Raw genomic sequence first — 457212 nt, forward strand, 5'->3', positions numbered from 1 at the left:
TGAAGGATTTATGATGAAAAATGCTATGCGCCTCCAGAGAAAGAAGGAAGTATTAATGTAGATCAAAGCATAATATTTTTTTTTCATGGCTTTTTTGGGGGGAGATATCTGTATTTTCTTTCACAACATGACTAATATGTAAACATGTTTTGCATGACTGCACATATATAATATATCAAATTTCTTGTCTTCTCAATGAGGTGAGAGAGGTGGGAAAGATGGAGGGAGAGAATTTGGAAATTAAAACTTTTTAAAGAATGGAATTTATTATTTTTTTAACTTTTAAACATTATTTTATTTGATCATTTTCAAACATTATTCATTGGAAACAAAGATCATTTTCTTTTCCTTCCCCCCAACCCCTCCCATAGCCAACGTGCCATTCCACTGGGTATCACATGTGTCCTTGATCCGAACCCATTTCCATGTTTTGGTATTTGCATTAGAGTGTTCATTTAGAGTCTCTCTTCAATCATATCCCATCAACCCCTATAGTCAAGCAGTTGCCTTTCCTCAGTGTTTTTACTCCCACAGTTCTTCCTCTGCTTGTGGATAGTGTTCTTTCTCGTAAATCCCTCTGAGTTGTTCAGGATCACTGCATTGCCACTAATGGAGAAGTCCATTACGTTCGACTGTACCACAGTGTATCAGTCTCTGGGTACAATGTTCTCCTGGTTCTGCTTCTCTCACTCTGCATCACTTCCTAGAGGTCATTCCAGTCTCCGTGGAATTCCTCCAGTTCATCATTCCTTTTAGCATAATAGTATTCCATCACCAACATATACCACAATTTGATCAGCCATTCCCCAACTGAAGGGCATCCCCTCATTTTCCAATTTTTGGCCACCACAAAGAGTGCAGCTATGAATATTCTTGTACAAGTCTTTTTCCTTATTATTTCTTTGGGGTACAAGCCCAGCAGTGCTATGACTGGATCAAAGGGCAGATAGTCTTTTATCTCCCTTTGGGCATAGAATTAATGGAATTTAAATGTAAATTGAAGCATACTTTTAAAACTTTATTATTGTTGAGGGTTTTTTTGTCTGCATTTTCTTTTGCAAGATGTTTAATATGGAAATGTTTACATGACTACACATATAAAAAGGGAGCAAGAGAGAGAAATTAGAACTCAAAACTTTAAAAAACAAATGTTAAATTGTTGTTTGCATGTAACAGAGAAAAAAAAAACTAAACAGAGGAGTTTGCCATTTATCCTAGAGGCAACAGGAAGCCACTGGAGTTGATTGAGTGGAACAGTAACATGGTCAAATTTGCATGTAAGGAAAATTACTTTGGAAGCAGAATATAGGATGGTCTAGAATGGAGAAAAACTCAAGACTTAATGGGTGACCAGTTTAGAGGCTACTGCAAAAATCAAAGTGAGAGGTGATGGGGGCCCAACTTAGGGCGATAGTCAAGAGAATAGTGTGAAGGGGTCAGATACAAGAGATGTTTTGAAGTAGGTTTGGCAACTGATTGGATGTATGGTGTGAGGGAGCATGAAGAATCCAGGACAATACTGAATTCAAAATGAGTTACTTGAAGAATGATGATGTTTTTGATGGAAGTAGGTAAATTCTGAGAAGAGCAGGATTAAGGGGAAAAGATAATGAGTTTAATTTGATGTTCAAATTGTCTTTGTAACATCTAGTTTGAAGTATCCAACAAGCATTCATTGATCTGGTATTGAAGTTTGGGAGAGTGTCTGGGGCTGGATATATAGATCTAGGAGTAATATGTTATCACAATGACATTTAACCCCCTGTGAGCTGATAAAATTACCAAATGAGAGAATATAGTGGGAGAAGAGGATTCAGGACAGGACTTTGGGGAAAATCCATTGTTATGGGACATCATAGGGATGATAAACCAGTAAAGAAGACTGAGAAAGAACAATCAGAGGTAGAATGTAAAACAGGAAAGAGTACTGTCATAAAATCCTTGAGAGGAGAGAGAATCCAGAGATGAGTGTGATCAACAATATCAAATGAATAAAAGATCATCATATTTGGAAATTAAGAAATTATTCAAAAAATTAGAGAGGAGCAGTTTTAGTTAAGTGATGTTTGCAAACCAGACTGCACGAGGTAGAGGAGTAAGTGTAGATGACTTTTTCAAGGAGGTAGACTGCAAAAAAGAGGAGAGATATAGAACTATAATTTGGGGAGATGTTAGCATCTAGTGAAAGCTTTTTAATGATTGGGGGAAATTAAGCATATTTGGAAGCAGAAAGGAAGGAACCAGTTCTTAAAGAGAAGTTGAAGATTTAAGAGAGGGAGGGATGATTGAGAATATAGTCTGCTGGAGAAGACAGGAGGGGATGGAAATTAAGTACACATGTAGAAGGATTGGTCTTGGCAACGAGAAGTATAACTCTTTATTAGAGACATGGAGAAAAGAAGGAAAAACTTGAGAGGATTTTAATATGAAGAGAAAGGGAGAAAGCCTTATTTGAAACTTATTATTTGAAACAGAAAATTTAATTGTTTTTAATGTATAAAAGTCTGTCACCCTCTGTTTTCAGGTCTAGCCCTAAGCCTAGGTCCCAATTTGTTGGTCAGTTGGCACACATTGTTTAACAAATCAATATGCCCAGAAGATCAAATCTTTGTTTCTTCAATCATTTAATTTTTCTCTAGCCACAAGAATGGGAGAAGAGGACCTGGAAGAGACCTTGGAGACCATCTAGTCCTGATTTCTCATTTTACAGTTGAGGAATATTACTTCAGCTTTTTTTTTAAAGGAAAGGATTCCTAGTATGGAGGGGCCTACCTGTGTTGGGGGCTATCATAGTAGGACTGGAAGGGAGGAAGAATAGATAAGTCTAGCTTCTTCTTCACCCACCTTACTTCTGGTCCTTAAAAGAGGGGAAAGGAAAGTTAGGGGCAGAAGCCATTGTGTTCTCCTCAGAGAGAGGGGTTACCAGGCTAGAATTATATCCATCTGCTTCCTTAAATATTATTAGTCTAAGACAATGATTGGACTACTCAAATTTACGATCACTTTGTCATTACTGTTGGGGGAAGGGAGATCCTAAGCTCTTCATCAAAGATGTGATCTCTTTCCCATCAAATACCAATTATGTAATAAACACACATAGCTAATAGCAAAGAAATCCATTTATCCAAATGGTAGTAAAACAGAAAGCAGAGAAGGCATAAATAGGATAATTCTTTCCAAGTAATACTGTAATGGAGGAGTTAGTTGGTGGTAAAAGAGATAGAGAAGGAATGGATATCTTCCCCCTCAAAGCATGGTCCAGGAAAGGCAACTGGTATTTGAAGCTGGCCCAGAGAGAGAGGAGAGGGAGTGAGTAGTTTCCCCCTTCAGCCTTCCCTCCTCAGCGATGGCTGCTTCCCTAAACTGGCTCTTGACCTCCTTCACTACAAGAGCCTAAAAGTTTCTTCTCAGGGAGATTACTCTCCCCCTCAAGCTGGCCTACTCACACTTGAGTCACTTTGGTAAAAGACAACAACTTTATTATAAACTAAGTCAGCTGCAGTAACACAAAGAAATTGCTGGCAGGAAGGGAATTGGTGAGGAAATCAGGGAAGACAGGGTTCTTTTCTCTTTTGAACAAGAAGAGAGAGGAGCATCCTGCTGAGCTCAACCTGTCATGGTCCCTCAGTTACATGAAAAAAAATCAGGGTAGTCATCAATTCCTCATTAGTGGATAGAGACTTTTCCCTTTGGGGAATAGAAGAGACTATTCACCAGAAGACATATTCTCTATCTGGAATTTCTCTAGATTAGGAAAATCCAACAGCCTGACTCTACATCTCTCCAGGGACTTAGGTCCCCAACCTGAGTCATCAACCCCTGAGGGGAAATTTAGGATTAACATTAGTTAGGGACACCTATTTTCCCCTCTACCCTAAACCCCACATTCCTGTATACTCCAAAGAATAAACAGACCTTATTATTTAGAAGAGACTGATCATTTTTTCCCATCTAATGTGCTAGGGGAATTAGGGTAATCTCTATCAAGGGAAGAAACCAGAAATCAGAGACTGATTTTACTATACTCTTTACTTCTCAGCTCTGGACTTTGGTCAAAACTTGTGTAGTCCTACCTAAGAGAGGAAGTAGTGTTTTCTTTCATCTGTCACCTCTCTTACTCAGACCTTTCTAACTTTGGTTCCTGATCCCTCTAGTACAGAACTGAACAGAGTTAAGAGGAACAGAGGAGTATACCTTCTTTTCATTGGTACTGTAAAGATTAAAATTTAGGGGAGACTGAGGCAGGTAGAAATTAGTTTCTCTCTGCAAGGAGTATTATAATTTTTAGAGGTTTATTAAAAGTTAAGGATTAAAGAAAAGACAGGATAAGAAACAAGTGCCTAGGCCAGAGTGGCCTAGACAAGATAATCTCACATCATGGAAGAGACTCCTCTGCTCCAAAACGGAAGTCCAAAAGGAGACCACAAAAGCCTTTGCAATCAGCTTAAATCCTTCCTCGATCTCGGCCCACCTCAGAATTGCATGAAATTACAAAGCATTTTGGGGAAGAGGAGCAAGGGCTTGTGGGGATTGAAGTCCAGAGTTCCAGTCTATTTTTTACAGTACATGGCCTCTTCACAAAAAATTGACCATAGATTAGGACATAAAAATATTATAACTAAATGTAGAAAATCAGAAATATTAAATGTAACTTTCTCACACCATAATGCAATAAAAATTGTATACAATAAGGGATCATGGAAACAAAAAGTAAAAACCAAATGGAGACTAAATAACTTAATCTTTTTTTGTGTGTGTGTGTTCTTTTATAACTGGGTGTTAAAGAGTTTTTTTAATTTTTTAATTTTTTTATTTGAGCATTTCCAAACATTATTCATTGGAGACAAAGATCATTTTCTTTTCCTCCCCCCTCCCCCCCCATCTCTCCCATAGCTGATGTGCGATTCCACTGGGTATCACATGGGTTCTTGATTTGAACCCATTTCCATGTTGTTGGTATTTGTATTAGAGTGTTCATTTAGAGTCTTTCCTCAGACATGTCCCCTCAACCCCTGTAGTCAAGCAGTTGCTTTTCCTTGGTGTTTTTACTCCCACAGTTTGTCCTCTGCTTGTGGATAGTGTTTTTCTCCTAGATCCCTGCAGATTTTTCAGGGACATTGCATTGCCACTAATGGAGAAGTCCATTACGTTTGATTGTACCACAGTGTATCAGTCTCTGTGTACAATGTTTTCCTGGTTCTGCTCCTCTCTCTCTGCATCACTTCCTGGAGGTCGTTCCAGTCTCTATGGAATTCCTCCACTTTATTATTCCTTTTAGCACAATAGTATTCCATCACCAACATATACCACAATTTGTTCAGCCATTCCCCAATTGATGGGCATCCCCTCATTTTCCAATTTTTGGCCACCACAAAGAGCGCAGCTATGAATATTCTTGTACAAGTCTTTTTCCTTATTGTCTCTTTGGGGTACAAACCCAGCAGTGCTATAGCTGGATCAAAGGGCAGACAGTCTTTTATCGCCTTTTGGGCATAGTTCCAAATTGCCCTCCAGAATGGTTGGATCAATTCACAATTCCACCAGCAATGAATTAGTGTCCCCACTTTGCCACATCCCCTCCAGCATTCATTACTTTCCATAGCTGTCATGTTAGCCAATCTGCTAGGTGTGAGGTGATACCTCAGAGTTGTTTTGATTTGCATCTCTCTGATTATAAGAGATGTAGAGCACTTTTTCATGTGCTTATTAATAGTTTTGATTTCTTTGGCTGAGAACTGCCTGTTCGTGCCCCTTGCCCATTTATCAATTGGAGAATGGCTTGATTTTTTGTACAATTGATTTAGCTCTTTGTAAATAAATAGCTTAATCTTAAAGAAGGAATGGGTTAAAGAACAAATTACTGAAACAATAAATTATTTCATTAAAGAGCCTTATGAGACAATATACCAAAACCTATGAGATACAGCAAAAGCAGTAAATTTCTATCTCTAAATATTTTTATTAATAAAATAGAGAAAGAAAAGTTTAGTAAATTGGGAATGCAATTATAAAAACTAGAAGAACAAATTAAAAAGCCACAACTAAACACCAAATTAGAAATCCTAAAAATTAAAAGTGAGATCAATAAAACTGATTGTTAAAAAAGCATTGAATTAATCATATCTCTTAGAAATTGTTTTTTTTTAAATCAACAGAATTAATAAACCTTTGGCTAATCTAATAAAAATAGAGAAGAAAACCAAATCAATAGCATTAAAGATAAAAAAAGGTGAGTATGCCATTAATGAAAATAAAATTAAAACAATTATTAGGGGTTATTTTGTTCAATTGTGTGAAAATAAATATAATAATGAAAGAGAAATGGAATAAAAATAGTCTAGACTATTAGAGTAAGAAATAAAATATCTAAATAAGCCTAGTTTAGAAAAAGAAATCAAATAAGCCATAAATGAATTTCCTAAGGAAAAAACATCAGAATCAAGAGGATTTACAAGGACCAACTAATTCCAATATTAAACAAATTATTTTAAATAATAGGTAAAGAAGGAGCTTTACCAAACTCCTTTTACAAAGCAAATATAGTACTGATACCTAAACCAAGAAGAGCAATAACTGAGAAAGAAAATTATAGACCAATTTCTTCAATGAATATGAAAGCAATAATACTAAACAAAATATGCTCTAGGAGACTACAACAATATGTCACAAAGACATTGTGACCAAACAGGACTTATACCAGGAATGTAGGACTGGTTTAAGATAAGGAAAGCTATCAACAAAATTGATAACATTAGTAACAAAAGTAATAAAAACCATAAGATTATATCAACATATTCAGAAAAAGCCTTTAACAAAATACAACATTTATTCCTATTAAAATCACTGCAAAGCATAAGGATAAATGGATTTTTTCTTAAAATGATACAAAGCATCTACCTAACATAATCAGCAAGTATTATCTGTAATGGGGAGAAACTAGAAGTCTTCCCAATAAGATTAGGAATGAAATAAGGATGCCCCAAATCACCAATATTATTTAATATTGTATTAGAAATGCTAGCAATAGCAATAAGAAAAGAAAAAAGAAATTAAAGGAATCAGAATGAGCAAAGAGGTAATAACACTATCTCTGTTTGTTTATGAATGATGTCATATGTAAAAAATCCTAGAAATTCAATTAAAAATTAGTGAAATTACCAATAATTTTAACAAAGAAGCAGGATATAAAATAAACCCACATAAATCATTAGCATTTTACTGAGAAAGTCCTGCAAAAAGAGACTTCATTTAGCATAAAATACCTGGGAGAATAACTGCCAAGACAAACCCAGGAACTATATTAGCATAATTATAAAATACTTTTCACACAAATAAGACCAGATCTAAATAATTGGAGAAATATTAATTGTGCCTGGATGGGCAGAGTCAACATAATTAAAATGACAATCCTACCTAAACAAATGTACTTATTCAATGACATCCCAATTATATTGCCAAGAAATTATTTTATTGAATTAGATAAAATTATAAAATTCATTTTGAAGAATAAAAGATAAAAATAATCAAAGGAATTAATGAAAAAAAGTAAAGCATTTAAGACATAAAAAAGTACAAATAATATGAAATCAAATATTAGAATCGTTTTGCCCCTATGTCCCACAATGCAAACCCCTATATGTTCTAAGAAGAGAAAGAGAATAGAAGTCTCCCAAGGGATAATAAGAAATCAACTATTAGAATATTCTTCACATTCTTCAATCCAAAATAAATTTCCCTTTGGGAGGCTTCTATTTCCTTTCTCTTCTTGGAATACTTAAGGAGTTTCATGTGAGAGATAGGGAAAAAAGAATTTTAATATTTGATTTATTATTATTTATACTTCTTTTATGACTTAAATGCTTTTGAAGTTGGATGGTGATTCATGCATGGGCCTGTAATTGAGAGTGTTGTACTAAGTGGGACTTTTTGATATGATTAATAGATATGATTACTTAGAACAGCCACAAGGAACTTAGGAAAAAGTAGAAATGGCCAGAAACAAGTTCTGGGTCCACCACACATTAATGCTTTCCAACTTGAAATGGATTCCAAGAAATAGGTAAAAGGATTATCTGAGAACCCATTTGAAGTTGGAAAGCATTAATGTGTGGTGGACCCAGTCAACATGGTTTTATGGTTTCTGCCTTTAAAGTATGGGACTTTAGCTTTAGAAATGAAGAAAGGATCTGAGTTAATATTTAGTTCTGCAGTTTTCTTCCTACCTGTATGGTCTTGGGCCTCTTATATTTTACTTCTCTGATTTTTTGTTCTTTTCTTCTCCCAGAAGTCAGTGTTCCATATCTCCTAAGGAAATAGCTGCCTAAATGTACTCATACACAAAGCCTGAGAAAAAATGCCCACATCAATAGTCTAGTGGCTGAAGATTTGGGTAAATTTGAACCTTCTTTTGCCCTGGCTTCAATATGTATCTTGCCCAGCATCCATCCAAGTGTTCTATGCAATTTTTTAAAATAATTAATGCCTTTTGCTTTTTATGCCAGTTATTCCCTCCTCCCTTCTTTTGTCACAAAGAACCCATCAAATGACTATGCCTGCGGCACATGTATTCTGCCCTGGTTGTCTCTTACCTTTATGGCAGGGGTTCTTAACCTGACTTCCACAGATGGACTCTTGGGGATTTATGGGTAGATTTCAGGGGTAGGGTTGTCTATGAATTTAGTTGTGGGAAGATTTGCATCTGTGTTTCAATATAATTGGTTTCTTTTTATAATCCTAGTCCTTTTATGTTTTTAAATATATTGTTTTAAGGACTCAGGTATAGGCTTCACCAACCTGCCAAAGGATCCATGACACAAAAATTGTTAAAAATCCCTTTCTTTGTGGAGAGGAAGGAAGTATGTTTCATCATTTCTTCTCCAGGTACAAGTCTTTACACTTAAACTGTATCATTGACCTCTTAGTGTTGTTTTCATTTCCTTAATTGTAGCTATTTACAGTTTGTTCCAATTGTAACAGGCTACAAACAATTTTTGTAGGATAAGTGAAATCACTTGAATTTATGATGGGTAGATATCTAGGAATAGAAAATAATGTTAGACTAGAAATCAGAAAAATGGGGCTCTGGCCTGGTCTTGTCACCTACTATAAACCTCAGAGGTCTTCTCTAAGCCTCCATTTCCTCATCTGTAAAAAATGAGGATGATAACAATAATATTCAGCCTATTTACTCTATTGGATGAAGGTGAGGATTGAATGAGATTTTACATATGTGTGTATATATGCATATATGTATGCATACACATATATATGAAAATGCTTTATAACATGCTGTTCAATTGCAGGCATTATTATTATGAGGGGACAAATGGGGAACAATTTTCAGGCAGGTGGAAGCCCTAGGTAGGGCTTTGACTTTCCAGATGATGCCAGCTTTACTGTTAGGATTTTTGGGTTTGGGTTTTTTTTGTTATCATTTATTTTTATTTTCTTAAAGAACATAATATAATGTGTAACATATCAGTAATATAATACATGTGATTTATTAGTTTTTTACTTTGAATCTAAAATCAACAAGCTATTAATTTCATTTTAAGGAGACAGAAAGAATTCCATTTAATCCAGTGGCTGTTTTATTTCTCTTCAAGTCTGCCAAAGGTGCTTCGTACTCCCTTTCTTCCCCACTTGTATATCTTTGAATTAAGAATAACTTAATTTACATTTTCTGAGAATTTTGTGTCTGGAAGTAGGAAACAAATTGCTTCTGTTGCCCTGGAACGCTGAACAAAATAGGATTCGTATTGGTTTCCAGGCCTTGGCAGTTAGAAATCCTGAGAGAACCCACAATATATTGCTGAGTCTGAGGACTCTCCTGGACACACCATAAATTTGGAGGGGCTGGCAGCCCTGATCCAGTGAAGAAAGACTTGTTCTGGCCAAATGGCTGTGCTTTGATGCAAAGATTTCTATACTAGACTCTACAGACATAGACAAAGTAGAGTGATTTTGACAATGTAGAGAACTCCTAGTCTAGGATTTAGCGGATAAATCACGAGTAATTGCTTGAGACAGAGAGAGGAAAGAGCCTAAACCTAACCTTCTAATATACTATGCTATCTCTCTGTGAACATGTATTATAGTTTCTATACATTTTTTGTGTGTGAGGGGGAAGTGTGCAGTCCAGAGCTGTGATTTTAATCTCAAGGAACTGAGGGAACTCCCAGTGGGGAAAATTCCTTCCTAGATGCCGATGAGTTCCTCATCTGTAACTTGTAGTTTTAGAGACTTGTCTGGGGTACTGAGAAGATAAGCATGGAAGGAAGGAAATAAGCAAACTATAAAGTGCTTACTATGCTCCAGATGCTGAGCTGAGAGCTTTATAAATGTCTCATTTGATTCTTATTGCAACTCTGAGACATAAATGTAATTATTATACCCATTTTACAGTTGAAGGAATTGAGGCAGACAGAGGTTAAGTGACTTGCCAGAGTCTGAAGCCTGATTTGAACTCAGGAAGATGAATCTTCTTAACTTCAGGCCCAGCATTCTACACTGAGACACCTAACTGCCCATAATATAAATGCCAACTTATATTGTGCATCACCACCCAGGAATTGTATGACAGAAAGAAAAAAGAGACTGGTTACACTGTAAAGGCAAGGGATGACAGGAGGATGAGCAAAGGGCTCTACTGATACCCCCATGATGTTGAGTTGGTGAGGGAGGCTTTCAGTACACAGCTGGATATAGTATAGAGAATCTTGGGAAGATAAGGATAAGAGTCAAACAGAATGGGCAGGAATGAATAGGTTTTGTGTACATCGTTGGAGAGAACCTTGGAACTGATGAGACCATAGATTATTAGACTATATCATGCATGTCTATGTCTTACACTGAGATTTATTATACATGTAATATATAACATGTTTAGAAATACATGTTTAAATGATATACAAATACATTTGCATATTTATAACAATTTCTATTTGCATCTATATAACACATATTTATAAATATACCTATAAACAGTATATAGATGTATTTGTATACAATCTATATTTACAAATACATATATAGATAATATAGAAATATATCTGATTACATAAATTCCTATTACTTTATATATGAACATATATTTATAAATATATAGATAATATACAGATGTATGTATATATATTTAACATATTTCCAAATACACATAAAGATGTATTTGTATATATAAATTTTGTATATTTAATTTATATGTAATGTATTTATATTACATTTGTATATATAATTTTGTTTATATATAAATCTGTAGATATAAAAATGTATATATATATTTGTATATATAGTAAAATGTATATATAGATTATAAATGTAATTTATATATACTTGTGTATATAATTTATAAATATAATTCACATATATTTATATATAGAATATACTTATATATGAAACATGTTTACAAATATAGAGAATATAGAAATGTATATATTTATACAAATTTATATGTGTATATGTATAAAACACATAAATACATATTTAGATTGACATTATTATAATACAGTTCATGGGTTCATAGTGTTAGACCTGGAAGGGACTTGAAAGTCACCTAGTCCTACCTTGTTATTTTACAATATGGCCTAAATTAAAGATCAAGTGACTTGCCAGAAGTTACACAAATAGCAAATAGTAGATACTGAATATGAACCCAGGGCCTCTGATCCTAAATCCAGTGCAGTGAAGTGGTGGAGAGAATAAATCTCTGGGCCTGGAGGCTGTATTTGAATTCAGATCTTCTTGGAGTCTGACCAAGTTCAAATCTAGGCTCAGATACTAATTGTGTCGTTGTTGGCAAATTATTTTTCTGCCTCAGTTTCTTTAACTGTAAAATAGGAATCATAATAGCACCTATATCCCAGGATTGTTGTAAGGACCAAATGAGAAAATACTTATAAAGTACTTTGCAAAATGTTTAGCACACAGCAGGTTCTTAATAAATATTTGTTCCCTCTTTCCACTTCATTATACTGCTGCCTCAGATAGAAGAACACACAGCTTAATACCCCAAAGACCCATCTCTTTAACTCCAATATTGTCTCAGTGATATTATATCCAAAATATTCTCAGTGATGCATACAGTACCCCACTCTTAGAAGAATTAAAATTCAGATAACCCAAAGGGCAATGAAAGAGCATGGTGGACCCAGCATTCTGTTATCAACTATGACTTGGATTTGCCATGGCCAAGTGTACCTGGAGAAGGTTGACCTGTCTTATAATAAGAATGGGAGATCCAATGGACTGCCCAATTCTCATTGGTGCCCATGAGATCATTAAGTGGCTAAGTGGGACAGTGGATAGAGCGCTAGGGCCAGAATCAGGAAGACCAAAGTTCAAATGGAGCTTCAGATTATTATGTGACCTCGTTTGCCTTTGTTTTCTCATCTGTAAAATGCGGGGAGGTTATAAAGAGTAGCTACTTCCTAGTGCTGCTGTAATGCTTACAGGAGATGATATTTGTAAAGCATCAAGCACAAGGTCTAACACAGAGCAAAAGCTTCATAAATGCTTGATCCTCTCCCCACCTTAGAAGAACAAGTAGAAGGACTATGGGTCATTGAATAGATAGTCTGTGGAAGATTTATGGGAAAACATGGAAAGAATTAGATACTGTTAAATTTTTTATGTTTGGACTTGAATATTTAATTGGTGGTAGCCAGGGATTTAATTTCTTTTTTTTTTTTTTTAAACATTATTTTATTTGGTCATTTCCAAACATTATTCACTGGAAACAAAGATCATTTTCTTTTCCTCCCCGCCCCCCCTCCCACCACCTTTCCCTGTCCCATAGCTGACGCACGATTCCACTGGTTATCACATGTGTTCTTGACTCGAACCCATTTCCCTGTTGTTGGTATTTGCATTAGAGTGTTCATTTAGAGTCTCTCCTCAGTCTTATCTCCTCCAACCCTGTAGTCAAGCAGTTGCTTTTCATCACTGTTTTTACTCCCACAGTTTATCCTCTGCTTGTGGATAGTATTTTTTATATCCCTGCAGATTGTTCAGGGACATTGCATTGCCACTAATGGAGAAGTCCATCACCTTCAATTGTACCACAATGTATCAGTCTCTGTGTACAATGTTTTCCTGGTTCTGCTCCTCTCTCTCTGCATCACTTCCTGGAGGTTGTTCCAGTCTCCATGGAATTCCTCTACTTTATTATTCCTTTTAGCACAATAGTATTCCATCACTAACATATACCACAATTTGTTCAGCCATTCCCCAATTGATGGGCATCCCCTCATTTTCCAATTTTTGGCCACCACAAAGAGTGCAGCTATGAATATTCTTGTACAAATCTTTCTCCTTATTATCTCTTTGGGGTACAAACCCAGCAGTGCTATAGCTGGATCAAAGGGCAGACAGTCTTTTATCGCCCTTTGTGCATAGTTCCAAATTGCCCTCCAGAATGGCTGGATCAATTCACAACTCCACCAGCAATGAATTAGTGTCCCCACTTTGCCACATCCCCTCCAGCATTCATTACTTTCCATAGCTGTCATGTTAGCCAATCTGCTAGGTGTGAGGTGATACCTCAGAGTTGTTTTGATTTGCATCTCCCTGATTATAAGAGATGTAGAGCACTTTTTCATGTGCTTATTAATAGTTTTGATTTCTTTGGCTGAGAACTGCCTGTTCATGTCCCTTGCCCATTTATCAATTGGAGAATGGCTTGATTTTTTGTACAATTGATTTAGTTCTTTGTAAATTTGAGTAATTAAACCTTTGTCAGAGGTTTTTATGAAGATTGTTTCCCAATTTGTTGCTACCCTTCTGATTTTGGTTACATTGGTTTTGTTTGTACAAAAACTTTTTAATTTGATGTATTCCAGATTATTTATTTTGCATTTTGTAGCTCTTTCTAAGTCTTGCTTGATTTTGAAGTCTTTCCCTTCCCAAAGGTCTGACATGTATGCTATTCTGTGTTCGCGTAATTTTCTTATAGTTTCCTTCTTTATGTTCAAGTCATTCACCCATTTTGAATTTATCTTGGTGTAGGGTGTGAGGTGTTGATCTAAACCTAATCTTTCCCACACTGTCCTCCAATTTTCCCAGCAGTTTTTATGAAATAGTGGATTTTTGTCCCAAAAGCTGGGATCTTTGGGTTTGTCATATACTGTCTTGCTGAGGTCGCTTTCCTCCAGTCTATTCCACTGATCCTCCTTTCTGTCTCTTAGCCAGTACCAAATTGTTTTGATGACCGCTGCTTTATAATATAGTCTGAGATCTGGGACTGCAAGGCCCCCTTCCTTTGTATTTTTTTCCCATTATTTCCATGGATATCCTTGATCTTTTGTTCTTCCAAATGAACTTTGTTATGGTTTTTTCTAAATCAGTAAAAAAAAAATTTGGAAGTTCCATGGGTATGGCACTAAATAGATAGATGAGTTTGGGTAGGATGGTCATTTTTATTGGCTCATCCTACTCATGAGCAGTTAATGTTCTTCCAATTGTTCAGGTCTAGTTTTAGTTATGTGGAAAGTGTTTTGTAGTTGTGTTCATATAGTTCCTGTGTTTGTCTCGGGAGATAGATTCCTAAATATTTTATTTTGTCTAAGGTAATTTTGAATGCGATTTCTCTTTCTAGTTCTTGCTGCTGAGCTGTGTTGGAATTATACAGAAATGCTGATGACTTATGTGGGTTTATTTTGTATCCTGCAACTTTGCTAAAGTTGTTGATTATTTCGATTAGCTTTTTGGTTGAATCTCTAGGATTCTTTAAGTAGACCATGTAATTAGTACCATGTTTGTGTCATAAAAGGAGTTTGGTAGAACTCCCTCTTTGCTTATTATGTCAAATAGTTTGTATAGTATTGGAGTTAGCTGTTCTTTGAATGTTTGATAGAATTCACTGGTGAATCCGTCAGGCCCTGGGGATTTTTTATTAGGAAGTTCTTTGATGTCCTGTTGGATTTCTTTTTCTGATATGGGATTATTTAAGAAATCTATTTCTTCTTCTGTTAGTCTTGGCAATTTATATTTTTGTAAATATTCATCCATATCACCTCGGTTGGTATATTTATTGCCATATAGTTGGGTAAAGTAGTTTTTAATGATTGCCTTAATTTCCTCTTCATTGGAGGTGAGATCCCCCTTTTCATCCTTGATGCTGTTAATTTGCCTTTCTTATTTCCTTTTTTTAATTAGATTGATCAGTACTTTGTCTATTTTGTCTGTTTTTTCAAAGTACCAGCTTCTAGTCTTGTTTATTAGCTCAATAGTTCTGTCACTTTCGATTTTATTAATTTTTCCCTTAATTTTTAGGATCTCTAGTTTGGTTTTCTTCCGGGGGGTTTTAATTTGTTCATTCTCAAGTTTTTTGATTTGCATTTCCAATTCCTTGATCTCTGTCCTCCCTAATTTGTTAATATATGCACTCAGGGATATGAATTTTCCTCTAAGTACTGCCTTGGCTGCATCCCATAAGGTTTGAAAGGATGTCTCGCCATTGTCATTTTCCTCAATGAAATTATTAATTGTTTCTATGATTTCTTCTCTAACTAACCAATTTTGGAGTATCATATTATTTAATTTCCAATTAATTTTTGATTTGGCTCTCCATGTACCCTTACCGATCAATATTTTTATTGCCTTATGATCTGAAAAGGCTGCATTTATTATTTCTGCTTTTCTGCATTTGAGTGCCATGTTTTCTGTGACCTAGTGTATGGTCTATTTTTGTGAATGTGCCATGTGGTGCTGAAAAGAAGGTGTATTCCTTTTTGTCCCTATTTATTTTTCTCCATATGTCTATTAACTCTAATTTTTCTAAGATTTCATTCACCTCTTTTACCTCTTTCTTGTTTATTTTTCGGTCTGATTTATCTAAATTTGATAGTGGTTGGTTCAAGTCTCCCGCTAATATGGTTTTACTGTCTATTTCCTCCTTTAATTCTCCTAGTTTCTCTATTAAAAATTTGGATACTATACCATTTGGTGCATACATGTTGATTAGTGATATTTCCTCATTGTCTATACTCCCTTTTAACAGAATATATTTACCTTCCCTATCCCTTTTGATCAGATCTATTTTTGCTTTGGCTTTGTCAGATATCATGATTGCAACTCCTGCCTTCTTTCTATCAGTTGAGGCCCAAAAGGTCTTACTCCAACCTTTAATTCTAACCTTGTGAGTGTCAACCCGCCTCATATGTGTTTCTTGAAGACAACAAATGGTAGGGTTTTGGGTTCTAATCCAATCTGCTATTTGTCTACGTTTTATGGGTGAGTTCATCCCATTCATGTTCAAAGTTATGATTGTCATTTGTGGATTCGCTGGCATTTTGATATCTTCCTCTAGTTCTGACCTTTCTTCTTTAGCTATCTCCTTTTGAACCAGTGATTTACTTTAGGTCAGTCCCCTTAGTCCCCTCCCTTGAGATGCTTCCCTTTCTAGCCCCTCCATTTTTATGCTCCCTTCCTCTCCCCCCTCTCCTTCCCTCCATTTTTATACTCCCTCTCCCCTCCCCCTCCTTAATTTTCCTTTCTTTCTTGCCCTAATGGATAAGATAGAATTCAGGATCCCACTGGATCTAGATGTTCTTCCCCCTCAGATTTGATTTCACTGAGAGTAAGGTTTAAGTAATTCCACTTCATGCTCTCTTCCTCTCCTTCTCATATGAGAGTTCTTCCCCTTCCCTTCCCATGTGTATCTTTATATGGGAAAGATTATTCTATTACAGGGATTTAATTTCTAAATCCCAAAATGAATTACTAAAGTAGAATGGAATTTATGGTAGTTTATTGATAATAAAGGGAAGATATTAAGAAAGAGAGAAAAGGGAAGAGAGAGAGAGAAAGCTTTGGCTTCCTCTGAGCCAGTTAGAAATTCTAAGGCCCTAGCCAGGGGAAAGGAGTCTCAAGAAAATGGGCCTTTCTCAGAGGTTCACACCTCCAGAAAGGCAAGGAAACTAAGTCAGCCTTTAACTCACCATGGTGACCGTCTAAAAGGAAAGCAATCTCAGGTCTTCTGCACGAGCTCCTCCAGGGGTCCCGTTCCACAGCCAAGTGTCTTCACGCCAAGTCTGAGTGTCTGTCTTCCAGTCCAACTCCGAGTGACTGAATGATCCTTGATTTTGAGTGACTGAATCCTTCGATCTACCTTCAGTGTGTCTGTTTCCTCTATTTAAAGATCTTTTTCTATTGTGTCACCTCCCCTAAATTTTACATCTAAAAATCACAGCAGGCTCTCCTCTCCAGGACTGCCCACTCAATGTATGAAATGGGTGTCACACCTTTTGTAGTTAGTCAACACCTTTTTGTAGTTAGTTAACACTTTTTTTGGTTAGTTAACACCTAATAATAATACAATAACCCTATAATAAATGTATAGAGCACCACTCCAGCTCAAAAATATGTAGTCACCTTTGAGTCATGTGTTTCCTGCATCCTCTATATCCAGTCAACAGAGCTATTAAGCTCTGTCCTGCCCATTTCTGACCCCTTCTTTACCTTGCGAAATGCCTTTCTTCTGAGGAGTTCAAAAGGATTGAGAACATAATGTCATCCTGGGTTAGCACCTAGTCTCTACTCCAGTCAGTCTGTGAGACAAACTACCTTGATTCTTTTTTTTTCTTTTAAACTCTTACCTTCTGTCTTAGAATTGATAATAAGTATTGGTTCAAAAACTGGAAACTGGTAAAGTTAGGGAATTGGGATCAAGCACCTGGTTCAGGGTCACACAGCTAGGAAGTGCCTGAAGCCAAATTTGAAACCAGGATGTCCTGTCACCAGGCCTAGTTCTCTATCCACTGAGTCAGCTAGCTGTCCCTGCCTTCATTCCTTTAATCATCTTTCCTAAGATTTGCCCTCCAACAATTTCACCATTTTCTTCAGTCATTCTTCTTTTTACATTCTAGAATTATTCTCTTCTGTTAAGCTATAAATCCTCAGCAAGATATTATGAAACACTGTGAAAAATTACCTTTTTCCCTGGGTCCTTACAAATCACATTCTTTGTAAGATTGCCCATTTTTGTAAAATGGTCATGGTTCTTTTCCTCTCTGGTAGCACTTGAAAAGAAAGCTATACTCTAAGCTTCTGCATGAAGAAAGCCCTTGGACCCTTCCCACTGGAAGTTGCTATATGGCCCCTGGAGATGGTCCTCTGGTCTTTGCCTCTTCACACTGATTTTCACAGCCCTATGAGCTTTTAAAGGTCAGAAGAGCAAAGAAGTTCGAGGGCTACTTTTCACTTCTGAATTTGCCAGAAGCCAGACAGTAAAGAATGAATTTCCAAGTGACAATTCACTGATCATATGTCACGTGGTCAGGGTGATTTCTATGTAAAAACGGCATCAGATTTGAGCTCACTGTCTCCCTCAGGATGAAGGTGGGGTAGCAGCAAGTATACCTCCAAGGATAAGGAGGAAATGGGGGCAATGTCTGATCTTACTAATGAAATCAGGTCAGCTAGCATTCATTAAGCTCTGACTATGTGCCAGGTCCTATGCTAAGGAGGTCTTTGAGGATACAAAGAGAGGCAAAAGTCAGTCCTTGCCCATATGGGGCTTAAAATGTAATGGAGAAAGATCGGAAGAAGAAAACTGTGGGGTGAGTGAGATCGTGGATCAGTTAGAAGGATGTGAAAGGGTCTTGGCATAGTGAGCAATCAGCTGAGATGATGAGAGGTAACTTGTAGTGGACCCAGTCAGCATGCTTTCATGATTTCTCCAGCTTCACTCAGTAGTTTATGAGAAGGAATGAAAAGAGTAGATGGTGGCAGTAATGGAGGCCCGAGGATTAACAGAGTAAGATCAGTGAAAAGATAAATGGGCAAAGGGACTTGAGAGATGAGGACAATGTAAAGCTGGACTAGTTCCCCAAAAGGGAAAGATGGAGGAAGGAAGAAAATGAGGATTGAAGGGACTGAGGATGCAGTGAGGATGAACAGGAATGAAGTTACAAAGCAAAAATAACAAGAGATTGTGATTAATTGATGGATTTTCACAGTTCATGACCATGGAAGTACATGGCTTGGGGGCGAAGGCAAGATCAAAGGTATGACTATGTCTGTTGCTGAGATATTCTGGAGAAGTATATCATGGGAAATAAAGGTGAGGAATTGGATAGTTAGGGTGTTTGAGGGGGGATCAAGACAGCTGTTGAAGTCCCCTAGTATAAGAATAAGAGTTGGGAAGGAGAGAAAGGGGATGAGGCAGACACTGAGCTCATTGAAGAAAGGAGAGTACCCTAAAGTCTAGTAGAGTACAGTTACCAGAATCTTAATTGGGTGGTAAGTATAGATTGGGTGAATCTCAAAGGAAGAAGCTGATAGAGGAGTCTTCATGATGGTAGTAGAGAAAGAAAGAGACTGAAAGTGGCCATGAGAAGCAAAAAGTATTCCAACTCTCTCATCTGAACAGGTGAGGTGGGGGGGGGGCGTGTTTAGGAATGAAAGTGCAGCCAGGGCTAGAAAGGATCTGAAGAACTGGCTAGGGAAGCTTTGCCATCAGGAGGGGGCCAGGTCTCAATAAGTGAAAGGAAACAGAACAAACGAGAAAGCAAAAGGTTTAAGATGAAAGCAAGTTTGTTACCTTTGGAGAAAGCATTCCAAAGAAAATAGTGGAATCTTAGGGGGACTGAACTGAGGAGGAGGATGGATAGGAATAAAAGAACGGTCAGTGGGGCATAAAAAACAAGCTTAAATGGTGACAGCTGGAGGTTCAGAATCACTGGGATGGGGAGGGTATGATAAGGTGGTAGTAATCCTTAAGGAATGAGTTCAGGTAGGTCATAATCTTCCCTGAGGGCTTTTGCCTCAGCTGGAAAGCTAGAAAGAAGGCAGGGGAAGAGGGAGGAGGAATACTGTTGTAGAGGCAGGCACAGGCAAGGCTAGTGAGGGTGTACAATGGAATGCTTGTTCCAAGAATGCTGGGGGCTAGGATGCTCCCTCCTTTCCTGGCAGGTGATTCCCTCCTTCTGTGGCAGGCTATTTCTTTTTGTATATTTGCAGTAAATAACCTTTTATTAAAGCTAATACACACATATCTTCCTGTATACACATACACATATGTTTATGTGTATGCATATACATATCTATGTATGTGTGCCATTATCATTGTCTTCCTCTTCCCTCTCCTTTTCTACATTTTGGGTTAATCTATATCTTCTCATTTCCTAGAAGCCAGTTTTCTACTACACGTATGTGTTCTTTGTATAGCTTAAAGCATCCTATAAATGTGAGTCATGAACATAATCCATCTTTTTTTTATTTATTAAGTATATAGCTTGTTTTCCTTCCCTTTTAAGAAAAGCATTTCTTAATATAGCCATTTTTCTTCTTGTGATTACATTTGTCCTCATCCCCCTCTCAATGGAGCAAAGAAGGAATAAGAATTATTATCCCCATTTTATACATCTTTTAAAATGAGGGTTAGAGACTAGGCTTGTTCAGAGTTTTGGGCTGTTCAGTTTCAATGATCAGAGCAAAGTATGAAGGAGGCCACTATTATTAACTCCCTCCTTGAATAGACCCACCCTTATTCTTCAGATCTGACGCAGCTACCTTAATCTATCTGGGACCCCAGAGTTTTGGCATTTAAAACCTTTACAATCTGGCTCCAACCTTCTTTCCAGACTCTTTCCCCAATATTCTCCCTCATGAACTCTCTGCATTAACCAAACTGTTATATTTCTTTCAGTGAGGTGGAGCAGTGAATAAAGTGCTGGGCTTGGCGTCAGGAAGTCTCATCTTCCTGAGTTCAAATTGAGACTAGATACTTCCTAGCTATGTGACCCTGGGCAAATCACTTCACCCTGTTTGCCTCAGTTTCCTCATCTGTAAAATAAACTGGAGAAGGAAATGGCCAACCACTCCTGGATCTTTGCCAAGAAAACCCCAAATGGGGTTAGGAAGAGTCTGACATGACTCAACAATGACATATTTCTTATTTACAGCAACTCATCTCCTAATAACATGTCTTCACATTAGCTGTATTCCAGGTCTGAAATATACTCTCTTCTCTCGATCTTCCAAAAGGAAGCCCTGCCTTTTAAGTTGGGGTACCAGCTTCCATAAGTGGCCTGTCCTCATCTTCTCTGATGTTAATTGTGCTTTTCCCCTCTACCTCCTCTTCCTAAATAATTTTTCATATCCTTTATACATATTTTGAACTTCTCCTAATACCTCCTGTAGAAAGAAAACTCTTTGAGGGCAGAGATTATTTCCTTTTTTGACTTTGTATTCCTGATATGAAGTAGGAAATTAATAGTTCTGGTAAAACAAGTTTCAACCATGCATAATTGGTTGCCTGGAGAATTGGACATGAGTATAAATAGAATAAAACATTTTTTTTAAATTTGAAATTTTTGTTTTAATAACAAATTTCCATATAAGTTTTCTGAAGTTACATGATCCATATTATCTCCCTCCTTTCATCTTTCCCCCTCTCCTGGAGCTGACAAGCATTTCAATCTAGGTTATACATGTTTTATTGCACAAAACACATTTCTATACTATTCATTTTTGTAAGTTAATAATCTTATAAAACCCAAACCCCAAATCATATACCCAAATAAACAAGTGATAAATCATACATTTTCTTCTGCATTCTGACTCCAACAGTTCTTTCTCTAGATATGGATAGCATTCTTTGTTATAAGTCTCTCCAGAATTGTCCTGGATCACTTGTATTGCTTTCAGAAGCAAAGTCTATTACATTTGATCATCCCACAATATTTCAGTTATTGTGTATAATTCTCTCCTGGCTCTTCTTATTTCACTCTGTATCAATTCATGGAAGTCTTTCCAGCTCTTTCTGAAATCATCCCGTTCCCCATTCCTTATAGCACAATAGTATTCTCTCACCATCATATGCCACAATTTGCTCAGCCATTCCCCGATTGAGGGACATTATTTTTTATTTGAAAATCTTTATTTAATTAATTAATTTAGAATATCTTTCCATGGTTACAGGATTCATGTTCTTTCCCTCCCCTCCTTCTACCCCCCTCCCACAGCCAATGAGCAATTCCACTGGATTTTATATGTCACTGACTGATCAAGACCTATTTCCATATTATTAATATTTATACTAGAGTGATTGTTTAGTCTACATCCCTAATCATATCCCCCTTGAACCATGTGATCAAGCAGTTGTTTTTTTCTGTGTTTCTGCTCCCACAGTTTTTCCTCTGAATGTGAATAGCATGCTTTCTCATAAGTCACTCCGAATTGTTCCGGATCATTGCATTGCTGCTAGTAGAGAAGTTCATTACATTTGATTGTGCCACAGTGTTTCAGTCTCTGTGTACTATGTTCTTCTGGTTCTGCTCCTTTCACTCTGCATCAATTCCTGGAGGTTGTTCCAGTTCACATGGAATTCCTCCACTTTATTATTCCTTTCAGCATAATAGTATTCCATCACCAATATATACCATAATTTGTTCAGCCATTCCCCAATTGGAGGGCATCCCCTCATTTTCCAATTGTTTGTCACCACAAAGAGTGCAGCTATTAATATTTTTGTATATGTCTTTTTCTTTGTTTTCTTTTTGGGGTACAAACCCAGCAGTGCTATGGCTGGATCAAAAGGCAGACAGTCTTTTAAAGTCCTTTGGGCATAATTCCAAATTGCCTTCCAGAATAGTTGGATCAATTCAAAACTCCACCAGCAATGCATTAATGAGGGGCGTTCCTTTAAAAACATATCTTTTATCATACATGTACAACCCAGTGGAAGTGCTTGTCAACTCTGGGAGGGGAGGGGAAAGAGAGGAGGGAGACAACATGAATCATGTAACTTTGGAAAACTTATGTGGAAATTTGTTATTGGAATAAAATAAAGTTAAAATAAAAAACATTTTTAACACAACGGGTATAATGAGGGTAGTTGGAAGAGTACCCCCTGATCTGGTCTGGCTAAGGCACATCCCCCTTCTGTGGAGCTGTAATAAAAAGATAATCTTAATACTTCTAGTTATAATAAAAGGAGATACTGGGGTTGCCGATAGTAATAAAGGAGATAGTTGGAGATAGAGATATACTACCAGAGATACTACCAGAGGGGATACTCTGGGGTTGCCTATTGATCACTACTGGTTGGCTAATGGATCTAATACTAGATGGCTTATTGATCAAGATATTGCCTTCCCTCCTCCCTCAAATGCTATCTGTTTTTCCATCAGCTCCCTCCTGCCTCCCTTCCCCTCTCCTCTCCTCCCCCTCCCCCGTTAGTCAGCCACCTTTCTATGTAACTCAAGGTGAACTGTGAGGTTTAAAGAAGATATGTTTCCCCTCTTTCTCAGGTAAGGAGGTCTATTGGGGAAGATAGGACAGGATGGGAAATAAGGTAAGAGGGATGGAGTTTTCCCTAATCTATACAAGGAATTAGGAGGGTATTGGTAAAATGGCAGCTCAGTCACAACTGTGACACCAATCTGTCAGAGAGTCACTAGCAGGGATAATTATTTTCTTCTTTCTTCTTTTCCAAACAGCCAGATAATCTCAGCTTGATTAATTCAAGTCCACCACTCTGTCAGAAGCCACAAAGTTCTCTCTCTGCCTAGGTTAGAAGCTAAGAGGGGTCCAGTCACAAGCCTCTCTGCCTAGCCCCAAAAGCAAGTCTCCTTTCCACCTCTCTCCAAAACCAAGAGAGCGTTCAGTTCTGTGGGGTTAGCTTCCAACTGTCTTTTCCCAGAAACATTCCAAACAGAATGTTACTTTTTTGATTGACAGATGATGTCCTTTGCTTGCTTTGTGTTGCATGCTTGGCTTGCCCTGCAGATCCTTTCTTTTACAGAGCATACTTGAAGTTAGGTCATTTCTCATGATAAATTTGATCTGATACTTTCAGATGAGTAGCCTGATGAAAGATATGTGCCCCCAATGTCTATTAATTGGGGAATGGCTGAACAAATTGTGGTACATGTTGATGATGGATGGAATATGATTGTGCTATAGGGAATGATAAGCAAGATGATTTCAGAAAAATCTGGAAAAATCTGTGGGAACTGATGCAGAGAGAAATAAGCAGAACTGGGAGAACACATTATATACAATAACAGCAATATTGGATAATGATTATCTGTAAAACTTGACTACGCTCAGCAAGGCAATGATCTGGGACAATCCTGAAAGATTTATGTTGGGTAATTCTATCCACCTCCAGAGAAAGAGCTGTCAGATTTGGATGCATGTGGATCAAAACAGTCTATCTTTCACATCAGTATATTTACAGTTTTATTGTGGGGTTTTGGCTTTGTATGAATGTGCTCTTACAATAAAGACCAATATGGAAGTGTGTTTTTCATGATAATAAAAATAAAATTAAAACAAATAAAGGGTTCTGTAAAAAAATAAGATATGTGCCCCCAGAACCTTCTAGTTGGTCATTTTTGACTGGAAGATTGTAGAAGACTGGCCATTGAGCAACCAAAGTGAGAGACAACTTTCCCTTATTATCTCCTCTTCTGAACACTGAGCCTGGAACTCAGAAAGCTCTTCCTTAAATTTATGACAGGGGGTGGGGGAAGGCAATTTTTTTCCCTCTCCTAATGTGTGCTCATTTATCTAAAACTCAGATTGGATTTTGGAGCCCTGGATGTATTTTCTACTTTGCATTTGTTTTCCTGAGTAAAATGACCAAATGGTAATCCTGGAAAAGATTTTTGGCACACTGGTGGCTACCTTGTGAGAAAATCAAGTCATTTACTAAGCACTGCCTACATGCCAAGCACTGTGAGAAGTATTGGGAAAACAAATACAAGGAAAAGAAAGACAGGTCCTATTCTTAAGGAGTTAACATTCTAATGGGGGGGGGGGGGGGTAGGATGTGAATGGGTAGGTGGGAAATAACACATTAAAGGAGTGTGGGAAGTGGAATAGTTAAGGAGGTAAAGTTCAGAGAATGAAGGATGAGTGGTCTGGTCTTCCCTCAAAATGGATGTTCTTACCAATGGGAGAAGGGAGTCTAGAGTCACTAGAGAAGTTTGGGTGACAGGCTTTTCTCCCAGAAAAAGGATGAGTTTTGATGGGATAATGAGCCCAAGTCATACCTTGTGTTGACAGGAGATATAGATCTTGCCTAGACAATGCAGAACCAAGGTAAAGGAAAAATGACTATTTAACAGTCCCCAAACTGTTAACATTTTAGGTATCAAACTCCTGGGAGAATAAAATAGGAGTAATAAGTTACTCTTCTTTTAAGTCTCTGTAGTGCTTTTAATGTTGCATTATGTTTTAAGTATTTCTTTTGTATTGAAGAAAATAAATAGCTGTCCTATATCTGATCTACTTGTATGTCGAGTTCATAGCTGGGCCCCTTAGTGGGTGAGGGCACCTTAGCAACTTGACCCAATGAATCTTTACACTGGGAAAACAATTTGTTCTGTTGGCTGGTCAATAGAAACAACTTTACGACAGAAAAATTTTTTCTTTTCTCAAATTTAATTTGTTTTTGACAAGTAGAATTAAGAAAAAGGGAATATCTCCCAATTTCCCAAAGCAGGCTCTTATCCCTTTTCTTCTTTGTAGAGTTCTACATACTTTCTTCATTCTGGTGTAAGGGGTAAATTTAGGGGTTTTTGACTGAATATAAATTTAGTTGGTTGCCAGGGATTTAATTCAATCCCAAATAAAAATACTCAAGTCAGTTTAGGAAATTTATGGCTGTTTAATTAACATAGAGGGAAGGAATTAAGAAGAAGAGAGAGGGAAAGGGGCATAAGATTTCTCTGGCCTAGCCTAAGCCAAGGAAGTTCAGAGAACTCAGCCATGAGGCCTCCTCTGAGACAAGGGGCCTCCTAGGAGCATAGCATTTTAGGAAAGGTAAAGGAAAAAAAAGGAATCAGCCTAAACTCTGAGAGAGCTCAGGGAAGACGCCTCACCTGAACCATGCAACTCAGCTTCTCTCAGTTACCTCATCTAGGAAGCTCACCACCAGACCCGGACAAAAGCTGAAGGCACACCAAGGCACCTCTGCCACCAAAGAGAGCCAGAGCCACCTCTCTGCGAAAAGAGCCCGGAGAGAGTGACACAAAATATATAGACCATTTTTTTATATCACTTCCTGCATCTCACATGTACAAATGGTAGCTTAAGCTTGACTTAGGACAGCCCAGGGGTCTGTCAGTTGTTTCTTATTTGTCACTTTGCTAGCACATGTCTGTCATAGGCCATCCGTCTCAACACTTAATCCTAAAGTAGGGGTGTATACATTCCTGATTGCTAGACTAAGCAGGGTGGAGTAAATATAAAATTCACACTGGAAACTTCTGAAGAAACTAGACCAATTGCATAAATGATGAATGCTGGAGAATCAAGTTACTCTGATGATCAAGTCCTAGGAAAGATGTTAGTGTTCTTCTAGAAAAAATTTTTTTTCTTTTAGTTTAAAGAAATTGATAGTATTAGAGGATCTTTCTTTTTTTAGAACTGACCTCATTTGCAGCATCTAAGATTTTTGTGCCTAAGATTTTTTATTTCTTTCATACTTGGACACTTCTTTTTTACTTACATGAATCAAAAAAATATGGGTTTTGGAGTAAGGGTTTTTTGTTAGCTTTTTAAAAAAAGCATAGTGATGATTTTCTAAATGATTAAACTTAAGTAGTAATTGGTGATCTTCCTGAACTGGACTCAAAGTGATAAATTCTTTTATTTTTAAACCCTTTCTATCTTAGAATCCTTATTAAGTATCCTTTCCAAGGCAGAAGAACTGTAAGGGCTAGGTAATTGGGGCTAAGTGACTAGCCCAGGGTCACACAGCTAGGAAGTACCTGAGGCCAGATTTAGCAACAGGGTCTTAGTGTTTTCAGAGTTCTAGCAAATGAATAGTAAAGTATAAGCTGTTTTAAAACTGGCCAGAGAGTTGACACTTTTCTCTTTCTCAACAGAGACAAGTTCCAAGCAATCTCTAACTTGGCCTGTTCAAAGCATATGGCCCTCTGGGAGAATGGAGCAAAGATAAAAGAAATGTCTTTCATTTTAATTCCCTATCTCTCAAAAAAAAAACCATGAGGATGATAAAAGGAATTGCACCCTCCTAAGAGACACTCTCAGACCAAGGATCTGAGAAAGAGGACAAGCCGACTGAACAATGAGCATATGGTGTAGGAAAATTGAGTTGCATTGTTCTCTTTGTGATAGCAAAGAACTAGAAATGAAGTGGGTGCCCATCAGTTGGGAAGTGACTGAACAGGTTGCTCTTCTGGTATAGAAAACCAGAAGAACAATGTGCACAATGATTATAATGATGTAAATGAAAATATCACTAAAAGGAAGACAGATTCTGGTAATTACAATAATGAATCTTGGTCTGGGAGAGCAGATAATGAAACAAACCTCACTGTATGTCAGAGAGGTGAGGGACTATGGGAGGAAGAAAATCCCATGTATCATCATATGAGGTTACTCTATCAGTTCTTTTTACCTTACTCTTGTCCTTCCTTTGTTTTTGTTTCAAGAATAGGTTTGATTCAAGGGATAGGAATACGAGTAGAGGTGTTATATCCTGAAAAGTTCTTGATGTTTAAAAAAAGACCTCAATAGAACATTTTTAAAAACAATAAATTAGTTGTATTTTCTGAAGCATTCTTTTGGAATATCAAGGTACGACAATGACTGCAGGATTTTGAGTTAATGATTTTAGAGGAAGCAATGGCTGATAATAAAAAAAGATTCCTCTGATAAAAATGGAAAGTTATGTGTATTACCAATAAGTTTTGTTTAATTGTTTTTTAATAGGATAGTTCTGTGTGGAAAAGGGTAGGGGGGTGCAGGATTTGTTGGGAAGTGATTGATGTGTCCAAACAAAATATATGAATTTTTTAATTCTTCTTTCTCTAAGTGTGACATTCATAGCAATCACCAGAAACTCTCCCTCAGCAAAAAATCTCCCACATTGACCTTTGTGAGACAATGAAATAACTCATGTAGGGCATGTCTCATTTGTGCATTCCAAGAGAAATATTCCACTGTCATAGTTCTCACCACTCTTACAACTTCCTAAAAACTTCAATACTTCCAGGACCTGTGGTTTCGAGGGAAGAGGTACTTTTAAACCCTTACCCTCTGTCTTAGAATCAATACTGTATATTGGTTCCAAGGCAGAAGAATGGTAAGGGCTGGGCAATAGGGTTTAAGTGACTTTCCCAGGGTCATCTAGCTAGGAGGTGTCTGAGACTAGATTTAAACCCAGGACCTCTCATCTCTAGGCGTGGCTCTTAATCTGCTGATCCACCTAGTTGTCTCCATATCTCAGATCTTAAAGAGGTCTTCATGGGTTCTTTTGGAAGAAAGAATTCATTACTCATCCACCAAGACAGTGCTTATAGACCTCTCTAAACTTAGCTTGACTGGTTCATGCTTACTATATATAAAGCCTGTTTTTTTTTTTCTGGGTTCAGACTTAAAATATTCTATATTCCACCATCTTTCTATCAGGAAATGGGTAACCTGTTTCATCAAGAGTCCTCTGGAATCATGGTTGGCATTGTGTTACCACAGTTCTAAGACTTTAAAAGTTAATTATTTACAATTATGTTGTTAGTAGAATAATTGTTTTGGTTCTGCTGACTTCATTCTGCATCAGTTTACACAAATTTTCCCAGGTTTCTCTGAAGCCATTCCCTTCAGCATTTCTTTCAGCACAATAGTATTCCATCACATTCATTCATAGTATCATAAATTTGTTCAGCCATTCCCCAATTAATGGGCACCCCCTTCAATTTCCAATTCTTTGCCTTGCTGATGTAGACTGTGCAGGTCATCACTACATGACAACCAGGCATCAAAGTAAGACTTTGATGGAAGCCAAGCTTAACTATCATGGACAAATGGGAGAAGATCAGTGATCTTGCTAGAGTAGCAGTTATCAAGCGTTTTTGGTTCAGCATAGTATCTCTTTACCAGCATGAGGCATCTACATACTCAGAAAGCTCAGACTACAAAGATGAGTTCCATCTAATTCAGAGGACACTTGGCAACATGCTTCAAATTGTCCTTTGAGAACCACTATCCTGGAGGCCTTGACATTCAGGTTGTCACATTTATCTCATTCCTCCTTGTTTGTTGCAAATATATATGGGTTCCAATCCCATCTAATAGGACACATGGCAATGAGCAAGAGCCAGGAATTTTACTGGGTTTCTAGCATGTGGATTTAATTGGTTTTCAACCTCTGATAGCCTAGGCAGGAAAGGCATTCGGGTGAGCATTGAATGGAAGTTTTTAGCTTTGAGACATCTGTAAAACCCGCAGGTTGAACTAGATGACCTCAGAAGTCCCTCTCAGATTTAAATCTGTGACATATGTATGAGGCTCTGTATTCAGAGATGGCATTTAGAGTTTTGCCATTTGTGGGTGAAAATGATTGCTGAAAATGTCATTGCATGACTAAGAACCCATTCCATACTCTATCCATGTGACTTTCTTTTGGTTGGTGGCCAGAGGTTATTTCCAAGAGCCTCTGGCTGTTTATGACTCTTGTGTTAAAATCAAAACCTACAAGGCATCTCTCCCTAAGAGGCAACAAAGCCTGAACAGGATTGGCTCTGGGTAAAACTATGCCTCCCTAGCAACTTCATGATAGCTTCTGGCTGTATTGAGTATGGCTTCCTGGTTGCTGAGGGACATAAAAAGACACACCCACATGGGGTCATGGCTCTTTAGATTTGATAGATGTCCCAAGACTGAAAATCACTCCACCCTGTTCTGCTGACCAGATGTAGTTCCATATATAGTCTATGTGTCCGATGTGTTACTGTATCCTGATTTAACATCATTTCTATGCTAGAGCTAAATAAACCTCCTTTTATTAACTGTTCAATGAGTTCTGAGGGTTTTATTTCCCACCAATATTGAACCTGACCTGAACCAGTCCTTCTATTAACAACTCTGTATCTGCCTTCTGAACTGAATGTCAAGTTTGCTTAATCAGTCTCTTAAAATTTTTTTTTTATTTTCAAAAATTTTCCATGTTTCCATGATTCATTTTCTTTCTTTCACCTCTTCTTCTCCCCTCCCTTCCCAGAGCCAACAAACAATTCCACTGGGTTGTACAAATGATATTGCTTGATACCTATTTCCATATTATTCATTGTTGCTGTAGAGTGACTTTTTAAAAGCCTAAACTTTTTTTTTTTTTAAAACCCTTACCTTCCGTCTTGGAGTCAATACTGTGTATTGGCTCCAAGGCAGAAGAATGGTAAGGGCTAGGCAATGGGGGTCAAGTGACTTGCCCAAGGTCACACAGCTAGGAAGTGGCTGAGGTCAGATTTGAACCTAGGACCTCCCATCTCTAGGCCTGGTTCTCAATCCACTGAGCTACCCAGCTGCCCCCCTAAACTTTTTAAAAACCTAAATCACATAACCATATATACATGTGATCAGTTATGTCACATGTTCTTTTGCATTTCTACTCCCATAGTTCTATCTCTTGATGTGGTTAGCATTCTTTCTCATAAGTCCTACAGAAGTGTCCTGCCTTGTTGCATTGCTACTAGTAGCAACGTTGATTACATTGGATTGTTCCACAATATTTTACTTTCTGTGTACGATGTTCTTCTGGTTCTGATAATTTTATTCTGCATCAGTTCATTGGGGTTCTTCTAGTTAATATAGAAATCAAGCAGTTCTTCATTTCTTATAGAACAACTGTATTCCATCACCATCATATACCACAATTTGTTCAGCCATTCTCCAATCAGGGGGCATCCCCCTCATTTTCCAATTTTTTTGCCACCACAAAGAGTTGTGGAGGAGAAAAATTATAAGGAATGCAAAAGGACAAGAAGCAAGACAAGAAGCTGGAGATTAATCAGCTGTCAATAACAGGAAGATTCCATTTGGAATGTGACCGGGAAACAGTTGAAGGCAAGAGCCAACTGCTGACTGTTTTTCTGGGTTTCTTGGATGATGGTGGTGACTTTGAAGGAAGAAGCTGGGTTTATCTCTGGTACTTGGGATGATCAAGTTGGAGGTGGCCTGGCTGATTTGAAAGCAGCAGAAGAAGGAAAATAGTCCATATATCTCTTTCTGACTTGCTCTGTTTCATAGTAGTGACTGAATTGTCATTTCTCTCAATATCCTCTAATCTAAGGCTCCTTGTAGATAATAGGGAAATCCCAAACCTCTTATCTCCATCCTCTATCTTGTCCTGTTTTTCCCCCAATAAACCCATCTTCTTCCTTCAAAGTCACCACCATCAGCCAAAAAGCCCCAAAAAACAGTCAGCAGTTAGTTCTTGCCTTCAACTGTTTCCTGGTCACATTCCAAATAGAATCTTCTTTTGATTGACAGCTGATTAATCTCCAGCTCCTTGACTTGCTTCTTGTCCTTTTGTGTGCCTTATAATTTCTCTCTTCTACAGAGTGCAGCTGTGAATATTTTTGTACCAGTATTTTTCCTTATTATCTCTTTGGGGTACAATCTAGTGGTGGTATTGCTGGATCAAAGGGCAGACAATCTTTTAAAGCCCTTTGCAATCTTTCTTGAAAGAAAAAGTGGCAAAGACTTGGACTGAAGTCCTTCCTTTATCAGATATTGGCTGTATGACCTGGGCAAATCACATCTCATTGCTCTAGGAAACTCTAAGACTATAAATGGCAGAGGAGGGATTGACTGATATTAGTAGAGGCACTTTTCTCAACTGGATGTTGCTTATACCAATGAAATTACAAATCTAATTTCTATTCTTCTGTCTTATGGTTGTATACTGGATTAGGGCTTTCTATCCTGTTTTCATTTTACATCTTAGCTATATTTCAAGGTTTGAAATTGTATCTATAGTGTCTCTTCTAGTCATCCCCTAGCACCAGGAGTTGTTTGGACAGTGCATAAAACAATTGTAATGTAAATGATCTAATAAGTCAGGTGGCTTTGCTGGATAGAATGTTGACTAGAAGTCAGAAGGCAAGAGTTCAAATCCCACCTCAGACATTTACTAGTTGTGTGACCCTGGGAGAATCAATTAGCCTCTGTTTGCCTCAGTTTATTAATCTGTAAAATTGGGATAACAATAAAAATGTCTACATCATGGGGTTAGCATGAGGCTAAAATGCAATAACATACACACATATATAGAATTTTGTATACCTTAGAGCACTATATAAATGTTGCACACACACACACGTGTATATTGTCTAAACCTTTACTTTGTCTTAATAATACCTCTAAGACCGAATGACAAGGACTAGGCAAACAGAGTTAAGTGACTTGTCTATAGTTACATAACTAGGAAGTATCTGAGACTAAATTTGAACCCAGGTCTTCCTAACTCCAGATCTGGCATTCTATCCATTGTGCCATCTAGCTGTCCATATATGCTAGGTATTAAGTAACAGTAGTTTAAACTGTTTTGTTGTTGTTGTTCTGGTGAGGTTTAATTTCAACCTTCTAGCATAAAACTAACACACAAAAACCAGAGGAAGTGACAGAAGAATACTCTAAAGTCCCTCTGAAGAACTTTGGTATTGATTGTAAAATATGGGAGCAATGGCACAAGGCTGCCCAGCATGGCAGGCCCACATCAAAAAAAAGTTATATGCTCTGTGAGCAAAGCAGACCTGCAGTAGCCCCAGAGCAATCCAAGATGTACAAATTTAGAGACATCTCCATCCCAAATGATCATGGGGGCTATTTGTGCCTAACCTATAGTAGAGCCTTCTGAGCTCATATTAGTCTGATCAGCAATAGTTGGACATACTATCTGTTGACCCTGAAGTAATGTCACTTTGGTAATTCTTGAATACAAAAGACAACAACCAACCAACTAATGATAGTATGATTTGAATGACTAAATTCTGGTTTAAGTGTTTTTTTTCCCCCCATTCAAATGGGGGCTTGTGCATATTCTAGGCTTAGCAACCATTTTGTGTTTAATATTATTTTTAGAGGCAGCTATGTAGTGCAGTAGATGGAGTGAGTGTTGGACTTGGAGTTGGAAAGACTAGAGGTTGGATCCTTGGATACTTGCCAGTTGTGTGACTCCCTGGACATGTCACTTAACCTCTGTGGGTCTCAATTTCCTTATCTGTTAAATGGGGAATAATAATAAGACCTGCCTCATAGAGTTGTTGTGAAAATCAAATGAGGTTACATAGATTGCACTTTGTGAACTTTCATGTTCTATATGCATAAAAGTTAGCTATTATTATTTTTATCATTGGATGGAGGAAGTAAATATTTGTCCCACACATACCTGATTTACATTGTGCATTGAGTACCTTTCTATCTCCCCTTTTGGAGGAACCATGACTTAGTCAGACACGACTAAGGACTAAGCCTCAAGGACATTTCTTTGGTTCCTGGGGTAGGAGTTTAGTGAGCCAAAGAGAGCTAGAAAAGGAAGTCTAATGACTCTTACTAGAGAATTGAACCTATATTCAACTCTTACAGCCTTAACTATTATAAAAAAATAGGCCTGAATTGGAGGAGCTCTTTAGCAGTTCTTTTAGCATGTTTTTTGATGAAGACTGAACCTGAGCTTAACCACGTCCTTGGGTCCAGAGCAGAGGGACCGCCTAATAGAGCCAGGAGTTAGACAGTACCCCAGCCTCTGTGGATTCAGCAGGTGTTCCTCAAGGTTAGAAGTGTAATTGTCTGTTCCTTCCTTCCCTCATCCTCAATCTGTATTGTGGCAAAGATCATTTAATTCTCAGATTGATGGCTGTTCTGAATGCTAAAAAAGCATTGGCAGCTCTACCAGGAGCAGCATACTCTGGAGTTTGCCTGGGTAGGGGGTGGGTGGTATATAAAAAAAGCCAATATTCTTTGGGAAATGAGTTTTTCATGGCTCGAGGTGATAAATTGGCTCTCCTAGCAACTCATAACTTCTGGGATACACTAACCCTTCAAGAATCTGTAATTTCATTAGTGTGGCTCATTTTCCACAGATACATGTCCAAAGTCCTCCTTTACTTAGTAGCTAGTCTGCAAGGGCAAATGCTCGCAATAATGCCAAGTAAACAGCTCTGAAAGACAGTGGACATTACCACTGAGTACTGTAGCAGCTAAGAGTGACTTGCCTCCCTAATCTCATGTTGAGTGAAGTGGACTACGGATACAGAGTGAGGCATATGTTGTCAGACTTGGTGGATGGGTTGATTAGTTTTCCTTGGCTGCACTTCAATCCTTGAAGGGAGGATTCTATTAGGGATGGGGGTGGAAATGGAGAGAGTAGTCATTAGAAAGTGGCAGGCAGTGATATTTTTTAAAAGCCTGACTTGAATAAGACACTTATATAAAAGTAAAATATTAAATGAAATGAAAAAACTTAGTTATAATGATCAATTTTATGCCAGAAGAGATAAGAAAACTTTCTTTGGAAAAGTAGGGGCATTATGGGTTTGGAACATTCATATATTGTCAGATTCATTTGATTTGTTGACTGATTTTTATTACATTCTCTTTCTCTCTCTCTCTCTTTCTTTCCTCTTTCTTTCTTTCTTTCTTTCTTTCTTTCTTTCTTTCTTTCTTTCTTTCTTTCTTTCTTTCTTTCTTTCTTTCTTTCTTTCTTTCTTTCTTTCTTTCTTTCTTTCTTTCTTTCTTTCTTTCTTTCTTTCTTTCTTTCTTTCTTTCTTTCTTTCTCTCTCTCTCTCTCTTTCCTTCCTTCCTCCCTTTCTCCCTTCCTCCCTTCCTCCCTCCTCCCTCCCTCCCTTCCTTCCTTCCTTCCTTCCTTCCTTCCTTCCTTCCTTCCTTCCTTCCTACTTCCCTCCTTCCCTCCCTCCTCCCTCCATCCCTCCCTCCCTCTCTCCCTCCCTCCCTCCCTCCCTTCCTCCCTTCATCCCTTCCTCCCTTCCTCCCTTCCTCCCTCCCTCCCTTCCTCCCTTCCTTCCTTCCTTCCTTCCTTCCTTCCTTCCTTCCTTCCTTCCTTCCTTCCTTCCTTCCTTCCTTCCTTCCTTCCTTCCTTCTTTCTTTCCCATCTTCCATCCTTCCTAGCTTTCTCTGTCTCTTGTTACAAAGCATGGCTCATTGGGTTGGGGAGAATTGAAGGCTTTAGAGAGTTTTTGGTGATGGGGAAAAAGTTCAACAGAAGAGATTGGGTTGGAATGTGTAGATTTGGCAATCATCTGTACAGAGATGATCATTACACCCATGGGATCTGATGAAGTCACCAAGAGAGAAGAGGGCCTGGAACAGAGCCTTGGGGAAATATGCATTGCTATTGACTGTGATAAAGAAGACCTAATAGAAGAAATTATGGAGTTGCCAGACAATCTGGAGAAGAATCAAGAGAGAGAAGTATCACAAAAAACTAAGTGGAGAGATTAAATAGAAATGGAGAAATGGGGAGGTGGAGTCAATATGGCGGCCTAGAAGCAGAAGAAGTTCAGACCTCTGAATACCCTTCCTTACCAATCACAAACTGAATGCTCCTAGGGGACTGAAAATCAAACCTAACAACAAGACAGAGCAAAGAACCCTCCTGCTGGACTCAATTCAAAATGTACACCCCCCCCCCAAAGCCAGAATCCGAGAACACTCACGTTTAAGGGAAAGGCAGAAGGAAGGTCCAAGGACCCCCCCCCCCCAGAGCACTAAGTCTCCAGTGGCAGCAGGAACCTCTGGGTGGGCAAAGGTGCTGGTCTGGAAGGTGTACCTTGCAGGCAGGGCTATACCAGGCTCAGAGAATCAAACACAGGTGGCGGGGAAGTAGCTGGAGAGGGAGCATAGAGCTGGCATCCTGGTCAGAGCTGCAAAGAGTCTCCATATTGCTCCAGCCTTCCAGGAGGTTTTGGCCTCAGAGCACACCCAGCCCAGCCCAGCTGAACTTAATCCCATCAAAAGTCTTCAGAGGTCAGGGAAACCCAAGCTCCAACACCCCTCCCCAACAGACTGCTGGACTTTAATCCAATCAAAAGCCTCCAGAGGACAGGGAAGCTCAAACTCCAACACCCATCCCCCACAGACTGCACGGAGAGATCTTCTGACAAAGCTCTAAGAGGGGAGACTGACAAAAAGCCCCAAAACAAACAAAAAAAAGTGAGAGGAGCAAGAGCACAGACAAATAAAGGGAACAAAGAAGGGGTTAATATGAGCAAACAACAGAAAAAGAAGAAAGACATTACAATGGACAGCTTCTATACAGGCAACGATCTAAGAGCAAATGGAACAGAGGAGGAGGCAAGCAATAAAAGAGAAATCCCAGTGAATTGGATACAGGCTTTGGAAGAACTCAAAATGCAATTCAAAACACAATTAAAAGAGGCTGAAGACAATTGGGAAAATAATTTAAAAACTAAGAAAAGTCATCTGAAAATAGGAATGGAGAAATGAACAGAACATCTATTAAGCTGTCATTATGTGCAATGCACTGCAGATACAAACTGAAAAGCAAATAGTCCCCAATGTCATGGAGCTCACATTTTAGTGGGAAAGACTGCATATGGGAGGTTTCTACTAAAAGTCATATGGAAAAGTCACATGGTCCTTCAGGTGCATTGACTAAATTTCTTCTTTGATGTCATTTCCACTGACAAAATCATATCATAAAAGTGAGTATGTGAGTGAGTCACCTAGAGTTTGGAATGCCTTGGGTACATGGGGCATGGGAAAGATATAGAAGTGTAAGCAAGTATAGAGGCTGGCAAACACCAGTTCTTCAGAATCTTTAGATGAGAGGGACTGAAGGACTATTGCATATTATATAGAGTGCTGGACAGAATGGTCAGGAAGACCTCCTTCTTCTGATACCTAATAATTTGCCTATTCACCATGAGCTGCCTCTTCCATCCTCACTTGGCCCTGTTTCTTATTCTCTTCTCCTCCCCCCCCCCCCGCGCACCCCATCTCAGGTAAAGAGGAGATCTTTCTTCTTGCCAAGGCCAATTCCTTGACAACTGTCATTGCTTCATCCCTTCTTATATTCTCTTATAGATTGTCCCCTCAACTATCCTCCTCACAAACGTTAACTTCTCCTTATGTGCTGATTCCTTCCCATCACTCTTTAAAAAACAATCACACTCTTACCTTCCATCTTAGGATCAATACTAATTGAAATTGAGATTAAGTGACTTGCTCAGGGTCACACAGCTAGGAAAATATCTGAGACAAGATATTAATCCAGGACCTCCCATCTCTATGTCTGGCTTTTTATCCACTGAGCCACCTAGGTGCTCCTTCCATCATTCTTAAAAAAAGACTTTCCTAGATCCTACCATCCCTTCAAGCTATCATCCTATATAAATCTCTTTCTCTTCTCACCTAATGCACCAGGAAAAAAAAAAAGCTGTCTACACTTGTTTCCTCTACTTCTCCTCTCAAACCTCAACACTTTGCAATCTGGCTTTTAATCTGATATTGCCCTTTCCAAATTTATGAACACCCTGGGCCTCAGTTTCTTAATAGATCTTTATATTTCCTTAATAGCCTGGGAGGTAGCTAGAAGCTGTAAAGGTCTGTGAGTGCTTGCTACCTCCCATGAACATTTTTTGACTTCTCAAATACTAATATTGTTGTTTCCAGCTACTATTACCTCATTTGCTATTTTTCTGTTTGAAAAAGGTCAGGGTTTTGGATATGTATAGTGGCAAATAAGGGTAATGTAATAATGAGTTTCAGTAATCAAGGAAAGACAGGATCAATCAAGAAAAAGCAGCTTGCCAAGAATGAGAGCATTCCTTCAGGGACATTTAATCATCAAGGAGAGGAGCAATACAAAGCAATTTTACTGAGTACAAAAGTCTGTTTGGTTTATGCTAATATGGGTGTATTATTAAGAATAAATTGAAAACTGAATCTATTGCTCTGTTTTTAAGAAAGCAAACTGCACATATGGAACAGACATAAGTGGGCAGATTGATAGCAAGTTGGTGCTCTTGGGCCATATGTAGAACAAGAAAGAGTCATGCAGGCCAATGGGGATATTATATGGAGTTCTATTTTTGTTCCTGAAATAACTATTTCAAAAGGTTTACTTTTCTTGATTCTGGAACTTTGTCTTTTCTTGAAAAGATACAAGACTTTGCTTAAATAGATTGAGAAATTTAAATTCTTGATCAGAGTCCATGGTGACATAGGAAGAAATTATGAATGCTGCTGATTTAATCTGGAGCCTCACAGAGGACTACTGGAGGTAGGAAAGGTAGGCAGACTTCCCTATCCATCTTCCCTTGTATTGATGACTAATGCTTTCTGGGTGGGTGATTCTATAATATTAATTGCTGCTGGTTTATAGATATTGTCCCATTTTATCCTCTTAACAGCCACTATACTATTTTATAAAAAAAGAAATTGAGGTAGATAGGGATTAAGTGACTTGCCCAGGGTCATAGAGCTAGTTAATGTGTAAGGTCAGATTTGAATGTAGATCTAGGCACTCTGTGCAATGAAAGATGTAGCTAACTTCCCTTATTTCACTAATCCAATTCAATGTTTATTTAATATAATAACAACAATGCAAAATTAATATGATATAATAATGAATATAATAGATATTTATTAAGTACTGTGTTCAATAAATATTTATTAAGTAACAACTTTGTGCTAATAATCAATTAATAAATAAACATTTGCCAACATAAATAAACTATATGACAAGCCTTGTACTAAGCTCTGGGGCTATAGAAAGGATCGAAAGTCAGTTATTGCCCTCAAAGAATTTTTAATCTAATTGGGGGGACAATATGCACCCCCACACTCTTTTATATGTCTAAATATATATGCTATGCTTAGAATAAATAAGAAATAATTAACAGAGGGAAATCAGCAGAATTAAGGAGGGTTGGAGAAGGCTTGAAAGGAAGCCAGAGTTGTCATTAGTCAGAGCAGAGGAGGGAGAATATTCCAGCAGTCACAACAGAGAAATGAAAGACAGTCCTCCCCCCTCCCCCAATTTATGTATTGTAAACAAAGCTTATTGATGTAGACTTGAAGTCATAAATGACCAGGCGTGGATAACAAGAACACAGATGCTTGTTGTCTTCCTGACTCTTTGTTATAAGAGCTTTTCTTAGCTGACCTTTGGGGTTCCCAAGTCCTGTCCATAATAACAAGGGAACTAGACACCAAGAAAGGCAATATATAGTCCCCATCTATAGGATATAAACAGTAACCTCACTAGTAGCTTACAGAAGTCTAAAATTCCCTTTATATTGTACTTTAAATGGAAAAAAGTTCTGTATTGGAACTATCTAACAGAAATGGAGTCACAAGAGAATTCTAGAAGGGAGAAGCAGGGCAGTACCTGATTGTGGCTGATATTGAGTCTGAAAATGATTTAGCAGGCAGTGGGGGGCCATTGAAAGAGATTGAGCTGAAGACCAACAAGATTCATGTTGGAGAAGGGATAATTGCCATGGTTATAGAAAGTTAGTAGAATAATTTTACAAGGTAAAAAAGAGATCTGCCAATTTCCTTGGTTAGGTCTTCTCTTGGCTTTCACAATCTTTGGTCTATACTGAATGTGTCAAACTCTAAGGCAGTCAGGGCCAGCAAAACTCAGTCATACAAGGTAGCTAGGTTCTACAGTATTTGTGTGGAGTTGAATAATTTTTCTTTCTCTTTCAAATAAGCCAGATAAAAGTCTGATAAAAAAATTGTGATGAAAATGCTATGGAGATCTTTTGTGTTCAAGTGTCAAAAAGAAAACTTGATTTTTGCAAAATCCTGAAACAGAAAAGAAAATTAAAAAATTTCACACAAACAGACAATTGATTTTGAATTGCCCAGAACGCTAAACATTTTCTGATTTAAAGTTTATTATTGGGTTCTACCCTACTGAGCATGAGTTGTCTCTGCTCTCTGCTTTAAATGAGCCTGTAATTATAGTATAATTATTCTTGGTCTAAAATCATTCAGTTTGTTTTTTAAAGTATGCCTTTTCATCATTAATAATATTGTTGGTTGGTTGTTTTTTTCCTGAGGCATTTGCTTTTTTAACCTTTTTAGTGCAAAAGCCCAATTGCTATTGCATAAAACTATATATTCTTTATGGGTTAAAAAGATAAGGGAATTGAATGGCAAATCATGACTCCAGATGACCTATGCTTCTTGGCAGAGAAATGATGGACTAGAGATATAGAAAGAGGCCTATATTTTCAGACACAGTTAACATATGGATTTGTTTTGCTTGATTGTATTTATTGTTATAAGGGAGGATTTTTGTTTTGGCTATGGTAGAGTTCTCTTCTGTCTTACTACCCTGTCACCTTGACTTAGAAGTCTTGAAAGTCTTAAAGCATAAAGATTACATCTCATTACAATTACTTTCCAGGATTTCCTTAAAAATTACTTTTTTTAAATGGTGATTTTGTCCTTTTTTCCTATTTAAAGTAAGTAGACCATTAGCAGCTATTAGATTAGAAATATTTTCTTAATGGACATCTCCAAATCAAAATAACCAGAATTGAAACTATTTATTTCTCCTTTCAGCCCTATACATATTACTCTCCCAAATTCCATTTTTATTAAGGACACCATCATTGTTTGGGTCTCCTTGTTTCAAAATCTCAAGTCATCTTTGACTCTTTCCCCTCTCTTATCCATCTTTCTAGTCAATTGTTGTCTTGTTGATGCTACTTTTACATCTCTCACATCAATCACCTTTCTATTCACATAAACTTTCCTGCAGTTTAGACCTTTATTTCCAGTCTTCTAGACTGTTATAATAGCCTCTTAATTGCCCTCTCTGCTTCTAGTCTCTTCCCTTACCAATCTGCTTTTATACAGGTGCCAAAAACAACCAGGGAAACAGATCTGATCATGTCACCCCTTCTCAGAAAGTTTCAATGTCTTCAATAGGATAAAGAACAAGCTACTTGCATTGGCCACAATCTGTCTTTAAATATGACTACAACTTATCTTTCAAACACTCCTATTGCACCCCTCAATCTGTCTACATTCCTGCCACCCATATGAACCTGTTAACTGGACTCTGAACTTGGTATATATTTTTTATTTCTATGCCTTTGCACAGGCGATCTCCCACACAGAGAATGCATTCCCTCCTCACTGCCTCTGAAAATCCTTAACTTCCTTAAGACTTGATAAGCTAGAGTGCTGCCTGTGGGAAGCTTTTCCTTAAACCCCAACTGTTGATTCTTGCCTTTTCTTCCAATTGCCTTCCTTATATTTTTTATCTGTGCAATGCTATTTCCCTACAGTCGAACATAAGTAGAGATGACCTTGCTTCTCAAATTCAACAGGCACTAAACAAAACTTTGGTGAATTGACTTTTTAAAGTGATGGTACTTGTTCTAATGGGTTGATATGAAGAACCAATCAGTCAGGAATTCAAGTCCAGCCCCTCGTTTTCACTAATACTCGCATGTTTGTATGTAATGGAACTAGAAGACTTTGGAAAGCAAGAGAGTGAAAGCTATTTTAGAAGTCTCAGTTATTTGCTAATTTTTAAAAGAAAGATTACCTGGATGTGTGTGTGTATTTAGGGTTTGCAATGTCCCAGAAGAGAGCATGATCTGAAATGCCTGGAGATGATCAGGATGCCGTCAGGTTTCCTAATGAGGAAGCCAACTTTCCAATTCATCTGCCAAGAGCATAGCCCAATTCTGCATCCTCGGAGTGACCCATCTATGAGCCTTGTCTCCTGGGACAAAAGTGTCCCTATTACTTTATGGAACCAGGCCGAGAGTGATGAGCTTTGCACACTAGTATTCTTGTTAGGAGCTGGCAGGTTCACAGTCAGGGTGGTTGTTCCCCAAAGTATGTGAATGGACTCTAGCTTCACATCATCAAAAGTGTGTAGTGTGTCAGGAAGAAAGGGCTCCTTGGGGGAAGGGGCTCTAAGTTTTAATTATTCAAACACATGCAAGATTATACAGCCCCAAAGACTCTATTTAGAAAACTCCCTTCCTGAGACAGTACAATGAGCTGGATTCTCCCCAGTCTGTGTGGTCCCTGGTATTAAGTGAAGTGCTAAGAAGGAGCCTTAACTCTTTCATGCTAGACCATCTTTCAGTCTGTTGTTGCTATAGGAAGAAGAGAAGAGAAAAAAAAAGAATTAAGCCCCAAATCACAGAACCCCTAAATCCTAGATGTGGAAAAGACTTCAGAAGTCAACAAAGTCAACCCCTCCTCATTTAATAGAAAGAGAAAAGAGGAGAAAAGGGAATATGCAACTCCTTTAAATCCTAGTGCTACAATCAGTTCTTTTAATAAAATTAAAAAAAATTAAACCCTTAACTTTCATCTTAGAATCAATATCATGTCTTGGTTCCAAGGCAGAAGAGAGGTAAGGGTTAGACAATGGGGGTTAGTGACTTGCCCTGAGTCACACAGCTAGGAAGTATCTGAGTTAGATTTGAACCCAGAACCTCTCATCACTGGGCCTGGCACTCAATCCACTGAGCCATCCAGCTGTCCCCCACAATCATTTCTTTAAATTGTTTGCCTTTATCAGAATCTGCTAAGGGGATTGAGTTATATCACTAATTTTTAAATTAAATAATTAATTAAATTTAAATTTAATTTAAAAAACATACCTTTTGTACTGAAAAATAATACATGTATAACCCAGTGGAATTGTTTGTTGGCTCTGGGAGTGGGGAGGAATAGAACATTAATCATGTAACCATGGGAAAATAATTAAAAATAGGTAAATTAAAAAAAAAACCCCATACCTTTTGGGCTTGATTCTCTTCAATACTTTAGTTAGTTTTTGGCAAAAAAAAAATAGATGCACTAATAGATGCTACTAACATGTCTTTTGGTACAGCACTGTGACAATGCAAGGAATGACTTATACCTGGAAAGGAAGTCACTGTTTAGCATACCCAGCCCGGTGTTTTGTGGTCTGGGATCATAGCGTTCAGACAGTGAAAAATCATTAGCCTGGCACTCCCCCTGCTGGGCATGGCCACAAGTAGCATGGGGCAGATGAGGTTAGTGCCAGGGTACTTCTTGATATCTGGGGATTGATACTTCCTCCCCACTGTGGTGCTCTGTGGTTGTGGTGTACAAGGTACCCAGGTCACCATCCTTGGGGGTCAGTAGTTGTGAGGTGCCTCTCCCAGGGATTGCCTTTCCAGGGCCGGGACTTTCTGACATCTCAAGTATGATTGCACCCTGTGTGAAAGGTGAGAGTAATCTATTCAAAAGGCAGTGTGGGACAACGGATGAAGTGTATGATTTCATGTGAGAGGACATAGGTTCAAATCCAAAATCTACCCCTTGCTTCCGAGGACCTCTCTGACCCTTTGTTTCTTCATATGCAAAATGAAGATGCTGGAAAAGGTGACCTATAAGGTTCCTTTCAGCTCTACATTTGGGTCTTAGGACCCTATGCCTGAGGCACAGTTTTGATGTAGTCTGGCTGGGGGCAGTGAGGGCCAGTTATAGGAACGGGACCCCCAAACTCTGAAATCTTGCATTTCTCATTAGTTAGCACTGGTTAAACATCAACTGCAACACTTGTAGGCTCAGCATTAGTCAAGCATGAATTCTAGACTGTTCAATTATCCACCCTGTCTACTAGATTGGTGACATTCTTTGCTAGGCATCAGCTTTGTACCTTCTCTGTTTTATTAATCACTTCTGTTGTTCTCAGAAATAATTAATTACCTATTGTGGTCCTCCAGTGCACCGGATTCCTTCCCCATGTTCCCACTCTGGAAGGACTTCAAGACCTCTCCCTGACAAGTGATGACCAGGTGGCTAGTGGAGGAACATGGAACCCTTGTGCTGGAGACAGGCATTCTAGAAGAATCCCCCAATCTCCTTATTCCCTCTGGCAACAAACCCCCAAACATACCTCTCCTCCTGAGTTTGGAAAGGGAGATGCTAAGCTCCCAGATCCCAATAAATATGCCAACCCTGATCTACAGGGTGCCGGAGCGCCACTCCTCAGAGGAAGCTGCCATCCTATAGTGGAGCTGCTACTCCATGCTATTAAGCTCCAAAGAGGTTACTCGACTAGCCCCTGGGCTCATCCATCAGCGGCTAGGCTAGCTGATTAGCCCCCAGACAGCCCCACCAGTTATTGGCTATTTCACCACCAAAACCCACCACTTCAACTACAATTCTTTTCTTACTTCACACTGAGTGGAGTTTGAGTCTCCCATTCTTGGGGTGAGATCCTGCTATGAACTTGGGTGTGTTTCTCCCACATCATATTCAACTATTTAAGGCTCTGCTTCATTGGAGCCCAGGGTTGGGGATGGGGGATAGAATGGCTAAAGCATTTACTCAATGCCTACAATGTGCCAGGTGCTTTACAAATGCTATTTCATTTGATCCTCATAACAACCCTAAGAAGCTGTGTTATCATTATTACCATTTTACAGCTGAGGAAATAGAAATTAGGTGACTTGCCCAAGGTCACCCAGCTAGTTTAAATCTGAGGTCAGATTTAAATGCCCCAATTCCAAGCCAGGTGCTCCATCCTCTGTACCTCCTAACTGGCTGAGCTGAGCTGGGCTAAATGTGTACGGAGAAAGTCTAGTGATAACGATTTACTGGTCTCCATTACTGTAAAAAATTATCGATCTGCCACAGAATACCAGTCACTAAAACAGTGTAAGAAATAAAGATGAATGTTTAATTGAGCATGAGAGCATCCACTTTGATGCCCACCAGATCTGTGCTCTGAGGATGTGAAAAGACTATGAGCCTAAATGAAAAATGAAAGTCAGTGCATGAATCAATCAGCAAGGATCCCTTGAGGGCTTGTGCTGGGTTCACTTAGGACCCAAAGAAAGCTGACCTTTCGAGGAGTTCACAATTTGGTCAGGAATATAAGACAGGCATGAAACGGGGAGGCAAAGATCAAGTACTAAATTGTGTGGGTCTGTGTTTTGCATGACTGTACAGGTATAACCTGGATCAAATTGCTTGCCAACACAGGGAGGAGGAAGAGGAGGAGGTGGGGGTGGGAGAATTTGAAACTCAGAATTTAACAAATTAAGATTTAAAAATTGTTTTTATGTGTAATTGGGAAAAATAAAAGACCAAATCTAATCAATTGTGTGGTGTGATCTATAAGAAAAGCAGCAGGTCAGAGAGGAAAGAGGTCAGTAGGAGTGGGACGGGGTGAAGCAAGAGAGAGATTGAAATTGGTCTTTGTAATAACACCACCATTGTAGGGAGCAGCGGTGGGGAAGAATGGCCAGGATCTACAGACTTCTGGGCTTTGGATGCTTTTTTCTCATCTCCTCAGGGAAGGAAATGGAGTCAGTTCTGCTCTAATGACATCGGTGTCTTTAAAAATTCCCACACTATGTAAAATCCCACAATAAAAATGAACCAAAAGAGGGTTGGGGGGGGGGACGAGGTTGGGGCACAGCACTCAAAAACTGCAATGGTGAGATGTTTAAAAAAGCTAGAAAGCAACAGAAAACCAGCATAAAGGATAAAAGTCAGCAGCAACACACTTTGTATATGTATATGAGAACGATAAGAGTGGCGGCGCCACTAGCTTTAACCTACTTACTGCTCAGCCTGAGCCAGCCTTCCCACAGGGCACAGGGGAGGGGCAAGCAAAGGAAGGCTGCTGGGAACTAGAAGCTGGCTTCAGGAGGAGGCAACTCTGGGACTTCCCTAAAGTAGAAGATGGGAGATAAGGGCAAGGGTGGGGAGAGGGAAGAGGGGAGAAGGAAAAGGAGGAAAGGGAGAAGAGGGAGAAAGGGAGAAAAGGAGAAGAGAGGAAAGGGAGAAGAAGGGAAGGGAAAAAGATAAGGAAGGAGTCAGCTCTCCTCAGCCCACAGCTCCCACTGCACCAGAATATATACAGTGGAGCCATGTTATATGTTCTAAGTCCGACTGTGGATGGTAAAATCATGGATATAATTGAATACCTGCTGACACTATATTCGCACACATACATAGTGTTTGGAAAAACTTTTGGTTAATAATGGCCAATTAATAATTAATCATTAATCAAAAAGACTCCAGCAAGTGATCACGAGGGTTATTCATTATGATCAGGTGGGATTTATACCAGGAATGCAAGGATGGTTCAATATCCGGAAAACCATTCACATAATTGACCATATCAATAAACAAACCATCAAAAACTACATGATTATCTCAATAGATGCAGAAAAAGCCTTTGACAAAATACAACACTCATTCCTATTGAAAACACTAGAAAGTATAGGAATAGAAGGGCCTTCCCAAAAATAATAAATAATATATATCTAAAACCATCAGCAAACATCATCTGCAATGGGGATGAATTAGAAGCCTTCCCAATAAGATCAGGAGTGAAGCAAGGATGCCCATTATCACCTCTATTATTTAGTATTGTTCTAGAAATGCTAGTGATAGTAATTAGAGAAGAAATAATTAATCACTAATAATAATTTATTTAACATAGGACACCAAAAATAGATATATATTTATATATAAACTTTATATACATACCATACACACATATATGTATATATTTATATATACATATATATGTAATATAAACATAATATATATCCTTACTCCTGCTTTTCTGCTAGACATTCTGAGCTCCCATTACCCCCTCCCCCCCAAAAAAAAACAACTTAAAAAAAAGGTGAAAATTAAAGCAGAAAAGACCTCTGTTGGTGGGAGAAGAAGTGAGGGACTAACCACTGGCACAGGAGAACTTTTTGCAATTCTAGGCAGATCTCAGGTGCTTTGGGGGCCAGCCTCCAGGGTTTTGGGTTGACCTCAGGTAACCAAAACCCTGGAAAACTAAACTACAGATAAGGGAGCCCAATAAATAGGACATTCTACCTGGTAGAAGATCTGTTTGTGGAAGTAGACATCACAAGGAGTTGCAGCTTGTGAGTTATTGTGAAATGGCCAGCTTTTTCATGAGAAGCTGTTTGATGTCAAATCCCAAAAGAAATGGGGACACTAATCCATACATAAGGATCCCTGTGGGCCACATACTGACTTAGTTTTAGGATGTAATGTTATTCACTTATGTTGTTATTTATTTTGTCAAATATTTCCCAATCACATTTTAATCTGGTTTGCAAATAAGTAAATACAAAATCCCCATTACACCCGAATAATTCCCTAACAGATCAACTGGGCTGGCAGATTTGAGTTTTCTAAACAAGCTTATTGTACAACTGACCGTATCAATCACATGGTTTCGGAACTGGGATGGGAAAGCATGGGGAGGTTAAAAGAGGCAGAGCCTCTATGGTCATGTTGAGCCTCCATGTATAAGCCAGGAAGCCCACCACCTTTTCCTGTGTTCTTTCGCTTTTTTCATGGGCTCCTGTTTTAGTCTGATCCTACTGACAAATTGTGCCAGATTGCTTTGTCTCAGGAGATGAGCAAAAACCCTCCAAATCCCCAGAGCCTATGGAGGTCCAGACCCTTTTTAATGACTTCTTGTGAAGGTGTTATATTATTGAAAGGAGATATAGCTATAAATAGACATAGAAATATGAGAGAGAGAGAGAGAGAGAGAGAGAGAGAGAGAGAGAGAGAGAGAGAGAGAGAAAGAGAGAGAGAGAGAGGGAATCAACTGCCAAGGAGTAATAATAAGGAATCCTTAACTGAGGCAAGAAGATTATGATCTGGAGTCCTTCACAGCACTGGAATATTGGGGTATCCACAAGGCACAAGAATCCACCCTCATCAGGCAATTGGTGGCTCTGGGACCAAGCTAAGGGTTATATTAACTCATGATCAGCTACTGCATTTGACTATCTATCATCTATCTATCTAATCTACCTCATCTATCTAATCTATCATCTATCTATCTATCTATCTATCTATCTATCTATCTATCTATCTATCTATCTATCTGTCTGTCTGTCTGTCTGTCTGTCTGTCTGTCTGTCTGTCTATCTATCTATCTATCTATCTATCTATCTATCTGTCTGTCTATCTATCTATCTATCTATCTGTCTGTCTCTGTCTGTCTGTCTATCTCTACCTATCTACATACAGATATGAAGATTATAAGAAGGTTTTGGAGAGCAGAGGAAAGAGTAAAGTTTTTTAAATTGTTGGGTTTTCTAAAAACTATAAAGAAGAAAATAATAGGATTATAAAATAACATTTCCCCAAATCACTGAAAAGGAAAGAGAGGTCCCAAATCAATATTAATATGAGATTTTAGTGTCCCGTGTTAAATAAATTATTACTAGTGATTAATTATTAATTGGCCACTATTAATCAAAAGGTTTTATATACAGTTCATTCTTTATTTGGTGTCACTTTGAAGAGGCTGGAGGAAGAAAGTATTCAACGGGATAGTCATTGTTCCATTGATAAACATCTGTATGTATGAGAAGCTGTTTGGTGTTTAAGTAGAAATGTGGACCACTAATCCAGACATAAAACCCCCTATGGGGTTTTGACTTAGTTTTAAGAAGTTATGTTATCTGTTTACCTGAATTTTTATTTTTGTTTAATATTTTCCCTACACATTTTAATCTGGTTTGGGTATACTCCAGAGCGTTGCAGGCTTTGTGTTAGACACCTCTGGTACAGTGATCAGAAAACCAGCCTTCAAGTGAGAAAGATAGGTTCAAGTCCCATTGATGACACATACAGGCTTTGAGACCATGGAGAAGTTACTTACCCTTTTAGTGCTTGGGCCAGCTTTCTAAACTGCAAGTTTCTGTATCGGTGGAGGAAGTTTTTCCACCTGTTTTTCATAACAGTGAAACCCTAAATCTATTTCCTATGTAGCATCTAGCTCTACTCTTCCACCCAAATATGGGATTCCCTGAACAAATTTACTCCATACTTCCATACTCAGACATTCTAGTTCTTTGTCCCAGTTAATATGCATGTCACCATACACAGAGAGAAACTTTTGTTCTCCATGGCTACTGGCATGGTCCTGGGCAAAGACTATTCTGCCTGTTTCTAATCTAACTGTTCCAATGGAGACAGAGAATTAGACATCAGGAATTACAAAAATTACACAATTTCAGAGTTAAAAAGGATATGAACGATGATCTAGTCTGATCCACATCTCTCCAACATATCCAACAAATGACTGGCCATCCAGCCTTTGCTTGAGATTTACAGTGAGGGGCACTCTGCTACCTCCCAAGGCAGCTCGATTGACCTTTGAAGAGCTCTAACTGTTATAGAGTTTTCTCTTGCATCAAGTCTACATTTGTCTCTTCACAACTTTTTCTTAGTTCTATTATGTGAAGCCAAGCATAACAGGCCCAATGTTTCCTCCACTTGTCCTTCAGATATTTAAAGGTGGATATCATATCTCCTTTAAGTCTCCCCCCCCCCTCTTTTTTTCTGGGCCATACATGTATTATCATGCAAAACACACTTCCATATGCTTAAGTCTTTTCTACAAACTAAACATCCCCAACTCCTTTATTATTGCCACAAAGATAACACATTAAGCCACCATCTCATCTCTGCTTTTACTTATCTTCAGTGACCAGGGAGTACCACTTAGCTTCTCTTACTCTCAGTATCCCCATCTGTAAAATGAGAATAATGATTCCAGTACTACCTTTCCCAGGAACTTGTTTTGAAGAGTAAATGCTATGGAAGGCACTTTGTAAAAGCTAAAAGCCCTAGATAAATGTCACCTATTTTAATTACGGGAATTATCTTAACAGGATTTCTTCAGAAAAGGAAGGCTTTGTTCCGAAGAAAAATGCTCAGGCTAGTGAATTTGGGGAGTGTAGCACTGCAGTGAAGTTTGACAAGAACAGGGGACAGAAGGGCCTTCCCAGAATCCCTTGAGTGTTTTATAAATGAGGTATAATGCCTCGAAGTTGTTAGTAGAAAACAAGTAGCTAGTGAAGCCCACAAGCCAGACACCTCTGAATGGGGAAATGGATGCATGCAATTAGTATGGAATGCAGTCTGGCACTCTCTAAATTGCACTCTCTGAAGCAAAGGCTTATTTAAATCCAAATAAATGCATTGGCTCAGAAGAAAAGGTCACAGTGCAAGAATTTACAAATCACAGATACTACTAACAAGAATGGAGTGGGTCTCTTTTCCATTTCTAATCCATTCAGCTTCTCCATTTTTTCTCTCTCTTAAACTAAAATTATATAGGATATAAAAAAAGGGGTTCTTTTTCTTTATTGACTAAATATTCACCAAGTTCCAACTGGCCTATTCCAGGAAGGCTGTCCACTAAGGACCAGAAGCCTGCCTTGGACTTGGAGTCATGAAGACCAGGGTCCAACTCCTGCCTCTGACAGACAGCCTCTCTGTTATCTCAGGCAACAAAAGACTAATTTATTACGTCAGAGACATGGGGGACTCCTCTGTTGACAGATACATTTGGGAATATGTTCCTTGTCCTTATGGAATATACAGTTTAGAAGGAACTCAGGACACAAACTCAGGAAACAGTAATACCCAACAAACAATAAAGGAGAAGTACAATATAGAGAGATACAAAATTAACTACTACGTGAACCCTAGAGGAAGGTGATTGATTACCTATAGAGGGGATGAGGGGAGGCTTCATAGAGGAAATAATGTTTGATATAGGCTGTAAATTATGGGTTGTTGGGGCAGCTAGGTGGTTCATGCAGGCCTGCATGAACCTCATAAGAGGTCCTGAATTCATATCTGACCTCAGGTACTTATTAGCTGGGTGACCCTGAGTAAGTCATTTAACTCTGTTTGCCTCACTTTCCTCATCTGTCAAATTAACTGGAAAAGGAAATGACAAACCACTTCAGCAGCTTTGTTGAGAAAGCCCCAGAGAGCAGAAAGAGTCTGAAATGACTGAGCAACAACAGTCTGAGAAAGAGAAAAAATCCTTGATTAATTCACTAAATTAAAGTATCTCTTGCATTTACCTTTGACCAGTAGAAAGGAGAATGCTTAAAGGGAGTGCTCAAAGAGGAATTGATCAGTTTTAGGAAAACATTTCTCTAAGATGTGCTGAAAGTTAAGAGACTATTCATTCCCTAATTGACAAATGGTCAAAGGATATGAACAAGCAATTTTCAGATGAATAAATCAAAACCATCAATAATCATATGAAAAAATGTTCTAAATCACACTTGATTAGAGAAATGAAAACAACCCTGAAGAACTACCTCACATCTATCAGATTGGCTAATATAACAATAAAGGAAAGTGATAAATGTTGGAGGGGATGTGGCAAACTGGGACACTAATGCATTGTAGGTGGAGTTGTGAATTGATACAACCATTCTGGAGGGCAATCTGGAATTATGCCCAAAAGGCTATAAAACAATATATTCCCTTTGATCCAGCAAAGTTTGTATACCAAATAGATCATAAAAAGGGGGCAAGGACCTACTTATACAAAAATATTTATTGCAGCTCTTTTTGTGGTGATAGAAAATTGGAATTTGAGGAGATGTCCATCATTTAGGGAATGGATGAACAAATTGTGGTACATGTTGGTAATGGAATACTATTGTGTTATAAAGAATGGTGAACAGGATGATTTCAGAAAGAGCTGGAGAGACCTCCATGAACTGATGCAGAGTGAAATAAGCAGAACCAGGATGGCATTGTACATAGTAAAAGTAATATTGTGGAATGATCAGCTGTCAAAGATTTAGTTAATCTCTGCAATAGAATAATCCTGGACAATTCTGAGGGGCTTATGACAAGGATTGCTATCCACTCCCAGAGAAAAAACTGTCATAACTTGGAATCAGAATATAGATCAAAGCACACTATTTTTCACTTTAGTTTATTTGAGCTTTTATTTTGGAATTTTGGTTTTATATGAGTATTCTCTTACAAATATGAATAATATAGACATGTTTTGCATGATTATACATGTTTAAATAACCCAGATCAAATTGCTTCCAACTCTGGAAAAGGTGAGAGAAGTGAGGGAGGGAGACATTTAGGATTATATAGTTTTAGAAAACTTAAGTGAAAAAATTTTTTTACATTTAATTGGTATAATAACACATCTTTACAAGAAAAAATTGTGACTATTATTCTGTTTGATGAAGCAAACTGTTAACTGAACTGTTAGCTAAACTCTAAACCACTCAATTCTGACTGTGAAATTTTGCCTATTATTTGAAAATATAAAACATGACTCCAAAATAGCCCTGGTAGAAAGATTTTCAAAGCCCATGAAGGAAACCCTGGCCATTTTTGGATCTATCTCTTTAAGCATATGTATAGAATTAGCATAATCTAAATTAATATCAGTTGTTTCTGGCAAGTTTGCATCTACAACACAGAATTCAGAATTTTTTTTTTATTCAGTGATAGAGAACCATTATTTCAAATTCCATTTTTGGATAACTCTGCTGGTTAGAAAATTTTTCCCTAATTTAAATTGATTTTTGTGGTCAAGATAGAGGATTCAAGTTATCAGACCTAGATGAGTTACCTCTCAGGCTTCTGAAAGGATCACTAAACGTGAGCTATAACCCAAGACTCTAGTCTTGTACTTTTGAATTTTTTTTTTACCATGCCTCACCCCAGTAAATTCTTTATGATCTTCCATGAACTGTTCAGAGCTACATATTACCAGATTTCACTGCAATCTGTGGCTTTAATTCCTGCCAGTATACATAAAACAACTTTATTCTATCTTTCCATAACAATAAAACATCTCCAATGAAACAAAATGTCTGTCCTTCCCTCTGCCCCCAGTCTTTGTCATAATAAACAGTATTTATTGATACCATAATCCAGGAGGACAGTTGGGAGAGACAATTCATAGACTGAAAGGCTCATAGATTAGAGCTAGGAGGGACAGACAGAAAAGGTTATCTAATCCTGTTTTATAATTATGTAGATGAAGAAACCAAGGCCTATAAAGATTAAGTTCTTTGCCTTAAGTCTTGTAAGTAGGAAGTGGCAGAGCTGGGATTAAAATCTCATTTCTCTGACTCCAAATCTAGCAGACTTTCCATATTTCATTCCAAATACTCCAAGTGTGTTTATTTAGGAAATCCAGTTCAAGGTGGCATCTTTGGAAAGGGAGGGCTTGCACATTGTTTTTCATTACATCCTTACCTCCACTCCTTGGGAACCCTCCTCTCCACTTCCTTTCCCCTCTATCTGGTTGAAGCACCACCTCCTCAGCTCACTGTGATCTCTCCTTTCCTCAACCTCCTATAAGCTACCATTTGGTCAGCATTCGGCTGTTGTTGGCTTACTCTTATGTGTACAAGCTGGTCATCTAGATTGTGCTGATGTCCTGGTGGGCAGACACTACATTTGAGATTGCTCTTGTACCCCACCCCTTCCATGTTTTATTACACCATGGCTAGTCAGATTACAAAAGATAAGCCAGTCATGTGAAGGGAGCATGAGAAAACAGATGGAAAGCCCAATGGTGTCCATACAATACCAAGAGAGCTGAAGGAAGGCCTCCAGAAGAGTGGGTGGACTCCCCATGAAGGATTTACTGGAACCCCTGGATATGAATTACATAGTACGAGAAGGTCTGGATGGGTTGCTAGCTATATTTTGTGATGGAATGGAAAGATGGAAGTGATCACAAATCCATCAAAGCAAAATTTGAAGTATTTATTTATCTAATGGACAAAAAATAGGAAAGGAGGGAGAGGGCATGACAGAGCTTACACTAGACCTAGATACCATATGGAGGAATGTGAAAGAAATAATCGCAAGAAAGATTGTTACCATGGTGATGACAAATGAAGAGGCATAATAGTAGTAAGAGATTAGAGCTGAGCCAAAGATGACTTTCTATCATCTGCAGTCCTAATTATTGCTGCTACTCTGCACCATGTGTGTGGTTAGGTATAGGCGTACCTATTATCAGCCTATTGCTCCCTCATTCCATTAAAAAAAAAAGAGAGACGGACAGACAGAGACAAAGAGAGAAACAGAGAGAAAGAGAGAGAGAGAGAGAGAGAGAGAGAGAGAGAGAGAGAGAGAGAGAGAGAGAGAGAGAGAGAGAGAGAGAGAGAGAGAGAGATTTTTTCCTGGAGGAGGAAATGGAATAATTTTGACATTTTTTTTCAATAGGTTGCTAGAAATTTAGGATTGCTGGAAGGCACCTTGGGAATTTCTGATCTAACCTTATTTTACAGATGAGGAGAGTGAGACTTGGTGTCATTTGTCTCAAAATTTTATAGACAGACAGTATAGTGGCTTTATTGGACTAGAACCCGGATCTAATGGTGTCCAGTCAAATGTACTTTCCACAACATTGTATTTGTGTGTGTTGTGCAATATCTTTAATTTGCTGCCCCTCTTAATATTACTACTCTGTCCATAATGTGTTTAATAATCACATGCCTGGCAATTGACACTGGCTCTGTGATAATATAATCAATGAATCAAAGATTTCAGATCTGTTGACAAGCTAGAAATGGTGAACAGAGTATTAGAAGAGATAATGTGTGGAAAACTATTAGACTTTGTTTCTTGCCCTCAGGAGCAATGGGTGTAAATGATAGAGATGGAGCTATCTACTCAGTGGGAAGGGAAGAGGTCCTAGCAATTATGGAGTGCCTGCAGGTGACACCCATGGAATTCCCCATGAATGGTTCTCAGATTTGGGCTATTGTGGAGGAGAGCTTCCTGAAGATATGGGTTTTCTACATGACCTCTGAGGTCCCTGTCCACTCCAATGTTTTGTGACATTACTACCAGCTAGTGACTTTGGGCAAGTAGTAGGATGAATCCACAGATCACAGATTTAGAGTTGGAAGTGACCTCAGAGTCCATCTAACCCAGCCTTTCATATCATAGATGAGGAAACTGAGGCCCAGAGAAACAAAGCATCTCACTCAGCTTCCTTTTCTAAAGCACCAGAGCTGAGCTTTGAAGCCCAGCCCTCCGCTATCAATCCTGAATGCTTTCTACAGAGCTGTCCTGTGAGTACCTCTCTTTATTAATAAAATAGGATAAATATTGCAATATAATAATAATTAACAATGAAATAAAATAAAAATTCATTTAAAGATAATCATGCTTTCCCTTCTCCCCTCACAGGGGCATTGAGGAAATATTGCCTGTAGTTTGGTGACCCAGTATCATTATGGAAGGGTTGCAAAGTTACCCTGGGTAATGAGGCTTCAGGGGACAGCAGAAAGGATGGCAGATTCTCACTGTGAGATGGGCTGGGAAAGTTGGGGAAATTAGGAGGGTATCCACTAACATGAATTAGTGAGAGCCAGGTGGAATGTGCTTCATCAATTATTTTTTAAAAATCCTTATCTTCTATCTTAGAATCAATACCAAGTATCACTTCCAAAGCAGAAGAGTAGTAAGACCAGGCATTTTGGGTTTAGCAACTTGCCCAGGGTCATGTAGCTAGAAAGTATCTGAGGTCATATTTGAACCCAGGTCCTTCCAGCTATAGGCCTGGAGCTCTATCCACCAAGCCACCTAGTGCCCCCTCCTCCATCAATTTTTACAAAAATATCTTGTGCAGAAAAGGGGTAATTGGGGGCATCTAGGTAGCTCAGTGGATGGAGAATGAGGCTCAGAGATGGGAGGTACTGGGTTCAGATCTGGCCCCCAACATTTCCTAGTTGTGTGACCAGGGGCAAGTCAGTTTACCACAATTGCCTAGCCCTCACCACTCATCTGCCTTAGAACCAGTACACAGTATTGATTCTATGACTTCAGTAAGGGTTTTAAAAGAAAAAAACCAGAAATGGGATAATTTTCATCTGAGTACTATGAGGCTTTGGATGCAAGTGGACCCATTGATTTGCCTTCTTATTTAAAAGCCTCTTCTATTAAACAAGTGAGAGTTGAGAAGTCCATGGCCCAATAACTTTCTCTATCAAAAGAATGTGAGAGAACTGTAATAGATGATCCTCACTAGAATATTTAAGGTAGCAGAGAAAGGCTGGAGTGATGATACCAGGAAATGTTAGAGGGAAAGCTAGGATTCTTCATTGCTGGTAATGTTATGGGCACAATGTGGTTTTACATGTGAAGCATGAAACCATGGATTTTTCCCATCTACCTTTATTGAAGTAGGAGTTACCATAACAACATCCACAGGACCTATCCATCTTGGTTCTGTGGGTGATTCTCTAGTAAAATTCTTGACACATACTTTGTCTCCTTGTTTTATCTTATGCAATTAGAAATCCAATGGTACTCTCTGTACTAGTAATCCTAGCTTTTTTAATTTTTCCATCCTGCTTTGTATTTCAAGTAGGTATTTATGAAGTAAACATTCTCCTTTTAACATCGGCAGATATGGTGGTTTTGCAGTCCTGCCATGCCATAATGGTTGACCATATAACATCTTGAATGGGGATACATGAAAGTCACCTCTGGGTCTTGTTCTAAGGTGAAACAATGCAAGAGGAATAACATCTGTCCATTTCAAGTGTGTTTCTGAACAGAGTTTTCCTATTAGTGTCTTTAATTCTTTGTTCATTCTTTCTACTTGGCCTGAACTCTGTGGCCTATAAACATTGTGAAAACTGCATTTAATACTCAGATTCTTGTATATTTCCTGCAAAATTTGAGCAGTGAAATGTGTTCCCCTATCTGAGTCTATGGTATCAGGAATGCCATACCTAGGAATTATTTCTTTCAGTAGAGATCTCACTACTGTGGCTATATTGTTTTTCTTAGCTGGATATGCTTCAACCCATCTAATCAGTCTATCCACAATAACCAATGCATACTTGTGTCCCTTGTCTTTAGGCATATTAATGTAGTCTATTGTAGACATTGGAAAGGCATATAACTTAGAGGTCTGCCTCCCAATGCTATGTTCTTGAAATGTCCTTGATTGAATTTTCTACATATTCTACATGTCTGACAAGTTCTAATGGCATTTGTTGTTATCCCTGGTGCCATCCAGAAATGTTCTGTATCCAAAATGGCTTGCACCCCATTATGTCCTTTTGCAAGGATCACAGTACATAGATGTTGGTACAATTTTCTGGGGAAAATTACTTCCCCACTGTGAGTTATCCAGATGCCTTTGATTAATTTAGCACCAAGTTGCTCTTTTCATGATTGAACTTCATCTCCATGATAAGCTTTGGTAAGATCATGCCTGTCTACCAAAGAGAAATTCAACACGTGGTAGGGGCCAAATCTTGCAGTGTATTTCACTGTTATGTCTGTTCTTTCATTTCTAAGGGATATTCTGTCTTTTCCATGAGTATGTGCCTTGCATTGGATCATGGCCACCTCTTTTGGAAGTTCCAAAGCTTTTAGAAGACAGTCAATAAGTTTGCCATATGCAATTGGTTTTCCAGCTAATGTTATGTACCCTCTGTTCTTCCAAATAAAACCAGTGGAATGTATGGTCATAAAAAGATAAGAGGAACCTATGTAAATGTTCACTCTTTTGCCTTTTGCCAATTCCAGGGCTTTGAGTAAAGCTTTTAACTCGGCACTAACATGACTTGGTAATGATGCATACCAAAGCATTTTGTTGTTGTTAACTACTGCAGCCCCCGTGACCCTGTGTCTTCTATGAATGTATGAGGATCCATCAGTGTATAACTCCATCTCAGGATGACTAAGAGCTGTGTCTTTAAGATCTTCTCTAGGCTTATACATCATTTCCACAACTTGGTTGCAGTCATGCAGTGGTTCTCCACCTAATGGCAAATCTGGAATCAGAGTAGCTAGGTTTAATCATGCACATATGTGAATGGTAATGTTGTCATTTCCTAGCAAAATTATTTCATACTGAGATATTCTTGCATTTGTGAAAGAATGCATATTCTGTGATTATACTTGTTTTTCAATTTGATGTGCAGAATACACATGTAACTTGCATCCCAGTACAATATCATATGCTTTCTTTACCATGAGAGCAGTTGCAACAATGCTTCTCAGGCAATGCACCATTCCTTGTGTGACCAGATCTAGGATAGAACTGTAAAATGCAACAGCCCTTAAATTTAGTCCACAATATTGTGCTACCATTTCAGAAGCAATGCCCTTAGCTTCATGGACATACAAGTGGAACTCCCTTTTTGTAATCAGGTATCCCTAATGCCAGAGCTGTCAAAATGGCTTCTTTCAACTTTGACAAAGCATGTAGATGTTCTTTAGTTAATTTCAAAGGTTCTTTAACTTCTTTCTTTGTCAAGTCAGTCAAATACTTGGAAATATTGGAATATCCTACAATATACTGTCTTGAGAAACCAGCAACCCCTAGAAATGCCCTGAGTTGTTTCTTGGCACTAGGGATGCCTAGCTTCTGTATGTCAGCTATCCTTTTACTTGAAATTTTTCTGGTGCCCCCTTCCAGGGTAAATCTGAGATATTCAACTTTTGGGAGTACCCACTGAATTTTCTTCTTAGAGACTTTATGTCCTCTCTTATAAAACTCTATTAATAACCTCTTTGAATCTTCCAAGTGCTTGAAAGTGATGTTAGCTAGATCTCTCTGAAAAAGTTGATAAAATATAGAGACTGACTCATAACATCCTTGGACTAGCCTAGTATAACAGAGTTGATTTTGTCCCCATTGGAAAGCAAAAATGTTCTGAGAGTCAGGGTGCAATAGTATAGTAAAATATGCATTGCTTAGACCTATCACTGTGTACCTCTGACCATCTGGTGGTATCTGTGTGATAATATCATTTGGTGAAGGTGTCATAGTGTATGTCTTCTTTACAAAGTTGTTTACTGCCCTAAGATCCTGTACAAATCTCCAGCATTGTGTTCCATCTGCATTAAGTTTGTTTTTCTTAATAGCCCAAATTGAACTATTAAATTCAGACACTGTAGGTCTCAAAATTCCTTGTTCTAATAAACTGTTTATAATTGCTGCCTATGGCTTCTCTGCTTAATTTGTACTGAGGTATCTTAGGAGGTATGCCATCCCTGACTTCTATCTTTACTTGTGTTTCTGATTTTATTCTATCCACATCATTCTGATGTTTAGCAAACCCCCCTTGTGGAATGTTATCTGGTATCTCATACATTGATTTTAAAGTTTGAATTTGCTCAGGTTTTTCTTCCAATTGCTCCAGATATAGCAATGGGTAATGTTTTAGAGAATGGTTAGGCAAATGCAGGTGTATCTTTCCAGAACATTCACATTGCAGGGTTACCCCGATCTTACATAAAAAGTCTCATCCTAAAAGGTTATCTGGATATGCAGGGATCAATAGGAATGTATGATCAATGGTGAGAGGACCTGCTTAACCATTGTGCTTTTGAGCTTGGGGACCTATTGTATCTCTCCCATAGCTCCAGCCACTGAGACCATACCCCCTGTGGTGGTATCCTCTGGAAATATCCTTTGGACTGATTTTGAAGCACCATTATCCACGAGAGATTTTTATTGTTTCTTACCTACCTTAATCCATACATATGGTTCTGGTCTGTAGCTATTGAGTTAATTACTAATGATTCATTTTGCACTGCACTGTTCTCTTTTGCCATTTGTATGGTTGAACCAGTTAAATCTTCTTGGCTTAAATAATTTTCTATTTGATCTTCATTTAAATTTGACTGTATTTTGTTTTCTCCTTCACTGGAATATGAATTTAAACCTTAGCTATTTGTTCATATATTTTTACTTTGCCAGACCTCCCCCCTCCATTTAGAATGTTGGCTTCATGGGAGTCTCTTAAGCCCTTGACTATCATGGCAGTTGTTGTGCCCTTCATTCTATCTGTATTTTCAAATCTAACTGCTGTTTCACTTCCAATACATTGAATATTGTCATCAATATCAACTGTATTTTTAGCTCTATTCTTTTAGATTTGAAATTTCAAGTTATCTAATGTAGGATGAAAAATTTTAGCTTCTGGGTTCAAGCTAGATATTTTTACTAAGGAAGTCTGTCACAAATAGCTTTTTGAAGTTTTAATAGGTCCAAGTGGGCTTTTATCTTTGTCTGTCAGTTTGTATATCTTGTTTATAGCTCCTGCAACTGTATCTGTTATAGTAACCTCAGTCTGTGCTTTCATTTGGTTATTATATTGCAGGGAATTGAAACTGTGTTTCACTGTTTCTTTCAACAGCTCATGATCATGTTTCTGTGAGTTTTCATGAATTCTTTTTCTCTTCAATTCAATCCCTGTGCCCATTTTGCATTGAAAAAAGTTTTCCAAATATGTCTTTATCTGTTCTTTGCTTTTTTTCTTGACTGGTTACTATGCCCCTTCGGTCTGAGTCTCCAATATCAGCTTGTATCTGTGCTATTAGATTTTTTAATCTTTTTATCTAATTCCTGTACTTGACTCTGCTTTTCATTCAAGATTTGATTTGATTTGTTACCCAATAAATTCACTTTTATGTTCCACCCATGAATTTCCTTTTCTCTTTATATGCTTTTGTTTCACTCCTGCCAGTCCCTCATTGCTTGTCACATTCTACAATTCCTCTCTTTCATCCCCTTGTTTATTACTAAGTATCTTAAATTTCTGGCTTCATAAATTTTACCTTCTTTTTGATACCACAACTGCATATTTTGTTTTAGCACTTGATTTTATGACTAATTTCATGGATTCAAGGTCTGAAACTTCTGGCTCATTTCTTAGCCAGTAATGCTGACAATACAAATTTGTCTTTGATCCATAATAAGTCTTTCCCTGTGTACCTTTGTTATTTGATTCATATTTTTTCTTTAAATAACAGTCCTTGATCAGGTGACCAACTTTATAACACAGGGACCACTTCCTTGTCTCTTTCTGTTCTCTATATTGTTGGTATGAGGGTCTAGAATAAGTTCTTATGGTTTGCAAATGTTTTATTTGCTCAATCTCTTTCTGTTTGAGTGACTCTTCTGTACTGTTTTCTCAGTTTTGGGAAGGGTAAGGCCTTTTCTCGGGTGCCAAGTTGTAATTGATGCTCCTCACTGAATATTTAAGGTAGTAGAGAAAGGCTTGAGCGATGACACCAGGAAATAAGTTAGAGGGAAAGCTAGGATTCTCACTCCTTCCTCCCACCCCACTTCCTGATCCTCTCTGTCTCAGTTGGCCCTAACTGCTCTTCTCAATGTGGTGCATTCTTAGAAATTTCAAGACTAGTCTCACACTATAGCTCTTTCTGAAAGGGGTTTATTCTTAAAGAAGAAAAGTTAAGGATGGTGGGGGGAAAGGAAAGAGTGAATTTAGGGTCACCTTAATCTACTATTAAATTCAATACAAGGAAGTAAAGTTGATTTGTCTCTGAGGGGATATTGTTGATGACTGAAAAAGATCTTCAGAGCTATGCTCCAATCTTTTCAATGTAAGTCACTAGCCAGGAATTCAGAGCAGTTGTCTTCTAGTTCCTTCTCCAAAGTTCATGAGAGAAGACATGACCCGTTTTAGATGCTGAATTTCTTGACAGTCTCCCTGACCAGATTCTTCTTTAGAATCTTCTAACCTTCTCTCCTTGATTGGCAGTTCCTTCAAGCTTCCATGTCCTTGCATTTGCTTGCCAATCTCACTGATGTTGTAATCTCTTCCTCAGAAAACTACACTAGTGAGTCTGTTTATTTCTTTCTCAGGGTCACTGAGATAGGTCATTGATGACCCCTGTCAACTTTAGAGCTATGATCCTTTTCCAGTTTGAATCAGTTTAAAGTTCAAGATAGAATCAATCAGTCAAAGTACATTTATTAACACAGTGCTAGGGACTGGGAGTTCCAAAAAGAATAAAAGATAGTCCCTACCCTCAAAAAGTTTATAATCTAAAAGATTAAGCTCATACAAAGTTTGCAATATTCTCATCAGAAAATAAGGATAACATGGAGGCAAATGTGCTTTTAATAAATTCAAAGTAAAAAAAATTTTTAAACAAGCCTAGCTTCTAAGAAGACATATGAAAAGACATTTTCCCCCACTTACTTGTAGAGATGGGAAGAGTCCACATGTGAGGAACATTGCATATATTATCAGATTTGTTTTCAGTTTATTGGTGTACTTTTTTAGGTTTCCTTCCTTCCTTCCTTCCTTCCTTCCTTCCTTCCTTCCTTCCTTCCTTCCTTCCTTCCTTCCTTCCTTCCTTCCTTCCTTCCTTCCTTCCTTCCTTCCTTCCTTCCTTCCTTCCTTCCTTCCTTCCTTCCTTCCTTCCTCTCACTCTTTTTTCTTTCTTTCTTTTTTGGAGGTGGGAAGAGAGATCTAAGTTATAAGGATTTCTCTCAACTCGTGGAATTTCATGCTATAATTTAACAATTTCTGAATCTGCTCCAATCTTTCAAAAATATATACAATTTATGAGGGAGGGAAATGGTTCCATAGAAGTACAGAGCCAGAGCTAGAATATGCATTAGAGATCATCTAATCTCACCCACTCATTTTAGTTCTTTAAAAAATTTTTATTTATGTATTTAAGTTTAATTTAAGCACATTTAATTATTTTTTTGTTTCAAATTCTCATCTTTCTGCTCCTCCCCCACCCAAGGAGAAGGCAAGAGAAGCAAAATCTATGACAAATATGTATAGTCATGTAAAACAAATTTCCACATAAGCCATAAATTTTAGTTACTTTGAAAAAATTTATTGATATCCTTTGTTTTTTCTACCACCATCACTTCTCATGCACAGTTCCCTTATGTTTTAAAGTTCCCACTGAAACCTGCCTTATTACAAAAGAAAAATAGTTAAGCAAAAATAACTCCCAAAGGAATTGAGTGTGACAATGTATGGCACTTATTCTAAGATGAGGAAATCTGCTCATTATTTCTATTCCAAGATTAAGATTCTAGCCCTCTTATTTGACAAATGAGATCACAGAAGTCATGATTTATGCTGGTAAATATTTAACAATGGGCTCTCTGAAAAAGAAAAATGTATCCATCACACATTGTTAGTTTAATTTGCATTATTAAGATCTTCTCTATTATTTCTTTTAAAACTAGACAATCAGCAAAGCAATAAATCAAGTCCTGATTTGTATCATTTTCCAATCTCACAAATGTAAATTCTCACACTGAAAATTTAACAACTGGCTCTCAGGAGCTGGGAGAAATTGGCTCCAGCACACCTCTGGCTGAGGTCCAAGTTACTTGTCTGAGATCAGCCACCCTGAAGATTAGGAAATACCTACCAAAAATACCCACAAAGCACTTTCAGACCTCAAACTCTATTTTAAAGCATCAGTCACCCCAAATATCTGGTATTGTTTAGACATCTAGAGAGATGAATCAATGGGACACACTTGTCAAGGAGATTCAGAAATAATAGAACTCAATAACTCAGTGTTTTATAAACTGGAAGATAGAATTTATCTAGGGAAAAAACTCAGATGATTAAAACTGCTGGGAAAACTGGAAAACAGTCTGGCAGAAATCAGGCTTAGATCAATACCTTCCACCATATCCTACAATGCAGTATAAATGAATATGTGACCTTAATATTAAAGACCACACTATAAAAAAATTAGAAGAGAAATGGATCATACACCTTTCATATTTATGCCTAGGTGATGTATTCTTTTTTTTTTTTAAACCCTTACCTTCTGTCTTGGAGTCAATTGACTCCAAGGCTGAAGAGTGGTAAGGGCTAGGCAATGGGGGTCAAGTGACTTGCCCAGGGTCACACAGCTGAGAAGAGTCTGAGGCCAGATTTGAACCTAGGACCTCCCGTCTCTAGGCCTAGCTCTCAATCCACTGAGCTACCCAGCTGCCCCCCCCCAAGTGATGTATTTTTAACCAATCACAAGACAGAGGCAATTATGAAAGATAAAACAAATAACTTTGATAACTTGAAACTGATAAGTTTCTGCTCAGATGACATTAATGCTTCTAGAATTAGAAGGAAAGGAGTCAAATGGGAAATCTTTGTATCAGATTTCTCTAATAAGGGTTTGATATTGGAGATACATAAATAATTAATAACTATATATATAAGACTAACTATATATCAGATTTCAGTAGATAAATGGTCCAAGGATATGAACAAAATTCTCAAAAAGAATTGCAAAGTATTTACAATCTCTTGAAAAAACACTCTAAATCACAAAAATACAAGTCAAAACAGTCCCAAAGTTTTACTTCATACCCTACAAATTGGCAAAAATGACAAGAAAGGGTGATAGAGTTGGAAGGATTATGGAAGTATAAGCACAGTAATCCATTATCGGTGGATCTGTGAAATGGTGCAACTATTTTGGAAAGCAATTTGGAATTATGCAAATAAAATGACTAAAATGTCCATACCCACTGAACCTAAAACTCTGTTACTGGGACCAAAATATATCCCAAGGAAGTATACCCCAAAGAAGTTATCAAAAAGGAGAAAGTCCTTAAATACTTCAAAATATTTGTTTTTTAAAAGATATTTTATTTTTTCAAATTGCATGTAATAATTTTTCCGCATATGTTTTCTGAAGTTTTAAGATACAAATTTTCTTCCTCCTTTCCACACCACCTCTTAGAGATGGTAAGCAATTTGATCTGAGTTATACATATTTTATCACACAAAACATATTTCTTTCCATGTTTATTGATTTAAGAGAATTGATAACATTATTTATATAAGTAATATTAATATAAAACCAAAACCTCAAAATAAAAACAAACAAACAAGCGAAAAATAATGTACTTCGAGTCATTCTGACTGCAACAGTTCTTTCTCTGGGAGTGGATAGCATTCTTTGTCATAAGTTCTTCAGAAATGTCATGGATCAACGTTTTGCTGAGTGTAGCTAAGTCTTTCACAGTTGATCATTCTATAATATTGAGTTTCCCTATTCTGCTTATTTCACTCTGCATCAGTTCATGTAGGTCTCTCCAGCACTTCTGAAGTCATCCTGTTCATCATTTCTTTCAGCACAATAGTATTCCATCACCATCATCTACCACAATTTGTTCAGCCATTCCCCAACTGATGAACATTCTCTCAATTTCCAATTTGTTGCCACCCCAAAAGGAACTGCTATGAATATTTTTATACAAGTAGGTCCTTTCCTCCTTTTTTATTATCTCTTTGGGATACAGACCCAGTAGTGGTTCTTCAAAATATTTATAATGATGGTTTTATGATAAGTAAGAATTGGTAACAAAGTAGATGCCCTTCAATAAGGGAACAGCTAGCCAAATTGTGATACCTGAATGTAATGGAATATTTCTCTGCTGTAAAAAATTGTGTGTACAGTGAAGTATGGAAAAGATCTATATAAGTTGATGCAGAGTGAAGCCAGCAGAGCCAGGAACACCATATGCACAGTCCCTAAAATAATATAACTAGAAAGAATAGCCACATATATACAATCTGAAGGAAATAGAACAGAATTATATAGATTAAGTGGGACCTGAATGAAGAAATATGAAAAGACACCCCCCAAAACCAACCCTTTTGTGGAAGTGGAAGGTCCACAGGTGTTACATATTGTATGTTTTTTGGACTTTTTCAAAGTATCAATCAATGATGCTGATTTTCTTTCTTTTCCTAAAAAAACACTATTTGGTACATTTCTCCATTACTATTTGTCTCTGGGAGGGAAATGGGAATAGATACTTGGAATAACTTCAGTGATGTAAGAGACAAAATAATAACTTTCAAAATAATAAATAAATTAAATGAAGTAATAAATATAAACTTATCTTAAAAGAAAAAAATATTCACAAAATAAAACTTTGTAGGAAAAATGACTTCTTGGGTCTACTAGTGATAGGGGTAAATTTAGGGGTTTTTGACTGAGATATAAATTTAGTTGGTTGCCAGGGATTAATTCAAATCCCAATAAAAATGCTCAAGTCAGTTTGGGAATTTTATGGTGATTTAATTAATATAGAGGGAAGGAATTAAGAAGAAGAGAGAGGGAAAAGGGTATAAGATTTCTCTGGTCTAGCCTGAGCCAAGGGGAGTTCAGAGACCTTCCAGCCATGAGGCCTCCTCTGAGATGAGGGGCCTCCTAGGAGGATGGAGTTTTTAGGAAAAGTAAAGGAAAAAAAAGGAATCAGCCTAAACTCTGAGAGCTCAGGTAAGATACCTCACCTGAAGTACACTACTAAGTTGCTCCCAGTATTGTATCAAGGACTCTTACTGCCAAACATGGACAATAGCTGCAAGCCACACCAAGATGTCAAGACGTCCAGCATGCTGCTACCAGGAACCTCTCTGCCAACAGAGCCAGAGCCACTTCTCTGTGAAAAGAGGCCAAAGAGAGGAAGTGATGCAAAATATATAGTCTGTTTTTTACATCACTTCCTGTGTCTCACATGTACCAATGGTAGCTTAAGCTTGACTTAGGACATCTCAGGGGGGTCTGTCAGTTGTTCCTGATTTGTCATTTGCTAGCACATGTCTGTCATAGGCCATCCTCCTCAACACTTAACCCTTAAGTAGGGGTGTAGACATTTCTGTTTTGTTAGACTAAGCAGGGTGGAGTAAATATAAAATTCACAGTAGGTAGCTCAGTGAATTGAGAGCCAGGTCTAGAGACAGGAGGTTCTGGATTCAAGTCTGGTCTCAGATACTTCCTAGCTGTGTGACCCTGGGCAAGTCACTTAGCCCCTATTGACTAGTCCTTACCTCTCTTCTGTCTTGGAACCAACACACAGTATTGATTCTAAGACAGAAGGTAAGGGTTTTATTTATTTTTTTAATTGCTTCTAGTGTACTTCATTTAGATAAGCTATCTCTTTTTCTAAGTGTAAGAAGAAGATGGTTCTTATTCTTATGCCACAGTCTCAAATTTTAATAAGCTCATGGCAGAGGTTGCATCACATACAAAATGTCAGGGCTGGAAAGCCCTTTGGAGCCTCTCTAGCCTGACCCTGTCATTTTATGGGCAACTGAAACTGGAGAGTGGGAAGGAGTGATCTTCAACGTAGTAGGAAAAGATATGTTTTCTGCTACTATTGTCAGGAGCAATTACTTTCCCTAGATATTCTCTGTCCTTTAACCTTGTGCTTTATACAGTAACACATAGTAGCTACAACTTAGACTCTTTGTCCAAACTGGACAGCCAGCCATAATATGATCATTAAGAGACAATGAGTAATACTTTTCAGGGGAACAATAATAATAAAGGCTTTAATTCTGTCTAGGCTGCTATTTACCCATAGTAAGATAAATGTCCAGATTGTGGATTAGGGTAGAGAGGCTGCCTTCTGATGCACTGGAAATTACAAACACTGGAATAGAAATCAAGATACTTGGCTTTTCAGTCCCAGCTCTACCATTTCCTAGCTCTGCAACTACAGTGAAGTCCCCCATTCTCTCGGAGCCTCATTTTCTTCATCCATAAATTGGGGGCAATGAAAATCATTCTTCACAAAGTTGTTGTGGAAGGAAAGATTTTGACTAAAATTAAAAAAAAAAACTCTGAAAAACTTAAAGAATTAACTAAAAATTATCCACAAAACAATCAAGTAAACATACAAAATATAAAGTATACCCTACACAAAATCCTTACCATTTGATAATTTAAAAGCAAATGAACAAGACCCAAGAAAAAATGCTTTTGTTCTGTCACTCTTCCAGGTCTTGAAGTTCTGGGTACTGGGTCCTTTCTCAGTCTCTTTGTCTCTGTTTCTCTCCTCTTTAAAAAATGCAAAGAAGACATTTTAAATAAATTAAAGACCCATGATTTCATTGGCTTGGGCTCCCCTCTCCACCAACATAGTTCCTCTGTGTTTTAGGCAGTCTTCAAGGGTTGTAATTGGTTAAAAAACACTTATTACCAGATGGCTAGACTTGCAGTGTTAAATTTCTTTGAACTATTCTGCTCAACCCCTTCAACTTGGATAGTCCAACAATGGGCTGCACCTAAAGCATTTCCAGCTTGGGTCTATTAGGATCTAGTAGGACTTATTTTTATTTTATGAAATTAAATTTTTTCCAGTGAACCAAAATCTATCTTTTTCTACCTCCCACCTTCCCTCGCCTATTAAGAAGAGAAAAACAAAACCCACGTAGCAAATATTCATAGTCAAGAAAAACAAATGCTCTCATTGGCCATGTCCAAAAAAATGTTTCTTTTTGTATTGTGAGTCTCATCAATTCTGGTAGGAGGTGGGTAGCATATATTCTTATTGTTGTACAGTTGGGTCTGACTCTGTGATTCCATTTGGGGTTTTCTTGGCAAAGATACTAGAATGGTTTGTCATTTTCTTCTTCAGCTCATTTTATGGATGAGGAAACTGAGGCAGAGTTAAGTGATTTGCCCAGGGTCACACAGTCAGGGTTTGAGGCTGGATTCAAACTCAGAAATATGAGTCTTTTTGACTCTAGGTTCAACACTCTATCCATTGAGCTAGGTCCTCTTGAATTGTGTTTGGCCTTGGCCATTGATCAGAGTTCTTAGTGTTTCAAAATTTTGTCTTTATAATGTTGTTATTATTGGATAAATTGTTTTTCTGATTCTCCTGTTCTTTTGCTTATTCTGAATTGGTTCATACAGAACTTTCTATGTTTCTCTGAAACTATACCTTTCATAATTTCTCAGAATTTTTCTTGGCAAAGATAGTAGTAGTTCGCCATTTCCTTCCCTAGTGAATTAAAGCAAACAAAGATTAAGTGACTTGCCCAGGGTCACACAGTTAGGAAGTATCTTCAGTCATATGTGAACCCAGGACGTCCTAGCCCCAGGCCTGGCTCTCTATCCACTGAGCCATCTAGCTGCCCCTACTTCCTAATTTTGTGACCCTAGACAAGGCACTTCAACTCCTAGAGAACCCTCAGTTCTTTATCTGTGAGACAGCAATATTATCTGTAGTGCTTGTCTCCCAGGGTTGTTAGGAGGCTTAAATGAGATAATGAATGTAAAACGTGTCAAGTTGGGAAAAGCTCAAGAAAGGTAAGTTATTATTATGCTAAGCTGCCTCACTGTTACATGTATCTGTTAAATGTTGAGGAAGCTTTATCTTCAGAGCCTGTACTCCCAAGTTCTAAAAGTTTATGATTTTTTTGTGAAATGAAAGGAAAAGCAGTATAAAATTACAGTAATTAATGTACAGTAAGGACAAAAGCTAAGCCTCCCACTCAGCACTAGAAATGTGAAAACTGTCACTCTCATTGGAGCTTGGATTGAATGTGTGCTCATGTATATGGAAACCCATCACGACCAATTCTTCTGTAACTGACAAAGTAATTATAGGGTGGCTTTAAAAAAAAATCATGGTGGACATCATGGCGTGTGTTCTCAGAGGGTTGTGCTCTTATCAGATGTTTCTGGAATAATTTTGTTCTACTCTATAGAATTCTTCTTTCCCACAAATGTCCAGCATCATAGATTTGAGACAGAGCAGGGGAAATGATGACGAATCGGGATGATACAGATTGAAGAAGGAAGATAGAGCCGATGGGCAGTGACCGAGTCTTCATTGTCATTATCTCTCCCCCCAGTACCTTCTGCAGCCAGTGTAACATGAGGTGAAGAAATGCTGTCTGAAAGTTGTTTTGAAAATGTCTTGATGGGAATCTGCTGTCGATCTTTCCGACAGGCACATTTCCGCATATGGCTGCTTCATGGCCCAGTCATTGCCAAAAGTGAACCAACAGAAAAGGTCTCCCACCTGCTCCACTCCAGCTGCAGTATTAATTATCTTGACCCTGGTAGTGGTTTGCCAAGACCCCAGATCTGAAAATGAGGAATATTCCATGTGAGAAACCCTCTGTTCGTTTTTATGATGAAAGGGAAAATTTTAAAGTGCTACCTTGTCAGGTGAAAATGAATACCCTCTGGTTAAAAAGGGCCAGGCTACTAGCTCTCACAGGGAGGACAGGCTGAATTAAGGGAGAAAAATCAGTTTGAAGTGTTAGAAAATCATCTTTTGTATTGAATCATTGGCAGACCTTTGATTCAGTCAGTCAGTACTTGCTATCAGATGCAGGTACCAGAGAGCAGAGTAAAATGAACACTTGATAGCTTCTCGGTGAAGTCACTTTCCCCAATAATGGTCAAGTTCTTCTTTGCAGAGTGGAGGACTATGGGTACTCAACATTGAATATACTAGGTGTAAGGTGGGGAAAGGTTGGACATGGTAAATGGGGGAATTAATTTTGACTAGAAATATTAGCCATAGTGTTTTGATTTTCTTTCTCAAAGAGGAAGCAATGGGAATGAGAGAAGGTAGATTTTTGTTGATAAAAAATAAAATCTTAAAAAAACATTGAATATACAATCAGACTCTATTAGTGTATTGGTTGGTTTTGCTAAACTTACCCCCTCCCCCTTTTAAATAGGGGATACCTCTCTAGGTAGGGGAGGGAGGGAGATACATTTGGAAATGATGGTGATGTAAAACAAAACACATCAATATATTAAAAAAAAGAACAATTCTCTTTGATTTCATTAGGATAACCATGCTAATGTTTTACATCAGAATAAATGATCTCAGATTTCATAGATTTAAAGCTGGAAGGGACCACAAAGGCTATCTAATAAACTCCCTCATCTTACAGATGCTCATTGCTACTGTGACAGTGGCTGGCACTAGAGAAAAAGTACCAGGCTGAAAGTGTATGAAATTGATCACCTTGACTGGGAGGGGCTGGAGGAGTGCAAAATCTTGGGAGGAGAAGAAGACTCTGGCAAAGAGTGAACAGTGAGGCCTTCAGTGGGTAGAGGTGGATAAAGACTTTCTCCTGGGGTTTGCCCACTTTTCCTGCTGGTGACTGGAAATCCTTCCACCCAACACTTATTGAGGGGACTTTCTGAAAAGAAAGCTGAGCAGACTTTACCTCAGCTCCTGTTGCCCAGGGGTGAGTCAACCTGACTTTCTCTCAGGGGGCTCAGGCTGCCAAGGCCCAAGTTCCCCCAAACTTGAGGAGGGAGGAAAAGGGTTTAGATAGAGATAGGGACCCCCTTTTCCCACATTCTTTTCCCATTCTTCCCTGCCCATTATTCCTTTTGTATTACTTGATTGAATTGACATTAAAAGTTATCTGTTCCCCAAGCAGAGTGTGAGTGAACAGATCAATGGGAGACCCTTTGGTCTCGAGTAGTAGAGGGGGGACAAGAGGGACCAGAGCAAATTAGGGAGAGCAGCTTTAGCTAAGGAGGGGAAGGAAGAAGGGGGTACATCTTCAAATCCCCTCTCCTCTCTCTGAGCCAATCCTAAACATTGGCTGTCCCCTCTGTACCCTGATTTGTGGAAGGGGGGATCCTCTCTTTCCCTCTTTGATACTGAAAGTCTTAATCCATTTATAATACATTCGTTCTGCCTTAATATTTCAGAGGCCTCTTGGAGCTTTTTCTTTAGATCGTCCTTTTCTTTTTCTTGATCTACTTTGTCATCATGAAGATAGGTGGCAATGTCTCTTAAGTTCATTAAGTGAGATGGTGTCAAACTTAGAGCAATAGTTCCTGAAGAAATCCCTCAAGTGCTTATCACAGCCCTTGAGAAATTATCTCCTCACATGTGCTTCTGATTCTTTTGAATCAGGGTAAAACCTAAAAGTCCCTCAGTTTTTTCGATAAGGTGATTGATACATGTGCTTGGGTGTTCATTTTTCTTTTTTAGTATGGTGTCAAGATTTCTGTTTATTTCTGGCTTTTCAGGTAGACCAATGAATCTCAGATTGTCTCTTCGTGTTCTGTTTTCCTGATCTGTCATCTTCTCAGTGAGATATTTTATGTTTTCTTCTATTTTGTCAGTCTTTTTTTTTACTGTGCTTTATTAATTATTGCTGTTTTGCAAGATCCTTGGCTTCCAATTTCCTAATTCTGGTCTTTAAGGACTGATTTTCCACTATAATAATTTGATTTTTCCTTTTCAGTTTGGTCTATATTGCTTTTTGTGGCTTCCAGCTATTTCTCCAAGTGGGAGATCTTGTCCTTTATTTTTTATTTTTTTTTATAACCCTTACCTTCTGTCTTGGAGGCAATACTGTGTATTGGCTCCAAAGTAGAAGAGTGATAAGGGCTAGGCAATGGAGGTTAAGTGACTTGCCCAGGGTCACACAGCTGAACCTAGGACCTCCCGTCTCTAGGCCTGATTCTCAATCCACTGAGCCACCCAGCTGCCCCCAGTTCTTGTCCTTTAAACTGTTATTTTCTTTTTTAACTGTTTCCAACTTTTCTTGCCAGAAGGCTTCCATCATTTTGAAAAGTTCCAATTTAAATTCTTCAAGAGCTTGTGGACAATTTCCATTGGGGGGGGGGGGGAGGTTTTGATGCATTTACTTGAATTTCCTCTTCTATTTCCTCTGTAGCCTGGGTTTTTCCTCCATAAAAAATTTTCCAGGATCAACACCTTCTTGTTTTTCTCGGTGTTGGGAAGTTGTTGTTCCTGGGCACTGTTTGCCATCACTGTGGAGGTTTTTCCTTCCCTTTTTAGTCAGAAATCTGAGTGAGATGGGCAGGCTCTCTGTGTATGGAGTTAAGGAGCAAGGATTTTGTCTGAGGCAAGCTCTTGAATCTCCATAGCTTCTGCTGTTTGCTGCCCTTCTCTGTGCTATCTTCCCATGAGTGCCCACAGTCTCCGCTCTTCAGCTTGCTGGGGTTTCAGGTCTAGCTGCTCTCAGGGGTAGGTCTTTGCTGGTCTTAGTCAGCTGTCAATAGGACCTAGAAGTACCCCTCATTCACTCACTGATTCTGGTGCATGCTGGCTCTGACTCTGGCTCCATAGGTGAGGTGGGGGAGGGTAGATCAGCTCACGTTTTGGCGGGAGCTTTTTCACTCCCTTCAAGTGTGGAAATTCTCAAATTCTATGTACCTTCAATGTTGCGTCCTACTGTAGAGTCCCTTCGTTCATATGAATTTGTTTTTTTTTTTGTCTTTTGAGGTAGTCTATATTGGTAAGTGCTGAGGAGAAGAGTCCTGCATCTAGACTGCTGTCATATTTACCCAGAAGTCCTCTTCATTAATTTTAAAAGTGTAAATAGATGAGTCCTGAGACCAAAAAAGTAGAGACCCCTTGGTTTAGCCCAACCCCTGAATTCAATTCAATTCATTCAATTCATCAAATATTTAATAAGTATCGACTATGGATGAAGTACTGTGCTAGAATTTGGTGATACAAAGTCAGAAATTAAAACAATTCAATGAACTTAATAAAATAAGAAAGTTTGAAAAGGGAGAGGAGCACTACACATTAGTGGGAGATCAAGGAAGGCTTTCTGGAGGGATAGAATCTGAGCCAAGTCTAGAAAGGAGCTCAGAGGAAGGAGAAGTACATTTCAGGCATGTAGAAACATCTAGGTGAAAGATGGAATGAAGAACAATGATAATGGGTATGTGCCTGGAATATAGACCACATGTGGGGAATAATGTGAAACAAAGTCTGGAAAAAAAGACTAGAGCCAGATGCCAAAGAACTCTAAATGCCAACTAGACAAGTCTCGAATTATATCCTAGGTGCAGTAGGGAGTCATTGATGCTTCTTGAGCAGTAGTATGACATATACCTGTGACTTGGAAAGATTCTTTTGATAGCTCTATGGTGGATAGATTTTCATGGTTCAGGAAAATGGATTCGAGAGAAGTGACTTACTTGAGGCCACAGAAGGAGTATGTAGAGAACCAGGATCTGAATCCAGACCCTCTGATTCTAAATAACTCAGTACTCATTCTATTACATTCCATTGAAGTCTTTGATCATCAATGATGGCAGTCATCAATGATGGCAGTGGCAAATATGGCATGGAACCTGCAAGAAAAAAATGGGGACTGGGCAGAAACACACACACATGCACACACAAACACACATCAGCCATCCAAAAATCTTTGGGGGTCTCCAAAAGACTAAATGTATAAAAAAAGTTGTTGAGGCTTTTCAATGAACCCAGATGGCAAATAGGTTTGCCAGACCTCAGTAGGGTCAGACGATTCTCCTGGAGATGAGCACTCTGTGCCAGGTACTTTCATAAAAGGTTGGCTAGAGGGGGAGCAGCACCTGCCATCCTGAGAACCATGGAAATGGGCCTAATCTGCTTTGTGAAGGTAGTTTAACCCTGGCTTCCCAATTTAAGCAACTGGCAGCAAAGCTGTCACAAGGCTGAAAGAGGTCCCTGGGTGTATCAAGAACAATGTCCACTTTAGTTTAGGGCAGAATACTGTGAAGGCACTGAAGAGCAAACCATCTCCTGTAAAGTCCTGGCTGCCTGACTCCAGAGGATGGAGGTCACCCTAGGTATTCAGATAGCAAGGAAGGAAGGAAGGAAGGAAGGAAGGAAGGAAGGAAGGAAGGAAGGAAGGAAGGAAGGAAGGAAGGAAGGAAAAGAAAAGTTTCACTTGCACAGAGGCAAGAAATTTTCAGGAAGAAGTTAAGATGTTGGTTTATTGGAACTTAAATTAGTGAGTCACTGAGATTTAGGAACATTTTCTGAACATTTCTAAAAGATTTTTTTTTTTTGCTGGTGGCTTGTTTTTTGGAGTCTGTCACATTCAGGCAGAAAGTATAATAGCCTCTCATAGGCTTGATACCATGGCTTACTGATATTGGTGGTATTCCATGCTAAGGAAACATAGCCTGGCAGCACCTACCAAGCTGGAAAGGCTTTGAACACCAGCCAAGTCAGAGGGCTACATACTTGTTGGGAGAGCAGCCTAGCTAAACTTAAAGGAGTTCCTTGCCAGGTTGGCTTCAGAGGGAGAAAATTTTTGGCCATAGCAACTCTTAGGCCAGTAATCTCTGCTTTTAGGGAGACTGACACTGAGGCTGGTGGATCACAAGTGAAGGAATTCTGAATTGTGGTGGGATATGACTGTATGTCTACACTAAGGACATTGATATAGTAAACCCCTGAGAAAAAGGGGCCACCGGTCTCTGCCTAAGGAGGAGGAGTAAACTGGCCTAGGTTGGAAATTCTCAAAGTGAATGGTTTTGCCAAGAAAGTAATGACTTTCTTCAGTAAGCCATGGTATCAAGACTATGAGAGGCTATTATACTTTCTGCCTGAATGTGACAGACTCCAAAAAACAAGCCACCAGCAAAAAAAAAAAAATCTTTTAGAAATGTTCAGAAAATGTTCCTAAATCTCAGTGACTCACTAATTTAAGTTCCAATAAACCAACATCTTAACTTCTTCCTGAAAATTTCTTGCCTCTGTGCAAGTGAAACTTTTCTTTTCCTTCCTTCCTTCCTTCCTTCCTTCCTTCCTTCCTTCCTTCCTTCCTTCCTTCCTTCCTTCCTTCCTTCCTTCCTTCCTTCCTTCCTTCCTTCCTTCCTTCCTTCCTTCCTTCCTTCCTCTCTTTCTCTCTCTCTTTCTCTCTCTCTCTCTCTCTTCTTTCTTTCTTTCTTTCTTTCTTTCTTTCTTTCTTTCTTTCTTTCTTTCTTTCTTTCTTTCTTTCTTTCTTTCTTTCTTTCTTTCTTTCTTTCTTTCTTTCTTTCTTTCTTTCTTTCTTTCTTTCTTTCTTTCTTTCTTTCTTTCTTTCTTTCTTTCTCTTCTCTCTCTCTCTCTTTCTTTCTTTCTCTCTCTCTCTTTCTTTCTCTCTCTCTCTTTCTTTCTCTCTCTCTCTTTCTTTCTCTCTCTCTCTTTCTTTCTCTCTCTCTTTCTCTCTTTCTCTCTTTCTTTCTTTCTTTCTTTCTTTCTTTCTTTCTTTCTTTCTTTCTTTCTTTCTTTCTTTCTTTCTTTCTTTCTTTCTTTCTTTCTTTCTTTCTTTCTTTCTTTCTTTCTTTCTTTCTTTCTTTCTTTCTTTCTTTCTTTCTTTCTTTCTTTCTTTCTCACAAAGCAGGTAGATGTTAGCAAAGGTCTTTAAAGATGACTTTCTCAAAATACTTCAGTATGAAATGGACATCCTGAAAATGTGAGTTTCCATTTATGTTAGTGAAGGGTGGATCTGTGTGGATGAAATACTGTATTAGAGAAGGGAAGGGAAGGGAAGGGAAGGGAAGGGAAGGGAAGGGAAGGGAAGGGAAGGAAAGGGAAGGGAAGGGAACGGAAGGGAAGGAAAGGGAAGGGAAGGGAAGGGAAGGGAAGGGAAGGGAAGGGAAGGGAAGAAGGGAAGGGAAGGGAAGGGAAGGGAAGGGAAGGGAAGAAGGGAAGGGAAGGGAAGGGAAGAGAAGGGAAAGGGAAAGGAAAGGGGAAGGAAGGGAAGGGGAAGGAAGGGAAGGGAAGGGAAGGGAAAGAAAAGGAATGGAAGGGAAGGAAAGGGAAGGGTTGGAGTACAACTGCAAAAATCAGACAGTTCCAACCCTTAAGGAACTACTATTCTATTCTACTACTATTCTACTAAGGGGAGACAACATACACTGAAGTAATAGCTATGGAAGTCACAGGGATGGTGACTAATCATAGTGCAGTTGATTGACTTGTCTTTTCTGGAAGGAATGGATAGATTTGATTGCAGTTCCCAAAACAAGAAGTAGAAATGCATGAGGTGGGAGGATGCTGTGACATGCCTGATGGTTATGTGGAAGATGATTAAAATGAAGAAGCATGATTGTGACTTAGGATTAGCTACATATATTCAGATTTCATCAAGTAGGGAACATGGTCAAAGTAAAAAGGCACTATTACCAAATGCCACCTTGAGTTGTGAAACTCTTCTATAAAGCTGTTTATCTTTGGTTGAATGGCAGAAATCAGTCCTACCCTTCACAGGGATTCTCTTCTGTAATTCACACCTGGAAAATTATCTTCAGTTCTGGCCACCATGTTTTGGAAAGGATATTGATAAGCTGGAGAGCATTCAGAGGAGGGTAAAGGATACTGAGTTCATGCCATAGAGTTTTAGAACTAGGGATATTTAGCCTGGAGATAAAGGAAGACTCTGATCAATCAATCAACAAATATTTATTAAGCACTTCCCATGATTCAAGAACAGCTAAATGCTAGTGATAAAAATAAACAGTCCCCATTCTCAAGAGGCTTACATTCCAATTGGGGAGATAGCATACATAAATTAGAACACGGAATAAAAATACAAGAAAGAGACCAGGACCAGCTCTGTAGATCTCTGAATCAACAATCTGATGAAAACTGAACCCAGAAGAGTTGACGAGATCATGAAGGGAGACAGTACAGAGGGAGAAATTAAGAGGTCCTAGGAGAGACCCTTAGAGGGCACCCATTTAGTAGAGGGGGCAAGGATGAAGATTCAGCAAAGGAGATCGAGGATCACTCTGAAAAAGAAAGTATACCAAGAGAGATCAGAGTCACAAAAACCCAAAGAGGAGAGAATATTCAAGAGAGGAAGGTGTTCAATAAGCCCCAAGTGTCAGGTGTTGCAGAGAGCTCAAGAAGGATCAGTATGTGTAAAAAGTTATTAGAGTGGACAATTAGGAGATATTAATTTTGGAGCAATCAGTTTCAGTTGAATTATGAGGTAAGAAAACAGCTAGCAGGGGGTTTAGAAAAGAGTGAGAATTGAGGGGATGCCCATCAATTGGGGAATGGCTGAACAAGTTGAGGTATATGATTGTAATGGAATACTAATGTGCTATAAGAAATGACAAGTTGGATGATCTCATAAAAATCTGGATGAATATGGAGATATGTATTGTATAATAACACATATGCAAACTACATCATATTACCTGCTGTCTGGGTGAAGGGGGAGGAGTGAGAGAAAGGGAGAGAAATTGAATTGCAAAATGTCAGAAAACAATTATTGAAAACTTCACTTGCATATAATCTAGGGGAAAAAGTAAAAAAAAACTTAAAAAAAAGAAAAACCTAGAAGACTTACATAAACTGATACAAAGTGAAGTGAGCAGAACCCAAAGAACATTGTACAAAGTGACAGCAATATTGTATGATGATAAACTGAGAATGACTTAGCTATAGCAATGCAATGATCCAAGATAATTCCAAAGGTCTCATGATGAAAAATACCTTCTACCTCCAGAAAAAGAATGATGGAGTCTGAATGTGGATCAGAGCATACTATTTTTTACTTTATTTTCTTTGTGGGCTCTTTTTTTTTTATAAGTATCTTCCAAAATTTGACTAATGTGCCAATATGTTTTGCATGATTGTACATGTATAACCTATATCAAATTGCTTGCCATCTCAGAGAGAGGGGAGTAGAGGAAGGAAAAGATAGAGAATTTGGAATTCAAAATAAAAATAAATGAATGTTAAAACTTTTTAAATGTAATTGGAAAAAACAAAATTCTGTTGAAAACAAAAAAAGAAGAGAAGAGAGTGAGAGGAGAGAAAGTAGAGATCTTAAATTCTGATGGCCTCTGTAGATAGCTATCTCAAGGAATTTAGCTGGGCGGGGGGGATATAAGACAGTGGCTAGTGGATATGAGGATCTAGTGAGAGTTAATTAAAAATCAGAGAGACCTGGCTATTTGTTGACAATAAGGAAAGAGTCAAAAGATAGAGGAAAAATTTGAAGTTTAGAGAATGTGTTGAAGGCAGAAGAAGATGAAAAAGGCTAAAATTAATCCTTCTGATTGCTACTGCCCTCCCTTCTAAATTAATAGCTAGTAACGGTTTAGCACTTATAAAACTCTTCAAGACTCGTGAAACCCTTTAAAATATCATCCTATTTGACTTTCAAAACTCTAAGAGGTAAGTGTTTTTATGCCCATTTTATAATTGAGGAAACTGAGGCAAACAGAGGTTAAATGACTTGCTCCATTTTACACAGCTAGTAAATGCTTGAGGTCAGATTTGAATTGAAGCTGACCTCAAGTTTAGCCCTTCCCTCACTGTGCCACCTATGTCTAAACTACCTTGTACTTTACTTTGTACATATTTGTAATTGTTAACTTTATAATTATGCTGTTTATTTAATTTATATCTTCTCCTATTCCCCATTAGAACATAAGCATCTTGCACGTGGGGATTGTTTCATTGCCTACTTGTGTTCCTGGCACTTAGTACATTGCCTTGCACATAGTGAGCTTTAAGTTTTTAAAAATTAAATCTATTTTTGCAATAGTCAAGCATTTATTCCCCCTTCCACTCCCTTTGTAAAGAAAGCAAGAAAGAAAACCCTTTTAACCAATATTCCTTGTCAAGCAAAACAAATACCAATATAGGCCATGTAGAAAATTGTGTGTTTCATTCTACACTTTAGTTTGTCACTTCTCTGTCAGGAGACAGGTAGCATTCTTCATCACTGGTGCTCTGGAGTCATGGTTGATCATTGTTTTGACCAGGCTTTAATGGGTCCTCAATAAATATTTGTTGATTGATGGATTGAAAGACCCTTATAGAGGGGGTTGGTTTTGGAAGCAGAAAGGCCATTCCCATAAGATTGGAAAAAGAAGGGGACAATATTTAGAGGGACTGAGATGCAGATAGGGCAGAAAAAGGGAATTCTTAGCAAATGGCCTTAATTTCTTCCATAAATTATGAGTCACAGAGAGGTAGGGCAGTGAGAAGGACTAGTATGGGAGGAGAGAGGAAAGATTTGGAAAGGTTGTTATAGTGAGTGTGACACAATTGCTCTCTTCAAGCACTTTTCATTGACTCCTGTGAAAAAAGGAATTGAGTTGTTCAGTTTGGCCTTCACAGCTATAGGGGCAATGGGTAAAAAAAATAAAATAAAACCCTTTCCTTCCATCTTGGAATCAATACTGAGTTTCAGTTCCCAGGCCTAGGCAATGGGGGTTCAATGACTTGCCAGCAGAGTTACACAGCTAGGAAGTGTCTGAGGCCATATTTTAAACCAGGACTAGCTTGGGTCTCAATCCAATGAGTCACTCAGTTGTTTCAAGAAGTTATATATTTAAGATGTCCAGAAAAAAAGGGGAAAAATAATATCCAATCAATTGGAGCTATAGACAGAGGATTCTGTCTCAGAATGAACGCAGATGGAGTTCTTCAAAGAAAGATCCTTTTTTCAGATGTTTATTGAACCACATGGATGAATCTCTTTTTTTTACTGGCTCCTTAGGGTTGGTTACCAAATCAAACAAACAAACAAATAACCTTTATCTTCTGTTTTAGAAGCAACATTGAGTATTGATTCCAAGGTAGAAGAGTAATAAGGACTAAGCAATTGCGGTTAAGCAACTTACCCAGAGTCACATAGCTAGGAAATGTCTAAGGCTAGATTTGAACCCAGGACTTCCTGAGTCTAGGCATGGCTCCCTATCTACTGAGTCAGTTATCGCTCCCTATTTTTTTAGTTATCAATTTTAAAACTCTATTTCTCCCATTTAGTCATCCAAATGAGTGGGCTGAGCAAAGGTGCCAAAGTAGATTGCCCCTGGTATTATTCTAATCTTGCTTTAATCTTCAATTTCTCCCTACCTCTTGGACCTTTCCCTGCTGCTTATGCATGTATCCAAATCTCCTACCATCCTTAAATAATCCTTACTAGATCTTTTCATGCCCATCAGCAAAGCACCCTATCTCCCCACCCTTTGCATTGTCTATGCCCATTATGCTCCTCATCTCCACATCTTAGATTCCCAGGCTTTCTTGGAGACTCAGCTCAAATCCTACCTCCCGCTTCCCCCCACCTCCATCTCTGATAGCGCCTTACTTCAGAGATCCACTTATCCTATAGATAGCTAATAGGGACAGAGCTACAACTTGTCTCTCGCTTTGGAATATAAGCTTTTTGAAGGAGGGACCATGTTTTGGGGTTCTTGGTATCTTTAGACTTAGTATAGTATCTAGAATAGTCAATGAATAAGAAATGTTTGCTAACTGATGAATAGGGACGATGTCTTTCCTAGTCCTTAACTTTAATTCCTGACCTTTTCATGTTGAAAAGGTCCACAAGTTGCAAACGGGCCCCTGAAAGTCTGATGCCTTTAATTTTAGTAATTGTTTTGGGGATTTCAGTTGATCCAGTTTGCCCAAATCAGGTTCCCTACACACATATTTTGGAGCATTCGGGAAAAGGCTGACTTGGTTGGAGCAAAGGGTTCATGGTGCGGAGTCCCAAGAGACAAGGTCAATTATATACGGTTTGATGGGGTTGTTCAGTGGCCAGCTGAGAATTTGGCTTTTATCCTGTAGGAAAAGAAGAGGCCCAGAATGTTTTGTTTTGTTTTGAGGGAGGGAGTCACATGTGAGAAAGAAATCTAATCCACAGTGCAGAGCTGCAGTCGTTCTAAAAGAAGCAGATGAGTCCCTTAGGACTCCAGACCCTCTTTATATAAATTCTTACTGAAGATAATCCTCTCTTTACACATAGTAGATCTGATCAATTAGAGAGGCTCCCACACTAATCAATTGAATCCTCTGTAGGATGATAGCAGATGGTACTATTTATTTCCTTGATTTTATTGGCCCAGCTTACAGGGAAGGAGAAATGCATTTTAATATGAGCCTACTTCCACTCGCCCCAAATATATAATGGCTTTAGTGGGAGTCATTAGATAATTGAAAATATCTTGAATCCTAACACAAACACAATGGTTTTTGCCCATTTTCACAGACACTCACAAATGCATTTGTTTACACCATAACCATACACAATATATACCTGCTCACATTTGTACTCATTGGTGGAAATTTCTAATCAGAGTCAATCTTAACATCCCTATAGTCCATACCTAATATTCTGACTTGCTTGGGAATCCAACATACATTGAGTTTTAGAGCTGGGTGAGACTTTAAAAATCATTCCATTTAGCTATAAATTGATACAAACTAATGGAACATCTTTTAGAATTATGCCAACAAGCAATTAAAATATCCATACCCTACTCCTTTAAAAAAAAACCCTTACCTTCTGTTTTAGTTTAGGTATTGGTTCCAAGGCAGAAGAATGGTAAGGGCTAGGCAGTGGGGGTTAAGTGACTTGCCCAGGGTCACACAGCTGGGAAGTGTCTGAGGCCAAATATGAATCCAGGACCTCCCATCTCTGGGCCTGGCACCTATCCACTGAGTCACCTTACTGCTGCTCTCCATTCTACTTGACTCAGAGATTTCATTGCTGGGCTTCTACCCCAATGGCTGTTGATTAACAGAAAGTCCCCCTATACATCAAGACCTTTATAGCAGCACTTTTTCCATAGCCAAGAATTAGATGCAAAGTACATGCCAATCCACTGGGGAATGGCTAAGCAAATTGTGGTACGTGAATGTAATGGACTATGAATATGTTGTAAGAAATGCTTCATGTGATGAATACAGAGCAGCATGGAGAAAATCTATGTAAACTGATACAGAATTCATGGAAGTAAGCAACAGGGTAAGTAACAACGTATACATGGAAAGAACAATTACAAAATCCTCAAATTAGTCAGGGCAGGTGTAGAAAAAAAGAGACCATCTGATAGGAGAAGTGTGGGGAGGGAAATGAGACAGAGCTGGATCCAATGGGTCTAGAGGCATGGCAAGTGCAAGGAGAAGTCTCAGGAGAACAGGTCAAGGGCTGAGTCCCAACCTATAGTCTAGTACTGGAGTTGTCTTGATTGTTTTCCAGAGGCTGATTGTCTAGTTTATGGATGAGGATTTGTAGAGAATCATAGTATAGTAGCTTTTGACTAACCTGTGACCTTAGACAATATCTAGTTCAACTATTTTCTGAGCTGGGGCACATTTCTGGATAAATTAGGACTGATAATGAAACAAAACGAGACCCTCAGATTATTTAGCAGTTAACAAAATGAAATTTACTTAGCCAGAGCCAGGCAAAGACTTGTTTTTGTAATTAAGAAAAATTTTTTTATCATGTATGAATGTAGAAACAATTTTTGATAATTGTTTTCTGATATTTTTTTTGTGGGGGAAGGATTTTCAAAAAGGATATGCATCTAAGATAAGATAAGCTAAATTGCTGAATAAGGATCCCCTGTTTCTGAGTTAGTCACAGTCATCCTATAACCAAATTTCAGAGAGAATCTAGAGCTCCTTGTATCTATTTTGAACCCACGTGATCAGGAAGTGATATCAACAGCTCTAGCATTTAATCCTTTGAGACAATTAATTCTTCTTAAAAAAAAAAAAGGCTCTTAGCCTTCTGGCCTAGTATTTATTTTACGACAGAAGAGAGGCAAGGGTCAGGCAATTGAGGTTAAATGACTTGCCTAGAGTCACACAGCTAGGAAATGTCTGAGGTCAGATTTGAATCCAAGCACTTTAACCACTGTGCTACCTAGCTGCCCCAGCCAATCATTTCTTGTAGATGGTTCCTGTACCTAAAGGTAAAAACTAGGTTAACTTGCATGGGGGTGACATAGGGGATTTGGGGATAGTTTTCCTACCACAAACTCCCACATTTTATAGATGAGGAAAATGAGGCCCAGGAAGTTTAGATAAGTAACTTTCCCAAAGCCACAGAGGTATTTAGTTTCAGGGCTCAGATTTAGACCTAGGTCTTCTGACTCTAGAGATTACTTTTCCATATTTCACAGCAAGTCTAGTACATCTCTATAAAACTCTAGGTTGAGAAAAAACTGTAAGCAAACCAATAATTGTAATTTCTATTTTTTAGCATTTTATAATTTTTGAACCATATATATATATATATACATTCTTATTTTATCCTCACAACAACAGGGTGTGGTAGACAAGTCAAGGTCTATTATGCCTATATTGAGATAGGCAGACTGAATCTCAAAAACTTAATCTGAAAATATTACAAATTTAAATTAAATTTAAAAATTATGAATAGGTTTTGAGTGATCACATATGCATAACCCAGTGGAATTGCTTGTCAACTCCAAGAGGGGAGAGGGAAGAGGGGAGGCAGACAATAAGAACCATGTAACCATGGAAAAATAAAAATAAAATGAAAAAACTTACTCTCCCAGGTCAACCTAGCTATAAAGCAGCAGATCCAGGAGTAAAACCCTTCTTTTGACTCCTAGAATTCGTTCTACTATACTATAATACCTTACAAAGGGAGGAAATCAAAATTCTCTGCTAAAGAGATGGTTAAAAGAGAAGGATAAGAGGGGAGTGTGGTAAGGGTAATTGGGAGGGATGTCAGAAATAGGGAGTTATGAAATAGGAGAGGAGGTTTTGTTGGCACAACCTAGGGATTTCAATTATTCATGCAATTCCATTGTGCGAATAATCAAAAGTTAACTTTAGCTATAATTTTCTGGTGAGTTTTCCCCTTTCAAATGCTCTACACAGTAGCTTAATTATAATGTCTTACTAGCTCCTCAGAAAGAGCTCTCAAAGTTTCTAGCACATGTTCTGTGTATTCAAGGATTCAGTGTCATAATGCAGAATAGGGAGAGGTAAAGAAGGCAGTAAAAACATTAAATAGCACAGCAGAAATGAAATGCAATTTGTGACAGATAGAAAAGATAACAAAATTATTGTCAAAATATACAGTATTAGATGAAATAGAAGTCCTCAGGAAAATGGGAGAACCAAGAGTAGATAAATGTGAAATAGCAGAGGTCCTTCATCTCTCTGTATGAGAAGGATTAATTATCACCAGTTAACCATAGTGGGCCCCCTTCAGTTTTTTAAAACTGTGATTAGGAACCATCCCATAGAGCCTTTTATTTTACAAAATGCTTTCTTCAGAAACATGTTGTGGTATAGACTATGCAAGTATGATTTCCTCCTTTTTACAGATAAGGAAACTGAGGCTCAGAGGGGTTAATTGACCTGCCCTTTTATTAAATAGCAAATAAGTGCTGGAGCTGGGATTTGAACCCAAATCATCTGACGTGGTCTAGTGGATTTTGTCATGATACTTCTCTGGCATAATATCTGCCAGTGCTTAATTTTTTATAGGATGCCTATCATGAGACCTTGCTTATTTAAGTCCATCTGGTACTTTAAAAGACTCTTATGAAAGGGAAGCAAGATGATAACATACATGATGACTGTAATAAATGATACGAATCAGAAGCTCTTAACCTGGCATCTGTGAACTTAAAAAAAATTCATCCCTATGCTTTAAAATAACTGGCTTCCTTTTCCCTTGTAATCTTAAATATTTTATTTTATGTATTTAAACATATTTTTCTGAGAAGGTACCTGTAACTCACACTTAAAGCAGATTTATCATTACATATGCTAAGTAGTGTGATGGAAGCACAAATGTGACTTACATTTCTCAATGCATGGAATCAAATTTTATCAGTCAAAACATACAATGAATACAAACACCTCCCTCTGAGAACAGAACACCAGCTGAGTCTTGGCATTCCTGGTAAATTTCTTTCATTCCTGTGTTCTTGACAGGGTTCTTCCCTGCCCAGTTGGAGACCATGTGTCTCCTTCTGAGGTGGCTGTCTGGAAAGTTTCCATCAATCAGCACAGCTCTCAAGTGAACATGGGGATTCTCAGTTCTCAAGAGCTGGGAGTGTAGGAACTAGTTCCACTACTCTTGATGCAGCAAGCAAGCTGAAAACTGAAACTCTCAGCGGCTTTCTTGTAGTTTTTTAGTATGAATATTCCTAATTTGTTTCCCACATAATTTGATAGTTCTTTGTTTCAACTACTCATATAGTTGTTTATAATATTTTCCCATCAATAGTCTGTTCAATCAGAGGGTCCACATAAATTAGTTATTGTACTGACCATAGTTTTTAGAGCTTTCAAAGTTCTTTGGTGTTACAGTGTTGTTGCCATTGTGTAAATTATTCTCCTGCTTCTGCTCGCTTTATTCTTCATTTGTTTAAAAAAGTCCTCAAAATTGTTCATTTTTATAATATTGTTGTTGCTGAATGAATTGATCTGCTTCTGCTCATTTCATTTTGTTTCAGTTCACATAAATATTTTCATGTCTTTTTGAAATGATCTATTTCCTCATCTCTTTCAACACAATAGTACCCCATCACATTATATTCCACAATTTGTTTAGTCATTCCTCAATTGTTGAACATCTTCTTAGTTTCTAGTATTCCCCAACACTGAAAGAGCTATTAAAAATATTTTTGCACATAAAAGACTTCCTCTGTCTTTGATCTCTTTAGGATATAGGCATAGTAGTGGTTTAACAAGGTCAAAAGACATGCATCATTTAGCTTTTTGCATATAACTGAAAATTCCTTTCCAGAATAGTTATGCATTCTAAAGGTTCACTTAAAGTACATCATTGTGCCTGTTTTCCCACAGCCCCACCAACATTGATTATTTTCCATTTTTATCTTTTGCCACATAAAAGACATTTAAGAAATTTGGATAGGGATATGGATAGGGACTAGCCTGTTATTTTATTGGTAGAGGGAACTTCTGGGTGAGGAAACTTCCTCTCAAAATGCAGGTTGGCAACTCTTGAATTCAAGTCAACAAGTATTTCTGAATTGTCTGTGATCTGTCAAGGGTTAAGCCTTAGGGATACAAAGAAAGTCAAGAGCAGTCCTTGCCCTCTAGGAGCTCAGGATCAAATGTGGGTAACATGTATACAATTATATGCAGATAAGATATACACAGGATAACAAAGGCAAAAATATCACTAAGGGGAACCAGGAAAGTTCCTTGAAGAAGGTGAGATTTTCGCTGAAACTTGAATGAAGACAAGAAAGTTGACAAGATGGAGACAAGGGAGAGAATTCCAGGTTTGGAGATCAGGCTGATGAAAATGCCTGGAGGAGTCACCTGTTCAAAGAGTAGCAAAGAGGCCAAGACTGATGGATCAGACAGTATACATGAAAAGGAATAAGGAATAAGAAGACTGGAAATAAAGCCAAACAGGAGTTTATATTTGATCCTGGAAGTCATGGGGAACCACTGGAATTTATTGAAGAATGGTCAGACCCTACAGAACTTCTCTGCAATTTATATTCTTAGAGAGTTTCCCGGGACACTCAGAGGTTAAGTGAATTGTCCAGTATAGATGTTTATTGATTGAATGAAATACTAATCAACGTCTGGGCAATGGTCTAATGTCCCATGTACAATCAAGGCAACACTTTTTGTCTGGACCTTAGCAGGGCTTAGCTTTGAATTTCTCCCTAAAATTTTAAAAAAGTTTTATTAATGTCTTTTGTTTTATATCACATACATAATACAACTGAATCTTTGCACAGATGCTTGTTCCCTTCCTCCTTTTCTTTTCTTTTCTTTTCTTTTCTTTTCTTTTCTTTTCTTTTCTTTTCTCTTCTTTTCTTTCCTTTCTTCCTTCCATCCTTCCCTCCCTCGCTCCCTCCCTCCCTTCCTGCCTTCTTTTCTGTTTTAGTATTCATTCTTTTTTTTTTTAAACCCTTACCTTCTGTCTTGGAGTCAATACTGTGTATTGGCTCCAAGGCAGAAGAGTGGTAAGGGTTAGGCAATGGGGGTCAAGTGACTTGCCCAGGGTCACACAGCTGGGAAGTATCTGAGGTCAAATTTGAACCTAGGACCTCCCATCTCTAGGGCTGGCTCTCAATCCACTGAGCGACCCAGCTGCCCCCTTTAGTATTCATTCTAAGACAGAGAGACAAGGGCTAGGCAATTTCCGGGGGTCATAGAGCTAGGAAGTGTCTGAGGTCATGTTTGAACTCGGGTTCTCCCAAGTGCAGATCTGGTGGTCTAAACTGTGTTACTTAGCTGCCCTCTTCCTCTTTTCTTATAATAGAAAAGCACCTAAGCCAAAACACCTTCTGTAAGAACTGCACCTGACAATAGACAGAACATTCTGGCCTCTTAGTCACCCACCTCTCTGCTAAGAGGACAGAAGTAAGTTTCATTGTTTCATTATCTATTCTCTGAGGTCATTATTGATTTTTCAGTTATTTAGAATTTAGTTTCTGCTAGTGATCTTCTACTTTACAATGTTGCAGTCATTTCATACATCTCCTTTGGTTTCTGCTTATTTCACTTTGTATCAATTCACACACGCTATGGAATAAGTCATGGTGCTGGTTAGGATGAAGAAACTTTTCTTTTAACAGCCCAATGACCTAGTGCAATGAGGATAAGCCTCTGCTTGTGTTGGTGCAAGCATGTTATGGAAAAAGGGTTTGGAGCCAGAAGAACTGAACACTAATCCCAATTATGGCATTTACTTTCTCTGTGGTCATGGGCAAGACTCTCTTGAGCCACAGTTTCCTCACCTGTAAAATCAAATGGCCAGGCTAGATCAAAACTTCTTAACCTTTTTTGGATTGTGGATCCCTTGGCAGTGTGGTGGTGAAGCCTATGGACTCCTTGTCAGAGTGTTTTTAAATGTATAAAATAAAATAGAGAGGATTATAAAGGAAACCTGTTATAATGAAATATAGTTATTAAAATACTTTTAAAAATTCATTGAAAAAAGTCAGGAACCCCAACATTAGATGTTCTCTAAAGTCCCCTTCAATCTCTAAGACCTGCTATTGATGCGTACAAAGGTGTTGGGATTGCCCTGGTTTCCTACTTATGATTCTGCCTCTGCTCTTTTAAGATAGCGCCACCTAGTGGGACTGTACTGTCTCCTGGTCAAACACTCCCGTTCTCCTTGAGGAGGCATAACTTCCATAACTCACCGAGCTTGCTCTTTGGTCTTAGCTATGGTATATATTTTATACGTATATACATAGTTATGTGTTTTTAAAAACTTGACGCTGGACTTTGGTTTCTAGAGCTCATGAACCCTAATCCTGGTTTTGTCCCTGATCTCTATTTAGCTCTAGTACAAGGAGTCTTCTGGTTCTGTTCAGAACTATTCCTGGAGTGCTTACTTACCTTGATCTTTAGACAACTGGCCCCAATTTTTGTCTTTGATCACCTCAGTCTGCCCGTGTCTGAGCCAGGTCCTGCCACTCATTCAAAACTTTCTTTAAGCCCATTTAGGAGGAAGTACATGTTAAAAGAGGCATCACCTATCTGTCTGACACTCTGAATGAGTCTCTCTCTCTCTTTCTCTCTCTCTCTCTCTAAATGCATATACATATATATATATATATATATACACATATTAATAATCCTTACCTTCTAATTTAGAATCTATACTGTGTATTAGCTCCAAGGCAGAAGAATGGTAAGGGCTAGGCAATGGGGGTCAAGTGACTTGCCCAGGGTCACACAGCTAGGAAGTGTCTGAGGCCAGATTTGAACCTAGGACCTTCCATCTCTAGGCCTTGCCCTCAGTCCACTGAACCATTCAGCTGCCCCCATGAGTCAATATTTTTTTTTAACAATTTGATGACCATCTTTATATGTTTAAATTATTTTATACTGAGCTAAGCAAACACCAAATAGAATAGACATTTCCAAACACAGAGTACAACATGAAACTGTAAATATATATCATCCACAACTTGATTTTTCTTTTAAGTATATATAAGCCTTATAGGCTTTGAGGATCCTTATCCCAACTCCCCCTGTTAGAGACAAGTCCCTGAGCAAGTGATGGTTTCCTAAGTTGAGGGTTATTTCTCTAACTGCCATTCTGGTATGATCTCTCCAATATCAGTCACTAATTATTAGTGTCCTATTATCATTTAAAACTGGAGAAGAAAATGGCAAACCATTCCAGCATCTTTGCCAAGAAATAGGGTTATAAAGAGTTGGACATGACTGAAAAAACAACTGAACAACAAAATCAGTTTATCAGTTAATATCAGTTAGTTTCAACAAAAGGACATTTATATTCTAATATGATATAGTAAGATCAGAAATATAAACATTTCCTCCTCTGTTGACTTCTGGGCTCACAGTATCTTCTATTCCACCTCATTGCTGGGGAGAGTGGGCCCAGACAAAATAGTTTCTTTAAAGCATCTGTCTTGTCAAGTCCACTTCCAAATTTGGTAGCTAATGGATGAGTTACTGTTGCTCCCTCTTTGGATTTGGCTCTTCCCTCAGCTCAACTGTCCACAAAATCTGTCACAGAATTCACTTCTCAGATCTTTGGCAGCTAAGTCTCCTGAATTCTGATAACTCACAAAGTTGCCTTAGTCCAATGTTCTTGACTTAAGATCAAGAAAAAACAAATACAAAGAGGCAAAGAATAGGTATCTAGATGAATCTGGTTTCAGAAGCAAAGCTACTTTCCTGCTTACTTTTAAGTGGGAAGATAGACCAGCTTATATCCACTGTCAAATAAATACTTTTTACAAATAGTGAGTAAACCCATTTATCCAAACAAAACAGCAACTGGGAATTGGACAATTTCTACAGATTTGACTATACCGGGAAATAACCAAGAGAAAAGGAACTCGGTGGGGGTGATAATTGAGTTCAAACCAGAAGAGAGAGACTGCTCTCACCTATGGGAGGCTCTCTCAGGAGTCTATGGAATGATAGGTCCTAGAGATCAGGAATATAATGAGGGGCTGGTTTCCCCATAGGTCTACAGCTTGGAAGGTTATAATCTGTCATTCAAAATCTTTTTCCCCCCTCAACTACTTCTTATTTTTGTTTTGGTACTTACCAGTATCATCTTATTGTTAATTTTAAAAAACGTATTTTAACAAATTTCCATATGAGTTTTCTGAAGTTATATAATCCAAATTGTCTCCCTCTCTTCTTTCCTCTCTCCCTCCTGGAACTGTCAAGCAAGTCAGCATGGGTTGTACATGTATTATCACACAAAACATGTTTTCATATTATTCATTTTTGTAAGTGAATAATCTTATAAAACCCAAACCCTAAATCATATGCCCAAATAAACAAGTGATAAATCATATGCTTCCATCTGCATTCCTACTCTAACATTTCTTTCTCTGGAGGTGGACAGTATTCTTTGTCATAAATCTCTCAGAATTTCTTGGATCATTGTATTGCTGTTAGTAGCAAAGTCTCTCACATTTGATCATTCCACAATTTTGCTGTTATAGTGTACAGTGTTTTCCTGGTTCTGCTTGTTTCATTCTGCATCAGTTCATTTGGTCTTTCCAATTCTTTCTGAAATCATGATGTTTATCATTCCTTATAGCAAAATAGTATTCCACCACCATCATAAAACACAATTTGTTCAGCCATTCCTCAGTTGAGGGATATCCCTTTAATTTTCAATTCTTTGCCACCACAAAGAGAGCAGCTATAAACATTTTTGTACAAACGGGTGCTTTCCCACTTTTTTTCAGTCTCTTTGGGATACAGACCAAGTAGTGATATTGCAGGATCACAAGATATGCATTCTTTTATAGCCCTTTGGGCATAATTCCAAATTGTCATCCAGAATGGTTGGATCAATTCACAACTCCACCAACAATGCATTAGAGCCCCAATTTTGCCACATCCCTTCCAATATTTATCATTTTCTTTTACAGTCATATTGGCCAATCTGCGGTGGTACCTGAGAGTTGTTTTAATTTGCATTTCTGTAATCAAGAGTAATTTAGAACTGCTTATGTGCATCCTTTGACCATTGATCAATTGGGGAATGATTTGGATTTCTATAAATTTGACTTAGTTCTTTATATATTTGAGAAATGAGACCTTTAATTGAGAAATTTCTTAGAAATTTCTCAGTTTGTTGCTTTCCTTCTAATCTTGGTTGCATTGGTTTTAATTGTACAGAACCTTTTTAATATAACAAAATTATTCATTTTACATCTTGCAATGTTCTCACTTGTCATAAATTCTTCTCTTCTCCAAAGATCTGACAGGTAAATTATTCTATTTCCCCCCAATTTACTTATAATATCATTCTTTATGTTTAAGTCATATACCCATTTTGCCCTTATCTTGGTATAGGATGTGAGATATTGATCTAAACCCAATTTCTGCCTTACTGTTTTCCAATTTTCCAGCAGTTTTTGTCAAATAGTGTGTCATTATCCCCAAAGCTGGGATCTTTGGGATTATCAAACACTAGATTGTTAAAGTAATTTACCTCCCTTCTATTTCTTAGCCAATACCTAATTTTTTTATGATTACTGTTTTATAATACAGTTTAAGATCTGGTACCACTAGACCACCACCCTTCACAATTCCCTTGATATTCTTGATCTTTTGTTCTTCCAGTTGAATTAACTATTTCTGGTTTTGACCACACAATCTGTCCCTTATGTTGGTATGCAGCTTTGCCCTCAGCCTTCTCTCCACCAATCAGAAATTATACCTTCTTCTGGATATATAGGAACATGAAAAACATTTTTGACTTTGAATGGAAGGCAAGTTACAAATGTGCAAAATAAAAAGTCTTTTTTCATGGCTCACTTCAATTCACACTAGGGGAGGTATAGGACCTAAAACAAATACTCAAGGACAAGATCATAGGAGGGGCTGTGTGGGAAGGATATAAGCAGGAAGGTCATAGGAACATGTGCTGGGATGATATTGGAGTTCATAGCAGTCTGTGAAAAGGGAGAGACAGTCCTCAGACCTGGTTCATCAAGTTCTGCCAAACTTACCTTACTCCTCCTAATTGGTAGGTGAGTTGCTTAAATTGGAGCCACCTTCACCTCAGGGAAGCAACTTGAGGCATCTGGAGGTCACAAGTCTGATTGAGAAAGGGGCATATTCTTGTTGTCCTTTATTTCACAGGCATGGAGACACTAGGTCATGAACCCAACAGGGAGTACAAACATGGGCATGAATGTCTCCAGAGAGTGGTAGAGTTGGGGAATTAAGAAGAGGGTACAGACCCTCTGGCCACAGAAGAGAGAGTTTGTGTCAAGTTTTCATTATGGGCTTGGGAGAGAGTCAGAAACGCTAGATTTGTGTCCTCTCAAGTTTCTTCTTGAGTCTTATGTACTTATTATCCTACCTCTTCCCTACCTCCAGCCTGACTGCCTCAAAGGCAGGCTTAACTTAAAGTTAAGTGAAGGGAATGTGTTAAATGGGAATATGTTAAAAATGTCATTGAGTCTCAAGACAAAAGAGTTGTCAGTATAGAGTTCTGATATATATATATATATATATACACACACATATATATGTATAAATGAGTATTTGGTTTTAAGTTCAGAATAAAATACATTTAAAAAAGAATTTAAGGAGAATATGAGTTCCTTGAAGGCAGAGTTTGTGTCGTATTTTACCTTTGCCCCCTTTGAACCTGACTTGCACAGATGTTTAGCAAAGATTTGTTGGAAAGTCTAATTGATCTTGTCTTAGTACCAGTTCTCAACAGCAGTCTTCTCTCCTAGCCATGTATGCAAAGACCAGGCTCCCTTGTGCTTATCCTGAATAGGCTGACCTAAGGTAAATACACGCAAACTCACGCAACAGAACAGTTGAGGAAGTGGTCCCAGAGGCCAAAGAAGGGGGGATGTTCCCATGATCCTACAATAGCATACTGGCTAGGAAGTGACCCAGAGTTCCCACTCTGGAAAAACACAAAGGATCATAGACAGCAGAAGAAGTGACTTTAGTAGCCTTCTAATCCTTATTTTTATAGACAAGGAAACTTCTCAGATGGAGAAGCTCACATGGAGAGAAAGTTTAGAAGAGCTTGAGTTTAAATCCAGGTCCTCTGATTCCAAATCTAGCTCTCATTCCACACAGCTCCTCTCAGCAAGGCTGGGAAAAATGGACTAATCAATGTTCCTAATGTCAGAGACACGCCAGGAGAAAAATAACTATTATTTATGTAGCACCTTAAAGTTTATGAAGCGCTTTACATATGTTATTTCATTTGATGAACTGATGTCTGGGGCCCTGAATTCCAGGCTCTAGTCCAGGGCTCCCTTTCCTTCAGCCTCTGGGATCATTTCCTCAACTGTCCTGCTGTATGTTTGTTTATATTTCCCATAGGTCAGCCCATTAGGGATTAGCACAAGAGAGATTTGTGCATTCTTTGGGAAGTGGAAAGCCCTTTCTACTTAGGGTTTCTACTTGTCTGCATTCATTAGAAAAGAACAGGAAATTGGTATGAGATGACTAGGAGAGAGCTAGGAAAGATGGCTGCTGTTGAGAACTGATCCAGAAAGTGATATACTGTATTAAGAGTTGCATTATCAATTTTGCTAAGTTCCTTCATCTGAAAATCATTCACTTTCCTATGAAGTGCCTCAACTTCCCTGTCTATTAAATGAGGATAGTACTTACTCCTTGCTGGCTTCCTCTCATGGATACTGAAGTCTTATCTTGTAAGCTAGGATGATGAGAAAGAAGAGGTCTGGAGGAAATAGATATTATTCTCCTTGTGATCTCCTGATATTTGGGTTTCTGAACTACTATGTTAATCCATTTCTCTTTGAGAATCTTGATCTGAGAAGGGCTTAGCATCCTTATATTAATGAAAATTTTGACAATGAAGGAGAATGCAAAAGGGAGGAAAAAATTCTGCCCAAATTGTAGAATAGTTACATGAAAAATTTGGCTTCATGACTTGTATATTTGAAACCTATTAGAACCTATAAGTAGACTTTAGAAAATAAATGGAGAAAATTTAATTCAAAATACAATTCAAAATAGGCTTACATCATAGCACATTTTATGAAAAGAGTGAGTTAGTCTGTCAATATGCATTTATTGTTAAGCATATGTTATCTGGGGCAGCAAGCTGGCATAGTAGATAGAGTCTCTGACCTGGAGTAAGGAAGAATCATCTCATTGAGTTCAAGTCTGACCTCAGACACTTCCTATGTGTATGAACCTGGGCAAGTCACTTAACTCTGTCCGCCTTAGTTCTCCATCTATTATAAAAGGAGCTGGAAAAAGAAATGGCAAACCAGTTACTCCACTATCTTTGCCAAGAAAACCCCAAATGGATCATGAAGAGTCAGACAGAAATTGGTCAACAATAACAAGCAACATAAGGCACTGAGGTAAAAGGCAGAAGACCCTGAAAGGTAAACACAGCTTCTGCCCTCAAGGAGATCAATAGGGGAGGCAACGGGAGAACAAACGTGTACATACAAAATAAAGCCTGGGTAAACTGGAGAGAGAATTTCAGAGGGAAGACACTAACATTGATGTGAACCAGGAAAGTCTTGTATAAATTGGGTTTTGAGTTGAGACGTGAAGGAAGCAGTATGCTAGAGACATGGAAGGAGAAGCTTGAGAATATGGAACACAACCAGTAAAAAAGTTGAGAGTCAGGCCTGGAGATGAAAGGTCCTGGGGGGTTCAAATTTGACCTCACATACTTCCTATCGGTGTGATTCTGGGCAAGTCAGTTAACCCCAATAGCCTACCCTTTATCACTTCTGCTTTGGAAGCAATACTTAGTATAGATCCTAAGATAATTGGCAAAGGTTAAAAAAAATAAAAAGACAAGGAATTGGGAGATGGAAGGAAAAGCAAAAAAGACCAAGGTCCCTAAATCATAGAGTATGTGGAAGGAAGTAAAGTGTGAGAAAATTGAATCGATAGAAAGGGGCCAAGTTTTGATGGATTTTAAAAGGTAAATAGGACTTCTAAAAAATAAATTTAATTTAAATTTTTAATTTTTTCCCCATGGTTTCATGATTCATGTTGTTTCCCTCCCCTCTTCGCTTTCCCCTCCCCAAGTTGACAAGCAATTTCACTGGTTTATACATATATTATCAGTCAAATAAAATAGGATTTAAAAAAAATACTTACCTTCAATCTTGGAATCAATACTGTGTATTGGTTCCAAGGCAGAAGAGTGGTAAGAGTTAGGCAATGGGGGCTAAGTGACTTGCCCAGGATCACACCGCTGGGAAGTGTCTGAGGCCAGATTTGAACCTAGGACCTCCCATCTCTAGGCCTGGCTCTCAATCCACTGAAATATCCAGCTGCTTCCTAGGATTTTCTCTATTTATTCTTAGAGGTTATAGTACTATCTGGTGTTTACTGAATGGGGGAGTGTTATATGTTCAGATTTTTTAAAATTTAATTTTACTTTTTCCAGTTACATATAGAAACAATTTTTGACAACTGTTTCTTGATACCTTAGGATTTGTTTTCTCCCCCATCCCTCAGTGATGAATTATGTAAGATTTAAATTAATTTGCAATACTCCAAATATTATTTTTATTAAGTTTATTATCTGACAAAATAGAACCATGTGACTAAGTTTTCTACCTGCTCAAAAATCCCTGCTCCATCAAAGGAAGGAAAGAGTGAAAGAGACTGAACTACACCCAATTTACATCCTGTCTATGTCAGCATGTAAGGACAGGAAGTGAGTAGAGTGCTGGGAATCATAGTTTTTCTGGGGATCATAGTTTTTAGGTAACAGATTCTAATTACACAATTATCTGATATAGGTTATAACCATACTTTCCTATAATACATATTTCCTTAGAGTTCTTGTTATGATAGAAGACACATTTCAAACATACAAAAGAAGAAAATATAATGGAAGAGGGCATGCTTTTATCTGTGCTCAAACTCCAAAAATTTCTTCTTTGACTATAGATATTATTTTTCAGCATGAGCCTCTTGTGGTTATCTGGGAGACATACTTTGCTGGTAGTGCTTCACAGTTGATCATTGTACAGTATTTCCTTTACTATATACACTGTTCTCCTGATTCTGCTCACTTCACTTTGCATCACTTCATATAAGTCTTTCCAGGTTTTTCTGAACTTATCCTCTTCATTATTCCTTATGGCACAATAGTATTCCATTACAACCATATACCACAACTTATCCATCCATTTCCCAATTGATGGACAACCCCTATAATCTTTGCCACTACAAAAAGAGTTGTTAGAAATATTTTAGTCCAGACTTCCAGTCAAGATGGCAGCTTAAAGAAAGCTAAAGTTCGGAGCTCCAGAAACCCTTCCTACTGATCTCAAACGGAATGCTCCTAGGGCGTCGAAATTCAAAACAAACAGCAGAATAGACCCCGGAAACACTCCTCCTGGACCTGGATAGAAAGGTATGCCCCCCCCAAGAGTCAGAGCCCGAGATCACTCGGATCTAAGGGGAAGGCAAAGGGAAGGTCCCAGGGCCCATCCCCCCCAACCCAGAGTGCTGAGTCTGAGGCAGCAGCAGGAACCTCAGGGCAGGCAGGGGGCCTCGGGAGCCTGCTGTTCTGAGGGCCTCCCCCTAAAAATGACCTGAGCCAGTCGCAGGGGCACCTAGACAGCAGGGAGGCAGAGAGGGGGGGGGGGAGCCTGTAGCGCCCTGACCAGAACCTTCCATCTGGGTCTCACTGAAGGTTGCTGCCTGAGGGCATACTCAGTCTGAGGTTAATCCTATCACCAGCCCTCAGAGCTCCAGGAAGCCACAGCAACTCCCCCCTCAGAGTGCAGGGTCATCTGAAACAACAGTAACCCTCAGGGTTGGCAAAAGGGCCTCAGAGCTGAAGGCCGAATCCTGAAAACAACCTGACCCAGTCGAGGGGGCACCCAGACAGCAGGCAAACAGAGAGAGACAGGAGGAGCCTGTAGCCCCCTGACCAGATCCTTCCATCTGAGTCTCACTGAAGGTCCTTGCCTGAGGGCATACTCAGTCTGAGGTTAATCCTATCACTAGCCCTCAGAGCTCCAGGAAGCCACAGCCCCTCCCCCCTCAGAGTGCTGGCTGAGGCACAGAAACAAGGGCCAAGCCATAGAAAGGACAATCTGCCTAGGGCTAAAACCTCTGAACACCAGACAGAGATAAGAAAAGCTAATCCTCCCCACTCAGATATAGATGGCAAACTCCACAGAAGCACAAAAAACCCCAAATTCCAAAAAAAACGAGAAGAAGGGGGCAACTTTGGACACATTTTATGGAGCAAAAATACAAAACACAGAGGAGATAGAAGAGGAAACACAAGCAAATGCTCTGAAACCTTCCAAAGGAAATGGAAACTCTCCACAAACCCATGAAGAATATGAATCAGAAATGATCAAAAAGATGGAAGCCTTCTGGGAGGAAAAATGGGAAATAATGCAAAAGAAATTCACGCATCTACAAAACCAGTTTGACCAAACTGAAAAGGAAAACCAGGTTTTAAAGCAAGAACTAATAAAGCAAAGCCAAAAGACCAAGAAATTAGAAGAGAACATAAAATATCTCACTGACAAGGTGACAGATTTGGAAAATAGAGGGAGAAAGAGATAATTTAAGAATAATTGGACTTCCAGAAAAGCCAGAAATAAACAGCAAACTCGACATCGTAATACAAGAGATAATCAAAGAAAATTGCCCAGAGATTCTAGAACAAGGGGGCAATACAGCCACTGACAGAGCTCACAGAACACCCTCTACACTAAACCCCCAAAAGACAACTCCCAGGAATGTAATTGCCAAATTCCAAAGCTCTCAAACAAAAGAAAAAAATCCTACAAGAAGCCAGAAAAAGACAATTTAGATATAAAGGAATGCCGATCAGGGTCACACAAGACCTTGCAATTTCTACTCTGAATGATCGTAAGGCATGGAACATGATCTTCAGAAAGGCAAGAGAGCTGGGTCTTCAACCAAGAATCAGCTACCCAGCAAAACTGACTATATACTTCCAAGGGAAAGTATGGGCATTCAACAAAATAGAAGATTTCCAAGTTTTTGCAAAGAAAAGACCAGAGCTCTGTGGAAGGTTTGACACCGAAAAACAAAGAGAATGGAATACCTGAAAAGGTAAATATGAAGGAAAGGGAAAAGGAGAAAAATGTTATCTTCTTCTTTTACTCAAACTCTCTTCTATAAGGACTACATTTATATCAATCTATGTATACTAACATGTGGGGAAAATGTAATGTGTAAATAGGGGGAAAAGAAAGACCAAATAGAATAAGCTTTCTCACACAAAGATTCACATGGGAAGGGGGGGCGGGAAGGAAACTCCTATAAGAAGGAGAGGAAGAGAATTTTTACTTAAACCTTAATCTCAGGGAAATCAACTCTGAGAGGGAAAAACACCCAGATCCATTGGGATCTTGAATTCTATCTTACCCAACAAGGGTAGGGAGAAGGAAAAACCAAGGGGGGAGGGGGGAAGGGAAAACAAAAGGGGAGGGAAAGAGGGGGGAGGGGGAGGGAACAAAAAGGGAGGGACTAAAAAAGGAAACATATCAAGGGAGGGGACAAGGGGGACTGATTTAAAGTAAATCACTGGACTAAAAGGTAGAGCTGAAGAAGAAAAGGTTAGTATTAGGGAAGGATATCATAATGCCAGGGAATCCAATAATGACAGTCATAACTTTGAACATGAATGGGATGAACTCACCCATAAAATGTAGATGAATGGCAGAATGGATTAGAATCCAAAACCCTACCATATGTTGTCTTCAAGAAACACATATGAGGCGGGTTGATACCCACAAGGTCAGAATTAAAGGATGGAGTAAGACCTTCTGGGCCTCAACTGACAGAAAGAAGGCAGAAGTGGTAATCATGATATCTGATAAAGCCAAAGCAAAAATAGACCTGATCAAAAGGGATAGGGAAGGTAATTATATTTTGTTAAAAGGGACTTTAGATAATGAGGAAATATCACTAATCAACATGTATGCACCAAATAATATAGCACCCAAATTTCTAATGGAGAAACTAGGAGAATTGAAGGAAGAAATAGACAGTAAAACCATATTAGTGGGAGACTTAAACCAACCATTATCAAATTTAGATAAATCAAGTCAAAAAATAAATAAGGAAGAGGTAGAAGAAGTGAATGAAATCTTAGAAAAATTAGAATTAATAGACATATGAAGAAAAATAAATAGGGACAAAAAGGAATACACCTTCTTTTCAGCACCACATGGCACATTCACAAAGATTGACCATACATTAGGTCACAGAAATATGGCACACAAATGCAGAAAAGCAGAAATAATAAATGCAGCCTTTTCAGATCACAAGGCAATAAAAATAATGTTCAGTAATAGTACATGGAAAACCAAATCAAAAACTAATTGGAAATTAAACAATATGATACTCCAAAATCATTTAGAGAAGAAATCATAGAAACAATTAACAATTTCATCGAGGAAAATGACAATGGCGAGACATCCTTTCAAACCTTTTGGGATGCAGCCAAAGCAGTAATCAGAGGTAAATTCATATCCCTGAGTGCATATATCAACAAACTAGGGAGAGCAGAGATCAATCAATTGGAAATGCAAATAAAAAAACTCGAAAATGATCAAATTAAACCCCCCCAGCAGAAAACTAAACTAGAAATCCTAAAAATTAAGGGAGAAATTAATAAAATTGAAAGTGATAGAACTATTGATTTAATAAATAAGACAAGAAGCTGATACTTTGAAAAAACAAACAAAATAGACAAAGTACTGGTCAATCTAATTAAAAAAAGGAAGGAAGAAAAGCAAATTAACAGCATCAAAGATGAAAAGGGGGACATCACCTCCGATGAAGAGGAAATTAAGGCAATCATTAAAAATCACTTTGCCCAATTATATGGCAATAAATACAAAATTAGGTGATATGGATGAATATATACAAAAATACAAACTGCCTAGACTAACAGAAGAAGAAATAGAATTCTTAAATAATCCCATATCAGAAAATGAAATCCAACAAGCCATCAAAGAACTTCCCAAGAAAAAATCCCCAGGGCCTGATGGATTCACCAGTGAATTCTATCAAACATTCAGAGAACAGTTAATCCCAATGCTATACAAACTATTTGACATAATAAGCAAAGAGGGAGTTCTACCAAACTTTTTATGACACAAACATGGTACTGATTCCAAAACCAGGCAGGTCAAAAACAGAGAAAGAAAACTATAGGCCAATCTTCCTAATGAATATAGATGCAAAAATCTTCAATGGGATACTAGCAAAAAGACTCCAGCAAGTGATCAGAAGGGTCATCCACCATGATCAAGTAGGATTTATACCAGGGATGCAGGGCTGCTTCAATATTAGGAGGGGACATGACAGAGGAGAGACTCTAAAGGAAACCCTAATGCAAATATTAACAACATAGCAATGGGTTCGAATCAAGAACACATGTAATACCCAGTGGAATCATGCGTCTGCTATGGGGGTGGGGGGAGGAAAGGAAAATGATCTTTGTCTTTAATGAATAACACTTGGAAATGATCAAATAAAATATTATAAAATTTAAAAAAATACAGGCACTTAAAAAAAAGAAAAAAGAAATATTTTAGTCCATATAGGTTCCAGGCATATTTTTGCCTTCACCTGGAAGGGTTCTGAGTAGACTTGGACTTATCTGCCGCAAGGTTATGTGGAAAGTCCAGGACTTTTTGAACAACTTTTAAGTCAAGACATTGACAATATAAAATTTAAAAACAGCAAATTAATAAAATATGTAGATTATCTACTCTTGGCTTCAACAAATGCAGAAGCATGCCAAAAGTATAGTAAGCACCTCCTCCTAGAACTACATAAAAGAGGACACAAGATTTCAAAGGAAAAGTTTCAGTAGTGTCTCCCAAAAGTAGAATACTTGGGATTTATTCTAACTGCTGGTGACTGCCCAATTTCTCCTAAGTGCATAGAAAACATTCAAAAATTTAGTGCTCCTACCACTAAAAAACAATTAAGGGCAATTCTTGGAGCAACAGGATTTTGTTGGCAGTGGATTCATTGTTATGGGGAGATCACTAAGCCTCTTATATCACTTACAAAAATTTGGTCCCTGAACCACTTAAATTAGAAAAGGAACACCTAACAGATCTTTCAAATTTAAAACATGTTATTCTGTCTGCCCCTGCTCTATGCATCCCAAATTATGATAAACCATTTACTCTATATATTCATGAACAAAAAGGGGTAGCTTCAGGTTTTCAACTTTTGGGACCTGCTCAATACCTAGTAGTATATTATTCAGCCAAGCTAGATCCAGTAGCTGCCAGAGCACCATCATGCCTTAGAGGAGTAGCCACTGCATCTTTAGTAGTAACCAAATCAGCCAATCTAGTATTGGAATGCCCTCTGACCATAATGTGCCCACATGAGGTTGAGGCCTTGTTATTAAGACATAAGACACAGGCGTTTACTGATCAAAGAATTACTAGGTATGAAATAACACTACTAAACAGTGAACACACCACACTAAAACACTGTAGAGTACTTATTCCTGCAACCTTACTTCTTGATTTGCCAACTTCTGGAGAACCTTTACATGATTGTACATCTTTAGTGTCCATTGTTGATAAATCTCATAATGATTTGCTGGACACTCCATTGGATAATTCAAATTTAATATTATTTACAGATGGTTCTTCATTTATGAGAGATGGTGTATGCTATACAGGAGCTGCAGTAGTTAATGAATTTGGAACTCTGTGGTCAGCTTCCTTACCCTCAAATGTAAGGGCACAAGGTGCAGAACTCATAGCATTGAAACACACCTGTATCATTGCAAAGGATAAAATAATCATAATCTACATAGACTCCCACTACGCCTTTGGCATATGTCACACTGTTGGCATGCTATGGCTCCAAAGAGGATTTTTAACCTTAGCTGGAAAATCTATAGCTAATGCAGAAATTATTAATGAAGTTCTTTCTGCTCTCCAGCTGCCCAAAGCCATAGCTGTAGTTAATTGCTCTGCACATACAGGTGGCAATGATCCTGTCTCTAGGGGAAATGACTGAGTAGATTCTGCTGCAAAGCTAGGGGCCATAGAAGGACCTGAATTAATTTTAAGATTGACAACCACTGATGACTTAAATTTGTCACTTTCCTATAATGAAAAGAAAGTGGAAAAATGGAAGCAAAAATTTAAAGCAAAACAGGTTAATGTTTTACATACATACATACATACAGGAGTATGGCTGTCATCTGAAGGAAAACCCTTGTTCCCTAGGAGTTTTTATCAACAAATTTGCCAATCTATCCATAAAAACAGTCATTTTGGCACCCAGGGCATCGTGGACTCTGTTAAAAGAGTATGGATAACCTTTGGTATAACTACTATAGCCTCTAAAGTATGTACAGCCTACCCTACCTGCCAGGCCTTTAATCAACATGCCTTTCCTGGTAAAGCTTTTGGTGGATGTCCTATCACCTACACACCATTTGAACATTTACAAATTGATTTTATTTCTATGCCGAAATCTGGACAGTATAAATTTTGTCTGATCATAGTTGATCAGCTGATCAAATGGACTGAAGCATTCCCTACTGCTCAGGTCACATCTGCTTTTGTTGCCAAAGTTCTTTTAAAATAAATTATTTCCCGCTTTGGCCTGCCAGCATGTATTGACTTGGAAAGAGGAACTCATTTTACTGATTCAGTCTTATCACAAATTTATTCATGTTTGGGGATAACACCTAAATTTCATACACCATATCATCCCCAGAGCTCCAGCCAAGTTGAACAAATGAATCAAGAACTTGAAACTATGCTTGGAAAATTGTGTATGGAAACTCATTTGAAATGGCCTGAAATTCTACCTCTGGCCCTATTTTATCTTAGAAGCAGACCCTGAGGTGATTTACACATCTCACTATTTGAGACGCTATTTGGACATCCACCTATTCAGGCAAAACCATTTACCCCTGACTATACCTAATTGTTAGGAGAGGATACAACCATTGCTACATATATGAGATAATTACAAACAAAATTGTGAGAATTCCATGACTCTGGAGCTGTTGTTCAAGAAGGCCCCATAGACTTCTCGCTTCATGATTTAAACCCAGGTGATAGTGTGTATATAAAGAATTTCAAGCGTACTGGGTCAAATGAACCTGCTTATGACGGACCATTCCAAGTCCTATTAACTACACTGACAGCTATTAAAATTGGGGAGAGGGACTCATGGATTCATTGTAGCCATGTAAAAGGAGTGCCCTCTGTTGATAATGAATAATTGACTATATTGATAGTATTTAACTATTGATTATGATAAGACTTCTTTATTGATGGATCTGTACTATTTTATTGCACTTTATTTGTGCCATACAGTATTTTATTTTTTTCTTTCTCTCATTTTTTTGCATTTTAAGCACATGTAATTGTATTTTCTTTTAACTATTTTTGATTTTTGCAATAAGCTAAAATATCTATTTGTTTAGCATATAAATGCATACCCAAAAGCTTTAGACTATGGGAATCTACCATTTATTGATAAATGTTATGAGACTATTATTAATGATTGTGTCTGATTCTAGATTCTGGGATCAAAAAGGAGCACAGATTTTATCTACATAGTGCCATAGAAGCCCAGATTTAACCCAAAAAGTACCAAAAGAGCACACAGGTCAAAAGGAAACCAATTCATGTGGGATTGACGAATTTCTATGCCAATATGAAATTACTTGAACCCAGTGTGAGATTTGAGGTTGTGGTGCTTAACATATGTTTAAGATGCAGGACTCCTTGAACCCCACTCCTTGTAAAATGCTTTCTATGAAACTACCTAACAATTGGCTAGTCTGGCTCTCCTATCCCTGAGAAATGACAAAAGATCAGACTAAGGAATCACACTTCCCTTTTTACACAAAAATCTAGTTTTTTTTCTCTCTTTTATATTATGGCAATTTCCTGTAGTCCTGACTTAAAATGGGTAAATACAACAATACTGCAATTTTCCCCCCTATAGATTTGTAGGACAGAAATTTACTTTAATTGGATACTAATAACAAGATCCTGTTATGAATTTATTCTTTTTTATTCAGAAATTTTATATACATAATTGTTGATATTTTGGTTTTTATTTTGACTTTTTATTTCTCTAAAAAGCTTAATTTTCCCCTCTATTTTTCTTTTATGTTTTTGGTTTATTTCTTCTTTTAAATTGACTCATACATCCATAACTCAACCACTTTGAATTGATCTGGGTGTTGATAAACACGCTCTTTGGGGGGGGATTGTATTGTATTTTTATTTTAAAAAATCCAAGATTTAAATTTTGTTTGAGAAGAATTTCAGGAAAAGAAGTTTGCTAACTCCTTGAACCCAGAAGAATGAACTCTTTGAAAAAAATATGCTTGCAAAAACCTACACTGCATCAGGAAGATCCAGAATGAATTTTTGGGTGCAATTGATTGAAAAAAGGACTTGAACATTTATTGTAAATGTACACTTTTATGCCAAAGGGGACTGCCCCCTAATTTGACTTTTTGTCAATACATCTAGCAAAACATTGGTTTTGCTTTTTTTTCTTTTCTATTTATCCCTAACTATTGTAATTTCCTCTTAGAAATTGAAATATTGTCTACATCTGGAGTTAGAAGATTTTAGGACTACAAGAAGATTCTGTTAAATGATCAATGGGGGAAACTAGTCTCCCAATGATCATCAGGGGGGATTGTGAAGATTGAATTTAGCTCTCCCCTGATTGTAACAATGAAGGTACTTAGCTCTTCCTTGATTGTGAAGATTGAATTGTAATCCTCTGTCTATTTGTTGATTTAATCCCCAGAAATGTAAGTACAGTACTTGAAGTTGAGTAGGAAGATCTGCCCATGTTAGGTCTGATCACCAAGGGTGTCAATATCCAACTTAATCATGAGGTGGGAGGTCTGTGACCCACATGCGTGATAGTGGGTAATGAATTAGAATTGACTAATTGCTTTCTGGGAAGTCCTAGAGCAGAGCGTCTGCTGTGATTGGTAGATGTGAAATTTAGGGGAGGGGACACAAGAAAAATAGATCTTTAAAAAGAGGACCATGGAAGGCATTTGAGATGGAAGAACTCTGACTCCAAATAAAGACTGGAGGACAGACACTTGAGGAGAGACTGGAAGAGGAACTTGACCCTGGAGGAACTCCAGGAGACCTCAGACTGCTTTCCTTTTAGACTGTCATCCTTGGTGAGTGAAAGGCTGACTTAGTGACCCCACTTTTCTGGAGGTGTGAAGTCTCCAGGAAAGGCCCATCTTCTTGAGACTTTTCCCCTGGCTGGGGCTTAGAATTTCTAACTGGTATCAGTGGAAGCCAGAGTACTCTCTCTCTCTCTCTCTCTCTCTCTCTCTCTCTCTCTCTCTCTCTCTCTCTCTCTCTCTCTCTCTCTCTCTCTCTCTCTCTCTCTCTCTCTCTCTCTCTCTCTCTCTCTCTCTCTCTCTCTCTCTCTCTCTCTCTCTCTCTCTCTCTCTCTCTCTCTCTCTCTCTCTCTCTCTCTCTCTCTCTCTCTCTCTCTCTCCCTCTCCCTTTTCTCTCTTCCTTAATATCTTCCCTCTATTGTAAATAAACTATCATAAATTCCATTTAATTAGTAATTCATTTTGGGATTTAGAAATTAAATCCCTATTGACCACATATATAAATATTCAGAGTCCAACCACAATTAAATTGAGCATTTCCCATTATCTCTGATCTCTCTGGGGTACTGAACCAGTAGTGGTATTGCTGGGTCAAAGAGCATTTATAGTTTTGTGGCCCCTTGAATTCTATATTGCTCTCCAGAATGGTTGGATTAGTCTGTAGTTCCACCAACAGTACATGAGTGTCCCAATTTTCCCACATGCCTTTCAGCATTTATCATTTTCCTTTTTGGTCATGTTTACCAATCTGGTGGATTTGAGGTGGTAGCTCAGAATTGTTTTCCAGATTTGTTTTTTAGGAAGATCAATTTGACAACTGAATGGAGAATGGACTAGAATGGGGCTTGATCTGAGAGGTGAGAAGACCAAGACATTAGGAGGAACTGAACCAGGATGTCGACTACATGAGTAGAGAGAAGGGAGTGTTTGCTGACAATATGAAGGTAGAAACAAAAAGACTTGGCAACAGATTGAACGTGGGTGAGGCATCAAAGATGGCACCAAAGTTGTGAGTCTGGGTGGCTGGGAGTATGGTAGTACCCTCCACATTGCCATCACAGGGAAGTTTGGAAGAGGGAAGGGCTTAGAAGGACAGACTCTGTTTTGGACATGCTGATTATGTCTATGGGACATCCAGTTCCAGGTGTTCAAAGGGCAATTGGTGATGCAAGACTGGAGCTCAACAGAGAGGTTAGGGATAGATACATAGATTTGGGAGTCATTTGCATAGAGATATGATTAGAGTTGATTAGATCACCAGGAAAAACATAGAGGGAGAAGAGAAAATAGACTAGAACAAAGCCTTGGGGTATACCCACCTAGATGAATCAATGACCTAGATGAATATCTAGTGAAAGAGAAGGAGGAGTTGGACAAGAAGGAGGAAAATCAGGAAAGAGCAGTGTCATGAAAACCTGGGGAGGAGAGAGTATCAAGGAGGAGAGGGTGATGGGCAGTATCAAAAGCTTCAGAGAAGTCAAGAAAGAAGAGTATTAATAAGAGACTATTAGACTTGGCAATTAAAAGATCACCGACCACTTTAGAGACTACAATTTCCATTAAATGATGAGGTTGGGAGCTACACTGTGGAGAGTTTAGAAGAGAGTAAGAGGAAATGAAATGGAAATACCAATTGTAGATAGATTTCTTTAGATATGTGAACTCTGGGGCAGCTGAGTGGCTCAGTGGATAGAGAGCTGTACCTGAAAACAAAAGGCCCTGGTTTCAAATTTGATCTCAGACACTTCCTCATTGTGGACCCAGAGTAAGTCACTTAGCTCCACTTGCTTAGCCCTTACTGCTCTTCTGCCTTGGGACTTATACTTAGAATTGATTCTAAGACAGAAGGGAAGGGTTTGAAGAAAAATAAAAGAAATGTGAGGTCTTTCAGGGTGGAGATTGTTTTTCTCTTTCTTCATACCTCTAGAAATTAGCATAGTTCCTGGAATATAGTAAATACTTAATAAATGCTTGTTGATGGGGCAGCTAGATGGCTCAGTGGATTGAAATACAGGCCTGGAATTAAGAATACCTGGGTTCAAATCTGGCGTTAGACACTTCCTGGCTGTGTGAGTCACTTAATCACAATCACTTAGCCTTTACTGTTCTTCTGCTTTGGGACTGATACTTGGAGCTGATTCCAAGAGAGAAGGTAAGGGTTTAAAAAATAATAAATGCTTGTTGACTTGACTTTTTTTAGAATTTAACTCTGAAAGCATTTGAATATAAAGGTTCTAAGTCACAGTACTTACTTTTTTTTTTAAGAGATTCCGTGATTCTTCCAGAGTCACATAGATAGTATGTGAGAGGCAGGACACCATCCAGGTCTTTTTGACATTTTTTTTTAAGCCCTTACCTTCTGCCTTAGTATCAATTCTAAGACAGAAGAGCATAGAAGCTAGGCAATCATGTTAAGTGACTTGCCCAGAGTCACACAGCTAGAAAGTGTTTGAGGCCATATTTAAACCCAGGACCTCCTCATTCCAGGCCTGGCGCTCTATCTATGGTGCTACCTCCCTTCCTTCTGTTTTTTTTTACTTTAAGGAAGTCCTTTATTCACTATCCCAGGTCTCTCAGGTATAAATTCCAACATAAGAATGGTCCAAATGAATGACTTTCCCCCTTTGATTTATTAAAAATAGCATGTAAAGACAGCAAAGAACAAGGCATTAAACCTTCTCTTAGATTTCATGACAAATTTGGCCAGGTGCTTCCTTCCTTCTCATCCAACTGTCAATCATTCCTAGATTTGGTTTAGTAGAAAGAACACTGGGTTTGCATTCAAGTCTCAATTCTGATGTTATCTGTGTGACCTTGGGTAAGTCATTTAACTTTCTTTGAGCCTAATTATTCACTTCTCAAAAATGAAGGGATTGGAGTAGAAGTTCTCTAGAATTCCTTCCAGTGTTAAACTTTTTGATAATGAAGCTTCTTAAATAAACTGTTTCAACCTCCTTTCCAAAAGAAAAACAGTTTTGGTGCTGTAATGTGAGTACTCAATAGGAAACAGATCTTGGGAAGAACAGCCAAGCCAGAGAGGTCTGCATTCCTGGCCTTCAATCAGCTTTAACCCTTACATTTAATTTCTTATCGTTCCAGTTGAATTAAACAAAGATTTACTGCATAGGAAACTCTAAGCCAGGTAGTATAGAATTTAATATGAAATAAGAGTTCTTTCCCCCAAGGGGATGAAAATAGTACACAAATCATTAGATAATCAAAGTCATAATATTAACATTTCTGTAGAATTTTAAGATTTGTAAAGAACTTTACATGGATGATCTCATTTAAGTCTCACAACAACCCTGAGAAAGGGTGCTGAAGGTATTATAACTGTCATTTTACAGATGAGGAAACTGAGGGTAAGTAACTGCTATTAATAAGTATCAGAGGTAGGATTTGGATCTCAGTTTTTCTGACTCCAAGGCCAGTAGTCTAGTCATTATTCAGAACTGCTTTTGCAACCGGACAATAAATACAAAGGTAAAATCCAGAATGGAATGAGAGTTTGAGGAGGGAGGGTATTACTTCTAACTGGGGGCATTTAGGAAGGTTTCAGCAAGGAGGCAACACCTGAGTTGGACTTTAAAGAATGGGATAAGATTTTACCAAGAATGCTGGAAGATAGAGGCTGCTAGGTAGTACAGTGGATAGAGTGCCAGTCCTGGGTTCAAATCTGACCTCAGATGCTTCCTAGATGTATGACTTTGGGCAAATCACTTAGCTTAGCCCTTGCTGTTCCTCTGTTGCAAGGTAGTTCTCAAATTCACAAGATATCTGAAAGAGAATTATTAAATTCTTGCCAAAAATTGGACATTGTTACTATTGAAAAATGAGAAGATCAAGATGACTTGTCTAAGGTCACACAAAATTCCTAATATGATATTGGGAAGGTCACTTAACTACTCCTAGATTTAGTACCTATCAAGTCAAGAAGCATTTACTATATGACTACTATGCACCAGGCACTTTGCTAAGTGCCTAAGATCTAAAGAAAGGCAAGAACGCTGTCCCTGCCCTACACTTCCAGTGTAACAGGAGAGAGAATATGCAAACAAAAATGTTTGGACAGGAGATGTTTGGGATGTATTAGAGATAATCTCAGAAGGAAGGCTCCAGTCTAAGAGGATTGGGAGAAGCTTCTCGTAGAAGGTTGGATTTTAGCTGAAACTTAAAGGAAACCAGGGAAGCAGCCATGAGAGGACCAGGGAGAGAATCAATCCCAGGCCTTCCATTCAGTTAGAGCAAATTCAGAGTTGAGAACTTGGTGTGAGGTCTGGGTCACTGAATATGTATGTGAAAGGAGTGGGGTAGGATGTAAGATGACTGGAAAAGTAGGAAAGGGCCAGGTTATGAAGGGCTTTAAAAGCAAGATGAAAGATTTTATATTGGAGCCTAGAAGCAGCTAGGTAGTGAAGTGGAGAGAGTGCTACATCTGAAGTCAGTAACTTATTTTCCTGAGTTCAAATCTTGCCTCAGACACTTATTAGCTGTGTGACCCTGGGCAAGCCACTTAAACGTGTTTGCCTCAGTTTCTTCATCTGTAAAATGATCTAGAGAAGGAAATGACAAACTACTCCAGTATCTTTGCCAAGAAAACCTCTAATGGAAACCTCTAATGGGTCATAGAGAGTTGGACATGACTGAAAAATAATTGAACAACAACAAAAAAGCTTATTGATTGGGAGGGGGGTTAGGAAATGATCAGATATGTACTTCTAAGAAGATCCCTTTGGAAGTTGAGTGGAAGATGGATTGGAGTTGGGGAGAAATGTAGGCAAGAAGACCAACCAGAAGACTATTTTAATAATTGAGGCACGAGGCGAGAAAAGGTGTGTTAGGGTGGTGGCAGTGTCAGAAGATAGAAGGGAGATACATATACAGGAGACTGTATGAAGGTAGAATTGATAAGAGTTTGCAACTGATTGGATGTGAGAGGTGAGAGTGACCTGTGTGGCCTTGAGGCAGTCTCTTGACTTCCCTTGGACTTATCTATATAACTGGGAGGCTTAGACTACATGACTTCAACCATCTGGAAAGGTATTATTGCACCATACAGGCCAGGATAAAAAGAGGGGATGGTGAGGAATCTGTTTTGGCTGGAATGTAGCGTGTGTGTGTGTGTGTGTGTGTGTGTGTGTGTGTGTGTGTGTGTGTGTGTGTGTGTGTGTGAAGGAGAATAGTGTGAGATAAGGCTGGAACTGTACATTGGAACCAGATTGTGGAAGGTTCTGACTGACTGCCAGGCTAGGTCAGAGACTCTTCAGATAGAAGGGAGTTAGTAAATGTTTGTTGAATTGAATCCAGGTGGAGATAAGTATCAACTTTCCTCTGTTCCCTCATTGTCTTTTTGGGTGGTAACTTTCATTTTCACTCTTCCAGTGGGCAGAGCCAGTTCATTGTCACTGAAATGGGATACTTTGACCCTAGAAATTCCAGGAGTGGGAATAGTGCCAGAATGAGGCACTCTTCTCCCTAAATGCATTGTGGACTTCCTGCAGTTATCTCGCCTGTAACCTCTGCCCCTTTTGCCTGCTTCTCCAGTGAAAGCTCCTTGGCTATGGGCACTATAAATTGGGGAGCTGGGAGTGGAAGTGCTGAGGGACATGCTTTATTTAGGTCATGAGCTACAGCTGCATTTTTGGCCCCTCTGGCTTGCAGTTACCCACCAATACCAGCAAGGGTTGGATGGGGTCAACCAGCTGCCCTTTCACACACAAAGAGGTGGGAAGCTCAATGCCTCATACCCTTAACAGAGAAGAAAGATCTCAAAACTCTAAGTTGGACTTAATTTGATTACTATCAGAGGAAACATTCCAGGAGATTATTCAGAAATGGGTCAAAGCAGGAACTAGGACATGACTGCAGGAGAGGAGGAAGCAGCATGGCACAGTGGGAATAAGTTTGGATTTGGATTCAGGAAGATCTGAATTTAAAGCCAGATAACATAATACCTGATACCAATATAAGCTGTGTGGCCCTTGGAAAGTCTCTTAACTCCTCTGAGCTTCACTTTCATTATAGATGGGAAGAGAAAATGTAAAATGGGAATATTAGTGGCTGCAGCATCTATTTACAGAGCTCAAGTTAGATAATATCAGTAAAATAGATTAAAAATCATAAAATGCCATATTAATGTCAGTTGTCATTGTTTCCACCCAATTAATTTATGGAAAGCAGTAATCTTGCCCCTCATTCCTGGGAACCTATTTTATTCAATCAGTATGTATATTGGGGGAGAAGATAAGCATTTATTTATCATCTACTATGTGCTAGACACTTTGTTGAATGCTTTTATGTGTTTTAGAGGTTAGAGTTGAGGAAACTGAGGCAGACAAAAGTTAAATGGACTTGCTTGGTTCCACACAGTTAATAAATGTTTAAGATTGAGTTTGAATTCAGTTCTTTCTGATTCCAGGCCCAGTGTTCTATCCACTTCACTCAACAAATCAATCACTAAACATTTATTTTTAATACCACTACTTAAAAAAATTATTTTTTTTAAACTTTTACCTTTTGTCTTTGAATCAATATTGTGTATTGGTTCCTAGGCAGAAGAGTGGTAAAGGCCAGGCCATTGGGGTTAAGTGACTTGCCCAAGGTCATGCAGCTAGGAGGTGATCGAGACTAGATTTGAACCCAGGACATCCTGTCTCCAGTTCTGTCTCTCTATTCACTTAGCCACCTAGCTGTTCCAGATTAATTTATTTTAAACATTCATTAAGTCCCTAATTTTCTTCCTTCCTTAAGGCCCTCCTTTCCTTATCCATTAGACAGCTAGCAATCTGATCTCAATTACAGATGTGAAACCATGCAAAACAGTTCCATATTACCAAAAACCCCCCAAAACAAGAAATAGCTATTCTCAGCAATACAATGACCCAGGACAATTCTGAGGGACTTATGACAAAGAATGCTAACTACCTCCAGAGGAAGAACTGTTGAAGTCAGAATGCAGATGAAAGTATACAACTCAACTTAGTTTATTTGGGTTTTTGGTTTTATATGATTATTCTCTTTGAAAAATGAACAATATGGAAATGTGTTTTTTTTTTTTGTGATAACATATATAATCCAGATTAATTGCTTGCTAGCTCCTGGAGGAGGTAGGGAGACAATTTGGATCATATAACTTCAGAAAACTTGTGTGGAAATGTGTTATTACATGTAATTGGTAAAATAAAATATCTTTACAAAAAAGAAGCAAGAAAAGCAAAGAAAATGAAGAAATGAAATTATACTTTGATTTGCACTCAGAGCTCTTCAGTTCTCTCTCTGGAGGTAGATAACATTTTTTATCATGGGTCCCTCAGAATTGTCTTGAATCATTGCCTTGATCAGAGTTGCTAAGTCTTTCACAGTTGACCATCATTACAATTTTTCTGTTACTCTATACAATGTGCTTGCTCCTGGTTCTGCTTACTTCACTTTGCTTCAGTTCATTTACAACTTTCAAGTTTTTCTGAAGTCTTCCTGCTCATCATTTCTTATAGCACAATAGTATTCATCACTATCATATACCAACTCTTGTTCAGTCATTCCCCAGGTGAGGGGCATCCCCTCAATTCTAGCATTTATTAAACTTGTACTAGGTGCCAGCAACAGTGCTAAGTATTGGGGATACAAAGAAAGCCAATGCCACTTCTCCTTGAGTTCCTATTCTCATGGGGAAGAAGATATGAAAAACAATTTTACCTACAACATAGGGAAGGTGGGAGCTGGTCTTAGAGGGAAGGTGCTAACAGGGAATGGAGCCAGGGAGGAACACAAAGAGTTTCCTGCAGATAGTGAGATCAACCGGTCTTAAAAGAATTCAGGGAAGCATGGGGACATCTTATAAAGAAGTACTGAATAGGAAGAATAAAGTACTGAATAGGAAGAATATGGAGTTTCACTTGGGAGGAGCAAAAAAAAAAAGATCAGTGTAGCATTGTAGTAGATCATAGGGTAGGTACATGGAGGGAAATAAATTGTAAGAAGACTAGAAAGGTAGGAAACTGTCAGGTTCTAGATTGATTTAAAAGCCAACTGAAGATGTATTTGATTTTGGAGGTAATAGGGAGCTACTATAGTCTGTAGGGTGGGGATGATCTAGTTTATCTTGTATTTTTGGAAAGTCACTTTGGCACCAAATTGTAGGATGGGGAAAGACTTAAGGCAGGGGGACCAACTAAGGGTTATTGCAATAGTCCTTGTAGGAGGGATCCTGGGGTAGTAGCTGTGTGAATGGAGAGAAGGGGATATGTTATATACCAGAGAAATGACAACAGAATTCAAGATCTCCAAATAGAATGATGAAGTGAGAATGATAAAGAAGTTTTGAGCATGAACAATTGGGGGGATGGCAGCAATGTTGATAGTAACATGGAACTTCAGAAAGACAAGTTCTGTTTTGACCATGTTGAATTTGTTACGCCACCAGTTCTCTACATGTGGCAAAATTCTGAGTTTTCATTGCCCATAGCTCAGAATTTAAAGTCAATATCATAAGGAAGGGACACATGCTGAAGAGAAAAGGAAACTGAAAAGGTACTGGATTTGGAGGTGGGAGACCCTATTCACAAGATCATGTCTAGAGCTGGAATTTACAGATGAGGAAACTGAGACATCCCCAAAGTTAGTAATTTACTTAGGGCCAAACCTGGCACTAAGCATGAAAAGTAGATCTGAACAGAACAACAAGGTATTACAGTTGATAGAATGTAAGACTTTGAGCCACTTGCACCTGAGTTCAAATCCCAGAGCTGTATAACTGTGGGCAGGTAATTTCACCTCTCTCAGTCTTAATTTTTTTTTTACCCCTAAAATGGGGATAATAATAGCACCTACTTCACTGAGCTATGAGGATCAAATGAGCTAATATAAGCAAAGCGCTTTGCAAATCTTAAAGTGACATGTAAATACAAGTTATTAATGAACTAAGTTCAAATTTGGTCTCTCTTCTTAGCTGTGTGACCCTGTTCAAGTCACTTAACCCTGGTTTCCCCAGTTTCCTCATCTGTAAACTAAACTGGAGAAGGAAAGGCAAACCACTCTAATATCTCTGCCCCGAAAATTCCATATTGGGTCACGAAGGGTCAGACATTTCCGAATAACAACAAATTATGATTGTTGTTATCACTAGTATTACTACTCCTGTTAGTATTACTACTACCCAGGTCCTTTGACTCCATAGCCAAACGCTCTTTCGAATTTAACTCTGCTACTTTCTGCCCAATGGAGCTGGGGCAGCTCACTCAACCATTGCTGGCTTCCCTTTCCTCATCTGTACAATGAGGGGGTTGTACTCAACAACCTCGACGTTTGCTTCCAGCCCTAAAGTTCCGATCCTATGATTGGGTGATGGTGAAAGAACCAGGTCGCTGTCGTCAAGAGAAGCAGGAGGTTCCCTACTCCAGTCCCAGCTCTTTCCAAGAGATGCAACACTTGAAAGCGAAGCTTTGAACAGCTGTGAAATGAGAGCAGCTGACAAAATGCTGGGCTGGGGCTATTGGGGAAAGGGAGTTTATTTGAGAAGACGGACGTGCCAAGAAAGGAGGCAGAAAGGCAGAACCTGACACTGCTCTCCGAGCCTCGCATATCTTCTTTGACACTAGTCAATTGGACCGGGGTGAAATGGAGCAGACTAAGCAGACACACCCTCCCTCTTGGGAGGGAGCGGTCACCTAAGCTCCGTTCAGTTTTCAGTTTTGGCTCGAGGGGTGCCAAAAGCAACTGACCCGAACTTTCTGGAAAGGTGAAAGGAGAAAGTTTAAAACTACAAGGTGGAAAAAAGGAGAGAGAGAGAAAATCCCGTGCTTATAGCGTATGCACACTGGATTGCAATTTCTCCTCTCCAACAACTCTGCCACTTCATGGAATATTTAGGAAAAGTCACATTTCGATGACTTTGTCCCCGCAAGTTGTTTGGGGGCGGTTCCATTTCGTCTGTGTTTGCCCTGCGAGATTTAATCACTCATCTTCGATCTTGTGCGCTAAAAAAAAAAAGAAGCCTTTGATGGCAAGGGGACTGCGTTTGTGGGCCAGGCCCCAGTAGATCTTGTACCCACTTTAGGATGGCCGCTGACTGACTTCCTGGGGACCGGGAGGAGGCAGTTCATGGGCTCTATCGCTGAAAAGCGCCTTAAAAGCTCCAACTCGCTCATCTTAGCCAACCAGTCAACAAGTATTTATTATGCGCTTACCAAATGCTAGGCAGAGATTGTTTCTGAAGATCAAAGAAAATAACATAAACAAAGCAGTTATATCAATGCTAGCCATAAAGGTGAGCTAATTTGCCCAATGTCACACAGGGAACGAAGGCGAGAGCAGAGATTCGAACCAAGGTTCTCTGAATTCACAACGAAAACTTTCTACTGCTTCCCCCTGCCTCTCTTAAGGGGCGTGTATGTGTGTGTGTGTGTGTGACAAATTGTGCAGAACAGAACAACTCATGCCCGGGCTCCACGATAGGCTGAGGCGTCTTCCATTCAGTCCCAGTTCAAGTTTCGAAGGAAAGTTCCTCCCTCTGCCCGCAGCTCCTCCTCCTTCACCTCAGGAACCGGTCGCCTTCATAGCTTTGGAGAAGGCGCTGCCGATTACCTGGAGTCCAGAGAGTCCAGGTGGCAGTGCTGGGAGATGCAGGGAAGCGTCGGACGGTCAGGGGGGCGGCAGAGAGAGGGCCCCAGCCCTTCTGGGAAGGACTCTGGCAGGTGGTGGACCGGGGCGTGCGCACACCTCGAAGCCGGCCTGGCAGGTTGCGGCCCCTCCTCTCCGGCTCTTGCCGGGAGCTGGAGGCGGAGGCGAGGGCTGGGCTTCTGGAGTGGGCGCGGCCCCGCAGTTGGTCCGGCGCACCTCCCCAAAGTTCCTCTGGGGTGCTTCCAGCAGTCAACTTTCTTCTAGGAGTCCTCCCCGCGCCCTGGTGGCCTCCCAGGAGTTGCGCCCCACTGGCGTCCCCTAAGGCACCGGGGTCTCGGGGTTGCAGAGCGAGTTCTCTGGGGGCTGCGCCGGCTTTTGCTCCCACCCAGTGATTCCTCCGCTCCTTTAGCTGGGCCGGCTGCCCTGGAAGAGGCTGAGCCCAGAGAGCTCGCGTTTCTCTTGGCCCAAACTTTCTGAAGAAGTTAGTCGCGAAGAGCTTATTTCTTCCAAAGAGTGTGGGACGAATCGGATCTGAAGTGATCTGGCTGCTCCTACTATATGCTGGAGAAGGGGGCAGCAGCGCCTCCCCGCGTCCCCATTCCCAGGTACGTTACTTCTTTTTCATACATTTGCCACGCTGGGGACTTTTGGGGGGAAAAAGGTGAAAGTGTCTATACGTTGTGCCTTGGCATCGCCAGTCCTTCAGCTGGCATCGCTGCGGCCCGCCTGTCCTTCCCAAAAGAATTGCATCAAGGGTAAGAGTTGGCTCCTCCTTGCCAGGAAGGGGGTGGCGTGCAGCCGCGGCGGCTGGAACCCCAGGAGGTGTCTGTTACTGGGTTACAGCCCAGGGGAGACGGCGCAGTATTGTTTTGAAGGAGGTGAATGTCTTCTTTTCTCCCCACCCCCTTCCTACGGTGCTAGGAAGTAGGTATCTTGAAGCAAAGAGGGAGAAAAGGGTTTAGGATGATGAACTTCCTACTGCAATCGCACAGGCTCCCCTCAGCCATCCTGGTCCATCACCCTCTTTCCAAATAAACAGAAAAAGGCGGTGTCTGAGCTTTGAAGCCACCTCCTTCCTGGGTGTAGTAGGGACTTGGAAGTTGAGTTGACAGCCTGCTGTTGCCAAACTCCAGAAAGGCCCTTGTAAAATTAGATGTAAGTCCACCCAAACCTTCTTGGCAAGGCTAGGAGATGGAGACATGGAAAGAGCTGCTGAGCTGGCTGGAAGGCCTGTGGTTTGCTGATGTGGGTGATGATGGCAGCAGTAGGATTTTATGTTCCCCCTTTGACCTCTGCAATCATGTCAACACGAAGGATGAAGAAACCCAGCCCCATTTCCTACCCCTCTTCCAGGGAGAGGCAGCCTGATATGAGAATAGGAAAAGGTTCCCAGGGGGAGGTTAGCATTCTTAAAGCAGAGGAAGAGAAAGGGCCACGGAGGGGGAAATATGCCTCATATAATTGTATTGTTTTCCAGTAGATTGGTTAGGCTCCTTGGCCTCACCCTAGCAGGCCATGCTACCCAGATCATCTCATTAGGAAGTCAGCTGCTCTCTGTTAATAGCCACAGGAACTCTGATGAAATTATGTAGGTCATTGAAAATAATTCCTGCTTAATCGCCTTTATCCTTTTGATTAAAGGGAGAAAAAATCTCCTTCTGTAATGCTCCATGCCTGCTTTGCCAGGGTAACCTGCCTGTCCTCATTCATTGGATGTTGGTGTGTGAACGTGAATGCCAGTTCCTGCAAAAGAGCAAACCTAGGATAATGCTGATTTTCTGAACAGAGCAACAGCCCCATTCTATGCAATTTAATCTTCCATGCAGTAGTTGACAAATTTTATTATTATTATTTTTCTTCACATAGTGTACTTTTTCAGATAAAGTTTATTACTGGAAAATCTTTCTTTGCAGCAGTGAATCCTTCTTGTGGGTAGAAGAGGGTATTTTCTCTTTTTAATTTGTCATTGCACCCTCTTTTCCTTAGTGACAGACCTTAAGGGACCATGTGATTGTGAATAAAAAGCTCGGTTAGGCTTCATGGAAAATGTGGCTAGAGACAGATGGAGAATGAACCTAGGATCAGAGATTGAGAACTGAAAGAAACCTTAGAGGCAATTTAGTGCAGCCCTCTCATTTTACAGAGAAGGATATTATAGGAGCTTAAATGCTTATTGGTTGTCTTGCCTAAAGTCACAAAGCTGGCAGAAGTGAGATTTGAACTCAGATCATTTGTTTCTAACCCAACATTCTTTCTATTACAGTATACCACCTCTGGATTCCTTTTGAACCTTCATTAAAGGGGCCACCAGACTATAGCTACCAGTTCTTGCAAATGGCTAAATAGCTTTCCCTCTTTGGTTTGTATGACTCTTCAGTCATATTAATGAACATATAGAAGTGAAAGTAATATAACCTTCAAGTCTGAGTGAGCTTTTGTTGTAGGACCAGTAACCACTTGGTTTATGGGAAATTAAGGCCTAGGGAAGTGGGTATTGCTCTGGTAACTTAGGGCTGCAAAACTAGCATTTGAATCCAGATCATCCGCTTAGGAATTCCTTGCTCTTTCCATTACATTATAACAAAAAGGTAGTATTCTTTGAGTTCCAAATTAATGAGTCACTGCTGAGTTCTGTTCTTGGGATCTCTGGCATTTTATCTAGCTCCATATCCCTCAAGTATTACTAGCTAAAAGCCTGCCTTCCATTTAGGAGAAAGCTTGACCTGTCATTGCATCTGTCATACACTCACTGGCTCACTGTATTGCATTATTGGCAATAAAGATGAAATTTCCCAGTAAAGATGAATTCTCAGAGACTTCCCTCCACATCATGTTCTGACTCATTGTACCCGGACTTGGATAGCTGAGGAGTTACTAACTGCTCCTTCAAATACAGGGATCCCTAATTTCATTGAGTAGTGGTGTTCCAACAAATCTGACCACACAATGAGCTCTATTTCTTATTAACTCCATAAAATTGGAGGTTTTTTTTTAGGGGGAAAACCCCATTAAAAGGAGTTGAAAACTTAGCAACAAAGGGGTTAAGATAATGGATGTTCCCAAGGTTTGGCCCAAGATCTGCTTACTTAACTGTGGCTAGAACTTTGTAGCCTTGGAATCACAAAGCCACAGAATGTTCATTCTGAAAGGGATCTAAGCTATGGGAAGCAGCAGGGTGCTGGAAAGAGTTTAGGAACTGGAATTGGAAGATGTACGTTGCCACTTATTAGCCATGTGATGGCAGATAAATCCCTAACCTTTCTCAATCTCCCTCTCCCCATCTATAAAATAGGTATAATAATACAGGTTGTTGTGAGGCTCCAGCACTAGTTAAATGTAATCTTGTCTTTCCTTGTTATTGTTGTTACCCTAAATTCTCCTTTTATCAGTGAGTAACTGTGTCCTAGAGAAGTTAAAGAATTTGCCTTTTGGCTACTTGATTCTCTGCCAAAGCAAGAGTTAATTTCCCACCCCCAACCCAGTATACCCACGAATTTCTAACAAGTTTGTTGTTGTTTTGTCTGATACCCTGAAGTCCTGATCCCATACTCTATACTTGCTTCTGAAGTTCTAACAAACTCACTCCTCTTTTTGGTCCCAGAGTTTATAATGCCAGTTTAGATTCACATTATATATCCCAGCCTGAAAGTTCCTGAAGTTTGAAACTTTGGGTTCTGTAAAATGAATCCATGCCTTGCTTTATCAGTTCTTTAAGTTCAAAAGGGGGGAAGTTGGGGTTTGCTTGATTGTTTTCCTGGTAACTCCGTAATTGTGCCTAGGTTTAAACTGCTGAAAATCATAGTGGATTCTGGGGTCAAGTTCTGCATTGAAAAGTTCAGAAGGAAAACTTCAGGGCATGCCATAGTTCATGTTAGCTCAGAGACCCTACTCTTTTATATGTATGGGCCCTGCTCGGTCTCAAGATGAATTCTTTTGGTAAAAATTTATTTAAAAATTATTTTTCATGTTTACATTCCTTTCAGTTCTTAATATAGTCATCTTCCTGCTCCCAGATGACTATTCCTTATATTGAAGAGGATAAAGAGGAAAGAAAAGCAGTTCAGTGAAATTAGCTAATGCATCAACCAGTTCTATGGTAATATAATGTTTCACATCCCTTGTCCTGCACCTCTGTCAAGACGAGAGAGAAATGTATTCCCATAGCTCTTGTGGACTAAACTTGGTCACTATAATTACACAGACTTCAACTATGTATGCACGTGTTTATTTTTAACCTTTACTTTCTGTCTTAGTGACAACTCTAAGACAGAAAGGCAAGGGCTAACCAAATTGGGGTTAAGTGATTTGCCCAGGATATCTTCCAGATTTGAACACAGGTCCTCTTGATTCCAGACCTGGTGCTCTATCCACTGTGCTACCTAGTTGCCACCATGTAATTATTTCTTCATCTACCCATCCATCTATCCCTTCATTTATTTATGACTAGTTATCTATCTTTCCATCTATCTCTGTTTCCATCCATCCATCCATCCATCCATCCATCCATCCATCCATCCATCCATCCACCCATCTCTCTCTCATCTGTCTGTCTATCAATCATCCATTTATATGGTTGTGATAATTGTTTTTTTGGTTTTGCTTATAAAGATGGATTCTTGATATTCTGCTCAGGGGGAAAGGGAGAAGTTAAGCTTGAAATTTGATGTAGTTATCCAGAAAACTTACCCAGCTTTTCTTGAAATAGGTTGGCACATCCACTCCATCTGCTTGGTACTCCTTGCCTGCATCCCCGTCTAGCTTCCTAGATAATTGGCACCTACCTGCTCTATGTAGCCAGAGTAAGAAACTGGAAAACTCCAAGGAAAGGACTTCCCCATAACATCTCTTGGCAAGAGGTTGGCATGATAGTTTCTCACTCCTTTTCAGAACTGGCATGTTCTCAAGATTATCTTCGCCAAGAGTTGGAAACTCCTTTGTGGACGAAGATGTCCCCCTTTGGAGACCTTGTTTTAATCTTGTCTTCCTGGTGACTATGATACAATTGGGTTCTGATGGATGTCCCATCACCCCCATTTCTTCTTGGGTATCTCAAGTTAAGTGCCTTCCCAAATATGAATTAAAACATGCTGAATAAACAACAACAATAATAGCTACCATTTAGCTTTGTTTGCAAAGCATTTTACATATTTTCTCATTTGATTGTCTCACTAAGTTACATAGGTAGGTACTATTATCTCCATTTTACTGATAAGGAAACAGTCTGGGAGAGATTAAATGAGTTAACCAGGCAGAATTTGAACTCAGGTTCATTCTCAGGCACTTTTAGTATCATTGGTTGGCTTATTATTATTTTTTGAAATCTCCAATTTCCCCAAAAGCAACTGCGATGGAACATGACAGTTCTTAATGCTCTGTAGTCAAATCACTTAATTTTTATTTATGTATATGTTATTAAGTATGTATTTTAAATCAAATATATAATTAAACATTAAGTGATTCCAGTGAGAAACTTCAGTAGAAAAAACAAACCAATCAATGATGCTAAAAGCAGTAGATAGAGTGATCTTGGAATGGGGGTGGGGGAGAGAGATTGAGAGATTGAGAGTAGAAGGAAAGGACAGGGAGGGAAGAGAGAGAGGGGCTGGAGGATGGAGAACCTGGAGCTGTAATTTCACTGGTGTAGGGAGCTCTGGGGTGAGGAAAGTCCTTTTATCAAGTAAATTAGTACCTTCTCTGCAGTTTGTAAACTTGCAGTCTTAGGTGCTTTGTTCACTAAGAAGTTCAATGACTTGTCTAGGGCCCTGCAGCCAATATGCTTCTCGAACTGAAGTTTCTATACATCAAAATTTTTAAAATCCTTACCTTCTGACTTAGTATCAACTCTGAGACAGAAAGGCAAAGACTAGGCAATTGGGATTAAGTGACTTGCCTAGGGTTACAAGCTAGGAAGTGTCTGAAGTCAGATTTGAATCCAGATCCTCCCAATTTCAGGTCTGGTGCTCTATCCACTGTACTCCCTATCTGCCCCTCATATCACTTTTCCTCCTGAACTCATCTAGTTGGGAGGATTTCATTCAAGGGAAACAGCAAAGTGTGGTTGGACAGGAGAGAGCATTGTGGCCCAAGATGCCCTGCTTTGGGGGATCCACTTTCATGTGAGGTTCTTTGAGTTAATTTATTTCATGTTTTTCCCAAGAGAAGGCAGTAATTGGTAACAGCTGCAGAAACACTGTGCAGTTTTTGGATGAGCTACTAATTAGCTTTTATGAAGCACAGCTAAACATTTTTTTGGAGAACTTTATTCTAGGGCATCTCATCAAGGTATTCAGAGACCACACAAGGTCTTGAAGAATGTGTGTATGTGTGCTCTTGTGCTCACGTGCATGTGTTCTAGCTGTTTGCTTTCCAGTTGTTAGAATTGACATTTAAGAAGATATTGCAGGTCAGTGGAATGTGGAGGTGTTCTAGGCACTGTTTCACATTTCCCCTCACACATAGATGGGAAATAAATACTTTTATTTATTTTTTTTGAAAATTTATTTAGTTAATTTAGAATATTTTTCCATCATGTTCTTTTCTTCCCCCTCCTCCCCACCCCCTCTCATAACTGATGCACAATTCCACTGGGTTTTACATGTGTCATGGATCAAGACCTATTTCCATGTTGTTGATGTTTGCATTAGGGTGATTGTTTAGAGTCTACATCCCCAATCGTATCCCCATCAAACCATGTGATCAAGCCGTTGTTGGAAATAAATACTTTTAGCACAATTCCTGTTCTAGGCTAATCTTAACAAAAACATTTGACAGATTTCTGAGGTAAGATTTTATTAGCCTTGGGGCAGCGAGGTGGCTCAATGGATAGAGAGCCAAGCCTGGAGATAGAAGGTCCAGGCTTAAAATTTGGCCTCAGATACTTCCTTGGTAGGTGACCCTGGACAAGTCATTTAACTTCAGTTGTCTAGCCTTTACCACTTTTCTGCCTTGAAACTCATTCTCAGTATTGATTCTAAGACAGAAGGTAAGGGTTTAAACTACAATATATATATATATATATATATTTTTTTTATTTTTTAGCCTTCCTAGAGATTTTCAGTGAGACCAAAGTCTATTATAAACCATTGCAGGAAGGACATTGTGTTCCACCTTCCACTATCTGTGTCCTCTGGGTTACATGTGTCAGAATGGGGGACAGTTTGAAGCCAGTGATTCCAGGCTTTGTTTTCTTTTGAACATGTCTGAACCTAGGAGAAGTTATTAATACAAATATATGCTGGCTGTAGTTAACACTAAAAAGAACTTCTTAGTCATTGTTTTTTCTTGGGAGTTTTTGCAAAAATAGTGTTCAGAACATTAATGTGGGGAGGTGGATGGAGTGCTAGACTTGGACTTCTGGGACCTGGGTTTAAATTTTGGCCCCTGCCAAAATCTGTTTGACCCTGATCAAGTCATCTTCCCTCTGTCCTTTTCTGTTTCTTCCTCTCTGAAATGAGAAACTCTCTAATTGTTAACCCTCTGACCCAAGGAAAAACTGTATCCGGAGTCAAGAACCTTGGGTTCTTGTTTTTGTGCCTGTCTTGATTCCATTTATTTGACGTTACAAGCCATTTAACCTAGGGTACTCTTAGTTTCTCTGCCTGTAATGTAGGGCTATTCAGTGACAGTATTTATTTATAGCAACCAGGAGCCCTGTTTAGAAGTTTCCGAGAGCTAACTTGGCTGCCATGAAAAGAAGACCTTCCTAATGGGTTCGAGCTGTCCAAAATCAGAACAGGCTGCTCTGGGACTTCGGAGCCCCAGTGTTATCAGAAGCTTTCAGGCCGAGCTGGATGACCATCTGTTGAGAATGCTGTATTAGGGATTGGCTCTATGGGGAGGATTATGCTAGATTACCTCTGAGACCACTTCCAACCTCCAGACTCTGAAACTTTGAGCTTGAAGACATTAAAGAGCATCTGGGTCATTCTCCTCCCTTTTTACAGAAAGGGAAATGGAAGTTCAGAGTCAAGTAAATTCAGCAAACCTTTAATAGGCACCTACTATAATCCAGGCACTGTGCTGAGCACCAGGGACATAAAGAAAGATAAAAATAGCCCCCACCCTTATGGACCCCCCAATCTAACGGGAGAGACAACAGTTTTTCTTCTGCCTTTGAATCAATACAGTGTATTGGTTCCAAGGCAGAAGAGTGATAAGGGCTAGGTAATGGAGGTCAAGTGACTTGCTCAGGGTCACACAGCTAGGGAGTGGCTGAGGTCAGATTTGAACCCAGGACCTCCCATCTCTAGGTCTGTCTCTCAATCCACTTTGCTACCCAGCTGCCCCCAAGAGAGATGACATTCTAACAACTGTGTACAAACAAGATACACACAGAGTAACCTGGATGTAAAATGAAGGGCAGATGGGAGGATTAAGAGTCACTGGAAAAAGCTTCTCTCTGCTGAGACTTGAAGGAAGCCAGGGAAAAGAGAGATGGAGTGCCTTGTTTAAAATCACACAGCTATAGTAAGTCACCTGGCCTCTGACTCTGAATGGAATGCATCATTTTCCATTTCACCCCAGGTTGGAGGTGTGGAAAGTGGGTTGTTTTTTAGTTTTATTTTATTTTATTTTATTTTTTTTATTTTTTGGGGGGTTGTTTTTTAAAGGTATTATTCTGTAACAATTCATTCCCTAATAGTTGGGGAAAGGACAACAATTAATCCACCTCCAGTGAAAAGATGACTACTCCGTCCCCTATCCCCTGAATAAGTTCTATTTGTGCCTTTAACAATCCAAACTCATTCCCAGTTTCCCTCTGCCCCTGTGAAGCCTCCCTCCTAAGCCAGGAACGCTTGTACCCAATCCAGCTGACAAGGTGACTACTGCCTCTGGAAATCCACACAGGAACTTTGGAGAAGTTGCCCAAGGGCACAGCAGATGAACAGAAGCCAGGGAAAGCCAGTGAAAGTGACCCACACTTAACTAAACTGCCATGAGAAACAGAGAGTCCATATGGAACAGCAAAGCCACACATAGATTTTGAACTGGAAAGGACATCAGAAGTCAACTAGTCCAACCATCTTGTTTTAAAGGAATTGAAGGCCAGGGCGGTAAAGTGATTTGTCTAAGGTCACTTTGAACAAGGAGGGCTTGAATCCACGATCTATGCCTCTAAATCTGTAGCTTTTTCCACTGTGAAAGCTTTTCTAGAATTTTTCAAAAAGCATTTATCCTAGGAGTTTTTAAAAATGAAAAAAGAGACAAGAGTGGGCATTCTTGTAGGTTCCCATTCATACTTCCATGTTTCTGGAGAAGAGCAACATACCTCTTAGGTTTTTATCACGGAGCCCCTAAACACCTTGAAGACTCAGGTCCATGCCAGAGTCAATAAACATTTAGTAAGCATCTCCTCTGTGCCAGGCACTGTGTTAAGCACTGGAAATAGAAAGAGAGGCACAAGGAAGGACCTACCTTTGAGGAACTCATGGTCTAACAGGAGAAGATGACACATAACACACACACACACACACACACACACACACACACACACACAGGAAAAGGGGAAGAGGAGTTTACCCAGCTGGGAGCATGATGGCAACCTGCAGCCAGAATACGACATGAACTGAGGAGGTAAGAGTTGGAAAGATGATTTCATCTTGCAGAATGATGAGTTTCTAGAGATCCTGAAGTTTAGGAAAGTTGTGGAGTGGGAAATGATGAGAATTCCCTCAGAGCCCTCCTTAAATGTGGGAGTATCTGGGAAGAACTTTCTGTGTTGAGGTGACCTCAGACACTTCCCAGCTGTGTGACCCTGGGCAAGTCACTTAACCCCCATTGCCTAGCCCTTCCCACTCTTCTGCCTTGGAACCAATACACAATATTGATTCTTTATGGAAGGTAAGGGTTTTTAATAATAAAAAAAAGAACTTTCTGTGTCTTATGGACCTTTGAATTATTTCTCATTTGTACTTTCTGAACATCTAGTAATAATTATCTGATGAATGGAGGAAGATGTTGTCAATGTGGAATCTAGAAACCCCAAGTTCACAGCAACTTGAGATCTAAAGACCCCCAAGTCTGTCCTTGTCACTTGAGAGTTTCTCCCAGTACTTTAGGTGGGGTTAGCAGACTCAGACAGTACCCTTTTGGTCCTGGTAGGTTCTCCCATTGTGTCAAAGTCCTTTCTCATGTCTTTGGCTGGACCTTTCCCTTTTGTGTCCATAGAAAGGCATCAGCCTCTCCCTGATAATCCTGCCTTGAACTTCTCATTTCTTTGTAGCCATTGTAAAGGTAATCAACCATACTCCCTTGTTCCCAGTTCCCCCAGAGGTATATAAGTTCCCCAATTTTTATGGTTCATCAGAGCTATCATCTCGATGAGTGGTACTCCCAGGGATAGTGTGCCAGAGTGCCAAGGCTCTGTGTGGTTTTGGGTGCTTGACTCTGTGTGGAGGCCTCAATATTGAACACTATCCCTCTCCTGATTAAAGATTTGGTTTTTCTGATTATTTAATAGCTCTGTATTTTTTTCCAAGTTAACAGTATCATGGGAAGATCCCTGGAGTAGAACTTGGAGGGTTCAAACTCTTGACTCTACCATTTACTATTTAGATGGCCTTGGGCAAGTCAACTTCCTCATCTATAAAGGGAGGAGGATGGACAGCCTAACTTCTGAGGCTCCTTTCAGCTGAGAATGGATTTATAATACTTTGTGTCAGTGTCTCATTTTAAATAAATCAACTATTTTAATTTTTGTATATTATAAATGATATATATGTTAAACCTTCATAACTTAGTAGCTTTATGTTTAAAACACAGATAAACTGAAAATTTGTCAGTTAAAGAGTTAAAAACTTGCTGAAAATTTACAAGTTGGCCTTGAATTGCTTTCTAGCATACTGGTGAACTGTTATTTACTTAAGAATTGTATATTTACATTTGTAATGTTTGTTTGTAGTTGGATAGCAGCTTAGGTAAGCTTTGGTAACTTCATTGCCTTCTCTCTCATATCTTTTGTGCTTCTGCCTGATTCCTTCTTTCCTTCCTCTCTCTCCCTTTCCCTTCATTTCCTTATTTTTCCTTCCTTCCCTCCTACTTTTTCTTCCTTTCCTCCTTCTCTCCCTTTCTTCCTTCCCTTGTTCCTCCTTCCTTCCCGGTTTCCTTCCTTCCTTTCCTCCTTTCTTCTCTCTCTCCTATGTACCCTTCTTCCTTCCCTCCCTCCCCCCACCCCCTCCTTCTCCAGGTTGAAAATGCAGTAGCTACTTAGGCCTGATTCATTGATGATTGGCATGGGAGCCTTTTGCCCCTCTTTAAGGCAGCCTGGTTGTTTGCTCTCCTCCTTTTGGGGCTCTTCATACTGGTGGATCCATCTGCCTTTGCCTCCCCAGAAGCAGGGATTCCTTATGTGTACCAGCATGTCCAGCTATGACATGTGTCTTCTTAGGACCTTGTACTCCTATTTGAAAAGCTGATATGAATTGCAACACTTGAGTAAGAGCCAATGGCAAGCTGCAGTAATTATGGGGGCTGAGACAGACTGATTGAGGTGAGCGGTCCCATCCTGATGACAGTGTTCTTCATTTTGTGACTCTTCCCCTCAGGGTTGGCCCTTGTCTTCCTGGGTAGGTTTGTCACTAAGGAGTGGTCATTCCTTCCCAATAAATCACAAGTGAGTAAACCTGGCCGAGCTTCCACGTCACGTTTGACTCATCCTTTTGTCCTCTTAGTCTCAGGAATACAGGCATGCCAGGAGCAGTCTCAGGGCTACCTCTGTAACCTGCCTGCAGAGACTTTCCATCTTGATTTTCTTCTCAGCTCTGCCCTTGCTTCCTCAACCAATCGCTGGATGCCTCTGCTGGGTTGTCTGTCCACCACATATTAGTATACATATGGATATTAATATATAGATTAAACATACTGAAAACTCATCAGTATTAATGATTTTCCCTCCTGATAACTCAAGCTTCTAGATGAAAAAACAGCTTTCCAATTCCTTTCTCTCTCTTGCTTCCAACATTCAACTGATCTGTCTTTCTGATTCTTTCTTTATGATGGTATTTAGGGGCATAGACTTGGGTCTGAAAGGAACCTTAGAGGTACCTGGAATCCCAAGGGGGTGAAATGACCTCCAAGCTAATAAACTAGGTGGCAAAGTGGAGATTTGAACCCATATCCTCTGGCTCCAGTTCGGGCCTCTTTCCATTGTACCATGTTGGTTGTCTTTGACCAGATGGAAGGACAGATTATGTCTTCTGCCTCTTTGGATGGATAGCAAAGCAAAGCACGTACAGTAGAGTTCAGCAGGTAGTAGGCACTTGACACTTCCTCTTACTGCCTCATCACTAGGGCTTAACCCCTCATTATCTCATACCTGGACTGTTTTCATTGGTTCGCCATTGGGTTTGGTGTTTTAACTTCAACACCTCCTCTACCCTTGCCCCTCCTCCCATTCTCCAAATTAAAACCAGATTAACCTTCCCAAATGGTCATGACTCACATTTCAATATTTCAAGGTTCATGGGCAAAGTCCTTTCCTCCTAGGAATTCTATAAGGTAGGGGATACCAGAATCGCTGCCATTTGATATTCCTAGAGCACAGTTCAAAAACCTTCCTTGGCTCCCTCCCTTTAGCTCTCCGTTGCCAACCTGGGGACTAAGGGTCCAGGGAATTACAGGGTATCCCAGAATTCCTATGTGTGCTAAGTGCCATCATTTTAATGTTGTTGTTTTTTTTTTAAAGCTTCAGCAAAATACAGAGCATGAATAATGGGCTTTTGTGTTGACAGTTTTATATTATCCATGCTTTGTTTGTATTTAACAGGAAACATTATTTTCCCCCTGGCCTTTCGTAATGATGTGACCTTTTCTCTCCCAGAGTTTGTCCTTTGAATTGTTTACTCTCCTATTTCAAGAGGTGTCAGATTCTCTTTCTACTTGATCGTGTAGAAATTCATTTGAGTGCTACTGAATTCATAAGAAGCTGGTGTCCTCATGGATTTTCACAATCAACAAATTCAAATGGTGAAACCACCGTTATCATGTTGGGGGGGTGTCCCAAAACACGACTTTTTAAAAGACAGCCTTTTTATTAGAAAAGGTTGGGAAGTATTTCCCTTGATAGACAGGTCTGATGGGAATGTAAAAGACAGGGGGCAGCTGGGTAGCTAAATGGCTCTCAATCTGTAGATGGCTTTGTGCTATGCCTTTTACAAATATTATTTCATTTGACTCTCCCAGTCACCCTGGGAAGTAGGTGCTATTATTATACCCATTTTTTAATTGAGGAGACCGAGGCAGACAGAAGTTAATTATTTGCTCAAGGTCATGCAGTTTGTAAGCATAAGATTGGATTTAAACTCAGGTTTTCCTGACCTGACAATAAATGGTCAGGTTTGACTAATGTAAGTACAGGGAGGAGACTTGGTTAGGATGTGTAAACTCCTTGAGGGTAGGCACTTTATATTCCCATCAGACCTGTCTATCAAGGGAACGAAATGTAACCCTTTCTGACATACTGAATCACTCATTTCTTTGTTTAATTTCCAATTAATTTTTGATTTGCCTCTCCGTGTACCCTTACTAATTATTATTTTCATTGCATTGTGATCTGAGAAGGTTGATTCATTATTTCTGCTCTTTTGTGCTTGTTTGCAATGTTTTTATGCCCTAATACATGGTCAATCTTTGTGAATGTACCATGTGCTGCTGAAAAGAAGGTATATTCCTTTTTGTCCTTATTTATTTTTCTCCACATATCTACCAACTCTAATTTTTCTAAGATTTCATTCACTTCTCTTACCTCTTTCTTATTTATTTTTTGGTTTGATTTATCTAATTCTACTCACTTCTTTGTGAGTGTGTTGTTTGGGTTTCCATGTTTGGGAATTCTGTTCCTGTCCTTTGACCATTGACTATGGTGAACTTGGAGTCAGCACTGTGACTTTCCAATGCTCTGGACAGATTCTAGATGACCAACTTTTGTCTTTATATTATCCTGACTGCTATTTTCATTTCAATTCTATTTTGTGGTTGTGTAGATTTGTAAAAAATGTAGTCAAGCACAATGATCTTGTCCCGAATCCTTTTTTCTATAGAAATTTCTATCGAAATCTGATTCTATTGAATCAGACAATGACAGCATCCCTTTGGTTCCATCTGTCACAGAAGTACTCCCTAGGCAAGTTTTCTCCTGTCCCATCAGGGCATTCAGCCTCTGCCCAAGCCTCCATCTGTTCTACCCTCTTCATAGCCAAACTGTGGCCAAACCAGTCTACTAAGTAGGAAACTTCTCATGATCCTCAAATGGCTTCCAAATTAAGGACACATTCCTCTTTCTGAACTTTCTAGCATGGAAATAGTCTCCTCTGATCCCCTACTGATTCCTCCCTCTGCTTGAGCTCCTCAGGTCTGGCCATTTCTTGACACCAGTCTACTTTTACTCTCAAAAACAAGAGGTTGCTTAATAACTCTTAGTGCTCAAAGTAGGAGCCTTCTGAATAGAACTGTGGTGTTATCAGTCAACGACTGTGTTAAGGACTTCAATCTTCTATACACCCTAAAGAGACGGTGCTAGGGAGGTAGTTGTTGCTGATGTTGAAACAGAGACATATTTGTTCCCTATACTTTTCCATTAAAATAAAAATCTTTACCTTTGGTCTTAAAATCAATACTGTATATTGGTTCCAAGGCAGAAGAAAGGTAAGGGTTGGGCAATGGGAGGTAAGTGACTCGCCCAGGGATCTAGGAAGTGTCTGAGGGCAGATTTGAACCCAGGACTTCCCATCTCTAGACCTGACTCATAATCCACTGAACCACCTCTCTGCTCCCCCTACCAACTTGCCATGTTTTCTGAGTCCAAGACCTCAGGCAGGTAGTAGCACAGTCTGGCACACAATAAGTCCCCAGCTGAGCATATTACACTGAAGAAAATAGAGAGAAAGAAAGCCATCTAAGCACACCAGCCTCCCTTCCACTCCACATTGCTCTGCCCTAGTCCTGCCTCAGAGTTCTCACCTGCCTTTCTTGTTCCCCTTTTTGTCAATACAGAACTGGAGTCATATTTGAAGGACCATTTAGGAGCCCAGGGATTCTTCCTTCTTCTGCCTCTCTACCTTGTCTTCAAGCAGCCTTAACATGTGAGAGGCTGATACCCTCCTTATTAATAGACTCTGCTGCCTTCCATTCTTGCAGCTCAGCTGTCTTGCCTCATTTCCTGATTGTCAGGTACTCATAAACCATTTTTTTGCCTCTTTTGAAATATTCCTTCATGGAGAATTATTCTTGCATGGCATTCTTAAATATTCATTACTTTGACTTTAAGAGAAATGTCAGCAGTTAGACTTCAATCTGTCACTGACAGTTTTAGAGAAATAGGGTGGTCATTTTGTTTTATTCCCCAGGAACTGACTTTTACCACTTTTTTTTTATTAATACATTGAGATTTTAAGCTGCTTGAGGGCATGGACTGTGTCATCTTTATGTTCCTAGAGCCTAGCACAGTGCCTTACACAGATTAGGCATTTTGAAAATTTTGAATTGATTTAACAAGATCTTGAATATAACAAGATTTTTTTTTAATGGGGAAGAAACTGAGAGAGAAAGATGTGGAGCCTAAAGGAGTTTCTTGAAGATTTTCTAGTGGGGTAGTATGGATTATATATCCTACCACTGTTTTTCTCTCTGTGTGTAGTAGTAGTAGTAGTAGTAGTAGTAGTAGTAGTAGTAGTAGTAGTAGTAGTAGTAGTAGTAGTAGTGGTAGTAGTAGTGGTAGTAGTAGTAGTAGTAGTAGTAGTAGTAGTAGTAGTAGTAGTAGTAGAAGTAGTAGTGGTAGTAGTAGCAGTAGTAGTAATAGTAGTAGTAGTAGCAGTAGCAGCAGCAGTAGTAGTAAGAGTAGTAGTTAGTAGCAGTAGTGGTAGTGATAGTAGTACACAAGGAAAGAGATATGTAAGTCTTTGTAAAGATGATAAGTCTTTGCTTATAATGGGCTTATTTTCAGTTAAGTGACCACAATACATATGTGAAATAATTAGAAAATAAGATGATATGAAATTGTGACTTGCAGAAAATAGCTGAAAGGAGTTTTACAGTGAATGTTTCTGAATGTTAGTTTGAGTATGACAATACTCTAGTAGGGTTGTGCAGTGGATAGAGCAGGAGGACCAGAGTTCAAATTCAGCATCAGATACTAGCTATGTGACCCTGGACAAGTCATTTAAACCTATTTGCCTCAGTTTTCTCATCCATAAAATGAGCTGGAGAAGAAAATGGCACACCACTCCAGTGTCTCCAGCAAGAAAACTCCAAATAGAATCATGAAGACTCAATTTTGACTGAACAAGAAATAGTCTAGGAAGGGGCAGTTCTAGGTCAGTTTTGTGTATTCATTCTTTTGAGCAGCAGTACAGTAAAATGGATAGAGGAGTAGCCTTGTAGACAGGAGGACTTGGGTTCAAGATCTGCCTCTTTACACAATATGTGACTAACACAGAGTATGTTCATTGTGAACAAGGAGGAGTCACTTAGCTTCCTTCCAAAGATAACCTTTTTTTTTTTGGGAGAGGGTGGGAAGAGTCTTTGTAATCCTGGGCAGTAAGGTGACTCCTTTGAGAGATGATGCTAGATTTGGACTCAAAAACACCTGAACTCAATTCCATCCTTAGGCATGCTAGCTGTGTGAGTCCTAGGCAAGTCACATCCTTTTTCTACTCTTTTAGTCATCAATAAAATGGAGATAATAATAGCACCTATCTCCTAGAATCAAATGAGACAATATTATAAAGTGCCAGCTGTTATCACCCACTCCAGGTCCTGGCACATAGGCATCAGGTTCTTAATAAATGCTTATTGAAATGAACATTAACGTCTTAGAGCTCCTGCCAAATCTCTTAAAACTTTAGGCTATTGAGGAGTTGCCCATCTTTGTGGAGGGAGATTCCACATTGGAAGTTCCTTTGTTCAGGCATTTTTCAGTATGTCTGACTCTTCCTGACCCCATTTGAGTTTTCTTGGCAAAGACACTGGAATAGTTTGCCATTTCCTCCTCTAACTCATTTATGGAGGAAGAAATGGAGGCAATCGGGGTTGAGAGGCTTGCCCAGTTAGTAACTGAGGCCACATTTGGATTCATAACATTTTTACTGACTCCAAGCTAAACACTCTACCCCCTGAGCCACCTAGCAGTAGGTGCTGCAGGAGGTTTTGTACACCCATAAAATCATTGATCTGGTCCCTTTGCTCTCCCCCACATTCTTCAGGCTGATTAGCTTCTGATCAACTGCTTTGATCCAGATACACGAGTCTGAATTAAAACCCTAAAGGACTCTGAAAAGTGTACTTTGGACTTTTGGAAGAATAATATTGACTACGACTGCTCCCAGACCAGCTAGGTTACCTCCCACCTCCGTGACCTTGGGAATAATCACTCCAGTCCTTCATCTTCTCATCTGTGAAATAAGGGAAGTAATGATAATGTTAAATGATAAAATCTGGGAAGCCTCAGATTCAAGAGAACTAAGGAATCTAAGGATCAGAGCCTGAGGGCCAGTGACTTGCCCAGGGTCATAGAAGAAATTAGCAGTAGGTCTTGTATTGAAGGACAATTCTTCCAGCTGGAAATAGGAGCTGACATTGCTTGCTTTTAAGGTTTGCAAAGCACTTAAAATCCATTCCTGTTCTACAAGTGGATCTCAGTTTTTTCAGTAACTTGCCCAGGGGCTTCTGGGAGCTGGCAAAAGCCTGATTTGGCCCATTTTCCACTGTGCCTCAGTACATCTGATTTAGACTTTTCACAGCTCTGGTCCCACCAAGGGTGGCTTATAGTTTCTTTTCTGGAGAGTAAGAGAAGACCAAGCATGATCCTGAAAGAACTCTTCCTCCATAAGACGAATCCCTCTTGTCCATGTTTCTATTTCATCTTTTTGAGTTTTAATTCTGGGGGGACTGGGATTCTGGTTCTGGGGGAGGCTTTGCAAAATGGAGCATTTAGGGTTTCTAGGATCCCAAGGGCATTAGGTGAATGCCAGAGGTGACCCCTCTGAATTGAAGGGCATATCAGAGCAGAGGATTACTGGAACTCCTTTCCAGTTCATGTTCTTTCTGGAGCTGGCTGGGTTTTCTGAAGTCCCTCAGCAGGATTTCTCTTGGAAGCCTTTCTTGATGTCTGGGTGAAGATCTGACTCTGGGAGCAAGCATTCTGCTAGATACTGGATCACTCAGGCAATAAACATGTAGGAAGTCCCTGGTATGTGCCAGGCTCAGGGCTAAGTGCTGGGGGTCCAGGGAAAGGGGAAGAGTTACTCTCCAGGAGCTCACAATTGAGTGGGGGAGAAAACATTCAAACAACTAGATCTGAAGAGGATGTAGCCAGGAAAAACTGGAACTCTTTGAGAGAGGGAAGGCACTGGAATGAAGGGAGATTGAAAAAGGCTTTCCAAAGAGGGCACTTTAGTGGTCTTCTGATGTCTAATGATAATACTAATAATTTACATGATGCTTTCTGGTTTGTAAAGCACTTTACTGATATAAAATGAAATGCAAATGAAAATTTGATTTAACACCAGTCCTGAGGATTTGGTGCTATGGTTTTCCTTATTTTACAGATGAAGAAACTGAGGCTCAGGAAGGACTTGCCTAGGACCATGCGGCCAGTAAGAATGTGGGGCAGCAGGTCCTAGGTGCAAATCTGGCCTCAGATACTTTCCAGCTGTGTGATCCTGGGCAAGTCACTTGAACCCCATTGCCTAGCCCCTTACCACTCTTCTGCCTTGGAGCCAATACACAGTATTGACTCCAAGAGGGAAGGTAAGGGTTTAAAAAAAAAAAGAATGTGGGGCAGAATTTATACCTGGATCCTTCTGACCCCAAGCCCAGCACTTTATCCACTACACCCAGCTTAGTATTCAGAAGGAGCAAATACATTTTTTTCTTCCAAATCCTTAATTTCTGTCTTAGTATCAATACTAAGACAGAAGAATGGCAAGAGCTAAGCAATTGGGGCTAAGTGACTTGCCTAGGGTCATTCAGCTAGGAAGTAGCTGAGATTTAAACCCAGGTTCTCTCAACTCTAGACCTGGAGTGCTATCCACTGCCCTATCTAGCTGTCCCCAGTGATTTCATTCTTAAGCTAGTCATTAATCAGAAATAGGGAAGGGCAGAAAACAATTCAATTTAATAAGAGCTCCTGTTATTATGTTCATGGCTTTGAACTGAGAGTCAAAGCCAAAAATGAAAGAGTTTGATCTCTATGGAGGGGATACATAATTTATACAGAGAAATAAGTGGAAGATAATTTGGATTTGGAGTCCAAAAGACCAGGGCTCAAAATTTAGCTCTGCTATTTACTACCTGCATGACCCAAAGCAAGTACCTTCTCTTTTCTAGGCCAGTTTCCTTATCTGTAACATTAAGAGATTGGACTAGATTCTAAGGCTCCTTCTAGCTTTCAATCCTATAAACTCTCTAATGTCTAGATAAGGTCTTTGAGCTTTCCTAACTATTTAGGAGCCCCTGACCAAAAGAGAATAGAAAATAGTTTTATAAAGATCCATCCTCCTCCTGAAAAAGTTGAAGATGAATTAAATTCTTTCCTTATCTTTATGATTCAGAGTTGGATTTTCCTAGGTGAAGTGCCCTGAAAAGTAGATTTTTAATCCTCTCTCTCACCAAAACATTAGTTGAATATATGAAATTATATTGGAAGATTACTGGGAAAGGCAACTTTACAACAGCCTCCCATCTCCCAGATGAGATCAGGATGGGGTCAGGATTTTGAAGGTCTATTTTTTTGAGTGTATTAATGTGGTTTGGAAGAGTTTTCAGTCCCTGGGACTTGAAAAAGTCCAACTGAGGTTATAGTTGCATACCCATCACTCACTGAGATGTGATTTTTATCTATGTAGGGGATTGGGGTCTGGGAATGCCACCACCAATGTGACTAGCAACTCATCCATAACTTTCAGTATTAGACTTCTTTGGTGCACGCAGGGGTTAAGAAGCTTCCCAGTGGTCACTATGTGTCAGAAGTAGGATTTGAACTCAGATCTTCCTGACTTGAGGATGGTCCTTTATTCACTAATCACACTTGCTTTATTTGGGTCGAAAATAATACCCTACATTTCTATAGTACAAGGCTTACAATGAACTATCCTAAGGACACCCCATGCAGAATAAGCCATATAAGCACAGTATGGGGGATTGCACAAAAGTTCTGGACTTGAAATCAGTAGAAACCTGGAAGTCCTGCCTGTGATGCTATCTGGGTCCCCCTGGCCAAATGATTTAGTTTTAATAACTAGGGGACTATAATACCTAAATACCCAGAGATGGTTGTGAGCAGGAGTGTGCTAAGAAGTCAGCTTTGGAGAAGGTTATTAAACAAACATTTACTAGCATTCCCCAGTTGTGTGGATTAAATGACAGAATGTATAGAAAAAGTGCTCTGTGAACCATAAATTGTTACATAAATGTCAGCTCTTTTCATTGTACCATTTTATAGGAGAAGAAACTGAGATTCAAGTTAAGTGTGACTTGCCCAGGGTTACTGGATTTTGTTGTTCTGAACTTGTAATTGCATGGAGATATCGTAAGGGTGTGCTGGAGTCAGTTAGTACTCTGGCTTGGGAGAGCTGGGTGTCCGATTTTCAGTGGGAGCATTTATGCCTTGGAAATAAGCAAGTGCTATGAATCAGTGCTTGGTTTATTGTTTGATTGTTGGTTCTGGGAGGGGGGAAGGGAAAAGGGGAGGAAAATCATGAATCATGGAATCATGGCAAAAAATTCTAAATTAATTAATTAATTAAATTTTTGAGAAAAGATAGATAGACAGACAGGACATACAGACAAATGCAATAACCAATTTTGGACCCAGAGAACAGGTGATGGAAGACTATACTCCCACATAGACTGAAGTGGGAATTGGGTGAATATAACAGGATACTTTTATGAAATTCCTGAAGAGAGTCATCAAGTATGAAAGGATTGAGAGCTGAACCCAGAGTAAGGAAGACCTGACTTTGAATCCCATCAAAAAATAGGAGATAGGGGGCAGCTGGGTGGCTCAGTGGATTGAGAGCCAGGTCTAGAGTCCTAGGTTCAAATGTGGCCTCAGACACTTCCTAGCTGTGTGATCCTGGGCAAGTCACTTTACCCCCATTGCCTAGCCCTTACTGCTCTTCTGCCTTGGAACCAATACACAGTATTGATTCCAAGACAGAAGGTAAAGGTTTAAAAAAAAAAGAAATAGGAGATAGTTGTGCAACTGAGTTGTCACTTAAATGTTTAAAAAGTTATAGCCTGGGGTTCGTCCTCCCAGAGAAACAGAAATCCATTCAGTATTACTTCCCTGACAAGTCACACTGTTTCCTTTAAAATGATTTTGTTTGACCCCTTTTGTGTGCTTATCCAAATATGGATCATAAAATGTTTCCAGAATGAGGATAAAAGGAAGAAAATGTAAAATCTCACCATATTTTTTTAACCCTTACCTTACATCTTCTAATCAATACTATGTATTGGTTCCAAGGCATCAGCCTCTGAGTACAATGTTCTCCTGGTTCTGCTCCTTTCACTCTGCATCACTTCCTGGAGGTCGTTCCAGTCTTCATGGAATTCCTCCACTTTATTGTTCCTTATAGCACAATAGTATTCCATCACCAACATATACCACAATTTGTTCAGCCATTCCCCAATCGAAGGGCATCCCCTCATTTTCCAAGTTTTGGCCACCACAAAGATACTTTTGTACAAGTATTTTTCCCTATTATCTCTTTGGGGTAGAGACCCAGCAGTGCTATGGCTGGATCAAAAGATAGGCAGTCTTTTAGAGCCCTTTGGGCATAATTACAATTGCCCTCCAGAATGGTTGGATCAGCTCACAACTCCACCAGTAATGCATTAGTGTCCCAATTTTGCCACATTCCCTCCAACATTTGTTATTTTCCTTTACTGTCTATCTACCTGTCTGTCTATCTTTTTATATGTCTATCTAATCTATTTATTTATTCGGACCTGGATTTCTTTCTCTCATCCAGGCTAGAGATCCATTAGCCAACTGTACTGATGATTGACACAGTAATGTTAACCTGCTCTCTTTCCAACCTGGGCTGGCTTGCTTTTTCCTAAACAGCCTGGTTGCTCCTTGCTTACAGAGTTTCACCATATGGGTGCCAGACTTAGTACAGACAGCCCTCCTGCAGCCGAGAACTCCTAAGCTCAGGTGATCTTTCAGTTTTAACTTCCAAAATCACAGGCAGCCTAGTTGTTTGCCACCATGTTTGGCCATTATACTTATTTTTAACTCACCTCCCTTTTAACAATGTCTTTATACGGTGGTAGTCTTGTTATTCTCAGCATCTAGCACAGTCTCTAAGTGTTTAATAAATGATTTTTGTATTGGATTTGTATATTTTTAATTTCTTTATTTTGCATTATTTCTTAGAACATTTATGTAGATCATTTTTTAAAAGAAAAAAGAAACTTTGACTACATCTTTTTCAACTAGTTTCAGTATTATTCAGATTCAGGTGCATAGCAAATTCTTGTTGCCCTAAAGGTGTGGTTTAAAATACACACACACACACACACACACACACACACACACACACACACACACTCACACAGCAGGTATCCTGAGTACAAAAGCAACTGCTTTCACAGCTGTAAAAAAGATTCACTGGGAAAAGACCACAATGAGCTTCTTGTACGGGCTTTTGAGGTCTTTAGTACCTTATTCACTACTATCAAATGGGAATTTATATTAGTGGTTCCATTCCTGAAGTTCACTCTCACAAAGCTATCCAATTGTCCTGTGTCTGTGTCTGGTTACAAAAGAAGAGTACCACATTGAGAAAGGAGTACGGTGGTCCATCCCCTTTATGAGCTGCAGCTTAATATAGACAGCACAGGATGTGTATAGCAGGGAGCTGAGTTTAAATATTGCTTCTGACACATACTAGCTGGGTGACTAGTAAGTCATAACACCTCTGGGAGCTTCAATTTCCTCACCTGCAAAATGGGTATAATAATATGTACAATGCCCAGTTTATAGTGTTTTTGTAAGGTAAATGCTTTGTAGATCTTAAGGTAATATACAAATATGAGTTGTTCCTTCTCGGTGTAGAATAATGACTTCTGTTATGCATGAATTTCTCTATATACCACTACTTAATCCAAGTATTTGCTCTTATTTCCTAGATGCAGCAGGGCTAAGTGGGAACAATCCTTCTTTCCAGGATGTGTAACACTGGTGTTGCCATCATAGCATTCTAGGGTTTAGGAAGACTGGAGAATATCTAGCCAACTTCTATTATACAGGTACAGAAACTGAAATCCAGAGAGGTGGTGACTTGACCAGGGCATGTAACTAGCTAATGGGAGAATGTGACTCTGGGCAAGTCACTTGACCCCCATTGCCTAGCCCTTACCACTCTTTTGCCTTAGATCCAATTCCCAGTATTGATTCCAAGATGGAAGGTAAGGGCTTAAAAAAAAAACAAACAAAACAAACCTGGGGTTTTGTGGAGCATAAACCAGAAAACAGCCATTGTCCAATTTCCTCTTCTAACCTGGGCTGATGTACCAGCCAAACACCGTCGGAATCCCAGTGGTACTAAAGGGATCTAGGAATTCTGAGCCTCCCTTAGGGCCACCATCATCTTTCTCCTCTCCTCACAGTCTCAGGGACAATATGCGAATCCAGCGAGGTCCTGAAGGGACTCATTGCCCAGGTCAACCTCAGCTTCACCTTAGTTTGAAAGCCTAAGAAGGAAGACTATGTCCACTTCCTTCTTTCTAGCCCTGCTGTCCCAAAGTAAACTATCCTAGAACTGAAACCAGACCAAGAGAAAAGGGCCCTTTCTCTTCCTGATTCTCTTTCCCCAGTATTCCTTTTATCAGCTTCTCTTGTCTACAATCAAATCCAAAATGAAATGATTCATTATCACACTCAGGATGTCTCTGTTCAAAGACCCTCCTTCCCCCTCAGTGCTTGTTTAAAGGCTGCCTTTCCCCTAAATAGGGTGGACTCTAACCTCCACGGATGGTCATAGGAGGGAGGCTTGGAGCCCCAACTCTTTCAGATTCCCTACTAGCACCACATAAATATCCATAGGAATTAATAGTCATGTGGAGATCATGGAAAGGTGGATTTGACATATGGAGGAAATGTTCAAGCCAAACTGTAGAATGATTTCTACAGAAAGACCAAGAAAAATCCCCAACCTGAACTCATCCAGGGTATCTTTAGCAAAAGACCATGCATGGTGGTGGTAAGGGCACTAGAATCTAGAGTCAAAAGACCTGAGTTCAAATCGCAGCTGTTATTGAAGACCTGTATGACTTTGGACAAGCCAATCAGTCTCTATGGACCTCATTTTCCTCATCGGTAAAAATCAAAACATTGAATGAAATCATTTCGGAGATCCTTTCATTTCCAAATCATTGAATTTACAAAGTCATCCTTTCTCCTGGATATTATGATTCAGTTCATGTGCTGTATTTCAGCACAGAATTCAAGTGGAATTGCAGATTCCAAATAGTTAAATAAAGAAGTCTTGGTCCTTTTTTCCAGTATGACTCTTCACCCTCCCCCTGCCAAACCATCAATTACCAGTGGCCATTTCCAGGCAAGATGAAACACTTTCAGAGGAAACCCAATAGACCTTTCTAGATCAAAGATGCTCCTGGATTTGGACAATTTCCTATCTGGGAGCTTTGGAAACCAATTACAGTGCTGAATCAGAAAAATCCAAGACCAATTCTCCAATGGTTATAAGGTCCTAAAGAGAAATTGTTCTTTTCTTGTTTGTGAGTCCTGTAGTCCCTTCATTTTCATAGGAAATTAGGTGCATGTAGATAGTGTATAGGTAGAGTAGCTAGGGTGCCATTAGCTGAATTCTCTGAAGCTTCCAGTTGACCTAAATGAAATGTCCACTCTGCTTTTGTTTAAAAAAGAAAAAGAAAAAGAAAAAATCTTCCTACTGGCCAATGGCAGGAAAGGTCTTTGTCCTGGGGCTGATTTTTTTTTAAACCCTTACTTTCCCTCTTGGAGTCAATACTGTGTATTGGCTCCAAGGCAGAAGAGTGGTAAGGGCTAGGCAATGGGGGTCAAGTGACTTGCCCAGGGTCACACAGCTGGGAAGTGTCTGAGGTCAGATTTGAACCTAGGACCTCCTATCTCTAGGCCTGGCTCTCAATCCACTGAGCTACCCAGCTACCCAGGTGCCCCCCCTGGGGCTGATTTTGATGACACTTAGGCTTTGCCTTCTATCCATTCATGTCACCATAAGGGAATGTCAATAAAACCTCTTTGTTATAACAAAAAAAATCTTGTATTCATTGATGGAAGATGGCATGGTTGGGTCAATTGGAAGGGTATTGAACTTAGAGTAAAAAGATCTAGGTTTAAATCCCAGTTTTGCCATTTACTACCCATTTGATCTTGAGTAAGTAATTGTACTTCCCTCGGTTCTGATTTCCTCATATTCAAATGATGGGGTTGGAAACAGGGGAAAATGTTATATGATGATAATTATATATATACATATATGTACACCCACATACACACAACCTATTTCTTACTACCTACTTTTTTAGGGAGGGGTAAGGGGTGAGAGGAAGGAGGAAAAGAATAAGATACAGATTTTTGGACAATAGTTAAGGTACGAACTTGTTTCTCTTGAATTTTTATTTGTTGTCATATATTTATTTATTGTTTATTATAATTATTAAAATTTTATAACAAATCATATGTAGTATATTATTTACTGTTGTTACATGTTATGTATGTAAAAAAATAAAATAAAGGAGTTGGACTCAGTGACCCCCTTTAGAATGATCCCTTTTCAGCTCGTAAGTCCTTGATCCTAAGAAAATAACTTGTAGCACCGCTGTGCTCAAAATTGGGACACAGTCAGCTTTGCCTTGTGGCTACCAAGCTTTTACATTTGCAAATAATGGTATGTGCCTTGTCTTTAAAATAAGAAATATTCTAGTTGGTCCTGGCCACCTCTACAGGGCAAACACGTTGATGAATAGGCACGTGCAGATTCTATATGCCAATATATTCACGGAGAGCAATTGACACATTACCTGCTGGCAGCATTTCTGTAATTACAATGTTTGTCCTGCCTGAGATTCTCTCTCCTTTATGACACTTCATACCTCAAAAACAACCCCACCAATTTATTGATGTTTTTAATTTTTTCATCACCTCTATTTCCACAATCTTTTCTCTCCTTTATGCCCCAAGTTATCCCTTATAAAAATTTTTTTAAAGAGAAGAAAAAACCTGTCACCAAAACTAACCAAACACAATCAGCCAAACACATTTGATGGTATTTATGATCCACACTCATAGTGCCCCCCAACCTCTGCAAAGAATGGAGAGTGATACACTTTCTCACCTCTCAATTAAGTTTTATCTGACATAGAGAGTTTTATTGTAGCTCCTGATGTAGCTAAATTTGGGGGCTATTTCATTGGGTTATGGGAATAATGGCACACTAGCAGAAATCCACGTGCTTCTGGAAATTCTAGGCCATGGATCTAGTAGAAATAGTATTGGTGAAACATAAAACATCTGCACTCTTCCTCTGCCTTCAGAGTTTTAGAGTTGTTTAGTATATTATACTAGCTTATGCCTTAATATTTGTAGCATTTCTTTAATTTCCTTTGAATGAAATAGAAACCATAATTGAAATGGAGGAACTAAGATAAAAGTAATTTTAGATGATAGTCATGTTCCTAAAAAGCTTTGTGAGGATCTTTGTTTTTGTCCAGTCATTTCAGTTGTGACCAATTCTTTATGACCCATTTGAGATTTTTCTGGGCAAAGATACTGGAGTGGTTTGCTGTTTTCTTCTTCATCTTATTTTACAGATGAGGAAACTGAGGCAAACAGTTAACTGACCTGCTCAAGGTCACACAGCCAGGAAACATCTGAAGATATATTTGAACTCAGTTCTTTCTGGTTTAGTTAGTTTGGTTAGGTTTGGCTACTGTGCTACCTGGCCACCCATGGATCTCTGTATATAGAATTAACCTGTGGTGAATCTTTTTATGATGTGAATAATTTATCTCTTTGGAAAACTTGATTTTCATACAATCAGGTCATTTGAAAATGGAACACACCTTTACATTAAGGGAAATAGCTAATAAAGTTATTGATGGGTCAGAGAACTTGGGAATTTAATGTAGAGTATGAATTAATAAATACTTAACAAATTCATGGATTCGTTTGACTAGAATTGAGTAGAATAAATTCGACTCACAGAATTATAGGATTTTAGAGCCTCTATGGACTTCACTTTGGAAAGTTTTATTGATACTCTTTTATATCTTTTCATGATCTTGTCCTCATTTCCTCCCTCCCCACAATGAATTCTTAGTTGTAACAAAGAAAAGAAGTTAAGCAAAACACAATATGACAGCATATACCATTCTGCATCAGGAGTCTCTTTCCTCCTCTGAAGGACTTTAAAAATCATGTGTTCATAAGGAAATTGAGGAGAGTCTGAGTGCTTCCTTCAAGGTTGATCATGAGGAACTATGCTGAGGACTGGGGAAACAGAGGTAAAACTAGTCAGACAACTAATTACTGCCAATTCTAGGACTCTTCTTACTCCCAATTGTTTTTTTTTCTCCTACTGCAATTAGTAGGCACCCCTTCTCTCCTATAGTCAGTAAGTGAATTAGTGACAACTATGCCTTCTAAACTAAATGTCCCTGACTTTTTTCCCATTTAAAAACAATTTTATTTTGAATTTAATGAACAATAACAGGAATATTTCTTAAAAAAAAACCCTTTTAGTTTTTGTTTAGGTTTTGTTAATTTTTATTCATTGTTAATTTTTCAGTTAACCAAAATTTATGTGTTCTCTTCCTCACCTCCTCCCCTTTCCATTGAAAAAGAAAAACAAAAATACTTTTATTAAATATAGATGGTCAGGAAAAACAAATTCTCCCATTGGATGTCCAAAAATATATGTCTTGGTCTTTACCCGAAATCAATCACCTTTCTGACAGGAGTTGGGAAACATCTTTTGATGATGTTCACGAGCCATCTGAAATTGCAGTTGGATATTGTGATTAAAAAAACAAACATTTTCATGTGCAAGGTAAAATAGAACATGATATTAAGTGAAACCAAGAATCTATTATGTATATCTTGCTTTAAAAATATACTAAATTTAGGGGGCAGCTGGGTGGCTCAGTGGATTGAGAGTCAGACCCAGAGGTGGGAGGTCCTGGGTTCAAATGTGGCCTCAGACACTTCCCACCTGTGTGATCCTGGGCAAGTCACTTGACCACCATTGCCTAGTCCTTACTTTTCTGCCTTGGAACCAATACACAGTATTGATTCCAAGATGGAAAGTAAGGGTTAAAAAATAATATACTAAATTTAGCATGTTACTTTTAAAGTTATGCCATTTAGCTAGGTTTTACTCTGAATTTCCTTCTGCATCCTTTTGATCATTTAAAAATGCTTCAATGACCCTGTTTTGTTTTTTTGTTTTCTCCTTTTTTTTGTGGCATACTCTCTCTACATTCTCTCTACTTCCTTGATTCCATAGCCCTCCCTGCCCCACTAAAAACAGAAAAACCTCAATCCTTTTAACAAATAAGCATAGTCACCCTCTTTCAGGAGCTGTAAGTTGGTTCCAGCCTTTCTGGAAAATAATTTAGAAATATGCCTCCAAAGTTGCTAAACTGTGCATATCCTCTAACCCAGCAGTATTTCTGCTAGATCTATGCCCCAAAGTGATCAAAGAAACATATATAGAAAAATATACAGATCTTTAAAAAATAGTATCAAAGAAATGGAAACTAATGGCAGTACCTATCAGTTGGAAAATAATTGTGGGATATGGATGTAGTGTAATATTACCGTGTTATAAGAAATGATAAAAGGGATGGTTTCAGAGAAACATGGAAAGATTTCTTTTGTAAAGATATTTTATTTGAACAATCGCACTACATAATAACAATTTTCCACATGAGTTTTCTGGTTATATGACCCAAATTGTCTCCCTCCCTCCTCTCCTCACTTCCTGGAGGTGGTAAGCAATTTGATCTGAGTTATACATGTATTATCATGCAAGACATATTACCATACTCTGCATTTTTGTAAAAGAATAATCATATAAAATCAAAACTCCAAAATAAAAACCCAAATAAATTAAAGCCAAAAATCATATACTCTGATTTACATTCTCACTTCAAAAGATTTTTCTCTGGAGGTGGTTAGCATTCTTTGCCAACAGTCCCTTAGAATTGCCCTGGGTATTGCTGAGAATAGCTAAGTCTTTCGCAGTTGATCATCCTACAATATTGCTGTTACTATATACAATGTTCTCCTGGTTCTACTTATTTCATTCTGCATCAGTTCTTGTAGGTTTTTCTAGCTCTTTTGGAAATAATCCTATTCATCGTTTCTTATAGCACAGTAGTATATCAACACCATCATGTACTACAATTTGTTCAGCCATTCTCCAATTGATAGACATCCCTTTAATTTCCAATTCTTTGCCATTACTAAAAGGGCTGCTATGAATATTTTTGTAAAATAGGTCCCCCCCCCCTTTTTTATCTCTTTGGGATACAGACCTAGTGGTTGGATCAAAAGGTATGTATTGTTTATAGCTCTTTGGGCATAGTTCCAAATTGCCCTCTAGAATGGTTGGATCAGTTCATAGAAACCTGGAAAGATTTCTATGAACTGATGAGAAGTGAATTGAGTAGAACCAGAACAATTTATACATTAATAACACTTAGAACAATTTCAAAAACTATGAGGACTCTGATCAACACAATCACCAAGTATGACTCAATAGGAGTGATGAAGAAGCACATTACCCACTTCCTGGAAGAGAAGGGATGGTCTCTGGGTACAGAATGAAACACATTTTTGGACATAGCCATTGTGGGTATTGGGAATTTATTTTTGTTTGGGTAGGCACATTTGTCACAAGATATTTCTCTTTTTTTCCTTTTTCTTTTCCAAAGGGGAGGACCTAGAAAATAAAATTTTGTTCATTGAAAAAGTAAAATTTAATGAAAAACAAATTAAAAAATGAACAATCAAGCTAAAAACGTGGACCTTGTCTATCACCAAAAATGTATTTGTTATTCTACATCTTGGTTCCAGCATCCTTCTTTTCAGGATGAAGCTGGTTTTCTTTATCTTTGGGGTCATAGCTTATTATTATGGCTTATATTTCTAAACCATAGGTTTCAAACACTGGCCAAATACAGTTCCTGTCACAGGGGTCCATATGTAAAGTTTAATGGCCCTGTTTCTATTTGAGTATAGCACTATTGTTCTAAACTATGCATTTTCTTATGAAATTTAATTTACACTTATTTTAAAAAATTCAATTTTATTTTCAATTCTGAACTCTCTTCTCACTGTCTCCTCCATCTCTTTGTTTTTATATCCCATTCATTTACTATTTTGTCCCTTTCCCTCTCTTTCCCCTAGTGTCATCCTTCAAAAAGAGCAGTTCAACAAAAGCAACCAACCAACCCATCGGCTGTATCTAACATGCCTTATTCATTCATTCATTTATTTATTCATTCATTTATTCATTCATTCATTCATTTATTTATTTATTTTATTAGAATATTTTCCCATGGTTATATGATTCATTATTTCCCCTCCCCACTCCCAGAACAGATGAGCAATTCCACTGGGTTATACATGTATCATTGTTCAAAACCTATTTCCATGTTATTCATATTTACAGTAGAGTGATCTTTTAATATCAAAACCCCAATCATAACCCCATTGAACTATATGATCGGTCATATGTTTTTCTTCTGTGTTTCTACTCCCACAATTCTTTCTCTGGATGTGGATAGCGTTCTTTCTCACAAGTCTCCTTGTTGTCCTGAATCATTGCATTGCTGCTAGTAGAAAAGTTTATTACATTTGATTGTGCCACAGTGTATCAATGTATCAGTCTCTGTGTACAATGTTCTCCTGGTTCTGCTCCTTTCGCTCTGCATCAGTTTGTAGGTCTTTCCAGTTCACACAGAAATCCTCCAGTTCATTATTCTTTTCAGCATAGTAATATTTTATTGCCATCAGATACCACAATTTGTTCAGTCATTCCCCAATTGATGGACACCCCATCATTTTCCAAATTTTTGCCAACACAAAGAGCATGGCTATAAATGTTTTTGTACAAGTCTTTTTCCTTATTATCTCTTTGGGGTACAAACCCAGCAGTGGTATGGCTGGATCAAAGGGCAAGTGCTGTGGGGTGGGCCAGCCTCCCACAGGGGATAGGGTCTTGGAGGTGGGACAGTGTTAGTAAAATGATGGATGGGACACAACTTTCACATTCAACCTGCAGCACAGGTTTCACAGGATAAACTGCTCCACCTTGGCTGAGGCCTGACTTTATTTTATAATCTCATGATCACACATCTACTTGGCACACAGTTTCATTTTCAACATACATGTTTCCATCGAACCTAACAATAGTCAGGAAGCCTAGGGAGATAGTCAATGAAACATTGTTGCTAAGTGCAGGATCAGAGGGTAGAATCAACATGACCCAGATATAGGTTGGGGAATTTAGGGCACAGATTTGCTAGAAGTTTTTATGCCTAGACAAGAGGGTTCTATCTAAGTGGGTATATAAGAATCCGTAGGTTTAATTTTGTAAGTGGGCTCTCCTGGTAATATCCTGGGGGGACAGAGTGAGACATCTGTATTAACCCTGCAAGCATGTTGCTCTCATCTATTTTTCCTGGGGCTAAGTAAGAATAATAATCATAACAATTCCAATAATAAGGGGATGTTAATAAGGAGGGGGAGTTTCAGTGGGTATTTGCATCCTTCCTATCCCATCTCGCTCTCGGCCCAGGTGAGAATTCAGTGAGATTAGAGGGCATTCTGGGGAAGTGGAGCAAGGAATTCTGGGGATTGAAGTCCTGGATTTGAGTCTATTTTTTACACATTGCAGTCCCAGGTTTCCACATGGACGGTGTCAAACAGCATGGTCTTTGATAGCTTCCAGCAGGCAAGCATTCTTTTAAAGCACTTTGCGCATAATTCCAAATTGCCTTCCAGAATGGTTATACCAATTCACATATCCACTAGCAGCGTATTAGTGCCCCAATTTTGCCACATCCTCTCCAACATTTATCACTTTCCTTTGCTGCTATATTGGCCAGTCTGTTAGGTGTGACATGGTACCTCAATGTTATTTTAATTTGCATTTCTCCAATTAGAACACTTTTTCATGTGGTTATTGATAATTTTGATCTCTTCATGTGAAAACTGCCTATTCATGTCCCTTGACCATTTGTTGATTGGGGTATGACTTGATTTTTTTTTTTGTAAATTTGACCTAGTTAATTATAAATTTGGGAAATTAAACCTTTGACAGAGAGTTTTGTTATATTTTTTTCCCCCAGTTTGTTGCTTTCCTTCTAATTTTGTTTGCATTGATTTTGTTTATACAAAACCTTTATAATTTGATATAATGAAAGTCATTCATTTCACATTTTGTAATGTTCTCTATCTTGCTTGATCTTCAGTTCCTTCCTTTCCCATAGATGTGACAGGTATACTATTCTATGTTCACTTTATTTATTATTTCACTCTTTATATTTTAGTCATTTACCCATTTTGAATTTATCTTGGTATAAGTTGTAAAATATTAATCTAAGCCTAATTTTTCCCATACTGTTTTCCAATTTTCCCAGTAGTTTTTGTCAAATAGTGAGTTCTTATCCAAAAGTTGGGATCTAACATGCCTTATTTCACACCCACAGCCCTCCACCTCTGAAGCGAAAGGAGTATAGTACATTTTTTTCAGACCTTTCCTCTTCTCACTCACTGACTTTACATTTTATGGCTTAACTGAAACTGCTCTCCCCCCAAATTACCAGTGATCTCTTAATAACCAAATCTCTTGAACTTCTCTCAATTCTCATTCTTTTTTGACTTCTCAGCAGTATTGATACTTTTGACCAAATAGATTGATATTAGATTGTAAGCTCCTTGAGTCTAGGGACTTAAAAAAAAAAAAAAAATATATATATATATATATATATATATGTTATCTCCAGTACTTAGCATAGTGTTAGGTCCATAGTAGTCACTTAGTAAAGATTTATTAATTAACCTTTCCATCCTGGGTATAGCTTCCTTTCTGGGTTTTCATAACACTATTCTCTCTTGGTTGTTTGACCATCCCTCGGTCTTCTTCTATATTAGGTTCCACAACTGTGAATGTCCCCTTAAGCTCTGTCTTGGGCCCTTTTCTCACTTCTCTCTACAATCTCATTGTGGTTAGCAATGCTTTTTTACTTATATAAATATGTATATTTTTAGTGCCAAGAATATCTACTCTCTAGGGCTAAGAGATATTTATTTTATGATAAAATAGGGAAGGCTTCAAGCCTTTGGCAGAAAGTTACCAGGAGTCCCATTTTCAAACCTTTCCTCAAACCCATATAGGTCTCTGCCATCGTCTGTGCTGATTATGATCTAGAATTGAGAGTACTGAAGTGTTAAAGCTAACAGAATCATGCCTGTCCTCTTCCTCTGCAAAGGGACTGGATTTTCTTATCAAATTGCTCTATTAAAATGATGTCTTCATTCCTTTTTGTGATTGCACCCTGTGTTTCTGGTCTACTTTGGTGCCTGATAGCACTTTTTTACCCTCTAATCATGGATGAAAAGTTCTGTGCACTACTGTTTCCTATAGTGTAAGTCAGCACTAAAGTTGAATTGAAAACAAATCTATTGCATTTTGATGCAATCTATTACACTTTTGATTTTGTATTTTAATGCAAATTTGTACATGCAAATTTAAGCCTGCATTTTCATGCAAATCTATTGCAATTTAATGCAATCTAGAACATTTTAATCTATGGGAAACTGTCTAGGCATACAGTCCTGATAACAGGAGGTATTGAAGATCATTTTTCTAGGGGTGAGTCACATTTATCATGGCTCCACTCAGGCTACTCTTCACACTAGACTTCGCCTTGTTCATCCATGAGAAAATGTGCTTGGCTAAACATGATATGTATGTTTCCATAACAGTGGACCAACAATTTTCTAAGCTGACTTTTGTCAAGAAGCCTTTAGCAGTGTCTCCAGTAACAAAAGTTTTATTGATCTTTTATTCTCAGGTGTGTTTATTTGTACCAGGGAGCCTGGGTTTGGCTTTCAGTTGTGTTTTGTTCCTAGGAGTAATCTTCAAAATAGGTTTTAGTTTGAAAATATTGCTGCAAGGAAAGCAGCGTATTTATTCTTTGTACAGTGAGTGTTTTGTGCCATGTGAGAACATCACTGTGGTTGTTTGAGTGAATTATCTTTTGAATGTTTTCTTTTTGAGCCTTTAAGGGTGCCAGATTCCTTTGTTGGTAAGTTGACTCTTCTCAGTAAACAATGCCAGACCAAAAAACCCTGAGTACAGCAGACAGAATAGTATAGTCTGTGTTCTCTACCTGTCAGTATGACTGGCCATCAGTAAAAGCTGAAAGTAACTTGGCCAACACCCACCCAAAGGATAATTGATTGTCCTTGCCAATCCTGTTGCTTCAAAGAGTGAAATTTATGGAATTTTAAAGTGGAAAGAGACCACAGAGATAATCTAGTATATCCCCTTCTTTTATTATTATTTTTAAACCTTTAACTTCTGTCTTAGAATCAACACTTAAGTATTGGTTGCAAGGCAGAAGAGCAGTAAGGGCTAGGCAACTGGAGTTAAGTGACTTGCTCTTAGTCACATAGCTAGGAAATACCAGAGGCTAGATTTGAACCTAGAACCTATCATCTTTAAGCCTGGCTCTCTCTCCATTGACCCACCTAGGTGCCTTCTCTTCCTTTGTTTTTTAAAAATTTCTTCCTTCTAAAAAATATTTTTTCAATTAATAAGCATTTATTTTATCTTCTTTCCATCTTCCTTATGCCCCACTCCCTATTCCCATTATGGGGAGAAAAAACCCCACAAAGCTTTAGTCAAGCAAAATGAATTCTTACATCAGCCATGTCCAAAATGTGTCTCATCCTGCATCTTGAGTCCATCACTTCTCTTTCAAGAGATGGGTAGTTGTTTCTCTACATTCTGCTTGTCAGTGTGAGTGGATTGTTTTGCTGATTCTACTCACTTCACCTTCATTTCACAAGCCTTCCCAGGTTCCTCTGAAACCATCCTTTTGGTTTTTCTTATGGCACTATAGGATTCCATTATACTTATACCAAAATTTGTTCAGCCATTCCCTTATTGGTGGCCATCTCCTTAGTTTCCAGCTGCTGGCTATTGCAAAATGAACTGCTACAAATATTTTTTTCTGCATATGGGTGATTTTTGTTTGTTGGTTTCAGAAATCTTTTTGAGGTATTTTGGCTTGAGAAGTAGTTTTCCTGGGTCCAAAGGTGTCCATGGTTTATTAACTTTTCAGGTATCGTTTGAAAAGGCTTAACAGAATCCAGCTCCTGTTTTTCATAGATAAACTATAACAAGGCATCAAGCCTTGATGATGAATAAAATAGTGGAGATAGTAGAGGCCTTAACCATCTTTTGGGAGATTATAGACCAGTAGTAGGATGAAACATTAACAGATGATCACTTTGCATCTCAGGTCCTTGATTCATGACACTGTATTATAAGTTACTTGCCCAATGCCACATAGCCAGACAGTGGCAAAGTCTGAGTAATGCTGTTCCATGTTGCTTTCCCTAAGAATGGGAAGTTATTGAGGGCAAAAATGGTTTTTCCAGTTTGTATCTATATATCCAACACCTAGCACAGTGCTTTGCAATAATAATGGATGTTTAAAAAGTGTATGTGGTCTTGGATGAGAAGAATAACAGATGGCATTCATACAAAGCTTTGAAGTTTACACCAGGGATGTCAAACTCTACCTGTGGGGTGCACGGGCCCCTCAAAACTTCCTGAGTCAGTCTCTAAGCTGCCAAAATTACTGTGGATCTTAGTTTTGTTGTTTATGATCTCTTGGCTTTCTTCAAGCCTCAGCTAAAGTCTCTCTTTGGCAAGAAACCTTTCCTGGTTCTCCTGAATTTTAAGATCTTCCCTTTGAGAGGATCTCCAATTTTTCTTGTATGTTTTGTTTGTACATAATTGTTTGCTTGTTGTCACCCCCATTAGATGTGAGCTCCTTGAGGACAGAGACTTGTTTAACTGTGTCTGGCACATAATAAATGTGAAAGCGGACTCCAGCAGTTTTTCTCTGGATCATTGCATTGCTGAGAGTGGCCAAGTTTTCAGTCGATCATCTTCCAATATTGCTGTTACTATGTATGGTGTTTTTCTGATTCTGCTTATTTCATCCTGCGTCAGTTCCTGCAGATCTTTCCAGATTTTTCTGAAATCATCTTGCTGATCATTTTTTATAGCCCAATAGTATTCCATTACCAACATGTACCACAACTTGTTCATTATTCCCCAGTTGGACATTCCCTCAATTTCCAATTCTTTACCACCATAGAAAGAGCTGCTATAAATAAAAAATGAGCCCTTTTTAGGGTAGCCTGCCCTATAATGGAAGAGTCATGCAACAAGAATGGTTTGTCCCTTTAGCCCTGGGTTGTGTCTTAAGAAGTGGAGGGATCTGAAGTTTTAAAAGTTGTATATAAGTAAGGTGACTCTGGGATCCTTTTGAGCTGCATCAACCCGTTACTGGAGGGGACCCTCAGTCAACAGCCATTGACTGAGCCTTGTAATGCAGTAAGACCATGAAAAGTTAATGGGAGAAGTAATACCTTGTAAATATAATCCTTGTCTCTGTTAAATGATGACAAGAGGAGAGGTACTTATAAAGGCAACAGCAAAATACACTGAAATATTCTGACAAGAGCAGAGCAATTTAAAACTCTTGTGGAGAGAGGAGTAATAAAGGATTTGAGATTATAGTAGTATTACTGGGCCTTTTAGTTTTGCAAGGAGCATAATGCTTTGATAAACCTGCTAATCTGGAAGAGAAATATTATTACAGATCATAAGAAGTAATCCAGGCTTCTTATAAGATAAAAACCCATCTTAGCAAATGAATTAGATGGCTTTTCATTTTGTGGATTTTTCTTCTTTTTCTTCTTAATTTCTCCCTTTATGTTTTTTAAAAAATTTATTTATTTTAAAAGAAATAAATATTTAATTATTATTAAATTAAAAATAAAATTTGTTTATTTTTTAAAAAGCTCTTACCTTTCATCTCAGAATCAACACAGTTTTGGTCATAAGGCAAAAGAACTAAAGGCTAGGCAACTGGGGTTCGGTGACTTGGCTAGAGTCAAACGGCACGGGGAGAAAGTGTCTGAGACCATATTTGAGCCCAAGACCTCTCACCTCTAGCCCTGGCTAGCCACCTAGCTGTTCCTCCCCTTTGCTTTTTCATCTACCTGTGCTTTTGTCTATGCCCAGGAACTCCTGGCTTGGAACCTTTCCCCAGGAACACAGATCAGCAATTTGTTTACAAATGATAGTTTTTAGGGGTGACCTGAGATCCCTGAGAGACATCTGTGGGTCACAGAAGGCAGGACTTGAACCAACCCTAGCACCCAGGGTTTCTGTAATCTGTATTTTAGGAGGGAGCATCCGTTTCCCTGAGATCACAGCTAGATCCCTTGGAGCATTCCAGGCATTTATCCATAGCGCCCTCCTCTCAGCTCTTGAAATCACTGCTGGTCAGTCGGCCATTGCTTGCCTCGTGCCCTTGAGCAAGGTCGCCTTTCCTGACCAGCCCTGTGCTCGTCTGATTTTACGAGAACGCCCTGGTGTTGTCCGAGCACCCTCCTGAGGAGGAATGTCCTTCCTGGGGAGTTACCAGAGTGCAGGCACGTTGCCTGCCCAATGCCGAGGTCCACGGGCTCCTCCCTGACCTTAGCATGCTTTAAGAGTTGGACGGCTCTGCTGACTGGTCTCTCGAAAACTGGCGGAGTGTGGCGGGAAGCCTCCTGAAATAGGATCTGCTTCTAATTTTGTCATCCTTGGCAGAGGAACTTAACCCCTCTGTTTCCTTAGCTGGCAAGTCGGGCTAATGATATCTGCCCCACGTTCCTTATTTCTCCCAATGTTTTATTTAGCCCAGAGCTTTCCCCACAGCACCACATTGACACCTGATCGTAATCAATCAATTGGTAAGCATTTTTTAAGTCCCTCCTGTGTGCCAACCACTGTGCTAAGTGCTGGGCATACAAAAGAGTCAAAAGAAAGTCCCTGCTCCCATAACACTAACAAGATATGTGAAAATGCTTTGTATACATTTAGAATGGAAGAAAGGGAAGAGAACGAGCATTTATTAAGCTCCTACTATGTCCCAGACCCTGTATATTAATCATTGTACAGATATTATCTCATTTGATCCTTACAGTAGCCCTGTGTGGTAGGTGCTATATATATTTTTAATTTTATTTGGTCAATTTCAAACACTATTCCTTGGTTACAAAAATCATACTCTTCCTCCCTCCCCTCCCCCCACCCTTCCCGTTGCCAACACGCAGTTCCACTGGGTATTACATGTGACTTTGATCAGAGTCTATTTCCATGCTGTTGATGTTTGCATTAGGATGTTCCTTTAGTGTCTACATCCCAAATCATATCCGCCAGGACCCATGTGATCAAGCAGTTGTTTTTCTTCTGTGTTTCTACTCCCACAGTTTTTCCTCTGAATGTGGATAGTGTTCTTCCTCATAGATTCCTCCCGGTTGTTCAGGGTCACTGCATTGTCACTAATGAAGAAGTCCATTACCTTCGATTATTAGTAGGTGCTATTTTTACTCCCCCATTTTACAGTTGAGGAAACCAAAGCAGAGATTCCATAACTTGCCAGGGTTCACACAGATGTTAAATGCCTGAAATGGGATTTAGACTCCTCTTACCAATTCCAAGCCCAGTGCTGTATCCACAATGGCATCTGATTGTCTGAGCAGTCTTTAAAATAGGTCTTGTCTTTGGCCTCTACCAAAAGTATAATGAACAAATGATTCATTTACGTAACTGACAAAATGAGAAAAGTTGGACTGGTACTGAGAAAAGTCAAATTAAATGGCGAATATTTATTTATGCAGTGAACAAATCTAATCCAGGCTGCTGGTCCATTAGCTGCAGGGATTCTGGTTACTTAGGTGTGAATTGGAATCTCCAGGGCTATTCATTCAGGAACCACAGCCCAAGGTTTGACTGAGGTTCTGTGTTTGATGCTAACATTTCTGTTTTTCATTGAGCAAGTCACTAACCCCCATTGCCTAGCCCTTCTCTTCTGCCTTAGAACCAATACTTCATCTTGATTCCAAGACAGAAAGTAGTATGTTTACCCCTTGGCCAAAGTATTGACCCTCTGTTAACAACATGTTACTTTTTCAGTATGTTCCTATGTACCACTTATTTTTCTAAGTCTGGCTTTCTAGGGCTCATTAGAGATGCCTAAATGAAGAATACTCTGCAACATGTTTGTTTTGCTTTAAAGTTCTTTCTTTGTTTTTTTGTTGTTGTTTTGTTTTTCCCCCTAGTGGGTTAGGATAGTTGATAACTACTTTAAAAATATCATTACTGGCAACTAAGTAACTCAGAGTATGATAGGGAGCCAGGCCTGGAGATGGGAGGTCCTGGGTTCAAATTTGGCCTCAGACACTTCCTAGTTATATGATCCTGGACAAGTCATGTAACCCTCATTGCCTAGCCCTCACAGCTCTTCTACCTTAGAACATATATTTAGTTTTGATTCTAAGACAGAAGGTAAGAGTTAAAAAAAAACCCCAACAGAACAGAACATCATTAAAATATGGGAAAAATTAAACTGATATTTATTTATTTTATTATTTTATTTTATTTTTTAAAAAAACCTTTACCTTCCGTCTTGGAATCAATACTCTGTATTGGTTCCAAGGCAGAAGAGTTGTAAGGGCTAGGCAATGGGGGTCAAGTGACTTGCCCAGGGTCACACAGCTGGGAAGTATCTGAGGTCAAATTTGAACCTAGGACCTCCCATCTCTAGACCTGGCTCTCAATCCACTGAGTTACCCAGCTGCCCCCTAAACTGATATTTATGCACTTAAAAGTTTATGCTTTAGCCAAGGGATAAGCATACTATATTACCCAGTTTTAATTTATAAAAAGAAGATAATTAAATGACTTTATAATTTCTTTTTTAAATCACCATACCACCCATATTAGGCTCTGGGCATAGCTATTTTTTGCTGAAAAATTATTGTTTTAAAAAGGAAGTTCTAGGTAAAAGTAATTTCTCTAGAGTCTTGTTTTTAATGCTATCTATCTATCTATCTATCTATCTATCTATCTATTTATCTATCTATCTATCTATCCATCTCTCTCTCTATCTATCCATCTATCCGCCTATCTCTCCATCTCTATCTCTCTGTCTATCTATCTGTCTATCCATCTCTCTCTCTCTCTCTCTCTCTTTCTCTCTCTCTCTGGGTGTGTGTCTCTGCCTCTGCCTCTCTTTCTCTCTATGTCTATCTTTCTGACTATCTAATCCATTTATCTTGTCTCTCTCTCTCTCTCTTTCATCTTCCCTGTGAGGACTGTTGATTTTAGAGCTCAAAGGGATCTTGGAAATCATGTTGTCTGTGGGCCGCTGGGTGGCTCAATGAATTGAGAGCCAGACCTAGAGATAGGAGGTCTTGGATTCAAATTTGACCTCAGACACTTCCTAGCTGTGTGACCCTGGGTAAGTCGATTAACCCCCATTTCCTAGCCCTCACTGCTCTTCTGCCTTAGAACCAATGCATAGTATTGATTCCAAGATGGAAGGTAAGGGCTTAAAAAAAATCATGTTAACTCCTTCATTTTCCAAGTGAGAAACCTGAGACCCCAGAAGGGAGGTGACCTGTCCAAAGTCACCTGCGTAGTAAATAGTGGAGCCAAAATTCAATCCCTGGTCTTCTGACTTTAAATCTAGTATGATTGTTTTGGGCAATATCCTAAATAAGGAGTGTCAAAATGTCTCATGTTTGTGATCTATGGTGTTTAGGAGGAAAAGCTAGTGCAGTTAAGGCCCTGGGGACAAATTTTCACTTTGTGTGTAGCTGAGATATTTACATAAATGCAGTAGGTCCAGAATTTATGGCTTAAAGGTGACAGGCTATTTTTTTTTCACAACAAATTTGATGAAGTGCTTTCTGTATTCAAACATACTGAGACCTAGAGCCAGAAAAATAACAAAAAGCAGCACTTATGGCCCACAAGGAACTTATAATCTACTTGGGAGATACAGCCTGTACACATTTTTGTGTGTGTGTATTTTTTTTTAACAACGTAATTTCATGAGAGAAGGAACATGGTGAGGGAAAGAGATCAGTAAGTCACCAAGCATCTATTAAGCACCTGTTTTGTGCCAGGCATTGTCCTAAGCACTGGAGAAAGGCAAAAGGCAATCCCTGTTCTGGAGAAGCTCAGAGCCTAACAGGAGTCATCAATATGCAAACAGCTAGGGACAGACAAGATATAGATGATAAACTGGAGATAATCAGCAAAGGGACAGCCTTAGAGTTATGGAGAATCAGAAAAGACTTCTTGTAGAATGTGAGTTTTAGCTGTGTTGGAAGGAAACAGGGTAGATAGGAGGAGGGTGAGATGTCCAGGTACAGAGGATGCAGCCACTGAAAATGCCCAAGTTGGAAGATGGATTGGGGAGGAGGTGTTGTGTAGGAGGCAGCACTTAAACTTTAAGGGAATTAGGACCCAAATGCTATAAAACCATGCATATCCTTTGCCCCAGCAATACCCCTGATAGGTCTCTATCCCAAAGAGACCCAAGAGGACCTGTTTATACCAAAATACTTAGAGCAGCTCTTTCTGTGTGGACAAAGAACTGGAATCTGAAGGGACAGCCATGCACTGGGGAATGGCTGTGGTTGTGGTGTGCCATTGTAATGGCATACTACTGTGGTGCCATAAGAAATGAAGAATAAGGTGATTGCCTCCATCTGGCAACTCATCCTTTTTGCTTATGTCCTCAGTTATCTCCCAACCAGTGCAGTGCCACTTAAATTGTAATGGCAATGAATTCTATAGGCACGCCCCCAAATAACAATCTTCTCAGAACCATAGAAATACTTTCCCTTGGGTCAAAAAGATGTGGGAATTCAGAAGACAGTTTTGACAAAGGCAACAATCACACCAGGAGAGTGTTTTTGCGAGAGGCACTTTATCAACATGACCAAGGAAAAGGAGGCTGACCTGAGAGTGTTTGGCCCATCATTGTGAACCCATTTGATTTGATTTTATTTATTTTAATTTAAGTATTTTTGCATGGTTACATGATTCATGGTTTTTCCCTTCCCTCCTCCAAAGCTGACAAGCAATTCTACTGGGTTATATGTGTATTATCACTCAATACCTATTTTCCCATTATTCATTTTTGTAAGTAATCTTTAAAAAACCCAAACCCCACAACCTATACCCATATAAACAGGTGATATGTCAAATGTTTTCCTTCTGTGTTTCTACTTCGTGAGCCCATTTTAGATCTGGCACTGTTGTTTCTTTAGGGAGAAGCAGATTCATTCTCATTTCAGTTATTTAGTTATTTTCAGCTATTTCTGATTTTTTATGGCCCCTTTTGGGGTTTTTCTTGGCAGAGACACAAGAGTGATTTGCCATTTCCTACTCCATATCATTTTACTGATTTTCCTGAGAAAATGGAGGCAAACAGGTTAAGTGATTTGCCCAAGGTCACCTAGCTAGTAAGTGTATGAAGGCCAGAATTAAACCTGATTTTAGGCCCAGCAGTCTATCCACTGTGCCACCTAGATGCCCCTTGTCAGTACTCTTGGTCAAGGTCCAGTTTGATCTGTGCTAGGTAGTTACATTTATGCTTCTTCCTCTCAAAAAAAAAAAAAAGAACAACAAAACTCTCAAAGGATTCTCAAGCTGTAAATAAAAAATCATCAACTTCCATACTATTAATGCCAGGTGCTGTTAATGACTCCAGTGGTTTCCCAGAAAATACTTCTGAAGTTGTGGGACAGTTGTTAATCATTTTAGATATATAGGTTAGTTAAACGAAACAGTGGGAACAGAGAAAAAATGAAGAAATCTCTAACTGGCTGTAATCAATCAATTATTATATAATTATAGATAATTATCACTGTAATCAAACCAGCCTAATTAATCAAATCTAAGGCAGAGCTGTTTCATTTGGAATGGTCTATATGGACCCATGACCACCCATGTTCCTAGTATTGCTTTCAGCTTTCAAAATGCTTTATAAAAGTCTAGATAGCAACTCCACTTGCTTTTTGTTTATATATCTCCAGTCTTTAGCACAGAGCTTGGTACATAATAAATGCTATTTTTTGTTTATTAAGGACTGGAAGGTTATTCTCTTCCCCCAGGTTGGAAGTTCTTGGGCCACTTGATAGGATCTTCAGTTTCTGACCTGCCCCCCCCCCCCAAAGCACTTTGGACTCCCTCCCCTCTCAGGAATGCTCTGGAATACTGGGACTGGACGTAGTTGGTTAGGCTATGGCAATTCAGAACTTCTGAGTTCACAAAATCCCCCAGCTTCAGCCTTCCCAGGAAGAGAGATGAAGAGTCATTTTACCATGCCTCCTTGATGCTTGGGTTGAGTGAATGAATGGGGGCGATTTGTGCACAGTAGGTGTTTGTCAGGCAACAAATGAAAGGTTTTCCCTGCTAGCATTTACTGAATTGTCAATGAAGTTTCTGGACTTAAAATGGCAAACCAATGGTTGACAAGTGAAAGAAGAAAATCTTGCAGATATTGGCAACAGACATTTTTCAAGTATCTCCGTATATGATGAGATGTCATCTTTATAAAGAGGAAATCAGCTCATGTTCTACTAATGGGAGAAACACGTTCATTACATGTTCCCTGGTTTTTTACCATGATCAAATTTTTGTAGCAATTAGCTTTAAACTTTACATGAAATGTAAGGGAAATGAAATGTACATGAAAATGAAAACTCCTCTACCAAGTGGCATTGTAATATAGCAGAAAGAATACTGATTTGGGGGTTCAGATCCCGCGGCTAATTATTTTCTTGTGACTTCAGAAAAGTAATTTCCTTTTCCAGGACCTCTCAGTTTCCTCCTTTATAAATGGAAGGGGCTAGACTAGGTGATCAGTGAAATAAATGCCCTTCAGCTCTGCTCTGTGGAAAGTAGGATATGTCTGTCCTCCCGACTTTGTTCAGCTTACTTTGTGTCTATTGATTCATTTCTTGGCCAGATGACCTTGGCTGGTTTTCTCCCTGGTAGGAGAAAGGTGGTATTGACCTGTCTGGGGGCACTGTTTAATCAGTGGTTTGGAAGCTGCTCTCAGAGCTATGTATGCACGGTGGTATAGGTCAGAGACTTTTATGCATTATAGATCTCCCTGCCACAAGAATCTCTGAATAATAAAAAGATTCCTGAGCCACATCAATGACCCATTGATTCCAGCAGTATCCAAAATAATTAAATTTTAGTTCAACTAAAGGATTTGAATGAACCCAAATAGATCCTTGTAATGGTCCATGACACAAGAGTCAAGAACCATAGACAGATAAGCTCATTATATAGGGGAATTAACACTGCTACCTGACTGTAGAACATATTGCGGACTGGAGATGCGTTTTTAGCTTTGACTTTGCAAAGTTTCTTATTCTTTAAATGATCATAAAGGCAGTATTCAGACTAAAAAGGGCAATTTAAAAATATGATTCACTCACTGTGATTGTGAAATGCCAAGAAGTGGGGATAGTTGAGCTTTTTTTTTTTTTTAAAGACTTTTAAAATATTGTCAAAGCCAATGTAATGTTCTTCCTTTAGCACATTATAACCAGACCTCAGTGTAAATCATGAAATCTGTATCATTGTCCAGTTAGGGGAAGTGCCTATTTGTCTTTTTTTTTTTAATTCTTACCTTCCATTTTAGAATCAATACTGTGTATTGGTTCCAAGGCAGAAGGTCAGTAAGGGCTAGGTAGTGGGAATAAAATGACTTGCCCAAGGTCACACAGCTAAGAGATATCTGAGGCCAGATTTGAATCTCTAGACCTGGCTCTCAATCCACTGAGCCTCCTACCCCACCAATTGTCTTAACAAAATTCTTGCACAACTAACTGGCTACTGTAATGCCCTTTGCTAATAGTAGGAAGAGCCCTGGCTTTGAAGTCTGAGGATCTGTGTTGTTTCCTCCTCCAATACTATTAGTGTGTCCTTGGGCATGTCATTTAACATCTCTGGAACGCAGCATCCTCTTATGTCAAATGAAGGAGCTGGGCTCTGAGGTTTCCTTCCATCTCCAAATCTCTGATTCTATGACTATGAACGTTAGGAGAGATATGCTTGTGCTAACGAATAGCAATATTTCATTTTCTTCTTAGGATTTTCTTCTTTCTTGTCCCTTCATTTTAGAAGACTTACCAATTCTTGCCAGAGAGAACAAAACCCAAAACTTCATCATTCCTTTCTACCCCAAACACCTGTTTTTTTAGCATGATCCATTTTTTTTGGTAGCAATTAGCTTTAGACTTTTAAAGGAAAATGAAGACTCTTCTACCAAGTTTATAATGGAATATATCCAGGCATGTTATAAATTTTTTTTGTGGTTTAAAAACTTTTTTGTCCCCCCCCCCGAATATTTTTTTCCATCAAATAACCTTGTAGGGATTTTATATTCTTATTTTATATCTCATAAGGACCTGGTCACAGGCTTTATGTCTCATCATTAGGGACCATAGTTGTGCCAGTCCCAAAGGAGAAATGATCTCAGTGAAATCAGAATGACTGCCAAGTGCCTCCTGGTACATAATAATCTCTCCTTTTTAGCATCTCAAAATAGTCCTTCCTTTCTTTCAGTTTGGTTGGCCTGGTATTGGAGTAAAAGTGATTTGGCCACCTAATTAAAAATAATTCTCATTAAGGTATTAATGAGGCTTAACTCTCCTAGGGACACTTGCATTTTAAAAGAAGAATTTGTTAATCCTCTTTAATTTGCCCACAGTTTGTGGAAGATATATATTTGAATTGATTGGTATATATTCAACTCCTTGTTCCTCTTTGCTTTCCAGAAAACTGAAATCCAGTAACTTGGTACCCTGGTATCTGAAAGGTTGCTGACCTCTACTTACAGCCGTCCTTCACTTTCCCCTGTCTTTCTTGTCCTCAGTAAACGATTAAGTCTATCTAGGAGAGGTCTCTCCCATCTGCCTGATGCTTTGAAATAGGTTTGTTTCTACCTCTGCACAGCCTTTGTGACCTCATCCTGGATCACTGCCTTCTCTCCTGTACAGTGCCATCTAGTTAATCTTCTAGAACCACTTCCTTTATCTTGTTACACTCGAATTGAAAAATTCTGACTCTTCATTGCTTTTCTAGGTTAAATTCTCAACTCTTTAGCCTGGCAAGCAAGACTGTTTATCTGCTCATTCATTCTTCCTTTATAAAACAACAGACTTTTGAAATTCCAGCTACATAGAAAAACATGGTGCCAGGCACTTGTAGAAATAATTAAAGCTTAATCCTAGGGGCAGGACAGTTAGGTGGCTAGGTGGATTGAGAGCCAAGACTAGAGAATGTAGGGTCCTGGGTTCAAAATTGACTTCAGACACTTCCTAGTTGTGTGACCCTGATTAAGTCACATAACTCTCATTGCATAGCCCGTAGAAGGGACAAAATGGACACCCTTATTGCTCTTCTGCCTTGGAACCAATACATAGTACTGATTCTAAGATGAAAGGTAAGGGTTTAAAAAAACAAAACAAAACACGACTTAATTCTCCTCTCTTTGGGTTTACCCTTGAAGGTGTCCCCCACCTTTCTTTTCCAATTTTATCTCTTACTGCTTCCTAAAATGATCCTCTTTTAGTTTGTTTCCATCCCATGGGAAAAGGAAAGTTCATGTCTGCTTTTGAGTCAGTCACAGGGAATGCTTTTCCTTGTTTTGTAATTTTTTATGTTTAAAGGAACATATTGACAGTTTTATTTTGGTGTAAATTAGATAATGTTTGTCAAATGCTTAGCACAGGACCTACCGGTTTCTTTCCCTAGCAGACACTTCTTAGCAAACATCCAAACATCCCCTCTTACAACATACATTCCTTGAAACAATTAGCTCATGGATTGCTAACTGAAAGAATGTGTCCTTTAACTTGGATCCTGAGGGAGAATGGCATTGACCAGTGTATTGCGACAGTTCAGGATGACTTAATTTCATTGTTGTATTCAGAGTGTATATTTTTCCTTAGTATTCCTTTCAGTTCTTTCTTTCTTTCTTTCTTTCTTTCTTTCTTTCTTTCTTTCTTTCTTTCTTTCTTTCTTTCTTTCTTTCTTTCTTTCTTTCTTTCTTTCTTTCTTTCTTTCTTTCTTTCTTTCTTTCTTTCTTTCTTTCTTTCTCTCTCTCTCTCTCTCTCTCTCTCTCTCTCTCTCTTTCTTTCTCTCTCTCTCTCTCTCTCTCTTTCTTTCTTTCTTTCTTTCTTTCTTTCTTTCTTTCTTTCTTTCTTTCTTTCTTTCTTTCTTTCTTTCTTTCTTTCTTTCTTTCTTTCTTTCTTTCTTTCTTTCTTTCTTTCTTTCCTTCTTTCCTTCTTTCCTTCTTTCTCTCTCTCTCTCTCTCTCTCTCTCTCTCTCTCTCTCTCTCTCTCTCTCTCTGTCTCTGTCTCTCTCTCTCTCTCTCTCCTTCCTTCTTTCCCTTCCATCTTAGAATCAAGACTATGTATTGGTTCTGAGGCACAAGACCTTTAAGAGCTAGGCAATGAGGGTTAAGTGACTTGTCCAGGGTCACACGGTTAGGGAGTATCTGAGTCCAGATTTGAATCACCTATGCCCTCCCTTATTCAGGCCTGAATCTTTTTCTACTGAGCTACTCAGTTGCCTCCCAGCTCTGCTTTCTTAATATCACATAATATGAGGTTTCCCATATTTCTCTGAATTCTTTTTCCCCCCAAGTATATTTCATGGCATCTGTAATATTATGGTCTTGTTGTTTACTGTTTATTTCTTTTTAAAACCGATTTAAAAATGTCATTTATTATGAACTCATGTTTTAAAACATCACTATTTATATGTATATTTGTAATCTTTTAAAAAAGAATTAAATTTTTCTTAAATCATATGCTGAATTTAATAAATTAGTAACAAAATCCTCTCATTTGTGTTCCCTTTGTCCTGAGCCCTCCTTGGTAACATCATCAGCTCCCATGGTTTTACTGATCATCTTTATGCAGATGACTCTCATAGCTAGTAGTCCAGCCTCATTCTTTCTTGACCTCTAGTCTCATCCCTCTCCCTGCCTTTTGGACATTTTGAACTGGGTGTCTTGTAGACATCTAGTCTTAAACTGAACTCATTCTACTTTTCCCCAAACCCTCTGCTATTCCTCACTTTCCTGGGCTGTGTAGAAGGTGCCTCCATCTTCCAGTCACCCAGGTTCTTAGCCTACCCATGAACCTTGGCATGTCAAACAAAAGTCACATCCTGGTGATTCCACCTTCATGTCACCTCTTGTATACATCCTTTCTTTCCTGGGACGCTGCTACTACTACCTGATACAGGTCCTCCTTGCCTCACCCCTGATCCATCATCCTGCCTCAAGGCTCTTCCCCCTTGAATTCATCCCAAACTCAGCTATCAAAGTGCTTGGATCCAGTGACCCCGACCTCCTGCTGTCCCAGCTCCTGTTTGGTCTATAAGATACTCAGCTGCCAAATGTGAACATTTTCATTGTACCCCATGGCTGGAAAGCTCTCTCTTCTCACCTCTGTCTCCTGGCTTTCCTGACTTTCTTTGAGCCTCAGCCAAAGCCCATCACAGCCCTCTTTAATCTTTTGATCCTATATTTGATAAACTAGGAATGAGATGATCTTCGTTGAGACTACTCCCAAATTATATGTATATTATATAACACACATACATAATGAATATATGCTATATAGTACATTGTTATAACATAACTATACATAGAATGATTAATTTTTGGGATTATATATATTTATATTTTAAATATTATTATATTGTAGAATATATATATGCATACATATTCATGTATAATATAGTTGTGTTTTCCTTCTCTCCTAGAATGTGAGATATTTGAGAGCAGGCAGGTGTTTGTTTTCTTTTTCTTTTTTGGTCCTTTTTATCCCCAGAACATTAATGCAATATTTGGCACATAGTAGGTGCTTCAATAAATGTTAGTTCATTGACCAACTGACCAGTAAGGGGGACTGATTGTCCAGGTCTAGGAGCTCCTTTTTTCTTTCAAAAAACATTTTATTGATGCACTTTTTGACACATCAGTAGCATCTTAATATTCTTCTCCATGTTCTTATTTAAAAAATAAAATCAGTTCAGCATATCCTTCTAAAATGATGATTGCATTTCATAGCACCTGTAACTTACAGACTTGTGGTTTACTGTTTATTTCTTTTCAAAACAGATTTGAGGTTATAATTTATTATGAACCCATATTTGAAAAACATCACTAATTACACATATATTTGCAATATTTAAAAAAGAATTTCACCATATTCACATGGCTGGAACTCTTTTAGGGTTTAAAAAAAAATTCTGCTCAGCACCTTTCCCCATTTAAGGAAAAGCATTACCTTTAATAAATATGCCCAGTCAAGCAAAGAGAATCCACCTGTTGACTGTTTGGGAAAAATTTGTACCTCATTCATTGTATATCCTGGAACTATCACCTCTCTGCCACAAGAGGGGTGGTGTGTCATCTTTGGCCCTCTGGAGTTTTGAAGAGTCGTTTCATTGATTAAAATTCTCAAGGCTACATTATTGTTAATTTATAATTTGTTCTGCTGATTCTATTCATTTCCCTTTGCCTGCTTCATGTAATTCTTTCCAGGTTTCTCTAAATTTCCTAGAATTCCTCTCAGATTTCTCTCTTTCATTTATTATAGGCCTAGTAGCTCTTTAATATTTGATAGCCCTGATGATGGTAAAGGCATCTTAGGCAGTAAGGTAAAGTGCAAAAATGGAGATGCTGGCCTTTCTACCATGGAGACATTTAACATCTTTCTAGATTTTTCCTTCACTCATATTTTGGTAATTTGCCTCAAATAACTCTGGACAGCAGTTCAGGAGACCTAGATTTAAGTTAGGACAACTAGGTGGAACACTGAATGGAGAGAGAGCTGGGCCTGGAGTCAGAAAGACTCATCTTCCTGAGTTCAAATCCAGCTGCAGATACTGAAATCCTTTGAATCAGCTCAGGGAAGGAATGATTGGAGTCTCATCAAAGAATGAACCTCCCACCCAGGACCTCAACCTAAATGACAAGGATGTTTGTGCCCTGCCATGATTTCTGCCTGAAGAACCAACCTGGAGATCATCCACAAACATGAATGTCCACTGCCAAGGATGATCTGGGCAAGCCACTTAACTCTATTTGTCTCAGTTTCTTTATCTATAAAATGAATTGGAGAAGGAAATGGCAAACCACTCCAATGTCTCTGCCAAGAAAATCCTAAATGGGGTCAAGAAGAATTGAACATGACTGAAAAAAATGGCCAAATGACCAACAGGTTCACATTCTCTCTTTGATACTAACTCTGGGTCTGTTTTCTCCTTTATAAAATGAAGTGGATGGACAAGGTGGTCTCTAAGGTTCCTTCTAATTTCAGTAAATTGATGCAATTGAGGTTCCATTTAACACTCCCTCAACTCAGTCTCATTTTCTATAGGAAGAGAATGGTTAGTAATTATATCCTCTCATTATATCTCTTAATCAGGCTCCCTTTTATGTCTTTTGTAAAATGAATGAGTTGGTCTAAATGATCTCTAAAGTGCCTTCTAACTCTAACATCATACTTTAAAATTATTTTATTTTATTTTTTCAATAAACAAAAATCTTTTTTTCTATTCCTCCCACCTCTCCATTGGGAGAAAAAACTCCATGAAACAAATAGGCAGACTCCAGCAAAACAAATTCTGGAATTGGCCATATTCAAAAATACATGCCTTGTTCTGCAACTTGAGTCCCCCATCTGTCTTTTAGGTAGAACGCTTCCTCATTGATCCTCTGGAATCATATCTCATGTTATGTTTTGAGGGTTTGGGGAGTATTGACTCTGCATTCCCTTTCAACCTCTTCTCCCAAAGCAACTCTGTTTACTGTGAGATTTACCACTCAAGTATCAGGCTTTTTAGCTCTCCAGTGGGAAGAAAGAACTGGCCTCAGTATCTGTTTATCAAGAATAATTAGTCAAAATATGAGGCTACCAGATGGCTCTTTTCTGGAAGGAGTAGAGGTGTGGATAGCCTTCTCAGCAGCAGCCTTGGAGGGTTCCCAAGGTCTCTGCCACAGGATAATATCTGCCCCTCTAATACAGATGCTTTCTGTACCCATTGTCTTGAGTGCTGTTTGTGGTCCCCCCTCTCCCATCTGTCTTCCTTCCCTCCCCTCCCCTCCTTTTGTTATTTACCATTTCCTATTCTTTCCTTTGAACCTAAGTACAAAAATCCTAGATATATTTCTGATTGATTGAGAGGCTATAATTGCTCTATATGCTCTTTTCAATTCAGTAGTTCAGCTGAAGCTAATTCAAGTGGCCTTCTTAAAAAAAAAGGAAATATGTAGACTATATTTTATGCAAGACTGGTTTGCTTTCTCTCTCCAACCTCCTCATTTGAGGGGGATGTAAGAGGATTCTCTGAAATTAAATCTGTTAGTTAAGATAGGGCTGCCACACTATTTCAAATGCTTGATTTGCTAAAATGCCAACCCAGGAAATAGCTCTGTTAGAGAAACATGTTTCTTGTGGTCCTGATGAACTGACTGGCCCCACACTCCTTAAAAACAACGATAATGACAAGCAGCTCCTATTTGGGCTACTTATTCCAACTGATGGAAGTTTCTCTGCCTAGGGACAGTATTTCCATCTCCATTCTGTTCAGCCTATAATAGATTGTTACGCTACAGTCTTAAATAACAATGATGTAGCCTGCTCATTTTTTAAACCCTTACTTTCCATCTTTGAATCAATACTGTGTATTGGTTCCAAGGCAGAAGAAAGCAAGTAAGAGCTAAGCCATGGGGGACTTGCTCAGGGTCTCACTTCTAGAAGTGTCTGAGACTAGATTTGAATGTAGGACCTCCCCTCTTGGGGCCTGGGTCTCAATCCACTGAGCCACCCAGCTTCCCCCTACTCTCTACCTTGCTTATTTTTTACTTTGAATATAAAGCTATCAGGTATACTTACTCAAAATAGTAAACTCATCCTTAAAAGGGGTGAGGCTTCTTTCATGATTCCAGATAACATTTTTGTATTTTATTTTCTTATGATTTTAGGACTGAGTGTTGGAAGGGTGCTTAGAGAGCATCTTGTCAACCCCCTCATTTAACAGAGGAAGAAACCACAGCCAGCCAAGTTTAAGTGATATGTCCAACAATCAATGAGATAGTGAGTCACAGGGCTGAGATTGAAGCTCACATCCCCTGATCCCAAATCAAGCTTTCTTCTACTGCCATCAGAACTGCTACTCAGATCTGAGGTTTCTACAGCCACTTTGGCATTGAGCCCTTTGGCGCTTAGCTAGGTTGGTCAACAGACACAGGATTTATAAGCAGGGAGAGAATAAGAAGTCTTTCCAGACTGGTAAGTTCCACAGATGCTGAGAGAGCCCAGGGCTACCTCCAATCTTAGCTAGGTATAGTGTAGAAGGAAGATTAGTGGAATAAATTAGTATCTACTAATTCAATCAAAGCTGAGATCCTTGGGTTTTTTGTTCAGTCTAAGACAAGGTCTGTCTGGGACTTCCCTTAAGGCAAGTTCCCAAGGCTCAGGGGCAAACTTGGGGGTTCCAACAACACAGTTGACACTCCCTCCCTCCCTCCTTTCTCTTTCCTTCCCTCCTTCCTCCTTCCCTTCCTCTCTTTTTTATTTCTTTCTTCTTTTCCTTTTTTTTCTTCCAATTACATATAATAAATTTCCATGAAAGTTTTTTGGAGTTATATGATCCAAATTGTCTCCCTCCCCTTTCCTTCCCCCCTCCTGGAACTGGCAAGAAATTCAATCTGGGTTCCATGCTTGCTCTTTAGAATTTTGTACCATTCCTTTTTTGTGTGTGTGTGGTTATTCTTTCCATTTACATTGTTGTCATTGTTTGCACTGTTTTCTTGACTCCGTTTCCTTTACTCTGCCTCAGTTCATGTAGATACATCCATGCTTCTCTGTATTCATCACACCCAGCATTTCTTATCCTTTTTCACTAGTAGCAGTTTGGAAAACACTGAAGGAAAACTAGAAACCAAGAGTTTGTTTTGTTATTGAATTCTAATGTCATATTTATATCATTGAATGTAATGGTATATTATTGTACCCTCAAACACAAGCAATTAATAGAAATATGTGAAGAGTTGTATACACTGACATAGATCAAAGAAGCAAGAATGGATGCAATGATATCCACAATGTTGACAAATAATCCACATGAAAACCACTTTAAAAGGCAACTATCAACTTGGAAAAACACAGCACCACTAAAGTAGTCATCAAAACCAAATCTTAAATCAGGAAAGAGACATGTCCTTAAATATGGGCAGACACACAGATCCAAGGGCTAAATACCACACAGGGTTGAACTCTGGGGGCTCTGGGGACAGTGTCTCTGAGAGGATCATCTCCCTAGATAATTCTCCTAAGAATAATAGAACATAGGGATCTTATATCTTTTGGGGAATTAAGCACAGCAAACATACACTGACAGGTTGTAAGCAGACTTGGGAAAGAGGCTGTAGCTAGAGGCTGAGGTATCAGGGAGTGGTCTACTACAAATGGTAGTATGGTTCCTTCATAGGTATTAGTCTTCTTGGGAAATGGGGATAACTTCTAAGACAAAAAGGCTACTTAACATTTGATTATGTCTACTAGTCCCACCGAAACTGGGATCATGAAGAAATTTAAGGTCTATTGTTCAGTCTGAAACAAAGTCAATTTGGGACTTCCCTTAAATTATGTTCCCAAGGGATAGGGGCCAACTCGGGGTTTCCAGATTTCTCATGGACATAGCTAAACTCAGATAAAATTCAATGACCAGTCTTGATTCTGGAGAACACCACCTCTTGATACAGATATGGGAGATGATGAGGGCTTAATATTATTGCAAATGGTGTCATATGCCCTTGCTTTACTGGATTATTTTTGTTTAATTATTTATCTCTGTATTTGACAAGGAAGAGTTCAATGTGAAGGATATATTGAGAAGTGATGGTGATGCAGAAAACAAAAGCATCAGTAAAACATTAAAAAAAATCCACTTCACTGAGAACAGGGATTCTCAGATTCCTCTGTGTATTAAGAGTTTGTATACTTGGGTTTCTTAGGTTATTATCAGTTCATCATAATACACATAATCAGTGTATTAGTTGTATATTGTTATGTACTCATGAGAGGAAGAATATCCTTAGATTCTTTGGTATTTGCGACTTAGCTTAGCCCTATTGATGGTGACTTTGAGACCTGTGGATATACAAATTCCAAAAAGAAAAGTAAAAATTATTGTAGCATACATTTTGTTTTATTGGCTGATGCTGATGCTTGCCCTTGGTTCTATTTCTTTCTTTCTCTAAAAAAATCTATTGATGCCTTCTGTCCTTGTGCATCGCTTTGCCTTTTTCCCCTTCAGTTTTCAGGTTTGTTCATATATTGATGAATTACTCATGAGGGAGAGTGAATATCCTTGGATTCCTTGGCTTTATTGCTTAACTCAGGCCCATTGCCTGTGAACTCTGAGACCTGTGGATATACAAATTCCATAAAGAAAAGCAAAAGTTGTGGTAGCATAAAATTATTCTATTGGCTGGTGCTAGTGTTTGCCCTTGGTTATTTTCCTCTCTTTTCCCAAAAGATTCTTTTGATGCCTCCTACCTTTGCATCATTTTGAGTGTGTGTGTGTGTGTGTGTGTGTGTGTGTGTGTGTGTGTGTGTGTGTAAAACCTTCCCTTGTAACAAATGAAAACAAACAGGAACACCTTGATCATTATCATCGGGAGCACAGACAATATTCTAATCTAGTAGTTTCCCTCCTCTCTTTTGTGAGTAGGGAATTATGATTCATTATCTATTTTCTAGGACTATCATTGGTTGTGGCTACTCAGAGGTCAGCTTCTTTTTAGTGGCCTCTTTTACTCTAATCATTATGTATAATGCATGTTTATTTCTCTGTGTTGCACATTGTATCAGTTCATATTGATCTTCCTATGTCTCTTACATTCATCAGTTCCAGTTGCATAATAAATGTTTTGTTACAAACATGTACTTCATTCAAAAATGCAGTTCTTCAATGTGTACATACTCACGTTGTTTCCATTTTATCACAAAACTTGCTGCCATGAATAGTTCATTATGAGGAGGATCTTTGTTTCTGTCTTTGCTCTCTGTGAGGTATCTTCCCAGCTATATTCTACTAGGTCAAAGGTTTTAGGTTCTTTAGTAATTTTTCTTTCATAATTCTAAATTGATCTCCAGAGTGACTGGACTAATTTACAGCTTTAACAAGGTATTAATAGACCTGTCCTCCCACAGTCCCACCAGCATCGATCCTCCCCATTTATTGTATTTGCCAGTTTTCAAGGTATGGAGTAAAAACCTCAAGAATTGTTTTGATTTTCATTTCTCTTGCTATTAGTGGTTTGGAACCTGTTTTCAAATGGTCATCTCTGGTGGATCATTCTTTTGGCCACTGGTTATTTTTCATGCTATGAACTTTGCAGATAGCTAAATCCATAATGAGGTGAAACCTCCTGGGAGGCAGGTGGTGTATATGCAGGGAAAGTAACTCCAGAGCAGAGCAAGCAGGTGTGAACTCAATCCCAGCACATCCTAAACTAGATAGATCTCAAATGAGAAGTGCATAGGGACACAATGCCATTAGCTTTCTGTTACTCTTAAATCTGTTACTCTTAGTAGCACAATCAACAAGCATGCATTAATCACCTACGGTGTACCAGGCATTGTGCTAGACACTGCTGCAAAGACAATAATGAAATATTTCCTGCCCTCACAGAATTTATATGGGGAAGAGAGGCTTCCACATATGAAGCAAAGAGAAAGTAGATGAGGATAAATGATACACTTTCTCTATTTGCATTTAAAAATGGATCATGAAGTGATTTTTGTAGCTTTTTATTTTTTCTTGGAAACCACAGAGGATCTGATTTCAAATCTATAATAATGATTGTCAGGACAGTGAAAGTTTAAGGTGGTAGCTGGGAGCTAGGGAATACCACCTATGGCCATTTCATGCCTCTGTGGCTTGGATATGTCATTTAAACTCTTTATTAGGGAATGAGAAGATGCCACTCCCCCCTTAAGGTTTTTCAGTTTTTTGTTAAATAAAGCTACTTTTATGGGATATCAGAGCTTTGGACTAGATGACCTTAAAGTTCTCTTTTAACTCTAACTTTTGTGATTCAGTGCTTTATAACTCACTTTCTCCTCCTGAGGTTATAAAAAAAGTCATTAAAAATACTGGGCAGCTAGGTGGCCCAGTGGATAGATTGCTGACCTGGAAATTAGAGGTCTTTGGTTCAAATTTGGCCTCAGACACTTCCTAGCTGTATGACCCTGGGAAAGTCAGTTAACCCCAGTTACTTAGCCCTTTGCACTCTTCTGCCTTGGATCTGATATCAACGGAACTATGCCTTCTTTGTTCTGTTTCTACATAATACTTACATGATGCTATATAATATTTCTTTTTTTCCTAAACCCTTACCTTTTGTCTTAGAATGAATACTATATATTGATTCCAAGGCAGAAGAGTGGTAAGGGTTAGGCAATGAGGGTCAAGTATTCATTCTAAGACAGAAGGTAAGAGGTTTTTTTTTTTTTTAATGGATGTATTTATCACTGAACCTATTAATGAAATGAGCCAAAGCAAAAAGGTTAGGATTAGTATCTTTAAGGACAAGTTTCTTTGTTCCTTACTTAGCAAACAGTTTCCATCCTGGGTAAGGGACACTGATTAGCACTAGGGAGAGCTCCTTCCCTGCTCCAAACTGATAGCCTCCAAAAGTATTCCTTGATGGGGGTGGCTCAGGGAATTGAGAGCCAGGTCTAGAGACAGAAAGTCCTCAAATACCCAGGGTGTGACCCTGGGTAAGTCACTTGACCCCCATTGCCTTACTACTCTTCTGCCTTGAACTCAATACATAGTATTGATTCTAAAATTAAAAGTAAGATATTAAAAAAAAAAGTATTTCTTGAAGAGTCTACCTTTCTGTAAGGATATGAGATTTGTAAGGGGGCAGATCTGTTCTATACTGATTATGCCAATTTTGGGGTGGCATATATATAAATAATTATTATATAGAAATATGATATAGCAGGCAGCTGGGTGGTTCATGGCTCAGTGGATTGAGAGTCAGGTCTAGACAGGAGGTCCTGGGTTCAAATCTAGCCTCAGATACTTCCTAGGAATGTAACCCTGGCAAGTCACTTGACCCTCATTGCCTAACCCTTACCACTCTTCTGCCTTGGAACCAATATATAGTATTCATTCTGAAACAAAAGGTAAGGGTTTAGGAAAAAAAAGAAATATTATATAGCATCATGTAAGTATTATGTAGAAACAGAACAAAGAAGGCATAGTTCCAGCGATGGCTTAAGGTCACATGCAAGTTCTCTCACAGGATAGTTGGAGCTTCTTTTGCTGTACACACTTACTCAAAGTAGTTTACTTTCTCTGTGGAGTCATAGATTAAATTCCCCAGGTCTGGCTCCTACCTCACACTTTCACTCTCCTGACCATCATTTGTGGTTCCTGTCAAACACGGGAGTTTGCTCTTGGCCAAATGCTGACCCTCACTCTCATCCCTACCTTTGTCTGAGGTGACCCAGAATTCCATCTATTTTGACCATTGAACCTACTGATTCCTTCCCATAGTCAAAGATGATGGCTAATCAAGACCCATCAGGTCTTACCATCCATCCTGCTGCATTTCTTGTTGCATCCAATTGGCACTTCACTTTACTATATGCCACGAGGTTGAAACCTCTCTTATATGTTGTCCCCCCTAATTAGAATGTGAGATTCTGGAGAGCCAAGACTGGCTTGCTTTTTTCCTATGTATTCCTAGCACTTGGTATAGTGCTTAGCACAGAATAAGAGCCCATCAAATGATTTTCCATTCATTTTCTTCTGGTTAAAGCATTGACTTCTTTTCAGACGTGCCATGCTAAGGCACTTTGACTTGGGTACAGGATAAATATGTCCATCATCATCCTGGTGGTTCTTTCTAAGCTTGTCTTTGTCCTTTCCAGTGTCTCCTTTCTGAGTTGTACCTGATTTTATTGCCAGTTTTCATGGAAATCCACTGAGGGAAGGACTAATTTTGCCTCAGCATTTTGGCAAAAAAGCCTCTTGTTGTTCTCACACCTTTTCATAGGTGAGATGGTAAAGATGCCACCAAAGCATGTACTGTGCAGTGGTATGGAATGAGAAAAAGGTGCATTGCCCCCCACCCCCATAATTTTCATTTTTTGGTTTGCTACACTCATTTAAGGTTAAATACATGATCTTATGATTTCAAAATTGCCCTTTAAGGAAAACTCCTTGCTATTTTGTTCTTATGTGGCTCAATATACAACCTTTTTTTGTTCTTTCCTATCAATGAACAGTCCTTTGTTGGTACATTAAAACAGCATAATGTCATATCTGCAATGAGACGCATACAGCTGCAACCATTTGGGTAGCCTGGATATTTTACTCTGGAGAAGAGTGATAAACTTACCTGCCATTTCAGAATGGCAAGTAGCTAGGTGAAAGCGTGAACACCTGTGTTTATGGGAAACTAATGCTGGGTCCCATGATTGGTCCGAAGTTCCAGGGGATTTATTTAGCAGAAGGCTTGGGGCAACCCTCTGTGTTCCTCTGGGCAGTGCAAATGGGATTCTGACTCTCTTTCTTATAACAAGTCTGAAAAGTCACAAGCTCTAAAGCCAAAGGAATGGACACTCAACACTGGAGACCATTGAATGCTAACATCCTCCTTATGCTCCATGATGACTGCTGTACCTTATTTCTTTTTTTTCTTAAAAATTTTTTTATTAATGCTGCTTGTTTTTTTTAATATCTCAGTCATTTCCATAACTATCTCCAGAGTCAAACCCTCCTGAATAAAAAAGAAAAATGAGGGAAAACCCATTTGATAGGGTCCTTGTCCTAGCAATCATGCACCTCCTTCTGAAGAGAATTGCAGAGTTAATATTTGTTCTCCACAACCATTCCTCATCCCCAACACTCATCAATTTCACTTCATTTTAGTGCCATTTCATGTGCAGTGCTGTGGTCACTGTGGGTGTTGTACTAATGGTTTGATTTGGTTTTAACTATACCTGTGAGCTCATCGGTGGAGGGAGCTCAGGTTCAGGTTGGCATCTGTTCTGTGACTTATAGTCAGTTACCGGGGCTTTGAGAAGTGAAGTGTGACCATAGCTAGTCTAGATCAGAAAACAGACTTGAATTCAGGTCTTTGGACTCTGAAGGTTAGATCTCTGTTTCTATACGGTTTCTTTTCTCCCCCCCCACCCTTTTCTTTCTCCTTTTCCTCCTCCTGTTTCTCTTTTTTATCCACCTTTTTCTTTTTCTCCTTTCTACTTCTTTTAGATTAAAAACATTTTTTTTACATTCATTTAAAACATTTTTGAGTTCCAAATTCTCTCCCTCTGTTCAGCCACTCCCCATCCACTGAAAAGGCAAATAGTGTTTCATGCTTCTTGTTACATTTATTTTACTCTCCATCATTTTATACAGCCCTTCTCATGTTTCTCTGAATTCTTCATATTCCTCATTTTCATTTTGCACAACAGTATTCCATCACTTATGTGTCTAGTATAGTTTAGTCATCTATTCCCTAGTCAATGGATGCCCATTTTGTTTCTGATTCTTATATACCTTATCTTGGCATCTGCTCCTTCCATCAAAGTCAAAAGGACAGTACTAAGTGACTACAAAGCTTAGTTATTCAGGCCAGAGGTCAAACATCTGTTATTGTTTTTTCCCCCTCCCAGAAGCATTCTATCTGTCCTAAAGATGGCCATTTCTGTCCAGCTTAATTCCTTACCAAAGGATTTTTCAAATAAGGATTGACAGGCTGTTACATTACTTTATAAAACCTCTTTAGGACACTTTGTTAACCAGACCTGGTTTATTGATTTTCAGAGAGCTTACAAATGAGAGCACAGCTATTGCAGCTTGACTTGAGAGGTACCTCTAGCTGGGAAAAAGCTTCTCCTAGAAAGTGTTGCCTTGCCTTGAAATGCTTCCTACTCCTTGAAAGATTTTTCTTAGAACTGGAGCTTTGAATTAAAAAAAAATATTCATTTGAGACTTTTTTTTTTTAAAAGTGGGAGGAGTGACTCCTGTCTGTGCAAGACATTATACTAGGGATACCAAGATGGATTGGGCATGGTTCTTCCCTTACAGTTGAATTTTAGGATTTGGAGAGGGAAGGGATGTTAGAGCTCATTTAATTCAACCTCCTCATTTTACACTGTGGCAAACTGAATCAAACATACATGGTCAGTAGCTGAGATTTGAGCCCAGGTTCTTTGGCTCTTATTCCAAATCTAGCTATTGTATTATGTTATGTCTAATAGGGGATTAAAGAAATATATGTTAAATAACTCTGATAAAAGGCCATATAGATTCATAGGGTAATGAGAAAAGTAACATTAGAAATGTAAAAAGAAAATGATTTTAGAAGTCAGAGGATGGAATTCAACTGTAGAGAGAGGAAGGCTCAAAGAGGAGGTGGAATTTGAGATGGACTTTGGAGGAGAGTAACATTTTCCATAGTTAGAGATGGGAGAAGGGAAGAAAGAACAAGCACACAAAAGCTTAAGTTGGGATCATATAGAAGAAAGCCTCAAGTTGGGATGGAATAGAAGAGATTCTTGTTACAGTTATGGGTTGGACTAGTTGGCTTCTGAGATTTCTTCCAACTGATGGAATAAGGCATTGTGATGAAGCCATCAAAAAGACAGCATGATGGTCCAGGAGATATAGCCTTGAATTTGAAGTCTGGAAGACTTGAGTTTGAACTTTGACTCAGATCGTAACTATGTGACTAGTCATGTAACCTCTCTCTGCCTCATTTTTCTCATCTATAAAATGAAGTTAGGGTAGCTGGTCTCTCAGGTCCCTTCCAGCTCTAAATCTGTGATCCTGTGGTTTTCTAAATAGCCCACTTCCAACATTTAGATAAAACTAAAGAGATCCTTCTCCTTCTCTTCCATTATTCCTCAATAAGCTCCTCTCCTCTCCTCTCCTCTCCTCTCCTCTCCTCTCCTCTCCTCTCCTCTCCTCTCCTCTCCTCTCCTCTCCTCTCCTCTCCTCTCCTCTCCTCTCCTCTCCTCTCCTCTCCTCTCCTCTCCTCTCCTCTCCTCTCACTCTCCCTCTCCCTCTCCCTCTCCCTCTCCCTCTCCCTCTCCCTCTCCCTCTCCCTCTCCCTCTCCCTCTCCCTCTCCCTCTCCCTCTCCTTCTCCTTCTCCCTCTCCTTCTCCCTCTCCTTTCCCTTCCCTTCCCTTCCCCCCACTTTTTGCCTCCTATGAATTTCTTTCTTCTTCTTTTTAAAAATCCTTGCCTTCCATCTTAGAATCACTATTGTGTATTGGTTCTAAGGCAGAAAAGCAAAATAAGGGCTAGCCAATGGGGATTAAGTGACTTGCCCAGGCCACTCAGCTAGGAAGTATATGAGGCCAAATTTGAACCTAGGACCTCTTGTCTCTGGGCCTGGCTCTCAATATACCTAGTCACCTAGCTGCCCCCTCCCCTATAAGTTTCTAAGGAAACTCAGCATGGAAATACATGGTGACTGAACAGAGGTAAAGTAGATGAGGAATGGAAACTAGATCTTTCTCAGATCTGGAAGAAAATAATAAATTCAGTCAATCATATGTGTGAATTCCTGTTAAAATTGAGGCATATTATCAGGCATAGTGGAGGCTACAAATGAAATGTGAGACATGGTTCATTCTTTGAGGGAGTTGATAATATAGTTAAGGCAGCAAGACATACACACTTTAAATTACAGAGAAAATACATCATGACACATAATTAACCTACAAATGGGGAATTCTAGGAAGAGAGCTATCTCTTACCCAGGCTTTTGTAGTTTTGCTCCTGTTGTAAATTAGAACCGAGGCCTCAGAAAATAATACATCTTGGACCTTGGACAGAAGATGGGGCTATCTTATTACTTGTAAGGCTCAGAAAACTTTAGAGGAGAACTTTTCATTTTCCTTGTGGAGTATTGTTATTACTTGCTGTGAGTTAAGATTTCCCCCCCCCTTTTAAATTAAAGATGTAATTTTAAATCTGAGAAGAGGCTTTCTAATAGAGCAAAGATAGTTCTTGCTGTATTTATTTTTGGGGATAAATCTGCCATGTTGGTGAATGCTTGTAATCTTGCAAAGCCTTCCCCTTTAATTTTTATAACTATAGCAATGATGAGTAGTTTTTTTCTTTCTCCAGAGATATATCTTATACCATGCAAGGAGGAAGCTGCCAGCCACATTTTTTTTTCCTGGTTGTCTTTAGTGAAGACTTTGAATATGTTAATGGAAAGCTGGTGGGTGTTAAGTCAATTAGAGGAAGTAGGTGTCAGAATGGACTTTCCCCTCAAGTGGGTTAGATGATTTTAAGACCCTCATGATTGACAGCCATGACACCACCACTTGAGAGATTTAAAATTGTCTTTGGCAGTCGCTATTCTGGTTTTCTGTTTTTCTGTGCTTTTCTCTGTTCATGGTGGACACTTGATGAAACTACCTCCTTTTCCTTCTGCCTATTTTGTGCCTGTGGGGGAATGAGAAATAGTGAGTGGCATTGTTTCTGGAAATTGTTGGACTCATTCATTTGCTATTTGCTACTAGTTTTGTTGGTATTCCAGTCTTCATCTGATATTTGTTGGGGTTCAAATACAAATGGTCTAGGGCCAGTTCCCTAGTCCAAGACTGTTGTCTAATGATGAATTTTAGCAAACTGTTGTGCAGGTAGATAAAATGACTTCTTTCCTGGCAAATGAATAAAGAATATTGAGCATGTCAGTTCATATTCTGGAGGCTCCCTGAAAGCTTTGTAGGGCCAGTTCTAATAGGATTCAGCACTGTGGGGATAAGGTGGACTTCATGCTATTCCCATATGGTTTAAATTTCTTTTGCTAGAGCTCTATGTTTTGTATATGTTTCATTTATTTATTTATTTGCATGCTGCTTTCCCCCTCAACATAAGAAGGAAATGTTTCACTTGATTTTTAGACCCAGCACCTAGCCTAGGTTGTTGTTGTTTTTCAGTCATTTCAATCATGTTTGACTCTTCATGACCCTATTTGAGTTTTTCTTGGCAAAGAAATTGGAGCAGTTTGCCATTTCATTCTCCAGTACATTTTTATAGATCAGGAAACTGAGGCAAATGGGGTTAAGTGATTTGCTCAGGGTCAAAGAGCTAGTAAGTGTCTGAGGTCAGATTTGAACTTAGGAAGATGAATTTTCCTGATTCAAGCCCAGTGTTCTATCTACCATGCCATCTACTTGCCCCTCCTGGTATATAGTAGGAATTCAATAATTATTTCTTAGTAATTTTTAACAGATAATAATTGTTCCTTTTAATATAAATGCTTTGCAAAATCTCTTACATGCATTTACACATTTGATTCTCACAACCCTGTTGTGTGCTATTAATGACCTCATTTTATAAATGAAGAAACTGAAGTACAGTAAGATTAAATGACTTGCCTAGAGTCTCATGGCTAGTAGGTATCTGAGGTGGGATTTGAAATCAGCTCCTCCTGGCTTCAAGTCAAGCACTCTCTCCAGTTTTTTACCAAGAAGAGAAAATGAGTTTCAAGGATGTGGAATGAATTGCTCCTGGTCACTTGGCCAGAGTCAGATACAAGAAATGAACCTGGATCCAAGTTTTGAGCTCTATATATTGTCTCATAGGTACTTCAGGTTTTAGCACCCCCAATTTATAGATGAAGAAATTGAGGTTTAGAGAAAGGAAAGAACTTGTGTCTGATTATCCAGATGATGCCAGAGGTAATATTTGTCCCTAAGCTTTCCTGGCTCCAAGTTTAATATTTTTTCTGCTATCCCACCCTTTCTCTATGAGAAAGTTATGAGAGCCCTGCAAAGGGCAGTGTGGAGAAACTTACAGATGCATTTCCCCCCCCCCCCCCATCATCAGATTATCCTGGTATTTTGTGGCTTGGAAAGGCTATTATCCCCTTTGTGGTTATTCAGGAGACTTTATGTCATCTTTAGCAATGTGAAAGCCTAATTTGGCTGGGACTTTGTAGAAAACTGTTCTAGTTCTAGAATCCCTAAGGAAGGAGGACTCACTTCCTCTGGCAGTTTCATAGGCTTGCAGGCTAAAAAATGGAAGGAGTCTTTGAGGTTATGCTGATCAGTTCCCTTATTTTACACACGAGGAAGCTGAGGCCCATGGCGATTAAGTCACTTGCCCAGAGTTGGACAGAGTAGCAGATGTGGTTTATGAACTCAGGTCTTTTGACATTGTGAAGATAGAATTAAGTCTCTCTTTGTCTGTTTTGAGTTAATCAAATCAAGAACTTAAAATAACCCTACTTAACACTTAAGTAAGAGAATTCACAAGTCACTTGTTAGAGAAAACTCTAGGTATTTTAAGTTCTTGATCTGATTAACTAAAAATAGACAAAGGGAGAGTTAATTCTATCTTCATAATTTTAAACAGAGAACTTTATCCTGCTTTACAGTTCTTATCCCAAATGGAGGAAGACCCTTTTCAAAGACCCTGTGTCTAAATGACTTTTAGTGTGAAAAGCCAAGAGTGGGACCGAACACTTCTGAAATCTAACAGGTATTATATATGACACGAAGCCTCAGGCTCCTCTACTTTTTTGGCTTGCTCTTCGTCCAAAGAATTTTTATTTCTGATTTAGGGAAAGAAGAAGCCTACCGCCCAACAGTTAAGCTATTCAGAAATGCTGGCGTCTACCAGCCTCAGAAGAATGCAGCATGCTCTGGGGCTAGTGCTGGCTCTGAGCTTGGGCAAGGGAGCTGGGGGGCACACCTAGATTGGCTTGCAGGTGCTGTTGACAGACCACAGAATAAGATCCCATCAGATGCCAAGGAAAGATGGCTGGCTGGTTGGGCAGAATAAAAAAGGTTTCTGTTCCTCAGTGGCTCAGCAGACTCTTGGGGAGGCAGGGTGTGTTGTAGGAATAGACAACTAGACTTGGCAGTCCAATGAAGGCTCATTGTATTAGGGATTTGGTGGGTCTCAGCAAGGTAACATTTCATCCTTTCTGGATAACAGTCTATCATCAAACTCTCCCCATCTACCAGAGCTTTCTTGTGCCTGTGGGTGCCCTCCTGTATGTCTATAACCTATCCAGCCCCATAATATAATATGATTTATTAACTACTAAACATTTTTTGGTCCCCATCTATTTAGGGAATATATATATATATATATATATATATATATATATATACATACACACACACACACATATATATATATATATATATATTTAGGGAGTGTACATACACACACTCCCCTTGTAGGGTAGAAGTTCTTACATTTTTGGCATTGCCATTGTATTTTCTTTTTAAAACCCTTATCTTTTCTGTTAGAATCAATACTGCATATTGGTTTCAAGGCAGAAGAGCAGTAAGGGCTAAGCAATGGGGTAAAATGTCTTGCTCAGGGTCACACAACTAAGAAGTGTCTGAGGCCAGATTTGAACCTGAGGATCTCCTGTCTCTAGGCCTGACTCTCCATCCACTGAGCCACCATCTGCCTTCTACCTAAGCCATTTTAACCAGGCTCTCCTTTGGGCTCATTAAATATCTGAAGTATCCAGGTATTCAGTAGAGAGATTCCGGCCCTGGAATAGAACAGTGATTTCTTAGAAACCTTTTCCCATTGATTTAAAGAGCACCACCCAAATATCCTGTTGTTAAAACTTGTGCCACCAAACAGACCAGCCACTGACAGGCTATATGTTTCAGCTTTCAAAGACCCTCTGTCTCAGTGACTTTTAACACAAGGAAGCCAAGTGTGGAGCCAAGCTGCCCTGAAACCCAGCAGACGTTGACCTGAGAAAACAGGGTGTCCTTTATGAGAGAGAGAAGGGGAAAGACAGAGACAGAGAGAGAGAGACAGACAGACAGACAGAGAGACAGAGACAGAGACAGACAGACAGAGACAGAGGGAGAGAGAGAGAGAGAGAGGAGAGAGGAGAGAGAGACAGAGAGAGAGAGAGACAGAGAGAGAACGAGAGAGAGAACACTAGTGGGCCTTCCTGACTTAGAGAAAATAAAAAAAAAAACAACTTGTGTTCTTACTCTAAAAATGTCAGGAAAGGTGAGTGTGCCTGGCAATTTTTCAACAGAGAGGGAGATGGTAGCAAATTGAGGCTGCGAGAAACCCAATCCTGACAGCTGGAAGGAGAGAGCAAGGCTGGGTGGCAGGGCCATTCCCCAAAAATAGAGTCTGTGTGGGTCCAGGGAAACCCTCTTGGAGAGTATTTCATTGGTCTGAAATAACTGCTTTCGTAGAAGCAAGAAAAACTGGTCGAGTTCCTTTTCTGTTGTGCCCTTGGTAAACACTTATATAAGCAGCAGCAGGCTGGAAGCGATGGTTTCTTCTGAAATACACTTTCAGAATTTGGCCAGTCGTCAAGTGATCTTTGGGTCTTCCAGGAGATTCTCTGAGGCCTCCTCTCCCCAGTGAGTGAGTGGTTTGGGGTTTCATGGTTTAAAGGTTTTCTCCTTGTTTGAAAAGTGCTTCTTTCAGGTGAATCTCCTTTGTCTTGCTGGAGTGAAAAGTTTGTTGTTGGGGCAGGGGGAGGGAAAGGGCAAAAAAAAAAAAAAGCTTGGTACCAGAGCAAGAATTAAAGGTCTCTTGTTTTAACTTTTCTATTCTAGAGGTAGACAAACTTAGACGGGCACCTTTTCAGGTGACAGAGAATCCTAGAAAAGCATCGACTTGGGCTGTCACCAAATATTTTGGAATTCAACTTTAGAGAAATGATCATTTTCCCCAGGCACATGTATTCAAACTTACTCTCATTTCATTTGTCCATAAAACTAAGTCAATTAGATTGTGTGCTCTATGAATATTATCCTTTGCTCCCACTGTAGGAGGCTGTTTCCTCTTAAAATTCTGGTTAAATATTCTATGAAGATGAAGATCAATTCTGAAACTGACTGAATCTTGAAATTGCCATGATCCAAGATGTGGTAGGTTGGAAGCAGCTGAAGCCAGAGGATTTGGATTCAAATCAAATTCAAAAGCAAGTCACTTCCTCCCTGAACTTCAATTTTCTCATCTTTACAATAGGGATAGAGCATTTCCTTCACAGGATTGTTCTGAGGACAAATGAGATAATAACTGTAAAGTGCTTTATTCATTTTAGTGTCATATAGGTGTCAGCTCTCACTCTCATAATAACACTTCTTTGAAAATTAAATTCATCCTAAACTTAAGCTGATTGAATGTCGTAGGAAAAGAGGGATTGGCTTTGAGTTCAAATTTCATGTAAATAAAGGAGTGTTTATTTTATTTTATTTTTAAAATTTATTTAATTAGTTGGTTTTAGAATATTTTTCCATGGTTACAAGATTCATGTTCTTTCCTTCCCCTACCCCCAACCCCTTCCCGTCGCTGGTGCAAAATTCCACTGGGTTTTACATGTGTCACTGATCAAGACCTATTTCCATATTATTAGTATTTGCACTAGGATGATCATTTAGAGTCTACAACCCCAGTCACATCCCCATTGACCCATGTGATCAAGCAGTTGTTTTTCTTCTGTGTTTCTATTTCCACAGTTCTTCCTCTGAATGTGGATAGAGTTCTTTCTCATAAGTAAAGGAGTGCTTTAGAAAATATATTTCTGATGCATTTTCCAAGGTCCAGAACTTTATTTATTAAGAGGAAGAAGCTATTCAGTTGTGGGAAATAACAGGGAAACCACACTTTACTTTGTTTAAAGAGTCTTTATATTTTTGCAGATAAAAATAATTTCTTATGATGACAGGTCCTGTGGAGCACTTAAAAAAAGCAAACAAAGCATACCTCAAATTCTAAATCCTCTGTTTTGTGTTTAAACTGAAAAATTTGTATTTGATGTTTTCTCCCTTTTTCATAATGCAAACCAAGCAAAAATATGGAGAGGGTTGCTTAGATGATATCAATTAATTTGAATCCCTATTCTTGCTGCTTGTGATATTTTGGCAGGAGGCCAAAGGCTTGTCATTTTATGTCATTAGCAATATGCCAGGTCCTGTCAGGAGTCAGTTTTCTGGACTTTCATTAATGGAGAGCTCCAAAATTTGGTGCTAGAGACAGGAAGAGCTGAGAATGTTAGGCCTGAATCCTGCTGGAAATCTGAGTCAGGGTCTTAAAGTTAGTTGAGGAAAATATAGCTACCCTGTATAACTTTTCCCCCTTTCTTAAATATTCTGCCCCCTACCCTTTTACAAACATGGATAGTTAAGTAAAACAAATTCTAGAACTGGTTGTCCAAAAACAAAAAGTCTCAGTTTGCCCCTGAATATCACCCTTCCATCTGGAGGTGGATAGCATGTTTCATCATGAGTCTTCTGGAATTCTGCTCGTTCATTATGTTGATCAGAATTCTTAAATCTTTGGATGTGTTTTTAATATTTTAATTATATATTTATGACATATCACAATTAATAGAATATAATTATATTTTTATTAAATAAATTATTCCCTGGCTTCTATTATTAAATGTTTTCTTGATCATTTTTTATATGTTACTAGCTCTTTATGAGCTCCCTCCCCATTACATCCCTCTCCCCAACCCTCCTCTTTCCTTAAAACAAGTCAGTTTAGGCCAAATCTTGTGAGATTTGAGAGAGAAATCACTTTTAATTTGGAGGCCATTCAGAGAAGATTTCATGAAATAAGTGGTATCTTAAAGTTAACCCTAAAAGAAAGAAATTTTCCAAACCAGAATTTATTCCTTGAAGGACTTAATTCTTTTGTCCTTGGAATTCCATCTCCAGGACCCTCTTGTCTTGAATAGTCAATGCCTCATGTGTTCATGCTAAAAGTCCAAGCTCCAGCCTTGTTTTACTTCACTCCAGCTCTCTTCTCAATGGTCCCCTTTTCCAGTTCTGGAACTACAATGAAATCACTACTCAGTGCTGCAGGAAAGATGTCAATCTATTCCTCCTCAGTAGCCCCATTTAAAAATTCTTAAAACTTTCCAAATCAAAATGGTCACCACTTCCCTATATCAATGGTCTCTTCCCCTCAGAATATAAGCTGCCTGAGGACAGAGATTGATTTTATGTTTGTTTGTTTCTCCAGAGCTTTGCTTAGTGATCATCACATAGTCAATTAGAAATATTTTTCATTCATTCATTCATTCATTCATTTAGGATGAATTAATTCAGTAGTCTAAATATAGAAGAAACTTGTTTTAGCCAAGACAACAGGAGTGGGTAGGCACAACCAACTTTCTGTGTGGCAAGTCATTGCATTTCTTCAGATCTTGATGTCTTATAAAATGAGAGGGTGGGATTAGTGAATTTTAAAGGACTCTCTTCTAGTTCTAATGGGAGCATCATTACCTCCCTCTTCTGACTGACTTTCCTGTCCCTGGCTTTGGCTCTGACTGAATTGACTATACTCTACAGGAGAATGAGCTCTTCTGTTTACCAAAGAAGAGGGCACGCTATGCCCCTTTGTTCAGTAGGGGCAGGTTACTGAATGTAGCATTGCTTCATCCTACTATCTGGAACTGCTAATGCCCATTCAGAAGAAGTGACTGAAGGGTTTAGGGTAGGAGGAGGGTAATGGAGAGTTTGTGGTAGCATCTACCCACATTCCCCCAGCCCCCCAGTACCCCACTCCAAATCCATCCTTCCCAACTCTCACAGGACTATGATCTGCCTCTCTGCTTATCCATAATTACTTTAGATCACACTGAGTAAGTATGGATCCTGCCTAAGGTCAGGCTTCTTGTGGGCAAAATCCCTCATTTAACCCAGGGCTGATTGTGTGACTGACTAATAGATTTCATACTGCTGGAGAAAGGAGTAGGTTCACTTTATATTTTTCCTCTTTTTAAAGTGGACACAGAGGCTGATGTTATGATCTGAGTATTTGCATTAAAAGGCTTTATGTTTCACTTGAGATATAACTTACAAAATATTTCAAATAAAAAATTTAGCAATTTAGTAGATACCCTTCCTTGCATGGCAAAATGGTCTTGCATTGACAGCATTACTATGATACTTTCTGAAAGGACCCAACTTCCTAGCTATTTGTAAGAGAAGTCTTAATTGAAGGAAAAATAATTATCAGCCTAATTATTATCTAACTATGTTTACACACATATGATGGAAGGCAGCATGATATAGAGGGTAGATGATCAGGATTGTGGTCACAGAGCCTCTTCCAGTAGAATACTTTGGCAAATCCTTCCAGATTGGAATGGCCACTGTTATGGCTCTGGGACCAGATTGGTTGAATTAGGCTTTCTTCAAGGTCCCATTCCAGCCATTATGTAATTGTCTTACTCATTTTTATATTCCCTACAGTGCTGCGATTAATGCTTTGCACATAGTAGATGTAGTTGCCTGGCATGGTAGTCCTTCATATTTAATTCATGTTCCTCTTTCTCCTCTTCCTTCTTTTAACTCAACATTCATAGAATGCTACCTTTCCAACTACCTTGAAAATAGTAGTTTTTGCAGATGAGAAAATTGAGTTTCAAAGAGGTTAATTGACTTGCCCAAGATATCATATAGTTGGTCTCACTAGCAATTTGGCAAAAGTACTTTAAATTTCAAACAAAAAATGCATGTTAATAACAATTACAACAGAGAACCTGGTTTAGTGTCCCCTTCTTCTTCATTGTTAAAACTTTGCTGTGAGTGACTTATTTGATAGAGATAGTTTGAACTTCCAGTGAGTTAGAAAGGGTATTTTTGCATCTATATTACATCTCCAGGTAACAAAAGTTACCACAGATCTTTTTACCTGGAAAAACTGAAGCACTTGCTATGATGTAGCTCAATCATTTGCTTGACTGTAACTGTTAATTCTAGGTGGCAAACATTTTTATACCATATACCTTCTCTCTTAGAATCCATAGTATGTATTATATCCAAGGTAGAAGAGGGGTAAGGAGTAGGCAATGGGGATTAAGTAACTTGTCCAGGGTCACACAGCTAGAAAGTGTCTGAGATCAGATTTGAACCCAGGACCTCCCATATGCAGGCTTCCTACCCACTGAACTACCTAGCTGCCCTGAGGGGGTAAACTTTTAAACTGGGTCATTTGAGGCTCTTCAGAAGAAGCTGGTCCTGTGTGTTCTGCCTACTCTATCTCCAGGTACTCTTCTATGTGGCTTTCCTCAGGATTGGAGCAAGTTTCTTTTGCATCTTGTCTACTACGAATGGAAAAATTTATTGTTTTCTATGTGCCAAGTACTGTTCAAAGCTCTGGAACTACAAATACAAATATGAAAGCAGTCTCTGCCCTAAAGGTTTTAATAGAAGGAGACAATTTGTATTGGGAGAATGGTGGTCATTTTGGTTTGAAAAGGTTTTAAGTGGAACCATTGAGGAATAGACTGACACAATGTGTAAGCAGTAGATTGCTATTACCTTTTCCCACCACTAGACCTCTGAAATAGATATATCTGTATATCTGTCTGTATCCAACACAACTGGAAGATACATAGAGTAACAGTAGCCTGGGGCTTAGTGGTGCTGTTTTGGCACCTGAGGTTGTGAATTATGGGCAGAGTATAACTGAGGAAAATGTCCTTGAAGGGCTGGAGAACCCATGTTTGAGCATTGTAAATAATTTATATGCCCTAGACCAGTGATGGTGAACCTATGGCACGGGTGCTCAAGATGGCACACAAAGCACTCTGTGTGCATGTGGCTGCCCTCCCCTTTGCCTCCAGAGTTGGTTACTAGAAGGGCAGAGGGACTCAAGTGGGGCTGCTCCCCTCTCCCTCTCCATCTGGCCAGATGACATTTTTTCACATCACTCATCCCTCTGCCCAGTAGTCCAATGGGAGCACATAGAGGGTAAGGTGGGCAGCTCACAGGAGGTAGAGCTGGAGGGGAGCAGGGAGCAGAGAGCTCTGACCACTCCCCTCCCACTCCTCCACTCACTGAGGACATTATCCACCCCTCCACTTAGTAGCCCAATAGGAGTGTTTTCTCCATCCCCTGTGTGGGGTAGGGGTGGGGGTGGGGAATGGCATGTGGTCTCTGGGGAGGGGTGGGCATGGCACTTAGTGTGGGATGGGGGCAGAGCACAGTACTCTATCTCTAAAAGGTTCACCATCACTGCCCTAGTCCCTTACTCAAGAGGCAAAAACCTTGTTTTTGTGTGGAGTAATGACACCAGTACTCTGTTAGCTGGTCTCCCCATAAGATCAGACCACCTTTGCATGGTTTTCTGTGGCCTGTTTCTCTCTTACTTGCCAGGATACCACTGAGCCAGCTGAAATTGGTGAAACTCTTATCTCTGTTTCCAGAGAGGATCCAGGGCCACATAGAGTATTTCCCCAGGTGTAGACTGTTACTTCACAATTATCATCTTTAGATTGATGGTTGGTCACTGGGACTTAGATGACACTATCAGTCTGTTTTTTTCTTGTAGTCTTTTTTGTGTATTCCTTTTCTAGGGATAGTCATTAGCTTGTCACAGTTTTTGAATGGAAGTCTCAAGATGTTCTTTGAGTTGATCTGGAAGAATTTCCAGGATCCTGGGGATGTGTTCTAGCACTGACTTCCAAGTGACTTGTTACTTCCTTAAGCATGGAAGCAAAAAGAAGGTTGAATATCTTTGACTTTTTGCTCTCCTCATTGCCTCTTCATTTTTGAGTCTCTTTTATCCCTTCTCTTGGCAAATTTTATATTTACCTTTGCTTCATTAATCACCACCCCATTTCAAATGCCCCATCTCTATCCCCATTGCCTTTTTTTCTGACTGTTGAAGAAACTTCCCATCTGGCTTCTTTGCTTTTAGTCTTTCTCCTTGGTAGCCTCTCTCTTACCTATTTTCCACAAAACTTCCAAAATGATGTTCCCAAGGCACAGGTCTGACCTTGAGGGTGTTTCCCTTTCCCTGAAAAATCTTTAGTGCATTGATGGGCTAAATCAGGTTGAGGGAAACTGATTGGCATTAGACTTGTCAGTGCATTAAGAGAATGTCTACACCAAGTCAGAAGACTTCTGACAGGGGAACAACCAGATGAGATCAATTGGTTCAGATAGCCATGCAAGTGACTGAAGCAGGGGCTATGCAATGCTTAGAGAAACTTGGTGAGACATCGAAGATGCCAAGGCCATGTCCAGTCATCCTGACTTTTGTCTTGACATTGGACTTTGATGACTCTGGAGGAGAAAGTGAGGCTGATGACTTTTTTGCAACTCTTGTTTCCCTTAAATCTAATTCATGCACAAGTCAAGACAGAACTCTGTTATGCCACTGGTCCTCTTCAAAAACAAAGGACAAAGAACAACTACCTCTATGGTAAATATAAACTCTTTACCCTGCTCTTTAAGATTATATAGAACCTAGTTCCACCCTATTTCTAGCCATATTACAGATTCACAGAATTTCACATTGGAGGGACCTGAAGAAGTATCTCTGTTCTAATATACTTAATTAGTGGTCATTCAGACTCTGATTGGAGATCTCAGCTAGGGAGGAACCCACTACCTCTTTGAGGCAGCCATTCTACCTTTTGATAGCTTTGATTGTTAGAATTGCAAAATGTTTGGTAATTTCATTTGGGCTCAAATGATTATAACTACTAGATAAGTCTGTGTACTTAGAGAAATCCACCAGGATCATGACTAATGGAGGCTGCTCTTATTAAGAAGAACCTGATCTCTAATAGGGCTTAACTTGCTAAATTTGTGGATTAAAAACAATTATTCTCAGCTCAAAGTTTTATTTCTTAATCAAGTAAAAATATGACTCTCCCTCCTTCATCTTCTCCTTCCTTTTGGTAGTAGGAAAGTGGCCCTCTGATCATGCGTTTTAGCATATTGGTTTGGGAAAGGACAAGCCATCGATTGCTGGCAGCAGGTCATCTCATTTTCATTAGATTGTCTCAAGGCTGGGAAGACCCATTGCCCTTGTAACTGACATCATAGAGCCATATAAAAGTTTGCTGGGCAAGAGTGACCAATGTGAAATATATTGAAAAGGTTAAGGGAAAAGCTGGGGTAAGAGCTTCTCATAAATGAGTGCTCATCATAAAAGTGCACCACTTTCTTCAAGTGACAAATTAACTCGGTCTGTGGCTTGCATTTAAATAATCTGTGATAGTGTAATTCTGTTGGTATACAAGCCGGGGGTCAGTGTCTAAGGCAGGCCAAGGGTTGCTTTCTCACCCAATCAAGGAAAACACACAAATCACATGAGGACTTCTGCAGAGCCATTTCATTTGCTTTTATTTGGCAAATGCAGTGTGTTCAGGATTTAGTCAGAAATGAATTGTACTGACCAGGAATACCAAGGGTTCTAGTCCTTGAGGCTCCAGCTAGGGATTTTTACAAAAGGGGATATTTGTATCTACAAAATAGATCACAAAAGCTCTTAAAAAAACCAGTTGTTACCTTCTGTCTTCAAATGGATTCTAAGTATTGGTTCCAAGGCAGAAGAGTGATAAGGGCTAGGTAGTGGGGGTTAAGCGACTTGCCTGGGGTTACACAGTTAAGGAATGTCTGAGGACAGGTTTGAACTCAGGTCCTCCCATCTCCAGACTTGGCTCTTTCTCCATTGAGCAACTTTGCAACCCTGATTACAAAGATTCTTGGTCTTAATTCATATTACCTATTTACATTTACTTCTAAAGGCTACTACAATAAGAGAGACTTTAGTAGGTCATCATTTTAGGAAGAATGCAGACTAGCTGGAGGGTGTGAAGTTGCCTGGGTGCTGAAGTAGCTGAAGACAGGTAGAAGGAATCTGGGAATGTTGAGCCTGGAGAAGAGGAGGCTGGTGGGAAGGCAGCAGAACTACATAGGACCAGAGCTGGGAGGATCAATGTGGGGAATCTATGGGCAAACCCTTCATTTTATAGAACTGGAAAGTGAAGGACCAATCAAATCAATTTAACAAGCACTTACTGAGCCCCTGGTATGTACCACACACTGCTAAGTGCTGAGATTATAAAGAAAAACAAAAACCAGTCTAAGACAGGTAAAGTGGGTTGTTTTAGTTCACACAGATAGGTCAAAAGTGACAAAAATCAGGATTTAAGCTCAGGTCCTGCCACTCTACCTTGCTGCTTCCATGTATTTAGAGACTCTGTATCCTGGGTTGATTTGACCCCAGAAAGAAGAATTAGGAACAATGAGTGGAAGATGGAAAGAGAAAAGATGTAAGGAAAAATGGCCTAATAATTAGAATCTTTCAGAAGTGGAATGAGATAGCTTTTTGAAAGAGGGACTTTCCCCTAAACGAGGGTCTTCAGGCAAGAGTTGGTTGACCACACATTGAGTATCATAGAATTTTAAATTCTCAAGGGACCTCTGAGGTTCTTTAATTCAATCCACATCTGAAACAATAATAATAACAATAGTAATTATTGCTAACACTTGTATAGCACCCTTTGTATAGCAACATTGTATAGCACAATAGCAAATTGGCCCCCCAGTTTTTGGTTAAAGATCTTTAATTGAAGGGGAACCCCATACCTCTTGAGAGATTCCATTTCATTTTTATTATGAAACTTTTCCTGGTTTGGAGCCTGGCACAAAGGAGTGACTAACAAGTACTGGTTGACTGACCCACATCAAGTCTAAATCTATCTTTTTGTAATATTTACCCATAGTTCCTGTTTCTGCTTTCTGGAGCCAAAGCAAACAAATTGATTTCTTCTTCCACATGACACCTCTTTAGACACTTCAAGGAAGCTTTTGTACTCCTTTTGAGTCTTCCTTTGTCCAGGATAAATCTATCCAATTCCTTCATCAGGTCCTTTTTTGGTATGAACTTTAGACCCATCACATCCTGGTTTCCCTTCTTTGGGCATGTTCATTTTTAACAAAGTCTTTCTTATTGCCCAGAATCCAATTCCCAACAGTCTAGGTATGGGCTGACCACAGGAGGGGTCCAGCAGGACCCTCCCCCCTTTCCTCATTGGTGGAAGCTGTGTTTCCTTTCTTTTTCTTTTTAAAATTTTATTTAAAAATTTAAAAATTTTTATTAATTAGTTAATTTTTTTTTAGAATATCTTCCCATGGTTACATGATTCATGATTTTTTTCTACCCCCTCTTCCCTTCTCCTTCCTGTAGCTGCCAAGCAATTCCACTGGGTTATACATGTATCATTGTTCAAAAACTATTTCCATGTTATTTTTATTTGCAATAGAGTGATTTTTTAAAGCCAAAATCCCAATCATATCCCCATCGAGCCATGTAATCAATCATATGTTCTTCTGCATTTCTACTCCCACCGTTCTTTCTCTGGATGTGGATAGCGTTCTTTCTCTTAAGTTCCTCTGGATTGACCTGGATCATTGCATTGCTGCTGGTAGAGAAGTCCATTACATTCGGTTGTACCACAGTGTATCAGTCTCGGTGTACAATGTTCTCCTGGTTCTGCTCCTTTCACTCTACATCAATTCCTGGAGCTTATTCCAGTTCCCATGGAATTCCTCCAGTTCATTATTTCTTTGAGCACAATAGTATTCCATCACCAACATATGCCACAATTTGTTCAGCCATTCCCCAATCAAAGAGCATCCCCTCATTTTCCAATTTTTTGCCGCCACAAAAAGCCTGTCTATAAATATTTTTGTATAAGTCTTTTTCCTTATTATTTCTTTGGGCTACAAACTGGTATGGCTGTGTCAAAGGGCAAGCATTCTTTTAAAGCCCTTTGGGCATAATTCTCAATTGCTTTCCAGAATGGTTGGATCAATTTACAACTCCGTCAGTAATTCCACCAGTGTCCCAATCTTGCCACATCCCCTCCATGTGTTTTCCTTCTTGCAGCCCGGAATTTTGGCTTAGCAAACATTGCCTTACGTTGAGTCCCTAGGATAAAATACAAGTTGCTCTGTTTGGTATATAAAGCCCTTCACAGTATTGCACTAGCTTAACTCTTTCAGGCTTATCATATGATGCTCCCTTCACACAATCAATGTTCCAGGCAAAATGGACAGCCCAGATCATCATGGTTTTCCACAGTCTATCCTCTATGCCTAGAATTCACCCACTCCTGCTTCTTAGAAGCCCTATTTTCCTTCAAAACCTGGCTCAACCATCAGGAAGTCCTTCATGATCCCCCTCCAGCTGTTGGTCCTCCCCCACCCATTACCTTGTATTTGCTTGTATAAATTTAGTTATCTTGTTTCTTGTCTTTCTTCACCCTCACTCTATATTGAATGGAACCTTTTGAGGGCAATAAATACTGGCTGGGTTTTGTTTTTGTTTTAATCTTTCTGTTTCTAGTTCCTAGCTCAAATCCTGACATAGTAGCACAGAGTTTGTTAATTGACCATCTGTTTGACACATTATAGAAATTGCTGCATTGAGGAGGGATGTGGGAATTAATGTGGGAAAAAATTATTTAAAAACAATGTTTCATTAAAAAAATTTAAATTACAGATTGCCTGTTGATATAATTTTTAATATTTGTTTTCTCACATTTGCATTCCATGTTCCCTCCCTCCTTTCCACCTCTCCCTAAGAAGACAGATAATATGATATAGTTATACACATATTATCATATACATATTTCCCTTTTGCCATCTTGTGAAACAAGGCATATATTGTGTACAGTAGAGAAAAATTCACAGAGAAAGTAAAGTGAAGTTTGGACTCCATTTTTTCTATTTATGGCAGTGGCTATCCTGTTTCATTACGAGTTGCTAGGAGTTGTTTTCAATCCTTGTATTGCTGATAATAGTTGGTGTTCACAGTCGATTGTTGTAGTTAGTGCAACATTCTCCTAGTTGTGCTTACTTCATATAAGTCTTTCCAGATTTCCAGGGAGTCATCAGTCACTAAGGTGGTTTCAGAGGATCCTAGGGGGCCACTATCCTACCAGCTTATTATTATATATAGCTTGCTTTGAAAAAAAATCACAAATTCAACATATTAGTTTCAAAACTGCAAACTTTCCTCAATTATCTTCAGTGTACTTAAAGATATTTTAAATTTCATCTTTTTTTCAAAAAAATTTCTTTGGCATCACTGCACTAGACCCTCCCTCCCACAATCACCTTCAATTAACAAAAAGACAAAAACCTGATAGTTAAGCAAAAGAATTTCCCATACTGTACTTAGCATAGTGCCTGACCCAAAATGCATGTCTCATATAGCATTGGGAATCCATCCATTAGAAGTGGGCAGGTGTCCTTCATCCTCAGGCGTTATGAATTGTGGTAGGTCATTGCAATGGTCAGTGTTCTTAAGTCTTTCAAGGAGACTCCAACTGCTGTGGACAAAAGCTGAATAAGTAACTGACGTTCAGATGTTCATAGGGATATGAGTCCTTCCTCTGTCCTCTGGGCTTGACTTTGTGTTTCATCCCTAAATTTTTTTGACCTTATAGAAGACTGATCTCTCTCCCATCTTGACAGATGAGAGTCAAAGTCACTCCACCCTATCCAAAGGATTGGCTTACAAACTACCATTGTGCAGAGGGCTTCACCAGGGGGAGAGCTTGAATTGGGCTCTGTGGGGCTGATGCATTTGGAGTTGGCTGGTCTCTTGAGAGTCTCTTGATACTGTTATTTGATCCTGAAGAAGGTGTCAACTGGGCAAGGTTTTTGATTTTGTTTTTTATACATACCACAAAATAAGCATGAAAATTGAAACCTTCTAACAGAAAAAGCTGAATAAATTGCTCTCCAATAGTAGAAATAACAATCACTTATATTTATAAAACTCCTTAAAATCTATAACATGCATTCCATCCATTATTTAATTTAAATCACAAAATAGTTCTGGGAGGTTAGGTACTATTCTCATTTTATGAATGAGGAAACTAAGGCTTTGAGAGTTTGAATGACTTGGCATGGTCACTCTAGTAACCATGGTAGGCAGTTTTTGAACTGCTCTTTCTACTTATAGGTCAGAATTCCATTCTCTATGCTATGCCTTCTGTTAGGATTAACACTATTTGCTTACATAGAAGCCAACTCAATAGAAACATTTAGAACAAAAATCATTCTATTGCTTAATTATACTATTTTACGGTCTGAAGACTATAATTTTAGAGTAAGCTTTTGTGGAAGTGATACATACCTTTTTAATTCATATTCAGAATATTTAGGCATGCTTGAATTGCCCAATCATGGTTCATTGGATCTCATGTGGGCTGGACACAAATATGATACCTTGTAATGTCAGACAATTGCACAGTGTAGAGGTTTAGGGGGCAGCCAGATGGCACAGTTTATTGAGAGCCAGATCTAGAGATGGGAGGTCTTGGGCTCATATATGACTTCAGATACTTCCAGAGCTATGTTACCCTGGGGAAGTTACTTAACCCCCATGGCCTAGCCCTTACCACTGTAGGGATTAAATTTATGGTTGGACTAAATATAAGAGAATGTGGTAGCCAATATTGTAAATCAAGTCAAAATGACTTTTTATTTAGTAGCTTTATTTATAAAATAGACAGAAAGAGTAGAGAAAATATGAAAGAGGGTAGAGGAAACAGTCTAGCTTATCACCCTAAATGTTTCTCCAGTGCCTGGCTCAAATCAGGTTGGGCTAATTAACCCTCTACCAGAGGACCCTCAGTTGGAGGGCCATTTCTCTGGAGTACCTTGTGGTGAATAACCACGTGACCTCTCCCAAAATGGGGAGGTTTCTCCTGAAACTAATCTCTCCAGAAGCCAGGAAAGGAGCCATCCTTTTCACTCACCCATGTTGTAGTCCAAAGGGGAAGATCCAAGAGCAGCCTTACCAGAAGCAGGCCAAAAGTCAGAATTCAAGCCGAGGTCCCAAGTTGGAGCTTCTCCAAAGCCAAGTCCAAAGGAGAAAGTCCCTTTGGAAAGGAAGTTCAGGACTTTTATAGTGTTTTTATCATGTCCCTTCCTCCAGAGGACCAATTGCAGTCTTTAACTTTGCTTAGCACTGCCGGGGGGGGGGGGGGGGAAGGAGGGGGGAAGAGGAAGTGTTTGAAGGTTCCACCTCTTGTCCTATGAGTTAAACTCTTCATAAAGGTTTCACAGGTTTCTTATTGATTGAGTTGAAAGGGTGGAGCTCTCTAAGTGGCTTGGGAGCTCCCCCACTTAGTGCTAAATAGGGGTGTTCAAGCTTTTGTTGATGAATTCAAAAGTAGGCAGGGGAGAGTTAATCCCATCTTCATACCACTCTTCTGCCTTGAAACCAATGCACAGTATTGATTCTGAGACTGATGGTAAGAGTTTAAAAAAAAGCGAAGGATGAACAACAACAGGCAAACCTTAATGCCTTTATTAAAAGTCTCTTTTGGATGACTCAGGATATGGTGGAAGTGACTAGTTTGCTTGTTGGTTTGTTTCTTTATTCTGGAATTGCATTTGATTTATTTTTATTATTTAAACCTAAAAATTTTAAAATATTTGGCACATTATAACTGAACACAGTTAGTAATTTTCAAAGATTTTAAGTATACAATCTTAAAATTAATGGAGAATATATTCGAGTATATTAAAATGATGGGAACAAACTGATTCAACCAATTAAATTAGGTCAGGAAAGTGAAGTATATCTAATGCAAATCTTAATCTAAATAGAACACTTAATGTTACTCCTATGACAAATTTCCAACATTTTCCTTTAAGTATTTAAATCAGACAGTCCTGGGTAAAATTTTTGTTAAATTAATTTGAAATCAATCTACGGGAAACAAAAGCTAAAAAACAAACATTTTTTCAATCAGCAAAAATCTTCCTTACCTTCATCCCATTCTATACCCCCTTCACCCATCCTCCCTCAATTGAAAATGAAATAAAAACAAAACCCTAAGCAAGACAAATTTCCATGTTGGCTATGTCTGTGCATGATTTGTGTGTGTGTGTGTGTGTGTGTGTGTGTGTGTGTGCATGATGTATATGTGTGTGTGTTTCTGTCAGTGTGACCTTGTGTTCTTGAAGATTGTGCTCGTGAAGCATGAGCTGTGATGAGCTCCATCAAACTGGAGCAACAGAATTGCTGTCTGCCATTGGAGGACCTGCTTAACTCCAGGAAATTCCTTCTAGTGAGTCAGAAAAAAGATGCATTACTAGCTGTATGACCATATGCAAGCAGGTAAATTCTCTTCGCCTCAGACAATGGTTTAGAATTTACCTACTAAACCACAGTTTATAATCTATGTTGTTAAAGGGAGTTTCTTACATTGTAAATTTGACATACTGAAGAATCAAATCCTTTGGTTAAAAAAAATCAATCATCAAGAATAGATATGTATGTATGTGTGTGCGTACTAGGTACTGCAGCAGGAGGTGGTATTTCTTTTGAACCCTGAAGGAGGTTTGGATTTCCAAGAGACGGAGGTGAGGATAGAGAGCCTATCAGACCTAAGGACCAGTTCATGCAAAAGTCCCAAGATAGCATTTTGAGAAATAGGAAATAGGGCAGTTGGGTGGAGTAAGATGCCCATGCATTGTACATAATATGCAATCAGGCCAGAGGCAGACTGTGGGAGGCTTTAAATACTAAGCAAAGCAGTTTATATTTTATCCTAAAGACAATGGGGAAACACTGAATCTTCTGAAACAAAGGAGTGACATGGTCTGACTTGTACTTTAGGAATACAAAATGGCAGCTATCTGGAAGATGGATTGGAGAAAGGGAAAGCTTAAATGTAGGGAGACTAGTTAGGGAGTTTTTGTCACTTTCTACTGTCTCTAATCACACCATTCTCCAATCCAATGTTACAAGACTTCTCCCTTATAACAAATAAGTAGTTCATCAAAGAATTGGAAATCGAGAAGATTCCCATCAGTCGGGGAATGGTTGAACAAATTATGTTATATGATTGTAAAGGAATACTATTGTGCTGTAAGAAATGATCAAAGGGAATTGTTTCCAAAAAACCTGGGAAGACTTATAAGAATTGATGCATAGTGAAGTGAGCAGAACCAGAACCATTTATTGAATAAAAAATGATGTATATTATTTTGTTTGCATTATAATAATAATATATAATAACCAACTTTGAAAGGCTTTGAAACTCTGATGAACATAGTGATCAATCACAGTTCCAAAGGACTCATGAGTAATCTACCTCCGGACAGAGAACTCAGAGAGGACTCAAAATACAGATTGAAACATTTTCTTCTCTTTTTTCTTGCCTTTAAAAAATCATAGTTAATGCAGAATTTTGTTTCACGTGACTACACTATACAGATTTTTAATGGGTTTTTTTTCCTCTTACCTTCTCAAAGGGGAGAGAAGAGAAAGTGGGGAGGATATTTGGAACTGAAAATAAAATTGAATTTAAAAATTCCAATATATGCCTTATTCTGTATCCCTAGTACACTCTCTTTCTACCTATTGGCAAAAGGCATGCTTCTGTGATAATCTTTCCACAGTGCTATGCTGAACCTGTGTGGTTTCACCTAAGGGAAGGAAATCTTGATAAGTAGCTAGCCTTTCCTAGCTGAAGGGTCTTAGTCATTTTTCTGTGGAATCTCCAGCATAATATGCCTCTGACCTCTCTAGCCAGATCAGTCTTTGCTCCAGTATTTTTTGGGTTATCTCTGCCCTGAGGAGTACCTTACTGGAGCTTCAGAGTTGAGCTATTTGGGCATGGATTCCTTTATTGCTGCCTGTCTACCTGCTGAAGCTTATTTGGGTAAACACTAAATCATCGCTTTATTAAAAAGTGATGCTCATGTGAACCCTGCAGGTATGTGTGGCTAGTGACTCTGGTTTCCATTCATTTCTACTGAATGAGATGAGCTGCTGATGTTCTTGTTTCAAGGGCCCGTGTCCCCCACATTTTGTTTCACCCGAAGAATTTAGAGTTATTCAAGTGATCAATATAATGTCTCCTGTGACTGTAAGAACTGAATGCAGAATGGGAAGGGAGGATTGCTGTTTTTTAGTTGACTGACCCATTTAACCCATTTGTCAAACTCTAAATGACTCAGAGTTTTTGAGCTCTTGTATGGACAAATTCCAGGGAGCAAACTATAAGAACAGCTGCTTAAAATGTGTTAGCTGAAACCTTAATTTAGTATGGTGTAGTGGATAGAGCCCTGCATTTGGAATCAGAAAGACTCAAGTTCAGATCCTGCCTAGGATTTGACACTTAGTAGCTGTAATGTCTTTATGAAATGGGTGTAATAGTAATACCTCCCTTCGAAGTATTGTGATGGCCAAACACAATAATGTAGGTAAAGCAATTCTGAGGGTGCTATTCAAATGTAAGATATGGAATAATAAAAATTTTGGGGTGTTTAAACTGTGATTGATATCCTGCCAGACTTCTATGTAACCTTCTGGGTAGGAGTCTATTATCTTATATATTTATCTCCTTAGTGTCTAGCACAGTAGCATGTGCATAGTGGACACTCAATAGGATATTGCCAGATTTGGAATTGGAAGGGACCCCAGAGCTATTTCAGCCTGATCTCCTCTCTTTATGGAAGGATGACATGTTGAATATCACAGAGCTCATTAAGTGGGAGAACCAGGATTCAGAACTAGACCTAACCCTCTATCCTCCCGTTTCCATCCCTAATTTCAAATCTAGCCCTCTTTCCCCTAACCTATACTGTGTTGAATTTTTTTAATTTCAAATTTATTTATTTGTTACATTAAAATACCCAGGCAACACTCTCCCTCCTTCCCTCTCTCCTTCCATCCCTTTCCCACTCTAGAAATGGCATTATTTGACAAAAAAGTTTACATATGTAATACTATGTCTTGCTTATTTCTGTTCTCTGGAGGTGGGCAGACACAAGTTATTGTACTTTTTTTGGTCTAGTTTTCTCAACTTTGAAAATGCAGGTGGGTGTAAATAATTTCTACTCGGTTCTGTGTTTGATAACTATCCAAGGAAACATCAGTTATGCCCTTTCTCTACCAATACAGGATTATTTACAAATAGACTAAAACCCAAGCTGGTTTGATGTAACATAGATCTGAAAATAGCCCCGTGAATTAAATATAGTACCCTTTATGCTCTCTCTGTCTCACCATAAGAGGAGGAAAATTTGTTGATGCAACTATTAAAAATCCTTATTCTTTGACAGAATGTAGTTTTCCTAGTTCTACGCTATTCCCCCCACCCTGCAACTCTGGCATTGCCAATTAGCAGATTTCTGAACTCGGGGCTTTTGCTGGTTTCACTTGAGGAAATCTGGAATGAGCCATCTGGAAATGAATGCATCAGCTTAGCTCTGAATTTGAATTTCTCCATTGATGTTGGGAATGTGACAGGGCCACTGCTGAGCACTAAAAGCCAAATTTTTACTAGATGGAACTAAAATGTTTTATTAAAAAGAAAGCATTTGCCTGGAGTGGGAGGGAAGGAGAGGACAGAAATGGAAGGCGGGAAGAGATGAGATTTTAGTGTAAATGGATTGTTAAAGGCTCTGTTTTGGCGTTTTAGCAGGGGGAGATATTTTTTTAAATGACATGATAACCCAAGAGGATGATTAAGACTCAATGCATCCAAAGGTAGCTCTTTCAGTTTTCATGAATTCCTTTTAACCTTGCATTTGATGTCATTCTATGCATTACTGTCAAAGGAATCTGCTTCCTTTGAAGTCAGGAAGTGTTGCTGCTGGGGATAATATCATGATGGTACCATGGGTATATGGCTACAAGGTTTACTAATATACACCGATGCCTTATTACCCAAGTAAAGGTGTCTGTGAATGGGCGGGAGTGCCTATAAACAGAGGATATGATGAGGATATATGGTAATGGGCAGGGTGATGGGCAAAATATTTCTCATGAATTAGGGATGACCTTTCATAATTCACGAGCAGCAAAACGAAGGAAGACTTGAAATCACCCGAAAAGCTTGCAGAAGCAATTTGTAATTCTTACGAGGCAGGCTGGGGAGCTGAATATTGCTTTTTCTGGTGCATGAAGCTAACACCGTTGAAGTAAGTTAGGTTAAAGGAAAAAGGAGGATTCTGTTACTGATAAAACTTAATGCCCAGAAATCTGTGGTCCTACATTGCCGATCTGAGCATGACGTTATGAGGCTAAGCACATAGTAGGTGCCTAATGAATCTAAATTAGATGTCTTTATGTTGATGACATCCAATCTGAGTCATCGACATAAAGACATCTAATTTACTTGAATTGCTTTTCATGGTTTTCTCCCAATGCATCTTGTGTTCCTTTCTCTTCCCATCTGAGGTACTGTTTCCAGTTCACTCACACACACATATGTAAGAAGAAAAGTATGCAAACCCTTCATCCTTTGCTATCTTCTATAGTTCAAAACAAATAAAATCTGGTTTTACATGTAACTGCTGCTTGCCTCAATTTCCTTTTCTGTAAAATGGAAGAAGAATAAAGCATCTATTTATACTTAGATTTTTGTGAGGATCAAATGAGAAAATATTTGAAAAGTGCTTTATAGACCCTAAAGATGGACACATACTAGTTGTAATTTTGTTATTATGATGATGGATATTTCTAAGGGACTTTCCAAATTCATTTCCTAAATTGTCATGTTACTATACACACATTTAAATGAAATCACTGGGCCTTGGAAACTTTTAGGCTCTACAGAAATCATACTGTACTTCTTTTACTTATAAAGATCATCGGATTAGAGATTTAGAGCTGGAATGGTCTTTAGAAGTTATCTAGTCCAACCTTGCTATTTTAGAGTTAAGAAAACTGAGGCCAGAGGAATAAAGCCATGTGCCCAAGATCATAAAAGTATTAAATATCAGAGTTGGAATTTGAACCCAATTTCCCTGACTCTAAATCTGCTTTCTGTCTTCCTCCTTCCTTCCCTCTTCCTTCTGTCTCTGTCTCTCTGTCTCTGTCACTACCTCCCTCCCCCGCCACCTCTCTTTCCTCACTGTCTGGTGGACCACTTCCCTGTTAGATAATCAGGCATCACAATTGATTTTCTGTTTTGGTCTTACTTAAATTGTTCCTCATTCTCTTCCTTTGCTTTCTTGTTTTTCTTTTGTTGTTATTAGAGTTATTAAATCTCCAGTTAACTGTTTCCCCATGTCTTTATATCTCCCCTACGAGATTTTTGCCTTCTTTTAAAATTGGCCAAGGTAAAAACTACTAAGGTTTTATCAAAGTGTCTGGGAGATATTTTTCCAAACCAAAAAATGATGTCTGGTCCCTAGATCTGACTACCTACAAAATATTAAAATGTGGAGCTATGTAAATATTGGCTATATACATGCTCCTATTTTTACTTTTTTGATATCTCTTTACCTGTTTGATTTAGTTTTATTGATGTTTGGGAATGATTTCTTTAACATTTCCACAATTAACTTCAGCTCTCTAGACATCCTTACATCCTTAGTCTTCTCTTTTGGGGAGTCATTTCTACTAGGTTGAATTCTTCTTTTCTCAATATACTTTCTTAAAGTTGTGGTAGGACCATATCAAATGGAATTTATTTTCTCCCTCTGATATGATATTTCAGGATGTCATTATTACAGTTAGAAAGAATAGAGCCTGGAAAAAGGGAATGGAGAGAGACTTTTCCACACATATTGGTACATTGTAGGTTTCAGAATCTAGATGGGTCAAGTCTAATGGGACATTAATTATCCCATGTTACATTCCAGGCAGAATTACAAGTTTTCAGAAGAGATCTGCAAAGGGCTTTGGTTCACTGCTATGTTATTCCATGTCGTTTTTTTTTTTTGTGCTATCAGCATTGCTATTAAATTAACAGTCTGGTGGGTCTATGTGTCTATGTAGCTCTAGGATTTCTTTTCTCAATTATAATGAAGGATTTTTTTTTGCCTTTGAGAAGTGCATAATTACTTATTACACTCCTAATGTGATGGGAGAATCATTGCCTTCTTGCTGTTCCCTAGCCAGGAATCTCCTTCTTTGGCTGGTACCCAGAGTCCTAAATTAAAGACCAATCACTCTTTATAATTTATCCTTTTGTAACAAGGACAGCTATCAGTCCAGAGTGCCTCCTATTCAGTGTTAAATATATGGTGGTGAATGGGAAAGGAAAAGAGGAAGACACGGATTGCAACTCATCAGTGTTAATACTTAAGGGCTATTTCTTTTTCTTGTCTACAGTCTTTGGAAGTCCTCTCCAGGGAATTTCCAAGTAGTTCAGACTGATGATCCAGAAATCTCTTGAGGTGATCTGTGTGATAGAGTGAAGCAGACATATAAAACCCAGGAACAGATTGGCTGCTCTTATGAGAGAAAACAATTACAGGTAAGAAATTTTTAAAAATTTAACCTTCATTTGGATTTGGGCTCAGGGATGGGCAGTTATTGTTTTAAATAAATTTTATTGAATCTTTTGTTTGTATATCCCAGCTATTTCCAGATATGCCACCCTTTCCACACTATAAAAAAGGTGAAAATTAAGCAATACCAACTGCTTTAGAGACCTTGACTAAAAAGGTGTACAGTATTCTGCATTTGTAGTCCCTCTACCCCTAGTGTGAAAGGGAGGTATATTTTTATCATCTGTACTTAGGGGTTCAAAATCTGCCTTTGGCTACTCAGAATTTGGCTTTCTTTTAGTATAGATTTCTCTAATTTTTTGTATTTCTTGTATATGTTATTCTTGTTTTGCCACCTTTACTCTGCATCAGATCATACAAGTCTTTCCATGTTTCTCTGAATTCCTATTCGTCATTTCTAATTGCACAGTGGTATTCTATTACATCCAAAGTTTGTTCAGCCATTCCTCAATTCATGTGCCCTCCTTTTGTTTCCATATACATTTTCATTAAGTATTTATTTCCCAGATTCCATTTGGATTGTGCCTCTTATAGAGGTATTACTTTAATTTCACTTTCAATGAATATATAAATCATTGTGTTTGCTGATGAATTCACAAAGGATCAGAGTTTCAGGAAAATTGCATGTAATTAGGTTAGACTGGGAATGAGTGTTTCAAGACTTAATAAATTGGTAATCTGGACTCAAAATTTAAAAAGAAAAGAATGATATTCCATCTATTTAGACAGGCTCCTGGAGAATACGGAGTCCATTTTAGGATACCCCAAGACAGTGAACAATCAATACCACATGTAAAGTGGCAATTTTTAAGGGGATGCAATAACACACTTAGAATATTCTTTAAGGGTTTCTGCTCCACATTTGAATCTCTCTCATTGCAAGAACTGAGAGATTCTGCAACTTACTTGCATGAAACAAATTCAGAATAGCAGAAGGAGAAGGATGACCAGATCAGGGATCTCAAGCAAAAATTAGAGGAGGCTAAGGAGTAATTAAAACAAAAAGGGATAGAAGAAGTTAAAAATTTGGCAACAGTAAGAACTTTCTCTCAAACAAGACCTCAATACCAGAAAGAGGGTCAAGAGACTGCAAGGAAATGTTTTTTATGCAACAAAATTGGTTATATAGTCAGATTCTGTCCCCTGAAGTCACAATATGAGCAAGGAAATAACAAGAGATCACATTACAATAACAATTACAGTCAAAATAGAAATAATTACAGGGGGAAAAGTTACTACAATACTTACAAACCAAAATGCTATGACCATTGTGAGCTTAGAAATCAAAATACCCCAGATTTGAAAACAATGCAGAAACTAATCAATAATAGTGCTAAACCTAGGTATACAACAATAGTTGCAAAAGGAAATACACAACATATCTTATAAAGCCAGAAGTGAGCTTCCAGTTGGATCTCTAAGCCTCTGTTCCTTCCTTAGAACTCTCAGTTTTTTCTTTCCCTTCCTCAGCTCTTCCTTCAGTAGGTCTCTTCAAGAGATGATCTCAGGTCCATGTAAAATCTCTTTTCTCTTATCTTACAATATCTTCAGTACATAGGAGGTACAGAGTTATTGTTTGTTTCCATGAATTCATTTATGAAACACTGGGCAGGCCATTTTAACTGTACTGTGTAGAATTTGGCAGTAAATAGACAAAAACAGCTTTGATTCATCCCACTGGCACTGGAATTCATGACAATGTGCTTTGTAATCCTCAAATGAAAGATAGATCATAAGGAGCAGTGGTGTTTATATGAAGGGAAGTGACTTTCATTAGCTTAGTATTCTACTTCAGGCTTTTAAAAATTAATTTTAGAAAATGTCAGATTTGTGCACATAAGAAATTTTAAACACTTTTCATACTATAAATAAATTAAGCTTTTATCTGTGAGGATCTAGGCAGCATTGCTTGTTCAGTACTAAAGGGAAAAACTGCTTTGTAGGATGTGATGACTTATTTTAAAAGTTGAGGCTATATGACCCAGTGGATTTATTTCTTAGCTCTATCTCTTATTAGGATGCAAAAATGTTTTTGCCCCTTTAAAATGATTTATTGATGCTCTTTTCTTTTTTACATTACTGTCATAATCAGCTATCACCACTCTAAGAGCGATGCTTTATCATCAGTCCTCTGAAGACATGATGGCTTATTGCATCGATCAAAGTGTTGAAATCATTTAGCATCATTTTCTTTTACATTATTGTATAAATTGTTTATGTTAGTCTCCTAGTTTTTCTTACTTTATTCTGTATCAGTTCATAGAGATCTTCCTGAGTTTCTCAGAATCCTTTACATCTGTTATTTCTTTTGGAGGCAGTTAGTCACAGTGGATAGAGTACCAGCTTGGAGTCCGGAAGACCTGAATTCAAAACTCTTCTCCTGTGCTTCCTAGCAGTACGATCCTGGGAAAATCACATAATTTCTTTCCTTCAATTTCCTCATATTTGAAATGGATTAATAGCTTGCAGAGTTGTGTGGATGAAATGAGATGATATTTGTAAAGTGTTTAGTATAGTGCCTAGTTCATAATAGGTGCCTGCTGCTGCTATTGTTGTTCTTGAGTCATTTCATTTGTAACTGACTCTTCATGACCCTATTTGGGGTTTCTTGGCAAAGATACTGGAGTGGTGAGCCATGTCCTTCTCCAATACATTTTACAAATGAAGAAACTGAGGCAAAAGTGTTAAGTGACTTGTCCAGGGCCACACAACAATTCAGTATCTGAGGCCAGATTTGAATTCAGGAAGATTAGTTTCTCTGACCTCAGGTGTCACACTCTATCCATTGTACTGCCCAGCTGCCCATGATAGATGCTATATAAATATTAGCTATAATAATTATTATTGTTATTATTGTTGTAGCCTATTATAATTACAGGCTACAATTTGTTTAGTCATTCCCTAATCAACCCACTTTCCTTCTAGTTCTTTGGTATTGCAAAAAAGTTCTGCTATAAATATTTCCTTCTGCCTTTCGAACTAGTAGCAGTATTACAGAATCAAAGGAGTATGTACAATTCAGTATCTTTAAAAAATATAATCACTGTTTAGAATAATAATTCACAGTTCTATCTACATTAATGTGCCCATCTTCTTACCAACCCTCCAACTTTTTTTTATCACTTTTGTCTTTTGTTATCTTTGCTACTCAGAATTAGAAGTGAAATCTCAGACTTATTTCATTTTGCATTTTACTTTTTATCAGTGATTTAAAACATTCTTTCACATAGTAATGAGAGTCAATTCAATCACATTCTTCAAAAACTGCTTCAGAATCATGGAATATTAGAACTGGAGGACACGTTAGGGATTATCTGGTCCAGTCATCTTATAGTCTTTTCTTTTCTTTTTTTTTTCTTTTTATTTACCCATGGGAAGAATTAGGTATAGGAAAGTCATGACTTATATGAAGTCAAACAGCAAGTTATTGGCATAACTAGAAGGATAATTGAGTTTTCTGACTCCTGGTTATTATACTACATATGGCTTTGAAAAGCAGTAGAAAAATAAAAGCAATAAAGAGTAATTCTAAAAAGAGTTGAGGCTATTAATTATAGAGTTTTTTTTTTCCCTTGGACTTCATGATAGTGAATTAACATCATGGGGCAAGGATTGCATTAATGGTGTTTTGGCTTGGCATTGCAAATAAAAGAAAACTCAACCTAGGATTGCCACATACTACCTTGGTGATATTGGGCACACCACTTAATTATTCTATATCTCAGTTTCCTCATCTGTAAAATATGGGGTTTGGATTAAATGACCTCTGGGGCAGCTTCCAGCTTTAGATCTATGAACCTCTGGTGTGCAAAGGAGAAAGCAACTAGGTGACGTAGTGGATGGAATGTTGGACCTGGACTCAAGAAGACTGGTCTCAGATACTTACTAGCTGTGTGGCCCTGGGCAAGTCACTTAATCCTGTTTGTCCTTAAATGTAAAATGAGCTAGAGAAGAAAATCCTTCCCAGTATTTCTGCTAAGAAAAATCCAAATGGAGCCACAAAATGTCCCACGTGACCCAAACAACTGAACAAAAGGAGAGGGCAAGGTAAGCCCCTCCATCATCTTCATTTCACTAAATATGCTAATGAGATAGTTATTGCTCCTTTCTCTGGCCTTTAATATAGCACTCATCTCTCCTGTAACCTTCATATTCTATCTTCTATTGTTGCTATCTTTTCATATGCTTTATCCTCAGACTAGGCAAGTTACTGAAAGAGGGCAGCAACATTCACCTTTTTACCCCCACCCCACTCAGGTAACTAGTGTAATGTCTTCAATTTGGCAAACTATTATTAAGCACCTGTTATGGGGCAAGCAGTGTGCTAGCTCCTGGGGATGCAAAAAGAGGCAAAAGACAGTTCCTGCCCTCTAGGAACTTCTAATCTAACAAATATATATAAAGCAAACTCAATATTGCATAAAAGGGAAATAATTAATGGAGAGAAAGACCTGAATAAAGAGGAGTTGGGGAAGGCTTCTTGTAGTAGGTCTTGCCTGAGATAGATGCTCCATAAATATTTTTAAAAATGAATGGCCATAGGTTGACAGATTTTTATGAGTGACTTGTCTCAGGGCTAGTTCGTGTATATAAGAAAAAAGGGAATGAGATGTCAATATTAGGTAAAATATGAAAATATGCCAACTGAGTGGTAAACAAAATAATGGCTATGGTACTTGGGAGGAGAGGAGGTGCCATTGTGGACTGGGATGGTCCCAGAAATCTCTGTGGAGAAGGATTTGTTTGAATCTTGAAATATGGAAAGCATTTGTGTTGAAGGGAATAGTGAATACTGTTCTGATTAGAATAAAGGATTTGTGTTGGACTCACCATGGGAGTAAGGTTGGAAAAGTTGGCAGAGGCCAGCTTAGCTCACTTAAAATTTCATATATCTTTCTTCTAGAAGAAATGGAACGTTTTGATCTACATTTGATATTTATAACTTTTTCTCCCCCTTTCTTTCTCACCACAATAATTTTGTTTCTTTTTGTCTTGGAGTAGTCATCTCATGTCCTTTCATTCATCAACTTGCAACAAGAGCATGTTCAAAATGAGTAGGGAGCTAAGGAGTTCCCAGAGACTGACAGAAGGGAAAATTAATAATAGAGTTTATAAGATCATAGATATAGAGTTGAAAAGGACCTTAGAGGTCACTACTTCCAATCACATGAGGAAACGGTGAGGTCCAGAGAAATTAAGTGACTTCCTTAAAAGGTAGAGCATCTTCAATGAGGACCTCCTAGTTTTGAACATATAGAACAAGGTTGGATGTTCCCATCCCCAGACTCTTGACCTAACTATGGGGGAAGCTTTAATGTTTTTTTAAAAAAAATTATTATTTTATTACTCTTTCTTTTTCTAATCAGAAACTAAATTTAAGTGTTCATATCTTAAAAGCTATAACTGGGGAGAGTGCTGATGGAGATGGATGAGCTCTTCTCACCCTGAAAAGTAGACCATTAGTGGGAGGTTATTTTTCATATACTGTATTAATTTCTATATATTAGGAAGAGTTACTGTGTATTTCTGTTTTATGATCTGGGTCAGAGATAGCATCTATTCTGCTGCTTTTTGCATTTACTTTATCACTGGAAACACCAAGCAATGGCTTCTTTTTTTAAAACAAAATTTGGTTATTAAATGAAGGGGAGAAAGATTCTTTTCCTGAATACTTGACCTCTCTACCTGTGGGAATAGGAGGATAGGTTGATGGACCAACTCTTAATTCGTTATTCCCAATTAAAGATGTCTTGGGATATTCAAGAGAGAGACTAAATAATGGGCTCCTAAAAATCTATTTATTAAGCTGCTTGACCCAGCTCAGGTAGTCCCTGGTCCTGAGAAAGCCATGGAGAGGATCCACATCACTTTATGGGTTACGGTACTAGCCCAACTAATAAACCTGATATAATCAATAAACCCTTATTCTTACCCAAATATCAGGTGCTTGTGATAATATTAATCTAAGAAGTGAGTCTCCCTCTGCACTGAAGGAACAAAAGAATTGTATATTTGTTTGCCCCAGTGTCAGCCTGAGGAAGAAAAATTAAGACATTCATCAAAAACTTTTGAGTTTACTAAGTGAGATTAGTAGTGGAGATTAGATGTAGATTAAGTGGTACAAAAACCTGTCTGTACAAACTGTTTATCTCAGGTAACAACTGTTTAAATCTCATAAATCACTTTCAGTGCTGCGAACTCTATATAATAGATGATGGCTTTGGGATTAAAAAGGTACCCAGAATTACTCAGCTACGAAGTGACTGAGACTGGCTTTCAACCAAGTCCATAGAATTCAAGTCTAGTGCTTATTCTCCAGTATCACACTGGAGTGGAGCTGGGATGGAAACAATGTAGTTTTTTTTTAGATCCTTACCTTCCATCTTAGAATCAATACCGTGTATTGGTTCCAAGGCAGAAGAGTGGTAAGGACTATGCAATGGGGGTTAAGTGACTTGCCCAGGATCACACAGCTAGGAAGTATCCAAGATCATATTTGAACCCAGGACCCCCTGTCTCTAGACCTGGCTCTCCATCCACTGACTGCACTCAAAAAAGTAAAGTTTTTTACAAAATGATAAAAGAATTAAGTTGTTGGGGGTTCTCAGGAAGCAATAATAGTCTATATTCTAGAATTCAGCTGGCAAGATACAAGGCATTAGTCTGTGGCATCCATAGGGCGCCATGCTTTTAAGACAAATGGAAAAATTAGGTGATGTTTCAAAGAATACCTCATCCTTCTTTCCAAAGCACAGAATGAGGTTAGCCAGGAAAGGAAAGAGAATAAAAAAGAACTTTATAGATGAATGCAGCCTAGGATTGAGTCATTCTTAGGTCACCTCCTTCTCTCCCCTCCAAAGATTGTTAATTTGGAAGGATGTCCGCCTGGACCTTTCTCAGGCAGCTTTGTCCCTCATTGGAGACATGCGTGGTTGTCTTTATGAGACTGAATTTCAGAGATGTAAGAATGATAACCCCACCACCACCACCATCAAGGGGACCTTTGGAGGCTGAGACTTTTCCTGGGTTTTCAGAAGCAACTTGTTGGCAATTAGGGCTACACTGGCTATTTAGACCCTCTGCTGTTAGGACCCTGCTTGAGATTTCAGCCTTTGATACTGAACTCTCAGTCCTGTTGCTTTCATCAAAGGAGAAGCATCTTCAGAGCATCGAGACCCCGGCGAGCTCACAATCTCCAATTAGTCTTCCATTTTTGTCTTCATTGAGAGAGGTTTCCTTTTTTATTTCTGATAATTTAGTGCTTACCTTGGGAGGGAGTAGGAGAATAAAAATGAAATAAAAGATATCAAATTACAAAGGATCACAACTGGATTTGATTTTAGGGGGATCAGGGAAAGGTGATTTTTTTTTTAAATTCAGACCTGTTGGAGGCAGTGTAGGACAGTTGAGAACATGCTAGATTTGAAGTCAGAGGACCTGATTGAGTTCTAGCAGTGTTCCTTACTGCCTCTATAACTGTGGGTAAGTGACTGATGCTCCTTAGGCTTTTGCTCCAGGTTAAAAAAAAATAAGGAGGAGGCTTGAGCCGCAAGCTCTAAAAACATGATTTGGTCAGCTGAGATCCAGGAGGTTTGGGGAATTTCCACTGTGGAATATCCCCTCTACTGACACAGATTGGTAGCATTGATCATATATACACACATATATGTGTGTGTATTTGTATATGTGTGTATCTATCTCTCTGTGTCTCTACATAAAAATATATATTGTAATACATAGATTTTAATTTTTATTTAAGTACAAATATTTAAATATTTAAATTTAAATACAAATACATTTATACATAAATATATGCTAATATATTTATACATATTTATAACATAGAAATACAAATATATACCTATATGTAAATATTTACAACACATATTTATATATGTGTATCTCTCTATATATACACACACATACACATTATCTACACTTTTAAAAATATTGTCTCCTCCATTGGGATGTAAATTCCTTAGAGACAAGGGCTCAGTTTTTGTTTTTCTTCAGGAATCTCGGTATTTAGCACAGTGCAAGGCACATAGTAAACACTTCATAAATGTTAGGTAATTGACTGACTTTCCTGTACCTTATAGGCTTAAGAGAGTTGCCTGAGCTGCTGAGAGGCTCACCACTAGTATATCCCAGAGGTGGATCTTAGAGCCACATCTTGATTCTGAGGCCACCCTTTCTCCATGATGCTAAGTGATGCCATAGACAGAGTGTGGGGTCTGGAGTCAAGAAGATCTGAGTGAAAACTTGACCTTAGATACTTAATAGCTGTGTGACCCTGAACAAGTCACTTAATTGCAATTTGCCTCAGTTTCATCATCTGAAAATTGGGGATAATAATAGTACCTACCTCCCAGGGATGATGTGAGGATCAAATGAGATATTATTTATTAAGTGCTCAACACAGTGCCTGGCATAAGATAGATACTAGGTAAATTGATGCAGCCTAACCTAAGGGTTCTAAATGGGAAGCCCATGAATTTGTTTTAAAAAATATTTTGATCTTTGGATTTCAATATAATTAACTGGTTTCCTTTGTATTCTGTTATTTTATCCACTTTAAAGTGTTATCCTAAGAAGGTGTCCATGGACTTTACTAGATTGCCAAAGGGGTCCAGAACATAAAAAGAACTAAGAACACTTTGACCTGTGCTTAAAGCTGATCTGTTGGTTTGAATGATGTTCTTTTTAATCAAAGAAATTTTATTTTCCCAGTCACATGTAATTACGACTTCCTACATATGTTTTCCAAAGTTATAAGATCCAAATTGTCTCCCTCCTTCCTTCCTTTCCACCTCTAGGAGATGGTAAACAATTTGATGGTGATAACATTCTTGTATGAAACTCATAGGATCGACGGAGCTGGAAGGGGCCTCAGAAGCCAATCAAAGAACCCTCATTTTTTTTACAATTTTTTTTTAGCTCGTGTCTTTTCAGATTTTTAAAATCTGAAAGCAACTTGGTAAAGTTCTATCCCAAATCCAAGATGAAGATTCTGGAACCATATCATTAGCTTCATCTTGGGTTCTTTTTGTGACTCCTTGAGAAGAGAGCCTTCCCTCCAGCAGTCAGGATGCCCATCAGTGTAGAAACAACTCACCTGCTTGAGGTTCACAAAAAGATCAGAAGTGTGGCTCTGGCAGCATCAATGTGTTGTGAGCCCCAGTCACTTGCCAGACACCCTGCGCCCAGGCACGCATTCACTTATTTACAGATGGCCAAGTATTAAAACTCCTTTGTACATTTGACTTTTCATAAATATGGAAATAGCTATGTTGTCCGGAAAGGCTCTAAATGCATGAAATCAAAGGTGCCTGCCCTTCCTGTCCCCTTGCAAGGACTAGTGAGAATAGGCAGAAAGAACAAATGAGAACTTTTCAAGGGATAAAGGTTTTCTGGCAAGAAGCATCCGCATTCTCAGGCAGTAGACAAGTTATCCATGTCCTAGCTCTGCATCCTACCTCAGCTTTTCATTCCAAACAGGAATCCTTGGTCCCTGGAGACCTTCCATTACAGTGTCCCTATTTTATAGATAAGAAACTAAGTCTAAGAGAACCCAAGTTGCTTGCCCAGTGTAAATATATATGGCAATAATTGAATCTGGGTCTTCCTAATTTTATGTTCAGACTTTAGCCATTGTACTAACTTGCCTGTTGGCTCCCATAAAGGAGGCTCCCTTTACCAGAACAGATTAGAACCTGCCTTGCATGTAGGTGGCATAGTGGATAGAGCATCCAATGTGGAGTCAACAAGAAGACCTGGGTTCAAATTTGGCTTTAGATACTAATTGTATGACCAAGGACAAGTCACTTCACCCTATTTTCCTTAATTTCTTCACATGTAAAATGAGCTGGAGAAGGAAATGGAAAACTACTCAAGTATCTCTGCCAAGAAAAATCCAAAACAGGTCACAGAGAATCAGACACAACTGAAATGACTCAACAGCACCAACAAATAGCAACTTACAGTCTGGGACACTAAGAAGTTAAGGAATTTACCTCGAGACAGCCAGCCAGTATATGTCCTGGACAGAGCTTGATCCCAGGTCATCTTGTCCCTGAAGAATCTCTTATTTGGTACTCTATTCTCTGAGTGATCAGTGTTAAATACAGAAGATTAAATGTGTAGAGATTGCCTGATTCAGGGATAACTCCTCCATTGTCTTGTCATCCTTCCAGTTTCCCTTTGAGTGTTAGTGTGCTATGTGGGGTGTTAAGAATGGAGTCTGACGTGTGTTTTTATCAATCAGATATTCAGAAGCCAAAAGATTAGTAGGGTATATGTGCCGCCTCACGATCAGTACAGCTGTCTGTAACAGATGCAAAGAAGAGACCTTATTTCATTGTGCACAGCGCCTGATCAGAAATTTCATAGCCAGAAGTAGAAATAATATTAGTTTCAGGAAAATCAGCAATCCACTCTAATCCTGCCACATTTGTCAAGAGCTCTGATATATGCAAGTATCTACCAGTTGCCAGTTATTGAAAGCCAACAAGGAAAAAAAAATCCCTATTCTGGGGAACTAATAACTGAGGGGATCAGGGAAGGGTGTCAGTCTGGGATGGTACCTGAAATGAGCTTTGGAAGGAACCAGAGATATTAAGAAGCGGAGGTGAGAAAGGGGCTGGACTCCAGAGAAGGAGGTGAGCTGGAAAAGAGGCATGGCACCTTGGGGGAACAGGAGAGATGTGGAAGGCAAGAGAGGGAATTATGAGTGATAAGCCTGCAAGAGTACCTTCAACAAGCCAGATTATTTTTTTTTTTTTCTTCCATGTGAATTTATTTAATTACTTTATTTTCTAATAAGTTATCACAGAGAACTGGTAATAGCATCATGGGAAATTATCTTTGTTTATAAGAAAGGAAAAAAAATTGCATGGTCACAGAATTGTTTCAAAGCCTAAGAAAAAGTGTCATAAATTGTAATCTAATGAAAGGAGAGTTGAATTAGTGTTCCACCCACCCACCCCTAAAAAACTGACAGGATTATTATAGCCACTTTTAAAGAAATCAGTGTAAGTTAGTAGTAGGTATCAAAAATACAATTAAAACCATATTTATCTTTTTGCTTCTGGTAGTTTTTGAACAAAATTATTTTGGTCATTTTTAGCCTTTAGTTTTCTGTGAGTCTGTCTGGATTTTTGGTACTAAGTTACAGGCAAGTCAGTTTTCTAGACTAGAAAAGACTTTTTTTTAAAAAATTGATTTGAAAATGAAATTTCTAAGGCTATTTTTAAACATTTCAATTCTACCTTACTTCACAGTGCTACTTTCTGATTGTCAGATGCAATATGAAAAGTTTAAGCTTGATTACTAAACCTGACCATGTGAGAACACTGAATTTTACATCCATTTACATAACTACCACTCATTGCCACATTCCTTTGGACATTTGGTACTTCCAATGTTTACGGCTTAATAAACGAATAATGATTTTAAAGGATTATTACCAGAAGTGCTGACATGCATTGGTGATTTGGTTTTGGTAATGATATACAGAATAAAGAGATTTGATTTAACTCATATGGTTCAATGACTGGCACAGACAGCTCTCTGAACAAGTGAATGAACCTCAAAACCATATAAAGATCAAAAAGCACAATTAAGCAGAAAGTCTATTACTATTTAGAAATCAGCTTTCAAAACCTAACATATTTATAACTAAACAAGTAGAATATATTTAAAGACCAGATGAGGAAAGAAAAAAATATCATAAAGTGTGAATATATACACTATAGTTGTTGGCATTGTTCTAAAGACTGAGAATAAAAACTTGGGAATATTTAGTCTCACATCTAAAAGCACCTGTTATAATAACACATAATTCTTGTTCATGCTTGCTGCTAGAGCTACATATGTGGGGTTTTCCCTTTTCCTTCAAGGATCTTTAATAATCAGATCCCATAATCAGGTCTCCATCCCTAATGGATAGAAAAAGAAGCCATATTCAGACTTAGCTGAAAACTATACTTATTAAGGACATTTTGGAGCTCCAAAGAAAGATAATTCCTCTTGAATTCTTATACATATGCAGGGAAACACATAATCATTCCCTGAGATATATCATGATATAAGAATATCAATAAGGAATGCCAATGAATTCATAAGTTTGAGGAACACTGTAAAAAAGCCAACATTTGCTTACTGTTGAATTTGTTCTGAAGAAGAAAAGCAATGCAAGTGGAAATGAGGCTGCTGACATCATTTCTTCAATTTCCCATTTCTGATCAGATCCAGAACTTCAATACTTACAAATGTATTCTAACTTTGAGTACAAATTCTAAAATTTACTGCTCTGAAGCCCATTTATTCTTAAAAACCAGTTGTCATACAAGTGTCAAAAATACATGATTAAAATAGGGCCACAAGTCAGATTCAGCAAGTAATTAAGTCATCAGTAGTGTGCTCTTAAAGTTCTGCAGTAGAAAATTTAACTTGTGGCAGTCTTTGACTCAAAAAAATCCTTCAGTCTTACCCTAAAATATTCATTGCACAGATCTCTCAATAGGAATAGGATTATTAAATCGATTAAGTGCCCAAACCAGCAAGGAGAAAAAATGAGATTAAACCCTAGCCAAGTTTAAATGTTACTTGTCCACATGAAATGATAATGAATTAGTAGAGAAATAAGCTAAATAGAACTTTTTACCAGAACTCATTTCACAAGATGGTAGGGATCAGAATAGCTCTCAGGAATGATCGCTCTTTTACTATTGATTCTTCCACTCATGTAATTGAAAACAGGCGTGTTAAGTCCAAAAATGGAACCATCTTACTTTCTACAGGGTTTGTGGATGTTCATAAGAATGGGCTCTGTCTATAATTATGAAAAACCAATTACTAAGCGTCTTATAAATCTTGCCACTAAAAAGGCATTTTGTGCCATTTGCTCCTAAGATAAAAATGCCTCAAAAACACAAGAATACCAAAGACCTAGAAAATGATCACCATGAATAACTTCAAATGTCTATGGCTTCGGCTATCCACCCTACTACGGAGGTAGGTTATCAGAATACACGAAAATAACACTCTTTTGGGAATTCTCTAAACAAACCCTTCCATAATCATTGTGTTTCCCAAACCAATGTCCTGTTTTTAATGAGGTCATCTAAGCACATTTTTCTTTCATCAAGCTCTTGCTGAGTAGCATCTCATGTACTCTGTCATCCATGGACTATCTGAAGAGGAAGGCTTGCTCCTTCTGGGTTTCTGCACATCTACAGAATAGGCTCTTTGTCTCTGATTGACCAGTTTTCTTTTTTCCACTTGTCTTCTGTTCTTGGCTCGTAATGCTGACTCATGAATCTGTTGTTCTGGAGCAGAAGCACATACATTATGTGTTTTCTGGCTCCCAGTATCGGTCTGTTTTTCCCCCCAGCCATAAAGAGCAAATGGATGTTTGACTTCTTTTGTTTTACTTGGTCTTTGAGGACTTTTTGCTGTTTTCTTATCAGCTCCAGAAAGCAAGGCACGTTGTCGAGGATGATCTGTGTTATCCATTAGTTTGTCTTTCACTTCTATCTGTTCTTTTTTCACTTCCATTTGCTGTTTATCTTTTTCTTGTGTGACTTTCCCTGGTGTTTCTGGAGGGCTGGCAGCGTCCTCATCCTCGGATGCCTCGGCCCCTTTCTCTTCCACTCCGAGTTCCTCTCCCTCTCTTTCGGGCTTGAGGGGAGTCTGGGGTGGAGAAGGGGCCGAAGCTCCCTGGGGACCCAGGGGCGTGGAGGCCCCACCACCTCCAGAAGATGAGGAATCGTCCGAGTTGCTGGACGGCCCCCAGCCGTCCCATAACCAAGGGTTGTGCGTCTGCTCCAGTAGCCGCCGGCTCAGGCGATAATGCAATAGCTCCCGGTAGCACGGGCCACATGTGTCCCACTTGGGGTCTTTGTAGCGCTTCATGTATTCGCTCTTCACCTTGCTCCCACAATGCATGGTCCCCGCCCGGCGGGAGCCAGCGGGGCCAGCCGGCCCCCGGCCGCGGTTTCAACAAGCCAGATTATGAAGGGCTTTAACTGCTAAGCTGAAGAGGTAAAGAAGATTCTGAAATGAAAAATAATTAAATACAAAGTAAAATAAGGTTACGTGTGCCAGAAAACACAAAGCATATAGTTAATCTTTCTTGGAATAGAGGGAGGGAGATGGAAGTTTGGTTGAGGCAACTGGATGATGTAGTGGATGGGGTTTGGAGTTGGGTAGACCCTAGTGCAGATCATGCCCTGGGCACTTACTGTGTGAATAAGAAAATCACTCAACCTCAGACACTTTCTCAGCCTTAGTTTCATCATTTGTGAAATGGGCATCATCATGATAACAATTTCCTCACCAGGTTATTGTGAAGATCAAATAAGATAATATTTATAAAGCACTTGGCACAATGCCTGACACATAGTAGGTGCTTAATAAATGTTTTCTTCCCCTTTCTTTATAAGAAATATACTTGTACCTGGAATTCTTTAGGGCCATAGTCTCAGCAATTTAGAGCTGATAAGATTCTCCTTCCTCATTTTCACTTTCTGAAACTCTTTCCTCTCTTTAAAACTCAAGGGCCAACCTCCTTAAAGAACACTGTCCTGATTTTCCCAATGGTTAGCACTCTGCATGTTCCCCTCCACCAATAACTAATATTTATTTTTTATTTATTTAATATTTATTTTGTATGTGTGGCATTCACCTGGTAGATTATTAGCTCTCTGAGGATAGGGGCTACTTTGTTTATATCTTTTTATTTCAAGTATCTTGTGTAATGCCTGAAATGTCAGGAGTTTACTGCATCTTGTATTGTGCCTGGTATACCTTCTGTGTTCATGGTCCTATTCTAGCCAAAGACATTTTGTTTGCATCTGTGAAGATATAGCTAATACAGAAAAGAAATCCTTGAACAAATTTGTTCCGCTCTTCTTCTTACCTTCTATCTTTGAATCAATACTAAGTTTTGGTTCCAAGGCAGAAGAGCAGTAAAGGCTAGGCAATGGGGGTTACGTGATTTACTCAGGGTTACATATGTAGGAAGTGTCTGAGGCCAGATATGAACCTAGAACCTCCCATCTTCAGATCTAGCTCTCAATCCATTGAGACATCTAGTGCCTAGGCAATGGGAAATATTAAATTGATAAGAAGATGATTAAACCAGGAAGACAACCAGTGTACAGCCAGTACAGGAAGATGCACAGAACTTGCAAAAGGTGATGAGGACAATGGCATCACTACTGCTGCCTCAGGTTTGGCATAACTATTAAATTGATAGCTTGTTAAAAATGAGATTTTGCGGGACAAAGATTGATTTGCTAAGGACCATAAGGATGTAGCTCCCCATAGCATGTGTTAGTTGTGCCCAAGAGATGTTGTGAAATTAATAAAAAAAAACCTGAACTCAGACTGTTTGCTTTGGAAAACAAAAATTGGCCATTTGATTTAGTAATTTTTAATCATTTCTACTCATTAGGAATTCCATGTGTATATTATTAAATTCACTCATTCATTTGCCAAATGGGATAGTAGGGAGATATGACATTTGGCATTTGAAACTGAGCTTAAATCCTAGTTCAACTTTTTGGACTTGTGACTAAACCACATATTCTGGGAATTTCTTTGTTTCTTTGTCTGTTTCTCTTTCTTTCTCTCTCTTCTTCCTTCCTTCCTTCCTTCCTTCCTTCCTTCCTTCCTTCCTTCCTTCCTTCCTTCCTTCCTTCCTTCCTTCCTTCCTTCCTTCCTTCCTTCCTTCCTTCCTTCCTTCCTTCCTCCCTCTTTATTCTCTCCCTCCCTCCTTCATTCCTTCATCTCTCCCTCCCTTCTTTTTTTTTCAATTACATGTAAACAAAAATTATTAATAAATACTCTTAAAACATTTTTTTGAGTTCCAAATTCTCTCCTTCCTTCTCCTCTCTTGAGAAGGCAAGCAAGATCAATAGGTTGTACAATTGTAGTAATGGAAAACATTTCCATTTTATCCATATTGCAAAAGAGAACACAGGTCTCCTCCCTTAAAAAAAAAGACAATAAAGTGAGTTAAAAAATATGCTTCAATCGACATTTTGATTCCCTCACTCATTTCTCTGGAGACATATAATATTTTTTATTGCAAGTCCTTTGGTATTTTGGATCATTGTATTGCTGAGAGTAGTTAAGTCATTCATAGTTGATCATTGTACAATATTATTGTTCTTATGTATAATGTTCTCCTGGTTCTGCTCATTTCACTTTGCATCAGTTCAGATAAGGTTTAAAAAATCATTTTGATTGTCATTTCTTAAATCACAGTAATAGTCCATCAGAATCATCTACAATAATTTGTTTAGGCATTCCCCAATTGATGGGCATTCCCTCATTTTCCAATTCTTTGCCACCACAAAAAGAATTGGTATAAATATTTTTCCATAAAAAAGTTCATTTCTCTTTTCTTTTATCTGTTTGGGAGTACAGACATAGTAATAGTATTGTTTGGTCATAGGGTATACACATAGATCACTTTGGATATAATTCCAAATTGTTCTCTGGAATTGTTGGATTAGTTCATGATTCCACCAAAAGTGCTTTTATGTCCCAATTTTTCCACATTCCCTCCAACATTTGTCATTTTTCTTTTCTGTCATAGTGTCATGTTAGGTGTGAGGTGGTTCTTTACAGAGTTGTTTTAATTTATATTTCTCTTAATCAAGCTTCTACTTTGTCCAATTCTATTTTTTTATGAATTATTTTCCTCACTGAGCTTTTGTGCGTGCCTTTTTAGGAGTTATTTTCTTATGTGAATTTTTGTACCTCTTTTTGCATTTAGGCAGTTTTGCTTTTTAAGTTCTCTTCAGTGGATTTTTGTACCTCTTTTATCATTTGACCCATTCTGTTTTTTATTTTTTGATGTCTCCTTTACCAAGCTGTTGATTCTATAATTTTCTTGTATCCTTTTCATTTCTTTTCCTGATTTTTCCTTTATCTTTCTTATTTGATTTTTTAAAAAGTATTTTTGGAGCTCTTCCAGAAATTCATGTTGGGCTTGTATCAAATTCACATTTTTCTTTGAAGTTTTCTTATAGATGCTTTAACATAGTTATCATCTTTTGGTTTTGTTGTGCCTTGATCTCCCTGCCACCATAGTAACTTATTGTGGTCAGGTTCTTTTTTTTTTTAATTGTTTGCTCATTTTTTCCAGTTTATTTCTTGACTTTTAACTTTATTTTTTAACTTTTAAGTTGGGCTCTGCTTCTGGGGTAGAGGGGGGTATTATTACAAGCTTTAGGCCTTTTGTGCTTCTTTTTTTTTCAGAGCTAGTTCTGTGTGTCTGCAGTATTCTGTGCTACCAAGATGGTATGATCTAAGTAATATGGTAATTGTTCTCATAAACTGTATTCTGATTACCCAGTAAAGAATCTTGTTTACCCGTAGCCACTAGCACTAGCATTTATCTTGATTTCTGAGACTGTGACCAGGTTCACCACTCTCTTGCAGCCATAATTGCTGGTACTCCCCTCTATCTTGACTTTGAAAGTTTTTGTTATTTCTTTTATTTGTTGCAGACATCACTAAATCAACAAACAGAAAATCAAAGTTCCTTTAGAAACTCTATATACAAATTTCTTTACTGGAATAATCATCACTTTGATATAGACACTCCAAAGTCAGTCTTGATCATATGTAGAAGCAGAATTGATGGGCTATAAAAATAGTTTTCAGAGTGACGCCATGGCAGGGAGATATTTTGTCCAATTGGACTTTAAGCCTGCTTCTAAATTGAATCTATTTTATTTGTTTTCAGAGGTTAACAAAGTGGGGTTTATGGGGACAGGAGGAAAAGCACAGCATTCACAAGATCACAGTTTTAGAGTTGGAAAAGTCCTTGGTAATTGTCTCATTCAATCCCTCAATTTATAGACGAGGAAGCTCTAGCTTCATTGGGCTTGGAATCAGGAAATATGAATCTTGTCTCAGATTATTACTAGCTGTATAACCCTGGGCAAGTCACTTAAACTCTTGGCCTCAGTTTTATCATAAAATGGGGATGATAACTCATAGAGTTCTTGTGACATTCAAATGGCATAACATATAAAGCATTTCACAAATTCTGAAGTGTGACATAAATGCTAGATGTTATTTCTAAGGCTGTTGTTGCCCAGTGAAATTGCTTGTCAACTCTGGGAGTAGGGTGGGAAGGGGGAGGGAGACAATGAGAATTATATAAGTATGGAAAAAATTTAAAAAAGAAAATAAAATTAAAAAAATAAGGAAACTAAGGGTGTTGCTTCTGAGGCTGTTGCGCTTTTTTTTTTCTGTTGCTACTGTAATGACTGTTGTTGCTCACATTATCATAATAGCAGCAGTAGCAATAGTAATGGTAGTGGTGGTGGTGGTGGTTTTAGTTGTTACTTCTGTTGTAGTTGTGAACACAGCACCAGCAAAGGATCCTTCTAATCAATTATCTGACCTTCCTCACAACATGTGTGGGCTGAGAGCATGGCCTGTATTGCCCACCTCTGGGCCCAACCACCACCCTGGTGAGATAGACCTTTCTTTCTGACCTCCTCAATTATCTTCAGGTGGAAAATTATTTCACCTGACCTTTTATTGGTTCTGCTGATTCAGAATTCAATTTGAGGCATTATTTCATAGTTGTTTGGAAGAAAATTTGGAATAACTGGATGGATGACTTCTCTACTCTGCCATCTTGGCTCTGTCTTTCTCTTTTCTTCTTTCTAAAGAGTGGACTGGACCAGATGATACCCAAGGTCTCTTCCAGCTTTAGTTCTTATAAAATATCTGGTTATTTCCTAAGTGAAAGAAACTATATTAATGATGGTGGAAGTGAAGAGTTTTAATAGAAATGTTCTTTCCTTTTATATAGAATGACTAAAAAAAGAGACAACTATCTCTAAAATGATGAATATTTGCCTTTCTCAAAAATTAAGTGAACTCTCAAGAGCTTTATCTTTACCAGCTTGAATTTTAATGATATTGTTATATGTTTTTATGTGTGTGTTTATATTCCTGTGCACCTGTGTCAGTATGTGTTCATGTATATATAAAAGTATATAATTACTGTAGAAAACAAATCTAGGGAAGAGATTATGGTTACATTCTGTTTGTTAATAGAAAGCCATATCTTTTCCCTGAAAATAGCTTAGTTTCAGGTGTACCAGAAACATCTGAGAGCCTCCTTGCCAGATGATTTTTTTTCAAGATAAAACAGATGCTCCATTGATCTTCTTGATATGGTTATTTATGTGACTGGTTTTCTACAAGAGGAGAAAAAAAGTTTGATTAATTACCATTAAGTCCAATGCCTCCCCTGGGTAATGAATTCTGTGTGTTTGTCTGTTTTCTCTCCTTTCTTTTAAATAACTTAGTAGCTGGTTTAAATAGATATGGATGAAACAGGCTACAAGAATATTCAGCTGTTTACAAACATGTGGAATTGGAGTGCTGTTGAGGATGGAGGCGATCCCGGAAGGATGTCCTACTTTGTGTAGGGAGATGACCCTGATGTGGCTCCCCTATCATTAGAATATGTACCTTTCAGGAGTTTTTCTAGGAATTTCTGTTGAGGCTCCCTCCCTCCCTCCCTCCCTTCCTTCCTTCCTTCCTTCCTTCCTTCCTTCCTTCCTTCCTTCCTTCCTTCCTTCCTTCCTCCCTCCCTCCCTCCCTCCCTTCCTTCCTTCCTTCCTTCCTTCCTTCCTTCCTTCCTTCCTTCCTTCCTTCCTTCCTTCCTTCCTTCCTTCCTTCCTTCCTTCCTTCCTTCCTTCCTTCCTTCCTTCCTTCCTTCCTTCCTTCCTCTCTCCCTCCCTTTCTCCCTTTCTTCCACTCTCCCTCCCTCCCTCCCTTCTTCACTCCCTCCCTCTTTTCCTGCCTCCCTGCCTCCCTCCTTCCCTGTAGAATCAATATTGTATATTGGTTCCAAGTCAGAAGAGCAATCAGGACTAAGCTGTGGGGGTTAAGTAACTTGCCCAGGGTCACACAGAACATGAATCACACCTTTTTTTTGCTGAATGCTACTGATAGCATCCACATATGGTAACAATGGTTCTTTGGGACTAGCAATTGTAGACTTTGGTCATGCAATGAAATTTATTAATGATATGAGACTCTTTCAGGGACCATACTGGTGTCCATGACCTCATTAACTTCACATTCAGACTAGGGATACTGTTCACGTTTTATTGTCAGGATTCTTCAAAGGAGTATATTCTAACACTTTTCATTTCTTAGCATATACCAAATCATAAATTCTTAGAGACAAAAAAGAACCATAGAGGCCATATAACACACCTCATAAATGACCAGTTATTCTTTTTAGAACTTGACCATAGAGCGATTTTCCAACTTCTTCTAGACAGTCTTTCAGTGAAAGAGGGTTCTCACTCCCTACATTTGTTAATTTTTCTAAGATTTCTTGGAAGAGGTCCCTAGGGACCATGATCAAAATCAATAAGCTTTGGTTTCATGATGTTGAGAATGGGCAAAGCATTGGACTTCTAGTTCTCATCTTCAAGCATGCAAAGTCTGTGGATTTTAGTCCCACTGGAACTGATGATATTTTAAGGGTGTACAGTATTGTGGAAAGAATGCTGGATCTGATGTTAAAGACCTTAGTTGAAATTCTGTCTCTTTTATTGCCTTTGGCATCTTAGATAAGCCCTGTTGCCTCTCTTTAGCTATAAAATCAGGGTTTGATTTGAACTAGATGATCTTCCAGAATCCTTCTTGTGATGAATCTTTGAGTCTGTGGCCCAAGTCCATAGATGCAAAGAGAAAGAAGAGAGTCATTAGCTGTCCACTTGCTCACAGATTGGATAATGGCACCATTTATGTTGGATGTCTTTTGCCGTCTGCAGAAAAGGTCCAGTCTGACTGGAGAGGGTGGGAGGGGGAACTTGAACTGGGGTATGTAAGGAAGCTTCATAGAAATAGAGAGCACATGTCTTGGGAATATTAGATCTGGAAGAGACAATAATGCTCTTCTATATTACTCCTTCATTTTACATCTAAGGAAACCAGAGGTTAGGTGGATTAAATGCCCAAAGTCATATAATTAAGGAAGTAACCGGGTATGCACCAGAACCCTGGTCTTTTAATATAATGTCTAGCACTTGTTCACTACTTCGAATAAATGGCAGTGAACACATTATCAAGAGAGACTTTTGTGGGGTAGAGAAAACCTGCCTTCATTATAACCTTTCATTTAGGTCTTGTGAACAATTTGATGGCCATGATATACTCAATGAAATAGTGAAGAATAAATGAATTTACTGCCAGTGAGAAAGGTTTATGTATGGAAATAAGCATCATTAGTGTTTTGAATTATGTCATTTATTTTATCCTTCTGAGGTTAATACTATTTGCGAGATCTTTTCTTTCTGAAAAAAAAAAAAAGGAAAGAAATAGAATGAGTACAGTTCAGTTATAGAACCATTAATAGAAGCTGTACCTTGGAAACAATGGCGTCTGATGAATTGTAGTGGAGAATCACTGAAAGAGCAGTAGAGTAGGATATGTTGGGCGCAAGTAGAATGCTTTGTCTTATAATTGAAGAATTACTTAGGAGAAGTGGTATAAAGGATGTTATTTGAGAAATGGGATTGGAAAAAGTGTTGGGCCCATCATGTGTTGAGGCCAAGAGAAAACAGCTAATCCACACATCTCATTGGTTGGTACCCATGCATGGATGAGAGTCACTTAGAATGGACAATTGGCAATCTTCACTTTTGTAGGGAACACCCATGCTGATGAGATCACAGATCGCAATGGAGCATCATTTAGGAAGTTTTGTAATTGGGCATGGAAATTCTGTAATTCAAATGGAAGGAAGACTAGATCTATACCCTTGTTTCACTGAGAGTAGAAAATTGCACCATTCCAGTGAGCCTTGGTGTACCCTCTAAAGACAATCCCGCTCTCAGTGTTTTAATGTGCCTTCTGTAGAATGACATCAGAGTCATTTGCCTGAGACTGAGAGAGCAGGAAGAAGAATTTTTTTTCCATGTTAAATACCTGGCACAGAAAAATTTGTGGTATCTGAAAATGTGGAACAGTTTTGTGGACATGTGAGCTTTTAATAAAATTTGTTTAGGACTGGATATTGAAAGTATTTGCAGTCAGTCTTGAAAAGGCTTTCCTAATAAAGTGGGGGCTGATTATACCATACATGGGGAATTGAAAACCTGCCAGGTTTGGTGAACTCTGATTGTGGGAATATTTGTCTTAAGATTTACCACATGATTTTCTTACAAGGCTGGAGATGAGATCTCAAATTCATCCATTAATGTTATATTTTTTGAATTAAGGCAAACAATGACTCTAGAGGTGGGAGGAGTAGGGGAGGATTTGAGAGGACAGGGAAAAGCATGTAATCAGCTTGTGTGGACTCAGTTATAATTTTTTTGAGGGGGTTAGAGCAACAATAGTGACAGCCACATTTTTATTTTGCCTGGAAAACTTTTAGGTCATCCTTTTTTCTTTTGAGCTCTATCATATGTGCCAAGCAGCTCAAAAAAGTATAACAACAGTTAAAAAAAATTATTACATTTTCCTCGGTGGCAGAAGTAAAGGGATTGCTATTTTTCAGATTTATTTAAACAGGGCGGGTTTTCATACTTGCTGGAAAGATGACAAATAATCCCCTCCCTGCAAAATAGAAATCTAGTCAAATATTCCATTAGTTTTGAGTCAGCTTGAGACTTATGTGATTACTTAAAGGGAAATGTTTGATTCAATCCCGACTAGCTGGGACAGTGCCTCTGGAATGGGATATCTTGATTCACTGTTATCTTATTGTGATTTTTTTTTATTGGGTGGGAGGGTGTATTTTGCTTAGATGATAGGAAGGAAGAGATAAAGGGGATGCAGGGGAGCCAAGTGAAGTTCAAAATCTGTTATATGGCTTTTTCCGCAACTTGGGTGCCATCAAATGGCCTTGTAACCCTCCTTCCATTTAGCTGTCTGGTGTCTCATCAGTAAATACTGCTCCATTTTCAGACAGAGATAAAGATCCACTGGCTCCTTATATTTTCCTATGACTGCCTGTTTAATCAAGTAATGTTGCAAACAGTCATAGATCTACTGCATATTCTCCAGAAAAACAAGAAATAGAGTGTAGTCGATAAGAGGATAGTAGGGGACCAGGGTCCTTTTTGCCTTTTTTTTTTAATGCCATAAAAACCTTTCATGGAGATGCTTTCTTGTTCCCCAGGGAAGAATTGAAATTTTCTCTGCCCTTTTGAGAACCAAGGTTTTTCCTCTAGAAGATAGAGACAATTGGGGGGGGGGGGAAGGGGGGAGGTACCTATCTCAGGTCTCAATAAGAGGAATAGTAGCTGTTTTTTTTTCTTTACTCTAAGAATACTGTTATATATTATTTAAGTTGTACTGGTAAGTGTTGCTTCTTGCCAAAGGAAAGGTTATTCCTAGCACGAAGGTTTTATCCTGAGGCACGTCTCACTCTAGAAGACAGAGAATATAGGATGAATGTGAACCTACCCATTTCTATGTAGATATATGTAGAAGGAGTCCCAATGGGAAGATTGGCCAGCAGGGTGTTTCAGACCCTTGAAAAGGCCTGGGAAAGGTGGAGTAGGCAAAAGTAGACTCTATGAGGAATTGAGGAGAAGGCTGAAGTAGGGTTATTTTGGGGAATGTTGGGTAGATCTGTGATTTCATCTTGGTAGGTGGAACTCCCAGTGCAGAAACTTCCTCCTCTGATACAAATTGCTAACTTCCCTGTCACTTACAGTCTTTGGAGAGTTGCGTGGCAGCAGTGAGAGTTTAAGGTGCTCAGTGGACCTGTGAATTCCTTAGGGTCTCCAGCTAAAACTTATGATCTTAGAGAACTGCTTGGGTCTGACATTTAAAATGATTCAGCTGCTGTGTGTTAAAGGAAACACTTGAACTCAGGTCTTCCTGACTCCTAAGTCTTCTTAGCCACATTGCCTCTCTAACTTGGAGTGGGGATATTATATAATAAGACTGTATCACCTTGTTTCTTTGTAGCTCGAAGAATTGAATGTATTATATTCATCTTCACTAGGGGCTGCATAGATAGCATAGTGTGTAAAAGACCTTGTTTTGGAGCTGGGCATTTCTGACAAATAATTGAGTGACCCCAGTCAGGTTACTTAATTACTTATTGCTTTAGTCAACAATCCGTGACTCTAAATTGGAGGACAATTGTGGGTCTCCATGGGTAAAGGAAATTTCTTATACCAGTGAAATGGCAGGTCCAGCTCGTGTCTCTCTGCATCTTCTCAGCATTTCGAGAGATAGCAATTGCCTGCAAGTGCAGGGACCTCAGCCAGTGAGGGTGGTAGTCAGTATTGCTTCCTTGTTCCCCTTGCTTTGTGGTCTAGGAGAAAGAGGAGACCAGGTTTGGGACAGTAGATGAAGGAGAGATAAAGATCTGAGCAGTGGTGGGCTGGCAGCAACCCACCCGTGCCCTTTCCCTGGTATTTCTGGACTGGCTGGAAGCTGTGTTGCTGACAGAGGAAGGTTATCCAGGCTTAGGTTATTCTGGTTGGTCAGAAGTCTTGCAGGGATACTGCCTGGATCTTTGAGTCAGGGAGGGCTAGTTCTCTCTTGGTTATTAGCTGAGGTCAAGCCCCTAGACAGAGACAGAGGAACCCACTGTTGTTCGAAGGTGCCAGTTCAACAAAGATTTATAAAGTGCCTGTTGTTTACACCACGCTGTACTAGATCCACACTATTTCTGGCTCTCGTAACCTTCTTCTTAATTAGCTCTGCTTTTTACCACTGCCCTTGCCTGACTTTCCTCAGCTGTTTCTATCCTTGATTTTTTACTCATAAGACTCCAGATTATATGTAATTAAAAAACAACAAATAAAATAAAACTGCTGAAAAGCCTCTTCCCCAAATTGTCAGCTAAGCATCAGGCTGCTTTTCCCTTCCTTCTCTCCTTTCTTCACTCCATTTTCTCTCTCTCTCCTTCCTTCTCTCTTCCACCCCTCTTCCATCTCACTCTTTCATTCCTTCTTCTTTCCGCTACTTCCTTCCTTCCCTTCTTATCTCTTTCCTTTCTCTCTTTCTTTCCTTCTCTCTTTACTCCCTCTTTCCTGTACTTTCTCTCTCATTCCTTTCTCCTTCCAACTTTGCTTTCCTTTGTGCTCCTCCTTCTTTCCTTCACTTTCTCTCTCCCCAATGTGCTTTAGTGAAATTCCTTTCTGTGAACAAGGAGAGGATATTCTTTTGGAATGGAGTCACCCTTAGCATAAAAGTACTATGGGGGGGCAGGTACTCATCACTATGTGTTGATAACAGATTAGGCTCCTAGGAGGGGGCTGACTCCTTGAGCAGCAGCATCTTGTTAGATGATTGGCTCCCTGAAGTACCTAGCCAGCTAAATGAACAGATCTGACCTGTGCCCTCTCAGAATGGCCAATCTATTGCCAAAAGATGCAGTTTCTGAGGTTATTTCTGTGCAGGGTCTACCTCTGAAGTCATTTTTAACATGCAGATGAGCCAACAGCTGTACCAGAAGGGTAAGCAGCAAGGCAGCTAGCCCTCAGAAGAGATGAGGTGAAAAGCAAAACTAAACCCTCACTCCTTGTTTCACTCATTGGACTTCTGGAACTGGTTTTCAGATATGTCGTTCAGATAATTTTCTCTCTCTAATTTTTATGTTGGTACAAATACATCCAATGAGGTATTTGACTTTTATTTTAAAATGATCCCTCTCTTGACTATATTTGTAATGCCCAATTTGATGAAGAGGATGAATATAATTTGCCTTATTCTTTTGGGCAGAGAGATTTTTGATGTCAGGGTAGATGACTCATATATTTTGATTCAAATGGAAAGTGTCTAGAAAAATAGTAGTTTTGGGGACAGTTAGATGCCTCATTGCATTGAGAGCCAGCCTAGAGATGGGAAATCCTGGGTTCAAATGTGATCTGGGACACTTCCTAGCTTTGTGACTCTGGGCAAGTCACTTAACCCCCATTGCCTAGCCCTTACTGCTTTTCTGCTTTGAAAACAATACACAGTATTGATTCCAAAATAGAATAGTAAGGATTTTAAAAGAAAAGGCAAAAGAAAAATAGTAGGGTTTTTTTTTCAGTGTAACCTCTCCCTCCTTTTTCTATACTCCTCTCCTGTCTATTCAGCATGTTCTTCATCAGAAAGCCAGTGCTTCCATGCTGTGAAGAAACCCAAAGGAATTAGATCAACTCAGTCAAGCTATGGTGCCACAGGAAGAGCACAATTTTCAGATCCAGGCTCTGTCACTTTCTATACTTTGTTCAGACACACATACACATATTCATACCTGTGTGACTTTGAGTAGATCAGTTAATCTTTATACCTCATTTTCATCATCTGTAGGTGAGGAGGTTGCCCATGTTATCTCAGAAAGGTGTCAGAGATGCCTCTAGTATTCAATTAGGTAATTGAGTGGTAGGGATCTACACAAGAGTAAAGGACCTGAGATCAACATACACTATGGATACCCCATTATTGGGAAAGATCTTCCTTCAGTTTCACTCAGCCAAGCCATACATACCCTCGTATTTGTTTGCATGTTTCAGCCTCATTCAGTTGGGAGTTCCTTAAGGATAGAAACTATCTTTTGGATTTCTTTGTGTCCTATTAGCACAGTGCCTGGCACATAGGAGCCTCTGAATCAATATTTTGAACCGACTGATGCTTGACTCACATGCACAAAAGAGGAAGGGGGCAGAGTGTGGAATGCTGGGGGATAAAGGTAAGTAGGGTTATGCTAGGGACAGGCCCCATGATTGGGTGATAGACCACCTATTTTCTCAGTCTCTAATAGGTTGGTCACACATCCCCTGGCATTACATTCCTTTCGAAGTGAGGCCATGGCACTCAACATTGGAGGTTACTCAGAGTTAATTAACTTTCTCATGTTCCTAGAGTCAGCACTTGAACTTCCTTAAGGCTTTTTCTCTATCTCCTATAGCTCACAGTACTAAGAGCTGATGTCTATATGGTGCTTTTGGTTTGCAAAGTACTTTACATTTATTATTTTACTTGAGCCACAAAACAACCCTATGAGGTATGCACTAAAAGAATTATCCTCATTTTACAGAAGAGGAAACAAGTTCATGGAGGCTAAGTGCCTTACCCAGGAGCCCATAGCTAGTAGGTCAAAAGTAGCTTTTGAATAGAAGCCTTTTGGACCCCAAGTTAGCTTTTTATTTGCTAAACAAATTTTATTTTGATAAAACAAACTCAGATGTTTTCATTGGAGGAGGCTAGCCAGATTGTCATCTTCTTATTCTTGAACACTGCATTTTGGTTACCTGTTTTCAGTCCATTAACATTCTTAGGCCCATTTCAGGCATAGTGACTTACCATCTTGTATTTGTGAAGTTGATTTTTTGAACCAAGAACAAGATTTTTACATTTATCCCTATTAAATTTCATGATATTGGGTCTTACCCAAGATGCCCCTGTGCCCATGTAAATTTTAAATACTTTGATTATAGGTGTCAGTGAAACATGCAGAACACAATAGTAATAAATAAGTCATCTAAAGACCTTCATAATCTGGCTTCATACAGTCCTTTCCTCATTTATAGTCTAGATTATAGCTAAAATGACTTTTTGCTGTTCCCTGTACATAATAGAAGATTTCCTGCCTCCATACCTGGAATTTCTCTCTCTTCAATTCTACTTCTAAGAATTATTGAGTTGCTTTCAAGGTTCAGTTGAAATGCTACTTTTTAAATAAGACTCTTCCTGATTCCTCCAATGGTTGGCATTTCCTACCCAAATTACTTTGTATTTATTTTGTAAATATTTGATATTTTCATTTTTGCATATGTTTTGTATCCTCCTCCTTCCCCCACTCCAGTGGAACGTAAGCTCTCTGAAGGCAGGAATTGTTTTGCCTTTAATTTCTATCTTTATTTCATGTGTCTATCACAGTGACTGGTATACAGTAGGCACTTAACAAATATTTATTTAATTGACGTTTATCTTAGTTAATTAAACTCAACTAAGTTATTTTAGTTTCTTAGAAAAATGAAACTGATTGGTGGGTATAAATAAAAAGAAAAACTGCCTTGTGATTAGTAGAATTAAAGTATATTGCATCTGTGAGAAGAAAATTTAGCTTGGTTCTAAATAATCTTTCCAGATTGGATTCATTTCATAAATATGAGGGATTTAGAAACTTCCCAAAGACCTTAAAATGACCTGGGATTGGTCAGGGTTCCCTTTGTGCACAAAATGTATCTGTAGACCCAGGTTAAATGACTGATGAGATTCAGCATTTGATCAAGTATCATCTAAAGCATTCCTTCAATTAGAGACACAGAATAATTATAACTCATTCCTTTGTACGTTGTCAAGCAGGAGAGGTGTTAGGTTTTAAGCGATTTTATTTGGTAATCAGTAAGACATTTTAATTGTGTAAATGATCCCCAAGGCTCAGGTTTGTGTTTTGTTTTGGTATATAAATAAAATTATACCTTTGTGAAGGGTTTGTAAAGGCCAAGCAGTTTTACAGGATGATTTATGCATTTATAGGAGTGATTTCCATCTTCTTGGCCAAGCTGTGCTATCAACTCCTTCTTTGCTAAGTGTTTATGCTGTTTTTTGTTTTTGTTTTTAGTACAGGGATTATAATTTATTTTGGGTGAGTTGTTAGCAAGGGATAATTTACCAAATACACAAATCATTTCTCATATCATCATCACATCCTCAGAACTTTGGTTTCCTCATGCTTTTCCTTTACTTTTAATTCTTCACAGAGGTACAGTAAGCATAATCAATGAGGAGCTCCACTGAGGAGTAAGAGGAATAAAAACATCATGGAGGGATTTTATGAGGGGAAAAGGTTGGTCACATGGTGTGGACTCTCAGGTTGTCAGAATGAAACAAGGAAGGTCTTCAGAATTATTGGGCGGATCCCAAGTAAGGAGCTGACAGGAAGGCTTGAGCAAGAATCCCATAGCACTGGCAGACAAGGATGAGTTATGATTTCCATCACTGAATGGAAATTCCAAATTGAAGAGATCCCAGGTGCAATTAAATATTTTCCCCTTTTCTATAGGACCTGGTGCTGTGGAGTTTGTCCTTTGCTGAGGTGTACAAGTCAGAGCACTCAGTGTACTTGCTTTCAAGAGTTACTAATTAAAAACTAGCTAGCATTTTAGCACACTTACAGTTTTCTAAAGTTCTTTGCCTTTTTTAAAAATCTCATTTGATCCTTCCAACAATCCTGTGAGATAGGTGCTATTATCCACATTTTACAGATGTGGATGAAAGTTGTTAAGTGACTTGCCTAGAGCCACACTGTAGATGTCTGAGTTAGGATTTGAACTCAGGTCTTACTGGCTCCAAGCCTAGCCTCTTTGTCAAAAATTAAAAAGCAAAAAAGCTCATCACCTGCTGGTCATATGTCTATAAGTGCTTCCCCACTTAGCTAGGCTGGTCTGGCTAAGACAACAGACATTTATCAGTGGCATGCTTTTAAAATCTTTCCTATTTTGTCAGACTTCCTGGACCTTGTTCTTGGGTTGTATATGATAGAAAGAGAGTTGGAAGGAGCCTCAGCAACCATCCAGACCAGCTCATAATGTAAGGAATCCCACTGTGACATACCTGATGTAGACATCTCAGGAGGGGGAATTGATCATCTCTTCAGGCAGCCCACTCTTAGATTCAACTGTTAGAAAGTTTTTCCTGATATGAAATCATTTTTAGAAAAACTTTACCTTCCATTGGTACCAAGACAGATAATGGTAAGGGGTAGACAGTTGAGATTAAGTGACTTGTCTGGGGTCATGCAGCTAGGAAGTGTCTGAGGTCACATTTGAACCCAGGAACTCAGTCCATTGAGCCACCTAGCTGCCTTCCACATCAAATCTAAATTTGTTTTTTTGCCACTTACACTTGTTTCTCCCTGGTCTGCTTTCTGGGGTCAAAGAAATCAAGTATAATCTATTCCATATGACAACTCATGGAATGCTTTAAGAGAGCTATTATTAAGTATCCTCTGAGTTTTCTCTTGTCCAGAATAACTATCCCCAGTTTTTTCAACCAGTTCTCATATGACATGGGCTTGAGGCTTTTCATCATTCTTGTTGCCATCCCTTGGATACTCTCCAGTTTATTAATGCCCTTCTTAAACCATGGTTTCTGGAACTGACCATGGTACTCCAAGTAAGTTCTGACTAGGGCAGAGTACAGTGGGATTAAAGGACTCTTGTGTAGCCAGAATCTCCTCCATGCTAGGATGATGCATTGCAGTAGCATTCATGGGATAAATAGAGCATTATCAAATGCTTACTATATGCCAGTCAGGCGGCTAGGTGGTGCATTGGATAGAGTGCTGGACTTGGAGTCAGGAGAACTCATCTTCTTGCATTCAAATTTGACTTTAGACACTTTCTAGCTATGAGACTTTGGCCAAGTCACCCCCCCCCCCATTTTCCTGAATTTCCTCAAAATGAACTAAAGAAGGAAATGGCAAAGCACTCTAGTATCTTTGCCAAGAAAACCCTAAATAGGGTCACAAAAAGTTGGACAGGATGGAAATGACTGAACAACAACAACAAATGTGCCAGGCACTGTGCTAAGAGTTCCAGATGCAAATATAAACAAATAAGACAGTTACTACCCACTAGGAGATTACAGCTCTCAAGGGAAAACACAAACTCATAAAGGGGAGCTGGAATCGTAGGTAACAGATTTAGAGTTGTAAAAGACCTTAGTGTCCGGTGAATCCAAATCTCCTTGTTTTTAAGATAAGCCTCCCTCCCTCCTTAGGGATTTGTCCAGTATGATATACAGAGGAGCCAGGTTTTCTGACTTCAAATGCAGCGTTCTTTGGATTCTCCTCGAGATTTTTTTGTCACAGATAATGGAGACAATGTGAGGATATACTGTAAGCATTTGCCTTTGCTTTCCCCCAATGAAGTTAGTGTGTGATGGCTATGGTGGAAGGAGCCCTATGGTTGGAAACTGATAGTTTAAAAAATGCCATAAATAATTTATTCTTCCATGAAGTGTGCGAGGAGTGTTTTCTAGTAAAGCAGTAATATTCTTTCTGACATCCCACCCCAGATTATTCTGTAAAAATCCTCTGCTTTTCAATGTGGAGGCCTCAGAAAAGTCTCACTGGTGGGCCAGCATCATTGAGTGCTCTTTAGAGATTTCTAGCCTTAAGGCCAGAGTCTTGCAGAGGAGATCAATTTTTCTCTATTTTCTTATTCCTGGGAATGTCAAAGAAGAGAATATAACAATATTAGGCAAAAAGCCATTGCCCCCACCTTCTGTCCCCTAGTCTAGCTTCCTAACTCACCTCTATTGGTAGATAGCCAAGGGCTCTGCAGTATTAGTATTTGAAAGCAACCTAGGGTCATCCTTAAGGTTATATAGTTTGGGTTTGTTGCAAGATAAGACCTGGAAAGCTTGAACTGTACTCAGTGGTAGACATGCCCTGGAATACCCTTGGTATAAAGGGGAAGCATCTTGCATTAGTGGGTAGAGTGTTGGATTTGGAGCCCGGAAACCTTGAGTTTGAATCTCATCTCGGATACATAGTAGTTGTGAAACGCTGGACACGTCACTGAACTTTTCTTAGTTTCAGTTTTCTCTACTGTAATTAGAGATAAGAAGTGCTTAACTCCCAGAATTTTGGGGGATCAAATGCTATAATATAGGTAAAATACTTTGCAAATCTTAGGGTTCTAGAAAATGTTAGATATCATCATCCTTTTTAATGATCATTTATAAAATAGAATTTCTGCATGCTATCAGGAATGACAACGTGCTGTAGGACTGAGCTAAGATAGTCAAGTGGATTTCTGATTATGATTGTTTTTGGTCTAAGCCCTTAGTGCAAAAGGCACTGTCCTAGGTGCAGAGGATCAGAGGAAGAAAAAAATTAAGCCATTTCTATCCTTGAGGAACTAAGATTTATTCCTTCAGGATTGTGTTAGCAAATACATAATAAATGCAGCATAATGTGGAAGGGGAAGGGGGATGCCACTAGCAACTGGAGGTGATCTGGGAAGGACTCATGGAAGAGGTAGCCCTGGAACCTGACTTTCAAAGGCTGCTTGGGGTGCTCTGAGACAGAGATGAGTAGAAGAAGCCTGTATAAAGTTATGGAGATGGTAGATGAAATGCTTCATAGAGAGAATAGAAAACAGGCCTGTTTGATCTGAATTCAGTGAATATAAAGGAGATTAATGGGCAATATGTAACATTCTTTTCATTGCCCGACTACCCATCCTGCTTCTAATTAGAAGCTAATAAAATTCTAAATATACTCTGCATTATTTTATGTGTTTAGTGTTTATGGAGTACTTTCCTCACAACAACCCTGTGAAGTGAGGGGCATAAAATTATTATCATAATTTTACAGAGGAGGATACTGAGTCTTGGAGATTAGGGAGGGACTTATGGAGTGTGGCAGAGATGAGTCTTTTGTCTTTGAGTGTAGGACTCTTTTTATCATGTCACTTTGGGTTTCCAAACTAATAGGACAATACATTTACATTTTCCAGCTGAGTCTTGACTTTTTCTGGCCCCATTTGGGGTTTTCTTGGCAACCTGAGTGGTTTTCCATTCCTTCTCAAGTTCAATTTATAGATGAGGAAATGGAGGCAAACAAGATTAAGTGACTTGCCCAGAGTCACACAGGTAGTAAGTGTCTGAGGCTGGATTTAAACTCAGAAAGACAAGTTTTCCTGACTACAGTTCTTGCACTTTATCCACTGTGCCACCTAGCACACAAAACAAAAGAATGAAAATGTATTTTTTACCCCCTTCCCTGAATCATTCCGTGTTGGTACTAGATCTTTGATTTTCTATTTCAATTTTAGGAAAACTTTTGATCATGAGAAATTGCATGTTGAAGAAGTACCTGAATTTTCTTGCTTTCACAAGCATTGGGCATATGGTGGGTGTGGGAGAGAGAGAGAGAGAGAGAGAGAGAGAGAGAGAGAGAGAGAGAGAGAGAGAGAGAGAGAGAGAGAGAGAGAGAGAGAGAGAGAGAGAGAGAGAGAGAGAAAGAAAGAGAGACAGAGACAGAGACAGAGAGACAGAGAGAGAGAGAGAAACAGACAGACAGAGAGAGAGAGAGAGAGAGAGAGAGAGAGAGAGAGAGAGAGAGAGAGAGAGAGCGCATGTATTCAGGGGGTCAACTAGTTCAGATTTTGTCCTTGACTGGATTCGTCCCATCCTCTCTCCTCTTCCCAGTCTTGTCCTTTTTCTCCTTGCTGTTCACACCATCCAGGACCATATATTTGGATTTTGTGGATCAATTTAGCTGTCTGGTGTTTATGTTTTTGTTTCTGGGTTTTTTTCCTGAGCTGACTCTTGCTGCTAATGAATGTGATCATTTATGGTGTGTCACTAAGTCTAGGCGAGTTAAATAATTGAACGAGCTATGGAGGGTAAGATAGCTGTTCCTGTGTGTAGTGTTTTTGTTGCCATGGTAACACCCCTACTTCGTTAAGGCAGTTGTTTGTCATTTTGACCACATGCGTGTCTAGCATAGGACATAAGGAAGACAGCATGGAGTAGCAGAAAGACCACTGGATTTGGAGTCAGAACCTGAGTTCAAATCCTAGGTCTGCCACTTATTATTGTTGGACCTTTGACAAATCACTTTCCCTCTCTGTATCTATTTCATCCTCTGTAAAATGAGATTTGGACTAGATGACTTCTAAGAAACCTTCCAGTCACTAAGTAACTTGCACAGAGTGGACATTGAATCATTTACTTGTTGAATCCTTTGGTAAAGATATAGAAGCAGTGGGGTATTGTGGATAGAGAATTGGGTTTGAAGCCAAGGAGATGTGAATTCAAGTCCTTTTTTCTGACATAAGCTGGGTCAGTGGCCCAGGACAAGCCACTCTAAGACTATAAGTTACAGAAAAGCCGCTGACCTGCAGTGGGAGAGGAAACCCAGGGACTCCTTTAGCAATGAAGTGACAATCCTGTCCCTATCTCTCTAAGGAAGGAGTTCTTAACCTTATGCCTATGAACTTGTTTTTTTCTTTTCTTCCAATATTTTGGCAATGACATTTCAATATGATTGTTTTCCATTGCAATCTTGTATTGTACTTTATATATGTAAAAATGTTATTTTGAGAAGGGATCAGTAGGTATCACCAGATTGCCAAAGAGGTCCAAGATACCCAAAAAGTCAAGAACACCATTTTTGAAGGAGGTTTCAATAATCACAAGAACAGGCAATTATTCAAAGGGGGAGAAAGTAAATCTACTCAGAAATAGGTGGGTTTTTAGAGCAAAAGCATTTATATTTCAAAGAATGCTTTTGTGCTATAGTGGAAAGAACTCTCTGATTTGTATTCCCATTGCCTAGCATGTTGCCTGACATATAGCACTTGCTTAAATTCTGTTGATCAGTTGTTGACTGATAATTCTCTTTGAAGGGAAATTCCTTGGCCCTAAAACTATTGTTAACTTTTCTTTTCCTTCACTGATAAACTCCTAGACAGAATCATCTCTGCTTGCTATATTCATTTCCTCACTACCTATTTACTCCTGAACTGTCTTTTAACTCTTCCCTTTCTCTCACCCCAAATAATCCAAACACTGAACTTCCTATGTATTCACTTAGAAAATCTCTTACATTAGTTCCCTTTTCTTCATTCATACTGCCACAACTCTAGGGCAGGTCCTCATCTCTTCTCACCTATATGATTATGTAAGAAGACCTTGTTTCAAGCATACTTGATCAGTAATCCAGAAAAATAAAGGCAAAACAATATATAAAACAAAAACATTAAATTATGCGCTAAATTTGTGCCATTTTCTGAAGTGGATAAAGTCTCAGTAGTTTACCCAATCACTCTCATTCTTGTTCTGAGAAGCATTGGTGTGAGTCATTGCATCATTTTGTGCCAAACATAAAGCTTCTTTCTTTGTCCTGAGTTCTTGAGTCGGGTCTTTGTCAGAGTAGAGCTTCTCTTTGTTTCATTAATGCTATTTAGTTATTAATAACGGCTGCCAAGTACAAGGATGGTGATGCTGGGAGATCTGTAGGTTTAAGAAAAGCCATAAAGTGCCTAGATATGTTCATATAAGAAAGACATTGAATAGTGTGCAATTTTCAACTTATGTGAAAGGTCTTGGAACATGTTGGTTATGTTAAATGAGGTCCTGCTGCAATAGATTCCTAACCTCGTGCCTCTCCCCTCACCGGTTCTTCCTTCACTCAGCTGCCAAAATAACTTTCATAATATCTATGAAAAAAACTTTCATAGATCTAATCACATCACTCCCATGCTCAAAATTCTGTAATTGTTTCCCATTGATTAAAATGATAAACGTAGTTTAGCACTTAAAGTTCTCTCTAGCCTGGCTGCAGATAGTTCCTTTCTAACTTTATGCCAGATTACTCTTCCTAAATTCTACACAGACCATCCCCTCATCCTTGGAACATACTCCCTCCAAATCTACTTAGAAGAGCCTTTCTCGGCTTTTAAAGTTTAAATTAAATAAATGCTATCTTCCCTACAAAGATTTCCTTCATTTCTCTTCTCTCCCCTCCTCATCTAACCCTTCAGGAGAAAATATTCTCTCCCTCCTCAGATTTCCCTAGAACACTGTTTGGATCTCTCCTTTGCCCCTAGTTCATATATCTTGTGTTTTTGCAAATACTCTATCTTCCCCAGTATACTAAGTTCTTAGAGTGCAGAAACTAGGTGGTTTTTTGTTTGTTTGTTTGTTTTGTTTTGTTTTTTACATCCAGCTAGTACAGTGCTTTGTACACAATAGATATTTATTGAATTTAAGATAGTTGATATGTGATGGACTAAACAATCATTTTATTGAGTCCCTTCTTTGCTCCTTTAAAAAATAATTTAGTCTGGGGAAGGTTTAGATTTTGACTGTTCAGTCAGAAGTATTTTTAATTGTCTAGTAGGTGTCTGGCACTATAGTAGATGTTGGGGATACAAATTCAAAAGTGAAACAGTCTCTGCCCTCAAGGAGCTTACGTTCTATGAATGAATGAATGAATGAATGGAAAGCATTCATTAAACCCTGACTAAAGCAGTTTATACTCATACATGTCTATAAAAAGTAAATACAAGATGATTTTTAGAGGAAGACAGTAGCAGAGTTAGCAGATTAGAGTCATAAGATTGTAACTTTTGAGATGGAAGGAACTTTAGAGCCCATGGAGTTCTATCTCTCTCATTTAGAGTCAAGGAAACTGAGGCTCACAGAGGTCTACCCAGAAGCACACATCTAATAAATGTTTGAGATAGGATTGGAACTCCAGGATTCCCTGACTCCAAGTCTGGCATTCTATCTCCTACATCACTTAGCTCGCTTAGGAAGACCTCATGTAGGTAGAGGCAATCCATATGAGTCTTGAAGGAAACCAGAAGATCTAAAAGGTAGAAGTGAGGAGGGAGTGCATTCTAGGCTTGAGGAAATGAAACCCTGGTTTGAGGAATTATAAAAAGGTCAATTTGAGTGGTTTATATAGAGATCATGGAGAGGGAATAAGGTATAGGAAGACTGAAGCTGTAAGACGGGGCCATAATGGTAAAAGCCCAAAGGCTTTTATAATAAGCAGATATTGATATCTATATGCAGATGTCTCTCTAGATATAGATGATAGGTTTTATATTAAGCAGAGAATAGTTACTTTTTGTTCATTGAAGGAGTATCTAACATTTCCTTCCCAAACATATTTCCAAGTTTGAAACTTTAAAGTTCCCCAAACTTTGCCAGAGTTGTTCAGAGTTTTAGTGTATAACTTTTCATGTTAATCATGGTATAAATGAGGTATTTATTTTATGCAAATGGATTCTATAATTATGTGATCAAAAGTAACACAAGTCCCTAGCTTCCTCCCAAGGCTAAGCATTTGGGGACTCAACCATGTTGCCCATAGGCTGTGGAAAAGGAAAAAAATTAAAAAGACATAATCCTTGTAAAGTTAATTTAAAATATCTACTCTGCTTCCATCTCTCTTTGACAATTAGAACATGAGTTTTCTAGGCTTTAAAAATTGTTTATTACCAGCTACATTTCTTTGGATTCTCTTTCATCTGTTCCCCAAGAGGAAGAGAAAAGCATCATCTTGCCACGTTCAGATTAACAGTCGGCTTTACCATCTTCACAGACTTTAACTTTATTTATGGGCTACACAAAAACACTTGGTGAAGTTTGTTATGATTCATGGTTCCTATCTTGTACTACTGCCACACCATGCCAAGGAGGTGTGCTGGATATTGAGAAAAGAACATGAGAGGCTTCCATGGCCTTTTTTACATGGAGGCTTTCCCAAAGCAGCATAGTATACAGAGAACAGAGTATTGAGACAGTCAAGGAACATCTATTAAGCTCCTACTGTGTACCAGGGCTGAGGATACAAAGGCCCAAAGCCAATATGGTGTGAAGGAAAGAACACAAGAGTTCATTTCAGTTTAAAAAAGCACTTAAGTCAGGAGCTAGATGGTACAGTGGATAGAGTGCCAGACTTGGAGTCTGGAAGACCTGAGTTCGAATTTGAATTCAGATAATTACTAGATCTATGACCTTGGAAAAGCCTCTTAACCTTGATTGCCTCAGTTTCCTCCTCTATAAAATGAGCTGGAGAAAGAAATGGTAAGCCACTCTAGTTTCTCTGCCAAGAAAACTCCAAATGCAATCACAACAATTAAATAATAGCAACAACCACATTTTAAGGGGGCAAATAGGTAGCTCAGTGGATTGAGAGCCAGGCCTGGAAACAAAGTTCAAAATGGCCTCAGATACCCTAGCTGTGTGACCCTGGCAAGAGACTTGACCCTCATTGCCTAGCTCTTAGTGTTCTTCTTCCTTGGAGCCAATATACAGCACTGATTCTAAGATGGGAAGTTAAAGTTATTTAAAAAAACAAAAAGCACTTAAGTGGTCCCTACTATGGGCAAGGTTGTATGCTAGCAGCTGGGGACATTAAGACCACAAGGGAACAGTTCCTGCCCTCAGAGAGCTTACATTCTACAGGGATTGTAATCAGAGAACTGGGGACTAGGTCTTGAGGTTGTCTCTGTATATGGCATTGTACAAATCATTTTTACTTCTCAGGACCTCAGTTTTCCAAGCTTTAAAACGAGATGCTTGGACTTCAGTTTCACAAAATGTACTCAGACCAGGGGCTTGAGTCTTTTTTTTTTCCTCTCTATCCCCATCTCGGTGAGAATAGACTATCTTGTCAGTATAGAATGAGCACAAGGGGCCAATTTTGTCACTGGCTGGAAATACAATGAAGGATGACTGCATTCCAGTACAGGATAGTTGTAGCCTGACAGCTAAGTAAATCTGGATAAATGATAATTTGGCCTCCTACATTATACTACCGCCTTTTTCTCAGGCTTGATTTATGCAGGAGTATTTTTTACTTGGCTCCTATAAAACATACAGGTAAACACACTTTCATTGTTATATGGTGATTTGAGAAAGGTAGTCTGGGAAAAAAATCTCTGTCTTATATATTTTGGATAAAAATGTGATGGCCAAGATAGCTAAGAAATGTGACAAAAATGAGGAAGACACCCAGTTAAATGGGCTTCTAGGGTTAAATTGTCAAAGAATATGAACAGCTTTCAAAAGAAATCAAAACCTTCAGCAATCATGGTACCGTGCCCCCAAACTATGAATAATAAGAGAAATGCAAAATAAAACAGCTCTGAGGTTTCACCTCATTCCCAGCATTTTGACTGAGAAGATAAAAGATGAATTAAGGCAGTATTGGACAAAAGACAGACACATTATTGATGGAGCTCTTAATTGGAGAGGTCCGTGGTGGGGCACCTGTTAAGGAGATGGCCAAATGTGAGGAATATTGGAAGGGATGGAGGGCAACATGGGAGGATTTGCATAAGCTGTTATAGTAGGAAATCAATAGAGCCCTAGACGAACAGTACTATCCACTAATTTCAGTAATGTAACTGAAAATGCTAAAAAGGTGGCTTTAGATTAAAGGCAGTGACTCCCATGGAGGAAGATGAAGTTGCTCCTTTTAGCAGAGATCTAAGGGGCTCCAGGTTCAGATGAAGCATACATTGTCAGACTTGGTCATGGTGTCAGTTTCCTTCACTTATGGTTTTTCATGGTGAGGAGACTTCTGTTGGGGTGTATCTATCTGGGCAAATATTTGTGGAATAAAGAACAAAAATCACGAGAAACTTTGAAACAATAAAGCAAGGGAGGAGCTAAGTAATTAGCAGTAGACTTGGTCAAGGGCTAGCCACTAAATTCTATTGTCCTTCAAAATTGAACTCAATATATTTACTTTTTGAAAAATAATTTTTGGATTTTTGTTATTGCTTTTTGTTTCTACATATTTCACATCCATTTCTGAATAGTTACCTCACTCTTCCCTGCCATTTGAACAACCCCTTTTATTATTATTTTTTTTAATTTTAATTTTTTTAAACCCTCATCTTCCATCTTAGAATCAATACTCTGTACTGGTTCCAAGTCAGAAGAGTGGTAAGGTCTTGGCAATGGGGGTTAAGGGACTTGCCCAGGGTCATACAGGTAGGATATGTCTGAGGTCAGAATTGAATCCAGGACCACCCATATTTAGACCTGGATTGAACTGCCCTCTGAACTATCCCTTTTATAAAAGTTTTTTTTTCAAAAGGAGGAGGTAACAGATTGAATTGCTTATCAACTCTGGGAAGGGGGAAAGAAAAAGGGAAGGAGACAAAATGAATCATATAACTTTGGAAAACTTATGTGGACATTTGTTATTAAAACAAAATAAAGATGAAAACAACAAAAAAGGAGGAGGAAGGGCCTGGAGATAGGGGATTTGTGGTGAGTAACAGTTTAGCAAAACTAACCAACCCATCCACCATGTCTGACAATATATGTAGTATTCTGCCTCTGTAGTCCTCTGCTTCTGTGATGAATGAGGGAAGTACAATTTTCTCAGCTCTTTCCAGGGATAATTCACATATTTAAAAGAGCAGAATGAAGTAGAGTAAATTGTATGTCAGGTAATAAGACAAATGATAAATGGAAAAATACCACAGATGTGCTTGAGGAAAACTGGCTTGGTTTTGGAGGTTTGTTCAGGAGGAGAGAAATTCTGAGGGAAGAATTCATTTTGTGGCTCATGAATGATTGATTCAGCTAGTTATTTTTCCGTCGTTGTCTAAATTATGTATTTTGGGGAGGAACGGATAGGCTTGATAGGATTTATATACATATAATCTGCTTTACTTTTTTCATTCTCTAATGGAAACTGTTCTTGACCATTTGAAATCATCCCCAACCTGGCTTTCTTTTAATCCAAAGACCTTGCTTCATCGTATTTTCCCTGCTTTTATGTGGAATACAGATGAAGGTCCAGGCCAGGCTAGGGCAAATACTACATTTTATTTAGGTATTCTACTTCTTTGGGAATTATTTATCAAAGGAGTAATACATTTTTATTATTTAATATATTTGTTGATGTCATGGAAGAGGTTGGCTTCTCCACAAATGGCTTGGCAGAGTACGAGATCTGGCAGATCCTCCACCATGTTATTTAAAGAGCATCCAAGCTAAGTTTGGAGGAACTTATCACTACAATAAGTAAATCATAGATCCTTGAGCCATCAAAGAAGATGGATTCAGTTATCAGGTGTATTTGCCCACAGCCTGGAATTCTTAGTACAAATAAAAATGATAATAATCACACACAAATATAGCAACTGCACATTAGGCAAAGTACTTTATTTATGAGCAGCCTTAGGATGTAGGTCAGGCAAGTGACAACATCTCCATTTTACAGATGGAAAAATGGAAGCTTTGAAAAATGTCATGATTCAGACACAATCATGGAGATAGTGTAGTAAGTGCTTGAGGCTGGACTCTGACTGTATCCTTTTGATTCCAGGACTCTCTCTCCATTCATTTTGTGAAACTCTAAATGCGTAAGATAATTGGTTTCTTCTGCTTAAAAAATGTAGTTCTAACACTATCTGTGTCTCTATGCATTAAACAGACATTCTTTCCTTCACTTGTTGATTAACATCAAAATGTCCAGCGTGTTGGCTAGAGAGAGAGGCAGCTTTGGAGCCGAAAGGTCCCAAGCTGAAGTTTTTCCTCCAAGACAGCCAAGAGGCTATTTTTCTGACATGATCCTGGGCAGTCACCCTGAGAACAAGATGTCTGAATGAAGTTCACACTCTTTAAGTGATTTCCCTACTAAATGTCTGAGACCAGATTTGAACTCAGATCTTCCTGACTCCAGGCTTAGTGCTCTAATCACTGTACCAATTGGCGATGCTTTCCCACCCATATGCCTTTTGCTAAAGCCATTCCCTTTGCCTTGGAATATATCTCTTTATTTTCCCAGCCTTTTAATATTCCCATTCTTCCTTTGAAGCCCTTTGTATGCCATTTGTGAACATATATGCATATATGTTCCCACACACATATAATTTTGTGTTTCACTTGATTACATATTTATCCTATTTTCCTACTAGAGCAATTCTTAACCATCAGTCATTGACTCCTTTGGCAGTCTGGTGAAACCTGTAGACCCCATCTCAGAATAGTGTTTTGTCATTTATATTCATAAGTGAAGGAATGCTAAATTTCAGCTAGAGATCAGTAAAAGTAAGATGGAGTTTTTTTGTTTGTTGGTTTATTATTTTCTTTAACATTCAAGTTCACGGAGTCCCTGAAATCTATCCACCAACTCCTTGGGCCTCCATGGACCCCAGTTTAAGGACTTCCATACTAGGGTATGTTCCATGAGGGAAGGGACCATGTTACCTTCTCTCATTTGTATTATTTCCTTTAGTGTCTGCCATGTTCTTTTTCACATAGAAGGTAGAGTAGAAAGAACTCAGGATTTCGGGTTAGAGAACCCACTTTGAAATTCAACTCTTCCATTGTTGCCTGTGTGACCTTAGGAGAATCACTTCAACTTTCTGAGCCTCATTTTCCTCATGTTTAAAATTAAAGTGTTGGATCACTGATATTACCAATACTAACACTAAGAGTTCACATTTATAGAGCATTTAAAGGTTTCCAAAATGTTTTATACACATTGTCTCATTTGGCCCTTACAAACAGCCCTAGTTTCAGTTATTCTGACTTTTTGTGACCCCATTTGAGGTTTTTTTGGCAGGGATATTGAATATAAATTTCTTGGTCCAACTCATTGTATGGATGAGAAAACTAAGGCAAAGAGGATTAAGTGATTTGCTCAGGGCCAGATTTGAACTCAGGAAGAATTGGATGTTACAGATGAGGAAAATAAGGCAAACTAGGTGAAGTGACTTGCAGGGTCACACAGCTACTAAATGTCCAAGGCTAGAATGGAACTCAGGAAGACCAGTCTTTCTGACTCTAGGTTCAGAGCTCTAACCATTGGGGAACCTAGGTGCTCTTATTTTATAGATTAGGAAATTGAGAGCCTGTATGATAGGAGCCATTTGTGTGATAGCTCATATAGTGTCTGAGGCAGGATTTGAACCTACATCTTCCTGGCCCCATGTGCAGTACTTGATGCCCTGAAGAGCACTGCTCCTTTCTTGCTCTCCAGAATGGATTCTGTGAATTATCACTGAAAGTGGGTGTTTCTGTTCCTTATTCCCAAAGGGGAAGCTCTTCACTTCAAAGCCCGAGTGACAGGGCGATGGGCATGGGACTCTAAGCAGTGTCTGCGTGTTTATATTCCGTGGCCAGCCTGGGGTTTTGAGCACTTTAAGTGTTATGAAGCAAATTTACTATTAAGATAATTAGGCTGGTTCTAATGTACTTGGGAGCCCAAGGTGTTGTAATTAATGCTGTGCTAGGAGCCCTTTCAAACAGGAACAAGCCTAATTTTTAAGTCCTTCATCTACTTAGTCATAATTATGGTCATTTGGATGGCTTTGGTGTAATGTCTGTTGAGTTGTGTCTTCTTATTAAGCAATCAGGATAGAGTGACCCAGTGACCAGCCTTGTAGCCTGTCAATTAGGACCCAATTTTTGAGGAGGAGGTAGCTTAACTCATGCCCATATGTGAATATGTATGTGAAGACAATATATACATATTATATATAATATAATAATGCTTATTATATTGACTCTAGAAGCTGGGCATTTGCAGGTCTCTATTTTAGCTCTGATTTGATAGCTTTAGTCCTTCCATTTTTCTTCGTGTGAACCAGCCTAGGCGATCATTTAATCTAAGGGTGGAAGGTCCATTATCCATGCTGCCCACATCTCTTGTACCTATGACTTTCATTCTCTGTACCATTCATTGCCCAGTTCAGACTCCCATTGTTTCTTTCCTTGATTATTGCAAGAGGCACCTAATTGTTTTTCTGCCTTTACCCTCTGCCCACTCCAATCCATTCCCCAAACAACTGCCAAAATAATGTTCCTAAAGAACTTCTCTGATCATATCATCTATCCACCCTCCTTCAAAAACCTGTTTCATTCACAATAAAATATAAACTCCTAAGTTTGGCTCTTCAAGCCAGATGTATTCTGGTTACACTCCATATTCCCAGCTTTTCTTCTTTCTCCGCATAGTCTCTGTGTTCCAGTTTTGCTGGGCTACTAGCGGTTCACTGAACTTGACATGCTGTCTTCTTTGTGAGTGTTTTTTAAACCTTTAACTTCCATCTTAGAATCAGTGCTGTGTGTTGGTTCCAGGGCAGAAGGGTAGCAAGGGCTTAGTGATGGGGGTTTAGTGACTTGCCCAGGGTCACACAGCTAGGAAGTGTCTGAGTTCAAATTTGAACCCAGGACCTCCTGTCTCCAGCTCTGGCTTTCAATCTACTGAGCCACCTCACTGCTCCATGCCATCTCCTTTGTACACACTTCCTTCATAACTTCAATGCACTCTTTCCTCACGTCTGCTTCCTTAATTTAATTCAGTAAAAATAATAACAATAATGCTAGATAACATTTACACAGTACTGAAAAGTTTGCAAAGCACTTGATTTATATTAATTTGATCTTAACAGCATCCCTGGGAGATAGGTGTCATTATTATCCCCATCTTACCTATGAGGAAACTTGGCTACAGGAGGCTGAGGGATTTGGCCAATCACCCAGCTAGTGAGCATCTGGACCAGAATTTGGATTTAAGTTTTCCTGACTGCATCCAACACTCTTCCCAATAAACCTTCTTTCCAAGGATCTACTCATTGGTCTCCTCCATTTAGCCTTTCTTAGTCCACAGAGTGGTTAGTGTTCCCTTCCCCCTCAACTTAAATCATACTTAGATACCCACCATGTGTTCTCCCACCATTAGAATGCAATTCCCTGAAGGGAAGGGACTATTTGCTTTCTATCTTTGCATCCTCAGCATCTAGGATATTGTATGTAGTAGGTACTTAAATGTTTGCCAGATTGAAAGATATGTATATAGATGGTAGCTGCCAGTACAGGGATACGTAGCTGCATAACCATCTTCTTACAAAACACTTGCTTTGGCCTTTTTCCTCCATGATTACTGTTTTGTTGATTCTCTGGGAATGATTAGTAGAACCCTTGGGTATTAGGATGTGTGGTCTAAAGAGCCTGAATTTAATACAGGGCTAGAGGGTACATGTGAAAAAAGCTACTTCCTGCAGGCAACTGGATCAGTTTTGGGGATTGATCAATTTGGGGACTGATCAATTAGCTTGTTTCATTTTAGACTGCATCCTCTACCAGATGGCCCAGTAATGTGCTCTGTCAAGGAGGACAAGTAGGAGATAGGTGCATGCCTGTGTTCTCTAGCATGGATAGCCTTAACTCTGCCATCTCCTCCAGTGTAATGTTTTACCTCTCCTATTAAAAGAGGGGAAAAGTGGGCAGCCACAAGGCTCAGTGTATTGAGAGCTAGCTCTAGAGATGGAAAGTCCTGGGTTCAAATGTGGCCTCAGACACTTCCTAGCTCTGATCCTGGGCAAGTTACTTCCCATCACCTAGCAATTATGCTCTTTTGTCCTGGAACCAATACACAATGTTGATTCTAAGATAGAAGGTAAGGGTTAAAAAAAATTAAAAATGAAGGAGGGAAAGAGTTGTCCAACCTTGTTGCCTCCATTTTTTCACCATTGTCTCTTATTGTCTTTTCTCTAGCCTTACTCCTCCCTTCAATTTCATGGTCCTATTCTGACCTGGATTTTTTCTTATATGTCCAAATAATCATTCTCATTCTCCTTTACTAGTTCATTGTTCTCTTCCTGTCCTTTAAGTAGGTGTCCCTTTGAGATGTTCCTTCAGTTTTCTTCCCTTTATTCATTCATTAATTCATTCACTTATTTATTGATGCTTTCCTCTCTCAGTAGAAAGTAAGCTTCTTAAAGGCAGGGATGATTTATTTTCTGACTTTGTAGTCCAGCTCTTAGTTTAGTGCCTTGTACATAGTAGGTGCTTAATAAAGCAAGTAAACTCCACTTCACACCTTCTGCTCTGCCTGGTTTCAATTCTTTGAACAAGAGGTCCCCAGGTATTCCCTAGTGCCTATTCCTCACCTTTTCCCTTTCCTATCTCCTTTTGTGTGCTCTCCCTACCTTTAGATTGTAAGCTCTTTGAGAGTAGAGGCTATCTTTCTCTTTAGGAATTATATCTTCAGTGCTTGGCACATAGTAGGTGCTTAATAGATGTTTATTGGAGTGGATTAGATTAATAAAGGTTTATTGAATGGTTGGAATGTCACCCCACTTCTGACTTCGATTATTTGTTAAACCTATTCTCCTTGAAATCAAGACAGATGGCAGCTGGTGGTTGTAGGCAGAAATTCATCTGTTTTCTCTGTCATTTTCAGAGAAAGTGCTGCAGTTGTGCTTTACAACAGCGAATTGCACAATCAGCCGTGATGAATGTATGAACATTTTTAATTAGTCTGCATGCCCTCTTTCTAATGCAATCAGAAACCCTCCATCTGAGGAGATTTAGAATCATTCATTTATCATCCTCAGAGCTGGATAGAAAGCCTTTCTCTTCCAGCCTCCAACTTAAAATCCCTGATTGAGAGAGTAGTTTTTTCTTTTTTAAGTGCCCAGGGTATATATATGTGTTTAAAGATGCATTTTGAATAGATAGACTTAAAAGCAGAAAGTTCTGATTGAAGTTAAAATATGGCTAGTTCTGGTCTTCCAGGTGCATGGAAAGAATAACTTGAGAGATAGTATGTGGTAGAGGAATGGAATATAAGCTCCTTGAGGGGAAGGACTACTTTCCCTCATTTTTTTCTATCTTCATCATTGGCTTCTAACAAGGTCCCTTGCAAAGTTGATGTTTAATAAATGTTTGTTGGTTGATTAAAAAATCACTGGATTGCACACCTTTGGGCCTCAGGGTCAAGATTCCCTCATCTAGACAATGAAAAGGGAGTTAGACCAGAAGATTTCTCAGGTTCCTTCCATGCTCTGACATTCTGTGCCTTTAACACGCTTTAAAAAAAGAAATCCTTACCTTCTGTCTTTGAATCAATACCAAATATCAGTTCCAAAGCAAAAAAGAACTGTAAGGGCTAGGAAATGGATTTAAGTAATCTGCCCAGGGTCTCCTGGCTAGGGAGTGCCTGAAGCCAGATTTGGGGCACATTCTATTTTGTTGCTGCTTTCAAATATTAATTAGGGTAGTCTACTTTGTTCTAATTGGTAAGGCTGTCATATGGTCTGCTGTATCTCTTGACAGGACCAGGAAATCAGAGGACCACAGCTTTAGAGCTGAAGGACCACAGAGCTACTGAGACCAGAGGTGTCAAAAACACATTAGTTCTAAAAGACGTCTGCGTGCTACTGAACCAGATTAAAATGTAATTGGGAAATCTTTAACAAGATAAATACAAATACTATAGAATATAGATGATGCTAATATGTTAATAATAATCAGGGAAAAAGGAAAAGAACCTGTATGTTCTACAGTATGTATAGCAGCTCTCTTTGTGTTGACAAAGAACTGGAAATTGAAGGTATGCCCATCAATTGGAGAATAGTTAAACAAGTTGTGACATATGATTGTGATGGAAAACTACTTCATTATAAGAAATGATGAACAGGTTAATTTTGGAAACACATGGAAAGATCCACAAAAAAATGATGACAAGCAAAACAAACAGCCAATAGAACATTATATACAGCAACTGAAATATCCTTTGAAGAATGACTTGTGTATGTCCACCACCAGAGAAAGAACTGATTAATAGATACAAATAAGACATAAGTTTATAGATACATATTTGTTTTCAAATGATGGCTTCTCTAGGGAAGGGAGGGAGGGAGATATTTGGGCACTTTAAAGTTATAAACAAGCAAATAAAATTTTTAATAATTAGTGATGCCAAGAAATCCTGTCAATATGTATTTTCTAAGTCAATGTGCAGCCTGCAGGAACAGCAGTGGCCCACTTTGTTTTTCTTTGAGTTTGATACCTGATCCAGACAAAACACCTCATTTTGAATATGAAGAAACCAGGTCCAAAGAGGTAGCGATTTGCCTAAGGTCATACAAGTGGTAAGTCACAAAGAAGTCAGAATTTGAACTCAGATCTTCAACCCCATACTTCATTGCCACCTCAGTTATCTTCTTGCCATATATAACTTGCCTGCTAGTGTACCCTCCAAGTCACTGGACCTTGCTATCCTTTCTTGTCCCTTGCTCCCAATTTCTTTCCTCTTGGAATTCAAATGAAGAAATCAGCAAGCATTTACATACTTGTGCCCAGTCCTTCTGGGCACACAAACACAAAGAATGAAACAGTTCCCATTCTCAAGAAGTAGATAAATATAAGGTAGTTTGGTAGGAAGAGGGCTTAATGGTTGGGATCAGGAAAGTTCATGCAGAGGAAGAGAGGGAGGAAGGAAGGGAGGAAAGAAGGAGGGATGGATTGATAATGAGTTAGGCCATGGTGGGAATGGTGGAGTCTTTTTCTCGTGGCACTCCCAGCTCATCAAGAGGGGATTTAGAGGGTTTCCCACCAAAGCTACGTAGCAAGTTAAACCAAGCATCATCTTAAAAGGAAGCTCTTTTCCCAGCAGAAATAAACAGGGCTTAAAGAACAGGTGATCTGCAATTAGCCTTTTGTTGAAGCCCTCATTGAATCTGCAATTGGGGCTCAGCCATGCTGTGCCCAGTCTATTTTTAGTTGTGCAAATACTTAAAATATACTGTCACTATAGACTAGGTCATGTCAGCATTTTTCCATTTCTCCCTGGGTACATATGTGTCCACTGATTAGACTTACTAGCAATTAGAGTTCAACCTAAGACGATTCCTTTTCATTCTTAAGGGCTTTTAAAGTGCTTTGTTACAGCGAAATTTCATGCAGTAAACTATGCTATTAAAGAACAATAGGCTATCACAAAAATATATAGCTTCCTATCAGAGTTCAGTGGAATTAAAGAGGAGATTCTGGAAATAGAATATATTAGCAAGATCTTGATCTCTGTTTTAAGTATTTAGTGGATTGAGAACTAGGCCTGGAGATAGGAGGTCCTGGGTTCAAATTTGACCTTAGATACTTCTAGTTTTATGACCCCTGGGCAAGTCACTTAACCCAGATTTCCTAGCCCTTTCTGCTCTTCTGCCTTGGAACCAACATATAGCATTGATCTATGATAGAAAGTAAGGGCTTAAAATAAAAATTAACTTTAGCATTTCATTAAAATGAAATATCTTAACCTTGGAAATATCTTGTGTATTTTGTTCTGGGAGTGAGTAGAGGCATAGGAAAGAATCGGGTCTTTTTACTCATATCCTAGCAATTTAGTTACACTGTACTTGAATGTTTTTCTTTCTCCTTCTGGTATGACAACATGTGGCAAAGCATATATACAGTATCAGCTCTGTGTTTAATTTTTAACCTACAAGGAAACTCATTTATAGTCAAAAGCCAATAACATTCAGATGAAGGAGAAAAACTTCTCCATGAATTACTTTTTAATTTATTCAACAAACATTTATTAAACATATACTACCTACCACTTCCTAGTTATACAAAGATAAAATGAAAACCAGTTTTTGTTCCCTTGAGGAGCTTACAAGCTAATGAAGGGACATAGTATTATCTAGATAAATAAATTTATTCTGTTCAGACCACTACCTGTGAGAAGGCTGAATTGACCCCTTTCTTCCTGATTTTATTTTACTTGTTTACTTCTCTCCTTTCTAGTACCTTGTTATGGTAAGGTACTTATTTTGTTTTCTCATTTTTTCCTCACCTATTTCTTAACTTCAACCTTTATGTTAAAGTTGGATTCTGCAGACTTGGGTTTAATGACCTCAGCAAGACAGTGTATGATAAACCCAAAGATCCTAGCTTTTGGGACAACAACCAACTATTTGACAAAACTGCTGGAAAAGTTGGAAAACAGAATGGGAGAGATTAGATTTAGATCAATATCTCACACCCTACACAAAGATAAATTCAGAATGGGTCAATGACTTAAATATAAAGAAAAAAATTATAAGTAAATTAAGTGAGCATAGAATAATTTACATGTCAGATATATGGGAAAGGAAAGAATTTAAGACCAAGGAAAAGATAGAGAATATTACAAAATGTAAAATGAATAATTTTGATTACATTAAATTAAAAAGGTTTTGCACAAAGAAAACCAATGCAACCAAAATTAGAAGGGAAGCAACAAATTGGGAAAAAATGTTTATAACAAAAACCTCTGACAAAGGTCTAATTACTCAAATTTATAAGGAGCTAAATTAATTATACAAAAAAATCAAGCCATTCCCTAATTGATAAATGGGCAAGGGACATGAATAGGCAGTTTTCAGATAAAGAAATAAAAACTACCAATAAGCACATGAAAAAGTGTTCTAAATCTCTTATAATTAGAGAAATGCACATCAAAACAACTCTGAGGTACCAACTCACACCTAGCAAATTGACCAATATGACAGCAAAGGAAAGTAATAAATGTTGGAGGGGATGTGGCAAAATTGGGACACTGGTGGAGTTGTGAATTGATTCAACCATTCTGGAAGGCAATTTGGAATTATGCCCAAAGGGCTTTAAAAGACTGCCTGCTCTTTGATCCAGTCATACCACTATTGGGTTTGTACCCCAGAGATAATAGGGAAAAATAAGTGCAGAAAAATATTTATAGCCATGCTCTTTGTAGTGGCAAAAAACTGGAAAATGACAGGGTGTCCATCAATTGGGAAATGGCTGAATAAATTGTGGTATCTGTTGGTGATCAAATACTATTGTGCTGAAAGGAGTAATGAACTAGAGAAATTCCATGTGATCTGGAAAGATCTCCAGGAATTGATGCAGAGTTAAAGGAGCAGAACCAGGAGAACACTGTACGCAGAGACTGATACACTGTGGCACAACTGAATGTAATGGACTTCTCTACTAGCAGCAATGCAATGATCCGGGACAATTCTGAGGGACTTATGGTAAATAACACTATCCATTTCCAGAGAAAGAACTGTGGGAGTAGAAATGCAGAAGAAAAACATATAATTGATCACATGGTTCCATGGATATATGATTGGGGATGTAGACTCTGAATGATCACTCTATTGCAAATATTAATAATATGGAAATAGGTTTTGAACGATGATACATATAAAACCCAATGGAACTGCACATTGGCTCCAGGAGGGAGGAGGGAGTGAACATGAATCATGTGATCATGGAAAACTATTCTAAGTTAATTAATTAAATAAATGATTTATATTAAAAATAATAATGTTGGTGTTAGGGTAGTGAGGGCATTGCCCCAAGCTTTGTGACAAGGAAATCACTTTTAAAAGACTGATATATATTAATTTAAGGTCGCCAAGGAATTCAGCTATGTAATTCCTAAATGAAAACTCAAGTCAGCCATCAACCTTTTATGGAGTTTTAATTACAAACAGGAGGAAGAAAGGAATTAGAGATAGAGAGATAGAGGTAGAGGGAAAGGGGAGAGAAGGGAATAGGGCTTAAATACCCCTTCTATTTAGGCTGGGCCAAAAGGCCCAAGCCCTTAGATAGCTGGGGCAAAGAAAGGAGATCAGTCCCTATTACTTACGTGACCAAAATGGAGTAACAGTCTCAGAGGCCCCCACCTTCAGCTTCCTTCAGAGCAAGCTTCTCAGAGCACACTGCAACCACTCCGACAAACTCCTAAAAACCCTCCCTGAGTCTTCAGACCCCTCTCTCTTTAAGGAAACCATCCAAGTTGCCTCCCCTCAATTCTCACATCTACCAATCACTGTCCATCAATTTCCCTGTGCCAATGGAGGCTCTAGCTTAACCCAGGACCGCCCAGAGGTCTCTGGCTTTGCACATGTCTGTTGAAGGTCATATTTTTCAAATAATTATATCTTTGATCCTTTGCTACAGCCCTTCCAAAATCCTGTTAACCTGAGTAGGGTAGAGATTGGAATAATTAAATTTTGATCTATGCTGCAGCCCTTCCTCAATCCTGTTAGGACTGAGTAGGGTAGAGATTGATTCCAAGTATCTCCATTGTATCAATTCCAAAATCAATCATGACTCAAAGAAATTCCTGTTCTATGCTTAAGCATAGGTCAAAGTCCTTTCCATTGTTCAGCAAAAGGTTTCTGTCCTAAAGTAATCTTAAGAAGGGAGGAGGGGGAAACTCTCATGCCAATGGGATTCACATTCCAATAGCCAAGACCCACTATCAATAGGAAATTTTTCAAGCATGAAATTTCCCAATGGTGAAATTTCCAACATTTATAAGTCTAAGAAATTTTGAGGTTTACAGCTTCAGGTCTTCTGTCCTGCTATTTTCAGAGATAACTTTGTGGGTCTGTAAGTTTTTGGTGTTTCCAAGGTGGAATGATCAAAGGAAAGGTGTGGTCACTGCTATTCTAGCCTATGCTCTGGTCTATATTTCTGTTGCCACCAACACTAGCACTCCTCCTGGTCCTGGGAGTGTATCAGATCCATCACTTTCTTGCAGCCCTAATTGTTGGTGCTCTCCTTTGTATTGGAATTGAGACCAGGATCCTTATTCACCTATGAGTGACCACAAACACTCTTCTCCCCTGGAATTTTGACTAGAAGCCCACCTGACCTTTTGTTGGCTCCAGAACTGCTCCAGAACTGAAATTTTGTACTGCTCCAGAGCTGAAATTGAAAAAATATTTTAGTGTCATTTGAATCATGTATATATTTATATACTTCAGTATCTTGCCTCTCCTCCCCAATTGAGTTTTTAAAAATCTCATTTTTTATTTTTAGACTTATCCCTATATCATTCCATCTAGTAGTTTTCTGCTACATTCCTTTATGGTGGTTGTTACCACTTGTTTTTATTCCTTTTAATGATAATTAATATTTGGGTTAAAGGCTTGATTTTTTATATCATGTCACTTTGTTCTGGAAGGAATTGTCTGTGAGTTTACGGTTTTTGATTTTGGCATAATATTTTTCTTAGTTCAGAAGGTTAATTGGATCAATCTCATCTTTGTTGGCATGCCCCAACTGCCCTTTTTAACAAAGAAGAAAATTAATGTGCCTTTGTGCTAGAAGATCTTATCAGAGCTGAACTATGTAGCAACCTTAGGCATTGCCAAGTTTTCATTCTTTTATCAGGATCATTTTATTATGGTCATTGTGCTATATGATTTCTTTCTTAAAAATAATTTATTAATGCCTTTTGTTTTTATATACCAGAAATTTCTGACTTTATTCTCTGCAAGCCTTTTATTAGTATCAAAGAAAAATGGTCAATCAAAGTCATTGGAAATGGAGAATTTATTTGGCTATCTATGTAATATTCTGCTTTCATAATCTACCACCAATCCAACAAAAGGAGGGAAGAACATTTCTTCATCTCTTCTAGTGGACCAATATTAATCATTACAGTTAATAGAACTTTATTGCTTTATGTGTACATTATTGTAATTGTGTAGATTATTCATCATGGTTATCAGTTCATACCCGTGTTTCTTGGAATTCTTTAAATTTTTTATTTTGTACATTTTAATCAGAAGTAAAGCTATATGTGCAAGGTCCACAATTTCATAGATAGTGCTTTCTTCTAGATAGCTTTAATATGGATGGAGATGAATAACCCCATATTAAAAATATCTAGAAGAAAGAAGATTGTCTATTGTATAAGAGGGAAAGGCCAGAAGCAATGGAAAAATTTGAATTTGACAACCTATCTCAGGAGAAGAGGAAATGGAATCCCAGCTGACTTCAGGGCATGGTATGGGACTTTTCAGCCAAGCTCAAAGGAGGGGAGTTGGAAAATTGGAAGAGGTTCTTTGCTCCTGGAGCTGAGGGGAGAAGGAACTGACCCTTTGCGGTAAAGATACCCATTTTCTCAATCCTTTTGCCTGAGCCATAGGAGATCTTATCTTTTAACTGGTGACACTTTTAGGATAAAGGCTTTTGTCCCTTAGGGGAACCTCAGAGCTTATGCTGAAGAAGTCCCTGGTTCAGATCCCCCAGATCTGCATAGGAAATAGCTAGGAATTTCCTTTCACCTCTGTCCTCATTACTTTTCAACCCTTTATACCTAAATAAATAGATATCTTGATTTTAATAGAGACTTTAATCAGATTCAATGTATTAGGAGGGGAACTTCAAAGAACATCATTCAAGAAGGTGGGGCTGAGGGGAAATCCTTGGGGGAAGGGGAGGAAGGAAGTGTTACCTTATATTTATTCCCCAAGTAGCTGGAACTTAGGCTCCTTCTTCAATTTCCCCATCTAATACACTATGAAACGGAACCTATCACATACAGCTTTGTTTGCTGTTGTATGTATACAAAGTATTAAATTTAATATAGCATACCAACATTTCTCTGATTGTTTGTTTGTCTTATGAGCTTTCTTCTGCTCTATTCTGTTTTTTTTAAAATGTTTCATTGATGTTCTTCCTTTTTTTTGGCATCATTGTTACTCTCCTTTGCCCCCAATTGAAAGCCTTTTCTTATAACAAATGTGTAGACTCCAGCAAAACAAATGTGTGATGAATTGGTTATGTCTGCAAACATATGACACATTTTGCATCTTTCCATCAAGAAGGCAGGGAGTGTCTGGAGTCATGATTGGTTATTGCATCAATCACAGTTCTTATATCTTTCCAAGTTGTTTTTATTTAGACTGCTATGGTTCTGCTCTTTTCACTGTATCTATCCATAAACATACATCTTAACAGTTTCCCTGGAATCCACTCCTTTCATAATTTCCTATGATACAGTAATATACACTATTCTATTATATGCATGTCATAATTTTTCCAGGCATCCCCCAGTTCATGAATGCCATGTGCATTATATTTCTTTTCTTAAAAAATGCTGCCAATAAACATTTTTGTACATATGGGTCTTTTCCTTTTTTCTCTGATCTCTAGAAGATGATCTCTACCTAATAAGACTAGATTTTACAGAATCAGAATTCCTCATAGGAAAAGATTAATGACTTTTTGGTTGTAGTTCCAAATTGCTGTCCAGAACGGTTGGATCAGTTTCACAACTCCCAGAGCAATCCCTCATAGCAGCATCCCTCTATCTCTCAGTCTCTCTCAAAGTACTTCTATCCCCATTGTAACTAAGCAGCCCTCAGGTGTGTCCCCATACTAGCAACTCCCTCTAGTCTCAAGCCAGAGTACATCAGTTACATCAACAAGAAATAGTCACATAGATTATCTATTTTTATTACATTTGGCACCTCAAGTTTGATCGTACCCTACAGATCCCTGGTAAAGAAAAGATAGACAAAATGTTCAAACAAATGGTTTTTGATGTGGTGGTCATCGCAGCCATTGCCCGTTTTGGGGTATACCACTTACTATATAGCAAATTTACCCATATGGTAGTGGAAACTTTGGATTATATTGGCAATGTTACAATGTCTATTTTGCAGTTGCCATTTCAATATGAACTGGTTCTCTGGCAAGTCCTGGCACAAGTATATGTAATCTTTATGGCTGTGTTGCAGACCCTAAGCCAAGTGAAGAAAATATTCAGATTTGTGGTTCCCCTTAAGGCAGAGAAGATTATGGCCATGGATACCAACCTAGAAGGCATGATTAAGGCTGTGTTTAAACAACTGATCAAGGAAAAAGGTCTAGATCCGGTTATGGACAAGGTCTAGATCCGGTTAAGGACAAGGAAAATGGGCAAACAGAGAATGTACCTCAGGAAACCGAAGGTGACAATGAAAACAAGGCTGCTTGTGATCCTGAGAAAATCTGTCCCTTGAAAGAGGTCACTACGCTAACTACTAATGCTGGTGTGATACACTCAAAAGTCCATAGACAAATCACTCCTCAAGAACTTGAGTCCGTAAAGCGCTGTTTACCAAAATTTGTGGACAATCCCTTCAAATCACAGAAGGAGCTTAAACGGGCTTTCAGGATCTTTGATCCTGATTTCGAAGATGTCGAGTTCCTATTGTCAGAACTGTTCAGCCCCCATGAACAGAGGTGATTTTTGGAGAAGACTAGATCTGACAGCAATTTAACTAGCTGGCCAACTATAGAACAAAGAGGGGATATGGACTTTGCCAATCCAACTAGCATGTCCTATCTTAGAAGATGTAGGGAAGATTTGCTGCAGGCCATTAAATTATGCTGTTCTAAACCAAATTCATGGGCCAAATTTAACAAGATCAGGCAGGATAAAGGGGAACATCCTGCCACATTGTCTGTTAGAGATGGCAGAGTCAATCTTAGGTCTAGAAGCCAATACTGAAGAGACAGCAAGTCATGTCCATAGGCAATTTCTAAGGGGATGCATACCCAATTTGAAAGTATTTTTTTTAAAGTATTTTTCAAAAACGATTTCCCTAAGTGTGACTCAGTTTCCCTGATCAAATTGAGAGAGTCTGTGAAAGTTCAAAACCTGAAAGATAAGTTGGAAAGGGCAAAGAATGATTTGAAACAAAAGGAAATTGAAGAAATTAAAGATCTGAACACGGTTAGAATTTACCAAACATCTAGTTCCCAAAAACCTAGTTACAAGGCAAGACCAGTGCAGAAAGAAACTAGGCAATGTTTTGTTTTGTTTTGTTTTTTGTCACAGGAAAGGTCACTTGATTAGGAATTGTTTTTTTTTTAAAGAAACACGAGACTAATAACAAAGACAAACAAAATGCACAAAGTAGGTACAAGAAGTCCACTTGTTGTTCACATTGCAAGTTAAAGTCCTCACAGCAAGCTCTGGACTTGAATGAAATGCAACTGGCATAAAAACTGGAGCAAAGCCAAAGTATTCTGATATGGTTAGAAAAGAGTTATGAAGCCAGGCCCATAAGTTATATAGTGACACTTAGAGATAGAAGAAATAGTGTGAAAGAGGCTGCAGTTGAAAATAGTAGAAAAAGTTGAGAAATAGTGTAAAATTGGTGCAAGAAAGTGAATCTGTGAATGATAAATGCATTAAAGCAAGAGAAAGGCAGAGCCAGATTAAAGAAATGGAGGCAGAAATTAAGGAAATAAAGTCTCAAATAGTAAATGAGATAAACGACTTTGAAATGAGTTGTACAGTAACTACACAGGAAAAGTCTGTAAAGGAAATCAGTTCATTCCTAGAGAACTTTTCCCAGTGTAAAGTGGATAATGGGATTGAATTATATAAAAGAAAAAGAAAGAAAATGTTTGTGACTGATACAGAGACACATAATTTCAATTCCCTAAAGGTGACTGTTGATAAAGATGACAAAGCTTTAAAAACATTCACAGATGAAGTCCCACCAAACTTAGTTAATTCTCCCAAGAGCTTTATGGCAGAGGTACCCTTAGAAACTACATCTAATTTGAATCCAGAAGCTGAAACTTTCCACCCAGCAATGAGTGTTATAGATAAAGAAAAACTAACTGAAAATGGAGCTGACATTACTTTTGAACACAATAATTATCCTATTCAAAGTATTGGAGGTGACATTTAAGTTAAATTTGAAAAGCAGGATGGAATGGAATTCTTACCAACTAAAAAACCACCATGGATTAAAAATGCAGGCTTGAATCCCACATTCTGAGGGGCAAAGGGGAATCTATCCAAAGCAACACCTGCGATTTAGGTTTATGTTCCATTGTAGTTGAGAATACAACCTGTAATGTGGACTTCAGTGGGAATGGATCAAATCAAAAAGAATTAACTGAATTACATATGCAACTGGCAGAGAGTAGCAAAGTCATGGACAATGAGTCAGTAGTTATGAACTCCTTAGCTACAAAGCTAGAAAGAGATATATGTTGTAGTGGGGGACAACATGATGACATCCATCCTATTACTGACACAGGGGGAAATGCAGAAGTACAAACCTTATTACCAGAACAAAATGCTGAAATAGAGGGAAAGATTCCTATCTCTACACACTCAAATGAGAATGGAGTTGAACATAAACCTCAGACTAGTGGTAGAGTAGGATCTATGATTATAAATAGTGTAGAAGATCTGCAAGAAGAAGCTAACCTCATACCATCTAGTTTACCAATTCAAGAAGTAAATCTAAAGCTTAGTAGCAAAAAACAAACCGAAAATGAAGATTGATTGATAAATTCTGGCATTCATGAAGATTCCATCTTACTTTCACGCTAAAGTAAATTTTCACTCTTACACACACACGTAAAAATCTCACACACATACATTGTTCGTGTGTCCTGGCTTCTTTCCTGATTGTTCCAGTGGATCCTGATTGGAAGAACACGTCTTCAATCAAGACTGGACTATGGCGACTAGCATGCAGACCAGATGAAGGACCAGAGAGGAAGAGTTTCTACAAGCAACATGAATGGACATGGAAGGACTTTGGAACTTTGAAATCTTGGAATTTTTGACTATGAGGATATGTAAGGATGTGTTGTACATGTGAACATCACATATATATGCATGCACATCCTACATAGCAAAGTAAGATATTTCATGGATTGGGTAAGTATACAACATGCATAGTTGCATAACAGGAGACACAATGATGAAAATTTCTATGGAAAATTCAAACAGATAAAGAGATTTCCTTTCTGCATGAGTTTGCACAGAAATTTAGAATGATGTGCATATGCAAATCTGTACTAAGTATATCCTAGAGACACATGTACTTACTAAGTTACTAAGGAGCTAACTGTATTAGAGTAATTTATTAATAATCTAACTACTAACAATAGTGATAGCCTAGTGAATTTGTCCAAGGCTGAAGGAAGTAGAGACATAGAAGTTCTGAAGTATAGGAGTAGATTGCATCATAATGGTAGACTAGCATTTGTTAGTAATATGAAATTTTACTTAGTGTATTTATAGACATTAGGAAATAGGATATTTGCATATTCTTAATGTTAGTGGAATTGTTGATGTGACTTGAAAATTGTTAATTGACTTGTGATGTAAAAAACTATGTTCATGTGAATTCCCTTACCTAAACCATTTTCCTATAACCCATTCTTAGCTTAGCATCTGGGTAGATAGACTAGCTAGGATAAGTTAGGATTTTGTTATTTTGAGGGTTAGAGAATATTTAAGATAGAGTATATTTAAGATAAAAGAATAGATAATTAGAATTATTATAAAGGTAAGTATCATTGAAAAATGCAAGTTGTATTTGTTTAGAATAAAAGGGGGGGATTGTATAAGAGAGAAAGGACTGACAAGCCAAGCATGCAAGAAACAAGCTGGGGACCTGATCTGCAAAATCAAGGCGAAAATTCCAAATGGAATGTTCCCAGGAGGAGGAGGCAGTTGAGCTGGCCAGGGGGAGGATCTGATTCTGTCTCTCTCTCTGGGGTTGACTGACCAAGAAAGGAGGCAAGCCTGGCTGTAGGGAGAAGAAGCTGAGAACTAATATTATTAACTTCTGTCCCAGGCTGAAGGATCCTTGAGGGAAAAGGCTTCTGAAATTAGGCTGAGAGACCTTGGTGGCTTTGTGGAGAAGAAAAGAATAACAGTTGTCCTCCATCTCTCTGACTGTCTCTTTGTCACAGTTGTGACTGGACTGATTTCTCAAACCCTTAAATTCTCCTTATAGTTTAGGGAAACCCTCATCCCTCTTTCCTCAGTTCTCTATCCTGTTGTTTCCCAATAAACCCCTTCCCTGAGAAAGAAAACAAGAGTATCTTCATAGTCCACACAGGGGGGAGGGGTGAAGTCACAAGCTTCAAGAAGAAACTGGGAGGGAGAGGCTGGGAGAAGGGAAGGGGATGAGGGAGTGTGTGGGATCTGGGAGGGAGGGGAGGAGGAGGTTAGGGAATAGATTGATCCATTAGTCATCAATAGAGATTATAGGCAAACCCCAGAGCATTCCCCTGTAGCAGCACCTCTCTATCTCTGTAGTACCTCTATCACCATTGTAACTAAGAAATCCTCAGGTGTGTCCTTCTACTAGCAGCTCTCTAGTACTGCAGAGTACTCAGTTACAACAACAAGAAATAGTAACACAGATTATCTATTTTATTACAATTTACAATGAAAATTATTTGAGACACACAGAAGCTGGTGACATAGGCTTAGATCAAAACACAAAATTTAAAAATTTAAGTAAAAAAGGAGGAAAGATATAGAATGATAACTGGTGGGAATGGATAGATCAAGCATTGTTTTTTTTGAGGGTGAGGGAGATATGTGTGTATTTATAGGCAGTGGGAAGGCAGTCAGAGATCAGAGAAAGATTGAACATTAGTGAAAAAGTGGGAATGATAGAGGAGGCAATCTGCTGGAGAAGACAGTATGGAATAAGATCACTTGTGCAATATAGGAAGATTAGCTTTGGCTAGGAGAAGGACTTCATGTATGAAGGATGAGATAGTAGTGGAAGGCATTTCAGTGATGTGAGGTGAGGAAAAAAGAGAAAACTCTTGGTAAATGGCCTTAGTGTTTTCATTGAAATATGAGGTGTAGTTCTCAGCTGAGAGGGTGGGAGAAGTAAGAACTAGGGGAGGTTTGAGGACAGATGAAAAGCTTTGGAAAAGCCAATGTGATGAGTGGTGGAGTGAATTGATTTGGGTCAGAGAGAAGTCTTGACTTTCCTAAGGAGGGCTCAGGTGAGATTATTTAACAGAATTTTTTAGTTGTCATGATTTTGCCATTTTTCTCCAGCTTCTTTCAGAAACATGTGAGTAGGAGCAAAAGCAGCTAGAGACTTCTACCATGATCACATTGAAGCATTAATAGCTAATCTCAGATCAGTTATCCTCAGCTATCCAACCAGTTTTGAGGCAATCTGATTAAATTATTCTCTCCATCTTCTCCACAAAGTATGAGAAACTTTATCAAAAGCTTTGCTAAAATGTAGGCAAATAATTTGTACAAAAATATTTATAGCAGTTCTTTTTGCAGTAGCAAAGAATTGGAAATTGAGGGAATGCCCACTACTTGAGGAATGGTTGAACAAGTTGTGATGCATGGTTCTAATGGAGTACTATCACACTATAAGAAATGATGACCAGGAGGATTTTGGAAAAACCCAGAAAGACTTATATGAACTGATAAAGAGTGAAGTGAGCAGAAACAGGAGGACTTGGTAGACAGTAATATTGTATGCTGATCAACTGTGAATGACTTAGCTATTCTGAATAATACAGTGATCCAAGCCAGCCTGAGTCACTCCACACAAGTACAGAAGGCAGAAAATCTATAGACTCTCTTGGGGTAGTGGAGCCACAAGGGAACAAAGCAGAGGAAATAGAACTTCAAGACTCTATTCACTCTTACCTGGAAGTAGAGCCCTGGAGCTATAGGGGGGCAGAAAGGGGTAACTAGAATTACTGTAATCTACCCAGTCCCACTGGTGAGCAGTGTCCTGGAGCTACAGAGGAACAGTGGGTAAACAGGAACTATTGTAACCTACTCACTTCTACCTGGCAGCAGAGTGCCTGAGGCATGGGAACCCAGAGCAGGGGATCTACCTAGCCCTGGTCACTTGGCAGGGGCAATGAAGTGGTGGAGCAGGGAAAAGCCCAGGCCAAGAAACAGTGGGGAAAATGGTAGTGTGGGGTGCTGATTATAGCTGGACAAAACAGCTGTAAACCTCCCTAGAGCTGCCTCATTGACAGACACACTGAGGAGAAGAGTACTCTGCAAGCTTGGAGCAATGTGCCTTCTACCTCAGGAACAAAGAAGAATTAAAGTAATGGAGGAAAAAGCAACTAGAAAAATGACCAAAAGGCAAAAACAAAAACAACAACAACAAAAAAACCTCCTCACCTCAGAAAGTTATGTTAGTGATGGGAAACCAAATTCAGAAGACAATAGTGTCAAAAAGGAAATATATGAAACCTCAAAAGGGGGTGAAAGGTTGTCAGGCCTCAAAAGAACCCCTGGAAGAATTTGAAAAGAAGTTAAAAAATCAAATAATAAGAGAATTGACAGGAAAAACTCAACAACTAGGAAAAAAATTCAAGAAAAGAAAACTAAAAACTAAAATAAGCCAAAAAGAATCAGGCATAAAAATACTTTGAAGAAAACAACTCTGGAAGGCATAGTGAGAGAGGCCAGAGCAGGAAATGCCCAGCCTTGGAAGATCAGGAAGGCCTGAACAGGGAGCTGCCTAACCTTGGGAGTGTCAGAACCATAAATATGCCAAAGACTCCAGCTGCAGTGGGTACCAGATAAAGGCCAAGAAGACCCCAATAACATAAAATTGTCAAGGTCCCAAGAATAGTATGTAACCAATAAGGGCTGAGGGGAGCCATACATGCCGGCAACGTTCCAAGAATCGTATGTAGCAGATAAGGGGCTGGAAGGGGGGTCATACATGCTGAAAAGTATTTAAGGCCCAGCCTTTCTGAAGCAGCCTGGAACTCTGATGGTAGAGGTTCCCCCTGGTGCGTGTACCAGTTCCATAATAAATGGCCTTTTTCCTTGCCTGATTGCATTGTCCGCAGTCTTCCTTGGTGGTAGGTGAAATCCCAGGCCTTAACAATAGAAAAGACCAAATGGAAATAGAGACACAATCCCTCCCTCCCCCTTTCCCCTCACCCCAGGCATATTCTGAAGAAAGCAACTCTTTAGTGTAGGATTGGTCAAGTGGAAAAGGAAACCCAAAAGGTTTTAAGGAAAAAGAGTTGGACAAATAGAAGTTAATGAAACCACAAGATTAAAAAAAGGAATTCAAATTACCTATCAAAATTTAAAAAATCAAAATCACAATTAATAAAGGAGAAATTAAAGGAATTATTAGAATTAATTTTGCCTAGTTATATACCAATAAATAAAAGCAAACTAAGTGAAATAGGTTAATACTAAAAAAATATGAACTATCCAGATTGACAAAAGAGATAACAATACTTAACCCCATCACAGAAAAAACAAATTGAAGAAACCATTAAAGAACTCCCTAACAAAAAGGCCCCAGGGCCAGATGGATTCACAAGTGAATTCTACCAAACATTCAAAGAACAACTAATACTATATAAACCATTTAGAAAAATAGGGAGAGAGGGAATCCTTCCAAACTCTTTTTATGAAACAAATATAGTATTGATACCTAAACCAGGAAGAGATAAAACAGAGAAAGAAAAATATAGACCAATCTCTTTAATGAACATTGATGCAAAAAATTTAAATAAAATACTAACATGAAGACTGTAAGATTTTATCGCAATAAACATATATGACAATCACATGGGTGTTATATGAGGAATTCAGGGATGGTTCAATATTAGGAAAACCATCAACATAATTGACCATATCAATAGCAAAACCCCAGAAAGAACATGATTATTTCGATAGGTACAGAAAAAGTATTTGACAAAATACAGCACCCCTTCCTTATAAAAATACTGGAATAAATGGAACCTTCCTCTGAGTGATAAATAGCACCTATCTAAAACCATCAGTAAGCATTATTTGTTAAGGAGTTAACTAAAACCCTTTCCAATAAGATTGGGATAAAGCAAGGATGCTCATTATCACCACTATTTTTCAATATTATACTAGAAATGCTTACTTTAGAAATAAATAATAGCAGAAAAAAGAAATTTAAGGAATTAGATTAGACAATAAAGAAACACAGTTATCACTTTTTAAAGATATTATAATGGTATATGCAGAGAATCCTAAGGAATCAATAAAAAACTGATAGAAATAATTAACAACTTCAGCAAAGTTACAGGATAAAAATAAACCCACCTAAATCATCAGCACTTCTCTTTACTACCACCAAAAGATAGAAAAGGAAATTCCATTTGGACTAAGAAAATATAAAATACCTGGGGGGATACCTACTCCCAGCAACTATATGAACATAATTATAAAGCACTTTTCACACAAATAAACTGAGAACTAAACAATTGGAAAAACACTAATTGCTCATGAATAGCTAAGCCAACATAGTGAAAATGATAATCCTACCTAAATTAGTTTGCCTATTCAGTGCCATACTAATCAAACTACCCAAAAATTATTTCATAGAACTAGAAAAAAATAACGAAAGGCCAAGACGAACATGGGAATTAATGCGGAAAAAATGAAAGAAGGAGACTGGGCTATATCAGATATCAAACTATGTTATAAAACAGTAATCATCAAAACAATCTGGTATTGTCTAAGAAATAGAGTGGCATATCAATGGAATAGATTAGATAATCAACACATGGCTGTTAATGTACATATCAACTTAGTATTTGATAAACCCAAAGATCTAAGCTTTTGGGGAAAGAGCTCACACTCTTTGACAAAAACTGTTGGGAAAACTGGAAAGCAATATAGCAGAGATTAGGCATGGACTAACATCTCACAATACATTGGGATAAAGTAAAAATGGACACTTGATCTAGAAATAAAGGGTGATACCATAAACAAGTTAGGGGAACATGGAAAATTTTACCTATCAGACAGGCATAAGGGAATAATTTCTAACCAAACAAGATATAGAGAATACTATAAAAAATGAAATAGGTAATATTGATTATATTAAATTTAAAAAATGTTGTGCAAATAGAATCAATGCAACCAAGATTAGAAGGGAAACAACAACTTTGGGGGAAAATTTCATAGCAAGTATCTCTGACAAAAGCTTCATTTCTCAAATATATAGAAAACTGAATCAAATTTATAAAAACATAAAGCATTCCCCAATCAAAAAATGGTCAAAGAATATGAACAGGAAGTTCTCAGAGGTAGAAGTTAAAACTATCCATAGTCATATGAAAAACTGCTCAATGCTATTGTTTAGAGAAATGCAAATTAAAACAACTCTTAAGATTCCAATCCAACCAGGACTAATGGATATCTTCTATGGGCAAGGCATAATGCTAAGTGCTGTGGATAGTTAGCAGCTTAACTCTGGGAATACAAAGATATAAAAAGTGGGCTTTAGCTCTCAAAGAGAATCTTTGCTCTCACAGGCACTGAAAGTGTTAAGTAGCTTTAGAGTGGGGATTTGGAACAAAATTGGTTTGAAGAGGATGGGAATCATGGATTGGGCAGTGGAGGATGGAGAGGAGAGTTTGAACAATGTTAATCCTGGATTCAGAATCCATGGGATGAGATGGGTATGATATGGTGGAAGTATGTTAATTGCTGAAGAATGAATGCATTGTTACAGGGATTTGTCCTTGGGTGGTATTGTCCCAGTGCATCTGGGAGTCCTGTCTGTCTGTCTGGAAAGAGTGGGGTAGGGTGGGGTTTGGTAGAAGGTACTCAGGCACAGGAAAAACAAGACTTATGGAGCTGTAGTGGTTCTAGACTGCCTGGTCTGAGCTGGAAGAGTCAACCCCGTGGAGCTGTAGGAAGGATGGGAAGACAGACAGCATAAAAAAATTTCCCTGCTTTCAAGAATACATCCTACCCAATTAGATTACTTTCTACTTTCACTGTATGTATCTTGTATGGACACTTGTATGGACAGTTCTTTACATATGGTATTCTGAATTAGAATATAGGCTTCTTTTAAAAAAATTTTACATTTTGTTTGTTATATTAAAATTCCCAAATATTTCCCTCTCTCCTTCCCCTCCCTGCACCAAAGAAGGCATCATTTTACCAATAAATGAATGAATGAATGAGTCTCCCTTATTTCTATGTATCAGTCCTTTTTCTGGAGAGGGACACACATGAGTTATTCTTCAAATAATACTTTTGATCTTGAATATAATGTTGTTTTGGTTCAGCTCATTTCATTCTTCATAATTTCATGTAGATCTTTCCACATATTTTTTTAAAACTTGCCCTCTGTCTTAGTATAAATTCTAATATAGAAGAATGGCAAGAGTTAGGCAATCAGGATTCAGTGACTTGCCCATGGTTACATAGCTCTGAAGAGTCTGAGGTCACATTTGAACCCAGATCCTCTTAATCTTAGACCTGGTACTCTATCCACTGTGCTACCTAGCTTCCCTTTTCCATGTTTTTAAAAAATTAACCTGCTCGGCAGGTCTAATGGTATAGTAATATTCCATCACAATCACATGCCACAGCTTGTTTAGCCATTCCCCAATTGATGGGCACCCCTTCAACCTCCAATTCTTTGCCACCACAGAGAACTGCTATAAAGATTTTAGATTATATCAGTTCTTTTTTCCTTTTTCTCTGATCACCTTAGGAAATAAAGCTAGTAGTAGTATTGCTGGGTCAAAAGTTATGCACAGTTTTATAGTTCTTTGAGCATAATTCTAGATTGTAGGCTTCTTAAGGATAGGCATCATGGTTTGTCTTTTCTTTGTATCCCTGGGGCTTAGCCTGGTGCATGGCACTTAATAAACACTTATTGAGTGTTGATTGTCTGGCTCCTGGGTTTTCATTAGTGGTGATTTTTATAGATTTATAGATTTTATAGAATTCTGAAATTTTAGAAATGGAGGATGTTGTCATGATCCAGATGACCAACTCCTTCATTTAATTGTGGAGCAAACTGAGACTTTGAGAAATGAAGTGGCTTTGTCCAGTGTCAGTCTCACAGAGAATTACTAGCAGATCTGGGACTGTGGGGAATTAGGACTCCTAGCTCTTGGTCTAAGGACCTATTCCATTACACTGCAATGCCTTCCTTTTGTTCATATTGACCTATATTCTTTGACCAGGAAAGATTAGTGACCACTAGAAGTAATGAATGATGCTGAGTTATTTTGGGAAGGGTTAAATGAGGGTTGATAAATCCAATCTAGCATTTTAGATTGTTTCCATTTTTTCTCTCTTTGCCTCATCTACTAACCTTCAGATAGAACATTCCCATTCCTTCTTCCCCAGCAGCTTTACTAAGTGCTGATCTCAACCCAGATAAATCTAGGGAATAAGTATGACAATTAGACTTAAAGATTTAATTTTCCCCTTCTAGAAAGGATATCCACAGACAAAAAGCTGTGGATATCTCGGGAGGGTCATAGAAGTGTTCATAATAACAAAGCAATATTATTCTTTTTTCAATAATGGTTTTATTTTATTTTTGTCTTAACTACATAAAAATATTTTTAACACTGATTTGTCCAGATTACATTTGATACAATTAAAAAATTTTAATGATATAATATAAAAATAGTGAAATAAATATATTTTAATATTCATTATCAATATTCATTTCTGATAGATTTTCTCTCTCCTTCCCATTTAATTTCTCAAAGCCTCAGTTTGCTCAACAATACAATGAAGGAGTTAGCTCAGCTGGATCATGACAACACTCTCCAATTTTTTTATCTATAAAATGCAAATATTAGATTTGATAACTTCTAGGTCCCTTCCAACCTTAAACTTATGCCCTTAAAAATAATCAGAAAATCTGGTACCTTTCCTTTCCCCCCATCTATGACATGAAGGGGAAAGCATTTCATAGCATATAAAAGAATTCCAGGCCAGCTAATGCCAAGTTGACTAAAACTAAAATTTGTCAGTGTTTACATCAGTTAGCACCTATTCTTCTGTTTAATTCTTTTAAATGAGTAGCTTGTTGATTTTTAAAAATTCAACTTGAATCCATTCTGAATATTTCACTATTTCCAGTACTCTTCCCTCCCTTCCAAGCAGTAAGCCTTTCTTTGTATAAAAAAAAAAAAGCAGCCAAGGAAAACCAGCTAAGGCTTGGGTCACATCTGATTGTATATGCAGTGTTCTGTGCCCATAGTCACCCTCTCCAAGGAAAGAAGTCCAGTCTTCATATTCTTACTGTCTAGGCTTTGGTGCATTGGCTTCACCTATCACTCACATGGCTCAGCTAGCCTGGTAGTTCAGATGTTGAAAGCAGGGGCCCTTGTTTTCTCAGAAAGGTCAGGGCAATTTGAGGTCTGTAGAGGAGAAGAGGAATGAAATTCTTCCTAAAGGAAATACTGTTTTCTAGAGGAGGAATCTTTTTAGAAGTTAGGCTCTGGAACTTGCTTTGGTTTTGCCTTCTCTGAGAAAGTTTTTTTTTTGTGCACATAGTCGTTCTGTGCCCTCTTGAGGCAACTGGTACAATGGATGAAGTGCTGGGCCCTGAGTTGGAAAGATTTCAGTTCAAATTTGCCCTCACACGCTAACTACATATATAACTCTAGACAGGTTGCTTACCTCTGTTTGCTTCAGTTTTCAGAGCTAAAAAATGAGGATAACCATAGCCTCTACCTCGAGGTTGTTGTAGGTTCAATTGAGATAGTAATTATAATAATGTAATATCCTGTTATAATTATAAAATGCTCAGCACATAGTAAGTAGGTTGTTAATCAATGATTGCTCCTTCCCTTCCTCCCTCTTTTCCTTGCTAGGGACTCTGGAGGTTCAGTGAGTTGCCTGAGGGTACCCTTGTGGTAAGTGGTAGAGTCAGGATTTGAAGCCAGCCCCTTTGACTTCAGCTTCAATGATTACTTTAAAAGGAAAATCAAGAAAGATCTGTCTCTAATCATACCACTTCGATCTGGAAATTTTTCTTCAAATATCCTTATTTGATTTTGCAACTTTTGGCTCATTTCCCTCCCTCCCCAACCAAGTGGTTGGTTTATCAGGATTAAACAATCAATTCTTGATCATCTGAACTAATGGACAGCAGTAGGGTCTCAAATAATCTACACATTGACAGTGTGTATGTCTGAATGTGTATGTGTGTAGTTAAGGGTTACATTGAGTATACAAAAAGCTGGATCAGAGTCAGTGATTTGTTGTGGATATAGCAAATCTATCCTACTTGATAGGATCTTCCTTTGGAAGCGAGGGGTAGATTTTAACTCACCAAATCATTCCATGCTGAGAGTCGTCCACAATGACTCAATAGCCCTACCACCTACTCAAATCTTCCTTTTGAAAAGTTGTCAAAGATCCTCTCATTTTAAATTTAAACTTTTTCCAATTTACATGTTGATGCAATTTTTAACAATTGTTTTCTGACATCTTGTGATCCTTGCTCTCTCCCTCCTTTCCATGCCTTCCCCCTTCCCAAGTCAGCAAATATTAGGATATAGGTTATACAGTGTTCTCAGGCAATGCATATTTCCATATTGGGCAATTTGGGCAAAGAGACACCTATCACTTTGAGTCAAGGAAGTTCATTCCCTCCCCCCTCCTGGGTTGCTGACCTATGGGTCAACATTCCTAAAATGTCAGTGCAGTGTCTGTGAATGTCAATAAAAGGAAGGGGGCAGGTCTTTTCTAGGCTTTTGGCTTTTGAACTGGAACAGAGTAGGTAGGTAAGGGGGAAAGAGGAAGGACTGGCAGGCTAGGCAACTCATGGTCAGGTTACTTAGAGGAATGATGAGATTTAAAACTATGATTATCTACCCTTTCTAATAAACTTTATAAAATATATATCTGTGTAGAAATATAAATATAATTCTTACAACTTACACTAGTGAAAAATTCCTGGAGGATATCAAGTGAAGAATGACATGCCTTGATCTGCATTTAGAATCTTTTTCATTCCTTCTATGGTAGGGAATGGCCATTTTCATCCTGAGTCCCTTGGAGTTGCCTGGAATCTTTGCCTTGTTGTTAATACTGAAGTCATTCACAGTTGACCACCCTACGCTGTTGAAGATACTCACATGAAACAAAATGATCACACCATTTTGAATTGAAAACAGAAATGCAACTAACTGCTCCTCTCTTGCATGTTTTCCAGATTCTCCTACATAAACTTGGGGGGGAAAACCCAGAAGCAACACATATTTGCTCATTTAAGGGATGGATGAACATTTTTCTATATGAATGCTTGAATTTATAGACCACAATTCTGCGCATTATTGATCTGTTCCAGTTTCATGTAGAGGAAGGAGGAAAATCTTCAGAGTCAGCATTTTGATGCCTATGTATTTCTATCAGTAGCTCTTACCATCCCTTTAAACTAGGGCTGAAGTACTGGCCTGGGATATATTATGAAAAGCTTGTATATCAGGAAGCATTCAATAAAAGCAATAAGCCTGAATAAGGCAATAAATGCCTAATGGTTGTTGGCTCCTCCTTCCCCCATCCTTTGACAAGGCTGTGCATTTATGGGTATTCTTACTCACAAACCCATGAATTAAGAAGCTCTGGTCAACTAACGTAGAGATAATCTTCAAGCCTGGAAAAATTGGGGGAAAAACTCTTATCTGTGTAAGGTTCCAGTGTGGGTTCAACTGCCATCCTTCCAAGCCTCCCATTCCTCTTCTTGAAAGTTGTATCACTCTGGGTCTCCTTGTTGGTTCTTTCACACCTGGATTCATTTTGTGGTGTTATTTCAAGATTGTGTGGAAAGTATTCTCATGGTGGTTTCAAGCTTCCTTGCTTCTCCTATTTATGCTCATTCCTGAAGCCTTATTTTTTTTTTTCTTGTAGAAGTTGGGGTTTTACTTTGTGGTATGTGCTTCTAGAAAGTCCTTTAGTTCTGTTGTCTTAGTGTTGTGGCCCTACACCCCTCCCTTTAACCATCTGCTTCCACCCTCTGCCCCCATCTTCAAAGCATTATGGATTGAGAGCTGGTAGGGATCTTAGAGTCTAATTTAAAAAAAAAGAAGAATTTAATTTACAAAGGAGGAATCTGAGGCCCAGTGATGGTAAATGTTTTGTTGAAGGTCACAGGTAAGATGTGGCTGTCAGGAATTAAACTTAGACCTTTCCAGTGTCCTGGGAATTCAGAGGGTCCTGGGTTTAGAACTAGAAGGTACAAATGCAATTTTGTACTTTATCTTTAAAAAGACAAAAACCTTTAACTTCTGTTTTTAGTATCATTTCTAAGACAGAAAATCAGCAAGGGCTAAACAATCAGGTTTAAGTGACTTGCCCAAGGTCATATAGGTAGGAAGTATTTGAAGTCAGATTTGAACCCAGGGAAGGGAAGGGAAGGACTTCCAAATTCCAGGCCTAGTACCTTATCCACTGTGCTATGTAGCTGCCCCAATTCTGTATTTTAAACAGGATTATGAAGCAAAGTTTTGGTCCAATCATGTTGTACACTCAGATCTTAGGCAATGGACTGTTAAAGTAGAATTAATTGAAGTTAAAACTTTTTCATTAAAATAGAATCCCTCCCTCCCTCCCTTCCTCCCTCCCTTCCTCCCTCCCTCCCTTCCCACCTTCCTCCCTTCCCCCTTCCCCCTTTCCCCCCTTCCCCCCTTCCTCCCTCCCTTCCTTCCTTCCTTCCTTCCTTCCTTCCTTCCTTCCTTCCTTCCTTCCTTCCTTCCTTCCTTCCTTCCTTCCTTCCTTCCTTCCTTCCTTCCTTCCTTCCTTCCTTCCTTCCTTCCTTCCTTCCTTCCTCCCTTCCTTCCTTCCTTCCTTCCTCCCTCCCTCCCTCCCTCCCTCCCTTCATTCCTTCCTCCCTTCCTCCCTCCTTACCTCCCTTCCTTCCTTCCTCCCTCCCTCCCTCCCTCCCTCCCTCCTTTCCTTCCTCCCTCCCTTCCTTCCTTCCTTCCTTCCTTCCTTCCTTCCTTCCTTCCTTCCTTCCTTCCTTCCTTCCTTCCTCCCTTCCTCCCTCCCTTCCTTCCTCCCTCCCTTCCTCCCTCCCTTCCTTCCTCCCTTCCTCCCTCCCTCCCTTCCTCCCTCCCTTCCTCCCTCCCTCCCTTCCCACCTTCCTCCCTTCCCCCTTCCCCCTTTCCCCCCTTCCCCCCTTCCTCCCTCCCTTCCTTCCTTCCTTCCTTCCTTCCTTCCTTCCTTCCTTCCTTCCTTCCTTCCCCCTTCCCCCTTCCCCCCTTCCCCCCTTCCCCCCTTCCCCCCCTCCTTCCTTCCTTCCTTCCTTCCTTCCTTCCTTCCTTCCTTCCTTCCTTCCCCCTTCCCCCTTCCCCCCTTCCCCCCTTCCCCCCTTCCCCCCCTCCTTCCTTCCTTCCTTCCTTCCTTCCTTCCTTCCTTCCTTCCTTCCTTCCTTCCTTCCTTCCTTCCTTCCTTCCTTCCTTCCTTCCTTCCTTCCTTCCTTCCTTCCTTCCTTCCTTCCTTCCTTCCTTCCTTCCTTCCTTCCTTCCTTCCTTCCTTCCTTCCTTCCTTCCTTCCTCCCTTCCTTCCTTCCTTCCTTCCTCCCTCCCTCCCTCCCTCCCTCCCTTCATTCCTTCCTCCCTTCCTCCCTCCTTACCTCCCTTCCTTCCTCCCTCCCTCCCTCCCTCCCTCCCTCCTTTCCTTCCTCCCTCCCTTCCTTCCTTCCTCCCTTCCCCCCTTCCCCCCTTTCCCCCTCCCTCCCTCCCTCCCTCCCTTCCTTCCTTCCTTCCTTCCTTCCTTCCTTCCTTCCTTCCTTCCTTCCTTCCTTCCTTCCTTCCTTCCTTCCTTCCTTCCTTCCTTCCTTCCTTCCTTCCTTCCTTCCTTCCTTCCTTCCTTCCTTCCTTCCTTCCTTCCTTCCTCCCTCCCTCCCTCCCTCCCTCCCTCCCTCCCTTCCTTCCTTCCTTCCTTCCTTCCTTCCTTCCTTCCTTCCTTCCTTCCTTCCTTCCTTCCTTCCTTCCTTCCTTCCTTCCTTCCTTCCTTCCTTCCTTCCTTCCTTCCTTCCTCCCTCCCTCCCTCCCTCCCTCCCTTCCTCCCTTCATTCCTTCCTCCCTTCCTCCCTCCCTTCCTCCCTCCTTACCTCCCTTCCTTCCTCCCTTCCTTCCTCCCTTCCTCCCTCCCTCCCTCCCTCCCTCCTTTCCTTCCTCCCTCCCTTCCTTCCTTCCTCCCTTCTCCCCTTCCCCCCTTCCCCCCTTCCTTCCTTCCTCCCTTCCTTCCTTCCTCCCTCCCTCCCTCCCTCCCTCCCTCCCTCCTTACGTCCCTTCCTCCCTCCCTCCCTCCCTCCCTTCCTTCCTTCCTTCCTTCCTTCCTTCCTTCCTTCCTTCCTTCCTTCCTTCCTTCCTTCCTTCCTTCCTTCCTTCCTTCCTTCCTTCCTTCCTTCCTTCCTTCCTTCCTTCCTTCCTTCCTTCCTTCCTTCCTTCCTTCCTTCCTTCCTTCCTTCCTTCCTTCCTTCCTTCCTTCCTTCCTTCCTCTCTGTCTCTCTCTGTCTTCCTCCCACCCCATCTAAATCTTTTTTGTGGATCTTTGAGGCCATCACTCCTCTGTCTTGAAGTAGGTAGCATGCCTTCTCATCAGTCCTCCAGAGTAATGGGTGCTCTTTGCTATGTTTAGAGTTCTTAAATCTTTTTAAGTTGCTACCCATTTCTGGAAAGGACACTGTCATTTTCTAGGTTCTTGGATGGCAGGAATCTTGACTGTTGGATTTGGAGTCAAGAAGATATGTAGGTTGGAATCTTTGCCCCAGGTATGACCTGGAAATGATTCTGGTCAAGTTATTTAACCTCTTATAATCTTAGTTTTCTCATCCATAAAATGGCAATGTTAGTAGCATGTATCACCCAGAATTGTCATAAATGTTCATTTTTATTGTCATTCTTTTTCTTAGACACAATAGAGTTGTTGAGTTCTGGTGACTATTACACATTTATACACACACATACATGCGCACATATACGCTTTAATGAGGTCATCAGTACACATGTTTTTAAAGTTTTATTGATACCTTTTGTTTTCACATCACAATAATTTCTCCTCACCACCTTCCCCTTCTCCCTCCCTCCTCCCAAGGTTCCCTCATCTCAAAGGAAAACATTTAGACTCCGTGTCTCTAAAAGGGCTTTGCTGGTGCATTGTGTAAGGCAGCTAGCAATATTTTTACTTGGAGCACAAGTAGTCTTGTGCTCACCGTGCCTCTAAATATGAAATTTGGGTTTGTAATTGCAAGCATAAAAATCTACAGATGGACTCTCATTTGTAAGGATACCTTGGGATGGTTGAGAAAGCCTTGGATTTTTCATCAAGGGATGACAAGGGTTCAAATCCCTGCCTTTCCACTTACTGTAAGGGCAACCTTGGGGAAATCACTTAACCTCTTTGGGCTTCATTTACCTCATCCATAAAAAGGAATGGAATTCACTAAAAAAAAGATCTCTTTTTAACTTATGATCCTAAAACATTTGGAAGTTGTTAGAAATCTTTAGTTTTTTAGGGTTTTGGTGTTCTCTGAACACAATGGAAATCTTGTTCTCAATGGCTACTGTGTCAGAGAAAAGCACATTATTTGAGTAGAAGTCATAGTTTTGTCTTTATCTTGGGGTTCTAAACTGGAAAGAAAGAATTCACTTTCTGGTGGAACACTTTAATTTGTTGTTGTTTCAATAATATGATTTTGCCTAGAGTTTTGCTCATCTGAAACTCAAATTAGAGTATTATAGAGCTTTATTGCCATTTAGCCCAGGCTAAATCTACATGTAAGAGTACTTTGGGACCTTTGTCCAAATAGCCATCTATCTCAATTTTGTTGAGGGGAGGAAGCCCCACTGCCCCTTCCATAGTCTGGTCCAGAGATTCTATGACCCCTTCTATTTGGAGGAAAAGTTCTTCCTTTCTCCTTATTGCCCTTTTGCTCATCAGTAGGTATCCAGGACAGGGAGAGTGCTCAATGAAAATGATTTTAATATTGGAAGTGATCTCACTCTTGAGCCCCAAACCACGAAGCTTCCAAAGAGCTGACAAGTCAATTTTTGGAGTTAAATTCACTTGAGGGCTTGGGAGCAGGAGAGCTTTGCCCTCTGCATAGAGAGCTGAATGGAGGTGGGAAATCCCAGGATTCATTCCCTGAGTGGCAGGCAGAATTCTGGAAAGACTGAGACATGACAATTGAGAGATGATGTAGGGCATTACTGGACCAGAGAGTTTACCTGGGGTGCAGTTGGTGTGGAGGGAAGGGATGAGGATGCCTATCAAACATTTTAAACTATTTTTTGTTTCTTTCCATTACAAGAATACAAGTATTGCCATTGCCTTCTAACTGTAGGCACTCTAGGGAAAAGCTCTTATAGCCTTGCCCTAGTTTTGTTTTGTTCTGGAGTTAGCCATTTTTTTTTTCATTTTTCTTACTCCACCATACACCCTCTTTCCAATTCACTCCTCTGCCTTCTTCAATGATCCCTTTCACTACTGCTGCTCCTCCTCCTCCTCTTCTCCTTTTTCTCCTATATTATGTGGATTCTCAAAGACACTGACTAAAATCCTACTCCTTGAGCTCCTCAGGTGAAATGAAGCCAAAGGTATATTGGAAGTTATGTCTACACTGGATTCAATTTCTTTTGCTTGCTTTGTAATGAGTTATTTAGCCCTTTGTTATTTGGCCTGGGCTTAACTAATACTATTAGAAAAAGACAAGGTTTCTATAGCCTAGACTTAGTGTAGATAATTTGAACATCTTGGTCCTTTTAATTTTCTTTATATAGAATTATTCTATTTAATGAATTGAAAAAATTCTTCCTCAAGGGGAAGAGCCTGACTAGTTAATAATTTTTAATCATTTTTTTAAAAAGTCTCTTAAGTTCTTCTTTCACTCCCTTTACCCCCCTAGGCCATATGAATAAGCCAGGAGAGAAAGATGGTGTGTGTGTGTGTGTGTGTGTGTGTGTGTGTGTGTGTGTGTGTGTGTGTGTGTGTGTGTGTGAATCTACTCCAACACTTACTGCTTTGATTTCCCCAAGGTAGGAGCTCTTTGATCTTGTGAAAGGGGGATAGTGGAATGTTTTATTCTGTAAGGTGTTTGTGTATGTGTGTGATGGATATGTCACTGACCCAAGTAAATGGAAGAACATTTTCTCTCGCCTTTAAATGTATTGCTTTCCATGTTCCTTTGACAAACATGCTTTTCTTGAGTTAGAACGTTTTAGAGGCATTTGGCACCAAATCAACAGTGCTGTGGTTGTAATGGAATTCGAGGCACTGAGAAATGGTGTTTGACTGGTAAGAATCCATTTTCTTTTATCTAACCTCTTTCTGTCTCTCCTCTTCCACCCCCTGTTTGTTCCCTCTCCCCCCTTTTTCTCTTCCCTCTCTGTCTCTCTTTCTCTCTCTGTCTTTCTGTCTCTCTCCCCCCCCCCCATATTATGTAGCACAGACTTTTTTTGTGATATTCTTTTTACTTTACCTCCAAAAGGGAGGAATAATTCATTGAGAGCAAGAAGGGAATTTAGGAGCAAGGGTGTCAAAATCAAATAGAAATGGAGGCTACCAGATCATACTTATAGATCTCTGCAGATATATCTTGTTTTAGAAAATTTTATGTTAACATTATCTATGCTGTATTATATTTTCAATTTTCTTTTGTTAAATATTTCTCAGTTACATTTTAAAAATCCTTGTCTTCTTAAAACCAATACCAATGGGGGCATCTAGGTAGCTCAGTGGATGGAGAGCCAGGCCTGGAGACAGGAGGTCCTTGGTTTAAATCTGGCCTCAAATACTTTTTAGATGTATGGCCCTGGGCAAGTCACTTAACCCCTATTACCCAGGCTTTATTCTTCTGCTTTGCTACCAATATACAGTATTGATTCTAAGATGGAAGGTAAGGGTTATTACTTTTTTTTAAAGACTCAATATTCCAAGGCAGAAGAGCAGTAAGGAGTAGGCAATTGGGTTAAGTGACTTGCTCAGGGTCACACAGGTAGAAAGTATCTGAGGCCAGATTTAAATTTAGTGCCTTTTGTCTTCAGCCCTGGCTCTATCCCTCAACCACCTTGCTGCCTCCCAGGCACAGTTTAATGTGGTCTGTGCTGCGCTGAGGAGAATTGCATTCCAAGTGATGTTGCATGGGTTGTACATGATGGGGTCAGTAGGAATTTAGATGCAGGCTCTCAGTTAAGTGCCCTCTCCATTGGGTAATATTGTTGTCTTTTACAAGAAATGGAACCACAATGGAACTAGTTTCTAGTTGAACTGCTGAAATGAAAGGAGTCTGGTGCATTGTGGAAGGAACAGTGAGTCGAGAGAGAAGACACTTGGGTTTGAATTCCTGAGCTTCCTTTTTGTAAACTGGAGAAAATCCTTTTTCTTCCCTGGCCTTCTGTTTTCTCATCTATCTATTGCTTCTAATACATTGTGTTAAGTACTGGGTGCCATATTTTAGAAAGGATGTTACCTAATTGCTCAGAAGAAGATCCCCAGAATCATGAAGAGCCTCAAGGTTGTGCCAAAAGAGAATTAATTGAAAGACCTTTTGGAAGTGCCAGGTGAAGAGATGTACGGATATATAACAACTGTCTCTATGTATTTATATGACTGATAGAAGAACAATTAGATTGGCAGTTATACAAATCTGTGGGAATAATGAAACTTGAAACCTGGTCAAATTATTAGAATTCTCACTCCATATTTCCCTCACAACGGGACAATTTACAGTGTTTTATATCATTATAACTTCAGCTAGTGCGAATTCCAAGACATGACCATTTCAAGGGATTTATTATTTATACTAATGGGGACCTAGTTTGTACCATTTCTCCACTTCCCCTATTCCCCCCTTCCCTACCGGGCAGAATGAGTGAAATTCACAGGAAGGCAAACTTAGACTTAATGTAGGTGGAAGACTTCTTCACCATGGAATTAATTCTATAGGAAGGAGGCAAGTCCTTTTTCTTTAGATAACTTCAGACAGTGGCTAGAGGTCCACTTGTTTAGTCTGTGGTAGGGGGGCCTGGATGGTTCTGAAGTCCCCCCCCCACTTCCAGGATTCTCTTACTAATTGGTCTAGTCTAAGTTACTTTCCAGCTTTAAAGTTGGATGATGCTCTTTCATAATGGCCATGTCATCACTGAGCTGTGACCATAGAACACAGTCCAGGACACAGGTGTCAAACACACAGCCTGAGATATTTCCAACTGCTATGGGAACCAGATCAAAATGTCATTGGGAAATCACTGACAAAGGAAACAAAAAGACAACGCAATATAGATGAGAGTGATATTTGGTTTTCTAAGTTGCTAGGCAGCCTGTAGGGATCCTAGTGTATTGGAGTAGTGGCTGCCATTTCTATTTTTGTTTGATATCATTGGCCCAAGAGACCTCCCTACTTGTTTTTCACTCACCAGTAAGGGACATATTTCCCGACTGTGCTTGTAAGTTGTGTACAGTTTGAGGGAGACTTGTTTATTCCCTTGTGATTGCAAGGAAATACTACACAATTTACAGCACAATAGAATTCAATGGCACACCATTTGGTACCCATGACTTTGACAGCTACCTTCATGACAGTATAGTGAAAACTGCACTGTCTGGGTCACTTGGATAGACTGTTCATTTAATTAACTGATTTTTTATCCCAAATATCTTTCTAATTGTACCTGAAGCTTCCCCCTTTCTATAATTTATATTCTACAAATGTGCAACTAATAAAAGAGAAGGGAACAGACATTTATTAAGCACCTACTATGTGCTAGGCACTATGAACCAAGTACTTCACATATATTTCATTTGGTCCTCATGACATTTTTAGGAGGAAGATGTTATTTCAGCTTTACAGTAAAAGAAACTGAGGCAGACAAATGAAATGACTTGTGCAGGATCACACAACTAATAAGCATCTAAGGCTGGTTTTTCAATTCCAGAATCCAGGCCCTGTGCTCTATCCACTGTACCACTTACCTTTTTTAGCAACAAAGCCCAACAAATTTGGATTACTATTATAAGTTATTTATTAAATTCTTGGAGTTTGAATGCAATGTCTTTCAGAAAGATGACCCCAAGTTCCCATCAAATGCTAAGTCAAATGAAGTCAACACACGTGTGTTTAAGTGCTTACGTTATGTCAGGTCCTGTGCTGAATGTGAGAGAAACCAGGAAAGGAAAACAGAGCTCTCAAGGAGCTCATAGGCTATAATGGGTGTGGCTAAGGGGAGGGGTAACACCTTGCAAACTCTAGATCTGTTAGCCTGTGACTTCAGACTTAGACAAGGTTAGATACAAGCCTTAAAAACACCTTCTAGATCTTTAAGGACATGCTACAATTATATTTTGAAATACTTGGTTGTAAAATGTAGAGTTTATAGAAGCTGAAGCAAAATTATCAAATCTGCATCAGTCTCACCATATTTATGTGTCCTCAAAAACCTTGTAAAATTCTTAGGATTGTTGGGCCATGGCTATTTCTCCATCAGTTGTTCTATTTATAAGCTCTTTTCTTCTGTTCTGTTCACTTAACGGTTCTCCTCTAATGAGATGTCACCTCTTTATATGTTTTTAAAATCAATAAAAATTCTCTAAAAGCTTTAAAAACAGACCTACCTTTGTTTGACACTCTTGTTGTTGATATTAAGCAAGGTATAAAAACAAAAGGAAAACTATGCTTGCCAAGGGTGTATGACACTGTCATGGAGACTGTCCCTTCAGACATCTGGAAACAGAAAAATCTCCAATTGAGCCTACCTGAAACTGAACCCATTATCATTTCTTTTTCTGAACTTCCTTGGTACTGTGGAGGGGCCCATCACTCTCAGTTATCTAGGCTCACAACCACTGTCAGCCTGAAATCCTTTGTCCCTCTGGCTCTATAAATCCAAGCTTCATGTGGGGCCATCATCCCTTTATGCCTGGACTATTGTAGTTACTTTATGTTTGGTCTCTTTGCCTCCAGTATTTCCCCACTCTAGTCCATCCTTTAACTAAAGTGCTCTTCCCAGAGAACAGTCTGACCAATTCACCCTACTTCCCCCACTAAGTAGATCCCATTGGCTGGCTTCCTCTTATTACTTTTTAATAGCCATTCACAACCCTGATCTTAATATCTTTTTTTGCTCTTACAGTTTTACTTTTCCCTACATATATTATGATTCAGTAATCCCTGCCTTATTGGTCCCCCCACCTCCCAACATGTCACACACAGACTTCATCTTTTACCTCAATTCCTTCTCATTGACTCTGTCCCATGCTTAAAATGCTTTCCTACTTACTTGCCTAATAGCTTTCCTAGCTTCATTCAAACTCAACTCAAATCCCACTTTTACTGGAGGTCTTTCTCAGTACTGTCCTCATCCCCAACCCTTCCCTCAGAGATTTTTCCCCATCTAATTGTGTTTATATCTTATATGGAGATAATTGTTTCCATGTTGTCTCCTCCATTAGACAATGAGCTCCTTGAGTGTAAAGAACACCTTTCTTTGTATCTTCCAGTTGAGTGCAATCCCTGGCACATAGTAAGTATTTAATCTTATTGTTTATTGATTGACCAATTGCAAGACAATTCTCTCTCTCCCTCTTCTTCCTCCTCTCCTCTCTTTCCTTCTCATTTGCCAATGACATGCCAATTGTCATGGGAATTGCCAATGACATGCCAAAAGCCATGGGAATTTTTTAGGAGGTATCTATAATCTCTCAAACATATTTGGTCTTCTTGCTTTTTAGAATAACATTGCTAGCTTGTATCAATAAAGTTTACCAAACATTTTTGTCCCAGTCAACTGTTAATTAGGTAGTGCTAGTCTTGTTCTTTTGATTTCATAGATGAGAAAATTAAATCTCAGAAGATTAAATGACCTGTCTAGGATCATATAGCTACTAACTGTTACAAGTTGGATTCAAACCCCAGTCTTGCCTTATTTCACATTCTTTTGTTTCCCTTAGGTGGCAATTTTGTGTACAGTAGATACTCTCCTCCTCCAATGAACACATTTATTTTTGTCTTCCCCCCACACACAATGCCTTGCATATATACTATAGGTTTAATGAATGTTTCTTTGAATTGCAACCAATAGGCATACATTTATTAAGCACCTACTATATGCCAAGCATTGCAGACAAAAATCAAGACTCTGTCTGCAAGAACATATATTTCCAATGAAAAGACAACATGTACATATAATATAGGTTTATAAAACACACAGACAAAGCAGGTAATATGCCTTGAGTGAGGAAGAGTCACTAACATCCTGGGGCCAGGGACAGCAAAAGCTGTAAAGAGAAGGCGATATTTGTATTGATTCTGAATAAAATGAGGAATTTTAGTGGGCAAAGGGAAGATGAAATCCATTTTAGACATGTGATATAGCCAGTGCAAAAATGCAGAAATGGGAGATGGAATGTTGTAGGTGCTTGATTGCAAGAAAACAATTTAACTGGACTATAAGGTGCATAGAGGGGAGTAATGTTTACTAAGACTAGAAAGGTCGGGTGGAATTAAGTCATAAAAAACTTTACATGACAGTGAAGTTTATGTTTCATTTTTCAGGTAATAGGGAGTCATTGGAATTATTTGTGCAGGGAATGCAGTGACATGGATCAGACATGTACTTTGGAAAACTCATTTTGACTACTATGTGGATCGGTTTGAATGGGGAGAGACTTGGAACAAGTAGGTGAGAAGTTTGAAGGACCTGTGCTAGGGAAAGCTGGACCTCATGAGTGGAGAGAAGAGAACACGTGCCCAAGATGTTTTGGAGGTAGAAAGATTATGGTTTGGCATGAATATATTGTGAGAGCATGAGTGAGAGAGAAGAGTAAAGGATGACATGGGTTGGAAACCTAAGGGCCTGGAAGGATCATGGTAACCTTAACAGAGAAACAGAGAAATTCAGGAAGGGATGTGCTGGGGATGGAGGGCAGGTAAGATGAGTTGTATTTTTGATATTTTGTGTTGGAGAAGTCTATGGAATATCCAGTTTGGAATGTCCAATAAATGGCTAGTGATACGAGCTGGAGCTCTAGAGAGAGGTAGGAGCTAGAAATATAGGTCTAGGAATCATCTGTAATGAAAGAATAGCCTATTAGAGCTGAGGGGATAATCAGATGAGAGTGTGTAGAGAACAGAGACAAGATTGCCCCAGATAGAACCTTAGGGGTACTCTCTTAATTGGAAGGTAGGCATAGATGATGATGATGATGGTGATACAATGGAGATGAAGAAGGTGAAATAGAATAGGAAGGAGGGAGCAACTTGGTAGCACAGTGGATAGAGTACCAAGTCTGGAGTCAGGAGGATCTGGGTTCAAATTTGGCCTCACATAATTTCTATCTATGCGACCCTGGGCAAGACACTTAACCCCAATTCCCTAGCCTTTCCCACTCTTCTTAGAATTGATACTAAGACAGAAGGTAAGGGTTTAAAAAAATAGAATATAGAGGAAGAAAACTAAAAGAGAACAGTGTCTTGAAAACCTGGAGAGGAGAGATTGCATTTAGAATCACAAAACAAGAGACTATACATTCATAGAATTTTGGAACTGGGGATGACCTTTGCAATCACCTAGCCCTACCTTGACTTTACAGGTGATCATCCTGAACTCCAGAGACAGTGAATGACTCGGTCAAAACCTTGAGTGTTCCAGTAATTGCAGATACCACATTCTTTCCTGGAGCCTCTAAGTGAGTTTAATCTCTCTGCTGTGTCTTCATCCATGAAATAGAATAATAAAGTTTACTTTGAGTTTCCGGGGGATATTTGAGGAATAATTAGTTAATGTTTGCATAACTCTTTCAGGAGAGGAAATATAGAGAAATTTGGAATATTCATGCTGGATCACTTCTGCCATTTTGGGTAATGTGCTGAGGCACAGTAGGTGCCTCAACTCATTATTTATCAAGGTTTATAGACTCATAGCCTCAGAACTTGAGAGCAAGCAGGGGTCTTAAAGATCTTTTCGTCTAAGTCTCTCATTTTACAGGTGAAAAAATAGATGATAAGTATATATTACCAGTCTCTTGGTTAGTCTCTTGGTGATGAAATCTTTGGCCATGGAAACCTAGGAACCAAACAAATAACACAAAATGTTCTTTAGTGCTGCGTGGCACTCCTTTCCACCCCCTTCTCTAATTGTAGCAATAGTGAAGAATGGCAGAAAGTGGGCAGAGATTGCTAACATTATACAACTTAGAAACTCTTTATTAATAAACATATTCTCCCCTTTCAACACATATATATGCATACACAAATATACAAACACAGTTTTGTGTTTTTGGTGTCATATATATATGTATATATATATATATATATACATATATATATATACATATATATAAAAACTTATAAACCCCTAGAGTTAGTATCTTATTTTTGAAACATTTTTAGAAAAGGGGAATGTTTTCTAAATTAGTAATTAGAAAAATTCCCTTTTTCTAAATCCTAATTTAGAAAGTATTCCCCTTTTGAAAAAATGCTTTCAATATGAGATATTAACCTTGGGAAGCCATAATTAATTCAGGGAAGAATCAGAGCATGACACCCACCCACCGTTGCCTACCACAAGCAGTGATTTAGGGAGTGGTGCGGGCTGGGAAGTGGATCAAGGCAATAAATACTTTATTTGAACCAAAAGTGAATTTAAGAATATGGTCTTTGCCTCTTTTTTTTTTCATTTTCCCTTTCTTTTTTCTCCATATGGCTGGTCTTTGGCAGACACATGTTAATTTTGGAGAGAAGAGTTTTAATTAAAGGAGTGTAGATAGCCTTGAACCATGCCAATGTATGCCACTCAGTCGGGGAGAAGGAGGGAATTCTAGAGGAACGGAATCAGAATATAAGAGAGCTGTAATCTATCCAGCTGCTTCTGTTGGCTTATAGATAAATTAGGTCCTGCCATCTAGTGAAGAGAGCTTCTCAGGGGGTTTGCTTTGGGGAGTCTGGCAACCAGCCAGTCACCGAAGCCATTCTTGCTGTGTCAGGGGAGTTATTTTATATGTCCTTTCAACTTTTACGTTTATTGCTTGTGGGGGTAAAATGGCAAGCCTAAATTCCATACCCTCCAGCATGTATAAAAGAGGCCTCATGTTAATTGTGAATTATGCCCTGAAATGTAGGGTCTGTTTCTTTGGTAAATTTTTTTTTTATGGACTGGATATAATTTGTTAATACAGAAAATTATCATTTTTTAAGAATCCAGATAACTAGGAAACTTACAAATAATTTTTTCCTAAAATCTGTAATAGGAAAAACTCATATGACAAAACCAACTAATAATGGTGAGTTAGTCTGGCTCGACCAACAGGTTTTAAAAGGTAACTTTCAGGGAATAGCATATGATCTGTCTAGGTTCCTAGTTTCCTAGGTACATAGATGTACCCCAGGGAAGCTTCCTGTGCAAGAAAGCAAAACCTAGCACCATAGTGACTGTGGCAGACAGCATACACCATGATACATCCAGTCTCCATCTCTTTAAAGAAAGGAGGGGGCTCTATTTCTTCATTTCTCCATGAGGCCATTTCTGCAGTATTTATGTCAATGTATATAATTTCCCTCTATATTTAAGCCATTTACCCATTTGAATTTATGTTGATATAGGGTATAAGATGGTGATCTAATCCTAATCTCTCCCATACTGTTTTCCAATTTTCCCAGCAGTTTTTGTCAAATAGTGAGTTCTTGTCCCAAAAGCTGGGATCTTTGGTTTTATCATACACTATCTTGCTACTGTCATTTGCCCCAAGTCTATTGCATTGATCTATCCTTCTATCTCTTAGCTAGTACCATTAACCATATTGTTATGTCAATGTAAAGAGGTATTTTGGCTTGAGAAACTAGTGCTACGTATGCATTCCAATAGGCAACAAGTTCTATAAATGAGATCCCATGATTTCTCTGGGCCTTTCTGTCTCTTTTAGGGCATCCGTGAAGTGAAAACTATTTTCATAATAATGAAAAGATATTTAAATTACTAATACAGTAAATACAAATAGGTATTACTCTTATAATGTCTAACAACTTACCTCTAGAAAAAAATCTATGTTGGACAACTTTTTAGGTTAAGCTGCATCATTAACATTTTTGTCATTATTTTCTTAAGCCTACACATTCAGTAAAATGATGAATCAAGCCGTGATATGTGTAGTCTTTGCCAATTTCCCAGGTGCAAATGCTCACTTTAGAAATTTCAGTTGGCTTTTGTGAACCAGGGTTTGACTGGGGCTCTATCAAATTCTTGGAAATACCTTTACTCCTACTGCCACCCCCACACAAATGCTCTTTGAGGGTTGAGGTCCTCATTAATTTTAAAGGTTGTAAGGGGTCCTGGCACCAGGAGTTTGAGAACCTCTATTCTAGGGCAATTAATAACCCAGTTCTAGCTAGAGGAAACCAATCTTTTTCATTAGATTTTTATACATTCAAGATTCCTTTTTCTTTCTTGTCTCTTCCTTTGAAACTTCAATAGGATCTGGGGCAGTTTTACTTGAGCCTCCCTCAAAATAGAAATTGAAATGAGTCCCACAAACATTTTGCTATTTGGGGGTTCTTCAATAGGGATTTTCCATTGAAGGTGGTGTCCTGGAATTTGGAGTTGAGTCCCGGGGTTCAAATCCTGGCAAAATTTCTCCAGTATAATTTTGGGTACCTCACTTAATTTTTCAGAAGTTCAGTTCCTCATCTGTATAATGAGGCATCTAATCCTTTAATGGTCCTTCAAACTCTGAAATCTATGAGTTTGTGGAACTTAAATATGTCATTCTTTCAAAATATTTATCTTTTCATTGATATGGTTGTACTTTCTATTGATAACATTAACAGAAACATGTAGTATTTTGAGGTGGTTTTCCTTATATGATCAGCTTGTATGGTAGGTATTTCAAGTTTTATGATCCTCATTTTACAGATGAAGAATCTAAGGCTCCCAGAGAGGACTGGCTTACCATATTTGCCCAGCTTTTAAATGTTAGAGTTGGGACTTCGATGGAGGTCTTCTGACTCCTAAGACTGAATTTTTTTTAAGTTTATTATTCCATACTAATTTTCCTACACTATGTTTGAGCCTAACCTTTTTGTACCTCTGTAGACAATTTTTATTAGTTGCTGTTGCAAAAAACAAAATAAAACAAAAAGTCATACCTTGACTTTGTTAGATTTGATCTGTGAAAACAGACAAAGAATTTATCATTGGACAGGTATCAATACATGGAAACACATAGAACTTCAGAGGTAGAAGGGATCTCAAATGCCAAGCCATACCAAAAAAAAGAATCCTCATCACAATATGACTGACAAGTGACCTTTGCTTGAAGACCCACGTTGAGAGAGTGATGTACTACCTTCAGAGACAGTTCATTCCATGATTCCAAATATTTCTGACTTGGTAGAACCTTCAAAAGCTTATGCTTTGCTAACATGGCCTTTAGTAGCCCAGGGTCACTTTAATCAGAGATATAGTGATTTCTTAAATTATAGCTGTTCCTTGGATGTGTGTGTGTATCTCTGTGTGTAAAATCTCTTGAGAAATGTACTCTGTAGCATTAGTAGTAGAAACTACCAGCATCTCTATCCCCAAAGTGTAGTTAATGCTAAAAGTCTGTCCATTTACCATTTATATTAACATGTGATGAGAATTCTTATGGATAAATACAATCAAATGTGAGATAGAAAACAGACCTCTTTGTTGGAAATGAGTCATTTCCAGAGTTGTGAGTTATTTTTCATTCAGTACAATTGTGTGAAAGCATTAAAAAAATGTCCAAAAAAACCCTCTCGGAGCCTAAGAGTACTCTCCTGGCAAAAGCTTCACACTTACCTAACTTCTCATTTCCCCCCTTATATTTGCTGAATGATGTGTTGCTTAATCTTTCATCCACAGATGACTGCTTTCATATTGGATCACAATGGTTGATTTTCCTCTCCATGTGTTTTCTCTTTTTATGTGCCAGCATCTGTAAAATGAATGGGATGAATTAGATGACCTTAAAGACCACTTTACTCTCCATATCTTGTGATCCCATGATCCCAGGCCGATCTTCCATGACCTTGAGCAACCAAAGTTCTCTAGCTCAGTTCCCTTATCAGTAAAATGAGGATGTTTGTTTAGATATCCCCAGAGGTCTTTTTTAACTATTACATTTTATCATGTTATCTTTAAAACATTTTTCTCCTGAAAAATAAATGATGAATGAACATATTTAAACTCTTTGAGCCCAGTTTCCTCATCTATAACATGGGCATAAAAATACTTGTACTCTTTACACCATAGGAAGTTCTGGAGAAAGCATGTTGTAAACCAGAAAAAGTGCCATATAAATATTTGAATGTCTCTCTTATCTCATTGATTCAGGAACTCTATCTCACATTAAAATTGCAACCTGTCCATGGTAGTCCATCCTGTGTTACTCTCAGCCTTCTTCAAAAAAATTTTTACTAAGTGTCCACTCAGCCTGCTTGCTTGCTTGCTTCCTTCCTTGTTTTCTTAGGCTATCTAGAGGGTACAAATGGCGTTTTCCACCTGATAGTCCAGACCCTCTTCTCTTTCTTTTGTACAATTATTTGGTGACATCCCTTATTTCTGTCTTTTAGAATTCCTTGTTTGTTTATTCTTGAAATAGGGGCATTAACTAATAGGAGAAGCTTGAGGCACTTTGTATTTTCTCAACAGCAAACCAGTGCATTCTAATCCTTTGCAGTGTTGGACCCTGTTTACTGTCTATTTGTATAATGTCAATTCTAGACAACAGTACTATTCTGCTCTGCATGTGCACAAGACAAACATATGCATATTTGTGTATTCATATGTACATACACAAATATTTGAACATATATGGCGTTTACACACTCATATGTATACTGTTGGACAAGCACTAGGGTGTCAATTCATCTGCATATTGAAATGTGGGCAGTAGATATTTTTCCTGCATGAATGGATGGACCAGACTCCATTGGGTGATTATGGTTCTTTTCTAGGAGGCTCTATAGTGTCTTGATTCTTTCAACTTAATGTGAAATAGAAACAGGAGCACCTGGAGAACTGTGCCAACCCAGAAAATCCCTTCTTTACATGAACTTTGCATTGTTTTTCTATCTTAGTGGTAACAAGGACAGGTATCCATCTTCCGATTTTATGCTTCACTAGATATTTATTATTGGATGGTTATTTAATAATATGATTCCTCTTGTTACAAATTTTGAACAATCTTGATATATGGAAGCAAAATATCTTATTTGTAAAGAGCCTATAAGGTGATGCTTTATTTTTCCTGAGTTGGATGCTTTTTTGTAACAGTCAACAAACACAAAGCCAATGGAATCTTGTGTTCTCTACATCTTCCAGTCAAATGTGAGATGGCAAAGAAATGGTCTTTTGTTAAATATGTGTTGGGAAGCCTGCTTATTCCTAATGAATACTTTCATCAAGGATGGCCTCGATTTGTTTATCATAAAGATTTAGTATAGGTGGGAGAATTGCATTTGGGATGGTAGTTGTTGATGTTTTCTTGGTCACTTCCTTAAATGTAATTAGTAAGGGCAGATTTTTTTCTTTCTATGACTCTGATATCCTCCTCTTCTTTAGGTGTCATGTAAATGAATCCCTCAATACTCCCACAATTTAATTGCCTAATGCATGAATCATCACTACATATACCTGATTCATCTGCTTGCCTTTCCCACCAATGTTCCCTCCTGTTATAAAAATCTGCCACTTCTTTTAGTGATTCTGATGGGGTCAAAGTGCAGTGGTTCCACTCTCCTTGATAGAACTCATGGTTGTAATACTTTTTGTAGATCTTTCCCATTTGTCTTCTGCTTGGGGTCTTTCTGTTTTCTGACTTGAACATCATTGGAAGGACCTTGCTTAGTTAGATTTCTTGCCAACTTTAATTAAACTGGTTTAAGTCTCCACTACTTGTCTGCTTTATTAAACAATATTCCTCTTAAGTATTCATTATGTCTTCATAAGATTAACCAAATCAGTGTATCTTCCAACATGGTGTTGCCTTTGACACCTATCATCATTTGGCATATAAGTCAAATAGAGTCTCATCTGGGCTCTTTTGGCCTCATATTAATTAATTTACATTGGCTTGAATTCTAGATGAAAATTTTATGGTTAATATCTGTGTCGTTTCCATTGTCTATTTCCTATTTTTATATTTAGTAGCTTATTTAAATAATTCAGGGATATATCTTCTTAACTGTATCCCTTATGCAACTACTAATTACTGTTCTTTCACCTTATCACTGATAATTCAGTTGTTAGACTGTCCTCAGTGAAATAACTCTCATGTTCATAATGTTTTTCTTAACTTAAAAAAATATAAAATATATTTATATATGTGAATTTTAAATGCATATTTAAATATTTTCTAGTTAATCTTGCTCAGAATTACTTTCTCTCTCTTATTTTTTCATCATATAAATAAGCATTGAGTCCCAACTTTGGCTAGGATATTAGGAAAATAAACTTTGTGATGTGACAGTTTTCCTGAGAAAAGATTCATACACACATTGAACAATCCAGAAAATTATTTAAAGCTCTGTAATGAAGTGCCAGATTTTGTCATGCAGACATTAAAAGAGTACTTGGAGATATCACTAAATTCTGTTAGTAGAAACAAGTAAGAAGCATAAATCTTGTTTTGCCTAAAGGCAGATAAATAGCACAGTGGACTGTGGGTATTGAGTCAAGAAGACCAGAGTTCAAATTCCACTTAAGTCACTCACTAGCTTTGCAGCTTTGGACAAGTTATTTAATTTCTGTTTGCCTCAGTTTTCTTAACTATAGAATGGGGTTAATTAATAGTGGCTATCTCCCAGGGTTGTTGTGTGGGTGAAATGAGGTAATATTTGTAAATAAATGAGATATTTGTAAAGTACATAGCACAAAATCTGACATATATTAGGTACTTAATAAAAGCTTTTTCTCTCCCCTTCCACTTTCCTCCTAACAGTGAAAAAACTACAACTTTCCAATAATGCCACTACCCCTCCGCTGTGCTTAGGTAAGTGAGAGGTTGACATCTCTCAGCCCAGAGGCTAGATGAAGTAGGAGTCTGAGACATTAGTAATGGTATGGTGAAAAGTTCTCTGGATGAAGACAGAAGACTGGGTTCAAATAATAGTTCTGTTGCTTTTTCCTTGTCTCCTTGTCCAAGGTCAAGGTCTTTAGGCCTTAGTCCCTTCTCTATAAAATGAAAAAAGGAGAGAAAGGATTGGAATAGGGGACTTCCAAGTTTCTTCCTGATTCTAAGACTATAATCCCTGTGACTTGGATAGAGCTCAGCCTTCAAATCCAGGAAATAAGACAATAAAAAGAAAGCTGGAGTTGAAATGAGATGAGAAACAGATCAAAACTAGCTGAAAAGGCAAAAGAAAAAATCAAACAAGAAGTCTAAAAATTGGGGACTGAGAGACAAAAGTACATGGAACCTATTCATGATGAAGACAAGTTATTAGAAGACAAGGAGCCTCATCCATGCTTCCCTGTTGATGGTGCATTAGTATGTTCTAGTCAATACCTTCCTTAGTATCATTCCAGGATCCAGGAGTTTGGAACCCTAAATAATGTGTTCATATAAAGCTCATTTTCTTTTCTTATTTTTTTAAAAAGTATATCTTATTTCCTCCATATTACATGCAAAACAATTTTTGACATTCATTTAAAAAAATTTTCTGGTTCAAAATTCTCTTTCTTCTTTTGACCTTCCCTCCCTCCCTCTTCCCTGAAATGGCAAGCAATCTGATATATATTTTACATGTGTAATCATGTACTACTACTATTTTTTCTATATTAGTAGTTTTGTGGAAGAAATAGCACATGGAAAAAAAAAAGAAACATAGCATGTTTCCATCTGTATTCAGACTCCAGTTCTTTCTTGGATGGCAGAATGCATTTTTCATGATGAGTATGAGACCGATTTTCTTAAGTGTACCATAATTAAAAAAAACTTAAACCTCCACAAAATTTAAAATTAAACCTGAAAACAAATTTTAGGAATTAATCTGATTCTTTCTTTTAGCAGACATTTAGTGAGCACTTGCTATGTGTAAGGTTTTATGATCAGTCAATACCAGAAGAGATACAAAGGATGATAAGATGCAGGTCTAACTCTCATGGAGGTTGCAGTGTCTACTCTGAAGCCTTCTCCTTCAGATTGGTGAATGCCATAGCAGGACCAGTCTTGCAGGAAGGGTCCCAGCTATGCTTCACATCATTCATATTTCTACTCTCTGGTTTTCTTCTAGTTTCTTCTTCAGCACTATCAACTTTTCTTCTTAAGCTGGGACCTCATCCCTTTATGTGTGTCTTCTCCATTAGAATATAAACTCCTAGTGGGAGGGGACCATCGTGCTTGTTTGTATTTGTCTCCCCAACATTTAGCCCAAGATCTAGCACTTGTAAATGCTTAACAGAATTTCAGGGAGAATGTGACAAAGGGAATAGACCCAAAGCTATCGGAATCTAGAGGAAAGCGTACTTCTAACTAGGGAGATAGGGACATCATGGAGGAGACTCTAATGGACATTGACCTTGAAAGTTAGGTAGAAATTACCTGGAGATGACATTGTAGGCAAAGGTCCATGGATGAGGTATTATATTTATTCAGGAGATAATAATGGGGAATTATTGAAAAAGCTGTGCAAAAATTAGCATCTTATTTTGCATTTTTCTCTTCATGCTGCTTATTGCAGAGTTGTACACTAGAACCTAATGAACTCCATATTGATTAGGAGGGATATTAACAAGCTGGAGCACAGTCCAAGGAGGTGCTTAGGATGGCAAATGATTGGTGATCTTTCCATATCAGGGCTGGTTGAATAAAATAGGCATGTTTAGCTTGAAGAAGGAAAGATTTGGATTGGGGCAGGGAGGCATGATAGATAATAATTGCATTCAACATTTATCTAGTGATTTAATATTCATAAAGTGCATTATGTATCTTTATCTCATTTAGCCCTAACAGCAACAATGTGAAGTAGGTGCTATATATCATTCCCATTTTACAGATGGAGCAACTAAGTAGCTTGGCCATGGTCATGTACTTAGTAAGTATCTGAGTAGGGGGTTGAATCTGGCCCTTCCTGTAGCCAAGTCAAGCCCTCTCTCCACTGTCATGTTTTCTTCCAGCTGTGTGTTTTCTAGTATTTGAAGGACTGTTAAGAAGAAGAGGGATTATACTTAGGGAAACTATTCATAGGATTATAGACCTGGAAGTAGAAGGGAGCTGAGAATACATCTTTTTCAACCCTCTCATTTTAGAGATGAGGATCCTTGGGCTCTGAGAAGTTAAGGAAATTATCCCAAAGGTACATAGATAATGGAATAATCTTATGAAGTAGGATTTGAATTCTAAGTCCTTTGATTCCAGAGCTAGCCCTCTTTCTACTGTACCACTCTTGGGTAAAGTTCCAAAGAGATCTTAGTCTAGGTCAGAGGTTCTTAAATGTTTTGTTCTTAGGATCCTTCTATATTAAAGATTACTGAGGATCCAAAAGAGTTTTTACTTCTGTGGATTTTATCTATTGATATTTACTTTATTGTGAATTAAAATTGATATGTTGTAAACTAATTTATTCATTATAAAACAACAGTGGCAAATCCATTACATGCCAATATCAATGACATATTTTAATGGAAAATAACTTTATTTTTTAAAAAACATTAGAAGAGTACTATTTTTTACATATTTTTGCATGTCTCTTTCTGTTTGGCTTAATGGTTGTCATAGATTGTCCTATCTGCTTCTGTATTCAGTCTGTTGTGATGTTATTTTGGTTGAAATTAATGAAGAAAATCTGGCTTCAGACAGATATGTACCTGAAAAAGTGAGAAGTGTCTAAATAGGCAAAACATTTCTTAATATTATTATGGAAATAATTTTTACCTTCCATATCCTTTAAAATGGTCTTTGGGACCCTCATATGTCCACAGACTATACTTTGAAGACTGCTAGTCTAAAGCTCTTATTTTACAGAATAGCAAACTGAGTCCTGGAGATGTTGTGACTTCCTTGAGGTAGCACAGAGGTGAGATGGGTTTTGAACCTAGGGTCTCTGGCTCTATCCAGTTCTTTTCTCACAATGCTACATTAACTGTACAGGAGTCAGATCTTTGGGGTAGTGTGAGAGAGGCCTGGGGAATCATCAAGAAGAATATTAGTTGTTAACTATTTTTCTTTTTTTTAACATTATTTTATTTGGTCATTTCTGAGCATTATTCATTGGAGACAAAGATCATTTTCTACCCCCCGCCCCACCTATCCCATAGCCAACGTGTGACTGGGTATCACAAGTGTTCTTGATTCGAACCCATTTCCATGTTGTTGGTATTTGCACCAGAGTGTTCTTTTAGAGTCTCTCTTCACTCATATCCCCTCAATAATCCTAACTATTTTTCTTACTGCTATAAATTGCTATGTAATATATTGGAGACTGATAAGAAGGAAACTGGGCCAGGGGATTATTGAGCTTTGAGAATTTAAGTGTAATAAGATTTTATTGGTCTCAAGCCCAAGGTTAGCAGAAGTAGTCTGACTTCAAATATATTTCCCACCCCCCATCCATTAGTTATAATTGAGGGCATGAGATTTTTTCCTCTTCAGCTATTCATATTTGAAAAAGCTTCACCTTTATATGGAATTGTACATGATAAGCAGATCTGTAGTAATAGAGTTTTGATATGTTTAGTTTGAATCTAACTAGGGGCCATCCAGAAGGACTAAGTGAACTGTCCCTTGTCTAGTGCTGTCAATAGCTAGGGAGTTCACTCAACAAAGACCAGTTATTGTCTTTAATTAGATTATATTTGCCTGGTTTCTAATTCTTTGACTTATGTGTAAGAAAAAAAATATCACACCAAAAGGAGCACAAGACAAATGCCATCCCAATAATGGCATTACAAAGAGAATTTTGTTAGGACAAAATGATTTCCCTGTTCCCTAGAGGAAGCACTTTTTGATTTGTTTGCAATGTTTTATCCTGTATAGCAAATGCATTTTTAGGTTGGTCAACCAGTATTTGATTTATAGCTGCTTATGTCATCCCCTTTCATATTGTCTTCCATTTTTTATAGAATATAAAATGAGTATGACTTTTTACAGGATGCTTCTCCCCTTAGAATGTGAGCTCTTTGGAGGGCTTGACTATGTTTTTGCCTTGCTTTGTATCAGCCACCATGCTAAGTGTTAGGGATACACTGTGGGGGCCTGGAAGGACCTTCTGCATAAAGTTGAATTTAAGCTGAGTCTTGAAAGAACTCAGGGAAACTCAGGAATGAGAGATAAGATGTTAGAGAGCACTCTGGGGATGAGGATGGAAGATGAAGTGACATTCCTTAGGAACCACAAATACAGGTTGCTTTTATTAGATTATGGAGGACACGTAAGAACGTTTTAAAGGTCGGAAAGGGCCAGGTTACAAAATACTGTTGATGCCAAAAAGAGAATTTTAAAATTTGATCCAAGAGGTGATTGAAGCTATTAGAGTTCATTGATTAGGAGGGGTGACATGGCAGGACCTCTGGGTAGCTCAAAGTAGGAGAGACTTGATCAAAGTAGGAGAGACTTGAGTCAGGGAAACCAGTTAGAAGACTATTGTAGTAGTTGAGGAAAAAGATGATGAGGATCTGAACTAGAGGTTGTAGCTGTGTGAGTGGGGGTGTATATGAGGCATGTTGGGAAGATAGAAGCAGTAAGATAGGTAACACATTGGACATATGGGGTGAGAGTGACACTGAGCTTGTGGTACTAAATGACTAGACAAGAGTGGTTTATTTGATGGTTTAAGGGAAGTTAGGAAGGAGGGACCATTTTTGGTGGAAATAATGAATTTTGAAGGCAGTTAGGTGGCTCAGTGAACAGAGTATCAGACTTGGGGACAGGAGGTCCTGGGTTCAAATTTGACCTCAGACATTTCCTAGCTTTGTGACCCTGGGTAAGTCACTTAACCCCAATTGTCTGCCTTGAAACTGAGACTTGATATCAACTCTAGGTAGAAGATAAGTGTTGGGAGAAAAAAAAAAGGAATTCTATTTGGACCATGTTGAGTGTCTTCTGATCTCTTTTCTAAAAAGTGTCTAAAGATAAAGGACTTATTTGGATATCTTGTTCCTTTTAGATTTAGGAGAGCTGAGTTATAACACAGCATAGTGGAAAAACTTATTCCAAGTTAGTCCCATTACACACCCTATATTATATCTATTTTGGCCTATTTGCTGTTTCCTGGGTATTACATGGGCTGGGTGGTAGGGTAGATAGAATGGTGGACCTGTATTTAGGAATACTCATCTTTTTGAGTTCAAATTTAGCCTCAGAAACTTATTAGCTATATGATTCTATTTGCCTCAGTTTCCTCATCTGTAAAAGAAACTGGAGAAGGAAACTGCAAATCTATTCAGTATCTTTGCCAAAGAAAATCCCTAATGGGATCATGGAGAGTCAAACACAACTAAACAATAAAATCACCAAAAAGAGTGTTATGTCCTATCTCTTACTTCCATGACTTTGCACTGACTCTCACCCATTAATGGAAGACATTCTTCTTAATTGCTGCTTGTTATAATTTATAGCTTTCTTTAAGGTACCACCTCTAATACAAAAACTTTTCTGATCTGCATAGTTGTTAGTCTTTTCCCATTTCCTGAAATTACTTTGTATTTATTTGCTTGTAAAAAGATTATGTCTTTCTAGAAGATAAGCTTATGAGGACAGGGATAGGAATCTTCATTGCAGTGTATAGTCTGTAGTAATTTTCTCCTTATTGGCAGAAATTCATTTTATTTATGGCAATAAAGAAGGATAAAACATTCTACCATCTCTTTAGATAGGTACCCTTTAGATAGGTTTCCCTTTTCTTCTTGATTTATGCTATTATTTTAAGCAGACAAAATCATTATATAGAATCTGTGCCCAAATCTCAAGTTCTCTGTCATATAATGCTTTTTTGGGGTTTCCTTTTGAACATTCTAACAGCCTAGTGTTCAGAAAACAAATACTTATTTTCTCAGTGATTTGTGATTTTTTTTTTAGAGAGAGAAAAATCCTCTTCTTCAAATTTCCATGAATGGAGTTCTGAGGCATAAAAGTAAAAGCTGGCTTTCAGGGGAATTCTGCATATCTATAAGCACAGAAAGCTTATTATTAGGAGGCACTTAGGATAGAGAGTTTTATCCTATGATTTCAAATTTCAGGACATTTATACTAAAGAGAAAAGAGGTTAGGATAGGATAGGTGGAAATGTCTGGGAATATACCATAATCATATTCTGTGAAATCATAGTGTATATATATATGTACATAGGTATGCATATACATATATATTTTTATATATCCTTATATAACAATTTTTAAAAAATGGCTTAGTTTTCTATATGTGAAATAAATCACATCGAGATTTTTGCTTGGGTCCAGATAGAGAAAGTATGAGTAGGAAATCAATGCAACTATTTTTTATACCCAGGTACACTTGAATAAATGAATGAATAAATGAAAATATAGATATTCATTAAGATCTTATTATGTGCCATGCATAAGTGCTGGTGATTCAAATATAAAGCAACAAAATCCTTGCCCTCAAGATCCTTATATTCTAATGGGAGAAAGAGCACACAGGGAAGTAATAATGACCAGTGAGAAGTATTTGTCAAATTCTAGGGATGCCAAGTGGGGCCTTAGAGAAGGAGGTTGATACATCCCATCCATGAACAATGACAGAGTAGATTAGATTCTGGTTCATGGTTCCAGGACTGATGAAGTGGGAGAAGATAGGAAAGGATTCTTGTGCTTTGCTAAGAAGCATAGCACTCACCTCTCTAAAATGCTAGCTTCCAACTGTGGGAGTAGAAACACAGAAGAAAAACAATTGCTTGATCACATGGGTTGATGGTGATATGATTGAGGATATAGACTCTAAAATGATCACCCTAGTGCAATTATCAATAATGTGGAAATAGGTTTTGATCAATGATACATGTAAAATCCAATGGAATTGTCTGTTGGGTATGAGGGGAGGGAAGAGAAGGGGAGGCAAAAAACATGAATCATGTAACCATGGGAAAAAATATTCAAAATTAATTAAATAAATAAATAAATTCAATTAAAAATGCTAGCTTCCCATTGTGTCTAATATAAAAAACAAAATCCTCAGACTGGCATTTTAAGCCCTCAACCTATGGGGCTTAAAGGCAGATAGGGCATCTCAGAATCAGGAAGACAGGTCTGAGTGCTACCTCTGATGCAATGCAGGGTCTTCACATCCTTTGTTGCCCCAAGACAACTCTGTAAAACTGTAGGTGAAGAGTAGATGCTGAGCTGCATCGGTTATATATAGTGTGTAGTACATAGAAACTTCAGGTCTAGTCTCAAGTAGTTTACTCACACTCATCCTTACTTGGGGCAGCTAAGTTATATAGTGAATAGAGCTCTAGGTCTGGTGTCAGAAAGACCTGAGTTCAAATGCAGGCTTAGACACTAAGCAATTTTGTGACCTTGGTTAATGATTGCCTCATTTTTACAGTTGTAAAATAGAAGATTAATAACAGCACCTTCCTTTTAGGGTTGTGAGGATCAACAGTAATAATATTTGTACTTATTAGGACAGTGGTGTGGCCTATAGTTGGTGCTATATAAAGACTTATTTCCTCTCCTCCTCCAAATGATACTGAATAAAATGCATGTTCCAATTGGTTAGGGGATTTTGTTGTGCACTGTGGGTCCTTTACAAAACCATCAAGTTAGATGGAATGGGAGGAATTCTAGGAAACGGAGAAAAAGTATGGCTTTCTAGCACATTACTAAGGAGAAATTTTCTGGAGGTGAAGGAGAACTTCGTTGGTCAGATCACTTTCCCTCCTCAATTTTGACTAGGGGAAGACACTGTGGGCATCAAAGGATCTAGAGAATGGGATAGGCTAAAGGCAATACATGTCCTGGGAGCCAAAGAGAGAACCTGAACCAAGGTTTAACAAAGAGAGCCTGGCAAAGAAACTACACCATTCCAATTGTTCCTATAGTATCTATCACCTTTGTAAATATTCCCTTTTTCATTAAAAAATTTTTTGTTGATTACATTAAAATTCCCAGGTTTTTCCTTTCCTCTGTCCTCTCCTTACCCCAGAGAAGGCATCATTTGACAAAAAAGGACATTATATATTTGTCATAATATATGTATACATATATTATATGTATATACATGTAATATATGTAATATAATATATTAATAATTATTATATAATATAATATATTATAATGATGTACATATATGTAGTATATGTATAAACATATATATTTACATAAAACCATGTCTTGCATTTTTCTATTTATCAGCTCTTTCTCTGGAGGTTCACAGGTTATTCTTCAGTCATTATTCTTTAGCTGTAAATAATGTTCTCTTGGGTTCTACTCTTTTTACTTTTCTGAATTTCAGGTAGGTCTTTCCATATTAAAAAAAAATTAACCTGCTTCTCATTTCCTGTGACAGTAGTATTCCATTGTGACAGACAATTATATGCCCCAACTTGTTCAGCCATTTCCCAGTTGATGAACATCCCCTCAGTGTCCAGTTCTTTGCCACCACAAAGAGAACTTCTAAAAATATTTTGGAACATCTAGGTTCTTTTCCTTTTCCCCTGATCACCCTGAGAAACAGACCTAAGAGTAGTACTGCTGGGTCTAGGGGTCTATACCGCTGTCTTGGCATAATTCCAGATTGCTCTTCAAAATGGCTTGATCAGTTCGCAAATATCTCTTTTTAACTGCTAAATTTATTCTCAACTTAGAATCTTTGTGTGTGCTGGGGAGCCTCACAGTGGAATGCTTGAGCTTATGACTTTAGAGAATCACCCCTGCCTCCTTGAGGTACTGCCTCAAGGCCTGAGTGAGAGTAGGAGTTTGGATCAAGATGACCTAGAGCTTGCATGAGCTAAAATTCAGAAACATATGTGGTTATGTGAGTGAGGTTTGGAATCTTGAGGACTTGAGTTTTACATGCTAGCCTTGTAGCTGGGGACCTATGTTTCTTTGGGTAAATCCTTTCCTCTAATGGGCCTCAGTTTCCATATCTAGAAAATGAGGAGTTGGACTAGATGACCTCTTAGTTCCCTTCCAGCACTCAGTCTGTGATCCTATGGCCCTGACAGTAAAGTTTCCCCTTATTTTACCATCCCCCCCCTCCTTTGACTTTTCTGGACTTTCCTTGAAAATTACAACTGTGATCTTCCTGGGAGTTAAATGAAAATCCCAGAATGACTGCAAAAAAAGGAAAGGTAAAAAAAAAGACAAAGGCTGGTAATGGCAAAATATAGAAAATATATTGGAAATTCTGGTGTTCAAAGAAATATGTTCCCATAAATCTCTCATAAATATGGAGAATCGGTCTTTTTCTTTCAGTTTTATATTACCCTAGAGATATGCCAGAGCCTTAATGCTTTGATAAGATGGGAATAAAATAGAAAGTGGAAAATATCCAGCTCTTTGATCTCTATCTTTATTTTATGCCTTTGTCTTTTATACCATCATTTTAATTTGTGGAATCTCAGGGTGTCTTTCTCTCTCTCCTAAGTTCCAGCTGTTTTCCCATCTTTGCCTTCATTTGATTCCCATCTTTACCTCAAGATTCAGCATGTGGGATTTTCTGTGTGAGGTCTTTAAGTATTTTCTTAACTGGTCTGATAGAGGATGCATTATCTGGTTACTGATTGATAGACAATGGACAGTATCTGGATATGTAAATTTTTTATGAGCCTTAAAAAGTTCTTCTCTTCCTTTTGAGGAAAAATCTTAAAATTCTGGCACTGGAAAGAGATGTGTTTTCTAGTTTACTGTTGGCCTTAAAGGTAAATAAAAATATTCCAAATGGTAGACATGGTTACCTTATCTATCATCATTAAAATCTTAAAAACCTTGAGGTTTACCTGGTCATATAAAGTTTAATGCACGTGTTCCAGATAAGTTAGCACACTTATTGCTTTTTAGACATATAGTATTTTTTAAATTGCTCACTAAAAACAAAAATGAAAATACTTGACAAAAGATAAAACAAATTTTCCTTTTCTTAGAAGGGGGTGTGTGACTATGGATATAGAGTAGTGCATGAACTGTTAGTTCAAGTTGATATTTTGGTTGTTTTTGCTAAGTTGTTTTTCTTTGTTTCTAATGAGGGATCTATTTGTGGGAACTATATGGACAAATGACTATGGTATAAATCAGAAGTGTCAGATATAGGGCTTGTGGGCCCCATATGGCTCACAACCCTTCCAAGTGTAGCCTGAACCATGTTAAAATGTAGTTCATATCTGATTTTAATACGTCTCTGTATTAATAAAAAAGAAATATGGGAACAAGTATGGTTTTCTAAGTCAATAGGTACACTGTGGGGGTCCTGTGGTATGACTTAGTGATCCCCATTTCCATTTGAGTTTGACACCACTGGTGAAAATAATAAAACGTAACAAATTATTGCAGGTCAGAAATGATACAATATTTTTTCCTCATAAAAGAATATTTGCAGAATACATACCCTTGAAATCTTGAAACTCAAGTGCTGGAAATTATATGTTGGAATTTTTTTTGGTCAATCCTTTCAATTAATCTTATTTCACACTATTGTAGATACTCATTTTTTGGTGCCAGTATTCCTTTGATTATGTTTTGTGGTTGCCCATCTGGGAACACTATGACCTCAGAAGAGAGGTATTCTATCATTTTGGAGTGGAAAGAGTCAATAGATTTAGAATCACAGGCAGTACACTAAGCATTGGGTGTGGAGTCAGGAGGATCTCAGTTCAAATCTAGCCTTAGACTTTAAAAGAATTTCTGATTTTTGATTTAGCAATGCCACTATTAGGTTTGTACCCCAAAGAGATAATAAGGAAAAAGACATGTACAAAAATATTCATAGTTGCACTCTTTGTGGTGGCAAAATATTGGAAAATGGGGGGATGCCCTTTGATTGGGGAATGGCTGAACAAATTGTGGTATCTGATGGTGATGGAATACTATTGTGCTCAAAGGAATAATAAAGTGGAGGAATTCCATGTGAACTGGAAGAACCTCCAGGAACTGATGCAGAGTGAAAAGAGCAGAACCAGGAGAACATTGTACACAGAAAGTGAAACATTATGGAACAATTGAATGTAATGAACTTTGCTACTAGTAGCAATGTAATTCTGAGGGGCTTATGAAAAATAATTCTATCCAAATAGAGAATAAGAGCTGTGGGAGTAGAAACAGAAGAAAAAACATATGACATCACTTGTTTATATAGATACTTGATATGAGGTTTTGGTTTCAAAAGATTGCAAAAATGAATAATATAGAAATAGGTATCAAGTTACAGCCTTTGTACAGCCCCGTGGAATTTCTTGTCTGATCTGGGAGGGGGGAGGGAAGAGATCAGGGAAAGAAAATGTATCATGTAAACTTGGAAAAATATTTTAAAAAATAAAACCCCCCCACAAATCTTGCTTTAGACACTTACAAGGTATATGGCCCTGGGCTAGTCTTTTGACCTCTATTTCATTTCCCATAATTGTAAAATGAGGATAATCATAGCACCTACTTCTTAGGGTTATTGTGAGGATAAAATATTTTGTAAATATTTGTAAAGCACAGTATATGGTGTAAACCCCTCTAGTAGATTCTAAGCTTCTTAAGGGCAGGAATGGTCTTATATTACAGTTCTTACCTTCTGTTTTATAATCCATATTAAGTATTAGTTCCAAGGCAAAAGAACTGTAAGGGCTAAGACAATTGAGTTTAAGTGACTTGCCAAGGGTCTCATGGTATCTGAGGCCATATTTGAACCCAGATCCTCTTGTCTCTAAGCCTGAGCCCCCATAGACTGTCTTTTGCACTGCCCATCACATAGTAGGTACTTGATAAATATTTACTGATTGAGTGATACATATTAAGCATTTAATAAATGCCTGTTTTTTCCCCTTTTCTTTCTTCCATTTGAATCTTGCTTCTGCCATTTATTACCGATGTGATTAGGCAAATCACTTACCCTCTATGGTGCTGGACTAGAGAATGTTTAAAGTCCTTTCCAGATACAAATCTATGACCTGGTGATCCTACAATAGGAATTTTTTCTTACAATATTTTATTTTTCCCAGTTACACATAAAATATGTAAAACACTTAATATTCATTTTCTAAAATTTTGATATAATAAGAATTAAAGTCATTAGTTCCCTCAATAGTTGTCTATAAACATACTTTGGCACATCACCCACAATGACTTGCTTGCCAAAAGTGGTATAAAAGAGAACACTGGGGACAGGGATGGCTGAAAGCTGCAGACCTACCAGCAAGGATCAATGAGAGCTCTGCCATGGGTAGTGCCATTAAAAGAAGCAGAGAACGCCCCCTGAAGGGTCATGGAGTAGAAATGACAGACATCAACCGAGGACTGAGAGGAATAGGTTGGGTGGGTTGTATTCTTCACCAATGGAGGGAATTTCCCCCACTGATGAGACCACAGGGCCATTGGAGGTTACTTAATATGTTAATTATGACTTCTGAAAGTCCTACTTCTTGTCATTTCTTTCCCTTTAATTATGTCTCCACTTCTTTAAAATGTACACTGTCCTTTCTCATAATGAGGATGTATCTTTTTGCCTTTGAAGTTTCTACATAATTTTCTCTTTTTCAACCTTCTCAGAGAGATTAGAATGGTTCTTTTAATTCCTCTGATGTTTTATTTTTAAATGTTTCATTGTTATTGGCATCTTTTCATTTTCGGATCATCTACATTCCTTTTTTATAATTACATTTTTTTCCACTGGATAAAAATCGATTTTCTCTCCTTTCTGTCCTCGCCCCCTTTGGAGTAAAAAAAAGAGAAAGAAAACTCTTGTAATAGATATGCATAGTCAAGCAAAACAAATTCCAGCATTGACCATTTGCAAAAAAATATCTACCTCATTAAACACCCTGAGTCTATCAGCCCTCCATCAGGAGCATCACCTTTATTTCTGAGTATCCCTTCCACCTCCCCCACCAGTGAACCAGCCATCCTATCTAAGAATGAAAAAGAAAGGTGGGGTGTGCCTTTCAGCAAAAACAACAAAGTCATCAATCCACTGTGCCACATCTGAAGTGGGCCACACACCCTTCGTCCATACCTGTGAGTGCAAACGCTGTAATCCCTCACTGTTGAACGGTGAAGATCCTTCTGCTTTTTGTCTTTCTATATTTGACCACCTCTGTTCTAAAAGGAATTTCCATTTGCTACCATAAAATTATTCTTTTTGTTTAGGCTAAATTGGCAGTTAAGGCCCATTTTCTCTGTCTTTCTGTCTTTGGAGATGAATGACCAAGCAGCGCCTGCCTTCTGACAACTCTTTGTATGCTCAGACAGTTTAAAATTGTTTATTTTTTTTTTTTACTAGTTTGAATTCTTTAAGCCTGTCTCATGGGTCCTATTCTTCAGCCCTCTATAATTATTTTTCTATAGCTGCCTTTCTATGGATCCTTTCCAAATAGTCTGTAGTTTTTTAAAAATGTGACTCACACTGTTCTAAAGACTTTGTAAAGGCCCAACTGAACTCATGCAAGATATATCCCGGCTCTCCTGCTTTTAGATTTGCCTTCGCTTTTTAGATAGAGGCAATTTTAGGCTGGATATAAGGAAAATGTTCTTAACAAGTAGAGCTCTCCAGAAAGGAAATAAACTGCTCAGGAGCTAGTAGGATCCTTATTACTGAGATTTTTCAATCAGACCAGCCAGGCCATTATTTATTGGATAGGTTGGGTATGTGCTAGCTTCGATAACTTAGCATCAAGCTGGCTTTTACCATAAGGATAAGTCATAATAGTCTACATTTTCAATCTTGATTTCTTTTTTTTTCTTCTTCTCCATGTGTGCCAGCCAGTATCTCCTCATGTTCTATCTGTTCAGTTAATTTTTTAAAAGAAAACCTTTACCTTCTGTCTCAGGATAGATACTCAGTATTGGTTCCAACGTAGAAGAAAGGCAAGGGCTAGACAATGGGGGGTAAGTTACTTGCCCAGGGTCATCTAGCTAGGAAATGTTTAATACTAAATTTGAACTCAGGACCTCCCGTCACTCCTAGCCTTCTATCCTTTGAGCCACCTTGCTGTCCCTGTCCAGTTCATTAAAATTTTTAAAAATTTTTCTTTCTTTTATTCCAATAACAACTTTCCATATAAGTTTTCCAAAGTTATATGATTCATGTTGTCTCCCTCCCTTCTTCCTTTCCCCCTTCCAGAGCTGGCAAGTGATTCAATCTTGATTATATGTGTATTATCAAGCAAAACATATTTCTATATTATCATGTTCAGTTCATTTAAAAATATTCTTCAATTTGACTACCTTTTGCTTTTTGGTAAACAAGTCTGCCTTAGCCTTAAAAAAACCCCCAAAACTCCATGTTCTTAGTATCAGGTCTAAGACAGGAAAGTAGAAAGAGTGAGGCAATTAAGAATTAAGTGACTTGCCCAGGGTCACACAGCTAGAAAGTATCTGGGGCCAGATTTGCTGTCCCCACTTTTGTTAGGAATCATTTTTCTAATGTGTAAGTTCCTTTAGAATCTGATGTGTCAATAAGACTCTGCAGTTTTTAGCTGCCAAGCCATTAGCTCTGCCCTGAAATTCATCAATAAAAATAATAAATAGCATTGGACTCATGATACTATGGGACACTATCCTATCAATCTGCCAAGTTGTCAAGCTGTTGATGATAATCCTGATACCTAACACAAATAGAACACTTTACTGAAATCCTGGGTGGTAGGTTATTCACTTTGGTTCTGTAGGCTTTTGTTAGACAGTCACCATATCCCAAATGAGAAGAGGTTTGACGTAACCTATAGAGAGTTTGTCTGAAGTCTTGCCTCTGACACATACTAGCTGTGTGCTTCTGGGTGAGTCACTCGACTTCGTAGACAGTTTCCCTAAAACTCTCTGCAACTGTTATAAGTTGTAGAGAAGGTGTCAATTTGGGAAATTACACTGATAAAAATGCAGAGCCCACTGCCTGTCTCTAAGAATTCTACATCCCAGGCACTAGATACTGGGGATACAAAGACAAAACCTAACAATCCCTGCCCTCAAGAAGCTTACCCTTTAGTAGGGAGAAACACAATGTATACAGATAATTAAATATAAAATGTATCCCAAGTAACTATGAATAAAAGTGTAGAGGCAAAGCACTGAGGGTCCAGGGGAAATGGGTATTTTCCATGAACAGAATTGAACCTTGTAGGGAGAGAGGAATTATTATTTTTTTTAACTCTCATCTTCCATCTTAGAATCACTACTGTGTATTGGTTCCAAGACAGAAGAGTGATAAGGGCTAGGCAATGGGGGTTAAATGACTTGCCCAGGGCCATACAGCTAGGAAGTGTCTGAGGTCTGATTCAAACCCAGGACCTCCTGTATTTTTTTTTAAACCCTTACCTTCCATCTTGGAATCAATACTGTGTATTGGCTCCAAGGCAGAAGAGTGGTTAGGGCTAGGCAATGGGGGTCAAGTGACTTGCCCAGGGTCACACAACTGGGAAGTGTCTGAGGCCAGATTTGAACATAGGACCTCCTGTCTCTAGGCCTGGCTCACAATCCACTGAGCTACCCAGTTACCCCCAAGGGAGGAAGGAATTCTAAGGGGTAGAGGTGAGGAGACAGAACATTCTTCACATGGGAGAAAATATATGTAGGGACATGAAGGTGAAGCATAGATTGTATTATACCAGGAACAGCAAAGGCATAAGCACTTTCATTCCCATTTTATACATGGAGAAACAGAGACTAAGGTCAAGTGATTTGTGGTCATACACTATCTGTATTTTGCAGCTAGGTCTTCAGAGTCCACATCACTTTCCACATCATCCTGTTGCCTTTCCATAGGCATCCAAAACAAAATATCTCTAGTTTTTGGTTTTATTTTTAAAGGAATTGCAGGAAGAGGATTTTTATATGGCAACAAGTAGTGGTATCATCAGTTCTTATTTATTTAATTAGGCTACCTTTTCTATAAAATAAACTCTGGATATTCTTACAGTACCCCCAGTAACTAACCTTCCTAGTTTGGAGTAATGCTTTTATCATCATCATTATTCTCATTTTGATGTAGATTTCTTACCTCATCAGTATTTGGAGCTCCTCTTGTAGAAACTACCTTTGCCTGGAAGGAATACCCTCTTTGTCTAACCCTCTTAGAGAAGGAGACTTCTCCTCTTAGAGAGCTGCCAGGGGCTTTGAAAAGTTAAATGATTTGTCCCTGATAGTATGTCTTAGAGGCAGGACCTGAATTCAGATCTTCCTAATTCCAAGGCTAGCCCTCTAGCCACAACCTTTCTTATTCATGATTTAGCAGGGGTGAAGGGGAATCCTAGATTAGTATACACTCATATCTAGGGAAACATCTTCACCATAATTCAGTTTTATTTCCTAACAAGGAACTAAGAGAGAACTTTAAGATCTGATTAAGAATGATACGCTCCCTCCCTCTCCCTCTCTCTCTCTCTCTCTGTCTCTTTCTCTCTGTCTCTGGCTGTCTCTGGCTTTGTCTCTGGCTTTGTCTCTCTGTCTCTGTCTGTCTGTCTGTCTCTTTCTCTCTTCCCATCTATCTCTTATCTCCTCCCTGTCCTGGACGATTTGTTTATTCTTGTGTGATTTGAACTGTCATGCTTAGAAACTGGAGCTTCAAATTCACTGCTGGGGTGGTGGCAGTGGGGGGATCAAACTTTGGTAGACAGAACATAATGAGATGCATTTTCATTATTGTCATTCCAGGTCTCCGCAAGTGACAAATGTAAAGAGACCTCTCTTCGGTTGTGGCACTTGAATCTCAGCGATGACACTCCAAGTTTCCAATGAAAATTAAATATGACTTAGGAACATCGAACCTTGGGAAGGTTTATGATGTCATCGGTTGCCAGGGGCAGCAAAATCCAGCAGGCTGTCAGCCTGCAGGGAGTTGACCCAGAAACGTGCATGATAGTATTTAAAAATCACTGGGCACAGGTAATATATTTAAGGAAAAACCAGGTATCCTTCCTGACTGAGACAGCTAGAGGTCTCTACTACAGGGATCCCAGCTCTCTCCTATACTTGAATGTAACAGAACTGGATTTACAAACACATGGAGCCATTCTCTTCAGAATTGGGGTAGAATTGATTTTCTCTTCTTTCTCTTTGCCTCCTAATGATCTCTGGGCCAACCAGAATAACAAAATAGATATAGTCTACTTTTATATAATAGTAGAAGTGGTTGACATCATTCCTGACGTACGCCGTCTCATTGGATGTTTGCATCAACTCTGTAAAATAATGCAGGTGTTATTATCAATGAAAAACGTGGATATAGTGCTAGCCATGAGTTCAAATCCAGCCTCAGACACTAGCTTGATGACCCTGGATGACTTGCCCCAGTTCGCCTCACATTCCTCATCTGTAAATTGAATGGGAGAAGGGAATGGCAAACTACTTCAGTTCTTTTGTGAAAAAAAAAAAAAACCCAAATGGTGTCATGAACGGTCATCTGTGATTAAAACAATTGCATAACAACAAATTATTATTGCTAATTTTCAGGGGAGGCCAATAGTATTGAATAGAGGATATAGATAGTTGTTTTGGGAGTTAGGAAGGCTTGGATTCAAGTCCTGACTCTCACAAATAATGGCTTTGTGACCCTTAATTAGTCCTTCAAGCTCCTGATGCCTCACGCAGCTCTCTCAGAGTATGTAGGCTACAAATCACAATCACATCTGTTTTTAGAGCAGCTAGATGGAATCTATGCACCAAGGAAATCACAATTTCAGTTAAAAAAATTAGAGTCTGAAAAGTGAGGCTCAGAGAAGTGATAAGATTTGAGCTCAGGCTTCCTGATTTCAAGTCTAGCACTTAGGGCCCATTCACCTTCCTCAGATTACAAATAAGGCAATAAGGGTATATAGGTGGTTTTAGTTCAATTCAATAAATTTTTGTTGAAGTCTACCTTATGCAGGGCAGTGTGCTAGGGAAGTACAGATTAAAAAATGAAATTTTTTCATGACTCTAAAGCAAATTTCATATTATCTCATTTGATCCTATCAAACCCTATGGTAGATGCTAAAATTCTTATCCCTATTTTATAGATAAGGAAACTGAGGCTAAGAAATCTTAAGTGACTTGTTTCAGGTCATACAGCTAGTAAATAAATTTGAACTCAGTTCATCTTTTTAAAAATTTATTTTAATAACAAATTTCTGCATAAATTTTCCAAAGGTAAATGATCTAAATTTTTTCTCTCCCTTCTTCCCTCCCCCCTCCCAGAGCTGACAATCAATTCAATCCGGTTATAAATGTATTATGATACAAAACCGATTTCCTTATTACTCATTTTTGTAAGTGAATAATCTTATATAACCAAAAGCCTAAAAAAGCCTAAAACATACACCCAAATAAAGAAGTGATAAGTTATATATTTTCATCTGCATTTATACTCTACCATTCTTTCTGTGGAAGTAGACAGCATTCTTTTTCATAAGTCCTCAGAACTGGATCCTTGTATTGCTCTTACTAGTAAAGTGTATCTTATTTCACTGTTCCACAATATTTCAGTTACTGTGTACCATGTTCTCTTGGTTCTGTTTATTTCACTCTGTATCAGTTCATGTAAGTCTTTCTAGTTCTTCCTGAAGTCATCCTGTTCATCATTCCTTACAGAACAATAGTATTCCATCACCACCATATACCACAATTTGTCCAGCCATCCCCAATTGAGGGACATCCCATTAGTTTCCAATTCTTTATCACTACAAAAAGCACAGCAATAAATACTTTTGTATAAACAGGTCCTTTCCCATTTCTTTTATCCTTTTGGGATATAGATAGACTCAGTAGTAGTATTGCTGGATCAAAAGGTATCCTGAACTCAGCTCATCTTGACATTAAGTCCAGCACTCATTTTCTTGTATCACTTCACTAACTTACATTTTAATTGGGGAAAGGGGCTATGACACACACCCAGAATCATACAAGGCAATAGGGGCAAAGGACAACATGACAAAATATTTTAGGAAGATTTGTAGGAAAAAAAATGAGGAAGCTGGAGGAAATCAGGAGAGGCTGAATAGAAGTATGTGAGATGATCCTTGAAAGAAGATAAAAGATTGCGAAATTATTTTTTAAACCCTCACTTTCCATTTTAGACAGGTATTGGATCCAAGGCAAAAGAGGAGTAAAGGCTATGCTATGGAGGTTGAGTGACATGCTTAGGATTGCACAGATAGGAAGTTTCCAAGAGGCCAGATTTTATCCCAGGGTCTACTGTCTCTAGGTCTGGCTTTCAATCCATCGAGCTACTTAGCTGCTCCCTGAAGTAATTCTTGAGTAAAATATTAGATATTGTGAAAAGCAAAGGTGAGGAATTTGGTACGCAACCTTTTCACAGATGTCAGAAACTTCCTTTTTTTTTTCTTGCCTTTTCCAATCATATCCTAAGACTTGAACAGAAGGAAGTCAGAAGGTTGTCATCTCTTTGTGTGTGTGTGTGTGTGTGTGTGTGTGTGTGTGTGTGTGTGTGTGTGTGTGTGTGTTTGTTTAAGAGATTTAGGTCTAAATTATGCAAGTATATGTATATAATGTTTACTTTACAGAGCTATGGATGATTTCTTCCCCTTCTCTGTTTGGGATGATCTGCAAATCTTATCTGCTCTGTTGGTATAAATAATTAAGGGTTGAGCACTCAGAAAATTTACCAGCCCACCCTTTCCCCTGGGAGAACACAGGGAATAAAATAAATAAAATTGGCATTCTTTACTACTTGTCCAACATTACTCTCCCCAGGTGAGTTGGTAAGTGGCTATTTATGAGACAGGTTTTTAATGACTGCCTAGCCACCTTCCCATGTGCCGAAAACAGCATGTGGGGGAAGAGAAAGCACCGAGCCTGCAAATCACAGCAATTACAGGGGACACAATTTAGATCAAAAATGAGCAGAATCCATCCTGTTTCTGAGCATTTTCTACACTCCAGCTTCTTGCCAGTATCTAGAGAAAGACTGCCAGTATTTCTTGTACGTTCACAGTTCTCCCTGGCTCTTTACTGTCAAATTCTAACTACTTTGCTCAGGAAATTGAGGGCAGATCTATTTCAGCAAAGGGAAATGGAGAACGGAGGTAGTTTTTAAGCAAATTTTCAAAAGAAAATCTCCCAAAGAAGCCAATCCATAGCTGTAATTACCTGGGTATTTTAAGGTGAAAGTATCATTTTCCCCCCTGCTTTCTTCTCTTTACTCATTCAGGCTGGCTTTCTTTGATGTTCATTTCTTGCTCTCTACCTCATGCGTATATATCTGTTATCTTTCTTTTTCCTTTTTAGAAACCTGCTGGTAAGGTTTTTTGTTCCAGGATGGATGGGAGATGGTCTAGCAGTTCTTGTCATTCCATAGAATTTTAAGTTAACTCTTGTTTAAATTGTGTGGATAATCATCCCCATGGATGGTCCAGGGCAAATTGTGAATCCTGGGCCGGCTTCCTCTAATGCAGAGGAGATTGCTCATCTCCTCCCATTTGCCTAGTATATTCTGACTTTTAGCTTCCCCCCAGGAAAAAGAAACAAAGGAACCCAACACAAGAGGGAAGTAAATCTCCAGCAAAGAAATCATGTAATATTCTTTTCAACATTCAGTAGAAGTGATTTTAGGATCATCTGTCACTGTGTATCATCGACATCATTCCCCCTGCCTTTAATATAGTTAACTGAAAGTTAGGAGTCAGCCATAGCTGTTAGAACTTTAAGCAAATGACCTCAACTTTAAAAGAAAGAAACATAGAATTACAAAAGCAGCCAATTATTTTCAAATAAATATGTTGACCCCCACAATTCTCTAATCTATTGAAATTTGTTTGTGTTGATTTAGGGCTAGTTAGGTGCTTCACTGGTTTGAGAGCCTGGCTTAGAGATAATGGTCTTGGGTTCAAAATTGGCCTCAGATACTCTCTAGCTCTGTGACCCTGGGCAAGTCCCTTAACCCCCAATTACCTGACCCTTATGTTCTTCTGCCTTGGAACTGATACTTAGTAATGATTCTAAAACAGAAGGTAAGGGTTTTTTAAAAAATAAAATGAAATGAATGCTTGTTGGTTGGCTGAAAGGTAAAAGGTAATCCTATAGTAACATTCAACAATGATGTAAAAGTTAATGCAGGACATGCTCTATGGTCATGATTGCTAATGGAATATCATATATACAGGGGTCAGTTTCAAAGGAGATAGATGACGGTTGCTTCCCATGGTCAAGGAAGTGACCCTTAGGTCAAAGCTTATAGGGTGTGGATAAGATTTGGATGGATATTCCTTGCAGGGTACCAATATTGACAAAGTTGGGATTCGATTTTTCTCAATGATAGCTTTTGGGGGTGTATGTAGCAAAGGTGTGGAAGGTTCTGGCAGCCAAATGAGGAGGAGAGAATTGGGATGAACTAAAGTGAATGGTGCCTGTATCACTCTTGCCTTAAGGGTCTGCAACATTAGTACTTTGCCTGTAATCTATACTCTTAAACTGCTGAATAATGATTGCCAAGGATTTAGAAATGAGCCAAAGCCTCACATGAACTCCTTCCTTCCTTCCTTCCTTCCTTCCTTCCTTCCTTCCTTCCTTCCTTCCTTCCTTCCTTCCTTCCTTCCTTCCTTCCTTCCTTCCTTCCTTCCTTCCTTCCTTCCTTCCTTCCTTCCTTCCTTCCTTCCTTCCTTCCTTCCTTCCTTCCTTCCTTCCTTCCTTCCTTCCTTCCTTCCTTCCTTCCTTCCTTCCTTCCTTCCTTCCTTCCTTCCTTCCTTCCTTCCTTCCTTTCTTCCTTCCTTCCTTCCTTCCTTCCTTCCTTCCTTCCTTCCTTCCTTCCTTCCTTCCTCTATTTCCTTTCCATCCTTCCCTTTTTTCCTCTCTCTTCCCTTTCCCCCTCCCTCTCTTGAGATTATGGTTGACATACCAATAGAACTGTTAATAGGTATGGCATAGGCAGCATTGTTAATGACCAGTACTATCTTTTGTTAGTTCCATAATACAATTTCCTTGACGCTTGCCCAAGTTCCTTAGTAGATATTGCCAGGTAAGTTAATTTTTTGAGCCTCAGTTTCCTCCTCAATAAATTAGGGATAATAGCACCTATCTCACATGGTTGTCTGAAGATCAAATTAGTTAACATATGAACAGTGCTCTAAAATATGGTATAAATGACAGTTCTTATTGTGGATGAAAGTTGTAATGTATAAGATTTAGGCTTTGTGTAGGAATGGATTTTAGAACAGTTTAGAGCCATCTAAAGGCAGAATTATCTGGAATTAGCAGGTATTAGATTCTGTCTCTTGATGTTTTCAAGGAGAGGTTGGATGATCACTTTGTGTGTGTCATAAATGGAAATTCTTTTCTGAGTATGGGTTGGGTTAAACATTAATTGAGTAGATTAGGTTTAATAGTAATTGTAATAAAGTGATCATAAAGATAAGGCATTTGTGTATAGCCATGTCTAAGGTCTCCATTTATTACTTTTGCAGTGCTATTTAATTTCTGATGTTCAAATTGTATTGGTCCAGTCCCTTGGGAGTACCATAAACAAATAATGGTACATTTGCTGCCAGAAATACTTCTAACACAAAACTTGAGTGGCTGAGCTATCTTCTTTCTTTTTTTATTTGTTTCTATTCAAAACCACAAACTTTTATTTTTTTTTACATCTTTCTGTTTTGGGAATATTATTTATTTATAATATTTTCAGTTCTAAATTCTCTCCCCCTCTCAACATCTTGCCTTTTTCCCTAGCCCCTGAGAATGCAAGCAATATAATACCCATTAGACCTAGGAAGTCATATATAACACATTTACATATTATCCATGTTGCAAAACAATAAAGTGAACAAAGTATGCTTCACTCTGCACACAGGATTAATCAGTTCTCTCTGGAGGTAGGTAGCTTTTTGATCATGTGTCCTTTGGAATTATCTTAGTTCATTGTAATTATCAGAGTAGCTTAGTCTCAGTTGATCATTGTATAATATTGGTGTTACTATTTATAATGTTCTTTTGGTTCTTTTCTGCTCACTTCACTTTGCATCGGTTCTTATAAGTCATTCAAAGTTTTTCTGAAACCATCTTGCACATCATCATAATCATAATTGTATACCACCATTTGTTTTGTCATTCCCCCCACTTGCTGACTATCTCCTTGATTTCTAATCCTTTGCCAGTAGAGAAAGACCTGCTATAAATATTTTTGTACACATATGTCCTTCCCCTACATTTTTTTCTATCTCTTTGGTATAAAGATCTACTAGTGGTATTGCTTGGTCAAATGGTCATACAGTTTTATAGCTTATGGGCATATTTCTAAAATGCTTTCCCAAATAGTTGGACTAGTTTACAACTCCACCAACAGTGCATTTTTTCCATATGCTTTTAATTTTTCCTATTTTTCCACATCCTCCCCATCATATCTCATTTTCCTTCCTGTCGTGTTAGACTATCTGATAGGTGGATTACCTTGTAACTTTAATTTTCATTTTTCTAATCAATAGTTATTTAGAGCATTTAAAAAATCTTACCATTGGTAACTTTGATTTCTTCTGTTAATTTATTGTTTATATCCCTTTAAACTACTTATCAGTTTGGAAACGTGAACCATATTCTTTAATTTTCTCCCTTACTTTAACAAGCTTAAGCAGTATTCTAGAGTCTACCTTCATGATTTTATGGGCATGCATTGGACCAGGAAAATTATTCTAGACTTCCCTGTAATTTTCAGATATAGAACACTCCATGGTCATGATGTCAAAGAAGAAAAAAGGCATACTTATGACTTGCTCTAGCGACCTCCTGGAAAATTTTTCATGTTCCTCTCATATAACTGAGTTGTAGTATGCTGTTTTGGTTAGAGGGCTGGTTGTGAAATCAGGAAGACCCCCTTTTAGCCTTTCTCTGAACAATAGTGCCATAGATTTAAACCTGGAGACTAACTGTCTGACCATGGACAAGACTTTTAATCTCTTAGCAATAAAGAGACTATAAGTTACAGAAGAGTTAGAGATCTGTATTAATGGAGTGGGTTTCTGCAGTAAAAATTTCCCACATCAGAGAATTCAGAAGTTCAGATAAAAATACAAGAACAAAAGTACTCTACAGGATTATAGGGCAACTTTTGTTTGTATTCCCTATCATTCTAAGACTTTGTTCATTTTGATTCCTTCTTTTCTTGTGTTTCTTAGAGCAATTGAGAAATGTTGATTGGCCAATTGGACAAGGCTGTTTTTTCTGCTGTTCACTTGAAATAAAGTGAACAGTTATTCCTTTATAGAAGTTCCTCTTTCTGGCTTCAGAGATTTAGTTTTGCTTCCTAAGTTTTGCTCTTGCTCACGTAATCTAAAATTATTCAAGAATTTTCCAATTTGTCAAACTGCTTCCCCTTTGTCATGTATGAAAGAAAACTCTGTCTTAGTATTTGTCAGTGTTCCTTTGTATAGCGAAATGCTGACTTGTAACCTGCAGAACTGCCCACGGTGTTCAAGAGGTCCTTGTGGTGCCAAAGAAAGAACAGACCTGTCGTCAGAAGATCTGTTCTACTTGGCTTTTTTCACTTAATATAGTCATGGGCAGATTTTTTTTCTCTATCTTGGAACAAGCTTTCTTCATATGTAAATATATTTCCCCCCTACAGTCTTACTTTCTGTTTTAGTAACAACTCTAAGATAGAAAGGAAAGGGCTAGGCAAGTGGGGTTAGGAGACTTGCTCAGGGTCACACAGCTAGGTCTCACATGTAAAATTAATGACTGAACTAAATCAAAGATTCTTAATCTAGACTTCATGAATTTTTTCTCCCATTTTATTTTTGTAACTTTCAATATAACTGATTTCCTTTGTAATCCTATGTATATATATGCTAATATATTTCTTATATAGGTATATTATTTTAAAATAATGTAATATTTTATGATATGAAAGTATGCTAAACTATATGTATATGCTTATATGTACACACATTTTATATGTATGCATACATACACATACACCTGTATGTCTACTTCATCTCCCCTAGTAGATTATAACTGTAAGGGAGGAATTAATCCAAGGCATGGGAGAGGTGCAGGGAAAAGAAAGCAGGACCCCAGGATTCTAGTCGGAGAACAGAGCGGGGATTGGGTGAGCTCCAACTTTCACTCCTGCTTTTCTTCAGCTAAGAGTGAGGGGAAGGAGGCAAACCTCCCAAGCTAGGAAGAAGCCAGATCTCTCTAGGGATCAACAGCTTTCCCTGTGAACCCCTGGACACCTCTTCCTTATTCTCAACATCAGCAGAGTCATCTGTGAATACTGTAGAGAGGGACTTTGAAAGGAAGCCATCTACAGAGAAATCTCATGTCAAAGATGTCCCTTATTTTTCCCTGACCTGTTCCTGGACTCCAGAATTAAGAACGAGTTAGCTAAGGAATAGGGATCAACCAGCAGCTGGCCAGAAGAGGGTTTAAGGCATTCAGCCTTTTTCCCTGGATATCCTTGATCTTTTGTTATTCTAAATGAACTTTGTTATGGTTTTTTCTAAATCATTAAAGAAATTTTTTGGAAGTTCCATGGGTATGGCACTAAATAGATAAATAAGTTTGGGTAGGATGGTCATTTTTATTATATTGGCTCATCCTATCCATGAACAGTTAATGTATTTCCAATTGCTCAAGTCTAGTTTTAGTTGTGTGGAGAGTGTTTTGTAGTTGTGTTCATATAGTTCCTGTGTTTGTCTCGGGAGGTAGATTCCTAGGTATTTTATTTTGTCTAAGGTGATTTTGAATGGCATTTCTCTTTCTAATTCTTGCTGCTGAACTGGGTTGGAGATATATAGAAATGCTGATGACTTATGTGGGTTTATTTTGTATCCTGCAACTTTGCTAAAGTTGTTGATTATTTCATTTAGCTTTTTGGTTGAATCTCTAGGATTCTTTAAGTAGACCATCATGTCATCTGCAAAGAGTGATAACTTGGTCTCCTCCTTGCCTATTTTGATGCCTTCAATTTCTTTTTCTTTTCTAATTGCTACTGCTAGTGTTTCTAGTACAATGTCAAATAGTAGAGGTGATAATAGGCATCCTTGCTTCACTCCTGATCTTATTGGGAATGCGTCTAGTTTATCCCCATTGCAGATGATATTAGCTGATGGTTTTAGATATATACTGTTTATTATTTTTAGGAACAACCCTTCTATTCCTATGCTTTCTAGTGTTTTCAGTAGGAATGAGTGTTGTATTTTATCAAAGGCTTTTTTTGCGTCTATTGAGATAATCATGTGGTTCTTGTTGGTTTGCTTGCTGATGTGGTCAATTATGTGGATGGTTTTCCTAATATTGAACCAGCCCTGCATCCCTGGTATAAATCCTACTTGATCATGGTGGATGACCCTTCTGATCACTTGCTGGAGTCTTTTTGCTAATATCCTATTGAAGATTTTTACATCTATATTCATTAGGGAGATTGGTCTATAGTTTTCTTTCTCTGTTTTTGACCTGCCTGGTTTTGGAATCAGTACCATGTTTGTGTCATAAAAGGAGTTCGGTAGAACTCCCTTTTTGCTTATTATGTCAAATAGTTTGTATAGTATTGGGAGTAACTGTTCTCTGAATGTTTGATAGAATTCACTGGTGAATCCATCAGGCCCTGGGGATTTTTTCTTAGGAAGTTCTTTGATGGCTTGTTGAATTTCATTTTCTGATATGGGATTATTTAAGAATTCTATTTCTTCTTCTGTTAGTCTACGCAGTTTGTATTTTTGTATATATTCATCCATATCACCTAAATTGGTGTATTTATTGCCATATAATTGGGCAAAGTAATTTTTAATGATTGCCTTAATTTCCTCTTCATCGGAGGTGCTGTCCCCCTTCTCATCTTTGATGCTGTTAATTTGCTTTTCTTCCTTCCTTTTTTTAATTAGATTGACCAGTACTTTGTCTATTTTGTTTGTTTTTTTCAAAGTACCAGCTTCTTGTCTTATTTATTAAATCAATAGTTCTATCACTTTTGATTTTATTAATTTCTCCTTTAATTTTTAGGATTTCTAGTTTGGTTTTCTGCTGGGGCTTTTTAATTTGATCACTTTCAAGTTTTTTTATTTGCATTTCCAATTGATTGATCTCTGCTCTCCCTAGTTTGTTAATATATGCACTCAGGGATATGAATTTACCTCTGATTACTGCTTTGGCTGTATCCCAAAAGGCTTGAAAGGATGTCTCACCATTGTCATTTTCCTCGGTGAAATTATTAATTGTTTCTATGATTTCTTCTCTAACTAAACAATTTTGGAGTATCATATTGTTTAATTTCCAATTAGTTTTTGATTTGGTTTTCCATGTACCATTACTGATCATTATTTTTATTGCCTTGTGATCTGAAAAGGCTGCATTTTTTATTTCTGCTTTTCTGCCTTTGTGTGCCATGTTTCTGTGACCTAATGTATGGTCAATCTTTGTGAATGTGCCATGTGGTGCTGAGAAGGTGTATTCCTTTTTATCCCTATTTATTTTTCTCCATATGTCTATTAATTCTAATTTTTCTAAGATTTCATTCACTTCTTTTACCTCTTTCTTATTTATTTTTTGATTTGATTTATCTAAATTTGATAATGGTTGGTTTAAGTCTCCCACTAATATGGTTTTACTGTCTATTTCTTCCTTCAATTCTCCTAGTTTCTCCATTAGAAATTTGGGTGCTATATTATTTGTTGCATACATGTTGATTAGTGATATTTCCTCATTATCTAAAGTTTCTTTTAACAAAATATAATTACCTTCCCTATCCCTTTTGATCAGGTCTATTTTTGATTTGGCTTTATCAGATATCATGATTACCACTCCTGCCTTCTTTCTGTCACTTGAGGCCCAGAATGTCTTACTCCATCCTTTAATTCTGACCTTGTGGGTATCAACCCGCCTCATGTGTGTTTCTTGAAGACAACATATGGTAGGATTTTGGATTCTAATCCATTCTGCGATTTGTCTACATTTTATGGGTGAGTTCATCCCATTCACGTTCAAAGTTATGATTATGACTTGTGAATTCTCTGGCATTTTGATATCCTTCCCTAATTCTAACCTTTCTTCTTCAGCTCTACCTTTTAGTCCAGTGATTTACTTTAAATCAGTCCCCCTTGTCCCCTCACTTGATATGTTTCCCTTTCTAGTCCCTCCCTTTTAGTTTCCTCCCCTTCCTCCCTCTTCTTCCTTCCCTTTTTTGTGTTCCCTCCCCCTACCCCCCTTGGTTTTCCCTTCCCCCATTCCCTTGTTGGGTAAGATAGAATTCAAGATCCCAATGGATCTGGATGTTCTTCTCTCTCAGAGTTGATTTCCCTGAGAGTAAGGTTTAAGTAAAAACTCTCTTCCTCTCCTTCTTATAGGAGTTTTCTTCCCCTCCCCTTCCCGTGTGAATCTTTGGGTGAGAAAGATTATTCTATTTGGTCTTTCTTTTACCCCTATTTACACATTACATTTTCCCCACATGTTAGTATACATAGATTGATATAAATGTAGTCCTTATAGAAGAGAGTTTGAGTAAAAGAAAAAGATAATATTTTTCTCCTTTTCCCTTTCATTCATATTTACCTTTTCAGGTATTCCATGCTCTTTGTTTTTCAATATCGAACTTTCCACAGAGCTCTGGTCTTTTCTTTGCAAAAACTTGGAAATCTTCTATTTTGTTGAATGCCCATACTTTCCCTTGGAAGTATATAGTCAGTTTTGCTGCATAGCTGATTCTTGTTTGAAGACCCAGCTCTCTTGCCTTTCTGAAAATAATGTTCCATGCCTTACGATCATTCAGAGTGGAACTTGCAAGGTCTTGTGTGACCCTGATTGGCATTCCTTTATATCTAAATTTTCTTTTTCTGGCTTCTTGTAGGATTTTTTCTTTTGTTTGAAAGCTTTGGGATTTGGCAATTACATTCCTGGGAGTTGTCTTTTGGGGATTTAGTGTAGAGGGTGTTCTGTGAGCTCTGTCAGTGGCGATATTGCCCCCTTGTTCTAGGATCTCTGGGCAATTTTCTTTGATTATATCTTGAATTACGATGTCGAGTTTGCTGTTTATTTCTGTCTTTTCTGGAAGTCCAATTATTCTTAAATTATCTCTTCTTCCTCTATTTTCCAAGTCTGTCACCTTGTCAGTGAGATATTTTGCATTCTCTTCTAATTTCTTGGCCTTTTGGCTTTGCTTTATTAATTCTTGCTCATTGTCTTCGAGTTGCCTGATTCTGACTTTTAAAGCCTGGTTTTCCTTTTCACTTTGGTCAAACTGGTTTTGTAGATGTGTGAATTTCTTTTGCATTATTTCCCACTTTTCCTCCCAGAGGGCTTCCATCTTTTTGATCATTTCTGATTCAAATTCTTCATGGGTTTGTGGAGAGTTTCCATTTCCTTTGGAAGGTTTCAGAGCATTTGCTTGTGTTTCCTCTTCTATCTCCTCTGTATTTTGTATTTTTGCTCCATAAAATGGGTCCAAAGTCACCCCCTTCTTCTTGTTTTTCTTGGAATTTTGGGCTTTTGTGCTTCTGTGGAGTTTGCCATATCTATCTGAGTGGGGAGGACTAGCTTTTCTTATCTCTGTCTGGTGTTCAGAGGTTTTAGCCCTAGGCAGATTGTCCGTTCTATGCAGTTGTTGTTCTATCTTCCTGGGGAACCCAGGAATTGCTGGTGTTTCCATGTTACTGCCCTCCTCAGTTCCCTCCCGATGTTTCTCCATTGCCTTACTTCCACTCTCTGAGCCTGGCTCGACCCTTTCCGCGGGGTGTTTGTTTCTGTGCCTTAGCCGGCCAGGAGAGCCAGCACTCTGAGGGGGGAGGGGCCGTGGCTTCTCGGAGCCCCTAGGGCTCCTGATAGGATTAGCTTTCCCTGGGTTGAACTGAGTATGCTCTGAGGCAGGGACCTTCCCTGAGACTGGGATGGAAGGATCCAGCCAGGGGGTTACAAGCTCCCCCTGTCTCTCTCTGTTTCCCTGCTTTCTGGGTGCCCTCTCATCTGAGTCAGGTTGTTTTCAGGAAGTGGCCTTCAGAATAGCTGGCCCTGAGGTTCTGAGGTTCCCTCTGCTGCCTTGGACTTGGCGCTCTGGGTTGGGAGGGATGGGTCCTCGGACCTTCCTTCTGCCTACCCTTAGGTCCGAGGGATCTCGGGTTCTGGCTTTTGGGGGTGTGTACCTTTTGATCCAGGTCCAGGAGGAGGATTCCTGGGGTCTATGCTGTTGATCATTTTGAATTTCGGTGCCCTAAGAACATATAGTTTGAGTTCTGTAGGGAAGGGTTTCCGGAGATCTGAACTTTAGCTTTCTCTAAGCCGCCATCTTGACCGGAAGTCCGTGACCCCAGGTTTCTAAAGGGAATTGACAGTGGGTGTCCCTCAGGAGACCAGAGGCAGAAGAATCCATCCTACCTCTCAACAATAGCTGGGACCAAAGGGGAGGCAGTGGGTCATCTTACCAAAGCTAATCTCTCCAGTTCTTGTCCTCCATCTCCCAGAACTTACTCTGAGGAGACATATTCCCTTTGTCAGGGGGACAAGACTTGGCTATTTCTCTCTTGTAAAAGAGGGGAAGAAGAATCTCTTCACCCTCTCTCCTTCCATCCCCACTGTTCCCTTTTCAGATCCTTCTATTACATAACCTCCTTGAAGAAAGGAACTTTCTTTTTTTCTTTTTTTGTCTCTGTATTTCCTCACCTTAGCTCAGTATGCACACTTAATAAAGACTTGTTGATAGATGGATGGATGGACAGATTGGAAGAGAATGCTTTCGAATGTAAACAATAAATCTCTTGTTCTGAGAAGGAGTGGATGGGTTTGCCAAAGAGTTCTATTTAAAAAAAGAAAAGTTAAGAATCCCTGCTTTAAATGAATGACTTTTTCTTCTGCTAATAAATTTTGAGTTTTTTAAGTGTTTGCTAGAAAATATTTATAGGTGCATTTTTTTTGTGGGGGCAATGAATCGGAACTAAAGGGATGTCCCTCAATTGGGGAATGGCTCAAAAATTTTTGGTATATAAAGGTGACGGGATTCTATCGTGCTGTAAGGAATGATGAATGGGATCATTTCAGAAAGAGCTGGAAAGATCTGTGGGATCTGATGTAGAGTGAAATAAGCAGAACCAGGAGAACATTATAACACAGTAACTGAAATTTTGTGGGATGATCATATGTGATAGACTTTGCTACTAAAAGCAATACAATGATCCAGAACAATTTTGAGGGACTTATGACAAAGAATACTGTTCACCTCCAGAGAAAGAACAGTGGGACTATAAATGCATATGAAAACATGATTTATCCCTTGTTTATTTGGGAGTATGATTTGGGGCTTTGGTTTTATAAAATTATTCACTTTAAAAAATGAATAATATGGAAATGTTTGGAGTGATAGTATATATACAGTCCAGTTTGAATTGCTTGTCAACTCTGGTAGAGGGGTAGGATGAAGGGAGGGAGACAATATGAATATAAATGTGGAAAATTTATGTGTAAATTTATTATCAAAACAAAATAAAGATAAAACTAAAAGAACAATTTTTGCTAGTAACAATTCATACATAGTCACATGTTTTCCTCCCAACAATATTATGAAGTACTTTTCATAGTTCATATGTTATGACCATTTTACAGATAAAGAAACTGAGGCTTGGGGAGGTTAGTAACTTACCCAGAATCACATAGCTAATGAATGTCAGGCTTGGAACTCAATCCTTGGTCTTAGGACTTAATTTAAGCCTGCTATAGCTTTAAATTCAGGCTAAAACGCATGAAGTGCCTGATAATAGTGGGCTTTGAAGTTACAGAAATAAAAGAAAGGATAGTCCCTACCTCAAGAAGCTTACATTCCTCTAGTGGGACACAGCATGTAAGAAATCTGTAGGTATATAATAAGTTGAGGAGGGAAGAGAATCCTGTAAGTAGGGAAAGCAGAGAAAGATCCCCTTAGGACAGATGTTCCTAATCTTTTTTGTATGCCATGGGCCTCTTTGGCAGTTTAATGAAACTTATAAAATCCTTAGATCTCAATTCTTAAATAGTTGAAGGAAATACAAAATTTTGTTTAGAAGTTAGTGGAAATAGATATTTAAATTTTTTACCATCCACGTTTATAAACCTCCTGAAATCTATCCATAGAACTTTTAGGTATCCATAAACCACTGGTTAAAAATCTCTGCTTCATTGGGGGGGGGGGGTAGTTTTGTGGCTCAATAGGGTAACAGCTAGGTCTAAAGTCTGGAGGTCCTGGATTCAAATGTGACCTGAGACATTTCTTAGGTATGTGATCCTAGGTAAGGCACTTAACCTGCCTCCCTTGGCCATTGCCTAGCCTTCTTCCTTTGAACCAATACTCAGTATTGGTCCAAGATGAAAGGTAAGTGTTTAAAAAAAAAACAAAACAAGCCAAACAATCCAATAACATAACCCTGCTTTAGAAAGAGATATTTGAATCTAACCTTGAAATAGTTTTTTTGTTGATTTATTTTTGTTTTTACATCACCTAGATTTCCCTTTGTATCCCTTCTTCTCTCTTTCCTAAATAGTTATTTCTTAAAACAAATAATTATTTCTTAAAAAAGAAGAAAAAGTCAGCAGAGCCTATCAGTTATTCGAAAAAAATCTTCCATTAAGTGCAAAGTCTCATACTCATAGACACTCTATCTCTGCAAAGTAATGGACTGAGGTGCTTCCTTTTATCTCCTCTTTAGGTCTAGACATCTTTATATTTTTGCAACATTTATCTTTGAGCTTTAGTGATTGCTCTTTATGTTACATTGTTGTAGTCATCATGTATATTGCTTTCTTAGGGCTACTTTCATCATTTTGCATCCATGTGTGTAAGTCTTTCTATACTTCTCTATTCTTTATGTTGATCATTTCATCTAGCTCAGTAATATTCTATTGCATGTATTTATTTAGCCATTCTCCATTCTATCGGCATCAACTTTGTTTCCAGCTATTACAGAAAGTGCTAGTATAAATATTTTGGTGTATTTGAGGGCTTTCTTTTAATCAATTTCCTTCTTGGGATATATGCTTCACTATGGAACTTTTAAGGAAAAGAGAATGAAGATTTCATCTGCTTTATTTCCATAATTCCAAATTGATTTCTAGAATGGTTATGTTAATTTCTTTCTTTTTTAAAACCCTTACCTTCCATCTTGGGCTCCAAGGCAGAAGAGTGGTAAGGGCTAGGCAATGGGGGTCAAGTGACTTGCCCAGGGTCCCACAGCTGGGGGTTATGTTAATTTCAATTAAGTCCTTAGACCAAGTGAAGTTAAAGCGGGGAATGGAGCACAGCCTGTGCAAAGGCAAGGAAGTGATCGATGATGTGTCAAATTTAGGGAAAATCAGTTATGCCAATTTGGTATAAAGGGGAATCATGTGAAATAAGCCTGATAGGTTGAATACAGGTTAGGCAGCCTCTTAAATTTCAAACTGGGGAATTCAGATTTTACCTTTTTGACAGTATAAAACAATAACTTCTTGTAATTAGCAGAGTGCCTAGCATATATAATAGGCACTTAATAAATGTTTATTGATTGACATGGTTAGGATTGTGCTTTGGGGAGGTTATTTTGGCAGCCATGGGGAGGATGAAGTATAAAGTAGACAGACTGGAATCCAAGAGTCTAAATAGATTGTTGTTGCAATTGTCCAGTGGAGAGAGGGTGACCCGAACCAGGCGAACTCTGCTAGTAGATGCAGTGAGGTGGTACCATAGTGCACAGTGCTTGCTGGCTCTGGATTCAGGAAGATTTGAGTTTAAATATGGCCTCACTTACTAGCTGCATGACCCCAAGCAAGTAATTCAACTTGTCTGCCTCAGGTCCCTCAACTTTATAATGGGGATAATAATAGCACCTACCTCTTAAGGCGATTATGAAGATTGAATGAGATAATATTTAGAAAGCACTTAGTGCAGCACCTGGCATACTTTACACACTGCAGAAATGTATAAATGCCTAGAATCACAGCTAGTAAGTCTCTGAGGTCAGGTTTGAACTCATCTTCTTTATTCTTGGCTTGACCCACTATCCATTGTATCACCTAGATGTCCTGAATCAAACTTGGAAAGAGTAGTTTTAGGTACCTGAAAAGGTTAGATTGCAAGGGTTAAACTGAGTGGGAGGAGAGTAAATAGAGGGAACATGTTAAGCCAGCTTTTAAAAAAAAGTAAGTTCACTCCAAAAGGCAGGAGGGATATAAGGATATAACCCTATTGGATGGGTTGGATGGGTTCCTAAGTTCTCTGCCTCCAGATCAAGGTCTTTCCTCATGAGATCAAAGCTGCATAAGTTATCTTTCCACTTTTCCCTTTGGGGATGATTGATCTTTTTGCAGATTGCAACTCTGTTCTTGATTCTTCCACTGACTTCCCTTTTGCAGGAGAGGCAGGCGAGGTGGTAATTGAGGGGCAGCACTGTTACTTAGGTCAAGACCTCCAAGGACCTACTCTCACCTTGCATTCTTGCTTCTTCCTTTTAGAGCTTTGATGCTTATAAAAATGCTTGTTATAAGAACCTGGAGGAAATGAAGAGATGGGGGAAAAATAATAATTTGAGTGTGCTCTTTTGCCCTTTTACCTCTAATTAGTTTTAATTAGTCTTTAGTAGGTCAAAGGAAAGGCTGCTGTTGAACACTAACACTCCTTTTCATCAGAGTTTTTCAAGCTTGATTTATGCCATTTTGAACTAATAGAAAGCATTGGAGACTTTCTTCTCTGAACTCTCTCATTTTGGAGATGAGGAAACTGAAGTCCTCAGGATGACTTTAGGTCTCCTGAAGAGGGATTATATGACTTGTTTGGGGTAACAGGGAAGTAGTGGAGAGAAGCCTCAAATTCAGATCCTTAAACTAGATGTGGGGCTATTTCTGTTATATTCTTTTTGCTTAGGAATGTTTGGTATAGAAGAAATAAATTGTTTACATAGCTTACCCCTAACTCCCATGAAAAAGAATAAAATAATTCAAATTTCTTCACAAAACAAAACAAAATCTTTCAATATCTCTGGGGACATATTCTCTGAAGAACATGAATTGTTATTCTCAGAATAGCCTAGGCTTATCATTGGTACAAACACCATTCATTGCATAACTAAAAAATATCTTTTCTCCTTTTAAATAAAATTTTCATAAAGGGTAGCTTAAAGGGCACAGTGGTTAGAGTGCTAGTCCTGGAGTCAAGGACACTCATCTTCCCTTGTTCAAATCTAGAATTATATACTTCCTAGCCACATGACCCTGGGCAAGTCACTTAACCCTGTTGGCCTTAATTTCTTCAACTATAAAATGATCTGGAGAAGGAAAGGGCAATCTACTCCAGTATCTTTGCCATGAAAACCCCAAATTGGGATCATGAAGAGTCAGATATGACTGAAACAATAATAATTCTTATTAATCCCAATAGCACCCACATTTGAAAAATAGTGATATGTGTATGTGTGGGACAGTCAGCCTATAGCAAGTAGGTTTCTTTCTTTATAGATGTACATATTGATTTCTATATCCCCAACATCATCTCTGGCCACTTAGGAGCCTGCAGTTGAGAACTATTGATCTAGTCTAATCTTTATAGTCTTTTCCTAGGAAGTATATTCTTAAATCTCCACTCTGAAATTTAGGGTTAAAAGTGAAATATTTTCTTCCTTTAAATAGCTTATATTCTATTGAGAGAGATGACATGTAGTGAAATATGTTTATGATTTTGAGGTTGAACCTCTTGAAGTAAGAGAATTGTGATGGGCTTCTCTAGGTAGACATACTTGGCCTGACCTGTTTAGGAAACATGGAATTCAGGGTCAGCAAGATAACACAGTAGATGGAGAGCCAGACCTAGAGTTGGAAGGACCTGTGTTCAAATGTGGCCTTAGACACTGTCTTATTGTATGATTCAAAAAGTCACTTAATCCTGATTGCCTAGTACTTGCTGCTCTTCTGTCTTACAATTCATACTGAGTCAGAAGGTGAGGATTTAAAAGAAAGGAAACAAGGTGTTCTAAGGGGCAAAAATAAGAAAAGGGAGTTCATTCCAAGGATAAGGGTAGGGTTGAGGAGGGGGAGAGAAGTGAACAGCTTTTGCAATGGGTAGAGATGGGAAATCTTGGATTGCGTAAGGACCAGGAGAAGATGACTACTTTGACTGAAATATAGAGTATGTGAAAGGGAGTGATCTATAATCAAGCTGGAAAAGGAAGTTGGTGCTAGATTGTAAAAGGCTTTAAATGGCAAACAGAGGAGTTTGCATTTGAGCCTGGAGTTAATAACAGAGCATCAGAGTTTATTGATCAGAGAGTGCCATGGTTAGACTTCTCTTTTGGGAATAAACTTCATCAGTCCTGTCCTGCTTTGATTGGCTGCTCCATTTTAAGAAAGATGTCTGGGCCAATCATGTTTTCATTCTTGTCCAGGCTCCATGCTTGACTTTCTGGACTTTTTTCCATGCCAAAAAAACCTCTTCACCCTGGAAGCTCACTTAATCCTTGCTTTTTTGCACACTGGGAATATCCTCCATTCTTGTGGCTCTTTCTCTGAGTTGCTCGTTCTTCTCAGAAGCTCTGTTTTAAGGAGGACACGGAGACAGCCATATCTTCATTCCTATCCAGATTATGCTCCTGACTCTCTGAACTTTCAATATCCTATTCCCTTAGAAGTACCTTCTCTTCTCCTAAATCCCACCCTTTTCAGCTTTCATTTTATATTGTCTTTCTTCATTAGAATGTAAGCCTGTGAGGTCAGAGACCATCTTTTTTTCTACTTGTCTACCAACAGTCTGTACAGTACTGGACTTGTGGTAAGTTCATTATAAATATATGTTGACTTCAGGTGGGGGGGAGACTTGAGGCAGAGAGAACAATTAGGAGACTCTTGAAATAGTCTAGGAGAGATGAGGTGAAAGTCTTAATTAGGATTGTGCAGTTTAAGGGCAAAGAAGGAATGGATCTGAGAGATGTGGAATAGAATCAGTTGTCAGAATTTGGCAACTGAAGCTGGAGCAAGGAAGGGTTAAGGATTCAGGAGTGGCTGTTCTGAGACTGTGAATATGAGTAGCTGGAAGAAAAGTGAGTTTGATGGGAAAAAAAACCAAATCGATGAGTTCTCTTTTGGACATGCTGATTTTGAGATGCCTTTGAGATGTCCATTTGGAAAGGTCTAACAAGAAGGTGATATGGACTTCTTTTTGGAGAACGTTGTTCTGTGTTAGGTATTGATGGTGTTCTGTTTTGGATAATGAGTGCTGTTTTGAACATGTTGAGCTTGAAAGGCCTGTGGATGTCTAATAGGCTATTAGTGTTGTAGTGAGATGAAGGCTCAATGCATAGTCATATGGAGAGAGATGATCATTGAACACATGGTAATTGAGGCCATAAAGAGAGTATAGAGACAGAAGATCCTTGGAATATACCCATAATTAGTGGGCATGCCATGAATAAAGATCTAACAAAGGCGAATGAGAAGAGGACAGATAATTAAAGGTGGCATGGGACTCTGAGTTTCCTTTTGGACACCCCAAACTCCAGAAGTATTTCAGGTCAAACAGAATTCAGGAAGATTCCTTTCCTTTCTTGTATTCTTATAATGCTGTGAGAAAAGTGACTCTGGGCATCAGAGACTCATGGAAGGGAAGACCTTTGAGAGAAATATTCCCTTTGGATTCTCCCCTAGATTTCGAGATTGACACAGCTATTCATCTTCTGATTATGCTCTGGTACCATTGGGTTATAATCTAGGACATATACTTGTTTGGTAAACTATGCTTGGTCACCCCCTATGTCTTTGGGACACAAAACATCACTCACTCTAGCCCCAGGAGGGTGAGCCTCATTCCATTCCTTCATCCTTGGTCATCTAGCCCCTGTTGTCAAAAGGGTAAAAGAAGCCCAGAATACATCTCCTCTAGGAGGCAGTGTCCACTCTTGCACCTGTCTCCTGACCTTTCAACCTTACTACCAAATTGATAAATTTGTTTTTTTCATTTTTAAGCTATGTTTTATAGCCTTACATTTTCGCAAAGGGTACCTATTGTCAACTAGGAAAAACACAGAACTATTAAATAGTCAAAATCACTCTTTAATCAAGGGAAAAGGGGTTAGCGCTCCTACTACGACAACAGAGCTGATTTCCAAGACTGCACCGGAGTCAAGACGCTCTGGTCACCAGCCCCTGGGAGTGCCACCGACTCAGGATGGACTCCGAGGAACAAAAGAACTTGGGGAACCTATGTACCACTCTAGATGACCTGGGGGCTTTAGGATTAGAGGGACAGTTGATTGACTTTACAATGGTGGGAAAGGAAAATGAGAAGTTCCGGACAGGAATAATAGTGAGGGGCTGGGGCCCCACAATGGACACAAAAGGGAAAGACTCAGCCTAGGGCTGGGTCACCTTGGTCATGGACTTTAGCCTAGGGGGAAGAAACCATTGGGACAAAAGGGATGTTTAACATTGGATGGGATTTGCTGTTCCCACCCAAACTACCAGGAAATTCACTGTCTGGTGAAGAGGGACCTTCCCTCAGGGGGAAACTCTCCCGTGAGAAAAGTCAAAACCTGGGGTTTCCACACTCCAACTAAATAAACTGGGGATCTCTAGATTTCCATGTTGACACTCTCTGTCCCAAACCTGGGGTTCACCTCAAGTTCCCCCACAACAGGAGTACCAAGAATGAGCAATTTCCAATAACCAAAAGAAGAGAAAATATTCTCAAATAAAGTAGAGAGATGAAAGTGATAGTTAGAAAAGCACCATTGGATTTGGTAGTGAAGAGATTATTGGAAACTGTAGAATAAGGATGCTAATGATGAGAGTTGAGGCTGGAATCCAGTTTGCAAAGAGCTACGAAATGACTTTACACAGATAAGTAAATACACAGAAATTTCATTTGGGAGAGTTCAAAATAAACTGGGTGGTGGTTGGGGTTACCATCCGGAAAGGCTTTTTGCAGGCCATGGTACATTAATTGAGTCTTGAAGGAACCTCAGGAATTCTATAAGGTTGGAGTGATGAGAGTGAATTCTCGGCACAGATAAGAGATAGAATGTTATGCATAGGCAATAGGAAGTAGGCCAATTTGATTGGAATGTAAAACATGTGGAAAAGGAAAGTATGAAATAATTTTTAGGAAGTTAGGCTGGAGCCAGGTTGTGAAGGTAGTTAAATGTAGTTGTTTTAGTGGCAATAAAGAATGACTAAAGATTCTTGAACAGGGGAGTGACATGGTTGCTCTTTTGAAAGATTGTTTTGGCAGTTGCTCAGAGAATAATGGAATGAAAAAAGGAGTCTGGAAGCTGAAAGTCCAATTTATGGGCTATTGTAATAGGTGTAATTTGGAAGAACATGATGGATTTTTTTTTTAAATAATGAGTTCTGTTTTTGACATGTTGAATTTGAGATGCCTCTAAGGTATTCAGTTTGAATTACCCAGTAGGCAATTAGTTGGAGCAGTAGGACTAGAATTTAGGAATGAGAGAGAATGGGTTAGATGTAATGAAGTTATTTGCATAGAATGGATGGGAAAGGGAGGAGTTGGTCAGCACCTCTCTCCAAAGTTACCTAAGAATTCTAGCCTGCTAAAGCCAATGTCCTTTTTTAGTCCTTGTCTTTCTTGACCTCTATTTAGCATGGAATCATTGAAAATTCTCATTAGCCATTTTTTTCTAACCACTGCTTCTTTTACTAGGCCAACTGAAAAAAATGGGAGAGAAACCCTTTTTTGAAGTAAGAGAACCAGAACATCGACTCTTGTTTCCACCAATCTATAGAACAGCCCATAATCTTAAAATGTTTTCAACTCTCTCATTGTCTATTTGTTGCCATGGCTAGGTTGAAATATTTTACATGTATTAACGAAAAATTTTCTAGGAGATTTTTTTCCCCCCATAGATCATGTGGCTTAGAGCTAGAACCCCCCCCCCCCAAGATTATTTAGTTCAACTCTGTATTTTTTCAAATTAGAAAATTGAGTCATAGAGGTGAATTGACCCCCCTAACATCACATAGAGAGTAGGTAGCTAAACTTGAGATTCTCCACTCTTGAATTGGAATTTCCTGTCTGACGAATTCTCAGTTTTCTTAGAATAACAGCGGAGTGTGATGATAATGGATGATGCCAAGATGGGCTCTCATCTCAGTTCTGTGTGGGATCTTAGCAGTCTACCTCTCACACTCTGGCCTTCTTATTTTAAAAAATGAAATTTTTGGATTTCTTGACCTATAAGATCTTTTCTTGCGCTGACATTCCATGAGTGAATCTCTGAGTTCTAGATCTAAGTTTAAGTGATGTTTTCATTATAAATGATGCTGATGACAAATGGTGTTACAAAGTGCTTGTTTTGTTCAAATTCCCCCGGTCCCTTTGGCTGTAAGGAAGTTCAGCCTCGTCCACGCATCCTCCCAGAATCTCATAGTTGTCAGAGGTCCAGGGCTCGTACCAGATGTAAAATATGCATTAAAGCTTTCTTTTAAGTGAAAGAAAAGTCTATTAAGTCTAACAAGGGGAAGAAAGTACAAATGGAAATGTCCAGAGATGAAAGGCACAGTTGGTGAACACTTAACTTAGTGACTTTCCTTTCCTCTCATGATGCTACTTAGCAAGAGCAATTCAGCAGATTTAGTATGTGTTGGGTTCAGCCTTGGCTCGCTGAATAGCAGATCAAGTATATAAATAATCCCCTACTGATACTCAGGTGGGTGTGCCTCTATGCATATGTATACACACACACTTGTACACAGCAGGGCTAAAGAGTGCAAAGAGAGGCTCATCTCCCTCCCTGGAAGAATGATGAGCAAATTCATCACTCAGACACTCGTCATCTCCCTCACAAGGAAGAGGGAGATGACTAAAATCTTGGTTCAGGCTTCTGTTTACACTGGAGTTAATCAGGAAGGATAATCATTTGTTGGCTTAAGTGAGCACCTTGTGACCCAAATATATTGGTCATTATGTAAAAATGTTGTGAGAACTCCTTGCTGAAGTGTTCCTGAAGCATAAACATGCTTCTGGAATTCAGGTAGTTAGCATTTATGATTGGCACTAATGAGGGCAGGGCATTGAGTTCAAACAAATGAATAGAGCAATTAATGGAAGAGTAAAGGGTACCCTAATTTAGAAATATATTCCTCATTCTTCCTGCTGTTGCCTGCCCTCTGGCTTTGACTACAGGGTATGCTTATCCTAAAGCTGCCTAACCTTCTAGATAAGTTCAAAACATTTAGTTGGATGGATAGATCTCATTGACTCATGATGGTGAAGCACCATTGGCCCAACTGGAAGGGTTGTTTTTTTAGACCCGTGATGATTTTTTTCATGAAGTCATGCTAATATACATGATTGGTAATAGGAGAAGGAGTAGTGGGAGTTGTGGGAGTTGTTGTAATAGTGGTAGTGATGATGATGATGATGGTGGTGATGATGGTGATGATGGTGATGATGGTGATAGCAGCTAGCAGTATAATTTGTAATTTTAAAAGCACAGGACTTGGAGTTGAGATAGATATGGGCTCAGGTGTTACCTGACAGTACTATTAATGTGGCCATATACAAGTCTCTCAACCTTTCTGGGACTCTTTCCTCATTTTTAAAATGGGGATAATAGTAAAGTGCTTTATAAATTTTTAAATGCTATATAAATGCAACCTATTGCTACCATCACCATCATCTCAATTTTCACCATTGGGGGGGGATAATTCAGCTAGAAATAATCATGTGACAAAGTCCCTCTCCTATTATTCTTTTACATTCAGTATTGTCATCTTTTGCCAAAGTGGATATAATTTGTTTTTAAAAATTCAATAAAAGTATTATGATTTAAACTTATCTTCTCCAGAGGCTTATAGGAAGCACCTAGGTCTTTCTGCTAGGTCTCTATCTTTTGAAAGCTTTTCATTACACGTAACTTGGAGATTATGGGTATTTGCTATGGTAACATCTATTTAAAGCATTGTTCTTAAATTTTATGAATCAGTATTATGTCTGTTTCGTTGTTGGCAACATTCTGTCTATAATTAGGTTCTGGTCCAGTTAGTTTGTTGAATTCTCTAGGATGTTTTGAGGACTGTATTTGTAGTATGAGGATTATTGTTGGTTAGTATATATGCATTATAAATATGGTGATAATTATATAGCAATTTAAAGTGCTTAACATATTACCTATTACTTATATTGCATGTTATTTATGTTATATATTTAGGTTTACATATAGAAGTGTGTACTTTGTGCTTGAATCTATTATGGCTAAAATATCTGAATCATCTAATGTGTAGTTAACATCATTAAAATTAGTATTTTGATATTTGCATGTTTAATTGATGGTTGCTGCCCTTTCTAGGTCTTATTGCTTAATCAGAGTGATATCTGTATTTACAGTCCCTACAAGTGACAAGTGTTGTTTACTTCCTTTTCTGCTTCTAAAGCTAATGGATGAATTGAAAAATGTGTCCAGCATCTTTTGATGTTCTGTGGGGCCCTAATGTCAGTTTGGCTCTGTGTAGGTGGTAGTGGGTCATGGTTGCAATAGGAGGGTCTGTAATTAGGTCTCCTGAGTTAAGGCTGGAAGATTAGGAAAGCATTTAATCATGTTTGATTAAGGCATAACAGAAGATTGAGGCCAGATGAACAATTAGAGCATGAACTGGTCTCACAAATTAAGTGATATCATATAAATAAAATATTTATAAACTTTAAAACATTTCATAAAGGCTTTATTTTTCCTCTCCTTCCTTCCTTCCTTCCTTCCTTCCTTCCTTCCTTCCTTCCTTCCTTCCTTCCTTCCTTCCTTCCTTCCTTCCTTCCTTCCTTCCTTCCTTCCTTCCTTCCTTCCTTCCTTATCTTTGGCAACCAGGGTTGGGGGTTGGAGGGGTATGGGGGAGATTGTTCTTTGAGAGCTTGGGCATGAATCCAGAGGCATTGTACACATGGCATGATTGACTGTATGACTGAGTTGCATCTCTAAAGAAAGTATTATATAGTCATTAGCAGTTCCTCTCTGAACTTTTGTCTGTTTTTTTAGGGTTCCTCAGCCAAAAAATGGGTATATATTAGTACAGGACTAAATTGGCATGGAAAAAAACCCAATAGCTTGGTCTGGGTGGTGGAGATCTGTCTGGAGTCAAGAAGGAATTACTTCTATATCATATTAGTTTTGTGACCATGGACAAGGTACTTGATCTTTCCTTGCCGCAACTTCAATACTAATAAATCACATAGGAATGGCAGATCAGGCATGGGGAGAGTTTCCACAGTAGGAATGGAAGCTAAAATCTACAGAGATGTGAAATCACAGGCTTGCCTTCCCCTAAAATAGAAATGAAAATGTTTTCAAGGGGTAGCTAGGTGACTTAGTAGACAGTATCAGACCTAGAGTTAGGAGTTCTTTGGTTCAAACATGACCTCAGACACTTCCTAGCTGTGTGACCTTGGTCAAGTCACTTAACTTCCATTGCTTAATCCTTTCTGCTCTCCTGCCTTGGAATCAACACTTAATATGGATTCTAAGATGGAAGGTAAGTGTTTAAAATTTTTTTCTTTTTTGAAAAATAATGCAAATTATTGGGAACTCAGTATTTAATAGAATAAGAGATTTTTAAAGAAAATAAATATAAAATATAAATTATGATTAAGCAAATAAGGGATTTTTCTATGTGGTCTACTTTGGACCTGATTGTGTACATATACAATTCAACTATAAATGCCTATACTTATATGTAAAGATATCATTTTTCTTTTCATTTTTTTAAAACCTTTACCTTCCATATTAGAATTAGTACTGTGTATTGTGATGGGGCTTAAGTGACTTGCCCATGGTCACACAGTTAAGAAATATCTAAGTTCAGATTTGAACCCAAGACTTCTGGTCACTAGGTCTTGTTCTCAATCCACTGAACTAGCTAGCTGCCCTCATGGTAAAATTTTTAAACAATGAGGTGATTTTCAGTCTGACTTAAAAAAATCTGGCTCACTGTCATGTAGAAAGATACCTGCATATCTATTTTTTGAACATAATTTTGTACTAAGGCTCATTTAGCTTGTTTTTGCTTTTTTAGAACACCTATGTGAGAGAGGTCCTTTTCTCTCTGTCTTTGACAGAACTTTATAGGTATCTATCTAAAGTAAACTTTACCAATTGACTGCTAAAATAATAAATTTATTCATCCTATAGTATCTGATGCCTTGGAAGTTAAGAAATTTTTTAGAGTGGCACCCATAGGATGGAGATGGAGAGCTGGCCTCCGAGTCCTGAAGCCATAGATTTATGTCTTCCCTATGATATAGAGTAGCCAGATGACTCTGGATGAATCACTCTGTGCTCTAGGTAATTTCCCTAACACTAGAAATGGCAGAACAAATGCCTATCTACAATAATGGTCTCCTCACTGAAAATTCTTTATAACAAATAAAATCAAGCTCATTAACAAAAAAGCAAACAAACAATAAGCATAATGTTTTGTGTTTAAGAGAGCTATAGAGTTTGTCCAATTCAACATATTATGGTGGCACTTTTTGGAACAAGATGGTCATGGAACCCATCTTTTAGCCAAATAAAGGAAGGGGAAGGAGGACAAAGTTTCCAGGTGTTCTGAGGGTGGAGTCAAGTCTTGTACTGGGCATGGGAGAGATTCTTGGGGGCCTGGGATATTTGTAAAGAAGGGGACTAATTCATTGTGGTATGCATAGTAATATGAGGCAATACCTGCATTTAGCAAAGTTCTGTAAGGGAAATGTGGTCCTAGAGTATCTCTGCTGGCATAATATAGTGATAAGACCACCAAAGAGGTGGTTGCCATCTTAATTCCTCCCATGCTAAAAGGCTTCATCCAAAGTTTCTTTGGGTTTTCTATTTGGAACGTCTTCATTAATCTTAAAATGATCAAGTGAGATGATATATAGAAAGCATTTTGTCATTGTTAAGAATTGTGTATGCTATTATTATGAAGAAATTAACATTCTCCTAGGAAAAGGTAGCAGACCATCTAACAGTTGATCAAATCCCAGTGATTTTTAGCACCTAGTTAATGGTGCATTTCACCTCTGTTAGATTTTAGGGTACTTATGGTACTTAGAGGTATGATTAGTGGATTGAGAGGTACATGGATTATTGATTTAGTGGTATTAAGGATTTAAGAAATCAACTAGTCTAAAATTCTTCATTTTACACATAGGGAAACCAAAGCCCTGGAAGGTCACACAGGCAGAGACAGTTTGGATATGAAACCCAACACTCATTTTAGTGTCTCAGGCCATTTCTCTCAGTCATCTATTTTCATTTTCTAGCATAGGTACAGAATCTGAAACGCATCAGACATAGCATTGTGCAAAGAACAGTAATGAAATTAGCCTGCCCCAATTAACAACACGCTGAAAAGGCAAACTGTGAAAGATCCAAGACAAAGTCACCAATTAAATCAAAGCCTTGGGCCAACTAAGCATTATTATGAATCTGTACTTTTAAGAGGATGTGAGCATAAACCTGGTTTACAACTGGGTCTTTCAACCCTTTTTTTTTCTCCTTTTGGCTGTTGGCCAATGAAGAGGTAAATGCAGAGTATGCTCCATCTTGAAATCTCCAGAATTTCAGAAAGATCTAGAACACATTTATCCATTAATAATAACAACAAAAATGTTGGTGGTGATAGATGCAGTAAGAATACTAGACTTGGAGTCAAGTTTGAGATCAAATCTAGCCCTAGACACTTATTTGCTATGTTTCCCTAGGCAAATTAATTAAGTTCTCTTAACCTCAGGTTCCCCATCTGTAAAATGGGGATCATAACAGCACCCACCTGACAGAGTTGTAAGAGTCTAATGTAAGATTTAAAATTAATATCTAATAACTACAGGTATTTATAAAGTTTATGAATAATCACCAGAAGTAGAAAGAAAATAAACTAAAAGGAATAGAAGTTCAAACCTAATTATTTAACAAAAAGTAAGCCCATGTGAATAAATTCTCCTGCTTCTCCAAAAGCTCACTTCAGCTGCTGCAATCAGGAGAGAGAGAGGGGTAAGGCCACACAAAACTTATATCCTCACCATGTTAGCATGTAAAGTGAGAAGGAAAGTGGGATGCTGGGAATGGGAGTCCTGGGGAGCAGATTCTAATTACACACTAGTGAGATAACATATGTAATGAATTTTGCATCTTTAAACTACACAAATGATAGCTTCTTCTTGCTTTTGTTCTCCTCCTCCTCTTCCTCTTCATTAATATGCAAAGGATGTGGTTAATTATAGGGAATTTGTTTGGTTTTGGACCTATAATTTCACAGGTATAGAATCTCCTTCTATTAAAGCCAATCAGCTGTTGATCTTTAGTTTCTAATCTTAGAGATTTTCCTGGGGAGCAGAGAGATTAAGTGATTTAGCCCAGGGGCTCACACAGCCAATTGGTGGGAAGGGAGACCTTGAACCTGGGTCTTTCTGATTCCTTGGTTGGCTCTCTCCCCACTTATGTCTTCTTATCTCTTTTGTTTTCCTTTTGGGGGACAAAAAAGCTATGAATAGGCTCTCAAGAGAAGAAAGGAAAATGTTGGAAAATGGGTACCTGTTCAATGCATAATTTTGTAAGTAGAGATTTACCAATTGTGTGTGGGGCAAAAAACCACACAGGTCATCACAGAAGATGTTGTACATACATACAGTATACCAGATAAAGAATAATGTTATTATATTGTTCTATGTCTACACATATAGGTACATAACTATCACTCTGAAAAACATAAAATACCACATAAATGTGAACTCTGGTAGGCTCTGCCCTTCTTGGAACTCATCATCTATAAGGGGAATGTGATAGATTCCGAATCCATGGGCTTTCTTCCAAACATCTGTAATGTTACATAGCTTTGATTATGGATGTGTGGATAAAGCATGTGTTTGTGCTGAAAGGTATCTGTGCCATTGCACTGTGGGTTAAGATATCAAATTTACAAGGTCCTAAGCAATAAAAATCAAAGCTCTGTTTGTGTGTGTGTTTGTTCCTTTCTTGCAAATATCTTACAAATGATTTGTGTTTGGTTTTGGCACAGGTTGTAAAAATCTTGGAGAAACATGACCCTTTGAAAAATGTCCAGGCAAAATATGGATCTATTCCTCCAGATGAGGCCAGTGCTGTCCAGAATTATGTAGAACATATGCTGTTCTTGCTGATAGAAGAACAGGCAAAGGATGCTGCCATGGGACCCATTCTGGAGTTTGTGGTCTCAGAAAACATCATGGAGAAGCTATTCCTTTGGAGCTTGAGGCGAGAATTCACTGATGAGACTAAGATCGAACAGCTGAAGATGTATGAGATGTTGGTGACCCAGTCCCACCAGCCTTTGTTGCACCACAAGCCCATCTTAAAACCTCTAATGATGTTGTTGAGCTCCTGTTCTGGGACAGCCACTCCAGCTGTGGAAGGAGAGCTGGTTGTCTTGCTCAATCAGCTCTGTTGCATCCTAGCCAAAGATCCATCCATTTTGGAACTCTTTTTCCACACTAGTGAAGATCAAGGAGCTGCCAACTTCCTGATTTTCTCCCTCTTAATTCCCTTCATTCACCGTGAGGGGACAGTAGGACAGCAGGCAAGAGATGCTCTCCTTTTCATTATGGCCCTCTCAGCTGAGAACAGCATGGTGGCCACCCACATTGTGGAGAACACCTACTTTTGTCCAGTAAGTCTTTTGCACACTCTTGTTTTCTATTCAGTCTTCCTCATCCAGTGTTAGTTCTCATTGGTGTTTTCCTCTCCTTTTCTTTATTTCTTTTAACTACTTTGTTTCTTGCTTGACATCTAGTGTTGAAAGATGTTGGACCTTTGGGGAAGACAGTGTTGGAATGAACAAACTAAATTCACCTGCCATTTGGCTGAGAAATCTTTCCCAGAGCACAGTAACCTGAGGGAAGGAGAGATTTGTGTTACAATTTTCCCCCTCCTGGCTTTCAAGTTTCATATATATTCCATTAGGAAACAGTTTATAGTTTTCTACAATGGTGCAAATCATGAAAGATCGATAAAACTTGCATTCTTTGTATTCACTACTTCTCTGGGGGCATTCTCTGCCAGGGGACATTGGCTTATGGTGAGGTCTCTACACAGTCAACTTCACAAATTCACATGAAGGCAAGGACTGCTTCATTTTGTTCTTGGTTTCTTTGGTGCCCACTTCAGAACTGGCATTTATTAGACCGTCAGAAATATTTGTTGATCAGTTGATTTGGTTGCAAACTGAGGAATACTAACTCATTGGACTTCAGAGATCATGGAGTCCTATTCCCTTCCTTTTGCATGTGAGAAAACTAAGACGTAGAGAGATAAAGTGATTCGCCAGACCCACACTGGTGATAGAATTGGTGGTTAGGCCCTTTGATTCTATAATGGTTAAATTGGGATTTTGACTAAATAAGAGAGTTATAAAAAAGTGGTCTCCAATTATTATCCCTGACATTAGGAAAACTATTAATAATTTTGTTTAATTGAAGTATTAGTAAAAAGAGGGATATATGGAAGGGAAAGAGGTAAGGAGACTGTCTAGCCTACCCTAAATATTGATTCGGTGAAATGAAGCTCGCTGCCCAACAGAGTTCCAATTTCCACATGGGAATGAATTCTGGTTACTCACCAGCCAGCCAGGCAGGATCCAGGCAAGGATCCTGAAATGCAGAAAAATGCAGAAAAACCCTCATGAGTTAAGCTCACTGAGGCGGCAGTGAACCCAATAAGAAAGACCCCAACTGCAAGAAGCTCCAAAGCTGAAAACTTTGGAAGTCCCAAAGCCAAAAACTCCAGTTGAAAGGCCCAAAGCTCCAAGTCAAAGTCAAAGTCCCAAAGCCCCAAAGAGCCAGCAGTGCTATGGCTGGATCAAAGGGTAGGCAGTCTTTTAGCACCCTTTGGGCATAGTTCCAAATTGCCCTCCAGAATGGTTGGATCAATTCACAACTCACCAGCAATGCATTAATGTCCCACAGAGGATATTCCACATCCTCTCCAACATTTATTACTTGTCTTTGCTGTCATGATAGCCAATCTGCTAGGTGTGAGGTGGTACCTCAGAGTTGTTTTGATTTGCATCTCTCTGATTATAAGAGATTTAAAACACTTTTTCTTGTGCTTATTAATAGTTTTGATTTCTTCATCTGAAAATTGCCTATTCATGTCCCTTGCCCATTTATCAATTGGGGAATGGCTTGATTTTTTGTGCAATTCATTTAGCTCCTTATAAATTTGAGTGATTAGACCTTTGTCAGAGGTTTTTGTTATAAACATTTTTTCCCAATTTGTTGCTTCCCTTCTCATTTTGGTTGAATTGGTTTTGTTTGTACAAAAACTTTAATTTAATGTAATCAAAATTATTTATTTAGCATTTTGTAATTTTTTAAAACTCTTACTCATTCTTAAAATCTTTCCTTTCCCAAAGATCTGACAGTTATGCTATTCTGTGTTCACCTAATTTACTTATAGTTTCCTTCTTTATGTTCAAGTCATTTACCCATTCTGAGTTTATCTTGGTGTAGGGTGTGAGATGTTGATCTAAACCCAATGTCTCCCATACTGTTTTCCAATTTTCCAGCAGTTTTTGTCAAATAGTGGATGTTTGGCCCAAAAGCTGGGATCTTTGCGTTTATCATAGACTGTCTTGCTGAGGTCACTTAACCCAAGTCTATTCCACTGATCCTCCCTTCTGTCTCTTAGCCAGTACCATATTGTTTTGATGACCACTGCTTTATAGGACAGTTTGTACAGTCTTATACTGCTAGGCCACCTTCCTTTGAATTTTTTAAATTATTTCCCTTGATATGCTTGATCTTTTGTTCTTCCAAATAAACTTTGCTATTGTTTTTTTTTCTAATTCAGTAAAAAAGTATATAGAAATGCTGATTATTTATGTGGGTTTATTTTGTATCCGGCAACTTTGCTAAAGTTGTTGATTATTTCCACTAGCTTTTTAGTTGATTCTCACGGATTCTATAAGTAGATCATCATATCATCTTCAAAGAGTGATAGCTTGTTCTCCTTATTACTTATTTGAATAACTTCAATTTCTTTTTCTTCTCTAATTGCTACTGCTAGTGTTTCTAGTACAATGTTAAACAATAAAGGTGATAATAGGCATCCTTGTTTCACTCCTGATCTTATTGAGAAGGCTTCTAATTTATCCCCATTGCAAATGATATTTGCTGATGGTTTTAGATATATACTATTTATTATTTCTAGAAAAGGCCCATCTATTTCTATACTTTCTAGTGTTTCCAATAGGGATGAGTGTTGTATTTGTCAAAGGCTTTTTCTGCATCTATTGAGATAATCATGTGATTTTTGTTGGTTTGCCTGTTGATGTGTTCGATTATGTGAATGGTTTTCCTAATATTAAACCATCCTTGCATTCCTGGTATAAATCCTACCTGATCATAATGAATAACCCTCAAGATCATTTGCTGGAGTCTTTTTGCTAGTATTCTATTTAAGATTTTTGCATCTATGTTCTTGAAGGAGATTGGTCTGTTGTTTTCTTTCTCTGTTTTTGATCTACCTGGTTTTGGAATCAGTACCATATTTGTGTCATAAAAGGAATTTGGTAGAACTCTTTCTTTGCTCATTATGTCAAATCATTTGTATACTATTGGGATTAATTGTTCTTTGAAAGTTTGATAGAATTCACTTGTGAATCCATCAGGCCCTGGGGATTTTTTCGTAGGGAGTTCTTTGATGGCTTGTTCAATTTCTTTTTCTGATATGGGTTCTTTAAGTATTCTATTTCTTCTTCTGTTAATCTAGTCAATTTATATTTTTGTAAATATTCATCCATATCACAGAGATTGCCACATTTGTTGCCATATAATTGGGCAAAATAGTTTTTAATAATTGCCTTAATTTCCTCTTCTTTAGAGGTTAAGTCTCCCTTTTCCATCTTGGATACTGTCAATTTGGTTTTCTTCTTTCCTTTTTTAATTAGATTGACCAGTACTTTGTCTATTTTATTTGTTTTTTTTAAGTACCAGCTTCTAGTCTTGTTTATTAATTTGATAGTTCTTTTACTTTCCATTTTATTATTTTCTCCTTTAATTTTTAGGATCTCTAATCTAGTTTTCATCTGAGATTTTTAATTTGTTCACTTTCTAGTTTTTTTTAAATTTGCATGCCCAATCCTTTGACTTCTGCCCTCCCTAATTTGTTAATATATGAACTCAAGGATATGAATTTCCACCTGAGTACTGCTTTGGCAGCATCCCATAAATTTTGAAAGCATGTTTCATCATTGTCATTTTCTTCAATGAAATTATTAATTATTTCTGTGATTTGTTCTTTAACTGTTTTGAAGAATCATATTATTTAATTTCCAATTAATTTTTTATTTGCCTCTCCATATATACTTACTAATTATTATTTTATGCATTATGTTCTGAAAAGGTTGCATTTATTATTTCTGATCTTTTGCACTTCTTTGCCATGTTTTTATGACCTAGTACATGATGAGTCTTTGTGAATGTACCATGTGCTGCTGAAAAGAAGGTGTATTCTTTTTTGTCCCTATTTATTTTTCTACATATATCAACTCTAATTTTTCTAAGATTTCATTCACATCTCTTACCTTTTATTTATTTTTTTGGTTTGATTTATCTAGATCTGATAGAGGAAGGTTCAGGTCTCCCACTAGTATAGTTTTACTATCTATTTTCTCTTTCAACTTGCTCATTTCTTCTCTAGAAATTTGGATGCTATACCATTTGGTGCATACATGTTGAGTACTGATATTTACTCATTGTTTATACTGCCTTTTATCAGGATGTAATTACCTTCCCTATCACTTTTGACTAGATCTATTTTTACTTTGGCTTTGTTGGATATCATGATTGTGACTCCTGCCTTCTTTTTCTCGTTTGAAGCCCAATAGATTTTCTTCCAGCCTTTGACCCTTAACCTGTGTGTGTCTACCTGCCTCATATGTGTTTCTTGTAAACAATGTATGGTAGGATTTTGGTTTCTAATCCACTCTGGTATTTGCTTGCATTTTATGGGTGAGTTCATTCCATTCACATTCAAAGTTATGATTACTACCTGTGTATTCCCCAACAGTTTGATATCCTCTCCTTCTCCTGCTCTTTCTTCTTTCATTATTTCCTTCTATACCAGTGTTCTGTTTTTAATCAGTCCCCCTATTCCCCACCCTTTTTTTACTTTCCTTTCTGCCCTGTCCTTTCTTATTCCTCTCTTATTTTTCTTTTGGGGTCTTTTTAAGCTACCCCACACACTCTCCCTCCCTAGTATTGCTTCCCTCCCCACCCTCCCTTTTTCCCCCCTCCCTTTTTATTTTCCTTTTATTTTTTCAGGGTCTATTAAATTCCCTTCCACCTCTCTTCACCCCCCCCCTTTTTTAAACTCCCTGCCTCACTCCCTCTCTTAGTTTTCACCTCTCAACTTCCTTATAGGGTAAGATAGAATTTGATACTCCAATGGAATTAGATGCTCTTCCCTCTCAGAATTGATTCTACTGAGAGTAAGGTTTGAGTATTACCTTTTAGCCCTCTCTTCCTCTCCTTTTTATAGTTGTATTCTTCCCCTCCCACTCCCATATGCCTTTTTGTGTAGTATAGATTATCCTAATTTTCTTATTCCTTCAAGTTTCTCTTGGTGCCATCTTCTCCCCCACCACCTTCTTCTTATTTTTATAGATGATTTTAAACCACTTAGTACCCCAAGTCTCTACCTATGGATAATTCTTCTAACTACTATAATAGTGAATACAATTTTTGAGAGTTACAAATAACATTTTCCATATAAGAATATAAACAATTTGGCCTTATCGAGGCCCTTAAAGAAAAAAACAAGACCCCTCTCTTTCTTATTTACCTTTTCATGTTTTTCTTGTTTTTTATTTTTTTTGTATTTCAATGTCAAATTTCTCTGTTTAGTTCTGGTCTTTTCTTTGCCAATATTTGGAAGTCTTCTATTTTTTTGAATGCCCGCACTTTCCCTTGAAAGTATATAGTCAATTTTGATGGGTAGGTGATCCTTGGTTGTAGACCCAATTCTCTTGCCTTCCTGAATATTGTATTCCAAGCCTTGTTGTCTTTTATTGTGGAGGCTGCCAGATCCTGTGTAATCCTGATTGGTGCTCCTTGATAGCTGAGTTGTCTCTTTCTGGCTTCTTGTAATATTTTCTCCTTAGCTTGGAAGCTCTTGAATTTGACAATTACATTCCTAGAGGTTGTCTTTTGAGAGTTTAGTGTAGCAGACAGACCCTTATTTTACCTCCCCACTTTCTTTTCATGAATTTCAGAAAATGCATTCTTTACCATGGCCCTTTGAAGCCTTAACAATGCCACATTTTGCTAGGATCATTTGAAGCACAATTAAATATATGTAGACATATGTGAATGGTTAAATCAGGCACTGTATTTTTGTAAATGGGCAGATAGCACTTCATTACTCTAAAGCAGACTTGGTGGATGGAGTAGATTCCCTGCTAATTATGAAATGTGATATATTTTTCTCTAAGGTTAAGAATCAACAACCAGCTTCACAAAGCTGAATTCTTGCTAGTCTCTGTGCATTCATCTGGGGTAGACATGAGGGCAGCCTGCTACCTGGAAGCTGAGGCTGGGAGATCAATTGAGGTGGGGAGTTCTGAGCTGAAGTAAAGTAAAGTTAAAACTGATTAGTTGCTCATCCTTTACCTGGCACCAATAAGGTGCAGGAGGGCAGGGAGTCACCAGATGCCTAAGGAGAAGCAAGCTGGCTCAGCTTTGAAAATGGAGGAGAATAAAGCTTCCTTGTTGATCAGTAGTGGGATTGGGCTATGAATGACTTCTGCATTCCCAGCCTGGGCAGAGAAGGAGAAGGGGAGGAAGTGGGATTTGGGGAGAGAGAGAGAGACAGGGGAGAGAAGAAGAAGGAGAAGGAGGAGGATAGAAGGGGATAAACAGAAAAGAGGGTAGAGAGGGAGAGAGACATAGAAGAAAGAGAGGAAGAGATGTAGGTAGGCAGAGGGGGAGACAGAAGAGAGAGAGTGCTAGGTAGGTAGGTAGAGGAGGTAGAGAGAGACAGAAAGAGAAAGGGGAGAGGGAGGGAGACACACACAGAGAGAACAGAGAGACACAGAGAGAAAGAAACAGAGAGAGAGAGAGACAGAGACAGAGAGACAGAGAGAGTTGACTATTTGACATTATGGGTGTTTATTTCAGAACCTGCAGGTTTTTTGAAAAACTATGTTTTGAATTGATATATAATGTTCATATACTGTAATTTTCTTTTTTGGGGGGGAGGGGGCTCACACTCCTTAGATGGAGAAATTAGGGTTAAAGGCAGTGAGGAAAGGGTTGATGAAAATGGCTTCCCTCAATACTCCTTCCCAGAGTCCCTGAGTTACTTGAGGGAAACAAAATGGAGATCTCCCCTTGGTGAAGTCTTGCCCCTTGGTGACCTGGCTGGCCGTCAAGGGTGGTGGGGAAGTCTTCTCTACAAGGAGAGGTATGAGGGACCTCAATTTGGCTATGAGCTGGTTTGGGGCACTAACAAGCCTCCCCCTCTTCTTGAAAACTGGCAACAAGATGGAGTCTGCCAATGGGCTTACTCTCTATATGTAAATAAATGAGATTGAATTCCCTATTTGACTGCTTATTTGATTTAATTGTCGATTGGGACAAAAGGTAAAGGTTAGAGGGGTTCTGGGTTGCCCTAAATCTCTTTCTAGATAAAACTCATTACTAAAGTATAAAGTTTTCTCATAGCCAGGGGAGAGGTAGGAAAAGGGGAGAGCACTGCTCACCAATTTGAGAAAGTCTTTGGAGAAATTTAGGTTTGTTGACAGGAACTAGACAATGTTTTAAACAGGAACTCTCGATATTAGGATTTCTGTCCAAAGGTGTCTTGAATGGCCCAGAGAAACAGTTCCTCCTTTTACTCCCTTCTGTGTCTCCCCCCTCCAGACCCCTCTCCTCAGAAGAATTTCCCACATGTCCTTGTTCAGTTTCCAAATATCATTCCTAATTTCCAATTTCCCCCAGTGATTCATTTGTCCTACTCCCCATCATTACAATACATATATACATTATATTCACATACATTTAATATCCTAAAAGTCTACGAAAGCTTAAAATGACACTAAGACTTTTAGGACTATGTGGGTGTGACAGAGACAGACAGGGGGACATCTGTTTTTCCTTTTAGTGGGAAATATTACTTGAGCATGATATTTAACTACCACCATATATTTTAGTGATGGAAAGAAAATATATCTTATGAAAAAGAAAAAAAAACCCAACCCATTAAAAGTAAGACAACCTACAAGGTAAATAGAAGTTGAAATTGACTTCTGGATTACTGAGAATGGAACTGTGGAGCTTTGCTATTAAAGAAGGGAAATGAGCGATATACCAGATCATCACCAAGGGATTGGGGTAGGAATCTTTTCAATAATAATCCTTCCCCATTGTAGTGTTGTGGTGGTAGTGGAACTGGTTATCATGCTATTGCCAGCTTTCTTTGTTGGTTTTCAGAATTACCTTCCTTTAAAAAAAAATAAGGTGTTTAAAACCCAGTACTTCTTCTTTTGAAAGGTTAGGGGAGAACAATACCTGGGGCAGTGAGGACATGGGCTGGCCTCATTTGAATAAAAACCATAAAGGAATATGGAGCTGGGTTGGGTTAAGTTGTGCCCCTTAGGATAGATCCTATAATCTGATTTGTACTCTGGCTTCCATAATTACATCTGACACTTAATTTAGAAAACAAGGCCTCTTTACAATGAAGATAAAAAGCTCACTCTATTAACCATCTAGCAGAGGACCACAATTGACAAAAAGCTTTTCCTAATTAGTATGATTGTCAAAGTGTGTTAGCATCGGCCTTCTTGAAGAGTAATGACTCTTTTAGAAAAACTAGGCCGCCGTTGGAACATTTTTTTTTTTGGAAAGGGAGGGAGGAGGCTAATAGAAATAGTAATACTCACCTGCTTCTATGTTTAAGATGTTCTTTGTCTGTACTTTCCCCGAGGAAAGATGGGAAGGAAATCATTCTGCTACAGGAAATATTTTAGTGCTACCACATGGCGGGGAGACTAGATGATCTTATCAGCAGATTTAATTAAAGGAAAATATTGAAAAAATTGTTTTTACCCTTGCAATTTGTTCCCCCCCCCCCCAGAGGATTTACAAATCAGGGCATGCAAATGAGAACAGCTGACCTTTAGGCACATGGATGCAGGTAGAAAGTTGTTGATCTCATCCCAAATTTACGAGGCCTTTAATTTTGGTGAGTTGTACCAAATAGTCCCCACCAGGTGTGTGGCTGCCAGCTTCCCATAGAAGCCATCTGCTGAAATATCTTAATGCTCTTTTGCTAAAAATGAATTGGATACCAGAAGACCTTTAAAGTTCAAAAACAAGATCTCAGCAGAGATACCACAGACTGCCATGATGCTGTAATCACTGCCATAGGCATATTCCCCACATGATGAAATAAATAATGCAAGATACTGACAAGTTATGTGCCTGGACTAAGGCTTCCCGACGTTTGGTCTTCAAGCCAGGATTATATCCAGGACCTGAGATTTTTGACCATCGGTGAATGTCCAGCGTGGAAATTCCCTTCATGTGTGTAGATTTCACCCCATCTATAAGTTAGAGCTAGGAGAGTTTTCGGGAGCTCAGAAAGTAAGGGTTTTACCCATGATCACATAGTGAGTAAACATCAGAGGAAGAACTTAAACCCTTGTCTTCCTCACACTAAACCCCATCTCTTATGCCAGATTGCCTGTCTGAGCAGGGCATATAAACCGAGCGTTTTTACCTTAGACTTAAACTTAGAAATACAGGTTTTCTGGTTTCCATGCAGTCTTCCAACAGAGACTTCTCCAATTAATCCACACATACTGATTCTTGCTTTTTAAAAAAAAATCTTTTAATATTTTGTTTCCCCCCATGACATGTAATAATAATTTTTAGCTTTGGTTTTCTAAAATTTTGAGCTCTAAACCCTCTCCCTCCTTACCTTTTCTAGTCCTTCCTTGAGACAGAAAACAGTGTGATTTAGGTTATATATATGATATCATGCAAAACATTTCCATTTTGGTCATGTCATGGCAGAAGGGTGCATTTGATGGTCAGTAGGTCTGAAGCCATTCTACCAGGTGTTAGTGCTGGGTAACAGGAAGTCTGGACTGGACGCTTTCTCTTAAGTCACGTCTTTCCATTTCATTAAGGCAGGTAGGTGACACAGTCCTGGAGTCAGGACTTCTTGATTTCAAATATAGCCTTATTAATAGCTGTAATAATATTAACAGCTGTAATAATAGCTGTAACCTCTTTTTGCCTTAATTTCTTCTTCAATAAAATAGAATAATAATAATGTTGATTTTACAGGGTTGTTGTGAGGATTCAATGAAATAATATATGTCGAATAAACCTCAATATGCTATATAAATGCTGTTATTGTTATCATTATTATTGTAGCTCATTTACCCTCTTTGTCTATGAGTTCCCTGAAAGCAGGGATTGTGTTCCATGTTCCCTTTGGCTTCCCAGTGCTTAGCACAGTACTTTGAATATAATAAATGATGGGTAAATCTCTATTGTTATTGCTATCATCATCATCATCATCATCATCATCATCATCTCCTTTGTTAATTTAAACTGGTGTTTATCATCCAATTTCAGAGTTGGAAGGGATCTCTTAGACTCTCTAATTCGATTGGTATCTATACAGAAATCTGTTCCTCGGTATCCCTTCAAAGTTATTTAGCCTTTACTTAAAGACCTTCCATGAAGGGGGTCCCTGCTACCTTCCCAAGCTTAGCTTCTCTTATTTCTGAATAGCTTTAATCCTACATAATTTTTGTTCTTGTGCCTCATGTAGGGTGGAGGTGTCACTTGTTCCCAATGGCTGTGCCTGTAAGACATAAGCAATGGGGGGGGGGGGGGCGGGGGGAGGCAGCTAGATGGCTCAGTTGTTTGGGAACCAGATCTATAAACAGGAGATTCTGGATTCAAATCTGGTCTCAGACACTTCCTAGATGTGTGACCCTGAACAACCACTTAACTCACATTACCTAGCCCTTATTGCTCTTCTTTTTTTTAAATTTATCTTTATATTATTCCAGTAACAAATTTACACATAAATTTTTCAAAGTTACATGATTCATATTGTCTCCTTCCCTCTCTCGCTTCTCCCTCTCAGATTTGACAAGCAGTTCTACTGGGTTATACATGTATTATCACTCAAAAATATTTCTATATTATTCATTTTTGTAAGAGAATAATCTTATAAATCTGAAATCCCAAATCCTATACTGAAATAAACAAGTGATAAATCATACATTTTCATCTGCCTTTAGACTCCCGCTATTCTTTCTCTGGAGATGGATAGCATTCTTTTTCATAAGTCCCTTAAAATTGTACTGGATCATTGTATTGCTGTTAGTAGCAACAGCTATCACATTTGATCATCCCACAATATTTTAGTTACTGTGTATCATGTTCTCCTTGTTCTGCTTATTGCATTCTGCATCCATTCATTGGGGTCTTTCCCCTTCCCTCTCTTCTGCCTTGGAACCAAAGCACAGCGTTGGTGATCCAAGATGGAAAGTAAGGATTAAAAAAACAAACAAACAAACCAATAAGCAATAGTAATTTCTGGAATCCTGGAAAAACTACAAGTACAATCCTGGTAACAGACTTTGCTTTTCCAGGAGCAAAGAAGCTTATCTCCATAGATGTATGATGAATTCTTTGGTTATGACAACCCATCATCAAACAAAGAAAATTACAAAGTGGCCTTTAGCCCTCTGTGACCTTTTGTTTCTCTTGTGACTTGGAGAGTAGGAAAGCCTAGGAATCATTGAGTTTTTTAGCCTTTTCATAAATATTCATATAACTGAAAATAATAGCTCAGCAATCACATCTGTCACAATTTTTTTGAACTTTAATTTTTTATTTCTTTAATGAACAAAAATCTATTTTCTTTCTTTCCTTCCTTCTCCTCTACCCCTACTGGGGGAAAAAGAACATCTTGTAACAAATACACACCATCAAGCCAAATAAATTCTTATGTTGGCCATAGCAAAAAAAAAAAATATGTCTCAACCTGCATCGGAGTCCATCACCTCTCTGTCAGGAGGTGAGTAACATGCTTCATCATGTATCCTCTGAAATAATTACAAAACAATCCAATTCTAATGATGTGGAGTTATCAAAATAGTTTGAACTTTTTTTACTATGGTAGGGCTTATGAACTTTTTGAAATAATGTTTTTAAATGTATTAAGATAAAAAATACAATATTACAAAAGAAACTAATTATATTGGTGCACAGTTATCAAAATAGGTTTTAAAAAGTCAATGGACCCTAGCTTAAGAACCTCTGATCTAAATATTTTGGAGTGGGGAGGAAATATTTCAAGTCATTCTTAATGAATTTTGTTCTGTGTTAAGAGCTTTCTTCCTCTTAGAGATAATATATATAAAATAAGAGTCAGGTATTTCAATCTTCTGTTTGCCATTCTCTACTCTACTTTTTCTTTCATCCTTTGTTCTCTTTATAGTTTATTTTTGAACCCTTACTTTCTTAGTATCAACTCTAAGATAGCAGGCTAAGGGCTAGGGTTAAGTGATTTGCCCAAGGTCACACAGCTAGGAAGTGTCTGAGGCCAGATTTGAACTGAGGACTTCTCATCTCTAGACCTGTCTCTCCATCCACTGAACAACCTAGTTGTTCCTTTCTTTATATAGTTTAAAAAAAAACCCAAAACACAATAAACCCCTATTTTCTGGCTTGGAGTGGAAGACATAGGAAGTGACGCAAAGAAGCCTCTTTAAAAGGAATAACAACTTCCTGTGCCTTCCTCTACTTTTTATGTGGACAGGTTATAGTTATAGTTTTGCTTAGGACTGCCCAGGCGGGGCAGTCAATGGCTTCTGATTCTTTACCCACTTTTGTACAAGTGGGTCACAGACCTTCCCACTCAAGTATAAGTGAGGTATATATTCTTCTGGTGATTAAATCTAAAAATGGGTAGGGGAAGAGTTAATTCCATCTTCATAATACTCATTACTAAATATTGATTCTAAGTGAGAAGGGTAGAAAGGAGTAGGCAATGGGAATTAAGTGACTTGCCCAGGGTGACCCAGCTAGCAAGTGTCTGAGACCAGATTTGAATAAAGAATTTTAAAAGATAATTTATTCTTGAGAATACCCCATCCTTCTTCAACTGACTTTGCTTGCAGTCTTTTAGATTATGGGATCTTCATTTCATTTCTACAGAGCCTTTAAAATCCATTTTTTGGGAAATCTAGGGTGTAGTATTTGACTGCCTTGGATTTCTTTTCCCCTCCTGTTCCAAAGTCCAAAATGAAATTGTTTCTTCCTCTTTCCTTTCCTACTGTTTCTGCTTCAACGGTTAGTATTCCCATGTTGCTGAGAATCAGATTCAGATGTTCACTTTGTCTTCTGCCTTTTAAAGAATACATTCTTCATTAGGGCAAATCATTAGTAGTAGTTGCTTCACTTTGGGCTGAGAGGACACTAACAGATGTTCAGATGATCACTGTCTCTGTGCAAGGTTTGCTTTCTATTTCCCAAATAGTTCTTATTTTTTCCTTCTGTCCTAGTGGTCTTATAGTATAGTTAATGATTATCTCTTATATTTCTCTCACCATTGGACTCTATTATGACCCCCATCCTCCCTCACCTCCACCACAGACAGACAGACAGACAGAAACACAAACACAGACACACACCTGATTCCCACCTCACATCTCTACTTGCCACTTACACATTCTAGCAGTTGGCGTTTAGTTTCCCTGTACCCTCTTCTTCTTTCCCCCATCCAGCTTAGATCTGGTTTTAAATAGAGATGAATTCATTGGTGTGGTGAGGAGTTCTCTGCCCTGAGTCTTCTTTTCTGTGAATTATGTTCAAAAGGAAATCCCAAGCTCTTGCCCCTTTGATTCCCTATCCACCCCATCTTCCTTTTTTTTTTTAATCTTTCTCCTCTAAAATACACAACTTTTTACATGTGTACTGCTGGGGAGGGGTAGCTAAGCCCTCCCACCCCTTGCAATCACTATATGGATGTTCATTAAACTTATCTAAGTACCCCCTCCTCTATGGAGGAGGTTCAGGGCCATGCAACAAATGATTTAATCAATTCTATTTTCTTCCATCGAGATTTCCTCAACTCCTCCATTTGAAATATGCAGCACTAGTTTACCCATCTCCACTCTTTTTCTCTGTTCTTTTTAAATAAAACATACCCTTCAAACTATATTCCAATCATGAATCCTGCTCCAGTGTCTCAGTTCTACAGCTGAGGTGAAGCTTTTCTCTTTAAATGAGCATCTCTTATTTGTCTTCCTTGTTCTCCATTCCATATTCCTGAGGTCATAGATTTTATTGCTGCAGCCTCATTTGTTGGATTTTGCCCCATGCATTACTATGTGTTTCTAATGCATGGCTTCCTTTCTGTCAACTAGTACTCATAATTGTGTCTGACTTGCTAGATAAATGTAGACAGTGTTGTTTTTTTTCCTTCCCACCTTTTTTGTTTTTGTTTCTTTTTAAGCTTAAGCCTCTCTTGAGCTGAACAAAGTCTGTATAATACCATCTTAGTGATTTTTAAAGAAAGCATGAATGTGGTGATGGAGAGACTCTGCCCTACCCATATATGAAACAGAATGTTCTCTGCCAATTTTCTTTCATGGGTGTGGTGATGTGTCATCAAAGCTTAGTCTATTTTGCAGTCAAGACTGCAATAATTCTTCACTTGGGGAAAAAAAGTCATGATTTTCTTAGAAGATTTAAAAAGAACATTTCATGGTATGTCAAGTTTTTAAACTGTGCTTTTCAGTTCCTTTGAGATTTAATCTTCATGTGAATGCTGTCTCTAATTCACTGCTACATAGAAAATTAAATCAAGAGATGCTCATTGAGCTCCCACTATGTGCAAAGTTCTTGTAATCAAAGTGTTTTCTTTTAAATATGTTATCTTGGGGAAACTGTGCCTCTAAACCCTCATTTCTCTCCCTATTGACCTCTAATCCTTTATCACCCACTGCCTGCTAGACATCTTTACTTGGAGGTCCCCCATTGGCATCCCAAACCCCCCATATCCAGAAAGAAATCGATCTTCCCCTTGCTACTAACTCAGAATTTTAAAAAATTTCCCTTTTTCTTTGGAGCATGATATTATCCTTTCAGTCTTCCCAGAGTCACAACCTTGGAGTGGTCCATGACTCTTCTTGCTCCCTTAGATGAACATTTCTCATTAGTTATGTTTAAATAAGATATCTTACATTGTTTCCTATCTTTTTATTCTTAGGGCTGTTATTTTAGTTCAAGGCCATGACTATGTCTGGCCCGAACTACTCATCAGTCACTTCCAGTATCTCTGTTCTCCAATCCATTCTCCATATGTCTATACAAATGATCTTCCTAAATATTAGGTCCAAACATCAATTCTATTTTCAAGAATATTAACTCTTTGTTGTCTCTAGAATAAAATACAAATCCCTCAGTTTATTATGTAATGTCTTTCATAATCTGGATGTACTTTACCTTTCCAGGCTCATTTCACCTTATTTCCCTTCACATTCTATCCATTCCAGTCCCCAAATGATCTTTTTGTTATTTCTTGAACATGGCACTTCATTTCCCACCTCCAGGACTTAATACAGACCATTTTTAGTGTCTAGAATATACTCCTTCCCCTCTACCTCTGGGAATTTTGCATCTTTCAAAACTCAACTCATGCACCACTTCCAACAGGAAACCTTCCCAAATTCCTACTTGTTAGTGTGCTCTCTGTCTCTGTTTTTGTCTTTGTCTCTCTCTCCTTAAGTAACATTTATTAGTCTATTCAAAATTTTAATTTCTTGGTGCAATGCAAGCTTGTTGGTGGTAGGATCCTTTTCCCATTTTTTCTTTGTATTCCCAGTTCCTGAGCACAGTTCTTGGCACATACTAGGTACATAGAAAATGCTGTTTCAATGGAATTGATTATGTTGTTTTGAAATTGGATATTATTTAGAATTAGAGGAACCTCTTTTAGACTGCTGCTTATAACTCCTAAATATCCTTTATGCAAGGTGTGTTATGAAAGTGAAATCTCTCAAGTATTATAGCTTTTTTATGGGTACAAGATAAAGTGTGAGCAACCAACTGACTGGCAAAGCAGGATGTGGTCCTCTTGTAGTTTCCATTCATTCTTTGCCTGCCCCAAAGCATGGGGGAAGGCCAAAATAAAGACTTTGTTTATAGGGTACTGGATTAAGAGGCCAAGTTAAGTGCATGGTCAACATAATTAGGAAAGGTGTGCCATGTATGAAAGGCTTAATTGTATGAATCAACTGAGAATTATAGCACAGTCTTGTTTGCCCAGCCTAGCACAGAGGAATAGCTGGAGCCCTATTCCCAGATATTTACTCTACTAGAACACATATTAAAGTGGGAATGAGACTAAAAGGATTTCACATATCAAAGCACAAAAATCTCAGCTGCCTGTTTTTCCTGATGTTTGGCAAGTCTTAGAGGATGTTCATTGCCTTTCTAGCTCTTTCTCTGCAGTGGCTACCATTTTTGTGAGATTGTCACTGGTACCAATGAAAGACAAAGCTGGAGAATATTATTGGACTGTCCTAGGCATATTGGGGCAGCTGGATGACACAGTGGACAAAGTGTGAGGTTGGGAACTGAGGAAGACCTAGACTCAATTCTGTCCTCTGATGCTTACTATCTATAGCACTCTGGACAATTCACTTAACCCTATTTGCTTCTATTTTCTTATCTATAAAATGAGCTGCAGAAGAAAACCACTCGAGTGGGTCTGCCAAGAAAATTCCAAACAGGGTCATGAAGAGTTGGACATGACTGAACAGCAACACTTTGTAAATTGTAATGTTAGCTACAGTTATTATTGTTGCTCTGGTTGGCCTCAAGTTTCACAGAGTGTCATGGAACCTTAGAAATGGAAGGGACCTTAGAGCCCATTTAATCTAACCATTTTGTTTTATAGAGGAGGAAACTAAGACCTAGGGAGGTGAGACTTTGCCATGGCCAAACAGATAGTAAGTGGTCCATGCCAAGTTTTGAATTCAGGTCTATGACTCTACATGTAGCAGTCTTTCTATTCTCCTTTTATACTTAAGAGCTAAGAAATGCCATTGCTTTTTTACTTCTTCTCCACCTGTCTAAGGTAGTGGTATTCTTTTTATTCATTCATTCCATTTAATTAATTAATTAATTGTTCAGGCCAATCCTTCTACCCATTCATTCCATCCCTACCCATTCAACTTCGCTCCTCCATGACTTTGTCTCAGTGTTCTCTTTGAATTGTTCTTCCATCTATCCCACTTCACCATATCCTTCCCATTCCATAATTTATTTCTATTCACCAATTAGGTATATGAGGAGCTGTGCTAAGACCTGGTGATACAAAGATGAAAAACAACTCAGTCCCTGCCTTCAAAAAACCCAAAAACTAACAGGGAGAAATAACCTAATGAAACGATATGATACTATGGGCTAGTACAAAGTACTGAAGAATGTTAGACAAAATACCATAAGAAATTTTAAGGAAGGAGAAATCAGTTTCAGCTTAGGGGAATCAGGGGAAGCTCTTTGGAAGAGGTTGTGTAAGCTAGGTCTCAAAGGAATAAAATATATCCCAATAGGATGTGGTTGAGATAGTGTTTTCCAAGTGGGAAGGCTAGAGACAAGCTACATAAATGTATAGTGATGAGAGAAGACGAGTAGAAATTGAAGAACAATTAGGAGTCAATGTTAGGAATAATGTTTGAGAGCAGAAATAACGTGAAGTAACTTGGAGCCAGATCATGGAAAGGCTTAAATGCCAGGCTGAGGAATTTGTATTTTATTTTATGAACCACTGAAGACTTTGGGGTCATATTTGTGAATTAGGAAGATTATATTGGCAGTTGTGTGAGTTCTGGAATAGAGGAGGGAAATGTCTTGAGGCTGAAAGACCAATGAGGAGGCTATTATAATAGTAAAGGCCAGTGATCTTTCTGTTCGGCAGACACCCCAAAGAAGTGAAAAGACGGAAAGAGTCCAGATACACCAGCACTCTGATAGTTGGCATTGTTGTAATTAGTGATCTATAGGTATTTGCCTCCTTCTATCCCTTCTACCCCATCATACACTTTAGAGCTCCCCCCCAAAGCAACTATTACTTTATTCCAAAAATGAATAGTATGGAAATAGGTTCTGAGCACATATAATCCAATGGAATTGCTTGTCAGCTCTGGGAGGAGGGAGGGAAGAGAGGAGGGATGGAAAAAAAATCAAAGAATATTTTTTTAAATGACAACTCAGATGGCAATGAAAATAACCTTGACTTCAGTCACTACCAGGCAAGAGTCAATCCCTTGGAATTTGCCTGTTCTTTTGCTATTGCTCATTCTTTCTACTCTCCTCCATGCCCTCTCTAGAGAGAATTAAAAACTACTAATGTAGTAGAAAACTCTGAGAGAACAATTCCAGTCCTGTGATAACGTTGTCTTTTTCTGAGGTGGAAAGCAATTCCACTCTCATGGCAACTTGGGTTCCCTTGCATGGTCGCTGGTCCTTCACCGTTACAAATCAGTAGAAGGACTGCTGGGCAGAAGTCAAGGACTGCTTGAGGTTAGAGAACATGAATTTGTAGTTTCACCTTATCGGCATGGTTTTGTGACTTGGCCCAGGAATTCAGTGTGTCCCAGGAGTAAAAATGGTGAAGGCAGAAATAATGGGTGGATGCCCGCTTGAGTTGTCTAATAGTACTGCTTCCTTTTCCCCTCATTTCTTTGAATCTTTTCTTTTCTGAACTCTTGAATATCACTTGCTAAATGTCTTTACCTTTACCATGAACTCTGTGCACTTGATCTGGTCTAGTGGCTATTTCTGGCTTTTTTCTGGAGTTCTTTTCACATTTTTTTAGAAGTACAATTAATCATATATTAGTCTATATATTATAATAATATTAATCTATATATTATAATACATATTAGTCTATGTATAATGATATCATAATATATCAGTATATATAATTATATTAGTCTATATAATACTACAAAGTCTTATGTATGATATCTTAGTCTATTTAAAATAACAAATATTAGTTTATATATGATAATATATTAGACTATATATAATAATACCTTAGTCTATATGTAATAATATGTCTATATAATAGTACATTGTCTATATATTAGTCTGTATATAATATGTATATATAATAATATATATTAGTAGTGATATATTGGGATTATGCTATAATAGTAGTGGTATAAATGATGGATTAGAGATGGCAGTAGAAATACTTCTCAGGAAATTCTTATAATAGTTCGTATGAGTGGCAGTGGAGAGAACAGAATAAGAGCTCCTTCAGGTCAGGGACACTGGGGTTTTATCTCTATCCTTTGTGTCTAGCATGGTGTTTTTTGAAAGAAATGATCTTTTAGGTTCTTTCCAGCTCTTATGATTCTAATACATTAAAGCTTCAGGTCATTTGAAATATTTATTCAAGAAAATAAAACAAGACTTTTTGACCCAAGAATTGTGTAACCAACAATGAAGTCTGTAGGAGAGTTGGAACTTCAGAGGTTCAAGGAAACAGGGATCATTTATCACAAGTGAATGCATTCATCCCAATAAGGGAGTATGTGACCTGAAGATAGTGGTCAGAGTATCACAAATTTAGAGTTAGACATATATCCTTCAGTCATTTACTTTGGTTTCTTCATTTAACAGATGAGTAAACTAAGAAGGTAGCTTATGAAGGGCAGCATGGACAAAGTCATGGAGGAAAGGACAGAGGAGTCCTGTACTTTTATCATTAAAATCATTAAAATAATGTCTGATTTTTAAAAAAATTCTCTGCTAATTCTTCTGAAACTAAACAAAACAGAAACTAAGACAATTGGTCAACAAGTTGTTGTGTTGTTTCAACCATATTCACCTCTTTGTGATCCCATCTGGGGATTTCTTGGCAAAGCTACTGGTGTAGATTACTGTTTCCTTCTCTAGCTCATTTTGCAGATGAGGAAACTGAGTCAAACAGGGTTAAGTGACTTGCCCAGGGTCACCCATCCAGTAAGTGTCTAAGACCAGTAAAAAAAAAAAGTATGCTTCAATCTGCATTCAAACTCCATCAATTCTTTCTCTGGAGGAGGACAACATTTTTCATCATAAGCCCTTTGGATCGTTTCTATTGATCCAAATAGCTAAGTCATTCACAATTGATTGTAGTACAATATTGCTGTTACTCTGAACAATATTCTGGTTCTGCTCACTTGACTTTACATCAGTTCATGTAAGTCTTCCCATGTTTTTCTGAAACCATTCTGTCCATTATTTCTTTTTCTTTTCTTAAATTCTTATTTTCTGCCTTAGCAACAATTCTAAGACAGACGGACAATGCTTAGGCAAATGGGATTAAATGATTTTCCCAGCTAGGAAGTGTCTGAAGACAGATTTAAACTTAGATTCTTCAGATTTCAGACTTGCCGTTCAATCCACTGAGCCGCCTAGCTGTTTCCTGCTCATCATTTCTTTTAGCACAAGTTTTCCAAAACAATTATATGCCAAAACTTGTTCAGTCATTCCGCAATGGATGGGTATCCCAATAATGTCCAATTCTTTTCCTCCACAAAAAAACTTATATAAATATTTTTTGTACAAATAGATTCTTTTCTTTTTCTTTGATCTCTTTGGGATACTGACCAAAGAGTGGTATTTCTGGGTCAAGGAGCAGGCACAATTTTATAGACCCTTTGGTCGTGGGTCCAAATTGTTCTCCAGAATGATTAGATCAATTTATAACTACACCAACAGTTCATTACTGTTCCAATTTTTCCAACATTTGTCATTTCCCTTTTCCATCATATTAGTCAATCTGATGGGTATGAGGTGGTACCTCTGAGTTGTTAAATTGCCATTTCTCTACTCAATAGTGATTTAGAGCATTTTTTCCATGAGATTGTAGATAGCTTTGATTTCTTCTTTTGAAAACTGCCTGTTTATATCCTTTAAGCATTTTTCAATTGGGGAATGACTTGTAGTCTTATAAATTTAACTCTGTTCTCTATTATTCCTATTTTCAAATAGCATATAGGTTCATGTTAGAAGCTGGCATCACTGAGGCATTGATATGCATTTAAAGCTGTGTGCTCACTTTGGTGACTAATTGAGTGCAGATTTTTCTATACATTTTAAAGCAGTTGTATTTTTTTCATATTTATTCTGTATATATTATATATGAACCTGTTTCACCCATTGCAATGTAATTTTCTTGGGAGCAGGAATTCTTAATTTTTATTTGAATCCATAGCACTCAGCCTTGTGTCTGGCACATAGTAGCTATGTAATAAAGACTTGCTGAGTGATTGGTATCATACATACGATTGGTGGACTACAAATGCAATTGATGATGAGAGAATATTGTCATGGAGACCTTAGCCAATCTTTGCTATTTCACATGGACATTTTGTCCTTATAGTCTTCCTGTGTAAATTTATAGGAAAAGGTATCAATCAACCAGTTGCCAGTTTGCCTGGTATTCTACTCCATTACTTTGTGAATGTTATAATTTTTAGTCTTTATTCTGAATCTAACAAACATCAAGTATAATCAGTATTTCCAAATACACTGTAGAAGAGAAGAAGATTATTGTATAGAAAATGGAGATCACCATTAGATATAGCTTGAGGGGAGTTATATAAACTCTTTTCTGAAGTGATATATACTATTTGCAAACTTCTGTCATTTTCCTTGCTAACATTTTACAAAATGAATTTATATCTTAAACAGATATTGCCTTAAATAGCCATTTCTCTCTTCTTAGATCATGGTTTTACTGGTTGAGGTGGGTTGGGCAACTTTTAGACCCTCTGTGGTACCTATATTGCATTGGTTAAGTTTCTTTATACATTCCTTTAGAAAATAATACCATTCCGTTTGGACTTAAAATGTTGAGAAATGAATAATTGATTTTTCTATGTGAATAATCATGTGTAATGTTTTTAAGTTGTGGACCGGTTGTATTTTTGTTGTTTCAAGGAATAGGTGGTATAGAAAGTTGAGAAATCAATGTTAGAAATAGGCCTAGTGATAGATTAAAATGTAATTGTTTTGCTCCTGAAAACATTTGAATCTTGAGAAACTGATATATTACCTTGTTGCATCTTCACTCCAATTGAGTCAACAGTAAATTCCACTGTTCTTTGGGGAGATGCTCTGATGAGACATTTCTGCCTGCCCAAAAACCTTAGCTGGGAGCAGAGTATGCTGGTGCCAGCTCTAAGGGGCTTGAGAGAGCCAATTATTTGTTTTTCGTGGTGAATATTTACACCTCATAAATCAGCAATTGCTGCAAATCTGAGCTTGTTTTTTTTTTAAACTTGTTTTCTTTAGTTTAAATCTAAGAAAGTGTAAATGATGCAGATTAAAATTAAAAGTGTGTGTCCATATGTTTTCTTTTCCTCAAAGAGCCTGATTGTTAAGCATTTACCAGCAGACCCCTGCATTGTATTATAAACATTGGTTAAGCTTAGCAGGAGTGGAGTAAAAGGTTCAGAGAATAAAATCATCTCCAGATTGAAGACTTGGTGACTGTTAGACAACAATCACCACAAAAGGCATTCCTATAGTGATTTAAGATTTACAAGGTGCTTTTTATCCATTATCTCATTTGAGGCTCACAGTGCTCTTGATTGGAACTCTATCAGAATCTACATCTATGAATAAAATGAGGACCAGTGTCCATTGTGGAGCCATAACCAGCATGGGGTGACATAGGACTTGGGATGCACTTTTTCCTAGAAAAAGATGCCTGGCCCTCTTCTGGCTCATGGTCCTGGTCATCCCTGTTGTCTACCTTCTCTTTCCTGAGAGGATGAAGGTGTGGCATTATTAGTCCATTACCACTCTTTTTCAGCCTTATTTTGGAGCTATATTGTGTATCACAGAATCATAGATTTTAAAGTGGGAATGGACCTCCGAGGTAATCTAGCACAGTCCCCTCATTTTACAGACGAGGAAACTGTGGCTAAAGGAAGTCTGATAACTCACCCAAGGTAGTAGGCATTAAAGGCAGGATCTGAATTCAGGCTATCTTCTCCCCAAATCCCATAGTACCATAATAGGATGGTCCTTTGTGCCTCCTTCCCACTTCCAAATTGTTTTTGCCTCAGGGGAAAATATTCCTAGTTAAAATATTGATCACTGGCTCCTGACATGAAGCCCTTTCTGAGAACAGATAGGTTGATTTTTTAAAAGTTGTTTTAATTCATGGTTAATGCTTTGGTCATTTATGCTTCTTTGCAATGTAATGTTTTGTAAATGTACGCCTTCCCACAGAGCCTGGTTCTCTCATATTTCCATTTTGCTTCTTGAAAAATCTACTTCTATATGAAATATTTGTCAGAAATGGTCATTTTCCCCTGCAGTTTCATACAGGCCATAACCAGAGTGCTTGTTTACTTTCTCTTGTGACAACCTTCTCAGCAATCTACTTTGGGGACTAAAAGGTAGAATTTAATGGGTTTTTTCAAATGGATGAAACTCTCTGACATAGGAAGATAACTATTATTCAAGTATATTTCTTGTTACTAAGTGGATCATAGAATTAGAACTGGAAAACCTTTAGAGGCCATTTAGTCTAAGCCCCTTGTTTTACAAATGAGGATTGCCTCCAGAACCTGTACTCTTTCCATTGTAACATGCTTTTTTTCCTCTTCCTAGAGTCACTATTTTTTGTTCACCATCAATTAGTAACAGTTCACATTTATAAACACCTAGTATATGTCAGGTGATATGCTAAGTACTTTATAATTATTATTTCATTTGATCCTCACACAAACTTAAAAGGTAGGTGCTATGATTCTCTCCATTTTATATTTGAGGAAACTGAGGCAAAGGTTAAATGACTTGTTTAGGATCATACAGCTAAATGTCTGAGGAAAGAGTTAAACACAGGTCTTCTGGTACAAGTAGGATTCCAGTTTCTGTGCTTTGTCTACTGAATTATATAACTGTTAAAAAAATTAGCAATACTTTAAAAATTATTGTCTCTTCCAAGCCTTCCTCTTTGGACTCTGGAGGTCAGGGCAGTAGCCACAGAAGGAAGGCATTAAAATGAAAGAAGGTTGGGAAAGGCTTTTTTTCCACAATGTGAGACTTTAGCTGAGACCTGAAAATTAACTAAGAAACAGGCGGTGGAGATGAGGAGAGAAGAGGCAAAGGATGAAGAACAACCAGTGAAAACTACAGATATTGAGACATGGAAGTTAACCAAGAAACAGGCGGTGGAGATGAGGAGAGAAGGGGCAAAGGATGAAGAACAACCAGTGAAAACTACAGATATTGAGACATGGAAGTTAACCAAGAAACAGGCGGTGGAGATGAGGAGAGAAGGGGCAAAGGATGAAGAACAACCAGTGAAAACTACAGATATTGAGACATGGAAGTTAACCAAGAAACAGGAGTTGGAGATGAGGAGAGAGGAGGCAAAGGATGAAGAACAACCAGTAAAAACTCCAGATACTGAGACATGGAAGTTATCCAAGAAACAGGAGATAAGGAGAAGAAACAAAGGATGAAGAATAACCAATAAAAACTCCAGATACTGGGTGCTAGATAGAGGATGGTGGTGTTTGAGGAACAGTAGAAAGAATGGAGTAAGGTGTAAGAAGACAGGCAATGTAGGAAGGGACTAGATTATGATGGACTTTGAATGCCAAACAGAGCCTCACTCATTGGGTGACTTTTGGAATGGAGAGTGTCTCATGGAAATAAACTTAAGTGTTCTTGCTAAAGCCCATTAAGCTTTGCCTCTCAGCTAGAGTTTGGGCATCTTGCCTTAGTTTGAGGAAGCCCTTTGAATTTTTTATGACTTTGTGAGTGTCTGATCTCTGAACTTAATTAAGCAAAGTATAGGGAAGACACAGCATGAATATCAAAGCAGGGGCTAGGATGGTTGAATATTAGGTAATCTCACATTTGCATAGTGCTTTCTACTTTTCCTAGCATTTTCACACTTATAGTCTCATTCTCAACTTCTCAGAGATGTTGATATGAGGGCCATCTCTCCCAGGAGACAGAATGTAATCTTTCTTAGAGGGCTAGTTTTGAAGCCAGGACGATCATCAGGCTTTAGACCTGGTCAACCTAGTTGTCACCTCCACCTTGCAGGGCCCTAGATAACTAAGATTTGAGATTACACAAGTGGGTTGCTGATGTGTATTGGTAGAGGGACTCATTCTGCACTGATGAGGGAAAGATGTGTGTGAGTGTTTGGGCATGTGGGGGAATGAGCACATGCTTGTGTGTTTGTTGCTCAGTTGAGTCTGACTCTTCATGACCCCATTTGGGGTTTTCTTGGGAGAGATACTAGAATGATGTTGCCATTTTCTTCTCCAGCTCACTTGTCCAGAGTCACACAAATATAAGTGTCTGAAACTGGCTTTGAACTCAGTTCCTCCTGACTACAGGCTAGCATTCTATTTACTGTGCCATGTAGCAGCCCTTGCTTATATGTTATTGGGACAGAAATTAAAACCTAGTAAGAGGTTAAGTGATTTGCTTAAGGATTCACAAACCAGTTAGAACTCCAGAATTTGACTGGCATCATGTACCACTTTTAGGTATACAAAATATTTTTTGTATATTGCCTTTTTAAAAACTCTTACCTTCCATCTACTATCTTTTGGTTCCAAGGCAGAAGACTGGTAAGGACTAGGAAATGGGGTTACACAGCTAAGAAGTATCTGAGGTCACATTTGAACTCAGGACCTCCCATCTCTAGACCTCATGAGCCACTTAGCTACTCCCCTGTATATTGTCTTTATGAACAACAATTCTGGGAAGCAAATACTTTGGTTATGATTATCCCTACTTTACAGATGAGGAAGATGAGGCTAAGAGACTTGCTTAGGGTTCCATAGCCAATACATGCTTAAGGTAAGATTTGAACACAGATATCTCCTTATTCTTGTTCCATTGTTCTTCCTGCCATATTCTTATAGAGCCAGCTCATGTTCCTTTCTATAGAATGCCCTTAAAAGAGAAGAGGGTAGAATATTAGGTGTATGTTATTGTTAATTACTGTCTCTGATGAACATAATTTGAAAATTAATGTTGCTCTAATTATATTGATACAGTGAATAGTTATTCCCAGCATTTGAGTCAGATAAATTATGCCTGCCTGGATAAATTCATCTTGAAAGCCTTAAAGTGCTTAAGGAGTCAAGGGTATGCAGAAACAAACCCTTTGTTCTGTGGTTAATTTAGCAGGAGTTAGGAAATGTAATTGATTTTAAGCACACGGCATCAAGATGAGCATCCCCTCTAAGGAGGATGAGAGTTCTCTCATCCCCTTGTCTGATAGAGGTTTTTAAGTTAGGAGGAAGAACTCACTAAATGGTGCTTTCATGATGGACAGCCAAGGATCTCATGGAGATATGAGTGTGAACTAGGAAAATGGGGTGAGATTATTGAGAAAAGCATTTTGACTGAAAGGCAAAGGAAATTCCTTTTATACTCAGAACTGTGATACCTTTATTTTTATTTTATTTTGTTTTGTTTTATTTTATTTTATCTCCATATTATTCATTATTGTAAGTGAACAATCCCAAACAAAAAACAAAAACAAAACCCCAAAACTTATACCCAAATAAACAAGTGATAAATTATGTTTTTATCTGCATTTCTATTCCAACAGTTCTTTCTCTGGAGGTGGGTACCATTCTTTTTCCTGTACTACTTTTGATTGAAGACATAAAGGCAATAGAAATAGAGCAAATCTTCCTTCCTTCCTTCCTTCCTTCCTTCCTTCCTTCCTTCCTTCCTTCCTTCCTTCCTTCCTTCCTTCCTTCCTTCCTTCCTTCCTTCCTTCCTTCCTTCCTTCCTTCCTTTCTCTCTCCATCCATCTATCCACTTATCTATCCATCTAGGCATCCCTTTATCCCTCCCTCCATCCAATCTATCCTATCTGTCCATCTATCTATCAAAAACTCTTACTTTCCATCTTAGAATCAGTTCTAAGTATTGATTCCAAGGCAGAAGACTGCTAAGGGCTAGACAAAGGAGGTTAAGTGACTTACCCAGGGTCACATAGCTAAGGAGTTTCCAAGGCGAGCTTTGAACTCAACATCTCCCATCTCTGAGCCACCTAGTCACCTACAAATATATATTTTTGAAATGGTTCTTTCCATTCCAAAACTCCTCTCTATTCTGGTGCTCATCATTCCTCTCTGAACATTTCTCTCTGTTCTTTATTAACAAGCATTCCTCCTTTTTTTCCCCTTTCCTTTTGGTATCATAGAATTAAATCTGGAAGTTATCTTTAAGATCCACTTTTTTTTTGCTATTCAGTTATTTTTCAGTCATTTCTGACTCTTTATGACCCCATTTTGGATTTTCTTAGCAAAGGTACTAGACTGCTTTGCCATTTCTTATTCCAGCTCATTTTATTGATAGGGAAATGCAGGCAGATTGATTTAAATGACTTATCCAGGGTTACACAGCTACTAAGTATCTTTGGCTAGATTTGAATTCAGGAAAATGAACCTTCCTAGCTCCAAGCACAGCACTCTATCCACTGGACCATTGAGCTGCCTCAATCACCACATCTGTAAAATGGGGATAAAAAACAAACACTTATCCTTCGGGGTTGCTATGAAGATAAAATGAGTCAATGTTTATACAGAGCTTTGCAAACTTTTAAGTACTATATACATCCTAGCTGTTATGATTATGATTATTACCACTGCTTACCTGGGCTTTAAGTGTTATTATTCATCTTTGACTACTCCATCAATTTTGCCTTTCTTCTCCATACCAACTTTGCCCTAATCTAATCACTTGTAAAGTTTTATAGCTTCATCCTTTGAGTCATGTGTCTTGTCTATTGATTCCTGGCTGCTCTGTCTGCTTCTAGGCATTTTTAGACCTTGTTTCCTAACCAGGCATGTTTACTTCTAGTCTTTTCCCTTTTTCACACTCAATCTTTCTTGTACACTCTTACTAGGGTGTTCAGGGAAGGCTCGCACCTCTGGTGTGAGAATGTCTGGAGTCTTTTTCAGGGCTGATCATCACCCTTTGTGGTCTATATACCACCCATCTCTCACCTGTGACTCCAAGAATCTGTAGCAGGTACAGTAGCCTCACCCTGGTAAACCATCCCAGTAGGTAGGCTACACCACGTTTAAACTTATGGGTGAGTTGGGGGATATCTGCCCCAGGCGTGCCAAGACTTCCCTTGGTGAACTGGGTAGATGAAAACAATTTGTTCCAGTGGCCATGAAGGCAGTGGAAGCAAGCTCCGTGGAATGTTTAAAACTCAATTAGACATTGAAGAAGCCAGGATTATCTATTGCATTCCAATCCAGTCTTGACTTTTATCTTTCCACGGGACTTTGTTAACTCTGGAAGAAGGAGCAAGGCTGATGAGTTTATGCAACACTGCCTTATTTAAACCAGATGCATGCTTCAGTCAAAAGCCATCACTCATGAGTATGATGGTCAACAACCAACCAACCCACACTATCACCTGATTATTGAAGATTTCTCTGATCATTCTTCATTTCAGCCATTATTTAAAGTCTTATCCAACTCATTATGTGATCAAACTAAAATAGACCGATTGCCATTTCCTAAACATACCTTTGACTTCTCTTTCTCTGAGTTTGTTTCCATCCAACAAGTTCTTACTGTACCCCAAGTATAGTACCAAAAACTGGGAATATAAGAAAAAAGAGATAAAAATAGAACTCCCCAACCCCTACATTGTACCTTCTCTGAAGGAGCTTGCATTCTAATGGGGGAGACAATATATAAATATCTGAGAATATACAAGATACATCAAAGTATGTAAGGGGGTACCAGACGGGGTTGGTGAGGAACCAGGAAAAGCTTTTTGTAGGAAGTGGGATTTGAGCTGGGGTTTTGAATGAAGTCTGGAAAAATAAAAGACAGATGAGGAAGGAGATCATTACAGGCATAGGGATATAGCAAGGATACAACCAGAGAGATGAGAGTATTGTTTGAGAGAATTGCAAGTAGGCCAACAAACTTGGCTTGAAGAGTGCATTGAAGGGAGTAGAGTGAGTGAAGGATAAGGAGCCGGATAAGAAAAAGCTTTAAATGCCAGACAGAAGACTTTATATTTGATCTGGGAGGTAATAAGGAAGTCCCAGAATCCCTGGTGAGGCAAAGGGAAAGGGAAAATGTTGATGTTATTCATTCAATTTAACCCTATCTGACTCTTTGTGATCCAATTTGGAGTTTTCTTGGCACACACACTAGAGTGGTTTGCCATTTCTTTCTCCAGTTCATTTTATAGATGAGGAAACTGAGACAAACAGCTTTAAATGATTTGTCAAGGGCCTCGTTGGTAATAAGTGTCTGAGGCCAGATTTGATCTCATGAAATGAATCTATCTGATTCCAGGCTTGATACCCTTGATACCCATTACTGGACCACCTTGCTGCCCAGGAAAAAGTGATACAGTCACATTTCTGCTTTGTAAAAAAATCACCGTTAGCTTAAGTGCAGAATGGGTTGGAGTGGGGAAAGACTTGAGTCAGAAAGACCACTTAGATTACAGTATTTTCAGTATGTAGCTTTGTGAGTGTAGAGGAGAGTCTGGGCTTTTCCCTCTATGTGAGGTCTCCTCCATCTACTTCTAACCTTTACCTATCTTTCAAAGCCCAACCAAAACTCCTATGGCATTTCTATCTGAAGCCTTCCTTTCCTGACATTGGCAAGATTTTTTTCAGTGTGATAATAGACAAGTCTCTTAATATTTTTGTAACTAATCATGGGACCATCAGCAAGTCTCAGTTTCCTTATTCATAAAATGGTTATAGCAGTATTGGTGTACTTATGCCATAGGCTTGTAATTGAGTGCCCTTTGCCAACTGCTATATAAATGTGAGCAACTTTTATTATTATTCCCTTACTCCTGAAACTGCACATGATCTTGACTTTCTTAGAAGTCCCAGCACATTTCTATATTAATTCTATGTCATTTTGTACCATTTCATGGTGCTTCCAGTAATATATTTTAACCAAACTCCACCGTAATGCTCTTCTCTGTTTCTTTCTGTGTTTGTATAGTTAATTGCCTATGATGCAAATCAGATGGATCACTGATTATTTGAGCTAGGATCTGGAGCCCAATGGTGTTAACTTCACTGACTTACTGCCTTCTTTATAATAATTTTTTTATCAATTGTACTGACTTCCCCTTCTAACATTGTTTTCTCTAACATCATGTTACACAAGTAGGGGATCAAGGGTTTGGGGAGATATGTAGAAGTGAGCAACCAAAAGGGTGGAAAGACCTTGAGTTTATGTCATATAATAATAGCTAACCCTGGGCCTGGAGTCAGGAAGAACTCAAATGTGCCTCAAACACTAGTCGTGTAACAATGGGGAAATCATTTAATCTTATTTGCCTCAGTTTCCTCATCTTTCAAATGAGCTGGATAAAGAAGTAGCAAACCACTCCAGGATCTCTGCCAAGAAAACTCCAAATGGAGGCACAAAAAATTAGACATGATAACTGAAAAGACTGAACAGCAAACAACATTTCTGTAACTCATCCTAGGTGCCAGGCACTGTGCTTAAATGCTTTACAATATTATCTCATTTGATCCTCAAAACAACCCTGGGAGGGAAGTAATAAGAAAGTGGACTAATCTTTATTTTTAAGGACAGTCATTGGGCTTGTTCTGCTTAGCCTCACAGGGCAGAAAGAGGCAGAAACTTCAAAAAAGGCAAATGTATGGTTGCTCTAAAGAAAAACCACTGAATGAGAGCTATTCAGAATGATGTTGACTGCCTGGGGAGCTAGTGAGTTTTTTTTTTCCTCAATGGAAGGTTTTGTGCAAAGGCTGGACAACCATCTTTCGGTACTAGGAATTCTTTTTCTGGTTGCTTTGGTCTAGTTGGGTACTGCAATATCTTTAAACCCTAAAATTCTGCCATTTAATAAGCTCCAAAGCCCTGTCTGGGTGAAGAGTTATTCCTATTCCTTTTCTCATTTATTTCTCTTATTAGATAAATGCACCATCTTAAAAGTTTATGCCATTTACTCAATTCTTTTGAATATAATATACCCTCAAATGACTTTTGAATGGCTGATCGTGATTGCAGAGAGCGAGTGATGTTTCTGATTTCAGCAAAAGAAGAGAATGTCTTATACTAACATCTGGCACATTACCATATGTGCCATTATAACATATGGCATCCTCACAACCTGGTGGGTTAGGTAATGTAGTTATTATTCCCATTTTACAGATGGAAGAACTGAAGCTCAAGGAGATTGAGTCATTGACATAGAGACACGTATCTGGTGTCAAAGCCAAGAGTTAATCCCAAGTGTTCTGTTATTTAAGATCAACATTCTTCTAATTTCATTAGAGGTAGGTGGGCGATACAGTGTATAGTGCCAGACCTAGTTAGGAATATCCATCTTCCTAAAATCTGGTGTCAGACACTTACTAGCTGTGTGACCCTGAGCAATCAAGTCACTGTTTGCCTCAGTTTCCTCATGTGTAAAACGAACTAGAAAAGGAAATGGCAATCCATTCTAGTATCTCTGCCAAGAAAACCTTAAGTGGAGTCATGAAGAGTCAGAAATGGTTACAAATGACTAAAGAATAATAAATTAAATTATACTGACTCTTCTAGAAAGAATAAGAAAAAGGACTGGACATTAGGTAGAAGCTTATTAAATGGCAGAATTCTATTCTCAGCTTTGCCACCAACTTGCTATGAGACACTGAACAAATCTTTTCCTCCCTTGGGCTTGAGTTTTTTTTCCCCTTACAAATAAGGTGATTAGATTAAAGCAAAGGTGTCCAACATAGCCTGAAGGTAACTCATTGCCCACAATATTCCCTAGTGCTGTCCAAAACCAGATGAAAATATGATTGGGAAATATTTAATAAAACACAACATAGATAATATTACATTTTAATACCAAGTCAATAAGTGGTCTGCAATGATCCTTATGTATGGGTTAGTGGCCTGTGTTTCTGTTTCTGTTTAAATGTGACTGGACTAGATGTCAACTTTCAGGTGACTTCAGCTCTAATTATTTGTGCTTTTGAGACATATAACTGACAAGAAGTCTAGTAAGTTGAGAAAGGTCAGGGACACTCATTTTCCTTTGACTTCCGCCATGTTTGTTTTCAATGAGTATGTTTCTGGGTACAAGGGAAAGCTGTTGCCTAAAGGAAAAGATCACTTATAATTAGGCATACTTGGGTTTGTATGTTGGCTCTCCTACTTGGAAATTGTGAAATGTACAATTTATATCTGTCTGTGCTTTAGGTTTCTTTTCTATGCGACAGATAACACTGGCCACAACCAAAACCATAGAATTGATGTGAGGATGAAATAAAGAGAAAATGTGTACATCATTCTTTGTAGAGCATAAAGTGCTGTATTGAGTTTAACTGTGGACCCTCTATAGGACTATGGTCCATGAGCCAGCTAATGTTCATAGCAATAAAAAAAATTCATAAATTATCTTTCTGTTAAAATTTTTATGCCCCAAGCTAATTGCTAGTATACTCAGTGTTTTGTGTCTATCATACATTAACATAGGAAAATGTTGAATGAATCTGGCTTATCTGGGGTGAAAGACTTATGAGCTTCATACAAAATTTCATTATTAATGGCCATTAATGTTCTGTAATTATGGCACAATATATTAGTGAAGCAAACAATTAACTTGTTAGAAGTGTAAGTAGAAGCTAATTCTGAATTTTCCAAGTACTATTCTCTGTTTTGGAAATTAAGCATTCATTTGCTAATCCTAACATATATCTTGGTCTTCCTGTGCAAGTTTGTTCATATATGATTGTGGCTGACCTTCTCTTAGCATAATAGTGCCAGCTCAGACATCTACAATGTTTTCGGGGTTGTAAAACCTTTTGCTTGTGACAATCTGTGAGGTAGGTAAAGCAAGTAGTTATTTCCACTTTACAACTGGGGAAGCTGAGGTCCTTTAAGATTTTGTGACTTGTCTATGGCCACATGATCAGTATGTCTGACACAGGATTCAGACTCAAGTGTGTCCTGACTACAAGTCCAGCTCTAGCTACTACATCATGTTGTGTCTTGCTGAAGTTAGTAACTTAACTTGAAACTAGTGATGCCCCTTAAAAAAATCAAACTGGAGGCTGTTTACCTATCTATCCATCCATCCATCCATCCATCCATCTATCTATCTATCTATCTATCTATCTATCTATCTATCTATCTATCTATCTATCTATCTATCTATCTATCTGTGTGCTTGTGTCTGTCTGTTTATCTGTCCATCTGTTTGTCCATCTATCTATCTATCTATCTATCTGTCTGTCTGTCTGTCTGTCTGTGTGTTTATGTCTATCTATTTATCTGTCTATCTGTTTGTCCATCCATCTGTTTGTCCATCCATCTGTCTGTTTATCTATCTATCTATCTATTTATCTATCTATCTATCTATCTATCTATCTATCTATCTATCTATCTATCTATCTATCTGTCTGTCTGTCTGTCTGCCAGTGTTGACCAAACCCCTCATATGACATATGATCCTGGGTGAGGTACCAGAGAGGATACAGAGAAATATATTTTTATGTAGTCATTTCTAGGAGATCATAGGTTCTGAGATTTGGAGCCAGACTGAACCTCAGAAGTCATTAATCCTAACATCCTCATTTAACATATGAGGAAACTGAGGTCTAGGGAGGTTAAATGTTTTCCCTCAGTCATACTGGTAGTAAGTATCAGAACATGGATTTAAGCTGAGGCCTGTGTCTAGACCCATTGATCCTTTCTGCCTTGACCACATTGGAGGGAGATTCCTTTTGCCTGATTTGATCCATAAATCCTTCATGGGGAAGGCTGAACTTGACAAATCTGGCCTTGAAAAATCATGGGGAAAAATGATTATTCTAATTTAATTCAACAAGCAAATTTTAAGTTTATGTGACAGGCATTTTTCTGGGTGTTGAGGATCTAAAAACAAAAGAGCAAAAGAATAAGAGAAGGCCTCTGCCTCAAGGAGCTTACATTCTAGTGGGAATTGAGGGGAGCAACAAAAATAAAATTTGTCTCTTGTTTCTGAATTCAGGTGCTAGCAACAGGATTAAGTGGTCTCTACTCTTCTTTGCCTACAAAACTAGAAGAGAAGGAAGATGAATGGCACTGCCTTCTGAAGGATGACTGGTTACTTCTGCCTTCTCTGGTCCAGTTCATGAATTCCTTGGAGTTTTGCAATGCAGTCATACAGGTACTGGAGAGAAACAACATCAATAATAAAATGCCACTTGATCTAGCACTTTAAGGGTTGCAAGGGACCTTCCCACAAACATGCTCTGATGTTTTTGATAGAAATAGGAGCATCTTTTTTTCACTCTTGAGAAAACTGGTACTCCCATGGATGTAATGACTTGCCAAGGTCAGATAGGTAGGAAAGATTGGAGCCAGAATTTGAACCCATGACATTAGATTCTTAGCTTAGCATTCTCACTGTCTCCCAGAACAACTCATCTGGTTCTCCCCTAGAAGACAAGTGATATACTGATTGATGTGCATCAGCATTTTATTTTAATAAAAGCTTAATAAATATTCATGACTTATTAAAACTCTGCATAATACTTGTGAATACATAAAAGCATAATTTTATGGGCTTCCCAAAAGTTTGAAATAAAAGCAAAATTGGGAGGAGGGGTGGCCATTGTGTATCTTCTTTCTAAAAAGTGCTAATTCTGTTTTGTTTATCTATTTTATTGTCAACAATAAGTTGATTCCTGACTCATTAAAGAGATATTTTTAGCTGTCCATGTTCTTTAAAATATACCATTTTTATTTCAAGGTCTTCATGGTTGTCTACAAAAGAAAACACTTTATTTTGCTTAATGGTGCATACTAACTAAAGAATGTTGTTATCCCAATTGAATTTAGAAGTTGTTAAGTATCTTCTTAGCAACCCAAATTAAATTTCCTTCAAAATTGGTCTACTTGAAAAAAAATAAACAACTCTCTATATTGGGCTTCTTGATTAGATTTTCCCCTTAGCTTTTTTGTTGCTATTCTTCATCAGTTTCCAGATAGAAATCAGATTTTACATTTCTCTGGCAGTAAATGGGCCCCACTAATGTTTTATTGGTTTACTGCATAAATATTACCTTTGTTTTGGAGTTTTTGATTTGTTCAAGAAATCATTTACTTTAACGGTGATTGTGGGCTGATGAATGTTGGCTATAATCTATTTATTTGCTAAATGAATAAATAGCTTCTGGAAGAAAATGTGGGTAAATTACATACATTCCCATCTCATTTTTATTACTCAAATGAGAGAAGCTTTATTTATACATAAGATAAATGAATTACATCTTAAATTATTTTTCTCTCTCATCTTGCAGTCTCACAGCATTTTCTTGCAGAAGGGTTTAGAAATAAAAAGATAGAACTACTATTATTTTCTCCCCAAATGCACTCTGATTGAGAAAGTGTCGGTAATTTAAAGATCAAGTCTCCATTCCCTAGTAATTGGTTTTCAGTTTTTATTTTATTTTTTTAAAGAAAGAGAAGCCATGTAATGGGATTCATTAAGAACAGAAGAGCCATATGTTTTGGAATAAGTTTCAAAATTGAAATCATACAGTTTAAATTAGTTCTTTTAATGATACTGCAAAGATTACTTAAAAAAGATGTTGGTGCCAGACTCTTGCATGCAAAAGATATTTTAAAAGGAATAAAGCAGCCTCTCTTTGCATCAGTAATCATGATGACTACTTAGGAGTGGTGTCCTGTCCTGCAAAAGTGTGCTTCTAAATGAATTGCTTCTGCCATGCTCACTTCTAACCTGACACTATGCCCGATTCTCTGAACTTTTACAGCTTGCCCCTTGCATCTAGATACTTTCTCTACTCCCTACACCTTCATTTTGTCCTTGCCCTACACTCACTCTTTTTTTCCACTCCCTTTTATGTTCGCCGTTAGAATGTAAGCTTCTTGAAGGTAAAGACTGCCTAGGTAGGAGGAGGAGAAGGCTTATGTTTTTATGCTTCATACACAATACAGTGCTGGGAACATGAGTAAATACTTAATAAATGTTCTGTCATTCATACATCTACCTATAGCCTTCCTTAAAATGATCAAGTCCTTGAAGTCAGATAACGTTTTATTCTTCCACAATGCACTATAACAGAGTATTGCCTTCAGTAGATACTATGTAAATATTTTAATGAATGAATGATTGAAGTCTTACCTTCCAAGATGGAATTCTGCTCTTGCTGCTTTTTTCTCCCACATTTTATTAGGCAAGACCTTCATTTTAAGATAAGGTCCCCATGCTGAGACACTGGTTCTATTTTAAATTCTAGGGTCTTCCTGGTAGGACAATCCCCAAATCATCAAAGTTGGTGAAGCTTAGCAGCTTTACCCAGAGGAATATTCTCGGAGACTTGCTTAATCATTATGGGAAGGTAAATGAATCAGAACAAGAAAGGCAAAACAGAATAAAATGAATGGAAGGAGAAAAGAGAGAGGGAGTCCTCTACAAATGAGTAGCCAGCACCGCCACCAGATAGAAATGAGAAATGGGTGAAGAGAGCTGGTAGAAAGATTGAAAGCTGAAAGACCTTGTTGACATTGTGCAAAAAAGTGAGGAGCTGTGGGTAGCTGGGGAGGTGAGTAATGATCCTGATAAACAGCAAATTAACATGCAAGGAGTTCTCCAGCTTTAAGACCATCACACTGATAAATGGTCCAGGTTCTTGTGATAAAAATGCCTTGTAAACCTTCAAATGTGATGTAAATGAGGAAGTGTTTTTATGGGATTCTAACCTTAGAGAAACCCTGAGGAAGCCATGGAACAAATGATTCATTGATTTAGTTTGAGGATGTACTGATACTTTAAAGCTGCTGAAACATATTGCAAAAATGTCCTAGAGCTAGCATCAGAAAATATCCTCGAAAGTTTTTTTCTAAGTTTATGATTAACCAGTCAATCAGCAATATTTATGGAGCACCTACTCTAACCCAAGTATGGTGCTCAGTGCTAAGGGTACAGATATTAAAAAATGAAACAATCTGGACACTCGGGGAACTTATGATGTGCAGATAATATGAGAAGTAATTAAGACAAATTCAGTTCAGGAGAGGCAATTAGACACTGTGATAGTTTTATTGTGCTAAAAGTTGCATGTATTAAAATGTTGCATTCTCTAAATTTTGGTGCCTTGGGACAAATCTCTGTTGCCCACCCTAGTTAAAGTTCTGCAGAAACATCATTCTACTTTTCTGATTAATTCCTTTTTCCCAACTAGAGTCTTAAAAATGTCCTGAAGGTTGTGTATGCGAATCTAATTTTGTTTCCTAGATTCCTGATTTTTTAGATTGCTGAGAAACAATACTTAGGCAAGAAAATTGTCATTAGTGTTGAAGAGAGCAGTTTTTTTTTAAATGTTTGAATGTTTTTCTTTGTCAAGAGTTAACAATTTTACTTAGTGACCTTTTCTCCCATCCTCAGTCTACTTGGAGATGGGATTTTCCTGGGGAAAAAACCAAAAAACAATGATTTAACCTAACAATTGAATCATGCTTTTCCAGTGACAGGCTCTTTCTTTTCTAGGTTGCCCATCCTCTGATTCGTAACCAGCTTGTCAACTACATTTATAATGGGTTCTTAGTACCAGTGTTGGCGCCTGCTCTTCATAAGGTCAGTTATTTGTTATTGGCCTTTAGTAATAAATTGTAATAATGATTGGTAATAAGTATGATACAACTTAATGGACAGTATAAATTGAAATAGATTTGCACAAGAAAGAGGGAAATCTTTGGGACTGATGGCTGATAGGTTTAACTCCCCCTTAGCTCTTGTTATCTCCATATTTTATTTTAGTGGCTTCAAATAGAATACAAACTTTTCTTTTAAAAGGCTATGGAGGAAAAATCCCAGCTTTTGGGACAAAAATCCACTATTCGATAAAAACTGCTGGGAAAATTGGAAGACAGTGTGGGAGAGACTAGGAATAGATCAACACCTCACACCCTACACCAAGATAAATTCAAAATGGGTGAGTGACTTAAACATAAAGAAGGAAACCATAAGTAAATTGGGTAAACACAGAATAGTATACATGTCAGGCCTTTGGGAGGGGAAAGGCTTTAAAACCAAGCAAGACATAGAAAGAATCACAAAATATAAAATAAATAATTTTGACTACATCAAACTAAAAAGCTTTTGTACAAACAAAACCAATGTAACTAAAATCAGAAGGGAAACAACAAATTGGGAAAAAATCTTCATAGAAACCTCTGACAAAGGTTTAATTACTCATATTTATAATGAGCTAAATCAATTGTACAAAAAATCAAGCCATTCTCCAATTGATAAATGAGCAAGGGACATGGATAGGCAGTTCTCAGATAAAGAAATCAAAACTATTAATAAGCACATGAAGAAGTGTTCTAAATCTCTTATAATCAGAGAGGTGCAAATCAAAACAACTCTGAGGTATCACCTCACACCTAGCAGATTGGCTAACATAACAGCAAAGGAAAGTAATGAATGCTGGAGGGGATGTGGCAAAGTAGGGACATTAATTCATTGCTGGTGGAGTTGTGAACTGATCCAACCATTCTGGAGGGCAATTTGGAACTATGCCCAAAGGGCGACAAAAGAATATCTACCCTTTGACCCAGCCATAGCACTGCTGGGTCTGTACCCCAAAGAGATAATAAGGGAAAAGACTTGTACAAAAATATTCATAGCTGCGCTCTTTGTGGTGGCCCAAAACTGGAAAACGAGGGGATGCCCATCAATTGGGGAATGGCTGAGCAAATTGTGGTATATGTTGGTGATGGAATACTATTGTGCTAAAAGGAATAATAAAGTGGAGGAATTCCATGGAGACTGGAACAACCTCCAGGAAGTGATGCAGAGCGAGAGGAGCAGAACCAGAACATTGTACACAGAGACTAATACACTGTGGTATAATCGAACGTAATGGACTTCTCCATTAGTGGCAGTGTAATGTCCCTGAAGAATTTGCAGGGATCTAGGAGAAAAAAACACCATTCATAAGCAAAGGATAAACTATGGGAGTGGAAACAACGGTTGAGGGGAAATGACAGAGGAGAGACTCTAAATGAACACTCTAATGCAAATATTATCAACATAGCAATGGGTTCAAATCAAGAAAACATGTAATGCCCAGTGGACTTACGCGTCGGCTATGGGGGGTGGGGGGGGAAAAGAAAATGATCTATGTCTTTAATGAATAATGCTTGGAAATGATCAAATAAAAAAAAAGGCTATGGAGGGTGGCAACTAGGTAGCTCAGTCAATTGAGAGCCAGGTCTAAAGATGAGTGTTCAAATATGACTTCAGACACTTCCTAGCAATGTGACCCCGGGTAAGTCACTTAACCCTCATTGTCTAGCCCTTACTGCTCTTCTGCCTTGGAACCAATACACAGTATTCTTTCTAAGACAGAAGATAAGGGTTTAAAAAATAAGCAATGGGGGTGAATTGACTTGCCCAGGGTCACACAGGTGTCTTAGATCAGATTTTAATCCAGAACCTCCTGTCTCTAGGGTTGGTTCTTTATCCACTGAGCCACCTGGCTGCCTCCTGCAATACAAAGCTTTACAGGTACCAGTCCTAGCTTGTGTCACAGAACATTATCAAAATCTACATCTCTGGGAAGAGCATTTTAGATGTTTTAATCAATCAAATATTCGTTGTACACTCATTTATTAAGTACCTTTTCAGTTCTAAGAACTGTGCTTCCGGTGTGGTGATGGGACAGATTCCTGAGGCTCATTGAACTATCAATTTTATTATCCTGAAATATCACATCAACTCTGAAATTCAAACTTCCTCAGAGACACCTGCCTCCAGGCCTTCTCCCTTAGTGCCAAACATGGAGAACTCCTCCTGGAGTGTCCAGGGCAGTCATCTCTCCATTTTCCACCTAATTGCATCCCTTGGGCTTCATCATGTTCTCTTCCTCACCTCTTCAGCTCTTTTAAAGTGATATTTTTCAATAGACTGTGATCTCCTTAAGGGCTGGGACTATACCTCTTTTTGTATCTGTCACACAGTAAGGAAACATTTAATAACTGACTGACTAAATGCTGGAAATACAAAGGCAAAAATTAATGTTCTCTTCCTTCTGGGCATTTGAATTAGAAAAGAAGACAATAATGAACAGGATAGTTTTAGAAAGACCTGAAAAGACCTATATGAACTGATGCAGAGTGAAATAAGTAGAACCATAAGAACATTATACACAGTAACAAGACTTCTATCATCAGGAATAAAATGATCCAGGACAACTCTTAGGGACTTATGACAAAGAATGCTATTCATCTCAAGATAAAGAACTTTTGTAGTCAGAATGCACATCAAAGCATACTACCTTTCACCTAAGTTTATTTGTGTTTTTATTTGGGGGGTTTTGATTGATGATACATATATAACCCAGATCAAATTGCTTGCCAGTTCTGAGAGGAAAAAAGGTAGAGAGGGAGGGATGTAATTTGGATCATATGACAAATTTCTACATAAGTTTTCCAAAGTTATAGGATCCAAATTACATCCCTCCCTCTCTACTCTCTTCCCTCCCAGAACTGGCAAGCAATTCAATTTGGGTTATATATGTATCATCAATCAAAACATAATTCCATTCTGTTAATTTTTATAATCAAATAATCATATAAAACCAATCCCCTACTAGAAGATATTACTTAAAAGAAGTTGAAGAAGTGAGGCAGAGAACATGGTGAAGCCCAGGGGATGCAATTCATCTTTAAAATGAAGGGGTTGGATTCTAGATGATATCTCAGATGTCTTCCAGGTCTACAATATTGTAGAATTGCCAAGTTTTTAGAGAAGGAGGTTGCTTTAGTCACCACTAAATGGATACTTAAAGAACTAGACAAGTATTTCTATAATTTTTGCTTTTTTGTTTGGGGCTCTTTAAGGAGATGACAGAAAGCATCAGAGATGCCAGTAGATAATGGAAAAGGAGATATCATAGAGTAATGAAATAGGGGAGAAATGGGAAAATAATCCTTCATTCCCTTCTTCTGTAATCATTTCACAATCCATAGCAGTAATAGCTGTGACCTTAAATGGAGCCCCATCTCTCTACCCCACCCTCTTTCTTGCTTTGCCAAAAGAACTCATTTGTGTTTCACTCGATAAATAATTTCAGATAAATACATCAGAGAAAAACACTCCAAATCCACCAGAATAATTGATTTCTTACATCTCCTCAGGGCCAAGGCCATGCTTGAAATAGATACATGACTAAAATAATTTCAGCCATTTCTTTAAATGTGTGTGATCTGAACTAGCCTATACCATTGTGGGGCCATTTGTTTTAATGTTTCGTCTTCCAAACAGGCGCATACATATTTATGATCTGCGTCAATGCAAGCGCAGCAATTCTTAACTTATTGATTTAGGGAGATGGGCAAATGTTTTGTTTATTTGTTTATTTTTGTGAGTGATGAAAAGAACATTTTGGGAAATCAAGAGCAAGCATTTCTCTTGGGAACAACACATTTGTTGTGTGGCAGCATGGGTATGGAGATGTAAGCTGCCCTCCCCGTTACTCTGGGCCCCTTGTTAGAGATATCAGGTTCTAGGTACTTTTGTACTTGAGAAACCTTTTAAGCCAAAGCTCTTGAACCATTACCAATGTGCTTAACTTTACCAGTAGCTAAATAACATGGCATTCATAACAAAGGTATTTTATTGAAATAGAAATGTTTATCAAATAATGATATAATATTACCTCCATAAAGTATGAGCTTTAGCCCATAAAAGCATATACACTCAATGGGAACAGTGCATATAACTGTGGACTAGCCACACATAGTCATAAAACTATGTAAACCTGTATGGCCAGAATACATGCTTTTTATTGAATTGTTTCAGTCACATCTAACTCAGTGACCCCATTTAGGGTTTTCTTGGCAGAGATACTGCAGCAGTTTGGCATTTCCTTCTCCAACTCATTTTATAAGTAATAAACTGAGGCAATCAGAGTTAAAGGGACTTGCCAAGGGTCACCCAGCTAGTAAGTGTCTGAGGCTGGATTTGAACTCATGAAGAGGAGTCTTGGTTTGGTACTGTGGGCACTGTGGCGCCACCTTGCTGCCTACATGCCTGGAGGGACAAATAATACCTCCAATGCTACAGAGTTGCTAGTGTCCTCTCTAGGTGTTATTATCTTCTAGACTTGCTCCCCAACAGGCACTGTTCTCACACTAATCACAGGATGTCCCTCTCTGAACCACATGGTCATCAATTTCAGTTCAATTTCAGGATCCTCCCCATGGATACTGGAGGTTACATCTCTTTCACTGGCTCTAGATGCTTCCAACACCCACTGGAGGTGTTGTGACTGATAGACCTTTCCTATATTAGAGGAAATGCTAGAATACTTTTTGTTGGTTCTGTCAGTGTGGTTTTTCAGCCACCTCCCATGTCTCAGCTGTAATTTGTTGTTTCTCATTTTAAATAGAAAATATCTTGTGGCCACATAAGTCATAATTTTACTTCCTTGGTTACTTATTCTCCTGTCTAAGGCTCCTCAGGGTTCTACTTCCTTAAACAGAGAAACTCCATGGTCAAGGAACTGTCTTAATCTCATCCCAGTAAGTCTTCCGTTTTATGGACTGCTGGCTAGAGGATTCTGAGAGAGCTCTGTCCTACTTTCTCCAGAAACACCTCAGAGCCTGTTCTTCCTCCCTGACTTCTGTGAGATAACTGGAAGCCCTTCTAGGATCTGCCCCAACTGAGGCAGTTTAGTAAACTCTAGTTATTAGATCTATGGTCTATGAAACTAGGGTCTGAGGATTTGGAGATAGCATAATGAGTAAACATATGCTGTATGATAGGAACAGAATTCTTTTTAGCTGATCCACTCAGTTTTCAGAATAGGAAGCTGTTTTTTTTTTTAAGAACTCTAAGTGACTTCCTTCAAACATGTATAGGAAGAGCTGCTACGTTCCTCAGTGAGTAAAGTACCAGACCTGGAGATAGGAGATCCTGGGCTCAAATCTGGACTCAGACACTTCCTAACTGTGTAAACCTGGGAAAGTCACTTAACTCCAATTGCTTAGCCCTTACTGCTCTTCTGTTTTGGAACTGCTACTTAATATGGTTTCTAAGACAGAAGGTAAGGTTAAAAAAGGGGAAAAAAGCTTATGTAGCTACTTGTTTAGGTACAGAGGGATTATGACAGAATCCCTTACAGAAGATTTGAATGCATGTAGGAACATAAGATGCATGAGTAAGGGTGCCTTGTTACACATGTCCTAAACATAAATTTAGAGCATAGCAAGACCATTTGTGTTCTAGAAAGATTATTTTCTCTCTGTGGACATGTCTGGGAAGACATTTCAGCCTTACTCCCAATATTTAGATACGTTAACTTCCTTTAAGGCAAAGCTTCTACAGGAAGCCTTTGCCAATCCTTCCAGGTGTGAGTACCCTTTTCCTCCTGCAGTTATCATGTATTCACTCATCTACATCCAAGTTGTATATCCCCAGTAAGGTGTAAGCTGTTTGAGGTCAGGCATTATAACTAGATCTCCAGGGAGTGGTAGTAATAAATCCCAAGAAGTGGACACATTCTTTGAATTTGTGCCACATATTTCCACTGGACTGGAACCAGTGACCATTTTTCATATAATTATAATTTAAAATAACAGAAATTTTAAAATGTGCAACTCATATGATGTTACTTATTATTTTTATTATTTGGGACCTGGCTTTTATTTCATTTTTGTCTTTCTATTCCTAGCACCTATCAGAGTGCCTGCCACATAGTAGGTTCTTGATTGTGGACTTGAATTCATTTGTATTTAGAGTATTTAATTTTTGCTTTTAGTCAGGAAAGAATGCTAGGTTTGGAGTTATATGACCACAGTTTGAATTCTCATTCCTCCACTTAATACCTATGTTATATTGGCACTTATTGAACCTCTTCTCTGTGGCTCAGTCTGTAAAATGAAGCCATTAAATGGGCTCTAGGATCCTTCCACTTTATGATACTATGAACAATCTTCATAAGATACTCCTAGTTAGCAATTAGGTAATGCTCTAAGGTTTATGGAATTCTTTACATATATATTACCTTGTTGGATTTCTCTCAACAACACTGTGAGGGAGATATTGTTATTATCTCCATTTTACAGTTGAGGAAACTGAGACTGGGAGAAGTTAATTGACTTGCCTATATTCACATAGTTTCTGAGGCAGAATTTGAACTCAAGTCTCCCTGATCCCAAATTCTTGATTCTAACTCTGTCACCTATTTTCCTCTAATATGAAGGATTCGTTTTATACTTAAAAATATTTTTTAAAATTTATTTTCTTTAAAAAATTACATCTAAAGTTCCATCCTAACTCCCTTATGCCTTCCTGACCCTGCACTAAAGAAGGCCACCATTTGACAAAGATAAATATATGTGTCTATACATATGTACATATATGTATTTACATACATAAAGATACACATGAGAATCATACACAGTGCATATATGTATATTACATACACATAAATGTAGATATACATGCATACATATGTGCAGTATATACACATATATTATATATACATTGACACACAAATACATATATGTACATACAGTATACAACACAATACATACGTCTGTTTATCAGTTCTTTCTCCAGAGGTGGGCATTCATTATTATTCTTCAAACAATATTGCTATTAATGAATACAATTTTCTCTTGGTTCTGCTTATTTTCCTCTTTGTTACTTCATACAAGTCTTTCCATGTTTTTTCTAAAATTAGTCTACTCATCATTTTTTAAATGTTTTTATATTTTTTTAATATAAATTTTATATTTCATCATAATTATATACCAAACTTCTTTAGCCATTCTTCAGCTTATGGGCTTTCCTTCAATTTTCAATTCTTTGCCACCACAAAGAGAACTACAGTAAATATTTCAAAACATTTAGGTTCTTTTCCTTTTTCCCTCATTACTTTCAGAAACAGATTTACTAGTGGTATTGCTGGGTTGGGGGGGGGGTAGGATACATAGTCTTATAACTCATTGGGCACAATTCCAATTTGCTCTCCAAAATGGTTGGATCACCATTGGTTGGTAATAGCAATAGTGTATTAGTGACCCAATTTTTACACTTCCTTCCATCATTTATAATTTTGCCCTTCTATCATATTATTCAATCTGATAAAGTGTGAGATATCTCAGAGTAGTTTTAATTTGCATTTTTCTAACGAAAAATGATTTAGACCATTTTTATATGATTATATGTAACTTTGATATCTTGATCCCAAAACTGCGTGTTCATATCCTTTGATGATTTACCAATTGGGGAATGGCTCATACCATTATGAATTTGACAAAGTGCCTCTATGTGTTTGAGATATGAAGGCTCTATTCAAGAAATGGTTTATAATAATTTCTCCCAATTTTCTGCTTTTATTCTTGGTTACATTGGTATTATTTATACAACCCCTTTTAATTTAACATAATCAAAAGTACCCATTGTTTATCTTGCAATGTTCTATATCTTATTTATTCATAAATTCTTCTTCCATCCATATGTCCAATAGGTAATATATTCCATGATAAAATTTCCTTTGGTATCTTCCTTTATTTCTATGTCATGTATCCATTTTTACTTTATCTTAGTTAATGGTGCAAGATATTGGTCTATTCCTATTTTCTGCCAGACTGTTTTCACTTTTCTCAACAATTTGTACCAAACAGTGAATTCTTATTTAAAAAGCTTAAATCTTTAAATTTTCAAATATGAAGGCAACTGGGTGACTCAGTGGATTGAGAGCTAGGCCTAGGGATGGGAGGTCTAAGTTCAAATCTGGCCCCACTCACTTCCTAGCTGTGTGACCCTGGACTAGTCACTTAACTCCTGTTGCCTAGCTCTTAATCTCTCTTCTGCCTTGGAACTAATACATAGTATTGATTTGGAAGGTAAGGAGTTAATAAACTAATTAGTTAATTAATTTTCAAACCTAAGGTTATGGTAGTCATTTACTACTACGTATTGTATATCAACTGGGTTCCATTGATCTACTATTCTATTTCTTAGCCAATATCAGATAGTTTGACCTTTCTTTACATTTTTTCATTAGTTCCTTTGAAATTCTTGATCTTTTCTTCTTCCAGATGGATTTTGTTATTATTTTCTTTAGATGAAAAAATTATTTGGGGAATTTAATTAGGATGATACTGAATAAGTTGATTAGCTTAGGTAGAATTGTCATTTTTATTTTATCTTTAAAAATCTTAAGTGATCTCACAGATTTCTTTAGTGACTTAGCCCCAGAAAGAACAATCTCCAATGACAGGAAATAAAAAAAAGTTTTTCTCTAAATTTTCCCAACAGCTTCATTTCTGCAGTTTTAATTCCATTTGTAGCTGTTGGATCCTCGGTGGAAAGAGACCATCTGGTCATCATCCTTTCTGTAAAATCCCTTCCATCTACTTGACAACAATAGCAACAGCTCACATTTATTTTGGGCTTTAAGGTTTACAAAGCACTTTCCTCAAAACAACTCTGTTCAGACTGGCCTGAAGTCACTCTTTAGTCTTGATATTTTGAGGCTTATTAATCTCCATTTCTTTCACTTTCTCCCTTAGTCTTTGTTGTCAAGCCTTTCATCATCTTGCTAGTTCTCTCTCGAGATTCTCTTTTGTAAGGAACTCCTCAGACTCTTAATGGGCTGTGATCCACCCTGAGTGTAATGAGAAGCTTATTTCATTCCCCTGTATTCTATAATCCTATTTACAAATTTTAGTATTAGACATGGACTTTTGAAAAAAATTATTTAACTTTATTATTTAAAATTATTATTCTCTATGATTGAAAAGTAACTAGGAGTCAGAGAGTCATAAAGTCAGAAGGACTCATCTTCCTATATTCAAATTTGGCCTCAGACATTTACTAGCTGTGTGACCCTGGACTTAACATTTAATTCTGCTTGCCTTAGTTTCCTTATATGTAAATGGAACTGGCAAGCCACTCGATATCTTTGCCAATGGGTTCATGAAGAATCAGACACATCTGAAACAATTGAACAACTGTAGGATTAGTGGATTGTAGTCAGCTTTATTCTCTTAGCTCCTGGATTGCCTTGCTGAATTAATTAATTAACAGGATTCCCTTTTAATGTGTTTATAAAGCCTTTCATACCATCATAGAATTTAGCACTAAAAGGGACCCTGAAAACTAGCATTTACTTAATGTTCTAGGCACTGTGCTAACTGATTTAGAAATATTATCTTGATCCTCACAAAAACTCTGGAAGGTAGGTGCTATTATTATCCCCATTTTACAGTTGAGGAAACTGAGTCAAATGAAGGTTAGGCAACTTGCCCAAGGTCTCACATCTAGAAAGTATCTGTGGCTGAATTTAAACCCCACTCTTTTTCACACTATGCTTTATTCAGTGTGCTGTCTAGTGGCCTCAGAAATTGTCTGGGACGGCTCTCTCATTTTACAGGTTAGGGAGGAAGTTCAACAAAGTTTAAGAAATGTACCCAAGATCCCAGAGCTATAACATCTCCAAGTTGGATGGGACTGCACAGATCATCTAATCCTACCCATGTCTGAACAGGGATCCTTTCTATTAGACCCCAAAAATGGCCAATCCATCTTTTGCCTGAGCAACTCCATCAAGAGGGTCCTTTTGCTTGCTGCTTGATGATTCTTTCTTGCTCTTGTAGAGTTGAGGGACCTCAGCAGTCTTCTTAGTCAAACTTGTGCTCCAAAAAAAATCTCTTCTACTATCCCTCCAATAAGGAATCATCCAGCCTTTTATTAAAGACCTCCAATGAGGGAGTGCTCACTACTTCTATGGTGAGGCAATTTCATTTTGAACAACTTCAATTGTTAGGAATATCTCCCCAAAGTCACCAAATGTCAATTTTCCTCCTTGTGACATCTATTCATTGCTCCTACTTACGCCCTTTCAGGCCATGCAAAACAAGCCCATTCCCTCTACCATGGTATAGTCCTTCAAATACTTGATAACAACTTGAATATTCCTCCTGAGGCTTCTTTTATGAGGTTTAAGGGTACTTTACTGTTTCCTTAAACTTCTCTTCTTATGTTATAAATTCAAGACCTACTCTGCCATTTCTCCAATTTTAGGATGTTCTGCAACCTAGGATGTGCTGCCCAGAATTGAATATATTATTTGAGATGTTGTCTGACTACAGGACAGCATAGAGAGACTATACCCTACCTGTCCCTGGGCAGTAAGCTTCAATTCATACTTATTTCTGTCAAAGATACTTGGAATTCCTTTTCTCCTTTTTACTGCTGACCACTGCTTGCTTGGTCCTTTCTTCCTTTAAAATTCTATCTACAAGTCAAAATATTACTCTGTGATATCTTTGTTCTTCTTCAAAAATGAAGGACAAAACATAACAACCAACAAAACCAAATTCTATCTCCTTTTAGCCAGGAATTGTGTTTCCATTGATATAGGACAAGGATTTCAAACACACAGCAAGAATGCAGAACCAGATTAAGATGTAAATGAGAAATATCTAACAAAATAAACAAAAATACTCCAAGACATTGATTATGTTAATATGTGGCTTTGAGGTCAATATGCATCCAACAAGGATGCTTGCATATGGCCCCCATTTCTATCTGAATATGCTACCACTGATGTAAGAAACTCCCAATGTGGAAACTTTGTCGTTTATTGCAGATGTGCAACTCAGCTTTTTTGAGGATGAGGGTTGCCTCTCTTTTTGTTTGTATTTGAATCCTCAGTACTTAGCACAGTGCCAGCATATTGTAGGTGGCTTAATCATTGCCTTTTGCCTGCCTTAGAAAATTGTCAGGGAGTGGGACCGAGTGGGATGATAACTTGCCCAGGATCTCATAGCTTGCTAGTTTCAGAGGCAGGATTTCAACTCAGCTCTTCCTAACACCAACATCCCTTGCTTCCAGCCATGGATGCTCTAGAGAAATCCAGCCATTCGTTGCTTAAGCTTTGGCTGGTGGTGGTCTCTTTGTGAGTGCGACTCTAGCCCTGGGCACTCTTCTGTTGACCTGTATTGGCTCTGCTATTAAGGAACCCATGAGAGATCTGTTACTGCTGATGGCTTTAGGTCTTTCCCTTTATCTGTTGCCAGTGAACCAGTAGGAAAAGAAGAGAAATTAATTAGGAAACCAGACTTGGCTGGAATAGTAGTGGCAGGGCTCAAATGACCATTCAGTCTCCATGTTCAGGCTGGACTCAACAGATGGATTCCTACAAGGTACTGATGATGCAGTGAGGCAGTTGTAATAATCACCAGAGCTGGTCAGTAATTGCAGTTGAATGAGGTAATTAAAAGGCCCAGTCCTGTTGTGGGCCTGAAGCGGTGTAACGGGGAGTGGAAGTAGCACTGATAAGACTCAGATGGAAAAGTCATATTTTAAAAGGCTACTTCTCAGACAGACAAATTAATAATTTCTGTCTTCAGTGAGAACTAGTTATTAAATAGACCCAGAGGGATCTAGGGAGATATACAAAACATTCAAGTTTAGGAACACTGGCTTTATTAATTGGAAGCTAAAAGAGAGTTCTGTCCTTAACATGATTCAATTAGTCCATATATTGAAATTTCCCCTCTTTCCTCTACTCGCCTCCACTTCCCTTGTAAGCTTTTGGAAGGCCAGTGTGAATCACTGCCTGCTGAGCTTGGTGCTCCAAAGATAGCTTCTTTAGGAGATCCCTTAGAACCCGTGGCATGCTTAGTGTCCCTTAACATACTTTGAAATAGCCAAATAAATCACTCTAGGAACTAATTTTTTTTTGGATATTTTCTTTTTGATATTTCTCTTCTTATTTGCCAGTTCTTTGAATGTTTGATGATCAACTCAAGTTTTCTTAAATTCTCTTCTTTTAGCTAAAAGAACACAGCTTGCCATTTGGCTCATCCACCTCTAGAAATTCTTGTGCAAGTATAAGATGGGCTATGAACATGTACCTCTCTCTGTTCTTGGGAACTAACATGCCAAGTCTTCTAATCCTTCACTCCATTACTTTGGTCTTATACATTGGGTTGAAAGTCAGTAAACGGTCATTTTCTGATATTTCCTTATAAATAACTAACAATGGGGGGAAACTAGGTGGTTCAGTTGAAAGAGAGTCAGGCCTAGAAATGGGAGATCCTGGGTTCAAACCTGACTTCATACACTTCTTAGCTGTATGACACTGTGCAAGTCACTTAATGCCAATTTCCTAGGCCTTTCCACTTATCTGCCTTGGAACTGATACTTGGTATTGTGATTCTAAGACAGAAAGTTAAAGTTTTAAAAAATGAAACAAAATAGAATTTGTGTCTATATGTGTTCCTCACCACCCCTACTATTCCAAAATAAGCTCTTTGAGGGGAGCAGGCATTGTGTATTTTTTCCAATGCTTGGTATAGCTATATATCTATAGATATAGACAGATGATAGGTGATAGATAGATGATAGATAGGTAGTGTAAGAGAGGAATCAAATCCAATTTGTGCAAGGCAGAAATCAGATGCAGAGAGAGAGCAAGGGAGTCGCAAGAAGAAAAAACTCAAGATTCCAATGAGAGAGAACAGAAGCTGGGAGAACTCCAACTGCTCTTTCACATGTTCAGCTGGGAGCCTGAGAAGCAGATCTCCTAAGCTTGGGTCTCTCTGGAGATCAGGTGTTTCCCTGTGAACCCCTGACCTCTCAATCAGCTTTCAACAACTGCTCAGAGTCATTCATGAATATTGGGGACTGGGACTTGGAAACGCCATCCTCTGAGACCCCCCTTTTCAAGGATCTCTATTTTCCATTTCTTTCTCTAATTTGTTCCTGAATTCCATTACTCGAGCTAGTTAGCTCAGGAATAGGCACCAAACCAGTTGCTGGCCAGCAGAGGGATCAAGGCCGAGAGCATGAACCCTGAGATCTTGGTGGGGTCAGTCTGCCAATCAATAGGGCTTCCTGCACCCCCACTTTCCTTACCTGACACCCTTACCTCCCCCTTCCAGGTGTTAACCCAAATAAAGTGTCTACTACTGAGAATCAGGTCCAACTAATTTCTGAAACTAGGAAAGGGGGCTGAAGATTTGGGGAGAACCGTACCTCTCCCCAAAAAGGAGGGTTAACTCAGAATCCCAGGGCTTCAAACAACCAAACCCAAGGAGCAATTATCTCTCCTGGGTTGGGGAATAATTCAAGGTTTATTGGGGAGGAAGTGGCAGTTGGTGTACCAGAAGGACCCAAAGTTAGAAGAGTCCATCCTGCCTCTCAAAAATAGCTGAGAACAAAAAGGGGAAGCAGAGTGTCATTTTACCAAAACTCTTCCCTCTAGTTCTTAACCTCTATCTCCTAGAATTATTCTCTAGGGAGACATTCTTTCCCTCGGGGAGACAAAACTGGGTTACCTTCCTCCAAAGGGGAGAGAGGGGAAAGTCAATCTTCCCCCTCTCCATTCTCTCAATTCTTTCTCTACCTCCATTTCCTCTGTGTGTGTGTGTCCCCTTTCTGGCCATATATTACAGTAGATAGATTGATAGATAGCTAGGTAGGTAAATGATAGATTGATGATAGACAGGTCGATGGATAGGTAGATAGATGATAGGTATTTGATAGATAGGTTGATAGATGATAGAAAGATGATAGACAGGTAGATAGATGATAGATAGGTAATAGATAAATGATTAGATATTTGATAGGTTGATAGATAAGTGATAGATAGATAGAGAGATGATAGATAGGTATATAGATTGATAGATAATACTTAGATAGATGATAGACAGGTAGATAGATGTTAGATTGATGGTAGGTAGATAGATGGATGATAGAATGATAGATGATAGATAATTGACAGATGATAGATGGTAGGTAGATAATAGATAGATGATAGACATGATAGATAGATGATAGGTAGGTAGATAGAAAGATAGATAGTAAGCAACTAAATGCTTATTAAATTGAATTGAGTTGAAAATTTTAGTGAAAGCAACCAGGATAATAAGCTCGAAGTCAGGAAGTTATCTGGGTTCAGATCTCACCTCAGATATTGCCTGTGTGATTGAGCAACTCATTTCACCTACAAGCACCTCCAACATCTCCTCTCTATAGTGTCATTACATCCTAGGTTGTGATCCTACAATGGTTCCCACCACAGGAGTTCCATTCGCATGAAATTATAGACTGCCAGCACTTCTGCATATTGTAATTAGTGCTACAGCACATTACTGCTATTTTCTGCTTTTATGCCTTGTCACAACATACCTTGTCCAGATTTTTGAGAGAGAAGAGTTTCTCCTTTAGTTTGAGTAGTCAAAGCCCACTGTTTATGAGAACTGTCTAGAAGGATTCTATTGTTTACGACTGAAATCATCCCCAGCTTTTGTCTGTGGCACAACTAGCCCTTGATATGTGGATGATCGTGCTAGGACTGCAGAACTCTATCACTAGCTGAAAAGTGTCCGGTCATCGATATTCCTGGCCATGAGATGTATCAGGACATTTCTCAAAATGTCAGAGTTTCTCTCACTGGCTTTGTTTTGCTCTGAGCAGAAGGGGAGATGAATGTTTGAAGTTGAGGTGACCCACTAAAGATCACCAGAGATCATCATGCATCATCCATAGTGCTGAAACTCGCATGGTCCTTCAATATGATTTGGTCCAACACAATCATATTAGCGATGATTTTATAGATGAGACTCAGAGAGGTTAGATGACATACCTGAAGTCACAAAGGTGACAGCGGATGAGAGTCAGGCTTGGGGGCTGAGCTAGAGGCAGCTAGGGAGTCCAGTGTATGAAGCACTGACTCTGGAATCAGCAAGACCTCTGTTCAAATTTGGCCTCAGACAAATTTGTGGGACCCTCTTAACTTCTCTTCCTCATTTTCTTTAACTACAAAATGGGAATAAGCTGCCAGGGATGGTTGTGAGGTTCAAATGAGATAATTGTTTTGTTTTGTTTTTAACTTTTATCTCTTCCATCTTACAATCAATACCATGTATTGATTCCAAGGCAGAATAGCCATAAAAGCTAACCCAAAGGGGGTTAAGTGACTTTCCTAGGGTCACCCAGCTAGGAAGGTTATGAGGTTGGATTTGAAGCCAGAACCTCTTGTCTCTCAATTCATTGAGCCTCTTCGCTGGCCCCTTGAGCTAATAATTGTGAAGACCTTAGCAGAGTGTCTGGCACGTAGTAAATAATAAATGTTTATTTCTTTCCCTTCTTGAACTCAGGACCTCTTATGCAAAGTATAGGATTCTTTCAATGGTGCTGGAGAGAACTTATTCTGTGTTTTTAAATGGTGAAATAAATACACATAGTCATCTAAGTGGAAGGGACTTCAGAGACCAGGCAATTCAACTTCCTATTTTACAGATGAAAAAGTGGAGATAATAAAAAGATCAAATAATTTGGCCTAGGCAAGTCACTTAATATCTATCAGCCTCAGTTACCTTATTTGTTCTTCTAATGTCCCTTATGATTCTAAAAGGACTAGTACCTCTATTGTGCAGACAGATGAGACCCCTGGAGCATTTAGCCCAGTTGATTACCCCCTCCTTACAGATAGTCTTTCAGCTCTACCATCTATAACATTGAACTCTTATGGTTTTTCCAATGACATGTCATTTATCCTGATTCTTACTAATTGAATTTTCTCCTGTAATTATTGATGAAATTCACCAAACCATTTCAAATAGTTTAAGTGCTGTAAATAGTTATATTGAAAGCTTGTACAAAATTACTTAATAAATGTTTGGGAAACTCAGCTAAGAAAGTTCTTTCTTTGAAGAGATAATTCTGGTTGCCCATCAGGGGAATTTTTGAGCTCAAAATGTTGATATTTCAGGAGGCCCTGTGGGACATTTTCAAGTGTATTTTACTTTCTGTTTGAAGTTTCTTCCTTTATTCAATTCTATGTTCAAGATATTGTGGTAACTGCTGGTAGAGGTTGGAAGTAGTTTATGATGGGATCTTAGCCATCTACCTAGTCCACCCACTTTGTCCTCTTGCAGTAAATGAGCAGTAAATGAACTCACCCAGTTCATTTTATCTAGCTTTCCACAAACCAGACATATTGCTCCACATTTCATCCTGCCACCCATCCTGGCTGACTTCTTGCCATCCACATTGCCTCCATGCTGGTGGTCTCTTCTTCTTTCTATCTTTTGGAAACAATGTGTGAATCATTCCATCATAGACTCTACTCACCATTATTATCACTTTCAAAACCAAACTTACTCTTCTGTGTCCACTAGCCTCTTGTAAATATTGCCTTTCTCTTTTAGAAAGTAAGTTTTTCAAGGTTTGAGTGCTTAATTTTTTGGTTATGTCCCAATTTTTAGCACAACCATATGCCACATTCTGGTTAGCCATTCCACATTTTATGGACAACACCTCAATTTTTAACTCATTGCTATTATAAAAAGAGCTGCACGGAATTAAAGGATGGAGTAAGACATTCTGGGCCTCAACTGACAGAAAGAAGGCAGGAGTGGTAATCATGATATCTGATAAAGCCAAAGCAAAAATAGACCTGATCAAAAGGGATAGGGAAGGTAATTATATTTTGTTAAAAGGGACTTTAGATAATGAGGAAATATCACTAATCAACATGTATGCACCAAATAATATAGCACCCAAATTTCTAATGGAGAAACTAGGAGAACTGAAGGAAGAAATAGACAGTAAAACCATATTAGTGGGAGCCTTAAACCAACCATTATCAAATTTAGATAAATCAAAAAATAAATAAGAAAGAGGTAAAAGAAGTGAATGAAATCTTAGAAAAATTAGAATTAATAGACATATGGAGAAAAATAAATAGGGATAAAAAGGAACACACCTTCTTCTCAGCACCACATGGCACATTCACAAAGATTGACCATATACTAGGTCACAGAAACATGGCACACAAATGCAGAAAAGCAGAAATAATAAATGCAGCCTTTTCAGATCACAAGGCAATAAAAATAATGATCAGTAATGGTACATGGAAAACCAAATAAAAAACTAATTGGAAATTAAACAATAATAAAATAAAATAAAAATAAACAAAATCATTTAGTTAGAGAAGAAATCATAGAAACAATTAATAATTTCACCGAGGAAAATAACAATGGCGAGACATCCTTTCAAACCTTTTGGGATGCAGCCAAAGCGGTAATCAGAGGTAAATTCATATCCCCGAGTGCATATATTAACAAACTAGGGAGAGCAGAGGTCAATCAATTGAAAATGCAAATAAAAAAACTTGAAAGTGATCAAATTAAAAAAACCCAGCAGAAAACCAAACTAGGAATCCTAAAAATTAAGGGAGAAATTAATAAAATCGAAAGAGATAGAACTGTTGATTTAATAAATAAGACAAGAAGCTGGTACTTTGAAAAAACAAACAAAATAGACAAAGTACTGGTCAATCTAATTAAAAAAAGGAAGAAAGAAAAGCAAATTAACAGCATCAAAGATGAAAAGGGGGACATCACCTCCAATGAAGAGGAAATTAAGGCAATTATTAAAAATTACTTTGCCCAATTATATGACAATAAATACACCAATTTAGGTGATATGGATGAATATATACAAAAATACAAACTGCCTAGACTAACAGAAGAAGAAATAGAATTCTTAAATAATCCCATATCAGAAAATGAAATCCAACAAGCCATCAAAGAACTTCCTAAGAAAAAATCCCCAGGGCCTGATGGATTCACCAGTGAATTCTATCAAACATTCAGAGAACAGTTAATCCCAACACTATATCAACTATTTGACATAATAAGCAAAGAGGGAGTTCTACCAAACTCCTTTTATGACACAAACATGGTACTAATTCCAAAACCAGGCAGGTCAAAAACAGAGAAAGAAAACTATAGACCAATCTCCCTAATGAATATAGATGCAAAAATCTTCAATAGGATACTAGCAAAAAGACTCCAGCAAGTGATCAGAAGGGTCATCCACCATGATCAAGTAGGATTTATACCAGGGATGCAGGGCTAGTTCAATATTAGGAAAACCATCCACATAATTGACATCAACAAGCAAACCAACAAGAACCACATGATTATCTCAATAGATGCAGAAAAAGCCTTTGATAAAATACAACACCCATTCCTATTAAAAACACTAGAAAGCATAGGAATAGAAGGGTCATTCCTAAAAATAATAAACAGTATATATCTAAAACCATCAGCTAATATCATCTGCAATGGGGATAAACTAGATGCATTCCCAATAAGATCAGGAGTGAAACAAGGATGCCCATTATCACCTCTATTATTTGACATTGTACTAGAAACAGTAGCAGTAGCAATTAGAGAAGAAAAAGAAATTGAAGGCATCAAAATAGGCAAGGAGGAGACCAAGTTATCACTCTTTGTGGATGACATGATGGTCTACTTAAAGAATCCTAGAGACTCAACCAAAAAGCTAATTGAAATAATCCAAAACTTTAGCAAAGTTGCAGGATACAAAATAAACCCACATAAATCATCAGCATTTCTATATATCTCCAACACAGCTCAGCAGCAAAAACTAGAAAGAGAAATCTCATTCAAAATCACCTTAGACAAAATAAAATACCTAGGAATCTACCTCCCGAGACAAACACAGGAACTATATGAACACAACTATAAAACACTCTCCACACAATTAAACTAGACTTGAGCAATTGGAAAAACATTAACTGCTTATGGATAGGACCAGCCAATATAATAAAAATGACCATTCTACCCAAACTTATTTATCTATTTAGTGCCATACCCATGGAACTCCCAAAATATTTCTTTACTGATTTAGAAATTTGGAATAACAAAAGATCAAGGATATCAAGGGAAATAATGGAAAAAAAAACACTAATGAGGGGGGCCTAGCAGTCCCAGACCTCAAACTATATTACAAAGCAGCAGTCATCAAAACAATTTGGTACGGGCTAAGAGACAGAAAGGAGGATCAGTGGAATAGACTGGGGGCAAGCGACTTCAGCCAGACAGTATACGATAAACCCAAAGATTCCAGGTTTGGGGACAAAAATCTACTATTCGATAAAAACTGCTGGGAAAATTGGAAGATAGTGTGGGAGAGATTAGGAATAGATCAACACCTCACACGCTAGACCAAGATAAATTCAAAATGGGTGAATGACTTAAACATAAAGAAGGAAACCATAAGTAAATTGGGTAAACACAGAATAGTATACATGTCAGACCTTTCTTTGGGAGGAGAAAGACTTTAAAACCAAGCAAGACATAGAAAGAATCACAAAATGTAAAATAAATAATTTCTACTACATCCAATTAAAAAGCTTTTGTACAAACAAAACCAATGTAACTAAAATCAGAAGGGAAACAACGAATTGGGAAACAATCTTCATAAAAACCTCTGACAATGGTTTAATTACTCAAATTTATAAAGAGCTAAATCTATTGTACAAAAATCCAAGCCATTCTCCAATTGATAAATGGGCAAGGGACATGGATAGGCAGTTCTCAGATAAAGAAATCAAAACTATTAATAAGTACATGAAGAATTGTTCTAAATCTCTTATAATCAAACAAATCAAGCAAATCAAAACAACTCTGAGGTATCACCTCACACCTAGCAGATTGGCTAACATGACAGCTATGCAAAGTAATGAATGCTGGAGGGGATGTGGCAAAGTAGGGACATGAATTCATTGCTGGTGGAGTTGTGAACTGATCCAACCATTCTGGAGGGCAATTTGGAACTATGCCCAAAGGGCGACAAAAGACTGTCTGCCCTTTGATCCAACCATAGCACTGCTGGGTCTGTACCTCAAAGAGATAATGGACAAAAAGACTTGTACAAAAATATTCATAGCTGCGCTCTTTGTGGTGGCCAAAAATTGGAAAATGAGGGGATGCCCATCAATTGGGGAATGGCTGAACAAATTGTGGTATATGTTGGTGATGGAATACTATTGTGCTAAAAGGAATAATAAAGTGGAGGAGTTCCATGGAGACTGGAACGACCTCCAGGAAGTGATGCAGAGCAAGAGGAGCAGAACCAGGAGAACATTGTACACAGAGACTGATACACTCTGGTATAATCGAACGTAATGGACTTCTCCATTAGGGGCGGTGTAATGTCCCTGAACAATCTGCAGGGATCTAGGAGAAAAAACACTATTCATTAAACTGTGGGAGTAGAAACACCGAGGAAAAGCAACTGCCTGACTACAGTGGTTGAGGGGACATGACAGAGGAGAGACTCTAAAAGAACATTCTAATGCAAATATCAACAACATGGCAATGGGTTCGAATCAAGAACACCTGTGATACCCAGTGGAATCACGTGTTGGCTATGGGGGGTGGGGGGAGGAAAAGAAAATGATCTTTGTCTTTAATGAATAATGATTGGAAATGATCAAATAAAATATTATAAAATTTAAAAAAATTACATTAAATTTTAAAAAAGAGCTGCAATAAATATTTTTGTACAGATAGGCCCTTTTCCCTTTAATTTTTTTCCTTTGGGTTTACAGATCTAGTAGTGGTTTTGCTGGATTAAAAAGTATGCATAGTTTTAGAGCCCATTGGCATAGTTCCAAATTACTCTCTAGGATGGTTGGATTAGTTCACAACTCTACCAACAGTGTCTTACTGCCTCAATTTTCCCTCATCCCCTCCAACATTTATCATTCCCCTTTTCTGTCATATCAGCCCATCTGATAGGTAACAGGTGGTATCTCAGAGTTGTTTTAATTTGTATTTCTCTAATCAAGAGCAATTTAGAGCACTTTTTCATATAACCATAGATGGATTTGATTTCTTCATCTGAAAACTTCCTGTTTATATTCTTTGACCAATTGGAGAATGACTTCTATTTCATAAACTTGATTTAGTTGTCTATATGTCTGAGAAATGAGACCTTTATCAGAGATACTTGCTATAAGAAATTTTCCCCAGCTTTCTGCTTTTCCTTCAATCTAGGTTGCATTGGTTTTATTTATATAAAACCTTTCTAACAGATCAAAGTTCTCCATTTTATGTCTTATAATGTTCTCTATCTTTTGATTGGTTCTAAATTCTTCCCTTATCCATAGATCTGAAAGATAAATTACTCCCCTAATTTGCTTATGGTACCACCCTTTATGTTTAAATGTTATGTCCATGTTGACTTTATCTTGGTATACCGTGGGAGATGTTTGTTTATCCTGTCTTTATCATATCATTTTCCAAATTTTCCACCAGTTTTTGTCAAATAGTGAGTTCTTGGCCCAAAAGCTTGGATCTTTTGATTTATCAAACACTAAATTACTATGGTCATTTATTTCTAGATATTGTGTACCTAATCTTTCCCACTTATTCATCACTCTATTTCTTAGCCTGTACCAGATTGTTTTGATGATTACTTCTCTGTAATACAGTTTCAGATATGGTACCCTATAAAATAATTTTTGGTCAGTTTGATTGATATGGCACTGAATAAGTAAACTAGTTTGGGTAAAATTGTCATTTTTACTATTCTTGCTCAGCCTACCCATGAGCAATTGCCATGGCTTTCTAACATGATTTAACGGGTCAGCTTAGATACTGAGAAAAAAAGTAAATGACACAGATTCATGGAATTTTACAGCTAGAAAGCTATGTTAAGAGAGGCATTAGCTTCTTGGAATAAGGAGGAAATTACACAGTTTTCTACCTTAAACTACTTCTAGAGTATTTATTGTGTTCAGTTCTGGGCTTCTCGGATAAAGGAAAGAAAGTTGAGTCCATACCCTATGAAAAATCATCTTAACAAACTAGGGATGCTCATCTTAGAGAAAGAAAGACTTGAGAGATTCTAGGAATAAAGTACTTGAGAAGTGATTGGAACTTATGTTTTTAGCACTGAAATATTGGCCAAGATAAATTTTGTTTTGATTTGCAGAAAAAACTTCCTGATCACTGGGGCTATCTTAAACTAGAAAGGGTAGCCTTCAGAGAAGGGATTTTTTGCCTTTTTGCTTTAAAGTGAGAGGAAGGAGTCTTTGTGATCACTTACACATAGTAGATGCTTACTAAGTGCTTGTTGATTTATTAATAGATTTCCCTGGGAGATGATGAATTCTCCTTCCTTGAATGTCTTCCATCAAACTTATATGTGTGCTTAGTAGGAATTCTTTTTTTGAAATGAGTTTGACTAGGTGACCTGAGATCTGTTCCAAAACTGAAAAAAATAATGTGATTCTATAATTAAAAGTGACTTCGTTTAATTACTTCCTTTTAAAAATTATTTTTAATGATTAAATATTTTTTCTTGCTCCCATTCCCCACAGGCTGGGGATGGGGGTGGGAAATCTCTTGTAATAAATATGCTTTCTCAAATAAAATAATGCTTATATGTCATATCCAAAAATGTGTGTTTCATTCTGCAGCTATAGTCTATTACTCTTGTCAAAAGTGAATTGCATGCTTCTTCATTAGTGCTCTGAAATCATGATTAATCATTGGGCTGATCAGAGCTGGGTTGATCTTTCCAAAATTTTATAATGTTATTATGATATAAATTGTTCTCTTGAATCTGCTTTTTTATTTCTGCATCAGTTTGTACAAGTCTTCTCAGGTTTCCCTGAGGCAATCTCTTTCCTAATTTTGTATAGTACAATAATATTCCATTATATTCACATGCCATAACTTTTCAGTTCTTCCCCATTTGTTGGGTACCCCCTTAGATTTTAGTCATTTGCCACTGCAAAAAGAACTACAATAAATATTTTAATATCTAAAATTGGTGTTTTTCTTCTTTATTTGATCTCTTTGTGGTATTGACCTAATAGAATCACCTTCTTTTTCAGATGAGGAAACTGAAGACCACAGGTGTCTTACCCAATAATATATTTTAGGAACTAAATTCTAAATCTTCAGTCTCTCACTTCAGTAATTTTTTTTTCCTTTTAAAAGACTGTGAATGGGGCAGCTGGGTGGCTCAGTAGATGGAGAGCCAGGCCTAGAGATGGGAGGTCCTGGGTTCAAATCTGGCCTCAGAAACTTCCTAGCTGTGTGATCCTGGGCAAGTCACTTGACCCCGATTGCCTAGTCCTTAAGGCTCTTCTGCCTTGAAGCCAATACACAGTATTGATTCCAAGATGGAAGGTAAGGGTTAAAAAAAAAAAAGACCATGAAGGTAGAGTTAAGATTCCTTGTCATTCACATTCTGGCTTCCCAAGTCAAAATTCTGGAAATGACTTAGACTCAAAGAATGTTTTTGGTAGAAGAATCCTGAGAAGCCATCTAAAACAACCTTCTATCCAGCAAGGCCATTGAGGCATTATTCGAAGAATTATAACCAAAGAACACATACTCTCTTCTGAGGCAATCTATTCCAATTTTGGGGTAATTCTAATTATTAGCAAGGCTTTCAAAGAAAAATCTGTTTGAAAACTGCCAACTTCTCCTTTCTAGCTCATTGCTTCCAGTTCTACTCTCTGGAATCAAGTTGTACAAATCAAACGCCATTTGCCCATGACACTAGACGACAGTTGTCATGTTCCTTCCCCAAATTTTATTTTTTCAGGTTAAACCCTTACAGTCTCCTCATTTGATCCTCATATAGCATAATTTGGAAGCCCTTTCACCATTTTGTGGCCTTCCTTAGGTACCTCTCCTTCTTTTCTTTTCCTAAAGAATTTTTGGAATTTTCCAAAAAACATTTCCCAAAACATGGCATGTAGAATGGAAACATTACTCTAAATGCAATCTCACTGGGCCAGCATTCAGCGCAATTTTTACCATTTTTGTCCTCTATCATTTATCTTTTAAGAAAGTATTTAGGAATAGGTAATAGCTTTTTTTGATGGCCATTTTGCATTGTTGAACTCTACCCACCCCACCAACACTCACTCTCTGTCTGTCTGTCTGTCTGTCTGTCTGCCTGTCTCATCCTTGACTAATTGTATATTAAACAGATCTCTAAAAGAATAAGACCTAGTCCCAGGAGCTGCGCCCTAGGGGCTGCTTGGGCAGTATTTGACCTTCTCATGTTGTTTACTTTTATAAAATAGGACTCTGGGTTTCTCCTCCCTATGTGCCTGACTCAGAAGGTGAGATTGCACCACCTAGTGGATCGTGCACGTGGCATATATATAGGTGACCCTCCCTTAGGAAAGAAAGAACAAATGTGTTAACTCATCTACATTCTTGGGATTCTTTTAGTCTTGCCAGGACAGTGGGATTAATAGTAGCAGCAAATGGGCCATTTCCATTTCAGGGTCATAGAGAAGTTGACCTCACTGGGTATTTATGGGCTTTTTGAACTTTGCTTTCTTTAATATTTCTTGATTCCATAATTGAGCTTGTATCACAGTTAGTTTTTCCCACTGAAGAAGAGTTGAAAAGAAATGAAATTAGATTTCTTCTTCTCAGGAATACTACCTTTTTTTTCCAAGTAAGCTTTTAAAAATGTAGTAAAGTTGGCAAAGTATTTGTATCTTTGTACTTTCAGAATATTCCAAATGACCTATTCCAGAAGAATGTCAAGTATTTGACTTTTGCTTTTCATAGGGAAGGACTTCTGTTATGTACATCTAGCTTCCGTCTCCTCTATACGCATCTGCTACCATCCTAGTTGAGATTCTCATCACCTTACTGAACTCCCTTGACTCCATTTTCTTCCATTTACTGGGTCTACCATCCCTGACCCAACTGCCAAAAGTATTCCCCAGGTATAGTCTGAGTATGTTACTCTCCTCTCAAAAGCCTCTCAATTGACAGTAGGATAAAATACAAACTTTTAAATCAGACTTTGATGGCCATTCACAATCTATTTTTTTTATTATTTAAGTTATCTTTCATTAATATATAACCAAATTACTAAACTTTATATAAAATTCTATCATTAAATCTTTATGTAATACTATAATAATAAACATAAATGTTATAATATAAATTAAATACTATAAATAATGTAAAAATATGTTAAATTATCTAACTTATTTTTCCAGCTTGACTACTTTATACACAACACCTGGAACAGGATGGCTAGTTGTTTCCTGATCTCACCCATCAGCTTCTCATCTTTGCATTTGATGAGAGTATTCCCATTGCCCAGAATATACTTTTCTTTTCTTCTTTGAGGTTGGACCCTTGCCTCTCTTCTCTTTTGAATCTCCAGTTCCACATACAGTACCTTCCCCATAATAGCTATTCAATAAATGCTTTTAGTTTAGTGTTTTTATTATTTTTAGTTGTTTTATTGAATGGGGTGTCCTTTGAAAAAAGTCTTGCTTCCCCCCCACCCCCAACTAATGATGGCTTGGTTGTGGAGTAACAAATTCTTTTTTTCCCCATTTGAATTAATTTATTTAGTCAATTTAGAACATTATTCTTTGGTTACAATAATCACATTATTTCCCTCCCTCCCCTCTACCCACCCTTCCCACAGCCAATGCACAATTTCATTGGGTATTACTTGTGTCCTTGGTCAGAACCTATTTCCATGTTGTTGTTTGTACTAGGATGATCATTTAGGGTCTACATCCCCAACCATATCCCCTCAACCCATGCAATCAAGCAGTTTTTTTTCCCAGTGTTTTTACTCCCACTGTGTTTCCTCTGGATGTGGATAGTGGTTTTCCTCGTAGGTTTGGAGTAACAAATCCTTGAAGACAATTTTGTTGTTTTTTAGCTGGCATGAGGTAATTGAGGTGATTGGTGGTTCAGTGGGATGTGGTGAAAAGTTTAGTAGATTAGGGACCAGCAGATAGAGATTAGAATCCCATTACTATTTCAAGTCACTTTCTTATCTATAAAATACAGATAAGTAATACTTGAATAAAAATAAATAATTAATAATAAATAATATTTAAAGGTAAATATTAATTAAATTATATATTGATTGATTGATATTAAATTTATTATTAATATTAAGATATATGAGAAATAAAAAATTAAAATACTTAAATAAAACCTCATTGGATTATTGTGAGATCATGGAGGTGAAAGGGATTTTAGATTAACCATCAAGTCCAAGTCTCTTATTTTTTAAATTAAGAGGAGTTGGGGAGGGGCAGCTAGGTGGCTCAATGGATGGAGAACCATGCCTGAGATTAGAGCTCAAATCTGGTATATGATCCTGGCCAAGTCACTAGATCCTTATAGCCTAGCCCTTACTGCTCCTCTGCTTTGGAACCAACACTTAGTATCAATTCTAAGGTAAGGGTTTTTAAAAAGGGGGGAAGTTGGGAAAGGCTTTCTATAGAAAATGAGCTTTTGGTTGAGACTTAATGAAGTAGGAGAGAGAGCATGCATGGTCTTTGCCTTGAAGGAGCTTAGAATGAAATAGAGAGCCACTATAAATAACCACAACGCTGAATAGAATATTCTAAGCATATGAGAGAAGTTCATACTGCTATATCCCCAGGAGATAAAGGTGACACTCAATAATGGCATATTCCCCAGCCTTTACCACTGATTTTCTTGTGTGACTTGAGGCCATTTATTAACCTTTTTTGCCTCAGTTTCCTAAGGAAATAGCATTGTTTATCATCCTTGTGATCTTTAAATGCAAGGTTACTCCCCCAAGCTGTAACCTAATAACTATAAGAGTTTTTCCAGCACTCTGTTGCCTTAAAATCACTCTTCATGGCTCCTATGTATTTCTGGTGCACTGTTTTCTAGAGTTTTTTTTTTTAATAAAGACCCTGGCATATCACAAGAACCCGAAAAGTGCCTCCTCAGACACCAAAGAAAGAATGAAATTATGTTCTTTGTATTTCTGATGTTATAGGCTCATTAAAAAAAAAGTCTTCAATTTAACAACAAAATCCAAAAGACATTCTTTTAGTTTTGAGAAAAAATGTTAAGAGCAATAATAGAATGGCAAAGCTTTGGGCTTGGAGTCAAGAAGAAGAGCTTGTCGTAAAATCTTACTGCTTCCATTTCCATTTATCAGCTATCAGGTCTATGGACAAATCCCTTAAGCTCTGTGAGGCAAATAATTATAGATGGGCTATTTTGGTGCTAGAATTTCCATACCTGTGTAATCACAAGTCCTCGAATTATTTTTCTTAATTCAAAGATATTTTATTTTTCCAGTTACAGTTTTCAACACATGCTTTACAAAATTATAAGATCCAAACCATTTCCATTCTTCCTTTCCCCCTGGGAGATGGTAAGCAATTTCATCTGGGTCATATATTTATTATCATGAAAAACGTACTTCTATTGATCATTGGTCATAGGCTCATACAAAGCCAAAACCCCAAAATAAAACTGCAATTACACTTAAGTGAAAGATAGCATGCTCTGATCTGCATTCATCTGATTCCAACAGTTCTTTTTCTGGAAGTGTTAGCATTTCCCATCGTATGTCTTTCAGGATTGTCCCAGATCATTGCACTGCCGAGAGTAGTCAAGTTTTCACAACTGATCATTATACAATATTGCTGTTTCTGTATACCATGTTCTCTTGGTTCTGCCTATTTTGCTCTGAATCAGTTTATGTATTTGATCTATAATTCTTAATGGCATTCTAACTCATAAGTAGTCATCCATGCAGGAAGGGTATTACTTCAAATCTACTATTCCCATATGTCTACAGGTGTTCAAATCTTTACAGACGGAGCAGGTAGGTGCCTCAGGGGACAGAGAGCCAGGCATGGAGGTTCAATCTGGCAAGTCACCCAACCCCAGTTATCCAGCCCTTACTGCTCTTCTGTCCTTGGAATTAATACTTATTGATTCTAAGACAGAAAGTGGTAAAAGGGGATGAAGGTGGAAATTAAAATTAAAATCATTAAACTATACACGGTCTTCCCAAAGTCTTAAGGCAGTCTTAAATAATTATTAAAGCTGCATACATACATATATATAAAGGGAGGATAGAGAAAGGTGAAAGTGAGGGAGGGAGGGAGGGAGGGAGAGAGAGAGAGAAAGAGAGAGAGAGAGAGAGAGAGAGAGAGAGAGAGAGAGAGAGAGAGAGAGAGAGAGAGAATGAACTTTACTAAAGCTTATTGTGCTCTTTCCATAGTAAGGAAGTTATTGCAATTATTCTCTCTTTCTATCACAAGCAGGTAATAGTGGTGATCATGGGAGGAATGGACTTCTACAAAATATTGATACCTTTAAGTTATGGGCAGTAACTGTGAGAGAAAGTCAGGAGTTAATACTTTTTGTAAATGCCAGCTTAACATGTGACTCTTATCATGTTCATCTGAGAGCATTGATTCTCTATTGTTGGCAGTTGTCCCAGGGATTAGTAGAAAAACTAGTGTCTAAGTTATAGCCCTTTTTTTCCATTGGCTAGATGATAGATGTCATGGTTTCTCCTTTGGCTTTATTTGGCTTCTGAGGCAGGAGAAGCTTAATGTATCCCTCAGAGAAGCTGTTTTGGGGAGTAGTTGAACTTAGAGTCACATCCATTTTGCACTCATTAAATGTATAACATTCTTATTGATGGTAATATGAATAAGTCATAGAATTTTAAAGATGGAAGAGGTATCATTGGCCATTGAGTCCAAACTATATGTGGGCCAGAATTCTTTTTATAGCATGCCCAAGAAATAGTCATCCAGTCTTTCCTTTGAGACCTCTAAAGAGGGAGATCCTGCTACTTTGATGGCAGTTTATTCCATTTTTCAATAGTTCTATTAGGAAAGTTTTTCCAATGTGAAACCTAAATTTAGATCTTTGCCTATTTAGGGACTGTCTTCTGAAGGCAAACACAATATTAATTGCCTCTTACATATGTTGTTGTTGTCGTTCAGTTGTGTCTGACTCTTCATGACCCCATTTGTTTTCCTCCTTGGGAAAGCCCCTGGAGTGGTTTTTTATTTTCTTCTCCAGCTCATTTTATAGTTGATGACTTGAGGCATTTACACGGGATGCCCTTTTAAATAACTGAAAACTGATATCATGTTCCCCTTGAGTCTTTCTTCTTTAGGCTAAACATCCCTTTTTTCTTGAACCAAATGTTTATATGTTATGATCAAAAGACCCTTCACCATGCTGTCTGACTGATTCTTAATCTTAAAATTATAGACCTCAATTGGAATGAGACCTTTGGAAACAGTAAGTCCAACTCTCATTTTACAAATTAATAAACTGAGGCACAAAGCAGTTAAATGGCTTGCCCATGACTGTCAAGCCATGCCATGGCTATTTCACCTTATTTCATGGCATGACGCAGGGTCACATGATCCCATACTCATGTCACACAATGACAAGCAGTGATAGTCTGTGACAAACTATGTCATGCCATATCTGTGCCTTATACCACCATGACATGACTACCAATACTTAGTATTGATTCTAAGATGGATGGTAAGGGTTAAAAAAAAAGAATAGATGATCCAATTTTCTGGTAATAAAACTCAAGCTCACTGGCCTAAAGTTGGATGGTTCCATTCTCTTCTCTTCCTCTCTCTCCTTCCTTTCTTCCCCTCTGTCTCTGTCTTACTCTCTCCTGTTCTCTTCTATTCCTTCACCCCCCTCCCCCATCAGTATATTTGCGAAATTCCAATCTTACACTATTAATTCCTGTGGTATTTCGGATATTACAGTCAGTAATATCGGCTATTTACTTATTTATTTTGGCATACAAGAATTAGGTGACTTGAACTCATCAAAGGCAATGTAATATTTCTCTTAATCTCTCCTTACTTAGCTTTTATTCTCTACTTTCTAGTTCCTCCTTTGAATAAAAAATGAAAGCAAAACAGGAACTGGACAACTGTCTTTCTTCAGATATTCCCTAATTTGAATTTCACAAATGGAAGGTCATTGCTATTATTATCCTCATTTTACAGTTGAGCAAGTTAAAGCTGACATATGTTAAGTGACTTGTCCAGGATCACACAGCTAGCAAGTGTCTGAGGCTTGATTTAAACTCAGGGTTTCCTGATTCCAGGCCCACTGTTCTATGCACTATCAATATTTCCTTTGATCAGTAATATTTATAAAGCACTAAGTGCAGTGTTTGGTATAGAGTAGGTGCTTAAGAAACACTTTTCCCTTCTCCCTTCCCCCCTCATTTTTTTCTCTATCCTTTATCTTTTTCTCCTCTACTCTGAACACTGGTCCTATCTTTTCTTTGATTTTCTTTTCCTCAATAAAACCTTTTTATGCCACCCCTCTTTATTGTTCTTTGCTTTCCTCCATGGTCTCAGCTCAGTCTGAGTTTTGAAACTCCTGGCACTCTTCTCATAGTCCTTCTATATTCATCCCCTATTACCTAGTCTTGCTTTCAAGACTTTCATCTTTTCTTTGTCTTTAAAAAAATCTAAGTTGCCAGCGAGTGTCCATTGCATCCACATTGATCTCCTCAGCAATTCCCTCTTCCCTCTTGCTGTTTCCTTTTGTGTCAATAGAATTTTGTTCTTCAGAACCTCCCATCACTTTGGGACCTGACGACTGTTGAATTTTAATCTGTGGGTTCCTACACAGACTTTCTTGGAGCCCTTTGAAATCTATTCTTCCAATACCTCGGCCACATGGCAGATGATGCCCAGCTTTTCTCATCATTTCAACCTCGGCAACTAGTTCTTCCCAATGAGGGAGAATCGGATGCCAAGTTGGATTGGCTCTTGCTTCTTATTTCATCTTTTGACAGATGGAATTTTCATTGAGGCAAGTCAGGAAATTATAAACTGCTCTTCTCTTGGTAAAGAGGGAGAGATCCAGAAGATGGTGAAGTAATTCAAATCTTCTATTGCTACTCTTTCATGTCCTTGTGCCATGTCATGATTTGTTTCTCAAATTTCTCTTCTATTTTTGGCATTTTAAGGGATACGCAGTATTTTCCACAAAGTACTCTGAGGTCGATATTGACAGCGATTATTCTTATTTTAGAGATGAAGAGACTGAGATATAATGAATTGAAGCCAATTGTCCATGGTTATAGATGTAAGTCAGGGTTAGCTTCTGAGCCCAGGACACCTAACTCCCATGTCCAATGCTCACTCTTCTGCATCCTTCATTTTGGCTTCTTTCTTTCAGCAAATACAGTTGACTTCAAATTCCCTGTGGAGGACATGTACATTCCTGAAAAATATCATGTAAATATATCCAGCATATCATCAAGTGTAAGCTTATATCCATGAAGATTTCATGAATTGCTGCCTAGTATCTGTGATCAGAGATGAGGCTGGCTTATGAAAGTATGAGAAGATTGGAGAGGATCTAGGATTGTTCCTGCCCTTCCTTGTCTCTCTTCCATTTTCTTAAGAGGTCTCTTCCATTCTCTGGTTATTCTTTTCCCTTCATTTACCATTATGTCTTTTGTTCTTGAAATAACTAATAACACACTATAAGAAGCAGATTTGGTTGCTATAGGACTGATGGCCCTACCCACATAATTATTGGGCAGAGCTGGTGACTCATTGGTACTTCTCTATGTTGCAAATTATTTTCCAGGTTCTCACAATAGAGAGGCAGCATGCTAATGTGGACAGAGATCCAGCCGCAGAGCCAGGATAAACTGTGTCCAGTTCCCAAATCTGGCACATACTGATAAATTTCTTGACTTCTTAGTAGTTCAGGAAATTCTCGAAGACACCAAGTTGTAGAGAAAATGTGAATCTGCTTTGGTAAAGGGAATTTCTTCTATTGAAATCACATATTCACTGCCTATCCCTATCTGTAGTTCTAATAATGATATATGTTTTCCAGAATCCATCTTTGTGGAATGGAAGTGAAAAGATTTTGTAGTTTTGATATAACCAATGCAGAGAATTTACTGGGGAATCAGTTAGAGAGATAAAAGGTTTTCTTTTATTTTTATTTAAAGAAAATCAGTAACAGGGGTGGCTGAAGTTTTAATGTATAAGTTATGAAGGATTCTATATCTCTTTCTAGTATAAGGTTTCTTAATCTTTCTATGAACTTTATATATACACATGTACATATATACATACATTGGTTTCCTTTGTAATCCTATGTATTTTCTTTTATGCATTTAGGAACATTTTTCTGAGACAGGCACATAGATAGGCTTCAACAGGCTGCCAAAGGGGTGGATGCCAGAAAATGTGTTTCAGAACCCCTGGTATAGCAGGGCTTTCTGGTTGGGGTAGAGGACCAGAGAAGGCAGTATATGGTCAGGGAGGAGAGGTGGGGATGAGATACTAGATCATGTGAAAAGGAGGAGGTGGAGCAAGAGAGACCAGAATGCCCAAAAGAACTGTACCTGACCCAAGTGGGGTTGCATAGGATGACCCTTCTGGTCTGGGAATGGATCAGGAAAAACCAGACCACTCTTGCTCTTGAGGAATTCATATTCTACTAGGGAAAAGGAAGAGCCTTTTAGTTACCTTACTGATTCTCCAATAAATTTTCCGCTCTGATTATGCCAAAACTTCTTCTCAGTCCTTCAACCCCCAATCCAACCCCCCAATTTCTTTCTTGGCTCCTTCTACACTTACCATTACTCTCAGTAGATAGCCTTAATTTATTTTTATTTTATTTTAAAATTTATTTTAAAAGAAACCATTTTGCTATTTAATTTTTATTTACTTTTATCAATTACATGTAAAACAAAAAAAATGTAACACCCATTTTATATTTATTTATTTATTAACCCTAATCTTTTGCCTTAGAGTCAATACTTTGTATTAGTTCCAAGGCAGAAGAGTGGTAAGGGCTTAGCAATGAGGGTTAAGTGACTTGCCCAGGGTCATGTAGCTGGGAAGTGTCTGAGGCCATATTTGAACCTAGGACCTCCCATCTCTAGGTCTGGATTTCAATCCACTGAGCACCCAGATGCCCCCTAAGGCCCATTTTAAAAACAATTGAGTTCCCTATCTTTTCCCTCCTTGAGAAGGCAAATAATTTGATATAGATTTTACATGTGCAGTCATGTAAAGCATTTCCATTTTAGCCATGTTGCAAAAGAAACTGTAAACTAAAAGAACAAAAACCAAATCCAAGAATAATTAAAAAGTATGACCTAATTTGCATTCAAATTCCATCAGTTCTCAAAAAGAACTTTCCTTAAAATAACCCTATGATTGAGGAGTGTAAGTGGTCAGAGAGGCAGGCTTACTTAATGATGAAAGAGCTTGAAGTATCTTTTGACCCAGAATAACTAGTATTTGTAGAGTGTTTTAGGGTTTCTAATATACCTTAGATGTATTATCCCTTTTGATATTCACAGGACACCCATTTTACAGATGAAGAAGACAAGGGTCATTATGCTATCTAGTTATCTACTCACAGGGGCTGTGTGATTCTGTGTGAGTCATCTGATGTCTTTAGGTCCCAGACATCTTTCTACAAGTTTCCTTATGTGAGGTCCATGAATTTGTTTGACCTGTTCCTCTTGTATCTTCCTCTTGTCTTCTGCTTGTGAGTATCTCTGAAGGTCCTCTAGTCCTCTGCTCTCAGCTTTGCTTGTCTGGCTTAAAGCTTCTCTCTTCTGGTTCACCATTATTTAACCATCCCTTTAGAGACATTAGCTATCACTTCAATGCTGATGCCTCTGAAACCTCTAGGTTTGGTCATCCCGGTCCTTTATTGGTGTTCCAGACTCACCTTTATCAGGTGCTTATGGGATACATCTATTTGGATGTCCTACCTTTGCCACAAACTCACCATGTCCAACTGAGAATTCCTCATCTTTAAATCTGTCAAACAAGATTAGGTCCCCAACAGATCTCCTTTCTGATAGTAGCACTTTTTTGTCCTTAAAAAATAATTTTTATCTCCTCCTTCCCCCAATTACATGATACCATTGAATTTTGAGTGTAGGAGAAGAACTGGAATTCTTTCCTTCTAATTCAGATCGGGTAATCCAGAGGAGCTTTGTGAAAACAAAATAATACTCTACATTAAAAGGAGAGTTGTGAGCAAGGTTTAGAGAAAAGCTGTTTAGTGCTGACAAGCTTGGAATGGAGTGGAGAGCAGAGGATAAGAGGATGGGTGAGGGAGCTGGCCAATGCTCCAGCCCTTACTGAGTCACACTTTCACCATGGGGCTTCCTCATCCTGTTGGGAGGGTTGTGCCTTCCCAGAACAACAGGCACACACCCTTGTATGTGGGTAAATGCAAAAATACATTCCAAAGCCAAATTAAAGTTGTTGAATAATTTTTACTGCATGATCTTCCTATTTAAGAATAGTTTAGGGGCTGGATAGGTCACTAAGTGGATGGAAAGCCAGGCCTGGAGATGGGAGGTCGTGGGTTCAAATTGAGCCTTAGACACTTCCAAACTGCACGACCCTGGACAAGTCTCCTAACTATCATTGTCTAGCCCTTGCCTCTCTTCTGATTTGGAACCAATTATTGATTCAGAGAGAATTTAATTACAACAACAATAGCACTAACAAAAAGAATAGCTTCACACATGGTTAGGTAGATGGTTCAGTGGGTTAGAGAAAAGAGATCCTGGATTTAAATATGGCCTCAGACACTTCCTAGCTGTGTGATCCTGGGCAAGTTACTTAACCCCAATTGCTTAGCCCTTATGAATCTTCTGCCTTCGAACTGATACTTATTATTAATTCTAAAATGGAAGTCAAGGTTTAATAAAAAAAGAAAATGGCGGGGTGCTGTAAGAAATGATGACGAGGTTAGTTTTCTAAAAACTTGGAAAGAACTATGTGAGATAATGAAGAGTGAAATGACTAGAACCAATAGAACATTATATACAGCTACAGATTTAATAGTTGAAGAATAATGTAAATCTTTACCTCCAGAGAATGAACTGAAAAAAGCACAGAGCACATAATGTATAAATACATGGCTGTTAAATGGATGATTCCTTCTATGGTGTGGGGAAATGAAGGGGTTGAGATACCTGGAAATAAATCCTATTAATAAAATATTTTAAAAAGAAAATGGCACGGGGCAGGTAGGTGGCACAATGGATTGAGTGCCAAGCCTAGAGTCAGGAGAACCTGGGTTCAAATTTGGCCTCAGGGACTTCCCAGCTCTGTAACCCTGGGCAAGTCACTTATCCCCTATTGCCTAGCTCTTGCTTTTCTGCCTTAGAGTTGTTACTAAGATAGAAATAAAGGGTTTTAAAAAAAAGACAAAGGTGATCATGCCAAATTGCATTAAACATGAGCTGTGTGCAAATTGAGTCCTGGAGGTAACAGAGGTGAAATGGACAGCTCCTGTTTGCAAGGAGATTCCCTTGCAAGGATAGGAAATCCAAGGTAATTTCTTTCTTTCCTTTTTTTTTTAAACCTTATCTTCCATCTTAGGATCAATACTATATATTGGTTCCAAGGCAGAAGAGTGGTTAGGGCTAGAACATGTCTGAGGTCAAATTTGAACCCAAGACTTCCCATCTCTAGACCTGGCTCTTGCTCCACAGAGCCATCCAGCTGCCCCCAAATCCAAGGTATGTTCGAGGGGTCAGTACACTCATTATTAGGGTGTTGAGGAAAGACTTGATGTAAGATGTAGCACCTGAACTCTGCTTTGAAGGAAGTAAAAGATCTTACAAAGCATCGGTGAGGAGTGAATGCATTTTAGACATTGGAGACATCAGTACCAAGGCATGTAGACAGGAGGTGCAATGGTAAGGATCTTCTGAATGAAGAATATGCCAGTTTAAAACAATGTCTACTTAAAATATCAGTATGGTGTACTGGCAAGAGCCCAGGCTCTGCATACCAGAGACAGAGGACTGGAGTTTGAATCCTGGTTCTGTTACTCCGTGTGGGACTTTAGACCAATTATTTTAGGTGCCCCAGTGGGTAGAGTTCTGGACTATCAGAATTTTAATCCTGCCTCAGATTTTTCCTGATAGTGGTTCCACTTCTCCTTTCTCAGCCTCAGTTTCCTCATCTGTAAAATGTAGATAAGAATAGCACCTGCCTCTGGGATCCAATGAGATAATGTATGTAAAGCACTTTGCACATTTTAAAGCTCTATAGAAATGTTAATTATTATTTATCCTCTCTGAGCCTGGGTTTCCTTATCACTAAAATGTAGGTGTTGGTCTAGAGAAGCTAGCTCTGAAGCCTCTGTGCTTCTGTGGTCCTGGGACACACAAGGAAGGTGTGGGTGTCTCCTGCCATTATCACCCTCCCCTCTGCCCTCCAAGATGCTCAGACATGTCTGCTGGCACCCTCTGAAAGGGCATGGGAAGACCTGCCGGGGCTACAGAACTCCAGCTGCGGCGCCTTGGGAAGCTATTTCCAAGGCTAAGCATATGCCAGGACCCACATTACTTTTCACTGATTGTATAATTAGGCTGGCTTTGGGGTAATACTTCCTGCTTCAGAGACTGGTGTGTGCCTGCATAAATTTCTATGCTCACATGTGTTAATGTATTAGATAATGCAGCAAATGAATCCGCTGCCCTAAATGCGAATTTGCATGAAGTGAATAATTACAGGGAACGTTTCTTCTTCAAAATTAGGGAGCTGCAAAATGCAAATGGTCTCCATTCAGGTGTGGGTGGGTAGGGGCTGGAATTAGAAATAGCCTGAAGGTTAGGAATAGCATCTCTAGCGCGTAGGCTCCCCTTCGGAGTCCCTCCTCTCCCGAGGAGAGGAGGCTGGGAAATTTAGCCATAAAATACCCCCACCTCCCCACCCCCCACTTCTGAGTTGGCTTTTTTGTTTGTTGGTTTTGCTTAATTCCACAAGTGTATGAGAAAGATAACTTTGTAGCCAAAGATTTATTTTGGAAGAGGCTATGAAATGTTAGGTCCCCCTGTAGCACAGACTTGTAATATCTAGGTCAACCAGGTGGTACTGGAAATAACGTTTCCCTGGGTAGAGAAGAGGGATTAGACTCACCCCGAAGGCAGGCAGAACCAGGAGTCTACAAAGACCAATTTCCCCTTGAGGGCAGGAAAGACTTCTTAAGGTGGGAAGCCAACCCCAACGCAAAGGATTTGCCTTGGGAAGGAGTGGGCTCGCCCTCACTGGGGGGCTCCTCGAGTGACGACTGAGTGATGACCACTTGGCAAGTGTTTTGCTGTGGGGATTCTTTTTTTGACTTTTCCCAAGTCCACGTGGGGTAAAGGGCAGGTCTTTTCCATCTCTAAAATTCTGGGAAAGGGAGATGGATGGTTGGAGAGAGTACCCTTGTATGGAACCTACACCCCCTTCACACTTCGATTGCTTTCTGGCGCTAAGTTAAGAGAACAGAAGCATTTACCTGTAGCAAATACCTTTAAGATTTGTCCAAATAAAATATTTAAGAGAAGCTTTGCTGGCAGGGAGAAAAAGTAGAACAAAGTCGATCAGGTTTCTCTTAGCTCCTCTGTTTTGGTTTTCCTTAGCCTCCTCGTTTGTTTGTTTTTTTATAATAAATGTTATATATATGTTTATATACAATTAAATATAAATGAAATATAAATATAAAATAAAGATCTTGGGTATATGTATATTTTTATGAATAGTATGAATATTGAAAGCCTCATTGGAGCCCAGATAGCCAGACCAGAATGATGGGAATGTATTGTCTATGTGTTGAGACCCTAACTCAACAGGGGACTCAAATTCTTCTGCTTGGCAATAATAATAATGATTATTATCACTATTATTATCTTTCTATAATTTCTCTACAGAGGAGCCAGCCAATCCAGGCTAAGAGGCATCTTATTAAACCCTTGCTGTGTATACAGCCCTCTGCTAGGTGCTAGGGATAATCTGTCATGGAAAATGACCTAGGAAAGGAACATGCCTGTTATTTTTAGGTTGTACTTTCCTTAGGGCTTTAGCATCCAGGAAAATTGGTCTAAGGCCCAAACACGATTCCCCCAAATGTATTTAACTTTGGCACATTGAATTACTAAAAGGAACAGAAACCAAGAGCAGCATTGGATGCTGTTATCTTGTGATTGCTCTTAAGTATCTGAGTTAAATAAGACCTCTGAGAAAAAAGCAAGTTGTAATTTTTGTCACAATAATAATAATAGTTATTAATAATAATAATGATAACTAATAGTTACATAGCTCTTACTGTATGCTAAGCATTTTACAATTGTGATCCTCACAACAACCCTAGGAGATAGATGCATTTATTTTCCCTCTTTTATAGATGAGGAAACTGAGAAAGAGTTTAAATAACTCACCCCAGTTCACACAGCTAATAAAATATCTGAGGCTGAATTTGAACATTCTGACACCAGTTCTTGCACTCTATCCATTGCACCATGGAGATGCCCCATGTGTATCCATTATTCTCCTTCAAGAATTCTTGACCCATTTTGGAGAGTAGTCTGGAATTATGCCCAAAGAGTCATAAAACTGTACCCCTTTTGACCCAGCAATACCACGATTGGGTTTATTTCCTAAGGTGATCAGGGAAAAAGGAAAAGAACTGAAATATTGATAGCAGCTCTCTTTGTAGTGGCAAAGAACTGGAAACTGGGTGGATGTCCATTAAAAATTAAGAGAATATTATATACAGCATTATGTGGAGTCAGGATACCTACTTTAGAGTCCCTCCTCCAAGACTCCTTTGCCATGTGGCTCTAGACTCCTCTGTAATTGCCTGGAAGGCTTCATTTCCTCTACCATAAATGGGGGATCCTAATAACTATAGTAAGCACCTCAGACTTGTCATCACGATCAAGTGAGATGAAGTACTCAATGCACAGTGCTTCTAGAAATGTCTGTCATTATTATTATGATCATTACTATATTTCTGTAAGTCCTTGATGGAGGAGGCGGTCCAATCCAGGAGGCACCTTTATTCCATGCTGGCATTGTGCTAGATGCTGGGCATATAAAGACCTCTAGAACTACTTCAGAGGTCAAAGACAGACAGTAATGATACATATTGGGCCCTCTGTAACCTGCAAAGTGCTGAATAAATACCTGTTATAATGATGATTGCCACACTTGGGATCAGAGACAGTTCAATAACACTATCATGCATAGATGGGAGAGGAGGAAGATGCATGATGGACAGTATCAGAGGAGAAAAAGAGCTCTTCCTCCTCATCCCCCAGTGGCCATTTATTGGGTTTTAGGAAGTCTAAAGCATGGGCTATTTCTCAGGGATTCACTTTATTGTGAAAATATCCTTCTCCTCCACCCTCCCTCCATCCTAAGCATTTCCATATCTCATGTAATGAATTTTCCCACCTACTCCATGGACAAATATTGAATATTAACTCTGCAAACTGAGGAAAATTAATATTATGCTGTATTAATAACCAATATTACCCTGTAACCCATCTTATTCCCCATTTTTCAAGCCCTATTTTTTTAGCCTAACTCAAAAGGAGATCTCTTCCATTCTGATCTAAAAAGTTTGGTTGGGTTTTATGATTATGCCTAGCCCCTGGGGCATTTGCTTGCTGACCAATTAAAAGTGGGGCTTTTGCTGTTCTTTTCAGGCAGTCATTTTTAAGTCATGTCTGACTTTTCATGACTCTCTTTGGGATTTCTTTGGCAAAAATACTGGAGTAATTTTCTATCTCATTTTACAGATGAGGAAAATGAGGCAAACAGGATTAAGTGACTTGGAAGTCAATCAAAACAGGTAGTCAATGTCTGAGGGCAGATGTGAAATCAGGAAGATCAATCTTTTGGAGTCCAGACCCAGTGTTCTGTACACTTTGCCTCCTTGCTGCCATTACTTTGGTTTATTCTTTAAACAAAGAATTCCATTTTGGGTTTTGCTCACTGAACGGGATGACTCTCCTGTCCTCTTTTCTTGCCAAAGGTGATTTGGTTTCTAAGGATAAGGTTAAGGGGAGGGCTGTGAACCTGATATGGGTGTTTCTGAGTTTTTAACCAAGCTTTCTAGAGGCAACTAAGTCCCATAAAACAATTATCATTCCTTAATTGTCAGAGAAGGTCCTGATCATTCAACTACACCTTCAGGTCAGCCCATTCTCCCCAGCTGTAGTTTGTCAGGTTTTCCTACTACCCTGACCCTACTCCTTTGGAGGTCTCAATAAATATATTTTTTGATCTTCTCAGGGTTGCTGACTCACTAAAGGGAGACAGTATGATCCATTTTGGTAATAGTTATATGCATCACTGCTAACCAACTTTTATCTTCCCCAGGGAAAACTTGCCTCAATTTAGCTTTGTTGCGTTTTTATTGGCCACAAAACAGAGAATTTAATTAACTTCTAGTCACCTAGTTGCCAACATCTACTTTTGTTGTTCACCCTTCTCAGTTCATGACTCTTTAGTTTAGGTGTTTAGATTTTGAAAGATTTTCAACATGTCAGAGATGGTGCCCATCTTCCAGGACCCTGAAAATCACAGGAAGAAGAGAGGATCCATAATAATCTTATTGTGACACCAGGAATCTAATTTACTCAGTCTAGGAAGTTACAAAGGAACAAGTTTAGGCTTGAAGTTGGAAGAATTTTCCTAGAAAGTGGAGTTAACTGAAGTGGAATGGGCCACATTGGGGGGGGGGGTGATGATAGGGGAGTGTTAGATCATGGATTTAGAGCAGGAAGGATCCTCTGAGATCATCAAATCAAATCTCTCATGTTTCAGAATAAGAAACCAAAGTCCTTGGAGACTGTGTGATTCGCCAAAGATCTTACTGGTATTATGCATAAGAACTAGTATTTGATCAGATTCTGTGTTCCTTGAGAGGAGGGCTATGTTCCTCTTCACTGGAGGTCTCCATGTTTTCAAAGACTGAATGACCACTTATACAGTATGCTAAGGGACTCCTTCCTTCCATATAGACTGGTTTAGATGATTTAAGAAATCCCAATTTATCTGAGATTTTATGTCTCATCACTATAGCATCTTTGACAAATGATTATATAGGTTCTGACTCAGAGAAAACTGAATGTTCACTAAATATTTGCGTATAGGAAGCAAAGGCAGGTTTCAGTAAACAATTTTCATCTGTTGCCATGGTGTTGCAGTGATGATAGAACAAAGCACATACATTTCAGTTGAGGGAGGTGAAATTTAGGTTTGCCATTAGGAAAAATTTTCAAAGTATTGGGAAATACCAGAAAGCATTACCCAAGCCAGATGTGGAGTTCCCATTTGGAAATGACAAACGAAAAGGTAGATGTCTGGCTGGAATTGTTTGAGTGCTGTCAAAGGGATAGACCAGCTGATCAATGGGATTACCTTCCAGTCCTTTCTCTCTGAGTTATAAATAACTATTGCTTGAAGGTAATGCTGACTTCAGGGTTAGCCTCTGGGACTGCCTCACAATATGGCTCTTTTGGTATTTCAAAAGGACCTTGGAGAGCATCCACAAAAGATGAGTTATAATTGCTTCAGTGAGTCTATGATCTTACTGTCATTGGATGTTCCCTGCAAGAGATAAGACCACAATTCATCCAAGTCCTTTCATGCTGCTTGAAGACCCAAGTTTGAGTCCTCTCTCAGGCTTACTAGCTGTGAGATCCTTCTCTGAGCCTTTTTCCTTATCGGAAAAATGGAAACCATAATAGCTCTAGCTATCTAAATCTCACAGCGTTTTTAATAAAATAAAACAATGTCTTTAAAGTGCTTAATGTCCTTTAAGTCCTTTGTATGTGTCCATTATTAGTAGTAGAGCACCCCACAATACCCTACCCTCACATTTTGGGGTCCCCAGAGGGATGGCAGCTACCTTGACTTTTAAGGCTGACCCTTGCCAGTGGCTCTATGTCTAAAATTGTAATCCTGTACTCCATTTTCCTCTCTTTTCATACACAATCCATTTTTGGTAATATGATGGATGCAACCTATTATTCCTTTCCCCTTTGTCCTGGGGGCCCCAACAATTTAGATCCTTTCAAGATCATAATGATCCATGACTTGAAGCCGTAGAGCATAACTGGGAAAATATTGGTGTTAGAATGAGCATCTTTTTTGGAAAAGATTTTTTTTTGTTTCTGTTTTTGCATTGCTCCTATTTCTCACTCCAATAGAAATCTCTTTTATAACAAAAAAGTAGTTAAGTGAAACCAAATAGCACACTAGCCATGCCTGAAAAGTATGCCCTATTCTGTATCCATTGTCCTCCAATTCTACTGCCACGGGGTGAGAGGTAGACTTCAGTGTTAGTTCTGTGAAGGTTTTATTGGGCCATTTCATCACCTGGAAGTCTGATGACTTTTAAGTGTCCAACTTGCCTGTGTTTTTTTCTTTTTGGCCCAGTTAGCATCATAGCAAGTGATGTAAGAAAATCCCAGTGTGTCAATATGCTCACGCTTAATTTACATACTTAGAAAGAGCCACTTTCCGAGCTGCCTAAGGAAAATTAGAATGTATTGATGGACAAGGAGAAAAGAATACCCATTCTATTCATTTTACTACCCACTAGCACTACTAGTGTGTATTTCTACTTTCCTACATTTCTACATTCTACATACATAATACTAGTGTGTATTTCTACATTTCTCCTCTACTTCCTTCCCTTCCCTCACACAAAAATGACCTTTAGGTTGCATGTAGCATCCCTGAGAAAATATTTTCAATGTTAAAAATGCAGTCTTTTAACATTCCAGGAGAAACTTGGAATCAGAAGTATTGTATGTTTTTCTAGATGTGATCCAGTCTATTATTTTGTTCAGTTTGGTGTCCAGATGGTTGCCCATCTCTAGTAATGGTCCAACTGATAGATTAACTGGGCCTCAGTTCCCTCAGTGTAAAATGAGGGAATTGGAATAGATGGCCCATGTGGTCCTTTCGAGCTCTTTTCTGGTGTCCTATGGTCTTGCATGTTGTAGAGCAGTGGCATGTTGGTCCCGTGGGGGCTGCGCTCTTCCCTGGAGTGTGTGCTCTGCTCGGCTGGGCCAGGCTTCTTGGCATTGGAGGTGTTTCTCCGTTGTCTCTGCAGTGAGTGTGAAGCCTCCTGCTTGTGTGTGTCTGAATCATCTGGCAGCTCCTCCTCTGACTGGGCAGATTGGCACCTGCCCTTCTGCCAGGTAAGCAGGAGAGGAAAGCTGCAGCACCCTGGGACCTTGAGAGGTCATTGATCGCATCCCACCTCCACCTACCAGGATGACACTCAGCAACCATTTCAAGCAGTTGAAAAGCCTGCTTTTAGAGGCTTCCTGAAGAGCCCTCACTCGGTTCTCTTTTCTACTATTTGTCAAGCTCGTTGGGAAAATTCTACCTTAAACCTAACCTAAATCCCACATGCTGTCTTGAAAGACCATTTTAGAATTTTTTAGCTGTCACTGTAAAATCAGGGGAGCCTTGAATAGACTTCAAGGGAACTCTGAACTTGGATGGGGAAAAAATATGACATCTTGATTTCCATGAACCTCTTCCTCAAATGGAGCATTTTTCTCCTATTATTTAAAAACATTATTTTCAGAACATGATCTACAAGGCTTAGGCAGACTGCCAATGGGGTCTGTGACACACACAAAAAGGTGAAGAACCCTGCTGGCAGACAGAGCCTTCGCAACGGGATCCTCTTTTCCTCTGAGATGTTTGAATTGGAAGAAGCCTTAGGGATCATCTACCCCAACTGCCTCATTTTATAGATTAGGAAAGTGAAGTCCAAGGATGTGATGAAGAAGATGCCATATAGGGTGGTGGAAAGAGCAACCACTTTGAAGTCAGAAGATCTGAGTGTGAATCCTGACTGGGTCATTTTATTACATGGATGACCTTGGGGAAGTCACATCCCGTAGAACCTTCCCCATCCAAGATGGGTCTTCTTTAGCTTGTGGGGTTCCCCTTGCTTTAGTGTTTCCATAGCACTCAGAAGTTCACAAAACCCTTTCCTCCATCAGCCCTGGGATGTTTGTAAGGGAAGTTATTATTATTTCTGTTTTCTAGATGAGAAGCCAAGAGAAATGAAGTTTCATGCCCAGGGTTCCACTGTTGGTGAATGTTAGGAGCTGGAACTTATTTCTGAATTCAGTGTTCTTAGCACCACATTGCACACACAGCCTTGAAGCAAAGAGAAGAGACAGAGACTTCAGACGTGGTCTCATGGAAGTGTCTCTCTCCTTCCTTCCTTCCTTCCTTCCCTCCTTCCTTGCTTGCTTGCTTCCTTCCTTCCTTCCCTTCCCTTCCATTCCTTTCCCTTCCCCTCCCCTCCCCTCACTTTATCCTTTCTCCATCCTCCCTCTAAATATATCTTTATATATGTATACATGCAGTTTTAATAATTACCTAAGACTGCCTTAAAACTTTTGGGACACAGCATATAATTTAGTGATTTTAATTTTAATTTCCATCTTCATCATATTTTACCATCATTTTCTTCCTCTAGATCATTTTTTTAATCTAAAAAAAATGAAGGATTTTAATCCAGTGATTCCAAATCTAAGTCCCATGATCCTCTAATCTTATGGCTATCAGAATTGCCAAATCAACTGAATTTTCCCCTTGTTTTACTTCCTCAACCATCCTGTGGTGGTGCTTGCTAATGAGCTAGATATTGCTTTAAGGACTAGAAAAGAAGGAGAAATGAGATGGGAACTTGAGTAATCTATTGTGAGTGAGCTATTTTCAGGCCTAGACTAATTGATAGTTTTCTGCTCTAAATTTGGTGATGGTACAATAAAGGCTTTGAAGATCAGAGTATTACAGGATTATAACTTTAGAGTTGGAAGGGACATTATAGGTCATCTTGTTCAACCACCATATTTTACAGATGTGGAAACTGAGGTTCAACGAGGCTCTTGGTTTTAGAGGAAGAAAGCAGCAAAGTTACAACCTTAAAGCACCAACTCAGATTCTAGATCCATGCTCTGTGCATCCCTGTTGCCTCTTGGATGCCCTTCTGGGCACTTTGTACCCCTTGTGGAAAGGACTCTTCTACTCACTGCCCATCTGGCCATAGTCACTGTGTTGAGCTCTTGGGTGAAATCTTTTTGCATCCTGCCTTTTCCTTACTGTGGCAGCAACAGCGAGCCAGGAACTTCTCCAGGGTCTCTTGTGTGAAGGACCCTCTCATTTCTCTGATTTTTTGTGATGCAGCAAGGCCATGTCCCTTCTCCCCTCTTGCTTCTCCTCATCAGAGGCCGGCCCTCTCTCCTGTCTCCTGGATGGGATGTCTCTGGGGCTAAAGTGCTCCCAGGTGATGGAGAGAGATCCCAGGCCTTTAACATCAAAAGCAAATGCCACAGAAGGCTGGCTTCTGCCCGGGAGAGTGTGCCGGCAGCCCCCGACCTCATTGCCTACCACCTGCCTGAGTGACAGAAGGCAAACCCCATCTGTCTGAACCGGTGTTGCTGGATCTTAGAAAACAATTAGCAGGTGGGAAATTTGTTTTGGGGGGGCTCACATAAACCTGTCATTGCAGAGATGATTCCTGTGCTAATTTAAATGCAAATGGAGATGCCCAACTTGAGCTGATTGCAAAAAAAAAGGTCAGATTTCTTTCTGCTCAATTTCCCTCCCTTCCAGCCCACTCCCAAGCGCTGAGCTATCTCAGCAGGGCTGTGGTGGGTCTGATGACAATGCTTAGTCCCAGCTGTTGTGCGCACCCCTCCCCCCTTTTGACCTGTATGGGACAGGTGGATGGGGTTGGTGACATCTGGGGTCGCTTCTTTTTTCTTACAAAATCTCTTGTCAAACCCTCTTTCCCTCCACCCATTTTTGAGCTCCAATAGTTTGATAAAAGCCATAAAGACAGATTTTGAGCTTTCAAGCTTTTTAAGGGGAAGGGCTGATAGTGGGGAAGGGAAGCCTGGTTTTCTCTTGAAATTCCATTGATATCTATTCTAGGAATTGATCTTAAGTACCACCTACTCTCCTTCCAGGTAGGCTCTGTCCTGCTGTGCAATGGCCTAGAATGTGTAGAAGGGGTGAACAGAGCCCGTGTGAGAAAATGATTACAAACTGGGCTTTTGTTGTATCAGTAATAGCTCTGGGACTTGGTGAAGGGCAGAGTAACTTAAGAGGGATCAAGGGACTTGGCTTCCTAATTTTTATAATGAGAGACTTGAACTAGACGGTTGTGGGGTCATAGATTCAGAGTTGGAAGGGACCTTAGAGGCCATTAAAGTCTGCACTCCTCAGTGAGGAAACTAAGGCCAAGGGAATTTCAACAAATTGCCCTAGATCACACAGGCCTAGATGGGACCTGAACCCAGGCCTCCTGGTCCTATGCTTAATGGACTTTCCATTAGATTACATTGTTTTAGACTTGTTCATTAAAAGCTCAAGTTTGTCTGGGCTTTGACTAGACATCAGAACTTGGGCTGATGGACCGCTAAGGAGAAGTAAATTCATCAGTTGGGGTCATAGTTGGGTAAATGGTTGCTCTTTTAAGCTTATTACAGTCATGATGACCTAGTTGTAAGAGCTTTAGACTTGGGCTCCAATGAATAATCAACAAGTCAACAGTGTAAAGTATCTGTTATCTATGGTGGACTATCTTAGTTACTGAGGGAAGACCCCCCCCTTGCAGAGTTTACAATCCAGCAAAGTCTCTCTCTCTCTCTCTCTCTCTCTCTCTCTCTCTCTCTCTCTCTCTCTCTCTCTCTCTCTCTCTCTCTTTCCTCTCTCTTTCTGTCTCTCACTCTCTTTCTTTTTCTGTCTCTCCCTTCTCTCCTCTCTGTCTCTCTCTATCTCTCCTCTCTCTTTTTCTGTCTCTCTCTCCTCTGTCTCTCACTCTCTCTTTCTTTTTCTGTCTCTCTCTTCTCTCCTCTCTCTCTGTTTCTCTGTTTCTGTCTCTTTCTTTACTCCTCTCTCTCTCCTCTCTCTGTCTCTCTCTCCCCTCTCTCTCTCTTTCTCACTCTCTTCTCTCTCTTTTTCTCTCTCTCTTTCTCTCTCTCTCCCACCTTCCCTCCCTCACCCTTCCCTTTCTGTCTCTCTTTCTCTCTCACTCTCTTCCCTTTCTCTCTCTCTCTGTCTCTCTTTTCTTTTTCTGTCTCTGTCTCTCTCTCCCCCCCTCACCCCTCCCTCTCTCTCTTTCCTCTCTGTCTGTCTTTTACACATATACACACTCACAAATAGTTGTTATTTCCTCTTTCTTGGGCCTCAGATTCCTCATTTATAAAAGAAGGGGTTAGTCTAGACCAAATGTATTTCATGAAAAATAATTTGCCAACCTCAAAGTGTTATGAAAAGCATCAGGTATTGTTGTTGTTTTTGTTGCTATCAGCAGCAGCAACTTTTTTCTTCTTAACTTTTTTGATATGCCATTCAGATAGAAACAGTAGGGCCAAGTCAGTACTCTGCTATTGTTTCATTATTTTATTTTTAAACCCTTACCTTCCATCTTCAAATCAATATTAGGTATTAGTTCCAAGGCAGAAGAGAGATGAGAGCTAGGCAATAGGGGTTAAATAACTTATCCAGGGTTAAGCAGAGAGGAAGTATCTGAGGCCACATTTCAACCCAGGACTTCCCTTCTCCAGACTTGGCTATCTTTTCACTAAGCCATTTAGTTGCTGCAGTGGTTTTAAAAATATGTAATGTTCTATGGAAAATTGTATATGTATATGCAATAACTGCTTTTTATAGTTAAATAAAATATTAAGTTAGTAAGTGAATAAACATTTATTAAGTGCCTGCTATGTTCCAGGCGTGGTGCTAAGCCATGGGCACACAAAGAAAGGCAAAAAAAATTCTCAAACAGGTCACAATCTTATGGGGGAAGACTGAAAGATAATAAGAAACTGAAGAGGAGTAGGCATAGGGGCATGATGAAGTCCAGAGGAGGGGGTCTGTGTAGGAAATGATAAGATGGAATGGCTTTTCAAATTCCTTCCTTTGGTAGAGGATCTGGGAACTCTCCACTGACTTCCTTCTGCCTCCCCCCCACCTCCCCAATAAGGGAGGGGGGCAGGTAGCACTGAGGAGGTATGAGTTTCAAGGGTTAATGGGATCTGTAGAATAATGAGATTCCAGAGAGCTTGATGAAATCCAGAAGTCTGCAGCCAGATAGGAAATGATGAGTAAAAAGATTAAGCTACAAACCTTTCTCTAGTCTCACTGAAAACACCATTACTTCAATTCTAGAACAACATGAATGATATGCACCTTATTTTGTTCCTGCATGGTTGGGATCTCATTCACTAAGTCTTTATATTTGGAAACCTTTTCTCTGCATGTAGCTTGAAGATTATGAGTGCTGGGTGGGCTAACATCTATTAAAAATATGGTTCTCAAGTCCTTATGGATCAGTGTGTTTGGGTGATTATGTACAATAATTATATATGTGATGATGGTCTGGTTTGGGAACAGATTATTACATGACTTCTCCAGGATATTTTGAGGTCTGCATTCAGAGTATGGGGATTTGTTGTCTATCACTTCCTGAAAGATAGTGAGCTTCTGAAGTATAATTTTAGTTACTGGGTCCTGCCTTATTAGAAAGGTACTAAATTTGTTTAATGTGCAGTGATATGTTACCTAGTTTCTTTCTCTCTCTCTCTCTCTCTCTCTCTCTCTCTCTCTCTCTCTCTCTCTCTCTCTCTCTCTCTCTCTCTCTCTCTCTCTCTTTCTCTCTCTCTCTTTCTTTCTTTCTCTATCTCTTTCTCTCTCTTTCTCTCTTTCTTTTTTATCCCTCTTTTCTCTTTCTTTTTCTCTTTCTCTCTCTTTCTCTCTCTTTCTCTCTCTTTCTCTCTCTCTCCCTCCCTTCCTTCCTTCCTTCCTTCCTTCCTTCCTTCCTTCCTTCCTTCCTTCCTTCCTTCCTTCCCTCCCTCCCTCCCTCCCTCCCTCCTTCCTTCCTTCCTTCCTTCCTTCCTTCCTTCCTTCCTTCCTTCCTTCCTTCCTTCCTTCCTTCCTTCCTTCCTTCCTTCCTTCCTTCCTTCCTTCCTTCCTTCCTTCCTTCCTTCCTTCCTTCCTTCCTTCCTTCCTTCCTTCCTTCCTTCCTTCCTTCCTTCCTTCCTTCCTTCCTTCCTTCCTTCCTTCCCACCCTCTGCTCACTGACTCCAAACTCCTTCAAGATAACCTTCTGTTGTCATACTTGTAGTTGTTATGTGATTTCTGAGGACCCTACCAGCTCGAAGTCCTAGGCTCCAAATAAGTGCCATACAGATATAATAAGTACACAAGACAGATAAGAACAGAGCTCTTTGAGAAAGAGCACTTCCTCCTGTGGAGATCCTCAGAAGACTCCATGGGGAAGGTACCATTTGGATTTTGCCTTAAAAAGCAGCCATGATTTTGTAGGTGGAGATGAGGGTAGGGAGTCTGTTCTAGGGTCAGGGAATAAATTATATGAGTAAAGATAAGGATGTGGTACAAGATGGGAATGTGTTCATAGAATGTGAAACAGTCCAGTTTGGTTACTACATAGAATATGCAGAAGGGAACTAATGTGATGTAAACTGGGGCACAACTCTTGGAGCCAGGTTGTGGAAAGCATGCAAGGCAGGCTCAAGAATTTAGGCCATGCTTATATGACAATGGAGGGATATTGAAGGTTCTCAGGCAGTGGAGTGACATATTTAGAACCACTGGGTGGTATGCTCCAGCCTGGCTCCCTCTTTACAGAATATTTCTCATGATGAATTATTGAGGCAAAATATTTTGATTATGAGAGCAGCTAGATACCACAGTGGTTTGGAGTCAGGCAGACTAATCTTCCTAAGTTCATATCTGGCCTTGGATACTTACTGTGTGATCCTAGATAAGACACTTCACCCTGTTTGCCTCAGTTTCCTCATTTTTAAACTAAGTTGGAGAACGAAATGTCTAACCACTCTAGTAACTTTGTAAAGAAAACCCTGAAAGGGTCACAGAGTCCGACCCAACTAAAAATGACTGAACAATAATTATTATAATTAGTAGTAGGAGCAATATTATCAATGAAAATGCTTGTTTCATTTCACTGGCTGTCCTTCATGCCTATAACACACTCCCTCCTTTCTTCTGCCTCATTGAATCCCTCTTTTCCTTCAAGATATACTTAAGCATCCCCTTCTACATGATGCCTTTCCTGATTCTACCAACTGTGAGTACCCTCCCTCCCAAGCTTCCTTGCACTTAATTACTTTTTAAACTTTCTTTATATATATATATATTCTATTTTCATTCATATACTTGTCCTTTCCCTCTTTTCACTTTAAGCTCTTCTCAAGAAGGGATCTTTCCATTTAATTGCCTTTGTATCCTCAGCTTTTAGCATAGTGCCTGATGGATTTTAATGGATTTATTGATTGCTCATTTCCTTAAGGTTATTTTGCAGTAGTTTATCCTGGTGTGAGGGTGATCATGGTTTTTTAAAGGCTTTTCCAGCTTTGTCTAAGCTTTGATAGGTCTGGCTTTGGGTATGATCCCAGTGATATTTTGTGCCCTTTGATCAGAGAATTAGCCCAGAAAAATGTCTGAATTTAGAGAGGCAGCATAATACACAGGCAGGGCAAGGCAACAAATATTTATTAAGCCCCTACATGCCAAGTATTGTGCTAAATGCTAGAAATACAAACGCAAACCAATAGAAAGGCATTGCCTGCCCTCAAGAAGCTTAAAGTCTAATGGAAGACAACACACAATGTGTCAGGAGGTAGAGAAGGATGAATGTACTCCTAAGCATGATGTCACAGTTCAGAAGGTCAAATAGCAGTGCCTGGAGGGAACTGAAGTTTGATTGGCCAGACTCTCCCCAGAATGGAAGCCCCAAGGGGGAAATTCACCAATGACCAAGGGAGACCAACATGGCAAAGGGAAGTTCCATGGTGAGATGGTAGCTGAAGTATGGTGACAAGCACAGATAATTCAGAAGCAATATTTAAAAATGGAGTGAGTAGATCTGAGTTCCAATCTTACTTCTAGTGTTTACTGTTTGTATAACCTTGGACGAATAATCAAACTTTCTTTGGCCTTTGCTTAATAGATTTCATGGCCTTTGAAGTCCTAACATTAGATTCAGTGAATTTTATCCTTGAATGTTGGGTGTTGAAGAGGTGATGGATTGGGTGAGAGGAGAAAGTTTGAGTTCGATGCTGGTGCTGGCAGAGTGTGTTCTGGAATAAAATTCTTCTAAGGGTTATAAAAACATGGAGAAGGCTAAGGAAGGGAAAAGGAATCAGATCTTCCTGGCTTGGGTATTAGTTTAGAGGTGAGTGTGACCTCAATTTATAAAGAGAATCTGCAACATGAAGGCTGCTTGTGCAGCTAACATTCAGCTTAATGGAATTGGGGTTTTAATATTTATAGCACGTTATGTAAATGCTGCCCCTCCAAGTGCTTTCTTAAATCCTCTTAGCTTATAAATGACAGCTTTGATTTTTTAAAAGAAATAAAATCTTTTCATTTATCCAGTCTAAGAGCAGTAAACAATAGTTGGTTAATGCTCTCCTTTCATGTCAGCCCCCATAGGCTGAATCCTATATTTTAAAGAGTTTATCACTGACTGTGCTTTTGAGCTTATTAAGGTCATGTGTAACTTAAGGGGGGGGAAAGCTGACTTTGCATTATGGTGCCAAAGCAACTTCTGGAATCGTGCCTAGCTTTTCAGCTCAGCAGTGCTCAATAGCAAAGATAAAAATATATAAGTTTACAAAAGCAACATGGATGGCCCATGTAGACATGATTAGTACCATTTTGCTCAGAGGTCAAGAAGTCAGAAAACTAAGAGATGTTTTTGGCCAGAATTGTCTGGGAACCAAGTTTTGCTTAAGGCACCCTCAGGTTGCAGTAGTAAATTAGAGCAAGGTAAATGGAACTTAGGGGTGTGGTGAGATAATTGTAAATTTTCACTGTGTTCATTTATACTGTGGATATGACAAATGCTACAAATTTGGGCTAGATTTATTGTTTTGTTGATTGTTTAGACTTAAGAAAGTGACTGAGAAAATAATCAGATTGCATTTTATTTTTTCCTCTCATTTAATTTTTTTCAATTACATTAAAAACAACTTTTAAACATTCCTTTAAAATAGTTTTGAGTTCTTGATTCTTTCCTTCCCTTCCCACTGTGCTTTTTGAGAAGGCAAGCAATTTGATATGATTGTACATGTATAGTAATGTAAAACATATTTCCAATATCAGCCATGTTGCAAAAGGAAAAACACAGAACAAAAAAGAAGATAAGAAAAATAAAGTTTAAAAAGTATGCTTTTATCTGCATTCAGACTCCATCAATTCTTTATGTGGAGGTTGATAGCAATTTTTATCATGCCTTTTGGAATTGACTTGGATCATTATATTGTTGAGAATAGCCATGCCATTCATGGTTGTTGTTCAGGTGTTTTCAGTCACATCCAACTCTTCATGACCCCATTTGGGGTTTTCCTGGCAAAGATAGTGGAGTGGTTTGCCATTTCTTTGTCCTGTTCCTTGTACAGATGAAAAAAATGGAGGCAAACTGGGTTAAGTAATTTGCCCAGGGTCACACAGCTAGGAAGTGTCTGAGGCCAGATTTGAACTCAGGAGGATTAATCTTTCTGACCACAGACCTGATGCATCCACTATACCACCTAGCTATCTATTCAGAGTTGATCATCATATAATATTGCTGTTACTGTGTACACTGTTCTCCTGATTGTGATCTCTTCACCTATTAAACTTAAAAGTATGTGGTTCATAATTTTTTTTGAGGGCTAGTTGTTAAACATTTATCAGCACACCTCTGGTTGAAAAATATGTAAAACAAGCCTTTCTTTCCCTGTTTTTTTTTTAAACAGGGATCTTTTCTTTATTGTCCCTGTCCCACCTTGGCTATATCCTGGTCCATTATATATTTTAATATTTCATTTTACAGAAAGATATCCCCATTGCCTAGTAACTTTCAAATACTTGCAGAGGAGTGAGGGATACCAATACTGATAGAAATTTATAAAACAGCCACCTGTATAGGAGATATTAGGATGGGAGGGCAGAGGATGAATAGCAGCAGAACAGAAAAGGGTAGGATGGGTAGCAACTCACTTTGAAATAGGGACAGTCCATAAGCTCAGATCTCTCTCCCCATCTCTCTCTCTCTCTCTCTCTCTCTCTTTCTCTCTTTCTCTCTCTCTCTCTCTTTCTCTCTTTCTCTCTCCCTCCCTCCATTCCTCCCTCCCTCCCTTATTTTCTATTTTAGTAATAACTCTTAAGACAGGGAAAACAGAGTTTAAGTAACTTGCTCAGGGTCTTACCTCAGGAAGTGCCTGAGGTCAAATTTGAACCCAGGTCTTCCAACTCCAGTCTTGGTGCTCTATCCACTATGCAACCTAGCTGTCCCATCACAGATATTTAAAAAAAAAGTTATATTGATTTTTATAATTTTACTTTGTAACTTCCTAATAGGAATTGTCTCTTGTAACAAAGAAATCTAATGAAGCAAATAAACCAGTACATTGGCCATGTCTGTTGAGGGGGTATGCCCCAGTTTCACTTATAGCTTACAAAACTCTTCCAAGAGGAAAGACATACAGTTCACCACTGTTCTTCTGAAGCCAGCCTGTAATTAGTGTAAACATGTTTACTCTTTATCTGATCTTAATATTTTCTGTTTTTCTTGTCCAAGTTACACATTAGTCAGGTGAAGAAGATACTGATTTTGGTAAAGATACTACCTGATATTCATAGACTGTCTGAAGCCAGATTTGAAAGGATTTGGCTACTAATCCTATGCTTAGTCCAGAAGAGTGGTTCCATGGCTCAATAGTCTCCTTTTCTATTTACATCTTCTGTTTGGCTTAGCAGAAAGGGCACTGGATTTGTATGTGTTCAGAAGATCCTGTTGGTCTTGATACTTGACTTGGCCAGCAACTAGTCACATGACTGAGCAAATTACAACATCTCTGGGGCTCAGTTTCTTCCTTTGTAAAATGGCAACAATAAATGCACCTCCCACTTCACAAGCTTGTGAACTGGAAAGATAGTATTCATATGAGAATGACTTTTCTAGGTGAAAATTCTCAAAGTAACTAGAGGGTACAGTATTTAAAGTTGTAGACTTGGAATTGACATCAAATCTAGCCTTAGACATTTGGAAGTTGAAAGCTGAATGAGACTGGGCAAGCCACTTAACACTTCTGTGTGTCATCTGTAAAGTGGGGGAAAATAGTTTCTATCTAGCTGTGTGACTCTGGGTATGTCACTGAACCCTGATTGCCTAGCCCTTGCTATCTCAGAATTGATACTAGGACAGAAGGTAAGGGCATAAAAACAAATAATGGCTTGTAGCTCATGGGGTTGTTATGAGGATCAAATGAGATATCATACAAAGAATTTTACAAAGACCAAATAAATTCTAGTTGTTATTGTTATTAGCTTGCTTTGGGACTGACCCCCATCATCATCAGTTAGTTTTTTTTGTGCATAGACAATGAAAACTGATTTTAATTTTGCCTAAGCAAAATGTAATTAGGAATGTAATTCTACTGTTTATAGAAAAAAAAAGAGAAAATTATAGAAAGTGTTACAATGTCAAATGTCAGTCATTAGTTCCTCTGAATTTTCTGTGCCAGTGCTCTTCTTCTTTATGCTTAAAAGTTGACTGTATTCTAAAACTATTAATTTGAACAGTTCTGGTGGCAATTGGAGGTGCAGGGAGAGAAGGGACAGTTTCAATTGATTAAAAAGACAAATAGTTAAGTGTTTCTAAAGGAAACTTCTTATTTTCCACTAAATAAACCCTAAATCTCTAGCAGCTTTTGACACTGTTGACTACTCTCCCTTTATATCTCTCTACCCTTGTATTCTGTTACTCTTCTTGCCTCCTGTTTTTCCTCCATCACTTCTGAACTCCTTTCTTTACCTCCTTCCCTATCTGCTCTTCTTCCTCCTAAACCCTAACTTTGGGACAACTCTAGAAACTATCTTCAAACCTCTTCCCTGTCTCTCCAGATTTTCTCCCTTAGTGATCTCATCCATTCCCAATGTTTTCATGATCACTGCCATGCTAATGATGCCCAGGCTACAGGTCCAATCCCAACTTCTCCCTCAAGTTTCAATCCTACATTAAATTAACTGTTAAATATTTTGCTTTCTCAATTCCTTTCTTCCTTTCCCTCACTGTTCCCCCTCTTTCTCTTCTCTTCCAATTTCCTTCCTCCTCTCCTCTCTTCTACCTCTCTCTTTCTCTCCTCTACCTCCCTCCCTCCCTTTACTCTCTTCTCTCTATCCTCTCTCTCTCTCTCTCTCTCTCTCTCTGTCTCTCTCTCTCTCTTCTTTCTTTCTTCCTCCCTCTCTTCTTTATCTCTCCCTTTTCTTCCACTCTCTACTTTCCTCTCCCTCTTTATCTTCCTCTTTCCCTCCTTGCATTGTATGAAAAGAGTACTTAAAGATTTTTTTTCTTTTTGATAGTTGAGAAGTTACTCCCCATTATTTGGCTTATTAATTGCTCATTTAATTACTTCCTTTCAATTCTTATTGAATGACAGAATCTCAGTTTTTGAATTAATGGAATTAGAATAACTGTACAGCTATGCCATGATCTTTAAAACAAACAAACAAACAAAAAACAAACTGTTATAACATCTCATTTATTTGGAATGCCCCAATACAGAATATAGTCAAGAGTGAAGTACTCAGCTTTTGAGTAAAGTAATGATCCAGTTTATGCATTAAAGGGCATTCATTTTAGTCAGAAGAGAGCCCCATGGTCCTTCACTGAAAGCCCAATTCCATATGAAGGGCAGCTTGGGTGAAATGGTCCATTTCTGACACATTTTGGCTAGGGTTTGACTAGACTTGAGCAAGTCTAAGATGCTAAATCATGTTTGTTACCCATTTGGTTTTGGTGGAAGGAGTTTCCTGTACCAACAATATTGAAAGTCTGGTCCCTCTTCTCCCAAACTTAAGATATATAATATATGCACTTATGTGCACAGTAATACATACAAGGCTTATACATGCATGAAACACCATGTGCATATATGTATGTTTGTGTGCACATATAATATATACATAGTGTATGTGCATATATGTGTGTATAATATCTACATATTTATACTATATGTGTATGGGCATATGCATATATACATACATGTAATGTATATAAATGTTTATGTTTCTGGGTGTACATTTGTAATATACTTGTTTTACACGCAACTTTTCAGAACTAAATTTGAACTCTTAGAGCATTAATTTTTTAATTTTTGCCATTTTCCATAGACTTTGAATTATTTTCATATTTTGCTTGCTTTCTTTCCTGATTTAGTTTGTAAATTCCTTAAAGGCATTGAGTGTGGTTATTATTTTTTTAAAATCTGATTTTTGAGAAAGTCTTCAGAGTCTGAGTGGGACACTGGGAAAGAACTCTGGGTAAGGAGTCAGGGGACAAGAATTTAAATCCAGACTTTGTCACTTCTTCCCTGAGTGATCCTGGGCAAACTAAACCTCATTTTTCTTATCTATAGCATGAAAAGATGTGACTAGATGAAGTCTCAAGTTTCTTCTACATTGAAATCTATGAATTCTTGGAAAATTTCATGATGATGATGATGATAATAATAATAATAATAACAACAGTAGTTCTAACAGTTATATAATACCTGAAGTGGTCCCAAAAGGGGAGGATGGCAAAATTGAAATAGATAAAACAGATAAAAAACCCTGACAGCATTTTTTTAGGGAACAGACCTGGCTTCTCTCCCCCAGGAAGTCCAGCTGTTTATGCAGACAGCAGACCAGTCTCTACTTAGCTTGGGGGTGAGAATTAGAAAGGGCAAGAAGACAAAGGAATTTCAGAACTATCAAAGAGGTAAGGATAGAAGCCAGATAACATATGGATAGGTGACTTAATGGATGTGAAAGTAAACAGCCCCTAAATAACAGCCCCCACATAAATCTGAGGATTGCCTCCTCATCTCCGACCCCACATTCCTGTGTTGGAGATAAGGTTTGTTTGATTAAGAACCTATGTGTAAAAAGAAATAACTTTGTATCTTGTAACCCTATATAAACTGTTTCCTAATGTTAACCCAACACACCTTCCACTAGGGAAGGCTGTCCCAGCTGGTAGATTCTCTTTTTGTTCTTTTATTAATAAATCACGGTTCAATAATTGAAACTTTGGGTGTTGGACTCACTTTGTGAAGTGCACCACTTCAGCCTACTATGTGCTAGGCATTGTGTTAAGTTTTACAAAAAATAATATCTCATTGATCCTCACAACAACCCCGAAAAAGAGGTGCTATTATTTTTCCTGTTTTACAGATAAGGAAACTGAGATCCAAGGTCAGACAATTATCAATATTATAGGGGCTTCATGTGTGTTTGCCGATTAGTTTATATGTCAAGGTTTTTATCCTTGATGCATTTATATCCTTTTTTTCCTTGTGATCCTTTCTTTTATTGCTTTTTTTAAAAAACAGACAGGTGATTAGAGGTGAGTGGGTAGGAGGAAGAACTGCTGCAAAAAAAACCTCATGGTGCTTTAGAAAAAGCTGAAGATGATTAAGGTTATGGAACCACTTGAATAACTTTTTAAGGCTTTTGCTTTTCTTTTGCTGAATTAAACTGCCGAAGCCAGCAGGAGGTGCAAAGAATGTCACTGGGTGGAAGGCTTCAAAAGAATCTCATTTTTTTCAGAATGACCCTGCTCCTGCCTAGATGGGGCATAGCAGGTACATTCCTGAGTTGCCAAGGGACCTCCGCTGTCCTGTGTCCTGGGATCACTGTTTGACTAGGAGACCTGGACTCACTCTGTCTTTGTTCACAGGTGACTGTGGAGGAAGTGATGACCACCACGGCTTACCTGGACCTCTTCCTGCGCAGCGTCTCCGAGCCCGCGCTCCTCGAGATTTTCCTTAGATTTATCTTGCTGCACCAACATGAGAATGTCCACATCCTGGACACACTGACAAGTCGAATCAACACCCCATTTAGGGTAAGTGAGAACCAGAGAGGTCACAATTCATCCCTTGGAACACATTATTCTGGGAGTCCCTTATCATCAGGAGTGAAACAAGAATGTTCCTTTTCTTCTTTCTCCTTATTCTTGGCACTTTGATGCTTTCGGAGAATTTTGGATTGGAATAGAGATCATTTACTCTTGCTCCCTCATTTTACAGAGTCTAGAGAAATGAAATGAAATGAAATGAGTTGTCCAAAGTCACACAGATGGTAAATAGCAGAGTCATGCTTTAAAACCAGACCCCTCCATCCTCCCTTCCCTCTGTCCTCTCTCTCCCCTCCCTTCTTCCCTCTTTCTTTCTCTCCTCTCACTCTCTGGCTCTCTGTCTCCCCCTCTCTCTTTTTCCTTCCCTCCCCCTCTCCATCTCTTTCCCCCTTCTGTCCCCCTGCTCTCCCTTCCACCCTCTTCCCTTCATCCCCCCTTCTCTTTCTCCTCTGTCTCTTTCTCCCCTTCCATTTCTCTCCCTCTCTCTCTTTTCCCCACCTTCCTCTCTACCCCTTCCCTTGTTCTCCCTCCCACCCTCCCTTCCTCTTCCCTCCATCCGCCCTCCCTCTCTCTCCCTACCTTTCTCCCCTTTTTGTATTCTCCTCTCTCTCTGTCTCTCTATCTCTCTGTTTCTGTCTCTCCCTCACTCTCTCTCTTTCTCTCCCCCTCTTTCCTACCTCTCTCCCATTTCTTTTTCTCTCTCCACACTTTTTCTTTCTTTCTTTCTGTGTCCATGTCTTTCTCCCCCTTCCCCTTTTCTTCTTCTCTTCTTTTTCCTTTTCCTCCCTCCCTTCCCTTCCATGTTTCCTTTTATAACTGTGGTGATATACCAGAAAGAGGGATGGGATAAGAATCTGAGGACCTGAGGCTGATTCTTCCATTGCTTTCTGTATGTATAGCATTGGACAAATTCTCTTGTCCTCAGTTTACTCATTTGTAAAATGAATAGATTGAACTAGACTGCTGAGATTTATTCCAGTTTTAAATTGACAAACCATCTTATATTCGTGGAGAGATGAAATCGATAATGTACTTTGCTACCAAGAGTCCTTTCACAAGGACTTTTTCCAAATCTGTTTTGGTTGGCACTTTCTTCTCCGAAACCAGCATAATGCTAATGTTCTTCTGAGGAGGCAAAGTGAAGAAGAACATATGGCCTGAGGTAGAAGTCTAAAGCAAGGGTTCTTAACCCGGGTGCCACTTCATTGAAAAAAAACAAACATTTTGATAACTGAATAGTACTATAATTGGTTTTGTTTGTTATTCTAAGTATTTCATTTTCTGCATTTGAAAACAGTTTCCTGAAAAGGGCTTCAAGAATACCAAAAGGGAAAATATCACAAAAAAAGGATTACAAGTTCCTTGGTCTACGGCTGAGAGATTAAGGGGTTATTAAGTCTGTGGGACCATCATTTTAGAGACAAAAGGGAGTTAGAGATGACCTGGTTCATCCATTTCCTTTTATATGTGGTGAAATGAAGGCCTAGAGAGAAGGGGGAAGGAACAGATTTAGGATTTGAACCTAAGCCCTCCCATATGAAATTCAGAACATTTTTCCATTGAACTTGGCTGACTTAGTAGTAGATAAAACATGGTGTAGTGAGTTCAAATCCTTCCTCAGACACTTACTAGCCTTGTAATCCTGGACTGGTGCCCTAAATTCTTTTTTAAAAACCCTTACCTTCTATCATAAATCAATACTATGTATTGGTTCCAGAGCAGAAGAATGATAAGAGTGAGACATTGGGGGTTAAGTGACTTACCCAGGGGTATAGCTAAGAAGTGCCTGAGGCTAGATTTGAACCCAGGATCTCCCATCTCTGGGCCTGGTTCTCAATACACAGAGCCATCTAGCAACTCCCCTGGTCTCCCATTTCTTTGTGCTTCAAGCAATGCCCTATGACTCAACAAAGTTAAATATGGGTTGTGATCTGAGTTGGTAGTGGGAGTTCATTCCTTCTTTCAACACCTATTGATTTGGGACTTTTTGTGGGCTAGGAACAATACCAAGTCCCTGGAGATACAAAGGCCAAAATGAAAAAATCCTCTGACCTCAGGAAACTTACATTTTATTGGTGATGGTGATGGTAGGTCTAGAGATAAATAAATCAAGATAATTTATTTATTTTGATAAAGAATAATAATTATTTATAAATAATTATAATATAAATAGAATTTATATAATATAGAATTTATATTATATGACAAATATAATATAAATATGATTTTTATTATAGAATAGATTTATATTATATATAATAAATATAATATATTTATATGTAATAAATATATAATTAATAAAAATATAAAAGAAATAATAATAATAAATCAAGATAATAAATAAACCAAGAAAAAACACTATGCAGTATCCCATATTCACCTATTAAGGACCATGTCTATAAGGCTTTTTACATGGTAACCTGGGTAGTTATGAATTTAGGTAAACACTACCTAGCTTAGAGCTCTGATTAACTTTGAAAATCCTCTTATGGCCTTTGTGGCTGAAAAATACAACTATTATTTCTGCTGAATCATTTATTCTTCCAGAGGCAAAGGAAATGGGTCTTGTAAGTTTTCTCCAGCCCCAAGCAGCTTGGCACCTCTGCCAGAGTCATCCGCTATAGCTTGGCTAAGCCCGCATCTCTCTTGCTGGCTTCCCTAGCGCAAAAGTCCCTCTTGTCACTGCCGAAGAGGCTTCAGAGCAATCAGCAGCATTAAATCTGTGGTGGCATGGCTGTCAATTGCTGCAGAATAAAGCCTCTGTTGTCCTCGGTGTGACTCTCAGCCTTTTCCGTGGCAAGGATTCTGTGTTCTCTCTAGGGTGCAAAGATGCACAGATGTGTCAGGGGAGTCTGAAGTGAACAGTGGCTTGAAAGATGGATGCTATTCATGTGGTCAGCAGCAGTCTTAGTGAGGGGAGCACAAGATTAAAGGTGTGGAAGAAGAAATGACAAGGATACTGTTAGGGGACCAGGAAGGGATTGGGCTAAGCCAGTGAATGAAACAAAATGGGGAAAGGTTGGTGATAGAGTGCCATGATCCAGAAACTGGCCATGAAAGTAGTGACTTGAAAAAGGATGTGATAAAAGGCATAATTTAGGAAGGTCTGCCTCAGTTTCCTCCTCTGGAAAATGAGCTGGAGAAGGAAATGGCAAACCACTCATATATCCATCAAGAAAAATCCAAATGGGGTCATGAAGAGTCAAATATGAATTTAAACAACCAAACAAGAGATTTTAGCCCAATACACAAGAGGAATAGCAATATATAGTAATGGAACAGGAGAAATTAGCAGGGAAGTCTGTGGTCATACCATCTCCTAGTTCAAAGAAGGTTCAGTGATGGTGGGTCTGGTGGATTAGTCGGGCAAAGGGCTCCCTTCTGCCTTTAGTCCTGCCAACTCCACCAAAGTCCTAAAGGATAATCCTGAGTCGTTTGATATCTCTGTGACTTGTGTTCTCTAGTTAGGGGATAAAGCTGATATGTTTTCTTTGTCATGAGATTTTTATATTTAAGTTTCCTTTGAGTTTGATTTACTGAGAGATGTAAGATAAGATTACTCGGATTCCCTTGGTAGAGATATATAGTGTACTTTGACAAAATGAAACTAATCAAAACTAGCTTAGTTCCCCATGTAGTTATTGAGTACCTAATATGTACAGGGCACTGTGCTAAGTGCAGCCAGAGAAGGAAAAGAAGGCTCAGACAACCCTTGCTATTTTCAGGGAGACCAGATGTACCCATATGAAGCAACTAGGAAATAATACATAATCGTGATAATTGTTAACATTGACAGAGTACCTTTAAGCTTGACAGTGTATATAGGATTGTAAGCTAAGAGGTGGAAGGAATCTTAGAAGTCTTTAGTTCAACCCTCTCATTTAATGGATAAGGAAACAGGTTCCATGATTGCCCCAAGGTGTCAGGTACTCTCGCTGGATTTTTTTTATGGAGATCCTATAGTATTAGAGGATTCAATGTAATTTACTAACAGAAACCTTATCCTCCATAGGATATCTTTCTATTCTTATTTTGATTCTTATGAGCATTGAAAGAAAATTGGTGATGTTTAAGTTTGCCAGGAGACAGGAAGATCTGAGTTCAAATCTACCTTTAGACACTTAATAGGTTTGTGACCACAGGCATGTCATTTAACTTCTGTTTGTCTTAGTTTCTCTAACTGTGAAATGAAGATAATGGTAGTACCTATCTTCCAATGTGGTTGTGAGGATCAAATGAGATTATTTCCCAAAGTAGTAGATTCTTAATTAATGTTTATTATTTCTTCTCCCCTCTCTGGAGAATGGATGATTCAGAGGGTCATAGTAATCATCTTTTAAAAAATTATTTATTTTCCCAATTGTATGTAATAACAATTTCTAACATACATTTCCCAAAATTATAAGATCCAAATTATCTCTCTCTTTCCCTTCCCTCTCCTCCCCCCAAGATGGCAAGCAATTTGATCTGGGTTATACATGTATTATCCTGTAAAACTCCTATATTGGTCATTGTTGTAAGATAATACTCATATAAAACCAAAACTCCCAAAGAAAAATGCAACTAAACTAAAGTGAAAAAAAATATTCTTTGATCTGCATTTTGACTCTAACAGATCCTTCTCCAGAGGTGGATAGCATTTTTTGTCATATGTCCTTCAGAATTGTCTTGGATCATTGTATTACTGAGAATAGCTAACTCTCAGAGATCATTGTACAATATTGCTACATAACATTCCTCCTGGTTCTGTTTATTTTCCTCTGCATCAGTTCATGTAGATCTCTCCAGCTTTTTCTAAAATCATCCTGCTTATTTCTTACAACCCAGTAGTATTCCATCACCATCATATGCCACAATTTTTTTCAGTATATCCCCAGTTGATGGACATCCCTTCAATTTCCAATTCTTTGCCAAATGGTAACTATCTTTAAATACTTGAACTACTGTCCTGGGGAAGATGGTAAGTGTTCAAAGAAGCAACTTTTGGCTTAATATAAGGCATAAACTTCCTAATAATGAGAGTTAATTAAGGTGGAATGGGTAGCCTTGGAAGGTTGTGAGTTCCTCCTCTCTGGAAGCCTTCAAGTAAAGACTTGATCACCACTTGCTAGATATATTGTAGTGAGAATTCTTTTGGTTGGTATGAGTTAGACTAGATCAGACACCAGCAAACTATGACCCCCTCAGCCAAGTCTGGCCTGCCTGCTTTTGTAGGGTTAGTGAATTGAGAAGGGTTTTCACATTGTACAATAAAGTTTTATTTTATTTAGAAATTAAAAACCATTCTTACAGTGCAAGGACAGTAAAAAAGCAGGTCACAGGACGAGAGTCAAAATTTGCCACTTTCTGTACTTGATGGTCACTGAAATCTTCTTCAACATGGATTTCTGATTCTGTATGATAGGTATCATCATCTTTATTTGACAGATGAAGAAGTCGAGGTTTGTAGAGATTAAATTACTCGCCCATGAGCACATAGGTGTGGAATTAGAATCGTGGGCACCTCCTGATTCCAGATTCAGTGCTCTGCCCACTCAGTAATATGTGTTTCCTTCAGTAATATAAGATTTAAGTTCCAGATGGAACAGGCAGGAAGCATACAAGGAGATGAAAAGGGAGAAGGCATGGTTGGTTGGAGGAGGTGAGAATTGAACTGGATTTATAAGGAAAAATATAATAGAATTTGTAGGAATAAAGAATGTTCCTTGTGAAGGATTTAGTATGAACAGATGTGAGGAGTCATGTATGGGTATTCCAGTTTTAGGCTACAGTTATGAGTCTGGCCTGAAGAAATGGAATGTAGTGGGAGAAATGTCTGCCAGTTGGCAGTGAAAGCAATGGGAAAACAAGACTATTGAGCTGGAGAGAAATGTGATATAAGCAGATTCCAGGAATATTTCTCTAGTGTCACTATATAATATGAAAGGGAGAGGGCAAATACCAGAAGCAGGAAGAGTAATTGGGAGGTTATTGCTGTATTTTGGGTATATGGTAATGGTGGGCTCTACTACCTAAATTAGTAGCCATAGGAGTGGAGAGGAAATGGTGACTATAGATGGTTTGAATGAAGAAGTCATGTGACTTCATGACTTTGGACATAGTAGATCAAAGACTCCAAAGAAGTCCATGACTCTAGAGAAACTGGAATAATCATGATGCTACTAAAAAAAATGAAATCATGGGAAAGGGGGGACCCAAATTTGGGCACTGAAGTGTGAGGAGAGAAGGCAGTACCTTAATATTTAGACATCCCAAATTTGAGGTGATAGAAAGATGTTCAAATGGACATGGTGATTGGGCAGTGGAGAGAAATTCTGATGAGAGTTCAGAATCGATGAGACACATTTGCAAGTCAAGAGTCCATATAGTTACATGGAATTAGAAAGGAGAAATTATCTAAGGGAGAGAGGGCATAAATAAAGACTCAGCCTTGTTGAATGCCTGCAGTTAGGCTGTAAGAGAAGAGAGTGGACTCTAAAAAGGATTTGAACACCAAGAATTAGGAGAAAATGAGGATAATTTGGTGCCAGAACAAAGGAATGAATTGTTAGAAGGGAAGGAAAGATCCATATTCCAAAGAGAAATTGAGGAGGAGACCCACCTACTGTAGCCAAAAATAAATAAATGAATAAACAAACAAACAAACAAATAAATAAATAGGCCATTGGATTTGGAAAGAAGGGAATCATCTAGGTTCTTGAGGAGATTGATTTAAATAGTCTGCATAGAAGTCAGATTTTTAGAGGTTAAGAAGAAAATAAATGATAAGGTAATAATGACAGAAAGTTATAAAGTCACTTGTTAGAAAGATATAGTAATGAAATAGCAATGGTAAACATTTAGTAAATTACTACTGTATGCACCACACTAAACTGGACCCTAAGGGAGAATAAAGATAAATAAGACATACTAGCATCCTTCAAGGAACTTACCATCTATTATTTATCAATATTTCAAAGATTCATGACTTTGTTGGCATAAGTACTCCTTCTACCAATCGAGATGCTAACCCCTTAGGAGAAAACTAGCATAGATACTCTTTCCAAAATCCAGATGCTTACCCCTTAAGAGAGGGTTGGCTTAAGTACTCATACCAATCTAAATGCCAAACCCATTGGTTTAAGTACTCCTTCCTCCTATCCATCTGCTAACACCTTAGGAGATAGTTTAATAAATTTTGACCAAAATAATAATAATAGCCCCTGGGAAACTCTATTATTTTAACTAGACTTATCTTCAGATGGCATAAAGATTTTGTTGCTGGCTCTACAGGTGAAGGGTTTTCAGCTAGTCCCCTGGCACAACTTTTAAGATCATGAATTAACTCTATCTCATGAGGCATAAGAAAAGAATTTTAGTGGAGGACAAACTCTAACATGTGTGTGTTAAAGAGATAAAATAATATGTGCACATGGATAACTATTATACATTATATAAGTAAGACAGCATGGTGATGGTGGATAGGGCATTGGTCTTGGAATTAGAGGACCTGGATTCATGTCCTAGTTCTTTTGTGTAATATTTAGGTGATATTGACTTTTATTTTAGCCTTCTTGGGCCTTGATTTCCTCATTTATAAAAGGGGATGATTGGACTCAATTATTTCTAAGCTCCTTTCCAGTTAAATCTCTTTTCCAAAATACACAAGAAGGGTCCAACAGAGAAACTTGAGACAGTGAAAACAAGGAGCTTATAGTTGTAAATAACAGAGAAGGAGGAGATAGGATCTTCATGGTAAAGGTAGGACCTGAGATGATTTTTAAAAGGGAAGAAAGCATCCAAAAGGCAGAACTATCAGAGACCCCCATGTAAGACATAGTGGCAGCTAGGGAGTAAGATGGCAAAGCCAGTGTAGAGAGTTCATGGAAGGCAGGATCAGACTGAGAAATGGTAAAGTAATGTAATTTGATTGGAGAGTCCAACAAAGTGACCCATCAAGGTAATTCGGTAATTTGGTGCTTGATTGTTGAGTACCTTAATGGATAGAATAAGGAGCATGCATTAATTTGATAGGCAATGGAGAGCCACTGAGAATTTTTGAGGAAGGTAGTAACCTGACTAGACTATGAAGATTACTCTGGCTGAGATCTATAGGATGGATACATTGGAGACTGGAAATAGGAAGACCAATTTAGGTATTAAGAATGTAATGGAGGGGATGGATCAATATTAGTGTTGATTGGACTTAGCAAATAATTGGATTAAATTCATTTTAACAAATATTAAGTGCCTACTCAGGGACAGGCATGTGTAGCTAAATATACAAAGGGCATACAAAGACCCAAACAAAATAGAACTTGTTCTCAAGGTTCTTCTAATGCATGTAAGAGGTAAAATCAAAAGAAGATGCATAGGTGAAACCCAAGTTTTGAGCTTTGGTGTATGGGGTAAATGGTAGTGTAAACAAGAAAAACAGGAAATGTAGGAGAGTGGGTAGTTTATTATAGAAGATGATATGTTAACACAGTTTGGGATGTAGACAAGCAGTGCAGACATTATAATGGATAGAGAGCTAGACCTGGAGCCAGGAAGACTTAGATTCAGGTCCTGTTTCTGACAATATACTGGGTGTGTGACTTTAGGCAAGTCATTTAACTTCTTTGAAATTCTTTCTGGGAAACTCTAAGACAAAAAGACCGTTACCTGTATTGGTCAAGGGAATTTCTTTCTCAGGTCCAAAAGCTGAAGACAAGAATAAAAAAATTTTAAATTAAATTAATAAAAGAAAAAAAATCCCCAGTACAGTTCCACTCTCCATCCCTATATTTGAGGTGCTGGGTAGACAATCCAAGTCATCTTTTTCTTCATCTGGAAGAGCACAGGCAAAGGAAACACATGAGATGCATTTGGGATATAGACAGCCATCCTTTAGAGTCAAGGGAGGGGGTTGAGATGAGGTTAGAAAGGTAGGTGGCTTGGTGCCTCATTGTGGAAGTCCCTGACCCGAGATGCTCATAACCTTCAAGTGATCTTCAATTCCTTTCTTCTTTGGTTCCCCAGAACTAATCAATAGCCAAGTCCTTTTGATGCTCTAAAGGTATGTGTCACATCTTTCCCTTCCTTACCACCCTGACTGTCGCCATTACCCTAGTGTGGTATCTTCTGGCCAACAGTGCCCTTCCAGAATGCTTCCATGGCTCTAGCCTCTCCCTCCTATAACGTGTCCTATACCACACTGTCACATCAGTCTTAGGAATGTATTTGCTCCTCATTAAAATGAAAATCCCTCTATCCAGTCTTCCAAGCCCTTCACATAATGCCCTTCATTATAAAATTCTCTACACTAGTGATGTGCTTGCTCATACTCTGTTTATAGTGAACTGGCTTCAGTCTGTATTTCTAGATGGATTCTGAATCACTATTAAAAACTCTGCATTCCAGCAGAACCAAGCTGCTTGCTGTTTTAAATCTGTGACATTACCTCTCCCCCCTGCCTTCCAACCCCCTCCATGTCCATGCCCTGGCTGTCCCATGACCTTGGAATGCCCACTTGTCTCATAGCTCCCTTTAAGACTTAGCTCAGGTACCATCTCTGACACAGGGCCTTTCTGGCACTTTCCCCTTTTATTTGCCTTCTTTCTGGGCCCCATGGGCACCCCCATTAAGCTTGTGGAATTCAGCAAGACATTAATTAGTTTATTTCATAGCCACACAAGGTACTGAGTAAGCAGGCTGCCAACAAGATTAAATCTTCAGAGTTCTTTTTTCTGTACACTTTGTCCCTTAGAAATCCTATAAAGACTGTAAAAAATGTCCCTTAGGGAGCAGCAGAGGAGGCTTAGCCAGGCCTGGAGATGGGAGGTCCTGGGTTCAAATCTGACCCCGGATACCTCCTACCTGCATGACCCTGGGCAGATCACTTGACTCCTTTTGCCTAGCCCTTACCACTCATGCCTTGGAACCAGTACTTAGTATTGATGCCAAGACAGAAGGTAAGAGTTTTCTTAAATGTCCTTTAAAAGAGCCTGTAACTGTGGAGTCCTGTTGATCAGATAAGTGTAGTGTAGTGGATTGAGAGATAGCCTACCTCTGATACATCCTGGCTATATGACTCTAGACAAGTAACTGTTCAGTGGTTTAAGTAAGCTCTTGAGGATGTTGCTGAAAAGGTGCCTGTTTGCTTTGAGAGGAAGTCTCCTCCTTTCTGAGTTCTATCCACAGACAAAATCATAGATTTTGTCCTCATCTCTGTCCCAATCTCTCTCTCATCATGGAATCATATTTGTTCTCCATCTGAACTTTTTGGAATCTACTTTCTTCTATCTGTTAGAGTATTTAGGGTAGATCTAAGGAGAGGAGAGACTGGGGTCCCATTCCTGGCTCCAGCCCAAGCTATATGCTTGATCTCTTGGGCAGGCACAGCTCTAGGCTAGTCTCTTGACCCATGACTCCATTGCCAGCCATCCACCTTCTTCCTTGACCCATCCCCATGGATGGACTTCATGTTCTTCCTCTTTTGTCAAGAGTACTGGGGACTCTTTATTGCCTCATCGATATTTCAAGATTCTAGGAATCGTGATTTCTTTCATTTTTGTGTATTCTCTTTCTATTGCCCCCCTCCCAAATCTACCATAACTTGGTAAATGATCCTTGAGAGATGCTGGGACAAAGCATTTATCACCCTGCAGTCAACATCTTGTTGAATACCTCTAGATTTTAGATAGGTTGTTCCTCAGAGAGCTGGTCTATGGGATGCTGCTGCACCTGTCTTTGACATCTTTCTTTCCAGCTTAGAAGGATTTTCCTTTTCTTAATTTAAAACATTTTATTTACTTAATTAATTTAGAATATTTCCCCATGGTTACAAGATTTTTTCCCTCCCCTCCTCTCACCCATAGCCAACATGCAATTTCACTGGGTTTTACATGTGTCATTGGTCAAGATCTATTTCCATATTATTGATATTTGCACTAGGGTGATTGTTTAGAGTCTACATCCCCAATCATATCCCCATCACACCATGTGATCAAGCAGTTGTTTTTCTTTTGTGTTTCTACTTCCACAGTTTTGAAGGACTTTTCAATTCTTAAGCATAACTGGCTTTGCCTTCCAGAATGCACGGCCCCATCACAATGACATGGCCGAATGGGACTTGAGTGTAGGATTTAACAGGATCGATTCAATGCAGAGATTTATTCTTAGAAGATCTGAGGAGTTATTACTCCTTTGGGTGCTTTGCTTCTTGACCTGTTCATTTCCGTGTCCTGAATTCAGAAGCTAGAATACTTGATTTCATTAGTAAATCATCTTTGAAAAGTATATTATGACCTACATGAAATTATGAGGAGGGAAATGAGCAGAACCAAGAGAACATTACATAGAGCAAAAGAAATATTGTTTGAAGAATGACTGGTATCTGTCCACCTCCAGAGAAAGAATTGATAAATGGAAATAAGCAAGACACGGTATATAAATAATGTCTTCTCTTGTGCGGAGAAGGAAGAAGGGAGTTACCTGGGCATTTTAATGTAATAAATAAATAAATGAATTTAAAATTAAAAAAGAAAAGTATATTGTGGTTATTGCATAATATTGACAGCTGATATTTATAGAGCACTTTAAAGTTTGCACACTTTTATAGATATCATTTCATTTGAACTTTACAGCAACTTTCAGAGGTCAAGACTATCAGGATTATTTCCTTGTGGAAAACTCAGACAGGGTCTTGGTTAAGACTGGGGCTCAAGAGACATAAAGTGACTTGCCTGTGGATACATAGCTGGTCTGTGTCATGAAACCAGGCCTTTCTGCCTTAAAAGCTACCCCTGCACACGCCATGCCACACCATCTTTTAACATCATCAATCCTGCCTTATTCTGTTTTTGCTGTTCATAATAACATTGCTGTCTGCATATGACGAGAGCTCTGGAGAAAAGTATCAGAAATAAGTAGATCAGGGCAGCACAGCAGACAGGGTTAGCATCAGGAACTGGGGGGACTCTGGGTTCAAATCTGACATCAGATATTCCCTATCTAGCTATGTGACTCTGGGCAAGTCACTTAATCCGAATTGCCTAGCCCTTGCTGCTCTTACTAAGGTAGGAAATAAGGATTTTTTTAAAGGGAAGAAAGGGAAGGAGGAAGGGCAGGAAGGAAAGAAGGAGAAAGGGGAGAAGGAAGGAAGGGAAGGAGGAAGGGGAGAAGGAAAGAAGAAAGGATGGATGGATAGAAAGGAAAGAAAGAAGCAGATCATTCTAAATTGAAAAGGACACAGATATGACTGAACCTTGATAAGATAGAGTTACTCTCAGTCTTAGCATTTATAAGAAGGTTCCCCCATAATCGTATAACTTGAGACAGCCTAATCCCATCCTACAGGGATGTCTACAGGCTGGCAGTGCATCCTTATGACTCAATTAGAAGTGCCACACACAGGCTGTCATGTGTCATTGTTGTGAACTACATGTGCAATCTTGGGGTGGCAAAGCTCTCATTGAAAGATCAAGAATGTAACATGGGTTTTCTTGCTTTGCAGCTCTGTGTGGTGTCCCTGGCACTGTTCAGAACCCTCATTGGCTTGCATTGTGAAGATGTGATGTTGCAGCTGGTTCTGCGGTAAGATTCTGTTATTCTGGTGACTTCTTTTGTTTTGTCTCTGTAAGACTAACCAAATAAGGCCCTTTCTAGGGCAGGACAACAACAACAGCCCTCAATACAGAAATAACCTATAGAAAATTTCTTTAACATTTTCTATGTTTTTCCTAAAATTTCAGAATTTCTTCATTATAATTTATAAAAAATCATATAGAGGCAATATGGGACAGGAGAGAGAACTACAGGGCATGGGTTCAAATTCCAGATCTGCCATTTTATTATCTGTGTGCCTTTGGGCAACTCACTTTATAGCCTCTGATCTTGGTTAGCATATTGGGAAAATAAGGACTAAAGGAATCCTGAGGTATGTTCCAATTCCAATACATTCTGACGTGGTATTGGAGTTGTAATCTAACCTGTTTGCAGCCAAATATGAAGTGGTTCCTTTGGCTTGGGGAGGAAGGAAGGAAGGAAGGAAGGAAGGAAGGAAGGAAGGAAGGAAGGAAGGAAGGAAGGAAGGAAGGAAGGAAGGAAGGAAGGAAGGAAGGAAGAGAGAGGGGGAGGGAGGGAGGGAGGAAGGGAGGGAATAAGAAAGGAAGGGAATAAGGAAGGAAGGAAGGGAGGAAGGAAGGAAGGAAGGAAGGGAGGAGAAAAGAGAAAAAGAAAGAATGGAAGGAAGAAATAGAGAAAAAAGAAGGAAAGATAGAGAGAAGGAAGGAAGGAAGGAGGAAGGATGCAAAACTGGATTTGGATTCAGAAGACTTGGATTCAAATCTTTCCCCATCTCTTTGCCATGTTTTCACTGTGGGCCAAATAAGTTTGGTTTTGTGGTTAGCACTTGACAAAAGTGTTACCTATGGAAGGACCACATTTGCTCAAATACAGGCTGATATTGTCCATCATGAAGATAAGTAATGGACAATTTCTAGCTACATTTCACAAATTTCAAGTTGTATTAATTTAGTAATGACTGTACATATGCTGTGCAACCATGTTTAAATGGGGTCTGGGGAGGAAAGAGAGAACAAAGAGGAAGTTTCTAGATGAATTAAAAAAAGGATAATGTCTCTCTTGAGAAATTAGTCTTCTCCCAGGCACCAGCTCAAAATAATCTTTCTTCCCCATCTAGTCATCAGAATTTTATCTTCCCCAAATACTATATCTCTACACATACATATGTATACATATCTTTGTATACATACATATACAGATATAGGTATATACTATCTACACCTTTGTACTTCTATATCTATACCACAAGGAATACATATGTTATAGGATAGATAACTGATAGGACATCCAGACAACCCATGGGGCTATTTGAGATCCATTGATTATACTTTATGAGTTGATGGCCCGATCTAAACCCAATAATGTTCACAAACTCCCTATATATGTCTTTTAATTAAAAATAAATAGAATAAACAAAATAAAAATAAATAAAAGATATTTTCAACTTGTTCTACTCTCTCTCATCTTCTACTGAAGGATCACTGATGACTCATTATATGGGAGAGGTGGCACTTTGTACTTGTAAGGAAAATGCCATTCCCTTCTTTTCTCTGACTTAAAAAAAATGAGGACCATTTTAACCTCAGTTTTGGAATCAAATTCCACCATCTGATCAATTTGTGCCTGCTGGGACTGGATATCCCTGAAGGCTTTGCCCTCTCATCTCTTAGTTCTGCTTCAGTTTTATTTTTCCTCACTTTCTTGGCTGTGTGTGTGTGTGTGTGTGCGTACATGTACTTTTTAACATGGCTCATGGAGGATTTGTGAGCCTCCTGACTGCTGTCTGGTGGGTGCTTGGTTTTCAGCTGAATCTGGTTCATCATTTTAATGAGTGAAGCCCATAAGAGTGGGAAGAAATATGTGAGGAGGCGAAGACTAGACTAGGGTCGCAGTGAGAAGACCTCAGCAGGATGACCTTGAGTTATCCATCCCATTGTTCTTCTCCAGTCAGACTTTGCTCATTCTAGTAACTCACATTTCGATAGTGCTGGAAGGTTTATAAAGTACTTGAAGTACAGTATTGCATTTCATGTGCTGAGATTATTATTCCCATTTTGCATATGAGAAAACTGAGTCTCAGAAATTAAATTAATTGTCCCTGATCTTACAGCTAGTAAGGGTCAGAATTCAGGATGAGAACCCAGGTATCTCTTGACTCCAAATCGAGTGCTCTTTCCATTATACTATACTGCCTTCCCAAAGCACCTTCCTCACAATAGCTTTGTGAAGTGAGTCATGTTATGAAATCCCCATTTTACAGATGAAAAAACCTGAGGCTTAGAGAAATGAAATGACTTGCCCACAGTCAGACTGCCAGGAAGTATTAGCACCAAGATTTGGATCTGTGGACCTTGGGACACAGATTGACAATGTTCCCAGGGTCCTTTCTGTTATATTCTGTTTTATTGTACTGTGATGAGGCCAGAACTTACTATATAGTTCCTAATACATATTGTTTAGTCATTTTTCAGGTGTCTGACGCCATGACACCATTTGGGATTTTCGTGGCACACACTGGAGTGGTTTGCCATTTTCTTCTTCAGCTCATTTTATAGATGAAGAAACTGAGGCAAACAGGGTGAAGTGACTTGTCCAAGGTCACATAGCTAAGTGTCTGAGGCCAGATTTGAACTCAGGAAGGTCAGTCTTCTTGACTCCAGGCCCAGTATTCTATCCAGCATGCCATGTAGCTGCTCCTCCTGCACATAGTTGGTGCTTAATAAATGTTTATTGATTGATTGATATAATAGCCATAGACCTAGGTTGGAGTCCTGATGTGTGACCATTGACATAATTTAATCTCTAATGCCTTAGTTTCCTCACCATAAAATGGGATTAATAATAATAATAATAATAATAATAGTTGCTCTTTTTCCTTCAAATGGCATTGTGAAAACATACTTCTAAATTTCAGAAAACTGCAGTGAAAGCATAAGAATCTTTGTGGTTCTACCCAGAGCATTTTTCTGAATTTAGATAGGATTCCAGCCTTGTTTGAAATGAATTTTATTTTAATGAATAAATGATTCAATGAGAGGGTTCTGATAACAAATGCTGAAAACAGCTTGTATATCTAAAAAACCCTAGAAGAATTGAATAAATCGTGGTGTGTTAGTGAAATGGAATATTATTGTCCCATAAAAAGTTCAGATGTGCAGGATAAAAAGAAATAAAGCAAGGCTCATATGAAGTGATCCAGAATGATGAAAGCAAAATTAGGGCCTCGTCTCATAGGCTGACTCTCACTCTATAAAAATGACAGAAGGAAAACCATCCACCTTCATAGACAGAAGAGATATACAGAGGAGACAAGAGTGCAAGGATGTTTTATTTGGAATTTGTGGTTGCTTATGTTCTTTATTACTTTTTCACTCAGAATAGACCTGGTTTGGAGTTGATTATTTTGTGTAATTTTATTTTGTGTGTAATTTTGTGTAATTTTATTTCTCATTTTGTTTTTCCATTTTTTTGGTTGAATTTGTTTTGAAATGTATAAAGAAGTCTATTTTTCATAAAATAAATTCCAGCATCCAAGACCGAACTGATCCTTCTCCTCCATCATCTACCAGTCTTGCCCATCGTTTATTCATCTTAAGTAATAGAACATAGTCTCTCCTCACTCTGAGAAGCTCTCTAGCTGGAAGTCCAGCTCCAGCAGGCTTTTTTCAGACGACATCTTCTCTGCCATGAAGCCTCTCCTCTCCCTTCCATCCTGTGTTCAGCACAAATTCCCGATTTCCAGAAAGGCACGTTTTTGCAAGGTTGCAATTGTCACATCGCCCAGGAGTCTAAATGTAATTTCAAGCTACCCACTGGTGATATTTGATGAATAGCTTTATCATGTTTGGTCTAGTGTTTCATTTTTCCTCCCTCAAATGAAGATGGGAGAAATCTATGTGTATCAACTTAAATTGTAAAAAATGTCCTGTTTGCTTCCAGCCGAAATGAAACTCAGTCATCAGGTTCATCCAGTCTAAGAAAACAGTGAATCATTTTAGTCTTTAAATCATTCATGAACACAATAAGCATACATTAAGATTTCAACTGCTGCAGGTGTTTAGGCATTAGCGAAGAATGGAGTATTTGGGTTATTTTTCTACCTTCAATATTTTCTAGCTGTATGCTCTGTGACTGTTAGATTTCTAATCTGCAAAATGGGCAAAATAATACCCATTCTGCTAACTTCACAGAGTTGTTGGGAGGCTAAAATGAGAGAGTGTGTGTTGGTCTGATCAGTCACAGTCAGACACACTGGACACTGACCTTGCTCCAACATAGTGATGCATTTTGGACCTCTAGGAACATGGCCAACAATGTGTGTGTATACACACACACACATATATATAGTATATAAGATATATACTATATAGAAATAATATAGTATCTATAATATATAAATAATATATAGTATATATAATATATAACACATAGTATCTATAATATATAAATAATATCTGGTATATAATATATAAATAATATCTAGCATATAATATATAAATAATATCTAGTGTATATAATATAGTATATAATATATAAACAATATATAGTATATATCATAATATATACAACATATATAATATATAAAATGCAATACTTTGCAAACTTTAAAACTATGTCAATTTTCATTATTATTATTAACAATATCACATATTTCATTGTATGTGATCAATATATCAGCAATATATTGATACACATAGATTTCTCCCCTCTTTTTCTTTTTTTTTAACTCTTTCTTACTTAGTAATGACTCTAAGAAAGAAGGGCAAAGGCTATTCAATTGGAGTTAAGTGACTTGTCCAGGTCGGAAGAGTCTGAGTTCAGATTTGAACCCACGTCCTCCCATTTCCTGACTTGGTGCTCTATCCACTGTGCTACCTAGCTTCCCTTCTCTTCCCTCTTTTGAGGCAGGAAAGTGAACCACTAGACCAAATGTGATAAGTCTCTTTATCACCTCTCCCAGTGAGGATCTTGATATTACCCTAATTGTGAGCTGCTTCACCTTTATTCGATGCAGTTCAGATAGAAATAGGTCTTAGACCAGTTGCTATCCTGCTATTCTTCAGTTCTTTTTAATGTTCTATCAATTTTTTTTTCTTGTTTGGTGAAAATGGCTGCCTTTTGTAATGGAAAAAAAGCATTAGGTTCCAGTTGTTTTTCTGAAAGCAACTTATTGTTATTTATTTATTTTTTTCTTTTTGATGGTATTCAGACAGAAAACAGCCTGGCCCACAGCACTACCCTGTTGTTGTTCTTTTGTATTTAATTTTTTGTGGTCTGTGGCACCATTAGACAAAATAAGTGCTTTTTGTAACTGAATTGCATTCCATTGCAACATAAAACTCATCTGTGGACTCACAGAAAGCATCTCCTGGACAGCTCCTACAAGGCCCTTCCTCTTCCCATGTGGGGCTTTGCTTTCTTTTTGCTTTGTCTTCATATTTTTTTGATAGCTTTAAAATTATTATTTCATTCTCATCAGTTTTCATAAAAAGTGAAATGAGTTTAGATAGAAATGATCCTGGGACAAGTTACTATCCTGCTGTTATTACCTTATATTAAATTTTCTTTGTACGGATACACAGATGGATACAATTTTTATTGTGCCTAGCACATTATCTGGAACATAGCAAGTGCTTAATAAATAATTGCTTATGAAAAACAATAACAATAGAAGTCTTTTGTTACCTGAAGTTTCAGAGGCTAATAGATTTATTAGAGTAAGGAATCTTAAAAGTAGGACTCTTTTTGTTAGCTTAAAATCTTTTTGTTGTTGTTGTTGTTAAACTATTACTTTCTTTCTTGGTAACAACTCTTAAGACAGTGGTATAAGGTCTAGGCATTTGAGGTTAAATGTCTTGCTCAGAGTCACCCTAGGAAAAAAGCTAGGAAAGATCTTAGGCTAGGCTCAAACTCAGCTCCTTCCATCTCTAGACCTGACTCTATCTCCTGAGCCACTTAGCTGCCCCAAGTTTAAAAACTTTAAAATATACTACTTTATTTTCTCTAGGGGTAAAAAGGACCCTGGACTCCTCGACTCAGATCCCCTCTTTATATAGTGGAGAGATTGGGAGTTCAGAGAAGGGAGTTTCAATAGCTAGTAAATAGCCAGAGCTGGAATTCTACCATGTCTCATTTCAAGGGCAGGGCTTTTCCCACTGCCTACATAATTTTGCCTATCCATTTTCCTAACACAGTAACCAGAGCATCGTGGAAGAAATTTTATCTTTCTCAAACACTCAAGATTTGCATTGCTTCAAAGGTTTCATTTAGAAGTTGAGATGTGGTCAGTTCTGGGTATAAAAGGACCTTCTCTCTTATCGACATCTACCCTTCAGCTCCTTATGTAGAATCTGGATGGCTCTCCAGATGTGCCCTTGGAGGTTTTCATTTATTAAAGCAAAATCCTTTATCAATGCTTGTTTTCTAGCAATAAGTTCTTTTTTCCCCTTAAAGTAGACTTGAGAACAAAAATAATTCCAATGTTTTGAGAGATTTGGTTAAATCCAACTTCTCTGAATTACATTAACATTACAGATTTTTAAAAAAATTTGGCCATCTGGGAAAATGTAAAACGTTGCTGGTATATATGAAGAACTCCTATTTCTCGAGCATTTAAGGTTTACAAAGCATTTTCCTCATAGCTACTCTATGATGTTGAAATTATATATACAATATATGAAGAGAGAGAGAAAGAGGAGGGGGTGTGAGGGAGGGAGACAGAGAGAGAGAGCGAGAGAGAGAGCGAGAGAGAGAGAGCATTTTCCTCATAATGACTCTATGAGGTTGTAATTATATATACATATATATGAAGAGGGAGAGAGAGAAGAGGGGGAGGGAGAGAGAGAGGGAGGGAGAGAGAACATTTTCCTCATAATGACTATTATGTTGAAATTAAATATACATATATGAAGAGAGAGAGAGAGGGGAGGGAGAGAAAGAGAGAAGGAGAGGGAGAGAGATCTCCATTTTAGAAATGAGGCAACTGAGAGTCAGGGATGTAGAGGACTTGCCTTTGATCACATAACTTATAATTGTCAGAGTTGACATTTTAGTTAAAAATCATGAAGTGGAAAGAATATTGGTTTTGGAGTCAGAGGTTCAGAATTCAGATCTCACTTCTACCACTTACTACTTGGGTCAGCATTGACAAAACATTTCCTTTCTCTTGGTCTTATCTTTCAGATAAAAGTAGATGAACTAAATAATTTCTAAGAACCCTCCTTGCTCTTAAAGTGTGATCAGTTGTCTCTATACCTAAGGGTAAGCCCCAAGGGTGGAGAATCAGCCACAAGATTCAGTGACTCTGGATGCTTAGATCCTAGTACATGATGTCTTCATTTAGAGGTCCTGTCACTGCATTAACCATTTTGTATATTATTTTCTTCCTTCCTTCCTTCCTCCCTCCCTCCTCCCTCCCTCCCCTCCCTCCCCTCCCTCCTCTCCCTCTCTCTCTCTCTCTCTCTCTCTCTCTCTCTCTCTCTCTCTCTCTCTCTCTCTCTCTCTCTCTCTCTCTCTCTCTCTGTATATATATATAGAAATATATATATATGCATATATATATATATATAATTGCATTTATTGTCCTTTTGCTTATTAAAGGAAGTCAGTCTGTTAAGTGCATTTGCCTGCAATGGGCACCAGTCTTCCAAAGTTGTGTTGTGTGTGTTTTAGTAGTGACTACAGGTTGAAATGTCCAGGGTTCAGTCTGGTATAGGTTTTGTAATTACCCTAAAACTTCTTGTGTAATGTGGAAGCTTCCAGTGAGATGCTGGCCCCCCTTTTTTTTTCTTATCTGCAGGAAAGATGGAAGCTGATTTGGGACATGATGGAGATCTTCATCATCTGCCAGCCCTGGGGCTGGAGGACTTGTCAGCTCCTACTATTAATGGACGTCAGAAATTCTTTTGGTTGAAAAGAACTATGACTTTGACTAACATGACTATCATTGTTCTTTCAGGTACCTAATCCCGTGCAACCACATGATGATGAGTCAGAGGTGGGCCGTGAAAAGAGAGAGATTGCTATTCTGTGTCTGCTGCTAAGCTGCTTGCTCTGACCCCTGTGTGCTGCTCCAGTGGAATCACGCTGACTCTGGGGAACCAGGAAAGAGACTACATTCTCTGGTCCAGTTCTCACACAGTGATTCAGGTGGGAATTTGATTGGAGTCATCTTGGAACAAAAAAGAGCCACATTCCTTTTCTTTGTCTATGGGATGTCTTTCTTGGGCAGATGGAGCAATATGCCATAACCACCAGACAGGTTGAAGGCTGCTTCTTCAGCTTATGAGTGACTAATTTGGGGTTGTGTTTCTTTTCCTTCATGAATCATGTATACTCAGTAATTATCATCAAATGAAAAACAGAGGTCTTCCCTTATTTATTGCTTCAAATATTTTTTTAAGGAGGATCCCTAGGGGTTCTCTGGACTCAGAAGTGGCAAGGCACATTCCAGTATGGTTTCAAAACTAAGCTTATTTATTTATGTAATATCTACATTTTAATTAGACCCCACTGCAACTCCAATATATCCTGGTTGTAGATGGCCTGATTCCTACTATGCAACTATAAAAGTCTAAGGATAAGAAAAGAAAGATGGCAGGTTGACAGGTTATTCTGTATGGTGCAGTATGAATTTGAGCACTTCATAAACCCTGCATTTTCTATAAATACTTGATATAGTAGTTGTGCATTTTGGCTGGCCAGTTTCATAATAAACAGATTAAGTATGTGACATCCTAGATCAGCTCAGGTGGACAGAATAATATGTTTGTATTTTGGTTGGTTGGTTTTAGGAATTGAAAGTGTAACTCAGTAAATTGTATCTATATCCATCTCAATCCATATCTGTATCATTTATATCTTCTCTCTGCATAGTTATCTTAACATTATTCCATGTTAGTCTGAATTGAGGCAATGCTTCTTAAATGAGATCTTTAAAATACACACACATACACATATATATATATATATGTATGTATATACTGAGGATAGTGCTAATTCAAAGCTCTACCTAGAGTTTCTATGAGCCTCTTTCAAATCAACATGGATATATTTAATTTGCTAAGTATTTATTATGCATCTACTTGTGTGCTTAATAGCAACTGTTTATGCCCTGGAGATAGAAAGATATGAATGAAACAGTTCCTTACTTCAAGGAACTTCTCTTCTTTTAGGGTTAACAGGGAGGTAGAGTAAAATAATTAACTTTGGTAGGAAAGAGGAGAAGGGAGTTCTGTGGCTAGTCCATTCATGTGTGCAGATAGTTTCACAGAGAAGATCTATTCATGTATCACCACCATTTCTTCAGGTGGTCCTTTTTGTGGATGTCCTGAAAGTCCCCTAATGACCAGGGAAGGGAATATACACTGCTGATCATGTTCCCAAGACCTGGTTTCCAATCCAAGCTTTGTCTTTAATCATAAATTATTAATATGATTTTTTTTGTTTTTATGTCACCTAAATTTTCCCCTATGGCTAAAATACTGGACTTTGAGTTAAGAAGATGGGAATGAAAATCTTGCCTTGGAGCAAGGGATAAAATCTAAAATCTATCTGTGAGGCCATAGATAAGTCACTTAACCTCTGCCTCAGTTTGAGGCAATTATTCCCTCCCTCCCTCTCTCTCTTTATTCCTTCCTCCCTCCCTCCCTTGTGCCCACCCTCCCTTGCTCCCTTCCTCCCTTCCTTCTTCCCTCTCTATTCCTTCTTCCTTCCTTCCTTCCTTCCTTCCTTCCTTCCTTCCTTCCTTCCTTCCTTCCTTCCTTCCTTCCTTCCTTCCTTCCTTCCTTCCTTCCTTCCTTCCTTCCTTCCTTCCTTCCTTCCTTCCTTCCTTCCTTCCTTCCTTCCTTCTCCTTCCTTCCTCCCTCCCTCCCTCCCTCCCCTCCCTCCCTCCCTCCCTCCCTCCCTCCCTCCCTTCCTCCCTCCCTTCCTTCCTTCCTCCCTCCCCTCCCTCCCTCCCTCCCCTTCTTCCCTCCCTCCCCTCTCTCCCTCCCTTCCTTCTTTCTTTCCTTCTTCCTTTTGACATAACATGTCCTTTGGCAAGTCATTTAAATTTCTTTTTCTGGAGGTTTGGCCTAGGTGACCCCCTTTGGTTCTTTAAATTTTGAAGTCTCAATCCCCATGCATCATTGCAATGTCATTCTGCCATTGAATTCACCTCTAAATAAAGCGGGGCTTCTTAACCTGGGGTTCTTGGATCCCTTTAATTTCAGGAGGACCACAAACTTGGGTGGGAACAAAATTACACCTTGTTTTCATTAATCTGTAATTGAAATCTAGCATTTCCTTCAATGATTGAAAACACCATTTTGAGAAATGGTCCTTTGGTTTCACCAGCCTGGCAAAGGGAGTCTAAGAGAAGCAGACAAGTTAAGAACCCCAAGCAGAATCTCTTTGTGAGTGGGTTTCCCTGCTTGAGAAAGCTATCGTTGTGTTTGGCTTAAATCCATTTTTAGAAATGAATGTTTCCTCAGTAGTCCTTGGTATTTGGGTAATTCTGTGTGACAGCAGGCACCTGTAAGATTTATAGGATCATAGCATGTCATGCTAGAAGGAACTGAACCTCAGAGATTATCTAGTCCCACCCCTTCCCTCTCTTTTGTGATTCTGTGTGGTAGTACATGAAGATAACTTCCTTTTCCATTGATTTTGCTGGATGAAGCAGAGTGTGTTTTGCTCGTTGCTAATTTTTCACATTTACCTTTCAACACTACAAAAATGGAGCCCTTCTTTTAGAAAAATTTTGGCTCAGTGTTCAGCACTGGCTCAGACCTGCTTTCGATGCTTAAAAAACAACACCCCTTGAAGCTAGAAAATGGCTTTCTATTGCAGCAGTTAAATTTGCCCTGGAAAACTCGAGTTACAGAGTATGAGCAGCA

General features: G+C 38.5%; 2 protein-coding genes across 2 annotated transcripts; one reads left to right on the forward strand and one right to left on the reverse strand.

The window, feature by feature from the left end:
* The first annotated feature begins 115307 nt into the window (after positions 1–115307).
* On the forward strand, positions 115308–454644 carry FHIP1A (FHF complex subunit HOOK interacting protein 1A). Its single transcript, XM_056802760.1, is given in 10 exon segments — positions 115308–115987; positions 202499–202643; positions 308041–308271; positions 338284–338910; positions 372354–372512; positions 375861–375947; positions 433610–433777; positions 446265–446344; positions 454293–454341; positions 454343–454644. Coding segments are annotated over 8 exon segments (1428 nt in total). The 5' UTR covers positions 115308–115987; positions 202499–202643; positions 308041–308166; the 3' UTR covers positions 454496–454644.
* On the reverse strand, positions 215760–216671 carry LOC100016624 (centriole, cilia and spindle-associated protein-like). Its single transcript, XM_056802761.1, has one exon. It carries the CDS (start codon positions 216622–216624, stop codon positions 215821–215823), a length of 804 nt encoding a protein of 267 aa, XP_056658739.1. The 5' UTR covers positions 216625–216671; the 3' UTR covers positions 215760–215820.
* Positions 454645–457212: the final 2568 nt, after the last annotated feature.

This window comes from Monodelphis domestica, chromosome 6 (genome assembly GCF_027887165.1).
Source record: "Monodelphis domestica isolate mMonDom1 chromosome 6, mMonDom1.pri, whole genome shotgun sequence".
Lineage (NCBI taxonomy): Eukaryota > Metazoa > Chordata > Mammalia > Didelphimorphia > Didelphidae > Monodelphis > Monodelphis domestica.

Excerpts from the sequence above, each read along its gene's own strand:
- LOC100016624 (XM_056802761.1), bottom strand. The coding sequence starts at position 216,624 with ATGCATTGTGGGAGCAAGGTGAAGAGCGAATACATGAAGCGCTACAAA.